This window comes from Zosterops lateralis, assembly GCF_965231275.1.
Source record: "Zosterops lateralis genome assembly, chromosome: 4".
Lineage (NCBI taxonomy): Eukaryota > Metazoa > Chordata > Aves > Passeriformes > Zosteropidae > Zosterops > Zosterops lateralis.
In genome coordinates, this window is record NC_139765.1 from 20,632,791 (window position 1) to 21,091,377 (window position 458,587).

General features: G+C 43.4%; 8 protein-coding genes across 14 annotated transcripts; 4 read left to right on the forward strand and 4 right to left on the reverse strand.

Annotated features, from left to right (window-relative positions):
• Positions 1-16,093: 16,093 nt before the first annotated feature.
• Positions 16,094-35,706, forward strand: PWP1 (PWP1 homolog, endonuclein). Of its 2 annotated transcripts, XM_083859570.1 has the most exons (15): positions 16,094-16,178; positions 16,259-16,317; positions 18,540-18,697; positions 19,150-19,235; positions 20,692-20,788; positions 22,311-22,421; positions 23,158-23,288; positions 23,865-23,938; positions 26,070-26,166; positions 27,012-27,073; positions 28,739-28,850; positions 30,860-30,950; positions 31,341-31,462; positions 31,888-31,993; positions 32,675-35,706. In XM_083859570.1, exons 1-15 carry the CDS (start codon positions 16,113-16,115, stop codon positions 32,788-32,790), a joined length of 1,488 nt encoding a protein of 495 aa, XP_083715696.1. In that variant the 5' UTR covers positions 16,094-16,112; the 3' UTR covers positions 32,791-35,706. The 2 variants fall into 2 exon arrangements, with proteins under 2 accessions (XP_083715696.1, XP_083715697.1); XM_083859571.1 differs by lacking the exons at positions 16,094-16,178; positions 16,259-16,317 and adding an exon at positions 17,149-17,322.
• Positions 35,638-51,032, reverse strand: PRDM4 (PR/SET domain 4; the record flags this gene model as incomplete). Of its 5 annotated transcripts, none has more annotated exons than XM_083859568.1 (12): positions 50,936-51,030; positions 49,803-49,946; positions 49,297-49,430; positions 48,481-48,666; positions 45,690-46,484; positions 42,418-42,567; positions 41,117-41,235; positions 40,314-40,399; positions 39,165-39,292; positions 38,316-38,630; positions 37,003-37,171; positions 35,638-35,941 (listed from the first exon to the last, which is right to left on the reverse strand). In XM_083859568.1, exons 3-12 carry the CDS (start codon positions 49,427-49,429, stop codon positions 35,638-35,640), a joined length of 2,385 nt encoding a protein of 794 aa, XP_083715694.1. In that variant the 5' UTR covers position 49,430; positions 49,803-49,946; positions 50,936-51,030. The 5 variants fall into 5 exon arrangements, with proteins under 5 accessions (XP_083715694.1, XP_083715693.1, XP_083715692.1 ...); XM_083859567.1 differs by lacking the exon at positions 50,936-51,030 and adding an exon at positions 50,523-50,644; XM_083859566.1 differs by lacking the exon at positions 49,803-49,946 and having other exon boundaries at positions 50,936-51,032.
• A 6,294-nt stretch (positions 51,033-57,326) lies between these two features.
• On the forward strand, positions 57,327-57,893 carry ASCL4 (achaete-scute family bHLH transcription factor 4; the record flags this gene model as incomplete). The annotated part of the gene is made up of 1 exon (XM_083860677.1): positions 57,327-57,893. One exon carries the CDS (start codon positions 57,327-57,329, stop codon positions 57,891-57,893), a length of 567 nt encoding a protein of 188 aa, XP_083716803.1.
• A 13,998-nt stretch (positions 57,894-71,891) lies between these two features.
• Positions 71,892-83,235, reverse strand: RTCB (RNA 2',3'-cyclic phosphate and 5'-OH ligase). Its single transcript, XM_083859385.1, has 12 exons — positions 83,092-83,235; positions 82,921-82,999; positions 81,926-81,993; positions 80,681-80,780; positions 79,432-79,588; positions 78,677-78,833; positions 76,635-76,794; positions 76,135-76,310; positions 75,459-75,647; positions 74,867-74,977; positions 74,050-74,169; positions 71,892-73,056 (listed from the first exon to the last, which is right to left on the reverse strand). Exons 1-12 carry the CDS (start codon positions 83,182-83,184, stop codon positions 72,949-72,951), a joined length of 1,518 nt encoding a protein of 505 aa, XP_083715511.1. The 5' UTR covers positions 83,185-83,235; the 3' UTR covers positions 71,892-72,948.
• A 65-nt stretch (positions 83,236-83,300) lies between these two features.
• Positions 83,301-139,864, reverse strand: BPIFC (BPI fold containing family C; the record flags this gene model as incomplete). Its single annotated transcript, XM_083860137.1, is given in 15 exon segments — positions 83,301-83,511; positions 89,251-89,318; positions 92,380-92,444; positions 92,447-92,549; positions 94,394-94,417; positions 94,421-94,485; positions 95,389-95,432; positions 95,571-95,735; positions 96,849-96,911; positions 97,849-97,894; positions 97,897-97,976; positions 98,095-98,206; positions 98,583-98,710; positions 136,959-137,087; positions 139,643-139,864. Coding segments are annotated over 13 exon segments (1,161 nt in total). The 5' UTR covers positions 98,698-98,710; positions 136,959-137,087; positions 139,643-139,864.
• A 264-nt stretch (positions 139,865-140,128) lies between these two features.
• Positions 140,129-154,159, forward strand: FBXO7 (F-box protein 7). Of its 2 annotated transcripts, none has more exons than XM_083859572.1 (9): positions 140,129-140,259; positions 141,572-141,863; positions 142,821-143,048; positions 144,374-144,515; positions 144,980-145,063; positions 146,137-146,229; positions 147,065-147,241; positions 147,876-147,913; positions 148,323-154,159. In XM_083859572.1, the coding sequence occupies exons 1-9, from the start codon at positions 140,138-140,140 to the stop codon at positions 148,725-148,727; spliced, it is 1,581 nt and encodes a 526-aa protein (XP_083715698.1). In that variant the 5' UTR covers positions 140,129-140,137; the 3' UTR covers positions 148,728-154,159. The 2 variants fall into 2 exon arrangements, with proteins under 2 accessions (XP_083715698.1, XP_083715699.1); XM_083859573.1 differs by lacking the exon at positions 140,129-140,259 and adding an exon at positions 140,586-140,617.
• Positions 154,160-154,362: 203 nt separating this feature from the next.
• Positions 154,363-360,117, reverse strand: SYN3 (synapsin III). The gene is made up of 15 exons (XM_083860411.1): positions 360,023-360,117; positions 338,522-338,573; positions 333,560-334,059; positions 322,362-322,419; positions 302,948-303,039; positions 291,306-291,462; positions 284,525-284,614; positions 188,245-188,307; positions 178,746-178,888; positions 173,352-173,426; positions 169,885-169,987; positions 164,055-164,189; positions 159,081-159,165; positions 157,339-157,636; positions 154,363-154,797 (listed from the first exon to the last, which is right to left on the reverse strand). Exons 3-15 carry the CDS (start codon positions 333,874-333,876, stop codon positions 154,665-154,667), a joined length of 1,749 nt encoding a protein of 582 aa, XP_083716537.1. The 5' UTR covers positions 333,877-334,059; positions 338,522-338,573; positions 360,023-360,117; the 3' UTR covers positions 154,363-154,664.
• Positions 244,053-280,494, forward strand: TIMP3 (TIMP metallopeptidase inhibitor 3). Its single transcript, XM_083859574.1, has 5 exons — positions 244,053-244,350; positions 269,886-269,968; positions 275,757-275,868; positions 276,562-276,683; positions 277,312-280,494. Exons 1-5 carry the CDS (start codon positions 244,227-244,229, stop codon positions 277,507-277,509), a joined length of 639 nt encoding a protein of 212 aa, XP_083715700.1. The 5' UTR covers positions 244,053-244,226; the 3' UTR covers positions 277,510-280,494.
• Positions 360,118-458,587: the final 98,470 nt, after the last annotated feature.

Here is a 458,587-nt window from a genome sequence, read left to right on the forward strand (position 1 = left end):
TTTTCTTGGCTGTGCCATCTACCACAGAGAGGAGAGAAAAGAAAAACCCGCAGGAAATACCACATTCTCTCAACCTTCCCTCCCCACCCCCCGTAACAGGTAGGCTGCTAGAGCATCCTTCAGTCCCACTCCTCTGAAGGCTTCTTGCAATGCTATTTGTACATTAGTTATCCTCAGAACAGGCTTTTCATTAGGTTAAAGTCTGGAAAGCATCTTAAGTCACTCAGAGCAGAAGTGAGATTGTAAAGCATTGAATACCCATCATCCCTGCTGAGAATTTTCCATTTCTTTGTGGTTTTTGGTGTTGTGTTGGTTGGCTGGTTTTGGCGGGATTGGGGGAGGGAGAGGTTTGCTTGGTTTGGTTTGATTATTTTTTCATTGGGAAGAAAAGATGAAGCATGTGCAGTGCTTTGGATTTCATGTCTATAGTTATCATTGTGTGTATGTTCAAGAGAGAGAGATGGACAGTAAATAGATCTATGGGATATGTTATGAGGCGTGAAATCATGTTTGTAATGAGATTTCTTGTTAATGGCAGTCAGCCTTGACACTAAGCATTAATGCAATATCCATTAGTGCAGCTAAACCTCCCTCCGCTCCACTTTCCCAAATGGGTTTCACTTTGTACCTAGTTTAGCATTTATAAATAATTGATATAGGATTCAAGAAGTAATTTACATGTTAAAAATATATGAATGTTCTGTGTAAAAATACAAGTTAAGATTCTACTATAACTTCATTCACAAACCAAAACATGAAAGTATGATGAAATTTGCTCCATTAAAATGGCTGGAAGCCTTTTTATTGATTTCTCTGAGTCTGTGGATTAGGTCTGTTTTCCATCTCTCTTTCATACAGTGTCACCTTTGAAGTCTTTGCAGGCCAAATGCATATATGTCATTAGAAGTCACAGTCTCATTTTTAAATGGAGAATGATCCACTTCTGAAGGGCTGGGTTTGTGTCTTTATCACTGAAAGCAATACCTAAATTAGGAAGTCCTGGTGTGAGCATCCTTAAAAGACAGAATAGCTAGCACTGTCTGTGGGACAGCCCTTTACTGCCTTTCTTGCTCTTTGCATGCACTCCCACCTGTCCCTAAGATGTCTTGGAACTGAAACCTAGGAAAGAAAAGTGAAAACAAGAGGAAAAGATGTGACAGAAAAAAGATGTGCAGAACCATTGTGCTGATCTTGATTTTTTTCAGATTTTAGGCAGACTCCTAATTTGTGTAATAGAAACCCAGGAATGATTATGATTGTTTTGCATTTGTTATGGTTCTTATGAATTTGGGTTTGAGGGGTTTTTTTTTCTAGTAAAGTGGTTTTGTTTGCTCCCATCTTTTGTTGGGGTTTTATGTGAAGGTTTCATTTCACTTTTTATTGAGAAGGAAATGAAAGATCACATAACCCAACAGCCATCATCAGTAAACGCAGAGATCCTGTCCTCCACCCCACAGATGTGACATAAATACTGGCTTGTGGCTTCACAGGGATGTTTGAGGTCATCTATAATTACCAACACAGGTGAAACTTTCTTGCCCTTTGCTTACCCATTTATGGTGGATAAAAACAAAATAACAGAGTATATACAATAGGATGGCAGATATTTTTCAATGGAGAAAAATTATATCTAAGAAATGCAAATGTTTCTGGAACCAAATATTTTTTCTTAAAAGGACAGATAGGCATCTGTAGCTCATTCAATGATGTCATTCTCTTGAGTGTGTTATGCTTTTGAAAATTGCATGGTTTGTGCTGTTAATGATTCAGCAGAAGCCCTTCCACTGGAGAGACTAACTGAGGGGATTCAATACTAAGGTTAGAAGAGAATGTATGAAAAATAGAGGAGCTCAGCTATCATTTGAGGTGGCAGCTTTGTTTGCTTTTATCCACTGGGTCCACAACTTGAACATTATTTTAAAGGGTGTGTTTCTTTTTAATTTCTTTTGAATCCTTTTTTTAATTGCTGCAGCACCCTTGCAGGATCTTCTCCAAGTGCACCTTAGGTCATCTTAAACCCCATTTAATGTCTGTCTGATGCTGATCCTTTTAAAATCTCCAATGAGATTACAATTCATTTGTCATTGCAAGATGTCGTTTTCTTAAGGTTGTATAAAAGGCACTGCAGCATGTGGAACCAGCAAGTTGATTTTCATTATTGCATTACTCTGAAAAAGGAAAAAAAACTAATGAGATCTTTGTTTCTAGTTTGAAATGCTCCCCTTAGCTAGAGAGGACACGTGCAAAGCCTCTGCTGTGAATGCCTTGATATAATCAGGTTACAAAATGGAGGAAAATAGTATTACAGAAAGATTTTTGTGAAACATAACTCCAGTGGAGCAGAACATGCACTTGGTAAAGACTGCTCTCTTGCTCTCTCTTCTGAAATCAGTGGGAATTTTTAATGGGAGTTACTGCAAGGCTGTATGGCTTTTTATTGCAGTAGCAGATGTAATTTCCCATCCAGTCATCTGCACAGTTGTAGTTGGTACACCATAAAGGCTGAAGGCCAAATCCTGCTGTCATTGCACACAGCCCCTCTGCTTCAGCTGGGATCATAAGTATTCACTGATGTTACTTGAGTTTTTCTGAAGAGAAATGGGAGAAGGCAGGCCTTCCTTCTGCTCCTTGATCACAGGCTTTGCATTCTCAATGACCTTTATTAGAAGTATCATATATTTACATGCTGCAGAATGAGGCCTGCATGGGGTGGGAAAAATTTTTATTAATTTAGATCTCTCTAAGAAAACAACTGTTCTAATTTTAGACAAGTTGCATTCCATATCCATCTGTTTAGTGCATCAGTCTGATGTTTACTGTTTAGTAAATTGCACTTGGGCTTTTTTTTTTTCCTTCTTTTTTTTTTTTTATTTCTTTTGAGGACTTTGCCTGTCATCAGCCAGTGTAAAATAGCACCATGGACTTCCAGACATATCCATAGGGCCAAACTGTGCCAGCTTCACTCGCCACAGTCCCATCAAAAGCGAGGAAAGCTGGACTGGGCACCCTCCAACATCCAGTTACATGTCCTGCCTCATTTCATAGAGATGAATGACATCCTGGAAAAAAAACAAAACATTTGGCGCCACTTCACCTGAGTTTAAAATGTATTTGAATCAAGGAAATTATATTAGACATGGCTGTAGTCTATCAAATCCAGCCCTGTGCATAGGCAGAACTCCAAGGGAAAGTATCAGGAGTTTCCATTATGGAGTTTGAAGAAGGAAGCATATATAATGAACTTGACAAAATGTCAGCTTTGTGTAAGCTCTCCTGGTGGGTCTCTATAAAGATTTTTTAATAAATCTTCATTGGAACACACCAGAGAATAATAAACTTGCACCTTGATAGAATAGCTTTATTTGTATATACTCTATGTAAATTTTAAATCAGAGGATACGTGTCATTACTTCTACATATCTGACTAGAATGCTGGCAGTGCTGTGCACTGCTCTTTAGGGGATCCAGCTTCTCAGTCCTGGATTTCCAGCTGTAAAGGCTGCAGGAAACTACTTGGGACCAGCTAAAACATTGGACGGATAGATGCTCACTGGTTAGAAATGCAGGAGCAGGATTTGGAACAGATGTTGGCTACGGAGAAGATTGCTTGCCTCTACTCCTGGCTAAAGGACAAGTGCCTCCTTTGCTGTCATCTGCAACAGAAGTGGTTTATGGTGAGAGTGTGGGAACCTTCAGAACATTGTTTGGTCTTTCAAAGGAGTCTGAGATTCAGGTATTACTTAAGAAGGTCCCTGAAGAAGCAGTGTGTACATACATCTACCTACCTGTCTGTCTGTTATCTAATATCCCACTGTTTCTGTATTGAATGGTCTCAGTAACCTGTAAACAAGTGATTGCTCCTGTTGTGCTACTGCTTTGAAATTCTTTGCATGCACTCTGGCATTTATTCTTTAAGAAAAGAAATTATACATATTATATATATTTATATATATATATATATATTGTAGCTTGCAAGATATTCATGTTGAAGAGCCATGTTTTGTGCAAATTGTACATTTATGTTGTGAGCAATACCACAATACAAACTTTTATTAGTTGTCAATAGTAGATTTATCACGTTATTTTTGAGTGTATGTACACATCCCAAGCTTTCAACCTCAGGCATTAGATCAGCTACTGAAGGAGACTTTTTCTGTGCAGTAGAAATAGCACAGGCTTTCAGTAAATAGGCAGGTGTGCAAGTCCTATTGTGTTTAATGCAAGTTGCAAGGCTGATTCTTCATGCAGGTTGTCAGGCAAATACTCTCTTGTCATCTAGAACAGAGCTCAAACCCCAACACTGCAAAACAAAGTGCTTGCCCTCTGTCTCTGCAGGTGCTCCAATACAAACACAAGGAGGACTTAAGGAACTCGCAGTTCCCTGCCAGATAGCCAATGTTATATTTTCAAATGTTCATGCTACATAGTTTTCAATGTAGGGACTAGATAAAAGTGTAATACCAGTAGGGCTTTAGAAAAGCTACAGTGTTTGGAGCTTGACCTTGAAACTTCTACCTGATTCCTGAACATCATTGGTGGCTTTGTTTGCTCGATGTTTACCTCTGAGAAATGTATGCTATTGATTTAAATGTTTAATATATTGACTGCCTTTTTTTGTATATTTGTTATGATAAAGGTTTGGTTTAAATGCTAACAATTGTGGTCTATTTTCAGACTTGAAATACTTACGGTTCTGTATTTGGAAGGCAAAGTTATTAATGAATATAGCCATTTGGTATTTTATTCTTGTTTTATACAGCTGCCCCTATAGGTTATTACCAGATAGCAATGAATATTGCTGAACAGCAGGTGGAACTCTTTTGAGTGTGTTTATGAGCCATCTCTGTTGAATAAAAATTCCATTGTTTTCTAGCCTAGGAAATGGCTGCTGTGAGTGTTTTTGTTGTTTCTTCTCCCCTTAAGGTGTTTCTTGATGTATTTCAGACTGTAGCAGGACTGGGCTTCTCCCAAGAACCATCTCCCAGAAACCACATGTTTAGGATTTTACATCTGGAAGTCCTGGTGCTGTTTTCCCACACACACTGCTATCAGTATGCTTGCTGTGCACATGAAGAAGTGATACGGAGCTGGTTCCCAAAAGCCTTTCTCCGAGTACATAAAATGAGCACTTAAGACCTGGGAATGGAGCTACATGATGCTTAAAATTAAGCATCTGCAAGTGCATCATAGCCAGACAGTTTGAATGCAGGAAGATCTGAAAGGCTGAAAACTTGCTCCATTATACAGCATTACTGCAAGTGCACACAAATACATTGAAAATTAGTATCTCAAAGGGAAGTCAGTTTAAAAATACTTTTGGTTTAGCTTTTTTTTTTTTTTTTTTACTCCTTAAATTGATTTCCAGTGTATTTTGTTTTGTATGTTTTAGTGGATTTGGAGTCAAGTTCTTTCTTTGTAATTAGAATCCTTCTCCAGATTATTAAGGAGCAGGTTGGTTCAGGAGGCAAAAGAAGGGTGACAACCTTTCATGTCTTGTACATAAGTTGTGGGAGTAAGACACCAGTCGCACCAGAATGGGTGACTGCCCAGACCAGTGGTGGCTGTCTCAGGTACCTTTATGATTTGCAAACTTGGCTATCCAGGAGCAGACTTTGAAAAGCAGCTCATAGGGAACCCTGCAGTTGTCCAAATTCTGCAGAAGATGTAGCTCCCTCTTGCTTGCCTCCCCAGTATCTGGAAGAAAACAAACCAAGCCTTCACATGTAGAAAACTGGAATGATTTGCCTTCCTTTCCCAACTGTTGCAATGATCTGTTGGCATTATTTCTAAGTGTGAGGCCTCCAGGCCAGCTGTAGGCCACCACAGTTCCCCTTTTTGTTTTTAAATACAAAAACACTGTCTGTCATCCTCTGCAGGGCCCTTGCAGACAAGATGACAGACATGGCATTGTGTAAAAACCTTGATCCAGGCTTTGAAAAGCTTGAATCAGGCCTTCAACTCAATTTGACAGGCCCAGCCCCTTTTCAGTTGGTGATATATCCCATACACCTTTGAAGTTGTAACATTCACTCTCTGGAGCTGTCAGGTGGGACCGCTAACAATACAAGTTATCAAACTGGCATGGGGCAGGCTTATAGCTTAAAGATTACAAATTTACAACTTAACTCTAAAAACAGGAAACATTGCAACTCTCAGAATCGTGGGAAAAACAACCAACAAGAAAAACAATCTGCATCAAAATCTTCAAGTCAAGTCCTCACATTTAAATATGTATAAAATCTTCATGTCCATAAATAGATAAAATCCTTGAATAGACTTATCATCTCAAGAAATTCCATTTCTCTGTGTGGCAGGTGTACAAGTTGTTTAAGTCAGTGCTCCTCGACATCTGCTGGAGGATCATCATGAGGATATTGTCTCTGGTCCTGGGCATGATGTAGGGCAGGACACACCTGGTAGGTATTCTGCTGTGTCCTGGTGTCTGTAGAAACACGCACATACCCACGCCCCCATGTAATGAGGTCCCATGGACCTTCCCACTCACACATAATAATGTTTTTTACCATTACCTTAAGTCTAGTGACTAAGCATCACCAGATGACTGCAAAGGATAGAAAATGATTCAGGAATGTTGGGTTCTGGGATTTCTCTGGGACTGTTAGGTGGTTCAAGGTGTGGGGTCTTGCCACACATTTCCCTTTTTTGTTTTTCTGAAATACATTTTAGAGTGCCATGGGCACGTTCAACAATGTCTTGCCCTGTTGCTGGATGGAGGATACCTCTGTGGTGTTTTACACCCCATAGTTGAAGGAATTGTCTAGTGTTGTGTGCAGTGTAAGCAGGGCCATTATCTGTTTTTATGGTGTGTGGGATACCCAAAGCAGCAAAAGCTGTTAGCCAATGTACAATGGCATTCCTGCTCCTTTCTCTAGTATGTACAGTAGCCCATACAGCCAAAGAAAATGTGTCAATTGACACATGCACATATTTTAGTTTTCCGAATTCTGGAATGTGAGTCACATCTATTTGACAAATCTGCAAGGCTCTTAGGCCACGGGGATGAACTCCCAGCTGTGGTGGTGCTGTGTGACCTTGGCAATCGGAGCAGGAGTTGACTATGTTGCAAGCCTCTGAGTTTGATAACATAAAGTGTCTCTGCAGGGCTTGCACATCTTGATGGAAAAAGGCATGTAATGCCTTTGCTTGTGCACACATGTCTGGTTGTGGTGCTGTCCAAGCAGGGCTGGCTAGACAATCTGCGTGGGCATTGCTCTCTGCAATCAATGAAGCCTAGTACACTTGTGTGACTTCTAACATGTAAAATACAGTAGGGACAATCTCTGGCCTGGATGGTATGCCACAGACCTTTTAATATACCGAATAATTGTGCATTGTCAATCCCCTTGAGCAGGGCTCGGTCCAGTCTTTGTGTTATATTTGCAACACAAGCGGAGTCAGTGACAATATTTAGAAGAGTGTCTGGAAAACACTGAAAGGCCATAGCTACTGCATGTAGTGCAACAACCTGAGGTGACCTATTTTCAAAACCTTCCAGTTTCTGCCATTCATTTTGTTCTTGCCATGTCACAATGGCTTTTCCCATTTTCCCAGACCTGTTAGTAAATACAGTGATACCCTTTAGGAATATATGACTATTCAGTGGTTTTAAGGATATTTCAGTAGTCATTAATTGCAATAATTTATGACTTGGTAGGTGGTAGCTAATCTGTCCGGAGAAATTTTGTAAAGCACTTTGTAAAGATGTGCTGTTGACATAGCACCATTCAAATTTTTCCTGAGTCACAGGCATAATAATTTTGGAAGGATGTTTTGCAGCCAGTTGTAAACCTCTTTGATGGCATTTAATAATTAGTTGAGTGACTAACTCAAAGATGGTAGGTGCTGTCTTTTTAGGTTGATGGGTAGAAACATCCACTCTTAGACATGCAAAAGGGTCAGACCACTGAGTATCTCATTGCCCTATGATAGCTGTAGGATGGAAATTAATTATGAAAATAAACACAGTAATACGTACTTTGGGGTATATCCAGTGAACATGTCTGTTTGTGGCAATCTGCTCTACTATTTCAAGAGCGGCTTTTGCTTCTAGTGTTAATTTTCTGGGGAAATTCAGATCAGGTCACCTTTTAAGATGTAAAATAAGGGTGCCAATTGTGATGTAGTCAATCCTAGAGATGGTCTGAGCCGATTTATGGTAGCCAAAATTTTTGCACATCATTTAGAGTTTGAATTTTTGTTGAGAGTCAAATTGTTTGTGGCTGTATGGTCTGATCTATGATTTTGAGTCCAAGATATTTCCAGGGTGATTGTCCTTGCACTTTTTCTGGTGCCGCTTGCAGCCCAAATGTTTTTAATGCTTGCATCAGGCTTGGTCGAATTAATGAAAGATCTTTTTTGGTTGGGGTTGCTATTAAAATATCATCCATATAATGGTAGCAGTACACTCCCGGAAATTGTTCTCTGACTGATGATAATGCCTGAGCCATTTTAAGGCTTGGGTGGGATATTTCACGCCCTTTAAAACAGTGGCCCCTGTTAAAAATCCATTACTACCTGGATTCCCCACGCAGAAAGAACATCCCTCCCCCAAATGTTGAATGGTACTGCAGCAATGTATGGTTGGATAGTAGCTGTTTGACCTTCAGGATTTTTGGCCAACATAGATTTGCTGCTCAAGCAGCTCTGTGTGGTCTCCCCAAGGCCAGTAACAGCAGTCCCTACAGCTGTGGTGGGCCATGATGATGGCCAGATGTGGGCAGAGATGATGGTAACATCTGCTCATGTCAGCCATCCTGCTGACCTTTATTTGCAAGGGCCTCGCCTGAGGCATCATAACAGTATATGCCATATTAGGTCTTTGATCACTTGCCACCTGAGTCCAGCGCACCTGGGGTTCTCCAGTGGACTGGATCCCTTAGTCTCCTCACTCTATAGGCTCTGTTTTGGGGACAGGAGACTTAAAAGAGATGAGTTGGGTGATCCATGTTTTTGTTGGGATTGTCACGGGTGGAGTAGGGGTTGAAACCAAAGTGTGTATCTGCCTGGTGAAATCTGCATCAATAATTCCAGGGTGCATAAAAATACCTTGTAGAGTAGCACTGGATTTCCCAATCAACAGTGTGCTCAGTCCTCTCCTAGTGGGCCCATGAGTCTTGAGAGGGACTTGTGCACCTTTAAAGTACTTACGCTTGTTAAGATGGATGTGGAAACATTCATTCCAGCTGCTCTTCTGGTCCTTCCTGTGAGCTGGTCGCAGAGGCTCTGAGAGGAAGGCAGGAAGATGCTTGTATCATCGCACGTCTCCCCTTCATGCTGGGTCTTCTGTTTCCCTGGTCTGTAAAGGAAGTTCTGTTGGAATGAATTCAGGATCTGCATCATCTGGTCACTAGATTGGTTTTTTCCACGCTGGCTATAGGTTGTATTCCTTTGTCCATGAACTGTGCTTGGTAGTGTAGACTTACAGGGACAGTTGGCTTTTAGGTGGCCTGGTTGTCCACATCTGTAGCACAGGAGTGTCACTTTCTCAGTTGTCACTATGGATTCTGCTAACAAGAACATTGTGGGTATTGGATCTAACCTTGGCACATGCATTTATCACATCATCCAAGGATAGGTTCTCATTTGGCAGCAGTTCTAAGACCCTTTGACAGTTCTTATTAGTGTTGTCCTTGGCCAACTGTAAAATTAATTGGTTTCTCACCTCGATATTTATAATTTGTTTCTCCATTGCATCTTGCAGTCTTTCTATGAATTGTAGATATGCCCTTGTTAATTCCTTGTCTGATCTTTGAGTACGTCTGGGTTGGATTTGCCATATTTGTTGCCTTAAACAATGCTTCCATCCCCAAATCCTTTACTTTTGCCAGCACTAGTGGATCTAGCCTGGCTTGAAGCCAAGGGCAAGCTAATGGTTGTAGTCCTAAAAGCTGAGAGACCCCTACCTCATAATGTGGGTCTTCTTGGGGGACTTTCAGGTTTCTTTGCTCCTGTTTTTCTGCACTGCATCGCCATGCTGACTCAAAAACCATATACTGGACTGTTGTAAACATTGGTTTGGCAAGCTGTTTAATATCAAAGGGAGTAACCTCCTCTGTTGTTAAAAAACACAGCATATTGGTGACGGCAGGTGAGCCCAGGCCGTACTTGGCTACAAGCTGACACAGTTTGGAAAGAACTGGCCACTGAAAAGGTGTGTAATTATCCGGTGTTTTTCCACTGCCCCTTATTACCGGGTATGCTTCACTTGTGCAATACTCAGGTTTCCGACTTCCCGATAAGGCTCATCAATCTCTTCTGTGCAGCTCAGACCCACGTGGCATAGGGCATTCCATAGGCAAGGTGTCCTGACACGGCACAGTGGTGTGGTCCTGTATGGCCATTTTGCTCGTCTGTGCTCCTGGAGCAGCAGCCATGCCTCCTGCCGGCTATCCTGATGCCCGGTTCCCCTCATCTGTCTTGGAAGGTGTCCGTGGTGCCCCCTCTGCCACCCTTCCGTTCCGCTCTCTCTGTAGCTGCCTTAGCAGGTCCATCATGAGTCTCCATGGCTTAATAACACTGATGGCAGCCTCGTCTCCAATGGATGCTGCCTGAAGTATAATCCTGCCATCCTGGTCCCACGTTTTAAAATCTAAAGTGGCCCCTTCAGTCACATCTAGTTTGTGGCTTTTGCACCACATTATCAGGGCAATTAGAGCCTGGTTGTCATACTTCAGACCTTGTTTCTTTAACAAAGATGTCTATACCTGGAGGGTAGGCTGCTCTGGTGTAGAGCCCCATGCTCCCATCCCAGTGGCTTCTTCTTAAATCCTCAAAGAAGCAGGGAGTCCAGACCTAGACATGGCTCTCCACACCATCTTTTGCAGCTCTATACGCTGCAGGTAGTGTCTCTACATGCTGCCTTCGCCAGGGTTCCACAGCTCTACATGCCACGGGTAGCAGCTCTGCATGCTGCAGGCAGCTGTTCCCACTTCCTGCCTTCTCTGCTCTACACACAGTGGCTTGTTGAAATCACATTGGGGTCACCAGACGTCACAGTGATGTGTCAGAGGCAGGAAAGCAACACACATGAAGGTCATGCAGCAACAGCTAATTTTATTGAGACCACTTCTCCTTATGTAGATCAGAAGGCACGTGCAGTTAATCTTCATTGGCCAAGCTTTTTGCCACCCGGCCAACCTGCCAATAGCAACCTGAACCCCAGCAGGATTCCTGACACTGCTCTCCAACAGGCCCTACTGGTGGAGTTACACTAGCAAAGTAATTATGTATTCAACAACATTTTAGTTATAAAGTTAGGATTATTTATAACTGTGAGACCTCCAGGCCAGCTGTAGGCTGCCACACCCAACTGCTGATACCAAAACAATATAAAACCATTCTTTCTGGGCATTTGAGTTAACGCTTCACTGAGAAAAATAGTCAAGTTCAGCCAGAAATGTTCACACCATTCTTCTGGGTTCTCTGTAAACTCATCCAAGTTTTTTTCTACATTCCATTCCCATTTGTGTTCTTGAGGTTTTCTGAAAAGACTGAAGGCTGTGGCACATGTTCACTGGGCTAATTAAGGTTTAGGACAGCCTTGCCCACTGCTGCGTTTTCTCTTCCACAGGGCAGAAATGGGCAGTGATGTCTAAACCTGCCCTGCTACAAAGCAGAGCTCACCTAAAGGACCCCAGGTTTCGTCCAGAGGTTAAAGCACTTCCAGAAGTGCTTGCTGTAGATCTGTCAATGCAATCAGCAGCAGAAGCATGTGTATAACGTAAAGGTCATTTCAGTTTGACTAGGTAGAAGTAACATTTAAACCACTCAAAAATTTTTTTCCTAAATCTACATAAGGGTTTATACACCTATATGTCTAGGTGTGTAGTGGTATCAGCTAAATTTTTCTATGTTGACAGAGCCTTATATTTTAATGAACATTTCCTCAGTGGCCTTTATTTTGTCCAAAGAGTCTTTCATGGAAAACGTTTCAGAGTAAGCGTGTGGGCTGTATGTCCTTAAGCTTTGCTATGAAGATGAAAAATTGCAATGTACAGGACATCTGAGAACCTGTGCAGATACCTTTGCAGGCCAGGAGGCCACCATTCCCAGCAAAACTCTGCAGCCTGGCTACTTTCCTCGGAGCTTATTAGCCCCTTGGCTCTACAAGCCAGTGGCTTGTGTAAGGAGTTCTAGTGTCCTCCTGTAATAACAAGTACCTGAAGCATCCAGCACTGAGTAACACACTTAGACCCAGAGGAAATAAAGAAACCTCTGAGACAAATGCTGGCCCTGATGTCCCCCATTGCTCCCATGCTGGTGGAGGGGTGCAAGTCCTCCGGTGTTTTGAGGTGTTCAGCAGATGGCAATCATTGCAGGGATGATGGGATTCTCATTCCCAAAGTATCCAGCACACATTTTGGGGAAGCAGCTGCTCCATAAGCTTGCATCTCTGATAATGCAGTTCCTGTGTCCCAGTGAGGTTTTAATGTCTTTCACACATATCTGGTTCACACTGAGGTCACACTTATTAGATGTAGCTAAAAGATAAGTGATAGACTTCATTTATACCATAAAGTTAAACAAAGACTACCAAAAGCAATAAGTAAGATCTGGGAGAATAAGCCTTAGCACAAGGATGTTTTTATCTTTCAAAGTGAGGAGGTTTGTGCTCTCCCAGGGAACTCCTTAAGGAGATCCTGGATCAAAGAAAACCAAAGCAGCCTTGTTTTATCTACCTGAAAACTTAACTTTCTGCCTAGCTATCAGTCCAAGAGTTCTTCCCCCCAGGCTATGCAGCAGTGTGGAAATAGGGCATGTCATCTCTCTTGGTGAAATGCTGCCCTACTGAGAGCTGATAGTTCTTTGGTTTCCTGCCACTATTCATGCTCTGTGTTTCACAGAAACACACAGGGAATGCAAACAGAAAATCAAAAGGTAACCTTGAGGACTTAAGATGGCTGCCATTGGTGTTTCAAAGTCACTCTTAAGTACGTATTTCTTTATTTCCCAAGTTAGAGGATTTCTTGATTATGTGACTGCTTTTAGCTGTTTAGCATCTCTGGGACTGCAACACTAGTATTTTGCATATCGTTTGATAAAATAGAAAAATAGTAATCTGAGATACCAGTGTACTTTGATCACTTTCCCCTTTTTTTTCATCTGAAGAGGTCAACTTAACCACAGCTGTAAGCCTACAGGAGAACTTCCAAAACACATAAAATCCCCTTTGTTTTCTTGCCGACAGCCTGTACAATTTGTGCAATGAATCTTTTCCTGGCCTTGTAGTATCTTTCAGCTGTATACTAGAGATGTATGTGTCTCTGAGAGTTTCATGACTTAAAGGCATATCAAGGTCTCTGCAGAGTCTTGGACACTGGAGCTCTTTTAAGTTTTCCAGTAGTTATTGGAGAGCCTGCTGGAACCAGCTACTTCAACATCACTTCATCAACCAGCTAGCTCTCCTTTCTTCCATCTGACTTCATGTGAAGAAGAATACTCTGGGCGCTCTCTGGACACCTTGACATGTCCCCTAATAAAGAAGATGAACCTTCCCTTTCAAGGAGTCATTGATTTTTTTTTTTCCCCACTGATTCCATTTCTTTACCTGGTATATCCACTCCAGAACAGAAGTTTGCTTTTATCCAACATCCTCGGGTGCAAAGCAGTAGGGATAGGTCAAATACAGATCCAGAAACAGGGATAATGTTTTAGTGCTTTTCACTTCAGACAGGCAGAAGTTTCCTGACACCAGAATCAGTGACTAAACTGAAAATGAAAATTGCTATTGTCATGTCTTGCCTTCCTTTTTTCATGGAGATAAAAAGAATCTCAGCTCTCCTCATCAGAGGTTAAGAAATGCGTCTAAGAGATTCAGGCACTGCTGTGTCTGACCTCTGACTGGGGCCAGGGGAGTGGAGCTGTATCCTTTCAGGAGATCATTTTTAGGAAAGGCCCAAGGCTAGTCCAGACAGGCTGTGTCATGAAAATGTCTGATGACAATTCTTTTATTTCCACAGGATCTGAGCTTGATCCTCACACCCTTCCTGGGACAGCCATTTGAGTCCTTGTCTGCTGTTGCACAAACCTTTCTTCATGACCTTTTTTTTCCATCTAGCAAGGATTCAGGCACTTCTGTCAGATGTACAGCCTTGTTCCCAATTAGGACAGCGCTTTGGGCTTGTCCCAAAATTCCTCCAAAGGTGGCAGAATTCCATACAAATGGAGAAATTAACATCTGCTTTATGCACTAATCTTCCCATCTCTGTGGCTGAGCCACCTTTGGACACTGAATACCAAGAAGACCATTTTTTATTGATGTGAAATGTCCCATAAGTCATCCTGGGGGATTCCTTGGTGTGGGTGTGCAGCTTCCATCTGCAGGGAGCTTCCTGCCTGGGGCACCACTCTTTCAGACAAATTTCTGTAATTGTCAAGGCACTATAGAACACTAATATATTTAACAGAATGGCCTTTCTTTTGAAAAACAAAATGAAACAAAAACCCAAAAACAGACAAACAAACAACCCCAAACAAACAAAAAAACCCCCAACAACAACAACAAAAAACACACACACACAAAAAAAAAAAAAAAAAAACCAAAAAAAAAAAACAGTTGCACATCCCCAGCAAATGTATGATAGAGAGAGGTATTGGAATCACCCAGCATTTATGGACTGAGTCTCAGAAGAAAAATCATTACTACTAACTGCAGTTCTCTAAGCTATAATATCCCTCATGCACGATTGCTACATATTTTCTTCCTTCCTCCTTTTCCAGCTGTCTTGTCTTTGGTACTTCTGCTGTTGAGCCTCCCCACAGTGCTCTGCTATCTTTTGATTATGTACACAGTGGGACAGAAAGGTAGAGCTTGTGTGCCCCCTCTGAGTATGGCTTCAGTAAAAACAAGTCTGGCTCCAATTTGTTCTGCAAACCCCCACACTGTAAATGTATACATCTGAAAAATATCCCCAAAATACCCCCAAATATCCAGGAACCACAGTCATGGGAAAGTTACCTGGCTTTCTTACTCTTGGCTGCCTAGCACTCCCCTCTGCCTGTCCTTAGAGAATAGCAGCCAAAACTTTCACAAAACTTCCCTGAGTCTAGAGGAAGACTGAGGTGAAACTGCAGGATTACAGGTAGGACTAGGATGTTCATGTCACAGGTTACTACAAGGAAGAGCCAGAAGGATCCAACTTCTGCCTTGGTATGTTTATGTCTACATTAAGACAAAACACAGCATATCAGTGAAATGAAGGGAGAAGTGAAGAGATAGCAATATTTTGTAGATTCTTATTTTTCTCTCACAGAAACACAGAAGAATCAGGATAAAAAATAATGAAAATGCCACAGTGGTGTTGTGGATGGAACAATGAGGCCATTTTATCTACCAAGCATTTCGGTTACTGAGGTGAGAAATCCTCGTTCCCCTTCCTCAGCTTCCCATCCCTGTACTTTGCACTGAATTAAGATTCCAGTGATGGGAACAGCAGTGATTTCTGCATATTAGTAAGAGAGCACCTTCCTGTACATTCCAGCTGGTATTTAATCCATTTTCTCTGATTTAATGAGTTAGCTCGTGTAGGAGAGCAGAAAGGAGCTGCTCCCGTGGAGACGCCAGACCCTCACAACTCCCTACACCTGCCTGTTGACTCTGTGCGCTGGTTTATTGTCCTTGGATAAAATCTAGGGACCAATAACAAAAAAAGGCCCTTCTAAACTTCTAATTTCGGTGAATTGCCGCCGGGATTTTTCAGTGGCAGAGCAGGTCTCTCCCACCGCGTAAGAGAGGCCGTGACCCAGTGTGGGGAGCAGAGCACTGGAAGGTTGGACTCGGTGATCTCAGAGGGTTTATTCCAATTTAACTGATCCCGGGATTCTGCATAAATCTCGGAGACGGGCCATTCCCAGAGACCAAGTCCCCGCGACGCGACAGCTCCCGACCCCGCCCATCCCGCCCCGCCCCTTCAGGGCACGCCCATTTTTCATAGCCGCGCCCCTGCCCCGGCGCGTACGGATGACGTCACAAAACAATTCCCCGCCCTCTCACGATCCTCGCCGCGGCGGGAGGCCTCTCCTCCCGTGACGTCACTGGGGCGCACCCGGCCGCTCGCACGTGTGGCGGCGGCGGTGACAGTGGCGGTGCCGCCATGAGCTGCCCCGTGCCCTGCGCTGCCTGGGTGCGGCTTGGCGTGGCCAAGGAGACGCCCGACAAGGTGGGGCCGGGGCGGGGATCGTGCTGAGGGACCCCGCCCGCCTCAGCCGCCGCCTTCACCCCTCTGTGTCCGCCCCGCAGGTGCAGCTCAGCGAGGAGGAGCTGAAGGGTCTCATCGAGGAGGCGCAGGACAGGCTGGGGTGAGCCGGGGCAGCGGGAGGGACTCGCCGCGACTCCCGGGCTCTTCTCGGGACGCGGCTGCAGCCCGCCGGGCCCGGCCGCTCAGAGAGCCGGGAAGGGGGCGTCCCAGGCACGGGAAAGCGCAGCTCGGGAGCTGCAGGGCCGGCCCGGGGGCAGCACGAGTTCTTCCTGGAGACACCGTGCCGAGGCAGCCTGGCGTTCGGGAGAGCCGGCGGTCCGGAGGGCGAACGAAGAAACATCGGATGGAGGAGATCCTGCTGCCGTCGTGGACGTGTCAGCGCGACTGCGTTCCCATGTGGTTCCTCAGCTGTCACTGCGGGTGGTCAGGCTGGACGGGCATTGCGGGGCCTGGCGCTCTCTGCAGCTCCTGTTCCCGCCTACAGTGAGAATTAAGGCGCTGGGTTTCTAACTGTGGGTGCTTTGGATATGTGGCAAACCGAGATGGGAGTCCTAAGCTGACTGGGAAAAAGTGATGCCGAGGGTAGGACAGGACAGTCTAGGTCTGGAGGGCACAGTGGAGATCAGAGTGATGTGGTATTCATGCTTCGGCAGAAGAGGCAAAACATCATTCAGGGGTGTATTTATGGTTCACAGTGAAACTGGAGACATCATAACTCTCCCCTCAGCGCTGAGAGCCCTTAGTTACGTAGTTGTGTTTTGTTGCACTGCTTTTAAGAAAATTCTATTTATAAAACTAATATAAGAGGCAATGTATTTAGGAAACACAGCAAAAGACAAGAAAGAAAAGTCTGTTTTGTCTAGAAAATATAGGGGATTGAGGTCTCATTCCATTTTCTGTTTGATCTCTTCATAGATTTCGGCTTCTGAGTGTTTCAGCTGTGTAGGGTGTATTGGCTGTGCCATGGTGTGTATGACTGAACAGATGCAAGAGGTAGCAAAAAAAGGTTTTATAGTTGGATGAATATTATCCACCCCTTTTCTGTTGGATGTATCAGTGACACTACTGCTGAACAGTGTAACATCCCAGGATGTATTTTATTCTGGTTTGTTGTTTTGTTTTGTTTTTTGTTTTGTTTTGGCTATGTAATGATTCCAAAATAATCTTAAACATTTGGCAGATTCTCATGTCATGTTAATTTCTTAACTGATTAATGTTCCTGTTTTCTCTAGTTACTTGTTTCCCCTTTCTATGTGTAAACTTTTGGTTTTCTGAGTGATTTCCTTTCTCTTGTAATTTCAAAAGCATAGAAAGATTTGAGGTGCTGGTTTTTATGAATTCTGTAGAACTTCAGGATGGAAACATGAAGACAATCTGACACAGCTTATATATTTATAATTTAATCTACTTTGTAGAATTTGTTGCAACACCTCATTTTTTCCCTGTGTAAAGATCACCAATCAAACTCTGATTTAGTTATTTTATTTAATTGTCTTGTTACTTGCCTCTAGTTATATTGTTAATGTGAAGTGTTTATTTTACTGAACAAATTAGGAAAATGAGGTTTCTGATATTTAATTTAGAAATTGTATCGGAGAACTGTCTTGGCTCATTGTTGCTTGGGAATTCTGCATGCAGAAGGACAGAAGTACGTGTTGAGCAGGGATCAGTTTCTTTGGAGCATGCTCCATTGGGACACCTTGGGTGTCTTTTCAGCCAGCATTGGATGTGCATTTCTTTCTCATGAATTCCTTGCATGCAGAATTGATGCCACAAAATGCTGAATTTTCCTGATGTTGCATAGTTTACTCCATAAAAAAAATCCACAGTGTGACCTTACGTAATGGATTCTGTGTTAATTTTACGTTGCTTAAGTATGGGAAGTACGAGGAAATTAGGTCTTTAAAAGCTTGAAAAAATGTGGGAATTCTCACACATGAACATGCCTCTGAAGGGGGAAAAGAAAGGAAGGAATGACATGGACATATGTGAATGCACAAAACTGAGGTTAAGAGCGTTGTATCCACAAAAAACGTGTAAGAGAAAGGGATTTGGACACACAGTTTACCTATTTCAGGAAAATTTATGCCACGTTTTGTCATGAAAAGTTTCAAAGAAAAACTTTCTCTGAAAGCTTGAGAATTATAGATGCCTTGTACTTGAGGAAGGGCTCTAGAAGAAGTGAATAGATATTGAAATTATTGGCATAAAGACTTGAAATCCATGTGGGCAGCTAGGACTGTGTGCTGAAATCTCTACAGCAGCTCCCTGGAAGTGTTCTCTCTGTCTGCCAGTTTTTCAGGACTGTGTATCTTTCCACAGCGATGGTGCTGGTGGCAGTGATGAAGGCCAGACAGCAAGTGACATGAATGCACCCATGCCTGGCAGCAGCACTAAGTCTTCCCAAAACAATGAAGAGCTGTCTGATCATGAGCTGGATGAATATGACTTGGACAATTATGATGAAGAGGAATACACGGGTAAGAAAAATTTGTGTGTCACATATGCAGTGTAAGTGAAGAACCTTTCCACCTCTTGTTATACTTAAGACTTTAATATCCTAAGGCTATCCTAACTTAACTGTGTTAAGTTTCAGATGCTGGAAATTCACAGTTTTAATGATTTGCTTATCCCATCTTGAGAAGTCATTCAGTGAGGGAAGCAGTTCAGTGTCCCCCTCTCTGACAGTAGGACCAAGAGCATGTTGGAAAGGTTGTCACTCTGGCTGCTGTAGTGCTGGAGCTGAGCAGCAGAACAGAAGTCCCTGAAAGCATTAAGCAGTTTCTTATTGAGGTGCTTATGTTTGGAACTTGGAAGTTCATTTAGCCCACTCCTGATATTTTGCTGTATAGGTAATACAGGTATTGGTACAGGAGTTTCTAACTTTGTCTGTTACAGACGTGTATAAAAGCGTTCTGAAATTCTCATCTAGGTGATTTAAAACTTGAAGACTCCTTGGCTACTCTGGCAGTATATGGGAGCAATGAAAATGATCCTTACATCACTCTAAAAACCACTGTGAGTACTTAAAGAATGTTAAGTATCTTAAACGGCGTAAACTTCAAAATCAGTTAAATTTTTCACTCTGCCTTGGGGCATGTAAGTGCTTGCAGTTCTTTTTCAAATGTGTGCCAGATTTTTGATTGGATGATGCTCTTTTAAGGTTGCTTTGTGCAGTCCCTTCTTTCTGTGCCTTTTGCATTTAAGTAGGATGTTAAGGTGAACTAGCTCCTTCCTTAAACCATGCAGTTCTGTACATTAAGTGATTTTTCACCTGTCTAGTAGGACACAGGAAGCACTTGAAGAAATAACAAGTCTTGGGCCACTAGTGGCCAAAATCAGAAAATTTCTCAGATTGCAAGACTCTTATACCTTCCACCAATTTGTGTAAGAAATCAGGCTGAGGGGACTCAGGCAATGTGTCTGATATATAAATATATCAATGTTATATATATATATATATATATATTACTGTGTCATTGACTGTTTCTGGCTGTATTAGTTTCCACTGTCAGATGGGAAACATCTTTGAAGAAGCTGGGTCTGGAGATACACAGAAAATGATCACCTTTTTCTCAAGCTCTTCTTCCTATGCTTAAGTTCTTTCCCCAGATTCTGAAAGTCCTTCAGTGTGCATTTTCTGTTGTCATTTGGTATTTACTACTGGAGCTGTTGATGACACTTAAGTGTTATGTACCCATAAGTTAATTCAAAGAATTGCAGGACTTGATAGAATTCAAATACTGAAGTATGCTTGAAGTGAATAAAAAGAAGCTTGCAATGAGAAGTCCAAAAAGTCTAGTATATGTTGAAAATGGGAAAGATGGTACTCTGTCTAAGATTACTGACTTCTGTACAGTTCTTAATTTTTCAACAATAAAAATTCCAAAGTTCCTTCCATTCCTCAGTAACAATGACAATCAGATGAGAAGTTACATCTCATCTGGTACAGTTGAATGCCTGGTAGCATTGTAGGCAGTACTTCTTGGGAAATATTTTCCAGGAAGTAGACAGTGGAAGTATTTCCTGGATGTGAGGAGCAGCTGCAGCATCGTTACTGGGAAAAATGCTGTTCTATTATACAAGTGGTCAAGGCACAGGAGCACAAGGGAAATCACCTTTGTTTCTGGATCCCTGGTGGTCATTTTCTTTCCAGCAATCAGCTGCATCAGGATAGCCTTGAAATGTGGTTTCATATTTGATAATTAAATACCTCTACAAACTCACCTAGGTTCACATAAAAGACCTTCAATCTAATTTAATGACGATTCACTCTCTCAGGATTGGCACTGGTTCTTGTTCTTCTCTGTGTTAGCACCATTATGTGGTTTTAAGTGGGTGGGCATTAGGGTGTTGGGTTTTGAGTGTTTTCAGTTGTAGTTCAAAATTACTGATTCCACCTTTTGAAAATTCATGGTTTCATGCTTTTATGTGCTTTGCTCAATGCCCCTTGTCCTCTCATTTTGCTGTGTAGGAGCAATATGACCAGGAGGACTTTTTGATTAAACCCAGTGACAATCTTGTCCTTTGTGGCAGAGTTGATAAAGATTGCTGTAGTTTGGAGGTCCATGGTGAGTAAAATAGGGATTGGTCTTTACAGTGAACATTGGGAGTGTCTTGCCTAGTATGTGCCTTGTGGCTGTGTCAAAGAGGGAGTGGGTTGGTTTTGGGAAGGATTCTTCTCCCCTTCTTCTTGTGTTTTGTCCTTTTCCATGTTGTAGTGCTTTAGCTACTTTTCAGGACTAGAGTATTTCCTGTGGAGTTATTGTTATTTAAGGATAGCTTCCCTCTTTCAGGCTGTATAGCAATTTCTTTCCTTATTTCATTTCTTAAAACTTGTAGAAAATATACTATGGCATTTTTATTTTCTGAACATATGCTCTTCATTCCAGTCTTACTTTGCATATCCTGCAAGCATCCTCTAGTGGTTTGTTGTTTTGTTTTGTTTTTTTTTTTCTTTAGCTTTCTCCTTGCTTCTTTAAGTGGGCTTTCCACTGCTGGGATTAGAAGAACCTTTATCATCATGGTTTAGAAGAGATAATCCTTAACAGGGCCTGAATACTGCTTGTTCTAGAAATAGGTTTAATTATGCTGTGTAAAAGATTTTTCTCTTGCAGCCAGTGAATACTACTGAACATGCTGAAATTATCCTCTTTGCTTAACGTGGTTCTTTTTGGAAATGTTTCTGGCCACTTGTGCTGTGGTCCATGTTTCTGCAGGCAAAGCATTTCATTTTAAGCAACCAATATGACCAAAATGTGTGAAAGCATCCCTTCAGATACCAGCATATGGCATTTTCTGTGTCTGGAGGTGTTTACAGATTTTATTAACTGTAAATTTATACCCAATATAAACTTACTAAACAATAGCAAAGACTTCTGCAGTTTCTAAAATGGGGTAATCTTATTTTAGTTGACTACTAAGATAACTTAGTTAACTGGAGATTTCAGTTAGTATCTGAACAGCTATCACATGCACTTAAAAGTGCCACTTGATTTTGTGTGTGTGATAAGATGTTATTGAAATAACTAATGTGTTTTCTCTGCTGTCAAATTGGTAAGTTATTTTATAAGGAAAAAAATAGCTGGCTACAGGGAATTTGTGTTTAGTATATGCCTGCTTTACCAAAACTTTTCCTGTATCTCAGTTAGCATCTGCTAAAGGTCTTCTGTCCTGTCTTCTTTGTCTTCCTCTGGTTTGTCTTTTTTCCTTCATTTCCTTTTCAACCTCATCGGGAATATTTTTTTTTAATTGTTAATCCTGTAAAATGAATGTATCCTGGTGCAGAAAGTGCTACATATGAGCATGTATTATGAAGAGGTCTTACAAACAAAGTAAAAGTATTGAACCTTGACTGAACTTGTCATTTCTTTATCTGAAGTACACAGGAGAATGTTTCTTCTGTGTAATTCTGTGAGGTACAACATTTGTAGAGGGTTTGACCTCTGCAGTAAAACTCTGAACATTCTGTGAATTTACTTTCAACATCTCCTTGAGAATTTAGTTTTTGCCACAACTGCCTTTTGTGACCTGTTCATAGTTGTTTGCTTTCCCTCTTTGCTGATGTCTTGCATAACTTTAATTATATTTCAGTTTATAATCATGAAGAGGACTCATTTTATGTACATCATGACATTATCTTGCCTGCTTACCCTCTGAGTCTGGAGTGGTTGAATTTTGATCCTAGCCCAGATGAATCAACAGGTAAATTACAAAGGATACTGTCAGTGTCCATTAAGAATTTGTGCTTGAAAAGCATGTAAGTATAATGTTGTCACTACATAATTTCTTCTGGCAGTACAAAGAAATAAAATCAATGTTAATATCAAGATAATATTGACTTGAGATAACTAAGATATGAAAATCAGGTATTTTTGCTTGGTGACACAGTCATCTTAGTGATATCAGCTGCTGTAACAAATGATATTGCTAAAATACTGATTTTATTACAAACAATTAAGTTATTGTCAGCAGACCAGAGCAATCTCTAAAATCTGCTTTATTTTCTTTTTGCAAATGAAAGGTTGCTTTTGTTCAGTCTCCTTATGTCCAATGCAGTTAATTAAATGTAAAACACAGCAAAATTTTTTTTTGTATTTATGTATTTAATAACCTTCTTTCTTGTGTTTCACAAATTTTTTCTTCCATAGAGGATGTGGTTTAATTTTGGTTTGTTTTTTCTTTCAAAAACTTTATACAGCCTGTTTGAACAGTTACTTGTACTAAAAGGGAAGGAGGGCCAGTAATTTTTTTTCTGGCAACATCTGTTGTCAGCTGATATTTTTAATTGCTCCATGCCAGTTATAAACAGAAATATGTTCAAATAGAAGATTGTGGCACATCAGTTTTACTTAACTAAAGAAATAAGGAACAGCTGGATTGCCAAATACACTGCTTCATAACTAAATAAATATGGTTGTATTTGGTTTTTTGTTTGTAGGAAATTATGTTGCAGTGGGTAACATGACCCCAGTCATTGACATTTGGGACCTTGATGTAGTAGAATCCTTGGAACCAGTCTTTTCTCTTGGAAGCAAGAAAGAGAAAAAGAAGAAAAAGAAGGGAAAGAAAGTAAGCATTACAAAATGGTTTACCTGGTTGGGGGGAGGAAATTTAGAGCAGGGATAATGCCTTCTTTTTTCTCCCATACAATATTTGAAATGCTAATTGTTCTCTAGATAACTAAAGCCTGGAGTTAAGAGCAGAACAAGAGTGGGGTGGTGTCCCAGTAAACTTTGAATCTTAACTATTTAAAATTATATGGAATAAAATTATATGGAACTGGCAGCTGTAAGGACCCAAAGCTCAGATAATTGGGAGGAGACAGAGGGAACTGCCAGGAGTGTTTAGAAGGAAGCTGAAGAACTTGCACATTAGCTGGAAATACTGAGGTTTATTTTACTAGCCTGAAGGGAATAACCAGTTCTGTAAACCCAGCAGCTGGAGCAATCTGTGATATGGGGTAGGAGGCAGGGTGCAGGTGGTGCAGAGACAGTTCTCTCAAAAGCTGTGTTGCAGCAAGTGAGAGTAATTGAATATGAAGTTGTTTGTGAAGGCTTTAGGGAATTCATACTGATGTGGAGTAATACTTGATTTGCATTGAAGCTGTAATTTTCAAGAGTCTGTTTATGTCATGTGTGTACACAGAGTTTATCTTCAGAAGGGACTGTGGAAGGACATAATGATGCTGTGCTTGATCTTTCATGGAATAAACAAAGCAGGTAAAGGAATACTTGAATAACAATGGATGTTAGAAAATTGTAGTCTTAATTAGGCAGGCATACAGTTTTCACACAAAATCCAAAAACTTGAAGCATTGCTAAAATGAAGGCATTCTTAAAAATACGCTCCTCGTTTTTTCTTTTAACTAGAGCTCTTGATTTTTTTTTTTTTTTAAATACTTGTATATTGCTGCAGGTCACTTTTGATTTGCAGGTTGTCCAAATGAAGGCAGGGCAAAGGTGGGTGTGAGCCATTTGATAAATTGTCTACATTTCACTTGTTCAGACTGGAGAAGCAGAAGGGCTGCCCTGAGCTATGCTGATCTGCCAGTGGCCTAAACCACCATTTCAACAGAGACAAGTAGATTTGTAGAAGAAAGTCCTTGCTATTATGTTTTTGGTTTGGTTTTCTTTTTTCCTTCTGGTTTTTGCCCCAAAGCTGTGAACAGGAAAGAGAGTGTAAAAGCCCTAATAGCTCAGTTACAGAAATGCCTCTGGCCTCTAGGCAGAGAAAATTCCCTGTTGCCTGAATGAACTAGAAATGAAGTGCTGCAATTGAAGCAACACAAAGCTGGCCCATCTTGGGGCAGAGGTCAAGGACAATGTGCTGACTGAAGTAAAGATGCTGCTGGTTTTTATCACTTGGGTGGTTGTTAACAGTTCATCTGTCAGAGCATCCTTAGCAGGGGTCTTGAAAGTGCTTCAGTCAGACACAGGCCGATTTCTTTTTTAAATTTTACTTTTATGCTGTCATAAATGTCTTTGCCTTTGAAGATGTACATAGACAACTCTGCATATTCTGATGAGCAGGCATGAGCCTTCACTTGTACTGCTTTCTTGTCTAGATACTGATGTAGAAAACACCCACACAGACCTCAATAAATGTATCTAAATTGCACTCTTTAATTTAAAGTCTGTTGTTCTTAAATTACACACATATGTACAGAGTGCATCTATCTTAAAAAAGAGGAGCTTTCATGTACCTAGGAATGGTCTGGTGATAATATAGATGAGGATAAAAAAAAAGGTGGCTTCAGTACTTAAATCTGAAATGCATAATCCTGTAATGCTGAGTTAAAAATTCATTAATACTAGTAGGTCTTTCAGGAAATAAAACCAGCCCTGATGTGGGCAGCTTATGGACAAAACAACTCCTTGGAGCAGCTTATATATAAAATGTTTTATTGTTGTTTCTTTCTTTAAAGCAAGACATGTTGTGACAGCTCTCTACAAATAACTTTCTGCCTGTAGGTCATAGTGGTGTTATTGTAAAATGTTCTTAGAGCTTTCACTATGCATTTTCTTAACTTCTGTTTGTAACCTTACTTGGGAAAACAGAATAGGTATGGGTTTTTTTGATGAAACAAATGAACCACATGTTGCTTTCAGTCAGAAACACTTGGTTAATATAAAAAGGGGAGGGGGAGCAATTTCAATCAGAAACAACATGGTGAGGTGATAAATCTGATTTTAAGAGCAAAGAAGCAGTTATAGGAGTTGTGTGTGTTTTACAGGCGTTTGGGGATGTTTTGATTTGTTTTTTCTGATCAAACTTTTAAGGTGTGTTTATTGCTCTTAACACAGTTGGTCAAATTTAAGTTGAAATGTGGGGTCTGTAAACTAACTGAAATTTTACTGGTTACTTTCAGCAGTCTACAAAGGGTATAGTGTTATGTCTTCAGTAGGTGTATAAACAGATATTAGAGAGCAAAATATTTCACAAGCAGGTTTGTCAGGCTCTTGGCTGCATGCATATGCAAACAGAATGAAGTAGCATACATAATGTTTAAAAATACTATTCAGTGTCAAAGGAAAGAATGTGCTTCAAAACCTTTATTACTTTGTTTTGTTCGAGAAATCTTTGAGTAAATGGTATTGTAAGTAATGTCAAGGGTAATAGAAGCAGTCATTGTTATAAGTATTCTACTAATGTAATATAGTCTATTTATAATCTTTACTTATAACTTGGAATTGCCTTCAGGGAGTTATCTGTCATGCTTGAGAGAAATAATCTATAGACCACAGTGTACTTGTTCTCAGAATTGGGCTCTGTGTGTATTTTGGGGTTTTGACCATTATTTGTTCCTATCTGTAAAAAGAGTTTTAAAACTGATTTTTGATCCATTATCAGGAATGTTTTAGCAAGTGCCTCTGCTGACAACACAGTGATTTTGTGGGACATGGCTGTGGGTAAGCCAGCAGCCAGCCTGACACTACATACAGACAAGGTATGGAATAATTGCTGTATTTCTTCCACTGTAGAATACAGAGGAAAATGTGACTGCAGTTTTTCATTAGCTGCTTGGTAGTGAACCCTCAGAACAACAATTCTCTAATTTTCTAACATCTGTGCAGAGTGGTTTAAATTTATGAATTAGTTGCTTTTGCAAACAGCACTGTATTTGCTTTTTAAAATGTTATTTAACCTAACTTCTAGAAAGTTAATACAGATTTGTAACAGTTTTTAAAATACTTTTTGTGTATTGGCCCTGATGGTGGGGAATACAATAGTGCTGGTATAAGCTACAAAAACAGATGTCTGAACATAGGTCAAACTGTAACTCTCTTAAGGGGACAATGAGTGTCAGTTACAGTTTGTTCTAGGTGAAAAGGCTTAAAATAAATTATACTAAAATACCATAGTGAGGGGAACTTCAGAAATGAATTAATCTCATAGTAATTAAAATGTAAAAGTTAGTTATTAATAGCTGTAACCTTATTTTGCTGCTAACAAAGTCCCTGCCCTTGACAAATTCCTGATTTTCATTTTTTGTTAACATCTGTTTTTTTTTCCTCAGACTGGAAGCAGATATTCTTTTTAATACCTAGGGCAGAAAGGGGGCATGGGGTTCTGTTCAATCAAATTATATTGGAAAAAAACTTGTTTTCACTATTTAGGGGTATTTGAAGTAATGTGCATCTCTTGCACTGTTTTTGAGCAATCTGAGGATCAACAAGCTTGATAGGATGGGGTTTTGGGAGGACTGTGTGCTGGCTTCGGGTTGGGATGGGTGTGCTTTGTTCCAAGAAAATTCTTGTTTATGTGTGTTACATAAAATCTTCCATTATCTAGGTCCAGACATTGCAGTTTCATCCGTTTGAGACTCAGACCCTCGTTTCTGGATCATTTGATAAGTATGTCAGGGTAATGTTTTCACATGTTGCACCTGGGGAGGGGTTTCCTTTTCAATTAATCCCTGTGTTTCCTTTCATTTTTTTATAACTCTGCCAATTTGAGTAATGTTGTTATATTTTTCGAGCTAGAAAGCCAGGTTTGCATATGGCCAGGATGTAGTTTCCTTACCCTTTTTTCAGAGGTAGCAAGTGCCTTAACCATCTGGACTGACATTTTCTGTGCCAGGTGTCTGCCTGCTCCAAACCAAATTTATTTCTTAATTTGGCCTAAAGGCATTTTCTCTTTAGGAACATGTCACTGTTCACTCCTTGGAACATTTTCCCAGGGTTTCCCAGCCAGTAAGGCCAGGGTGGAGGCACAAGGAACTTTAAAATCCCAGTTCTCTCCCTCCAGCCTCTATAAGCTCTACAGCGAAAGTGTAATGGGCTGTCTCCTGTGACTGCAGCCTGGAGGTGCTGGGAAATGGTTTGTGTCTGCACACTTGGACTACTCTGTAGCTGCCAGTTCTTGTAAGTCCTGCCAGCCAAAAAACTCCCTCTCTGTTCTCCCATCTCAATGGGGTAAATTTTGTTCTATTACCATGATTTTCTTACATTGATTTTTTTTACTCAGCTTTTAAGACTTTGTCCTTATGTTGAAATATTTTATAGACTTACCAATCTTTAGCCAAGTTCTTTGAGTTCTCTGGCTTCTGTTAGGCTCTTGCTGTATCTTCTGAAGTATTGGAGGGGGACCTTTTGCTGTTAGGAAGTTGCTGATCCCTTTTTAGCTGCTCCTTTGGTACCATGGACACCTCTAAATCACTGTGCTGTCCATAGACTAGCAGACTGCCCTTGTGGATTTTTCCTGCAAAGCCTTGCAAGACCGCAGGCAATTCAAGTGAGCATTGGGAGATGCCTTCATAGCCTGAAAAAAGAAACTGTTGTGTGTAAAATGCCTGGTAAAAGACCTGGGAAACCTACATCACACTTTTTAAATTACATAATAGAGTAGGAGTGGCTTACACTGAGGATGTTGATAGTGGTGTGGTGATGCTGGAGTGACATGACCACTCCTCCCTTGCATTTGAACCCAGGAGCTTTTTGAGCTGAGACAAATTCTGCAGCCATTCAGCTGAGCACGTGCCTGTAAAGAATCCCAGAAGACCCACTAACTGCCATCCACTCTTTCTCCTTTGTGGAGTAGTGTTTCTCTAATTCTTTGTTAAGATTGTTGGGTTTTTAGAATTATTTTTTTTATTAAGCATATTTGAAAATGTATGCATATGTATGACAAAATGATCTCCTAATTAGTGCATCATCACTTGACTTTACTGAAGTCTTTTCATAATTAAGTTATATATTTGCATAATTATGGTCTGCTATGTGATAAGTATCTTACATATTGAGTAAATTCAAGCTCTGCTTAGTTTCAATAGAGTGGCTCTTGGTAACCAAGATGAAACTTTGAAGCACATGGAAAAATCTCATGCTTATCTGCAATATTTTAATCTGTTGCTGAATTAGAAGACTAAGTAGTGAAGTTGTTTCCATTTAATTTTTTGATTATAGTTTTCACGGAGCTTCTGTAGATGTCCTTGGGAAAGCAAATTATGTCGTGAAGTGTTCTGCCCTGATTTTTTTTTTTTTTTTTTAAATTTTATTTCCTATCCCTTTGTCCCCTAGATCAGCAGTGCTGTACGACTGCAGAAACCCCCAGGACAGCCATCGAGTGTGGCGGTTTAGTGGTCAGGTTGAGAGAGTAATTTGGAATAATTTTTCACCTTGCCATTTCTTGGTGAGTACATGCTTTTCTGTTCTGCGATTTAGTGGTCAGGTTGAGAGAGTAATTTGGAATAATTTTTCACCTTGCCATTTCTTGGTGAGTACATGCTTTTCTGTTCTGGTTGGTTGTTGCCATGTCATTTAACCTGTATTTAGTCTTAATAATGTTTCTGAATCAGAACGGAGCCAATGGACATTTGGATGGTTTATGCTGCTTATTATAAAAATGCAGTTTTGGGGAGGATGTTTTTAGGTAGTTTTTTCAGTAAATATCTCTAGACCAGCTTCTTATTTAGTATTGTTATAAACGCAACGGCAAAAATCGGATTAACAAAGAAACAATTTATTAATAAAACGATCCCAATCACCGATAAAAAGAGAAAACCACAAAAGGATTCACAGCGCAGCGCCGGGTGGAAGAGAAGACCGCACTCAAAAGCACAGTTTTCCCAAATCCACACGGAGCAGGTCGCAGCTCAGGGTTTTATAGGGGTTTTCATGTCCCGAGGCGGAACAGGTGCCCAGGATAGTCCAAATAGTCCAAATAATTTTCGGATGGGCTTCCTGGATTTGTCGGACTCTGCAGACCGTATTCCGGGAAGATCCTTTCACGTGCGGATAGAGCTCTCGCCGGCCCATGTTTATTTCAATGTGTATTCCTCGGGGGAGAATTCTTTTTCGTTCGGAGAGGAATTTCTCTGTCTGGGTGCGATGTCGATTCTTATCTGGGTTGGCTAGTGTCTTTGTTTCTCGTAATGGTCCTTGTCCTGTGCTCTTTGTCTCAGGACTGAGGACGGTGGAAACCTGGCGGGGGAATAGTTTCTACGGACCATACCTTTTTATATTAACACCAATCTAACATATCTTGCTATATTCCTTATCACGAATTTTTACCCAATGTCACATTTATCACAGTATCTTCACTGTGACAGTAGAAAAGCTATTGATTCTGGTGCTTTTTCATTCCAGAGGTGACAGTCTTGGTCATGTTGTTGCAGTGTTTGGTGGCTGGGATATATTTTCCTTCCTTCCACGGTTGCTGTTCTGTTTCATGCAATGAAGCAATTGCAGCTGAGAAGTAGCTAATTAGGACTAAGATCCTGAATATTATATCAGTGTTTCAAGTCAGCGCTAGAGGGCACTGTCGTCCTGGTATGGAGTGATCCACTCCTTCAGATTGGAAGTCCTGTGAGATCGAGTTTAAAGGTTAACCCAGCACTAAGTCCACCACTAGGTGTCCATAAGTGCCTCATCGACATGGCTTTTAAATACCTCCAGGGGTGAGGATTCCTCCATTTCCCTGGACAGCCTGTGCCAGTGCTTGACAACCCTTTCAGTAAAGACGTCTTTGCTGATGTCCAGTCTAAACCACCCCTGGTGCAACTTCAGGCCATTTCCTGTTGTTCTATTGCTTACTACCTGGGAGAAAGTACCTAGACTATAAGGGAAAAATATTTTGGTTGAGTTTTTTATAACAAAACTTTGCAACAGAATTTAAAAACAAATCTTCCCTATTATCTCAATGGCTTTCTAGTTCTCTGTTGTTTTGTGTATACAGCCAAGAGAAGTGGCTGCTCAGCTCTGTTGGGTTTATGATGTGGACATCTCCTGGTGTAATCACACTTAGTTTTGCACAGGACTACTGTGCAGCCACTGATGGCTCTGAAAGCTTTGAACTCACAGTCAAGAGGCTGAAGGCTCTGCATTTCATTGCCTGACCTGAGGGCCAGACTTAGTGGGGCAACTGTCTTCAAAATACACTTTAAGAAATTTGCCTGGGATTAAGATTTCATATCATCTGTGCAACATAATTGAGGTTCATAGAATAGCCCGGGCACCAGCTGGGTGGAGCCTGACTTTGGGAGTGTAGGCCTGGGAAGAGTGTAACATGTCCTAGGGAGAAGCAGTGTCTGCCTCAGATCAGAGGGGTTTACCAGAGAGTGGGTGTTACTTCACTGGAGTTTTTTTTTTCCAGATGAGTGATGGTGGCTGTTTGTTTTTTAAATGCTGTGTTTTCCTTAGGCAAGCACAGATGATGGCTTTGTGTACTGTCTGGATGCTCGCACTGATAAGCCCCTGTTTACCCTGAAAGCTCACAATGCAGAGGTGTCAGGTAAATTGCCTGTATGTTCTTTTATGTCCTGTTTGTCCCAAGTGGACAAGGCACATCTGGAAGATGCCTTTAATCCATAGCACTGAGGTGGTGGTGAGCCCTTGTTTAACAAATAAGTTATGCATGCTAATCATGATAGCTGGTATGTGGAACCAGTCTCTGCTGAGGGGATTGGGAGGCAGAATAGGCCTGCATGGTTCCCTTGGTTCTCATTACAGTGACCGGTGGCAGCATGGAGCTTTCATTAATGCTTTGTTTCTTTGTTCTGAAATGGAGTTTAGTGTGAGGACAATATTGGGGTTCTCATGTCTTCACTTCAAAATATATCTTCATCTCTGTGAAATGGGGATTGCCTGTTGCTATCACACTGCTGCACTCCTCATCTTCCAGGGCTACAACTAAGCAGTCAGATCAAAGGGTGCCTTGTAACATCATCTGCTGACAAATATGTGAAAATTTGGGATATCCTGGGAGACAGACCAAGTTTAGTCCATTCCAGGGATATGAAAATGGTATAGTAATATTTTTTTCTTGATTCTACAAAGTCTACGTATAAACTATGTCTGATTATTCTTTTTCTGTCTAGTTTGAATCTTGTTTTACCTAAGGTCTCATAGGGAAAAAAATAAATAATATATTCTGGGTAAATCATTCTCATCACAGTGCAGAATTCCCCATGGAATTGGCAAACTGCTTCAAAGCCTCAGACCCACATTCCAGATACAATGTTCTGAGTAGAACTATGGGTACTCCAGCTTGCATCTGCTACATTCAAGACAAAGATGTGATTAACTGTTTCTAATTAACAGCTCTTGACTTTACAAAAGAAGTTTCACAAACTTAATTACATTTTTAAAAACTTGCTTGGTGAAAGTATTTTCAGATGACAATTTAAGATTCAAATAAAAATTGTCTTCTTTTTCTCCCACCCTGCCAGGGAGTTCTGTTTTGTGCAGCTTGCTGCCCTGACTTCCCATTTGTCTTTGCCTTTGGAGGAGAGCGGGAAGGGCTACGTGTTTGGGATATAAGCAAGATCTCTGCAGGTAGTGTTCTCAATTCTTTGAATGTTGTGGTTCTCCCCTTGCTTGCAGGGTCTATTGTATTCAGTGACAGAAAACCATCGGTTAGTATTTTAAAATATTTCAAGACTTGCACATGTGGTCACATTTTCAGCTTCAAAAAATATGTCTTTTTTTCTAAATTGGAGAACTGCTTGACATGATTTATTTTCTTGCAGCTGAAGCATAATACCTTATCATACCTATGTTTTTTCCTCATGTTCTTGATGTGATTTGGTATCACATTTTTGAGTACTTATAGGAAGAAAAGTGAGGACTGGTTTTGATCAGTTGTAACAAACAGCATGACTTTTTTGAAGAAGGCTTTTAAGAGCCTTTTGGGAACCAGAGACTAAAACTAGAAATAAATTATTTAATCTTAATGATGTGCTCTTCAAACCTCATCAATTTTACAGTACTTAGGTACAGGAATTATGCAGAGGAAATGTCTAGATGCTCTGGAGGAAAAATAACAGGACTTGTAATTGAAGTATCATGTGCAGGCAATTGTTCTGACCTTTAGCTTCAACTCTGTACTTGGGGTAAGAGCTTTGAAACCACATCAGGTTAGGATTTCCATTCCATGGTGCTCACCAGGCTGTCCCTGCTGTACGCCTCTTTCCTCTGGGAGAGTAACATATAAGCAATTCCCTGTTTGTGTTGCAGTGAATGAAGTTTTTGGAAACAGAGAAAGGCTCATCCTGGCTAGTGCCAACCCTGCGGCTTCCAGCTCCATGGCCAGCAGTAGCAGCAATGATTTGGAGACAGCAATGGAATCATGATGGACCAAAGATCAAAAAGTCAAAATAATTAATGGGACTACAACTAATGTGTATTCTAATAATGCCCCTGTTTGGTGAGAGTTCATGGACATGATGCTGGGTGTCTTGCAATCTGCAGGCTTCTTCATCTTAGACAAAGGTGGTGGTGTGGTTATCTCTAAGCTTCTGCCTCTATTACCAGCTCTGAAAGATTGAATCACTTGCTTTAGCCTGAGATACTGATCCCTGAAACAAGGGCTACCATACATAAAGCTGATACATAAAGTGGAACAGTCACTAGAAGTTTGTTGAATACTGCAAAGATAGTTTTATCTTCTACCTTCAAAGGGTATAAGGAAAAATATTTCACACAACAGTTATGTAATAAATAAACAAAATATTAATTAAATTACAAGTGTAAATAGATAATTTATCCTTAATTTGAGGCTAGGTTTACAAATTTTAGATCTTCGATGTAACTTTTTAAATTTTAGGAGTATTCTCAGGCAATAAGCTGGAGTCTCCAAGCAGAATCCTATTATCACCAATATTGAACTAGAAATAACCCAGCTCTATGCCACAAAAACTGGGGGTTTCTTTTTCCAGGTTCCCTAGCACCTGAAGTTTAGTGATGTTGCACATAATATTGGGGTTTTCTTGACACTCCAGATGTATTTCAACAGAATTTGAACTGAAATAAGGAGCCTGCTACTCAAGGAGGATGAGAGGCTGTTAGGACACAAAGCGAGGGTTTGGATCCCAGCTGGTAGCTGTTACTGGTGAAAAGCTCTCTGTGTTCATAACTCTGCCCAGGCATTTCTGTCTGACACCTGAAGACACGGAGGAGTTTTAGGTATCAGTTTAACAACCAACATAAGCCCCTTGTTTGCAGAATCAGGAACCTAATCAAGGGATGTGACTCAAAAGAATTTCCTTGCATTTATAATGTAACACACAGGTGCTTTACCTCAGGAACTTAATTGATGGTCTCACCCTTCATTGAGTACCTGCCCTTTGCACACACTGAAGGTGTCTGTAGAGTGTTCCTGTTGCAAAAACGACCTGGGTATAAAATCCACTGATACAAAAGCAGCTGTAGGATCATGCTTACAGCTGGCAAGCTCTTCCCAAGCTCTTTCCACCCTAACTCACTATAGTTCATTCTGGTGCAGTAAAGTGTGTACCTACAAACTGCAGCTGGAAAAAAGGCAGGTCTGTAACTCTCCTTCCTATCCCTTGAGGTAATTGGATGCTTCTAAAGCTACTTCAGCTGTTTCTAGTCTGCTGGAGGTGTTCAGCATAGCTTTGCAGGAACCAAGAATACTCTGGATATGTTGGGATTCTTGCCTCCATCCTGTCTGTGCCAAGCAGTAGTGAATGATATGTGGACAACAAATAAATAACTGCTTTTGTAAAGCTTAGGAAGGTGCAAGTACCAGAACCACCTGTGTTCAACTGCTCTCCACTGAACACCTCCAAGTTTTTCAAAGCTTTAATTTTAAATAAATGCTTTGTATTAAGACCTTTGAGGGTAATTTCTCTTACCTCTATGCCTAGTAATATAATTGGCATTGTAGCTCTCAAAATTGCTTTTTGTTTTTGGAAGAAATTGCATTATTGGAAGCAATACATCTTTCCTGGGACTTACCAAGATCCCAGCAACTGTCTTTGGAGCTTTTTGGTCAAGGCAAGCATTTTCAGGTTTTAAGAACCCTGGGAGCTCTAGGAACTACCGTGTACAGGGAGAGGTACAGCTAAGCTTGGGCCATTCAGGGCCAGCAGCAGAGCCTCTTTCCCAAGGGAACCTCCCATTACCTTGTCAGGGAAGAGAGCACAGCTGAATCTTCTTTTGCACCACAGACAGAGGAGTGACACAGCAAATCTAGAGTTCTTTAGCTGCCCCAGTTCATGGAGGTGCTCTTACACATACCATGTCCCAGGAAAACTTGGGAGAGGCAGATGATTAAAAAGTAGTGTTAGTTGTCTCATCAGAAATAGGAACATTATTTTTCAGCATATGTAAATATTAAAAAAGAACATTAGAGAAGAGCCACATTTTTAATTATTTCAAAAGAAAACAACCAACTGTAATAATCTTCATTCCATAAATAATATTAGCAGCAAACCCTCCCATCATTCTAGGTGGTAAAAGGTTTACAGCACAAGGAGTAACATACTGTAAACAAGCCCCTTCCTTACTGAGTCCATACAGTCTTTATCTCTTCATCTGCTTCCATGGGCTGTGAACTTGAGGGAGAAGAAGGGATAACTGTTCTCCAAAAACCAGTGTTTGTTCTTCTGTGGGGTTATTACTTTGTTTGGAAGTGCTGATTTCACTGGATTTTTTTTTTTAACCAAAAGGTTTTTGTTTTAAGAAGGAAACCTGAGCATTGAGAAGTCTTTGCTATGTGCCAAACCACATCCTTCAGTTAAAATGTTTTAAAATATATCAATGGCCACCACCATTTTTTCATTGTTTCTCTTCATGTCACAGCTTGGGCAGTTAAGGACAGTTGGCGTACAGGTCATTGCAATCCCTCAGCTACATTTCTGGTTCGTGGCTCTTTGCTCAAAGGGCTATGTGAGGTGTGTCCCATGGCCTGGCACTGGATGGATTAAACTGAGTGATCTGGAGAAGTATGCACAGCGTGTGTGAAATTTCCTCACATTTCCTTCTTAGCAACTATTGTACGTACATGATCCAGTCTTGTTCAGTGTTCTGGCTACAGATTATATTAAGTGGTGGTAGTGTGGAGACAAAAACAGAAGGAAAACTTCTCACCTGACATACACTGGTGACTGGGGAAACAAGGAAGAGGGTTTTTTCCTTCCCTACTTATAATATCCAAGAAAGTTTCCTTCTCTTCTTCATTTGTGTCCAGAGAGAACATCACCTGTTGAATAGACTCCACTGTTAATCCTACAGTCTTCAGTCCTCACAGAGTCTATTAATTCCTCCTCTGAATCCTCTTCCTCCTCTGGGGCTGACAGACTGGATGTGGGGCCTTTACATATTTTTAAGTGTCGAGTGAGGTGATATTTGGTTAGATAAGCCTTGGAGCATTTTTCACAGACATAGTCCCTCTTTCCTTCATGTGAATTGAGATGCTTCTTCAGGTGATTTGTCCTCAGAAACAGCTTGTCACACTTGGGGCATTTGATCTGCCGTTCTCTGCAAGACACAAAAAAATGAGTTTAATCCTGCCACAAGGCAGTTAGTATTAAAATGCTGATGAAGGTGTATGTTCTAGCAAGAAAAGAGATATTGCCACTGATGAAAAGATTAGTTTCCTTCTCACCCTGAATAAAAGGGGGTGGGGAGGAGGCAGAGAAGAACAGGTAAGGAAACAAGGCTGCTGCATGTTAACAACCCTCAGTCTGTAAATGCTAAGCAGAGGAGCTTACCAGACTGCAACAAATTCTGTAATGACACTGCAAAATATCTCCCAGCAGTATTGCTCCTGGCTCAGGCCATAGGAATGAGTAGGAAAGTGAGTCTCTGTTTCTGTCTGCCTCTTTCTCATGCCTGGCTGCACTATACTAGCTCTTAGGCAGCATGACAGAAGCAGCAATGGATTCCAAGTAAGTACAAAAACCAGATGCTGAAAATGAAATAAGCAAAGGACTAGCTTTGGGCAAGCAGCTTTTAAGGAGAACCTTGGATTGGGAGTAAATGTACAGGATGGAGAGATTCTCAGAGCAAAAGACCTGGCCTGGCAGAGCACTGTGGGTAGGAATCTGCTCAACAGTAGGAGCAAGAGAGCAAGCACTTGAGCAAGACCTGCAGGGAGAAAAGGGCTGGGAATGGCTGCACCACACTGCTACAGCAAACAGGTGGAGTTCACTAACAAGGTACTCATAACAATAGCACAGTGAAGTTTATCTTCTGTGGTCACACTGGGACGTGGAAACAGTTCTTAGCAAAGAATGAAATGTAAATCAAACAACCCCCTTTATCTTCAAAATGACAAACACTCCGGACTGCCATTTCACAACACAAGGAACATGCTTGGAATTTACTGTGTCATTGAGATATTACAAACACTAGAACTCCACAACTGCAGCCAGTAAAACAAGGACTTTGTCTAGAGTGACTTCTCTGTCATTTCAGAATATGAACCTACCTATGCTCCCTAGGCCAAACTATTTGCAAACTGGAGAGTCTGTCACAGGCTGTTCATCTTCATTATTTCTTGCACTGGCCAGTCCAACAGCTCCTGTGAGGTCACTTACTGTGTGTGAATGAGGATGTGCTGCTTGAGGTCCTGCCTCCGCATGAAGAGCCTCTCACAGTAATCACACTTGAGGTTCTTCTCTCCAGTGTGGATGACCATGTGCGACTCCAGGTGAGCCTTCTGTGTGAATGATTTGTCACAGAGTGTACAGCGATAATTCTTCTGACCTAGGAGTACACAGGGACATCCACAGATTGGCACTCAGTGTCCCGAGAAACACAGTAAGCAAACAAGCCTGACCATTGCTGAAAAATTTATTTTTACCATGAAGAAAGACATGCTTTGTGAAACAGGACTTGTTTTCTCCTTCAGTTCCTTCAGACTCAGCCTAAAGGCCTACTTAGTTCCAGTCTGTATTTAGCTATGCAAAAAAACAGGCAGCTGACTTCATAATTCCCAAAGCTTTTCATCCTGTACTCCATGCCCACAAGAAAAAAACCCAATATCACGATACTGTTTCAAACTATTGGTGTGATGCACCTTTCTGCAATTCATCCTTCTAAACACTGCTGCTTCTTGTTTCTCCAGTGCTTGTGGTCAGGCAGCCTTTCTTGTGAGGCAGGGTTTATGCTGCTTGTCCACACCAACTGTGCCTCCCTATTCTGTACATCAAAACACCGCCAGCAGCTCTGTACATTCTACTACCAAGAGATTCAGGCAAACACTTAAAAAGACTAGTCTTATCCAAGATGAATTCTTCAGTAAAAACAATGGTAGCTTCCTTTGAAACAATAACCATGGTAACCATCTAGTTACTGTACATTAGTACATCCCTATCCTGATTTCCCACAGGAATTGTATCTAATGCCTTACTGGAACCCAACCACATCTGATGCAATGTATTGCCTTTGTCTGCAAAATCAAGTTCTCTTATCTAACAAACACACAGGTATAAACCTCACTTGCCCCTTGGTAACTTCTATGTTTTATCCCATTTTTCAACTTATCAGTACTTCTGTTATTCTTTGGCAGAAATACTTCAAAACCCCAGCATGCTACTGAGTTCAGACTAAGTTTGAATACCACTTGAATCCCACCCCACTGGGTATTCTGTGGTTGTGTATACCACATTAGTATTTGATCAGTCCATTAAAACTCCTGACTACTGGGCATACAACTTCTTATGCTTGAGAGCACTGAACTCCCAGTTTTATTCCTTTTCCAGCTTTGTAATGTGATTTCCCCATAAGGAATACTGAAAAAAAAAAAAAAGGCAAAAATACCCACACTGTCCACTTCTGGCCTGTAACTTGACCTTTGCCTTCTCCCCTGTCATCACACAGGCATCTGTATAAAGCCCTCAGCTCTCACCTGTATGGATCTTGAGGTGTGTCCGTAAGTTGCTTGGATCGCTGAAAGCTTTGCTACAGAAATCGCACTTGTGCGGCTTCATGCCCATGTGCCCCATGAAGTGCACGTGCAGCTTGGAAGGGGAGATAAAAGCCTGGGGGCACATGGAGCACTTCCACTTCCGTTCCTTGCCGTGGCCTAACCCGTGGTTGCTGCTGTGCCCCTGACTGGGGAGGTGGCTGTTAATATGGCTGCTCAAATGGGCCTTGAAGTCCGCATAGGAAGCGCATTCCTTCCCGCAGTGGCAGATGTGCACGTCTGGATGCTCAGGGACACCTTTGGGCACAAAAGCATCACTTGTAATGAGGCACAGTAAGGCCTAACAGAGCTTGAACAAGGACCACATTAACATTTAGTCTGTGGTATCAAAGCCAGGTGCAGAGATTTTCACCTTTGTTCTTTTCAGCTCCGGTGTTGCTTTCCAGCTGTTTCAGGTAGGTAATTTGAAATGTTTGGAGAGGCCAAACTTTGGAACAGTTCTGAGCACAGCTCCACCAAATCTGAATTATCATAATCCAAGCTGGGAGAGGACAGCCCCAAAAACTCCCTTAGCCCAGGATGAACAGAATTAAAATGATTTTTCTTCAGAACTGTGATATTTTACTCCTAATCAGTGGAATTAAGTAGGGAAATGTTTCTTTTAAATGATGGTACTCTGTAGTCATGAAATGTAAAAGACTATGACACGCACCAATGAGAACTGAGAAGGAAGATAATGCACTCCCAAGTCACAAAGCCCAGAGATGGCACTGAAAAGGAATTCAAGCTGGGTACTCCCTGCAAAGCCAACAAAAATTACCTCTTACTTACCAAGTTGTCGTGCATAGTCCCGACTGTAATAGAAGAGAAGTTCGTGTTCAGGGGGGATGTCTTGAGAGGTGCAGAAGTAAATTTTTCCATCATGAGGATAAGCTACCAGGTTCTGCTCTTCCCGGTTCCTACAGCAATAACAACAGTTAAAAGCCCTTCAGAAGTAATGACTGGAGGGGGAGGGAGAGGTGAAAAAGACGGGAGGGGAGGGGAGAGTAAGAAAAAAGAAGAAAAGAAATGTAAGAGAAAAATTGAAAAGAAAAAAGGAAAGGAAAGGAAAGGAGAAGGGGAAGGGAAAGATTCCTATTAAAAGATAATAAGAACCTCAGTGCTTGTCAGCACTAAAAACTGTCATGTCTATCACTTCTGCCCTTCTTTATTAAAGGAAAGAAAAACTAGACCCTCACAACCCATCTCCTCCACCAAATGACACATTTCTCACACCACTTCTGAGAAAATTAATAGAGATTCACGTGGGCTGAGAGAAGTGAGTTTACGATCTTCTAAGACATTACAAAAATCTAAGTATTTTTCATACATATAGATTCTTCATATACACAGATTCATTTACATAGATATATCCCTTAAGAAATAGAGAATGCGTGACAGAAAAAATATCATTAATGTCTTAAAGCAAAATTATCTTTAAAAAGTCCTCTTGAGGACCATTTCCTCAAGATGTGGTAATTTATCTTTTGAAGCAGTTATCTCGCCTACGTTTGTTCCCAGTATCTGAAACCAGCAAAAGTTGTCCCACTGCAGTAGGAGATTAAGCATTACACTTCTTGACTCCTGCATATGAGAACAATGAAATTAACTGCAGGAGACACTTACTTTGTGTCACAGACAAATAAGAAAGCTTCAGCCTTCTCAGTGGACCATGGATGGAGTAACACTTAGACCAGCCTGGATAGTTTTCATCACAGACTCCAGAGAGACTGAAAAGAACAGGTCTCACAAGCTGTAGGGGTTTGGAACTTGGCCAAAAGAACTCAGGGACACTTTGTTAATAAAGTATTAAAATCAAAAGGACAATCAATGTCAGTCAACTTCAGTTGAATGAAGGTCAACCTTCATTCTCCAGTACAGCTTCCTATGTGCCCACAGCTCAGACTCAAAGCTACTTAACACAGTACAAGTGGCTCTCACCTGGCTTTGCGTACGAACATCATCCAGTTACATTCATTTTCATCAGCTGTGATGATGCAGAACTCCAGGACACCATTGTGATAGATCTACCACGAAAAACAAATGCAACCTTAGGACAAAGCACAGCAATAAATGCAGTGAAAGCCAGCCTCCTTCAGGAGAGGATGTGTTTACCTAGAACAATCCAGGAAGTCTCCATTGGCACTGCCAACACCACAGCCTGTTTTCACTCCTTACTTTCCTCTTCACACCTTGACCTCTGCTACCCATGAGGCCAGAAAACCTGTTTATCAGCATCTTTATCACCTTTACCTCCCAGCAGAAATGCATTTGGCTGCTTTTCTTACAAACTAAGTCTTGTGAATACCAAAATCTGGGCAAACAGTACATGTTTTATTTATATAGGTCAGATTTACTTTCTGAAGATGAAATGATGGGGAAAAGAAAGTTTTAAATTGGCTTTCCTAAAACAAATAATTCATCACCTGGAGGAACTTTCAATGAACAGAGATACAAAACAAACAACTCCTGCCTAGTAATTCATATACAATCTCTGCTGCAACTCCACACAAATACTGAAACCACATATAGCCCTTTAAAACAGAAGGCATTAAAGAAGCTTTTTAAGGACTGACTACCAGCATACTGCAAGGTATACAGGTCTACTGTGCTAAGAATTAAACAATCAAACTGCATTACTTTTGACTTTTGGGAAGGATGATAACATTAAAGTTGCTATCATGTGGCAGCTTTCATCAGATAAAGGCATGCTGGCAGGCTCTGTGAGCTCCAACACCACTGACCTTCCAGATGTGACTGGCCGCTTTGTCTGTCCAGTCGGCCACCTCCAAAGAATGGCTCTGCTGCCCGATCAAAGGTCCAAAACAAGTCCTCACAGGAATGGTTTCTCGTGTCCACACACCTGTCATGAGAAGACAAAAATCTGAAGAAATCAATTATTTAAACAATTAATCATGCATAATAAAGAAGTGGGAGGCTTATGAGATAATGCTGCAGAGGTACTATCTATGCATAAGATGATCAAAGCTTCTACTTCACATGTGAAACACACCTATGGCAGAGACAAGAACCACCACCACCACCACATGACACTAATGGGAGCCGCTTTGGTGTAATTACAAATATTTATTTGGCCAAAAGCAAGTAATTTACTTTTCAGTAAGCTATAAAACTAACATCCTAGCTACTTGTACTAATTAAAGTTCTCATGGCACTTTCTGCAGAAGCAGAAAATACTAGTTTCAGTAACTACATTTTGCCTACCTAATCCCCAGGAATTTCCAGAATTGTTGCTGGGCATTGTTAAGCAGCTTCTGCATTTCTCCCCAGAGGCAGCTGTATTTCTGTCATGGGCAGAGGGATTCCTGCATGTATATTATTTATTATTAAACATATATATATATATATAGGTCTACATGAATACACTGAATAGCTCTTAGGAATAAACTGGAAACTAGTGCAGCTTGAAAAGAACAGATGTAATCTACTCTGAACAAGCAGCATCACTAAACAAGCCAATAATGACATTCTTCTCTAGCCTTCAGATCCTTAGGGTACTGCACTGCACTCCACGATTTCCAGGTGACAGTGACGTGAAATATAGTAACAAGGTCCACATCCAGTGACAAGGTCACAGTCTACATGCCAAATGTAAATGAAGGGGGGGAAAAAACAGAGGCACTTGTGATCAATACTCCAGTGAGAGCACCCAGAAGGTAGCAAACCAAGGTGATGAACAAGCAGACAGAATTCTCTATTACTTCTAATTATCATCTTCCTCCAGACTGCAATTGCTGAATTATTTTCTTATCAAAGCTGTGCCTGAGCTGTTTAGCACATACCTTGCCTGACCTTAAAAAGTGCCACACTCTGTGTCAGCAGCCCTACAGTATAGCTGAAGTCTAAGCAGCAACCAGACCATAAGGAGCTCTTGGATAATATAAGTCAGGGTGATTACAGAAGAGGGAAGCATCTCTCGCTTGCAGTGTTTCTTTCCCACAATAATCTCCCTACAGTTTTGGATTTCAGGCAGTGAGTGTACTTTCAGGTGCTGCAGGGAAGTGCACAGCAATGTGATCCTTACCCGCTTCAGCCCCCATGATAGACTGCCGGAGCAGCAGCTGCTTCGGGAGGGACAGTCTGGCTCGGCTCTCGATTGGGCTATCAGGGACAAAGGTGACGGGCCCATGGTCTGGGCAGTCTGATGGATACGCCTTGTCACACAGCGTGCACCCTGCAGAGACAGGAGGGGACAGCAGGCATTAAAAACATATAACGACTCCTACAATGCAATCAGCTCCCTACCAATGTGTTTCAGCTCAGCTACTGCCAAAGGCTGCTTCTATCACATTCAACTTGTCCACTTACCAGCTTTTACTCACAAGAATATGGATCATATTGTGACAGTCAGGTGGGCACTGACATGTAAGTTTCTATCCAATTGCAATCAAATGTGCGGATCTCTGCCTACCTTCCTGATGGTAAACTTATGACCAAGACTCCAGACTATCCCTACAGGGGCATCTAGCAATTGGACAGAGCCCACTCTTCATCAAAGCTATTGCAAAATGGATGACAGCCTCCCCAGTGCTGGTGGCAATGCTGATGATGGAAGAGCTTCAGAATTTCACTCTGATCGCAAATGAAATGAACTCTACTGATAGAAAAATCTAAGACCGACAAAACCAAACACCTTCTAACTGGCTACATTTTTGGAATTAACCAGAAACTTTTTGCATGTAGAGCCTCAAGGTTATCCATGCAAATGGAGCAGTCAGGTCACCATTCTATAATTTTTCGAACATGAACCACAAATCCCCTTACCTCCATTTAAATTCAGACAATGTGTAAACCACAGCAGCAAAAGCCTGACCTCACTGCTGCTTTTGAAGGTCTCACTACAGTAAACTCATGCAGTGTGAGTATGCCCCTGAATACAAAAAAAAAAAAAAAAAAAAGCCCAAGAAGAATCAGTAGCATCGCTTTCCCAATCTGTCATTCATCAGAAATACTATTATAAAAGAAACCAGTGAAATTCTTCAGTCAGTCTAATAAATCTGAGGGAAAATACAGAATAAAAAAATGCTCTCTAAAGCATTACAATTTCATCTAGAAAAATGATGTCATTTTAATTCTCTGTGGATGGAGCAACAAACACCTACTCAGCAACCAGTCTCCTGATAAATAATTATTCTTCTGAAGAAGAAAGATGTTCAAGTAATTAATCAGGATCTCCACAAAGACCTTCTCTAGCCTCTTGATGATCCAGCTCCAGTATAAAAGAGCTATCACAGAAGTAGCCTTCAGCAGGCCTGAACAGCAACTCCATCCTTAGATGCTTAAAGACATGTTCCAGATACTTCCTTGATATACCAGGGTACCAGAATCTGACCTCATATAAAGTACAGTTTGAGCAACTACACATTAACAGATAGGAAAGTATTCCAAAAATTATCAGGTAGAGCCTATGAAAGCATTATTTCATGTGCAGAGGTGACATGCAGGAGTAAAGCAACAACAGCCAGATCTGAGTAATGAGAACCACTGATGGAACAGCTGCTTTTAAGCATTGCCTGGTACACACCCACTATGGTTCTGTGGACCAGCTATGAGGAGAGACAGAGGAAGTTCTAGGCATGGGACATTTCCACTTAGAGAAGTTCAAACATCCATACATTTTTAAGACGTTGGAAAAAAAAGTCTCACATTCTGCAGAAAGTGAAATATAATCTCCATTACTGTCCTTACCAAATCATTGAAAGAAGAAAATCAGTGATTACTTCTCTGATTTGAATACCCAGAACTGTCAACAAAGATGACCAAAAAACCCACTTCTTAGAAGCTGTGCAAACATTCAGGACTGTAGTAAAGGGACACTTTTTATTTCCTGCTTAGGAACAGTAAAAACTTTTCTGAAAAACGCCCTGACTTCTGCCATCTCAGTGAGGAAAAACCACCAAGGGGCTCTAAAGCAACTCCTTGTCCTTGCTGTTACCTGTTCGGACACAAATTCCTCTTTATTCAGGTGAAGTTTAAAAACATCAACAAAAAGTTAAAATTTAAACCTCCCCAAGTCACGAATTTGTTTTGCAAATCACATGCCAGCACAAGGCATGCAGCAGCCATTTTAATGTCCCGCAAAAGGAGAGAATCATCTGGAAAACAGCTTAGGACTACGTTAAGTATAACAACAAAAATCTGGCACATTAAATCTCACTTCTAAGAGAGTAAGATAAGTGATTTTACCACAGTCATGTTTGATATTGCAGTATTTGGATCATTATTTGTTCAATGTGCAATAGATACTTGGTAGGAACCTCTGAGTGCATTGATTATAAAAGTCTTCCTTCTGGGAGTTGTGAATTTATCACAGTTCTATGCCCACTCTTTTGAAGTTGTATTTTATCCCACAGAATTAAATCTTAATAAATTAATCCAAACGTCTGACTGATTAAACACTTCACACTAAACTGCACCTCTCCCCTCGCTAACCAAGGCACTGTATCTTTCAATTTCTTAAAATGTTCCAAAAGCAAAGCAAGCCATTAGGTTCTGGCAGTTGTAGGGCCAGACTGGATGAAGAGCAGCACTCAGCAATGCTACCGCAGGTAATAAAAACTAATATAAAAGCTGGGTTATGTTTCAGTGGCAGGAAGCCAGACAACTGCAGGTGAAAGTTCAAATTTCTCTCCCAGCAAATGAGAACTTCTCAGTTCTCAAACACTTCTTGAACGGTAACAGGACTGGCAATACAATACCCAGTGCTCCTCTCTTCCTGTGAGATCCACTAACTTCCAGACTAAAGTATTTTGATGAGAATAATTAGAAATATTATAAAGTTCCTTCCCTCTCTGCTCTTTTTTTCCTGTTCAGAACACTTTCATGATGATTGTTCATGGTTTAATATAAATTTTGCAAAAGCACATAATGTCATCCTTGACAATTACACGCATTTGATGAGAAGTATGGCTTATGGTGGTGGTTGTTGTGTATTTTTAATGGAGTAAGAAGAATCACTTGCGATGTGACTTTATAAAAACAGAAATCTCACTGGAAAGGATATCAAGCATATCCACAAAATCAAGAGCTTCCTCAAGATTCAGCTTCCAACCTCATGTCAATATGGGAAATGGATATGAAGAGAATTATGCTGAAACATCCTACTACATCTTCTACTACTTCCAACTACTTTTATTTCAGAACAGTTAATCCGGCACTGCAGATGTTGCAAATTTTGGACTTGTTAAATACCTGTTTTTTTCACCATAAATCTGTAAGACTAGCAACCAGAGTCCTGTCATACCAGACAATGGCTACATCACAAATCCTACTCCAAAAAAGCAGACGTCCACTCACATATGGTAAACAAGGTTGCCATGTTCTCCTTGTTGGAATTGGAGTCTTCCATTTGCAGAGATGATGGTACAAAGGCAAGATTATCTGCAGACACATCAACATGACTTGGCCCCATGGCTACTTCCTGACTTATGGAAGACACTGCCACAGGCTCCAGGCTGAGACCCACTTCATGCAAGGCTACTGAGTCCAGAGAAGTGAGGTTGTGTGAGGTAGGAAGCGCCACACTCACAGAGTTGTTGCTCATGGCCACAGTATGAATGGGATCATTTAGTGTGCTGTCCGATATCCCTGCCACCCGTCCAGCAATGTGGTTGGGCTCCATGACCACAGGGAGTTCCAAAGTGCTACCGTGAATGGGAATGACACCGCTATGTCCCACAGCGTCTGATGTCAAGTTACTCCCCACTGTGTCTACGGCTAAGGGTTCGTGGCTCCGGGAGCCATTCGGGATCTGCGTGTGATCCCCAGCTACATCATCCATTGTAAGCTCCTCTGTCATCCCATCTGTAGAGATGGGGCTGGTTACCCTCGAAACGCTCTCTATGGTGATTGCAGTATCCAGTGCTACCTCGTGGCTATCACTAGGATGCAGATTTTGAGGACCATGTGTGTTCACTGTGCGGGAGTCCATGGAGACAATGCCTGGTTCAAGCCCCACAGTCGCACTGGGCTGGTAAGGATCCAGGGCTGAGGGATTGTTGGAGACTGACAATGCTGGATTGCTGTCAACATTTATAGTGTTGGGATGGATGTACTGAGGTGGTGGTCTGTCAGCCAAGTAAGATAAGATACCTGATAGGAAGAAAGGGAGAAAAAGAAGGGAGTGAGATTACATCAGTTTTCAAATCTTGAATAAAAATCAGTTGAAGCATAGTACACTGAGACCCAGATCCCTGAAGACATGTTCTCTACATTATTTCCAATTAAAATCCACTAATTCTAAAACATGGCTCACAAACATATGCCAACCTGTGAGAGTACCACTTAACTAATTCAGAGTTTCCACCCAACAGAGCAAGTCTCTAGTTATTTCTCAAACTCTGAACAGCCAAGTCAATAGCAGAATTCCACCTAGGCTGCTCAGTACAAAGACCAAGTGAGAAAGAGGTTCTTTACATTTTGGGCTTAATTTTTCATTGCCAAGAAACAGCCCACAAAGGATGAAAGACTGCTAGTGGAATGTATAATTTGGTAATTCCTGGTTCATCTTTGCTAGAAGCAGAAATTCTCCAGGACACATGATTTTTGATTAGGTGTTCAAGATTTAACAATGACTACTTCCTTCCTCTAAGACCAAGTGACATAACTGTCCATCTCAGAAGTCATCAATTGCAATTCTGAAGGACAAAGACAAGTTCTCTCACAGATTTCATGAATCATTTGCTCTCTTTCCGTACATGAAAGCATGTTGTTTCTCTTAAAAGAATAGTTTGGTTGAATTTAAATCAGAAACCCTACCATCTTTTCTGGTAGTTCTGGGAAGTTTCTCAACACCAAATAACCTTGAAACTTAGGATATGAGGAAGCACTAAACTGTGTTTATATACTAAAAACAAACAAAAAATCCTTGGAAGAAATACAGCAGCACATTCAACTAAACATTACTTCCACCAGAGACAGAGGCAGATTTTGCAGATTGTGAAAGATCTGATTCAGCAGGTTTCTTTTTAGCCTTCAACCCAATAAGCCACTTGTTCTGTAAGAGTTTTCCATTCAAATACATTTGTTACTACAAGGATGCAAGCACAGATACTCTTTCTGCAGCACAACAAGCCAAGAAATGAACAGTTTAATTTAATCAGCTGTATCAAATATTTCTGCATGCAACGCTGCCTTGTGGCTTAAACATGGAGGATCCTTGATGGTAGCAAGATGACTGACAGAAGAACCCTATAAAACATCACAGGAAGATTATTCCAGTTCAGAAGAATGGCAAAGACCTTTTGTCCTAGTGCACATTCTCCTTGTCTGCTCTTTGGCAACTAAACAAGCAGGTATGCAATGCAATAGGAAAGGTTATTCCTAAGCAGATGGAAAGTTCAGCCATCAGTCAACAGGTAGCTGGAGGAGACCTGGGCTGCTACAATTTATTGCTAACCCAGGCTGAACCAACAACACTCAGTGAGTCACCTTGAAGAAGTTTAACTACCCCTTCTACCCTCTCAATCTTAGCTTCCAAATAAAAAACAGGATTGCATTTAAAGTTCCAGCTGCTGTGTTTTCATATACTAACATGTAAAATTCTACATTTATATTCCAAAGCATATGTGAGAAAGGAATCGAGATACAAGTCAGTGTTAGCCCTTTGGAAGTCAACCTTGAAGAAAAATGAAGAAAAAATGTGCCACAGGTTAAATAGGTGGGAAAGAGCCCAACACCACAGCTGATGTCTTCCCCTCTTTGAGCTTTGAACTACTGTGACCTCCCATTATGCACATATTAAATATTGCTTCAGACTACAGGAGAAGAAAAACAGAAGCAACTTCCAAGCTACAAGCCATCGGAGACAGAAACCAGGCATACTTTGTTTTCTGTTAATCCTAAAATCAAAGCAGGAGGAGCAATCAAACATTAGGTTTAAATAGAAAATGCCCTGCAATTCTTTTCATACAAAAATATAGAAACAGATACCTGAAAATAAAGGTGTGTAAATGACACAACCATCTCCAGACAAACTCAGGGAAACAACAACTCTGCCAAACTGTCAGTCATGCCTGCTTCAGGACAGAAACAGGCTCTTAAAACAGTTTCTTTTTCTGTTCCCATCCATCAGCACCAGAGCACTTACCAGGTAGAATGTGTCTGAAATAGCTGCTCTCCAGGTGAGAGTATGGTGGTGGAGGTAGGGTGTAGTTTCTCTCTGGTATACCACACATCACTCCTCGATCCCCAATACCCATTGGGAGCATCAGAGACAGAGCAGAGGGCAAGGAACTCAAGGAGGGGCCCAGGTTTGGAATAGCAACAGGCAAGCCTGCAAGAGAAAATTCCCATTTAAATTCAATGGAACACATGAACTAACAAAGAGATTACTAATTCCCCAGGAGCTCTTGCCCTAAGGAAATACAGCATGGCACTGTCCAAGTAAGGTGCCAGGCATCAAAGAAAGGATCAGTTATCACAGCACTGAGAGGCATGCCTGAATATGGCTGGATCTTTTTTGGTATGTTTTGTAGGGCTTGCTTTTATTTGACAATTGTAATGGACTTCTGTCTGTGCAGCCCCCTGGAAAGAATATCTATGGAAACAGTTTTACTTTACAAGTGATTTTTCACCTGAGAGAAACTAGACAAAATGAAGACAGATTTTCAGCTACACCTCTAATTTCAAAGGATTCTGATACTACTCACCCACAGTGGAAATCACTCCATTAAAACAAAACAAGACTCCCACTAAAGCATAAGCTTGATAAGCACTGGTGCCTTTTTCTTTGACCACATAAACAACAATTTATGGTTTCCCCTTCCCCAGCTCTATATCATTTCATTACGTACGGCATGACTTGCTATCAGGGTGAGCACTCCTGCCCAGTTATGACCATTGCTGTGAGAGCAGAACACACAGCAGAAGCTGCAATACTCTGTATGGGATCCTCACGCATTACCTGGTGCTGGTACGGCGTTGTGAGTGGGTGACGCTGCCAAGCCCAAGTGACTACCTGAGACTGGCAGGGCATTGCTCACAGAGGAAGAAGTCAGCTGGTCCATCCCTACAGGACTCAAATTCATTTCATTCATTCTGGAGACAGGGAACAGAGACAGGAGCAGGAAAAAGAAACATGTGCATAAGCATTCCTGATTACTGACTGTACTGTTGTGAGGTAAGGCTGAGCAAACAAATTCAAAATCTGATATTGGTATATCAAAACACTGCCTTAAAAAGATACGCATAAAACACATCAGCCACTCACACAGTCATCGCACATTGATCATATTAGATAGCAATAATCAGGATTAAAAAACAGTTCAGAAAGACAAATCAGACCATAGCTTCTTCCTACTATCCAGAAAACAAAGTGTTACTCCTAGTAGTAAAAGACATTGTGATTAAACTACTGTGAACACAGATCCATTTACAAGCTGAATGTCAGAAATAATCAGACAACAGCACCTGATTTATATTTCGTGACTTCTGGACACCACATCCACATTCAAAATCCAGACTCTGGAGGAAAGATCACTTAAAACTGGTAAGGGACACACAACTCTAACTCCCCATCAGTGTGAACCAGGCCAATAGTGACAAGGGTTACCACTGCAAAACAGCCAAAGCACAGTTTTAACAGACTGCTTCAGTCTGATTCTACATGCCCCCATCACATTAAAAACTGGCACCATGGATGCCATGTTATTTCAGTGATCAACCGCACCACCCAAGTGGGCACACACCACACGAGTAGCTGCAGGAACCGCCCAACACCCCAAACCCTCAGTCTTGGTAAAAGACCGTGTCAACTTGGAGCACATATATATCCTTTGGGGTCTCAAGCTGCACATGCAGCCCAAACCAGCCCACAGGGATGCAGACACCACGAAGACACAGTCTACTCACACTCGTCACAGCTTTGCAAGCCGTGCCTACACTGTATCCACCCCAGCCCTCCTACCCACACACCAGGTCTAACCAGCAGCTCTCAGGGCCAGCCAGACCAGCTGCCCCCACAGCAGCCACCAAGCAACACACTCCAGGCTGACCAAGGCCTCCCATATGGCCTTTGTCAGCAGCAGGCCCAAGTGCTGCAGTACTGATGGAGAGCTGGAGCATGGGCTCCACTCCGGCAAGGAAAGGTACCACTCATCCAGGAAAAACGGCAGAATCCACTAAACTCACGCAAGTTAAGAGCACAAGATCTCAGCTTGGAAGGGGCCCGTAAGGAACATCGAGTCCACTCGCAACTCCTCGCAGACCCGGAGGGCTGAGCCGCCGACGGAGTCGCGAATCTCCATCTCGGCTCTGCCCACCTCTGGCACCACGCACTCTCCAACGCCTGCCTGCCGCCAGGGACAGCTCTGCAGGGATGCGGCCGAGGGCTCCGGCTGCCCAGCGGGGCAGGGCATTTCCCCCTACCGGCTGCTGAGGATGGCGATGCCCGAGGGAGGGAACCACCACCCGAGCCTCGGGGCCGAGCCTCAGGGCCTGCGGGAGGCGCCGAACGCTTGAGGGACCCCTTCCCCTGCTTGCCCCTTCAGCCGGGTGTCCCCCGTGGTCCCGGCCCGCCTCGCCTGGTGCCCCCCGGCGCTCACCTGGGGTGCATGGGGCCCGCCGGCGGAGCGCCCGTAACCGCATCAGGGCCCTGCGCCCCGGTTCGCCGCCTGCCCCCGACCCTGGCTCCGGCCCCAGTCACGGCCCGGCCACAACCGCCACGGCCGCCACCGCCTCAGGGGCGGGACCCGGGCGGCGCGGGCGCGGCGCGGGCGGGGGAGGCGGAGGGGGGCGGGGATGGCGGAGGGAGGGGGCCGGGGCCGCTTCCGCCGGCGAGTGCCGGAGCCAGGAAGCGGCGCCAGCGCCGCGGGGCTCGGCCGCTCCCCGTCCGCGCCGCGCTAGCGCCTGGCGCGAAACCCTGCCCGAGGCTTCCCGTGCCGCTTCTTCCAGAACGGTGCGATGTTTAATCCAGTTTTCCACACAGTATTCCCACACAGTATTCCCACACAGTATTCCCAGCTATCTCACTGCTTTCTCATTACACCCTCGTATCTGCTGTCATTAGAAAGTTGCGTTTTGTGTCCTCCTGTACCATCAGTCCGTACGTGCCCATCTGCCTTCTGGACATCGTCGTTCAATTATGGTTGATTATATGTGCAATTCTGGCTAAGGTGACATTGCAAAGGAGTCTCTTGATGTGTGCAAGCAGGTTTGTAGCTCGCTTTCGCCTGCGACACGTGGATAGTCATCATATACGCTGCTCAAATCAGTCGCTGCGTTCCTTCAGTGCCGAGGCGAACAGCTGTTTCCTGGAACACTGTGATGGGGTTTGGTGATTTGCTTATGCCTGACGCAAGTGATGCCTCATTAAATGATCCATCCCTCAACAGGATGTCTGCACAGGAGGAAATTCAAAGTATTTTCCTGTCTGCTCTCTTTTGATCTAAAAAACCTAAATGTAGGATCTATAAGGATCATTCCATGAGCTAAAGAGCGTAAATGTAGAGGTCATGTTAATTCAGTACAAACCTATAGATTCTTCTGGAGGCAGAAACGTACTCTCCTCCTTTGGCTTTGTCAGAAAGTTAAACACCTTGTATACACTTCTTTTTGAAGCTCTCTCTGTAGCTGAAGGAGAGAAATAGTTTGCTGCAGAGTGTTTCATCCCATCCTGTAGTAGGTGTCAGAGATGTGTGAGAAGAATTACATTTGGAGCTGCCTTTCTGTGTCTATGGCCTAAAACTGGGACCTGCATAATGGGTTTAGTCTAAATATCTAACATCTAAAGGAGTACATTAAGGCAAAGTAAGTCCAGGTCTCTGTCATTCATGACCAAAATAATGACCTTATTTAGTTTACCACGTATCCCACAGCCTCTTCTCCACTAAGGCAAATAATCCTTACCCTAACCATGACTGACTGACTATCCAATTTGTCCAAATATTATTTCAGCAAGTCAAAAAAGACCTCACCAATCCTCAAGTTTTTATGGACTGCTAATCCTGTGATGGGGGCTTTAGGTCTGCTTCATTTTTGTGTGTCCCACATATTCACATGTTGATGTTAATACTTTGCATCTTTCTTAGAACCTACAGTGAATGGACTACAAGCCCAAAAGTCTCTCTCTTCACTTTGCATTCCATAATAGGAGATGACAGGAAACCTTCCATTTTCAGTCCTCATTCTTAAAACTTCACAGTCACACTCACTACATCTCAGTTCTGTCCTGAAATGCTGGGTTATCCCAAGCCCTCAGCTTGTCTTAATTCCAATTATGATACTGTAATTCTACAGCAGAAGTGTCCTGGCACTGAAATCTTTGCACTATTTCAACTGTCTGAGCTGAAAGTAATACTTTGAGCCTGTGAGCCAGATTGGATGTAGTCATACGTAGATAAGAGTATTTTTCCCCACTGTCAAGCATGAGTCCTCTGAGATTCCAGCTTTTTTTGTAGTCACTTTATTCCCTTGAACTAGTGATATCTTAACTACCAGTTAAAAGAAGAAGTATCAAAGGAAGCCAGTGATAATATGAAGTGTCACTGAATGAGAAATTAATCTCTGTCTACAGAGATGTATGCTGCATGCCCAAGGTAGTGTGATAAAACACATTTGGGAACTGTTTCTTCTGCAAGGAAAGATTTTTTTAAATATACCAAATGCTTTTATTCTATGTGAAATGTTTTGATAAGACAACTGCACTATGTCTCCTGAAAGCCTGGTTTATTGACATTTATAGCAGTACTTGCTGTGTGAGGAACAAATTGCTGAGCTATTTTTCAAGTTGTCTTCAAACTCTGGAGACATACAGAAAGATGAGGGTGACTGAAACCACAGGAGAAAGAGATGGAGTAAACATGCTACAGTCCCTCCCTGCAGTGTGAGCCAAGGTCCTTTCTGGACCGTGCCCATGTCTTGGTACTATCAGTTCTTTTCTGCTATTGCAAATCTACCCTTGGGTTCTTTCTCACACCAAGCAGAATAACACTGGAATGAAGATTATGCAAAAAGCCATTCTGCCATCAAAAATCCAAATTTCTCATCACCTTTTACTGGCTTGTCAGTACTTTGCAGCCCAGTATTTTGTTGATAGTCACAGTATGAAGCCTAAGTAGTCTATGCAGCTTTCACTTCTAGATGTAGGGTTGGAAAGAGATGACCCATTGTTTAGGATGAAACAAGACAAGACAGACACAAACCTACTCAATCCTGTATTCCTGCCCCTCAGTCTCATGCAAGGTTATTTCTATAATTCTGTGAGAGCAGTTAACAAGAGAATCTGTTAATTACATAGGTTTGTATCTGTTATTAAATTGCAGCAGCCTAGACAGCCTATGTTATGTATAATAGATACTAGAATTTGACATAATTACAGCACAGTAAAATATGATAAATGCACAATATTATGAAAGTTTCAATGTAAGAAATGCACAGTGTTGTGAAAGTTTCTTCTTAAATTCCTGGTGTACTTTCTTCTTCTTTCTCAGTAACACGTTCACAGACAAAACAGTGAGGACATCTTCTGTTGGGAAGTTAGTGGACTTGCATGTGTTCAGCTTACTCTTGTGTTTCTACTACAATATTTCCACCAATGATTTTCTTTTCATACACAGAGGGATATGGAGGGGTCAAGGAGGAGCTTTTCTTTTAATAATTCAAAGTAATTCAAATCACTGTGTAATGTCAGTAGTGTTATTCATGGTTATGGTTCCTGTGGGAGTGGGAACATGCTGAGTGTTCTTTTGTACAAAAATTACATACTTATAGATATTGTGTTAGGATATATGCAATTAAAACCACAACTAAGTTATAACTGGAAGGAAGATGCCTAAATGTTTTATTTTTAGATATGTCAAGCGTATTTTCTATTTGTTTGGGCTGGGTAATTAAGTGCTTATAGTGAAGTATAAGAAAAGGAAGAGAACCTGTTTGAATACCACAGATGATGGTGTGGGTAAGGAATCTCCTAGGATTCCTATTTAGACTTTGTATTTACCAACAAAACAAAACAACAATGAAGCCAAAACAAAAAACCTAACCAAAAGCTAAATATACAATATGTGTATAAAGAACACGAGCTCTGCCATTGTAAACCAGTGAACACCTGATTTTTACTGCCTGAAAAGCAAACCAGGCCATTGGCTTTGTATGGCAGCATGGCAGATACTGCATTGTGGAGTCAAAGCTTCATCCAGACAAAGGTGTAAAGAGGACTTAAATGAAGAAACAGTGTAAGAAAGAAGAACAAAGGCTTATCTTAAAAGAGGAACATTATTCATGTCATCTTAAAATTGAAAAGAATTAGCCTTTCCCTTTGGTGGTCCAGTCCCGCTTTCACTGTGTCTACATGTGCAGACATGTTGAGACTTTGTGCAGAAGTCAGTACAGGAACAATAAATTGCTTTAATCCTGCTCACGTTCTCAACAAGGACCTGCAGTGGGATGTAAGATGTGTTGGCCTTGCTCTGGCTCTCTGCCCAGGGACAAATCCCTTTCTGAGCGAGTGACATCAGATTGTCAACGAGATACCACATGCGTCAAAAGCCTGTGGCATATTTTCTCATTTCTTTTGCACACAAACAAATTCAGACTTCACAGTCCATTTAATATGAAATCAGTTTCAATAATTCAGGTCAACAATTAACATTTACCTGTAATTTTTCTTCATGTATTTCTCTAAAGGATTAGCAGTGTGGGTTTTTCTGTCAGAAGATGTCTTTAGCACAGGTGCAATTCTGACAACTCTGGGAAGTGCTGGTGGCCTGCATTTACAGTAAACATAGAAAAGAGGTCTGGTAGCAGGGGACAGTGCATTTGCATGACAGAACTGAAAGGTAAACCTGCCTTTTGAACATGGCCAGCCTCCTGGCAAGGTCATGGAGAGCTGTGAAATTATCTGGCAGCTGAGCCCTGCAAGAGGCATGCTTTCATTTCCTTACAGGAATACTGCCAGAGAGCAGTGTCTTAAATCTAATGATAACACAGATTAAATGGTCTTTGCCTGCTTCAGGTATTTGCTTAGAAGTCAACATCCTCTTGTTTTAAGAAAATTAGAAGTCCTGGCCTAGCCTAGTGCTATAGTGAAGGAGCTATTTTCCTTTAAGCATTCATTCCTGAAAACATTTCTGGACAACAAAGTTTAGAGTGCATGTAATATTGAAAAGCCCATCCTGATCAACTGTTTCCAAAGATTTTTTTTTAAGGGCAGAAAGATTCTCACTTATTTGATCTGAAATGAGTGGTACATACCATGGGGTATTCCCCAGTAATTTTTCCTCAGGCTTTTGAGCCATTTTGGTGCTGATTCTACCCCTGACATAAATCAGAGTCCAAGACTGTTCTCACTCCTGTCTGTCTGGAATCGTCTGCCTGTACGTTCATTGTACTTTGAAGATTACCACTGCTTTTTTGAAGCTGCAGAATAGACCAGCAGAGACATAGATGCTGACTCGAAAATGCATGCTACTCACATCATTGCTGCTAGTTTCTAACTCAGCAGAGGTATAGATGTGTTTCTCAGAGTGGAGAATGTTGTTTCAGTTACTGACACTTCGGAGGCAGTTTAGCATGAAACACTGAACAGGGCAGAAACTTTCACTTTGAACAAAAGAACAATTTTAATAGAACCTATGTACCTGTACCTTTTCATGTCTGTCCCTTCCCACAGCTCTCCCAGACCAAACATTCTGATGGTGGCAAAAAAAAAGGAGATTCAGTTAACTGTGAAAATGTGTTTTCAATGAAAAACTATAACTTTGGAGCTCTTGAACAACAGCATGGGAAAAGTCAAAGACTGTCAAGTTGCTGCAGAGGAAGATCCTAGCACAGCAGGGTATTTCAGAGGAAAGACACAGACAAGGACATTAGGACTTTCTACTGCTAAAAGTCCTTGTCTTTTGTCCACCTCTACTTTGGCAAGCTGCAGGCAAACTGAAAGAGACAAGCACAGACCTGGCATGCTCAAGAGGGACTTTCAGCTGCCTGATTAAAGCAGTGGGTAGGGTCCATCAAGTTAAGCCAATATCCATGTAAACATCTGGTAATAATTACACATGGGGCTATCAGGGCATCATCTTTGTGTTTGTTTATCTGAGGTAAGTTCTCATAGGGATGACCAGAACATTCCTACAATGAACGGAAACAAACAAAATGTTGAAAACTGTTTGAAAATCCCAAAATGCTCATGTTCAATTTGTGAAACTCACACTTCTTGAAAAAATGTCTCTTAGGACGAAGAAGGCAGTTTTCCTCTTATGCTTGCATGTAGTACATTCTTGATCTGACAAGACTTACAACCACAAGAGAGCACTCTTTCCTTTGAAGATGTCTCAGCTTCCCCAGAAAGCTACAGATATGCCATATAAGTTTTGCAATCTGCTTTTGAGCTAGTTCAGTTAGACCAGAGCAGCCGAAACAACAAAGCTTGCAGTTGTCTTTTGGATTTCATTGTGAAAAGCCTTTGGGTAGTTTTTAGATGTCAGAAGATCCTTGGTTCCTGGAAGTGAGGAGTTCTGCCAAAACTTTGAAGATCCCTGTAAACTTTGCAAATTACCCATCTTTTGGAGACAATTATATCAAATGATATCATGGATTACAATTCATAAGAAGTGTTTAGAGCCTGGAAGATTATTTATGTTTGACATTAACTCTTATGGTCATAATTTCAAGTGGAGAGAAAAGGAATACACAGGAACCCTCTTATTATCTTTTGAAATGTGAAGATCACAGGAAAAGAAGGGCTTAAATTGTGGAGTGATGGTCCTCAAAACCTGCCTGTACTTTAACTGGCTTCCTACACCTATAAAAACAACAAGGCTTTCCAGGCATAGTGTGGACCTAATGAGTTGTTAGCCTTGCTTTGAGATTTGAGCTTTTATACACCACAGGAGGAAACTGCAGCCTGTGTGGCAAGGTACCTATACAAATGTTGGAATAATACTTTGGAAGCCAAATTCAGGAACTAACACTGCAATCGTGAGGAAAAAAAGAAGCATGGACAGCACTAAAGACAATGATAAACTGTTGAAGAAGATTGCATTTCCAGGAGCTGTGTCCCTGGCTAACAGCCACATGCACCCTCATGGGGTACCCCTGAGAGAGCCCTTTGGGGTTCCCTTCCACCTGGACCCATCTTATTGGGAGCAAGTCTATAGTGGGCACACAGGGCGCATCTCCTACATCCCATTTCCTGGTTACATGGGCATCTATGACTATTCCTTTGAGCCTGCCTTCATTCGGAAGAGGAATGAGAGGGAGAGGCAGCGGGTGCGCTATGTGAACGAGGGCTACATGCGCCTCAGGGAGCACCTGCCCAAGGAATTCGCTGACAAGCGGCTCAGCAAAGTGGAGACCCTGAGAGCTGCAATAAGCTATATCAAACACCTTCAGAGCTTGCTGGACTGCCATCCCTTAGGCTCTACCAGCGAGGAAGCACTCCCTGCCAAGGAGTGCCCAGGAACTCCCAGTCTGGCTTCCCCACAGGAGTGCAACAGTGATGGAGAGTCCAAAACCTCTTCAGTGTCATCCCCCTACAGTGAATTTGAGGAGATGGGCAGCTAGGTCTCCTCTCTGGACACAGAAAGTTTCAAGTTTTGCTGAAAAACAATTCCAAACCCTGAGGAATTTTCTACAGATGAAAATTAATATCGGGGAAAGGAAAAACAGATAGGGAAGGCAAAAGAAAGGTATTTTCAATCTTCAAAAGATTTTAAATGTTTGCTGTATAAAACTTAAATGTGATTTGTAAAAAAACAGATTATCTCTCAGGTTGTTTCAGCTGTGTTATTAAGCTTCCTTTGGACTGCTAAACTGGAGCAACATTTACATTGTACTTTTCATTCAGCTTTTGTTCTGTTCTATTTTCTTTTGCTTTCACTTGAGACAGTAAAACCAGATAAATCCATTTCAGGAAATTCCCTTCCCCTTTCTCCTGCTTTTTCCAGTGAGTATTACTGTCTGTTTTTCCTGACTGCTAACCTGAGATGCTCTGCACTGCAAACATTTGGACTGGGGAAGGTAAGATTTAGATAAAATATCTTTCCCTAAATATTTCAGAAAACTCACAAAAATACTTCTATTTATGAAACAACAATTTTTCAAATAAAAAAAAGGCTATATTTGGAAATTAATTTCTTTTAAAGCATCTTCTAAAGTGAAAGAAACAGCTCATACTCTGGACACTGGCTATTTGGTGATTATTCTAAGGATAATTTTCTGGAAAAAAGCTGGACACTCATTCCAGTCAATGCTAGGAAGAGGGAAACAGAATTCTGTAAAACTGCACCTTCAAAATCAAAGCTTCACTCAAGATACTGAAAAAATGAAAGCCTTTTCCCTACTTTTCTGAAATCTGATTTCATGGACAAAATAGTCTTGATTGTGTCTTTGGCAGGTCAGAAATTATAGACTTAGAAATATAACCTGTAGTGGTTAGACACTGGTATGTACACAAAGGGAAATGTTGAATATAGTGGTTTACATCTGCATGAAAATGTAGGTATTTCTCCTTTTGTTTAGGATATTGTATTACTTTTTCAAAGGACACAGCTTTTAAAATTAATGCCTCAAAATCTATGGAATGTCTTTAATTTGGATTGCATCTACTGAAAATGAGAATTTCTCTCCAATTTGTTTCAAAATATGACTTTCCCCAAGGCTTAAATACCATTCTGAATATGGGGTAAACTTCTTACCCATCCACTTTCCACACACCTTTCAAGCTTTTGCTTTTTTGGCCTTGTGTTGAAATGATTTTGTATCTTTTTTTCCTTCATGTCATGTTGACTGAACACCTGAAAAAATACTCATGTAAAAATACGAACAAATACTGATCAAATACCTCAAAATGTGTCTATAAATTTCCTTTTTTAAAAAATGTGATTAATCCTGCCTGTGTCTTTTTTCACTTTTAATTGATAACAAACAGGACAGCTCTGATTGCAGGAGTAGTAACTTTTCAGGAAAAAATAGAAAAAGGGTAAAGGAAGAAAATATGAACTGCCACCTAAAAAACTAAATTTTTAATCTAGATTTTAAAATTTAGATAAAGGAGCAGGTTTGTGTTTTGGGCATCTTATAAAAATTACTTGGTATAGAAATACTCTGCTCCTTTCTAGAAGACTATTCTCAACATTTGTACACTTTAAGCTCCTGTGTCCATGCGGTCACAGGTCTTGTTCTTTACCCTTTACATTTGACAATGAAAATGGACAGCTCCATTTTCTAATGACTATTTTGTTTCTCTGAGGGCTGTTTCTTTTGCAGAGGCTGTTTGCCAGACTCAAAAATAGAGGTTTAATTGCCTGGACAGTTCAGATCCAGAGCCAATGCACTCATTTCTGGCTGTGCAGTGTTTGTATTTCTTACCCAAGAAAGAAGAGGACAATAAGGTAGAGGTCCAAATGTCTGATTGGGTTCCGTTGTTTCTTGGCTTTTCTTGTTTCCTTTGTGTTTCTCTGGTAAGAGATTCTACCTGTCTCTCCCTTTGACTCAGTTTTGAGATTTCTGGAAATGTGGTGTTGCTGCTGGTAATTCTGTGAGTAAGCCTGCATTGCATTTCTCCCTCAAAGCAGAGATTAAATCTTTCTTATCTATAAAAAACATACACTCCCTCAGAGTAACCAGAGACAAATTCTGTGAAACATACTTCTTCAGAAAGCACTCTGAAGATGGAAAGCTTCTTCATGATATAATGACAATAAATAGCTGAATCAAACCAAACTATTAAAAATAAAAATTGCCAGAGTGACCATTACTTCCTGGGTAGGACACGTCAGATAAGGCCACAGATGAATTTTTAGGTCAGATTGCTATCACAGAGGTCTGACCCTGACAGATAAATATCCAGGAGCTTCAATCCTTGATTCCCAAACCTCGGAGAGATGGTGCACTGTGCCACCTTCTCTGTGAGCAGCTGGCTGGAGAAGGGAACTAGTCTGTGACTCTGCCCCTTTTCATCTCTCATGTGGAATGTACCTCAGTGTTCCCACCTAATAGAGTGGAAATTATCCCACACTGGGCCTTTGCTTGGCCATTATTGCTTTAGGCTGTCTAGCTACTTTTTTTCAGACTATACATCTTTAACAGCTCTGGAGATGTCCTTAAAATACCTCCCAATCCAACCTCCCAATCCAATGCTGAAGATGCAAAAACCAGAATGGCACATGTATTTAAATTTAATTTTATTAAAAATAAAAAAAAAAAATCTGGATGAAAACGAAATTCTTTCTGCGGAAAAATCTGTCACAGATTGAACCCTCTCTTGAGGAAAGTTGTAAGTTTTTATTTCTCAGAGTTCTTGTTATGCAAACCTCTTGCACAATTTTAGCACAAGCAAGTAGGAAACAAGATTTCCTAAATATGGTTTGGTGCTTTTGTCCAGGCATCAGCAAAGTTTTAAAGTGAATGCCATATTTCAAAAGCTTTATTAAGCTGTTTCTGTCTAGACAAAGCGTTTTTCAAAGCTTCTAAAGTATATCATTATCAGACTTTTAAAGCAGAAAATGATCCAACTTGTCACCATGAAAATTAAAGTTTTAATAAAAATGTTGACCAGAAGAATTCTCTCCACGTGGGACAATTACTATTTACAAGAAAGGTGAATGCTGCTATCTCTAGGCAACCATGCTATAGCTTTATCCAACCCTTGCACACCAAAAGCAGACACTTTAATCTTTCTCTCAAATCTGGAAAAAACAGACATCTGAAGTCTTCCCTCTGCTGCCATTAAATTACAAATCAATTTGCTTATTGATATTATTTGCATTTTAAAAATGTGTTATCCCAGCCATGGTATTACTTTTAATCCTCTAATAGCTATTTGGCTGATTTCTTTGTAAAAGCCCATCTACAATCCTTTCATGTTATATTACCCAGTGTCAATAATGTGGCCAAAGAAAACCAGAAGGCACTATAAAAAAGTCATGTTCAGGCAGTAAAAAATCAGGGCAAATTTATCTCACTGGAATAAATGAGCAGGGAATGTCCACACATACACTATCTTTGAAAACATTTGTCTCCAGCATACTTAGGCAGGAGGCAAAACAAGATCCAAAACATTTTGAAGAGAGACTCTGAAGAGGTACCAACAGGAGAGCCCCACTGAAGTAAGCTGAGGTAAGTCTTAGCAATAGCTGAATAAGGTCTTAGTAAGCCTTTCCAAAACAGTCTAAGCGAAGTTCAGCATGTGCTTCTCACTAGTAAGCCTCAGAATATAGAGAGATGGCTACAGAGAAGAAATAAATTTGTTCTAGGCAAATGAGGAGCAGCAGAATGGCAAGACTGCAGCTGCACCCAGATCTTCCATGAGGCTGTCCTGGTACACACCTGGAAGCTCTGAAAACTCAAGAGAAGCAGCATTCTCCATCAACTTGAAGGTGTGTTTGTAAGTAAAAATCCACTATAAATGCTCACTCATGTATTTCCCACATGATTCTTACACAATTCTTTTCTACCATATTGTGACTATATCCACTAAGAGAGCAGTGGAAAAGTTCTTCAAGCTGCCTTTGTTTGCTGAGAGAACAAGTCAGAGGAGTGAAAGTTTTGGAGACCCCTCAGCTCACTTCTGATACGACTGGAGATAGAAGTGTCAAAGACATGAAATTCCTATACCATCCAGAAGCACTGGTAGCTTCAGAGTAGAAAATGTGCCAATGTAGAGTTGTTACAGAGGGGAAAGCTAACAGAGCCCACATGGTGGTCACTCAGCCCACAGGTGCCAGCCAGTTGTGAGCAGGCACATGCACTTTGTGCTGCCTCTTGCCTGTTCTACTGGGGCTATTTAGAAAAAAATAAGTATTTTGAAGGTGGGTTTGTTTGGCTTTTATTTTTGGGAAGGGAAAGCTACATGAATGGCCTGTGAGAGGCTGAGAAGTTGAAAAAGTGGGGAAGGTAGTGGGCAGTGAAGCCTTGGAGCTTATACAGCACAAGGCCAAGCCAAGCTACATTTACTGTGCTGCTCACAAAGCAGCTTGCTCATCTCCATGATTTTGTTTTGATGTGGTGTGGTTCTGGGCATACACAGCAGATTTTTGTGTTCCAGGGCTATAAGATGTCAGCACTGAATCCTAACCAATCTCTTCCACCTGCACTGAGATCACAAAGAGAACAAGTAGTTACAAATGGAATTTTCACATCTTTTCATGTATGTGTTTTACTGCAGCATTTTGCTGTGTGAGGCTGATCTCTTGATGTAGCTTTTTAACTGTAAAAAGCACTGAAGAAATTCCAGGCTCAGCTGCAGACAGCTTATCCCAAGGGATCACTCATGCCGAGGTGATGTATGCATCTCCACACCCAGAGGCATTAAAGCACACTGGGGCTTCACCAGTGAAACTGATAATAAACTATAATGCATAAATGAAATAAGCCAGAGGTACAAACACAGGAGTGTGTGTTGTGGTGTCTGTGCATGGGAAGCTGGAAGCATGGAAGAGGGGAAGGAGACAAGAAAGTGGTTTTGGGGTGCAGCGCACTGACTGATACCGTATCAGCTGAAACAAGGGAAACAGGAGCACATCAGGTATGACATCTTTGGGGAGGATTAATTCTGAGAAAATAAACCCAACCATCCCCTCAACTTAATATATTTTCCTGAATCTCAGACATGCCATATTTATTTACCTATCATTTCTTGTTCATCATTGCAAAATACCTCCAAGTATATTTTTTATCAAAGTGCTGAGCAGTTGCGAGCAGGCTGTGCTCACAGGAGCAAGGGGAAGATTACAGTGCTCAGCCCACCTGCTGTCATGAGCCAAGTGATAAACCCAGTTTACTTCAGCCCTGAGCTTTGCCTCTGTTTCAACAACAGCATGGCCCACCTCTTGCCTCTGTGCTGGGAACACCAATAAGTCCTGCCCCACTGGAAAACATCACCAGACTGCCCCTGTAATGCTTTACCAGGAGCTGAGTGCATGGGTTTCTTGTCCCCTGTGTTATAAATGAGGCTTGGACTCGGATGAAAAAAAAAAAAGGCACTTGTTTATTTAACTGTAACTGACCACTGGGAGCAGAAACCCAGGATAAGCCTCTCAGCAAGCCAGAAACCCAAAAACAGTGTGACATCACACTGGGTGCTCCTTCAGACCCTCAAAGTTCCAAAGAAGAAACTCCCCCCACAGTCTGACAGTCCCTTTTATCCTCTTTGGGTCCTCCTGATTGGTGCATTTTGGATCCTCTTCCTGATTGGTTAGTTGTCAGGGCTCTGATTGGTCCTGACCAATCGTTTCCCAAGGGTGTAGAATCTGTCATGTCCATCATGTCATGGTTCAGGGTGATGTAACCTGTGTGAACGATATCTCTTTCCCCTTTACCTGTTACACAGCACTTTACACCCTTACAGTGTCACAGCAACTTATAACCTCTGCATCAATCAAACTTCTCTAGAACAAGAACCCCTCTTGAAACATTTTATAACAATACCCCCTTGTATAACTTTGAAACAGATACAACTAACAACAAGCAATTTCAGGAACCCCTCTTGAAACATTCTATAACACCTGTGTGAGTGGAAGCACGCAGACCCCCTGTGCTTGTAGATAAACCTGCCCTTGCAAGTTACCCAGCCCTGGTATTGCAGAGCTACCGGCTATTCTGTTCCGTTACATTCCGTTCTGTCCTATTCCTATTCCCTTATAGTACAGTTACAGTGAGGGTGGTGGAGACAAATAAATCCCTCTACCAGGCTGTCTTGACAACAATGCCACTGCCATCTTCCTTGTCATGAGCATTCCACTGCTGACTAATACAGACCAGTGCTGAAGCCAGGCAAAAAGCCATGGAGAGCCCTGCCCTGTTCCAGTCTTGCCTCCTTCAGCCCCTCAACCCCAGAAGTGTGCTCCAAACACACCTGGGTAATGCTGCAGCCCTGGTTCGCAGGAACAATGCCCCATTGCCAAGTGGTGGTGCAGATCCTGAGGGCCCTGTTAGGACAGATCAAAGCTGTCAGCATGACAAGCAGTACAAATACAAGGAATTGGCCTCTGCTTATGTGCAGTGTGCTCCATAACTTTGCATTTTGCAGCACTATGAAAGCTTTAAAATTTCCATTTAGATTAACAAGCCCGTAAAGCATAAGATTATTCAGAGGTATTTATATAATCCTGTCTGAGAAGCTCAGTCAGTTACCAGACGGTTTGATTTTTACTAAAAGCAAGGTTTATGAGGATGCTGAGTTGGAGCTGCATGTGTTGGGGGAGCTTGCTTTGGAAAGACAAAACAGCAGCAAAGTCACCTCCATGAAATAGCTGAATTGCTCTGTAGTATGAGTGGTCAGTGCCTTCAGAGGTGAGTGGAATTACTTGGCTCTGTGATTGAAAAACATGTGGCATTTAAACATTTTTAAATTTACTTTTGACAAAAATCTTTGAGCATTTGTTAGTTTCAGCAAACTTTACTGGAATTTCACTGCAGTCACTGGCTTAAAGAGCACATTTATAGTCTCAGGATTATTTTTTTCCCAATAACAAAGTCTAGTGGGGTCTCTGGCCAGACTTTCAATGTCTGAAAGAGAGGGTAAGAAGAGCACCTGTGAGAAAGCCACTGGTGAGTTTCCCACATGGTTCTTGATTGATTGCAAGAGATAAAGTAAGAGTGTAGCAATGAAGCCCGGCATGCAGGTGTAGGCACAGACACGTGTGGGGCAAATGCCACAGAGCACCCACAATGGCAGGCACCAGGGTCTGGAGAGCAGGCGCTCGGAGCACGGGGCAGGAGTCATCTGGTATAACCTGTGACTCTGGTGTAACAGTGGCAGCAGCAAACAGTGTCCAGGAGTCATCAGCATGGTGGGTTTTATTTTATATCTGAAGTTAAGTTTTACAGATAAGAAAAATTTTATTCTGTCAATCTGTAAATGAGGCCATTTTCAGTTTGGAAGAATGTAAGTGGAAATAATGTAAAAAATATTTCTGTATTGAGCCATGCCCACAAAACAGAGGCAGTTTTGGGGTTATTTTTGTTTTCTGCAAGCATTCCCATTTTTCAGCTACCCGTAACTTTTAATATTGAGAACAAAGTTCACAAGTGTATTCTCAAATATTGATAGTGACTTCATTGCAACAATTAGGAAAGTGACTTGGCATATTTGAAGGCTTAAGGCTTCCACACTATGAAATGTGTGAATGGAAATTCATTAGACTTACTTAAAATTTACCCAGAGAGGTTTAAGAAAAGGCAGTTTGTAGGGCAGAGTAAAAAAAGTTCAAAAGGTTTGAAGAGTTGTTGAGATTTCTGGAAGATCGTGTGCTAATTTTTAATGAGACTCATTGGGATGGAGCTCTTTGGAGAATAGGTTTTATAGTGAAATTTCCAGTGCCTCTTCATTTCAGCCAGGTTTTAGATAGGAATATTATAAGACTATTATTACACAAATGCTCCAAAGGGAAAGGGTGTAAAAACCAGACTAGCAGCTAGGAGTATATGCCACCTGGTACATTATGGATATAAGACAACACTTACATGCTTAGATTATATCCCTCTTCCCTGATTTTTTTATCCTAGATTCAGTGGAACAGACTCACCTCCTCATAAAAGATCTGGCAGCTCCCTTGGTGTCCTGAACCCTATCCAACTGATAATTATACTTGTTTGAAATCGGAGAGCTGAGAAGTAGCCTCCAGCCACTCAACAAAGGCTCCTCCAGTGCTCTGAGGAGGCAGTGCTGACACTTCCCTTCTCCTTGTCTGCCTCCTGCTGAAACACACTTGCAGAGTCTCCTAAAGCCTCTAAGGCTTTTCCAGAGAGCTGGTGGAACCAGACCTGGTATCTCATGGAGTAGCATCACATGCAAAGACAAAGAAACACCCCCACAGGCATAGTTAATGCAGACAAACCTTAATGGCTTTTTTTTTTCCCTTTCCCCTCCAGTTGCAAATGTATAATTAATCTCAGTTCAAATTTACATGTTTGATCTATTTCCTTTAGGCTTCAGATGTGTTTGAAGGAGGGGGAAGACCCTGTGATTTGATCTGAAGTGCCTCGGATAGGCTCAGTGTTTACATGGACAGAAGCCCATGCCCGGAGATGGTCAGGCATGGAGAGCTCCCAGCTTGCAGCCCTGGGGCAACAGAGGTTGAGGTTCTTCCCAAGCTGGGCTTCAGGAGCCTCTTCACCCCAAAAAAAACATTTCCCCAGGGCTCCCATGAGCAGTGAGGACACCCACAGTAGTGAGGACACCCACAGCCAGGTGATGGGAACCTTCAGCAGACAAGCGCCAGAGCAGGAGCTGACCTCCTGTAAACAGACCCTCTGAGCCCTCACTCCCACAGCATAACAGAAATGAAAGGTGTAGATTGAAGGAGTATCCACTTCAAACAGAGAAATTTCCATTTGAAGTGCTGTCTTGAGTCAAATCCTCCCCAGCAGCACTTTGTTCCCCTCACTAGCATGTATCAATTTCTTCTGACAACAGTTTCATGGCTTCAGGATAAAAAAGCCCAACTCCATTGGTATTATATTTTACAACTACAGACAGACCATGGAGATTAAAATTCTTTGGCTGAGTCACCACAGATGGGGAGGGGGGAAGATGGATCCACCAGGTGCTGTGAAAGGTAGGCTGAACACAAACCAAGGTGAATCCAGCCTTTCATCCCTGGTGGCGCCATGGAGGCTGGGGAGGATGGCAAGTGCAGGTGGCAAAGGCAGAGCTGAGGGGACACTGTCATGAGGGGTCCTGTGTGCTGGGGAGATGGACTCTGGCACTGACTCAGGGTTGAGGGCTCAGGGCTCCTCACTTCTTTTGTCACAACACTAAGGGCTTGTTCCCATGGCAGACGTGGCTGAAGAACAAAATAATTTCCGGTTGATCCATCAGGATTCTGTTTGGTTTTGTTTCCTCACTGGAACCAAAGCCCTCCCTTAAATATTTTCTTCCCTGATGTGCAGTATTTTGGTTCAATCTTCAGATTCTCAAAGTTCTTCAGGACTCTTCAGTGTGAAGTAAAGTGAAATGAAACCCCACGTACTGACATGCACTGCTGAAAGCATCACTAACACTATCTCTTTCCTTGCTCCACCCTGAGAGAGCAACCTGCTGCTCTCTCAGCTTCTGTCCCTTAGCACACAAAGATGCAAAAGCAAGGTGGCATGTTCAACACTTCACACGGGCACAGAGGAATTTAGGCACTCATTAACACTGAAACCAAGGTCAAGGTCTGGCTCAGAGGCTCTGTGTTCTAACCAGAAGGTTATGAAAAAGTTACTCTGAAATTTGCAGTGACTACTTGGAACACTGAACAGCTTACATCCTTTTCCTACTTCCAGTTTAGACTGTGACAGGAATGAACCCATCCCTCCAGTAGCACTGAAGCCTCAGGATAAGACAGCATGCACTGAGCATGACACAGCTTAGGCCTTGCTCCACAGAGGAGTACCACTATGCTCAGCAGCACTCATAGGAGCAGCAAGATTTGGTCCTGTTTAAGTACACATTTGTACTTAAACAGGAAATATCAATAAAATGTGAGATTAAAGAAAGTGATTTTTATTCCTATTTACAAATAGGGCACCAAGGCATAGGAAGATGAAGTGATTTGGTACAGGCTGGAAAAGTCCATGATGGACTCTAATGTCTCAGGCTTAAGCTGAAATTTTCTTTCCAGGACCAGTCTGTTATGGAGGATTCACTTTCTGCCAGAGAATCAGGGGGAAAGGAAAAAGCAATGGTGTTCTTAGCTGCTATTGATAATCATCAAATTGTTGGAATTTCTGCCTAAGAGACAAGGAAGGGAATATTGGCACAAGCAAGGCTTTGTGTTTCTCCATCAAGATAAAACTTCTGCCTCATTCACTGCCTATTAATGGAAGAGCTTGTGGGGTCTGGCAGAGCAGCCAGCAGCCTGGACATCTCCTGAACTGTCCTAAGGGGATTTGTGAAGGCCTTGCCCAGGTCACCCCACAGCCCTGGGACTGAGATGTGGGACAGAAGCAGTGCATAGCTCCTGGCACACCACGCCTGTGAGCAGAGTTCTCCCTCTCTGCTCGCCCCTCTGAGGCCTGACAGCTGCCCCTTGGGCATCGCAGTGAGATCCCTTCCCTGGGGAGGGATTCTGTGCCATGGAGGTGCCCACTGGGGCTGTTGGGGTAGGAGAGCACCCAGCACTGCCTGCACCCACAGGCACCCTCCTGCCAGCACAGCCCCAAGAGCTGTGGGCTGGGCAAAGAGGGGTCCCTGGATGGAGAGTTTTCTCCTCCTCTGCAGGGCTCTGTTCTTCCACTATGAAAGGGCTCCAGCCCTGCAGACATGCACAACTTGTGTCAGGAAAATGGAAAAAGTCCTTTCTGGGCTAGATTCAAATTTCCCAGATACTCAAAATACTCAGAATGGAGGAGAAAGGGCTTGTCATGGCCCTTTATGTATCTGCCTGACAAAAACACTCCTATGAAAGGTGGAGAAAAACCCTTTAGCAACAGCTACAGTTTAAATACCTTTGAGGTATTTACAATGATACCTTTTTAGTCCTCATCCAAGAAGCAGTTAAACATTTGGCAGGGAAGCAGTGGAGGAACTCATCAGCCTACCTATGGTTTTAAAGGTTGGTAACTTGTCTGTGAATGACACAAATTCAAAGCACCACAATAACAAGCATTAGTCAAAAATAAAACAACCAGAATTTTGGTTTGTTTTTGTTTTAAGATTAGAAGCACAAACAGGTTACAATTAGAGCTGGGTAACCAGGTGGTTTCTTGGAATAAGCTCCAATACAAGGCTGACTAAAACACCTCAGCATGTGAGGGCAGCCCAGCCCCTATGTGTCTTTTACTAAGCTAGTAAATGTTAAGCGCTGGCAGATGATTCCATTTCTCTTTCCTGGTCATAATCTCTGCAATTAAGACTAGTGATTATTTTGGTTTCTAAATTTATATACACAACATGACCCAAAGCAGTCTCCTGGGGTTTGGGAACAAGGGTGCAGCAAGATGGGTATGTGCACAGCACTATGAAAGCCAGCGGCAGCAGCTCAGGCTGGGGATGGGTTGTTGCCTCAGGAGACCAAACTGCCGTGGAGACCCAGAGGCATTTCTGTACCCTGTGCTCTTCCACCTCACACATCGCTCAGCATGATCCCCACCTTCCTGCTACATATTGCAAACAAAAACCCCACTAGAAACCACATAATTATTGGTGGTTTTGAGTGCCAGGAAATTATGCTCTTCTTTCTCCCATGGTGCAAGGAACAAAGCACCTATACCCCATGGCTGGGGCCTGCAGAGCTCCTGCTTTTCCACTGTACACCTCCCACTGCCACCTTTCCAGACAGAAAATCAGAAATGCTGGTGATCAAAACCCCTCAAGCTAGGACTGGGCTCAGGAGAGCAAAGCAAATGCCAGGTACAGGCAGAGCCTGCTACTTCACTGAAGCTTTCTTGCAAGCTGGGAGCATGCTTGCACACGCTGCAGGACGGATATTGCTTTGTCTGATCACTTTGAAGGCTGGGGCGGTGGAAGGAGAGAAAAGAGGCCAGTTAAGTGTGTTTATGTTTGAGAGGAACAAAGGAGAGCGGAGGACAGAGTGGGAGTGCCTGCGCCAGAGATGTGTCAGAGATCGCTTGTTCCTCCTGGGCCAGCACACCAGCCTGGGACCACCAGCATAGGAGGAAGCAGTATGTGCAGAGCTGCATTTAAAGCAGGGAGAGGAAAGTCAGAGAAGAGGGAACAGAAGTCCCTCTGGTGACAAACGTGACACCAGGCTCCCAACCCATGAGGTGTGCAGCATGGTGCAAATATACCACAGCAGCTTACCTTGCGGGGGTCTGGTTTCCCTTGGGAGAGGCTGAATTAGGGGAGTTAGGCACCTGGAGAACACAAAGTGTCACCAAATCAAGGGAGGCCATCAGCTGCACCCAGCTTTGCCATTTGTTATGACAAATCAATCACAGATGCCCCATTTGCAACACTGCTGGGAGGAACCATCTTTCCAATGGCCTCACACAGCACAGGGGCTGAGTGCTGCACCTTCCACCTGGTGCTGCACCCCACAAACAGCACTCCCAGCTTGGGGTGCAATACGAGGGCTTGCTGAAAGAGTCCCCAAAACACAAACCCTGACGTGCAGACTTAATGCAGACACCCTCTGCAAGCAACAAACCTTCTGCTGCAGGCCACAGATGAGTGAATCAACTGAACTTAGTCAGGGAACAGGTGAGTGCCTCTGGTTGGAAAGAAGTGTGCAGCAGCTCCACGGGTATATGCAGACCAGATCTCCTAACTGTGGTATCCCAAGGAAAAAAGGCCCTAACACTCATTCACCAAGGCTTTTTCAGTCTTTTGGGGAGGAAAGAGCATCACCTACAGGTATTTCAGAGTTATCAGTAATCTTCCATGGAAGCAGAGATGGTTCAATAATCACACTGGTTCTTTGGCGTTGCCAAAATGCTCCTGTAGATCCAACTGTAGTTCAGCACATGAATTTTAATACTGCATGCCTTCTCTACCAAACACTTCTTTTAATTTAGTTTTTAAAATGCAGAATAAAAAAAGTTGGTGGACAACCCTATTTGCAGAAAAAAAGACAGACTTGAATTGGAAAAAAAATCAAAGAACTGGGAGATATCTTACGTTTTTCCTTACTTTTTTAGGTGGTTAGGAAACCAGCACTTGCCTTCATACAGCACAACATATAACCAAAACTAATACTAGCTTTGTAACAGGAAACCAAAATTGACAGTTCTTCTTGCAGTCTTGAATGCTAATGCATAAACACTGACGATCAGAGGACTTAAGGCATACATCACATTCATACGACAGCACCTCCATGGTACTCAGGATTTCTGCTTGTCAAATACTTAAATTTGTCTCTTAATGGTAAGGGCAAGTAGAAGTTGAAAGGAGAACTGTGTTTGTGAAATGCTTATTTTTAAATGAGAACTTTTTAAGGTTCCCTTAAATTCCACATCAAAGAAGCTGAAATATTTATAGACAGAAACTTCTGCAATGAACACAGACTTCTGCAGAAGATTTGAGACCAATTTTTCTTTCAGTCATTGGAGGCTAATTCACGTTTCTAGGTGAAATGATTTGTGTTTTAAATTCAGCAAGTGTGTCTCAGACCTCTGAAATGGCAATCAGGAGCTGTTCCACTAGAGAAAGGAGAGGGAAACAAGAAGCTGTAGGTTCAGACCCACAAGAACTCACAGCATTGCCTTTAAGTAGGTAGGTGCTGCTTCTGAACCTGCACAAACACAGCATTTGAACCTAAGAAACCTGTAGGAACAAGGTGATTACGACAGTGAAATACCATTATGCCTTCTAAGATCCTGAACTTAAAGGGATGTTTCATCAAAAGGCATTGCAGGCCATCAATCACTATCTGCTCCCCTTACACGAGTCCTTGGCAGGGCTCCACTGTTGCTTTGGGGTGTTGATTCCCTCCAGCCGCCTTCTTGTGCTGGCATCCAGCCTTGCAGGCAGGCGCCATCCCCATCTAGCGAGGTGGGCTCAGCAGGGGCAGCAAGGACAAGTCACAGCCATCACACTCCTGCCATAACTGAGCTGGGAAAATAGCACTGCACTGTCTTTCCTTGTATCCTGCAGGAATTCTGCCATCTGCACATTCTTTGCAAGATCCATTATCTGAAGTCACAAAATGCAATGCGTTTCAAGCTCATATATGGCTAAAACATCTGTTGTCTGCTTTTAAAAATACAGAATAAACATGACACAGATACGCTGCCACATCCATCTTCCCATTTTATTGTAATCCCCCAAAATGATCCAGTGGGGATGGTCAGCTTCGCCTCCAGTCTTGGTTAATGAATGTAAAAGAAACACTTCGCATTGGGCTGACCCTGAAATTGGGCTCCCTTAAAATCACAGCTGCAGGACACAGTGAGCAGCATTACCCAACCCAACTTTCATATGCTTAGAGCTTTTTAAAATGTTGGATTAGCACAGCTCTAAGTTAAGTTACAACTGTTACTAGGCAAACAAAACCTCTCAAGGCAACATACTCAATTCTACTCAGCTTTTCCAAAAGACTGTGGATAGCCTACTTGTCCTGAGCCAAATCCAGCAGGTGCTGTGTTAAATGGGAGAGGCTGGGGTAAGACTGTGTCCCAAGCTTAACTAGCCCCTCTCAACCTGAGCAGAAGACTGCTCCCAACTCCAATTGCCACAAAACATGCAACAGTACAGACTATGCATAAAAGTACCTGCCAACAGGACAGCTTTTCCCTGCCCGTAAGTGCAATACTCTGTCTATCAGAGTACTTCCATATGCAGAAAAAGCTCCAGGCACTCAGGTGTGGCAACAGCAGGTCGGGTTCATACACCACCTTCACTCATGGAGGTGGTCTTGCAGCACAGCATTTAGTGACAACTCAGGCAAGTCTGAAGTCCTGCCTGAGCAGGGAAATGGAGAAAGGACTGCATATAAAGACCAAGACTTATTTCTTTGCCCTGTCCTTCCAAGAAAAGAACACCATATAACAAGGAGGAGAGGCATTAATAATTATGGCTAGGAGTGGTTAAAAATAGGTCTATCCTCAGCTGTTGTGTTTCCAGAACAGGAATGTGATATTTGAGCATCCTACAGAGGCCAAGAGGTGTGGGAAGATGATAATTCTAGTCAGTTTTGTGTAAGACCTGGAGATATCAGTGCATTGTCAGCTCCTAGCCTTTTATAACAGCAATAGGTCTCAGTTTAATGGCTTTCTTGCTGATGCCAGCTTCGTGGCAGGTGTTAACCACATCAGTCACATTCTTGTAAGACTCTGGTGCCTGGAGGGAAAAAAAAGACAAAAGTCAGGTGTAGGCTTTTGAAATCCACTCTTCCAAAAATAACCATATAAATGAATGTAGGGTGTAGAAGTAGGTGAACGTATTGAGCATCTGTCCACCTTATGTATCTAAGAAATCTGTAGGACACTTAGCTTTCCAAATAAGCTTTCATCATATTTCAGATAAAATATTAGCTATTTTAATCCAGTTTTTCAAATAATCTGTGCCCCAGTATGTGAGAGTGTCAAGCCTCAATATCCAGTAGGAAGTGGCTCTGACTTGCCCTTTACAGGTAACCTTTAGGTTTATCTTCACTGCCCCTTAGTGACAGTAGTCAAGGTTTAACTCTAGAGCTTCCCCCTCTGGCCCCTATTCTGACAAGGAAGCTGCTCTTAATAGAGACTTTAATGTGATCAATATGTTCATATACCACCAACACCCAGAAAAGCATAGTGCCAAATGATTTACACTTTTATGAGTGAGGCTGTGAACAGAAATGGCATGCTCATGTTAATGCAGAGGAACTGGAAGTCATAATAATCAAAGTTTTCTGACCATTCAGAGTTCTCTTCTTGAGCAAATATGGGAGTTCATCTTAAAAGAGGATCTTTCAAGCTGCTACTAATCTACATGAAAGCTGGAGTGTAAGGTAAATTTAAAGCAGGGAGAACATCATTCAAGAAGCAAATCCATGAAACTTTTGTAGATGCTCACACAAAGATAGCAATTATCCCTATCACCAGGCAGAAGAGGAAAAAACATAACCCCCCAAACCTGTCAATCCGGCATCTCCCCTTTCAGCGTGCATTTAGGATAGAGAACACTTCATATCATTTTCCAAAAAATTTGACAGCTCTATCAAAAATCACACAAGCTGCATATTTAGAGTACTGGCAATCGCTTAACACTGCAAAAAAGCCAGTCCAGAGAGCGTCATTCAGCCAGGGAGCAAGACCCCCTTTTCCTTCTAAGATAATGAAGTACTAAACTCACTTCTTCCATGACCAGTTTGGGAGAGGCAACACGGATGGCAATGCCCATGTCAGCCAGCTTGTCCAGTACGTCCTGGAAGTCCAAGTTACGTCGAGATTTGGCTCGAGACAGCGCACGACCCTAGGCCAACAGTTTTGTTAATTCTATTTTTTGTAGTAGTTTGGAAAAACAAAACTCTTTCCTATCAAAAAAAAAGCCATTACTGCATTATAAGCAAACACAGAATGACTGAGAGCACAGACCACAGTAAACCTCAATACAGGAAATTAATTTTGCCTTCAGGTCACAGGCTCCTGCAAAATCACCCCTCTGGTATGATAGCTAGGAAAGTTTCATTTGTATAACACACTTGTCTGCAAGTGTCTTTTTACCCAAACCAAACAGCATTCAGGACTTAGAATTTACTGGAAGATATTTCTCTTCCTCAATTACTGTCTCACACTATGAATAGCAGGGGAGGAAATACTTTCTTTTAACTACTGAGGAGTTTTATATAGACAGCCTCAGCAGAGTTATCCCTCCCATTAGCTAAGAGATATCAGAATTTGGTAAAAGGAGCTTATTCTCCAAATCTTCATAATAACATCTGCTTTATAAAAAGCAATATCCCCTAGATTTTCTGCAGAAGCAGTCACAACTACTCAGTAAGGGACAAAGACTTCTACCTTGCAGATCACCCAGGCAGGGACTACTGGCAAGGCTACTCTCTACTTCTATGACCAACAGACGAATCACACACTGGATGACCCTTCAACAAGTTTGTTCTCTGGATGACAGTCTCACCCCAACCCCTCCATGAAATAACTTCTTAACTTACAGCTCCATGGCAAGTAGTTCCAAAGGTCTCAGTCATGCCTTGCTCTGTGCCAGTGAGGACATAGCTACAGGTGCCCATTGTGCCACCGATCAAAACGGGCTGTCCAGTCAGCTGTGGATGCAAAGCATTCTATTCATAAGAAAAAGCTGAAAGAACTCATTCTTAATAAAAGTCCGAGAGGAACTGTATCTCCTGAAAAGGAGGTCATATTAACATTCCTTGAGAACATCCCTGGTTGTCTCAGGTCCCTGGAATCAGGGATTCTAGAAAACGAACTGCACTTAAAAACACAGACCAGTAGATCGAAAGACTTGTGTCCAACAGAAACAAGGCAAACCACTGAATCCTACCCTTGGCATAAAGGACTTCTTTCCTCTCATGTTTTTCCAGCCATTTTGGGTGTGGAGCAGAAGGAGGAGCTCAGTGTCCCAAAGATCTAACACATATACAAGCTGAATATTGCCATCCCACCAGGGTTCCAGTGCTGTTACCTTAAAAAATTAACTCACAGCATTTAAGTATCTGTTAGGGACCCTAAAATTGTTTGATTAATCCAGAACTCTCTGTTTCCTTCTCCCAAAGCTAAACTTACTTGATAATCAACAGCAATAAGAGGATGGTGAGGAGGGAAGGCCCTGGTTGATCCCTTTCTGTGCACCAGCAGAGTCCGCTCCTTTCCATCCACTACATGCTGCTCCACTTTGGCAATGTTGTGAGACACATCATAGATAACGTGCATGTCAAGGTCATCTGGGGTTGTGTTGAAGACTTTGGCAAAGGCCTGAAAAGAGAGCAAATCAGGATGTGAGATACAAGATCATCATAATTCAGCCACAATGGAACTGAACACAGCAATGCTGAGAATGACAGAATTGGACTGCATAGATTGTTTCTCTGCCCTCTGGCTGCTTCCTGTTATAATTCAGTCAGAAATCAATTAGGCAAATTTGTGCAACTCTGAAAACCCAGCTTTAGCAACAAAACTCCCCCAATTTTAGTGACAAACCCCCCAGTTTTCTTGTATCCTTTTTCCAGCTCAAGGCATTTTCAAAAACACTGCTTAAGTGGCTTCTGCCAAGTACAATCTAGTGATGTTGAGAAGGTTTAGATAGATTGTCATGACTGAGGCTTTGTGCAAGTCTTTCCAGAAAAAAACAGTTTAAGAAACATAAAAATGAAATTAAGTTAAATAGTGCAACTACTCTTTGTTCTCTATGTCTGGGATGAAGCAGAAAAAGTACTTGCATCAGAGACAACCCTGCTCCTACCTGTCGTGTTAGGAAAGTCATGGAAGACCGGTTAACCCAGGCATAGTTGCCAGCAGCTGCCATTCCCTTCAAGTAATCCTGTCCCTCTGCAGAGGCAATCCTGGCACATGCCAACTGGCGATCATTCACTATGATTTTGTCCCGTTTCATAGCTTTTTCCATAGCCACCAGTGCATCTGGGAAATAAACACAGTAAATCAAAGTGACTTCTTAATTTGCTGCAATCTTTGAGATTAACATGGGTGTCTGTAATTAATATTCTAAAACTGAACTCATCTGTCTGGTGGTCAAGCCCAAGGCTATTTCTCAAATGTGAAACCAAATCTGTGGCAGAATGTTATCAATTGTTTGCAAATAGATAACACCTAACCAGGCAATTCACGATGCTCTGATCAACTGCACTGTAAGAAATGCTCTTTGGTGCTGGAGTTTGCTGTCAGAGACAAGACCATGCTGAGGAGTTAACCTCACTCCAAGTAGCTACACCAGTTAAATCATACCTGTGGCAACCTGATGGCCCAGCCCTCTGCTTCCACTGTGGATCATCACGCACACCTGCCCTTTATGGTCAATGCCCATTTTCTTGGCAGCATAGTCGTTGTAAATCTCATCCACCACCTGGATCTCGGCATAATGATTTCCGGCTCCCAGGGTCCCCAGCTGCCAATCACAAGACACTGATCAGACAGGGCAGGGAAAGCAGCCTCTGGGAGCACAGGGGAGAGCTACAGCAACAGGTGATAGGGCACATGACTAGAGCAAGGTTCAACAGGTGATAGGGCACATGACTAGAGCAAGGTTCAACAGGTGATAGGGCACATGACTAGAACAAGGTTTTGGTTTTAGAAAAGGGTTTTTTGGGGAATAAATATCCCCATGTAAACTGGATGGAAGTTGAACACAGCAGCGTTACCACTTTCCTTTTTGTTCAAGTTTGTAAAAACCCGTGCTGTTGGAACAAGACTGTGATTAAACAAAAGGAGACCAGGATCTACCTACTACTACAGACTGTGCTGTCACTTTTTCCCAACTTACTTTGGCTTGGATGGGAAGAGTATAGAGTATTGCGACTTTGTCTTCAGTTTATACGGACAAAACAGACAGTCTTAGTTATATAATATACTTGGTTATAACTCCACAAAGAAGTTACAACATCTTGTTCATTCGGTACTTAAAACTTTTTAGTAGATTAAAACAAGATATTCCATTTCAAAGCCCTAATTTTTTCAACTCAGATGATCACTTATTGGCAAGGCAAATGTGAAAACTGGGGACATAACATTATTTTGAGGTTATAATGCTATAATTTTGCCCCACCCCAATTAAAAAATAATAATATCAATTAATATCAAGAATACACAAGAAAGCTTTACAAATGTACTGTTAGTATAGCCATCTCAAATGATTCCACATAGAGCAGTGATCTTGGGTTGGTTTTCTCACTCGAGATTCAAGTTGTTTAAAGTCCTTGGCCCTCTAAAAGCTTTGAGTCGCGTTGGTACAAAGAAGCGGAGTCTTCAAGGCCTTGCTTTTTGGTTTTTCGAGTTGTTTATTATTTGATATCACAAAGTTTTTCTCTGCTCCCAGCCGAGGTTCAGACAGCAGCTGGGACACAAGGTGACTGCCCACCAATGGGACGTCACCTTACATTTATACAAATAATTACGTATAAGTTATTTACTATTTCACACCAATGCCTAGTGCTTACACTAAGAAGGTCACTTTTACTTTGACCCAATCCACTTTAACTATCTTATATCATCACCACCCCAAAAGATGGAAGACTAAGAAGAAGGAAAGAGACACAAAGTACCACCCAAATTCCACCATTTTGTCCCCCATTTACTTCTATTCTAAGAATCTTAAAACTACTGAATTTTGTATGTTCTACTGCGCTAAACTACTATTTTCACTTCCTAGTGTTTTGCAATTCCTCTCCTAACACTAAAAGTTTCTCCCATGAGCTAAAATTAAACTCAGTGTCTTCCTAGGCTTTGTGCCAAAGTTTTTAACCCCATTGAACTAGTTCTACACCCCCCTGTCCAAGGCTCAAATTCTCTTTCTCAAGTCCCAGGTCATCCAAAGGGATGTCCTGGACTCCAACAAGTGAGACACTAGAAATATAGAAATGAAATCCAACTCTTAAACTGTGATTGAGTCATGAGCTAGTTCCCTTTATTATTGTATCTTTTCCTGCCCCGTTATTAACTTGCTGAGCAAACACAGACAAAAGTTGAACATTAACTTGCCTATCTCTGCAAAACAAAATACATCTGGACGTGGAAATGCCACCCAATATAACTTCCAGTACCTGGTGTTAACAGATGAAAACCTGATGGCCCCAGGGACCTTGGATACACCCAGCATTATTCTCCTGTGCTGCAATTCTGTCCAGAATTATTGACCTCACCATCTCACCTTTCCCCCTGCCCTGAAATGCTAGACAGAGTTTCAAAAAAAGACAGTGAATTAGAGAACTATTCTCTAACCTTTACATTTGAACCCTGGGAGCATATATAGCTCTCCTGAAACATAACATTACCTGAGGGAGGCCCCTTTTCTTTGCCCTTGAAGAAACTTTGTTGGGGTCGGCCTGTAGCATTCTTCCATATTCCTCACAGTGCTCCTTGTCCTCTGCCCAGGCATATCCCTCTCGGAGAGACCAGTCCACACCCATCTCCAGTGCCTCTTCCAAATCCCTACAATTATCAAACACCTAAATAAGATGATTATCCTTGGATATACTCAAAACTCCACTGGATATGGCCTTGAACAACTTGATGCAAATTTTTGTAAGACTTACCTTTACATTTAGATACTTCCTGCAAGAAGTTGGACGAAATGACCTTAAAGGACCCCATCCAACCTAAATGTTATGCTCCCCCAACTCTCCTAACAAGTCCAGCTTCTTAATACTACAAGAAAATCAAGCTCTACAAATATATTAACTTTTGGTACGTCACCACTTTTTCCTCTTTGCCGGGTGGGAAATATCCCATTTTCTATCTATAATCCTATTTCTCATCCCTTTCAAAAGAGACCTTTACGTTCATGGAAGTTTTCCGTCAGAAGAAATCAGAACCCAGCAAGAATCTTCAAGGAGTTTAAATGGGGGGAAAAAAGAGCTGACTGTGCATTGATGATTATGTCAGTTCTGGTAATGCACATATGCAGAAAGAATGGAAAGCATTTTAGAATTACTTTTCCTTTCTTAAGTCTCCCACTGACGAATCTTGCCTCAAAACAAACAACAGAAATGTCTCCTCTAGTGATGTGTGCACAAAGTCATTCTCTTACTTGGCATTCATGGGGATGACACCTTTGGAGCCGACACCAACAGGAATGTGGTCAAACATAGCCTGGGCAAGCTGTTCTTTCATAGGCTGCACATCACTTTCATCCAAATTTGTCCGCAGCAAGCGGACACCACAGTTGATGTCAAAGCCAACACCACCTGAAAGTGGAGAAAAAGCCATGTCAGGGAGTATGTACTGAAGGCTGTAATCTCACTCCTTTTCTTGTGACACAATGCTGGGGAAAAAAAAGCAGACCTGCATTAAGAATCATTTTAGCAGATTTACATGAAGCCTCAGACTTCAAGACATAGCTGTATGATTGCCTACAGAGCTCTCTGTTTACGAAGTTACACCAGGAAGTTGACAAAAAGAAGTGGATGCAATTATAAAACACACTGCTCATAGAAAGTAGAAAAAATGTTCCTGTTCTGCTGGCTAAGGTCAAAAGAAAAGTCACAGATTGTAGAATGGCTCCCTGATGTAAAATGTTCTTGAGAGCAATCCCCAAAAATAAGTTTGTTTTTGAATCTTTACTGGAATAAATAATAAATAACTATAAGAAGTGATTAATACTAACAAGGAATATTAAACTTCAGTTCTTGTTGTTTTGCTTAACTCCTACTAGTTATCATTATAAATTCTATAAGGCAATGCCAAATGTGAAAGATAATCATGCCACCTTTAGTATGAAGGTTTTGGTATTACTTATGTTAGAATGGAGATATTAAACTAAGAGACCTTGGGTCTGAGTCAATCAGGAATACCTGAATTGATCAAAGCAAAACTGAAACATGAGTATCATGTTTCATGACAACCACGCAAGCTTCAATCTGACAGTAACCAAAGATCTGGGTGTTTACTAAAAAGACAGACATACTCTAAGCTCATGTTTTAAGTATAGAAATATCATCAAAAGATGTTTTCAAACTACTTGAAGAAACTAGTCAGTTCTTTATCAACCTGGTGAAACCCCAAGGTCAAAGACTTCAAAACTCAGGGATATTGCAAGTCCAAGCTGCAAAGACAAAGGCAATTCTCCCTGTACTGTTTAACTCTTCTCAGTGTAACTACCTGCTCCATAAAGAATAAAGATTCTAAGTACAAGAATTAAGCACCCCTTAACTCCCTATAATTCTCATATTTTTTGCTTTGTTTCTGAATGTAAAGTACTGTAAAGTCCTGCCATTTTGAAAAGTATTTTTATGCCATCCCAGATATTTCTCAGAGCAGGTTAAGTCAGTCATCCTTACCTGGTGAAACCACTGCTTCAGGATCACTCATATCAAAGGCAGCCATATTGCCAATAGCAAATCCATAACCAGAATGGACATCTGGAAGGCCTATTGATCTCTGAAAGGCAATTTTAAAGCTTTATGAAATTCGATGCTGCAGAGTTGCCTTGGTTATACTCTGCCTTGTGGCAGTGGTTATCACACTTGCAAAAAAAATACCAAAAAGAGCATGGATGTTCAGATGTAGGTAGAGTGAACACATCAACTCAGGTGAGGACCTTATCTCCTGCACTTAGAGTACAGTCAAAAAAAGCAGGGAGATCTCTGAAGCAAACACCCTGTGACACCCAGAAAGTTATCAAAAATTGGAACTTTTCAATATCTATTAAAGTGCTATCACACACTGAAATAAACAGTACATTTGAATGGGATTATTTGCTTCCTCTGCCTCTCCTTGCCATCACCAAGAAATCATTGGTTTAGAAATAAAAAGTGAAGATCTGAATATGTACATGATGTAGCACCTCTTCTACAAACTACCAGCCAAAATTCCTATTTTAGCAGGTTGTTACTATTCTACTGTACTCCATTTTGGTGTGACTCCTAAGGCATTTAACAGCACGATGGTCTGCCTTTTACTGCACCCATAAATTCAAAACTTATGCCAAAAGAGACAATTAAAAAAATTTTTGTTATTTGTTAGTTTTTAATATATGCAATATTGAATGTGAAAAGGATCATTTCCGCATCGTACTTTGCACTTCTCTAAAAGAGTCACAGGTAAGCACTTTTCTCCTGCCTGCATCATTATATATGATGCTTTGCTTCCAAAAAGGCACAGGTTGAGGGAAGGCAGTGTTGAGTGCATGTGAAGGCTCACTACTCACATGAGACCAGTAACGATAATACAGACAGACAACAGTACCACCTCCTTCTCTCTCCACACTTCTCCATGTATCCCAGAGCAGAGACAATTCAAAACCAACAAGCAGTTAGTATGAATAATGGGGAAAGAAGATGAAACAGCATGAAAAGCTATATCTCAAAAGACAAGCAATGAAGCAAGTGGCTACTTCCCTTTCTGACAACACAGTTTTGCAGCCTGCCCTCGCAAGCACTCCTTACTCAGACACAGGTTCCTAACACACAAACTACCTTGAGAACTTTGGTCCATATCTCTTCTCATGAGAGTGCTCCCATTTGGAATGCAATAATCTCAGGCAAATGGGAACAGAAAAAGAGATTTTCAAAGGAGATACTCACATGAACAATTCCAGGCAATGCAGCCACATTCCCAATCTGTTTCATAGCAGGCAAGAAGCCACCAGCACCTGAAAAAGATTTTTGAAAAACAGTAATCTGACAATTTACCATGATAATTACAATGAAATACTTCCTAAAGAGGCTGTTTAAAACACTGGCAAAAAAAAAAAAAAGTTGGCCACTGACAAGACTTCTAATCTGGTATCAAGAGCCTGGCATTGGTGCACAATCTGCAGTTTCATTAATTGCAGTGTTTATTTCACTGAAGACCAACTTCTGCTGTGTTTGTACCAACAGCATGGGGTCTGTGCTAACAACAGCAGCGTGCTCCCTTCAGCCCAGGTGGCAGCTCAGATCCAGCCCTGCACCCCAGCTCCACAGAGAACAGGCCCAGGCGGTACCCCCCACAGAAAACTGAGAGCGGCATTCAGGGAACACTGCCGAGCACACAGTGCAGCCGGCACTGCCGGGCTCGCCCCCCAGAGCTGGGCACAGGTCACGCTACAGCTGCCGGTGACCGCCTGTGCTGCTCCCCGGGCTGCCGCGGCACGCACGGCGGGATAACTCGCTCCTGTTTGCCGCCTCTCCAGACCCAGCCGCCGGGACGCGCGCCGGGCCTGCCCCGCTGCCTGCTGCACCCCAGGGCTCGGGGAGGGACATGCGGGGACAGCCCTGCGACAGAGCACACGGCCTCTTCCCCCAGGCAAGCGGTGACAGGACAAATAGAGTGTCCTAAGCTGTGCCAGGAGAAATTCAGGTTGGACATAAGGAGAAATTTCTTCACGGAAAGGGTGATTACACATTGGAATGGGCTGCCTAGGGAGGTGGTGGAGTCATCGTCCCTAGAAGCGTTCAAGGAAAGGATGGACGTGGCACTCATTGCTACGGTCTGGCTGGCATGGCAGTGTTCGGTCCTAGGCTGAACTCAATTCTCTGTGGACCGACTGATTCCGTGTGACTCCCAAGTCAGGGGGTCCGCCTCCCGCCGGACCCACCTCCGCCGCGGCAGGCATTGCGCAGCTCCTCGAACATCAGCTTCTCCAGCGGGTCGTTCACGTAGAAAACACCCTCCACCTGCGGGGAGAGCCGTCAGCCGCCCGGGCCGCCCCGACCCCGACTCCGCGCCCCTTCCCCCGACCCCCGCACCCAGGCCCCCTTCCACGCACACGCATGTTCGGCACGAAGCCCTTCTTGATCCGCCAGCAGTTCTTATCAATTTTGTCCAGGTACTGCAGCTCATCGTTGTAGCTGCGGCTCATGGCGGCGGCGCTCCTGATCGGCGGATCCCGACGGCAGCGCCGGCCGGCGGCAGGAACTGACGCGCGCCCACGGCAGCACCAGCGGACAGGAGCCGCCGAGGCTCAAACCTCCTCCCTCAGCCCTGCCGCCTCCGTCCGTCCGTCCGTCCATCACCCGTACCGAGGGCTGGCCCGCTCCCAGCGACGCCCATTGCCAGACCCGTCTCCCAGGATGCTGGGGCAGCCCGAGGCACGGAGTCAGTGCCTGCGGGCCGGGGGTGAGGGGGAGCGCAGCGGGTTGGGTTGTACCTGACAGCCTCCTCCCTCACACCACTTACAACTTCTGAGCTAGTTTGTGTGGAAAAAGCCCAAGTATTTTTTTCAAGCTCGCTCAGTTCCGGACAGGCAAAAGCTGCCTGCACCCCAGCACTGATTGCTTTTTTCAGCATGAGGGAAAACAGGTGTTTGGGGGGCCAGAGCCGGCTTCCCGACCAGGTATGGCCAAAGCACCTACTCTCTACAGGGCAGGCAGGGCCCTCTGCAGAACTATGTTCACAAGTGCACACTAATAAAGCAATGGGGGAAAAGGGAGGAGAAAGAAAGAGGGTAAGATAACATACCCAAAGAAAGTAAGAAAAGTATTCAATTCAGACAAAGATGCCGGAGAATTAGAGGACTTACCCAGAAACACTGAAGGAGTTAAATATATCTGACCTGGCTAAACAGCGCTAAATAGGGCACATGACAGGCGCAAGGATTTGAACAGGCACAGGGAGAGATGGAGAGTAGTAGTACCACTGACTCACGTTCTGCTTCTGCATCTTAAGATTTATGTTAAGACGCTGCAAAGATTTTAGTTCCAGTTATAACTGAGACAGTTCCCAGTCTGACAGTTCCACAGCTCTGGAGAGGGCTCACTCCCTATTTCATGCATGGTGTGCAGAAGGGAAGCGTTTAAGGTCATTACAGCAGAAACACATTAGCAGCTGTATCTGCTCTATCTGCTGCTGTATCTAGCAGCATTTTGACAATGTACTTCTCCTAATTTTAAGAGATTGCAGCATCCTTCTGGAAGTGCATAGACAAAACTGTATTTCAAAGAGTCATTTATCTTAAAAACATTTTTGCATCAGTAAAACTATAGAATAAATAAATGTCAAGCATGTGTTACATGTTCTCCTCCCTTGGGTCTGCTTGTTATCACTATTATAGCTAACTATTCTATCAGATTTTTTTGATTCCCAGCACCCCCTTTTGCCCCCAACCAGGATGGGGGTTGTCAGAGCTCAAGTTAAGTATCTCAGCAGACCTGGACAGTGTTTAGTCTTCAGAGTGTCATTATTGACTTGATTTGAAGTTCATGCTTAACGAGTGGTCTCTTTTCCTTTAGTGTTTGTAGTGGACATCAGCTGAAATCAACATATATCCCTGTGGGGAGAAGAACAGTCATGGACATGAATGAATTAAAATGAACACGTTACTTCGGGGTTTCTTAATTTCAAATTGATCTTGGTGTTTAAGGTCCAAAAATCTACTGAGAAGAACTGAGCCTTGGAAGTAACAAGTTTTATTCAACTCTGTCCTTTGGACTTTGCGAATCTTTCCCTGGGTGCTATGCCTTTGTATCATGTTAATGACAGAAGGGAATCTAAAAATCATAGAGCCTACTCAGGAAGGTTTATCTGAGCCTTGAGGCAACTAGGCAAGCATCACAAGGTAGTATTATTCTTTACCTAATCTGCATCACTTAAGAATTAGCCATTTAATCTAAAGTTGTCCTTAAAGCTTCCCTCACTGTCAGCACATACAGAGCAATGAGCCTGCAGAGAGCAGCTCATCACAGCCACAGAATCACAGAATGGGTGGGGTTGGAAGTGACCTTAAAGACCAACCAGCTCCAACCCCCTTGCCATGGGCAGGGACAGTTTCCACTAGATCAGGTAGCTCAAAGCACCATCCAGTCTGTCTATGAAAAGTAAGAATTGTTTTTTTTCCTATTGCCATCAGACTGGGAATGGAAGTGGAAACTCTAGAACTAGAGCCTAAACTCTAGCTTTTGAATGGGAATCTCATTTACTTTGGTAGGGCACAGCAATTCTGTGTTGTCTCTCATTCCTTGTTACTGATGAGGAGACTGGTTAGAGAATGCGAGGTGGGAAAAAGCACCATAGAATCACTAAAATTCTTCATTCACAATTAGTCTGTAACACTGTTGGCAATAAGTGCCACTGAAAGCAGTCTCGGAGCAATTATATTTTGTAGGGAACCAGGTATGTGGGAAGTAAAGAACAATTTAAAACAACCTTTGCGTTTTCTTTCCTGAGTTGTGTTTTGTGCTTAAATGCAAACAAAGATTTAGGAGTCTTTGCAAAGAAAAACTTCACAAAAACTGAAAATAACTTTGAGAAGTTGTTAACAACAAGTTAAACAAGTGAAACTTGTTGTTAAAAAAGTGAAGAAATGCAGCAGGCTTACTCATTTCCTGGGCATTTGTCAGCAATGCCCTTGTACAACATTCTGTATGCTCAAACTAAGGGCTGGATTTGGAGAAGGATAACCAGAAGGCACAAAAATATTTTCTGAGAGCTCACGAACTACTTTTGGCTACTAGCCTCAGTCATTATCACCAATTATTAACAAAATCTGGGCATCCTAGCTGCACAAAATTGAATTTGCCTCCCTCTCATATTCCAAATATTCAACAAGACTGTGAGTTAGCAATAACTCTAGTTTGATGTGATTGGCTGAACTTGAACAACATGTTAAATCCGTTTTTACACTGAATTGCAACTTGCAAGGCTGAACAAGTTGTACATTTGATCACTCCATAATTTTATATATTCAGTTCTAACTTTTCCTCTCAAAGCAAGACATTTGTTTCTAATAGAATTTTACCATTATTACAGATCTCATTTTAAACCCATTTTTACTGCTTAAGTAGCTAAAATACAGCGAATTTCTGGCACTATAGAAGGTGAATAAATGTCTAGAAGAAAAAAGAAAAAAAAAAGAGGGATAACCTTTCATAAAGGAAAATCTTTCATAAGTATCAAAATCTCACCTGTACAATTGTAATGTGAGGTCTTGTCAAGGTAACATTGGCCAGATTGGGAAGAGGGAATCCTTTTGACAGTTTAGCTTAAAAAAAAGAGACAAACTATGATTTAGGTATGCATTAGAAAGATAACAAACACCTGCCCTTCAACAACACTGTTTATCCAGAGACTGGTAGGTAATTTATAACAATTAGCCTCTGAGTCTTCCCAAGCAAGCCTGGGAGGTTGCTAAGATGCTCATTTACCAATGGAAAAAAATAATTACCAGTGCTTCTCTCTTGGTAGAGCATTGCAGGCAAACTAAGGCATTTCACATTCAACACATTACATACTGAATGATTTATCCTAATGATCCCTGAGGGATTGTTAATACAGATCTACCATCAATAGAATCTGTTCCCATTTGTATCTATTAACTAAAGAAGGTGATGTTCATCCCAGTATAGAGGGCTGACACAAAGCTGTATCGCCCTCCAGGGCCTTAAATAAGATTTATGAGAGGCAAAAGCTGTGTTCTGGTCTAATAAAAAGGAGTACATTTCATGTATGATGGTCTCAGGCAGCTGTGCAGATGAGAGAGACTTTTGCTTTTGTCCCTGATGCATCAAGACCACCTGGACTGAGATGAAGGCAGGTGGATTTTTACTTTCTTAGTAATTTTTTCCCCTTTTGCAGAACAGTGAGAGGGAGCACTTACACCCCTACAGATCAGTCTCTGCTTTCCACTGCTTACTGGCTGATGGTAATTTTCCACTCCAAGTTAATGGGAGCTGAAAACTTAATCAGAAAATCGTAAGTTCCTAGAATAACCCACTCTCCTGGAAACTTTGTAGCTGATGCTTTGAAATACAGCCTTACCATTAGCTGATGGAATTACTTCAGTCTCTAAAATATAAGACAGGATGTTCTCCAGAGGCAAGACCTGCCAGAGACAAAAAAACACTGATGGTGGTAGAACTGTTGTGCCCTAGTCCTGGATGGACTAACAGTAGACTGTTAGTCAACTTCCAGTTCTCTTTTGGCCTCAAAGAGTCATAAAGTTAAGTGAACTTTGGATCTTAAGGTTTTGGAATGATGCAAAGGAAGTGAGATGCAAAATACAAATGGATTTCATTATGTTTGGCCAACATTTTAATTTGCTTTATTTGTGAGATAATTTATCACCAATAGCAAAGCAGGACCAGAACAGTTTTAATCCTTTCTCCTCAGCTACCTGGAACTGACTTCTTATACTGAGAATGAAATTACTCTCTGCAGGGTTTTCCCCTGCAAGGCTACAACTGCACTATTTCAGGCATCTGAGGGAAGTATCTTGACGACTCCTCCTTGCCGTTTTTTCGTGCACCTTGCTGAGCATCCAGTGAGTGCCTGTGCCTCAGCCATCCCTGTGACCATTGGATGGCGCTCAGCTCTGCTGCTACAGGTCAGGTCTGCTCTGTTTCACCGTGATGATTCAAGAGATCTCTGCTTACTGCAGCCGGGGCAACTACAGACTGTCATCTCATTTACGAAGCACTAGATTGCCCCAAAGAGTTTTCTTTTAAGTCTGGAACAGAGAGGTGGCTGCCAGAAGACACGAAGAGAGCCACTTGGGAATGAAGCCAAATGATTTCAAAATACAGATAAAATTTAGCTGCTTACTCTTTAGCCTTGATATTACTAATATTCTTAGTTTGCATTTCCTATATGCTTCAACTACCCACTTACCTCAAAAGAGCCGACATTGGAGTGGGCTAGGGAAAACTGGATCCTGAGGGAAAGAAGTGAAACAAGATGAGTCACTAAGAAAGGATAAACACAATTATTCTAATAATGTGCAGTCATTGCTTTAGCGCTCCAGGCCTTAAGGAGCATCTGTAAAAAGAATTTTGAAGCACTTTTCACACACTGCATACTACTGCATCGAGAAAGATGTGGTTTTCTTGGAGCATTGCTGAGCATCCATGCAAGAGTGTGCTAGAAGGGCCGTAGCCAGCAATGTGAGCGTGCTTCTCCCTCTGTGCTGTTCTGGAAATCCTACTGACAATTGATTTACCAAGGACTTGGTAGGGTGTAAGGTATTATGCAGATGTACTAAAGATTTTGGTACATCTGCATAATGCTTTCATATGTGTCTTACCAAGAAGAAAGGAACTGTTCATTGTGGGGTACTGCTGCTGGATTTGTTACTACTGCCTCTGTTTCCACATTGACATACTATTCCCTATGTTACTCTCATATCCAAAAAAGATTGTTGAATTTCCTCAGCACTAGTACCTGAATTCTCAAGGCCAGCTTCCAGCAGAGTCTAGATTTTCCTCTTTGAAAATTACTGCAGAAAATGCTAACAGCACTATCCTCCTTAAATTCCTAACACCCCTCTGCCCTGACAAACTCTGCATGTCCTTAACCCTGTGTATTTCTTAGGTACTTTTATGAAATTGGAGTCCCAATTCCCAGTTGTGAAGTCTTGATATGCAGAGCTTCTTCTCCATAAAGTGTGACATACTAGATATGTAAATGACCTAACCTCTGGTCTCCAGCTTTCTGAACCTTGAAGTTGCAGGACTTTAGTTGGAGAATATCTGCTATAAGAATATCTTCATAGGGGACCTGCAGGGGCCCAGGTTCTTTATTGTGCCCTGGACTGCTCTGACATTATTAATGGCACAGGTTGTCTAGAAAGCCATGACATCTTGCCAGCTGGTGGCAAGTGATGAGGGAAACTCTCAGATGATTTAAGGTCATCAAAACTGCCCTGCATGCTTAGTTTATCTAGCTCAGAGGGGAGAGTAGATGTAAAAATCAGGGAAGTCCGGTGAGACCACTTCCCTGCAGCAAAGGAAGTCCCTTAGGGTCAAGGTACTTGTCAGAGAGAAGCTTCCTGCCTCCTCTAAACTGTACAAATGCTGCCAGATTCAGAGAATCTAACGCAGATGAATTTACCAGCAAAACATATTCATAGTTATCTGATCATATGTCTAAACTATTAATGTTGGGATTGCTAACATTGTTTTCCAAAGGAAATCTTTTTCACCCCAGGTTGGATTACCTGTTCAAACACAGTGAACCCATCAATTTCTTATTAAATACATTCAGAGAAATGCTGGTGTTGGCTGCCTGCAAAATAAAGAAACCATGGGTTACCAGCCATAAAAAAACCCAGGACCCTTGCTGTGAATTAGTCATAAATACATAAATACCATCTTTCCAGTTATGCATGGAAGCTGTTTTAGGTAAATGCAGCTTTCTCATTGGAAGGCTGCACACAGTAAATATCTGTTTATTTGAATGGCACTGACAAGAGCTGAAATAGGTGTAATGAGAAGTCATTAATCAAAGCCATGAACAAGATGCCAAGAGGCATGACTCACACTTGCAGAACTGCAATTCCAGAGAACAAAACCTTGCTTAATCAGAGTCACTATATGTTGGGATTTTTGTCCATCTGTAGGAATATGTTCTTTGTCATAGAAATGTCCTGTAGGTTAGGTGAGGTCATGCCTACACCTGTGACTAAGAGGAATCTGCATGTTTAACTACTAGAAATTTGGCATTTTCTTTGTTTCTTTTACAGAGTTTTAACAGAAGAAAGGAACTAACATATTTAACCCTGAGTTAAATGTCACCTTGTTTGTTGTACTTACTATGCTCAGTGTCAACAGAGACTGGGTGGTTGAGTCTTGCAGAACGGCCAACACCTCCATGGAGCCCCGAATCTCTTGCATGAAGGAATTCTGCTGTAAGCTGATGACAGGGATTTCAGCAGACATTAGCTTCAACATCACTGGTTAGGGTGTAACTGAATACTTAGCTACCTGTAAGATCCAAAGACAAAAAAGGAAAAAACATTTTTTTCGTAGAATGGATCAGAATACTGCATTTTCTCACTTTTGAAGCAATAATTTTGAAGTAGTTCCTTACAATGAGGTTAAGAATAGCAGCTAACATAAGATTCTTTCAGGTAAGCAGGAAATAAAGGTTTTCTGTGGTGCTAAATTAACAGTATTGGCCACTCAGGAATGCAGTGGAAAGTTCCTTCCACTTGAGGAATACAAATTTTTCCATATTATTTCAAGAGAAATTAAATACGTGCTTGTGAACAGAGGAGATAAATGGACCACAAATGTGATATTTAGTCACACAATAAAAAGAGCTCAAGAGTCATTCACTGTGCCCCCCCCCCACTCAGAGGGGCCACAAATTGCAACGTGGGTGTGGACCCTCACAGAGGACAAGTAGGCAGCAGACATGGAAAGCTTCTTTATTTTTCTGACTCCATCACTTATATACGCCTTTTACAGAGGGCCAGGATGGGCCCAAGGAGGTTACAACCTCATGACCTCATTGGTCACTCTGACCATCAGTCAAGTTCTCCTCTCAGAGAAGAACTATGCAAACACATAGATAATTTCTAAAAATACATATAGTTTACATTAAAGCAGTGTGAGAATCAGGCTGCAAAGATTCAAACACTTGAAAGCAAGAAAATGCAGGGCGACAATTCACTTTGAAATTCACCCATCTCAGGAGATGGGTTCCTCCTCTGGACTGTCCTCAGAGGAGCCTTACTCTGTTCATTGCCTGAAGAGTGAATAGGCTCACAAAGCTCAATATTTGAAACAGAGGGGGTGGAATATTTGTATCAATTCTCATGGCATTTTATGGAGAACATCATACATGATGGCCCTTGGAGAATTCTTATATTTCTGAGGAAGGAACCTAAATAACATATGGGAAGCAAACAAGAATGCGACGTACTTTGAATTATTAGCCTGATTTCACCCATCTTTGGCATTTATAGCCTAGGAGTTCCTATCCTCATTTTTGGTTTCTCATTCTGTCTCAGAAGGCTAGTGGAAGCCATGCATGCTCGTATTCACTGTCCTGTTATATTCATCTCCTTCACCTAAAGTAAATGGAAATTCTGTGCATCTGCCTTGTCTGTTCCATAGGATGTAATGTTCCCTGCCCATCTGTTAGCTCATTTTCCCACACACAGTCCCTTGCCAGGTTTTCTGCTCATCAGTCATAGGCCAGCAGAAAAGTAAAGAGAATTATGCAGGTTTGGGAAGGAGAAAGATGATTTTTCTGACCTGAGGCCCTCTTGGATGTCTCTCAAAGTAGGACTCATGACTGGAGGCTTTTCCTGCATGGGTTTAGGTGGTAACAGCTGGGGCTTGGGCATAGTGCCCAGAGAAAAGACTGATGTGCAAGGTTATGGGCCGAGATTATGTTTGGTAACAGTGCAAGTCATTCAACTCATCATGGGGTGGGAAGTGACAAAGCCCATCTGCTCTGCTGTTACAAGGCACACATGTGCCCACTTCTCCAGTACAGGAGTCCTGCTGGCCCTATAAGCCTTTGGGATATGCCAGTAATGAGGTGTCTTGAACCCAAACTAAGTGGCTTCCCTGAGACTTTGTGAAAGTAATGATACTCATCTCAGATATGATACTGCCAAATATCTCTGTGTTTATATTAAAATAGCTGCAAGTTGGAAGGAAAAAATAAAAGAGAGAAAACAAATGAGTTACCAGATTTGACTTCCATGGTCAGCTTTTCTCTAAATGCATTATTATGGTCATTTCAATGAATCTTTGATTTTGTGCCTCTCAGAAATACTCCTAAGAGACTTGGTATACCTAAAGCAGCTTCCCAATAATACATGCCAAAATAATGCCTCAGAAAGCAAATGCTTAAGGTCATTATAGTTTGGGCTGTGGTCTATGGCTTTTGGGACTTACTGAACCTCCTGCAGTCTGGTTAGCCAAGTCAGTCAAGCCTCCAAGCCACAGATGCTGTGCTTTGACATATACTTGGCTTACAAGGCCTCCGTAGTATTTTCATTCTATGAAGATCCCTCAGAAAACAGCCACTGAGGCAGCAAAATTCTCCAGAGTTGATCCCTTGTCCCTGTTAGAGAAGTCTGTGCCTCAGGTCTACAAACCCCTTATCTTTTGTAACAAAACTGGCAGTATTTGGTACTTGGCATGCCTGGCTGTGGCCTGAGGCATCTTTATAGAGCATAAGTAAAAGAGAATAACAATACCCTAGCATTTATAATCTGTCTCAGGACTCTACAGATGAACTGAGAGCTTTATATGTCCACATACTGACACCTGGCAGGTCAAAGCCCTGTCTGAACCACTCTGACCCCATTCCTCTGTGTCCTCCTCACCTCCTCTGCAATGGTCATGTTGAAAGCCCCAGTGGTGTAGTAAGCAAATAAGGAGGTCTGAAAGACTCAGAGAAGGCAAGGTACAGCATGGAGTCACTTTGGTCCAGGATTGTGAAGGAAGCTGCCTCGTAGGGAGAGTCAATATAGTTTCCAGCTGGGAAGACTACGCCCTAGAAGTTATTGTCAGAGATAAAAAATCAGAGTCAAAATATAACTTTACCATGACTGCAGAGGATGAATGCTACTTTCCTTGACTTTGCTCAGGCTATTCATTTGGTATATAAATGAATATGCAGGCTTTGTAGTACACTCTGAAGGCTTGGTGCTTTCAAGCAGATAGTGAAGACAAGTTCCAGCCTTTGGACATCTTCACAGATGAGGGCCAAGGTCTGTCCTTTGGGATGCTGGTCACCTACCAAGGAGAGTCTGCCACCTCAGATCACCCTCTAAATTAAATGTCTAAATATTGCATGAAGAACATGACTAGTGGTCCTCCTTTTTGAAAAGCCTTACTGTTGGGAAAGACCGGACAGGAAGGACTTATGAATATGACTGCATGATAAAAAATACTGCAGATACAAACCCTGAGTGAAATAGGAATGAAATCCAGTTTCAAGATGTGTGCATGGCAGGCAGGAAGACGGTGATTAAGCTGACAAAAGGACAAGAATGTTGCCTTTCCACCTTGGCAAAAGACATCCAGGAACAAATGCATAAGAAAGAAGTCTATAGAGAGTAAAATGACATGGTAATGCAGTCGTTCTTATAGGCTGCATGCAAAGTTTGTAGGTTTTGTATCTCACGCTGGTTGGTCAACGTGAATTAGAATATTCAACAGAAAAAAGGATATATTGTATTGTCACAAGAGGATCGCTCTCTTGTCTTGTCCTTTCCTCCCCGCTCTTGCCCTCTTGTCCCCTCTTATCCACTCTTGCCTTGTCCTCTCCTCCCCGCTCTTGTCCACTCATCTCCTCTCCTCTCTCTCACCTCCCTTGCTCCTGCTTTCTCCCCACGTTTTTCCCTGCACCAGCCCAGGCTGGTGGCTGGAAGCAGAGCCCGCTTTACCCACGACCCTTGTAATAATAAAGCCACGTGTTTCTAGAACATCTCAGCTGTGCAGAGTTCCTTGTCCCTGCCATCCACGGAAATAATCCCTACACCTTACTTTCTCCTTTCCTCATCTCCAGGAATTTAAATCTGAGAACTGCTGCTTAAGAGCTTTTCAATGCTCTCAATTACAAAATCGATCTCTAAAACCATAGGTCTTTCTTGGTCAAAATCAGCACAGTATTCTGCCCAGAATCAAGTCGGTAACTTATGCAGACAAAAGGCTTATGAGAAAGGAAAGTTGTGTCAGACAAACCTAAAATGCCTACAATGTCTTCTGCATTACCCATCATAGTGGCCAAGCCTTGCAGATCTAATACTTCCAAATGCGTCCAGATGAAACAAAAAAAGTAAAACTGATTGAAAGTGATGAAGACATTTAAAGGGTAAAGTTTTTATGTCCATTTTATTAGTTCTCTTGTTTCTGTTTCATTCCAAATGTATTTTGTCTGTCTTTATTTTCTCGTCTAGCTCTAAAGTTCCTGTTGCCTTTTAAGGACTATTAAAATGCTTACAAAGTGCTGAATCACAGTTGGTGACCTGTCCATTCAATCCTCACTTGCTGGATTTACCAGTCTTTGAATACTTCCCCACTTACATGGGAGAGTAGCTTTTGGAACAGCCATGATTTTAAATGGCTTTAGTCTGACTCAAGTCCCTGCTTAAAATCTAGTTGCTGCAATACTCAGAAGAGTTTGACTGCAGCTGCAGAGCTGGTGTGCTGAGACCAGTGACTACCACACAAGCATATACTTACTTCTTGTTCCTTTTTGTTTCCATCTCTCTTATTTCCCTGCTGTCCTTTTTTAAAGACTTAATTTATAGGATCTTTGTGACAAGACTGCCTTTTCATTCGGCCTTTGTAGAGCACCAAGCACAAGGCAGCTTAAACTTATTTAACTACTACCTTTAAGTCCAGGTCAATGAATGGTCAGAATACTGCTGGTAAGCTACTTGAGAAGTAGTCTACTTCAGCCAAATCATCAATCTGCATTACAGCTGTAAAGGTGGCAGATAAGACACAGAATATTACAAAAACCACAGAAATAATTTTATGTGTACTTAAAACTATGTCAGTTTCTGAAAGAGAATGACACAAATTGTTCCAGAGAGTAGGGAAAAACACAACCAGGGACCTCCTAACATGCATTCTGACCTAAGATTTGATGCTTCTACTGAGACCTTCTGTAAAGCACCTTCTCTAGTTTCTCTGTTGTTTTCTCATTGTGGAAAGTAAGTTTGGTCTAACCCAAAAAAGGAGATGGTCATATCAATGCTTCAGGGCATAAGGAGGTGTTGGAATTTCTGTCAAGCACTTCTAGGAGCATCCCGAGTGTCTGTAACTTGCAAATACTTTCCCAGAAGGAGGGTGCCTGATCTGCTTAGATACCTGTGTTTTGCACATGGTATGACCAACACTTGGGGTGTCTACATGCCTACAAATCTAACCCAAAGTGGTTCAAGTGAGAAAGTTTTCGCAAAGGAGCTTTTTCATTTTGTCCCTGGGAAGTTTGATGAATAGGCAAGTAAAACCTAATTTCCAGGCAGGCTAGAAGAGCAGGCTTCAGCTTATAAAGTGCTGTGTGTGCAGAAGGAATTGGAGCATGGTAAGGGAAAACTGCCTGAGCGTCAGTACTGTGTGGCCTCTAAGTGGCATTTCTCACAACAGAAGTGCACACTGCCACACCTGCAAGTTGAAAATTGCTACCAAGTCCTTGGCTCTTAGAAACATGTACTTCTTGCTCAAATAGCCTTTATTTAACTGTAGCTCTGTATGCAAGGGAGCAGGGGGACTGATACCACTCCCAGAGGCATTGCTAATCAGCTACCGTTAAGGAAGCAGCAGAATTTCACTGATCAGAAGAAAGAAAACAGAAGGAAAAGGTATCACTAATGACTCACCATTCAGTGATGGGAGGTCTTCATCTATAAACTGGACCCCAGCTCTGATATTGTGTCGTGGTTTGAAAGAAAAACGAGTGAGAGGCTCCAAGTCAGAAATACAATTTAATAAGAAGAAAGGTAAAAATAAAATAAAATAAATGCAATAACACAAAGGATCACTGACAGAGTCAGAATACAACCTGAGCAGGGTGGTGGAAGCAGTCTCGGTGAGGTGGTCTTCCTGAAGCAGTGATCCTGTAGAAAGGTCTGGTAGCTCTGGTCCTCCGGGAATCCAGTAGGTAAGGGCTGCTTGCACTGTCCCACATACCAGCTTATATCCAGGTGAGAATGCTTGGCTCCTCCCCCTGGGCAGAGCATCTCACAATGGGATGAGTTGTGAAGTGGGTCTTTGATGGCCCATTAAACAGAGATAACTCCTGGAGGGAGTTACCTGTGAGTCATGGGCAAGGCGTTGATGGGCCATTAGCAGAAGACAGCCCAAAGGCAGGGGGCTTGAGAACACTAGAACACTGCCCCACTTGGTTTAACAGTTCATGAGGATGGTGATAGTATAAATACTTAGTGTACATCCTACATTGCAACCCAGGACATATTGGGACATGACTACAATAAAAGCATACTCAAGATATTGCCTGATTAGCATGGATGTATAAGCATCTCTTACATGCGTGCTAGCAGATCTTTCTGCTGTGTGACACACGTTGCAGCATTTGTTTATCAAAACACTTAATCTGGCTTCTCTTTAGCTAACTGAATCCCCAAGGTTTCTGCTTGGTGCAATGTAAGCCTGTTGTATGTTAGAGCTGCAAAAAAAGAGGGAAGTTTCCAGAGGCAGCTTGGTGGGGGTGACAAAACCACAGCCTTAAACAGAGCAAGGAAAAGAGCAAGATCTCATATTGGTGACTCAGGCGAGATCTCAGAATCATGGAATCATTTAGGTTGGAAAAGACCCTTAAGATCAGCAAGACCAATTGTAAATCCCTGGACAGAATGACAGCCATCTCAAACTCTGCTCCCTCTCAGTGGCCCTGGGCAGGTTGTCATCAGAACTACTCACCCTCCCTTTGATACAATGAAGTTGAAATCTTATACTTTCAGTTGATATCCTATATTTTCTCTATGTGTTGCCCAGTGCATGTTTTGTCTGCCAAGCATAAAAATGACCAAAGCCTCAGGACCTATAGGTACACAGGCAGGGACTTATTCTGGATTGGAAAAATAACTACATTTTCCATCCCTACTGCTGCCTTGGTTGAACGTAGCTATGTCAGTATGTCTATGAACCTGTCCATTTATCTGGAATAATTTCTGCTGGCAAGATGACAACTGTGCTGATCAGACCAGAATAGGGCTATTATAGGATTATTTTTCTAATTCTTCCTTTGCCAAGTTCACAGCACTGACTTGTGAATGCCACTCCCCTTACACCCCTCCCCTACACAATGTGAAAGGCTTACATTAGTGACCAAGCTCCTGTGAATGGGTTCTTCAGATACTTGATAAAGAAGTTATGCAGGAAGCTAGAGAGGAGGAAGAAGGCAATTAATGGGTCAAGTACTACAGTCATTAAGAGGAGATCAGATATCTCTGCAGACCATTAATTTAATGGCCCCTTAGTATGATATTCTAGTACACATGGGAGCTTTTTTAAACGTAAAAATTATCAGAGCCATAATTTAAACGATGGTAATTTCAGCACTATGCATTTCAGCCTGGGTTAATTAATATTTATGAAAAAGGGATTTCTTCAAAGTACCACCATCATATATGTACAAAATAGTCTCTGCACTAGGAACTTCCAAAACAAGTGAAAATAAACAAAAACAATCCCCCAAACAGGTGACAAGAGTGGTATTCAGACAGTGAGAGAAATTCAAGAAAATAATGAGATACTGTTTCATGGGGCTGTACCCAGAGGCTTAATAGACAGTCTGATTCTGTTCAATTCTGATAGCACTGTGAGTAGGAGGAGTGAAGCACAGGATAAGCTTTTGACTTCTACATAGAGCTGAAGATTAGGGAAGTATAAAAGAAGTGGGTGCTAAAGAAGCACAAGGGATTGTTTTGAACTGTATTGCTTGGTGGCATAGCAGAGGGTTTCTAATAGTGTGACTGCACTATGAAGGTTTATTATAATGGACTGTGAGCCACCATACTAGTTTTTCTAAATGTTATTAGCTGGCAGACTGGACAATGACAGCTTTCAGCTTGAGCAGCAGTCCTGTTTGCAGCAGTGCTTCTCAGCCACAGGCTCTTTATCAGTGCTGATGTCTGAGGGGGCAGGGGCTGTTTCCCACCAGCAGATCTGTTGAAAAGCACCAGTCTGTGCTCCTGGGTTACTGCTGCCAGCTGATAAAGAGAACCTTTATAATGAAGGGCTCACAAGAATAAACTTGTGACCCCTTTTTGTATTATCCATCAAGAAAAAAAACCCAGGATATGCAAAGCTGTACGTACAACATCCAGGTCCTTATGTTCCAGTTCATACTGATGGTTAGAGAATATTTCCAATCACCAGTTTTATCCCAGACCCTGGAAGGAGGGAGATGGAAGCACTGGGTAATTCCACAGCAGTAACACGTATCCTAGAGCATGAGAGAGAAAAGGGAGAGAAAAGATTTAAAAAAAATTATTCAGTAAGTCAGAATGAACACAAAACAAGATTAAAATTTCAGTCAAATTTCCACCAGAGAGAATACTTACCTTGAGATGTTGTATTTGACATTACCAGGGCCAAATTTCTCATGGCCAGTCAAATCAGGGAGACCCTCCTTCTCCATATTCTGCTTCAGGATTTCCAGTCCAACCTCCTTGGCTACAGGAAAACAGTGATCAGTTCAGTTGCCTTTGATAGTGCCTGGAGTTTAGAGTTATGTGTTTCCGGCTTAGGAAATATGATGGACACAGAATCAGCAAGAAGGTGGTATCTCACTTGAGACCCAGCAGTGCTATTTCAGGTCTCACTCCTAGTCATGGCAAGAGGTGAACTAACTGATTCAATATCTGAAGTCAGATGAACCTTGATATGGATGTACAATGCTGTCAAGCAGCATACTGACTTTGCTCTATTGTGCTCTTAAACTTTCCTTTATAGCCTGTCGTGGGGCCATTTACTCCCACTGCCCTCTTTCGTTTGTCATATCAGTATTCAAGGCAATGCCATTAACAGCTCCTGAGATCATCACACCTACCATACTCCAGCCCCTTCTGGGTGATCCTCACTTTGAGTCCAGGGTTGGCACTCAGTTGCCCACTGAGAAAGCTTAAGAGGAGGAGAGAACAGCAAATGCTCAGCATCTTCCTCATTTTTTTACAGGACCTGTTAATAAATATTTTTAATGATAGCAGAAATTCATACTGTGTCACTTGGTGGTTTTATTCTCTTCCCCTCTACCCTGGACACGAGCCTTCCCTCCAGATGAAATAAGTAGAAAGCCCAGCAACCCTGAGAGAGAAGACCCATTCTCCACAGACTTAGAAAAAGCGAGCTCCATGGGGTAGAGGAGAAAAGTTAGCCTTTTCACTGCCATAGACTGGGGAAAGTACTTGGGTATATCCATCCAAACACTGAATTTTTAGGTTGTAATTTGGTGGGTCTACAGGATTCACCACAAGGATGGTGAATAAGTGAAGCAAATGCCCATCCCAGGAGCTTCTGTGACAGGATTTAAAGCAAGATGGAGCTATCTGTATAAATCACAGACTGCATGTAGTGTGAAATTCCGAAGGTCTTGCTTTCAGCAAGGTTTCCCAGGAAGAGTGAGAGAAGCCACCTCAATGGAGAATTTTTAAACAAAACTGGACAAAATCAGAGAATGGTTTTGTTTTTTTCCCCAGAGCTGGGAACAGCCTTCTATGAAGTTGTCATCTGGGACTGACCCGGCAAACAGGTAATGTTATTATGGTTTTCCTCATTTGCAGCTACTACACTGGATTATGAAGAGCTGAAAGTACAGGAGAGTGTCTTTTCTAGCATTACTTTTACAGATAAAATTTCTTTAGTTACAGGGCTATTGAAGAGCTGGAATGAAACCATACGTAAGCAAATAATTGCCTTTCCTAATACCTGAAAAATTGTTTTGATATTGCTGCATCTTTCACTAGCTGCTTCATTAGCAGACGTAAGAATATATCCACAAACCACTAGAATTTTTTCAGTCATGATCACAATATAAACAATCTGCAAAATTATGAGAGAACAGTGACTTAATTTTTTAATAGTTTCAAGCTATCCTGCAAGACACCTTTGCCTTTTAATATAACTAGTATTTTCTTTTTAACTGACAGATATTGAGAGATGAAAGAACAACAACAACAAAAAAAAAGGACTGGAAGGAAATGTGGTTTTGACATACACATAGTTCTCAAACTTTAAAATCTCAAAATTTAACCAGATTTGACTACATCTATCACTTCTCAACAAAGCCACTCCTTGACAAAGAGTAATCAAAAACATGTGTTTGTTTCCATACCTCTCCTCCAAAGGCTGAAGAGAAGACCTTTGCTGTAGCAGACCACCAGGCTAAGGATGTTGCAGGGAAAACCTTCTGCAGCCATGAGCCTGCCTTTTAAAGGAAAGAGCTGGGGCTTGAAGAGAACCAATTGCTATCATCTTCAGCTGTATCACCCAGGGAGTGGCCTCTGATAACCCCATTCCAAGCTGTTTTGGGTCTCCCAGGTTAAATTTATCAAATTTAATTTAGGGATAAGCAGAGGACAATGTAAACTGTTGGCTGGGGTTGCTCATGTGCCAGAATGCAGAGTTTGGGGTGGCATGCTGCCTTTGTAGAAGATGGTTTCTGCAGTGTTTTTTTCAGATGAGGAGGAAACCCCAGTGAGAATTCCAGTATTTCCACGGGACAGATATTTATAGCCATGTTTGTATTGTAAAATAAGTAAATTAATCTGCCATTGATATGAAAAACTGATGGAAAACAAGTCCCATCTGTCTGAAATTGCTCAGGATACAGGAAACCATAAATAATATAGTATTTATATTATAACATATATATAAATACACACAGACACTTCAGTGTATGTATCTGATACAAATATATAGTATCAATTTCTTGCAGTCAATACTATTTCTTCTGTTTTCTTATCCAGTTAACCAGTACTTCAGCTACCCAGTACTACTTGGCTTGTCAAGGAGGTGATTTAATCAATTAGCTTGCAAGTACCAAGCAAATTCCCTCAGGCATGGAACACTTTGCTGGACAATCTGAGTCATTTCATTGTGCAATCCATGAATAGAAAAGGTAGAGACACTTGTCATTCAACTGCTCATGTTCATACAGATTTAACATTCATCGCAGGGGGTCACATGCATAATAATTTAATTATTCGTATCTCTGGCAACTAATGATGAATATAACTCACATCCTCAGTTACATAAACCTCTATACATTTTCTGGTATCAGTGAGGGATACCAATCTAATTGAAAATCTCAATTTCTTTGGAGTTCTTCTTCCATTCTTTTTCTACTCACTCTTCACCTACCAAAGAATACAAAGAATTGGAAGCCCTGCTATTATTTACTGCTATTTGGTTTCATGATGCCTTTTTTTTTTAGTATTCTATCAGACAGCTGGATAAATAAACTGATTCAGCTCAAACTACAGAAGTCGTGTCTCTATCCTGAACTGAACTTTCTGTAGCATGACACTGTGGAGTAGTTTTCCTTCCCATACACTTTTAATGTCTCCTGGTTGAATGTCTGTTGACACTGATAAAAGAAAGAATAGAGCTTCCATTTTACAAATACTAGAAGTATGGAATTATTTGGAGATTGATACCCTCAAAGAGCTGCAGCTACTCACAATCAAAGAACAACTTCTGTATTATACAGAGGTCAAGGACAGCTTTGGCTGCAGTGAGAAGGAGACTGTCAGGTTTCAGGTCCTGGGAGAAGCAACAAGACAAAGAACAGAATTACAACCATAGACTTCAGAGAGACCTGCTTGGCAGGAACTGTAGGAAGTTGCCCTGGAAAGCAGAGGCCCAGAAGAGCTGGCTAATCTTTAAGAGCAACCACCTCAGAGCATAAGAATTGCCATTAGAATGTTCAGACAGTTGAGCAATCTCTCCAGAAAGCCAGAATGGAGAACATGGAGCTCCTGAGTGAACGTAAACACAAAAAGGAAGCATACAGAAGATGGAAACTGAGACCAGCTACTTGGAAGGAACACAAATATCTTGTTTGCATGCATAGGAATGAAATCAGGAAATGTGAAGGGCAAGGAAAGGTTTCTGTAAGTGCATTGACAGCAAAAGACAAATGTGGCCTTATTGCTCAGTAGGATGGGGGACCAGTGACAAAAGACATAGAAAAGGCCACTTTTACTAGCAAGGCTTGTCCTCTGGCCTGCACCAGCAGGTGCCACAAATGAGACTGGAGAACATGAACTACAAGAAGAGTCAGAGATTAGGCTGTTCACCTTGGAGAAGAGAGGGCTTGAAAGGCTATTTTGTTGCAGGCCATTCTGTTGCCTGCAAATTTTGCAAAGAGACTACACAGAAAATGGAGCCAGACTCTTCTTGGAAGTGTGTGGTGAAAATACAAAAGGCCATAGAACATGCCGGAAAATGGGAAATATTGATTAGATACTAGGAAAAAAAATTACTCTAAAGGTAGTTAAATAGTGAAAGAGATCATCCTGAGAGATTGTGGAACCTTCATCCTTGGATGGGTTCAAGACTCGACTGGACACCATGCTCAATAACCTCATCTAATTAGTCCTGTTTTCAGCCAGTGTATGGACTAGATTATATCATTCTATAATTACATGGCAATTCACTGAGCTTTATAGATCTGTTCCCACCTATTGGTGTCCAGTTACAAAGGGACAAATTGTGAAATTCTTACAAAGGTCAAGGTGTATAAGGTACAAGGTGTATAAGGTCTCACTCCATACACAAAATTTTGCTAACACCAATGGAGAAATTTTATGCAAGAATTGGCTTTTAATATTAAGAAAATGTATTGTCTACAACTCCAGTGAAAAGAACCAGTCACTCCTTCTCATCAGGCTGCAGCAAGTTTTCCAAAGCATCAATAACAATTAGCTACACTCACTGTACTTAAAACCAACAGATTGCTTTGTGAAAAGTATTTAACAAGTTTTTAGTAAAACATTAAAAATAGTGATGAAAAGCCATGCTTCTAATGATATAGCATCTACTCCCTATAAGAACAGAAGGAAGACTACATTTTTCTGTTATTGTTCTTTAAAAGTAAAGGACATCAGCAGTGGCTGTGAAGGTCCTCCTCATCCTCCAGTTGATAGCGAACATCAGTGCAAATAACCAGATGACTGAGGGAAGAAGCCCTTCTGTTTATGATGGTCAGACTTTGCCCGGCAGCAACATTTAGAGGGTTTTGAGTAAACTACTGAACTTGATTCTCCAACACCAGCACAGACTGAAACAGATGTCTTTAAGATAACCAATAAATTGAATGTTGTCATCATATTTAAGCTACAGAAAGGGGAACATCATGAGGCACAAGAGACATGGCTGTTCCCCATTATTATTATATTTCATCTCTAAGATTTAGACCAATCAGTTGAAAATATCTTGGAGCTCCTATGAGAAAAAGGTAACTAATATTCTTTTTCTCATGGTGAGACAAGCACTGTCAGGTTGACACGAGTTCTGTTGTATCTGAATGTAGGGATAATTAATGCTTCTTTCTGAATTTTTCTTGGTTACCTCTTCAGAAGTAATGAAATAATCAACTTCTGTTTGCTTATAGTAAAATTGGCTCTGGTACTGACTGTCTGCAGAGAAAAAAATCAAAACAGTCTTCAGTGACTGTATGCACAGATAGATGCTGTCTTAGATACAGACACAAGTGCAATTGTTTTTGTGATTGGAAACACATTGTCTAAACTTTTCATGTGGTCAATACATATAGATTGTGAAATTATTTGTGAATTTGTCACTTTCTGCCAGTAACTGGGATTGAGTGAACAAAGTGCTAACACAGTCCTGATTGCCTCTTTATCATTAAGATAATTTAAGTCCTTGCATGGCTGACATAATTGGTTCATTTACAATCTAATGAAAAGATGTCTGGGGACACACTGAACTATTTTATAATGCAGAGATTAGGAACACTGGGTATCAGACAGTAATTTTTATATATTACAATTTATTCTTGAATATTTACTCAACCTCCCACATGAAAAAAAGGGCTCTCTGCACCTGCCTATTAAATCTATTAACATCTACAATGTGTGGTGCATGTTTCCTTTCTGTGAAATGCACCAAAACAGTGTGCATATTTGTGGCAGACCAGTACATACTCTTTTATGCTAATCTCTAAGATTTTCAAAAGACCAGGAAGATTACTGTGTGATTTGTTCAGCCCCAGCACTGAATGTTATCTTCGAGCTCCCTTTACTTACTAGATTCCCTGCAAAGATCTACTTGGTGGTTGAATTTGGCAGAACAGCAAACACTTCTACACAGCCAGTAATCTGCATGACACACTCAGCAGCACTGGGCTTGCTCTGAGCAATCTGTGCAGGTTCAAAGAGGAAAAAACTGCTGAGGGCAGAGTTTAGCTTTTCTCAAGCTACAGTTCCTATAGCTGCATCATAATCAGGTGTTATACAACAATCCTCTTGTAATGGACCAGTATTAAAAATACTTAATTTTCATTACACCAACTGAAGTAACAACATTAGCATTGCATATACTCTGAGTCCCAGAGACCATAAAGCAAATGATGAAGTTTTAAACTCACTGATATTGAGCATATATAGAGAAAGAATTTAAAGGCTATTCCTGAAAAACATAAGAGAAAAAGATTAGTATGTTAAAGAAATGAGGGAAATGAGTGATTCCAGTTAAAAAAAAAAATCGCCTTAACAATATAAAGCATTTGGAAAAGTTGACAGCCTTTCAAAAGAGTCAATCTTTTGAAAAGTAGGGAAAGTCCTACAGGACAAAGCTTTAGTTTGCAATGCAGATTCTGAACGTCATCATCTTATAGCATATATTGCCATATTTTTAAAGCATTTAATTATATTCTTAATTTCTTGCATCACATTGTAGACTCATGACTATTATTTCCCATTGTCTATAATCTCCAGGAGTCAGAAATCAGGAATCTTTGCAAAGAGAAGTCAGGCTACCAATAGCAGAGATATCTTTATCTTGAAGAGGAATGATAGGAGACGGATCTGACAGATGGCTACCACTTATTCTTTATAACTGTTTCAAAGACTGAGAGCAAATCTAGCAGTCAGAGGAGTAGAGAACGACTAAAGTGTAGTATGATATAGTTAGGAAGAGTTATCATGAGGTAAACATGTAAGTTTGCATCTTGCACTAAAAATAAACCAGTTTTTTGTCTCCTCCAAGCTTTTACAAATGAGCTAGCACACAGATAATATCCATGGAAAACATTACATACTGCTTTTTCTTAAAAGGTCTATACAAATAAAAGTACTCACCTCAGAAATAATACATCTGAGTAGTGAAGTGTTTAGATTAAAAGTACTATCAAACTGTAAACAAAATAAATTAGGTAATTTTATCAGCTTGAAAATTAAGTTTTCCTTGGGGAAAAAATCCCAACAAATCCTGTTTATTTTAGTTTTAGATAATCCATGTCTTAATTTAGTATTTTCTTGCCCCAGAATGATTTCTAAGGAACCGACAGTGCTCTTTGCAACAAAAGAGAGAAATTTCTCATGGACTTGATTCAGGAGCATGTACCAGTAAACAAGCATTATTCTTTGAAAGAGCAGATGTGACTTCTGCCTTTGAGACTTTCTCAGATTAAATGTACTGGATACGTCAGAAGCAAGGACTCAAAAATCTCCTTTGCTTTTTTGCTGCTAACCACTGTGATGATGTTTACTAGTACCATTTGTGTCACCAGTTTTCATAAAGACCTTCTTAGCATTGTTACAGTTAGCAAAACTTATTGGAAACTCTGACTACAAATGCCATTGTGGAAACTGGCATTTCTGAGAGGTCTTATATGTTCTTTAACCACAGCAGAAAGCTTAGTTTGCTTCTAACTGCTGCTTGCCTCATTCTGCTGCTCTGTTGAGTCTGAGGATTTATTCTAGTTCTCAACATAGCCAATACATTTATCATGGGCCACTGTGCAGTAGACTGGGGCTTCAGTACATTTTTTCTTGTCTTGCCCTTTTCTATGTGGAATCCATGCTGAGAAAAGCTTTTTTAGATTCCTTCTGACATTCCTGGCACACGAACTCTGTGATGTTCATTCTGTCATTCTTTGTCTAAAGCTGCCAAGAAGTTCAGAAGTCTGAGAGGGTCTTTGACTACTTTAAATTACAACAAACTGAATGTCATGAATCCCTCTTACAAGTGGTATAAGTATGACCAAATCTGTGTAAAATGGCAAACATAAGGTGTTAGTCTTTTTGCTGACTATCCACCTTGCTAATATTTGTAATTCTATTACAAGCAAGTCATACCTCTTCAGAGATAGTGATGTTAAAGGCCTTTGCTCTGTACTGAGAGAGTGAAGCAGACTTAAGAAAATAACTGGAGACTCCCAGATATATCATGATATATCCTGGTTTGGGAGAGCAAATGGAGCTGGCAAAAAGGGAGGGTCTGTGCGATTTCCTACTGGATAGAGTGTGCCTCGCCAAAAGTCATTATCAAATATTTCTAGTTGAAACATTTTTAGCTGTCAGAACACATTAGCATTGGTTGAACAGAAAGAATTTTTCCCAGTCTGAAGAAAAGCTTGACATTAAAGAAACCTTGAACTAAGCAAATAAGTTTGTGTTATGCCCTAAAACCCAGCAAATTACAGCTCTTTTGAAAAAATACAGGAATAAAAAAAAATCTAGGTGCCATGCTTTCAAAGTCTGAATTTGATCATTCAAGTGTGTATTCTGAACAGCAGCTACAAGACACACACAAAAACTACTTCTCTGGACCAGTTTTCTTTCTCTTGTAGCAAAGAGGGTGACGTTTCAAGAAAATCTTCAGGCACTCTTGAAAAGCACTAGAAGTTGCTTAGGACAAGGACACAAAACAGCCTTTTATATCACCTAACACTTAGCCCTGGCCCAGATGCCAATCCTCCAAGACCTATTTTTGGTGCTGCACAGGTAGGGGACCTTGGTTCAGGAATGCTAAGAAAAGAATAAAATGTGAGACAGTATGAGGCCATGAAATTAAAGAAGAGTAGTACAGACACTAAATAGTGTAGTTACTGACACTGTGAAGGTTAGTAGCTGGAAGATTCAACAGGAAAAACACCAGCATGGAAAGGTATAAAACCGTAAGAAAAAAAGCTGGAAGTTGGAAAAAGGTAACTTAGAACCTCAAGAAACAACAAGTTCCAAGGAGCACTGAATAATTTCCTTGACTGACTTAGAAAAGTCATCCTGTGTCCCTCTGAGATGTGCATGTATTAAAGCTTAACCTGTGAATTCAAGATAGTGACAGTAGCTGACAAGTAATTTTTAGTTCTTTTAAGCTGTGTATATCCTGCTTATTTTTTTGTGTGTGATAAGAGTTGCTTGAACAAAATCAGCTCTGGCACATCTTTCTTAACTGAAGTCTGTTCTGAGAGCCATGGCAATGCTCTGAATTACAAGGACTGTTGAAACTGCTGGAAGAACTGGGTGTTGCTGAGGTAACTCCTGCAACAAAAGTGAAAAGTAGATAAGAAGCTGCTCAAGGATTGTCTTAAGAGGAACCTTCTTTTTGGGTGTGACCTGTACTTATACAAGATGCTGAATTATCTCAAAACACACAGTTTTGGACTGCAATCACACTGGGAACCATCACAGATTATGTATCATTGCTAACAGGTGAAGACCAAGTAGCAGTGCAAGAGCTGTCTACCTAAAAAACCCTTTTAAGGTGTTTGTAAAACACCTCTGAAGGGTTTCAACTCTGAAATAATTTAATTATAAATTATAGCTTTGGTTAATTAAAAAAGGCTGATTTCTAAAATAACTCTTGACCAAAATTCCCAAAATGTCTTAGTGCTTTTCTAAGTAAATGTTGGAGAGGCTTAGTAAGACTGTAGTGAAAGAAAATTCATCAACTCAAAAGATAATCAGAAAAGTCTTAGAAAGCACACTGATATTAAAGACAAATTCCCTTCAAATCCAAGTTAATGTGTGATTTGAAGACTGCTGGAGAACTAACTAGGGAATAGTCTACTTGTGCAAAGGCATCGATCTGGCTTAAAACTAGAAGAATGATGGACAAACCCAAAACAGATATTAATTACAAAACCACACCACAAACACTTATTGCTTAGTTAAAGCAAAGGCATTTTAGAAATGATGAATCTGAAGAAGAAGAATGCTGGGAGATGGAAGAAGAAAGAGACAGCAATTACTATAAGGGAAAGAGCAAGAGTATTCCCTTTGGAAAAGCCACTGATTCCTCCTGGTTTAGGCCTTGTTCTTCTGCTGTTCACAACTGAATACCCTTTATAGAAGTCTCTCCCATGAACTGGAAAATCTAGGGCAGAGTCACCATTTTTGCTATGTTTGCACAAGAGAACTAAACTCTCTTATATGATTAGTGAAATACTGCCAAATAGGACTAAATCCGTTGGAAAATGACATTAACACATTTTTCTGCCTATCAGTGTTGAAGAAAAGGGAGACTTTTTCACATAGAGAGTGCCTCATTATCAGTATGATCGAAGACTTTTTTTGAAAGGTGCTGGATGTAGCCTCAGTCTGACTGTTATTTTTTATCAGACTGTCCAGTCTGTTTATACTGTATAAAAATCCGATGGGTTCAAAGGGAAATAGTGAATTCACACAGAGATTATGAACTTCTCAATATGAATATGAGTGTGACAGCAAACCTTGGAGTGCCCTTGAACCTGAAGTGTTTAATTATGTGCTACATAAGAAAATTATCTCGCTGACCATGATTTTCAGTAATATTTGCCACTGCTTGTCACATGGCAGCTATAGGTCATTTTAAGAAAAATAAACTCTGCTTATGAATAATGGAGCAGATAACAGAAATATCCGCAATGAAAACTGAAGAATGGGAACAAGCTCTATGACTTGAATTATGTAACTTACAGGAATTTAATTAATTTGAGTTGAGAAAAAAACCAAATATTCTCAATCTTGAGGGAAAAAACACAAACAAGAACAATAAGCTGTGGCATTGATTATAGTAGTGAAAATCTTATATCCTTTATGAACATAGATAACTATTGTATTCATGTCTCTGCAAGAATGACACAGGGATTGTTACTGGTAGAAAAGAAACAAGCTCAAGTGCCTGCCTGCAGCATCTTGTCACCTCACTGAACAAGTCCTATGTCCACACACTAACAGCATAAAGGATCAGCAGGAAAATACTCATCTCCAATTTCTAAAGAAATAGGTCAATTACAACCAACTGAAAGATTGCAGGTGACTTGCTATGGGTAGAGAAGAAATCTGAATATTGTATATAAGATGCAAGCAAGAGACTTCTAGGGTGCAGTTTGGAATATATTAAGGTACAGAAAATTTACTGTATTTTTCTTCCCTTTTTTTTGTACTATGAACATAGGAATAGTTTGGCATCTAATAAAAATGGATACAGTTTGAGCATTACCAAAATTACTTAACAAAAAACTGCTATCGCAAATTCACTCTTATGCTTTCTAAGCAGCACATCCATCAATTGGATTTTGTATTCGATATTTAGGCATAGCTGTATGAAAAGAGAGACAAGCCGTAAGTGTAAGGCTTGTGTTTTAACTCCTCCCTTCGCTAACTGAAACCATCTTTGCAAACTTACATTTTTGTCCAATTTGGTATGAATGGGGTTCTCAAGATAACCAGACAGAAAGCTTAGATCCAGCTGAAGGAAAGGAAATGGACACAGTGGACTTCTTACCATGGACTGAAATATTTGAAACATAAAACCTGGCAGACTGGGACATCAATGTAATTTATATTAACAAGAAGCAATTATAGCAATATGGTAGACTGAACAATTGACTGTTTTTATTAATTTGAGAGTCTCAGACAAATCTAGGGGGTCTAAGTCTCAGAAAAGCTATATAGAAGGCAATCTGCAAAATTGTGAAAGTTAGTTTGTAAATGATGCTCAATTAGCCACATTTTGTCTAAGAGTAAGAAAAAAATCTAGAAAATCATAGTAAGAACTGTAAGCACTGTTTCATATTCTCTTTTGAAATATTTATTGATAAATTGTAGGCCAGCTTCTCAAAAAGTTTATTCATTCTAGATCCCCTTTATACCTGCAACCTTCCATTTGCAACCTTGTACACTCTAATATGGTCAAATGTTAATGCTTTCATGTGCAGTAGGTCTAGTCAGCTCATTTGCTGGCACATGCAGGAAGAAATGTAAATTAACTGCACTTCAAACACTCAGCAAAGGAGTCTGGTTTTGAAAAGAGATCATTAAAAAATTCTTTTCAGAGCCTTCAGTAATTAATCCTACCCTGTATCTCGATCCTTAGAAATCAAAATTAGAAAAGTGTCTCTTTATGGTACAAACTGTGCTACTTTGTTACCCCAGCCTTTAGAGGGGCAACACGTTGTGACGTGGGAGTGGACCTTGACAGAGGACAGCAGGCAGCAGCTTGGTGAAACATGGAAAGCTCTTTATTATCTGACTCCAATAGGCTTATATACATTTTGTACAGAGGGCCAAGATTGGCCCAAAGAGGTTACAACCTCCTGACTCCATTGGTCAATATGACCATCAGTCAAGTTCTCTCTCAGAGAACAAGAATGCAAAACAGATAATTTCTAAGAATACTTATTGTTTACATGAAGCAGCGTGAGAAGCTGCTGCAAAGACTCAAACACTTTAAAACCAAGAAATTCAGGGACAACATCTCACCCTTTTTACCCTTAAAAAAAGAAAAAAGGAAAAAAGAAAATGAACTACAGTTCAATTTCTGTTCCCATGGGAGGACCAGTGGTTCCTCCTCTGTTGACCTTCATTCGGTCACAGTTTCTTGCTTTTCACATTGCAGGCTTAGTGAAATTCTGTGGCACCTGTAAGGTGCTGCATGGCATGCAAAGCCTTTGCCAATTGAATTTGCGGAGTTTCACCCTGCGTTCCCCGTTTTTGTTTTTGAAGAACCAGGCCTCTGTGGCACAACAAAAGGTTCTTCAGCAAATGGAACAAACAACATTGCTGACTCCCTTTAAATTGAACAACCCATCTGTGTGCCATGTCGACCACAGAAGTTAATCCGTGACTAAATGAAAAGGTTTCTGGGAAAACTGTGGAAATGCCATGACAGCAGCCCCAATACAACCAAATGGGCTGCCCATCCTCAGGGGCTTCCAAAATTTGCCCTCAAAATCATCCTTCCAAGGAACACTGGCCTACTTCATCCTCCCAAATCGTCTGTAAAGACAGTGGGCCCTTGCACTAAATTTCTGAATATTTTTGGGCCACAAAAAAGAAATCCAAAGGATTCTTGCCACTCACAACAGCTCATGGCTCCAGAGCATTTGGCAGAAAAACACTGCTTGCAAAGCTCCATTCAAATTCCTCCCAAAATACTGAGAGTATGAATTTTACAAAAATCTGCAGCCATCAAATTCACAAGCATTGTTGCCTGCATTATCAATCGAGCAATGAGCTCATACAAAAATGATTGATTGCCATTTTTGCGGCTGAATCGAGCAATAATTAGCTCAAACAAAAAAAATAATATTTTCATTGTTTGTTTTTTCAAACAATATTTTGCCGCCTTGTGGCAGATGGGGCAAAAATGACCCATTCCAGAACGTGCAAGGAATTGGACATTCATCAGCCAGTGATACCTGCAGGATACAAATGAATCACAGAAAACAATCATTCAGATTCAGAATTGAGGATTGGCTTTTTTGGAGGTGTTATAAAAAACCTCCAGTCCTCAGAGTTCTGTTTCGATGCAGAACACAGGAACATCCCAGGACTGGTTGAAATTTCCAGATGATCCTGGTCCATCAGCTCCCAAACAAGTCACGAAGGGCGATGAATGGATCTTGAAAGACAGTCCATTCCAGCTGCCAAACAGCAAAGGAAAAAATTGCAATGTCCGTTCCAAATTGTTCCAGGACAGTCTTTGATCAGAGCAACAGTCCAGTGAAATCCAGGCAGCTCAATACTTCAGAGCAACTGCCTTCTCACCACTGACTCTTTGTCCTATGAACAGAAACTCAAACATAAATTAGACAATTTTGGTCCCTTCAGGGACACTGACAGGGAGAGGTGGGTGTGGGATTAGACTTTCCCAACAAACCTCCATCGGCTGTGGGGACTGGGAAGACTCTTCTGTCCGAGCACGCTTCCTCTTTGCACCCCACTGCCCTTTTGACAGAGGTTGGCCTTTCACATGGCTTGCCTGGCAAACATCTGACATGTGATTTGGCCGTCCACACCTTCCACAAAGAAACAAGGGAGTGATTCCTCTTTTTTGCACTCTCTTTCTTTGTTTCTTGTTGGCCCTAGCATTAGTCTTGCTGGCCTGAGCATTAGATGAGGCATCATGCACCTCTGAATCCTGTCCTGTGTGTTTCACAGAGACAGGGGTGAGAATTTGTCTCACTGCACCTGCAGAACTGGGGAATCCATCCCTGCCCTGCAGGGGGCGCCGTGCTGACCCACAGCAAGTGCCCACAGCATCAGCCTCGGCTGGGACATCACCCAAGACTGGGGGGGATCTGGGACCCCGAGACCCCTTGTAGCGGGGAAACACCCGCTTGTGATTGCGCTGTCCCTTTAAAACGAACAGATTGGCTGCAGCTGCCTCCGCCGTGCTGCTCCTGCTCGGCGCGGGGGGAGACTGCAGCACTGGGAGAGGCGTGTCCCATTTGCCAAGCGCTGCCCCCATGGGCGCGGGGGGAGTGCCCCGATCGGCAGGGAGGGGCGTGTCCCTCCTTGCCTTCACAGGTGGAGCCGCGGCTGTGGCTCCAATGCCGGACGGCATCGCTGCCGCTCGGTGCGGGGCTGGCCCGCCCTTTCTCAGGGCCGGCACCAGCCGCTGCCGGGGGGTTTCTTCTCGCTCCGGGGCCCCTCCCCTCCGCGGAGGTTGGGTGGGCTCTGTTGCCCACTCTGGGCCGGCCCCGCTGCTTCTCTGGGGCCGCCCCGTCCCCCGTGGGCTCGGCGGGCCCCCCTCCACAGACCGGGCGGGCTTTACAGCCTGCCGCGGGCTGGGCCCTTCACTCCTTGGGGCCACTCCGCCCCGCACGGGCTGGGCAGGGCCCCACCCCCGCTCCGGCGGGGCACTTGGCCTGTCGCCAGATTGCATGGACCTGTGTGCCCCGTGCAAGTCCCCGCCACGGGGGGAAACGGCCACCCTGCCCGGCGCCCTGGGACGGCGCAATCCCGCGCCGCCCTGCCACACGGAACATTCCACCGATGCCCCACAGTGCGGACAGTCCACAAAAACCACCCTGCCCCCCCGATCCAAGAGTGCTCCCAGCGCTTCCAAGGCCAGGAAGACATGGGGGGGGAGGGAAGTGGGGGAGGCGATTTTTCGCCTCTGTCGCCGCTTTTTCAGCGGCGGCTCGGGACTGGGAGGGGGGGCCGATCCCGAGGGGCTCTCAGAAGCCCCGAGTTTTTCCACACTCCATCGCCGATGAGGCGTGGGTTGGGGAGGGGTCTGCTCTACAGAAGACCCCGTGCCCGCCTCAGCAGCTGTGCTGAGAGCAGGCAGGCTTCCCGCCAAGCTGCTACGAGGAAGGGGGGTCGGCTGTCCCGCCTGCCTCCGCGGAGCTGGGACAGGAGCGATGAGTCCACCGTCTTCCCTGGAACCCAGCCCGATGTGGCTGGAGCTGTCCTCAGAGCTGGAAGGCTGTACTTTAGGCAGCACTTTCTCCAGCCTGCTCCAGGTGGCTATCAGTTTCAAAAGCTTCAGACTGCGATTTGCAAAAAAAACCTGGAGCAGATAGTCGCCCAAAGACTTCCACTCTGCTGTAGAAAAAACTTCTTCAAGGTTGCAAAAAAACCCATGAGTTCTAGCATAATAGAACAATTTCTGGAGAGCATCTCCAGGAAAGGAGACTTCTTGTCTCCGCAGGACCTCAAGGCAAAGGTCCACCATGAGGGTTTCCTCATCTGAGGAGGGTTTAGAGATCATTATCTCTTACCACGATTCCTCAGGCAGAGCAGCTCAGTCTCTCACTGGGCAGACAGGTCCACCGACGTGCAGTTCTCTCACAGTTGGAGGTCACCGGTGTGACCTGTTCTCCCACGTCAGGAGTCCGTTCAGACACGGACAGTGTCCAGATGTGTCGTTCAGACACAAAGGGTCAGCAGATGCGACCCAGCTGCAATCCAGACACGGAGGGGTCACCACTTGTTACCCCAGCCTTTAGAGGGGCAACACGTTGTGACGTGGGAGTGGACCTTGACAGAGGACAGCAGGCAGCAGCTTGGTGAATCATGGAAAGCTCTTTATTATCTGACTCCAATAGGCTTATATACATTTTGTACAGAGGGCCAAGATTGGCCCAAAGAGGTTACAACCTCCTGACTCCATTGGTCAATATGACCATCAGTCAAGTTCTCTCTCAGAGAACAAGAATGCAAAACATAGAGATAATTTCTAAGAATACTTATTGTTTACATGAAGCAGCGTGAGAAGCTGCTGCAAAGACTCAAACACTTTGAAACCAAGAAATTCAGGGACGACAACTTTCCACAGATTAATTAGAAAGTTTGCTGTGTATACCTATATCCTCCACTTAAATCCTCCTTAACTTGACTCTTACACTATAAATGCTCAGCTGGCATCTGTGAAACATGGACGAGTGGCCTGTGCTATCCCGTGACACTTTGAAGATAACTGCAATAAACAGTCCTGAGATGGACACAGTAATATCTCCTCCACCTTTGCTGCTTGGGGAAAAAAAAAAAAAAAAGCCTAACTCAGTTAAGAAAGATCTGTTGTAAGGGAACAATTTAGGAAATGGCTTGTATATCAAGTTTGAAAGGACTTGCTCCTGTTATCTAGAATGAAGAATGGGTTTTCTAGGGATTGAAGTATTTTAGGGACATGCCTGGTTTCAAAAAACAGATTATATGCAAAGGTTTCCACGACATGATTTTTCAGTGTGGTGCAGGATTTGACAAGTTTACAAAAATGTCACAATTTCACAGAAACACAGGACATTCCAGTTTATCATGGCAGATAAATGTGACGGTCTCTGGGACTGCAACAGCAGAAGCCAGTTAGCTCATAAATATATAATCCAAGTTTTATCAGTGCTGTAATTGTTCCACTTTGCTCTTTTCTTTAAGAAAGTTTTCAATAGCTCCTTTAGATCTTTACAATACTCTTTTTTTTTTTGTCCAGCCCCAAAATCATTCCTTTCTGTAAAAATTCCTACTAAGATATCAAGAGAAATCTCTTTAAACTTAAATTCCAGCAAATTTAGGTATTAGGACTATTACTAGGAGTTGCAAAAGCTGTAGACCAACCAAGTAGGATAGAGAGTTGAATGGTTGTTAGAATAGCCTTATAAAAGCCTCATTTACCCTAAGAGAACTGACTTTGAAAGCATCACTTTTTACCCTTTCATCTTGATTACTTGGGTCTTTTTCCCTCAGGCATTACAACTGTGGTAGCACCATTCCATAGAGAAAGAGCCTCATCCAAGAGGAAGTTCAAATCATGAGTCTCTCCACTTACCTCTTATTTTTTTTCTTGGCAAAGCAAAATACCTGGAAACAGAAGCTGTAATCCTAAAAGACTGGTTTTAACCATAGACTGCCCCTGACCAAACCAGTGTCTAGTACTGCCAGTCACAAAGTCCCTTCTATCATCAATACCATTTTAAACCTCCCCTTTTACGCTCATATACCTTTTTCTTCACGACAGTGATATAACAGGAGATAAAAAGAGAGGCCGAAGGCATAATGACAGCAGTTTCCAGCCACCAGTCTCACTGAGACAGAACGTAGTCTGTCCATGTTCCTTTGGAATGAGGACATGCTGTGCTGTGAAATTTTGCAGCCTGGTCATCCATCTTGCTGTGCTATCCGGCTCACAATAGAGCAATGCCTACTGCTGTTACCAGCTGCTCCATTAACCCAAATTGTAGAGATTAACACATTGCAAACTCTTCTAATATCCCCAAAGTTTTAGCCCTCCCCTCTTCCAAGAAAAGCTATACTATTTAATACCATTGTACTAAAATTCTATTGCAAAAATGCTGAGATAACTGGAAAAAATCTGTGCGTAATCATGTCATTACAGACAATCTTACACTGCACAGGCTTATGAAGCTAAGACAGTTTTCCATAGCAAACCAATTTCTGGAGTTTCTGAAGTTCTAAATGTTTGGCTTTGTGGCAGTGCCCTTCCTTTAGTAGGAGCTCTTCGGAAGGCAATATACACTGTACCAGCACATAGATAATTAGCTATAGAGTTGACGTTCCAGCTATACTATCAAAGAAAGTAACAAATTTGGCCACTGTAAACTCTGTGGTCCTGAATATTCATGCAATGTATGGACAAACTGAGCATGCTAACAGATGTCTGAACTGATAATCCCAAAGAGACCTGTGGGGTAAAATAATTTTAAAAACCCCACAGAACAACATTAGTTGGGAGGGGATGTTTCCTTCTTAAGAAGTTTATTCAGACAGATTATTGTTGGATTGTTGTTAAATGATAAAGCATATCTGACCTGAAAAATAATTTCCCTTTGTATTTCTTAATTTCATTTGCCATCCTTCACTCAGAGCCCTCCTACCTGCATTCTGTACAATGCTTACAGTAGCCATGTGTGTATTCTCCAGTCTGCACTGATTGTAGCAGAAGTCTGAGTCACTGTGAGATAAATACCAGTGCCAGGAATAAAGGAAGCAGAAGTTTCTGGGAAATATACAGCATTAATTCTGAGCCTACAGAATACAGAGAAGGGGATTATTAAACTTCGCAGGTCCAAAGACTAAGAAGGTCCTCTGATCACTGAAAATCTTTCTGCTATAAAAGGCAAAATCTATGCTTCAGTGAAAGAATTTCTTAGAAACGACTGACTCATTTTAGGAAAGAAAGACACTTGTACCATTACTGTAGCATCGTTGGAAAAAGAATCCTTGATATTTGGCTGTTGCATGTACGGGGTCGCCCCGGGGGAGCAGGGACTGCAGGGGCTCCAGCAGCCTCATGGCATGGCTGCGCTTGGGGAGCAGGCGTCTCGGAGGTCCCGATGGTGGTGGGGGGGGGAAAAGGCGCCTGTGGCGGCACCTCGGCGGCCATCCGCTGTGGTTTGGGGGAGCGGGTTCTTTTTGGAGCTAGGCGGGGTAGAGATATGCTTCTGGCAGCTTTGCAGTGGGAGTGGGGCGGGCGTCCCGTCGGCAGAGACATGCTGCCGCGGCAGCGGCGGCAGTCTGGCGGCCGCCCGGGAGCGGTGGAGGTTTTTGCTCTGTTCTTCCCAACAAGTAGCATACTGTACTTGTTCTGCTTTTATGTCACCTTGGGCTCTCAGATGCTGATTTAACTGAGCACACATCCAAGGGTCTGTTGTTCTATGCCATGGCCATTCTCCAGGTAAATCCAGAGTAGGCCATACCTCTACACAGTAATGAATCATCTTGATTTTATCCAAATCTCTAGTACTCTCCTCCCTGTCCCACTGTTCTAACATCCTTCCTAGTGGGCTCCCTGGAGAGATATGTGGTATTCTCTCTTTCTGCTTTTCAGCCTCTCTAGGCTTACTTATCCAAGCACCCATTTTACTTGGTAACTTTATTAAAATTACTTTAAAGCACTTTCACTCAAACTCACTCAATTCACACTCAGTCGCGAGCTCTGGAAGCAGTTCGTATGAGCTGCTCTTAGGGCCACGACCACTGCCACAGCCAGCCCCCGGTACCCGTCAATGGCCTGAGCACTCCTGGTGCTTCAGCCGCCACCCCAGCCGGTACCCTCTTTCACTCCTGCGCGTCCAGCGTATCCCTGTAAGCAGCCGGCCAACCTGGGCCCAGGGTTCCAGTCACTTCTTCTGCCAGGATACACACACACAGCATGCGACTCACTCACTCGCCCTATTGTCAAGTTCCTCGCACGTTGGAACTTCCCTAACTTTCACTCACTGCATCTGGTAGCACCGGCTTTAGATACCCCCGCCCAGTTTTACCTCTCCGTGCCCGGTAGCATGGCGCTCCTGGCCACCCCCGCCCAGCACGACACACTCAAACCCGGTATCGTATCTAAATCGACCCCCGCCTAGTGTGACCATCCTGTACCCCATCAGTTACCTCAGCCTGGCCACCCCTCCTCTGGGAGCAGCCCCTGGTAACCTCGGCCAGTACCCCTTGCTCTCCCCACACCCCTGCAGGTCCCTGGGAGCAGCCTCCTAGCCACCCCTTCTCCTGCGTCGGTGTGGTGCATGCCTCACACACTTGTCCCTGGCCTCCCCGCACACTTGAGGTGACCCGGGTGGTTTGCCCCTACAGGTCTAGGGGAAACCTACAGTACCACTTACTCTATGACGTGCCACTCACACTCTATTCAGCCTCCGCACGTCCGGAGGGGGGTCCTCTACACCCCTGGAGACGCCTCTCTCACTCTATTTCCTTTCGCTTCCTCCTGTTCCTGACCACTCTTCTCGCGAAGATGAGGAACTGCAGTACTGAGGAGTCCTCACTCGTGGCGGGGGTCCGAGGTGCCGGCCCCCGTCTCACTCACACACACTCGTACGTCTCCTGCTCCCGCCACCGAGTTTATACTTACTCGGTGCTCCTCAATGGCGCCCCTTGTGGCTGGCGTGTGTCCCTCGAGGCTGGCGTGCGTTGTCCTCTTTGGTCCAGGAGGCCAGCTGTCCAGGAGGTCCAAGGTGGGCGGCGCCTTCCCGTCTCGGTCCTCTTCTGGGCGTGGACACTCCTGGACGAGTCCCCAAGTTGTTAAAAATGGACGGAGATAATATTTTTCTCCTTAAAATGCCTTTATTAATCAGCTCTTACAATGGTGACTCGAGGGGTTTTGGCAGCCCGGTTTGCCCTTGAGGAGGAGGGTCTTGGTCAGCTCTGCAGCAGGAAGTTTAGCAGAGCTGGAGAACTCTTCCCTTGCTGGGAGTCTCCCTGGAGTTCTGAATTCTGTTTGTTTGCCTCGGGGTCTCACTCCTGGTTTGGTACTTTTAAGTTACAGTGAGTTACAAAAACTGGACCAATCAGTTCCACTGATGCTCTAGGGTATACACAGCCCAGTATTGGTTCTTGTGGGTTTAAATCTTACTTATGTTTATTTTTATAGGGGGTTTTTGGTGTTAAAAAAGGTTCCAGAATGCACCTGGGATTTCCAATCTGCATGTACGGGGTTGCCCCAGGGGCACAGGGACTGCAGGGGCTCCAGCAGCCTCATGGCATGGCTGCGCTTGGGGAGCAGGCGTCTCGGAGGTCCCGATGGCGGCGGGGGGGGGGAAGAGGTGCCTGTGGCGGCACCTCGGCGGCCATCCGCTGTGGTTTGGGGGAGCGGTTTCTTTTTGGAGCGAGGCGGGGTAGAGATATGCTTCTGGCGGCTTTGCAGTGGGAGTGGGGCAGGCGTCCCGTCGGCAGAGACATGCTGCCGCGGCAGCGGCGGCAGTCTGGCGGCCGCCCGGGAGCGGTGGAGGTTTTCCGCGCCGGGCTTGGGCTGGGGTGGGACAGGGCTGGCTGGCCCGTCGGTCTGCGGCAGCGGCTGCGGCTGCCCGGCGGTGGGAGCGCTGCAGCCCGGGGCTGCCGGGGGACGTGGCTCTCTCTATGGGAGCCCGGGGACGCGCCGCCCTATCGGCATGGCCACGGCTGCGGCTGCCCGGCGGCGGCCCGGGGAGCCGCGGGCTGGGCTGGGATAGCCCGTTTTCGGGGCCGGTGCAGGTTTTTCTTACAGTGGTCCAGGGTCTGGGGGGGGTGCAGGCTCTCTCTCAAGGCAGCAGGCAGTCCACTCTGGGGTCGGAGGGAGGGGGCCTGCGGGCGGCTTCCAAGCGACCAAGCAGCCCCCCCTTCACTGCACCCCCCCTCAGGGGGGGTACACCACGGAAGTGGCTCTTTACTGTTACATTACAATTTTACCATTTAAGATTATTACATTTAAATATTAATACACTTATTTTATGACAATCAAGGGTTTCAACTTTTCAAATTTTTAACATTTCTAGTTTTCATTTTTATCATTGGCCAGGGTTTTTTTTTTGTTGTTGTTGTTGTTTTGGTTTTTTGTTTTGTTGTTGTGGTGGTGGTGGTGTTGTTTTGGCTGTGGTGGGTTTTTTTATTGGGGGGGTGGTTGGTTGGTTGGTTTTTTCGGGGGTTTTTTTGGGTTTGTGGTTTTTTGTTTGTTTGTTTGTTTTGTTTTGTTTTGTTTTGTTTTTGTTTTTTTTTGTTGTTTTTTTGTTGTTTTTTTGGTGGGGGAGGGGGGTGGTTTGTAACAAAAAACTTTCCTTGGGAGAAGAATGAACTCTTTAAAGAGAAATTTTCTTGCCAGGGAAAGAATAAATCCATGTTTAATCTCAGATGCTACATCTATAAATAAATCCAGGTTAGCTGAATGCATTTGCTGAAGACCATCGAAGTTTTTGTTTTCCCATTCTGCTTCCTTACCTAAGCAAAGGGCTCTGGAGAGAATCCATTTTTCTAAATTAAATCTTACTTGACTATTTCCCTGCCAAAAAAGAAAATATTTCTGATATTCAAGGATATTGTCTTGCAAATGGGTGTGTTGAACTGAGCTGAACATTGTAAAGATAAAACATGCAATCTTATCTTGCAGTATACATTTCTCATTGTTCCCTGCTAACTCGCAGAGATCTCGAAACAATTGCCTTTAATCTGCTTTCCCTGGGGCAGAAGGCACCAGTTATTTTCCATTAAAATGACCACAACTTTTGAACAACAGGCAGTAAGACTGCCTTTAGGTATTTTGTTTGCTATGAGCTAAAATCAGATTAGACACCAGGAAGATTGCCAATTTCAAGAACTATGGTTGGGGGAATGAATTGGAGATTTGAAAATCATGCAATAATTTAGATTGAAATAGGACCTCAGGAGATTTTTCTGGTTCAACCTCATATTCAAAGATGAAATAACTCAGAGACTCTGCCCACCTGAGTTTTGAACTCATCCAAGAATGCAAACTCCCTAGCATTTTCACCCCTTGTTCAGCTGCTCCCTAGAATTTTTTCTTAACTGTGGTACTTTTCTTGACATGACTTATGCCTTTTGCTCATCACTGTTTCAGTGTGTACTCATGGAAGAATCTGGCTCCATGTCCTCTTGGTTTTTTTTTGTTTATAGCCTGTTAGAAGGTGGGATTGAAGGTTGTAAAAGGACTTGCTTTTACACTAGTCTCAGTATTTGGAGAACTTGTAGGAAACTCTGTAACTGTTTTTCTTACCAGGAACCACTGTACAAAGTTTTTCCTCTTCAGCAAAAACTTGCTGAGTCTTATCCAGCTTAAATGGTAATTTATCATGTAAATTAATCCAAAAATATTCTATAAAAAGCATCTTCCTGCCACATCAGCCAAGATACACATTTTCATCTTATTGCTTTCTTGGCCTTTTTTTTTTAATCAAACACAAACAGATTATTTTCACTGCTTCATAGTTAATAATTAGATTAATAATAAGATTGCTAGTAATACCAATTCTGCCCTCTTTCCTGCTCATTTCCCCTGCTGTATCATAGGCATGCTTACACCTGTCTTGCCCCAAACTCTGATAAAAACCAACTGAAAAAAAAACCAGCCAAGATGCTCCTTCAGAAGCTTTATAAAGCTCATCTCTGAGTGTAGCAGAACAAGTGCTTTTAAAAGCAATAAGACGCAGAATTAAATGAACCACTAAAATTTTACACTGAACAGTGGCTGTGTAATTATTCCAATATGGTAATAAAAAGCTCTTTCATCCTAAAATGTTGAAATTTATTTCCTTTACTTACCTTGAAATGACATCATTGATCTGAACAACTGAGAAATTCTCCTGCCCACTCCAGGTTGGGAAAGTCTCTTTCAATACTGCTTGTGTCAGGAGCTCTATCCCAATCTCCTGCCTACAAGGGAACATAGGAAAGCACACGCCTTGCAGATTGGATTCAGGCACCTGAAAGCCCAGATATACTGCTGAATAATTTAGTCTTAATTTTTAATACAGTTCTTGTAACACTGATTCTGTGATTGTGGTAGCGCGTGAATGAGTTTATCTTGTCGGTTCAAGTAATGCAGTTTGTTTTGAGAAAGTTCTTTGTCAAATGGTTTGTTCCTTGTACCCCCTTCCTATTTCTCTCTCTTGGTCCTTCTGTAAGTAGTTTACCCTGCAGCTGTTATCTGTCAATCATTTGTTATATAACCCTCTGGTCTTGTCCATCACTCTGGGGCCACTCCCTGCATCCAGAAGGTTCCAGGAGAGGCATCGAGTGATTGGGCAGGTCCAGAGGATCCCCTCCCAGTCTGTTATGATTTGTTAAAGTGTTTGCCTGTTATGTTAAGATCCACTCCCTGCTTATTCCTTATTAGATGCTCATTGTACCCATCCCTGAGATCTACCCCCCCTTTATAAATTGCCTCCCTCAGGTGCTCGGATCTCTTCTGAGGCAGAGCTCTGAGGTGAGGATCCGCTGGGTCCAATAAACTCAGTTTGTTCATTCTAAGGAGAGTCCTGTCTTTTGCTTCCTCCCGTCTTCACTGCGCTGCTGCTCCTGGCTAGCCAAGAACCCCAGTGTTGCTGTGGTGCCAGGGCTGGGCAAGCTGAGCGACACAGGCACCGCGACGTATGTTCCTTACCTGGATCTCTTTCCAACTAATTCCAAAAATTCTCATCTATAACTTCTCTTAGCCTCACATACAAGCCATTTAATCTACGATCAAGATAATCTGTTAGGATCCTTTTGTCCCTGAGTTGTGTTTCATATTCTAGAGTCTGTGTCAGTTTTCTGAAACTCTTATACTCCCTTCACTCATAATGTGAGTGACCTTGAAAAACACTTGATTGTCACCTTTACCTCAGACTGCCTCAGATCTGCTGGATGAAAAAGTGAGTTATGAAGTAGCAAGGGAACTTCTCCATGTATTGGTTACTTATGGAAAAAGTGCAACATATGCATCTGAAGTGCTGGTATGTCAAATGCAGAACTATGAATTGTTGCTTGTGTATAGGAAGTTGTTTGAGTTTTAAAGACAATCCTCTAAAATGGTTTCTTCCCATTTCTTTCACAGTATATATGTTTTGCCACTGCACCTTAAACATTGCAGCCTGCTGCAGATGTCTGATTTATTTCCTTACCTTCTTTACTTGCTTTAAGGAATCTCTACTTTCTTGAATGTTTCAATGCTATTTGTGCATTGATAATATACACAGACCCTATTACCAACAGAGTATCCTTTAATTCCGAATTCCTCATGCCTTCCTTATTTTTGCTCACCTTTGATTAAGACGTAACTAAAACTTTAATACTGAATGATGTCCTGCTTTCAGATGTTTGTACCACAAGTGTCTAGCTTTTGACCTCACAATAGCTGAATAAAAAACACCTGGGTTTTTTTCCTCGCCAGGCTCCATAGTATTAGAAAAGCAAAAAATTGAGATTTGTGATAACTCAACACCGCCATATCTTTTTATAAAAATCATCTTTTATGAAGGAGAAGTTATGATTCTCTGGGAATTCTTGTCTCCAAAGCAAAATATGGCCTCTCACTGAAATAATTTAAAGCTCTCTTATGACTCTCAGTGAAGGCAGCCAGTGATCTCAGGTGGAATTTCGCTGAAGGTTCTTGTAGCAGGCAAGAATCACAAAGGCAAGATCTATTGCCTCAGCCTTCAAGTCTCACATTAAGGGAAAGGATGTCAGGCACCAAGATCTTCAAATATGACAAATACCTTTGGGAGGAGCACTGTTAATCTGTTCTTACTTACTAATGCAGGGGTGTGCCAACTTAGTCTGTTCATTCAGCACTTGGAAGGCCATGCTGACTGTCACAAGAACTCCTGTGCTCACACTAAGAACTACCAGGCTGAATTCTCATTTCTAAAGGCATCAGACATCCCTAGGAAGCAAGAGAGATCAATACTGTTTTGGGTGATTGATGTTTGCCCTGCACTTTTCAACTCCTCAAAAGCCTTTAAAACAATGCTCACTCAGAAAAGTAAGTGGACCTGATCCTTGCTTTCATCTCAGTGGCATAAGCCCTTTTATTTTTCACTTCGTAAGTCTATTGTTTACCTGTCAGCATGTTCAGTATATAAATCACAATAAACCCTTAGTATGACCTAGTCTTCATTGAATTTGTACCTTTATTACTAATATTAATTCTGTAAACAACTTCTACTACACGCCCTTCATACCCATGGAGTAAACCTTAGGTAAGAGACAGTGAAAGTTAGTATGAATAGAAAAAGTATGGGAAACATATTGTGGAAATTTCCTGTTAAGGGGCAGAATTATGGCAGTTACTATTTTTTTTTTTTTTTAAAGAATAGCACATGCAGGTGTTGTCCCATGTTAACTGCAGGAGTGAGAGTAAAGGTGTGCAGCTACGTGGCTGTTCCAAAATGGTAAGCGTTTTTTCCCAATTGTGTCTGATTATTTTTAGCTAGATATTGCACTTTAAGTCAGGTTTTTGACACGTTAAAAAAAGGAGCAATTGTTTGACCCTCTAATCCTGGTTCTACAAAAGTACATAGGTATGAAGAATGTAGTAGAAACTACTGGACTCCAGGAGAATGTAATCATCAATAAAGAATAAATTCACACCTGGGATGCACACAAAAGAAAGGAAATGAGGGAAGTGTGTGGAGGAGATGGCTGAGGAATGGTTAGAGGATAAGGGACACAATAGCTCTCAGATTAATCTTGTAATTAGAAGCTAGGACAAGGCCAGCATGTTCTTGGCAGAACTGTTGGAAAATAATAGGATGAGGGAGAAAAACTGAGATCATGAGAAATGAGGAACTGAACACTACAAGGTGATATGACTTTTGCAATATGCTGATATAGCATGAAGTAAGCTATTGTTTAGTCACCACCAATCAGGAGCTTGGCTTTTGTAGTATGTATGAGCTGATTACTTTGAATATAAATGTAAGCGAGAAAACAAAGTTGAGCCTGATTGATCAACATCGGTTGAGTCAGTCTCCCTCTTTCCAACAAATGGTGACCCCAACGTGATACCGCACCACGGTTGGAAAAGTAGGAGTTCCGGTCCTGCAAGCAGAGGGACGGCGAAAGAAGAAATTTCGCGCCCCGCTGCTCACATCAGTGAGGCCGGCTGATACGTGCTGCCGAGGCCTTGGGGAGCTGCACAGCGCTGACTGACATAGAGAGGCAAGCAGCATATGACTTATTTGCCTGTATGCTAGAAAAATGGCAAGTTCAGAGTATAGATATTAAAAAAGAGTTGCCAGGCTTGCTAGCATATGGTTATGCTAAGGGGTGCTTTATGAACCCCCACACAGTACATGAGCTCTCAGAATGGCGAAAGTTTGGGGATAAGATATGGGAGGCGATTTTAGATGATGATAAGACAGCCAAGAAGTTAGTGAAACAGTGGCGGGCAGTACATAATGCTCTGCTGCAACACCAAGCAGAAAAACGAGCAGCTCAGCATGCAGTAGCAGCCCAAAGAAAGAATCTGACATATTCACCAGAGCCAGACTTTCCCTTGCCTCCTGCATGTACAACAGTGCATCTACCCCCAGAGCAAATGGGTGCCACCAGAGGGGACATGGTGGCTGTAGACTCTGTACCATCGGCTCCCCCAATGCCTCCAGTTGCTGTGGGTCAGCTGGTAGACTCATGTCCATTACCATGGACTGGGGCAAGTGATGAAATCATTCCAAAAGTTGAATCAGATTTGGCAGAGGTAATGGCCAGAAATCGGAGGGAGGCATGGAATGCACTAGCTACAGAAGGAGTAGAACGGGGGGATGCACAGATGATAGAAGCAGGAAGCTCGATGGCATGCCCGGTAATATACAATCCTGCACCGGGAGGAGGTGTCAATGCCCAATTGACTTCCCTTGATTGGAAGTTACTTTCCCAATTGTGCTCCACTGTTAGCCAATATGGGGTAAACAGTGAGCCTGCTCTGCAAATGCTGGATTATATCTGGAGTACGTATTTGCTGTTGCCAGCAGATTGTCGAGGTATTTCTAAGCTTGTGTTTACACCCCACCAATTTTTGCTATTTCAAGCCCACTGGCAAACCCTAGTGCAGGAGTCAGTTGCCACACAGCGACAACCTGGGGATCCTGTACATGGGGTTACCTTAGATGAATTGCTGGGAATAAGCAATTGGATAAAGACAGAGGCACAGGCCCTGTTAGGACCGGAAAAATGTCAAGAGGTCATGAGGCTTGCTAGAGCTGCTATGAATAAGGTAAAAGATCCACATGGAACCCCTATATATATGGGAATAAAGCAGGGTAGAGAAGAACCATTAGGCAAATTTGTAGATCAACTAGTAGAGGGAATAAAAAAAGCTAGGGTGCCACTCTATATGCAAGGAGCTATGTTAAAACAGTGTATACTCCAAAATGGTAATCAGGCTACAAAAAACCTAGTTAACACCCTGGGAGCTAACTGGTCTGTAGAAGAGGCTCTAGAGAAAGCAGCATCTGTACCCTCTGGGCCTCAGGCATTTATTATCGAGGCTATCAAAAGGCTAGGTGAAACACTTCAGAAACAGACAGAGAGTAGTCAGGCTCAAGTTTTTGCTGCTCTTGCTCTACTCCAAGCTGCTGTTACAGCAAGTCAGCCAAAGCGAGGTGGAGGAGACCGAGAAAGGTGCTACTGTTGTGGAGCAATGGGTCACTTTCGCCGAGAGTGTCCTGCAGGTGGAGTATGGTGTCAGAAGTGTCACTCTGATACCCATAACACAGGAGCCTGTCGGAGGAAATCGGGAAATGGGAAGACCAGCGCGCCATCCAGCTGCCGCGCCGGGACACAAATAGCAACTGTACAGCAGCCAGTGACCTACACCCCGCCACCTCCGGAAGCCTCGGCTTGGACCTGGCAGCCACAATAGATGTTACCATTCTCACCACTGCTCCATTGGCAATACCCACAGGTGTACATGGACCATTGATAATACAGGGACAAAAACTTGGAGGACTGATAATAGGACAGTCATCAGCGTCCCTTATGGGATTATTTGTGTTGCCTGGTATTCTGGATGCGGACTATAACGGGGAAATAAAAATTATACTGCAGGTATCACAACCCCCAATGAAAATAGAGGCAGGGCAGTGTTTGGCTCAGCTAGTTCCCCTGCTCCAGCTGGCTAAGCCCTTAGCCCCTGAACACTCTGAACCAAGAACGGGGGGCTTTGGGTCTACTGGTGGTGTGGCGATGCTCACGCTCGACCTGTCCACTAGACCACGAAGGGACATTATTCTGACATGTTTCGGACACTCAATTACAATAAAGGGTCTCTTGGACACAAGAGCTGACACCAGTATTATTGACCCAGGGGTATGGCCAAGTGAGTGGCCGTTGGAGACTGGAGGTTCCACTATTACAGGAGTAGGAGGGGTGACGCTGGCTAGATGTACCCCCCAAATAACAGTCTCCACGGACAATCGGACAGTAAATGGTGTACTAGCTGTGGTTCCGTTACCAACAAGAGTACGTTGCCTTATAGGTCGAGACTTACTATCCCAGTTGGGAATGGTCCTCACAAACGACCACCCTTTGGGGTAAGAGCCACTGCTTGGACTTTCCCAATTCCCATAACCTGGAAAACAACATCACCAGTGTGGGTGAAGCAGTGGCCACTAAAACGGGAAAGTCTTCAATAGGCACATGATTTAGTGCAGCAACAACTTTGCCAGGGCCATTTGAAACTGTCTATTAGCCCCTGGAATACGCCCATATTTGTTATTAAAAAGAAATCTGGTAAATATCATTTACTCCATGATTTGAGAGCTGTAAATGAACAAATGGTGGCTATGGGGGCTTTACAACCTGGAATGCCCAGTCCAGCAATGCTTCCTGAAAAATGGCCCCTAATGATTATACATTTGAAGGACTGTTTCTTTGCCATTCCCTTGCACCCAGAAGATACACAGAAATTTGCATTCACTTTGCCGGCCATCAACAGAGCTGAACCTGATCAACGTTATGAATGGACAGTGCTTCCCCAAGGCATGCGCAACAGCCCCACCTTGTGTCAATTGTTTGTAACAGCCGCCTTACAACCAATACGACAGGCGTGGCCCAATGTAATTATTTATAATTATATAGATGATATATTGTTGGCACAGGCTGAACCTTTCACAGCTGCACAAATGAAATATGTAAAAGATATCCTGGCAAAACAGGGATTACAAATTGCACCAGAGAAGGTGCAGTTGCAGGCCCCGTGGAAATATTTGGGGTGGAAAATTACAGACAGCACCATTACTCCACAAAAACTTACATTACAAACAGAACTACACACCCTGAATGATGCTCAGAAATTTCTTGGGGACTTACAATGGCTCAAGCCGGTGGTTGGCATACCAAATGAACTGCTTATGGAATTACGACCAATGTTGCGAGGGACTGATCCTACTGCAAAGATTGTGTCAACCTTACGTCAGCGTACAGTGCTCCAGAAAATTGCTGAAATTATTCAGCAAGGCAGTACTTCCTGCCGTGACCCTCTACTGCCTATTGATTTGGCCATATGGCTCAGGAAACACCATCTTCTTGGAGCTCTTGTTCACCAATTAAAGAAAAGGGGGGAGAATAGGAGACAGGAGAAAGACATTCAGGTATTAGAATGGTTGCAGCCATCTATACAACAATGCAAAACTGTTTTTCAAAAATCAGAAATGTTGGCAGTCTTTATCCATAAAGGTAGACAGCGTGCACGACAGATTACGGGGAATGAACCAGGCACTATTCTGTTGCCAACAGCTCAAGATATACTGCAATGGTACATGGAAAATCATGAGGAGGTGGGCCTTGCTTTGCTGGGAGGAAGGGCCACAGTTGTGACAACGGTAAAGTGGCCTCCACCCTTGTGATGGGTGGGAGAACAGCAGTGGCTGAGCAAACCTCTGCGGAGTGAACAGCCCATCCCAGAAGCAATCACAGTTTTCACAGATGCTGGGAAGAAGTCACAAAAAGCTGCTATTACATGGCAGCAGGGAAATGAATGGCGAGAAGTAATATTGTCTGCAGAAGAGGGAGACTCTTTACAAACCTTGGAGTTGTCAGCTGTTGAATGGGTCATGACAAATTTGTCAGAACCGGTGAACATTGTTACAGATTCATTATATGTTGCTGGGATAGTGCAGAGAATGGAGGGTTCAGAAATAAGACAAGTAGATAACAAGAGACTAGGGAACCTCCTTATTCAATTAAGACTGGCAATTCAGACAAGAACAGAACACATCCCTATGCAGTTATTCACATTCGCAGTCATAAGTGGGACATTGGGTTAGGCGAAGGAAATGATAGAGCTGATAAGCTGGTTGCAGTAGCAGGAACACCACTCCTGCCCCCCCAGAAACAAGCTAGGGAGTCACACGCTATATTCCATCCAGAATGCCAAGGGGTTGGTGAGAGCATTTAAGATAACCTCAACAGAGGCTACTGATATTGTAAGGGCTTGTCCCATTTGTAGTCACCACAATGGGGGGGTCGGTATAAGAGTGGGAGTCAACCCCTGGGGACAGGGACCAAATGAAATATGGCAAATGGATGTTACTCATATTTCATCATTTGGTATAGTAAAATATGTGCATGTTACAGTGGACACATATAGCAAGTATGTATGGGCTACAGCTCAGGCAGGAGAATGGGCCAGTCATGTACTTCGACATCTTACTGCCTGCTTTGCAGTCATGGGAGTGCTGAAGACAATAAAAACTGGTAACGGCCCTTCATATACTAGCTCCTGTGTCACAACCTTCCTGCAAACTTGGGGGGTGGAACATAAAACAGGGCATTCCTCACTCACCCACTGGGCAGGCTGTGGTAGAGCGCACACATGGAATGCTTAAAGCATATTTAAAGACACAGGAAATAGTGACAGATTTACAGCAGAGATTGACTACTGTGTTATTTGTAATAAATCATTTGTGTGTGTTTGGAGATTTAAAGGAGCCAGCAGCCATGAGGCATGCTAAAGGCCCTGATAAGGAACATCAAAATGATGTATGGGTCAAATACAAAGATCCTAAAACAGGTATTTGGCTAGAACCAGCAAAAGTGCTGTTTTGGGGGCATGGTTATCTGTATGTTTCTACCCCTACAGGCTCACAGTAGATCCCAGCAAGAAATGCCAGACCATATCATGGCAGAATTTCTGAGTGAACAGTTGGAGGACCATGAGAGAATTAAGACAAAGATATTAATCATGCTGAGACCGATATTGGAGAGCCTCAAGGGGCAAATAAATGAGCAGGTAGACCAAGCTATAAATCAAATTACATCCCCTGGAGGGATTGGAGAACTGCAGTGGGTCCTCTCATCTACCTTTGATAGAAATACTACCACAGAACGTTGCCTAATTTGTAAAGATTGGAGGTGTATCTCTTGGTTGTTGTTGGACTGTGCTGGATGTGGTCGTAGAGTGTGGGCTAATCAAGAGTTATTGTATGATCGAATTTGTCCCTTGTGCTTTGACCGATACTGCAGGGAGACACCCATTACTGCACTAGAAAAAGATACAGGACTTTCCGCCCACTTGGCAAGCCAGTTGTTTGAGTCTCCGGAACAAAGAATAATAGCCAGAGTCCGCTAGGAGATAAAGCATCACGCTGCACGCTTGCTTGCTGCTGCATGCTCAAAGATTTGTGCTACTTGCTGTGGTAAAACAGTAGGTGTCCCCAGAGGGTGGGTAATTCCAGAAAATGACTGAGATGATCTTTGTGCTCATTTTGCTAGGCTGGGGCATAAACCTAAAAAGGGAAAGCGGGGTAAGCGCAATACCTCCAGTATGGGAAAATGTTAATGTGTGGGTTACCTGGGCAAATGCAACTAGAACTAATGCCTTTTGTCTGTCATTAGCCAGCATCTCACAGCCTTTCAAAACCTGCCTGATAGGGTTACTCCTTAATCTTACGAATCCATAGGACCGAGGACTGTTTAGCAATTACAGTAAACTTGCCCGTTGTACTCAAGGTCACAGCAGTCAAATTGCTGCCTGCATTATTAGCAATTTAAATACCAGTTTACCTTGGGACCCACAGGAAATAGACTTGTTAGGATCGGTAGCAATTGGAAATGATACTGAAGGTTGGACCCAAATGTGCTATGTATTTGGTAATATTCAACAAAAGCAGAACGCTTTCAAAAATCTCAATGGGGCAACCTGGACTAATGTGTCCTCCCATGTTCAGGGATACAACTACCAAGGAAATGGGTACTGTGGCAACAAAAGTGATCACCAAGGGCTTGGGGCCTATGGTGTAATAGCCAAGAGTAACAGAAACAGGATTTGGAACAATAATACAGCGAAAGCATTGCCAGCAGGAATTTTCCTGATCTGTGGGGATAGAGCATAGCAAAGAATACCTAAAGCAGTAATAGGAAGTCCCTGTTATTTAGGTCAGCTTACATTATTTGCCCCTGACCGCCACACACTGCCCTCTTTGATCAATAGCACTCAGGTACGACGACGACGATCTTTATGGGCCCTTAATAAAAATTGTAATGACAAAGTAGAATTATGAGGTTCTGCAGCTCATATTTTTGCATCTATAACCCCTGGAGCTGGCACAGCTCATGCATTGGTGTCACTTAATAAACTTACATGTTGAGCCATAAAGCAAGCTAATGTTACTACAGAGGTCATATCAGCACTCACTCAAGATGTAAACAGCCTGAGACACGTGGTCCTTCAGAACAGAGTCACTATAGATTTCCTTCTTCTTGTGCAAGAGCACAGGTGTTCAGAGTTCAAAAGGATGTGTTGCTTTAATTTATCCAATCATAGCCAATCAATACATGTGCAACTGGACTGGTTAAAAAAGCACACGACAGATATTAAACTTTCAAAAAATCCCCTAGACGACTGGCTAACTCAGACTTTTAGTCTAACAGCATGGTTAACTCAGCTTTTGAAAGAAGAACTACCATTTTTGCCTATGATTTTAATTGTTATTCTATGCATAAGGCTGCTGCTTGCTTGCTTTTTCGTCGTCAGTCCCAAGTACTTGCAACCATTAAAGAAAAAGGGGGAACTGTGGAGGAGATGGCTGAGGAATGGTTAGAGGATAAGGGACACAATAGCTCTCAGATTAATCTTGTAATTAGAAGCTAGGACAAGGCCAGCATGTTCTTGGCAGAACTGTTAGAAAATAACAGGATGAGGGAGAAAAACTGAGATCATGAGAAATGAGGAACTGAACACTACAAGGTGATATGACTTTTGCAATATGCTGATATAGCATGAAGTAAGCTATTGTTTAGTCACCACCAATCAGGAGCTTGGCTTTTGTAGTATGTATGAGCTGATTACTTTGAATATAAATGTAAGCGAGAAAACAAAGTTGAGCCTGATTGATCAACATCGGTTGAGTCAGTCTCCCTCTTTCCAACAGAAGTGAGTTCCTGGTGTGAGGTGACAAAAGGAATATATTCTATTTCAGTATTTAAGAAGCTTGTTCCTTCATTGCACCTCTATTAAGAAACAATATTCTGTATATAGAGTATTTATGATAAATTAACTTCTTGGCAATGTTAGACATTCTGAGTAATCCTCACTTTAAGACCAGGATTAACCTCAAGCCTCAAGAACAGCAAGCACAGCAGGAAAAAATAACATGTCTTCAGCATCTTCTCACCTTTGTCAGAGATCTGCTAACAGCATGTATGATACAAATGCTTTCATAAATTATGCATACCATGAGTGGCAAAACATCTGTATCCATGACTTCCCTCAATAAAATTTGGACACAGATGATTAATGATTTCATTTTACAAAGTCGTCATTGTGGGAGCCAGCAGAGTTTTCTGATTCCTTGCATATCACTTTGGCAGGCACTAGCTGTTGGTGAGACTGAATGGTTCTGCTCCACTACTCTATCGTTTCCCCACACCCGTGCCTTAGCTATTTTATTTTACCATCTGTCCTACCACATGCAGAGTGAGCACGACAAAGCAATCCCTGTCAAGCAGGAACAGGTCTGTCTTCCTCTATAAACCACCTTCTTTTTATACACGGAGCTTCCCTAGGATAATACCGGATTTGAGAGTTCCAAAGTTTTTCAACTGAATCTGCTGGTCTAATAAAATAAGGTAGGTCAGACACTGCTACATAAGACTGACCAAATGAGATTACATGAGAAGGTAATGCAAGGGTAAATTCAAAGCATGTCAGAGAAACACATGGTGATCACACGGGCTTCCTGGCATGAAATTGCAGTGGTGCGGTTGAGTGCAGGACAACCACGCAACACAGATTCACAAAAACTGAGACAAATTGTTTCTTTCTGTGACACATCCCTACTACAAAAGTAAGGTTTCTTTGTTCAAACTGATTGTATTCATCCTGATTTTCACTACCAATGACAGCTACTGCTCCATTTCCTAGAAATAACAACACTGTTTGTCAAGACAACTTCTAGTCTTCCCAGTGCTGCATTAGAAGGTTGTTTATTAGAGGCCTATAATAACTTTACACTGGGCTTACCACAGAGGGCAGTGGCACATCGTTTTCTAACACATCAGATTGTGATCATGATACCTGCCTATGCATAAAACCATACTAATTAATCAGTAACAACAGGGTTTGCTAGTTTCCTGGTAATTTGGAGCCTATAATGTCAGTCCTGAATTTCTTTCTATCATATTTTCTTGGACAATTTATTCTATAATCTGCTAGAAAACACATAAATGTACTTAAAACAAGCACAAATCCTCCTCTACACCAAAAACCCCACACCCCACCACCCTTTGTTAGTCTTATTTCTGTATTGAACTTAGTATTATCAGGTCAGACTCTAAATAGTTGCAAATCTGTGTCCTACCCAGCACCTCATAAAAGACTGGTCTTTGGTAGATTTCCCACTATAAGACAGACAAAAATCAATATTGCCCTGATATTGGTTCTTCGAAGAATCCTTAAAAAGTTATCCCAAGACACTATGCAAGAAGTAGTCTCAGGGAAAAAGACATTTTGAAAACATAATCCACATTGTGACAAATTTCGAAAATGTACCCTTTAATTGGTCCATCTCTAGTTCTTATGCCTTTTCTGGTTTTCTCTATTTTAAGCAACTCAAATACTTTAAGGTAGCAATGCTGTATTATGCAGCCACCGAAGTCATGTACCTAAATGTTTTCCAAAAAAGTGTCCTAACTTTTTCTGCAAACATACCACTTTCAATCCTGATTAATAAGGGTCAATTAAAAATCACTGTGAAACCAGAAAGACAGATTTTTCTATTATTAAAGGACACGGATATTTACTAGATATTTATCTAGCAGGAATGCTAGAAACATTGATGCAGCTGAGATACCTCATTCCCATAGCATTTCATTCACACTGAGGAACAGAAAATAGCAATCTTGGTCATTACTGCTTTGGAGTTGATTAGTTCTTATTTGGATTTTAAATGTATGTTGGGTAAGAAGCTGAAAGAACAAATTGAACTGCGACGGGATAAAAGATGGTATAATTTCATACTGCTTCCTCACACCAACAAGCTTTACTTCTCCACTCCCAAGCTAATACTCTTGGTTTCATTTCCGAGCCCCTCTCAGACCTTAGCATCGATTGTATAAGTCAGATGATTGAGGCAGACAGAGCTAAGCAGAAGGAACTTGTTAGCTGCCTGATTGTCTAAATGAGAGCTGCCAATTGCACTGCTGAGGACCATAGATGTCAGACAAATAGCTCTGATTTTTATCTTCAGTAACTGAGCAGGCAGAGACCTATTTCTGTAGGTAAATAATTCTCTTAATTATTTTGTCTTCACAAAGATTAAAGTAGTTCAAGTACTTGAAGTAGAGAAAAAGATTAAAAACTCCTTTGTTTCAGTTTGTGTACCTGTCTCACCCTAATGAAGTACTCTACTTACCAGACTGTAGATACCATGGCTGGTTTCTCCTTTGTGAACAGCTGCAAAAACTTTTAATAAAAATCACAATAAAGATTACAGCTGAAATTTGCCTAAGAAGTCAGCAAACTTATAATGTAGAAAAAGTCACCATACTTGTCTTGTACAGCTTTAACACAGCCAGAAAAACACACTATCTTAAATTGACCATCCTCAGAAGAGAGAATAACTGAAAAAGAATTTTGTCATTGTCTTGCCTTGGTCCTGTACAAGATTCTCCAGTCTACAACCCACACAGTAATTTCTTTCACTTTCAAACATTTAGAAACCTCACTAGTTAAAAACACAAGACAAACAGTTCTCAAACATGATAGCAAACATAGAGTCTACCCAAACTGAAGTCCTGAAAAAGCACTTTAGTTTCCCAAATATCTCTGCTGTTATCACAGAACTGCGACTGGATTTTTCAGTTTCTTCTTTGTTCCATTGTTTCTAGTTACTCTGCAGTACACTCAAGAACCGGTAGGGTTTCTGCAGCTCACTCAACAAAGTCAAATCAAAAAGGACTCAATAGCCTCAGCGTTTTAACCTTTCCTACGCACTGATATTCCGTATGGAAAATCACTTCTTGAGGGGAAAGAAATATAAAGTTTATATGATTGATAGAAGAGGCAGGATACTGGCAGGAATGCTTAAATAAAACAGCAAATGACACAGATAGGAGTTTGCGAAATGACATAAAAGCGGATTGTTATGAATAAAAGTGGGCGGAGAAAATATTAATCTCCATAAACGCCTTTATTAATCAGCTCTTATTAATATTTGCCTGAGGGGTTTTTGGCTGCCCGTGGTCGCCGTGGAGGAGGAGGGCTTTATCAGCTCTGCTGCATGCAATTCAACAGAGCTGGAGGACTGGCCCTCGCTGGGAAGCAATCCCAGAGTCCTGACAGTTCTTTGTTTTCTCCTGTGGTCTCATCTCCGGTTTGGTCTTTTTAACTTACGGCTAGTAAGCAAAACCGGTGAAATTAGCTCTTCTGATTCCCTAGGGTCCACACGGCTGAGCATTAGTTCTTATCCGTTTTAATTTTACTTGGTTTTTATTTGATAAGGGTTTTTTTGATGTTAAACTTTATCCCGAGACCCTCTTGGAGTCCTTAATTTGCATGCGGGATCAGCCGGGACGGGCGCTTGGAGCTCTTTGCGGCCGCGTGATGGTCTTGCCGCAGTAATGGCGTTTCGGTCTCACGCTGCTTCACAGTGGCGGCAACGTTGTGGGGGTTTGGGCCAGGGCTTGTGCGGTGGGAGGTGGAACGTGGCACGTGGCAGGCGTGGGTTTCTTTCTTTTGAAATGGTGCAGCTGCGGCGGCCCGGGGCGGGCAGTATGGCAGCTGTGGGCGGACGGGGCGGCCGGGGCTCTTTTCGGCTCTGGCACGGGGAACAGCTGGGGCTGGGGAGAGGCTGCTCCGCGGCTGCGGGCGGGGGCGGCCGGGGTTTCTCTGCGCTGAACCGGCGGCGGCTGACTGCAGTCAGGCTGCTTCTCGGCTGCGGGCGGACGGGGCTTTTTTCCGCTCCGGCACAGGGAACGGCTGGGGCTGGGGAGAGGCTGCTCCGCGGCTGCGGGCGGACGGGGCTTTTCTCCGCTCCGAACCGGGAGGGGGGCGGCCGGCTCTTTCTTTTCTCTCTGTCGGTGGCAGAGCCGGCGGCTCCGCTGCGGCTCCCTCGCCCCGTCTCCGACCTGGGGGGGCGCGGTGCTTGAGAGTTTTTTTGACGGGAACGGGTTCTTTGTTTTTAAGGTGGTCTGGGAGGAAAGGTGCCACGGATGTGGCTTTTAAACATTTTAAATTTCATTTTTATCACGGATGATCTCTCTTCACAACTACTGGAAATACCCACAGAGTGAGGAAGACTCCACTAAGTTCCTATTCATGGTTTCCTGCATTCTATGTAGAAAGAAATGCTATCCACTTCCCAGGTCATGAGGCAGCCATCAATCTTGCTTGGTGAAATCTTTAAACAGAATCCACAGGAGAGAACGGCTGCCCCAACCCCACAGGTTGTATCTCAGAGACGCTGCCCAATTTTTCAGCAGCTTTGCAAAAGCTTTGTGTGACCAACAGCTTTTCCTAAGTGTGACTTTACTACTGATGCGCTTCATAAAGGCTTTCAAAGCCTTGGAGCAGGGTTGCCAGAGAACTACTAATCTATGCCAGGCAGCAAAACAAATAGCATAGCTGCAGTGCCTACACAGAATCTATTAACAATGGATAACAATGTTGGGAGGCAGTTAATTGATGAGCTGATGGAAAAAAACATTGTCACTGTTTGGACCCATTGAGTCAATGTTGCTGAGTTCTGTAACTACCCTATCCTAGCACCTGAGCCAGGACCATCAGGCTCATGTTTACCGAAGTCCATTTAGCAAAACAAAACTCAGTGTCCTGGTCCTGGCTCTGCCCTGCATGCTGCCCTCACAGCTAAAAACTGAGGGGTGGTTCTCAAGGGACAGGGAAAGAGTAAGAAACTGAGACACTGAACAGGAATGCAGCAGGCATTATTTATCTGCCCAGATTCAGACTCGAGTCCATCATCTGCACAGGTCTGTTCTAAGTTTTCATCTCTGCTTTTCTCCCCATTGTTTGGCTCACTCACCAGTCTCTTGTACAACCATTCACTTCCTTTCAGGGACCATGTGGCACTCTCAGCCCAGGCAGCCACTTCCCTGGGTTCACACAGATTTCAGTCCTGTCAGATTCCCAAGAGGCGGATGCAGTGATCTCCCTAAGAAAAAAAAAAATGAGCCACTTTTTCCTACTCAGAGAAATGTCATTTTAGTCTGCTAATGAAAAGATACCAAACTCTGACTTTACTGTGTAATTTAAAATACTTTTGCTCAGCACAAAACTCTCAGTAATTTGATATTGTTAAAAATATGCAAATCCAAGAAAAAACACCTGAAGTGTCTGAAAAAATCTGGCAAACTTCAAGAAAACTGCTGGAAGGTATTTTGCTTCATATAATCAAGATTTTAATCAGAAACAGAGAAGTTAAGAGCCACAATAGCAAACTCAGACGCTGTTAAAGGGTCATCTGTACACAGCCAATGTGAGTTGGTGTAATGCAGAATTCCACTCACTGTATAGAGCATTAGCATAAAGGGCTCTAAAATACCTTCTACCATTAAAGCTGGCCTTCATCTGCATCTCTTCCTCACTGGCACACTTGGCACTTCAGACTTTAGCACTTCATCTCCTGATAATACTCCAGCCTTTATACCCAACTCTTTCTCATTCCACACCTTACCACATCTTTCAGTGTGACTCTTGTCATTCAAAATATGAGCATCATAGGTTAATATATACACACATATATTTATTTATACATATTATAAAATACATTATTTGTAGTGGCAAATACATGAAGAGAAATAACAGAAAAGGTTCACTGGCTCGCAGCTTTATTACCACACTCACATTTCAGGAAAAAAAAAATTCCATGAGGTATGTAACTGAACCAGAGACCTTTACATTTTAAAGTTGTCCTCTGCCATGGGACTTGGTCAACAGGACTACAGCTTTAAATTTCAAATTACTCAAGAGCACCCACTAGGGCTATCAGTAGGGTTTTACAGCCTTGGTGAAACAGGCTCAATTGCTTGTGTTTCACACTGACCATGGGGTAAAGAAACATCCTCATTTAAAGTACTTTGAGTAGAGAAACCACATTGTCTTCAATAATCATTCCAACTACTGACAAAGACCTTTCTTTTGTCACCATACTGTGTATTATCTTAATGAATGAGACTTAAAAAGTCGTTTTCTGACAAGAGTGAACAACGCTGAAAGTCAAAACTCCTCTGTACACAACCATTTTTTCAAGCACACAGGTCTCCTGTACTATTTTGACAAGTGCCGTTCCCAGCCAGAGGTCAGTTTAATAAATGGCCATTGAAAGTCTCCTGCCTGCAGACTGAGACAAAATTAAAATGGTGGAGAAAACGTGTAACTCATCAAATAACAGCCTTTTTTTGTAGAATGATGTGTGAAGGTAAAAAATAACAGTGGTGTTGAGTCATTCGAAATTTGCCAAACTTGAAAGCTGAGGAAAATGTTTTAGCCTTTCATCCTAATTGTTACCTAGCTTTTCCTGCTGTGTGGGAAACGTGTCTAAACCTTACACTGAGTGGAAAACATGCCTAAGCCTTACATTATAGCATGACTCATAAAGTTAAAAGGAAAAATTCATAGAATGGCAGCAAAAATGCTCACTTGTAACTGGTGTAGCTGGTTACCTAATAATGACTATATTCAGTTCTTGAGAAACTGAACCACTTCATGTTACACAATTGCTTCAGCTTGTGCAAGCTACAAAAAAGGTGGTTCTTCTGTTAGCACCACATCTACAACTGTGGACATTCCTCATACTAGAGAAGCCTCCTCCACTCTCCCAAAAGAGCACAGACTAAGATGCCATAGAGCCAGTGGGATAACAGGAGGTGGCTGCAACAGGGATAATAGTCTGAGACATCTCTGACAGCCAGCTCTAAAAAGAATTAGATGGTTTGGATGGCCATGTTCAGATGCATTAAGGAAATTTCACCTGCAGCCCAGAATAAAAAAATTTTTGAAGTTTCAAGTCCCCTTTTTACTGTTGGGCCCCTAGGTGCTGAAAGAAGACAGGAGGGATGTTCCTACAGGGTAAAACAATGTGAACAGAGCCCTAATAAGCAGTTGTACTTGACAGTAGCTGTGTAAGCTATGTCTTGTGATTTCACTTAATATTTTAGTATTATATTCCTAGACAGTACTCAGTTTTCCTGTGTTATTCTTTGTATGGAAAAATGTGATGCACATCAAGTTTTATTGTTAGAAGGAAACCAAGATGATCTGAGAATATCCATTGTTCTGTTACCTCTGAATTTACTGCTTTGGAAAATTCTATGAAATTCATTAAACAAAGTGAAAACTTGAAAAAAATTTGCCTTTTACATTATCCCCCAGTCAACATTATACTCCTGCCAACTGCGCATTTCCAGATAAAAGAGGCGGGGAAGCACTTTTTCTCCGAGTATGACAGGTGAAGGGAAGTAAAGCAAGGAAACTTCAGTTTGTACTACTTCATACTTTTGTCGAGATTATTTGCTCACAGCTGTTGTAGCACTACCTCTGAGGTGACAACTCAGCAGTCTGGCCTAGAAAAATCTGGTTCCTTCGTAAAACTAACCACTCTCGGGGACAACATCCTCCTTCAGCCTTCCCCTCTGTGCATTTCCACCCTCGCCAACAGTTCAACACCCAGCTAGGCTTTCGCTGGCAGTTTTGCCTACAGAACATCACCTGGCCCGGTGTTACACTGAGGAGGAGGAGGGCAGCGGTCCTACCGCCCTCGCCACGTGGTGTCAGGCAGCCTGGGCGCAGGAATCACTCCCGCCAGTGGCTTATCCATCTAAGCGTAAGAAGATGAGTAGGAATGGAGCGATTGAGAAACGCCGGAACAGCAGCAGCGTCACACACGCAGCAATGGCGGCTCCCGCCCCGCCTATGGGGAGCGCGCGGGGGCGACTCCTCCCCGCGCACAGCCGAACGCCCAATCATCGATGGTGGCCGGGCCACAGCGCGGCACGCAGAGACAGCGATCGGGGGCGTGCCGCGAGCCCCGGAGGCGGGGCCGGGCTGAGGCGGTGCCGTGACAACCAAAACAACGGCCCGGCCCGGCCCGGCAGCCTTTGCGCCCGCGCCCCGCCGCCACCTTCCCCTCCGCCGCTGCTCGGCGGGGTCTGCTCGGGGCGCGAGGTGGGTACGGAGACCTTCCTCGGTCCCGCTGCTGCCGTCATGAAGCTCCGCGTACGGCTGCAGAAACGGACGGCGGCCCTGGAGGTGCAGGGGGCGGAGCCAACGCTGGGGGAGCTGCGCGCGCAGCTGCGCCTAGCCCTGCTGCCCGCCTGGGGGTACAGGTAGCGAGCGGAGCGAATCATCGCGAGGGGTGCGGAAGGGGAGGCTATGCCGACCGTGCGCGGCCCGGGCCGGCGGGGCCGTACCACGCGATGCAGAGGGAAGGATCTACCCCAGGCCTCGGGGCCGCCGTGCTGCCCCCTGCGGGGCGGGCGCGGCACTGCTGCGGCGTCACCGCCCGGGCCCGGAGCGCGTCCCGGGCATTGACATCACCCGGCCCGGCCACTTTACCTGGCCCATGGGACCGGCTGTCCGGGCTCCTGGAGGGCATGGGGCGCGGGCTGCTTCCCGGCTGGGTACTGCGGAGCAGCAAAGCAAAACTTCAGGAGCGCTCAGCTGCGAAATGCGGATTGCAGCATGGTCAGAGTTGACTGAGATTTCTGCGCGGCCCTTAAAGTTACAAAATGCTGTAGAGTCTCAGTTTTACACTTCTCTCAGGCTTCCTGGTGAATCTCGGTTTAAGTTTCACAAACCTTTAATCTGTGAAGAACTCAGGGCATCCTCCGTAGGAAAATGAATCACTTTTAAAAGGGGAGCGTTTTCTGATGTTGGCTGAAGGGTTTGTGTCACAAACCTTTAATTAGGTCCGACGTGCTGGTGTTTCGCTGGTGATTCACACAGCAGTGTGGGCAGGAGAAATCTGAAGTTACTGCTTGTCTTGCCGCAGTGGGTGTATTTTATAGCTGCTACTGGGTAGCTGCTTCCCTGCTAACCAGTTTCATTTCTGGTTTTTTTTTTGGCCTGAAGCTTCTTTTCTTCTTACCCTCATTTGCAGCTAGCATTCTATAGGACACCTGCTGCTCATTGAAATTAATGTTTAGCTTGATGAAAAAGCAAGTTGATTGAGTCTTCAACACTATTTATTTTTAAATAAGCCAAGGCAGTAGTTTGTTTAGACCTTCTTTTTCTAGCTGTGATATCTTCTGTTTTAAAGGGCACTTGTGTGCTTTCCTTCATAACTATTTCATGAGCAATTTCTGTAAATGAAGTTTTATTTACGAAGTAGCTGTAACAACTTAAAATGTACTTGATGAGAAACATGGAGGAAATAATTTCCTGTAATATCTTTTCCTGTTATTTCTTTAACATGTGGGTAATTAATAATGGATTAAGCTCCATGGCACAATAATATTGTAATATGCATTGTGCATTTCTAATTGTAGGATCATTAAGGTTGGACAAGATCATCAAGTCCAATCTTTGACCAATCACCACCAGGTCAATTAAACCTAGCACCAGTTGCTATGTTGAGTGTGGCTATCCAAGTGGAGCCAACCATGTTTCCTTAATGTTCTGTTTTAAATTATTTTGCAGTTCTGATACCACGTTTTCAATAACATTGAACGGAAAAGATGCTCTCACAGAGGATCAGAAGACCTTAGCTTCGTATGGGATTGTTTATGGTGATTTGATATGCTTGTTACTGGAAGAGGCAGATGGACAACCCATCCTACTTCCTCCTCCTTCTTTTCCCTCACTTCAGAATGGTCATGAACTGTCCACTTTGACCCCTAACAAAAGTCATGCCAGCAGTCCAAAAGAAGGGCAAAATGAGCCATCTAACAATGAGAAGGCTCAGATGGAAGTTCAAGAGAGTGATGAAAGGGTAAGTACATGAGACTTCCTGTACAGCACAAGACAAAAAAGAAAGTATTCTGTTGTGTCAGTTGCTGTACTATATAGGAGTGAATTTCTTGAGAATATTTGGCTCCTTATACTTATCTAAAAAATGCTCTGTTATTTGAATGGAATTTTGTCTCTAGTCATTGTATATTAGTGTGGCACAGAAGCTAGTTCAGAGAGTCCAAAGTGTTTCAGGTTTACAGGAGTAAATGGTTTTGCTGGAACATGTACTTAAGGAAGTAAGGATTATGTTTCTTTCCTGCCTCAGTGCTGTCTTCTTGAGGATCTGATTCTAGATAGGAGCAGAGACAACAGGCAGTGTCAGAGACAGGCTCTTTTTTCCCCCCCTTTCCTGACCCTTACGTTAGGTAAATATGCTTACAGTTTTCATTCTACGTTTTTAAAAAAATGTGTCTGTGTGTAGTTTTGTCAGTTGATTAATAACATGCCATGATTTAGAAGAAAGGAAGCTACAGTGATGTGACAGTCTTCCTCGGGTGGCAGAAGGTGCACTCCATTGGTTTTATTTTTCTCACTTCTGTTTAAGCTTGTTGTGTTTGTTGGCAGCCCAAGTTACTATTTTGGTTACTTGCCATGCAAATTGGCTAAGTTCCAATATATGGTGATACTCTAGTGTTTAACTTAATCCTGTGTATGTTTCAAAAGTTCTGATGGAGGTTTAATATATTACAATAATTTTGTCTTCATTTAGTATATGTAATAAAATGACAGACCTTTTCATGAAGGGTTTGCATTATAAAGATTAAAAAATCCAAAGGCTATGTATATAATCCCTGTCTCCATCTGGAATGCGAGAAAATGGTGTAATGAATTTATACAACTTGTATGTGAAATCAGGCTGGAATAAGCAGATGTATAATGTTGATGTATATAGAGGTGTAATTTTCTGAACAAAAGTATATTTTGATTTCCTCTGAAGGCAGGATCCAGCCTCGAATTTCCTTCTGGATTAGTTTCAGAGAATGCTGACCTTGAAGAAGGTACAGGTTCCTATCCCTCCGAACCCATGCTGTGCAGTGAAGCTGCTGATGGTGAAATACCCCATTCCTTAGAGATGCTCTACCTTTCTGCTGGGTGTACCACTGCCACTGATGCCTTGATCGTTCTGCTTCATCTTCTCATGATGGAGACAGGCTATGTACCTCAGGTAGGTAGGTGCAGCACCAAACAGAAATTTCTGGGTCGTTGTAGGGAAGCTGTGGAATATACAAGATGCATCTGAGGATCTGCTTCTGCCTTTGTATATGTCAATTGGCTGCAGGGGCTGCTGAAGGATCAGTTTCTCTAATTTCCCTAAACAGAAATGCTTCAGGCTAAAGGCTGGAGCAGCTTATAGGTGTGGAAGAAGAGGCTTGTCCCTGTGTTTCTTTTGGTTCTCAGCCTCACTGGGACTCAGCTGAACCTCCGACTTCTGTCGTATACTATAGAGCATGTGCAGATGTGCTTAGGTTGTAGCACTTTCCCAAAATACTGCTTTAAGTGTCAGTTTCATCTCAATGATATTCTGTCAAGTGGTGCTTAATGAGGCATAGATCTGCCAAAAAACTCTCTCTCATTCCATATTCGCATAAGTGTCAATTTGGTTTTACTAATCTATAGAGGTATCATACTTCAGCACCTATGGCAGTACATTTGTACAATGTATGGGTTCACATTTTCCTTTTACATTTTATGTTTATTAATACATGGTTGATCATGGAGAAAAAGACTTGGTCTCCAGCAGGTGTTTAAATCCTCATCTTTTTTCTTGCAGTGAGGCTGACTAGGCACGTGTGGGTGTCTGGTTGACCAACACCGATTTAATAAATCTTTTAAGTTCATTATATCCACAAAATTTGAAATACTATGTAAAGAATACATTTACCGCTGGGAATAGATTTGTTTATAGCAGTGAACAGGTTTGGAGGTAGGGAAGATGGTTGCCCTGCAGATTTAAGAGGAAAGAAAGAATCTCCTTTTACTTGTTGTTACATTGTATCTGTATCAATATCGCTGATATTCCATCTGAGCCTTTTCATTATGAAATTGACAGCAAACCTGTTAGTTGACTCAGGTTTTCTAACTAACTTCAAACTATGATTCTTAAAGCCCTGTCAGATACTGTAAGTTCACAGAAAAGGTGCAAAACCTTTTTTTTTTTTTTAATGCAGAAAATTAATTATATGCAGGAGTTTTCAGAATGCTGGAATGGATGACAAATGAGGGATGTGTCACAAAGAAATAGGTGTCAGTGCTCACTGTATGTTTGTTCCTATCAGGACAAAAATTACTGAACTTTACTTAGATTTGCTGTTACTTTTGGGGAAAATATAATCATACATATTCGTAATCACTGTGTCATTAGGACTGACCCGAGAGTTGAATTGCAAGCATCATTCTGCCATTTCTGAACTTCTAATCCTTTTCTCCCCCCTCAGCATTGGTACATTGCAAAAGTATGACAGTGTGTTTGTTATCTCTTTACATTTGTAGGGGATAGAAGCCAAGGTAGTCTCTATGCCAGATAAATGGAGAGGGAATGGTGTTTATAAGCTGCAGTACATACATCCCCTTTGTGGAGAAGGTTCTGCTGGTTTGACTTGTGTGCCTCTAGGAGATCTTATTGCTATTAATGGTAAGTCAGTCAAGTCTTCATCCTGGATGCACATTCCTAAGTATCACCATTGTTTAGGAAGAGAAAACTTAAGTGTGCTTTTGTGTGTTTTGAACTGCACCTTTATTACTTAGGTTGCTGAGGTGCAAGAGGTGCCACTCCTGATGCTGAATACTCTTGGCATGTCCAGTCTCTGTTAACTGTTTCTTTCCCTCTTCTTGTAATGGATTAATCCTTAGGAGATTCAGCTGGCCTTTTCATTGCAATATTGTAGAAATATGTTCGTTGTCTCATTTCATATGAACTTTGGTACACATTGCCAGACATGAAGGAAGTAGATTTGCTTTAGCTACAATGTTTTGGCTCCTTTTATGTTTTTTTGCAAGACTTACAACTTCCAGACTATGTATTACTTCAGTAATGAAGTGGGTTTTTTTGTCTCTGTGTTTTAAATTTTGAAATGTCTTTCTGTCTTATATTTGTAGCAACATTGAAAATCAATGAAGAGATTAAAAGTGTTAAGAGAATCCAGCTATTGCCATCATCCTTTGTTTGCTTTCGGGACCCAGGTATGCCTGAAGTATGATCTCATAGTAGTAAACTGAAAAGTAAAGAAGGGGCACAGTGGGTAAGAAAATGCTTTAGTAGAGCACCAAATTATTACAGAATAGCAAAGAAGAATAAAAACGTGGTTACCGTTTAGGTTAGTGGTAAAAGGAATTCAGGGTGTAGCCATTTACTCACATTTTATTGTTAGCACAAATTGTATTTCTTGGATTAACAATATAAGGAAAGAACCTTACAAATCTCAGTTTATGCTTTGGCTCATATGGCTGTTATTTATGAGGTTCTAGGCATGTGTGTGAATCTCTGGGGCAGTGCTGGGTGATAGCCCCTTTCTGCCTGGCAGCTCAGGACTTCAGAGGCTGGTACACTCTTGTGGTGGCACTGTAGTTGTTAAATTATTTTTGTCAGAAAACATGCACTGACCACATAGGTTTCTCCAGAGTGCCAGAATTAGAGGGAAAACTAAGGCAAGGGAGGAGAGAAGGGCAGATCCATGTGGATCCTTGTGAGCACAGACCTGACCATCCTTATATTCTCTGAAGGATATAAGTTGCTTTATTGGCAGTCCAGGCTGACTCAGTTTCCTATGTTCTATGTAGTCCCAGATGTACAAGTCTAATTGAAAGGCTGTAGAAGAATTCAGTGGTGAAATGTGTCCACTATAACAGTAAAGTCTTCTTGTTCCTCCTTCTTCAGAGAACAGAATGTAAGAATACTTCTGTCAGAGAAATGAAGGTTGCAGGCTTTTAGAACATAGATGTATGTTAGACAGGAGCTTTGAAATTTAACAAAGGAGGCTCTGACAGCTTGAGAGTCAGTTTGTTTCCAGAGAACTCGAGTCTTTCCCTTAACTGTGCCTTTTAAGGCCAAAGGGAAAGCTTAGCCCAATCATGGGACTGGTTTCTTGTTTACCAATGGCTGACTTGTTGTAGGATAATTATACTCTAGCTGCAGAGCTGCTCACATCAAGATCACAAGCGGATTAAAGTTGTGCTAATAAGTAATCTGTAATTTTTATATAATTTTTGCATTATAACTTCTTGAAGTTAAGCTTTTCTCCTTTCTTCTTTGATAGAGAAGGTTGCAGGTGTTTACAAAGACCTTCAGAAATTATCTCGTCTCTTTAAAGACCAGCTTGTTTACTCTCTCCTGGCTGCTGCCCGACAAGGTGAGAGAAAATATTTACAATTAGAGATGGTACTTAATTTTTGAGGATGGAAGGAAGAGAGTCAATCTAAAGCCTTGAAGGAAGAGTGTTAGAAACAGCTGTTCAGTGATTGGCATATAAACAGTAAGCATAAAGTAAAATATAGATGCTAAAGAAATCATACTAATCTTTGCAACTCAGAAAATGATAATATAATTCTGGTTTTAATTTTTTATTGTTCTAGTCTCACTTCAGAGATGGAAATGGAGTGTCTATTTTCCATACATAATGATGAGAAAATCCTACCATGATAATTTTGTAGCAGTAGTTCTGTAGGTTTGATCTATTTCTTTGTCAAAACAGAAAAATTTATTTAGCATCATGTTTGGAAGTCTAACCTCAGGAATGATCTTGTTAGGAGCTGGTCGTTGGGGGCTTGGAAAGGATGGTAGGAAGTAACCCAGGCTGGTGTTTGTGAAGCAGTAGGAAGCCAGGCTTTCTCTGCATAGTTACTGCCATAAAAGGTCTCAGGTTTGTGTTCTGAAGACAATGGAATTCCCTCTAGACTCAATGTGTGAAGATTTTAGGTGAAGCATGTGCTCTGTATTTGTATTTTTTGCAGGCTCATGAAATTGGGCAGGTGGCTGTTTTGCAAGGAGTCACAGCAGTTGCTCAGAAAAGTGATGTAACTCAGGCATCAAATGGAGAGGATGTAAGAGAAAGATTATAATGTTCTGTCATTAGTGCATCACAACAATGTTCTTTCTTTCTTTTAGGGTCTTTAGAGATAGAAACACTACCTAAGTGATGTCGAGATTACTCTATTTTTTCTGAACTTTCTTTCTCCTTTCTGTAGCTTTGAACTTGCCAGATGTGTTTGGGTTAGTGGTCCTTCCTCTTGAGCTCAAGCTTCGGATTTTCAGACTTCTGGATGTCCGTTCCCTCATCTCTCTTTCCGCTGTTTGCCGTGATCTCTACACAGCTTCCAATGACCAGCTTCTCTGGAGGTTTATGTATCTGCGGGATTTCCGAGGTAATGTCAAGGCACATCCTTTTTGAATTACATTCTCATGTTTACAGTGGGATTAGTTCTGACAGGTTTTGATGAGAGTTTCCTCAGGCAATCAATAATGATATTGAAACACTGTGACTAAATGCAGTTGTTTATGATACTAATCAGTACAGTTGGTCAGGTGTGATTTAGGTGGATGCAGAGTTTTCTGCCGAGGAATATGGTTGGTAATCTTCTGAGCCACTACTGGTGCTCTGCATGGATCTTCCCATCATGTGGTGCAGGCTTTCCTTCTTTTCATCTGGTTTTTTTTGCTACCTTAATGTATTGGCTACTGCAGATATTAGGAACTGGAGGGAAGATATATTCCTGCTTCAATTTCTCACAAGAGAGTTGAAGAAGAAATAAAGGTAATCAAGGGAAGTGCTGTCAGAAAACAAAGGAAGAGACAATGTTTTTGGGATTTCTCTATTTAGTGACCTTTGCAGATGAAATGGGTGTGCAAGTACCTCACCTATCAAATGGACCCTTTAGAAAAAGATGTATTGACCACAAGCGTTTTTTGTATCCTGATTATTCTTTGAATTCTGATAAACTGCAGCTATCTGTGGCACAAGATCTGTTGCTTTTCTGAATTCTTTGCTTCTCTTTGTAGATCCTATTGCAAGGCCTCGTGACACAGACTGGAAAGAAGTAGGTGGCTTTTTTATATAATCTCTCTGAGGTCAGTCTTAGTTTGAGAAATAAATGTAGACTTTGGGAGGCAGTAACTTTGAGTTAAAGTTTAGCTTAAAAGTGTGGTGTTCTGTATATGCATGTTGGTCAGACTAGTGAAAAGGAGCATCAGCAAGTTACATGGTGCATGCTCAGCCTCAGGGTTAGAGATCTTCCAACGGTGCTGTGTGTGGTCTTTGGCAGGCAGGGGAATTGCTCCTCTGGGTTTTCAGACTGGTGAGAAGCATTCTTTGAGAAGTGCTGTAAAACTGAATACCGTTGCTGAAGCTGGAGTACTTAGAGAGCTTTAAAATGCCTTTTTTTTTTCTTTTTTTTTTCTTTTTTTTTTCTTTTATTTTCTTTTTTTTTTCTTTTTTTCTGTCTGCAGCTATACAAGAAAAAGTTGAAACAGAAGAAGGAGGCCCTGAGATGGAGGCACATGATGCTTCTGCCCCCTATACCTCATCCAATCCCCTTTCATCCCAACACATTCTATCCTAATCCCTTTCCACCCAACCCATTCCCATCAAATCCAATCTATCCCCCAATGATCATTGGGGGAGAATATGATGAGAGACCAACACTTCCTTACGTTGGAGACCCAATTAACTCACTCATTCCTGGCCAAGGAGAAGCACCAGGTCAATTTCCTCCATTCAGACCACATTTTGACCCAATTGGCTCCCTGCCTGGAGCAAACCCTACACTTCCAGGACGAGTTGGTCCCAGTGACAGGTTTCCACCTCGACCCAGCCGGGGCCGCCCCATGGACATTCGCCGTGCATTCATTTGATTGCTGCTTTTTCTTGCAGAGAGTTTTGTAGTTGCTGAGCTTGCTTTCTAACTGCAGGAGATTGCAAATACCAGGCACTAACATCTGCCTTCAGATTGTGTCAAGAACATGCCTGCATGGTGATGTCCCATCCGCAGAGGCTGGGTTTGTTTTGTGCTCTGGTAGTGCTGTACCACCTGGCACTTAAGGTCTGTTCCTCAAAGAGCTACGACTTAGAGCAATTTGTTCTGCTGCCCTCCTTCCCCTTGCCCTTAATCGTCTGTGAAGTGCTACTTAGAGACCAGAATACCAGCCAAATTCTTACTGCATCAGATAAAGAGCACTTTAAATACGAACCCTCTAGTTGTCTGTCTTATTTGGAGAGTTTTACTGAATTGCCAGGATGAAAGGTTTTGTTTAAAATTTACCTGGCTAATTAATAATCTTTATTAATAAAAAAGTTGCCACACAGGACAGGATACTGCTGCTGTTATGGGAGATGTGTATTCATGGAATTTTTTAAAGGTGTTGTTTCCTTTTTCCTTTAATATTTTATTAGGTAAAACGCATTTTATATTGTTATTTAATGCACAAAGAATACAGCAAAGGGATTTTCTTTACAATGAAAATAATAGAACACAAAGTAATTCATTTTACAAACAATTGAGTAAAGTCATGCTACAGTGCAACTCAGAAGTCTAAGCAGAAGCAGGGCAATTTTAGAAAGAATCAGCAGCAAAACTTTTGACTTTTTCCTTGACGTTGCAAATAAGGATCTGTAGTACGTGACTGCATTTACTGTGTTTGAACTAAAAGTGTTGTGAAATGCATCTTTTCTCTCTATCTGATGTACTTAAAGAATTAAATAGGCTGACCTGATTGCAGTGGAAATGAGATCACAACAACATGAGAAGCAGAATCAATTCTGACTTCAGTAGATTCCATTTAATTCTATTACTTAAGTATCAGATGATACCTTGCCAAAAGGAAATGTGTCATAGCACATTATGAGCGCCTTTCAAGTGTTGTCTTATTAACTAATGAGCAGCTAACAAGACCACTGTTAAAAGTTTCCTGATAAGACCTGCAAGGTGATGCTGGAGCTCAAATAAAGGAAGACTGGAATGACTAAACTTTGCTAGAACTTTTAATTTCTTATGTATTTTTTAAGATGATTTATCTCAGTGTTTCTATAAATGTGAATGGTACTAACAACTGTTGTGACAACTGATATTATTTTCTAAAACTTTTTGGAAATTCCAGCTGTGGAAATGGAATGACATTTCCTGTTAAATACAAGCAATTTAATCAATAATACTTATGTGCTTTTTCAGGTGAAATTTCAGTGGTTCATCTTGTTTTGTATAAAATCAGCTGACTTCAGAAAGGTCAGGGAGTTTTGCCAGTGGAAGTAAAATACAGTATTTTGCTGTCAAAAGTTGTATTGCTTCTTTCTTCCTTTTCTAATTCACAGAGATAGTTTTCCTTCATTACCAAGACTTTTAACATAACTTTTTTTTAAACTTAACTTTTAACATTTGCCATTTGCCATCAGTGGTTGAATTGTCTTGTTCCAAAAGCATTTTCACCAGTGAAATGTATAGTCAGATCTCTTAGAGTTTGCAGAAATTTGTTATATTCCTGACTATTCTTTATATTCAACTGACTATAAAGGAAAAGGGCAGTCTGCCCTGTATTGGTCTTGCGCCATTTTGTCCTTGTGATGAGTGCTTCAGCAATGGATAAATAATACTCAGATAAAGTTAGAGAGCTTCGACTGATAAAATAATTTGTAACTTACACTTTTCCTTTTTTTCCAAGCTATTTCTGGGAACAATGATCACATAATCCATGCGAGAAGTTAACTTTGTGGTGCCAGTGGTACTTGCATTGCCAATGCCTTGATGACAGTCACATGGTTTGCCCTGCTGGCAAGCCGTGTGCTGCTCTGGAATTGGGCCCTCTTTGCCATGAAGACAGCCGTGAAGTCATACTTGTGCCAGGCTGATGCCAGAGGTTCAGATTATCCTGGATTTTGTCATTGAAATGTTTTTGAACTAATGAACTCAGCCCTTTTACACATACCCCTCTAAGTGACCTGAAGATATTCCTTCCCTTTTTCTGTTGTCCCTCACATTCTAGTAGAGGTGTTGTGAACCAAAGATTAGGAGACCTGACTTAGCTGGAACTGTAAAGTTCCTTAAAGAGGAGTTCCTGTTATTTATAAAACAGGGTATAAAGGGAATATCTCAGTACCAACAGTATAAAATTAAAAGACAAAATAGAGGAAGTACTTGAAAGCTAGCTGCTTGTGTTGTTTATTTGCCAGCTCCTAAGTCAAGTGTGTGTGTCATTGCTGTTGCAAAGAAATCACAAAAGATGAAATGTCTTAAGTTGAGCATTCCTTACCTGTACCACTCATCAGTATCTAGCACTGTAAAGGTTGCTACTGAGTCACTTGGAAATTAGGAACTATTACCCTTCACTTTTCTGTGTATTGTGTTATCTTAGTAATGAAACTTTAAGCCAACCAGATGAAGCAACTGAGCCATGCACAAGGTGCAAAGTCTTATGTACCTGCTTGTGATGAGTGGAAGACTGTAAAATACCATTGCGATTACAAGTAGGACTGCTGTTCTGGACCTTAGCTTGCCTGGGAATGTGTGTTCCATTCCTCTTGAAATACCACACCTGGCTATGACAAGAAAGTCGAGGCGTTCTTCAGTTTGTAGCTAAACAGCAAAATGTAAACTAATTTTCTAGGTGTGAATGTCGTTGGGTGTCATAGCTGTGTCCCAGATACTTCTTGGGCTGGACCCAAACACAAACCTACTCATGTTTCCTGGCTTCCATGTGAAGAAAATGGAAGCAAATAGACAAAAGAAGCTTTGACCAGGTACTCAGTTTTCACATCTGTGGGAGAAAGATCTCAAGGTGTGCTGTGGGGCTTCTGTGCCCTGTGATTTAAATGTAGCTTCTCTTCACGAGTTTTTTCTATTGTTTTCTTACTGCCCTTGCTGTTATATTTAGGTACCTAAATGCCTCTTGGGTATACCTTAGTTTCCCATTCAAATAAAAGGAAAATACCCCTCTTTTTCTAGAGTGTAGGGATTTTGGAGTAGAAAGCCAGCATCAAAGGCAATAACTTGAAGATGGGGATGATGCATTTGTGAATCTCCTGCTAGCCACATCTAGTATGTGAACATCATGGCTGTAGACTGGAAGTGCACTGTTGGGACAGTTACAGGACACAACAGATTTTCATCATTCCAACTTTGGAAATCAATTCAGTGGTTTAAAGCATTTCTGTGAATAGAACCGAAGGTGCTTTTTCAGGAACTATGGACTAACTGAATTAAGCTGAAAGTGCCTGTTGTTTGTTGCAACTTAAAGCCAAGTGGTGAGATGTGATTCTGTTTCCTTGTCCCTTGAAAGGTGACAGCTGGAAGCTGTAGACAAATTAAGAGATTGAGTCACTGCTGGGTATCAAAGCTAGTGCTATCCTGTTCCTGTGGTCTGTCAGAGGATAGCCCTGCTGTGTTCAAATGCAGCCTCAGCAAATGACCGAGCTGTTGCACTTTCAGTGATGAACTCCTGTCGATTTATGGGGCCATGCTGTACTAGTCACCATTCCTTTTTTGTTTATGTTCTGTTGGTGAGGGAATCATGGGGTTTCAGGGGATAAAGCAATTGAGGATTCTTGCAGTAAACTTGCATTTCTGTCTCTGCATCTCTGGTGACCATTTAGTAGGGAAAGGCATAAACCATGCTGAGGGATGTGTTACACAAGGAAATACTCTCCTACTAGGGTTCTTTTACCTTTTCTCCACATAGTGATGCCTGTTAATCTGCTTCTCTTGCCAGTGGGACACTGCTTGCTCAAGGCCATTTCTCACTCTTTTATTGCTCCTGAAGACTGCAAAACAGCAGAGACTGGTTTGTTTTTTACTTTTTTCAGATGATGACATATATTTATGGTGCTACATTGTAAACTGCTTATCAAACCCTGAAGGACAGCACAGAACCGAGGAAAACAAAACAAAATAGAAGACAAACCATCAGAGAAAAACGTGGTTCTGTAATACTGAACTTGAGGTATAAATCATTGATCCAGATGAGTCTCTTGAGGGACTTCCAATCTGGAAAAACTATGCTGTTACTTGCCATTATATGTGCAAAGGCCTGCTCAGGGGTGGGTCATACAAGGTCCAGATGACTTCATTGGATTTAGATGTTCATTACAGGTGCTATGCAGGATGGATTTCCTTGTTTGGCTTTATTCCCACCAGTGAATCGTAAGACCCAAGATGGCAAATGCAGCTGTTGCTTTTGCTGCTTTGGCAATCTCCTTGTATAAGGGAGAGCAAAGATCTGGGCCATTGCCTCAAATATTTTTTAACTTACTGACCTTCCTGGGCATTCCTAAGTATCATCATGGTGAAGTTGCCAAGGGAAGCACAAAGCCAAGTCTAGCCTCAAAACTGCGTGTTGAGGAGGGCTGAGGGCTGGCACCTGCATTAGGTGTGTTCCAAACAGACCTCCCAGGGTGCAAGGGGTAGGCTCTCTGGTATAAGCATAGATTTACTCAGGGTGAGCTTTTTCAATCATGAACACAGTTTTCGTGGGGCTTGTCCTGTCCCAGCTCCCGTGTATGTGCACAGACACAGCTTCATTCAGTGTTGCAGGCTTAGAGAGAAAGCACACCAGCAAAGATCCATCTCTGTCTTCTCTGGAAGAATAATTCTTGGGAGTGGTCAAGCAGAAATAATACTGATTGTTACCTGCTTGGGACAATCTCATATATGCCCTCCTGTGGCTTGGTGTCTCAGGAAGGACCCAGGTCATCTTATCTGTGAAGTATAATTTTCCAGTTCTGTTGCAAGTTTGTCACCTTGTGTTCATTTTGCACTCACCCCAGCAAAGTCAGTGGGAATTCAAGGCGGGAGACAGGATTTCACTCCATCTCTCTGTCCATTCAGTATTATGGAACTCTCAGCACACAACTATGTGCACTTCATCAGCTCTGCTAATAATTAAGCATGTTCCTGAGGGACATACACAGCCAGATATGACCAAGTCACCAAAGTACTGGGAGTTAGCTGGATTTTGTCTGGAATTTGTGTAAACTGTGAATGTGAACTCAGATGTTTTCAGGGGCAGGGGAAGAAGTTGTTTTGTGTGTGGAAGACCCATTTCTCTAGGTTATTTTTGAACTAAGGCTACAGGGTTAGAACATGACATTTTTCTCTCAGAACTTGGGAATCATACACAGGGGACATAAATGCCAGGCATGAAACAGAGATGTTTTATCTGCTATGAGCAGAGTGATCTGGAACAAAGCAGCAGTCCATCTGGCTGACCTGCTTGTGTGATCTTTGGTGCTTACTGATGTCTGGTACTGTATTTATCTTGAACATAGTTTTGTTCTGAAAAGTGACCTTTCATGAAGTTGGTATAATTAAATTTCACAGTTCACTGGATGCTCAAGCATGCTCACTTTGTCAGTCAATGGATAGTTATTCTTGACTCTGCACATGTGTTTCTGAAAGAAGCCTATTTTTTTTTAACTTGACCTTAACAAGAATTCAGTAATTGGAAGTTAACAATTGTATTAACTATATACAAATAAAAAAAACCCCCCAGTTTGCACTGTCATAACTGTGTTGACTCCACAGGGGTTAGCAAGAGTAAAATTTGCTTTACAACTCAATCATTTGAACAGATGTCATTCTGATTATGCACAAAACCCAATGAAATAGTGACACTTCTATACAGTCACTTTTCAAACCGTTATTAAAATATTTTCTTTGTATTAAAACAACTATAGTTTTCTAAATTCCTTATACTCAGGTGTTACTTGTAAATCTCTGGGTTCATTGAGTGTATTCCAGGATGACATCAGGTATGACATAATGTAGAGTGAGGGCTGACAAAAACACAAATCCAGCTGCAGGACTGTTAATCAGAAAACAGGCTAGCAAATGATTTCCTCAGGTTGCGGATGGTCTCAGCTTTTGCTTCATCTTCAGTGGCATTTCCTCGCTGAGATGACTCAGATACACTGAAGCTGTTTGTCAGGGATTGTGATTTGCTGAAAAGGAAAACAGAGTTCAGTCTCAGCAGGAGAAGGTGAGAATTCAAAGCTGGTTACTCATGCTTTGTGTTTCATCGCACAGACAAATGCAAGGATAAAAGGAGAGGTTGGCATGGAAAATATCCATGTGCTAAGACATCCAGGAATGGGGAAGGTGGGACAGAATGGGGCATGGGCAAGTGGCTCAGTCCAAACTGGTAAGTGTTGATGGAAACATCTGACTAGAAGTATGCAATTGCCATTTGGTGAAGCTGTTGTGAGAAATCCTTGTAGTTTCACTCCTAATACAGAAGAATGGATTATTATTAGGGGTAACATGTCTCTCATCAGCCTTACCAGGAATGATGGTCTTGGCCTTTCAGCTGTGAGAGCACCAGAGGCTGAGTAAGTTGGTATCCAGATCCCCTGCAATGTGTGCTGTTTCCTGCCCTCCCCAGCCTGTCTGATGTCACCCCTGCATTTTTTGCTTTCAAGTGTTTGAGTCTTTGCAGCAGCTTTCTCACGCTGCTTCACATAAATAATATTGTATTCTCAAAATTTATCAGTATGTTTTGGATGGTTGTTCTCTGAGAGGAGAACTTGACTGATGGTCACATTGACCAATGGAGTCAGGAGGTTGTAACCTCCTTGGGCCAATCTTGGCCCTCTGTACAAAATGTATATAAGCTACTGGAGTCAGATAATAAAGAGCCTTCCATGTTTGACCCTGCTGCTGCTGCTTGCTGTCCTCTGTGAGGGTCCACACCACGTCGCAACGTGTTGCCCCTCTAAGAGCAGGAGTAACAGTCTGCACTGACTGTCATCTCTCTAATGCAGGTCTTGGGGTTGACTGCACTGCTCCTTCTGGCTGTGTATCTGCTAGTGGTCAAGTTCAGATCAGGACTTTGCTTTTGAAGTAAATGTCCCAATTTTTTCTGCTACCGTGCTTAGTTTCTTCTGATCAGTAATAGGTATCCATCACAAAACCAGACTGGAAAAAGTATCTGAAATATGTATAGTGATTGCATCCTTAGCACCAACATTTTGATCCTTAAGTACACATTTTTTAGTTTGCCTTGATAATGTAAACATGATCACTGAAAGCCTGTTCTAGAACATCAATCCCCTGTTTCAGGTTTATGTTTTCTTTTTGACCGGAGATTCCAGGCTGGTGGTTTGAGTGGATCTTTTTCTGCCCTCTGCTCTCTCTGACCTCTGAAGGCTTTAGGTCTGAGTCTGGGCTTAGCACGAGAATGAAGTGGAGTCTCAAGGTCTTGGTTTTCTTGGTTTCTCGTGTTGTTTATTAATTCTTATCTTACAAGTTCTTTGTGTCTGGCCAAGATGTTCACAGCAGCTCGGACACGAGGTGACTCCCCCCGTGATGGGAGGTCACTCTACTTTTATTCGGACAACTACGTACTTATTATTTACAATTTCATACCAATGCCTAGTAACTATACTAGAAGGGTCATCTCTGCTTTGACCCCGTCATACCAAACTACCTTGTGCCCACATCACTGCAGAAGATGGATGTCAAGGGAGAAGGAGAAGAACTCAGGGTTTCACCCTAATTCCTCCATCTTGTCCCCTTGCACCTACGTTCTAAAAACCCAAAACTACAAAACTTTCTACCTGGTGATAAACTACACAACTATCTTTCACACATTTGTGACTTGTAATTCTTCTCCGTGTTGGATGATTTTCACATGGACTGAAATCAAAGACTGTGTCTTCCTGAGCTCTGTGCCAGGCAAACTCCTGCACAGACTCCAGACCCTCGTTCTCGAATCCCAGGCCTCTCTACTAAGGTTTGTGACTTTCCCAGGGCCCCCAGAGGGATGCCCTGGACTCCGACACTCTGCTTCTCAGAAATTGTCTTCTTATTCCTAGCCTATGTTTTGTGCTGGCCTGTTCATACCAATCTGCTTGTGTTAACTTCTTGTCCGCATCAGACAAGGTGGTCAGGTTTTTTTGGTCGTTTTTCCTGCCATGGTGCCAGCTAGATATTCTCCACAAAGGGTGACAGCAAAAGCTGCTTCCAAAGATCCACAATAGTTCAGCAGTGTGCTCTGCTCCAGAAAAGTGCTTTCCCATACAGTCACTGTCTGGAATTTTACGTACAGGGATAGCGCCACTTTCACTTCCCTGTCCCCCCTGCCTTTTTGCTACCAAATGCAAAAAGAACATCTGTGGCTCCTGCATTTAGGAAATAGTGAAGGAGTACGTCCTGTTGAGCTTTCTGGCCAATATTGTGCTGTTTGCAGCCTGTAAGGAGTATACACCCTGCTGGGAAGGCAGTGGCTGTGTTGATATGGCCACAGTAGAGCGCACGATTAACAGTGAGCACATGAACAAGAAGAAGAGTGTAAAATCTTAGTGATATCAAATACAACAGGATACACATTAACCTCTGAAGTTACTCACAGTTGGGCAGGCCTTTCTCCCTGGGTTCTGCTACCTGACAACACGTGATTCGTTCTCCATGTCAGCTCAGGGTATTTTTTGGACAGCCTTATTCTAATATCTACAGACACTAGCAGTTTTTCAGAGCTTACTTACTTCAGGTGTGGGTGTGGGGTTGTTTGCTGCTTGGACACTTCTGTGGGGCTCAGCTGGCTGGGAGCCCAGCCTTGGGCTGGAGGCCTAGGCTGCTGTGGAGGGAATGCTCCTGCTTTGGAGGCCTGGACTGGAGAGGCCCCAGTTGCTGATCGGACTTGCTGTGGAGATCCAGGTGACCTTTGCTGCTGAGGGGAAGTGGACTGGGGACTCTGGGGCTGCTGTCCTTGAGGAGACAGCCGCTGCTGTGGGGGGGCACTTGTTCGTGGAGGCTGAGATCCTTGTGGCTGGCGTGGTCCACCTGAAAGGAAATGCATGTGGTGGGTAATGAGCACAGAACATCTCTATGGAAGGATGGGTTTACTAACAGGAGAGACTCTTCAGAGTAGCTTCATGGAGAAGAATATGGCAAATCCTCTTTTATAGACCTGAAATTGGTGTCATGCCCTCCTCTCAACAATTGTCCATTTCTCTATCTTCTTCAGCACTAAAAAGTCCCTCCACTCTCTCCAAAGGGAGTCACTTCAACCTGTCTTGCCCCTCATGTATCTGGTTTTTCTTATCCATGGTGAGCCCTTCCTGCTTGGGGAAGGAAGAGTCACGGGAGAACCAGCTCTGTGGGAAATGTAAGCTGACCCTGATGGTTTGGGTCAAGCAGTCTCTTCACGGGCCCAGCAGTTTGATGTGAGACATTCCATCTTATCACTATCCATACCTCTGCTCCAGAACCATCACCAGGTGCCTCCAGTTGCTTTAGTAGCAGACCCTCAGAAATTAAGAGGATGTGGAAAACAATTGGACATGATGTGAGAAATTGCTGGACATGACAGATAATACTGTGAGAACCTGACAAAACTTGCAGGTAGCGTTGTGAGGTCTGGTTGGATTTTACAGGTGGTCAGATGGGTTATGTGAGAAAAAGTTTTACAGAGAATTGGAGTACTGGAGACAGATGGGGAGTAGTATCCTGCAAGGTCAACAGCTCATATCAGTAATAGTATGTAATGCCAAGATGACATAGATGTGTTTGGTATCAGAAATGCTAAATTTTGGATGCAGCAAAACTGTGACCAATGAGGAAAAGATAATTAAAGGAGGGTGTTAATTTGCTAGAAGGTTGAAATGGAAGGAAGAAGGGAAGGTGCCAAAAATGAGGGTCTAACCAGTTATGTGAATTGAGTGGTTGGTGTGATCTGGCTACCCATAGGGCAGCCCTGTGCTTCACTCCCTCAGTGTACATCAGGACAATAAGCCAAATCTGTTGTTGTGACCAAGCCACATAAGTCAAATCTGCTTCTGCTGTCAGGAGGAGCTGGGGATGTGCTTTTGCTGAGATGGGAACTGAACAGATGGATCAAGGATCATGGCATTGCAACATTGATGTCTGTTCCAAGCCTGACAACACTAGCATCTTCTCATCACTTCTCAACATTTGTAGGTGCACAGCTTTGTGCAAACACAATATACTCTGTGCCCAGAATCCTGCTCCAGTGCCAGTTCAAGTGGCCTTGTTTTGCTAAGCCAAGTCCTACCAGTGATGTCAACTGGATCTATATCACATTTTCATCCCACTTTCTGAACTGCTGTGGAATATGACAGTATCTGCTTTAATAGTACACTGAATTTGCTGCCTGCTTGGCAATGAACTGGAAAATTAGTGAAACCTTTATCCTGATACCTTTTATTTAGAAGGCGAACTGATAGGACTCAGAGTCATCACTGTCATGAGAATCAGAGAACTGTACCTTGTGGAGGAGGCCGTGGTTGTGACAGCTGTCCAAGTGGAGGTCCAGTCTGAGATTTCATTGACACAGGCTGAACTTGTGGAGGCTAGAGGGAAAAAAGCCAATCCAGTTAACGCAGAGTCCCCAAAGAGAAGCCCTGAGGTAATACAGGAACTGTAGAGTCATGAATTTTTCCTTAAATACACATTCACACACATGCAGCATCTGGCTGGTAAAATCTCATGGGACTAAGACGGAGAGGTGAGTAAGAAAGAACATAGAAGTTGTTTGCTCACAGGGAATAACAATGAAGTTACAATTTAGAATGTTTTTTAGGCAATCAGGAATTACCAAATGTATCTGGCCCGAGGGATTCTCTTAGTCCCATCTCCCATTTTGGACAGTTGCCAGCACCAGATGTTCTGAAGGAAGGAGGGATGAACCATGGAAATGTCTGTGGAGTAATCATTTCTGTAACCTTAGGAGTCTCCTCTTGATTGCTAATAAGCATGGGCCAGCTTCAGCCCTGAAACATGAAGCTTTTTATCTGCTCCACAAAATCTTTGCAACAGGTCCAGATATTTTGTTTTGATATTTACATCCAGACCCTTTGAGTCTTGCTCAATTTTCAGCCTCACTGCCTTTCCCATTTTTTATCTCCGTTGCTTTGTTCTGAGTTTTGAGACTAGTTCTCACAACCTGCCCATGCTAGGCCCCTCATTATTTTGTAAACTTCACTGTCCTCTCTCTCATTCACCTCCCTTCTAAAGCCAAGAGACTTCAGAATCCCTCCACTTCCTTCATGGGAATATTTCCAAGCCCTTAATCCTTTTCATCAGCAACTTCTCTTTCCCAGCTTTGTAATTTCTCCTGCAGATGCCAGAGATGGGTCTGCTTACATTTTTCCAGATGAAGCAATATCTGAGTTCTCTGTATACATTGCCAGTTCATTTTTCCTGCATGCTAATTTCCAGCTTTTCCCTTGTCAACACAACCATAGGCTGAGCAATGGTTTTCATTAGCCTTTATGTGACAAAGTATTTCTCAAGGGAATGGATGGTGTCACTTGAAAGTTCTGCACATTGTTTACACACTCCTTCTCTCTACTCCCAGCTTATCTTACCCATCAGTCTTCCATATGGAATTTCATTTGCTGTTGTGGTGACTGAACATGCATAGTTCTGTCAGACATTCTTCACTGCCATCCCTGGTCCTGACTAATGCAAATAATTTGGTGCCATCTGCTCTTTCTTCTCTCTTGCTGTTTAGTCTTTTTGACAGATATTTTAATAAACAGATTAATCAGCACAGAGCTGCTGCACAAAGAGCTGGTCCAAAGTTAAAAACAGTCTGAGTAAACCTATTGCAAAAAATTGTTTATGAAAACCAGGGAAGCTGGAGACAGATAGGCTGGTACATGCTGGATTATTTACATGCAGAACATCACAATAAAAGGATCTTCAAGGCTCCTGAAAGGTTAGGAAAATGAGCTAAGTGATTCTGGGAATGGGAAGAAATGTTTCATAGTTGGAAACATTGAAATTAGTTTCAGCTGACTAACATAAATGTGATGAAGTTGTTGCCAGTCCATCTTTTGCACTGTTTATCTGGGACTTGCAAATGGATGGGGAAAGAAAATCTGGGAATTTTCCATTCATGCCTTCTAGCCCTACATAGCTCGGGAACTAAACCTTGCCTTGGTGTTGATGGAAATTAACAGTTCCACTGCTGTGAGATGTCTTGATTAGACCAGGCAAAGAAAAGGGATTTGATCTCATATTCACCTCTACAGCCTCTCCCTACAGTCAACCAAGGCATCTCAGAGATAAAGGCAAAACAAGTTTTTGAAGCTGAGAGGTGAAGGGATGAGGGCTAGCCCAAGATCTTCTGCCTTTGGAAGAGGAACACTGAAGAGGAAGTCTGGGGGTGGGTCAGAGAGGCAGAACCACAGTGTAGCCATGAGACCAGGTTTCATGTTGAAGGGATGACATCAAATTAGCCATTAAAATCTTAAATCCTGTCCTGGGCTCAACCAACCCATTTATCAACATTGCCAGGCTCAGTATCCTTGAAATATCCCCTCTGCTAACTGTTTTCAAGAATTAAAATATCTAACATCTATATCTGAGGTCAGCTTCTGCTACACAATAAAACTTTTCCTTTTAGCCCCTCCATGTTTTTTTATAGCTTGTCTGTTACCTTGCCTAAGGCTTTTTGACTAGCTACATCATTCTGACTGATTGCCTGTTATCTATCACTTCATTAAAGAATTCCCAAAGAAATGAAAGGAATCAAAAGGAAATTAATGAGACAATTTTTCTTCTTCGCAAGAAAATCATGTGGTAAATGCCTTTAGTTGTGGTTTCTGCTGATTTATTTATTCTTCTGTATTCTTCTTTAAATTATCATTTGAGATAATTCATAGTCTATGAATTATTCGTTAAAATTTTCTACATTACTCTTAGAACTTTCAAACCACATAGTTTGTATTTGTTCTACACCAGCCTTCTGGAGTAGTAACTATTTCTAATGATATTGCACAGGTTTTTTGGCAGCTTAGTCACTTCCCAAATTCAATTCCTTGGACGTGGCCATCTGGAGTGTGGGGCTTAATATTTTTTTTAAAATATCAGTTATCACTGATTTAATAACTATTTTTGTTCTTTTCTGTGATATTCTGATCACAAAAATCAGGAAAAACTATAACGAGGTAAAGAAGTTCCCCACTTTCAGCAATTACATTTACTAGAGTCACAATGCTGTCCTCTTGTCTTCTCTTCCTCTCTTGACTTTGGATGATCCATAGAGCCCACCAATTGTTTGGTAGGGTTCTATTTTCTGATGAACTCAAAGAACTTGTTTCTTTTCTCTATTTGCTCCTCAAATTTAATTTCTGTCCTTTCTAAGCTTCCTTTTATTATTTATATGATGCCGCATAAAGGTCTTCTTAAATGTCAGATTTCCAAATTTGAAAGATTTTTTTCCCATTTTTCTTGAATATGCTTTTTGTCATTTAACTCTACAAGTTTATTTCTCACATTCTTGGTTCAGGAGCAGATCAGAAATGTATATATGCATTCTAGAAAACAGTGGTCTCTCAAATAGCATCTATACAGTTTTACTGTTAATGAGTTAATTAATTTTCTTTTCTCATGCTTGTGTCATACCCTTACTTTTTGATATAATATTTGTCCCTTGGACATTAACTCTAATGATACACACTCAATGTCTGAATTTGTGCCTAGATGTTTCTTATGGCAAAGTCAAGGTGTTTTTACCTCCCTCTGAATTGCTGTCCCATTGTGATATTTGACTTGCTTCTTAATAGCTGAAGTCTCACATTGTTGCGACTTGTTACTGTTCCATCTCTGTCAATTCAGTTTCATAATTTCTCCATTTTTCTCAACCCAGAGACTAGAATAGAGAGGTCCAATAATATGTATAGGTATTCTATTTATACCCATAGGATATCCAAGGATTCATATTTCTATGTATTCAGTTCTACTGTCTTTATATTCAGAACTGCTCTTTGTATTCCTTCTGTGGAAGTCATTTGTAGCTCTAGTTCTGCATCTCACCAGCCTAATATTTAATTGTTTCTCTCGGTACACTTCTAACTGTTATAACATTATGTTAGTACTGTAGCATGTACAATTTTTATGATGTTTGTGGCACCAAGCTCTTTCTCTACAGTAAAGCATTTTAGTTAACATATTTGTGGGTCGTTTTCTTGATTAAATATACAGGTATTTCTAGATTTTATTCCTGATGAAAACCCATTTCTTATTTGACTGTTCTATTTGACATCCTATTCCTTCAAGATTTGTTTTGTTCTTGTTTTGGCCTTAATTTAGGTTTGCTCTAATATAATTCAATTCTGCACCAGTATATTACAGACATGGAAAACAGATACACCTGTCCATATTCTCAGTTTCTGTTGGCTTGCCCTTTGCTTTTAGTTCATACACTCTATATCTTGGCTATTTCAAGTAGTTCTTGATTCCACTTTGTAAATGCTATAACTTCTGTACCACCTTCTTTGCCTCAAAGACAAAAAATAGACACATTTTCAGTGTCTATTAAATGTTTACTTCTTCACTCTAGCTAAAACTTGGAGTTACCCTGAATACTTTTCATGCTGGGACCTGATTTAGCTGGACTGGATTGTCAAATGACAAACGCAGAGCACCATAAAGGGCTTTCTCCCATTTTTTTGTCTCAAGTGGAAATGAAAATTGTACCAGTGTGTTGCAATCAGTTTTGTCCCTCAACCTTTTTACTCTCTTGTTTCTTCTGTTGTACATATTTGTTGTCTTCAAACCTTCACACTTGGCTCTCTGTTTGATACTGAAAGAGGTGTAGCAAGTACACCTGGATACTCAGGTTATATTCTGGAGTGTTCCATTTATATAGAACTGCCCCTGGGAAACATGGCATTAAAAGTTGATGCATTTGATAGTAACAAGAAGAGCTAAGAGGTCCGTTTAAATGCAAAAGTAACAGGTTATTAAATGAGTTCAGCTTTAGTAAAGCCTCCCCCTGTTGAAGGTGGCAAAGGACATCTCTGAAGAAGAAACTGCAGTAAGGGATGGAACTAGTCTTGCTGGAGATTGCCACTTTCCGTTCTTGAAAGAACAGAAACCTATTCTGAGGCTGCTGGACATAAAAGGAATACCTCTAAAAATGCCTGTCTTCAATGTGAATCAATGAATTTAGCAAGTCAGAATGTCTAGATGCTTGGACATGCTACTGATGTGATGTCATATTTATCTGGAAGGAGAGTAGGGGGAAGAGATGTTCCTTATGGGTGCCACTTCAAAGAGCTTGTGAGAATCTCTTTTGAAAGAGCAGGAGTCAGTCTGCCAAATACACTCCCATGTGGGACCGTTCAGCTCTCTGAGATGTCTGACTGCCTGACACACTCAGCGAGGGGAGAGGGAAAGAAAGAAAGAAATTCAGGGAAATAACTTGGTCACAAGGTCTCTATTCTCATACCCAAGGCCTCAGCGGTGATGGTGTAGATCCAGCAGTGATGACCAGCTGAGTCATTTTGGAAACAACAAGATCAGCTATAAGTTGTCTGTCCTCTTCTATGTGCTCCCCAATCAGAGGCATTGAGCTGTCCATCACCTGCCACAGGAGGCAAAAACAACAGTTAGTAGGCTGGTTTCCTGCTGGCAGATGCCTGTTTCAACTCATGTCTTACATTGACCTGTTTTGTGTCTCCACATCCTTGCTAATACCTATAGTCACCACTCTCCTCATGCTGAAACATGCTTGACTTTTCCTGGTGTGGGAAACGTACTTCCCTCAACTCTCCATCTTCCTTCCCTTCACAACTTGGGAGCCAAGCCAAGACTTAGGGTGGCTGGAAGCTTTCTAAATCAACTTAATACAAATTTTCTCCTTCACATGCCTCTGATGGATAAGGTATCTCTGGCATTGTCCAACAGCATTTAGGGGTGACATTGCAACTTAAAGGGCCACAGGAAAAGAGAAACAACATGTACTAAAGTCTGAGGAGATGAGAGCAACAAGGACTGGAGGAAAACAGGAAACATTTGGGATTAATGAACACAAAGCACTACACCCTGAGAAGGAAAATAAACACCACAGATGTGTATTGAATAGGATGTCACCAAACCAGCACTAAGTGCAGGAAAATAAACTCGGTCTCTGCTTGTCTTCTGGATAATGCTGTGATTCAACTGCTTCCCAAGTAAGTTCTACAAATTTACTGGGGAAAACTGGGAAGCAAGACTGTGGGGATGGGGAAGGAAAACTGCCAAAGGGTCTTTGAGGTAAGAAATGGCCTCACAACAATAATACCTAAAGCACAGCAGACCCTCAGCTGTATAGCAGTCCTGAACACGATTTTCAACAATTCATCATAAATCAAGTGTTTTGCAAACATTAACTAAATCCCACAGGAAGAACTGTACTCTGATGGAATTAAGATTCAGCTGGAGTAAATATAATACCAAAATATCAGGGCTGGAAGAGTTTATTTTATTTTGCTTTTATTTTTAAAGCAAACATTTAAATCCCTGGAAATGCAAAGTTGAAGGTTGAATTGCTCAAGAAAGGCACTGACTCACACTCAGATAAGAATCAGAAGTGCACTCCACCCTGGCAAGGTTGCAAGAGTACAATCTTGGAGAGAAATGGAAAATTTTGCACCCTCTTTTTTTAAAGTAGAGAAAATAAGTGAGGTGAGTTCATTGAGTTTCTATTCTGCCATTTTCTTGTAGAATAATGGTTTTGTTTAGTCTCTATAGGTGTCTTCTATGAACACAAGAAAAGCTATCTAGAAACTTTTAACTACAGTACAAATGGAAAGGGAGTTGATGTTTATATATCCATGGCCTTCTTGGCCCAGGGGATAAAAGGAGAAGGTTAGGAAATTATATGTCAGTGTTTGGCAAAATACAAAAGGTGGCTTTTCCTTCCACCATCCACTTAGCTGTTCTTCCGTTGAGAAACGAAGTGAGGGATGTGATGCTTCTTAACCATGTCAGGCAATGGCCAATTTCCACCTGGGTCTCACTAGCCAGGGGCCCTTGGGGGCCCTCCAACAGGTCCCTGCGTAGGTTTCCCTTCTCTCCACTCCTATCTTAAAAGGAAATGAGGCAATTGCAATTCCCGAGAGAGAAGCGGTCTCCTGTGTTCCCACCCGGAGCGGTGCCAGGGGCCTGTGTGACCACTAGATGATGCCCTTACCCTGCCGAGAGCCGCGCTCCCGGCTCCCGCCCCCCTGGGCGTCACCGAGGCATGGCCCTGCTCAGAACACCCCAACTCCGCTTTTCACAGACTCGTAAAATGGTTTGCGCTGGAAGGAAGCTTTGAAGGCCATCCAGTCCAATACCCCTGCTATGAGCAAAGACATCTTCAACTAGATCAAGTTCCTCTTGAGCCCCGTCCAACCTGACCTTGAACGTCTCCACAGATGGGGCACCCAACCACTACCTGCACTGTAAAAGAAATTCTTCCTTATATATAATCTGAATGTACTCTTTATTAAAATCATTATCATTTTTCCTGTTGCAACAGGCCCTGTTAAAAGGTGTGTCACTTTCTTATGGGCCCCCTTTATATAATGGAAGGTGCTGTATGATTTGCTCAGATCCTTCTCTTTTTCAGGCTGAACAGCCACAGCTCTTTTGGAAGCTGTCTTCATAGGAGAGCTGCTCCAGCGCTTTAATCATCTTCATGACCCTCCCCTGAATCTACCCCAACAAGTCCATTTTTTTTCTTCTGCTGAGAACCCCAGAGCTTATTTCCCCATCTTTCTCCTATTTTTGTGGCTGCAGTGGCTGAAGAGGAAGATGGTGCTTTATAAACCAAAGGCACCAGGGGAGTGAACCCTGAAGCAGTGACTCCTGGAGCAAGTTTCACCTGAACCAGTGAAGGTGCACCAGGGATGAGGCTATCTGCTGTCCTGATGTGTAGTATCTAGCAGGGGAATGTGAGATGTGGGAGACAGAAAATACAGGACTGAACAATCACATGCACAAGGGAAGGCTTATGAAAATGGCAGTGATTTCTGCGGGTAAAATGACACAGCTGGTTGCCACTGAACTGAAAAAAATCATGAGATGTCACCTCCCCTGTCCTCCAGGAAGGGTCACTTGGTCTGGAACTGGGTAGATAAAAATGCTAATACTGAATAAGTCAACTGGCTGAGAGGAATATGTGAATTACAGACAGATTGCACTCATCCCTTCCCCAGTGATCACAGAACAGCTGGGCAAGACAAGAAGATGTCAGCATATATGCAAGAAGATGTCAGCCTTTGTAGCTGCTCAAGGTCAGGGGTTGCTCCTGGTGCAGCTGCTGTTGCCCGATAAGGTGTATGAGGGGTGAAGGAAAAGTGCCCAAGGAAAGAGACTCAGGAAAAGACCATCCTGGTTCTCCCTCCATGCCTATCTAATGCTGAAGCCTGGGCTTGTTTTTTCATAATCTGATGTGTGAGAGTGGAGTGTTAGGTGATTTCTAGAGAGGGAGGGAGGGAGGGAGGGAGGGAAGGAAGGAAGGAAGGAAGGAAGGAAGGAAGGAAGGAAGGAAGGAAGGAAGGAAGGAAGGAAGGAAGGAAGGAAGGAAACCGATGATTAGACATATCAAAACAAATGATAGGCACTGCTGAAGGGATGAGCAGGGCTCCTTGCAGGGCAGCAAGGAGCATGTCTAGTAAGATAGCTTAGCTGTATGGCAGTCAGGGCTTATCTTATTCTTCCAGGAGGAAGAATAAATCACATGGACCATTTTGCTTGCCCTTTGCTTGCTTCATATTTTTCATCTTAGCAGAGATGTGGAAATGGGCTAGATTACAGAAAAAAAACCCAAACATACAAGCAAAGGCAGGAGAGGGGAGATTATTAAACCATATACGTTGCTGAGCTCTTTTGAGAATCTGGCTGCTGACACCAGTAAAGAATTTGCCTTATTTTGAGGAGTTCTAATTGAGTGCTAACTACTTATGTTGAATATTCCCTCAAAGTGATAAAGTTACTTAAAGCAGAGAAAAAAAGAATTACCAGCATTTACTGTTAAATTCACAATCTGTTTCAATTTAAGCCATAAAAATGGTACATAAGTGTTCTAATTCTTTGAAGGCAGAAACTTAACAGATTCTACTATTTGTCATGGGAAAAGAAAAAAAGGTGAAGTTCAAGTAAGAGCAAATACCATGTGTGCAAGATTACTCTTGTGTTGTTGATAACTCATCTGTCTTAATCTGATTTTGTTTGCAACAAAGCACTGTGATGAATCTCTGTTCATAGAACTGCCCATCACTACCTCTGTGAGTCTTTCCTGAAGAACTACTTTGCACTGTGAAAATTAATTACTGCCTGCAATTGCATTGTGCAAATTCCATGTTTGTTCAGCCCATTTAGGCGTGCTTTCTTGTAAAAGGTCACAGCATACTGTTCCTTCTTACCAAGAAAAGACAACTATCACTCTGTCAATTAACTTTTTTCTCTGACTCTCAAAAGAAAAAAGCAAAACAATGGATCAGTTTCAGACCAAGAAAAGTACTCCAGGATGTTGGCTGGCGGCAATTAATTACTTGTCAACATCTCCCTCAGATCTGCATAAAAAGGTGCCTGTTTGGCTTTGTTTGCTCTACTTCTTTCCCCAAAAGGTCCATCAGCCTGGCAGCCTGGCATCTGAATGCCTGCTACCTGTTGGTATATCAGGCCTGCTCGATCAGATTCTCCACTGGGATAGTTCAGCATGACCCATCTGCAACTATATTGTGTTTCTTCTGATTTGTGTCATATTAGATGCATTGCTGCTTATCTTGGTCACAGAGAGAGGAGCATGAGCGTGCATTTCTCTGTATGCAAGCTGATGATGGCTGTGAGGGTACAGATGTGTTTTTCACCAGTCAGTCACACACAGTGGCAGATGTGAAAACCCAGAGGCATATCCAGACAGTGGCATATAATCTTTAAGCCCAGAACTAGCCACGTATGCACATACATAGGCTTATGTACAAGAATATATACAGGGATATGAAAACCACATATCACGTCTAACCATGTGTGGACACAATCTAAATGTCCTTACACTTGTCTCTAGCAAGGCTGCTTTCTTGCTCTTTCTTTTCCACCTGCAGGGGCATAGAGATTTAAAAGTGCACAGCAGGGAAACAGTCTGCTCTGGGGGATGCTTCTCTAGGTGCTGATGAATTGCATACGGGTGCAGACCCATTAGCCCTGGCCTCATCAATTCAGGAAAAGACAGAGGCTTGCCAGCGTTTGGTTGCTGGCAGCACGCTTCTATCACATGGCAGGTCACTGCTCCCCTCCCTGGGGAGAGCAGATATATAATGCAGGAATGCGCAGTCACTGGAGGGCTCATGTGGTTCTCATCAGCATCCCAAACCTCAGTGGGTGGGACTGCTCTCCCACACATAGCTTTCCAGTGTGTCAGCATCCCTGCATGAACCCAATAGGCTGGCTCTGCTGTCTTCCTCAGCTAGCCTGTGTTGGTGGAGTTTACAGCAGGTCAGACGTTGTGTCTCCTCAAGTCACACACTAACAGAGATACTTGCTTACTAGCTGGATTGTCTCTCCTCCAGGGCATCTATTCAGTTTCCACTTTGATTTTCTGGCCAGCTTTTCTTTCTCTGCCCTGTTAGGATGATCTGAGTGTGCTATTTTCCCCACTTCCATATCTGCCTCCTGGGCTGGGAAGGAGCACATTGAACTCTCAGTGCCATAGTCTGTCCAGCCCCAAATATAAAATGTTGTAGCACACATTACCCATAGTAACTTTGTGGTGCTTTGTCTTGATGGTCTCTTCCTGTAGTGAACACTGTCTGGGCAAAAGATTTTAGAAAATACATCTTATTTTTGTTCAATCAAGTTGCTTCTGTTGCTTGTGAACCTTTTGCTACACTCACAATTTATTTTTCTCTTTTAAATTAGGTGCAGCTAGGATTTTTGTCTGGAAGCCCCTGTAGAGTGATTGAAGAAAGAAACTGAGATTCAGAGAGAAACAGATTTTTAATGAGTTGAATCATCTGCTGGAAAGCTGAGGTGGCCAAGCACTCTGTGGCTCTCCCATTTCCTTTCACAGTCCACACTGAGAAAAGAAGGCACTTCAACCCTGACACTTTGCTATGTATCTGCTAGTTTGGCTGGGGCTCTGAATCAGTTCCTAACATATCAGTGAGCCATGGCCTGAGGATGCGGGTGGGCACGGAGGAGCAGAGGAGCATGCAGGGGTAAGCAAGCATGTTGGTGTATGAACTCTGAGGCAGAGTGCTTGCAGATACACTTCCAAAGGAGACTCACATACAGGTTGCCCATGCTCTCACCTCAATGATATAGTCTTTTCCATCTTTGCTGTGGACAGCTTTGACAGCGCAGATATCAAGACCTCCAAACATTTCTGCGCAGGCATCTGCCCAGAGTCTGTATCTGCAGAAACCACAAGAGCATGGCCTAAGATTAGCTGTCCTTGGGTAATCCACCAAAACCAGCCACCCACCCTGCTGCCCATAGAAACACAAAGCCATTTGCGAGCCTTTATTACAAGGTGTCCTTCGTGTGCTTTGCTGGGTCATTGTCTCCCTCTCCTGCACAGGAGATGGAGTAAAAAAACCAATCTTGCCTAAAGTTTCCCTTCATTTCAAATTGATTCAATCCTGCTCTCAAAACCACCTTATAAATGTTTCTTTCCCTCCTTGGTATTTACATCTGATCTCCAGTTGGTTGTCATTCAGCCAAGCTATAAATATTTAGCTCATTTAATCTCCCAGTGGTGTTGGCCCCTCAGCGTTTGTGTTGGCTTTGCCTGAAAGTCCTCCATTATGCAGGCAGCTTTCTCCTGATAAGATGTCCTGGACATTACAACTGGAATAGGATCAGAAAGTGAATGTTGAATTTAGCAAGGAGTAGCCATCCCCTCTCTGATCTGTAATGCAGTGGCTCTTGCATTTTGCAATTTACTTTCAATTTTATCCTTTTACAGTCTCCTGCCTTCTATCCCTTGTGTGTTGTTCCTAGTAAGGCAATCTCATCACATGGAGCAGGCACTATTGGTTGGAGGGAGACCTTCAGGCTGCAGCACTTCTCCCTATCCATCCTAGGATGGGAATGTGAGCTGGTGGCCCCTTAGCTATCCTGGAGTCAGAGGAGGAAAGAGAATGACAAGAGGCATATTATGGGGGACCACATCCCCCCGCTGTGCAAATGAGGCAGGAATGAGGCAGCATGGTTTTATTTCCTGTGCAGTTGTGCCATGGTCCTGGCCATTTAAATAAAAATAATAATCTCAGAATGGCAGATCTGTAAGCAGGACTTATTACAAGATGCAGAGAGGGGAGGGAAGACCACAGTCTCATGAAAACACTGACATTTTGCAGACACTACAGTGGCTGGGGAAAGAGCTGTTCTGGCTAAAGAGCAAATTTATGTCCTTGAAGCCAGCCAGAGTCCCCATAGCTTGACGATATAATGACAAACTTGTGTGAACACAATGTCCTTGGGAAGAAGAAAAATTAAGACTTATATGACTTCCAGTGCTCTTTTATCCCTAATGAGGAGACTGACTGTGTTCACCCTGGACCCCCTGAGGAAGACAGTGTATGAGGAGGAGTCAGCAGCATGAGGAGAATTATGGACTGCATGAGTCAGGCAGGAGCACAGAGAGCACCCCTCATGCACTGCTGTGGCCCAGCATCCAGGGGTAGCATTGTGGGAACCACCTCTGTTCCTGAGGAATATCTCTAGGTGTCTGGGCTCAACAGCCAGGCTCAGGGAATTGTTGTTCATGCCAAGATTGTGATGGCTACACATCTGCAATGTTTGCTGGCCATAGGTGAGCACTGGGAGCATCAGGGCCATTGGGGTGTAATAGGAGTATTATAGGGAAGAAGAGCATGTTTATGCACATACACCAGGTGTTGCATTTTCACAGGATTTACTGTAATTTCTGCATTACCTGAACATTTCAATCCTTTGTACTTACTATTCAGTACAGTAGGCACTTCAGATTGCTCCTAAACATTGGAGCATTTGAGCAGATTCCTGCCTTCTTAAATGCACTGACAACTCACAGATTTCAACAGGGTTTTTTATATTTATGGCTGAATAAGGCTGAAGTGGTTAATTGTGGTACAATTAACAAAACAAACCTTCAGAATGCAGTGTTGCAGGCTGGCGGGAATCTGGGTTTTAGTCCTACAACACTGCAATAAGGTAATGTCTACCCTTCATGTGTCTAGCTTCAGCTGTGTTATAAACAGGCAGGATGCATCATCATGGCTACTTCCCACTGTACTATTAGGGTCTTGCAGAGTCACCTTCACATCTGATTTGAGGCTTGGCTTCCCTGTTTTGCAGAACTAAAGGTGCAGAAGAGGCATCAAGAGATGATTACCTGCACAACTCTTGTGTTCCCAAGAGGAGAGTTTTCTTTAATCTGGTCTGAAAAAGGACAGAGATTTACTATCCCTTTCAGAGAATCAATTTTTGTGCTATGCTATCCTTACTTTAAGAAAATATAGGAAATGTTTAAAGGAGCCTTTTACGCTATAACTTATTTCTTACAGTATTATACTTGTAATGTAAGTAGTAGGAAATGCCTATTAACAGGCTTTCATATATTTAAAGATCTTATACTATTTTGGTTTTTTTTATCTTTAGGATGAAATAGTGTTCAGCTTTTGGGCAACTTCTTCCAGGTCTGTAACAGTTAATGAAGGAGAGTGAACCTCTGCACTGCTGACAGAGATTCGTTGTGCTTTAGTCTACATCTCTACTGGAAAAATATCAGTGGTCTGCTAAGTGAAAAAGGTGGTAAACTACATAGAACTACACAGAATTCTCACATGTTTTTCTCAACAGCTCATTGGGTTTTCTCTGAATGTTCCTTTTATTGTCTTTTGGGCTTTCTCCTTGCTATTTCTCTTCAATAGCTCCTTGCTATTTTTCTTCAACTGTGGTGTCCAAAACTGGACGAAGTCAGAACTAATTATGAACCTGACAAACTGCAGGTATAACCTGAAAAAATCTTTAATTCACTAAGGATGAATGCCTACATATAGTCTATGGATTCTATAAATCTATGAATAACCTACTCAGATGGGATGGAGAAAAGTGACAAGAACAAGTGTTAGTTCTGCAGGATAGCAGTTACAGCAAAGCATGCTACCATGAGTCCACAATGTCACACAGTTGCAGTATTAGCAAATATCACAGTGATTTGAATACATGGAAGTAGCATCTGCAAATTTTAGTCTGTAAGATGCATGAGGGAATTCTTGGTCTGTTCAACAGGAAGAAGACCTTAGCTTATGTTGACAACTTTTGTGAGCCTAAAGGAAAAAAGTGCTTTCAGCACTTCAGCTGACAGCTTTTTCCCTCTGTTAAGCAGAAGAAAAACTCTTTTCTGTGTCTGCCTCTCATTAGTAATGTTCTTAGAATAACCTCATGTTACTTTGTGTTTTGTGCTTTGACCTCTCTGATTTTATCCCTACATGTTTGTACTGATGTGCTTGACCTACCATGCTGGTCTTGTTTCCTGTGGTTACATTCTCTAAAGGTCTAATGCTTTAGCAATGTTGGTTCTAGCTGTACTTTCAGTCTGTTCTTCAAAATAGGACAGTTTGCCTTTGTGTCCTTAGTATTTTTTTAAGAAAACACTCAGTCTTTTAAAGTCTTTATCCAGCCTCCCAGGAGACTTCACTTACCAGTTCTCTCAATTAACCAAAGTCAGAAATACAATTCCTCCTTTCTAACCCAAGAATAGCTAATACTGTCTTGAAACACTCTTCCTTACCTCTCTGTCATTGCAATCTGTTCTAGCATCGCAGAACCTGTGTTTGCCTTCCAGTTTCCAGAGATGGAAGTCCTCCTAGGAAAACAAACCAAAAACATAACGTGAACATGAAAATAGACTCCTGACCCATCCTCCCTCATACTGTAGTCCTCATTATCGACTCTTTGCTTGTACAGGAGGGGATGAGGTGAGGTTCTTCCTCCCAGAAGCCTTTCAAAATCCTTCCTGAACAACAATCCATACAGGATATGTTGTTCAGACTCATGAAAAACTGACTGAGGATTTTAGGCAGAGAAACCTCCAAGGAATCTTGAGCACACATCAGGGTCTGTGAGTACTTTCTTTCTTTATACATCAGACCTAGGGGAGCTGAAATGTGTGTAAAAAAGATCTCTAGGATAATCACCCATGTGTTCTGCAATGGGTAGAATCCTCCATCCATGGAACAGAAGCTCTCCAGGCAAATATTTGCTGAGCAGCTTCACAAAATACCAGATTCAACATTCCAGGTTTACCTAAATTTGATTTCAATTGTACTTCTGTGTCCACTTTAATTTGATTTCAGTGGTATTGATGTCATAGAATATATTATCATACTGTCTTTTCACTAGAATATATTATCATACTGTCTTTTCACTGACTTTTCATTGACCTCTTGGTGGCTCACTGTGTTTGGACTTGGAGAATTTCTTAATTCAAAGTCTTTGGAGTTTCAAAGTAATTAGCTGCAACTGATAGTAATTTCCAAAAAATGGTACTGTTGCTAGAAAATTCTGTATTTCAGACATGTATATCTATATTGGGGAGAAAATTTTCCTTTTCTTGACCTTAGGCCAAAGGCAGACATCAGACAGCCTGCTCTGACAACACTTCAGATAACCCTCATAGACAAGCCAGGACAAGTCAACGAGTTGACAGAATACATCCAGGAAGCCCCTCCACACTGAAGAAGATTTAGGTAGAAATTTATGAGGGGAGTATGAGGTGTGATCCAACACTTCAATAAGAGTTCATGGGAGCCCTTGCAGCCAGTTCTCTCAAATTTTCAGCGACATGTGCAAAAGATGCTGAATTTGCCAAACTACATTCAGCAGTGGTAATACTGATGTCCTGCTAGACTATAAACTTGAATCATTACAGCTGACTACCTAAGGCTCCCCTTTACTCTTGTGAGAGACACCCTGGAGTGCTTTTTCCAATCTCCTCTAAATTGGTATGCTTAGTTACTGTGAAATTTAAATAGTCTTTGTAACTATATTTGAAAGAGTGGGGGGTGGGATGGTGGGAAGGGAAAGAAGTATGATTACTGTGTCAAATAACTGCTTTCATATAGTTGACTTTGGGCCTGTTGCCTTCACCCAGCATCCATTTTTCTGCCCTACTTCCTAAGCAAAAGAATGGATTCCTCCTCAAGTTTGGACTGTCATGAGCCCTTTGATGGCCTGTAAGGTCAGTGTTCAGTCCTCAGCCTTTCCTTCTCTTTTGATATGGGATTCTTAGGATTATATTTTTCAATTCTGCAATGGAAAGAACCACTCTTAGTTAACATTTATTTTTAAGAGAAAATTGGCCTGCAGTGGCAGAGGATGTCCAAAATCCCATTAGTACTGGTGGGCACTCCTGGAGTCTCATTAGTGACAAGATGATTTACATTGGTGTTTAGAAAATGTACCTGGCATACCAAATGTAAGCAGCTGTGTTGTCCCTAAGAAAATGAAACCATAGCTTGACAGTTTTACAAGGAAATTTGACATGGAAAAGCTCCCAAAATAAGAACTCTGCTCAAGCCATTGGGCTGATTTGTTGGACTTTTTTATGCTTATCTGTCTTGAGACAATTTTGGGCATAAGATTTAAAATATATCTTTCTTCTGTATTCCTAACTTTCCTGCTACGGAACCTTGCTGTTTGGAAACTGAGGAGTTTTATTTGAAGTTGACTGGATCAGACACCAAACTCTACACCACAGCCTCTGTCAAGATCACTCGCTTCCAAGCATGTCTGAGTAGTTCAGGTGTAAGTTGTGCCCCCAAACTTACAAAATCACAGAATCATTGCATGTTTTCATGCAATGGAAGGGACTCAAAAGGATCATCAAGCCCAACTTCTGGCCCTCCACAGCACTATACCCAAGAGTCACACCATGTGCCTTAGAGCATTGTCCAAATGTTTACAGAACTCTGTCAGGCTCAATGCTGTCACTACTTCCCTGGGGAGCTGTTCAAGGGACCAACCACCCTGTGGTGAAGAACCTTTTCCTGATATCCAACGTAAACCTCCCCTGACACAACTTTAGGCCAGTCCCTTGGGTCCTGTCACTGGTCATGAGAGAGAAGAGATGAGTGCCTGCCCCTCCTCTTCCCCTTCTGAGGAAGCTGTAGACTGTGACAAGGTCTCCCCTCAGTCTCTTGTTCTCCAAGCTAAATAGACCAAGTGACTCCAACGCCTCCTCATACAGCTTCTTTTTGATTTTGGTTTTGGTATTGTATGAAGCAAAAAAAGAGGCTGAAGACAAAATATTTGCCTAAGGATGTCCTGCCTCAAACCCCATTTCTTCTGGGACTGAACGTTAAAGTGCTTCCAACCATGCTAAACATTAGGGGGCCACACGGTGTACAGTCAGTGTCTTACAGAGAAGGACCCCAGACTTCCAGAGATCAGTTGCTCAAACAGATTTGTGACCACAACACCTTCAGCATTGTTTAGAAGTGGGTAAGTGAGCAGATCAAGAGCTGTTGGTGTCCTATCTCAGTCTATAAGTAGCTCTAGTTTAGACACAGTTGACGTGATATCCCCTACAGAGCACACTGAACTGCATTAGAGGTGACAAGGTCAGAAATCCACTTAGGAAACTACAAAGGAAGGGCATTATCCTCTTACTAAGAGCTGATGTAAGAATATCCTATACCCGAAAGTCAGTAGCTGCTGGCTTAATTCAAAATGAACATTTCATGAGTCTTAACTGGAAATGATCCCCCTGTTTTCCTCCAGTTGGGGTGAGTGTGGAAGCAAAAAATTCTGCCCCAATTTCCCCTGTAACATGAGCTGTTTTCATGTTTTCTCTTCACCAGTATTACAATGGCAGTCAAATACACTTGGTGGAATTTTAGGTATGTATCATATGCTGCTTATCTGCTGTTTTCAGACTGGCTCAAGGCATGGGCTAAGTAAGAGTTTGTTAGCAGTGTAAATCTGAAGTCACTGCACTGAAGCCAATGGGAAACTGAACTGAAGCCTTGGGTCATAGGCTGGAAGGAAGTGCATTGAACATCTGGAACAGGGAGGAATGCATGACTCACCCTGCAGCATCCTCCCTCTGGCAGATGCTTAGTACCAAGGAAACATATTCTGGAGAATTTCAGTGCAGTCTTTTCTCAAAAGAAAAAAGGCTTTTAAAGTCTATATGTGTGGGCGAAGGTATAAAATTACTGCATACATTCCATGGTTCACAGATCAAAGCAAGTCACTTTGTATGACGTTACTGCAGATGGTGGAATTGCTTTTAAGGCTGAGATTTGCTAGCATGACTAATGGTTTTGAGTTTCCTATTTGGGACACCAGTGAGAGCTCTGATATTTTGGGTGCTTTTGCCTCTGTCCTTGGACATAGAAGGGACTTATACCATAGAAATAACCCATTTTGTCTAATGCTGCGGTGGAAGGGACAGTCTCTGGTGGGACTGACTATACCACTCTCCCAAGCTCACATCCATAAATGGCTCTCTCAATCTAAGTCAACCTCCTGGGTTAGCAAGCCGCTGAGTGAATCTTGCTGTTTACTTCCTTTGCTAATGAGCTTCATTTATCATTAAGGTGTTCTCTGTTTATGACTGTTTTCATATGAAAATATTTTTTCTTTAGCAAACAATTGTTTGTGCAGCTATACTCCATAGTGAGATTACGTTTTAGTGTAACTGCTTCCTTTTCTCAATCATCTAGTATTATTTCTGATCCCTGTTCTGGATGAGTGATGGTGAGTGCAAATAAAAAGTGAGGAGAGAGTATGGTCAGACTAACTTGGCCTTTGTTTCAGTTAGAGGTAGTTGGGGAGCAGGCTCTGGAGCCAACACTGGGTATGTTGGCAGGAATAGGGAATTTTAATTGATATTTTAAACCTTCTTTCCTTTGGCCAATTTGAATCAGACTCTCTGAGATATTAATGTAATATTAAGTAACTGTGCTCTTGTTGACATGATTCAATTAAAAATAAATTTTCTTTCCTTGAGATCACATGAAGTAGGCAAGTGTCCTACACATCCTTCCTTCCCATGAAGAAGTGACTCAGTCATTGTCTAGTTTTATTAAACATCTCTGTGCTAGGAATCCAACTGGGAATTTCAGGCAGTTATAGCTGAAAAATATGTGATTGTGTACATTTGATTATCTTGTTTAACTATGTTTCAGCAGAACTATGGCCCAGAGGTTTGTAAACATGGACCCAAAAGTCAAAATGTTGGGGTGTTAGGTAACATGTGATTTATCTGGTGACCTGAAGAATGTACTGCTGGAGCTTACTACTTGTCCAGAATTCTGTGGTTGGATAAAGAGCTTCTGGAGAAGCTGTGCTGTGTGGCTTTTTTCATTTACTGGTATGTAGTAAGAAGAAACAGGTGTCTTGCTGACTCATGTGGTTACATCTCTAATTGAGCGTGGTGACTACTGAAGTTCAGCTGCATGCTTTTTAATAGTTTTAAACATACCAGTGCTGAAGATTGCTGTCACAGCACCTCCCTCACTACCCCACAGGGCAGGGAGGAGCTTTGGGGCACCCACAGAGATGTCTCACTTCCTCTCCCTCCTTTTTATGGATCAAGGAGCATACATGCAAAATGCCCACAGAAACTCCGTGTGCTGCCCTGGCTGGGGCTGTTCATACCTGGTTCTCTGTGCCCCTTGTGTGATATGGTGCTGTGATCTGCAGCTGGGGAGAGGATAGGGTGCTGCTGTGGGCTGCAGGATGGGGTGCTGCTATGGCCTGGACACTGTAGGATTCCAGGAATTGCAGCTAGTTCGATCTCTTTTATTTTTTCTCCAAGTGGAAAGTGGGCAGGCTCAGTTCCCACAGAGTGTACTTGGAGCTGGAGGATTTTGCTGGGAAAGATGAGCCCTTTAACAAAAGGATGGAGAGAGACTGAGCACAGTCATTATAGTGGGAACTAACTGAATCTCAGAAACAGACAGAGATTTACATTCCAGAAACAATGACCTGATAGTGACTAATGGAGAAGATGATTGGTGGATGAGGGATCTGGGTTCAGAGGTGGGAGGAGAACAGCAGGGTTATTCTTCAAGGAAATTAAGTCAGCTACCTACTCCTGTCCAGAGCAGACACCAACTCAATTGTATCCATTGCACCGTCTCCTCCCCGTCACGCTCTGGCATAGCCATGCACTCACATGTAAGCCTTGTAGTTGCTGCCAATTTTCTGGATTCGGATGTCATATTTGGAGTCAATGAATGGCTCGGTGGTGGCATAGGTTTTTGCCATGGCTACTATGCTGGCCATGTCCCGGAAGTCGTGCTGGTTCTCAACTTTGACCTTCATTATCAAAATCCAGTGAAAAAGAGACAAGAGCAAAAAGGATATGAATACTTTGTGAGCAGAAGTCATCTCTGCACCTGAATAGCACAATGTCAGTTAAACTCCACACAGACACAGTTGAGGACAGAGCAGGGCTTCTGTGATTCAAAGAGAGAAGTTTCCTAGAGTAAACCAACCCAGAGCAAATCCATCCCATTCTCCTTCCTCATGCACCAGTCCTGGTAAACCTGGCAGAGAGGCAGCTAAACCTTTGCCCAAGTGTCTTTTGCTAATTCTCTTTGCTTTTAGAATGCTTCAGAAAAATATTCAATCTCTTAAGAGGTATTACTTCATTCAAACTTTGCAACTGCTACTTCCCATGTTGCAATGGATGAAAACAGAGTATTTTGAGTGGTCAGGAAATACAAACCAGTTCCAGGAAATCAGCACTAGAGCTGGTTGTCTGCCACCTCTAAGCTTCAGTTCTCTGGCCCTTCACATTAACCCCCTCCAGACTTTGTTTGAGGAGTTGTGCAGGTCTCTTGACTGGACACAAACTCTGAAGGAAAAGGATGTCTCTGGGGGAGTTTGTTACTCTTTGGGAGACCTGTGTGAGTGTGAGGCCATAAACATGTGGGTAGGACAGCTTTTTGGGTGTTCAACTTGAGTCGAACTTGGAAACAAAAGAGCAGTTGAGACCTCTGAGCTACAGTTTTTCTGAGAAGATGGCTTTTAAATGATCTGTATTAATTTATGGAAAATTTGTCTCATAATTAAAAAAAATGTGAAATGAGGAATGACCAAAACAGCAGAAGTTCTGATGATATAATCAAAGCTCTACAAAACCTCACTGATTTGGGAAATCAAAACTTAACAAGAATATAGTGGACAACTTCACCTCACTCATACCTTTAACCATGGCTTTTAGTATATTGGCAAACACTTGTTTGGTGCATCAGAGAAACCTGTACAAGTCTTGTTCCTTAGGGCTGGACATATGCAGGAAGGGTGGATTAATTTGTGGAAAAAAGACCACGACTGTAAGAAAAGGATGAGTAAATGAGTGACTTTATGCTATTAGTCTCACTTTATGTCTTGGTAGTGCTTTGAGACCACAGTTGAGGATTCCAACCCTGCTTTGCTAAGTGTGCACTGATGGTGACAATCCATTGGTCGCTTCTCCAGAAGAGTTTCTCAGCTGCATCACTGTGTGTTAAAGGAGGGTGATGCCAAACTCTGTGGAGATAGCTGGAGAAGCACATGCAATGGTATTTGGTGTTTCTTTGCAAAGAACAAACTAGTGGTTTTATGTATCTGCTCTCAGCCATGGGAGGGTGGGAGCCATCTTCACTAGGAAACAGAGGACAAGCTTGTTCCTAACCCGTTTTGCTCTGTTTAGATTGTTTTGTTTAAGTGCCAGCTTACACACAGGCCAAAGATTCAGCCACATCCTGTTGCAGAAAAGCTCTAAAAACTGAACAGTTGTGGAGAAGGTGAAAAGTGCAACCAGTTTGACCCGTGACCATTTCTAGATGCCTGAATATGAAAAAGAACTTGTCTTTGCTTCTCCTGTTACTGACCACCAAATACTTCTAGTCCTCTCTTTTGCTGTGGTGAGGGCTGTGCTCTCACCATCCAGGAACTGCTGAAGAAAGGAGCAGAGGGTGATGATAGTCATCTTGTGGAAGGGAGGGTACAGGAAAAAAAAAGGAAATAACAAATATAAAGGAGATATGTAAAGACAACCATTACACAGCATCCAGGAGGAGCAGCCTTGCTCTAGACTGTGTTCTTTCCCTCTCTGTCTGTGTGGGGATGTTCTGGGCAGGGTGAGGTGGTAGGAATGCCCCGAAGGCAGTGGGGAGAATGAGAGAGGGAACCCAGAGCCCAGACTTGCAAAATACCAGAGGGAACAATGCAGGCTGTGTTGGAGCTGGGTATTTTTGTTGCACTGATAAGAGCTGCCCTGAGCTGAATGACATCAAGCAAGAGAGTCCCACCCAGATGAGATGATCACAGGAGGGACCGCAAGGGCAGGCGACACTGACATGGTGTTACAACATTTTCTCCCGGACCCTTTTGGGAGTGAGAAAATACAAAAGCCATTATATAATGACCTACTTGGAACAAGGACGTTTGTGGGATTTGAAACAAAGTGCTGTGCTTGTGCAACAGATGTTTTGGGCCCAAACTGATGTTTGCATCCACAGCCCAGGAACATTTGACCCAAAGCAGAGAAAAGGATGCAGCTTCCCCCTCCAGACTGGAATTAGATCATATTGATATTGCTAGAAAGGAGCTCATCTTGTTAAATATGATGCTTCCTCAAAAATACAGTGTGCTGTGGAAAGAGGGAGGACATTTCTTCCTCCTCTCCACCACCCCTTCCCAATGGGGAGAGACGGAAAGCAATTGAAAGTGTTCTCTCTAGTGGGTCTGAGATCTTTTGGCTGGGCTAATAAAGAGGGCAGACTCACCAAGGACACAAATTAAGAAATTAAAAATAAAGATGACTCCCACAGTGCTACACCACTGCACAGTCCTCAGGAAACAGCTCTGGCATCTTCCCTGGCCTGTGCCAGAGTACTTCCCATGGACTTTTCAGAGAAAGCAACTCACAGAAGTCCCCTTGTAGGAGATCACAGCCTTATTTCCCACCAAGCATCAAAATAATAACCACACCAAAGCTGAAATCTAAGCCACCATTTGTTAATTGTTAGAGCCAGCCAAATTTGACAAAATAGCAGCCATGTTCTGGGTTAATGCTGGTTTATCCCAGGGTATGGTTGTTACTTCATAAACACGAAGCACTCATGTTACAGTCAAATTAGATTTATTTTCCTGCCTTATCTGTTGAGTTCCCCATTTTATTAGCTTTTTACTTTAAAATTTTGTAGAATTCATTTCCTCCTTCCTTGTAACCCTTTGAGATGCCAATAAGATATCCATTTTCCTAACAGAAGAAAAATTCCCAGACATAACCAAAGCCAGGGTGGATGTAGTGTGACCAGAGGGCATTATTTAAGAAGGTACTATCAAAAATCAATCCAGAGCAAAGTTACCAATTTACCTAACAAGAGACAAATCTGTGTTCTAAAATGGCAGGTTGGCCAATACATGAAACTGATAAAAGAAGTTGAAAAGAAACCATTTTCCCCCTCTCTCTTTTATTTTGCAACTCTCTTAGGATAAATGCTATATCCCATTAACTGCATAGAGAAGTGCAAACAGAGAGTACAAACACAGCCCCTGCCCTCCCAGCCTGTTTGCTTAGCTGTGCTGCCTGTTTGAGCAGCAATAGACTCATCCTGAAACCATAAGTCGCTGTTTGCTGTAGCATTTTAGTGACCTGTTAAGAAGGGTTAGGACCAGTGTGTTGACAAATGCCTTTTCTGAGTAAGAAACTTCCTCCTTCCCTTCCGTCTCTCTTCTCTAACCCAGGCACCAGTGATGCCCTAGCATGTTCCCTGTTGGAAAAGGGAGTCTGGCTGGATTGCTGGGGACATGCGCACAGAGATGTGACCATCCTTTGCCCTATGGTGGCATCTCAGAGCCTGATACTTACTACATGACCTGCATCTGTTACCTGTTGCCATCCTCAGCCTGCCTGAGAAGCACTGGTCTCTTTGCTTTTAGCTGGATGGCAGTCCAAGGGGCAGGTCATGAAGAAACATTATGCTCCATCTCTGTTGTAGACCTCATTTTGAGGCCTTTTTTGCAAGGCAGGATTTTGGATTGGTTCTGGCAGAGTTAAAACCCTACTGTGGCAATTTCCTGGGAAGTCCGAACCACACCTGAGATATTTTTGAGCACAGGTTCCTTCAGTGAGGGATCTATCTGGGTAGAAACTTCTGCTTCCTCTGTCTCACAGTTCCCTAATCTGCTGTCTTTTGTACATCCCAGATGTTCCTGGACACCAGGGTCCCAGGGCTATGGCTCTCCTCCCTCATCTTTAGCCTAGGCACTGCAAGGTATTGCTTTGTAGTCCCCTTTTGCTTTCATTATGTGGCCACATGAAAATTTAATTGGTTAGCCAAAGTGTCATAATTATCTCAGTCAGCTAGGACTGCCCTAGCCTTGCCTTTCTTGAGTGTCATCCAGTGTGAACTCTGCCTTTAAGGTTAACTCTGCCCTACAGGCTAAACACACATCACATTGGAGATAACTTGCAGAAGCACTTTCTGTGTCCAGAATGAGTGTCCAAGGCTGAGCCAGGGCTGGACCACATTGCTTGTGAAAATGCATGGTCTGAGTGTTTTCCTCCAGAGGAACTGGTGCAGCCATACAAAGCTTGTGATTTTTTGTCCATCTCAACCTGCTCTCAGCCTTTCTGTAGGGACCCTACCATTTTAGGATAATGGGTCTTCAGGAACAGTTCAGTGCAGATGGTTTCCTTGAACCTCTCCTTTCCTCTAATCCAAATTATGCTCTTCTTCTCAGCAAATACTCAATCCAACTGATGCACAATCAGTTGAGGCCTAACTTTGACCCACCCCAAAATAATGAAGTCACAATGGCATCTGCATTTCCTTATTATCCTCACACTGAAGTTCCCCATCTGCTGCCTTTAATGCATTGATCCTTCCTAATACAGAGCCCAGGTCTTGGCTGCTGTGGTCCTTGGTGCCTTGGGTCAGTCACTGTTTCCTGTGTCCAGCAAAAGCTTTCAGACTGATGTGCAAGAAAAGGGGATGTTTTTGCTATTTTCAAGACATTTCAAACATCCTCACTCATGAGTCAGTGGGAATGCAATGATTGGGCTGCTCTGTTGTGAATGAATGTTACATGTCAAGTCATTATTTGTCCTCTCTAAAAGAAAATATTTGTTCCTTGACAAACTGAGGCAGCCCTTTCCCTTCCTTTCCTCCTTAGCACACTGGATTTTCAAAGCTCTCACTTTTGGAACATTCTATTTCCAGTCCTGAGAGAGACAAGGTGACAAGCTGTCCTTCCTGATAAAAACCTTGCAGTATTTTTACATTACAGAGTGGCTCTGTTTAGTTTGGGCTATATTTATACCGGGGAAAAAAAAAAAGAAGCAGAGAAGTCTTTCCCATCCAGTAAGAGAGAAAATAACTCTGACCATATTATTATGAACAAGTTTTTCTTCTACAATGTAAAAATTCATCTGAGCCATGATTTGTACTGGGAAGGTGTTTTCATAATTATGGGGCAGGAGGGGACAGGAGGTGACTCTTAAACTGACCTAATTAGAGAGGTCTAAAATTAAAGTAGGAGTAGCAAAACACACACACACATATCTATATATATAAAATTGATATAATATGTGTAAAGTCACATGAACAGATACTGGTTTTCTTCTCTTTATAGATCTGGCAGTTGTTTCCTTCTCATAATCTGATCAGGAAGAGGTGAAGAGGCTCTTTGAGTGAATTTGCAGTGCTGGGCTCTGTTCCTAGGGCACTTTAGGGTCATGTTAACACACAAATGGCAATTACTAACACACTCAGAGCTTTATTCTTTTCCATGGGCTCTGGCATTATGAGATCCGGTGTCAGGAAGAAGTGTTATTCCTTTCTCACTGCAGTGCTCTCCCTATTCAACAGAGACCCCCAATCATTTCTGGGGTAGCTAGGCTCAAACTCCACAATGCTTAAAAATGCCTTGACCTCTAAGGAGCTTCTGGGTTAACACTAGTTCTGTTTTGCACGTGGAAAGACATCTCCTCTCAGTGTCCATCCACGGTTTCCTTGGAAGATTCCTTGGGTACTGTTGATCCTGTGAGTCTGGGCAAGTTAAGTACATGAGAAAGGACAACATGAGAAAGGTGCTTCTGTGCTGACTCCATTGTAAACAGTTGTCTAAGCAGTATTTCTACAAATATTTTATTTGTATTGAGACTGCACAGGGCCAGCAGCATAGAGAGCACTTGTTATGATCTTCCAGTGCCACTGAAATATGATGTGATTCCAAATTTTGGAAGGAGGATAACAATGATCATGGGAGGGGCTGAGGGGCATGTGTTCTGTTTTTAGATTAGAAGATTGTCTGTTCCTGGGTGAAGGCTATTACTGGTATCTCTGTTCAAGTCAATAGAGGCTGTTGTTTCTGCATTTCTCAATGGAAATTTTTTAAAAAATGCCTTTTATTGCAAATTTGTTTACTCCATCTCCATGTGCACCTCACACGCACACATCACTTGGCAAGAGCATTTTTTTCATGAATGGTATACTGCCACCCCTTTTGATTCTGATCCTTAATATTAGCTGTTCTTTTCCCAAGCTAAAGACAATTGTGTTGACCCACCCTTAAGAGGAAGGCAGTCAACAGAGCCTATTTTGTAGAAGTCCTAACATGGTTATTTTTCATTTGAGCTTTGAGGATTCTTTGTTCAGCCCTCTGATTAAAAATGTGGTGAGTAAGTTTTGTGAAAATTATGTCAAAACAAACAATATGTGAAAATGAAAGTCTGTTATAATCATGGTCCTTCTAGCAATTATTGCAAAATAATAAACACTCAGCACTTACACTGCCAAGAATGTTATGAACATGAATTAGCAATAAGTATCAGGTAATCATTATAATTCCTCTAGTTTGTAGCACAGAGAAATTGAAGAAAACTGTGAAGGACACAAACCTCCCTGAAAGCAGATGGTGGAGCTCTTTGGGGAAGAGGCATTTTCTGCATCCAGAATTCTTCTGGCTCCTGGCCACTGCCTCAGACAAATAAAGAATAACAGTGCCTGGACTTCCCATTTTTGCTCATTCTTCTACATGCTAGAGCCTCCCATTACATGGGATTTTATCATTAATAACAACAACAACAAAAAATGTAAGTACTTCCTTGACAATTTCTGTTGGTAATAACATTGTAACCTAAATGCTCATGTCCTTTGAAGCATCAATTACAGGTACAAATACATGGCTCACTATCTTGGTATAATTTGTTGCAGTAAGTACTGTTTTAATACTCACATGTGTACCTTGGCTGATACATTGGTTATTCTATCCTATGTTTCTCCAGTCACTGGTTTAATACTAAACATGACCTGATGCAGGTGCTTTATTAACAATTAGCATCTTTATTAACAAAAAGCATCTCTCTCTTTTCATATTATGTATATTTTATAGCTAAAGACCTGCTATTTCCTGTATCATCTCTACTTCTGAAGACCAGTGCAAGGAAATAATTTAGCTCTCTCTAATCTCACTGGGTATTGCTTTTGCATTATGATGGTTAAAAACACCATGTCTTCTGGGAACTTCCCTCTTCTGCATTACTTTATTGTAGGTTTGATTTTTTTATTGTAAGTGTTACTTTTGTAGTATATACATAATTCCACTTCTCTGTATTTCTCCTGATATTTTCTATGGTTTCTTTTGTCAGTCCTGCTTGGGCTTGAACCCTAATGTTTCAAAAAAAGCATGAAACAAATTCTTGTTACTTGTGCTTTAAACAAACTGATTTATTCTTTATTTTATCTCTTTCTTCTCTTTTTGCTCTGTGCAATGAAATGCAGTGAGACTGAAGAGAGAAAATTTAATCAGTCTCAACCTTCCTTCAGGCTGTTTGTATCTGGAAAGAGGCCCAAACTAAAACTATAAGGTCAACAACCCTTGCTTCCTGTACCTTCCCCAGCTACTGAATAGAGCAGTGTTGAAACTGTGCCCAAATGCACATCCAGACTTTGCTAGTAGTCGCTAATTTCATAACGGACTAAAGTAAACTTGGCTCAGATCAATTCTTTCTTCTAAGATGCTGGCTGTTAGCCTATCTTTATTTATCTGGAATGACTTCCTACATACCCTCCTTGTGCCTCTGAGTACAATTGTGCCAGGAGTCTGAATAGTAACTCTCTTCCTCCGTATCTTGTGATAGAAAAACCAGTTTTAAAGAATAAAATGGGAAGGAAAGTATGAGGTGGAAGAAGATCTGGTGTGTGGTGCAGGAGACAATGGCTAAGTGTTTTGCTGAGAATTTTGTCTGGAAATGCTGTTAAGATTGGAGTAATTTTCTCTGATTCTGCCCTCATTTGTGTAGCCACTAAGGATCCTTGGTGTGTGAGACACATGAAGCCCCTCCTGCATTACAGGTGAAATGGCAGAGCAGTCAGAGACACGCCAGCTTGCAGGGTCTCAAGGCAGAAGTTTTCCTCCTCGTTTGTCCTGCTTGGTTTTTGCTAATGAAATCCTTCCTAGGAACAAGTTAGTGGCTCTCTACAAGGACCTTCTAGGCTGTCTGCACACACTCTAATTCAATGACACCTCTGCCTGCTTAACTTAGGCAGCACCAATATATTAATCAACATTTTCTGCTTATTTACATGTTTCTTCCTTGATGCTGAAAGCCAGCTCCACCACTGAAACAGGGATCTGTGCCCACTTCCTCCCTAGAAGCTACCAGCCAGACAGAGGAACACTGCAACCAAAGCAAGAAAGATTATTAGATCTTCCATGTGTAATCCAGCAAGCCAGAAAGGGCTTCCGTTTCCAGAGCACAAGCAAACAAACTGTACCAAGTTTAAATTTGGCATAACTATATATATTTTTCAGGTAAAGTGTAAGGCCAGGAGAAGGTCTGTCTGCTCTAGGGAGGCACTGCAATGGGCGTATCAGGCATATCATGTACAACACATTCGGATTCAGAGCTGATATCTCAATTTTGTACTTCTGAACAATTCAGGTTTTAGACAGATAGGCAATGCCTTTTGAAGAGATACATGCAAGAAAGAGAAGACTCAAGTGCAGCAGAAATGTGCTGGTGATGCCTCACTGAAAAGGGAGCCAAGTCACCCCAAGAAGCAGGGGTTGCTAATTCACTGGGGGAATAAAGATCCCAGAGAGCCTGGGAAAAACAAACAGGTCCTTCTGGGTAGCAAACTGTTTGTCAGGATTCCTTGGCAGGCAACCAGCCACTCTGCTTTGTAAGGTCTTTTTCTTCCTTGCAAGGAGGAAAAAAATAAATTAAGGGCTCCTGTTTTTATGAATAAGGTCATCATAATACACTCAAGAAGCCCAGTGCTACAGCTCCTCATTGTAAGTGCTATGGAGTATAGCTGCACTTTACAGGTGCTTGAATAAACAACACTACCACTTTCAGGAGGAGAGAAAATGTATAAAAGACAAGCCTAATGACTTAAGCCCAGCCAGCTTTTCCCCCATGCTTCACCACCCCCCTTCCCACATCCCAGACAGCCTCCAACCCAATCCCACTGCCTGTCTCCAAGTGCGTGACAGCAGAAAAAGGCCTTTTCTCCCACAGGAACAGCCAGTGCGACCCAGATAGATTGTGGGAAGGTTTAACCCCTTGGCTGGCTGGTCACATGCCATGTGTAATCACAGGAATGCTGTGCCACATATGTATCTGCTTCCATATATATATATATATATTTTTTTTTTTTTTTTTCCCTTACCTTTCCCATTCCAGCGTGGGCATGTCCCAGCTTGACCACTACAGGAAAATTTGGAGTTGCGAGCTGAAAGAAAAAAGAAGGACCCTTTCATTAGGGTTGTGGTGTTGTTTTTGTTTTGTTTTGTTTTGCGCTTTTTTGTTTTTTGTTTTGTTTTGTTTTGTTTTTTTCCAGCCACTTTATTTGGAATAATTTTCTTTTATTTAGTAGCTTTTACCCCCTTCCTGGATGCTGTAAACTGGACAATAAATAGTCCAAATGAAGTTTGTCTAGATGGTAGGGCAGTGAGCAAATAGCGCTTTACTAGATTCCATATGATTGAAAATGGAGGCCTGGAAGAATTCCTCTGATCCGACTCACTTCTGCTGTGTGATAGCAGTTTTCCAACCCTGTACATAAGGATTTGTGTGCACCTATATGCATGTAAAACACTGTTGCACTTCCAAGCTTGAGTAAGCAAACATTTTCAGATGCTGAAAACATTGGAGTGGTGAGAAAGACAAGGGTGGTTTGTTCTTTTCCACACGGACTGCTTTGCCCCTAATAGGAAGTGCACTCCTCCCATCCACAGGGAGGGTGGGGGAACAAGGAGAGTAGGAAGTGGGGCCAACCCTTAGGTGGAACTCACAGAGTCTATCTATTCATAAAACTAGTTCTTCTCTACTTTTAGGGGTGGGTATAGTGAATAAAAGAAAACAAAGAAGGATTGGAATCAGCAATTTAAAAAAAAGAAGTCATATTTTCTCCCTGTCTTGTGTGGTGTTTCCATTGGGAAGGGTCCTGCCACCCAAGGCATACAAGGTCATCTTAGAGCCCACGTGGGATTTTACTTGAAGAACTGCAAGCATCCTCTCTGCCTTTTCTTCTCCAGTTTCATGCTCATGCAAAGATTTACTTGGAGTGATCAGCTCAGAGCTGGGTGGCTCTACTGGTAGGAAGTGCACATGTCAGGAGTAAGTAGGATATATGCACCACATTTTCTCTATGTAATGGTTTGGCCATTTCTGCTTGGCATCCCTGTGACCTTCATCTTGTCTTGTGCTCATGAGTCTTGTGATCCAAATGCTATTTGTTCAGTATATAGCTGGTTATTTTTTATTACGTATTTCATTTCCTTTAAAGACACTTTTATCTTTACTTAAGTGCCCAAAGCCATGAGCTCTATTCATTAAACAGTTAACCCAGAGATCTGGCAAAGTGAAGCTGTTGAATTTTGATGGATAAAAGAGTCTCTTATTTATTTAAGTTTGAGAATAGATAAACAACTTGTTCTTGTGCTAATTACCAATTGTCTGTAGGGACAGGCATGCACTATGCCCTAACGATAGAATGGTGCTTCAGTCTCCATCTGTGGCAGCTCGCTATAAATAACAAAATTAGTAATGAACACTTAAATGTTTTTCTATTCAGCTGCTTATATAAAGAAATGTCACAGGAGAGGGGAAAAGTGAGTGCATCATGTCCTCAAGCAGCCTGTGTCACTTTCTTCAGGCAGAAAGCCTTCAGACCACAGAATGGCATAATAAATCACAGTCCCGGCACAGGCAGGGGCCAGTACTACTGATTCAGAAGAAGAGACAAGAGACTGATAGGTGGCCATCCTGAAGTCAAATGTTTAAGTGTATGTCCAGGCACATGAGTTTGTACTCTATTTCACCTTTGCCTCTTTAATTCATTGTAAGAGCCTGAAATTTAATTTATGCTAACATAAATGAATCAATTGGAGGACTGCACCTGAGACTTACTGAAGATAGGGCTCCTGATGGACCATGCCAGGCCTTTAATGCTGGAAGATGAAATGTCACCTAGTAGATGGGGCACCCACCTGCTCAGGCTCTGGGAGATGGGGCTTGCTTCCCAGCTCTCTCATCTCTGCCCCACGTGCCTTGTTTGAGCCAAAGTGCTTGCAAGCCCTGGCCTCTGTTCCCTGTTTGGGAGCAGAGGCAGCAGCTGTTCCTACGGAGCAGGAAAAACAAACTGCATGCTGTGAGCCTGCCTGATACCCTGGCAAGAAGGCCAGAAAAGTGTTCGAGGTAGATAATGCTCTATTGCCTGCTCAAAGCAGACAGAGGCAGGAAGCAATGTCTCTGCTGCCCTGTTTTTTGTCCCCTGCCTATGATGTTGCTGAGGGAGCTTGCTTGGGCATGAGACCTGGGGATGGGAAGCATCTGTTTTCCTGTATACATGCAAAAAAAGTTTGAGATCCAGTAAACAGCCCAAGTTTACTGTTAGTTTGGAAAATACCACCGGCAATGACAATGGGCTGTGCAAACTTCTCCCTTTCTCTTTGCTTCTTGGAAACATGAACTCAGCTTTCTTACTAAGGCTTGGTCTTATCCCACATAGGGGTGACCAGTGTCAGGGCGTGTTGGGGGTCAGATGCGGCTTGGCCTTGGTGTAGCACCTGGGGCTTGAGGTGAGGACAAATCCAGACTGTGAACATGTGGTAGCCTTGCTGGGAAAGCTGTGGTTCCGGAGAAATGCTGGTGCATGGTTAGCCAAGAATCTGCCTCTGCCACTGAAAACCCACCAGATTTCCACGTACGTGAAACTGCCTTAGGGAGGCACCAACAAGAGAGCATGGCACATGCACAGAGCTGCATTACACAATGAGTTTATCTAGTGACAGTGGAGTACCCTTTGTGCTTAAGTGTAGCCAAAAGTTCTCCACAGTCCACACAACTAAAGCAACCAGAGTCCACAGCTACCCACTGGAAAGCCCTTGCTGAAGTGGTGGAAGTAGTTGAATACCACTACAGTCAACAGGGAGATCTCCAGCTTCCACCAGAGTCATGCTGGGACTCAAGTCCCATTTTTGTTCCTAATAAGTTGGCCAGCTAGCACACCTGGCAAGCACCCAGATGGATAGGGAAGCCAAAATAAGGGAAAATCTATTATACATACAACTCTGATGTAATTCACACACAAACGCAGTGAGAAGTTCTGTGAGTGGCCAAAGCCACCACAAGGGCAGACCCCTGAGATGAGTATTTATATATGCTGAGTCATGAATTTCCCAGGAAAGAAGATTATTATAATAACAGAATAGCACCACATTTTAATAAGAAAAGCATGTTTTTACTGAAATCATGTGAAGACATATGTCTGTGTCTTTGTATGTGTTGCAAAGGCTCTTCTCGGAAAAATAGTGAAAAACACACTGATCATTTTAAAATGTGCATGAACTGTTGACAGGACCGTTATAGATGAGGTTGCCAGGTTTTTGGATTGGATCACTAGCTCAGTGATCCTATGCAGGGTGTTAGTTCATATGCATAACTCACCCTTTGAATTAAAATCTTATAAATGTATTCCCAGAGATTGTGACAAAGCCTTGAAGTGCCAAGGATGACATAAATGTCTAGAGCTTGGTGTATGTCTAGAGCTTGGTATCTGTTAAGAGTCAAAGACCAGTTTGAATCCTGAACTAGGAACTCATCCATGTCTTTGGTAGTAGCAAAGTGAGAGTTACGGAAGTAATTTCCAACTTAGAACACCAATGGCCCATAGTGTATAATTTCAGCCTGATTTTCAGGGCTCTGCTCTGTATGTAGTGTCACTGCAACGAGGACTTTGCAGTTTATCAGTTTTGGCAGTGGTGTGTAAAATGGGTGCTGGTATGCACACATTAGCCTTTATTTGAAAACACGTGGCTGTCAACTGTGACACTCTCCCCTTTACCTTCTGCCCCTCCTTTCCAACAAGTAATGAGGGTTTCAGTACTTCTTTTGAATTTATGAATATTTTCTCTATTCTTTACTGGTGGTGCAGTAGAACAGAGTTGGATTTAAACTGATCTGAAGGAAGGAAACTTAGGCAGTGTTCAAAGCCAGGTTGGACAAGGCCTTGAGCACTTGGTCTAGTGGGAGATGTCTCTGTACATCGCAGTAGGGATGATAGATGATCTTTAAGGACCCTTCCAACCCCTTAACATTTCATGATTCTATGAAACCTGTTCTACCCATAAATACAATGCTTTTGACTCTTCTATTTCACTGAGACCTTCAAGAGAGATGCTGATTTTAGGTTTGTGATATTTTGTACTGTCCTGTAGTCCATTAACAAAGTAGAATGTCTCTTTTGATTTCCTTCCGTTATGTGCAGTTTTTGCATTAGTTCACATTATCTAGTTAATGTTGTACAATGAACTTTCAGTTTCTAGTACTATTCTTTCTTCTGCAAAACCCTTCCAAACAATGCTAAAATGAATAGTGCAGGCTGCAATTACATCATGGTTAATATTAGGGATTTGGGGTGGTGGGAGATGGAGTCATTAAAACTTTTGTCTCTTGGCATTGGCATCATATTACCGTAGCATCCACTGTTTTCAGCCAGGCCAGAAGGCCCCATAGCACAAGGTATTGTAATTTTGCCTTCACCCTTCCCCCAGAAGTAATATTCTGAATTTTTCTTTTATACTCTAAACTTGATTTTTATGTTTATTTAGCTGTTTTCACTTGTATGATGACAAAGTCTGTTTTGGGTGGGTACCTAATCGATGATGGGAATGTTGTTCATGCACTTGAAACCTAAATGTTGGAAGTAATGTGTGTGGCACTTCCCTGGTGTCAGTGAAGTTAAAGGAGCTGTGAACATATAATTTCCTGTAAAAGCAAGCAAGCTGATTCAAACCTACAGGAAAATAATGATGTCATAACATGATGCCATTGTGTTTATGGAACTATCTTACTAAAAACTTGAGCTGAAGATCAGCACCGGTTGCCTGCCAGCCTTGCCAGGCATGGCAAGATCAGGGCTGCATGTGATATGGTTTCCTGTAAGACACACACCTGTGTGTTGATTACTGTATTTTAATTAGAGCACAATGAAGAAAAAAATCATTATCTGGGGAAAGAGGGCCTCAAGACTGCTTTCAAGATGGCTGAAGTAAATCCTGAGGAGGAGTAGATATCTGCAAAGGTGCCAGGAGGAAGGAGGAGATAGGGGGTATGATTAGAAGAGCAATGAGATGCATGTGGTAGGAGGAGTTCAATGACAGCTGGATCATGACGGCTTTATACAGGTGGGATCTGAAGCAGTGAGGCAGTTGATGGACGAGATGGCAGCAGGGTGGTAAAAAAAAAAAAATCCTTTGATTCGCCCATTATTTTTAAAAAGCACAACAAAAGAGAAAAACCAAACCCAACAGCAGCATAACTTAATCCCCACATCCTCGAGTAAACAAACCACAAACCAATGTTTCAGGGCTCCTAACACTTGCTGCGGTTAGAATGGCTCATGGAAGTGAATAAAAACGGGGAAGCACAAACTGGAACATTTCGTCATTGATTCTACTTCTTATGTTACTTTACACACAGTGAAGCCATGTGCCCTGACTGCAAAGCTGGGAGGCCCCCACACAACTCCAAGGGCTTAGTTGTGATTTCACAATCTTCTGTAGCACATCTGAGAATGGTGCATTTATGTCAGTGTAAAATGAGAAGCAGGTCCTGGGCTTATTAGTACATTCACTGAGAAATATCTACCTGCCACAGAAATGGCTCCAAAATTTTCTTGTAAACCTCATGCCCTTGTAAGTGCCAATGATTGTGTGCAGACTTGCCTGGCATTGCCATGTCAGATGCTGGCATGAACAATGAATGAGCCATGGGTGCTATCTGGTACAGGCAGTGGGATACTGGAACATTTGAAATACTCTCTGGGCTCCTGAAAGCTCTTGGGCAATGAATCACTGCCTCCTTCCTTCTTGTCATTCTTCAGCACTGAAAGCTATAAAAATAGCAGCACAGAGGACCAGGCAGTCACAGTCGGACTTCTTTGAAAGATCTATTTTTTATACTTTTTTAAAAGCACAGCTAATAATCTTGATTAATGCCTCAGGAGGGACTTTGGACATAAAGAAGAATGAGGATTACGGGAAGTATCAACCTGCAGCTGGCATCTCATGCCATATCTATACAAGTAAATAGAACAATGACATAGCAAGGACACTGGCCCTGATTTGCCTATACTGTTAAATTGTTAGACCAATCCCTGGCATATTCTGGATCAAGATGAATAAGCTTCTCCCAAGCAATTCCCAAGCATAACATAGAACCACCATAAGTTTGCAGACATGCCCCACAGAACACTGGAGGCTAGAAGAGCTTGATAGCACAGACATGGTTGGGCCATGAGAGAGCTGCCAGAGAATGAGCCTGGCACTGTATGGTTTGCTGATGTTAATATAGCCTCTGTCTGGTTTACTGGGTTGAGCAGGAGAGTAGTTCTTATCTTGCATGATGTATTATCTTTGCTCCCACATTAGTGTTTCATTTTGGTTGTACACACAAATGGTCTATCTCATGTAGCCAGATGTCATATCATTCCCATATGACAGTTTCCACTGACTACCTTTTTCAGACTGAATTCATGTTGGGTCCTTTTTTTGGCTTACAGCCAGAGATTTTTACACCACATTTCTTTTGCCCGCTGGCCTGGAAAGTCAGGTATTAGGTATTGCCTCACACAAGAAATGTTTGAGCTATGGGTTCAGTTTGTTCTATTTTACAGCTAGATCATATTTTCAACTTTTTCAGCCCTTAGGAACATGCAGGAATTCAAATACTTTGCTAATGTGGTCTGGAGGGAAATACATCCCCTACTTTTTGTGCTCTGGGACATAAATGCGGGCACCAAGTCCTGTTCCATGGATTTACATGCTCCTTGGACTGCACATAGAGTTAAGCACTGGCAACAGGTCTTCTTAACCCTGAATTTGTTGTGCTGTCTTTTTTAGGCACGTAGAGCAGGTGGAGGCCAGGTATGAGCTCTGTTCTTCCTCATTCTTGTGCTTCACAGTTTCAAGCTTCTTTCTCCAGATAAAAATCTTCTTGTTTATCCAGACTAATTCTTGGCTCATGTTGGAGACATTGAGGACATGAAAGGCAGCCATTATATCCCATGTTTGAATTAGCTCTGGGTCTTTTGAAATTTCTTGGGAACTTTCAAATTACATGTTTTCAGTAGGAGCCAAAAACTGTAGGAAGGGCTATATTTCACAATCTCTCCAGATTCAGCAATTGCTTGGGAAAGAGAATGAGGTCCCAGGGGGAAAATTTTATATTTTGGAAGGTGGAAGTATCATGTTTCAATGATTCAGTGAATGAGCACTAATTAACTTCTTCCCTAATCCAAATGGGACATGGAATGCTTTCAAACTGCAAAAGGGAAGATTTTCTAACATGCATTTAATTTCTCCATGTTTTATTCTTGAGGATTTTGGAGATATCCAAAACTTTCAAACTTCTCAAGAGCTGAGAAATACATTTTCCTACCTAGGCTTCAGGGGCATGGGTCCACACTGGCGCCACTTGGGTATTTGTCTTCCTCTTGCGTCTCATTCCATATGAAAAGATACAATCCTGCTCCACCTGTTTGCTAAACCCACTAGAGCTCCCAGTGAAGTGGAAGAAACTGTGGGTGACCTGTGCTCCTGATTGTCTACAACCTCAGTGCTGAGAGACAATCTAGTTTGATATTTGGAGTAAAAAGCAGAAGGAAGATCAAGCACACTCCACACAGGACACAGGCAGAGTTATTTTCAGCTGGGACTGGCTTCTGTTTACATCTTTCCCAGCTGTAGGAAGGAAGGGGTTCCTGAAGTGAAAGCATTCAGATGAAGACAGAAGAAACCACTGTGTCGATCAGTCTTTTTCATCTTGCAACCACCACCTTGGCCAGCGGCAATTTTCCCCTGCTGAGCACACATTGATGTACCACAGGCTGCAATAGCCAGGAATGGTGAGAAGCAGGAAGCAGAAAAATTCTTTTTGGAGTGACACATAGACCCTCTTCTTTACCTTGGGCAAGCCTGGAGTGCAAAGGATGCTGTGGTCTCTGTGAGCTCACTCTTTCTGTTTGTCTAGAGACAAAGGGTTCAGCCTTTACTGGAAATAGAGGTGGAGACCTGAGATGATTTCATCTCTGAGGCAGTATCTCCACTTCTCAGGGATAAATAAGACAGATGTGAGTTGGTCCATGCCCAGTACAGGAAGGTGTTTGTTTTTCCCCCAGGCACAGTATTGAGGCTGTCACAGTATCCAGGTAGGATTTTGGAATGTGGGCAGAAACCCACATGGAGGTAACTGGGGATGTGCCCGAAAGAAGGGCACTGGGTTCAGCAGAGAGCTCATGCCAGACACTCTGGTTAGAGGAAGAAGCAGGCACTGCCAAAGTCTGAAACTAGTCTGGAAAGATGGGTTTCTTTAAAAACTCGTTTCTTTAATACAATTCTACCTCTTTTCTTCCCATCAAACTTCATGCCATTAAATTATTTTTCAGAACTACTTGCTGAAGTTTTCTATTGTGGTCATGGCTTTCATTCTCATGGAGGTAGGACCAGCACCGCAGTAATGCAGCGGCTGAACATCTCTGCAGAATTTCTGTGCTGCACAAACTGCTGCTATCAAAATACTCAAACCAAATTTCAGGGGAGCAGGAGTACCTTTTAAACAACAACAACAACAAACTGTTGCACAAAGAAAATAGTTTGCTTTCTCAAAGGAGATAAATCACACCTTAACTGTTTAGGCTTACATAAAAGCTGTAAAGTTAATGTATAAAAAATAAGGTTCAAATGGGAGAAGCCAAATGGAATTTTCATTTTTTTCTTGATTTTGTTTCTTTAATTGTGAAATCAAAGAGAGTTTTGTATACACTTATCCTTGCAGATTTCTCAACTGATTGGTTTTCATCCATCAGTTGTGGGTGGGGCAATAAAGAAAATATTCAAAACTTCCCATGAAGAAGTGGCTTGGCTAATTCCATCCTCAGAGAGTAGCAGGTGTCCATGCTATGTATCTGTGCACTTTTGGACCTCAGTAGCAAGAATCTCTAATACTGGGCCTTGAGTACAGAGTGCTATTTCATGTGATTTTGTAGACAGCCCTAATTAGTTAAATTAGTTTGTCTGCATCATAAATGTAAAGCAACACACATTGAATTTGTCTCTAATTGTGGCTCTGGTGATGGGTTGCAGACTTCTTTTTTTTTGAAACTTTCTCATTAGTACTTAGCTTCAGGCATTTGTGAGAAACCACAGGTTCCTAAAGCTCCTACTCCTATCCTCTTAATTTTGACTCATGAGGTTTTAGTGGATGAACAGAAGGCAAAGAAAGGCTTTGGTTCTCATACTATCCAATAAACCTCTGGCTGGCACTGGCATTGTTTGGGAACCCTTGTGGAGATGAAAGTAAACTCTGTACAGATGTGGCCTCTTTTGAGACTCCCCTTTGAGGCCTGTTGATTCTCAGAACAAAAAGCACATGAGGAGGGTGACTGGCAGGGGATTTCCATGGAGTGCTCTAAGTAAAATAATTTTAAACTGATCCTGCACCACACAGGGCTAATGATAGTCCTTGGTGGAAGGGGTTCCCAAAAGCACAAATGCTGCTCTGGTCCTTTGTACAGAGCACATTTTTCCATAACCTCAATGGGACACTGTAGATTCTCTGGGCTGATAGGCTCATGAAGCACATCATGATACAGGCCCACCAGTTTGGAGCTTGAAAATGTAGGGCTGGATGAATGTGGCAAAAAAGCCACATGTAGACAGCCTGTGCAGGGAGAGTTTGAGTGCTTCTGTTCCCAGACCTTTCTGGGGAAGGAGCATGGGGTTGGCCTACAGAGGTCTGGCTGCTGCTGTATATTTTTGGACTTCTGTCTCCACCTGTGAGAAGTTAGCGGAGTGAAGCCATCTGGTTGGGTATCTCTGTGCCTTCTGCGAAGACACGCTCACAGGGCACTAATGACAAATCCTGTCCTTTCTTTCTAAACTCTCACATAGGGAGTTTATGAGGCATGATATGCGAACACTGCCCCACAGGAGGATTAACCAGCTCTCTGAAACTGGGAGTGGTAAATGGGATCCCTCCTGAAACAAATCCCACTATGAGTACAGCCACTGATTAAATTGAGGATTTGGATGGTAAAATTGTAACCGGGACAGGAAATTTGATTACATCCATCAATCCAGCTGTCTGACTTCATGAGACTAATGCTGTCCTGAGCTCATTACTGTGGCAGCACAGCATTGCACATGTAAGAGTTGGAGCTCTGGCCACACTGAGCGCAAAGGGAGTCAGCTCATCCAATTTGATGAGGCCATGCTTTCTTTTGCAATATCTGGTAAAGAATGTTTATCTCAAATTCCTCTCCTACCTTGAGGTATTTTCACTGTTTTATTGCTCAATTATGTAACTTTTAAGCAACCCATATTAAGATGGCCTTTCATCCCCAAAGCTGAGGCCGACTGAGAGTGGAGGGATGGCTGAGAGGCTGCAGCTTCACAGCAGCCTCTCACAGCTTACAATGCAAGCTCTCAGGGGAACAGGGACCAAAGCTGCCTCAAATTGTCCCCACAGCAGGGAGAAACAAGCTTTTTCAGGAATTTGGAGCAGTGCTGGGAAAGCTCAGAGAGAGAGAGAGAGGGAAGCCACTGATCCCTTTCTCTCTCGTCTCTTCCCACACATCTGTGAGGTCTCAGCTGAGGTTGTTAAGGAGAGGCTGGGACTCTTCCTTCTAGAGTGGCACATCTCCATGCCACACTAGCACTGGCCTGGGACCACAGACCTCATTTGCCCCAAAGTTTCCAGGTTGCCAAGTAATGCCAGGAGACACAAATGACTTCTATATGTGATTTTATTCTTTTATGCCATAAGCTAATTATATATTCCAATATATTCCAGCTGTTGGTCTTTATCTGTTTCTGGGTGTCTTCTGTCAGGCTGGAGCATGGGCAATTTAGAAATGATTCCCACATTTCCTCTGTTACTTCAAAAGAAACAAGAAAACAAAACACTGTCAGGCAAAATCTGCCTACTCCTAACTGTACTTCTCTATGTGAGAGGATCCAAGATCAAATTCTCTAAAATATTACCTATCAAAAGGATTACTCTGCCTTTGTTGATGAAGAGCAGAGCTTCTTTGGTGATGCTGCACACACATAAGCACAGACAGAACTCAGACAAACTAAGCTGTGCAGTATCTGACACAGACTGTTAATGTTTAACATGGTGAGGCTACTTGTCCAAGTTTACAAAGTCTGGCTTGAGACTGAGCGAGAATAAGGACACTTCATTTGTAAAATTTGGTGTAAACCTTCTGTGTCCCCACAAAAAGATGACATTAATTATATTGAATTCACTTCTTTAGATCCACTGGGATGGTTGAGAGGTGGTTAGATGGTACACAGAGAGCATAGAGAGCCAGAGATCAGATTCTCAGAGCTACAAGTAATCCATGTGAGCAGGGGATTAAACAGGTTCCTTCTTCTCCAAGCACAGCCTTAAAACATTTCCCAGCACCTAAGATTATTTTTAATGTGCTTTCAACATATAAAATAGTATATCAGTTTTAATATTTTTCAACTGCAAATATGTTATGAAGGGAAGAGAAGATGTATAAGGAGTTTCCCAGAGAGGTGGGTGAACTTGGCAGCAAAATTCAAAGCTGACCTTTTCAAAGTATTAATCACTGGCTAAGCTAACATCTAGCTTGTAACTTCAACACAAGACAGGATGCTGAGTTTACAGAAAGAGTGAGCAGGAACTTTTCAGTGAATCAGTAGGAAGACAGAAATGGCTGTATGGAATAGGTGTGAATTGTTAGGGAGTTGCATAAATGGGATGAAGCAGAGGCTGTTTGCTTTAATTCAGTGTGAGTGTTGCAGGAGGCAGATGCCTATGGCCACCCTAATCCTTGTTCCCTACCACTCTCCTTTGCTTGCAGCTTATTGATGGGAACCAGCAACATGAAGAATTAAATACCCAGGTGCAAACTGAACCAGCTCTGAACCTCAGTGACCACTATTTCAGCCTCATTAGTTTGATATGTCCTGGGAGTGTCAGCTGGTGGCCAGAACTTTTCTCCCAAGCAATAGCCAGCAAGAGAGGTCTGTGTTATTCATGAGCATTAAAATGAGTGAGTTACATTATGCAGCTTAAAATGCATTTGGGCAAATACATACAGCAATAAGGAGGGTAGATTTAAATTGTGCAGGAAATTTTTGTAAGGAATGGAGTATATAGTGACTTCAGATGATATTAAGAATGATCAGTGCTACTGCTATTCCTCACTACTTCCTCTCTGTGAACACAACCACAAAAGCCAGCAGAGAATGGATACTTTGGCCCTTTGGGTTATGCTTGGGACAGGGGTTTGCTTGCCAGGTAGGCTATGGGAAGTGTGTCATTTAGTGGAAATCCATTTGGGGTGTGGGGCCAAAACCCAGCATGTATTCTGACAGTAGTGCAAGGCTGGGGCTCCTCTTTTTCTGTGAGCTAGCAGCCCAAACCCAGCTAGCCAGGCAGCCAAAGCACTAGCACTCTGAGCTCACATTGTGAACCTCATGTTAGATGTGCCTCACATTTGCAAAGGATGGTACAATATATATGTCAAGTGAAGAAAGGAGTTTTGGTCTGTAGAAGTGTGCCAGCACTGGGACTTTTTGGAGGTGGAAAGATCATAGGGCTGACCCTTTACACGGCTCAGGGAGACACAGGCAGCAAGAAGGGAGGAAGCCCCATAGATACCATGGCCTTTTTCAGAGGTTTGTAGTGACTGCAGATGACAGTGAAATGCAGTCTGTCAGAGTGCTGTCAGGTAATAAAATAAAAGCATAATTTCATCATGCATTGGCTCCTGCTCACCCTCTTTACTGCAAATATAGTTTAAGTTCCCAGATTTGGAGAAATAAGGGCTTAGATCTAGGGTTCAATGGACTCAATCAGCTTGCGAAAATGATTCAGCTAAAGCCAGCACTGACTGAAGACAGAGGGCAGCTCCTCTGGTAACTGATGCTTCAGTGCTGCCAGCTTAGGGCTGAGGTCTTCAATGCACTAGGCATTGTACAAAATCAGAATGCAAACATCCAGGCAAAACACAACTGGTGAATAAACAAGAAAGCAGATGAGTGCAGGTGTAGCGGGAAGATGGTCAGCACAAATGAGTATACACCATGTGACAGAAAATCATCACTGCTCCTAAACTTACCTGGCTAGTCAGAGGTAGATCCTGGGGAAGTCCAGGAGTAGATGCTCCCAGTGTAAGCAGCATTCTGAGACTGATTATTTGACAGGTGGAGATGTGGGGAAGCATAAGAGTGAAGCAGGTCCTTCAGCCAGTCACACTACACGGAGTTTTCCCAGGCATGCTGGCCAAGTGTGCTCAAGCCAGAATTTCTTTCTACCTAACCCACAGCCCTGGACCTGATCTGTAGTAACAGTTCTGATGAGATTTCATCCTTAGCCTAGATGAAATCTAAGGAGGCAGTGAAAGAACTAACATCTTCTTGAAGCTGAGTTTTTAACTTCCAGAATAAAAGCCTAGGATCTGGAAACCTGAGATCAGCCTATTTGCACTGAGGAAAACTCAGTCTTGTGCATGATCTGACAGAGCTCTGACATTGCCTGTCTGGGTGTGGTGGAAAGTAGAGTTGTTTTCAAGTCCATGCATTGGGAAGAACTTGCAGATGTGTTTTATCTTGGAGACAAAATGACCTATTATCAATACATATGATTATAAATAAGAGTATATTATGCTGAATACTGTGCAAACCACATCCCAATTCAAGCATTTGTAGTCAAAACAGAGATGATGAAGGGGAATTATCTTCATTTGGGGAATGAAGAACTGAAACACTGGGAGATTAAGTGACTTGCCATGAATCAAATAGGCAATCTGTGGCAGAGCCAAGAATCAAATCCAGATCCCACTGAAGTAACCTAACTAGGAACATCCTTCCCATTGAATAGTTTAATTAACATAAATTAAGCCGCAAGTTGACTCAATGTGCTTTTAGTTTTACTTGTGTTCTTCAGAGAACACAATAATTGCATTTTATAATCTAAAAATAAACAAACACATATGTTTCTTAGAAAAACAACAGGCACATAGGAAAAATAATTCTTTCTTCTATTATATTTAAATGGAGTCCTTCATTTGGACTAGAATTATTATGTGAAGTGAAGGAAGAAGGCAAAGAACTCTCTCCTTCTGTGCTAGTTCATTAGAATTAAAAATAAGCTTTCTTTTAGGTCTGTGCTGAGTGCCAGGGCTCTGTGTAAACAGAGAGTCAAACAATGGGTTATTTAAGCACGGATTCCATCAAATCCACCACATCCACAGTCAGCTCAGCAACCTGCAGAGGGCAAGAGGCAGAACTGAGAAATTGCTGGTACCTTTGCAAGTGCATTTGAAAAAGTCCCAAGATGTAAAGAGTCTGGAAAGCATCTGAGCCTTCCCATATGGTGAAAGGGAAGATAAGAGCAAAAAGGGATACAATAGCAAATCCCAGTCAAGGGGAAGATGTCTTTTAAATTCAGCAAGAAATGTGTCTAGTCTTTGGAGCTGGCTATGCCAGGCTTCATTCCCAGACAGCAGGGTGAGCATTCCTCTCTAAAATTAAGCCCCTGGCAATTGCTCCCTCCAGGAATAGGCAGGTATTGAGTGCAGGAAACCCACATGTGAGTGACAATGGGATTTAAAGAGCAAGAGAGACAGAAGAACTGATTTAGACTTCATGGGAACATTCACGGAGCCTTTACTACATACAAAACACTTGCATTGAATTAAGCTAAATCAATATAAGCCAGCTGGAAAGTGATCAATGGGGACGGCATTCCCAGGCAAACAAGAGATCATTTTGAAGGAGCTGCCTACCAGCCTAGTGCCATGTAGCCCATGTATTCACTGTGAGGGTCAAAAGGCAGCAGCTCTTGTGGTAATCACTCTTGCAATGCATGATGCAAGCACAGCCCATGTCTGCAGCTACACCCCTGCCAGAGCACAGCCACTTCACCACTCCTGACAGGGAGCACTGGGCCTGAGGCAATCACCCCTGCAGATGGCAGTGGATCAGCTGGAGCCTGGTGCTGTGCTAGAAGGATGATGTCTCTCCTTGCCAGCCCAGAGCACATGATGAACAACTGCAAGTCTGCCTAATGCATGTTTTGTATGTAGATGAGCCTTCACTAACTTGGGCTCTCTTCTGCAACTCCTTTCCCACAGTTAAACTGAAACTAGAAAATCTGGCAGACCTCTGGCTTTTGTCTACAGAGCTGAAAAGGCGCAACCCTTTCTTCCATTGCTGCCAATAAGACACAAACCCTGCTTTGATTTTCACTGGGGTGATTTTACACAATTTTTTTTGTCTGTAAGGAATGTTAGGAAAATGTGAGTAATATTTGATGCACTCAGCATTATGTCTAAGAATGCACTGTGAAGCAGATACTTGGCAAACTGGAACCTGGTAGCTGCATCCTTCCAGCCACTGCATCCCTTCAAGGAGAAAATGCCCCTGTTGCATTCTATTTTTCTTCCATAATCAAAGCTTGAAGATATTTAAAGGTTACAGATAGATCCCTTTTTTTGTATCCAAGTTTGTGTTACTTAAGCTGAAGAGTTGGGAGAGAGAAACTGAATAAAGCAGGTTTCAGTCCCACTCCTCTAATCTGTTACTTATCACCCAACATTAGACACCCATGAATCTCATTTTTATATCTGCAGCAGCCAGTCTGGACAAAGTTTAATATCAGTAGAGATCAGTTGGAGGTTTCAGAGCCTGGTTTGTCCAAACTATCTGAGATATATACTTCAGGCTGAGAATAGCTGTTCCACAGTAATACCTGTATTCCTCCCCACTGAGGACAAAGACAGTGCCGGTGACCAGGTCAAATATATACATTTACAGGATATGTGTAGATTTGGTTGAATGAAATTGATTTTGGCTAATGCTCTGGTGCCCACAGGTAGAAAACAAAAGCTATGACAATTCACTGAATGGAAGAGCAATCCTCACCTTACTGGAGCTAATGCTCTCTGGGCATATGGAGGTTAACTTGAAGAATTTAAAAAGGGCCTGTTATCTGCCAGCAGACGTTGGGGGCCACGGAAAAGGATGAGCCTGGTTTGCTCTAAGATGCTGAGGAATGGTAATTGGAGTGATGGTGTGTGGAAGTGTGGACACTGTGACTTTGTGGCCTCCACTGCTCAGTGATTACAGGAAATTATGCTTAGGGGACTCTTCAGGTGAATACTTCTACATCACTCAGAGGTGGCTTTATTTTTGCCAATAGCTGGTTCTGGATTACTGGATGCTTCTAATAGTTTAGAATTTAGCCTGATATCTGTGGCTCACCAGGATGCTGCAACATAGGAATTTGAGTACTGACTTCCATGTAAAAATGAAGCATATGAACCATATTAAGCAGTAAGATAACCATGGGTAAGGGTGGCAGAGTTTTGGATTGTCAGGGGTTTGATAAGCCAAACTCCTTGATCTTAAGAAGATGACTCTTTAGGAAGACAGCAAACATGGCTGTAAAAATGTGGCTGAGAAAAAGCAGTCAAAATCTACTGGATGGGCCAGAGTTATTTCTGGGAAATGCCATTAAAATTTGCCAGCCAAAGGACACTATCTAATTCAAACTCAAAGCTACACAAGACACATACAGAGGATGCCATTACAAGACAGGAGAGTGGCAGCAGAATGGAATATTGAGCATGGAGCTGCATCACAAAGCTGCACATAAATATACAAACACCAAAAGTCAGGACAAGAACTTGTGTTTGGAAAAACCTTCAAGGACCACTGTAATTTCTATTGCTGTCCAAGACACTGCCCAGCATGGACAAAGAGGACAAGAGCACCATGTTTGCGGGCAACACTTCATGGGAGCAGTGCTGCAAAGGATTAAAGCATTACCCTCTTAAAAGCAAAGGAAATGCCTGTGTCTTGAACATAATGCTGGTGCAAGCTGAAATGTTGCCAGGAATGGACATGTTATCATAGAAAGTAAAACCACAGGCAATTGACCATAAACAAATGAAGCTCAGGACTTAGTGTGGTGAACTAATTCCTATTAGAGTTGTGACTAAACTCGTGGAAAATGAGCAAATTTGAAGAAGTACAATTTATAATCACACCAAGAGAAAAAATTATCCATGAATAAAAACACATCACTCCCTTAATTTCATTAAAGAGGTAACTCACCAAACAGGCAGAAGAACAAAACAACTGAAGAAGAATTTGAGGATATCTTCCTAGGGAAAGGGAACCTGTTAAGACTTGTCATAATTACTGAAATCACAGGCCAGTCAAGTGAAAACTCGCATGGCATGGGAACAGTTGGTCAGCTGATGCAGTCTGGCATTAATTCCTTTATGTTGGAGAAATGAGGTATTTATTTCAGAGGCAGCCTTACTAAATAACCATAAAAGTGATCATATCCATTTTTGCTAAGTCTACTCACATGGCAAAGATAGTTGCCAACACAGCACAGCAGATTAGCAGTTTTAGCAGATCTGAGTCTGTGATAAGACATTATAAGACATTTTATTACTGGTCCAAATTTATGCTCAGTACAACGGGTTGGTAGGAAGTATTACCAAAACCAAAAAACACCCAGTGGAAAAGGGTGAGGATGTAAGGAAGGTAACTGTGACCTGCATTTAGCATTGCTAAATTACAGGATTTTGCAGAAGATGAGTGGTTTGTCAGATACACAGATGTCCTTCAGCAAAAATCTGAAGAGGTAAGAATGACTAAACTGTTAGAAAGTGATCAAACTAAATCCTGGCATATTTACAAAGAAACAGATGAGGTAGAATAAACTTATAAGAACTGAGGTCCTGGAACCATCCAGGACTTTTCATGAAAGCAAAACCAACTATCTATAAAAAAAAACAAACCAACAAAACAAAACATATCTGGCATTCTATGTTTTTGTTGGTGAAGGTGCATAGGGAGAACTGTATTTGGAAAGCAGCAGCTGCCTTGGCGACAGGCCCATGTTATGCACTGATGGACTGAAAATCAGGCCCCAATCAAATGCACCTCCTTCAGATATGATAGCCCTAAATAATTTCTGAACAACAGGCACAGCTCATTCAGTACTACTGCTTACTGCCATTTAGTGTGGAAGTACTGCATTAGCTGTACTCAGGATAAGCATCTCTCAAAGTCAAAATAATTTTGCAATTACTTAGAAACTGATTGTACTTTCATCACAATACTGATTTGCCAAAAGATCACATATCAGTCCAGTATAACTTGGGAAAAGCAAACTAAAATGCACTTGAAATGCAAGGTTTCAGCAATTCACAATGGCTTATCTCTTTGTGAAAAAATGTCATCAAGATAGTATTTTCTAGTGGAAATGTCAAATGAAAGCAAGAGCATTTTAAACACTAGGAGAAGAATATATTTCTCTTAAATGCAGATTTTTTTCTTTTTGAAAATGCATTAAAACAGTCAATCAACAATACTTTTTATGCAGAGTGGGCCTTTTGGGACATTGAAAATCACACTAAACTTGTAATCCTGTGATGATCTATCTGCTATCTTCTCCCAGGCTTACAGCCTTTTGTGTTATCAGAAAAATGATAAATCAACAGCAGAGATCTAAAAAAAGCACCTATGAATGTTCTGGGAATCTAAATGAAGCTATTTACAGCTATTAACAATTGGAAAGTTAATTAGACATCTGAGGTACTTAGACATCTATTTCTGTGGTCGGGGCCTGAATACTTTTGGAACAGAGGGACAAAGCACTGTAACTGTATTGGAAACAGCTGAAACAACCTTTGTTTTATCACAGCCCCATTTCCTAACTTCTAAATCCGTTCCCCCAAAAAAACTCCCAGAAACATAAAATGCCAACAACAAAAATAAAGCAAAACAGAAGGGATGTCCTTAAAACAAAATATAGAATTAAATATCCTTCTGGACTCCTCATAAGGTTCTCCCATCCCAATAAGGGAATAGTGACATTGGCTCAAGGTGTCATCCCCTGTCTGAGTCATTCAGCTGCACAGAAGGGAAGGGAAAGGGAAAGCATTTTTGAATGGTTCCCCAGGGCTTTAGCCCACTGAATACCTCCCCAGCACACAATCTCTGGAAGAAGTGGAGGAACCCCTCGAGCAGGAAGTGATTCAGAAACACATGATGGTCTGTTTGCAGTGACTCACAACACATCAATAACAAAATTGTCAAAAGGCCTATAGAATGTCAGGACTCTTTTTATACCATTGTGCAAGCACAAGTACCAAGAAACATATGTTTCCTATCACTCAGCCAGCTTCATGCTAAACTAATACATAATAATCCCTATTGCTTGAAAACAGTCTTGCGCTTGCATAGATGTGGTCAGCATATTATTATTATTATTATTAGCATCATCATCACATATGTTTCTGTTGAAGATTGCATAGATGCAAATATAATTTGTTCTTTGTTTCCATTAGACTGCACTGTGTGAATATATACGCTGTGGATGATATGTATGTTTAACACTGTCCTCTACAAGCAGGTTCCATAGAGACATGCCATCACCTGATGTCTCTGTGGCTGATCATAACTTACTATAAAATACTGGTTTACCTTTTAATTTTTTTTTCTTTTTGGTGACCATTCAGGATGCAATATTCCACCCTGAGTGCTTCCCTTAAAAGAATACATGGAATATTTAAAGAAAACCAGAAGGCTTAATAGACATAAACTCAGACACACCAGCAAAAGAAGAGCTGGTTTGCCCATAGTGAAGAATATTTGTGACTGCTTCCTTGTGAATCTGAAAACTTGAGCTATGAAAAGACCCAAAGAAGAGTAGCAGTCCCTGAATTTTTTAATAATGATAAAAACTTGGCCAACTTTGGTCAAGTTTCAAACTTCTGGTGCCTGCAGTTAGCACCTGCTAAACACAATCTTGCCAAAGATCTACCCCAAGTTTATCAAAACTGTGCTAAGCAGGTTTCTGAAGTACAGAGGCTCACTGAGATCTTCCCCTGCAATTGCAAGTCTCAGGTGCTACAGGTACTGAACTGATGCAAGGCAGTCTGTGGGTGTGGAAATATGAACAAACAAATGTAGGGAAGCATATTACTTTGTGTGAACTGATATGTAGCAATTATCCCTGTTCATTCTTACTCTGCATAAAATAGAGTAATTCACAGCAATTTACCTTTCAATAAAAGGCAAGCAAACTGCCCTACATTTACAGCATGGTGAGAGTTCTCAAGCAGACAGACTCCAGTTTGTGATCATGAGAAGCTGATGCGATAGGCCACTGCATGGTGACATTTCTGCATCTCTGTCCCTTTCTTTGTGCATGCCACACTACCTGTGCTGGGCTTACATCAAGGCCACCAGGAAAGCCATTGTTTAAACACAGGAAAAAGAAGAATCAGCTCTGGGAAGGAGTGGATTTGTCCAAGGAGCAGTGGAAAGCTGATGACACTAGGATTGAAGACTGCTATGAAGGAGGAAACTAGAAGTAAAGTTTGGCCGAGTGGGAATAAGGATGGGAGACAAGAGCAGAGTATATGGGGACCAGTGGGACAGAGAGTCTATGAGGAAAGACAGCAGAGATATGATCTGATGTGCAGTGATGAGGAAGGCAAGGAGCAGCTGGGCAAGGAACCATGGACCAAAGAAGAACAAGATGTTCACAAGGATCTTATGGAAGGCAGGTTATCTCACAGGGATCAAGGGGCAAACAGAAAACTGGGATGGGCTGCAGGGAGAGTCTGAAACAAAGGGGTGCACTATGAATGGACAGATCTGGGAAGGGAGGCTGAGTGAAGAAACAAGCAGGGAGGTAAAGTCACAGAGGGGAGAGAGCATGGACAAAGCATTGGAGAGCCAAGGATAAAGGCCATGGATGGGTCAGCCAAGGCCAGTGGCACCAGTGACAAATATCAGGACTTAGTGGGCACCATGTTTAGACAGGGAAGAATAGGACAGATATTAAAACCAACTACATGAGGAGAATGGGGCTTGCCTAAGGACCCAGGATCAGACAGACTCAGAATGTAGATAGAGATGAACTCGAGGGAAAGGGGAAGCAAAGCCTGTCTCCAATGTGACCTTTTCCCTTCAGAGTCCAGAGTGGATTTTAAATGTCCTGATTGTTACCAGTTCTCTCCTAGCAGAAAATATTTGCAAAGATGTCCTTATGGCCACAGGTGATGAATGCAAACACACGCCTGCTCTTCATGAAGTGCAGGTCAAAGTGCCAACCTTAGTGAGTCATGCATGTACGAATATATGACTGCCAGAATGAATTTTTTTTCCAGTATGATTTGTGGTAAGCTAGGGATTGCCATGCCCATATATCATGTGAAAACAACCTTATTAAGGTCAAAAAGTTAAGTACTCAAACTTTAGAAAACACAAACTTCGTTTTCCTTCGTTTTCCTTCATAAGCTTTATGAATCAGCATTTAATTACATGACTGTGAGCTATTTTTTCCACAGGTCCCCTTCAGAAGGGTCCACCAGGTAGACCTGTTCTAAGGCTAAATATGGACTTAAGGAAGAGGTTGTTTGCAGGACCCCTGCTTCATTTCTTCCAGAAGTCAGAAAATGCATAAATTATGTGTCAGGGAGTAGCAGAAAAAGAAGGGGCACTCTCATGATTTAGGTAGCTGAAAGACATCTTAGGGAATTGAATTCTGTCCCTAAGTGTGCCAAAAAGTCCAAATGAATTTCTGAGAAAATCCTTTACATCACAGTTCTCTGTAGGAATTAATGCTCTGTCTCTCCATTTTTAGCTTTCTTAGTTTTGGACACGGTAAACTAACTTGAAAATTTTTCAATCCTGCTCTAATGAACTTCAGAGAGTGACATCTTGGACTCATGTTTACATATTAAAAAAAGAAGTAAGTCTTAAAAATTATTGTGGAATAATTTTAAGACATTATTTAAGAGCGGAAGAACACGTCTATTAGTGAGCTGCCTACCCAACTTCTTAAAATGTGACTGAAAAACAGTTACAAATATGTTCCTGAGGAATAAATACCAGATGTAAAAAGAATCTATATCCAGTGGAAAAAAAGTAAAGTAAGCACCTGTATCTGTGAGATGAAGCTAGGCAGATTAATATGAGGAATTTGACAAAGCTTAAATAGTGAAAGTAATTAATCATCTCTCCAAAATCAACCTAAGCAAATCATCAGCTCTTTATCTCTTCAGGTCTTTAAATCGAGACTAACTGCCTTCCTAGCTACTTGCTTTTTTCCTTGAATAATCCTGAAGTATTTGACTAATTACAGACATAACTTAATTAAATTATATTTAGATCTGTAAAATAGAGGAAGTCAGACTTGGTGACCTAACAACCCTTATCTCTACTAAGCCAAGTGCCAAGTAGTCACTGTTGCATCTGAAGTCAGTTGAAACTTCTCTATGCTTACATAAAATTCTAAATAGTGCTATACAGAGAGAAACTCCGCGCTCCCTCCCCCCCCCCAAAAAAAAAAAAATCTCAGGTATTTCACTGAAGATACTGAAATACAGTACTTTTGAACGTAATCCCTTACTAGCTCAAATTTGCATCTATACGATGGGTCTAATAATCTCCCTTTAGCTGGAAGGGATGTTTTCAATGTGCACTGTTTATTATTTATGAAACTTCAGCAATGTGAACCACTGAAATGCCCACGGGTAAAAGAATAATTCTCTCCTCGAGACAGCTTTTGAATAGTGTCAGAACAGTAGACCAAAACTTATGAGGAGGTAACAGGTCATTCAGTCAGAACCGAGTGTTAGATGATGCAGAATATTTGGGGAAAAAAAGCCAGTTTGTGATCCAGTAATCAAGGACTGGAGCACAGATGCATGCAAGCATAAGGGAAGCAAAGAAAGTTGTTGCAATAAACTCCAGTTGTGGAATTTCCTAAGATACCTACAGTTTTCAGCCTGATTATGTTCTTCAGTTTATTATCTGACACAAAAACTAAAAGTTTCTGTTTTCATCAGAGCCCTGAGCTCACTAATGACTCTAATGACTGACCCTGAGACCCCTCATCTGGAGCTCACACCCATGGGCCCAGGAGCTCTAAGATTAGCCCTTGGCATTCATTGCTTGCTTGGTCTATACTGGAGGAGTCCTGGTCTCCTGTCCAACCATGGCTCCGCTCCTGTCTGGTTATGAAGCCTGTTGAACTGGATCTAAAACTATGGATTAGCTTCATGGCCTTATTTTTGTCACTGTGGATCTGCCTGGTGGGCACTGGACCTGATCCTTTTCCCTGACTTTGTGGCTTGGCCTCAGAACCTGTTCCATCACCATTATACAGCATTTTGACCTGAATTGTTGGTTGGACCTGACCATCACTTCTGGATTTGTCTGTCTCACCTCTCTTTGATGTGAGACTGAGACCTGGCTAGTAAGGCTCTCCCTCTTGGCTTCTGGCTCAGATTCCTTTAAGGAGCAGGCCTGCTTTTGCTGCTCCCTGACAGATATATCCTGATGTTTGGGTTCTGGGTGCTCTGAAGAAGCAGCTGCCTTGCCATTTGGAGCAAGAAAGCAACACAACAATTCTGAGAGGGAGGGAGAACTCTCCAGCCGATCATAACTAATTTAATTTTTTAGCCATAACAAAAGTTTGGTGACTGATAGTTGTGTGTGTATGTGTGACTAAGTGCGTGTACCCAGAGCTCCAGACTGACTGTAAGATGACATCAGCTTAGGCAGGATCCCAGCAGCCTCTCAGTCATCTCTTTCCTATTGCTTGCCAAGAGCTGTTGATGCTTCCCAAAACATGTGGTAAGAGAAGCATCATGCATGTTTACATTCAAGGCAGGATGAAGGCCTGGCCCTGAGCAGACTGCCACAGTGCACTCCAGAGTCTGAGTCAAAACAATGCTGCTTTGACAGAGGCTGATTTCTGATGGCTCCTCAAGAGCTGGGTGAAGCTGTTTCCCATCGTGGTCCTCTGCAGTATCTGTTTATCTTCTATGACATTCCAATACGCGAGAAAACAAGTGTGGGACAAAAAATATCATCCTGAATGACAGGAGTAAGGGTCTCATGCTCGAAGCCAGCCTTGGTGAGGTGTTTCCAAAAGCTGGCCCAAACAGAGAAGCTGTGTATGAGCTCTGTGAAAAGCTTATCTATGCATGTCATCTGCCTGTTTCCCAGCAAGTAAATATCATGTAATGTAACCACCCTTGTTACTGTCCATGACAGAGATTAACAGGAAGGAGTTTACTTTGGTTTATAGATGTAATACCAACACTGTACAGCTTCTAATAACTGAAGTAGGCTTTCCCTTGTGAGCCAAATAGCTCAAGTTTGAGGGATGGATATCCCTCTGCTGAGAAAAATGTGTGGTCCATGGGGAGGACCATGTCCCCTCTCTCCATCTTGAGAAGAGACAGAAAGGGATTCATGAGTAGGCTTGAGTCTGTTCAGTTGGCACTTTAGGTTTTATCATGACAGTAGTGAAACTTAAAAAAAAGGTTTCAAATATAATGGGGATGGATATTGTGCCTTATAATTATGTGCCATAGGCTGGGCAAACTAGTGGTACCTAAACATGCACAGGAAGAGCTTGAACATCCTCATTTTAGACAATAGTTGTGCTTTAGGGAAGTGACAATCCAGTCTAAAAGATGGATTAGAAGATGTTGTTTTAAAAAATCCTTTCTTTGGACAGAATGGAGTGAGTCTGTGCATGTTCTAAATTGTGCATGTTCTTGTTAAAACAAAGGTGCTACTGATGACCAGAAGTGGCTGTCAGAGTCAGTGAAGATGGCCAGCTGAAGTAACCTGTAGGGATGGTTAATGGGCTAAGAGGGATGGGTTTTAGTGGCCTGGACAAACTTTGTGGCCTGATGAAGCAGGGGTCAGTCCTTGCCATCCAGCTGTAACAGTCTTGGGCCCAGGCCAGCAGGAACTGCAAATCCTATCTCTGAAACAGCACTGGCAGCTGCTTCACCAAGAAGTGATAGGGCCTGAAATGATGGCTGTGTTATAGGAAAGGTCTAACTGATTAATCTAGTCCTTCCACCTAGTCGTAAATGATTTCTTTTATTTTTACTGTCTTCCCTTTACTCAACAATGTGCTGTTTTGGTAAGTTATTAGAGGCACCATATGGCAGCAGGGAGGCTGAGCCCTCAGATGAGCCCATCAGTTCTTGTTTTCCCATGTTTTGAGGTGACAGATTCAGCTGGTGTTTGTTAGATCCTCAAAATTGAGCTGTACCATTCTGCTGCTAGCCTAGGATCATGCAGGGGGATTATACAATCTTAGCTTCTCTCCAAACATTTTGTTGTGAGAATCTGCTTTATTTCTAAACATACCTAAAAAAAAGAAGAGAATGGTACTTTCAAGGAATCAGCTCATAACACGTAGAAGAGTTGCTAAATGATAGGACCTCAGATTCTGGTAAATTCTGGAAAATTGTAGAGGCCCTGTAACGCTTTTTTCAGAGTTCAGCATGCTTGTCCAAAATCTCTGTAAGCCTTTCTCACCATAGTAAGCAAGTCTTAGGAAACTCATTGAGTCCATCACCTCCTACTTCTAATTTTGCAAAACTTCCTCAGGGTCCTTTTTCCCTCAGGCTTTGTGGTTTATAACTACAGAGGTAGAGCCATGTGAATTTGGTAGTAGTATTGCATTCAGAGCTGTATATAATGACGACCTGAAATTTGCTACGCACAATGACCTCTGTTGGGACCTTTCTCTGTGTTGCAGACTGAGCTAATGCATATGCAGCCATTTTACACACATTATCTTCTGTAGAGGTCAAAGCCCCACTGCATTCTCTGGTTTTGCTGTCCTTTAGTACCACTCGAGAACTTTCCAGCTCATGCTGTTTCCCGGAACAGACACTGTCCCACCTACTCCAACCTATGGCTTCCCCCAGTTCAAAATGAAAGATGCCTGTCATGCACAAAGACCATTTTCAATGAGGGTCCACCTGACTGCATTGCTGGACTTTGTGGATGCTGTCTTTTCTTGCTTAGTACTAAAAACTCATATGCCCTGTACACGAATTTGACCCTGATTACTGTATTTCTGATAGGAAACCAGAAGCTTTTCTTTGTCAATATTTTTCTCTTGGCATCTCTGTATTTAGTTCTGTAAATATTTACCTCCTCCCTCTGATTCCACACACATACAGTAGTCTACTGTTGTTTTTCAATTAAATCCCCATTCTGTATTTATATTTGTGCTTTATTATTTTGGGGGGACAGCTTTTGACATGTCTATAAGGGTATAGAGGTCTGCTGGTGGAATAAAATATAAGTTTTAGTTCTAACACCCTGAGATCTATGTGTTTACATTTTGAGCTCCAAAGAGCCAAGTGAATAAAATATTACTTGCTTACTCTTGATTTTATTTTTTTAAATCTAGACCTCCTGGTGCCGAGTTCTTCTGAAAAGAGACAGTAAGGTATAAATAATTATGTCCACATTTGTTTTTGTATTTTCTTGATATTTCAATCAAATTCTGAAAACTTCAGGCTGCAAAGCAACCTAATCAGCAGTAGGTTCAATTTTAAAACTATTTTCTATGTTGAAAGATAGAGGTATCATCCCTGGGAGACATCACTGATAAGCACTTGAATGTTGCAATTTGTAAAGAATATTTTAAAATGTCAAGCATAGAATTCTTGCTTCACATTTGATGACCAGAAAATATTCCAATACTTGTTTCTTTAATAAAATACAGGTGATAGAAATACCAATGGGAACCTGTACCATCACTTAAAATGGGTTGGCATGAAATGGTAGTAAATATGTCTGTGCTGATACTGGTTTCAAAAGTAATAGTAGTAGCAGGTATTTAACTGAATTAATTATAAACAACTACTTTTGGATGTAGTTTCTGCTTGCTAGCCATCTCCTTGTCCAGGCTGATTTCTTCAAGTGTATGTCTGTTAGCCTTTGAAGCAAACACCACCAGCCTTTAGGCTGTTTTAGAGATATTTGCAGCTCAAAGCATAATTTGTTACAGGATACATGTTACTCTGTACTTTCCTGGATGTCAGAAACTACAGAAATACCTCACAACTAAAATGAATCAGACAGCCAAAAAGCCAAGGGAAGGAAAACATTTGTAGGCAAGGAATTGAGGAGAGATTAAGCAGCCTGCCAAAGTTCACAAAGGAAAATCTATGCTAAACTAGGAATTGGACCCAGACATCCTGAATGTCAGTCCAGCCATAACCACAAGACTGTCCCTCTTCTGATTCACAAATACTATTACAAATTAACTAGCAGCTCTGATTCCTTGTGATACATTAGTCATTAAGGGTGGAGTAAAAGTTTTGCATTCTTTGTAAAAATGCAACACTGAGTTTGAGCTTGCCTTGGTACTAGTCAGCCTTTTTAACTAAAATGTTAAAAAGCCCACTGAAATGTGGGCTGCAGTTACCAGATTTTGACTTTGTTTGTCGTTGTTGTGTGTCTGTAGCTAGGACTCAGCTCAGGATACTATTCTGTGACAAAAAGACTACATTGGTAAAAAGAAGAGCTAGCATTCACATTTTAGCTGTCACAGCAAGGAATGATGGCTGTCACCTGAATAAGTGCCTTTTCTGGCACAGATATGGTGCATATACATATCTGGGACATAGGCATGGCCCTTCAGAGTATTTTTACATGACAATGAGTTATTTGAAGCCAATCAATTCTCTTCAGGATTTTTGTGGCAACATCTCTATTGTGGCTGAATACCTCTGAAAATGTCTTTATAGCTTCTCAGAACCTAAGAGAAAATCCAAAAGGTATCTCTGACCATCAAGGATGGTGTGAGCTTGCTCTCAAAACCTCACTTAAGGGTAAGGTTTTAAAATCCCTTGTTACTGCCTGGTGAGGTCCTCTCTGACCAAGGATTGATCAGAAAAGAGGCTGATTGTGCAGCCGGTGGGAATATTAATCCCAAAGAGCATGCATGTCAAACTCAAGTTTGATATAAATATGACCTAAGGCTGACTTAGAGTCAGAATAATAAATGGGAATCATGTTGCTTGGCATGAGGAAATCTAACTATAATGCTGCTCAACATATTTTAGAGGAAAAATAGCTGTCAGGCATGCAATGATCTAAGTCTGCTAGGAAATAACTCCATCTGTACAGTGAACTTTGAGAAATCCCCTCGTCAAATTCACTGACTAGTGACTGTAAAGAATCACAGAACAATAGATACTGTGATTGGAACAGCTGTAGAAGTCATCTACCTCACCCACAGAATTATTCACAGAAGTACTATTGCCAGCGCATCATCTGGTCAGCCCTAACTCTGAATAGCTGCATCCTAAAAACTGCCTAAATTGGATATTCTGTGATCTCTGTGGCATGTCTGTTCCAATGCAGCACTACCTTTATAGGAATTTCCTTCTTAATGTCCAGCTCCTGTGGCTCCTGTTTACTGTTGTATCATCTGATGCTGCTGAGAAAAACGTGGACCTGTTGTGCTTGTAATTACCCTTCAGGCAACTGCAGGCTGTTTGATTAGCCTTACTTTCACCTGCCTCAACATGCCTCAACACATCCTTGCCAATCATGTGCTCCACACTTCTGACCACTTCTGGTCAGAGTGGTAGACTTCTGCTGGACTTCCTCCAATTTCCTGCCATCCCTCTGCAATGTCCAGGTTCCAGACAACATGTCCTATGCAGCCTCATCAGTGTCAGGCACCAGGGAAAAGAACTTTTCTAGATCTGTCAGCCATGCTGCTCCTCATGTAGTGCACAACACAGCTGCCTTGTGGTGTCAGTGCATGATCAGCTCATTCAGCCTGACTGTAACCCCTGACTTTCAGTATCTCAACCATTCCCTCCCAGAATTTAGGGATGCAGGGAGTCATTCCAGCTCAGGTGAAGAACTTTGTATTTCTTTCTAGTGGACTTCTTCATGAGGTTTCTATTGCTACAATCCTTAAGTCTTTGAGGTGCCTTGTGGTTGAAGATGTCATTTGTTGTGTCAGTTATCATAACTGCATCTTCCATAATTGCATCTTCCAACGATATGCTGAGGCTGCACATCTGTTATCCAGTTGTTGTTGAAGTATATGGACCACAGGATCCACCTCTTGTGCACGCCATTTATTACTAGATGTAAGCAGATGCTAAACCTTTGATCATCACTACCTTCTCAGTCTCGTGGTCTAGCTGATTTTTAACCTACCTAGAAGTCCTTTGTTCCAACTTTGGCATTGAAGAGCTTAGAAGATAGCAGAGCTTTACTATTTCTAAGCATTGCTAAAGCAGCACTGGGAGTATTGTTTCCTAAATTCTTCCATAGACCTTCTCCAAAAAGACTGTATGTAACAATATGGGCTTGATAAAGGAAAGACCATATTCAAACTGGAGTTAGGCATTTATAGAAGATAGTATAGCCCTGTTGTGCTGGAAGTTTTAAAACTGTTGCATTCTCATTTTGCCACTGCTTCTTTCCTTACCTACAAAAATGGAAATTTAGATAGATTGTGCAGTTTGAGGAGAAGGGATGAGGCCTGTTGTAGATGCAGTGAGCTGATACTGCCAGCTAATATCTATAGACCCAACAAAGTGCAGTGATAAAAGGCTACTTTCACCTTACATTATCCAAACATGTTAATTCAAAACATCTGCTAGGAAAAATTACTTGGCATTCTGTCATAACATTTAATTACAACAGATTCATTTCCCCACCCCAGATAGACTGAAAAAGTTTCAAAAGGTGAGCAAATTAAATCAATTGATTTTTAATTTTGTTTTGACTGCAAGTCCTTCATCCTGGTGTGAAAAGATGGGACCAAAAAAACTATTCACTCTCCAAATGTGCCTGGCTCTGGATTTGGATATTTCATAGTCAAACTCTCTGCCTGTAGTCCATATTTTTTTAGCAGGAGGTTGGGGATTATGACAACCTCATGCATCCAGGTCAGAGCTGTTATAAAGGGGCCTTCTATTAATTTAGTTGTTCCTTACCAGTCCTCTTTAGCATTCAATTTCTCTTTGGTTCCTTGGTTCCTGTTAGGTTAAGGGGAATTGCACATCCATATGGTTAGAAGAGAATGGATTCCTTCTTCCTCAGCAGACAGTAAGGAAAACTAGAGGAAGCATCAATTTGTAATACAAGATGACCAAAGAAATCCTTAGCAATTATTTAATCACAACCGTCTAATTATGAGGATACCGTTTCCTCTCTACACCTGAGGAACTGCAGGGCTGAGCTACATCCCAGATGAGTGCAGTAGGACTGAACAGTGCCAGAATTAAGTCCTAATGGAGAAGTTCCTACTGTTGCTAAGCTGGTTGGGTGACCTACTTGTACTGTTACTGGATACTGAGTTTCCTTGTTTGAGCACAAAATTGGTATTATTTTTGATGCTCAGCCTTACTAGCTATTTCTCCCTGCTACCCGTGATAGGATTTAATCTCAAGTAATCTGAGGTGGCAATGAAACATGATGCAAAGAAACTTGGAGGGCTTTTCACTTCAGACAGGCTTATTCAGTCTGCCCTGTATAGCAGAGTTTATTGAATACCAAGCAAGAAACCTCAGGGAAAAGACTCTCTCCATGTATATGATGACTTGATGCAGTGAAGGAAGCTGCCCTGACCTTGCTTTTGTTCCTCTCCAAAACCCAATTCAAAGGCACAAAACCAAACCCCCAACAAAGAAGTGAAGAAGCTGAAGCCCAGAGGCAGTTTCCAGCTGTCTGATATCATCTCTCTCCACTAACATGAGCCTCCTCAGGGAGACAGGTCTGCAAACTGAGTTCCCACTGCCCATTTCACATGGCAGGGACTACCTCTGTCCTTGGGGATGGACAGAGGGAAATCTCCCTTCATCTCAGTCAACTGCTGCAATGAGGTGACTTTGAGTCCTCCATCTTTTGGTTACTTATTTTCTTTGCATTTTAGTGAAAGCCGGAGAATCTGTTTTCCATTTGCTGTACTTTTGCCGGAGACTGTAATTGCTCCTTGAACCTTCAGGAGCAGGAAACCCATTAAAGGCCCAAGAGGACAGGGATTCAGTGCCAGCCAGCACATTCCTTAGCTCTTTTCATCCTGCAAGGGGAGAGTGCTTCTGGCTTCTCAAGAAGGGATATTACTACATTTTGTTCAAATTTAAGACTGATTTTAAGAGTAATTTTACTACGCAGCTTATAGTTATCATTATTGCTGCTATTTGCAGTATTCTCTTTATGCCTACTAACACAGAAATAAATATCTATGGGGAGATCATTACAGAAAACCCAAATATCAAGCTTGCCTTTCAATATCTTGCAGACTGTAATGACAGATATAATAACAAGAAAATCTGGGCTGTGGGCATGGCACATCAAACTGGAAAACTGCTGGTCAGAGCTTTTAAGGAGCCTCTGGAAAGAAAATGAGAAGGCTGCAATTGTATAGGAAATAAGAGCTGCCTGTTTCAGGTACAAAAAGGATGACAAATATTTCATGCATGATAATACACCTTTAATATCACCCTATTTTTTTTCTGAAGAAGTAACATGGCTCAGAATAAGTGGGATTGGCATGTTGCTAATTTCTTTTAGTTGTACATCCCCTCTGTAAACTGCTGATAATCTTCCAGAAAGTGGGAAGTGGGTTGCTGTCACTTTGCCTCAGTACAGTGTGCTCCATAATGACTTTCTGTTGCATGAGACCCCTAGGGTAGTTAGTTGGCTGTGTCTGAGTCTGTCCCATAGACTCTGGAGTGGGAGAGAACTAAGCAGTGCACCACAAGAAAAAAGGGTAAACTTCAGAAGGTACTCCTAAGAAAATAATGGTAGGACTGGGAGCAAGAAGGCACAGATATTCTGAGCATAAAAACTGAGGAGCTTGGACCAGGTGCAATCAAAGAAAAAAAGATTATTTTAAGGATGACCCAGCTGAAGTTTGAATTTATTATCTTAGTGAACTTCACAAGAGCTAGTCCTGTGTCAGGTTTTAGCCCCTTCAGTAGTTGGCTCTGTGCCATTTTAGTTACACAGATCTTCATCAAAGCTGATATCACAATCTGATGAAATTATCTTAGTACCCAAGAATATAAGTGAAGTGGCTGACACTGTTGTTGCATCCTCTGCTGAAATGGTAAAAGGAAAGGAAGCAGGAGACACAAGGATGTCCCATCTGTCATGAAGATATCAGAAAAGCCTTGAGATTTCTCCAGCTTATGTCTAGGAGTGTGTCCTACTGGAGAGGAGCTAGACAGACCATCCTAGTGATGGCAATACTTGCAGAGGAATTGTCACTTCTTTGTATTTCTCCTTATGAGAGATTAAAAAAAGGATTTTGCTAGACAGTGACATAAAGCAAAACCTGTCATACATGCTCTGTGTGTCCAACAGTGACACAGACATATTTGCAGTGGTCATGGGTTAGGAAGCAGCCTGTGCAGAACATCACAGTAACCATTTGCTTCCAATAGAAAATAGCACTTTGCACATGGCAGCTTTTCTGCAAGGAATCAATGGGTAGTTCAGCTCTGCAGTTTACAGCAACAACCAGTTGTGAGAGTGAGAAATATTTGCTAGTAATCCCTCCAAACTCCTTTATCTCCAAATAAAATAGCATAAAGGGCAAGCACAAGGCATTGATTCTGGTCCTCAGCATTGTCTGGACACACATCTCCTCCCTTACTCATTCTTCTAATACTTCAGGTTACTTTAAATAAGGACATACAGAGAATCATGGAATTGTTTAGGTGGGGGAACACCTCTAAGATCAACAATGCCAAGTCCATCACTAAACCAAGTTCCTAAGAACAACATCTACATGTGCTGCATATTGCACACAAAATGTCTGCATGAAATATTTGTAACGGCCGTGGAGTCAAGTGCTTAGAAACCTGGAAAATCCAGGATGAAAGTTACCTGGGCAACATTGGAGCATCCCCTGATGGCTATTAATGGCTGTGAAAGCCTCACAAGGGCTCTCTGCTGTACTCCCTGCCTCATGCATCATGGGACATAAATGGCAGTGGTCAGCAGAGAAAAAGGGACTGTAAAAGGAGCAAGAGTCATGGGACTAAAGGCATGGACTGCTGCCCTGCAGAGCTGGCCAGTGCTCCTGTCATCCAGTGTGATGTTAGTTAGCCAGATTCTCCATGGGCGATTGTGACAAGGCTGTCCATTGCTTTCTGCATACCTGACACAGCCTCCAGTCCCAGACTGTGCTCTGAGGCCAAGAGGGGTTATTTTTTATCATTAATTGATTCCCTGATCCTATTTGCAGAACAGGCCCAAAACTGAAAGTGTGTGTGTATTGTGAGACTCAGTGTAGGGCCAGGGTGGGAAGGCAAGGGCTCTGCTGACCAGCATGGAAGCAACTGAAGCTGGCATTGCAGCCACAGCCCCTGAACGGCTGAGCCACAGCTGACTTGCAAAAGGGAAGGAATACTTGCAACTGCACCTGGACTCTGTGCTTTGAATATAAAGTGCTGCAGCATGGTAGAAACTGAAAATCCAAGTCCTTGTCATTCCGTATCAAGTACACAAATCTTCTGACTTTGCACTTTCAGCAGGCAGTCTCTCATTTACAAAATACATAATATTTACTGTCCTGCTGTGAAAACAAAGTTGTTGATGTTTCTGAAACAGTTAGATATGATATCTTACTGAATGCCATAAACTCAAAAGAGGTTTTAGTCATTCTGGTCTTAGAAGTTTGTTTAAACCCTATGAACTAAAGAAGATCTTAGTTCATCTGCTGAGCAGAAGGACAAAGCAAATGTTTATTTTTTTAAATTGCAGAAATCCTGTGACAGGAATCCTGTGAAAGAAATTATCTACATTACATGGCTCTGAGGAGGGAAATTAAAAATTCAGTGTCAACCCTTGTACGGGCACTTCCCATGGGCAATTCCTGGCTTTGCAACTACAATAGCATTTGAATGTAGTTTTTGTATTTAGACAATACATTTACAGTCATCTTCACTTGTAGCCTACCAGTCCCTGCTGATCTGAAACCTTCTCAACTGAAAATGTTTTTTTTTTTAAACTAGTAGTCATCTACAATAAGCTGGAGCAAATCTTATATACAGACAGCTTTTATTGGAATAAGTGGTTTATTTGATTTGGCTTCCTTTGACTTTTTTTTTGTTGTTGTTGTTGTTTTGTTTTGTTTTGGTTTTGTTTTTGTTTTTTTTTTTTGTACAGGAAAAATTATGAAACATGTGAATGTCTCTCATCATCTTATAACCTATAAATCCTTCTGGATGGGCTTACTAGGATATCACTGGAGAGACAGCAGGTATGTGTGGGAGCTGGAGTATGTCTGAGATGGTGGCTGATGACTGACCTGTTGTCATTTTTTTCAGCAGCAAAGTTCAGCAACCCTTCTGATGTGGCAGACTTTTAGTATAGGAATTGTTAACATAAGTTTTGATTAGAAAATAAAAAGAATGTAAGAAAAATAGTATTTAAAAACTTTTTTGTTTTTTTCTGCCTTCTCTTAGCTTTCTGTTCCTTGTTTACAACTTGGAAGCAAAGGAACCAGATTCTTTCACCCTGTGAAAGGTTTTAAACAGGTTAAAGCACCAGCTTAAGATTTTTCTTAAGTAATAACCAACAAGCAAAGCTAAATCCTTTTGCAAAATAACAAATATAATCGGACAGGCAGCTTTGCACCAGCTTCTGCCAATCTGCTGCCCAGTACAGAGGCACAGGAAGTGAGGGGGCCACAGCTGCTCTCCAGGGAGGCTGGCAGGGCTCCAGCACCAACCAGCCTGCCCAGCAGATAAAGGTTCCAGCCTGTTGGAAACATGCAGCAAAGTGTGTGACTGTCTCACTGGTACTCAGTGTTGGGAAACTATTAGAGGAATGCATAGTTCAACAAGCCTCTACACACACGCCTCTGTTTTTTCCCTTAAGATAAGATTTCGTGTTATGAATTCTCAGGGTTTCCCCTGTTTTTCTGGGCAGAGGAATCCTGTCTTAACCCAGCAAATGATGAAAGGGGCCCATAACATGGGACAGAGGCAGGCCTTGTCACCTCAGGAACCAGGCAATACATTAGGAAAGAGTTCTATAAAGCAGGGAGCTGTCGCTCTTGGCACAGCTGTCCCTGCAGAAAGCAGACAGTAGCTCCTGCAGCCCCATCCATGTGCAGTTCAGATGACCTGGGCTGTTTTTTGACAGCACTGTGGGCTGCTCAGAGCCCAGTACAGGCTCCAGCCCCACGGAGTTCCCAGGGTAAGGATGTTTGCTAACAGCTCGCCTGTGAACTCCACAGCTTCGGTTATCAGCACACACTCCAGGCAGGTTACAGCGAGTTTGAGCTTGCCTGTGTGACCCAGGGGCTGGCCTCTGATTACAACGTCACTGTATGTTCAGCTCTACACCCCCTCCTGCACTGGCTCCTTTGACAGACCACTTAATACACTTAATACAGCACATTTCTGAAAGGAAGAAACAATTCCCAACTCCACTCAGAGGCTAATGGAGAAAAGTCTTGTTCAAATACAAGTGCATGAATTGCTTCAAAGTAGTTTTCTTGAAAATGGCTGGGAGTAATTTCCTTCTTTGCCTCAGAACTTTTTCTTACTCTTTATTTATTTATATAAATACTTGCAACAATGACTAATTGTCAGAAAAATGTAAGCTATTTTTTAGCAGGATTCTTGTCTGCGCATTTTTACATTCCAAACTTCTGTCTTTATAGCGGAGGTCTTGACTAAATTATATAGCTCAGTACTGAGCTAGGTACTATCTCCCCAGAAAGAGTCTGTTGGGACTGACAAGCATTCTTGTTAAAAGCCTGAAATAAAATAATCTGTTCATCTGTTCCAAATGACCTATTCTTGGCTCTGGCACTATTTTTATGTATATATGCACCAAGTTACGTTAATGTGGAAGTAACAGATCGCAGAGAACTTGTAGTGTTGTATATGATACTTACACATTAAGCCTATGGCCATGACATCACTGCCCTTGTTCTGGGCTCCAGTGATGGTATAGCCAAAAAAAGCGTAACTGAGAACGCAACTCATTGTTCCTCTCAGCTGCTAAGGCCATATTGATTTTGTGAGTCATGCTCAGCATGCAGAGGTGACACATTCCCCCATTAGTGTTACTAATCCCCTGGTTTGAGAAGGGAATAGTGCCTGCTCTAAGAAAACAGGGAAGGGGTGGAGAAGCACTGGGACTTAGAAACTTGCTAGCATGTCTTAGTCTTCCTAAGTTCATTTGCCTGTGGCACAGATATGACATTAGGATCTTAAATTGTTACAAAAAAGGATTGTCCTGAGGCTTATATAGGACAATTACTATTTTTTGGTGAATACTAATGAGGGGCTCAGGCTGACTGCAAGATACAAGGAACTAACATAGACCCTGTATTTTCCTTTCTGTTTTATTGACCGACCAGCAAGGAGGTCCACAGAGATGGAGAGCTATAGGGACAGAATTGTTCTACTAGTCTCAGCTGGAGAGAAAAGAGCTGAAAAAGCCTAGAGGTGGGCCCAAGACTGACCAAGACATGCTAGCACATATGGGAGGATTTGTGTAAGAAAACAACATCATCATCATAAAAATGAGGATGACGAAGTATGAAAAGCTGGGACTAGCTGTGCCATAGTAGATTACCACCCTTAGCTTCATGTAATAGTTTGCAGTCTTGGCTGATAAAAATACAGCAAACTAGAGGACCAGAAAAGTCTGTTGAAGAAATTGTCTTTGAGCAACAAAAAGTCAGAACTCAAGAGGATCAGGAGTGCTTAACAGGAGCTGCAGGTGGTGGGAGATGCTTAGCTGGAGCCACTTAAGAGGAGCTGCTAAAGGAGTTAGAATAGCTACAAGAAGCAGCAAGCAGAGGGACAAGTCAGAGGTTCCTACCCTATCTCAGCTCCAGCTTGAGGAAGCTTTTGCTACCCAGCGGGTGTGTGGAAGTCTCCCTGAACTGTCAGCTGTGAGTGGAGTGTTTCCAGACCAGGGGAGCAATGGTCTGCTCTAGTACCTGTGCCAGCAAGCAATGAGAAAGGGCTTTAGCAAGTATCATTTTGGGAGCTGGTGGATACCTATTATTTTGTTTATGTTCCTTTGTCCTTTTCTTCTTTATTTCCAAAACAGTGCTGTTCTGCTAAGCCACATATGATTTATGAGAAAAGAAGTAGAACTCTATGAACACTCAGTTAATGTATTTTTCTCAGGTTGGAAGCTAGAACACAAAATTCTGTTTATTAATGAGTTTGAACTGCCCTTGCTGTTGTGAGTCAGACTGGAAGGAAGGGTACAATTATTCCTTCCTCAATTTTTTATCTTTTCCTTCTCGGATACTTGAGGCAAGGGTGAGGAAAGCTGTTTATTGCCTGTGCTTGAGCTATTTGCATACTTGATGAGTATCTAGTGAAAGTCTGCATGAGGAGCCATGTGGTTGGTACCACAAAACTGTTTATATATAGGAAAAAAAATAAAGGGCCTGACCCCTTGGTAGCCTGGGAGCTTTTACACCTCTCCCAAGCAGAGCCTGAATTCCTGACTGCATCTGAGATGTGCTCACCATGTGTGGTTGCAGTATGCAAAGGTGTGTAGAAACTGGATGTAAAATAACTCAAATGAGTGGTAGCATGGGTCTAAACCCAATGGCCTGAACTTTTAAGGTCAAACATGCCCAGGCAAAATATTGGGGGAATGAAGCACACGCCAGCATGGATGCACTTCACTGCAGTTACCTGTGCTAGTCAGAGGAATGAGGCAGACACTGCCATGTCTCTCTAGAACACTGCCAAGGTATTCTAAGTTTCACCTGGGAGGCCTAGGAGAGGAAATAAGTGCCTCTGGTTATGTCCCCACTCCAAAGGGGGCCAGAGGCATGCTCTGATATGCCACAAGCATTGCACAGACCCTTTGGGAAGGCTTTTTACAGCTGGCCCACAGCCATGTGTGAAACAGCTTAGTTTCTGATGGCTTTTCTGGTGACTGCACTTTCAGAGCAGTATGAACAGTATCAGCAATATGAAAATCTTTGTTACATTTGAAGCCTTTGGAATCCAAGACTGCTTCTTACTCTTGTGTTGCTCAGAACAGCCTGTAATGATATCTAACATACCAGACTGCTCTCAAGACTGAGAGACTCTTTCAGCAGTAATCAGGACTGGCAGAAGCCAATTGAATCAGGCAGAGAGAATGCAACAGACTGGCCTGAGGCTGTTCATAAAGCCCTGAAGGAGTCAGCTGCAGGAAAAGGATTATTTAGGGAAGTAGATCCAGATCTTGTGATATTTGCTCAGTTGCACAGTGTGAGAAGAGGCTGTGAGCAGTCCCCTTGCAGGTAACTCCGTGATCACAAAGACACCTTTGTCTGTTCTTCCAACAACCCTCTGGTATTTGTGCAGAAACCCCAGTGCCACCTGCCCCCCATGAAAGCTGACCTTCACGTGCTGCTCTTTTCACAGGGACTCGATCTATTCCTGTGTTTCTATATCCTTGCTGGAGGAAAGTGTTTCCTAAAGTCTAGCCCAAACAACTCTCACCACTATGAGCCCTTTCACCTTGATGTTCTTCTAAGATGACAAACATCTTTTACTTTCTAAATTCACTCTTCAGAATGGTGTATTCGGCTCATTTCCCAAAAAGGGGAAGGCTCCATGCATAAGATGCTGCCGAGAGCCTTTGCCCCCACCCAAAGTCTTGTTTTTCAGAGTGACGCACACTCCGCTCTACTATTACTTAATAAGAAGTGAAGTCACTGCTTTCCTCCCTTTCAAACTGCTCCACCCTCAGTCAGCAGGTCTGCTTCTCCACCCTTTGGCAAAACAGCTGTTTGGGGGTGGAGGTGAGTTTAGGGGTGGTGTTGACCAGACTCTCATCTGGGGAGAAAAAAACCACCAGTCCAGTCCTGTCAAGGGGCTGCTTCAGAGCTGGGAACAGCCCTGACAGCTTTCCCCACTTCTGTGTTTGTGTGTATTTCATGTGAGCACAAGTTAATAAGATCATTCATGTCAGTCTGTGGGGCTGCTTTAGGAGGCAAAGAAGAGTGTGAGCACAGCAAACCAACTGGATATTCTTTACTTTTTTCCCCACTCCAGGAGAAAGTTTTCACTGGAAGTTCCACCCTTCTACTTTGGCAGGTAGGAAGAGGCAGAGAAGTTGGTGTGTGTAGCAGTGTGCTGTGGGTCTAAGTTGTCTCTGCTCTGCTCAGACCTTTCTCACAAGCAGGAGGAATGAAGACAGTCCCTAGGAGTTGGGTGCAGCTGCACGATTTTGCCTTACCTCTCTCAGTGTGAACTCAAGTAGTCCAGAAGCTGCCATAAATATACTCCAGCATCCTGCAGTCCCTTAGGGACCATCTGCCAACTAAACATGCCTGGAACACAAAGTAGTGCAGCCACTCTTCCTTCCCATCCTTGACATGCCCTTCCTGGCATGCTGGTGGCTATTTCGACTGTCTGCTCACTGGAGACTTTACTGCAACAGAGAAACCACAGGCAGGGGAGAGAGGCCTGGTTTACATTCCCTATCCTTGGAAGAAAGAGTGTTGACATTTGGGGCCTCAACATCATGGGGAAAGCTTTTCGGCAATGCATCTGGTCCAAGAGGTATTATGTTGCTCTAGAACCTCTGTGTTTAGAAGAGGAAGACTGCAAATCTTCATTCCAAAAAAGAATTGTATCATGCAAGGAAGCACAAAAAATGTGAAGGAAACTTGTCCCCGGTAGGGGAGGCAAATATTTCAACTGATTCATGCAGAGGGTGACAACTGGAAGGACCTCCTCCCATAAAAAGGACAAACAGATGGTGAGGGACAGAAGGCAAAAGCAGAAGGTCTGGCAAGTGAAGAGGCAGCTGGTAGGTCTAGTGGTCAGGATGGCCAGCTGTCCTGGGTTTGGAGGACTGGACCTTCACCTGCTGTAAAACAAATGTAGTTTTGTTCCAGCTTTGTTGGGACCAGCGGAAAAGCTCTCTGTAGGTAACTACTTTTCTGATATCTCCTGCTTCAGCCAGTCTGTACCAGCTCATGCCTTCTGTTCCACTGTGCTACAGCAATTTATACTCCAGTCTCTGTTTTCCCTGCTCCTCAGGCATTTCCTGGCTGAAGCAGCCATTAGCTCTGCTGTGCTCATTCAGATGCTTTATGCTTTACTCCTAAATAATCAACTCAAAAGCAGCAAAGAAGAAACTAGAGGTCCCATGAATTTTTTTATTTGTTTATATAGAGATAGCACCTCACTCAAATACCAACATCTCCATTGTGCCAGGTGCTACACAAAAATGGAACCAAGTCTGTGTCCCAGAGGGAAAATTATTTTCATATTAGCTGAGACAGATGGAGTGCAAAGATGCAATGAGCTAATACTGGTTAATTACAGCAGTCTAGGACTTCAGCTTTGCATTGTTACAGACCTCACATTCCTGGGTCAGAGAAACCATATTTTTGGGAAAGTTCAGTGGAAATGGTTTTGGGACTGTACCAAAGCCCTCCCAGGATTCCAATTTTCTTAGTCTTAGCCTCAAAGCAATTTACAGCTGGCTCGGGAAGAACTGGAAGTCCCCACAGGAAGGATTTTACTGATATTCAGTCTTTGAGGAGGACAGTGAGCTTCTCTGTGAAAGGCAACACATATATCTGTCCATGGCCACAGCACCACACCCACTACTCCTCCAAAACCGATAGAATTTCAAGGGCTCACATGACCATGTCCATCTGTTCAGGGATTATTAGGACAACCTACAGACGGGAGGCGAGCGAGGGGGAGATTCCCCCCGTTCATTCCTTCAGTTTAGGCAGGACATATCTCTGTCTGAAAGTGAAACAAGCTGCCAACACTCCTTAAAAATTAAGGGACCTTCAGAAACCAGCAGAGCTTCCAGGAAAACAGCTCACAAGTTCTGTTTTAAGTGCAGACTAACTGCTTTCTGCCAGCCAGAACAGGGTGCCACAGCCTGTCTTGCCCAAGATACCCTAGTCAGTCTTTTATTCAGTCTTTTATTTCTGGTCCAACAAAAAAATGGAGGTGTTTGTGCCTAATTAATAACGTAAATCTGGCCTCTAACATCTCAAGGAATACTGCTTTTCTGTATGTCTCTCTCAAGTGAGAGACATAATAACTACCTTTTCCTCCTTCTAATCGGTTTATCAGGATTCCTCATTTGACTCATAAAACTATTTAAATCAATCAACTGAAAATAAGGTTGGTGACCTGACTCCCAGGCCTTTAACTAAATTTTCTTAGAGAGCAGAGTCAGCATCTAAGGGCCCATATGCCCTTTTGCTGTCCACAGTCCCACACATCCATCACTTGGAGCACACACTTTGCACCTGCAGAGCATCCTCTACAGATTTATATGTGGAGAAGAGGGGTGATCAGGACAGGGAATCCATGAGAAATTTAGGGGAAGAAAAAGAGCCACCTGTTGCTTATGTTTCTGGGAAAAATTGGTTGAGACAGGAGGCATCATCCCTACCCTTTTACCTTCTTTTGTACTCTGTGGTGCCTCTGGACATCAGACTCCTCACTAACTGTAGAGCAAACTTCATGGCAGATAAAGCATTGACATCAATTCACCACAGGAGTGTAAAGCAGGTAAGACTCAGAGTTCCATGAACGTGGTATCTGCAGTACGAATGCCACATGCTGCAAGCTCCTTCACTCACAGCAAGGCATATTTATTGCCACTATGTTCGTTTTAAACCCTCTCTAACATGTACTCAATGCCCTTTGGCAGGGACTCGTCTTGCCTGTTATGTATCACTACTGTGTTTGGGACAATGTGGTTTTGGTTTTTCTAACAGAGAGCAGTGCCAAAAAATAATGAAAGCATATCAGTCACAGCCTGCATAGGAAAGGCAGTGACCATGGGATGATAACATCTTTGGTGGTTGCCATAACATTTTTAAGAATAAGTCATTCCCCTCATATACTTTAAAAAAAACCTCATAAACTTGGTATGCTAAGAACTTCTAATATGAATATATATCCCTTATTTGGAAAAAAGGCAAATTATGCTTCCAGTTTCACGATCCCACTTCATTTTTTGATATATGACCTGCAGATTAGAGGTTTTCACGTCATCTGTCAGCCCACAGAGAGTATCCCAAGGTTCAGTGTGTGAGAGAGATAGGAAAGGAACATTAGGAACCAGCCAACCACAAATAGCTAAAATTAGCTATGAGAACTGGAGTGCTGAGGTCTCTGAGGATCACTAGTCAAAGGAAGAAAATGGTTATTTGCTAAACTCCCACTTATTCTACTGCCTCTGAGGACTCCTGGTTCACATCCCTGCCTAGACATCCTACATGGCTATTGAAGAGGATTTCCCCCACCCCTTCCTCCTCCACTGGCCATAATTTTCGTCTTTTGTAACTGCAGTAGAGTGATATGGGATTCCTGCTCTGGCAGCAAGAGTCTGACTGGAAACAGGAAAAAGGGGGGCTCGGCAGAGCTCGGCCTCTGTGATAACATGGACGTCACAGCCACGTGCAGACAGGGATGCTTCTCACATGTGGCAATGATCAGCAGCTCCCCTTTTTTCCTCCCCTTCCCTCTTCCCCAGAAGGAAGCCTACAGGGGCCATATATTGAGTCAGAAGCAGTCTTAGGAAGCATGGCTGTGTGAGGCCTCAGTTACAACAGAACATGATTTCTTGCATAATTCTTTCAAATTCTCTGAGGCCAGCAAATTTGAGATTGTAAATCTTCACCAGAGCAGAGCACATGGCCTTAGAATAACACATGGAGCAAATTACAATGAGACAGCCCATCTCCTTCAGAATCTGATTAAGGGAATCCTTTGAGAACTGTCCCTTACATGCAGCCACAGGCATGTCTTTAAAAGCAGCCCTCTCTCCTTCTTCTCAGAAATGTCTGATGGAGTAAATTGGGTTTTTTGGCAGCACCAGGTTCTCCTATTTTCTCCTTCCTATTTTTAAAAGCCTTTTATCAAAATGAAATCATATGGCTACAACTGCCTAATCCTTCAGATTATAATTTCAGGGGAAAAAGAATAAAAAGATTGTTAAAAGTGATTGCAGTAATACTTGTGGAAACTCCTTAGGGGACTTGGAGACATTGTCTAAGTTAAGGAGGTAGGTTCTGAAGGAGCAGTAGGAGAAGAAAATGCTCTTGCATACACTAGGAGTGAGGATGGGTTTCCTCCAGCCAGCTCCCTGTAGGGCTACTGCTGACATCCATAAACAGATTATGTTGTATTAGCCTCTCTAGGTTAAATTGCCATTATATATGGTGTCTAATGTGAAGTTTTATTCTGGATGGGGAAATCCATTTCAAATGAAGTAAAAGATTCTCTTCTTAGCTTGCTCCTTCTCTTTTCATCAGGCAGACTGTGCTCTTCTTGATGGTCCTGCTCCTTTGGCACAGAAGAGACTTTATGTAAGTATCAATGTGAGAAGGTTTTCTCCAGCAATAGCTCATTCAATCCTAACACTGGGAAGAACTGAAATGCCTTCAGTATGTACACCCACAGCTATCCTGTGAGGAAAGGGCGACCAGATGAGTGCCTTCTATCCTAGCTGCACTAAGGATTTGTTGGCACTGAGCAGACCTCCATCCCTGCCTTCCCATCCCATGCAATGGTCTTGCAAGTTCTGCTGAACCTGAACTGAGGGAAAAGGAAGTAAGATTTTGGTTTAAAAGTGCTGGTTGTAATTTAGGGAACATAAAGATACAGCTAAAATAAAAACACATAAAATGCTTGTCTATCTACTGTATTTTATTCTGTCAGATGCTGGGAAAGTCTGCTGGAGAATCATATCTCTGTTGGTAGAAACTGCTGTTGCTCAGCCCTTTGTTTATTATTTTCCATTAATTATCCCATGATTAAAACTGTAGATTCTTCCCTTGCATTGCATAACTTTTACTCTGAGAGCACTTTCCTCACTCACCTCAGCTAGGTGTCTAGGGAGAACCCTTCTGCCTCCCTGGCCTGTGTGGTGAGAGTTCAATCTCTTCTTGCAGTTGGAGAGGAGAGGCAGGCAGAGGCAGAGGGAGAGAAAGAGGAGAGGGAGAAGAGAGAATGTACTGTGCTAAGCTACTATAGGACACCTGCTACTGCTAGAAGTGTTCAGTACCTCTCCAAACTCTTAGCACTTGAAATGAACCACTGCTTTGGAGCAGTCCAGGATCCCACTGCAAGGCACTTGGGATAATGCCAAACCCCTAGCCAACACTCTGTGTGAGGTTTGGTGGCACAGCTACTAAGAGCAAAGCTAAAGCGAGGTGTTTGCTTGCTCAGAGTACATGGTCAATCTTTGGTACCTTCAGAGTTCAACTCCTGGTATGTAATCTGTACATACACACTACCCCTTCCTGATTCCTGCTGGCTCTGGGTAGCTCTTACTGAAACGCCCCTCAGAAGCACCCTTCAGAAAGGCACAGTGAAGGGATAGAGACTGTCAGATTAAAGGAATGGGGAAGAGGGGCTGTGGATTGTTACTTCTGTCTTCAGTGGAGAAAGAACACTATTTTTGCACATCTGTGCTGAATCAAACACTGATTTTTTCACTACTGACATTAATACATAAGGAACTCATACTTCTGACCTGAAAAGTTCCTTTCAGGAAGGCATTACTCTTCACTTGGGAAGAGCAAGACAATAAACAAATGAGTCCTCACTTTAGACTGCAGACCTAACATCTCCTAATCTTTTGTCTCACACCGAATGCCAAGATTTAGGAAGAAAAAATCCAAAAGAGTGAGGAAACCAAAGTGCAGCCTTTTGCTCTAGAGAAGAAAGAGATCTGTCCTTGAAATCTCACATTGGAAATTCCCCAGCTTCTCCTGGCTAGGACTGTGAGTCTGAGGGAAGGGCCTGATGTCAGTGAGCAGTCAACTACTGTTTAGAATACAACATTGATTTAGGAACACAGGAAGAAAAGCATTTTAAAAGTTTGGATTTATAAGAAAAATTCTATGCCGGAGCAAGAATCTCTGTTGGGATTTCCACAGAGAGGAACTGCTTTTCACTTTTAACATCATATGGTGGCATGCATGACAGGAATCACTGAGTTCATTCCCTGCTGGGACACTATCCTTGTCATTAGAGACTGTCCTAATTTGCAGTTTCAGGTGAGAGACTAGTTACACTTGCAATATGGGAATGAAGAGAGTGGCTTATTCTTACAGGAAGTTTCTGAAGGTTGCACGGGGAGAAGCAACTCAAGACGGCAACTTCTCCTGCACTCGCACTTGTTCTGCAGGTAAAGAAAAGACTCTTCCTTCACACCCTGACAGCCCAATACTATCTCTAGGCTCATTAAAGAAACAAAAGGTGGGGAGCAAGCCCTGTGGTGCTGTTCTTTCTGCTTTTTCTTTCTGCTTTCAGTATGGTGATTTTAAGGGATTCCCACATGCTTTAAAAACAGTGACACTTCCTAGGGACTGGCATATGAAGAGACTGTGGCTCTGACAGCCTCAGGGTGGTCTAAGAGATACGGAATTACTGCCTTCTGCCTGGGATCTTTCTCTACCTCCGTACACTCACATGGGGTTGTGGAAGCAGCTGTATCCTGACAGTGTCCTCTGATGAGAAGGAGAGAAAGATTATGCTGAGAGATAAGGAAGCAGGCTTAGTCCATGCCTTCAGAAGGCTGGTGAGAGGCAGAGAGATGAGGGAAGAAGGATCTAGTTGCTCAACATGCCAAAAAGACCATGTCTTCAAGTCAGTCAGCTCTCCTCCCAAGAGAGGATATGTTCAGCTCTCCTGTTCCTCTGTGGCCAATCATCACTGTGAAAAGCCAGGCCAGGTGTTGAGAGAAAACCAGGGATGCAGTGGTCAGCCACCTTCAGGAAAAACAAAAAATTGGAAAAGATGAAAATGAAAAACTGGACCATGCCAGGGGGACCAAAAAGCACCAAGATAATCCCTCACCACTGCCAAGAGCAAACCTCATCATAGGGAGGGCAACCAGTTGTGAGAGACATGCCAGTCTGCCAGGCTCTCTGCTAAACATCAGGGAGCTGCTTGGAACCCCACAAATATACACAGCAACCACAGTGGCCAGCACTCAAATGCAAACCCCCTCTCACAGACATTTCCTGCACAGTATCTAGGAGGTGCTACAAGATTCTGATATTAAAGTGAGAGATAGTCTGTAAGTGCTCTCCCACACTTGTATTTGAGCAGAACATTGAAGCTACAGTGAGAGAGGGCAATGAAATCTCTGACAACCACCCCAATCTTTAGGCTCTTGTCTCATCAGAAGGAAGACTTGCCTCATGGAGCTGATGCAGGGAGCAGATGTTACTGCTTTTCTGTGTCTATCCCTCCTTCCTCAAACTCCCCTCAAAGGCATCGACAGAGATACTGTCTTCTTCAAGTTATGTGGATAGAATTGTCAAACCTCGATTGCAGTCATGAATCAGCTCATGAACTCTTCTGGCTGCAATGCCACAGAGCTGCCTTAAAGCTCTCTTAAAAATGTAAGGCATTCCAGTCATTTTAATTACTGTGCATTGCATAAGCCAGAAACGAATTCATACAAAGGAACAACAGAAAAGTGATTTTCAATTGCTCTCACTCTCTTCTGTATTTAGTGTAGCCTTCAAAGCTCTGGGAATACCAGCTCTTATTACTATTTGAAGCACTTCATCTGTTCGAAATCTCTTTGTTCAGTCACTTAAAGCTATTGATGCAGTTTAGAAGGGTTTAAAAAAGGAAATCAAAACTTCCATTTGGAAATGGCTACAGCAGCAGGAAATCAAAACAAGAGAAATGGAAAGACTTACTACAAACAAAAATGAGAGAAAATTAGTTACTTGGAATGAGGCATAGGCAGGTAGACCCAAGCAAATCACGTCATGTCCTTCCCTCCCAGAATCTGTCAGATCATCTAATCACAGCCTCCTGGCTTGAACCCTGCATGGTACTCGGCCCTTTGGCCCTGGTCCAGAAATGCACTTAAGCTTATATTTAACTTTGTGTATGTAAATGGTTCTGTTGACTTCAGTAGAGCATCTTGTGTGCTTAAAGTTGAACATGTGCCTTAGTGTTTTGCTGGATTTGGGCCAAAGAGCACAGTCATGTGCAGGAAACATTTTCAGCTTGATAAGGCTGTTAAAAGATATTTCCTAGTTACTCTTCTGCAGCTGATGCCACATCACAGCCTGACTGGAGGATCCCCACACTACTGAGAGGGTGGTTTCATATTCCACAACTCTTTATAATGTAATATTCCTGGAAATACATGGTGCCTAGAGTCTGCTCCTAGGCTAGGTGCTCTCAGTGGGCACAATCACTAAAAGATCCTTGAAGACTGAACACAGTACAGAACTGTTAGAGCTGATGAAAATTTACTGGTGTACCTTCAATGAAAATCTTGGGAGTGGGATGGAGTATTACCTATGTCTGGCTTGCAGACAGGAAGGTGACATAATTCCTTTGCAACCTCAGAGAAAGAGATCAAATTATTTTTTTGGTATGTATTTATAGAATCAAAGACATTTTTGAAGACAGAGTCTTCTCATTTTAAATAGCTTATAAAGTTCACTGATACAATGGTGGAATTAATAGGAGTTTTTTCAACTTGTTTCACGCATATAAATCATAGCAAATACAAACACTTTATCCAAAAAGTCTCCTCAGAGGACATTGTTAGAAAAGAAACAACTTACTGAAAAAGAAGCAGACAATCAAGAAATATGACAACCTCCTTCTAATGCGATGCATGACCATTCTCTACTGTCCTACGAGATGGCAGGGGTGTGCTGTGAAAAGGACATCAGATAGCTCTGAAAACCGTTATCCTTCCCCTCATGCTGCATAAAAGCAGAAAAACCATGAGACCTCCTAGAGGGCATGATGCTGAGCTGGTGTAAAAGATATGAAGATTGTCAACTTCAAGGAAAGTTTTTGGGACAAGAGGATGCTTTTGAGCAACTTGTCAGCAGGACTATTTAGAATGCTAATGGCAAGACTCCATGCTCAAGAATCAAGTCAATTTGCTGTCAAAAAAATCAAAATAGAAAAGGGCCCTTATTTCAAAAGCTTTTAAAGTATGAATGTTGTTAAGGAGGTGGCAGGGCTGTTGAACTGCAGGTTGAATTCTCCTGATTTCATTCATTCTAAGCTCAGTTTAAGCCAGCTAAGACCTGGTGAGGAACTGGAGTGCTAGCTACAGTGACAACCACTACATGTGACATCAGGGCATTTTTCTCTAGTGATAGTGAGATCTCTCTCTCTCTTTCTTTCAACCCTCCTGGTATGGTGTGGTGGCTTGTTTTGTTTTGTTTGGTTGCTTTTTTTTTTTTTTTTTTTTTTGCCAGCACTTGCTGTAGTTTGATGAAGCCCTTCTGTACTGAAGCAGCCAGCATCTCTCACAATGAAATGTGATCAGAAAGCAAGTGAACATGTCTTTAGTACATATCTCAGTCTCTGTCTCTGGTTCTGGGATGGTCTTGTGGAAGGAAAATGATTATGTTAACATGCATCTGATATAAACTGAGTGTCTATGAAAGCAGAAGGTAATTCTTCCTGAAATTTAAATAAGACACCCAGTTTAATATGTTTCCTTTTCCAAAGAATCGGTTCTTTATGTATTGTGGAGGTCGGAACCATCTCTTGCAGTGCACTGCCCCCTAGCACTGCCGCACACATTCCTGCAGGATGGAGGAGAAAAGGACACTGTGCTCAGTCAACAACACCTGCGGGACATGGCTTTCCCTGGGAATTTTCACACCAACTATTGACCCAGCCCAGTCATGCCTGGCTTGCAGGTTCCGACAGGATCACAGCATGAAGTTGTGTGGCTGCTCGGTAAGGCAGAGATCCTTAATTGTGTTCAGCAATGTGTCCTTGATGGAAGACTGCAATAACATAGATTTCTTTATTTGGTGACATTAACGAAATGTGAACTTGAATTTTCTCATATGAAGATCAAGGAGTCTATTTTCTCCTTCTTTCAATACTACCTTCTTTATGGCCATGTAAGGCTTAAAGTTTTATCTGGGCAAAGAAGCAGAATGATAGTTTTTGTTAGATGTTTTTCCCTTTGCAAGTTTTTCCCATGTAGACTAGGCATAGAAGAGGAATTCAGAGAGAATTCTCCTTTCAGTTCCTTCATTGCCTTTCTCTGTTACTCTGACACCATTATCAGTATTTTCTCATATAAATAACATGCAGAATCCTTGCCTGGCTTTTTCAGAGTTCACTTTGCTGGCAGGTCTTAAAAGGGAGAGGCTAATATTGGATATCTAATGGGCATTATCAGAGGATAACATAGAATATCTCTATTTTCAGATGATAAAACGAGTGTACAGGCAGATTAAACTATTTAACAAAGGTCTTGAGCAGGCCACTGGCCAGACTGAACTTTTCCGAGTGTGATTTACCTGTACTTTACAAAAACAACACACTCTGGTTTCTCTGTGTGAAGTGTAGTCTTCAAGAGGCAAATAAATATTGTTCTTATTGTACAGTATCCAGTCCTGGTTGAAAAACCTGCATCCCTCCTACTGTAGAGAAATTAGTCTCTTTGAAAAAGAAATCTAAGTGTAAAAAAATCAGGTGAATCATCTAAGCCCTGACCAAACAAAGGTACTACTACTCCAGGCAATAATACAAGCACTAAAAAAAATTCTGCATCATCTCCCAAACACTGGTATGGAAGACAGTGGTAAGCCTTGCCATACTGACAGCCTGCACCCCATCCCTTCCAAAGAGATGTGCCCAGCCCTTGGATCAAGCCATGTCACTCCTTTTCATCTGATTGCTTCTCTGAATTATATCCAAAAAGTGAGCTAGTTCCTGCAATCAGCATGAACTTTGTGTCATTTTAACTAGCTTGGTCAGCCTCACTGTAAACAAGCTACTTCCATACCTCGGAGGGCCCTGTGGAACTTCAGTAATTTCTAGTCCCCTTCCTTTCCCATTTCAGAAATCAAGAAGGTGACTAAAGGGTTTGTTTTTCATTCTCCTCTGAATGTGTCCTGCATCTGTGTATCATAGACACCCAGCATTTACACAGCATCCAACAGCTTAAAAGCTTATTACAAAGCATTTAGATTGTTAATCCTCGGAACACATAGGAAAGGTGTTATTATAGCAATGAAGAAACATACTCAAGGGAGTTACTTGGCCAGAGAGTGAAGGGAGGTGATGCAGGAGCTGTGATTATAATCTAGTTGTGTGGGGGCCAAGCTCTCCCTTATTTACACCAGTGTCAGGTTCTGGCAGAATTCCACTTCTCTCAGATATTGATCTGAAATATTGATAGGCCAGGTGTATCATGATGATAGTGGATATCAAACTTTTTACAACAACAAAGGAAAAATGAGAGTGTCAGACACACCTCATTTTTCTTCCATGTTACTCTGCTGAGGCTGGTGGAATTGTTACTTGTTAATACCCAGTTGTCGTCCCTGAATTTCTTGCCTTCAAGTGTTTGAGTCTTTGCAGCAGCTTTCTCACACTGCTTCATGTAAACAATAAGTATTCTTAGAAATTATCTGTATGTTTTGCATTCTTGTTCTCTGAGAGAGAACTTGACTGATGGTCATATTGACCAATGGAGTCAGGAGGTTGTAAACTCCTTGGGCCAATCTTGGCCCTCTGTACAAAATGTATATAAGCCTTTGGAGTCACATAATAAAGAGCTTTCCATGATTCACCAAGCTGCTGCCTGCTGTCCTCTGTGAGGCTCCACTCCCACGTCACAACATGTTGCCCCTCAAAAGGCGCTGGGTCGCATCTGGTGACCCCGGACGTGTGAGAAGAGGGTCTCCAGTGCATCTGGTGACCCCGAACGTGTGGGAAGAGGGTCTCCTGTCACATCTGGTGACCCCTCCATGTCTGGACTGCAGCTGGGTCGCATCTGCTGACCCTTTGTGTCTGAACGGCACATCTGGACACTGTCCGTGTCTGAACGGACTCCTGACGTGGGAGAACAGGTCGCACCGGTGACCTCCGACTGTGAGAGAACTGCACGTCAGTGGACCTGTCTGCCCAGTGAGAGACTGTACCTGCTCTGCCTGAGGTAATCGTGGTAAGAGATAATGATCTCTAAACCCTCCTCAGATGAGGAAACCCTCATGGTGGACCTCTGCCTTGAGGTCCTGCGGAGAGAAGAAGTCTCCTTTTCTGGAGATGCTCTCCAGAAATTGTTCTATTATGCTAGAACTCATGGGTTTTTTTGCAGCCTTGAAGAAGTTTTTTCTACAGCAGAGTGGAAGTCTTTGGGTGACTATCTGCTCCAGGTTTTCTTTGCAGATCGCAGTGTGAAGCTTTTGAAACTGATAGCCACCTGGAGCAGGCTGGAGAAAGTGCTGCCTAAAGTACAGCCTTCCAGCTCTGAGGACACCTCCAGCCCCATTGGGCTGGGTTCCAGGGAAGACGGTGGAATCATTTCTCCTGTTCCTGCCCCTCGGAGACGGGCGGGACAGCTGACCCCCCTTCCTCGGAAAGGTAGCAGCATGGCGGGAAGCCTGCCTGCACTCAGCGCACCAGCTGAGGCAGGCACAGGGTCCTCCGCAGAGCAGAACCCTTTCGCACCCACGCCTCATCGGCGATGGAGTGTGGAAAACCTTGGGGCTTGTGAAAGCCCCTCGGGATCGGCCCCCCCTCCCAGTCCAGAGCCGCAGCTGAAAAAGCGGCGGCGGAGGGCCTCCCCCACTTCCCTCCCCCCCCGTGCCTTCCTGGCCTTGGAAGTGCCGAGAGCGCTCTTGGATCGGGGGACAGGGGTGGTTTTTGGGAACTGTCCGCACTGTGGAATGTCAATAAGGTATTCCGTGCGGGGCGGAGCGGCCCCAAGGAGTGAAGGGGCCAGCCCGCAGCAGGCTGTAAAGCCCGCCTGGTCTGTGCGGGGGGGCCCACCGAGCCCACGGGGGACGGGGCGGCCCCAGAGAGGCGGCGGGGCCGGCCCAGAGTGGGCAACAGTGCCCGCCCAACCCCCCCGGGGGAAAGCGGCCCCGGAGCGAGAAGAAACCCCCCGGCAGCGGCCAGTCCCGCCCGTGAGAAGGGGCGGGCCGGCCCCGTGCCGAGCAGCAGCGAAAGCCGCCGGGCAGCGCAGGAGCCACAGCCGTGGCTGTGAATGCAGGGCTGGGACACCCTCCCAGCCCCCCCGCTCCTCCCTGTGCCGATCGGGGCACTCCCCCTGCGCCTGTGGGGGCAGCGCTTGGCAGGCGGGACACGCCCCTCCCAGCGCTGCGATCTCCCCCCGTGCCGGGTCGGGGCCGCGCGGGGCGGGCAGCAAACGCCGGTCCCAAAGTGGCGCCGAGGGACGAGCCCCTCCCAGCGCTGCGTTCCCCCCCCCACGCCGAGCAGGAGCAGCCCGAGGGAGGCAGCTGCAGCCGATCTGTCAATTTTAAAGGGACAGCGCAATCACAAGCGGGTGTTTTCCTGCTGCAGAGGATCCCGGGGTGCGGGATCCCCCCCAGTCTCGGGTGATGTCCCAGCCGAGGCTGATGCTGTGGGCGGCCGTGGGTCAGCACGGCGCCCCCTGCAGGGCAGGGATGGATTCCCCAGCCTTGCAGGTGCGGTGAGAAAAACTCTCACCCCTGTCCCTGTGGAGCACACGGGACAGGAATCAGAGGCCCATGATGCTTCATCTAATGCTCAGGCCAGCAAGACTAAAGCTAAGGCCAACAAGAAACAAAGAAAGAGAGTGCAAAAAAGAGGAATCACTCCCTTGTTTCTTTGTGGAAGGTGTGGACAGCCAAATCACATGGCAGATGTTTGCAAGGCAAGCCATGTGAAAGGCCAACCTCTGTCAAAAGGGCAGTGGGGTGCAAAGAGGAAGCGTGCTCGGACAGAAGAGTCTTCCCAGTCCCCACAGCCGATGGAGGTTTGATGGGAAAGTTCAGTCCCACACACACCTCTCCCTGTCAGTGTCCCTGAAGGGACCAAAATTGTTTAATTTGTGTTTGAGTTTCTGTTCACAGGACAAAGAGTCGGTGGTGAGAAGGCAGTTGCTCTGAAGTATTGAGCTGCCTGGATTTCACTGGACTGTTGCTCTGATCAAAGACTGTCCTGGAACAATTTGGAACAGACATTGCGATTTTTTCCTTTGCTGTTTGGCAGCTGGAATGGACTGTCTTTCAAGATCCATTCATCGCCCTTCGTGACTTGTTTGGGAGCTGTTGGACCAGGATCCTCTGGAAATTTCAACCAGTCCTGGGACGTTCCTGTGTTCTGCATCGAAACAGAACTTTGGGGACTGGAGGTTTTTTATAAGTCCTCCAAAAAAGCCAATCCTCAATTCTGAATCTGAATGATTGTTTTCTGTGATTCATTTGTATCCTGCAGGTATCACTGGCTGATGAATGTCCAATTCCTTGCACGTTCTGGAGTGGGTCATTTTTGCCCCATCTGCCACAAGGCAGCAAAATATTGTTTGAAAAAACAAACAATGAAAATATTATTTTTTTTTTGTTTGAGCTAATTATTGCTCGATTTCAGCCGCAAAAATGGCAATCAATCATTTTTGTATGAGCTCATTGCTTGATTGATAATGCAGGCAACAATGCTTGTGAATTTGATGGGTGCAGATTTTTGTAAAATTCATACTCTCAGTATTATGGGAGGAATTTGATTGGAGCTTTGCAAGCAGTGTTTTTCTGCCAAATGCTCTGGAGCCATGAGCTGTTGTGAGTGGCAAGAATCCTTTGGATTTCTTTTTGCGGCCCAAAAATATTCAGAAATTTAGTGCAAGGGCCCACTGTCTTTACAGACGATTTGGGAGGATGAAGTAGGCCAGTGTTCCTTGGAAGGATGATTTTGAGGGCAAGTTTTGGAAGCCCCTGAGGATGGGCAGCCCATTTGGTTGTTTGGGGCTGCTGTCATGGCATTTCCACAGTTTTCCCAGAAACTTTTTCATTTAGTCACGGATTTAACTTCTGTGGTTGACATGGCACACAGATGGGTTGTTCAATTTAAAGGGAGTCAGCAATGTTGTTTGTTCCATTTGCTGAAGAACCTTTTGTTGTGCCACAGAGGCCTGGTTCTTCAAAAACAAAAACGGGGAACGCAGGGTGAAACCCCGCAAATTCAATTGGCAAAGGCTTTGCATGCCATGGAGCACCTTACAGGTGCCACAGAATTTCACTAACCCTGCAATGTGAAAAGCAAGAAACCGTGACCGAATGAAGGTCAACAGAGGAGGAAGCACTGGTCCTCCCATGGGAACAGAAATTGAACTGTAGTTCATTTTCTTTTTTCCTTTTTTCTTTTTTTTTAAGGTAAAAAGGGTGAGATGTCGTCCCTGAATTTCTTGCCTTCAAGTGTTTGAGTCTTTGCAGCAGCTTTCTCACACTGCTTCATGTAAACAATAAGTATTCTTAGAAATTATCTGTATGTTTTGCATTCTTGTTCTCTGAGAGAGAACTTGACTGATGGTCATATTGACTAATGGAGTCAGGAGGTTGTAACCTCTTTGGGCCAATCTTGGCCCTCTGTACAAAATGTATATAAGCCTTTGGAGTCACATAATAAAGAGCTTTCCATGATTCACCAAGCTGCTGCCTGCTGTCCTCTGTGAGGCTCCACTCCCATGTCACAACGTGTTGCCCCTCAAAAGGGCAGGGGTAACACCCAGTGAGACTGAAATGACAGTCCACCCAATCTGATGGATCCAGCTTCACTTGTAGTACCTTAAACAGACAGTCCAAGTACCTAAAGTATTTTTTGCATAGGGTTTCTTGTATTGTAATTTGGGCCAAATGATTCCAACTCTGACGTGCTTAAATGGAATGACCTATTTAATACCCCATCTCATACATACTTACACAACCTGTTAGTACCTCAGCACCATCTGATTTTTTCAGTGTGTTCACTAATGCACATTCCTGGGCAGCTCCCATCACTGTTATCCCATGACACAGGGATTTGAAGCACAGTGAGGCAAAGCTGCCACACAGGTTGTCTCTGTCACAGTGAGGATAGGAATTTGTGTTTTCCATTGCTGGCATTGCAACCTTGATCCTACTGACAACACCCATCTTGAAGCTTTTGCCTACTGATGCTCCAAATAAAAGCCTGTGCTTCCATAAGACAGATTTTAATTTTATATGGATAGTATGATTAAAGAAAAGATGTAGGCAGGCTGTGCTTCACCCAGATGGAGCAGAATTGTAAATCTAAAGACGTAGCTGACTATATAGAAATTTAGGACGGCTGGTCCCTGGCCTTTAATACCAGCATAATTTATAACTAGACACTCTTAAGTCTTGTAAACCCCGTAGAAAGTACTCTGACATTATATACACTGGTTTGATACTGTGATTAATCACCTCTCAGTCCCCTTTGGAGGATAATATAACATTTACATTTCTACAACTGCTAGAAATTTATGGCTCTGAAAGCGATAAAGGAAAACAAAACAAACAGGACATTTCTCTAAATTCCACTAAAGCCGCTCTACTAAAATATACTTTGAGATTAATTGTTGAGGGTGCCCGGGTAGATACAAAACTGCTTTTTCCAGCTCGGTTTTAGCAGTTTATGACCCCTTTGACTGAAAGGCCAACGAAGGGGAATTGCTGAGTGGTGGAGAAGGAACATCCGAGCAGGATTAAAAACATTCAGAGCAAAATCCTGGCTTACAGTTCAGATAGGTCTTGTCCTTCTTTTCCCCCATCCTTTCTAGCCTGTTGGAAAAGAAGCAGCACACTGCACTAGTGCGTTATCTGATGGCTGTCTGAAAGCTCTTTAGAACAGCCCGAATAGTGTGCCATGCCTCCAGTTAAAAGTCAGTTTGCAGACAGCCCAGACAGATTGAAGGAAAACAGCGCGAGTTTCCAAGCGAACCGCAAGACCTGCGTACGTTTTTCCAGGTGAGGAGCGGCGCGGGGAGAGGGAGCCTGGGGGAGGCTGTGACGGGCTCGGGCAGACACTCGCCGGTACGAGGAGGTACAGGTGGTAAGGAGCGAGGCTTCCCCCGGCCCGCGGTACCGGGATCGGGATCGGGATCGGGATCGGGCCGCGGGCAGTACCCGAGGCACGCCCCCACCCGCCGCGCGCTCTATTCCCTATAAGGCGCGGCTGCTGCGGCCCCGCCCCGCGCTCGCGCCGATGAGGTAATGCAGCGCTGCCATTGGCCGCGCGCGGCGGCGCCTTCGGAGCGCGAGCGGAGCGAGCCGGGTATAACTCCGCGCACCGGTGCCGCTCTGTCCGCAGGGCGCCGCCCTCAGCTCCCCTCCCTCAGCTCCGCAGCGCACCCGCACCGTCGCGCCAAGCGCGCCAGCGAGAGAGACAGCGGCAGGGCCGGCAGCCACGGCGCACGGGCTCTTAGGGAACTAGAATAAAGTCAGGCGAACACAGTAGCGGTTGCCTCCCGCTCCGCAGAAGTGAGGAGGCACCTCGGGGGCAAAATGACAGCGTGGCTGAGCTTCCTCGTCGTGTTCCTGTGCAGCTGGAGTCTGCGGGACTTGGTGGTGGAGGCTTGCACTTGCGTCCCCATCCATCCGCAGGACGCTTTCTGCAACTCCGACATCGGTAAGTGCCGCTGCCCCACAGCCGCCCCGGGCCGGGAGCGTTCGAGGGGACCAGGAAGCTCCCGGAGCCCGAGGGGTGCGGGCAGCAGCGCGGCTGTCACCTCAAGGCAGCCGCCGTCCCGCCAGTCCCGCAGTCAGGGCAGAGGTGCGCGGGCAGGTCACACCGGAGAGCGGTGACCTGACGTTCCAGGAGCGGGTTTGGCTCTGTCGCTGCCGCGGACGCCTGGGTTGGTAAGAGGAGAAGCGTGGGGTGGCGGAGCCCCGGCCAGCCCTCCCAAGCCCTGTCCCGCGGCAGCAGTAGCCTCTCCCAGAAGCAGTTTAAAGAAATCAGTAATTGTTAGAGCGGCATGTTTCCTATAGCAGGACAGAAACACAATTGGAGGTGTAGGCTGCCAAAATTTCTCTTCAACTTGGTGACAAGATGTAGGAGGCAGGATTAGGATGGGTTCTCCGAAGCCAAGAAACCGCCCTTAGTGGCTGGTAGTTGGAGGTGCGGCTCACACAGGTTTGTTGTGGTGCTGTGCTTGTAAACGTGGGCAAGGGCTGGAGAAGCAGGGACCAAGTGTCTCCAGGCTTTTTGCATGCTGAGCTGTGGTCTTTGCAGCCGTGGAAGGTATGTAAACCTGCACGCTTTGGGGAAAGTTGAAACACTTTCACTGGATCCTAACTGATGTTTTCTGCTATGGGCTCCAGCATCCCTAGAGTTCTTTGTTACATTAACTTTAGATAGAGGACAAGGACAGCGCCAAAAATCTCTGAGAAGGAGGTAATAGAGACTCTGTTCCCAAGTTTTGGCTTGGTTATAGCCAAGGGTGGGTAACAAAATGTGGTTGTTCCTTGGTAGCTTTTTGGTGGCAAAGTATATGAAATCAATTAGTGGTGTCCTTTGAGCTACTACTGAACAAATGTCTGTGTAATGGTAAATACAGGCTGTCACTTCAGCAGTGGTGATAGGACAGCACAAGTCCGAGAAGCCTCTTGCCTTCTCTGTAGGCTGTCTCAATAGCATAGCATGAAAGGGGCTTAGACTGCTGGTACCTACATGGTACTGACTTGGAATAGAGTCTGCAAAGAAATCCTCCTAGCAACTGCTGTGGAAGTCAAATAGAAAGTAAATTCTCACTGCAGCAGAATACTCATTGCTATGAATGCTGCCAGTCACCTTTTCAAGTTAGCCAAGGTTAAAAAGGCAAAAGATCTATCTCTTGCCTCCAGTTCTTCTACAGAAACTGCAGTTGTGCTTAGTTATTCATATTTAGTTTATATAGTGTATCGGCTCCTGAATGCCAAAAAACCTATTCCAGTAATGGGAAGGTTACAGTTTGCTTCAGTGATGATAGCCTGGAAAACATTTATAGAATACTTTTATACTGGGAAATTCTTCCAGGAAACTAAATTATTCAAACTTCTGTTGCCATTTTCATAGTTGGATCAACAAGTGTACCACCTAAGTGGCAACTGCCAGGAAGATTGTCCTTTCTGTGGAAGTGGGACTAGGAAACAGTTTTACCACAACCAAAGCTGATGGCAGTGTGTGGCCTTCATTAGCTGTATTTAAGGAGAAGGACTGCTTTCTTGCTCTGGTTAGGTCATGCTATAAGAGATGAGGGGTAGTTTTGGTTCAAAAAATGGTATTAAATACCTTTTTTACTAGATGCATAAGTGACTAGGAGTAAACTATGAAGTTTCATATAATAGTGCTCCTAAACTTCAGGGCAAAAAGTTTTTCTATTTTCTGCTCTGATTTCTGGTTAAGTTCAAAGTCTTTCTTTCATATTTCCTTTCTCTTTTCTGAGCTCTTCATTATATCTCAAGCCTTGGCTTTGCTCTGAGATAAAGTAGTTCAAAAAGTTGATGTCTCTGGGGCTGTCATGCCTTCAGACATCACAGCAATGCAAAGGAAGAACAGCTTGAGGGGAAAGAGCATCCCATTGCAGTAAATGACTTGAATGCAAGTTTGGTTAAAACTGCATGCCTCTGATGGGTTCAAGCAAAAGCAAAGCACATTTTCTAGAACTGTCTGGAAAATGTGCTATTTCTCTAGGCTGGTCTTAGTAAATGCTTCACGTTCTTCATATGTGGAAAGGACAAAAAATGCAATAAAGCCTTCTGGCTTTGGAGGAGTTAATAATCTCCATGGAAACTGATGGCAGAGTACTAGTGCAGTGTTTAGACAGACTAAACTACACGCTGGGTTATAAAACACATCGTGGGGAAGAAAGGGACTTGGCAGCAAGTTTTAATCGCTCTTGAAACTTCTAACAAAATACCAGCTCTAAAGGGAGGAGTCAGTGCAGTAAGGGCTGAAGCAAAAGAGACTTTTAAAGTAGCTCCTAAAACAATGTAAGAAATTAACTAGCTAGGTGGCAGCCTAGGCGAGGCTTTTCATCCTCAGCAGCACTGCATTTTGAAAAAGAAGAAAACTTTCAGTTGAGAACTGTAATGAAAACTTCTGCTGTTGATATTTCCTGCTTAAGCAGTGAAGTCTTACTCTCAAGTTTACTCTCTTCTGCTTTAATCTGATCTCAGTGGACATTTAATTTTCCCTTTTCCAGTGGCTCAGTTCTCAGTCTCCCAACCCTGCAGTCACTAGAAGGTTTTAATCTTTACAGAAACAGACGGTCAAATAAACCCATTGGAAAGGGCAGGATTTCAATATGTACATGCTTTGAAAGTGAAGGTTGTGGTCTTTGAAGGAATCTTGAACTTCATAAGCAATATATATACATTTTTAATATAAAAAAGGAGAGAGGGGAGGAAAAAAGAAGTGCTACTGCTAGACTGGTCATAAGGGATCTTTTCACTCTGCCTGACTGTTCCATCATGATGAATGGAGCAAAAGTGAAGAGGTGTGTCTAATCTGGCCCTATGGGGTCAATCAATAATAAAATTGCTGTTTTAACTCTTGGCTTTCTTTCTTTAATGGGATCAGTAAGTGCCAGAAGAGGCAGTACCATAATTGGACAAACAGCCACTGCTATGATTTGCCATCTGAACTTTGCTTCCACCACTCCCACCCTCTGCCTATGACCCCTTCCAGATGTGAATATTTTTCCTTTGTTTGAATTAAGAGACCTTTTGAAAGAACAGACACCAGACATGCTTTGTTCTTTTGTGACAAAGCTGTGACATTTCCAGCTGGAAATACCTGACATGAAAGGAACTTGTTTGTCCTTTTTTTAGCATGAACAGCAGGAATTTTTGAGCTTGGCTGCTGAATGTTGAATTTACAGGTTTGGAAAACACCTCCTGTTTGGCCCCCTCTGCCCCACATCTCCTTTCCGGAAAAAAAAAAAAATAGGAAAAAAGGGAGAAAATATGTGAAATTTCAGACTCTATTTGACAAACCAGTCTGCAAGTGATAAAGTATTTCATTCACTCCACAGCTGTCTTACTTCTATCTTATGCATATACTTTAGAGAAGAGCTACGGCACTATTAGATGTCTCTTACCTAAATTCAAAGGAGCTCAATTCCTTTGTATGGTTTGTGTTGAGGGAAGGAATACCTCAATCAGCAAGGATGCCAGTGGTAGTGCTCCTCTCTGTTCTAAGTAACCTCGCTCTTGGAGCGATGGCGGTGACGAGCTCTGGGGAGGGGAAGTTAAGTTCTTAAGGGTCCCCTGGTGCTGTGGAAGCCATTCTTTATTCCATCCTCCTATACCCATAGCACTGAGCTCACAACACCTGCAGTGGTTCCCATCCTTTGAACTGAGAATGTGAGAGAAGAGCAAGAAGGAAGCAGTAGAGAAAGAGGAAACTGGTGAATTTGTTTTGCCTGGAGGCTAAGCACATAACTGAAAACCTGGCCTTTCACTGGTTTCCCTGGGTTGTTCATTTCACCCTGTCACTAATAAGCTAAAAGAGATATGCACACCCTTGTTCATATATGAGATTTTGAACATGCTTGCTTTATTTTTTGTAGTGATATCAGATATCCTGTCTTAGCCTCTAAGGCAGACAGGTAAGGTCTGCCAGACTGGTTTAATTAATTAGAGTTGGATTATTGTAACTTTTAAATCAATCTTTAGACTTGAGATGAATTTAAAACTAATTTTTTGGTTACATAATGGTTGCAAAAGTGTATCCACTTCGGAATCAGACTTTCATTGAGAAAGTAATAATGTGATTTTATTTTTAGACTGGATTTCCCTTGGAGGCATATTAGAAGCAGGAAATCAGAGAAGCATCATGCAAAGCTTGAAAAAAGAATTTTAAAAAAGTACTGCAAATTCATTTTACATGTGAAGAAATGGAGGAGATTTGTTTAACTTCTATGGAATTCCAATGTTCATGTTAAAACTTTGTTGAAAGAGGGTGTTCCTTGTGACTGGTCATGTCTTCTAACAGAAATATGGCCACTCACAGCTGAATTGGCATATTTAGTAGAAGTGGAAATAGAAGTTACTCCTTTGTTGTTGGAGGTGGGTTGTTTGTTTTTGTGTGTGTGGTTATTTGCAATTTTAGTCCTTATAAGAGTAGTGGGATCTGGAGTTAGTCACTTCTTCAAATGTATATGTTAAAAATAAAAGTGGTGGAAATTACTGTTTGGAAGATGTAGTGCAGAATGTTATTTCTTTTTATTATTGCATATGCTTACTCCAGATTTCCTGCAGGAAGTATCTCCAGCAAGGCCTCTGAGCCAGGAGAGAGCCAGATGTTCCAACCTTAAGCCTTGGAGCTACTGCTTTATGCAGACATTTCTTTTCTTCTTATTTTCACTGATTTCCCACATGTTCTTTAGAACTCTCCACCTGCCAATTACTCTTCTGTCGTCCCTGAATTTCTTGCCTTCAAGTGTTTGAGTCTTTGCAGCAGCTTCTCACGCTGCTTCATGTAAACAATATTGTATTCTTAAAATTTATCTGTATGTTTTGCATTCTTGTTCTCTGAGAGAGAACTTGACTGATGGTCATATTGACCAATGGAGTCAGGAGGTTGTAACCTCCTTGGGCCTATCTTGGCCCTCTGTACAAAATGTATATAAGCCTTTAGAGTCTAATAATAAAAAATCATTCCATGTTTCACCAAGCTGCTGCCTGCTGTCCTCTGTGAAGGTCTGCTCCCACATGATAACATGTTGCCCCTCTAAAGGCGTGGAGTAACACTCTTCTGATGTTTCTGGAAAGAAGTGTGCTGGTGGGAACATAGTTACATACAACCATATACACAGCACTAGTGTTTTTCATCTGTGTTTGGGAAGGACCTGCCTTATTCATGTCTGCTTTTCACGATCAACAGCTTTGATTGTTTGACTATAGGAGAAGTGACATAAGATGGCAAATTAATTCTCAGCTCCATCAGTGGATTTCACTTTTTCCAAGACACTAATACAGTTAGTCCCGCACTTTCAGACTTTCTTGGATATGGCAACTGAGTTGCATATGATGAAATGGGTCTCTGTACTCAAGTGCAATGCCAGCCAGGGTGGGTGGGGCCAAGCATTTTTAGTAGGAGCACTCTTGAGTCACCTTGCCCTATGTTGGATGTTAGAACTACTAAGTTGGAAACTTAGTTGTATGATGTAACAAAGTTGTCTAAGGTCAACTTCTTTTTTCTCACAGCTCCAATACCATGTGTTGCTCTAGATAGTCCGACCAAGCATGCATCACTGAAGGAAGAAGCCTGTTTGGTCTGAGCAGGAGGTCTTGGAATTAAATTAAACTTCCACCAGATGTTCTCTGGAAGTTTGTAACAGCCAGTAAACCTGAGAGGACAGCTTGGTTTAAGTCAACAGGCAAGACTAGGCATGCTGTCTTTTGTTTGCCAGCTCTGAACCACACTAAGCTAAGGAAGTTATTTTCAGTCCTCATAATGTCAGCAGTGCCTGTGTTTGAGTTTCCCTATAACTACGATTTTATTTTTTTCATTTCAAGATGAAGAGGCTTTTGCTCTAATGTGCTGCTTATTGCCATAGACTTCCAGGGTATGATTCTGTCTTTCATATGATAATAAAAACTGCAAGGAAATTATACTGGTAAAATAATAGTGTAGAAGATGAGAGGAAAATTGTGCCTTCAAAGCACCAATTAGTTAAGTAAATGCAGAGTTCATTAAAGGCCTACTGTAGCTCATCTAAATCTCTGAAGAATGTCCACATGTGACACTTGAAGTTTTACTGGCAGAGCTTTATTGGACTCTTACTACTCTTTAAGCTAACTATCCCTTACATAGACTTCTCTGAGACAAGGCTGATTAGAGCAGCTGACTACATTTGAAACTATCCAAGGCTGTTTCAACTTTTCCATAGCTTTATGGCACTGAATGCTCTTTGCAAATTGCTGATCTGAAGGTTAACCTACTTGGTAACCCTCTGTGTAGAACTACTCAGGGCTCATGGGAGGGATGAGCACACTGAGGCTTTATCACTTCTCTGCCCACCAGTGACATGACTGTCAGTGCTGTTTGCCCACAGTGGGATAGGCCTTATTTAAAACTAGGGCTAAACTGGGTCTGCTTTGGAATAGCTTAGGAAAGGAATGTTAACCAGTGTGAATTTTGAATTTCTCCTATTTGAAAGTGTAGGCAGGTGCTGGACCTGAGGTAAATGAGACCAAGGTGGGTTAAATGGATTTGCACCCTCCAATACAAGATCTAAAATCTGTCCTAGTAATGAATATGGAGAGGAAATACTGAACCTGTCTTGTATGCCTCATGCTCTGTGTAAGGCAGGTGTATTGCCACTTGTCTTACCAGTATCACCACCTTGTATCAGGATTGGATTTGACCTGATCATTTCAGGTTTCTAAGAGGAATGTTACAAACACTAGAAAGCTTAAAAACTATTGTCAAAAACAAAGTTAACATTCTACTGTAACGTGAAGTCGTTCTCTTGAGTGACCAGAGTGAAGACATAGTGCGTTAACTGACAGTATCTAATAACATAAAAATGCAAGTAATTTCACATAATCCTGATTACTTTATTTACTCACAATTTCTGCCAGCTAGAAAAGATAGTGGGAGTCTTCTGGAAACAAAACAGAAGTCTCTTGAGTGGCATGGTGCTAAAATTAATGTTGACTATGAATAGTCCAAATTCCTGCTAGTGTTTATGTAAGACCTTCCTAAAGGGCAGTTTGAGCCCTTAGAAACAGTATACAGACAATAAAACCCTAGTTAAATAGCAGAGAGTTGCATATACAAAAAATCACATCCACTCTCATAAAAATCAGCTATGGTTTGCCTGCAATGTAGAATCTCATTTTACTTTAGGAAGAAAGGAGGTGGTTTGGGGTGTCCCTCCTTGGACAGAAATGTGCCAAGAACCAGCAGAGAGCAGTGCTTGGAGAGTAGGGAGGCCATTGTCAACTTAGAGATATGATCTTGGGCTGTGCTAGTGGGGAGCTAGAGGTCTGTGTCAGTGGGCTCAGCTTTGAAAACTTCTGTCTTTATTATAGGATGGGGAAGAGAATGGCTACAGAAATATGGTCAGTGGGAAAGCTGTAACAGAAGATAGTTAGGAGCTGCAGGAATGGCAAAGGCCCTCCAGACATTATCTCAGAGTATAAGGAGGAGAGAAGGACTCCTGGAGAAGGTGTAGAGGTGCAGTGTCAAAGCCCTGATGAAGAGCTAGTACAGGCTGGTCAAGCCAGGAGGAATCACTAGCTGTGACACATGGCAGGCCACCCTGCCTGGAGCCATGTGGGGTGTGCCTGTGGTGGATCTTATCCATCCAGGAGAGTGAGCATGCACTTGGGCTTCAGGGAACTCTTAAGTACAAGAACCCAAATAAAAAAATCTGATGTCCTATTGATTGATCCATAACAGCATGTAGCATGGTAATTTCTGACTTGCAATCAAGGCTTAGACTTTGAAAAAACTGGCTGTGTGGACTTGCCATAGACAGAGCACATGCCCTTTACTCTGTCTGGCCTCCAGCCAAACTGTTGCCTTCCTCCATTCAGAAGAATGCAAAGTTCTTTCAAATAGCCTTTCAAGAAATGCAGGTTATATGGGTGCGTTTGCGAGGCTTGGTCTTTTACTTTTGCCAGGTGAGTTATAAGGAAAATACTCCTTAGCTGGAAAATGATCCACATTGAGCATCAGGAGAAGTAAATGAAACGAAGCCATATATAACATGCTGTCCAAAGGTACTTTGGAGATACATGATGTAATCTGCCCCACTACAGCCAGGAGATAAAAGGAGAATGTGCAAATGGCAGAGCTATCATTGTTCAACACATTGTTACTGATCCTGAGCAAAAGTACACACTAATAAAAAAAATCTACAATCTCCTTAACTACCCATCTGTTTCTAAAGTCTCAGAGCTCTGCAATCCTGCTGGTTCATAAGAGTTTAGAACCAGTTTATTTGGGATGTAAAAAAAAGCATGTTAAAGGCCCCCAAAGAGGGAAAAGGACCTTATAGATTTTTCCTTTCTTAATTCATCAGTTGTGACATGAAAAAACCCAGCTTTCTGCTGGCCTGCATAATTACTGGTACTTCAGCAAAGCAGCTATAAATTGCACCAAATTTGCACAAAGCTTGAGCAGGTAGCAATGGCTACACCAGATGCAACAGCATGAAGGTAACACATTATTACTTCTTGCTCCCTTACTGATTCATTAAAAAAAAAAAAAAAAAAAGTCACAAAAGTCACACAGCAGCCCATAGGAAACAGGAGTACTTCTGTTTCACAGGGTTATATTCAAAATGACCCAAGCTCCTGCTGACCTAGAATGAAGGAATTGAATTGAATTTTAGCTCCCTCTTGCTGCATTGTAATTACAATATGGAGACTTCAACATCTGTTTCCTTTTCTCCATGTTTCCCTCAGTATTGGGTGTTACTGCAGTGAAGTCAGCAGGGAGGCCTGCTGGCATTATGTTAGTCTGTTAATTTTCTATAGAGGAGCACTGGAGCATTTGTTCAGACAAGTTCAATCTCTCGTGCTCAGTGAATACATGAACAAGCAAAGATCTTCCTCCTGATTAAAAAGCCTGTTTAATCAGCCTTCTCAAATTTCATGGATCAACTGTAAAAAGGAAGTTCTCCCTCTAGTAAGCAGGTTTTGTTGTTGGTCTCCAAACAGTTAAAATATAAGAGGAAAAAAATGTTCTTGCTTGTACCAAGACAGGAAAACCACAGAATGGAAAACTTCCACTTAACTTTGAAAGACAGGAAATGGCTGGTGTTGGAAAGGGAGCAGGTACAGGAAGAGTGACCCAGGGGAAATCTGTGGAAAACCAGCTATTCCCCTATTCCCCAGGCACTTCTCCTTCAGCTCTGTGTTCTTTTGGGGGATGTGCTCCAAGCCCTTTGTACACTTTCCAAGCACCCACCCCAGTTCCCTGCTTCCTGCCTCCTCTGACACTGCTATAAATATCCTGCCTGCTTTTCATAGGTCCAAAGAAATGCTCATTGCAGATAAAATGGATCTGAGGTGACAGTATGAAGGAGCTTTTAGGCCAGCTCTTGTGAAGTGAGTGACTGTTGGGTTCTCTGCTTTTATCTTGTGAAGTGTGAGGTTGCTGAGTCCCCTGGTTTAAATTTTTTGAAGAGTGAAACATCCTCCTTGTTTATCATGTTCACCTCTGGATTAGGATGCATGAGTCTGTTTCTAAGGAAATTGTTTCCTCCAATAAATAATGTGCTACACGAGGCACAGAACTGAAACCTAAAAGAATTCTGGTATTTGAGACAGAATTCTGGTAGGGTGGGGAAAAGATGGAACTACTTGAGAGACCACACTGCATGCAAAAGTATAGCATTTGCAATACTGAATATCTTAAATGCTTTGGTGAGGTGGATCAGCCCAAGAGGAAATAAAAGAGCAAAGTGATCCCTGGGGCACGTAAATAACCATCATTTACAGTACTTCAATAGCTACAAAATACCCAGTCCTCCCTTAGCATCCTGCAGGGCAAAAATCACAAACCCAGAGAAGCGCGGAAAGAAAAGAGCTGCAGTTCTTGTGCAAGAACTTCAGTATTGCAAAGGATTGTGCTGGGGTGGGGGCAAGATGAATTCCTAAGCCTTTTATTTTACTTTTTTAAATACGAAGAGCAGCACCTGTTCCTTTTTTAATTTTTTCCTTTTTTTTTTTTTCTTTCCCCAAGGGGTTGGGGGTTAGGGATTTAGTTGGTTATTTCCTTAGAGGATCAAGATAAAAAAAAGAGACTTCAGTAAGTCTCTTTCCATCTCCTCTACAGACAGTATATTTTCAATAGAATTAAGCAGCTGTCCAGTTTTTCCCAAATGTGTAAAAGTTTGCAGCTTTACAGAAAAGCAGAGGAATAGAAGATTTTATAATACCAGCTAGAACTTCTAGGTGTACTTTAGGAGACTCCAAGTTATCACAGGGAGGTTTTAAAGCATTCAGAGAGAAGCTCAACTAAATCAGGTGGCAAATAGCCAGTGACCCTTACCAGTATTTTGCCCTTAACACCTTTACTTTGGAACAAACACACGCAGCAGAACCTGTGATAGTCATTTACATCATCCAGCAAGGCTGTAGTCCTGATTCTGATAAAATATACTTCTCAGAAACTCTGACTTTCCCAAAGCTTCCTTCTCAGGCTGTCATCTTAATTCCTTGTTATTAGAGATTGATTCAATCCATGAAGTCTTAAGTTCCTTCCAAAACTCTTTAGAGGCATACTTCAACTCTGGAATTTTTTTTTTTTTTTGGTAGCTATCTTTTGAGTTTGCCAGTGTATTCTGTTTTCCTCTTTTTCTATTTGACTGGGAGACCAACAGGGTGGGAAGCAGGTCCTTACCGGCCTTAATTCCAATGGCATGTTTAAATTGACTGAAGAAATGGTGTAGATTGAGAGGATCAGACCATGCCTGTCTGGTGTATTTGGCTGTATGGGAAACAAAGCTTTCACTAGTACCGGAAAGTTTTCAAGCCAATAGATTCCTTCCTGTCAGTGCAAGATCTCCTGTTTGTTTCTGCATGCCCTTCTCTTATGCTGGTTTCCTCTGGTACTAATGGCTGTTGGAAGAGCTGGGTATAGGAAAGCACTGGGTCTTTCTTTCTCTCCTGTCTCAGAAACTGGTTTCCTGTTTGTCCTTTATGCAGCATGGCAGCTTGGGCTGTTGACGTAAACTTCATCCTTTGTGCGGTCCAAAGCTCTCCTCTTCTGAATTTGACATTGCCTACTCACATCCTGACTGCTGTTTTGACAGAAAGAGAGAGGACAGAACAGGATTCTAGGGTAGCAGTTGTCTTGGCACACCCAGGGATTCACATTTTTGTTTGTTCATCAAACTGTCATAAGGTCAGCACATGGCAGGATTCCTCCAGTACATACTCCTGAATATATGTGTGGACCAACAAGGAAAGACTGACCAAAGTTGTTATTGAAATACTGTGGTAGTGCTTTGAGGAAGCATCACTAGGTTGCACTGTTGAAAAATGTGGGAAAGGCAGTTTTGGTTAAAGAAAATACCCAGGTTCTGAATGGGAGGGAAGGAATTCAGAGGAGTTTTCTAAGAGGAGTAGCTTAGCCCACTTGATTCCCTTCTCTGATGAAATCCACCAGAGCTTGTAGTACCCATCTTAACTTGGTCAATTAGAACCAAAATGCTGATGTATGTAATTTCCCCACTGAATTTTGGAATGTATCTCTTTATTTTACTCTTTTTCCTCACGTGAACATCTCTGCTAGAGTTGCTGCAACATGCCATATTGTCATAAACATACTGAAATGCAGTAATGTGGATAATCATTGTACACCAGGATCAACAGGAGTTAAATAAAATTAATCTTGTTTCTGTGTTCCCAAGATATTTTCCTTTGCCAAAGACTAGGCACTGAATGGAACTATACACTCATGAGTTAGCTACATGTTTGCTTGCCAATTTAATAGGAAGAGTAAGTAGGATCTGTAATGCTTTTACCCAGAAAAAACAAAGCAATGTTTCAGTGAGTTTTCACTATAATGATGGTGGTTTCAGATCCATTTTGGTTTTAGAATATATTGGCAGCAAAGCTAAAGCTGACAGAACCAGGCAATGACATTCTGCTTTCTGCAAAAGCAGTGATGTTTCAGCTATTTAAGATTATATTTCTTCTCTGCCCTGTTTGGAAGGTGGCAGGGGAATCCTTAATTGTCTTGTTTTCCTTAAAATCCCTTAACAGAAAATGTTACTGCAATCTGAGGCAATGAGAATGTAATCTGTGGCTGTTTTGCATAGTTGGATAATTTGTTGTTTTTGTTTTTAAGCTAACTTGTGACTCTCTGAGGCTAACACTGTTCCAAATCTTATTAATAGCAGCCCTTGACATTTTAGAGATTTTATCTTTTCATTATTATTCATACATACTCATTTCTGAATTTGCTAAGGTGCACTTGCACTTCCTCACTTCCTTGCTTGTGGAAGGAAAACTGTGCACCAACAGCATGGTTTTGTTAACTGGGGTTCTGCTTATCCCATAGAGTGTCAGAAGTGAACATGAAACTATACATTGATAAGTCACACCTCTGATTTTTCTCAGGGGAAAAAAGCTCTGTAACTATTCTTAGCTGGTGTATTACATGTGAAATGGAGCAGTTCCAAGGGGATGAGCAACTGCTATTCAGAGGGAGTACCTTAATGCTTCTATCTTCTCCTGAGAGCTTCAACAGTTCAGCGTTCTTGACTCAAAGTGTATCCTTGGGGTAGGAGAAAATCAGAGCCCGAGCAAAGCTGCCAAAGCCCAGGCTTAGACGTGTGCCTCGTGTGCGTGTGTGTACATCTTGCAGTTCGGTGATGACCCCGGTGACTTGTTGAACTTTTAATGACAATGCAGCTGTCTGTTCATGGTGCTAATTAACCCAAAATCTGATTCCTCCCCCACCCTCGCTATCCATTGCGTGAATAAGATGTGAAAACAAGAAGACGACTTTTCCCGTGCCCTTAGGGCTGTCTGAGCCTGGCAGCAGTGACCCTGCCTGAGGCGAACTGAAAGAGCTGCTGCGCAATGGCCCATACGCCTTTTTAATGGGTTATTGCGATTCCACCTTCTCCCCCTCCCTCAGTCCTGGAACAATTTGGAGTGATATGGCACTTAGGGGAAAACAGCTGCAGGAATAACTTTTCTTTTGGAAAGCCAGAGACAGCTGTTCAGTTTGTAAGTCTAGGGATTCCTCCTCTACTTATTTAGGGCCTGATCTCACTCCTGTTAAAATCAGTAGAAAGTTTTCAACTGGGTTCAGCAGGCAGTTGAAAGAAGCAGCTTCAGGAAGCAGCCTGCAATCAAACAATACTGCTTCAAAATGTTGGAAACAGCCAGAAAGGAAAAAGAGAGTAGGAAGGCATTTTTCACAGAGTTGACTTTCTGACTTGCCTGCAGGCTCAAAGTACAAGCACTCAGCAGGCCGATGTTTTCCCTGAGGAACAGGTTAAATTAGTGTTTGTGGTTTGTGTGTTTTATCCTAAGCTGCTTTTTAAAAATGGCTCTTGTAGGTCTACATTCGTTTACAGTCTGCAGTGTTGACAGACTTTTATTTGTACAGTGAATTAAAAGACTGATCTTTGATGTTGAATGCCGATTTTTGTCTAGATACTCCGAGATCATACGGAATAATGGCTTACTTTTTGAAATTATGCAAGTTCTCAGCACCTGCAGCTCTCATTGTTATGAATTTACTTGCCATATCTGAAAAATAAGGAAAAAAATGGAACTACTCTTACTTCTGTTATTAGAGATTGTTGTCACCTGATTTATACAGTGAAAGAGAAGGCTAGAAACTTGCTGAGGAGGGTCAGATTTTCTGCTTCATAGGGAATTTTGAAATGGTGGAAATTTATTCCATCTGAAATGTGAGGGAAAATTATAATATTGGAGTTTTCAGCATGGCATTTTCTGGGAAGAGTGATAGAGGTATATCTGAATCTAATGCTTTAAAGGATTAATTCAAAATGTCCAGTTTGAATGAAACTGTCATTTCACCTCAACATTAAGAATTCAAGTGCAGTTGAAGAGAGTTGCTGATGCAGGTTAAAAATAGGTCAATTTTTTTCAGAGAAAAAAAAATGAAAAAACCAATTTTGCTGAAGTTGATACTTTCCTTAGAATTTTGTGCCTTAAGTAAAGCCATGATCCCTGTCAGGAAAAAGCTTTTCCAAAAACATCCCTGATGGCTTAACAATAACAGCCTCCCCTTCTGGAAGTGATGATTTTGATCAGACTATGCACTATCTCTCAAGGTGGTAGAGATTCCAGTCCATCAGTCCTTCTAGGCTTATAGTTGGCTTTTCCTGAATTCCCTTTACAACACAAACCTAGATTCCCTTTGCTTGTTCCAGTCCTTGCCAATGGGCTGTTTTCCTTGGGTTGGCTGCATTAATAAACAAGTTTGCTTTGTGATTGTGTTGTTGCCAGTGGACTGAGACAAGGTATTTCCCCTTGTATTTCTTTTAGTTCCCTCTCTGTCAGTGTTTACACAATCTTACACCTGTGTTCCAGGTGTGAGCTTAACTCCAGCCATGAAAAGCTGGCTCTTGGGAGTGTGGTTCATTACTTTGCCAAAATAGTTCTGTTACAGCAATGTCTGAGGAGACCAAGACCAGCAGGAAACAGTTCAAGCTTGGTGGATACCCTGGAAATGATTACCCTTCTCTGTAAACATTCAGAACTAGAGTATTCAGAGAACTGCTGCCTCCCAAACAGTTAATGGGCCTTAGAGTATTCAAAAATAGCCATCGCTGTGCCAGAGCAGCTGTGAAATGATTATCCAACCATATCTTGCGACCTTTAAGGTTTTTTCTAAAATGTTACAAGGAAACCTAAGAAGTGATACGGGAATGCAAGCTTGCCTCCCTCAAATTGGAAACTGATGGAAGTTTTCAGTTAGAATTCTTTCAGAAGCTGTCAGACTTCAGTAGCACAGATTAGCTAAGTGACTGGTACATTCATTACAGAGTGAATCTCCATCAGATTCGTATGGTCAGACCTTGAGCATTTCCATTTAAAACCCACTTAATATCAGCACTGTCTAGGAATAAAACAACATGGGTTAGTCTTTAATTTGTATAAATACTTGTGCAAAACAACAATTACTTGTATAATCAACAATTGGTAGCAGACAGGCACTGTTAACCACTCAGTGTGTTTTCTGTGCTTACACAAGTCTGGCTAAGAGTCGTAACTCATTAATATGTCATTGGTAGCACCAAGGGTGCACCAAACATCCAAGAAATGATACACTACTTTTGGAAATCCATGTTGATTATGGTCTACTGGGTTGTTCATGGACATGAAATTCTGATGAAAAGTATGTATGAAGAAAGTTTGGGTAGTAGAAGAATGAGATGCAGTTTCCATGGAACACCTTAGGCTAGTCTGTCAGTAGGACAGTCAGGGAGTTTGAGCAAACTGTTTGAAGAAGGAAGGTGACTGGCCATTGTCTATCTATTTTTTCTGCTGTCAGTGCTCTATGTCATTGCACAGGGAGAATCCTGTCTTCAGAGCCAGAGGATGCACCGTGTGCAGTATTCATGTTGCTCATGTAAAGAATTGGTGGTTTTGGTGTTTGTGGACTGTTTGTTTGTTTGTTTGTTTGTTTGTGTGGTTTTGGTTTTGTTGTTGTTGTTGTTGTTTGTTTGGTTGGTTGGGTTTTTTTGTGTTGGTTGGGGTTTTTTTACCTGATTTCCACAACAAATCAACACTGAGTTCTTTAGGCCTTCTAAGGTCAAAAATGAAGGATGATGCTTTGGAATGCAGTTATGACAGGGCATTATATGGACTTCTGGAAAGTTCTGGATAAGCAGGAAGATATTCAAATTGGCCTGGTATTGTCCTAACCTTGATCTGTAGGCTGCTGGGAACTGTTGTATGTGTGGCTCACCCAGGACTCAGGGAGGTTTTCTACTTACTTTAATAAAGAATCAGGATCTGAGTGCCACACCTAAGGTTTTAAGTGGTGCTCAGACTTCAGGGTAAAATTCTTCATGTACTAAGATCAGCTACATGGTAGTAATTACTTTGATTACATAAGACATTAAAAAAATGAGCAATTAGTAAATTCCTTAAGCATTGTGATATAACCAGAACTGTGTCATGGACGTGTCCTGTGTATGTGAACAGTCTGCCGATGCTGGCAGCTTCAGAACAATTGGTGATGTTTCAAGAATGGTGGGCAGAGATACTCTTTTCACTGGGGAAGTTGTTTGAATGCAAGTTTTAATTCCAGGGTCTGGCAGACCAAATACTAGGTCCTGTCAGGCCCAGTGTGAATAGGAGCAGCACAGCAGTGCATGTAGGCCTGACCTGGTTAAATATTTATACCTCTCTGGTCTGGACAGCTGCTTAGCCTGTCAGTTTAGTGCAAGTTTTGTAATGCAGGAAGGAATTAGCAAGCCCACCCACTACCCTTGAAATCTATACATGTTCCCAAACAGTTCTTCCTCTCTAGCTTCTACGTGCAAAATTGAGCATAAACCATGTGATCAGTGGAGTGCAGCCTCCTAGCAGAACGCTGGCACCGGTCCTATATGGGCAAGGTGCTGAAGCAAGGAGAGTCCTGAAGTAAATTGATGAAGCAGGGAGTGTCCAGGCCTGTCGCTTTTGATAATCTCCCTTTTGAAAGGTTTACATGGGCTGTCAGAGATGCCCTATTTCTAATGCATAGATGAAAACTACTTTCAGATGTTCTCTTTAGCAGGATTGTCTTTCCTCCTCTTCTGGTGCCTAGTGGGTTTGTGGATTGCACAGTGGGTTAAGAAAGGGTAATAAATTAGCAGATTTGGCTCAAAATTTTTTCTATTGCATCCTTAAAAAATACAGTGATGAATTTATGATGCTTGTTCACTCTGGTTATACCCCAAGGGAAATCTAGCACTAAGGAGCAAAGACATGCCAGTTTCATGTGTCTGGTTTTGCAGAAGTCTCATTATTACTTGAAATACCAAGTAACATCTACCAGGTTTGAGACCTGGGCATTCACTGGTCAAGTGCTGGATCAGAGCATCTTTCCTCACCTCCTCTTTGATGTATGTGAGCCATCTCTTGGCTCCTTAGTGGAGCAGTGGGTTTGTTCAGAAACTTGATATCAAACTGCAACACAGCAGGCTACAGAAAAAATGACCATAGCCCAGTAAAGCAACTTATCTACGGCTTTGCAGGCACTGGACTTCCCTTTCTCAGCTGAACTAAAACTTCCTAGGTAATTTATAGTAAATTTAAAACAAACTTCAAAAAATTCAAAAGGGCGTGTCTACACTGCCTCTTTAACCTGAAATCTCATTGTGTACCCATTTTGATGTACACCAGAAGGCAATGTCATTTGAGACTGGATTACCTTTGTTTAGTTTCAACAGTACTTTGTTCTTTAAGGAGTGCCTATGACCACAAGAGAGAAAAAGTGTGCCTCCAGTGAATGGGATTTCTGTGATTGTAGTAGGTTCTTGAAAATATCACTTGATCCATTTTAATCACTTTTGCACTCGTTCTTACAGTTTATCCTCATGATCTGTGGAAATGGAAGATCAGCCTTGCTTACAACTATATCACTAAATCATAGGCAAAGGACATGTTTTCTCCCTTGTAGAGGCTGCTCCCCTAACTGTATTCTTTAGGCAATTCATCTCTCATCATATGCTCCAATTTGCTTTCTGTGTTACTGCTCACTTGATGGGTTGGGCAACGATCAATGCCAGATGCACATTCTTTTCAGGCAGTAAATGCTCCTGCAGCAGTAACTTATGTGCACCAGCTTCTTGTTTCATTACAATCACATATGGTTTCCATTTGCCCCCAATTGGTCTCACATCAGCTCTGCCATATTCTCTGAGTGGAAAGCTTAGACCTGTGGCTCCTTTGAACAATTCCAAAGAACTGTGGGAAACCAAAGCTCTGTCTCAGCCTGGCTTCTCCTGGTCCTCTATGTACTGTGTTGAGAAGTACTTGATCTGGAAGAGAGGGCTGAACTAAATCTCATTCTATTGCACTAATTTTATGTAGACAAAAGGAAACGGAAAAGATGTTTTGAGCTGAGTATTGGTCTGAGTCGTGTGCTTGTTATTTTTATCCACTGTTGGAAGCTGGCTTTGGAAGTGCTTTTGTGTGTTGGTTTTGACAACCATCTTTCCAACACTGCTAACCTTGGCTGAAAGCATTTCTGCCTTTGGCAGTTGTCAGAGACACAGAATGAGGCAAAATGCACTCTGCTGAAAACACTCCTTGAAGAGAGATGTGACATGTCTCTGCTGTGCTCTGTACATGAGACACTCCCTTCCCGTCCCTCCACTTCTATAATTTTTCCTTCTTTTTCTCTGATTCTTACCTACTGCCTTTTGCCTTTAGCCTGAATTCAGCTTCCAGTGACGAGTTAAAAAATATAGGTGGAAAGTAAAAATAAGCCTGCCAAAAGGACGACGGAGAAATGTCTAGTTGGCAGGAATGGCATTGTTTTCTCTTCTTATTTTACCAGAGGGTTCTCAATGCTGTAGGCACATTCATTACGTATTCTGCAGTGTCTCTGCTTAGATCTATAGCGAACCTAGAATGTTTTGTTTATGCAAGCTGTGAGACTAACCCAGCAATGCATGTAACTCCAGTAACTCAACTCTGTGCCTGATCCACTTAATGTCTTATGTCTACCTGGCTTCACTGAGTTTAGTAGGTGTAATGACTGGTAACAAGAGACAGTAGGTTTTTTTTTTTTCTTTTTTTTCCTTTAGCTTCTCTGTCTATTTCATGAGGTATTTCCTGAAGCTAGTTTTTACACGTACTGACATCTACATGTGGATTTAAGAGATTCTCCTTGGGTCTTCTAAATGGATATGAATGCATTTCAGATACATCCATTCTTCCTTCTCAATTCAGTCTTCCCTCTATCTTCCCAACAGTGTGTATGATGGTGAAGCAGGGGAACTAACATCAGGAGTTAAATTCAGGGGCAGTGCTGGGAAGTTGAAGAGTCTTTGACCATGTTGCATATAGGAACCTGAAAGAAATGCCCAGAAGAGAATTTGCACATTCTCGTTTAACAGAGTTCTCTTGTTTTTCTCTGATTCTAATGTATTTCAAAGGGTGCTTGGACTTCCACAGGATCAGATGCACCATAAAGGGAAGGACAGAAATGCTTGATACTGCTGCCATCACAAAGATTGAATCCAGTTAATAAGCTACAGGTGAAATGCCAACCACTAACCAAAATTTGTTTTATGCAACCTTGTTTCTTTAATTTATGGTCTTGTTGGGAGGACTAACTTTCTCCCAAGTAAAGCCCTTCTAGAGTAGTTTATACTTTTTGAGGTGATGGAAAGTCTGACACAATCAAAGTTGAAAAAGTTGTATCACTCCTTATTTTGCAGTGTTAGAAATCAAGCAGTACAGAATGTTGTGCAAACAGACTCTCAGTGGCAAAGAAATCTGCAGGGATGGGAAATGTGGTTAATATTTAGCAAATGCAATTGTGATCAGTTGTTTTATGTGGAGCTTAGACCTAGGCAAACCCATTTAATTGCCCTCCACTTTTTTGGGGTGGCCTTCAAATAGACTTGCCATGTCACTGGATCTGTAAACAAAGGCTGAAAGTAAATGTCATAATTCTTGTTAGAACAGGGGAAGGAAAGTTACGTGTGTCTTGCTTTCCTGTTTTTATTTAGACCTTCATTATTATTTGCCAACACACTTGCTGATGTAAACGCATGTCCTTTACAATGTGATATTCATGCGGCAACTGACTGGGAGAAGTGAATGGTGTTGAAAAGATGCTCTTTCTCCGTTAGTGTTCCTAAGAGCACTTTGAAAAGACAAGAAGGCAAGATTTGGAGTGCCAATAATAGGAACTAGTTTGTTTGTCAGGGTATAGGAGGAAGGCAACCAGCAGTGAACCTCTTAACTTCACTACCTTTTTTTTTGCTTCCTTGATGTTCTTTGGTGATGCTATGTACCAGCACAGCTGGATTTGACTTCTTCAAAGACAAAGCAAAATGGGGCTTGTTTTGCCTTTTTTGGCTTTGAATGAAGGTCATGATGGAATGAGGCAAAAGAAAGCTCCTCTGTGGTATTTTTTTCAGCCTTCTTGTGCTTTGCAAGAAGCCTTCAAATTCAGCACTCTGATTTGTAAAAGAATTCTGGTTTGGTTATGGAGGGGGAGGAGGCTTCTTTCAGTACTAACAGATCATCAAATTGGCTGGAAGCTTCTGGTTTGTTCCTCTCTTCATAAATCCCCTGCAATAATCAGTATTTGCCTCTTCATTCTGCTTTCCTGTGCAAGTGGTGGAATGGGTGAAGGGCTGCTATCTCTTTCCCCTCCTAAAGCAGGCACCAGCTACTTGCTGTTCATAGAAGCCTGCAGCCGCCAGGCAATTTAATATAGCCTCTCAAGAGGCTGCATACAGTTGGGCCATACTTCCAGTTCAAAGGGGACAATCCACCATTACTTATGGTCCTCTGGTTTTAGGGCAGTGAAGAGTGTTGGTAGTAATTGCTTACAGATCAGCTGGGGGAGTGGGAAAAGGAATGCATCTTGTAAGAGTGAGCAAAAGAGAAAACAATTCCATCGTAGCAGCACTATCAGCACCAGTACTAGAAAATCTGTGTGTCAAAGCATCCTCCCTTGACCACATTAGGGTACACCCCTATAAATGACACTAATATTTCAGTAGTATGCTAGGTATATTCAGGCATCTAAAACATACCAGCTGCCTTAGCCCTGTATGATGTGAACCCTCCAACATATACCAGCACAGAAAGGAGTTCTTGTGAGGCAGATCAAATAGGAGAGCTGCTGGTAAAGCTGGTAAAAAAGGTCTCAGTAAATTGCTCTTGGAAGTGAATCCTTGTATAGTCTTTGGATTAACAAAATGGCAACCATCCTCCTTGGCATGTCATGTGTCTGGTGTTAAAGCAGTGCTTTTAAGTGTTGGTGTAGTCTGTGGCCTCAGGACAAAAGGAGCTTTTCTTCAGCCTCCCAGTCATGTTGCTGCTCCCTATATATTTATTTAGCCAGTATTTGGATGTCAGAGAATGGCCTGGGAGAATAACTTGCCTCGTGTTTCTCCATTAGTAAACAACGAGTCTTCCACATCCTTCACTCACTTAAGTGCAGTGAGCATGCATTTCAGCTAAAGCTCTCACTTAAAATTACTCATAATGCACACCAATAAAATAAATCCTTTAAACAATAATAAAAAATGTTGCAGTCATTACCTTCCTGAGCCATTCATGGTAATTGGTCAAGGGAAATGGGTTTGGAGCAAATCTTGGTCTCTGAAGGCTGTGCCTCCATTTAAAATGCTGTTTATGGATGACAACCAGCCCACCTGCATGGAAGCATGTGGTTCTCATGGGGCAGTTGAGCAAGCAGCTGGGATTGGTGATGTTAGCCTGGGTCTGTACTGCTGCCCTCTCATCAGGGGAAGGTAAGATTTGGGACAGGGTCGCCATCTAGTGGCTGGTCCGAATAAAGGACACAGGCTGGATTGAACCAGGACATTTGATGTTGCTTGTCAGTTGGGAAAAAGAGCTACCACACATGTAGTAGTTACTGTGTGCCTGGATGGAATTGGAATCTACAAATCTTTTCACCGTGTTGTTTCCTCAGCTTGGCAAGTGCATGTCTTAATCTCTCATTGCCTGTTTTTCTGCTCCTTGACTCATGAAAAGAATGCATTCTGCCACCTCACATGTAAAGTCAACGTCCTCTTCTGCTTCATACCTTGCCTTTAGGCCTGTTCTTCCTGGAATCTTTGAGAAAATAGCCACAGAGTAAGCGATAAGTTAAAGAGTACTTGAGTTAGATATGTATGCATATGGGCAAATAAAAGGTGACTTTTTCTTATATGCCCATTCTGACTTGTTTGGACCTCATCCATTTGGAAAAGATATAGGTGATTTTTGCTTATATTTATATGTATTCTTGCACCTGCAGACAGTTTGTACCACACTAGAGATGGCAGGGAAACACAAACTAGTAGCTGCTGGCACTATACTAGTCCTGGCAAATCTGAGCCATCTCCGTTTTCCTAACTACCAAGCTAGTTTACATTAAAAAAACCCCAATAACCCACAAACAAAAACACAAAAAAAGGCAGGGAAAAGAGATAAATACACTTATAATTTGTGATACATTCTTAAAAGCATTTCTTGAATACTCAAACACAGCAGGTTATTATTTTAACTATTTTTTTTAGAATATTAACTAAAAGCCTGGTTTCCTTTCATTCATGAGAGGATGTTTCCTCCTTAATTTTTTAATCATGTCAAATGTTGAGAAGCAGTACATATGTTTTCTCCTCTTTGTATCATGGCATGGCTGCCATGCTTATCTTACCAAGATTTATATCCTTGTCTAATTTAGCTTTTCATAAATAATTATGAATCACTCATGAGACCTTGCCAACTGCTCCAGTCCCACAAAGTGACCTGACCTGAAACCCCAAAGTACTGAGAAACATTCATCTTGGAGTATTTTCATAGGCAGTGCTTCAAAGGAATTGTGGTTTAAAAATATGCAGCTATTTTGGTGACCACTTGTGTGGGATAAAGTTTCCCATCAGTAATAGCAGGACTGTAATAGAGCTTCAAGGAGAAGGGAGGAGCTCAGGAGAGCAGTCACAGAACCTTTTGCTTCATTCTGCTCAAGAAGTAGGAGTCTGCAGCAGTAAACATTTGACTTGATTAACTTAACATGATCTGAATTTGAAACAGAAATGCTGTAAATTTCAGAAAATTCACAGAGGGTGAAAAGTTCCTCTGGCAAGTATGCATGGCCCCTGCTCAGTCAGGAACAATGTGCTTTATTTTCTGGCCAGGTGTGAAGAGTGGCCCAGCCATATAACTGAGGAGTAGTGGTTTGAAGGAGTGAAGGTAGAGACTGGGAAACACGTGGCTGCAGATGTGCAGCATGGAGCTCTGCTCTGAGCAAGGTGTACAAGTGGCTCTCATGCGTGGAGCCTTAGGGGGTTGAAGCTACACATGCAAGAGCAACCTCTGAGCAGTTCTGTCCATTCAGAATTTCTCTCCAATGGCTCAGAGGCATCTCATCCTCAGGGATGGGAATTTAACTTCACAAATTACAGGTGATAGATTTAACTTGGAATATCCTCTGCTATTGGCTAACAGCTTGATTTTTGCTTTAATATGGGAAAAGTTATGCTGGATGGGTTATTTTTTAATTTCTAGCTCTTCAGTAAAGAACTTAGAAACATTACCATTGGAGCAAATTTTCTGAAAAACAGAGGGCTTGACACTCTTACAAAAGGCTTGAAGTGACAGCCTACACTAAGGTTTGTCATGGCTTTTCTAGGTGAATTTGCTAGGATGGTTGTTCTTCTCCAACTTTATTGGGGAACAATAATAGGAAAATACAGACCCTTCTACTTGTTTGCAAGGGTATTATTAGTTGAAATCAGAATGCTCTTACATCCTAGTGGAGACGTGCATTTTGAATATTTGGTGAAGCTGTTGATTAGCCCATAAATCAATGCTTCTGTCTGAAATGGCTGTGATACCCTAACTAGAAGTCAAAGGACTGCCAAGCTAGGAGTGAAATACATTAAGAAAATATTTTTTTACGTATTTTGTCAGAAACTGAGAATGTGCTTGTGATCTTATATGTTAACTGTGTTCTGCTTTGGAAACCATAGCATTTTGTAATACTGCCTTTTAGTATATTTCTTATCATTGTCAATAAGATATAAGGTTTTTTTTGTTGGTTTTAGATGTGTTGGGCAAACACCAGTTTTTTCAATTTCAGTGTATCAGCAGATGAAGATAAGACTTTTGACACTCTCTGCCATAGACTCCAGTGTTAGTGAGCTGTCCTGGAATTCACAAAGCTTTAAGGAATTGTGTTCTTTTTCACTGACCCTTGGACAGTCTGGTTTCTGTAGCTTTGCTGGTGGTTGTGCTGGTTGGGAGGAGCAACTGGAGGAAGCTAGTTCTTTAAAGATATTTGCAGTCCTCAAGCACATGGTGCAATATAGCTACTGAAGTTTGAAAATTACAGTGAATTGAAGTTGGAACAACTTGTTAAATAAAAGAAACAATAAAATTGCTTTTACTGTCATTGGGAAATAGAAGTTTTTAAAAAAAATGGAAGTTTTTCACTCAGTGAGTGAAGATTTTGTTGGTTCTTTGAATCAAAGCCAGGACTGTCTTACCTAGTTTAAAATTTCTTTGACAAGTCTGGCTGAAGCACAGGATATAAGTCAGAGCAGAGTGGATTTGTCTTCATTTCACACCACCCTCATGGAACAAGGTCCAAGAACTGATGTGTAAAACCAGACATATCTGTTCCTTTAAATCTGTTCTGGTTGTTCTGAAAGCTGGGACAACAGCTTTTGCCTCCTTAGTTGGACCTAGGTAGTAAAAAACCCTTAGTCTTCTGTTTTCCCTATTCCTTTAAGTGGGCTTTTACAGATTTGAAACCTAAATAATCTAAGATGCAACAAGATGTTTGTTTAATGTCCTTCATATTCAGCAAAACATATCACTGAACTTTGTTGCTGCTGTTAGATAATGCTGTAATGCAAATAACTCACTGTGTTTTCCTGCTTCCACCTCTTTGTCTCCTTTCTATGCCTCCCTGCATTTTTTTTTTTTTGTTTTGTTTTCTGTGCTAGATTAAAATGGATAAAGCCTGCCCTGTCCCTGAGCTTTGCTTCTCTGCTGAGATGAGCACGTGATTGCAGAACTTTGTCAAAGAGGATCGATAAAACAATTTTTTAAATTTTCTTTTGTGTATGTGTGGAATGCCCCAAAAATGGCCGAGTAAGAGAACCCTTCATTAAGCATTGATTGTAAACTTCCTACTAGATTAAAAAAAAAAATTCCTTATTTGTAGGACCTCAAAATCCTTATCTGTGGTAGCTTGGGCTCAGTTGACATTGCTGTGATGTATCTGTGGTACAGTGGTGGTACCTGTGCCACAGAGCACACACTGCCCCTTGGTATCCATGAGGAAATGCAGTGCAGTGTATATAAGATCTGATGGCCCAGCTTTAGCTTGTCTTCCAGGTGACTTCTGGCTGGCCTGGCAGCTTTCACTTGGCACTTGATGATTGCTGAATAATCTGGTTTTGCACAGTAGCTGTTTGTTCAAGGGAGCATTGGTTAGTGATACCTCAAAGGTGGCCGTTGTAATGAAATCCCAGATATGGGATATTCCAGTGCCCTGTACTGAGTTATGTTTATTGGGAAACAGAAGCTGCATTGGGCACACAAACAATTTAAAAGTAGTATCCTATTGAACAGTAGATCCTGTATGTTGAGAGTTAAGACATCACAAACTTGGTTTGTTGCAAAGATTTTAATCTGTCTTGGTCCCAGCTACAGTCTTCTCTGCAGATTTCAGTGAGACTTAACCACAAATAATACTTGTTCTTATTTTTCATACAGAACCAGAATTCCTCTAAATAAACACTTGCTTTGCCATCCTGTTTTACATGCCTTCACTGTGTGTGAGATTTAGAATAAATTGAGAGGAAGGTTGATCTGGAGTTTTGTTTATTTTACAGGATAATTTATCTAAACAGTTTTGTGGTGGTTTTTTGTTGTTGTTGTTGTTGTTGTTGTTGTTTTTAAGTGGAGGGTATAGCATAAATGTTGCGTAAAGTTGTCTATAATTTGTTGGGGTTTTTTTCTACCTTATGACAGTGATCCGAGCTAAAGTGGTGGGAAAGAAGCTCATGAAAGATGGACCTTTTGGAACGATGCGATACACAGTCAAGCAGATGAAGGTATGTTTGCAGACATTTCCCACAGGCTAGTAGATATGGTAAGGAATCTTATTGAAACATAATAACAAACACTTTGCATACTTAACTGCACCTCTACTTTTTGTACTAGCCATGCAGAATGGAAGGAAACCAGCAATTGGTAGAAATTTACGTGAAGAGGGGAAAGGAGCAGGAGGAGATCATTCCTGGCATACAGTGCTGAATACCTGAATTCTTCCATTATTTTAAGATTTTTCTTAGTAAAAGCTGCCAGATGGTCTTCTCTAAGTACTGAAGATGTGTTTTATGTTCAACATGCAGTGTTAGACTGGAAATGCCAGCTTTTCTGTGTCACACTTTCATTAAATCAAAGAAAGAAATTATGGTAAGAGGTCTGCCAACCTTGGGAGAGTGCTCATTTCTCTTCTTTCCGTGCTTTCTTTGTGACCACCAGTTGGGATTACAGCATTTTTTCCATGTACAAAACAAATGAAAATCACATAGTGATTCTTTATATAAAGCTAAATGGAGCATTGTGGCTTTTTAATATTGTCAGAAGAGCTCTGAAGTATTGATTCAGAGATGAAAAAGGCAGAACTACACCAGTTGCTTGATTTCTTTAGTTTCTTTCTTCAGAGCTCTAATTCTTTGCTGCAGAAACTGCAGTCAACCTGCTGCTTTGGACTTGGGTTTTTTTCTTAAACTGCCCCCTTGTTATGTAATGCTGAAAGTCAGCCCTAGATTGTTTTTCTTGGCCATGCCATTCCAGTCATAAGACTGGTTTATGTCTTTAGGAAAAAGAAAAATAAAAAAGAAAGGGAATGGAAAAGCTTGGCAGAGGCTGCAGAAATCTGAAACATATTAGACAAAGTAAGGGTTCAGAAAAAAGCAGTCACTTGCCTGCCTTGTAACAGTAACTCTCTTTATAAGGCAGTTTATAGCTAAGCACAAAAGCAGGGAGGAGGAGACGCAAAGCCTGTTTCATAAGTTGTCTTGTTGACTTCCTTAACTTTAAAAATTTCTCTGCAAGATTCCAAAAGAAATATATATTTGTCAAAAAAAAGCAGCTGGTTGTATTGGCAATACAAAAACACTTGCCAATTTTTTTTTTTTAATGGCTGTTGTTGGCTTAATCTGGCTTGTAGCACTCTGTGCTGTTCTTCTCCAGTTTTGTCAATCTCTAGCTCAGCAAGTGTACCCTGCTTCACAAAACTACTCAGTGTACACATGCTGCAGTGGCTTCATCAGCTTCTCTTTCCAATTTCATTCTGGTCTGTCCAGTACCTCTACTTTTCCTCCTTCTCAGTGCCAAGAGTTTGGTGCTTCCTGTCTAACATAGAACCACAAACAGTGATCTAGAACAATGGTGGTCCCCAAAATGAAGTACTACCCTTTATCCTCTTCTAACTAAGACACCTGAGCCTGTCCTGGCTGTTTTCATTGGGTTATTCTGCAGCAGAAGGCCTTTCTGCAGGAGCATTTCCACAGTTTTTTTAGGAAGTTATGTGTCCAACTAAAGCAAGAGGGATTTTAAAGAGGAAATCGTGTGTTGGCCAAATTGCCCTTATGTCTGCTGCCTAGATGGTGGGCTGGTGGGATGTTGCACTGGACATTTAACTGTGACCTTTGGCAGGAAGGAACCTGAAGCAAAGTGCTCTGTCGGACTGGAATGTCCGGAGAACATAGTTCTTCATAAACAAACAAACAAAGCAAGTGTCTTTTTGGAAACCCTGCTGTCTTTCTGATGAGCTTAGAGACTTCAGTATAAAGAGGGATTTAGATCCATACAATGGAGGAGTTCAGAGTGATGCAGCAAATTTCTCCCTTGTTTGCTCCAATGAAAGCTGACTCTCCTGCTGAAAAGAGAACTAAGGAGGCCTATGGCTCTGCACAGCTGCATGGGAACAACTCTGAAGATAAAACTAACATGTCAGTCTGCATAAATCCTTCTGCACCTGCAGGTGAAAAATAAACAAGCCATTTGGTCTATCAGTGTGTACTGAATTGCCTGTGGAAAGCACTGAAAGCCTTAAAGGGCAACAAACCATCTCCATAGTTCTCTCACAGGCTCCTTGGAGTTTGCCTGGTTTGATTCTTGATCTCACTAACATTCCTGAACTCACTGCTGCATTTCACAACTAAGCTAGCTTGGGGCCTGGACTGGAGCACAAGGTCAGCCCACAGGGACAGAACAGTGTCAGGCTTTCTAGAGTTCAGATTTGTTGTCTGAAGAGGCCTTGTGCTTTTCCAAGCCGCCTCTGTCTCTCCCCAGTGCTTTCTCAAATAATATAAGAATGCTTTGAGATCACGTGTCATAAATCTGCACAGGACTGATCTACATGTTCTGTGATCTTGCAATGCATTCTGAGAATGGTCCAAGCCTATTTCAGGAAACTGCAAAGGAAACAAGGAGATAAGATATTTCTCCTCCATGAGCACAAACAATCCTGGTTGACCATGGCAGCACCCTGCACAGGCTGCCAGAAGCAAGGAGACTTTCTTTGGTTTGTTGCTTATCTGTAAAATGAGTCTATGAGGGGAAATGTGATAGTCCCAAGAGGAAAGAAGCAGGGTAGGATTAAATTTAGTTTAATTTTAGACAGACTAAAATGAGGTGTTGAGTCTTTCCTGCTCTCTTGATTGTCAGTGGGTAGAGAGAGGAACCACCAAAGTGTAATTCAGCCCACAAGTTCTAGGCAGCTATTTTAGGATGGGCTGAGTTGTTCTGGCAGTGTCTGTTCTTGGCATTTGACTAGAGAAGATGCCTAATTCCTGTGAATTGCCTATATTTTAGGTACTTGAAGTTTAGGCAAGGTGACTCCCAGCTCTTGATATCTGGTGCAACCTCACATAGGAGGGATAGAGAGAGGAACATCATGAACAGTTTTACAGGGTGAAGTTGTTTAAGCAGCAGGAAACACCACAGGATTTGCCTGTGCATTTCTGAGGCAATATGGGGACTGCTAAGGGGAATGCTGACACAGATGGAAATAGAGCAGCACTAGCAGACATTACCATGTCATGCTTTCTAATACTTTATTCCCTGTTATTATGCCTCCAAAAATACACATTTATGGGGACAGGAGAACTCTGAGGGTAGCAGTTAGGAGAGAGGCTAGCTTTTTGCGTGGGTTTCTTCCGACTGATCTAACAGCACTTCTAAGACACTTTGCATAGCCAAAAATAATGCTCAAGGTAGTGTTTTATTTGTTTTAACAGTGGGCATCTCTAGAAGATTCCCCCTTGCCAAACTTCCTTTTTCCTTCCCTGAGAACTGAGGTCCTCCTGATGAATTTTGTTCAGTCATCAGAGGGTGTGGGAGGCCCTGTCTGCCCCAGCATGGGTTCAGTCAGCGTGGCAGTGGCTGCCATCAATTTGGGTCACTGAGGGCTGAGTGGAAGTACTTTTTGGGAGGCTAAGCATGCATTCTGTAGCAGCCTTGACAGTGGTGGCCCTGATGTTAATGTGAACAGGAAATTAGATCCAGGAGCTGAAAAACAAGCTCCAGTTCAGCATCACTGGCTACTTCCTAGATAGCCATGTTGGGCTTGATGGCTCAGAAGATGTGAAAAGTGATGACTGTAAGAGTCCTGTAGGAAGGACCTGAGCAGCTTCCCAGGGGAATGATTAGTGTAGTTCATAGCCCTGTGGGCAAGAGGAAGAAAGGGCTCCAAGTGTGCCTGCCCATGAGCAGACCCTATAACAGAGATACTTAATTAGCCCAACATGGCTGGGAGCTCAGCACTGTGAGTTACAGATCCCTTGCACTGTCATGCACAGTGTGCAGCTCTCTGCAGTATTGATAATGGACTGCATGGAAGGACTGGGCAGTCCCAGCTGTTATCTTAGCTAGTTTTATCTGCTCAGATACTGTTATCTGAGCTTCTTGGTGTGACACCTACTAGAAAGGGGTCTGGACATGTGATGTTTATTCTATATGCCTTTCCTCACAGTACCTTTGAGAAGCAAGAAACAAAAGTGTGCTGAGGGGCTAAATAACTCATCCAAGGACAGACAGGATGCTTGTGCCAGAATCTAGATCTCCAGCTATGTTGACTGGATTGGAAAATCTGAGTAGGTCATCTGATACCAAGGAAATTGCAGGGATAAAGCAGAGATTAGGTAAAGTTCACTTCTTCCATCTCCATTGGCCACTTATGGATACAATGTCATATTTCAAGCACGATCTGTGAGTTTTTGTTGATACAGTAGGATTAATTGAAAAAAATGCTTTCCTTGCAAATTAGCTGGGTATAGAAGAAAGGTGGGAAAATGCAAGCTCTTTAGTGTGTCTTTCACTGTACACAGCAGTGCTGTTACTGAGTTGTGACACTGTTACAAGATCAAACTGATTAGGGGAATCCACCTAAGGAGAAAAAAACCTCACCTGGCTGACATTCTGTAGATGCTCAAAAGATAATTTGGCCCCTCAGCATAGCAGAATTAATAATAATTTTTTATGATTTTTATATTAAGTATTTGGGCCTAGCATAAAGTCTGTAAAATTAACAGATGTTCTGAATAAGTTCTGTTGTTTTTAAAGGAGGTGAACTCTGGGGTAATAAGGGACTTCAAGGAATAGAATGCAGCCTGGAGAAGAATACTACAGCTTAGATGACACAGCAGGAAGGATCTATAGCTTTAGGATTGTTTGGGATTTTTTGGTCCTCTTTTGCCTAAGTAATATTTACTAATGAACTGAATGTGAATTTGCTGTCCATCAGTAAAGATGAGAGAGAAGAAGATAGCCTCGGAAATACCAGGAAACTGATTCTCTCTGACTTGTATTGTTTCTTCTTTAACTTCTAAATATTGGCCATTTGTGGAGTTGGCAGGGAAAAAAGAGTGACTGAATGCTTTGAAAAGACAAACAATTTTTAAAGATTAAATTCTCAGGAAAATAATCCTCTGTGTTTCAAAAATAGGATGTCTTTAATGGGTCCAATGTACACATGTAGGAGTTGTTTCATTGCTATGCAAAGACTTCATTATGCTGCTAAACAGGTGGGCATGAGTTTCTCTAAATTGCAGCAGTAAGGCCACGTAAGATGGGGACATGTGCTAATTTCTGACTGAATCCAACTGCCAGTGTATGTGTGGGCTCATGTTTCGATTAAACTGAGCTGGAAGAAAGATTATGAAGGAGGAGTACAGAGGAATTATGTATACATATTTTCTTTATGGCGCCCATCAGTACTGGACTAATTTTAGAAGATGGTGTAGAATTCAATGTCTGCATTAATTGAGTTAGAAAAACATTAAGTCCTTTCTGAGATCAGCAGGAGTTGCCTTTGAGAGGGAGTTGTCTGCCTTGATGACTTAGATCAAGTGCCAAAGGTTTGAAACTCTTACAGCAGCAACACTGGAAAATAGGGTAATCGTTTAAAAGAAAAACCTCTTAGTTTGGAAGAAATTTTAAAAATCACATAGAGGAGAAAGATTCCAAGCTCGAACTAATTATATTTCTCCCTAATTACGACCTTTATAAGGGGAAAAAAAATTCAGGATGTTGGCAGAGCCTGCAGCATTGGCACTTTTTTCAGTCAGTGCCACTGGAACTAATATGAATGGGAAAAACTGGTCCCTGTGCTGAATTGCAATGGCTTATTAGCAGGTGGTTTTTCTGCTTTACCAGCAGATCTGGTAGAGAGACTTCCATGAGTCCAGACAGTGTCATTATTCCTTCACTCTTGTTGTAAATACCAGAAAATTTATTGCTTACTACCCCAACTAAGAATTTACGTTGTAAAGAACTTTAAATGAAATTTGTCCTCTTAAAATTACTGAAAGTTTTTTTTTCTTTATCTAGATGTACAGGGGCTTCCAGATAATGCCACATGTTCAGTACATCTACACAGAAGCCTCTGAGAGTCTTTGTGGAGTCAAGCTGGAGGTCAACAAGTACCAATATCTGATTACAGGTAAAGGACCTTGTACTTCTCCATAAACAAAAACTCTTCTGTTTTATACATACACCTGCTAAGGACATGGGCAGTGGTGTAGACAGGTCTGTACACAATTTCCTAAGTGTTAAGATGGCCAACAGTATTCTGGTGTTCAGTACTCTAGTCTGAGTGACTCTGAGTCACTTCACTCTAGATGTCCCTCTCTTTCCTAAAGTGTATCTTATACCCAGGCATGCTGTGACAAGTATGTCACATGACACTTCACGGCTCTCAATTTATACCTGAGCTGGGATGTCCGTCACAGGGAACTGGGTGCTACTGGTCTCTGTCAGAAATGGAAGGTCATTTTTGGAATGAGCTGGAGAAATGCAGCCCGCTGTGATGGGGGGAATGCAGGGGGATGGAAGTTTGGCAGTTGCCGAGTCTTGTTTCTAGGGAAGGTGTCAGTTCATTTGCTCTGTTGTTAAAAGGAGCTGGACAGCATTGCTAACCATGTTGCTGGTGGTGCTCTTTGCTGGCACAACACTCCTGACTTTCAGAAGTGCTGTTATCTTGCTGGCCAGAGATTCCTGAACCAGTTAATAAAAAGAAAGCATTTGCTGAGCAGTGGCTGAAGCCAAACATATTGAGAGCATTAGCAATGTCAGGAAACGAGGGAAGTGCTTGAGCTGAGAAGTGCTAACTTGTGACCATATGTCTGTTTTCAAGGCCGGGTGTATGAGGGAAAGGTTTACACTGGCCTGTGCAACTGGTATGAGAAATGGGACCGGCTGACTCTGTCCCAGCGCAAAGGACTGAACCACCGCTATCACCTGGGTTGTGGCTGCAAGGTATGTGTGTCTCTAAGGTGGCATTCAGACATTCAATCCCAAGAGCTCTGTTTCTCCTGGCTGGTAATACTCAGTGGTGCCGGAGAACAGCCAGGAAGAGAAATGAAGGACAACAATTTTTACAGAAAAGATGTAAAGTTCATTTTTAGTGTTGAGACCAGAGAAGAGACAATCAAATGCAGAATCTATGCATTTAATAACCTGTCAGAGTTAACTGGGATTGGGGAAGACTCTCAGAATCTATGCAGAATCATTTGCAGGTGAATGCAATCAGGTACCAAAGGCTTGGCAAGATATGTCCAGCTTTTTTCCTGTGTAAACATTTTGAGTACTTAAAACCCCACAGCCTGGCACTGGAACTAAGACTTTTGCACAGGGCATCAGGCCTGCAAAAACACAGACATAAGCTCAACTTTTCTGCACCTGAAAAGCCCTTTTGACTATGGAATTAGCTGTGTCCGTGAAACTAAGCACATGCTTACGTGCTTACAGAACTGAGGCTGAGTTTTGGATTAGTAAGCAAGGCTTGAGGCAGAAGAATTTTGAATCACTTGTCTCTGTTAAAAATACATTTTATATAATGTTGTTTTAACATGTAGCCTTACCTGATTTCTTTTTCCAATTGCAGATTAGGCCCTGCTACTATTTGCCCTGCTTTGCCACCTCCAAGAATGAGTGCATTTGGACAGACATGCTCTCCAACTTTGGCCACTTGGGATATCAAGCAAAGCACTATGCCTGCATCCAGAGGGTGGAAGGCTACTGCAGCTGGTATAGAGGATGGGCACCTCCAGACAAAATGATAATCAATGCTACAGATCCCTGAGCAGCTCTACCTTTCCTTATCTCCCCTCTCCCTTACTTGTGGCTGATCCTCCTTTGGACACTAACTATTACCAGATCTTGATGATGACAATGAAATTAGTGCCTATTTTCATGCAAATTCTAGCACTTCGAACACTTAAAAAAGAAAAGGAAAAAAAAAAAGGAAAGGAAAGAAAAAAGTCTGTGCTACCTTGCTGAATTTGTAATCACCTTTTCCATTTTTTGATACCACTCATTTTGATCAGACAATATTTGGGAGCTTACTTTTGCACACCAGAGGGAAAAACGGGAGGGGGAGAAAAAAAGAAAGATGGAGCTCTTGCTCTCTTACATGTATCATTATCTGTAGCAATATAATCTCTATTTTTTTAGGAAAACAAAAATCTAAAAACTGTGCCAATGAGGGCGCTCTATTCTTCTATGCGCTGGCTTTCCATCACCCCTCCTCATGCACTAAGTGCTGAAAATACATAGAAAAATCTTTTTTAAGGGAAATGGATTTCATTCATCAGATTAATCAGGCCAATGAAGCAAAATGAAAAGAAACCCAGCCTAAACTCTGGACAAAATGACATCCAAAAGAAATCCTCCTCTATAGGAGAGATTAGAAATGTGATTGACTCCAGCAGTGGGAGACTTTACCTGGTGTGTCTGACCATATCATCTGGTAAAAGCATTGTTGACTGTCCTTACTAATTCAGTCACTGTGTGAATGCAACAGCACATCTGAAGTTCTGGCTTTCCCCAGAACAAAAGAGTATTTTGTATTCTTCTTGTTGTTTTTTCAAAAACAAAAGCCCCTTCCCCTATTTTCAGGGAGGTAAATACAACTACAGCAGAGCAAATGAAGGGTTGTCCCATCCTGTTTTGAGCAGCATTGGCCCCTGAAATTTTTGCAGCTTAGCTACAACAGCAAAACCAGCTTGTGAACACCTTTAACCAGATGCAAAGACAACAACTGTAAATCAATCACATACAAGAGGGAAAGGGGGGACTTGCTAGAGCTCCTGCTATTATTTGAAAAAAAGAAAATATTGCCAAAACAGTGTTTTGCTGAACTAAGATGTATATACACATAATGACATAAGCTATTTTTGACAGGACATGGAATTTTTTTTTGTGTTGTAAACAAAAGAATGGTTTGATTGTGGAATTTTTTTTGGTGTTATAAACAAAAGAATGGTTTGATTGTGTTTTAAAGAAAGAAATATTGACATTCCGAGTCGGTGAGTTGCTTTTAAGATATTGAAGCTCCAGTGTATCTGCAGTAGTGGCTACAGTTATTGTTTCCTCTGTAACTCCTTGCACCACAGTTCTTTCTCTGCAGCTACAATAGCTGCATTTGTTTATATAATGAAAGGAAATGTGTGTGTGGGCTAGGCAAGAAAAAGTGGTCTCCTAATAAGTGTTGTCTGGGATCATAAAATTTTCATCTGCCCAGAGGATTCCTTCTGTGTCAAGTGCTGTGTTTCCCTCCAGGCACTGTTAAGCATAGCCCTGTGCATGTGCTCATACCATGTCCTGCAGTCATGTGGGAGGAAAAGCCTTACTGTCTTGTGCTTTGCTGTTGACGGGAGAGTTTTTTTTCATTCTATTTTTATTATTATTATTATTAAGAAAACTATAATATAATTTTTCTTATCAAATAAAAGTATTTTAAGTTTTAATGATGGTGAAGAAGGGGTGATGACAAAATGGGTGACTAAATTTTGGATGGGGAAGGCTTGGGCAGGGAGAAGATTGTGCTTAACTTCATTTTTGTATTATTATGATTATTTATCTTAAGTTTCCATATATCTTCTGTTCATTCCACTTAGAAAGCAGAGCTGCCACCAGCAGAAAAAAAATGCTGCAGTGATTCCAGCTTGGGGCAATACAGCATTTTACCTTCAATAACCTCAATTACTGGAGAGTTGTTCAGCACCTCTTTGACAAATGGAAAAGAAAGAGTATCTGAGATGGGCCCTGATGTGTTTTTATGTTCCTTGCATGCTACCAGAGCTCTGCCAGATGTACACCCTCTGAAATGCCCCGTTTTCTGGGATTACTCATTGCAGCAAAAAGCTTCATTTTTTGCAACTCTAAAGGGCAATTTCACAGAGTTGCTGTAAGAGGTGCCTAGGTCTGCTGCATGTATTTTTTTTTCCCAGCAGCTCTGAGTGGCAATGCAGCACAAAACACATTGAAAGTCTATTGGATTTTCCTGTGATTTAGACTTGGAACACTTTTCTGAAATCCTCTTCCCCGTGACTACTCCTAAATTATGGGTTGGAGATGAGAGGGAGAGTAGTGTGCTTCATGACACCCATCACAGGATCAGGTGGTGGTTCAGAAAGTTGTTCCTTTTGGCAAAATATGGGTTTGGGCTTTGGGCCCAGTGGAACAATCTCTGTTCAAGTTGTGCATGGGTGACAAAATCTGTGGGGTCACTGAGGGCAGGATGGAGCCACCCTATGTGTTTGCATTGTTTGGAGTCGGCATTGCAGGATGTGGCCCTCCTTAAGTTGCAAGGTGGCTTGTCAAAGTTGCAGCCACTTCTCACAGGTTTGGAAGCTAAACAAAAGTGCCCCTTGATGCAGTAAAGTGTTGATTTGAATTTTCATTAAACTGCAGCTCTGTGTATTTTACCTATCACTGATTCATTTAGCTAGCTGAGACATCACAGTATTGCACTCAAATTATTGTGGAAATATTTGCATTCTAATACTATGAGGACGTGTGTCCCTGCGCAGGATATAATGTAGCTATGTGCTTTGTAAACAACAAAACAGCAGATGCATTACCAGAAAGTGAAGCATATTCCTACTTTGTTTTGCAGATGGTAAAATATTTCTGAGATGCAGACAGCTAGACTGGCAGGGGAGGAGGTTTGGTGGCAAATCTTTGCCCTTGTTGTGTAAAGAAACGGTTGTTAAGGCTCTTCAAAATGTGGAGCTGAAAGGAGGGGGAAGAATCCAGTGAAAATACATTTCTTTTGGGAAACTTCTTTATTTTGTTTCTGTGCATGCTATCAGGGACATGCATTTCTTGGGCTTGTGCTTGCATTAAGGACCTGCCTGAAGGCACTCCTGAAGTGGAAGCCATTACATGGATTGAACAGGCTCTAAATCAGACTCAAAGACTTCTTCCTTTCTGTCAGCTCTCCTTTCTTCTGCTGTGCTAAGTCACTTCTGCCTGCCAATGGACGTGTCCAGGATTACACACCCACTCCCTGCCATCATGCTTTAGATACACCAACATTATTAAAAATACTTTTTAAAGTGCACAGCTAATTTCTAGACTGAAGCCGTTCAGTTTCTTATTTATGCATATTTTTTCCTTACTTGCTGGAGAGTGTTTTCCCCTTTAAAATGACAAAAATATATATTGAAGGTTTGGGAAAGGTTAGATTCTATTTGCCTTTTCTAAAATGGAGGGAGTAGAGTAGGAGGAGATCTGTGCATAAAGTTCCTTAAATAAAGTCCTCTTGTGGGAGGCTTCTACCTCCCCTGTATGGGAAAAAAAATGCCATTTTTAAGTCTAAATTTCCCATGTTTTGAAGAGTTATGTGGCCCTTTAGGTAAAAACCCAAATCTATCATTGTATCCCATTCATACTTGTCAGAGTGAAATGCTACCTCACAGTTATGGGAAACATACTGTTGTATTTTTTACAGTAAAGACTGTTGTAAATAAAGGCTTCCATGAGAACAAACTTCCATCCTTGCAGATGTCTCTGAAAATACAGCTCACTTACAATGTGCTTTATAGCTTAGAAGGACAGAACAGAATTTAGGGAACTGCAAAAATTTTTTGTCTTTTTTATAAGTGACTTTTGGGGCTACCAGTCTTGAGAAAAAAAACATAAAACCCCACTAAACATTTGCTGCTGTTTTGCTTGTACTGGCTTCTCCTTCTCTCTGACACTGTCCTTCCTTCATAGAGCCACTCTGCTGTTCCTGATAGTCATGGAAACTTGGGGAGAGACCCAAACCCATGTGAAAAATCTTGTCCAGAAGGAATGTATTTGTTGCTAAATTTTCTAGCACTGTTTACAGTTTTCCTCCATGTTATTTATAAATTTTATATTCAGTGAATGTATATTGTCTTTTAAGGTAATGTTGCATAATGTTCACTTTTTATAGTGTCCTTTTATTCTAAACAGTAAAGTGGTTTTATTTCTATCACAAACATTCTGTCTTTGCTTCACTTATATTAGTTTCTGTTGACTTCAAATGTACACAAATGGATTTGCAACTGGATTTATTAATTTCCTTCCCCTTCCTGATACACTTTTATTGGTCCCAAAGCAGGTATTCCACCTCTGGCAATTCTTCTGCTTTTGCAAAGATCCCTTCAGGAATCCCACCCTCTTTTTAAGAGGTTTTTCTCTCTAAGAATTGTTACTGTGGTCATAAGCCCAGGAGAGGCGAAAAATCCATTTTGAAGTTAATGGCTCCCAGTTGTTAATTGGCCAAAGGAGGTCAGTACAGAGCAAGGCAGTCATTAGGGCTGGCTGTAGCACCGGTAGGTCCTTGGAAGAACACTTGCCAGATTGCTCTTATTTCCAGAAAACTGATCATTAAGGGGGTGAGGTCTGAAACGTGCATGCCCATGGCAAAGGAAGAGAGATTCATCTTTTCTGCTGTTAAATGTCAGAATCTTGTGTCCTCTCTTTAGGCTTTCTGTTCAAGGCTGATTAAAAGTGCCCTGTTCTCATGAGAAAGAAGATTCAAAAAAAGCATTTTCAGATAAGTTAAAATGCTCACAAAAATGGACCTACTGTTAGAAACATCCTATATCTCACTTTTTACTCTTGGAAAAGTTAGTCTACAGAGAAGAAAGAAAGAAAGAGATCTTTGAATCTGTTCTCTGTTTAATCCAAAGGTTTAGAAAGTAGACTCTGGAAGATTTTGGATATAGAAGGATGAGGGACTCCTATGTGAGAACTTAAATGCATAAAGTGTGCCACATTGCAGAGAGGTAAAACCATAGTGCTTGTTATAAACACTTCCAGGGGGGCACCTATCAAAGGACCACAGTAAGTTTTATGAGTGCTCACTGGTACAGCTTGGAAATGCCTCCAGGAGAGGGAAGAGAAAGAGTGGTAAAAGGGGATCACTATATACCAATCTAACAAATGGAGAAGCTGATGCACAGTGGGCAGGCAACTTCCACAGGTGTTTGGTGATGACTGCAATGCAGCTTGCTTGGTGTGAGCACTTGACCTCTCAGACTCTAACAGCCCAAGATGCTGTGAAGATGCTCCCAGAAAAGATATTTATAAGTTGTGTAGATTCATTCTCTGAGGCAGACCACCCCTGCTCACCTGGGAAGGGCTGACCTGAACTTGCCCAAGTGGATTGTCGCTTCCATAAATTATTGGAAAGTAACTGATTTAAACCAGATTAGTTAGGCTTGCAAGTCAGAAGTAGCGTTTGTGTTCATATGAGTTTATCTACAGTTTAAAAGGCTTCCTGCACCTTTTTGGAAGTAAGTAATAGAATCTCCAAGTAGGTGATTAATTATAAAGATGGAAAATAAGTGTAATTAAGATCAGTGCTAAACTAAACTACTTTGCTGGTACCAAATACGTTTATGTTTGAGGAACCAAGAATCAGATAGCCAGACCAAAAAATCATGCTAAAAGTGCTTACTTATTTAACCTTTATCAAATCTTCCAAAACTACTATTCCTGAAATGGTGGTCCAAGTCACAACTGTCCTGCATTACTTATGTCACAAAACATAAATTTATGTTTTAATGAAACAGGTATGCAACTAATTAATCTTAGATGTGCAAAAAACTGTCACATTGTTTAAGGACTATCCATTTCTTTATGTCTTAAATTATAAAACAAATTCATAACTGTACTTACCTCCATGATGTGCCTGTGAAGCATGGAAGTGCTGTAGTCTACACAGCACAGGTAGCGAGCAGAGTATTGGAACAGAGAGGTGAAGGACTGGCATTTTAAAATATTTGAGTGCCTAGCAGGCAGCAGTGGGATTTTTCACAAGAAACTAGATGTACCTACATCCTGTTTTGTGTTTTGGCTGGCCCACAGCGTAGCAACAAGTGTGTGAGAAAAGATGAGTCTGAATATTTTTGACCCTTAGTTTCATCTCAACAACCCTCATGTTCAGGCTGGTGATGCTGCTTGGGTTCACAGTCAAGCCTGGGAAATTAGCTCAGCCAGCCAGTGGACACACAGGAGGTCATGGTTCATACAGGGTTTCATCAAAGCCTCAGCCATATAGGAAGAGCCATTAATTCATGGATGTAAGTTGGGAGCAAAAACTCACAAAGGACTAGTCTTTCTTTTAACACAGAGAAAACAAGAGCCATGACTGGCTTTAAACAAAGCCCCTCTCTTTGCCATGTTTTCCAGGACTAAAGGCACCTATGCAGATTTCTTTGGAAGGTGCCCTAAGATTTTGGTACAGTGCCCAGCAGCCACACATGGCACTGAGTGTTTAGCTGTTGACAGAAAGACCAGACCCCAGAGCACTGTGCAAAGAAAACATGAGAAGCTGAAACAAACTCTTTTAAGAACTCCAAGTTACCCTGAGTACCTTCAGGCTGATAAATGTTTCTTGGATGGTGAGCAAGTGACAAACCAAGCAAACTAATGCTGTGAAACAAACATCTCTTAGGACCCATGTCCCAAATTGTCAGCATATTTTAAACAATTCCAGGAGTAGGGAAAATTCTTTTTATCTGAATAGAATGATTCTTTGATCTAAGGCATGAGCTTTTTGTTGAATATGTTTTACAATGGAGTTCTGCTTTACTTTTGAGCCTTTCAGCCTCTTTGTACATTTTTTCAGGGTCTTTACACGACCTGGGGGAGATCTGGGCAAGAAAGGAAAGAGGTTCTCAAGCAGTGGCTTTTGCATAGCACTTTTTAGCTAGTATTTTTCTGTAAGTAAAATTTAGACTCTTCCCAGCATTCCCACCACCATTTCCTGTGCCCAACTTGCATCTCTTGTTTCCATCCCATCCACAGAGGCATCAGAAGAAAGGAAAGTTACTCACCATCTGCTTATGGCTTGGGAAGAACGTTTGCTCCACCAGGGGGAACTTCTCAGGGCCCAGTGAGTTGAAGATTTTAATGAGCTGAGAGAACTTGGGGTGAGGGAGGGGGAACAAAAAACAGACACCATGGATGTCAGTGACTAATTGTGCAACACGCAACTGCTTGCAAAATGTTCTGATGGTGGTGAAGGAGGTAAAAGAAATGTTAGGAGGTAAAAGAAATGTTATCATATCTTTCCCACCTTGCTTTCTTGACCTGAGAGCAGCCAGAAAATATGAAGCTGCTGTATTTATCCATGACCAAGACAGCCCATGTACACAAACCTTGGACTAAAGGAGCATAAAAGGGATTCAAGAGCCAGAAGGGAATCAGTTTGCATTTACTTCCAAATCTATATTGAACAAGGTTTGCATTCCAAATGCAGCTGGGGAGAGGAGCTATCGCCACCCGCCTCTGCCTCCGGCTAGCTCTTCTGAGGGCAGTGACCTTCCCTAGCGAGTTGCCTTGAGTAAGGCAGCCTCAGCCCAGGTGGCGCAGGGCACCTCGGCAGATTTCAGCTCTTTTGTGAAGTCCAAGACTGTCAGTCCAGACAAGGCTCTAGCTGTTGGAGGCTGCTCTTCCTGAGGGGGTGATCCCAAGTGGCGCAGAAGGAAACACAGGAGCCAGGGATGGTCTTCAGGAGGGTCCTTTACTTCATCTCCACTGACGAACTGAAGACCCCAAAGGGCTCGGCTGTCAGGGTTTTATGCACCTAGCAAAGGGGGTGGGGTTTTACCAACAGCCAATGGGGGTTAGAAACTGAGGAAATGGACCTATCAGGGAGAACATTAATAAACAAATTAGGGGATCGAAACTTGGACCAGTCAAGGGAAGGATACAGAACTGGCCAACCAGGGAACAGAACTGGGGTAGCCAGTCCATAGCTGGGGGGTGCTCATGCACTGTCTGCTCTCCAAGGGAGTGCAGGGTGCATGACTCTTTCAATGTCCTCTTCGGAGGCAGGGGCCACCACAAGGAGCCTTTCTTAGTAGAGGATAGAGCCAGGAAATTCAGTGCCACCAGTCCCATCAGAGACCAAATAAACCAAACCTGTCTCTTGAATCTCTTCCCCACAGCCAAATCCAAGCAAGGCACTTTGGGGAGGACATGAGAATTGCTAAGGGACTGTGATTACTAGAAGGGTTTGAGTTTCAGACCAGACATTAGGAGCCCACTGTTAATCATAACTGACATTTATTGTGAACTGAGGGCTCCCCAACAGCCCTTCATGAATGACAGGAAAGAGAGGAGTTCATCTGCCTGTCCCTGTCCCATCTACCCTGAGGTCTGAGGGAAGAGTCAGTCTACTGCCCAGTGAGGGCAGTATCTAGAGAGCAGTACTAACATCAATGAGGACAGCAACCACTCCAGTATTTCACACACAAGGAGGAACGTGAGTCACTGTCCCCACCCATCAGCATGAACTTAACCATTATTACCACTAACTTCACCATTATAAACCCTTTTATCATGCAGGGCTGTGCCCAACAACAGTAGGACTGAGTTTTGATTTCTGTTCAGGTTCCAGAATCCCAACAGAAGCACAGCAAATCACAGCAAATTCCTGCTCTGCTTCAGCCATCTGTGAAGCAAGCAGACTATTCTGTATGTTGTCTGCAGCCTCCCTGTTTGATCTACCATTCATCACCCGGAGAAAAAATCAAAACTAAGAGAAACCTAATAATCATGACAGAAAATGTTCTTGAAGCAGGGCTGATATACCAAAGAGAGTAAGAAGTGATGCATATCCCAGAATCTCAGGAGAAGCTTAGACACAGCCCTGTTACCACAGACAGTGCTGAACTAGCACTGCTATTGGTGAAATGGTTGGTCCGGCAGCCACGTAAGAGAATAAAATGTTTGAGAACTGGTCCCTGCTGAGCTGGTAGATAGGACTGAGTTCCCCATGGAGTCATATTCACAAAGTATTTTATTTATTGAATTCAGTTTCCAAGCCCCCTGAATTTGGTAAATCAAGTCAATTATTAAAGGTCTCCACCCTGGGCCAAGTAAGGACAGATTTTAAGTCCTTTGCATGAATTTCTCAAGTTGCCCATCAAAGGTAGGGATGTATCAATCTTGAAAGATACCACTGTGTCACCTGAGGGAAGTAATGCACAGATTAAGGGAAGGAAACAGACATCTAGGGAAGAAGGGAAAGAAAAAAGCAAACTCTCTTTCTTCCCAATAGTGTGAGCTGCTTAATCTTGCATGTTCTGACCACTTCTGGGCAACAGCTGGAGCCAGTAAATGCACAAATCACAACACCACAACATCACAACAAATTTCATTGCAGATGGAGAGAGCTACTGAGGATGTTTTCTGCTGATTATCCCTGCTAAGGCTCCTCTTCTGGTTACTGGGCTAGTCTAAGCAAAAGAATTGCTGCATGAGAAGTTGAAACTTCATTTGCTGGTGGTGAAGAAATACCCTTTTGAGAGTTAAATCTTGGCATGCAGTCACCATGAAAAAAAAAAATTAGGCTGCAAGGTGTGTGCCGGACCCAGGCCAAATGTTGAAGGGGCAGTTGCCAGCAGATTTGCAGACAAATGCAAAGAATCCTTTTCCTAATCTTGTTGTTCAAAACACAGCATTTAAAGAAAACCCAAGAAACATCAAGAGGCAGCAAATCCCATCACTAACACCACCACCACCCTCACATGCATCAGCAGATAAGAGGAAAAACTCTCAATGTTGAATAGATACTGTTGGCAAGGAGGGTATTGATGTTGTGGAAGGAGGACAGCTTGCTTCTCTTAACTACTTGTACTAGCCCTGCACATTCTAGAAAAGAAAAATAATGTCCTGTTTGACTAGCAAAGTAAGCAAACAGAGCTTAAAAGTTAAACACAATGAGCCAGAGACAAGGAGAGAAGGAAAAACACTGGCTAAGAACTGCCCATGCCTCTTGCTATGTGTGCACACAGCCCTGGTGAACCATGGACACTGCGATGAGGCAGTGTTGAGGCAATGCAGGTTTATCCTGGGAAAACAGCTCAAACAAAATAACTGGAACAACCGTGCAGCTGATAGACAATGTTCTGACTTTTTCCTTTTGAAGCATACAGCTCTTGGCTGTTGCTGAAATAGTGAGTGTTTCAGATGAGAGATTCAGACATCTGGGAGCCTCGTCACTGGGCCAAGACTGCAAAGAGGTCTGACTTTGGTATTGCCCCTCATGGGACAGTTCCCTCTCATTTTCTCTTTTTTTACCATTTGTTGGGGACAGGATGTTGACAAAGAGACTCCCACATTATGTGGTGCAGCAGCCTCTGAGATACCAGATAACAGAGCTCAAGTAACATCTCCCCATGCAGATGGGTTGGAACATTGTTGTCAGCAGCCCTGCTAGATAAAACCACACCTTCCACATGCTGGCAGCACTTCTCGCTTTCTGTTGTTCCACTGGTTTTAGTGAGATTGCATCCAGACCACAGATAACATATGGGGCAAGGCAGTGCAGCACAGCCTGGGTTTAGGTACCTGGAACACTTAGGAAAGGGAAATGCCTTGGCCTGACTGTTTGGAGATCACAGTTATGATGCAGAGAGTCTTTACAGAGAAATAAAAGGGTGCATTCAGAGGACCTTAAGGCCTTTCACATATTTTGAAAGTGCCTAGGTCATCAGGGAGCCTATATCCCTTGACAGTCAATAACACTTTGGCTAGGAGTCTCTGGACTCAGGAGGTGACTCAGGAAAATTTCATGTTTTCTGCTGCCTTACAGATGCAGAAGTTGCTTTGCAGTTACAGCCATTACCTGCATGCAATGTGAGTACTACTCTGAGCATTTTTCCACAGTATTTTGGACTGCAACTTAGAATTCTAACACAGAAATTATAATTGCTAGTTGAAGCATTGTGTGCTTGTAGTATTATTTCTCAGTAGCTCTGAGATCATCTTAAAACTTAGATTTCTTAGATGTTTCTCTCAGGGTGTGAGACACCCTAAATAGTTTTGTTTGTTTTCTCTCAGAAAGATGTAGTTCAAACTGTGCCTGTTTTAGTCTTTGAAGAAGTTTTTGTATTGCAGAACAGGAAACCTGGCAAATGTCATTAAAAATGGGCCTGCATGTTTAAGTAAACCCAAATCCAACTCAGCTGATTGTGATTAGAGTTGCTGAGAATAAAACGTGGTTGCAAACTGCCAAAGAAAAACAGTCTCAATTTCACCCCCCTCCACAAAATCATAAACATTTCTATGAAAAGAAACCATTTTTGGAGAAAATTAAAAATGAGAGTGAAAACCACATTTCCCAGGGGTATTTAATTTCATTTCTTCATGCCTCTCAACTGTTTCCTAGATCCAAAAAGTTTCCAGTAATCTTTGTTATGCAGATCCCTTATTTCAAGATGTCTGTTTTGCAATCAAAGTGGAACGTGCACCCAAGTGTCCCTATCTCTTACTTCCCAGAAAAACAGATATTTTCTGATTCTGCTGCCACTGAAGCTTTTTGCCTTCAAATGCCTCAGTGCAATCTCTACATGAGCTTAAATACCCTCTGAGAATTGCTCATTCAATGCAATCTTAGATTGCTGAGCATGTTACAACCACTGGTTTGGGGGTAATGTGTGTGCAGGGGCAGTAAGGAAAGGAGGGATTCTGCAAACCTGTTTAAATTGTTTGCAAGCAATTTCCTTGACTCCTCTGGGAAGGTTGTCTGTGCTAGCTGTATTCCCTGTGAGGAAAGCATGACACAACCAGACCCAGAGTAGCTAGAGCCATGCTGCTAGCAAAGCCAAGTTCTCCCACACTTCCTTTCCAGCACTGCTTCTTCTTCTTCTTCTTTTTTTTTTTTTTTTTTTTAAGTGTACTAAGTTTGTTTGTTTTCTTTTATTTTAGATGCCTAAAAATAGGCCTTTCACATTTTGAGGCCCCTTCACACCATCAGAAATGTAATTACAAGGCATGAGTTGCAAAGTGTCAACTAAGCCCTGACTAACTCGACCCCAAAATCAGATGGAATAGACCACATGACTGTCAGCAAAAGGCAGTGTAAATGTGAAAGCTTTTTGTCTGGTCACCTGGGCAAATGCACTTGTGTGTAGGACCAACTGTCAGAAACAATGTGAAGGTGTGGTACTGAGCCTGGAACTGAAAAATCAAATGCAAACTGAGGTCAATTGTACATTAACCACCTATACAGTGATGGCAAAGTGAGATTGCCTCACTACCCTGACTACTGCTTGACAACATTTTTGGAAAAGACGAGATCTTTCTTTTGGTCTCAACAAACCCCACAAAGGTTGTAAAAGGGGTGAAAACTGAAAAGACTCTGTTTATTACACTGGTACCATTTTAGTAAGAAATTACTTAAATACAATACTGCCCAATCATGGAAATAAAAGTCTGAGTCACTACAGACCTCATCTGGACTTGAGCTACCAACCAACACACTGAGGACCACTAGGAAAAAAACAACAATAAAACCCCACTTAATTAGGCGATGAGGAGGATAGTTATCATTTACTATAAACATTGCGTCTCACCCAAAGCTCAATTTGTGCAATGAGTAAGGGAATTCCTGAAAATGCATATAAAAGATGTTCATGGCATCATATTGGAAAGTCCCATCTCCTTCTCACACCCATATAGCTGTAGTTTCCTGCTTTGAACCTAGATAAATGCAGGGAAATTTCCATTCTGGAAGCATCAGTGATCAGAGAATACAATTCGGACGAAACTGCTTGGAAAATCCATATGCCAATTCCAGAATGGTATCAGGATCTTACTTCTTCCTGCAGGTATTGCCATGGCCAGCCTTACTCTTGTGGTTCATGGCCAACTTATCTCTCCAGCTCTCCTGCTTCTGCAGCTTCTGCTGCCTTGGATTTGGTCATAGAAATGGTCTGGGGAATTATTACATACTTTGATTTAGGGCTGAGAAAAGCCAATGATAATATTTTTCAAGGTTTTCTGAGATTCTCATGTGAACTTGACAAAATTTAAAGAATGAGTGGAGGGATCTTTCAGAGCAAAATATTAAAACACTCCACTGTCCTCATCTGGAGCTGACTCAGCCTCAGTCTTTGCAAGGTGCAACATTTCAGGTTCAATGAACCAACACTTCATGATAATATTACATTTCATTTTGGAACTGTTGAAAAACTCTACATGTGTGATGGTATGACCCTGACTGGACTAATCTTTCTCCACTTCCTCTCAACCATGGTGCAAGAGAATTGGGAATGGTGGTTTTGTTCTGTTCATCACATGTTGTCTCTACTAATCCCTCCTTCCTTCTCAGGGGGAGAACTCCTCACAGTCTTCCCCTGCTCCCATGTGGGATCTCTCTCAGTGGAGACAGTCCTCCATGAACTCTCCAGTGTAGGTCTTTCCCATGCTTTACAAGAAATCTAGGTGTTACTGCACTGTCAGCTATTGGCCATCCTTTAGATTCTGGGACAAGGGAAACATCCCGCTCAGGGTGAAGAAATAACACCTTGATATTACTAGAGGCTGATAAAGAAGTAGTCCTGGTAGCTTCCTCCCCACCCCCCCACCCCCCCCCCCTCAATATTTCCCACCTGGATTCCTAAAGTTGTTTATATTTTAACCTGGAGAGACCAACTCCTTTGAAACCTCTGAAAGGTGAGCCTGCCATGCTATGGGTATCACAGAATCACAGAATCACAGGATGTGTAGGTTGGAAGAGACCTTCAAGATCATTGAGTCCAACCCAATGGTACCAGAGATCTCCTTTGCAGTATTGACATACAGCAGAACTGAATCATCACTTACCACCCAGGGCTTGCTGCAGAAGTTGTAGATGGAGTAGAGGGAGTTGACAGTGGGAATGCCACCATACTGGAGGCCAATGATGAGGCTGCGGAAGTCTTCCCCCAGTGCCATGCTGTAGGCATGCTGGCGGATCAGGACAAAATCTGGCTTGAAGGACCTGGAAAAGACGAGGAGAGCGGTGTTTTACTTTCAAATGCTCCCAAACACTTCTAACCACCCTTGTTTCTTTTCCATTCTTCCCTTTTTTTTTCACTAATACGTGTTGCTCTTCTCTGGGCCTCTCACGGTATATTGCTTGTGTTACAACGTAACAAACCCAACAAAACCCCCTAGTCATTAATAAAAAAAGAAAAATCCAATGTAACTGCAAGTGTGAGAGCATAGAAACAGTCCAAACAGATTTTCTGCAGTTTCCATGTCACTCAGGCACGCAAAGGAACAAGCCACAAGCAGAGCCAAGGGTCATAAATTCACTGGTGAGGGGATTCTCTTTTCTTTCTAAGAGCTTGGCCATACTTGGCAAGCTTGCTGCAATGTGCAACGCAGATGAGGGAGCAAGTTTGTTTCCTGACAATTGAGCTCCATATTGAAGCAATGCCCAGTGGGTGGGAAGATCATAAGAGATTTCAAAAAGCTCTCGTACACATCCATACATTGACACACATTCCCCCTTTAATCAGTTTACTACATACGCAGCACATCCCAGGCTCTTATGCCTGTGAGTCAACAAGTGAAGGACAGGCATGGTAATGTAATTAATCAAATAGCAGAGCCCCTTATATGCTGCTGTGACTGGTATGGACTTCCAGAATGTTATTTAGCAAGACTGGAGCTTGGACTCCTATGGTTCAATAGCAGCAGCCCATAGCTAATGTACAGAAAATTGAGGCCCTTTCTAGGTAAGCCAACAGGCAATGGATTATCTTTCAAATAGCCAGATTTCATTCCTTGCTGACTTTGTCTTTGGAGCCATTCAAAAATATCTGGAAACATCAGCTGGAAAGAAATGGTTCCCAAAATGAAGCTCAGCAGTTCATTCTCAGAGGCAGAGGCTTTTCCACTGAAAGAAGGGATTATTTTATAAGTTAACAGAGGTTGCATCAAGGACATAGAAAAATTTCCATGCTGTATTAAAGATTTTCAGAGAAATGAGCTCTGTAACCAGGTCCCATTACCTCACTACCCTCAAACATTTTCCTTGCTAAGAGACTATAATTTCTATCCTTTGGAAGTATGATCTGGAAATACTTTGGGTTTATAGCCCCTATTTATATTTCCATCATTCTGGCAGGGAAATGTGAGATGGTGACTCTGGGCCAGATTGTGGCAACAAACACTGTACACAAACCCCAGCACAGCTTTGTTATTTTAAAGCTGTTCATTTTCTTTGTTCTCCTTGGACCTTTGTTATCGCCCGCCTGAGACATGGTGAGGAACATGCTCAGCTTTGGTGATGCAAGAGGCCAACCTTTAGAAATGTTGTGATTCCCTTCCCTGAAGTTTTTTAAACCTAGGCATGTTCCCTAATGTACTTGGCACCAAAGGTTCTGCTTTTCTCCAGCAGTGAGATGCATAATGAGCATCATGAGGGCTGTGCTCTCACTGTGCAGCTGATTTATGGACCTCCCTGGTGTCAATGGGGATGAGGCAAGTGGTGACCCCTGCTGAGAAATGGCAAGTGAATACAAATCTTGGAAAGTCTGAGCTGCTTCACTCTGCTGGACTTGCTGTGTAGAAAGTATCCTGGAGCCGGGCACAGGTCCTCAAGAAGGATTAACCAGCTACTTAGGACCAGGGCTTGGTGTCTGTGCTGAGTTACTGAACAGTTGTGGTGCCTGGAGAGGCAGGAGTTCTGGGCGTGTATCTCCTCAACCAGATTTCTGAGAGGGGGAGGACACAGTGTGGCTGGGAAACTGCCTTCTTTGGCTTTACTTTTGCCAGCCAAAAGCTCAAGAAAAAAGCTCTTGTCTTTTCAGATCCTGGCAAAGAAAGAGTTTCTCCACTTAGACGACGGACACAAGAATACAGAATTAATGTAGAAAAGCCTATTCTCAATCTCTGTAGTGTCCCGTAGGAAGGCAGGGTACTCTCTCATGCAGCAGATGAGGAGTTAATCTCTAAAGCGAAGGTGGACACTGAATCCCTGTTTTGAGCTGTGGAACAATGTGAATGTTCCCATGGATACTGAGAACAAGGCAATGGAGTGCCAGGCCTGGGACTAGCTGAGAATAAACATCAGCTGAAGAGCACCAGAGCCTGAATGGAGAAATGGAGACCAGTGGCAAAATGAATAACAATCAATAACATTTCTGTGCAGAAATCAGGTCCCCAGCTGCTTTGGGGTAGAGAAGATGATGACAGAAAATCCTGCTGGGAGGTTTCATGCCTTAAAGAGATCTCCTATTTTTAATTTCTGCATATAGCCATAACTCTGGCTTGCTTCCTGGTCCTTCAGCTTTTCTTACTGAAGTGCAACGAGATTCAAGGGTATGAAGAAAGAACACAGCAAAATACACTATTTGCATCTGAAATAGTGTGATCATCACATTAGATTGTCCCCCTGTGGCGAACACTGGTGAGGCCACACCTCAAATCCTGTGTTCAGTGTTGGGTCCCTCGCTGAAAGAAAGACATTGAGGTGCTAGAACGTGTTGTAGTGAGGTGGAGATTGGCCTCTTCTCCCAGGTAACAAGGTATAGGATAAGAGGGAATGGACTCAGGTTGTGCCAGGGGAGCATAGCAGATATCAGGAAAAACTTATTCATGGAAACGGTTATCAAGCATTGAAACAATCTGCCCAGGGAAGTGGTTGAGTCACCATCCCTTGAACTGTTCAAAAGGTGTGTGGATATGGCACTTAGGGGTGTGATTTAGTGGTTAAAATGTCAGTGCTCATTAATGGCTGGACCAATGCTCTTAGAGGTCTTTCCCAGCTGATTCTGTCATTGTCAAAATACTTCCTAATGACCCTTTCCATTGTGCATAATCACTTGCAGCCAAAAGGGTGCTTTATACTTCAGCCCCATTAGGAGTGAGAGAGCATTTTCCTGGTGTTGTTAGAGAAGGATGGGCTCTCTTGCTCTCCTTTTAGAAGACTGACAGTCTTACAAGGCACTTGGCCCTTCGTGTCAATAGAAAAAGTCTTCCTAGGACACTGAAGATGACATCCTCACTTCAGGTTCTGGCTACCCTCCATTATCCAAGGAGACTTTATTCAGCTTTCTGACACTTCCCAGTGATCAAAGCATTCTGACTAAAATTCCTTCCAAAGCCTTTCCTATCTGGCATGACACAGAGAAGAAGAGAACTGGATAATTTAGCAATATGGTACAACAAGTTTTCCATTACTGACAATTAATGAAGCCTTCAGAGAAGCATCTGAGGCACAAGTCCAAGCCATAAGAGGCTGCAACTTTTGCCCAAGAAGTGCAAAAATCCCTTCAACTATGCAGTGTCTCGGGTGTCTGACACCTAATAGAAAATTGCATTTCCAATAGGAACAAGTTCTTTTTGTGCTTTGCTTGGGTGTTAATAGCATTGGTATTACCTTACTGAAAATTAATACAAAATCAATGACATTTTCCCCTATTCCAGTGTTAGATTTGACATTCTGTTTGATGCTTCAGTAAAGTGGAAAATTTGCTAAGACAAAAATGTCATTTCAGTCAAAACCTTGCGTCATATTTTCCACAGAAAGAAATAAACCCTGCTGAAGTTATTCAAAGAAAAAACAAATGTGATAGCCTATATAAATAACACAGAGTTGGTTTTGGAGAAAAAAGAAAGCAACATAAAATAAAGAATACTCTCTCTTTACTAGGCTGGAGGAGAGAAGCAGTTGGTTGGGGTTTTTTTTAACATTGTAATAGAGAATGGCTGGGTAAAAAACATGGGAGATGTGGGAGATCTGTGCAGCTAAAGCAGCAGGAGCCAGGAATCACAGTTGCAGTAGGACCAATATCACTGTAGGCAGATGAGGACACCCTGGAAGATGCTCTGATTTGCTTCTCAGCCATAGATCAATGCTCAGCTAACCATTAAATCATGTCACACACTCTCCGAACTGTACCCTGGCAGTCTCAAAAGTTTGCCACACGTTTTACTTCTAAACTGATTGACATTGACAAGGAAAAGCATGTGGACTCAGACAAAACCTGAAAGTAGTAACAAGCACACCTGCCAACACCAACTTGCCTTCAAAAATGCTTGTGATCCTAAGCTTTTACAGAAGGTGATCCAAATGTGTTCCAACATCACAGAATAAAGTCATAGAGTAATTTAGGTTGGAGAGGATCTTTGGAAACCATCTGGCCCAACCCCATGCTCACTGCAGGGCTAACTGAAGTGACATTAGGATGATTGCCATTCCCTGGAAGAAGCCTTAATAAAAACCCATGTGGAAAGGAGACAAATTATGGCAGGATGAGTTAAAAAAACCCAAAACCAATTAAAACTGAAACAATAACCAATTAAGACTATACAAAAGTTTTGAATCTTTCTTGTATTTAATCCTGGATTAAATAATTACTGAGTTCTCTAGAACCTGGCAGCTCATTGCTTATTGGAAAGAATTACTGTAAATGCAAAAAGGGTCAGGGAGTAGTTTAGTATCTGAAATGCTCCTCACTCTGCTAGGAGTGACTTTTGCTTTCTGGCAGCTGCCTGCATGCGAAATGTTTTCCCAATAACTGTCAGCATCCTGCCTGCATGTTGGCTGGGTGCCAGCTGCTAGGGAGGTGAAGAGGGGCATCATTCATCTGGGACATCAGCAAACCCTGAAGGGAGAAGCAGGCCTCCAAGCAGCTGTTTAGCAGCAGGAGCTGAGGTGGAAGTAACTGAGAATAAATACATAAGTAATCACACCCTCCTGTCTCTTCTCCTTTGTACTTCCTGCTCAGAAAAAAAAAAAAAAAAAAAAAAAAAAAAAAAAAAAAAAAAAGAAAAAAAGACAGGAACAGGCAAGTGAAGAGGGGAGAGATGGGGAGAGATATTAGTTATTAGTGAAAAACAATAATAGGTCATCCTTCATATGGGAATAATTTTTCAGTTTATAAATGTTTACTAGAGGTGTTATATTGCTTCATATGTAACTTGGCTTGCTAGGGTGTAGCCTGTTAGACACCTTGCCCCAGCTCATTGTCTCTGCAGGGTATTTAAGTGAGGAAAGTGGTCATTTGGCACATTGGTCCCTTGCCTAAACCGAATTTTCAAAAGCCTATAGGCTGTTGCACACACTTCTCCTTACATTTATGGATTGCCATACCATCAATAGAAAAAATATTGCCCAAATGTTTCTCAGTGTTAAATTCATAGCACATATTGTACTCCACCATGTGGCACTTTCTGTGAAACTTCGGAGAACCATGAGGTCAGCATATTTTTCTATCTGGCTAGAATTCTAAACTTTCCCTATCAGTTTCTTCCATTTTTTCTCCTATTTGCAACTTCACAGAAAATTGCAGAAATTTGGTTTGGAAGCAGAAAAACAACCAACCAACCAACCAGAACACCACCACCCCACCCCCCAAAACAACAAAAAATAACTGGAAAAAGACATTTCAAAAAAGACCCTAATTATTTCAAGAGTTAAATTAAAAAAGATAGGGAATAGACAACAGCTGGAGTTTGTCTTTGGCACAAGCTTCCTGGAACACGAGAAGCTGGAAAATGACCTACTGCCTACCAATATTTCCTACATCAGTGTCCAGGAACAGTAGCTACTCCCATGACCTTCCTGGACATTGTCCCTGTAGAAGAGCTACAAGAAACCATCAACTCTTGTAAACAAATAGTCCTGGAGAGACAAGAAATTATCCTTCTAGTAACATGCAACTACTGTGTGGTAAGTAAGCATGGACTCTTTAGGATAGAAAACCTCCATGCCCCTTTCAGGCTGCTTCTCAATGGACCTTTGGGGTGAGTGAACCTACTGGGATGGGAAAAATGCTGTGGGCAGAGGACAGTGTCCTCACTGGGCTTTCAAGAGTCTTGCATCCTGCAGCAGACAGAACTTTTTCAGTCAGACTACACATCTGGAACCTGCAAGCTCTGAATAGCAGGGAAACACCTGTAGGCTGGCCAGTTTCTTCTCTACCTCTCCCACATAAAAGGATTTGCTTCCTCATGCAGTGACTGTACTGCAGCTCACAGTGTAAAAATATGTTTAAGGAAAAAAGCACCTTCAGGAATTTTGGGGATGGTGATTCAACAGGCTGCTGTCCTGTTGTCACAGCACAGAGCATTGTAGAAGCACTGAATCAGCTGGAAGCAACAGGAATGTCAGTGTTAACTACGAGAATGAATGGGCTTATGTGGACAAACTGGAGAATTCACTGACCCCACCATGGCTGTGAGTAGCAAGGGCAAGCAGGGGAAGACACACACCTTACACAGACAGGTCACATCCAGGCAAGGCCTGTAGAGCTAAACATCATTCCATGTCAGAGGTCCTTCCCCACAGCAAGGCTTTGTCCTTGGTTCCTGTTTCCTTTGCTGTCATTTTGGACACCCCACTACACCCACCAGGGCCATTTCTCCTGGCAGGGTCCTCCCCACTTCAGGCCCTGGGCATCTCCTGGTCCACCAGCTGCTCTCTGTGCTATGAGGTTGCACGGAGCCTGTGCACCACACTGTAAGTGGTATGGCCACTACTCTGATAGCTCCCATGCAAACATGAAAATGGGCTTTCTCCCCTGGATGATTGGCCCCAATGGCAAAAGAGGAAGCTCTACAGGGAGACAAGAGATGAGAGCAGTCTGGTGCATGATTAATTTATATCCTTAAAGGTCTGAAATGCTCCCAAAGACATTAGTATTCCCAGGTAAAAGAACAGTCCAGATTTTCAACATATCCCTGCATTATATCTACTGGATTTAATAGCTGAAGTCTTGTGAAGCCCAACAGTCAAGCATTTAATCAAATACAGAACCTGAGATCATAGTTTGGGAGTCTAAATATTTCTGTCAGAAACAGGCACAGCCCAAATTTTCATTTCTACTTAGAAACTTTTATATTATTCTGAAAGCATAAGTGCACCTCAGAGTGGCTGCAGTGCCAACACTGACAGCCTCTTTCCACTGCCAAAATATTGATATGAAGGGCCCTTCAGAGGAATGTGAAAATAAAAATCCCATTCCTAACATCTAACCCCAGTAAAAGTGACACAGTCCAAGAGCTTTCTAGAGTAAATTAAATTCCAGATGGTTCACTCTGTCTCTTTCTGTTTGTATGTGTAGACCTGTCCAAAAGGAGGTTGTATATTCATCGGGAGAAGGATGAAGAATCCATCCCAGTGTTTTAAAAGTAGGCGTAAACTCACATTTGTTTTTACACACTGTTTAGTATGCCAGCTATTGCACCCCAAAATGATTCCATTTTTCTGTTGTAAGGATTGCTATGTCTAAGTTGGTGAGGGATCCTTTGGGACGAATAAACTCTACCTCCTGCTTCCCCTATTTAACTTTTCAATAGGGAAGGTCTACTGCCAATTTATTCCAAATAAGGGCTGGGGTAACAAGGACCAATGTATGGGAGATTCTGCACCACACCAGTCCTGGATGATCCCAATACTGCTCCTGGTGCCCAGCTCATCCCACCAGTGTCCTCAGTCAGGGCAAGGGGCACTGACACAGAAAAGTTTTTGGTTAGAGACTGCACAAGATACTCCATGGCCAGGTCTCTGTCTCGAGGTAATATGCTGAACAGGCTGATGGGGCCTTTGCAAACCATGGTGGAACTGGCACAGAAAACAGAGATGCAGTTTTTTAGATTTGTTAGATGATAGCCTCTGACTCCAGCAGCACATTTCACTGAACACTATCAAATCCTCCACCCCCTCCTACAGATGTGCAGAATGTAGTAGCTAAAAAAGAGAAGCCGGAGAACATTCTTACTGTAAAATTAAATTCTTGGAGCCATGCTTGTTTTAAAACTGAGGCAAGCAAAGTAATACCTGGCTTCAGTTAGATTGTTTGATAACTTACTCATAGCTACTTATTTCAAAATACAAAGGCTAGGAGTTATGTATATGTCCATGCCTTTGCTTTCTGTAATTGCCAATAATATTTCTAAAGCATTTTGTTGGGGTTTTTTTTGTTGTTGTTTGTTTTTGTTTGTTTGTTTTTAACTTTTCTGAGGCAAGTGGTAAATGGAAGGCTTTAAGGACTGTTATACCTTCTTATTAGGGGATTTATATTCCAAGTAATAGAACCAGAATTTTTTCCTGGTGCTTTTCAAATCAGTTGAAATGGGGTGTGAAAGAATACCTTAACTCCAAGGTGTCAGAAAATACCAAGTAATCAGCAGAAAAAAACTTTGCTTTACATGTGTCATCTGGTATTTCTTGTTTAAAGAAAGAACTAGGAGACCTGCTCCAAAATGACAGAATTTAATAGGCTAATAAATTGTTAGATAGTTTGTCAGTAAACATAATGTCAAATTGGAGAGGACAGCCCAGTGGTTGCTGAATATGAATATGATGAACATGAATTGTTGCTCTTAAGAAATTTATTATTTCAGTGATTTAAATCTACTGCTCTGTAGTATATTCACTGTCTTTCCACTAAACTGCTACATTCTATTGCTCTCCCTTTGAAGAGGAATGTGAAGCAGGCAGGGCTCCTACAGGGGGGAATCCCAAATGTGCTTGTTAGCAAGACAGTTCTGTACCTTCTTATAAATTGTCAGTGGGATTTCCATGGCTCTGGGTATTCAAAAAATGTGATGAGTACTGTATTTCACCATCTAGAAGCATTTTGACTGAATGTTTTGCTCAATAATTAACAGAAGCCTAATAAGTGATGGAAAAAAAGCTGACAGAAGCAGCAGGATTGGTGCACACATGTGAGTTGAAGGTGTCTGTGGCTGGGAACTCTGAAGGGTGTCTGTGGCCAGGCAGAATATGGCTGTGGATGGGATGGTGGGACTTGAAGGGAGTGAGAAGCAGCTGCACCCCTGTGGATGGGTCGAGGTGCCTCTACACAGCTCAGTTCCACAATTCACCTTCTAAAGTAAAAAAGAGTTTTAATTTCTATACTTGCTAGAGCATTGCTGCGGAAGTTGGCTGACCTGAGCTCTTAAACTTGCTGAGCTGGGCACAACAGGGGCACATCAGCACAGGCTGTAAACAAATATTTGCTGGTTGCAAGGATTATGGCATGTAGCATATGCTATATAAATTGCATATCCAGACAAGTATGTATTTACCAAATCCACTTCCCAAAATGCAAATGTGTCCTTAAACATGCAGGAATGAAAACAAAAAGAAATCTGAGCTAATGCCATTCAAAACCCCACACATTTCACATATAAATATCCATGCAAAAATGGTAGCTGGAATACTTGTGTGTTCACTGTGAGCAGAAACATGAACACCATGCCCCAGACAGTTTTGCGAAATAAATTTTGTCTTCAGTTTCAGTTTAATAGCTCAAGATCTTTCTGGCAGATGTATGAATGGCTTTGAGAGGAAAGTCACAGGAAGAAAAATGAAGATGTGATCAAGCTAGGAAATGGTTCTTGGGAAACCTTCCAGCATCATGAGCAAGCAAACACGGGAGTGCATTAGCACTGCACACTGTCTGATGAGTGCTCCAGCACTATGTTCATGGGACATAATACTTTGTTTCACTCAGAAACAGACATTTGTGGCACAGGAGAAAGCAAATGCATGTAACAGACACAACTTTAAAGGTTTTTAGCAGAGACTTGTGAAATTTTACCAAAGAACAAATGGAGACTTGTGGATGTACTTAGAGAGACGTCAAGGCCTGATGTGAATTGATGGACCACAATCATACCTAATTGACAGTGACATGTTTTGCTTTGCACTATTTGGACTGGAAATGAGATTTTGAGAAATTAAACTGAGGCCAGCATGCTCAAAATCACCGTTTTTCAGCTGTTCTAATAATCCCTTTCAAAAATATCACTGCATGCTTTATTATGTATCTCTGCCTTTAATTTTGCAAACAGGAAAAGCATTGATTAAATTTGTCAACAGTATTAAACTCAAAGATGCTGAATACACCAAAAAGTGCAAAGGAACTGTACGAAAAGAAGCAGGGTGGCTAGAAACATTAATTCGGGACAGCAATGAGATTTCAACACAGAGAAAAGCTGTTGTGTCAGAGATGAAATGTAGAGTTGCAATGACAGGAACCCATAAAGATGAAGGCTTGGGAATAATAGAGTGGAAGGTAATATTGGTGAAGGTAAACAGAGGCATCATACACAGATGTGACAACATACACTATTCCTTACATAAAACTTGTAGAGATTCATCTAACATTAGCTCCAAATTGCTGTCACTCTGGTGCTTGAAAGAAAGGGAGCAATCTTTTGGGAAATGAATTGGATGTGTGATTGGAGAAGCCTTGTTTGGGAAAAGAGTCCACTTGCAATGACTGCAATTATGAAGTAATGCTAGTAGGACAGAAACTCAAACCAATCAGAGATAGGTATTACCTCTGAGATATACCACAGGGCAAAACCAGAACACTGTGAATCTCTCATAAAGTAAAAAAGTGGCATTTCAGGAGCAAATCAGGCTACGAGCATCAGGATCATAGAATCACAGAATAGCTTGCATTGGAAGGGACCCTTAAGTTCATCCAGTTCCAACCCCCTTGCCATGAGCAGGGCAAGCACCATCCAACACTGAACACTGCTAGGCATGAGCACCCACACCTTCTCTGGGCAGCCTGTGCCTGTGCCTCACCACCCCCACAGTAAAGGATATTTTCCTGATACATAACCTAAATCTACCCCCATCCAATTTAAAGCCATTCCCCCTTGTCGTATCACTACATGCCCTTGAAAAACTCTATTGTAGTTCACTTTAGGTACTTGAAGGTCCTATAAGGTCCCACTGGAGCCTTCTCACCCCTAGGTTGAACCCCAACTCTCAGCCTGTCTTCACAGGAGAGGTGTTTCAACCCCCTGACAGTTGTCATGGCCCTCCTTTGGACTCTAACAGGTCCACGTCCTTCTTACATTGGGTGCCCCAGAGCTGGATGCACTACTCCAGGTGAGGTGTCACCAGAACAGAGCAGAGGGGCAGAATCCCCTCCCTTGCCCTGCTGGCCATGCTTCTTTGGAGGCAGCCCAGGATGCAGTTTGCTTTCAGGGCTGTGGGAGCATACTGCTGGCTTATGTCAAGCTTCTCGTCCTCCAACACCCCCAAGTCCTTCTTCTCAGGGCTGCTCTCGATCTGGTCATCTGGCCTTGGTGGCCATTGCAAGGGTAGTCCACTGGGATCAGGGCCTAAGACAGGCAGGCTAATGAATTAGAGCCACTGTTTAAAATGAGGGTTAGTTGACAGAGAAGGAGAGAAAAATCAACGGAGAAGTAGATCTGTTGTCCCTTTTCTTGGGAGAGTGGAGGGTAAAAAGAACCTGGGAAGGACACATGTACTGTTGCATGAAGGGTCGAGACTGGAAACAATGACTGTATGGCATAATGGGTGCCTGAGACTTCATATAAATCACCAGAGTCAGGCCAATCTTTTCACCACTTTCAATAATCCTCAAAGCTATCAGACTGTGCTGCCCTGATTCAGATATTTGTCACCCCCTGAGGCTGGCCTGCTTGTCCCAACATTGATCCACAAAGCCTGATTTCCAAGACCAGCTGGTGCTCCTCACCTGACCACCTTGGTGCCGTTCCTCATGACCTGCATGTCCACCATGCAGCCACCCATGACGTAAGCAGCCAGGTTCAACTCAGAGAACTTGGCCTGGAGTGGAGAAAAAGGACAACGTGTTACTCAAAGGAGACAGAGAAACAAACACACAGACACAGATGCAGAATTTTCTCCATCTGGAATGTGCCTTCTTTTTTGTTTTCTTTTTTTTTCTGTGAGGCAACTGGAGATCCAGTTATAGCTGGTTTGCCCTGAAAGATTGCAGAAGTATTTATGGCTCCCACACTTGGGGTGTAAAAGTACACAGGATTAGGTTTATTGCAGTAATAAGTACTGAAGGAATTAAGAATGAGCAGGCTGAAAATGCACACAGGAAAGAATAATAATAATAATGGTAATAATAAAAAGAGGTAAGGTAATTTGAATTCAAATTCCAAGTTTCCACTAGGAGACATCCATTTAGAATTATGTCTGAGTTGGCTGCCATGCCACTGGCTAGCTATAAACCTAATACAAAAGATTTAAACTTTTTAAACCTCATGCTGCAGGAAGGTGTTAAGCAGAGGTCACTTGATGCAATTTGCTTATTAAGATTTTTACTATTAAAGAGTTAGCAAAGCTGGGTAAGTTATTTAGAGAGCTGCTCAATCATTAAAAGACTTTGTAGTTTAAAAGAAGCACGATTTGCAAGGCTGGAAAGATTGCCAAGGGATATTTCAGCTGTGGGGAGCAAAAGACACAGGGGTGATTATGACAAATATAAATAAACAGGTTTCATTTTTTTGAGGCAGAAAATTTAGTCTTCTCCCTTCCAGCAGGTTTCCCCCCCACTTCCTTTTAAAGCGTTTTTTCAGACTTAGTATGATGAAGACTGGGCAGCAGTAAAATCATCTTCTAACCAGTAGCTATCTAATCCAGAGCACTCAGATGGTGCTGCTAATACTTACGACTTTATTGAGATCCTTGTACTGTTTAACGTTCTTCTGCTACTTCTATTAGTTGCAATCAAAAGATAGTGTCAGGAATGTGATAAATTTGGGGTAAAAATTCGTGTATGAAACAATAATAATCCGATGTATAATAAGAACAATGTTAATAAAATGTAAAATCCAGTAGGAAGCAAATCGTTCCTCCCCAGCCTGCATGGCTTCAGTTGCGAAACAGGACAAGGATCATCAGACTGGACAAAGATGCTAGCCAGCCCCGATAAGAATCACTTCCTCGCCAATGCAAGGAGAATTCCTTCTTGACGACAATGCAGATTTCATCAACGCCCTGGCACGACATGCAAACTGAAATCAACATAAGACTGACCTGTATAATTGGCATAAGAAAGAACCTTCCCGGAATGGATTAACGGGATTTGACAAGATCTGGGAAGGCCATCAAAAAGAAATTTGGACTATTCAGCCCACCCTGGACACCTGGACTGCCTAAGGGCAGAAAAATCCTATAAAACGGTGGACTGAGAACTGCACGGCGTGGATTTGAGCGTCTTGTACCCTGGTGTGCAGACCCCTATCCACCCGGCGCGGCGCTGCTATTTTCCTATTTTGTGGTTTTCTCATTTTGCTGGTGTTCGATATAGTGTTATTAATAAATTGTCTTTTTATTAATCCGATATTTGCCATTGCATTTATAACAGATTTGGTGCCGTGACTCGGATTCGGAGGAGGCTGCAGGGACCCGTGACCCAGAAGGGTACCCCCGCCGATTTTGGCGGCCTGGTGAGTGAGGAGACCCCGCGGCTCCACCCGAACCTCCGAACCAAATTTAGGACGAGAAAACCACAAAAAGGACAGGGGAGAGGACGGATCCGGGGGCAAAGAGAGCTCGGGAAGGCAAAGGGCCTTCGAAAAGCTGTGGCTGACAATTGCTCGTAAAACGTCTAAGTGCACGAAGACATCCACGCAGGAAAAGGAGCCGTAAGTACTGCTGGTTGAGCGGGTGATCGGGCGAGTGTGTGAGACGTGATCTGATCACGAAGCGAGTGTGGACTTCAAGGTCGCATTTCCGTCTTCCCGCGAGGGGAACGGTCGACCGCGAAGGAAGCAATTTCGTGTGAAAACTCTCTCATATCACTCGTCAAAACTGGGACTAGGAAAGTCACAGGGACCGATCACGGAGTGTGCAAAAAGGGGAAGGGTACGTCCTGTAGAGCTCGGGAATTGGTAAACCCTTTTTGCCAGCGGACCAAGGTAAGTGTCCAAAGAGAATCCAAAAAGGATTGAGTACCAATCAGGGGCCCCTCAGCACAGCTCGCTGGAGGGGTGAGTGATCGGAAAAGCCCCCATCCCCTGAGAAAGAACCAGAGACACAACACACAGGCAGAAAGTCGACTTGCAGGGAATTTGAAGACTTGGTAAGGAAATTTGTGAAACATGGGACAGAGAAAGAGTAAACTCCAGAAAAAGACCTCAGAAAAACTCCCCTCCGGTAAGGGAAAGGGAACGATGAAAATCCCCCGAAATAGTCCCCTGGGTTGGATGTTAGAACACTGGGGAGATTGCCCTCAGAGAAAAAGGAAGTCCAAAGAAAAGATGGTGTATTATTGCATGGATGTGTGGGGTGGTGAAGAACTGAGGAGCCACCTTACGTGGCCAGTGTTAGGATCATTTGAAAATTGGACATGTAGTGAGCTGAATCACTATGTGGAAAACAAGAGCCCCTCAGACCCTGAGGAGAGGGAATATGCTCGGCTCTGGCTGAACACCCGAGCAGGTTTGTTCCCGATGAAACAGAAAAGGTGGCCCGGAACTGGGACCGAGCCCTGGGACCCCCTGGATCACCTCCCACCTCCTTACAATGGGCCGAATTCACCACCCTCTCCAGATCAAGTGGTGCCCACGGCTCCTTTGGACCCTCAAAACCAGCTTTTGTGGGCACAGGCATCCCAAGTAGGGAGCCAGGTCTCCCATCCATTGTCCCCGCTGGCAGTCCCTTTGCTGCCACCCCCTCTCTTACCTCTTCCGTCCAGCCTGGGTCCGTCCGCGGCGCCCCCGTCGATAGACGCCATGACTGCGGGAGCCCCCTCTGAGATCCTGTCTGCACAAGCATGGGAGCACTCCCGTTCACTCTTTCCGCCATAACCAGGGTTGGTCCGAGCGGAGGAGAGAATCCCCTCTGCTGCACAGGCGACAGTTCTACCCCCGCAGTCCGGGAAAGGGAGACAACCCACAGCTACCAGTTCTCCCCCTGCTAGCAGAACCCGCATGAAAGCAAGGATGATGGGTGATGAATGGGGAGAGAGTGAGAATGAGGGACACAGTTTACTCCCATTAAGGGAGGTACCGACGGCCCCCGGGGTTATCGGGTTTGTGAATGTTCCCCTCAACACAGGAGATGTAAGAGATTTTAAAAGGGAAATGGGGCAATTGTTGGATGATCCTTTTGGTGTGGCAGATAGGTTGGATGAGTTCTTAGGAAGCAGCATCTATACCTATGAGGATCTGATGGCAATCCTGAGATCTCTGTTCAACAACGAGGAAAGAGAAATGATAAAACAGGCGGGTATCAGAGACTGGGACAGGAGAAACCCACAAGGGACACCCGGTGATCAAAAATGGCCCAACTCTAGTCCAAGTTGGAACGCTCAGACAGAGGACGGGAGAAGGAGCATGATAGACCTGAGAAATATCATAATTCAAGGCATTCGGGAAGCTGTCCCAAGGGGTCAGAATATCAGTAAAACCTTCAATGAATGTCAAGGGAAAGAGGAGTCCCCCACCGAATGGATTGAGCGATTGAGGCGAAGTCTGCAGATATATTCTGGGACGGACCCTAATTCCCCTGTGGGGGAAGTGTTGCTCAAAACACAGTTTGTAGCGAAATCTTGGGAGGACATCCAGAGAAAGTTGGAAAAGACAGATGGCTGGCAAGATAAGAGCTTGCAAGAATTGCTGAGGGAAGCACAGAAAGTGTACATGAGGAGGGAGGACGAAAAACAGAAAGTTCAGGCTAAGGTCTTGGTAGCAGCTGTGAAGGAGGTCCAAAGACAGGAGCAGGCTTCGGGTAAGTATAAAACCTTACCCTGAAAGCCTCAAGGCCCCCGCAAGACAACCCCAGTCACGAGAAGGGAACTGCCTGAATGTTACTATTGCAAGAAGGCAGGACACCTTCGGAAGGATTGTAAGAAAAGGATGAAAGATGAAAAGATTTTTCAGGAGGATTAGGGGTGTCAATGGCTCTTCACCTTGGGGACCAGGACATCTAAGGAACCCCTGGTAAAATTGAAAGTAGGTCCCCAGCATCAAGAGACCATTTTTCTGGTGGATACCGGGGCAGAAAGGAGCACTTTACAGCATTTACCAAAGGGGTGTACGGCCACTGAGGAGAGAGTTATGGTGGTGTGTGCAAAAGGGGATCCTTTTAGAGTGCCAGTGATAGAGAATGTGGAAATTGAATCAGAAAACAAAGTCTGCTTGGGAAACTTGTTGTTGGTGGAGGAAGCTGATTACAACTTGCTAGGGAGAGATATGATTATCGCCCTTGGAATTAGCATAGTTGTAAAAAGTTCCGATCTAGTGGTGAAAATGTTTAAGCTCACCAAGAAGGACGAGGCAGACATCAATCCGGAGGTATGGCACTCTAAAGGAGAGGTGGGGAAGCTAGAAATAGACCCCATTCACATCATAATCGAGAACCCCGAGGACCCTATATGGGTCAAACAGTATCCCATTCCCCTGGAAGGGAGAAAGGGATTGAAACGGGTAATCGATGACCTTTTGAAGGGAGGAACAATAGAGCCATGCATGTCCCCCCATAACACCCCTATACTGGCTGTGAAAAAGGCAGATGGAAGTTATTGGCTAGTTCAGGATTTGAGGGCGGTGAACGCTCGAACCAGGACTAGATTTCCAGTAGTGGCCAATCCATATACTTTATTGAATCAGCTCACACCCGAGGATGTGTGGTATAGTGTGATTGACCTAAAAGACGCATTTTGGACTTGCCCCTTGGGTGAGAAAAGCAGAGATGACTTTGCTTTTCAGTGGGAGGATCCCGATACCAACAGAAAACAACAGTTAAGATGGACAGTGCTTCCCCAAGGATTTGTGGAATCCCCTAATCTGTTCAGACAGGCTCTGGAGCACCTCTTGACTCAATTCACCGCGAAGGAAGGGACAAAACTGTTGCAGTATGTGGATGATCTGCTAATAGCTGGATCCTCTGAGGAAAGTGTGAGGGAATGTACTGTGGCATTGCTGAATTTCATTGGAGATAAGGGTCTGAAAGTTTCAAAATCCAAACTGCAGTTCACGGAGCCCGAAGTGAAATATTTGGGTCATTGGCTATCCCAAGGGAAAAAGAAATTAGACTCTGAGAGGGTCGCGGGAATTATAGCATTGCCCGCTCCAAAAACTAAAAGGCAGATACGCCAAGTATTAGGGCTCCTGGGGTACTGCAGGCAATGGATTGAAGGTTTCAGTGAAAAGGTGAAATTTCTTTATGAAAGGTTAAACACCGACAGAGTGAAGTGGACTGATCAGGATGAATTGGATTTTCAAAAATTGAAAGAGGTCCTCATGACTGCGCCAGTACTGACCCTCCCAGACGTGAATAAGGAGTTCCAATTGTTTGTAGATGTCAGTGAGCAAACTGCACAGGGAGTCCTGACTCAGGAATGGGCCAGAAAAAGAAAACCCATAGGATTTTTATCAAAAATCCTAGATCCTGTGAGTCGGGGATGGCCTACGTGCTTGCAGGCCATAGTCGCGGTGGCGCTCCTGGTAGAGGAGGCGAGGAAAATCACCTTCAGGGCCTCTTTGATAGTTTACACCCCTCACGATGTGAGAAACATTCTACAACAAAAGGCAGAAAAGTGGTTGACCGACTCTAGGCTTCTGAAATATGAAGCCATTCTGATCAGCTCCCTGGAATTGGAGTTAAAAATCACCTCGGCACGGAACCCTGCACAGTTCATGTTTGGAGACCCCTCCGAGAACTGTTGCATGACTGTGCTGAGATTGTGGAACTCCAGACAAAAGTAAGACCCGATTTGGAGGACCAGGAATTGGAGGGGGGAGAAAAATGGTTCGTGTATGGGTCGGCAAGAGTAGTGGAAGGAAAGAGAAGATCGGGGTATGCAGTGGTGGATGGCAGAACGGGAAAAGTGGTGGAATCGGGCCCCCTGAGACCCGAATGGTCGGCCCAGGCTTGTGAGCTTTATGCTCTCCTAAGGGCTCTCAAAAGGTTGAAGGGAAAAAGGGGGACTGTATTCACTGATTCTCGGTATGCGTTTGGGGTGGTTCACACTTTTGGAAAAATTTGGGAAGAGAGAAGTTTGATAAATACGAAGGGAAAGGTCTGGTCCATGGGGAAATGATTCTGCAAATCTTGGAGGCAATCAGGGAACCCAAAGAGATTGCGGTAGTCCATGTGAAAGGGCATCAGACCAGACTGCAATTTCAAACCCACGGTAATAACCTGGCTGATCAGGAGGCGAAAAGGGCAGCATTGCTCACGGTGAGCGTCCCCGAGGTGATCGGGGAGGAGGACTCCGAAATCCAAATATGTCCCTCAGAAAAGGACATTGAAGGATTCAAAGAGATAGGAGGGGCATTGGAGACGGGAAAGTGGAAATTGCCAGATGGGAGGGAATTGGTCCCGAAAAGTGCAGCCAGAGGGATCCTGAGACGCTTGCATGAACAGACTCACTGGGGAACACGGGCATTGGCTGACCAGTTCTTGAAGTTTTTCGGGTGCAAGGGAATTTTTGAATTGGCAAAACAAGAGGTACAAGAGTGTGTGATTTGCCAGAAGGTGAACCGGTCCAGATCCAGACAAATGGCCTGGAGAGGTCGTCCTCTTTCATACAGGCCGTTTGAAAGGATCCAGGTGGATTTCACTGATTTACCAAAGGTCAGAAGATATAGGTACTTATTAGTAATAGTAGACAAATTGACACATTGGGTAGAGGCATACCCAAGGGCAAAAGCTACGGCCCAAATGGTTTCCAAAGTATTATTGGAAGAAATAGTCCCCAGGTATGGAATCGTGGATTGCATAGATTCAGACCAGGGGACTCACTTCACCTCAAAAATCATAAAACAATTAACCGAGGCTTTGGGAATCAGATGGCAATATCACACCCCCTGGCACCCTCAAAGTTCGGGACAAGTGGAGAGAATGAATCAAACCCTAAAATCACAACTGGCAAAACTCATGCTGGAAACAAAAATGTGTTGGGTGAAATGCCTTCCCCTTGCTCTGCTTAATGTGAGAACCATGCCACACTCCGATATGAGGCTGTCTCCCTTTGAAATGTTGTATGGGATGCCATACAAACACGGAATGCCGGTGTTTGCATGCCGGTGGGACATCCCCGAGTCGAGGATGTGCAATTGCAACCTTATCTCATCACTATAAACAAAAATTTACAGGAGCTTCGAAGGCGTGGACTCATTCCCCAAAGTGCCCCTCTCGGATTTGCAATCCATCAGATTCAGCTGGGAGACAAAGAAATCCCTCTTGCCTCGCAGTGGGAAGGACTGTTCCTGGTGCTGCTAACCACTGACACCGCAGTTCGAACCACAGAGAAGGGTTGGACTCACTCGTCAAGGGTGAAAAAGATCGAGGACCCAAAAACCTCGGACTGGAAGGTCACCACTCCTCCAGGAGAACTCAAAATCAAGCTCAGGCGTCAACCTAAATGACCAGTCAGATAAGTTGCAATACCCCAGACTGTGAATGCTTTCCTTTTATTCATTTTGAATGTGTATACTGTAAACAAGTTTGGGTCACCCATTGTTGGGGAGGGAATCGACCTAGGGGTTTGTGTACTAACTGTCTAATTGAGGAGCAGGAGAACACAAGCCGTCTCTTAATACTTGCCACTCGGGCCGGACTTTTGGAGTTAGATTCTCCTGAGTGGTACCAAATTTACAGAAAGGGAATAAGGGGAAAATTGGACGCTAAAGCAGAGGCTTTGGCAATTGAGTGCCGGAGGACCACCAAAGTACCTTGCCGAAGGGACACAATCAAATTATCCCGGTGGGCAACCTACAAAAGAAGGTTTGCCATCAGGACTACATGGGCCCCTGAAGCACACCCTTGCTGCCGAGAAGATGGTTTACCCCACCGTATGTTTACATACGGTCGAAGGGCAAGGCAGAGGGGTATTTTGGTGGGGAATCCTGACAGTCCTGAGTCTAGCCGTGTGCTGGACCAAGGGGGCCCTTCCAGGGGCGCTCCTGGGGGAGAATCCTCCCGCGAAGTGTGAATGGTGCTTAACAGCTCCAGAAACCGGACAGATAACGGACTGTCCTCTGGAAAGGCAGTTGGGTGATTGTTGGGCCAATGGCACTCGATTTCACCTTTGTGAATTGGAAGGAATGGTCCGGTGCCAACACTCAGGGGCAAGTCCTAAGGGCGGATCGTTCAGGGACCCTGCTCACTCACTCATTAGACAGAGGCGCGAACTCGAAATTCCTTACCCGGTGCAAACATGTAACCAATGTAACAAAACTGTATGGGTGGGAGGAAAAAGGCAATCTACTTTCCTTGCCTATTTCAAAGTGAATCCCCTGTGCTACGACAAAACGAAACTGAAAATATGTAACATGGGCGGAAAATTGTATTGGGAAGGGAAGAATCTCAAACACGAGGAAATAGGTTCCTTTAATACTGAACCCATCGTTTTCGACTTATTGCCCCCGGGTGATAATCGTGTGTGTTTGCAGTTTGATCAGACCTTTTGTTTTTCAAGGGACGAGGAGGGGATGGACCCTGAGAGTAAAATGAAGCAGGTAACTTTGGAACTAAGGAGACAGGAAGCTGAGGCCAGAAAGAGGAGGATTGAGCAAGAAAGATTGAAATTGCTCAGTGAACAGTATGAGCAATTGGAGAAACAATATGGTGATGGGGGATTTCCGGCTCCTAACCAAAACCTCTTCGTAGAACTAATGCAGGAAATAGCCACTGAATTAGGACTGACAAATTGTTGGATCTGTGGGGGATTAAAGTCAGCCGAAAGGTGGCCCTGGAAAGGAGAAGGATTAGCCCCAGAACAACTCCTGAAATGGGAGAGTTCAAAAATATCAAAAATCATAAAAAGACCGGAGGGATGGATTTTGGAGAAAAGGATAGTCGGCACTATCTGCATTAGCCGGAAAGGGAAGGAGTTTATCGATCTGGTAGGTTATACTCCTTGCATAAACACCTTAACGGTAAATGATAGGACAAAGGTCTGGCAACCCGAACCACCCGCCGGATCTTGGAGTAAAATTCGAAAAAAGGATTGTGAATGGTTTGAGACCATGGGACTTTGTTGGCATAAAAGTCCCGGGGCTAATCCGTTTCAGGCATTAGTGGGTCTGAAAGAGTACTGGGACGAACCAGGCAGAACCAATGTAGACTGGAAAGCACCAGATGGAATATATTGGATTTGCGGAAAGAAAGCTTACAGTGAACTTCCCAGGAAATGGAATGGGTCCTGTACCCTAGGCATGATAAGACCCTTTTTCTTTACCTTGCCCAGAGCCAAAAGCAATTTGTTAGGAGCACCTCTCTTTGAAACGTTGAACTGACAAAGAAGGGAGATAAGGCGAGAGCTACCCGTAACTGGAGGCAACCAGAAATGGGGGGAGGAGGAGTGGCCCGCGGAAAGAATCATTAAGTATTATGGGCCAGCCACCCGGGCGAACAATGGTAGTTGGGGATATCGGACGCCCATTTACCTCTTGAATAGGTTGATTCGGCTGCAAGCAGTGGTAGAGGTGGTTTCAAACCACACCTCAGATGCCTTGGAACTCCTGGCAAAACAACATTCACAGATGAGGGCTTTTCCTCATATAGATAATCTAGTCTTGCCCTAGATTATCTATTGGCAGAGGAAGGAGGGGTCTGTGGCAGATTCAACGAATCAGAATGCTGCATTGAGATCGATGACTATGGGGAAATGATCAGAGGACTAGCCCAAGAAATTAAAAAGGTGGCTCATGTGCCGGTCCAGAAATGGAATTCGATCCTTCAAGCTTCATGGTGGGATCAGCTATTCGGACAAGGGGAATGGTGGAAGAAAGTAGTGTTTTTCATAACGTGCTCCATTGCAGGCATCATTTCCCTCCCGTGTTTGATCCCTTGTTTCATCCAACTGATTCATTCAGTCATCCAAGGGATGCAGATAGCCTCCCTTCCCATGGACCCAGAGGCAGCACAAGGGAAAACGGTGTCCAAGATAATGAAGTTTGAGGAAGAAAAGGGTAAAGGGAGGGCTGCAGCAGCCCTGAGGAGATTCAAAGAGGGACAGAAACTTCAACCAGGTGATGAATCCTCACAGGAGGACTGGGAAGAGTGTGATCTCAATTGGAGTTGAGGTCAAAATAAATAAAGGAGACAAATTTTTAATTTGATGAATTATTAGGCGGGGGACTGTGATAAATTTGGGGTAAAAATTTGTGTACGAAACAATAATAATCCGATGTATAATAAGAACAATGTTAATAAAATGTAAAATCCAGTAGGAAGCAAATCGTTCCTCCCCAGCCTGCATGGCTTCAGTTGCGAAACAGGACAAGGATCATCAGACTGGACAAAGATGCTAGCCAGCCCCGATAAGAATCACTTCCTCGCCAATGCAAGGAGAATTCCTTCTTGACGACAATGCAGATTTCATCAACGCCCTGGCACGACATGCAAACTGAAATCAACATAAGACTGACCTGTATAATTGGCATAAGAAAGAACCTTCCTGGAATGGATCAACGGGACTTGACAAGATCCGGGAAGGCCATCAAAAAGAAATTTGGACTATTTGGCCCACCCTGGACACCTGGACTGCCTAGGGGCAGAAAAATCCTATAAAACGGTGGACTGAGAACTGCACGGCGTGGATTTGAGCGTCTTGTACCCTGGTGTGCAGACCCCTATCCACCCAGCGTGGCGCTGCTATTTTCCTATTTTGTGGTTTTCTCATTTTGCTGGTGTTCGATATAGTGTTATTAATAAATTGTCTTTTTATTAATCCGATATTTGCCCTTGCATTTATAACAAGGAACAACTTTTATACCTAAAAAAAGGGACCCCCCCTGCCATGTTTTCTCCTCATGGACTCATGGAGAAAACTTGTCAATGGAGAACTAGTGCACCCGTAAAGGCTCAAAGGCCAGACGACAAATGAAAAAGTGATTTCCAACTTTCCTTTTAAAATCTGCATCATTTTAAAGCAATGGCTGTGGACTAGTGACTCGATGATGTAATGAGATTTCATGTCTGTGGCCCTGCGTAAAGTTTTTAAAGCAACACCCTATCAATGGTCTTACATCATTGTAACTCCCAATTACAATGAAAAGAGGGGGAGAATTCCTATTGCCAAGAAATAAATTCTGCTTCAAACAGAAACACATACACACAGACATGCTCACAGGGAGAGATTAACAGTGGTTCAGGTTAGTGCCTGGGTTTTACTCATGAGAGATTGCACAGCGTTGCCTTGGCCACAGCCACACTTGTTCAGTGATCCTATCAGATCAGCGATAAGAAAACATATCCCCCTAAAAGGCACCTGCCTTTTATACATTTGAAAAATCTCAGGAGCTCTAGAGAGATAGAGAGAAGTCCACCTTGGACAAATTCAGTAAGATCAGATGCTTTGCGCACCATCAGTGATCTCTCCAAAGGGTCAAGAAAACTTGCTAGTTTACACATTAGCTCCAGGGGCTCTGTGGACTGGGGAGATGAAAGGATATTTTCCCCAGCTATGTGTCTCCATACACCTCAGAGATGTCCCATTCTGAAAGCAGAGTGTTGTCAAGCTGGACCTCTGGCTTCTGTTTCTAAGGAATGAGGAGGAAAGGAAAGTTTTAGGTCTGTGCTTTCATGGTTTTTTTATGCTTTTCTTCCAAAATTTTTTCCATGATGATTTGTAGTAAAGAGCTTAACACTCCTCTTTGCTGGGGGTGAAAATGAGCAATCTTCATTTGCTGAAGGGCACTTGCAGTCTGACTAAGTTAGTCTGACAGGCATTTCCCTGAGGCAGTCAGGCCAAACAAAGCTGTGCTCAAACACCTGACCTGCAAATAAGCCTGAGAACCCAGTCGAGCTGGTGAGTACTTCTCAAACTGCCAGTACTTCTCAAAGGACTGGCCAAACTGCCAGGACCAATTTCAGGCCCTGCTAATGTCAAGAGCCAGAAGAAAAAGAGAAATCCCCTTTGGCAACCATTGTCCAGGGAGCACTGGCAAGGAGAGAGAAGTGTAGAGAGGGTCTGGGGGATTCAGCTATCTCACTCTCAAAACGTCCAGATCTACAATCAGAGCTGAGGGACCATCCTGACCTTTGTGTGGCCTTCACTTCTGCTTTAACAGACAAAATTAAGGAAGGTGATTTCATATAGCTGCTTTGTTCCATCCAACAGGCTGCTGCTAGCTGATGTTTGGAAGAAGGCTAAAGCCTTCAATCAGCAGAAATTGTTTCCTGTTGATTTTCCAGTGCTCCCTGTATTTTTAACTTTGCAGGTTTTGTAGCCCGATGACTTCCCTTGGCTGGGATTTCAGCTCTGAGATCATCTCCAGTGTGAGTTTACCTTGCAGACAAAGAGGTCTTTGAAAGCAGCCCATGCAGATAGAGTGACAGTTAACTATGCATAAAACAGGAGAGCCCAGCTCCCTGTGCCCTTGCAGAGTCATTTGCATTAGGCATCATGAAAGAGAAGAAGGCATTGCATTAGCCTGATGGTGTTTTACACTTGCTTTGCAGCAGTGCCAGTGGCTGCAAAAAACATTCAGGGCAAGAGAAAACCACGTGTGACAAACATGACACAATCTGTGTTGAAGAATAATGTAATAAGACTGTGGGAGTAGAAATATTTCATACCTCTGTGAAGCTCAGATATGATATGATGCCCACATCTACTTTGATCATAGTTTTGTCAAAAATGTCTCCTTCAGGTATTAAGAATCAGAAGACTCTCCAAATCATTTGGACTAAACCTTAAGGTACTCCCAGTTTCCATCAGTGTCCTCTGTGTGCTGGAGATCTTTTTGGTGAGCTATTTAGCTATACTTAGCTATTTGGTGAGCTATTACAGAGCTATCTGTTTCTGTTTCCTGATACTAAAGCAAGGAAGATTTTGTCATTTTCAATCATACAATAGTAGAAATGGTAGAAATGCCTGGCTTGGTAGCCCCTCCTGATAGATTTAAGGGGAGCATATGCTCAAGGTGTACTTTAAGAATTTTTCATAGAATAACAGAAAGTTGTGTCAGAAGGACTTCAAGATATCACATAGTCTTTCCTAAGGCATGAACAGCTCTGCCTCAGCCATTGTGTGCAGGTACTACATAACCTTCTTCTGTCTTCCATAGATGAGGAACCTCCTCAGGCATTCTCTAGATTAACAACAATGGAAAAATTTCCCAAAGCCCAATCTAAATCTCTCCTCTCACCTTTTAAGACAGCAATTTTTCTGTGTGAAAAAACACCACGTCTTTCTGCAGAACCTGAAGACTTATTCCTCAAAGATTTGCCTTTCCTTCTTCCTTATTACTATCTTTTTTTTCTTTTTTTTTCTACACAAAACTAGTCCCATTCTTGTATGATTTTCTTGTAGATGATGTTTCTCAGTGAACTGATCACAGTTGTTGCTGTCACCAGCATTCTCTTTGGCAGGTCCACAGCTTCCTCCATTTGTAATACTGCCAGCTGTATGCTTGAGTATGGATTTTTCATACATGCAGCAGTGTGACTATTTTTAACTCATATTCTGGTTGAAATCCACTGTAATCCTTGCATTGCTTTGTCTAGGCTACGGACTACTCTGGTCTGTGCCATGGCTTAGGCACTTGGGATGAGGAATTGCTACTATATAATCAAATCGCATACATTCCTCTGTGGATTTTATGCCTTATTTTTTGGTGGATCTTCCAATATCTACAAAGAAAGGCCCATGTCAGGCTGCATGCCTAAAGCAGCACATTTCACTACAACCATTACAAGCATTTCAAGGGGAAAGTAAGCAAGCCCTAAATTCTGAACAGGCAGAAAGGTGGGCAGATAGTTTGGATGCCTATTTGACAAGGGTTGAGGCTATGCATGCATGCAGAATTAGAGATTACACATCTGATTCCCACAGTCTCTTCCTGAGACATTTTTTCTCAGGCAGACACCCTGCTCCTCACCTTTCCCCAGTACCAGGACTGTTCTTGGTGAGAAAAGAATGGACAGAGTCTGTCTGTGATGTAAATACTGTGAATACTGCTTTGTGGCTCCAAGAGCAGTTTCCACAAGTGCTCTTCACAAGTTCTGAAGCTAGGATGCATTCTCCTAGGCTACAGACAATGCTGGTGCTGAAGGTCCACATGCCTTCACCTGAGTGAACACCTTTTGGTGCATCAGCCCTGATGGCGTTCAGAATTGTCTCTTGAGTTTTTATTTCAGAAGTTATGTGACTGCCTGAAAATCTAAGGTTTAGAAAAAGCACATTTCTAAATATTTTGATCCCAGGAAATGGCTCAAAACCATGAACTCTAAACTTCCAAAAGCCAATGAAAATTAAAAAAAAAAAAAAAAAGAAAAGAAAAGAAAAAGAAAAGATAGTATTAATTTAAGAAAATAATGATTTTAGAGTAATCCTTGCTAATTCTCCAGGTCCCTTTATTCATGTTTTCTGAATGCTTGCCGCAGCAAGCTATGAGAGCTCTGTTGCTGTTCTTGAACTGCTTTCTGGCATTCAGTTGGAAAAAACCCCAAACCCTAAACATATAATGAATAAAAATTACACCATTGTTTGACAAGAGGCTAGTTTTCCTTTCATCACACACAGACCTGTCAGATTCTACCTTTTGAAAGGATCATTTTTTTGCCACACACGAAAATACCACTTTAGGGCAGGAAGTACAATGGAGCTGTATTTCATGATTTGTATTACAATTATCTTCTGTGACTGCCAAGTACAACTTTTTTCCTGAGAAGACTGCCAATGGAGTCATAATCTATACCACAAGACTTTTCCAGAAGCATGTACATAGGAGTTCACTCAATAATCATTCCCTGAAAATAAGCTGAACAGTGGGAACAAGTGAATGAGCTGTGCAAGAAAAATGCATGTCAGATGGACAGACAGATCCACCTCGTCACAGCAGGAAATGGTGGGAAGGAAACAGGTGAAAAAACAGGAATAAAATATAGATAGACCTTTTGGCTTCATGACTCTCCTTTCACACTTTTCACCCCGCTCCACCATCAATTAGCCAATGCTAGGAAAGATGTCTCTGAACATATTAAAATTCCTTTGGGAAATATCTGCAGGAAAGGTATCCTGAAGGTCGTGGATTCTTTTTAAGAGGTGCTGCCTGCCTTTGCCTGCTGTGTCCCTCATTGGTCCATGCAGGGCACAGGACTGGTCCAACCGCTTGGCACTTTGTCATGAAACCCTTACTTGCACCAAAGTATTTAGTAAAAGCACTCATGTCTCCTTTATCCTCTGTTATGGCAGGAGAAACAAACTCAACTCTTCCAGTCTCCTCTCATAAGGCAGATCTCCATGGCCATCCCAGTGACCTTGCTCTGCACATCTCCTGCTCTGTAGACATCACTCTTCCAGGCAGGTGCCCCCCACCCTGTCTTAGGTTGCAATGCAAGAGGTAACCAGAACACGTGTCTTTTCAAACCAAGACACACCCTCAGGGTCATGGTCTGTCTGATGGGTCTGTGGCTGTCCAGGCCTCAGCCCCATTTCTCTCACCCTGCTCTGCTTGTCTGTGGGTGTGTTTGGGATATATGGCTACAAGGCATTCCCTTTGGGCATGGGGCATGTGAATGCCCAAGAAGACCCCACACAAGGTATGTTATTATCCAAATGGAAAACCCCAGAAATCCTTACAGCACACAAGGTTTAGTTTCCGCTGGGACAGCACAAAGAGAGTGGAGAAGGAGGGGCTGAATTAGTTTCTCTCTAATGAAAGAAAACATCTGACAGAGCATAAGGTATAATTCTTCCTCTTCCTCAGTATACTGTGGTTCCTAATGCCTCCTGTCGTCTGGCCAATGAAGAACTGAGGAGATAAAAGCAAAACTTTTTTGAGAGACTAAAAGCAATGTGATCCACTCCTGTGGCACTTTAATATTCTTTAAGCTCAACTTAGCCTTAGAGCCATTTATTCAAACTTCTGCTTTTCATTTCCAAAAGAACTTATTTTAGTATTTGTATTTCTAGAGAAAAGAACTGGAGATGCATACGCTGCAGTTCTGAAAGCTAGAAATCACTAGGCAAGTAAAAGCAACAACGTGGATCAAAATCTAAACAGCTTATTTTTAACATAAAATAGAAATAATATTTTTAGACTCAGCTGTTCTCTTAAAGCTTAGAGCTTTATCCACACTGGGTAAAACTTAGACCATCAGGGTTTTAATCAGAATAGGTCAAATAGATTTTCACTTTTGGATCAGTGTTTCAATCAGTTTCATGAATGACTGTGATAAATTTGGTGTAAAAATTCGTGTATAAAATAATAATCCAATGTATAATAAGAATGATGTTAATAAAATGTAAAGTCCAGTAGGTAGCAAACCGTCTCCCCGGCCTGCACGGCTTCAGTTGCGAAACAGGAGAAGGACCATCAGACTGAACAAAGACGCTAGCCAGCCCCGATAAGAATCGCACCCTTTCCAATGCAAGGAGAATTCCTTCTTGACGACGATGCAGATTTCATCAACGCCCTGGCACGATGTGCACACTGAAATCAACATAAGACTGACTGGTACAATTGGCATAAGAAAAGACCTTCCCGGAATGGATTAACGGGACTTGACAAGATCCGGGAAGGCCATCGAAAAGAAATTTGGACTATTTGGCCCACCCTGGACACTTGGACTGCCTCAGGGCAGAAAAATCCTATAAAAACGGTGGACTGAGGACCGTTCGGCGTGGATTTGGGCGTCCTGTACCCTGGCGTGCAGACCCCTATCCACCCGGTGTGGCGCTGCTAATTTCCTATTTTGTGGTTTTCTCTTTTTGTTGGTGATCGATATCGTGTTATTAATAAATTGTTTCTTTGTTAATCCGATATTTGCCATTGCATTTATAACAATGACTATCATTGCTACAGAAGTGGAAAAATACCCAAATAAGCAAAATGTAATCCAAACTGCCTCCAAAGAAGAAGGGGCCATGACTCAGAAGAGCACTTGGACTGGCTTTATACCACCAAAACCTTTCACCTCTCTCCCTCCAGCCAGCAGGAAGAAGGCAATGGTGCTGCCAGCCTGGTTTCACTAAATGGTGGACAATAATAAATCCTTCAGCCTTTAAAGCACATTATAAATACGGTTTCAGTGTTACGCTGAAAATCAGAAGAGAAGAAACAAAGGTGGAAAACAAAGTCAAGCTCCACGCTCATTTTAATAAATGACAGGAGACTGGTGTACACACCACAGTGTCCCTACCAGCTCTCTCCTCATACACTGGCACCAGGTGATGCCCACAGTAACCCCTGTGTCTTCCTGGGGATAATGGATGTGAAGAAGTAGGTCCTGGGATTTCTATCAAGGTCATGCAATTCACTCAGTACTAAAGAACCAGAAAACCTTATTTGAGAGTCCATAAAACCTATTTTCATACAAGCTAAGACTTGCAGAAGCAGCTCCCTGAGCAGCAGTATGGTATTCAACAGTCTTTTCCCTGTGTATTACCCAGTATCTAATATGAACTGGATTCACCTCTTGCAGAAACTTAGGATCTTGAAACATCTGCCTGTTTCTCAAATTCAGGTGAAGTGAACCAATCGGTTCCACGGAGCTGGGTGTGGGGGGACAGACTGAGCAGAACAGCATTCCTCAGAGGAGGGGGGAGGCAGCCTGGAGAGCTGGTGGGGGTGTACAACCAGATTAGATAACTGACTTCCCACTGTTGAGAGAGGGAGAGACACTGCTCTTTCAGCACTCCTGCTCCATTACAAATATGTGAAGTTGCAACTTTCAAAAAATATCACCTACTATCCTGTTCTGCTTCCCCCACAGACTGCTAAAATGACTTGCTTAGAAAAAATTAAGAGGAAACAGAGATGGATATGAAAGAAGAGGAGAAAATGTTCAACTACTGAACATCCTGGAAGACTGTCAAAAGAGCTAGCATGGTCAGTAAAAGTAAGCCAGTGGGTTTTTCCCCAATGTGGTTTTTCAAGAGCATTTACCATTGGGATATTTCCCTTCATTGCTTCTACCATTCAAACTTCTCTGATATTTAGCTTTGTTATTTAGCTTTGTTATTTAAAAACCACCAGAAGTGGTTTTTCTCCTATAAAATCTAAAAAAATTCCTAAGGCAAACTGTATTTCTGTCTGAGTTAATAATGTGTGGTTATCTGAAATAGGATCAAATGGAAAAATGAAAAACTAAATGAACCTACTGAGTTCAAATGGTTCAAAAAGTGCCAAAGAGTCAAACTCTCTGATGGAGAGTTTATTCAGAACTGAGCAGCCTTAAGGCTTATGCACCATGGCACCGTCTGCGTGCCATTCAGGGGAGAGTTATAGTAGTGAAGACTGGGAAGCTGAGAATTCAAAGAGAAAGATGTGGACCGTGTTGATGAACACGGTTATTCCCCCTTTTTTTCTCTTTCATGAGAAAACTGTGGGAGAACATTCATTTTTCAGGTAGAGAGGGTCGGCATTCAGCTTTAAGGGACCTGTTTACACAACAATTTAGGCTCCTGGACTGCTTGAGGAAGAGGTGAAGAAGTTAGGAAGGCTCTAGATAAATAGGGTAGGAGCAATGAATGAAAATATAATACCAAGAAATACTGAGCAAAGATGGATGGACAAAATGAGAAGGGACCAAAAAGCCAGAGTCTGAAGGATGCAGTACCTCTCTCTTGGCCTTAACAATAGGCAACAGGGGACTGGGGTCAGATTCAAGGACTGCCACTGACAATGCAGCTTCTGTGTTTCACTGGAGAAATTGCAATCCAGATGGGAAATGTAATTGCCCCTTCTCCTTCTGAGGTCTGGAGGAATCAAGACCAGCTCCCTGCCCACTAATGGAGGCTGGGCTGCCTAATCTGAGTGGCAGGGAGGGGAAAAGTAGAAATAGCTAGGATCCTTGTTTTCCATTCCTCACCTCTCCTAGCCACTGAGGGCTTCATTCCCTTGGGTAATGCTGCAGTCACTATGTGGGCATTTAATGACAGCTGCAGGGGCCTGGCCATGGTCCTCACCAGCAAAATTGCATTATGGTCTCAGTCAATATGGGACTTTTTTTTTGACAGACGCAGCACCAACACATAGGGCAGGGGACAGACCCCGACATGAAGAGGCTTCAGCTGAAATGAACGTCTGGTGCCAAAGCTAACAGAATGTGTCCAGTGCCAGTGGAGCACTTAAAAACCAGGCTATGAACCTCATTACTGTTTCTGGGACAGATTACCTCTCCCTAGCCATGTCCATATACATTCCTTAGAAAGAAATTCCCTTGTCACTGACCTGTTCCACTCGGATATCAAATTCTCCATTCACTTTCTTCCCCTGGAAATATTTGGCCCTGCAGAAGGAACAAGAGAGACAAACATGGTTAAAAAAGATTTTTGTGTTTCATTATATACTGTTTTACTTCTGCATTTCCCTTTTTGCTGAAGAATTTCTATCCAAGTCACAGCATGTTTTTCTAATTCCTATCTTTTTTTATCTTTCTGTTCTCCAGGAGAAACCTGCCAAGCCAGATGAAAACCACATTGGAAAGTTCCTTCAAGGAACTTTGTTACTTTTTCATTTATTTTTCAAACTGAAAAACAAATTTTCTCCTAATCTTTTCCAGGGAAGAACTCTAATCAGTGATTCCTTGCTAGATCTCATTTAATACTCAATCTTTATTCTGTAAAAGGAGAGCAACATATGGCACAGCATCAGAAACTTCTTCTGATGTTGAGCAAGGAGCTTTATCATCACAGCTGAAGCACTTGTGAAGCCTGTTCTCATGCGCTCTCATTCTAGAGTTGCTTTCCACTTCTGTTTGGTTTTGCTGTTGATTTAGGGAAACTGTATCTGCATCTCTACACTGTCACTGATGAAGAATCTCTTCTGAACTGAGAAACTGTGTTTGCTTTCGGGTTGAACACTGCTGTGAGAAGAACATACACCTTCCACCAGCTCTCTTCCTATGTCCTCACACTATGCAGACAACAAAGCACTTTAAGAAGTTGTTAATGCAAGAGGAAGACTGACAGTAGTGCTGAAGAAGAAAACAGAGGAAAAGGACAGGCAGTTTTAGCTTTTTTGTGTTTATATTTGTGTATAATGCCCTTTATATTGATTGGTCAGTGGGGAAATTGCCACTATAAATTTCCCTGTGAGTATTTCTCCACAGTTCTTTCTCTCACCAAACAAGATTGACAGAAGAAAATATGAAGTTATTTTGTCAGTCCTCCTCCCCTATAAACTTTCAGAAGGCCATGTAGGCTCCAAAGGGCTCTTCTATTTGGAAAGCATTGAAAACAGTTTAGTCCTGCAAGAGCTGTTTTCAGAGACAAAGTAACTCTGGGTTCTATTTCAAATTGGCAAAGATAGGATAGAATAAAGAAGTAAAGGAAAATTAGGGGAAGCAAACTTTGCTCCCTATTTTATAGTATAAGAAAAAAAAAAAAGAGAAAAAAAAAGAAAAAAAAGCTGACTCACAGTTTTACCATGCCTCTGGGGTTTTTTTACGATAAAAAAAGGAAAAGAGAAAGACAGTAGGAAGGCAATTTTCCCCATGGCTGAAACGCACCAGTTTATAGCTGAATGCTCCCCTCCCCTAGAAATGTGATGTGTAAATAAAAAAGTTGTTTTGTCATTCCGTCTTAAAATGAAATCAAAAATTTTCATTGTAATAGAAAAGTACATTAAAAATGTCAAAAGCTTTCCGCTTAATTCTAACAAGGCCATCTGAATGCTGTATCACACTTCCCTTCCCAGACAGCCCATCCATCAGCATGGTACAAATAAGACTTCTGCATAGGTGAGGAACAATGTAGCAGCCAGGTGTAACCAAGACCAGGTGACTTGAACAACCCCTGTTTGATATAACAAGCAGGTCTCTGGACATTTTTCCTTCTTTTTTTGAATTTATGAGCATTGCATGTAAAAAACAATTCAGCAGACAAGTTAAGATATCATGCCTCTAACAATAAACAGGAACTCTAAATGCACTTAATAATTCCATTAAATTTCTGAAGGCATGGCTCAAGAGGATCTGGCAACATTCCTCACTCCTAAACATTGGGGATATTGCTGGAACCAGTGACTCCTTAAAACTTCAATAAGCTTTCAGAGGGCTCACAGGAACTAGTCTGAAATTTGAGGTGCACTATTCCCTGGTATGAGTTTGTTTTTATTCCCAGCATGCTCATAATATATATTCCTTAACCACATTTATGAAACACACTTCCTCTCTCTATGGCCTCTCCTCTTTGTTGACCAGCTGGTTGCAAACTCTTTGGTGATACTTTGCTTCAGCTTGTCATGAAGTGTGATTGACCAGAGTCCTCAGCCTGGTTCAGATGCAGCAAAGAGGCTTCCACTGCCTGGTCCAGGAAATCAGCCTCCATACAGTTACAAAATCATCTTTCTCCTCTCCGCAGTACTGGCTGGGCTTATGGATGGTCACACAGATGGTGCATCCAGCGTTAGGAGTTGTTGGAGTAGTACAAGGGACCTCAGCTTAGAACACTGTGTGACCTCTGCATCCTAACCCTCTTTCCATGGAGGTTGTCTAATCCAATGTCCCTAGAACTTTCCTTTAACAGTACAATACGTCACTTTCATTTCAAGACAGCTCCCCAGGAAGCTTAACCTGCTCTGAGTGTCTGTGAAAACTACAGGTGCCAAGCAATTTGCAGCCAAGGATTTTGGTCTGCCCATCATTTTGACGCAGCCCAGGGTAAGAATAAAACATTTCTTACTGAAATATCTCTGAAATTGATGGAGCGATGTTTTCAATTCTCACCTGGGGTTTTGGAGCCCCTGGGCAGTAGATGCCATCACACTGAAATGAAAAATGGCCTTAGCATCCTCCTGGAGCCCCTTACATTTTAAACAAGCTGGAATCATTGTTGATGCTCTGGAAGCATCATACCTCTTGCAAGAGAGAGACTCTTTGGGTCAGTTCTGCACAATGTCTGAAGTGGGCATGAGACAAAGGAAAGGAAGACCATGCTGCTGTGGTGGGAGACACATGAGTAAGAGAGTTGGATGTTTCTGGCATTCTTATGGCTATACAAGACATTTGTGGATGCTCTCTGCCCCAAAACAACTTGAGCAAGTCTCTTCCAGACCTCTGTCTAGGACTTGACTGCTGCAGAGTTATCTAGGCAGCTTGTAGTGCAGCAGAGGAGCTGTGCCTAGAAAACCAGTCCAAAAACTTTCTGGGAACCTTGGAAGTTCCCCCACTCACCTTCAGCATAGCCAGCTCCCAGTGATGAGAGGAGCAGCTCATGGCCCCCGAAGGGCTCAACGTCCCCAGCTTGGGACACCAGGCAAGCTACTCACCACACAGACCCATTGCCTCTCGCAGGCAGTCTGCAGTACTGACCACTGCTTGGCTGGCCACCCCTTTATTTTAAAGCATTTCTTTTGTTCAGCTCAGCAGAACACAGAGCTGTAATTTGGCTAGGCAGGGTGCAGATGGGCTGGTGCTGTTGCTGTGATCTCAGTGAATTAACATGTAAACATGTTTTGACTAAAGAAAACTGCAGGGCCATGCTCAAGAGCAGTTCCTGGGTGGGATTTATAGAGCTGGCAATCCATTTAAATGTGCACCCATGGACTGGGAGGGAGGAAGCAGCATGATAAACAGCCAAATGTCTGCCCTGGCCTGCAGGGAAGAAGCTTGCCTTGATCAAGAAGCTGCATGCTCTGGAAAAGGCTGTATTTTCTGGGTGCAAAGGCATCAAACAAACGTAACTTTTGCTTTCTGCCTCAGCTCTGACATGATTACAGGGACACAAGAAACCCAATGCCTCTTCTTATGAAGTAATCTGGAAAGGATGGAAGTTTATTTTGCAGAGATATTCTGTAAACCAGCCCCAGTCTGCCTCGATTAACATGGCTGGAGGAAGCATATGCAACAATTTTCTGTCAGATATAGAGTGTACCCTTAACCGCAGTAGGAAATAATAAATGATCAATTCACCTCCCATTACCTACCTCAGGCTAATTCACAGATTTTCAGATCTTCCTAGGAGAGACCTCAGTGGAGCAGATTCAACAGATATTGGAATGGTGTCCTGGAAACTGGGAAGCCATTCTTCAGATGAACTAATAAACCTGAGCCCAAATCCCCTGTGATGTGAGTGAACCCTGACCCACTCCTGTATCACTGTTCAACAGAGGCCTTGAGCTACAAACTCAAGAGCTGGCTTGTACCTTCAACCCAAAAATGGGCTCTCCTCACTGAGAGCATGCAAAAGAAGGACGCTAGGATATTGTAATGGCAAATTCCTCCAAGTCCTCTCACTGAGCTTGTGCGTCTAGATCAAGACACAGCAAGCAGAGAAAGCCAAGCCAAACTTTGCATGGAAACCACTTCTTATCTGGAGCAGGAAGCAGCCTCTCCTATACTGTGGAGGAGCCAGAGCAAAACATGGTGAAGAGAGAAATGCATGGGACTCTTGGGGAGAGGTGGGCAAGGGATTGGGTGGAAGAAAGGTGAGAAATGGTAAGAAGAGACTCAGGTAAACAAACTAAAAGGCATCCATTGGTAAATTCTGGAATTTTCTGAATTATTTCCCTATTATCACAATACACATATTTCTCTTGAGCCCTTGGGAAAATAAGGCATGTAATTTCTTTCTGGACAATCCAGGAAAGGGCAAGATTGAAGCCCCCTGGTTTGGGTGTGGGGGCACCTTGGGGAGGATGGGGAGGTGGTGAGCCACTGTATAAAATCCTCATGTCAAAGGGCCTGGGGGTCCAAGTGATGCACAAGGCACTCACTGTATGTCTGCATTGTCTCCTTCATAAAAGGGGCTGGGACTGGGAAAAATGAGGCAGTTTCCAGGATACTGGCCAGCAGCTGCTGGAATGCCTGACCCTCCCAGCCCCTACATGCTATAAGGGCAACAGGGAGGGAAGGGGAAGGAGAGATGCATTTGTGCCCTTTTTTTATTATTTTCAAGAGTGCAAATAAGGAAGATTTTCCTTTCAGGAGCCAGTTCTCACCCGGCTCCACCACTCTTCCCCCACTTTAGAAATTCTCAGCCATACTTAGTAAGGAATTTTGAGATGGTCAACTCCTGACTGCCCAGGGCATAGAGATGGGAAAAATCACTCCAGAAATGCTGAGGTCTGCAAACTGCCAGTGCTTTTGACCACATCTACTTTGGCCCAGAGACCTTTATGCAGTGTTCAGCTGTGAAATGGACTGGCTGGTAATTAATACTGATTCTGCAAGAGTACCTTGGGGCAAGGGGTGGGGGTGTCAGAATGGTGAATAAGAGCGATGGATGTGTGCTTTGACACACCAGAAAACAAGTTTAATTTAAACTAAAAGTTAAGTGGACCAGAGGCAAGTGCAGAAAGAAGGAAAAGGTATTCACATTGTACATACCGACAGGGAAGGACCAATGAGTAAATCTCAGGTTTGTGGTGGGTGAAAAGGTAATCCTAAATATACTGATACTTTGCCTGGAGCTCCATAGTAGTTTCAGCTCCATCCCTGGGGCACAGCCCTGTTCCTGTCCAGGGCAAGATCACTTTGCTGTTGGTGCTGTCACCACCTGACTTGCTGTGGCCACCGAAGGGAGAGCCAGGTCTGCAGCGCCACAGGTGTGTCCTCAGTGTCCTCGGTTGGGCTGTGGAAACAGACTACTTTTGTTGCCTTTTGGGAAGAACCACAAAACCCAGTCCACTCTGATTACTGTAAAACCGCTCCTGAAACCTTATTAGTTATGGGATCACATCAAGGGAAGGAACGCCTCACCAAAAGGGGTTGTGCTGACCTCTGATGGTGGCATGGGTTAGGGTTTTTTTGGATAAAGGATGTCCTCCTGGTGAGGTCCTTGATGAGATCTGAGGTCCCACCCTACAGGGCTGGATTTTCTTGGCTTGAATGCAGATGGAAAGGGAAGATTTGGAGCAGCAAGGGAGAGGGTTTTTAAAATCTTTTGTGAGTCCTCCCTTTCTGAAGGCCTGTTTTCTGGGGAGACCTGGCTTGGCAAGCCACCAACACTTTAACAGTTGCAGACACAGCCATTCAGACCACTCATTCTATTCAAGGAATTGTGGAGTCCCACACAACAGTGGCCTCCCAGCATCTTCCTGTGCCACCCCCTGCTCATCAAACAGGGGTAATCAAAGCCATCCCCCCACCAAGAGAAGTACTAGTTAGTGCAGTGTTATTGCTTTTGGGCATAGATTTTTGTGCTTCTCCAAACTGTCAGAATAGGAAGGACACTTTGCTGTAGGTCTGGTCCCCCACCCAGGCTGCACTGTGGTCACATTCCTCCTGCCCACAAAGAGCTGGGGGTAGGAGAGTAGGGGGTGGAGGTGGGGTACTGCATTAAGTACAACATGAGGCAGCAATTTGATTTTGTGTATTGTCAAAATAGTGCATTGCTGGAACATTTCCACGTTGCTAAATCAAAATAATATGGCCTGGAGATGTTTGCAAGGGGTATCATTTTTGCTGATGATTTTGCAATATTTTTTTCCCGCCTACTTCAAATTCTTCTTGAATCTGAGGAGCAGTATAATTGGCCTAACTTGGACCAACCCTGGGGCAGGGCTGTGGACTTTCAGGCAGAAGCAATCTGGCTCACAAATCTTGAAAAATATATCCAAGGGTTGGGTTTGTTGGAGGATTTTTTTTTATATGTACAGGACGAGGCAGGACATTCTGAGGTTAAACTCTATGCATTTATAGGAACTCTGGTAAAGTAATTAACGACCCAGATTTGACTTGCATTAACATAGTTATAACCTAGTGGGGAATGTTTTCAATAGTCTTTGTGTCTATTTTTGTAATGATACTAATCCTTTACATTTCTGTATCATTTTTCATTTAAGGGGACTAGATCTCAAGATACTTTACATATGCAGGACAAAAATACAGACAGACATGATGGTGCTATACATAAAACAGATTGGAAAGTGATGTGATAAATGCAATTTCTTGAAAACCTCTGACAGCCTTGCCTCCTTTTCACCCCTATGTCTGTATGCTAAGGAATACAGAAACTCTCCATACTGCTCCCAGGTGTGCAGTAATCCTGTCAAATCAGTCCATAATTAAACCTGAATCATGACGTTATTGTTACACAAAGAACCATTTCAAATGTTTTAAGAAGATTTCATTCAGTGCTTATCACGGTTTCCCTCTTCCTTGATCTTGAAATTTTTGTAGACAGTATGTTCAGGCAGATTTGGCTGCAAACAAAAGGGGAGAAAAAAAAATGCAATTTTGTGTCTCCTAAAATATCCTCTACAACTTATTGTTTGGTGAACCATTTCACAATCATCACGTGTGCAACTGCTGCACACAGGGCACGTGTATTTTGGGCAAGGCACCACACATAGCACTTTGAGCTCTGGAAACAGCCTGAAATGTGGACAAAACATACTAATGGCCTTGAAAAGCCCCATGAACTGTTTCACAAATGAAACTTAGATATCAAGCAAATGCAACAAGAACAACTTTGTTATGCTGTCTGGTCCAGAAAGCAATGCTTTTAGCATATGTGGCTAATAGGAGCCTTAGCTGTGCTTGATCACTTCCCCCATAAGCTGTTTAACCATGAGGCATTAGGCTGGAAAGCTGAGCACTTTCACAGAGGATGGGGGTTAATAATTCACAGTGCAAAATCCTATTTGATCTGCTGAGAAATTCAACCCAGCTGGAGCATAATTTTGCTTAATAGCATGGTGGGTGAGGAAGTTGCCACAGGTGGGATGCTTCTCTCCTGGCTGAGGTCAGGCTGCTGGAGCTGGCCCACGTGCCACCAACTGGAGTTCTGCTGTCCCCCTTCCTCATGGTCCTGCTCCCATTTGCTATGTGTTCAACACATGCATGTGTATTTATGTCTGAGCTCCATTTTCTCTGGCAGCTGCTGTAGGTGAGTTGTGGATGCATATTTTGAAGTCTCCCAAGGCACAGATACTCCCAGCCCACCAGAAGGAGCCTCATTCTCCAGGTGGAGGCTCCCCAGCTGAGAAATGTGCCAATTATGACAGAAGAGAAGCCAAGCTTTTCCCTGGTGTGTTGATGCACGGGTACATTCACTGCTGTGTGTGCCTCTGAGGGCTGCCTGTCAAAGCCAAGAGCACAAGGGAGCTGTATAGGTAGGGTTTTCCTTTCGTGCACATCCTACACATGGCAATTCACTGTGTGCTTCCTTGTAATGTCTAGAGTTGCATCTTTGAGGAGAATGGAAAATTTGTGAAAATGTTGCCACTTTAACAGAAAGCTGGGTGAGTTCCCTTGTTCTTAGTAGAATACCTTTCTTTTACTGCTGCTAATGCAGAAAGCAGCTGATCATATTCTGTGGGACTGGTTTTATAGTACTTTGCCTCTGGAATAAACCAGAGCATATTGCATGTCAAGAACGGCAAGGATTTTATGGTGGAAGACAGGCCATAGATTCCCATGGATGCTCTTTCTTTCCTTCAGACCTCTGAGAGAAATTTAGGGCTATACTGTGCCATCAGAGACATAGTAGCTCCTCAAAAATAGAAAGGATTGTTATTTGTCACTTTAAAGTGCACTTAACATGCACTTTTTCTATTAGGGCTGTTTCGTCGAGCGCTTGGCAACACCTCATCCTAACCCACAACAGCAGCCCTTTGCTGTGATACAAACAAGGATGATAAATATATGTCTGGCTTGGCAATATTGCTACAATCTTCAATACTGAAAAAGTGTTTTCACTTAGAGAAAAGAAATCAAATGGCAGATTCCATTGTCTCTCACCCTTTCTGGCCATGAACAAGCTGTTCCTTGTTATAAACCCTGTTTAACATGCTCTGGAGGAGGAGGGACTGTGGAAGCCCCTCATCCTTGAAATAAGGGCAGCACATCAGTAGTTATTTCTTGGGGATTTTTTTAGTTAGCTATTTCAAAAGGAGAAGGAAAGGCTTTCTTAAAAACAAAATACAAAGGTTTCACAAGTAGAAAGACTAAAGCAGGCAGAGGCGAAATGCATTACAAACATGATACTCCTTCCAAACTAGAATCACCAGCACAGAAGTAACAATGTGCTGTTGTTCACCTTCCAAAGTGTGGGACTGTTTCTGTACATGATGCAGAGTGGATAGTCAGAATCCCTGGATAATCAGCTTCATTAGCAGGGCTGTCACAAGGCAAACACTGCTTCCTGAGGCTGCTCAGCCTGAACTCACATAACACCCTGGCTCAGACCAAGAAGGTGACTCTCATTGCTCAGAAGTACCTTACCAAAAATAAACATCCATGGAGCCATGGAGCCACTGCTCTTCAGTGCTGCTCTCAAGGGCTCACTGAGTTTCCCGGAGACAAAAAAATCAACCAGGAGAAAGCACTCATGGCCCACTGGAATGGTTGCATTGGTGTGCTCCTTCAGAAAGGACCAGCCTTTAAGCTGGGGAAACTTCCGGGCATGTATTTCTGTCGATACTACAAAAAGTCATTGCAGGAAGGGTTAGTAATATTCTTTCCTTGTTTTCCATGTCATACATACATCAGAGTATGATCGTGAATTCATACACTAATTTTGTTCAGTGTCCTCACAGCCTTAGGGAAAGTAAAGGCAGAGAGCCTTTGCAAGCAGCATTCGATACCTGCAAACTTGTGGGTTGAGTCAGAGAGCTGGGATAAATGAAAGGGGTATCCCATCGTTGCTAGAAACTCCTAAGTTATAGACAGCAGAGGGATAACCAAAACAGCAGGATGCAAGGACTGCTTACAGGAGTGGAGGAGTGAGGACAGCATGGGTAGCCTTGCTTAAAGGAAGGTATACTTCCGTTTTATATCCCAGCTGCTGCTCCCTCAGCAAGCTCAGCTCACAGACCACAAAGCCTGCATGACAAAACAGCAGCTGGGAGATACAAAGGCAGGGATTCAAATGAAGTCTGTGTATTTTAAAACACGAAAACACTGCAGCAGGGTCCAACCCCTCCTTGTCTTTTGTCCTGCCCTGACTACCTCTAGCACCATTAATCTTGAGGAAAAACTAGATTGGCCTTAGAGCTAGGGCTTTTCTCTCTGATTACAGTGTTTGAACTGCACAGTGCTGGTTAAGCCACAGATGCTGGAGCTGTGCATCCAAAGCACTCCCATTCCCAGACGGAGGATGCTGTGTTAAGGGACTGCCACCTGGCAGCATCTCCAAGGAACTGCACGAACACTTTGCAGAGACAGAGGTTAGTGAGCATCAGCTGCGGGAGACTCCTGGTGCACCCAGGAGAGATCATGTCTGGTTGAGCCAGACTGATGATGCTGACTGATGGAGCTGGCGCTGAGAGGCTGCTACTGTGATGAAAGACACTGGGCTAGGGAAACATTTATGGTGACAACCTTGCCAGGGACTTTCCCACTCAAGAAATTGTTCTTCCTTTGAGAAAAATCCCACTATTTTCCCTCTTACTTCAAGTTGGCTGAAGATGCCTGACCTGGTTGTACTCAGTCATGGTGTCTTTTTAGGTAAGAGCTGAGCTTTTGATTTGTGAAGATACACGTAAAAAGGGAGGTCTTACCTTGTCCCCACTCTTCTAGTTAAACAGAGAAGACTAAAGGTGACAACTGTACTGAAGAGTGGTGTGGGATAAACAGAAAAATAAAATAATCTCCCTTGACCAGGACCCAATAACCCAACTACTTTCATTTTGAAGTCTTCAATACTGCCCCCTTACCAGGGCTACTCTTTCCTTCTTTCGCCTTGCGACAAGCTGGCAGATGAAACAAGAGCATCTTCTCAACACATTCTCTAGATTTTTCTCCAAGATAAGACTCTCAGACAGGTTGCCTACAGCTTTCTAAACCAGCTGACTTTGAAAAGGAGCATACAAAAGGCAGTAAGTAATTTCTCTAACATTTCAGAAGACTTCAATTGGGAACATTTTGGAAAGTGTACTGTGGTACCCAATATCATAGGAAACAAACCTCCAAACTTTTGTTTGCAAAGAGATCTGCATGAACAAGACAAATTTGAGGCTTAGCTGAACCTGAGATCCTTTTGCCAATAGTTGTTGCTATGTTTAGCAGGTGAAGGGCCCTTGACAGGTAGTACGAAGTTTGGTTATCTTTTCATAATTTATGTATAAATTTGCATACAGAGAAAAGCTCAAAGGAGATGGAGAGCTGGAGAGATTGAGTTGCTTTTAATTTTTAGAGTCAGAACAGTGGATTAAGGTCCTGAACCACATCATTAACACACCTTCAGCTGTGACTTCTTAGGATCATTGCTAGGTATGACAGCTTGGCTAAGCCTGCTGAGCCAAGAATGCCCTATGTCTGTTCATATGTTAAGGCTATGAAGAAGTTGGTCAATGAATACCAAATGAACATTTTTTACCAAGAAAGTTATGAAAAATTCCAATCTGCCATTCACACAAGTTGTTTGACAGACTCCAACCTGGAGCTGGAACTGGTGACCCAGGTGTGAAAGCATCTGTGCAACCCCCTGGAGATTATCTATGAATGTGGAGCTGAATTCAGTGGGGGATCACAGATGACTTACCAGTCCATGTGCACATCATCGACCACCAGGAGGATTTTGGGTTTCTGTGCCACGGAGGGTGTGGGGCCAGCCGAGTGATCCATCAGTCCTGCAGCCGCTTGTGTGTTTTGCTTCATGGCGCTGGAGATGGAGCTGAAGATGCTGCTGCTGGCAGAGGAAGAGTGCAAGGGTTGGAGTGGCTGCAGGTGCTTTCTCTCCATGGCAGGAGAAACCGGGGAGCTGGGGGAGCTGTCGGGGCGCTGCAAGTCCATCATGTAGCCATTTGGCAGATTTGCTACAAAACTACTATCTGAGAGACGCCGCCGGAGGAAATTCATCGTTGCAGCCTTGTGGGGAAACTTCCTCAGCAAGAGCAAGGCTGAACAGTGCTGTTACCAGTCCTGGAGGGTGTCTTTGTGTCCACGTGGGTACCTCCTTAAAGTCCAGGCAGGCAGGGTTTACCCTTTAAAATTGTACTGGAGATATATGCCTAATTTTGTCAGCTATATTTTCTTTCTCTCCTGTGGGAAGAGAATCAAAGACATATATATGAGATACATACTGTGAGACTGAGATAAGTAACCCCCTTTTGGTCTCTTAGACAGGTATCTTAATCAACAAGAGAAGAAAGGACTGCTGGTTGCTATGCAGTATTCCACATTGCTACAGTCAAACAGTTAGGACAAAATATATGTCACCATTCTCATCCCCAAACATTTCATGGTCAGTACAGACCAGCCTGCACTAGCTTAGAGACTAACAATTCTGTCACTGTGGAGAAAGAAAAATTACTCTGAAAAATGTTAATTTTGAAAAGAGAGGCATCTTATTTCTGGTATCCTGTGTGTTAAAATTTACGGAATAACCAGCAAATAATCCAAATGGATATAAAGTTGTATCATCCTTGATGGGCTTGTGAGCAAGGTTCTGAATGTAGGAACAAATGTCTGAAATTCAAATATGATGTAAACAAAAAAGAGCAGAAAAATTCCCATACACATTTTGATCAAGTTCAGTGACAGAAATTACTCTTTTCTACTCCTCCTCCTCTCTGCACTGAGATCCAGGTGCTCACTGGTGGTTGGTTGGCAAATACTAACAGGTTATCTGATTTTAGAAATTCACTTGGAGGAATTTTGCAGGTACTCAAAACTAGAAACTTGGATGTCTAATCTTCACAAAGTTTTTTCCTCTCATGTTTTTGGTTTGTTTGGTTTTTTGTTTGTTTGTTTTGTTTTACTGAGAATTTATTGTGCTCATCTTTTCAAGTGAGAAAATGAACACAGTGAAATATAAGTATTTGACTCTTCTCCCTTGACTGTGGTATGATGACTTTGTTTCTACTCAAAATACAAGTATTTTGCCAATTAAATAATCACAGAGTTCTAAAACAATTTCATGTCTAGGCACATCCCAGAAGACAGACTTCCACAGTAATTCCCCAGGAAATTTTTATCTGCTAAGACAGCCTTTGAGTCTTGGTTGGTGAGATTTAGGAGAAAAACAAAAGAAAATTATTACTAGCAAAACACATACGTTTTTCAAGACATACATATTTGCAGGAATGAAAAAGAGAGTTATCCCATACATCAAGTGAAATGAGTCTCATGCATCTGTGGTATCACTGTTTAATTTATGCCTAACCTCCTACAAGCCTGTTTAAATGACTCTCTGCAAATATTGGAGCTGCTTTGGCTTCACATGGCTTGGTCTCCCTTACTACTCACCCTCTTGTCCCAAACGCTGGTTGCCTCCTGATGGCAGAAAATTGTTTTTTTCCCAATTGTCCAAGAGAACTAATTGTGAATCTCCCTCCTTGAGCTGTGGGTGAGAGCTCTTGGAGCAACCAAACAGCTTTCCTAAAATAAGGTCTCATTTATTTTCACCTACAGGGATTTACAAAGCTCTACAGACAAAAGAGTCAGACCTGTCCATGTCCATTTATCTCTCGTAGCCCCCAAACTCTTAGAGAGGCTCAGATGAGCCTGTCTGGAAGTAAGCAAGCTACAAATAGCCCCTTGACATGTCCCCAAATCTGGTTGTCCATCACCACCCCGACTCCGTGGGCATAGGATCCACCCAGAGCAGAGGGCTCCCTGCTAGAGCTGCTGACAATGGCTTATTAGAGTAATTTTCTTTTGATTTCTAAGCCCTGGCAGTGCAAGTTCTCTGACTTTACTGGAGCCTGGAGGTGGTATTTTCCCAGGGAATGGCTCAGGAAATCTTTAATGACTTCCTGCCACATTCACAGTTGATAATGTATCTCAGGATATTGTGCTGACTTCCCGCCTGGTCCTGATGCACCTTGTGACTGCACAACATCAGTGGACACACACCAGGGAGCACGTTAGCAGCACTGGCTAGTTCTGCAGCAATTGTTCCAAAAAGCAGGTAATGGAGAGTACCCATGAACTGTGACCTAGTTACTCACCTCATATATACATGCACACAACACTTGTCCTGCTGCAGGAATGGTGAGTGCCAGCACAGAGCCATCCACTGTTACCTGTCTAGGATGACCTGGGTGGTACACCCTACAAAGGCTTTGGGGGATTTATATAACACAGACTGGGTAAAAATGTGCTGTGCTGTCCTCTGCTCAGGATCCTGTGTTTTCTCCTTGCATAACACAAATAAGAAAAATCCCCTCCCTTGAGTGACAATCCATTCAAGGAGTAGGTGCAGTCCTGGTCAAAGAGGAGCATCCCAGTGATCTGTCTGCTGTCAGAAGGGGTCCAAACGACTATTCCATTACTGTGCACAGCTATTAGTCATGCTCTTTTCTAGGGTCTTGGTGTTAACTGGCAAGATGTGGGGCACAAATTTGATACTGGTGTTGAGAGAAGTACCTGCAGCACAAGATACCTGCTCTTTGCCTGACTTGCACAACATCACAGAGCTGCTGGTTCCTGCTGTGGCAGCTCTCAGCCACGGGAGGGAACCTGCCCTCAGCCACACAGGCTGGACAAGGCTCTTGTCACAAGCCAGTATCCTTGGGACAGGGTCCATATGGACTTGCATTTTTGTGAAAATTCTTCTTCCCCACTGCCAGGTGTTTGCATAGCTGCTTCCTCCCCTGAGAAATTTGCACTTTCCAAATGAACATGGGTAACTTGCAAAGCATCAGCAAGTAAATAAATGAACAAATGTCTCTGCTGGGCCCTGCAGTGAGAGAAGAATAGCATGGAGGCTCATGATTTAGGGTGTCCAAGGCTGGGTAGGGCCAGAGTATTCCATGACATGCCATGGAGGGCACAGTTTTCCTCTGCAATGGGGCTTCCCAAATTGTGCTTAGTGCTCACATCAAGCAATTTATCATATTTAGTGCAAGGCCATGACTGCTCTCCTCCTGGACCCTTTTAAACAAGAATATTCACAGTGACCTGTCATTTTTTTCCACCAGGCGTTTCATACTGGGAGATGTTGCCCAGGAGATGCTGGGAGCTGGCAAAATTCTCTTCTAGAGAGTTTAAGATGTTGCACTTAGTCTAGCTTTTCCCTCTGCCGGCTGGCACAGCCTCCATTATCTGCTAAGAGTGGGCTGCATGCTGTTGCCTTGGGGAGGAAGGAGAAGAAACCTAAGCACTGATGTCACAGGGAAATCTCCCTCAGGCAAGGCATAAGGAGGTTAAAATCAATCAGGATGACACTGCTGCAGTGGAGAGCAACACCTGGCCCCACTCTGGGGTTCCTGTCAGGAACCTCAATTTTGGGCATCTCAGAGTGATGGCACAGACTGTCCTCTTCTCATTACATACATATTTCTAATGATCTGTCTAATGTAATTAAAATAGATTTTATTTTATTTTTTTTAAATGAAGCTATTGGTGGCTTCATGGTATCAACTTGTCAATTGCCATTAGTGCCGCCACAGAGGAGATCTTCTCTGCAATGGGAACAGTGCAAACTTCCAGGAGGTTTTCTGCCAGTAGTTTACACTGCTTTGATTACTGGGGAACCTCATAGTCTGCTTTTGCATCACTCACACTATTATTTAACTTTCAGAAGTAGGCGCTTTCGTACAGGCACAGGCTGAGCAGGCTAGGACCTCATTTTCCTACTGCTTGAAATTCTCTGTGGACTTCCTGAGGGCTCAGCCTGTCAGGCCAAATCTGGCTCTGTAGCTCTCATGCAGCACAGCATCCACCCAGTGCACTTGCCAGATTTCACCCTGGAAAGTGAGCAGGGCTGCAATTTTGACAAATGCAGGAGCCTACACCTCCATCAGAAGCAAGACAGATCTACTGAGTGGGTTTTTGTCACTCCAGAGCCACAGGCAGGAGAGCTGCTGGCTCTACGCCATCAAGTTGTACATTCCCTGTGTACACCAGTATTCCTATGACTGACACAGAGACACATTACCTACTTAATGCCGTGCCAGGCACAAAGTTGCATAGCTGGAAATACAGCCCTTGGGCTGCCTCCAGACAAAGCAACAGCTCCTGTGGAGTTCCTCAAGTTGCAAGACAAGCAGCTGCTTCTCACCAAGCAGGAGTCATCTGCTGCTGAGTGAAACAGCTGCTCCTAAAAACTAGCTGGGAAATCAGCATCTGGGCCATGGAGCTATAGGCTGGGGATCTGGTCTATGCTTCAGGGTGGGGAAATAATAACTGAGGCACAGGATAATGAATGAGCAGTGAGGAAAGAGAGCAGGCAAGAGAGACGAGGAGAGGAGCAGGAGGAGGAGAAGGCACATGCAGAAACAGAAGAAGCAAGCAGGAATAGGTTTAACCAGCAGACAATGCAGAAACACACAGAAATCTCAACAATGTGAGCACCACCAGGGAATCAAAAGGGAACAATGTGAGCAACTAAATGAGGCAAGAAGGTCAATTACAGCTGACCTTGAAAACAACAGCCAAGAGGGTGGCACTGTCAGCCCCTTACTAACAGCAGTTAAACTTCCTGGCTGGTATTTTTGGAAAAGCAAGGGAGGATACACAAACTACTCACTCAGCACACTGACAGCAGCCAAGAACCTACCTGCTTTATCTCAAAGGTATACTCCATGGAGACACAAGTTATCTCAGAAAACCTGTTTGACACATGTTAGAAAACAAGAACAAAATGTTTACTCAAACCTGTTGTTGGGTTATTTTCTGATGTGCACTAGTGTTCAGAGGGAACCCAGCTCAGCTGGCTGATACCTGTTACCCATGCTTAGATTTCCCCTGAGCTTGTTATCTCATACTCTCAGGTAATGGACTGACACAACCGCATCAACTTGCATCTGATTACTGCTCTTGACAGAGCAATGTTGGGGGCAGCAGAATGGAAAAACAATGCAGAGGGATTATCCCCCCACCTCACTGTAAGGGACTGTACACTTCCTTCTGCCCCATGGCAGGTGGGAAGGTGAGGGGATGCTCCTCACCTGGCAACAACCATTGACTTACATCCCTCACATCCATTTTGCAGATCATCTTCAGCATACATTCAAAGATTAAAAACATTCCCATGGATCCTTTTCTGCCTTCAGGCATACTGACATAATGTGGGAGTCAACTTCTGTGGAGGCACAGCCATGTTAGGAAACTCAAAATACAGCTGGATGCCTTTCCACATATAGTATATTCTTTACAACTGTATTTTCCACATTTCTAGTATATTTCAAAAAGAGGAAAGCAAGAGATTATTTATTATTGTTGACCTTTCAGTGTTTCGCCCTAAATAGTTTCAGTGTTTCACCCTGAATGGGTGGCATAACTTGGCATTTCTTGGGAAAAACTGAAAGCACAATAAAACAAATAGTTCTGAAATTAACTGGAGTTTTTGTTGGATTTTTATTTCATTTGTTGCTGTCCTGGGTTCAAGAGGTTCACATTTAAACATTTCTTGGTATTTTTCAGCAACAGCTGAAATTCTGTAAATCAGGAAGTTACAACAATATGGGTTAGAAAAAGTAAAGGAAAAGGATACCCCACCAAATACTCCACGTTTTTTAAACCTGAAGCACAAACAAAAAGCGTAAGAGTTGGAAAGACTGTATGCCAGCCTAAAAGACAGAGGGAAGCAGAGTTTCCGTGCTGGTTTTCAGTTTGCTGAGAGCTTTCCCAAACACCAGCAACAGAAAACAACTCTAATGTCAACACTGGTTTAAATTTTCCAGAGCATGTAAAACCCCAGCACAAATTCCACTGACACCAGCAGAGCCATATGGTGTCTTTTGAGGCAGTTGCAAGAAGTCAGGAGCCTGCAGCTGGAGGGGATGCCAGGGCAGGGGAACAGAAATGGTTATCAGAACAATAATCCTACCCAGAGCCCGAGTCTCCTGCTGTGTGTTCGTCAGCAGCTCACCAGAATCAGAGAATGGCCTGGGCTGGAAGGCATCTTAAGAATCATCTAGTTCCACTCATACTTCTGTGGATTTTCACAAGAAGTCAGTCTCTTGTGCATTTGATTTCTCTGCTCAAACAGAGAGATTTTTAGAGATGAGAGGATGTCTCTTTGTCAGAAGTGAATCATACCACAATGTTCAACATGCTTCAATAAGCCACTGAAACATATAAATGTGCAATGATTCCATTGTCTTATTGCTGCATTCCTGTAGAGCTTAAAAAAATCCTCTCTGCTTGCTGGGTGGCTATTTAACTGGAAGTCTGAGTTTCACAAATTTTATCTATATTTTACTTTTGCAAAGCTGCCAGAGCTTTCTACAAAGCAATTTCGTGGAAGGGGGCTGCCTTGTCTTCTGAAGTATGGGGGGTGTGCATATCAAACCAAGTGCAAACCACTTCTCAAGAGCTACACGCTCATTTGCACAGCAAATGAGTTAGTCTGCTTCCTCTTTTGCCTATTATTTCATAATGGCAAGGAAAAGAAGATGGAGAAAAACAACTCCAATCTGAAAAAAAGCCTCTGTAAGGTCATCAGACTTTCAAGTAGATTGCAAAGGAAGATGACTAAAGCCATGAACAATAGTGAAAAAATTTCTAGCAAAAAATAAATCTGAATATTATGATAATACTCTCTGTCTTTAATATCCCCCAAGAACAAATTACGATGTGCTACTGCTTGAAAACAATATATTATTTCCTCATTTTAGTCTCACTGTGGAAATCCTGTTGGCACCTAATGGCTGCGGTGTTGTCCCAGGGGTAATATCCTCCTGTCAATGAGCTTATGGAGGCCTTTTGTGGCCTATGTCTGTTCAACTTGCTTATCATAATAATTGCTAAAAAAAAAAGCCAGACCCATCTCAACTGGAGCAGACAGTATGTCTAATCCTTAAATGCCACAGAGCCATCTCCATCTGAAAGTCAGTTGAGTTTGCACTCTGGCTCCGTTTCTTATTACCCAGGAGTACTGTGGTCATTCCTACCCCAAGCAATAGGTACACTAATGCTTCCATTAGGGCTGATAGTTACACACATGCCAAAGTGGGTCCTCATGGTGATAGTAAAGGAAAGCAGAAGGCAGCAGTACAAACCAGAGAATTTGTAGAGATAAATGCTCTGCATATTAAGTGGATGAAATCGTAAGAAGGAAGTAAGCAGGGCTTGGAAGGCCATGTCTTTTTCCTTCCCAATCTTGGATCTGATGCAGTTCATGTTGTGTGTTGTGAGACATGCTCCAAGTTTCCTTCAGCAACTGTGCAAGTCCTTATTTCATGGTGATAAGAATGAAAGTGGCTCCAGACACACCATTAATAGAGCTGGGATTTCTTTCAGCTGAGAGGTGTGCTGCTTTGAAGAGTGCTGATCTGAATAAAATCAAGAAGCTGGGTGTATTTAATATGTAGGCCTGCCAATATGCATTAGGGCTCATCCAGATAAGGGATGCCTCAGGGACTGACAACTCACAGAGTCTCAGAGGAAACTGCAACAGCTTGCCCAGTGCTAATGGGGCTCATGTCTTGATAGTGATCACAAACACTTCCTCATTCCTGTGCCATTTTCTTTCTACTCTATTTCACTTATGCTACAACAGACTGGTTATTCAAAATGCTTGTAAACAAAATATTTCATTACCATAAAACTGTAGGGAAAAAAGTGCTACAGGCTATGAAACAGGAAGAAACAATTAACTAAGAGATTATAATATACATCAAATAGATAATTATTACTCAACTGATAATGGTAAGAAGGATTTTAGGTTTTGGCACAAATTGCACTACTTTTGATATGTTTATAAGACAAAAATCTATTGCATATTTACAAATTAAAAAATCTTCACACATGACTTTGTAATTCTTGCATCTATGCTTCTAATTCATTTTAAGGTGCCACAAAAACTCAATTTATTTCTCAAATGTTCTATGTTTCAAGGGGTTAAAAATTTCTCCTTCAAACCTTTGTTTGAAGTCCTTCAAACCATCTGTAGTACTAACATATTCCATCTAAGCTTTGATGCCATTTGCATCTGCCTCATTTCTTCCCCTTGAACCATTCCAAGCACCACCATATTCCAGTTTCCCAGATTTTCCCCATATGGCAAGGAACCTCTTATCGTTTGTTTGAGATTTACTTTACCTGATGGTGTGAACAGCTGATACCTGGAGAAATAAAACATGTAACTTCCCTTTGTGTAGCTCATTTGCTTCTAACCATATGTTCTCATCTCATGTCGCAACATAAAAACTAAGCCAAGATTTGGAGCATGCTTACTGATTTATTTTGATGATGGAAGAGAAAGACAATGTTTTACTGCATTCTGGGTAAGATCTGTGACACAACTGTAAGACAGCTTGATGCAAATTCTTTCATGTGATGTAGAAGTGGTGGGAGATTGACTGGCTGCATTATTCCTGCCAAAGAGACAGAGAAAATGAGGACTGGTAGACCTTCAACTGGAGCACTGCAGGGGTTGTCTCAAGCTCTGTGATAGCCAACACAAACCATGCTGAGCTTTTGTGGGAGATGTTTTTCTTCACTATTTTGCATCTTTAGTATTGATCACATGGAGACACAGGAAAAGATGTAGTCAGTTTCTGGCACACATCCCTTTTTCTCCCACCATGTACTGACACACTTTCCACTCCAGCAAGGACACATTCCCCTATCCCAGAGCTGGACTGAGCACCCCAGTCTTTGTGACATTGTGTAGTTAGCAAAATCGCTTGGAAGACCACGCGATGTACGAGGAGTATAGGGTCCCCTTCCTCTCCATGCTGTTACCTAGCAACCTTACTGTCTATCATATTTCAGAGGGTCACGTGGGCGCACCGCGGTTATATAAGCGGGTGCCCGTGGGAAATAAATTGCATTCCACCATTCATCATATTGGTGTCACGTGTGGTCTGTCCGGCCAGTTTGTAAGTTCGCCGTGGCCTCCGATTTAACCAGGTCGCACTGCCTCGAACCCGACGTTTGAGGTAACATAGTGGTGCCGAAACCCGAGAGACAGTGCCCCCGACACACGGGTGTGTGCGTGCGCTCCGGGCAACGGGAGACACACTGGTTGCGGGAGGCGACCAGGGTGCTACGACGACCCTGGTGGAGGAGACGTCCTCAGTACCGCCGGCATGGAGATGGACATGCTGAGCAAGGTAATTTCAGAGATTTATGTTCAGTGGGGAATTAAATGCAAAGTCAAAGACTTGAAGGCTGCGGTTAAGCGGCTTTTAACTTTGGGAGTAATTGATCATCCCGTCGACATTCTGCATACAGAATGCTGGGAACGGTGTACTAATGTGCTAGCGAGAGACGTTCTAGTCTCGGCCACCAGCAAAAATCTAAAGAGCTGGGGCAAGGTGATGAAAGCGCTGCAGAGGGCGCTGGAGGAGCAGGAGACATGGGCTGCTGCTCAACAATGTCTGAGGCTGACTCCGAGGCTAGGAATCGGAGCCTCCACACAAACTGCGTTTGAAAAGGGTCGTGCGGAGGAAGAAAGGGTGTTTGAAACCGACAAGCTTTCGCGGTCTGCGCTCGGGAGTGATTGTGCGGAGAAAGAGCGAGTGCTTGAAACTGACGGCTTTTCGCGGTCTGCGTTCGGGAGTGCTAGCGCGGAGACGGAGCGGGCGCTTGAAACTAACTCGCGATCGCGATCCTCATCCCTGGTCCTAAAGCCCCTTTCCGCGGTCGGGTCTAACCCATCGGAGAACCCCCCGAGCCCAAGGGAGAGTGTTGTGGGTGCGGATTTAAGGCAGATAGACCTAAAACCGCCTCCATATGCGCCACAACATGGCGCCGAGGCTGAAGAAGAAGGGCGCAGCACAGTGAAATTTCGCGCCACAGACATGCGCGGTCAGGGCCACAACGGGAGAGGTGCGGTCCGCGGAGGGGAGGCGGAGATGCCTCTGGAAAGGAGGCGGAGCAGGAGGAGTGGCACACCCGCCCACCAGAAATCCAGAGGGCGGAGTCGGAGTAAAAACCACAGGAGACAGGAAGTCTCTGACCACTCCACATCCTCTCACTCGGAGGAGGAGGAGGTTGAGCAGGTCTCAAAGCCGGTCCGAGAAGGGTGGTACAAGGGACGTGAATACAAGGGACAGGGATTTGAATATAAGGGACACAGCCACACCAGTGAAGAGTCTAGTGATGATACAGATTCTAGTACAGACACAGAGGACACACCAGCAATTTTCTTTAAACACACAGGCTTGCCCATGAGGCATGCACATAGAAAAAAGACTAAGTCCATGCCCCTGACAAACTGGGGAAAGGTGCAAGCAGCACTTGCAGACCTGCCAGAGGCTGCAGCACGAATATTCCCAGTGAGAAAATTAGACAACAATCTACCAACATATTCACCAGTTAACCCCAAAGAAGTACATGCAATAGCCAAAGCAATAGCAGAGAAAGGAATCAATTCTGCAATGGTCTCCACTTTGATCGATGAGCTTTTTGGCAATGATGACATGCTTCCTTTTGATATCAAACAGACATGTCGAATGATATTTGATGGAGCTGGCATGATAGTGTTTAAGCAGGAATGGGAGGACAATTTAGAGAAGATGCTGGCCAAGGCATCCAGTGACCAACACCCACTACGCAATTCAAGCCTGCAGAGGCTGATGGGTCGAGACCCTCAAATGGTCAGTCCACAAGCGCAGGCGCAGGGACTGCGGGCATCAGAGGTTGCAGCCACGACTCGTGCAGCGAGAGAGGCCATTCGAACAGCTTGCAGGGCGGTTGCAAAACCCTCACCATGGACCACCATTAGGCAGACAGACAGTGAGCGTTTTACTGCTTTTGTAGATCGCCTTCAGGCAGCAATAGACGCCTCAGACCTCCCGTTGGAGGCAAAAGGGCCAGTGCTAGAGGGATGCTTGCGGCAGCAGTGTAACCAGGCAACAAAGGAATTACTGTGGACAGTGCCACCAGGCGCAAGCCTTGCGACCATGATAAAACATGTGGTCAAGGAGGAAAATTTAGCACGGGTCCAAGCTGCAATCGGCGCTGCAATGGCACCAATTCCAGCCGCAGTTGGGGCAGCAGTGGCAGAGGTAATGGCCCTTCAAAATCGAAATATCCACAGTCAGCCCACACCAAATCTCTCTCTGGCAAGGCCAAGGGGACCTTGTTGGATCTGTGGGAGAAAGGGCCACATCGCCCGATCCTGCAGTCAGAACAAGAAGCAGGGAAACGGGCGTGGGAGGGAACAGTCGGGCCGCATGCGTCTCCCTCCCCGCTGGGACAGTCAGCGGCCCAACTACTTCACACCTGCAGGAGTGGAACACCTTCCGAATCCACTGCCCCCCAGGGAACTGACAAATTTCATAGCTCAGACTATGCCAAATGGTGCAACCCAGACGCCACTGCCACAGACATCAGCCACATGCACAGCAGCACAAAACAGCACACAGGCTCAGAACACACAGCAGGCAGCTTCAGACCAGGTGGTATCCCCCAGGTGGCCCTGGCAATAAACTGCGACGCTCAAGGGCCCCCCACCGCTTGGGGAGTTTGCCAACGAGCACGCCACGCTGATGACTGCTACGTCGCACTTCTCTTCACCGTGGACACAGGGTCGGACATCACGGTCTTTCCGGACACGCGTTGGCCTCCAAGCTGGCCACTGGAAGACGCTGCGACTGTGGTAGGTGTCGGAGGAGTTCAACGTGCCCAAAGGAGCAGAGACTTAATTTCTATAACCCTGTTTACAAAAGACGGACCAGAGAAAACTGTTAGCGTTCATGCGTATGTCCTTTCTAACACGCCACCACTGCTGGGCAGAGATGCACAAGCACTGCTAAGTATGAGGGTGACAAATTTACCCTCAGGGCCACTGCGGCGTACCCGACACTCCCAATTAAGTTAACCTGGAAATCTTCTGAAGAGGCCACTCACTCATTTGACTGCATGGAGAATCACAATCAGAAGAGACAAATTCTTGATCCTGTCCTGGAGAACCCAAAGGATGCCAGAGCACAGCAGATGATATCATTCTCCTCAGGCCACTTGCACCTGGTATCAGTGAAGAAATCCCACAGGCAGACACTCAGTTTTCTGTACACCCAGACGGTGGATGGCTCCTTCCGGTATTTCTTCTGGTACAGTTTCACTATCAGGCCTTCTACAGCAAAAAGCTCCCAATGGCTCTCAATGCCTATTATGCTGGCCACTCGACCAAAGGACCATAACTGTCATTCATGTAAACAGCCACAGTCCAATCAAAGGATATTTCCAGCTGGGAAATGACAAAGCTGATGCAGCAGCAAAAGGAATTTGGACACTGCAGGAAGCAAGACAGCTACATGAGTCGTTCCACATAGGAGCAAAAGCCCTGGCCAAGCAGTGTAACATTCCCATGTCAGATGCCAAGCATATCGTTGCCACCTGTCCTCATTGCCAAAAATCACCATTGTGGTCAAGTGGAGTCAATCCAAGAGGTCTGAAAGCCGCAGAGATCTGGCAAACAGACTTTACTGTGTGTCAGTTGCTAAAGCCAAGATCATGGCTTGCAGTCACGGTTGATAACTTCAGTGGCATGACTGTAGGAACTCAGCATGCCAAAGCTAACTCTAAGGCCACTATTCAGCATTGGCTGACAGCCATGGTCTGGCTCGGTATCCCAAAGCAAATTAAAACAGATAACAGAACCAACTTTGTGTCCAGAACAACACTGGAGTTTGCCACCAAATGGGGAATTGTGCTAAAGCAGGGAATTCCCTATAATAGCACAGGACAGGCCATAGTGGAGAGAGCCAACCAGACACTGAAGTCCAAGATAGAAACCTTGGCGAAAGCAGAAGGTTTCACCAGTGCCATTCCACCATCAGAACAGCCACGTTTACTAGCCACAGCAATGTTGGCTTTGAACCAATTCCCCAGGGGAGACCAAGACCAGACCCCCTCACAGAAACACTGGGCAGCAGAAGCAGTTAAAGAAGGCCCCCCGGTCAAAATAAGAAATGAGTTAGGTGAGTGGGAAGAGGGTTGGAAATTAGTGGTAACTGGTAGAGAGTATGCAGCTGTAAAGAAGGATGACATCATTGGGTGGTGTCCTTTGAAATCTATGGAACCAGTCCTGACCAGCAAAGACTAATGTAGACTCCAAGTGTCTTTCCACAGGTTGTCCACTACAGGTTGCCAGTCAAACTTCCGGCTTTGTTCTTGTGTATCAGCTTTGCACTACCATCAGTTCACCTAGGTGCAGGTAATCATCCCTACCAGCCAAGCATTTGGACCTTCAGGAACTTCATCACCGGAGATGTGATAGGTCAGTCCGAGACCAACTCACCTGCGTGGACGGTGCGTCTGACAGACATCTTTACGAGAGACCGATCTGGTAAGGCAAGAGTTATTGAGGAAGGGACATACTGGTGTCCGAGCAACAACCCCGGAAAGAATTGTTGCACTCAACCAGGTTGTTGGTTTTGTAGGTATTGGGGTTGTGAAACCATAGTGGCAGGTAACCGGTGGAGGCCTCCAAAGGAGGATGAGTTCCTAAAGGTAACAGTTTGGCCTCACGGCTGTATATCAAGGAGTACATACCAAGGTCGGTCCCCAGGAAATTGTACTCACCTCACAGTCGCAGTACTGCAACCCCAAGACCCAACATGGGCGATAGGCAGATTGTGGTCAGTGTATAGGCGTGGAGACGACCCAATACGCATGAACTATGACCATGGTACAGTCATACAGATCATCAGAACTCCTTCACCCAAACAATACATTGCAGTAGGGCCCAACGAGCTGATAGCTGCTCAAAAAGAGAAAACGTTTGTCGCAACAGCAGAGCCCAATTCAGTACCAGCCAGTCCCAGACCCGAAGTCACCTCGCAGGGTCTGTTCAATAGAATGCTGTACGCTGCATTTGTGTCACTGAACACCTCACACCCAAACCTGACCAAGTCGTGTTGGTTGTGCTATGATGCCAAACCACCCTTTTATGAGGGAATAGGTGTCAGCACAATGTTTAAATACTCCAAAAGAGCCAATCCCAGACAATGTAAGTGGGACACTTCTCGCAAGGGAATCACTCTGGGAATGATCTCGGGGTACAGACTGTGCATTGGCAGCAGATCCTTGGCCATTCAAAACAAGCAGCATTGTAACGCCTCGATCACCCTAGACCGACAACAGTCATGGGCAATTCCAGCACCAGGAAGCGTGTGGGCTTGTTACGCCACAGGTATCACTCCATGTGTCTCTATCAGACAGTTCGATCCAACTAATGATTTTTGTGTCCAAGTTGTTGTCGTTCCTAGGATCATGTACCACACAGATGACGAGGTGATGCTCCACTTCGAAGAACAACGCCATCACAGAAAGAGAGAACTGGTAACAGCAGTCAGTTTGGCAGTACTTCTAACCTTAGGAGGAACAGGAGCAGCTACAGGTATCTCCTCGCTGGTCACACAGAAGCAGAACCTGTTGCAGCTCCAGCGAGCGATTGATGAGGACCTCCTAGAGATTCACAAAAACATTTTAAAACTAGAGGAATCTCTGTTCTCCTTGTCGGAGATGGTACTGCAGAACCGAAGAGGTTTGGACCTGTTGCTGATGCAACAGGGAGGACTTTGCGCTGCACTGAACGAGGAATGCTGCACATACGTTAACCATTCAGGTCCTATCAGACAATCCATGGCAGAACTTAAAGAAAGGCTTATACGCCGTGGACAAGAGTACCAGCAGAGAAACTGGTTTGATTTGCTGTTCAGCCAACACACTTGGATCACACCAATTGTGTCTACCCTAATAGGACCAGTGATCACCATACTGCTAGCCCTTGTTTTCGGGCCATGTTTACTTAACAAACTAACACAGTTTGTGAAAGCCCGGTTAAGTAGGATTGACATTATGCTCCTAGAGCAGAGACAGTTGGTTTGAAAAAGTTAACAAGTTCAAAAAGTTTACAAGTTTTACTAACAAGTTGTTCTGGTTCTTTGTCGTTGATATGTTTACGCAGTTTGCACAAGTTGAAAGTTTAATGGTCATGGAGAGGGGGGAAATGTAGTTAGCAAAATCGCTCGGAAGACCACGCAATGTACGAGGAGTATAGGGTCCCCTTCCTCTCCATGCTGTTACCTAGCAACCTTACTGTCTATCATATTTCAGAGGGTCACATGGGCGCACCGCGGTTATATAAGCGGGTGCCCGTGGGAAATAAATTGCATTCCACCGTTCATCATATTGGTGTCACGTGTGGTCTGTCCGGCCAGTTTGTAAGTTCGCCGTGGCCCCTGATTTAACCAGGTCGCACTGCCTCAAACCCGACGTTTGAGGCAACACATTGCCAATGCCTGCTTTGTTGCAACCTCAAAAATGTCCATAAGATCCTGCTCTAGCATGGCTGCAGGCTGAAGAGACGCAAGCCAAATATATTTGTGGTACCAGCAGGAGCTTCTGCAGGACAGTCAGGTGGTATGTGTTTAACTCCGTTACAATGAAGAATCTGGACATGTTTTGAAGGCCATTTATGAATTTATGTTGTCTCTGTAGGGACACTGTGTTGACAAAGAGTTGTATCACCAGCGGTACACTGCTGAGATTAGAAAATAGCTTTTAAAAAGCTAGTGATAAATTATATCATTACTTTATCTCACTAACTCTCTTTTATCTGGCTGTGCTCTCTCCCAGTTCTTGCCTGCTTGTCTATCCAATCTTTGTACTCATTCTGGGTGGTGTAGGAGCCCTCCATAATTGGCTCCAAACACCGGATACTATGTTTAGACAAAAAGCATCAGAACATACAATACACGAGTGTGGGAACTGGATTAGATTCTGGACCCAGACAAAGTTCTGAGACATCAGGCTAGTGGGCTCTGCCCAGAGACAGAAATAAAACACAATGTGATTTTAATAGAGTCCTCTGCTATCAGCTTGGGGAAAGGTCATGCAGTGTCAATGCCTTGGTTTCCCATTTAAGAAGACAAGCTTTATTTTGCAGAGTGCAGAGATCTTGCAAGGCCCAGCTCATACACACACCATGTCGCACCTCTGAGCCAAGCACAGGCAGCTCCAAGAGCTCTGGTTCCCCTTCCCCTGCTGATCAATAGCTGAATTACAAACCTTTTAAGAGTTACAATAGTGGCCAGCCTTTTTTAAGAAACCAACCACCAAACCTCTCAAGACCTGGTGAGTATATAGTCACCATGAGTGGGAAAAAAAAAAAAAAAAAAAGCTTTCTTGGAGGTAAAAAGCAGCACTTAGAACCAATTTTTAACAGGGAACACAAAGGATGAATCTTCACAGCTATTTTAGGTTCTCCTTCTGTGCTTTGAGAAGTTCTCTCTCAAGGAGAGGAGAGAAGGAAGGGCAAGAGGGGAAGAGGAGCACGTAGCAGCTCTACAGCTGGACAGCTCCTGCAGGGTGCTGTGAGAACAGCTCAAGCTACATGCAATGATGTGAGCTCTGGCTGGGTACATACACAAGTATGGTGTGAATTGCTGGTCACTGAGAACATGAGCATTGCAGGAGGCAGGACAGAACTGGGGCCACCCTGCAAACCTCACAGAGAAGTTAGGAGCAACACAGGAGTCTCCCTTTCCACATCTGTGCCCTGAATAGCAGGACAGGTAGGCAGTCACTACTTGTGTACAATTGTACAATGATATATGTAATGATAGAAGCAGCATTGCGAAGTATTCCTGTTCCTCTTTGGGGCCATCTGCATTTTCCAGAGCTAAGTAGTAAGTCCCACATGAATGAAGTTTACAGACATATCCACTTTTACTCTGGATATGCTTTTACAAAACAAAAAGAGTAGACTGCAGTATCAGCTGAAGAATCCAAATCAAACTCCACAGAACTTTGAGTAACAGCTCTGAGAGAACTGCCTTGCTCTGCTAGGTTTATTTCCAGCTCTTGCACAGACAGAGTGCCTGTGCTCTCAGGATCATTAAGGTCAGAAAGTTTGAAACTTTCTGGCCATCTGTTAACAAATGCCTCTCTTTGTCATCACTATTTAGGCACAGAAATGGTTAAAAAACCAAACCAAACCAAAATACAAACCCCAGAGCATAACTTCCTAGCTTCAAGATTTCAGTGGCTGGCATGGATGGCCAGATGTTAAATAAAGGCTGAGGAAGGGTGTTTATTCCCTGCAGGTTTGCAGAGGTACTCAGCCTGTCCTCCTCTTGTTCAGATGACAAGCCAAAATCTGCCTCTGCTTACACTTGAATATCCAATGTTTTCCATAGAGCTGAAGAGCAGAGCTAATATTTCTGCATGTTGCAGTACAGCAGTCAGTTCACTAAAACACACAAAACATTACTCGTTATTCCAAGACTGCACACAAAAGAAAACTAGTCTTTGGGTTTTTGTGGATCAAAAGACCTGTTCCTTTCTCCATTTTTTTCTAAAGGACTTTAGCAAGACACTAACTATATAAATAAAGCATGGAAAGGTTAAATTGGGTCACATTTTAGAGAGACTGATCTGTGTGGTGATATAAATATAGATTGCAGAGGTGTTCAATAATATACAATGTAAGTACAGCATTTAACATTATTTAATATTAAATCTACCTGAAAAACATATTACTTTTTAATATGGAAGGATATACAGGTTTCTCAGCTCAAATGGGTACTGCTAATGTCACTGGAATCCAGTTTCAGAGCTGGTTACTGCAAAACCTTTTGTTCATGTCCAGAAGATTATATAGTGTAAGAAATTAGTGTATGAATGATCTTTCATAAGCCAGGTTAGACACAAGGAGTTCTGTCCCCTTTTCTACCTACTTCAGTGCAAAACCAGTAACTAAACATGCCCTAGTGATGGGGTTATAAAATCAGGTATCATCATTGAATTTCATCAAAGTATTGAATCACCTTTACATGTTGATAGCAGGCCCTGCACATCCACATGTATTTTCCTAAGAGTTGCATGAGTGATCCTGGTTAAATCACTTCATATTGGAATACAGATGTATAACCAGGACAAGAAAGGGCCATATTGTGAGCAAAAACAATGTACACAGTATGAAAACAAATATATAGAAGTCCTTCACTATTATCAGCTTAATCACTTGCTCTTGTCTTGCTTCAGCTCTCCATCATTAGTATCTCATTTCTGAAAGAGGATAATTGCTTTGGATCTCTTAAATTACCACTAACGCACTGCAGAGCACTTGTAAAAATCAAATGAATTTGAAGACTAGGATCATTGAGTTTGTCCTCCCACTAGTGCAGCTTATGTAGTTTCTCCTATCTCCTCCCATCATGAGTTTATAATTTATGATTGAAAAAACAACTCCAAGGCAAGTTTGTAAATACTCACCAGCTGGTCCAAACCAGTCCAGTAGCTAAGCCATAGTCCCTGCAGCAAGAGCAAAGCGACAGCTCTCTGAAAGCCTGAGTGAAGAAAACAGTGTTTTCTCCCAACTTCAGCAAGGACTGAAGCATGACCATATGATACCCCAATGCAAAGACACTTGCTTAAGCATCCCAGGAGAGCTCATATGTTCATGATGTAAACCAGAAGCTCTCTCCTGGGCAGCTAGATCTTGAGCAGCAGCTAATGACAGTGCAGGGCAATGCAGTGCCTGGCAGCAGTCTTATCTGAGCTGATTTTTCAGTTTGTGTTGCCCTGAAACTTGAATAAAAAATATTGCCAAGTGATGCAGGAGATGGCAGCTATTTGTTATTTATTGCAGATGATTATTGAATAGGGCCCTGAGCAACCTGACCTAGTGTAAAGTGTCCCGTCTGTGGTGGTGTGGGGGTTGGAACTACGAGATCTTTAAGGTCTCTTTCAACTAAGACATTCTATGATTCTATTCTTATTTCACCTCCCTCATCAGCTGCTATCCTTGATTATACCAAAAAATAGGCATGTGCTGTGCTCTCTCTAAAAAATCAGAGTTTTCCTTACCTGCCCATTGCCTTTGTTGCCATATCACTAAGCATGAAAACATGCACTTAGGAATTCAGACAACTGAAGAGTCTATTCATTCTTCACCACCTACTCTGTTCTTGGAAAATATACTGGTCTGACAGCATTGTGTGAGGCAATGAGCTATTGCTTCTATTAGCAGAACAGGGCATACAGAAAAACTGTAGCAATGCAACTTATTTAACTGGAAACAATCTCAGAGAGTAGAAAGTCAATTCCTTCCCTTCTTGCTCAAGCAAAATTCACATCAACTTCTAAAGGGTTCTCTCTCAGATGAAAAAACTTTGGAAGTTAGAAGTGAGAAGACCCTTAAAATAAATGGGAAGCTGGATGGGAGCAAACACAGATCAAATCACGATGATTAGTGCTATGTTCTCCCTTTATTTAATCTAAAATTGCAGGTTATATACTCTTCTAGACAGTTTACAAATGCAGACACATTTCCATTGGCACACAGCACAGAAAGAATGTAAATAGATATTGTTTCACTTACTCCTTAAGGTGGCTAAAGGGTTCACATTAATAACTATACCTATTAACACCTGGAAAACCCACTATCTCCCATTAACACTTTAACATCTAATTTTTAGCTGCACCACAGACTTCACAGTTGGCCTTGGTGTGGGGCCCAGGATGGGTAGTTCAAACCTAATTCCAAAATATCTACAAGAAGTGATCCTCTCTTCCTGATGATGGTGGAAGGCAAATGGATTTGCACAGCTGGCATGATTTTTGCAGGAGATGTCAGCTGTTACTTTGCAAGGTCTGAGTTTGCCCTGGGTGACTAAAGGCACTATCCTGCCCTGAGGGTCATGCCTAAGGAGGCAACAGTCTGACCATGGGGCTCAGCAAAAGAAAGAGGTGGCACTTTCCTTCAAGAAAGAAGCATGACATGTAAAGCCAGAGGCCTGTGAACTGTGACCAAGAGTCAGAGACATCAAAGAATCTTCCCTGGAAAAGCCTCCCTGCACATTAATAGGAATTGTCAGCTCTAGCTCTTGACAGACACCATCCTCTCCTATGCCTTGTGTTTCTCAGTAGCTGGTGCCTTGAATGGCCTCATGAAACTCTCCTATGTGAAACTGCCCCTGTGGGGAACAGCATGGGAAGCCCTGACTGAAAGGCTCTGCTGAATTATTAAGGTTGCCCAGAGTAAACCAAGGTAACCTTCATGTGGATTCCTGTTAGCCTCTTTCAGTTTTATTATAAAGCAGCAATCCCCTACCTCACCTACTCCTCTCTCTCATGCTAAAAGAAACTTCACAAGGCTGCCGAAGTAAGAAAGCCTGCCCAAAAGATAAAAAAAAATACACACAGGCCTATTTTAGATGGAAGTATCAAGCTAAATACAGCAGCCTTGAGCTGCTGGAGGGAGCGCAGCTTTTCATCCAGCCAGTCTAGCCAAAGTGCAATCAATGCTTTAGCGAACATACAGGGAAATACAAGCTCTGAGTCCCATTTTTAAGCAGTAAATCAAAATAATTTGGGGCTAAAAAGAGAATAAATGCTTCCTAGCTTGTCACATCATTTAGTTTTGTTAAGCCCACTTCAGAAAACAGCTGTGTGCCAAGTGTGTTTGCCCACATGCTGTGTCCACAGCACCCAGCAGCTGCCAGTGATGGGCACAGTGCATCAGAAGTGTGTGTGGTGACTCAGGGATAGAAACACATGGTACCATCACATCTGGCACCATGGGATCATTCTTTATCCCACATTTCCATTTTATTGTTCCCTGTCTACAGCAGTGGCTATAAACAACTGCACTGTGCTGGTAAGTTCAATGAGAAAACTCCTGATTTTCCTAATCCAAGAAGGATCTGTATTTTCTAGTATCATCCTCTAGAGTTTGTCAGCTTGCCTTGCAGAGTCAGGAAAAAAGTGTTTCTGCAGCCAAGACTGCCTTTGATACGTTCCCGGGCTGCAATGCACTACAGGGCTCTTCAGCCCTACTCTAAACTCAGCAAAGTGCAGTTAAAAATGAGGGAGAAAGATGATGGCATAACAGATATGTTCATTGTATTTTACAAAAGAAGATAACCACATAGGGCCAGAATACCTTATATTAAAAATAATATACTTCATCTAAAAAAAGAGTGTTAGTATATTTTAAAAGCCAGATTTTAAGGGTCTGAATCATCTTGGATCTGACTATTCTGCTGCTACTGGTTTTACTTTTCTAATAGCCCTATGTAAATATACTTGTGTTTGCTTATAAACTTAATTTAGCGCTGGTGAAATCCTACCAGTCCTTCTAAATTAAGAATATTTTGCATTGGCTACATAAAAGATACTATATAAGTATTTCTGGCTGGTTTTTTTTTCCAGCAGGCTTGGAAGTCTTGAGTTGCAGAGGAGTGGGACTTTCTCCATTCACTTGGATGGGAATCAGTAAACTCCTTATTTGACTCCAAGTAATGTGAGTGGCTTTAGCTGTGGCTTTTACTAACAACTGGTCGATCAGTATCTTTTCTTAAATGGCGTTGTGGTTTTAAAGGGCTAGAATCAGCAAGGTAAAATACTATTTCCTTCTTGTGCCATCAGCAACTAAATGTAACATTAAATTGTAAATTAAAACACAGGGATCAAGGTAGCACATTTTTTAAACTCAAAGGAGCTCAGCAAACAGCCATTTCAAACCATGAAGACCTGGCTGAAGACATTGTTATCTTTTAAAAGGAGTTGGTATGTGTATGTTTGCTCGTGTGTATGAGAAGAAACAAGGAAACCCATGGGGTGTTTTCCCCCCAGCTGAAGTGTACAGGGAAGGAATGCTGACTCTGGCTTATACTGACAGAGTGAAAAAATCAGCCAAAACCTATAAAGCTTGGCAGAAACCAAAATTTCCTTCTTCCAAAAAAAGGCATACCCCTCTCTGTTACTTTGCCCAGCTTTTCACATGGCTCTTCAGTCCTACCTTTGTCCTACCTTTCTCCTCCTTTTAACATGGACTCTCATTTATTCTTCAGACACACAGGAATATAATGCTTTTTGCCTTCTTCAGGCTGGAGTATGATACAACACAGCATCTCTCTGTCTTGTTCATATCCCAGTCTGATAGTTTAGAGCAAAATTTAATGTGCTTTGAAAAATTACTATAGTTACTCTCTCAAAGTGGCATGAAGGGGATACTCCTAGTTTCAGGAAACGTAGAAAAAGGGTCTTTCCTATTAATTTTTTCCTCCCTCCCCTCATCCCAGTCCACCACAGACCATCCTGGGAAGCAGACAATTTTTTCTTCCCCTTCCTGCCACTCTGATGGCAATACAGAATTCAGTCCTTTGCAGTGGAGGGCTCCCACCACGACAAATGATCATTCCCATCCAAAGGCCACACTACAGACTTACTTTTCCAAGGCTCTGTTGTTAGTTTTTCTCACCTTTATGAGCAGTGTCTAAATTACAAGCACATGCCCTAGGCCACCTTTCTTGTGGCCAATGTAATCTGCTAAGGGCAGCAGAGCCAAACTGCACCCTTCCTTTAGCATTTCATCTGCCCAGACATAGAATTATTCCTCATTAAACAGACAAGAGATGTACGTCTGGAATCTGATAGCCATTAATACAGACATCATTAGTTCTACATAATCACTTAATTTTCCTTGATAACTGTATTATAAATATATATGAGTCTACAGCACTGGACTGGTAAGTGATCTGCTACAGCTGCTAATCAAATCTCTGTTATTTGTCAGCATTTAAAGAAGCTTCTTGACATTTTCAAATCTCTAGAGAAGATAGAATACCACAGCAAATCACAAAGGATGGGAAAAGTGAAGAATTATCCAGAATGGAGAGAGACTGTGGCCTCCCCACTGCTTAAACAGAATGGAAACCATTTTATCCCATAAATAAAAGGCCAATCTAGAAATTGGGAGATTTCCATTTGGTCTTACCAAGTCTGTTTGAAAACTTATGATCCAGGGCTTTGTACACCTCTGGGAATGCAAATCAGCCAAACCCACAGAGGTCTGAAGTGAGAAGAAGAACACTGGAGTGAGTGAGAGGGAGGGACCCATGTGGCAGAGCAGTGATGTCGTCTGACACAAAGTGCTCTTACAACAGCTCTGAAAATGCCCTGGATGGTTTGTTTAACATTTCAAGTTAGCAGTTTCACCTACCAATAGATTATAGATCAAGTTGCTGCAACTTTATCAGCTATTAATTGTATCTGGGCCAGGACAGTTCTATGTAATGCCCACCTGGGAATTCTAGACCTATTTGTTTAGTTATTAAACAGACAGGAAAAGGGATTTTTAGCCTAAAAACATCCCAAAAGAATTAAATATCCTAGAGTATTAAAAATATCCTAGAGAATTTACTGTAAAACTTGACATTCTGGGGAATTTCCAGAACTAAAAATTGATCCTAAACCCCCATAGACTGAGCAGGACTCTTTGAGGGGAGAACACCACAATGCCACACAACAGCAGCTGTGCAATAAGTAACAAACTTGTTGTTGTTGTTGTTGTTGTTGTTAAATGAGGATAATACTGTTTTTTCTTGTTGGAAAGTGAAATGTAAACGACATAAATAAAGAAGTTAATATGAAAATAATTAAAACAAAAGTCCTTGTTGCAGAGTAGCTGTGAAAGTAAAGGGTCATTATGGTTCAGTTCTCCGGTGTAGAATTTGCAATATTGCAAATCCCGTAAGAACACTTGCTCACACATCCCATGGCACCACCTCCTCACCCCCCCTAAAAAACCCAAGGAAAAAATGGTACCCTTTCTGGGGGAGGAAGGATGATGTGGAGTATGCCGTGGCTAGTTTGTTCTAATTAGTGTCAACATCAATGAGGAGCACAAGTTTCACATCCCATCACTCCTATGTTACTAGAGTACATAACCTCCTAACCTCCACCCAAGAAAATTATATCATTGTATGAATTAATCATCTGAGCAATTAATGGCAAAAAGCAACCTCAGGTTTCTAGCACAGTGTCTGGCACCAGTGAATTGGCAATTACGTCAGCTTCCCTGGGAATATGCTGGCATTTTGCCTGTTCCTCAGCCTCCCTGTTGACTCTGAGGGCAGAAGCAAACATTGTAGGCACCCAACCGGCAGTAACTGCTGCAAGCCAACACCAGGCTGCTGCTGCAGCAGCATCAGAGGGATGCTTCTCCTGCCAAATCCTAGCGGGCATCTCCCAGGGAAGGCACACCTCCCAAAACCGGCAAGAGCAGAGGACATCCTCTGATGTGCAGAGAGGGGGACTCTCCAAGAGCAATGAGTATGTGCCCATTCTTTAGTGGGGAGAACCTCCTGCTCTGCACCTGGGAGCTGTGCAGCCTTTTGCAGTGTGTGAATAAGCAAGTTATTCGACTATTCCTCTCTTTTTGGGCAAAGGGAAAGAATTTCATTATACTGGGGAATTTATTCTCACATGGCCAGGCTTTTTTTTTTTTTTTTTAATTTCTTCACTTGCTGTGTTGCTGTGAGTGCTTTGAAAGCTGGAGTCAAACTCAAGTATGACCATATGCCCTGTGTTAAATCCATTTTTAAGACAGCTATTCCAGGTGAGATGAGGAGAGCCTGCCTCTATTGTATGGGAATCTGCAATGTTTCCTTTTTCATCACCAAATACAAATATCCTCTGCAAGGTGGAACCTTTTCATACTTTCGCCAAATGAGTATCTCTTTGGTCTTGTTTGGGGTGCATGCACAAGCTGTGAGACAGAAAGAGTCAGACTCAGCCCATCACTCAGAGGAGCACAACCCAGAAAGACTCCAGGAGATGTCATGGGCAGAATGTAGACAGGAGCAGGGATGTGCTCTCTGATGGGAATATCAGTCATTTTCTTCATCTTCAGGCCACATGAGAAAACCACAGAAAAGAAAGAAGCTTTGGTAGAGGAAAGCTGACCCCTGATGTAAGAAATTTGGTGTCAGGGAGGAATGAGAATCTATTTGGGCAAAAAGGGTTTGGCTAATCCAAGAGAAACCATTTTGTTGCTTCTCCCTAGGGAGTTTTCTGCCTTACTTCTCTTCTTGGAGGGAGCCTCTGGCTGTTATTTTCTGAGCAAGCAGAAAAAGTTTATCTCCCCGCACACTCATCATGAATTTCCAACAGAGATGAGATATCCACAGGTGAGCAACATCTTCATCTCAGCAACACTTTACTATGGATTCCACCTTGAAAAGAATGAGCTGGTGAACTCCTATGAGAAGCAGCTAAAAATTTAAGTGCCTTACAGTGAGCTGTGACCTCTGCTCCAGTTAGTGACCAGAATAAGCTTACCCCGGGACAGCCTTGTCTTAAAGGCTTGCAAAGATGTAAGCTGAAGAAGTATGATTATAACATCATCACTGCAAATGACCTTCGCTCTCTGCATGGCTTAATGCCTCCTGCCACATTTGTAATCCATCTTCCCCCACCTGTTCTGTCTTTTCAGCCATCACTTGTTATCAGAGCAAATGCAGTGAAACAAAGAGCACAAGCTAATTTGCTTGATGTGGTCCTTTCCTTCCAGATAATGTTAATGTGTGGGCTCCAACCTGATCCACAGAGATGCTTTCTTACCTTTGCATCATTAAAAGGGAAATAACAAATCTGTGGAAGAAACTCAATAAGCTACCACTTTAGCAGCAGGCACAGCAGGCAGGATGGTTTGATCATCAGTTTCCCTAACCAGTCAGATCATCTGTCCCAATTCCTGGCCCATCCTCCCCTTGCTTTCCAGGTGTAGGCAGATCAGCAGATAGAATTAATCGACTTCCATAGTCACTTGCATTCTCCATGTTGTCTGCAATTTATCTCCACCTGCAACACCTAATGCTCCAGTCTGATCTCCTCCTTCCCATTTTAACATCTGACTGCAGATCCAGTACATAAATGGACAGATGCACACACACTTGCTCTGTTTTGTTTGCAACAGCTCACTAAGAACCTCGGTGTTTTCATTTTCAGTCAAATCAGAAAGCACTACTGTTTTCCCCACTCTGCCCATGAGGTAATCCCTCCCCATGGACTCCCTTCACTACATTTATACTGTACAGGCTCCATGCACTGCTGCTGGATCCACACAAACCACAGGAATCTCTGTACAGACATGCTCAGTGAACATGCAGCATTAAAGAGCCCTGCAGCACGTATAAAGACAAAGGCACGGGCTGCACTGAGCAAGTGCCTCCACATGCATTCCTCTTCCCTCCAAACCCTGCAGGAAAACATTGCCTTCAGAGTGCTTTCCTATGAACAAAACCAGCCTTTCAGCACAGGGTCAGTATATGATTCAGGCAAATCCCATTCCCATCCGCTGCCTTACCTTTCCTTTCCTTATTCTGCTGATCCAGGGGCCCTGGACCAATTTGCTTTCTCTCCTGCACACAAACTGCCAGCCTGTCCTGCTTCACATTCACAGCACACCAGCAAGATTCACCGTCATCCCATTCTGCTGAATCCTTATCGCCCTATTGGCCAATGCCAGGCAGTAAATTCAATTAGGCTCCTCCTTATAACTATATTATCACAGGAACAGGAATGAATAATTTAGTAAAACAACAAGGGTGTGCAGGCTCTGGTGTCACAGACTTCACCCCCATTGTCAGGATTTTATCAGAGAGGCGGGTAAAGATACCAGAATCTTTACCCCTGAAAAGGAGACCTTAGATTAACCACTTGTATTTCCCATTCCACCCCTCTTGTCCTCCTCCCCCTAAGCCATGGCATTCCAATTTTATTGTTGCACCTCCATCCTCAGCTCACAATACAGTATTTGTATTTGTGAATAGTCATTACCATCTCAGTGGATGCAGAGATTTCTGTCCAGGCAAAGCGATACTGCAGAACATCAAACACTTTGCCTCTTCCCTGAATGCAATATGTGAGAAAAGAATGAAACTGTTTTGGAGAAGGGAGTGCCAAGACAAGCAGATCACGGGGAAAAGGGAGAGTCTGCCTTGTATCACAATATCCTCTGTAAAGCAACTGTGCGGTCATCCTATCAGTTCAGACACCCAAATGATGCAAGTGCATGGTTCCTGAAAGAGAAAGCTTCATAGATGCACTGCCCAGGGATTGTGATTTCACATGCCTGCTGTGGGAGTTTTAATCCCCACATAAAAAACCCCACATCAAAGTGGCAGTTTTCCCCCAAACCAAATGACTGAAGTGTTCTGTTTTGGCTTTTTTTTTTTTTCCTGACCAGAAATTTGTAGAGACAACTATCTGTACTTGTACTTTCTAAGAAGTAGTTGGTCCCACAATAAATACTGCTGGTTTTTCTCAGGCAATGCTTTGTTTGAAGAGTTACAGACCATTACAGATTCCCTCAATAGGATCACCACTATCTAAATCAAGCCTCAGGCCACCTTGATTGTTTAAAGAGTTTTATTGTTATGGGAAGAATAGTGAAAATGGAGGAGCTCAGCAGGACAACCGTTTGGTATACTCAGAACAGGCCAAGCAACAAGCCAACAGGGATTTTTAATGACCATTCACAGCAATATTGAAAGCTACTGCTAATACATGCTCATATGTACAGCATTAACAAACAGATGTGTCATTCTGCCATAACTGAAAAATAAATAGGCAAGATGAAGCTGCTGTTCTTCTTCCCTTATAGTCCAAAAACACTCTTTGCACTCTGCTTCCCATGTGCTAATATTTACGCAGTAGAGTCTACTTACCACAACGATGAGACGTTCAAATTTGCACTAGACCCCAAACTGCTTTGAGCAACTCCTACACCAGCTCTTGGTTTGGCTCCTCTCCCAGGCCTGGCAGGCTAGGTTAGCCTCAGCTCTGCCTCCAGAGGCAATAGAGACACCGAGGTGAAGTCAAGCCCAAGTACCAGCAAAGCTACAAAGGCAGTTCACTGGTGGCAGACCAGAATTTTTCCTAAAGGCAGTGCCTTTCTTTAGGCACTGCCTTCACATTGAAAGGCTAGCAGGAGGCTGGCACAATGCATGGGGATTGCCACCTCCAACATTGCTGGACTGTCTACCTCCATCTCAGTCCTAAAGTAGGATTGAGCCATGCTGCCTGCCTTGGCAAAGTAGAGTACAGGAACAGTGGATGCTTTTGCCCTTCTCACCTAGTTCAAAGTGATCTAAAGGCTGAAAAAGTAATAGTCTCAACTCAGCTTTCGTTCTTCCTCTGTTATGGACTTAGCCACAAAAAGGGACAAAATTGCCCTCTTGCTTCAGAAGTTGCTTCACTTCTGAAGAATGACTGCTCTTTTCCTCTCTCCCTTGCAGCCATCCAAACTTTTAAGAACTTCTGTGTTAAAGGAAACCCTGAATTATGCACTTGGTTGTAGCTTCAGAGCAATAAACTAAGCCATGTGGCAAGTTGCCCAATATCACTACTAAAGCTCAGGATGTTTTAGCATCATTTATTGAGGAGCTTTTACATGATGCTTACTTAAACCACAAAAAGAGGACAAATTAGGCTGTTGCCATGACAACTAGCGAATCTGCTCAAAATTCAGGAGATGCTGGGGAGGGGGGGAGAGCCCTTTAGTGGAGATCTTTCCACCATGAATATGGCCCCTGGTTATCAAATTCCTTTCAAGTTAATTCCTAGCATCAAAGCCTCCCTGACAAAGGCTTTAATAATTGGGAGCAAAGCTTGGCTAAAGAGGGAACAAACCAGACCTCCCAAAACTAATGTGAATTTCATTCTGCTGAGAGGTGCTCAGTGGTGAGGTCCACAGAGCAATCACAGAGGTGGCAACACTGCTACAAGAACACACATGAGGAAGGGTGGAGGAAGGGACAGGGACTTCACTGCAGACAGGCACTGAAGAGAGAGACAGACCCTGATTCTGTGGTGCAGTAAAGACAAGTGACAATTTCCACGGGGTAGAGGGAGAGAAGGAAGAAAGTCCTCGCCACCTCTGGTTGAAACCCTCTGGAAGTTGAAATAAGCTGAGCAAGTATTTTGCCAACCCCAAGAAATGAATTAAAGCAAATATAAGAAGAAACAGCAGGATCAATGGTATCAAAATAAGCTGACAAACTAAACAAATGGAAGACAGGCTACTACTGTACAGTTTTTTTGAAGGAATTAAATCCTTGATAGGACTGTTTAATATTTTCCATCAAAGCTGGCCCTCTGTCTAATTTTCCTTTTCTTTTAGCTGAAAATTTTTTCTGTTACAAGCCTTCTAAGAAAATCACTATTTTAATAAAAATTTTTCAGTGAAGTCTTCTGGTTCTCAACTGCAATAGCTGAGGTGTTCTTGGCTATAAACAAAGTACATTATTTTGGAAAAAATCCAGGAAGTTTTGTAGTTTTCATAGAAGCTCTCTCCTTCCTCATAATTACTTTTGATCAGATAATTTAATGTCAGTGGAACTTTTGGTGTTCTCCTTTGAAATGATGCCTTACTGGGCATAAACTCCTTTTGGAGGGTAGCAGCAGTAAGCGGGAGCACATCTAAAATTAGGGAAAATTAGGCACGTGGACAAAGGGAGTAAAGTGTAAAAGTTTATCTTCCTCCCTTTTCATCCCCACATGAAGAACTGTGATTAGCATGAAAATCAGAAGAAATTGAGAAATTCAAGGATAGATAAATTATTTCATTGCAGTGAGTGTTATAGTCCAAGCAGGATACTTGCCAAGCAAAAGCATACATACTACAGAGATTCAAAAGTTCAAGAAAGGATGCAAAACAACCCCCTTAATAAAAACTATGCATTTTCAAGATACATGTGTTCCCATACCTGATGTCCAGTGCATCTTTTGAGCCTGAAAATTGATTATCAGTCTGCCTTACTTGGGATGTTGTGGCAATATTTCAACACCTTGAGTCAGTATTGATCTTCTGATGGGTTCTTCTTCCCAGTGCCTGGGTATCACATACACAAGTTGCTAAGAGTGTCAAACACCTGATTGATTATAAATTATAACTGACCAGGAAACAACGCTTTAATTCATTATCTACTTCCAAATAAGTCTGGCTATTCCTTTTCCTGCTCCCTCCCTGCCATTTTGCCAAAGTCTCACACAATACATTTGTTAGGTAACCCCAATGTAGCAGCAGGAGTCGGCTGGGCTGCACACAATCATGCAAGCTTTGCCATAACACATGGCAAAAACAAGAGGTTGAAGTGAGGGGATTTTTTTATTTTGTAACAGCATCTTTAACAGATGTCAGCTTGGCAAATGTGCTCATGGGATGGCAGGAGCAGAGGTATCCAAGGGGCAGGTTCTGCAGAAATAAATCTGAGGAACTTTAGGAACAGAGAACAGGGCGATAGAAAGAATAGAGCAATGCATAACAGAAGAGGAATGGGTTCCTTAGAAGTGTCTGGGTTGCTGTTTTCTGAAGTGGGATGCCTTTGGCACACTTGGAATTTATTTTATCTAATCAGATTGAGGCATTACTCTGGGACTTCAATGCAACTGCAGATGCATGGTTGTTACCCCTTCACTTAGAGGAGTAACACATTGCAAGGTGGGTGTGGATGCTCACAGAGGACAGCAGGCAGCAGCAGGGTCAAACATGGAAGACTCTTTCAGAGGTCTCTGACTCCAATTAACTCATATACATTTTTTACAGAGGGCCAGGATTGGCCCAAGGAGGTTACAACCTCCTGACCCCATTGGTCACTGTGACCATCAGCCAAGTTGTCCTCTCAGAGAAGAACTATGCAAAACATATAGATAATTTCTAAAAATACATATTGTTTACATGAAGCAGTGTGAGAATCAGGCTGCAAAGATTCAAACACTTGAAAGCAAGAAAATCAGGGGTGACACATGGTGGTTTCTATAAAAACATATTACCATCACACTCAAATAATTTTTCATTCTTCAGCAATAGTGACTTATTTAAATGAACTTTTCAAGAATTTTTAGGTATCATTTCTTAATCTAGAGAAAGAAAAGCAAACAATCTTTCTACTGGCATTCTTTACTTACTTCAGTAAGTAAAGGTGAGGAGCAGCTGAGGGAGCTGAGGTGGCTTTGACTGGAGAAAAGGAGGCTCAAGGGAGACCTTATCACTCTTCACCACAACTATCTGAAAGGAGGTTGCAGCCAGGTGGGGGCTGGTCACTTCTCACAAGTAAAAAGCAACAGAACAAAAGGAAACTAGCTCAAGTTGCATGCACTAGAGGAGATTTAGATTGGATATTAGGAAAAAAAAATCCACACTGATGAAAGAGTTATCAAGCACTGGAACACACTGCCCATGGAAGTGATTGAGTCACCATCCCTGAAAGTATTTAAAATACATGTATATGTGGTTCTTAGGGCCAAACTCCAGTGGTGGAGTTGGCAGTGTTAGGCTAATGGTTGGAATTGATCCTAGAGGCCTTTTCCATCCCAAATGATCCTATGATTCCATGATTCAGGAAAATTTTTCTATAATTAGCTTATTCATTGCAGTGATTTCTTGCTATCTCAAAGACCATAGCAATGAGGCCTTAAAAAGCCATGTTTTAGCCCACTCTGCTATTCTTACAGAAGAAAGCATAAATATAATTTTTTCCATGAGGCTCTTTGAATATGAATCTATTTAATACCTTAAATCAACTTTTTAAAAATGCATCACATTTTCACGAAGTCCCATGCAAAGCACCATTTCTAGGCTATTTTCCAGGGCAAAAATAGTGTTCCTGTTTACTGATGGTACAGATTTTCCCCTCCCAAAGATCAGAAAAAACAGAGACCTTCCCTAAGTTCATGTCAGCACAGGTGATATCCCAAAGGTTATAGCATCCATTGAGGGTGCAGGATACAGAGGGCCCAAACCTGAACAAAGCCAACAGGAGACTCACCTCTGGGTTCTCTCCAGGGTAGAAAGTAACTGCATCAAGATTTTGTCAGCTATTCAGAGGAGAGACTAGTGTTACATCTACAGAAATTATTCTACTGTCTAGTGACTCTTCAACACTGGGCCAAAGACTGAATGAATGACCAATGGCCAAGACACCCATCAGGAAGTGACACTCATTTCATCAGAGCACAGGTTTGGCTTCTTTCTCCCCCATTCATATTGCATCTAAGCTTATTTTCATCCAAACAACAAATCCTACACTGGATGTATTTAATTGGACATGGAAACTTCTACTTTTCTGTTTCTTTACTTTCTTGAATTAGAAAAACATACTTCACCTTTTAGAGTTTCTAGCCCTTTTGACAATAAAGGAATGTGGAGGCCCCTGACAGCGATGAAGGAAGAGCAGTGCTCCCGGCGCTTCCGTGGAGGGTGTCCAGCCCTTGAATTTCCTTAACACAGTTAGCCAATCCTCCATTGTTCAAAGTCAGCAGTTAAAGTTACTTCCTGATATGTTAATGACCCTACCCCTGATTGGTTGTCGTGTTCTTCCTCAGTTCTCTACCCTGATTGGTTCTTTTTTGGATCCACTTTCCCATTGGTGGTTTTGCTAAACCCCACCTCCTGAGTTGAGACCTATGAGGTCATCTTTGGTGAATTGCCAGTTCCAGATAATAAAGAAGGCTCCTGAGGACAATCCCCGACTCTTGTGGTTTCTCCCACGCTGCCTGGGAAGACCCTGCCTTAAGGAAGCTGCTTAGGCAGCTATAGCCTGAAAGAGCTGACAGGCTTGGTTGCTTAGCAACCATGCACGACTGAGCTGATCACTGGCTGGAGTGCCTGTGCCACCGAGATTGAGGCTGTCCCCCTTAGGGCAACTCACTCGGGAAGGTGGCGGTGATAAAAATGAAAATTAGGAATGTTAAAGATTTGAAAAGTTGAAACCCTTGATTGTCATAGAATAAGTGTATTAATATTTTAAATGTAATATTCTTAAATTGTAAGGTAACAGTAAAAAGCCACCTCCATAGTCCCCCAGGAGGGGGGGGGCAGTTGGGGGGGGGGGGGGCTGCCTGGTCTCTGGAAGCCGCCCGCAGGCCCCCCGCCTCCGACGCCGGAGCGGGCTCGCCCGTCGCTTCAGAGAGGCCCTGGACCCCTGGAGATGCCGGCTGCCCGCACCTACCCCCCCCCCCTCCGCTGCTGCTGCGGCATACCAACAGGGCGGCCTGCTCGCCCCCGGCCCGAGCCCAGCGCAGAGAACCCGTGGCTCCTAGCATGCCGCCGCCGCAGCTGGCATGTCTCTACTGACGGGGAGCCGCCCCACCCCGGCGCAGCTCCCATCCCCAGCTCCTAGCACACCACTGCCGCAGACCGACGGGGCAGCCCGCCCCGGCCCGCCCCCACTCCAAAAACCCGCTCCTGGGCCGCTGCCGCCGCCGCGGCATAACTCTGCCAATGGGACGCCCGCCCTGACCCGACCCCGCTCCAAAAGAACCGCTCCCCGAGCCACGGCAGTTCGCCGCTAAAGCACTGCCACCGCCACCATCAAGCCTGTGGGACCTCCGAGATGCCTGCTCCCTGAGCGCAGCCATCTCACTGATACCTGTTGCGAAATTACCATGAGGCTGCTACAGTCCCTGCAGTCCCTGCACCCCCGGGGCGACCCCGTAGAACATGCCGATTGGAAATCCCAAATGCATTCTGGGACCCTTTTTAACACCAAAAACCCCCTATAAAAATAAATCTAAGTAAGATTTAAACCCACAAAAACCTATACTAAGCTGTATATACCCTAGAGCATCAATAGAGTAATTAATCCAATTTTTGTAACTCGCTGTAACCTAAAAATACCAAACAAAAGGTGAGACCCCGAGGCAAACAAACGGAAATCAGAACTCCGGGGAGACTCCCGACGAGTGAAGAGTTCTCTAGCTCTGCTGAGCTTCCTGCTGCAGAGCCGACCAGGACCCTCCTCCTCAAGGGTGAACCGGGCTGCAAAAACCCCTCGAGCCACCATTGTAAAAGCTGATTAATAAAGGCATTTTAAGGAGAAAAATATTATCTCCACCCATTTTTAACAGCGGCACCCAGAAGACCCCCGCCAGGGACCTGGGCAGTCGGTGACAATGGAAAACATCATGTAAAAAATCTGAGGTTAAATATCACGTTCAGAAGGGACAACTGAGTTGAACTCATCTTTGGCTCCCCTTTAGCCAAGGGGAACTGTGCTCAGTCACAGGTTACCCAACAAGACACAGGGAAGCTCTGGGCAATGGTCAAAGCTCTTACCTCACTCCTTCCTACTGAAGAAGAGGAGTTCTGGTACTGCCAGAGGATTAATACTAGGATGAAACTCATGTAAAATTAGAGCAGAATCATGGTCCTCACCTTTGGCAGACAGCCATCTGAAGAGGGCCAGTAGGAATGACCTGTTGCAATGGAGTAGCTTGAGAGAGCCAAGAGCTGATTTCTACAGATAATAATATTTTACTAAAAATGTTTGCTGACTGGTTTGCTACAGATAATCTGTTTCTTCAAATGCCTCCATGCTCTCACATCCTTCTCCTCCTCCCTTTCCCTGGTTACCAGACAACTACAAAAAGGACCAGAGCGCATGCTGGAGGAAACCACCTTGTGGGACACTATATGGGTTTGGGTTTTCTTTCCTAGAAAATGCTCCAGGGCAAAGTGGCCTCAGCTTTGGAGGCAACATCTCACTGTGAAACCTTGCTTTGCGTGAACACTGGTCATGGGACAAAGTAATGTATATCCATAATTTCCAAAATAAATGCCTTCACAGACTTGAAGCTTACTTCTGAGGTTTCTCTGTGGCTCAGCCACTCTCCATCAATTTCACTGATCAGTAGTTTAAGGAGCTCAAGCACAGAAATTGCCAGCCTGTGCAGCAGGAGATTTCCCAATAACAGATACCCCATAGAGCTGAGATCATTGCTGTAGCTGGCCAGAGCCTGTGTTTACAGCGCTTACTTAACAGTGTGCCCCGTAGGGTTAATGCAAGAGAAACACAACATGGACCAGAAATATGCTTGCTCATAACAACTCAGAGACTTTTAGATAAGGATTAAGTGAGATCAGCCACTAGAAAGTGAAATGGAAAGCCCTGTACTTGGCCAACTTGGTGTGAGAGAGGCTGTCCATTCTCCCAGGGCTATCTAGCTTCCTTATAATTGAGGGATAAATCTCAAGTATATAAATAACTGCCCCTTGAGATCTGATGGTTGGAACCATTAGTAATTCAAAATGTAATTTACTTTTAAAAATGGTGGCATGAACTAATCAGAGGTATAAAGTCAGATTAAAAGAAATACCTGGAAGATTAGACTCATACACCTATGACTTTACTTTCAAAACTAGCTTAATTTGTGAAGTCTTATCCTGTATGACTGAATCCAGCAAGAAAGAGATGAGAAGAAACTCTCTATTTCATCAACTTCAATATCATTTTTAATTTTTATTTACTGAATTCTTGATGCTTTTCAGTATTTCAGGCATATTTTTGAGGCTTATTAAGACATCCCAAAATCTGGTTTATACCCCACCTCCATATATCATGCCAGAAAAGTCATCTTTTCTAAGTAAAGTTTTCCATTTGTATTTTCTATTGTGCTGCCTAAACTGATAAACACTGTACCCTGAGACCATTCAACTTAACAGCATTCACTACAGACTCCACAGTCACAGTTCACATATCCTCTTAACCACATATCCCAAATATCTTGAGAATTTTCGTAGTTTCCCCCAGAACTCTTCTTCCCTCCCTGCCCTTTTGAGTAGCCACCTGCTATTTCTGTATAGCACACAAACATTAATTACTACTAATCTAATCGCCTATTCCTGCACAGACTCATATATTGCTCTCAGTGGAAAGAAATGCTTTTGTTTCCCCACCTACACCTCAACCAAGGTTGAGTTTTTACTAGCAATGAATTAATTTCACAACTAAAACGCCTATTCTGGGTCCTATTGTTCTCCTTTGTGATTTTTTTAAACAGTTGCATCCAGCCTTCAAGTTTACCCCTTGCATCAGCCATGAGAAGCAGGTTTCTCCTTGAGCTCTCTAGCAGTTAATTTTTTTCCTGATTGTTTTTTTCTTGTCACATCCAGGGTCAAATTTTGACTTGCTGTCTTTCCTGCTGAGGTTTGAAATACAAAGCAGTATTCTATTACAAAATTTCAATAGTAAATTTGCAGGTTTTGGAGTGGAAAATTGGAGTTTAGAATGATTGAGGAAAGTAGGATTTATGAACAAATTTTTTGCTGATTTGTCTTTTTCCTCCTTTTAAAAATCTTTCAAATTTAGTAGAAAACAAAACAGTGGTTCTAATTAGATGTTCATTTCAGCTTTTTAATCTCAAGTTGTCTCTGGTATTATTCTGAGAAGGGTATAGATGGGATTATGACTATTGGCAGTCAAACCTTGCTTTTTCTTAAAATGGTCTATCCCTCTACTGACTGTAGAGGGAAATGTCTTGAGTAAGAAAACAAGGCTTGAAAGGATTTCCTGAAAAGAAAGGGATAGGCAGGATTGCATGGATAGATTTTTCTGCATGATACAAAAACCTCAACTACGTACCCTTGTGCAGCAGCCTCAGCCACAGTGGCCGAGCTGAGCTCTGGACTGGGAGATATCTCACGTTGTCCCAAATCCCAGGGTGTTGTAATGCGCAGGCTGAGGCAAGAGGAAAGAGAAGGGGGATTAAAAGGGGGCAGGAGAGGGAATTGTGAAGGGAGGTGATGGTGAACACGTAGAGTGGCAGGCAGGTGATGTGGAAGGAATCTAGTGTAGCCATGTAGATTCCTCTTGTTTAAAGTGGTTAAAGCCTTGTTCAGTGTGGAAGAAAGGTAAGGCAATAAATTCTTCCATGAGCGCAGACATCTTTAAGGAGCATTTCAAATAGCAGTCTGCAGTGCACAAGAAATAACTGCATTTAAATACAGCTCGCTTAGCAGGGGTATGGGAATCAAATACTGTATAGGCTTCAAAATTAAACAGAGAAATCATTAACAGAAAAGTCATGATACAAATTAGAATTACTTGTTGACTGATAATGAGAGTCAAAATATGAAGGCATTTCTTAATGCTGGTGGTTAAATGCCTTCCTCTGAGCATGCTAAAGGAGAAGGAGACACTGGGAGCAGGAAGGAATTTGAGAGCTGGGTGTATGCTACAGCAGCAGACGGAATGGCTAGGACCAAACAATACAGAAGAGCAGCGCAGATATTGACCACTATTCCCTCTCAGTACATTTAGCGTCTCCTGCAGGGTATTATAAAAAGGTGTGACTTCACAGTTATTTGGGAAATAACCTGTTCTTCATTAAGGATAATTTTTCTGGGATTGGGTAAGTCAATCATCCCTAACATTTCTTAGCCTACGTCTTTGAAGCAAGACTTTGCTTTTCACCCAGCACCATATGAGAGTGGCTTCAGGTTTGTATCTCATTCCAGCTGAGTTATTGTGTGACGAGCAGGGCCAGTCCCCTTGGATAGAAGAGTACACTGGTGCAATTCAGGTGTTCCTGGTTCTGGTGCTGCTGCAGCCTCAGCTCTGTGTTTGCAGTACAGTGCTTACTCTGTGCCATGCAAGTACACTTCCATGTTCTCATAAGGCAGCAGCTCTGGCTTTAGGGACTGTGGTGCAAATTAATACTGTCTACAGTTTCAGCAGAAAAAATTACCTATATGTGGTATCTCTAATGCTTGTGAGTGAGGGGTAATGATAACTCATAAATTTTCACTGGTTTTCACCAGTACTGTCCCTCAAATATATTTATGCAGAATCACACAGTAATCCTGTCTCCTGAACAAGAGAAGACTTTTGTACCTACTGCTCAGTCAGACTTGGCACAGGTCTCTATCATGGGGTCATCCCTATTTCTTGATTGTTCTGGTGCTGCTTAAATGACCTCCTGCCTATATGACGCAATGACAAAAAAATGGATGTCTTCTCATTATCATAGGTTTTAAATTTATATCTTAGGTATACTTCTCTCTGCAGTTCATTATGCATTTGGATTGAAAGTATCTGGACAGACTCAAGATTTCTATCTTGATTTTCTGCCTTCCAGACCCAGGACTCTTTCCCAGATACCTTTAGACATCTCAGTCACATGCTGTTTTCCACACAAGCTTCTTTCCTCTTCTCCAGTCAGTAGGTTCTAAGGAACCCCACAGAGAAGGAAAGACAACACTGAGAACCCAAAATGTTGTAGCTGCAGCACCTGTGCTTTCTTTGTGTGTATTGCTGGGGAGTCGCTGCCCATTCTGTAAGTCGACTTCGGACTTGGAGCAGAAGTTCAGAAACACCTTGCAATATCCTCTCAGTGCAACTACATACTGAAAACTACCAGTAAACCAGGGAGATTCCTATTTTCAGAAAAGAGCTGCAACAATTTATTTATGCTGAGACTTCTTCTCCATGGGGCCTGTTTACTTAAATAAGCAATGTGTGAAATTCAACATACACAGAACCTCAGAGAAGTCTTCTGTCTGCTCTTATTAAAGAGAGAAGGAAAATGCCCAAGAATCCTTTACTGTAGCAAAAGTTAAAAAGATAAACAGGAATCACTGTGGGTGGATGAAGCCTCTACATTTTAAGGACTTCTGACATAACTTTAACTCCTCCAGGCTTTCAAACGATTGCAATAAAAGGAAGATCACGATGGTCACTAAACAGATACTGTCACAGATCATGTACTGCCAGTTGTTAATAAGGAGAAAACCAAAACAAAACACCTTCTACTTCAAGGAAGAAGAAAGAAATAACCGCATTTCCTTCCTTTTATTTTAGAATTTATAGAAGTGAGGGCAGAGCAAACCTTACCCTGAATTAAACATCTCTGATTCTAATACGTACATCACAAGCAAAAAATAAAGAAAAAGTCAAATCTTGAGAATGTCAGTTAGGAAAAATACAATCTAACCTCTGCAAAAGGGAGAGATTCATATGAAAGTAGAACCATCACACTTTTCCATACTCCTTCCATGTTGTGTGAGTTGAGGGTTGATTTGTTTGCAGTATATAAGCTCCTTTTTAATGAGTTATGTGAAATCTGGCAGACACATAACCTCTTTGAACTACAAAGCATTTCCTGCATTAATGAAGGAAGAAAGAAAGCCAAGAATTAATTTATTACAGCACATTAATTACTGCATGAAATAGAAGTTCAAATAATCAGCAGAAACCACAAGGGTGAGGTAAAGTTGAGAGAGAAAATAAAATATGTACATTTTGCTTTGGTGATGGCCAAAATGGGCCCATTACCACCAAACAAAAATATAAGAGGTGCAGCTGGAGTTGGTTATTGCAGAAGAAAAGAATGATATTCAGGCAACTTCTAGAAGTCTTCTCTTTTGGTAAAAAAAATGGTCCAGCCTTAGACAAAGGGAATCAAATGAAAATAAAGACACATCAACCATGGCTAGCAAGAATGGATAGATTTAGAGAACTGCACAGCTAGTTCCCAGACAGGTATGTCACACATGAAAAAGGCAGCTGCAGATTTGGAGGAAATTTTGCAATCAAGGGCGTCATTAAAGAATTAAAAAAAAAAAAAAAAAAAAAAAAAAAAAAAAAAAAAAAAAAAACCAAACCAAAAACACCCTATGAAACTTTTTCTTCTGAAGCAAGACTCTCAAATGGTATGTTGCAAAACTGTGCACATGCATGGGCAGGAGGTGTATGTGCTTAAATACAGAAGTTACATGACAGAGGGAAGTGGTGGAAATGTCATTTCTACAGGATAAAAAGTGAACACAAGCACTTGCTTGTCTGTGCGTGCAGGGGTGAAGTTGAGGTCCTTCACTTGCAGTGGAATAATTCCTAGGGCCAAAGCAGCAGGGAATGGCATCCTGCATGTCCAAGCATCCCAGCATTCAGCAAATCCAAAGATCTCCACTCAGACAAGAGATAACAATCTTGCCCACAGCCCAACATCTTCAGTCTTGCATTCACTGCCTGTTGCCACATCTGTGAGACCAGAGGACATTGCATGGTGTGTACCTTGTATATGATGTACTACATACAGTGGCACTGACAAGCCTTGGTATTGTGCCCTGTCCTGGCTGATGACCAGGAAGAACTCAGTGCTACTTTTCACATTTTCATTTAAAGGTTTACTGGGAAAAAGCCATAATACTGAGTTTGGGCCATGAAATTGCTGACTATATACTTGCAGAATTAGCTAGCAATGAAGAATTTTTCAGAATCCAGTGCTACAATAGCAATTGCCTTCTTTAGTTTCCTGTAAGATGGTCTGCCAGTCTTTTCACTGGAAGCACAAGAAGAATATCTGTGTTCTTTCTTGCATTTCTGTAGTTCTAGGTTTCCTCAAAAGAAGTAAAGTTTTACATTCAGAGATACAGGTGATAAAGATTCATCATTAAGATGTGAATTTGCAGAACATAAAGCAGAGCTACGGAAACTCACATGTCCTGCAATGCTCCTAACATTGCCCTCTGTGTGAACAGTCAACATTAGATAGTCACGTTGTGGAGAATGTCTTTGGTACTTGTTTCTGGATATCCCACAAGACCACGTGGAATACAAATCTTTTGCTCTGAGAAATAAAGGATGACATGAGACTGTTAACGGCAAAAGGAAGTGAATCAACTAAATGCAAGACTGAGATACTCAGAGGGTAAAAACAGGGCATACTGAGAGCAGGTTTGCTCTAAAGGGGACCACATCTTCTGTCCTCCTGCTTGGCCAGTGCAGGAAACCTCAAGGATCACCCAGAGAAATCCTGAGCTGCAGTGACAGCCTAAAGAACCTCAGCATCCTTAGCAGTGCTCGCCCAAGCGTGTGTGAGGACAGCATTTCCTGAAATTGCAGTGCTGCTCCCTTCCTCACAGCTCTCCTCCAAGCACTGCAGGTTGTTTTGTGAACAGCCTCATTCACTGCAGGCTGCACTTGCCTAAGGCTGGATATTCATCTCCCCCCTTCTCCCTCCTCCCAGCCTGCGGCTAGTTTTGATGGGATATTTTTCTCCCCATATTAGCCTGCTCTCTGCTTCCCTCTCTTCCCGAGCTGGGCCTGTTTCCTCCTTCTAATTATTCATGCAGGAGAGCAGATGGCAGGGGGAGTGGATCTCTCACTCATAGAGACATGAGGCTTTGTCACACAAAGAAGGAACAAACCAACTGCAACAACAAGATATTCCAGAACCTGGTTCCTCACATCCCCCTATTCTCTGTTTTTCTTTCAAGCATGATATATTTTGGGAAACACTATTCAGTCTTCAGTGTGTATTTATGTCAGTTACATCATATCATGCCTTTTCCTTCTCTCGTTTTAAAATTTTAATTTAGCTGATGAAACACTTCACAGTGCAACATTTCTCAAAATGAATGCAGATTTTTTTCATCTCAAGAAATAGCTGCAGTACAGTAGTCACAAACATTTGGGATCCCCATTTTCAAGTCTGCAGTGGAAGCATTGGTAGCATTGGTTCCATAATCAGAGCAAATCAGTTGTGATGGAGTAAGTGGGGTACAGGCAGGATTTTTCTGACCTGAGGGGAGGACATTTGTACATCCAGCTTGCCTGCAAACTGTGCTATGATACTCACCAGCCATCTGTACGCCTGGTTCAGTGATGAGGGCATTGCTGGGAGTGTTCCCAACAGGCAGATTGTACAAACCATGCTGGTTTGTAGTCCAGCAGTATTTACTGTCATGGAATTAGGCCACTCCATGCCAGCTGGCCTCAGTACCCCAGGAAACTCCTGGACATGCACAATTTATTAAACTGGATGTAATTGTGCTACAAGTACATACACAGCTGTCTCAGGTGTGCTGACCCAAGTGATCTTTTTATCAGTGTGTCAAATTGTTGCCACTGGAATGCAGATACAACTATCATTGATAAAGCTTCTGTTGCAGTTACCACCACAACTAAAATAAAATGCATATACTTTCCCAGCTCTTGCAGTCTGGCCACCTCCAGCTGACAAAGCCCTACAGGGCCCTAACAGCAAAGCAACTGTTGTCGTCTCACGGATGAAGAACAGCAATGCTTTATATGAAGTTTTTCAACCAAAATTTTGCTGGTGGGGTCTGTAGCAATAACAAAATGCAGTCACCTTTTGATTTAAAGTGACATTCCATGGGTACCCCAAGAACAGGACAGAGAAGTCATTGGTAAAGGCCACTGGGGTCTGTGCTTTTTTAACTGAAACAACAATGCTGTCTTTGACTGCTATACAAGTACTGCCAGACTTTCAGAGTTCTTGCTGTTTTTCAGAAATCCTGAACTGAAATGACCTTGCAAAAAACTATATGCAATTGAAAACAGCTATTCAGAAAAAATGAAGAAGTCAACCAAGTCCAGATTTTAATCAGTAGTTTCAAAAGCTTCTCTCATGCTCTAAATTAAGGTAACTACTGACTTTTAAATCAATGGAGATGCAGTGAGAGAAAGCTTGTGAGAGAGGACCTGCCTGATGTTTATCACACTTAAGAAAAAACTCAATTTTGTATCAAGAGAGAGAGCAGCAGGAGCCAAGGAGCTTCCATTCAGTAAATTTATGAGTTTATCAAGAGAAGTATCACAGAAAAAAGTCACCAAAGAGGAAGGAGGGGGGAAAACCTTCATGTGACAAAGCACTATAACATACTATCTTCAGACATCAGAAAAATGTAATTAAATCTCTTACTAATGCAAATGCCATCTTGCTTCCATTTGTCATCAATGATGCTAGACTGTCGAGGTAACACAGACAAAGGAAATTTAAGGCATGTGTTTTCATTATGTGTCTCACAGACAAAAGCTTCAGTTTGATGACAAATAGGAAGAATTAGAACATTCTCTGGTTTCAAAATATGTAATACAACCGTGCATTTACCTCCCTTCTAGGATGGCTTCTTCATCACTACAAAACTTAGACTATTGTGACGATAATTGTAGCCACAATATCTCAAGTTGGATGGGATCCATAAATACATAATAAATACAACTAATCCACTTCTCTTTAACTGGTCCCTGCCATGTGTAATTGAGATATGGCTTTTGCCATGAAGTCAGTCAATAAACTTCCTTGTCACACAAGAAAGCAGATCAAGGGCACTCAAAGAGAGTAACTGTAAGCAAGGCAAACTGAATAATCCCTCAAAGTTCTACAGGGAAACATAGACTCATCTCAGCCATGTTTTTATATATCATACAATGGTCAATCAATCAATGAGGAGTTCAATCCCCTGAGCCCAAAGTCACATGATGGCTTTCTTAACTGCTTAAAACTCATGCCCTTCCAGCCCAGTTTAAGTTGAGACTTGGCCAAACACCTCAGAGTGTAAATGTTTTGTTGAATTCGGAATTTAGCCATGGGATAATGAAAAGAAGTTTTTTGCGTAGGACTGTTGTAGTGTTGACTGTTGCTGTTGTTGTGTAAGTTAAACATAAAACCTGGCCTCATGTAAAGCCATTTACTTCAATAAAGACATGGAAAACTATCAACAGCTTTCAGGGTCAACCAGGAGGCTCCTCTGAGCAGTTCCCAGTTATGTTTACAGAGCAGGGTATTGGAAAACCATTATGAAAGACTTGTCAAATGGTTATTCAAGCATTCATATTAGTACCCAAAGCAAACCTTTCCAGTCATATCAGTATTTGCTATTTGTAAAACTAGCAGGCAACCCCATGCCACCCCCTCCTTATACTTTTATAACTTGGATTTCCTCCTTCACTCCCAAGTTCTTTTTCTTCCAATTTGTTGTAATTGCTTTATGTTGATGCTCTATTGATCTATCGAGGATGTGCAAATGGGGGAATTTCTTGACAACTCTGAGGCTCCAGGTGTCTGCCTGCCGGCAAGCAGGCATGGACAAATCAGATGGACAGAGGCAAGGGGCCAAATCTCTTTTTACTGAACACTATCTTTCCTGTGCTAGCAATACCACCACCACCCCCCTTTACCCAGCAGGACAAAAGTATTTTAAATGACCACATGAAATTGCCCTAGTTCCTGCCTCTCTCAGGCACTAAAATGGATAGAAAAACAAAAAAAGCAAAGCAGAGCCTAACAGAAGAAAGGGCAGGCTAAACACAGGTTACCCACAGCAATATAGGTGTTTGATCCTGTGAATGACTGAACTCAGATCTTGCAGCCCAAGCTGCTGGTTAGTCTCCTGTTCCAAGCAGTTTTTGAAGTACTGCAGTTTTCTTCCTGAGGAACTGTGCTGCCATTCCATCCACCTCTCATGATGAACATTTTCTCCTCTTTAGGTGTTGTGTACTCTCCTCAGGTAGCACAGCCTGACCACAGTCACAGTGGCTCTCACTCACTGTGTCCTTAATATTGATAGCTTGAAGTCTACCAAATGTTTATCCTGGCTCATGACAATGACCAGGGATCTTTACAAGTCTCATTACTGGTTGATTAAATAGATATTCTGTTTGTCATGAACCATCTCACATTGTTTACCCTACCAGCCTCCTGCCTAATGTCAAATGCCAAGGCTTCCCCAGCCAAGCGTCCAGGCATGAAGGTGACAGCTCATCAAATCTTACTACTCCTCTTTGGTCTTACTATTGGTCTTTGGGTTGACTTTGTTGTGTGGATGTGGTCCAAGCTGGGCTAGCAGAACACATCAAGCACTTGCTTCTCTTTGTACAGCACAAAGTTCTTGCATTACAGTTCCTGCCATGCAATGTCATTTTACCATTCAGGGTAAAAATTGTTTGTGAAAATGGATTAGTCCATTGATTTGCAGTGCTCCCAGCACACAAGAAGAGGGATGTTCCGGTGTGCGTTTGGGTTTTCTAAAGTTCTGTATTTTTTTGTTATATCTGTTTATAATGGTTTGTTCTAACACCCCCATCCCCAAACCCCCCGATGGTCTCTTCCTTGTGAGACTCTCTCAATCACCTTGTAAGATCTGGAAGATTCTGGGGGAAAAGCCCTGGGATTTGGCTCCTTTGTTTTGTTAAGTTTCCCTGTTCTCGGTCACACCCTCTCTCCCCTTCTATTGGCTCTGGCTTCTCCCCTCCCCAAGGACACCCTCCGGGTTCTCAAGGGGAATGCAGAAGCCCAGACCCTGCTCTTGCATATGGGCAGCACGGGGAGAGGAATAAAGCCTGATCAAATCCATGCAAAAGTCCACTCTTTCTTCCATGTCGCCGATCATGCTCCAGCCTGGGGTCCAGACCTACCAAAACCTTCATCATATGGTAGTCAGAGAGCAAGCTAGCCAGTAAAGCAGCTCAGAAGCCACAATAGAGGGATTTGATAAAATTGAAGTTCTGTGGTGGTTCAGAAAGCAATTTGATGTGCACCTAGGCTTTAGCTAAACATTTATTCTCTAGCCATGTAAGTTGCATTGCAGCCAGTATAAGAAAAAAAAGAAAAGATGTAATAAGGTGTAATAAGGCAATTGCAATGGGGTATGCAAACATAGAAAACACTTTTATGTTGTAGCTTGAAAGATTTTTATAAGCAGAAATAATGAGGCCTGACTGAGTTAATATAAAAGAAACACTAAGCCAGTTTGATTAGATTACAGAGATGGTCCTGTTGGAGAGCAATGTTGATGCTTGGCAGTGTACTTACATCACATCTGATATTTTCCCTCTCCTCAAGACAACAAGATTTGTTAAACACCCAACAAATTTATTTTTTTCCTACTGTGACTTAAGGGCTGGAGTCTTTGTATTTTTCTGACAGCACAGGATCTCAAGAATTGTTTGGACTTGCCCCAGTGTAAGCTTATTTTAGGATGTTCTAGCAACAAGGAAACCAACTGTCACTTAACTTTGGCTTATTTTCACTTTAGAGTAGTAACAAAGAGTTTGTTTTGTATGTGTTGTGTTGTTTGCACCCTTCCCCACCTCTGTGCTATCAGTAACCTGCTCCTCTAATCCTGCACATACAAGGCTTCCTTGTGCTTCCAGAGGCATTCACCACCCTGTCCTGCAGCGTGCAAGTAAGTAGACACAAAGTAGGGAAAGCAAAGAGCCTTGTTGGTGTATAAACACTCTCACAAATGTAAAGTGCAGAGCCCCTGAGGGTTTCTCTTCGCTCCAAATAGGAACACAGGTCTGCTGCCCTTGGCCCTCCTGCCAGCAGGCATGGCAGCTGCACTTTGCTTCCTGCAACACGCAGTAGTCAGTAAGTTTATTACTGCCGACATATTGGGTGAGCAGCTCAATCCTCTGGCTGCCTAATTCACGTCCTTTAATCCAAACACTTCAATGCTCACTTTATTTAATTCAGACCCCTCTGAATACCTCCTGGCCTGCAAACCATTTTCAGGTAACAACACAGCTGAAATACAGTGCTGGTAGAACTTGGGCTGTTGTCTTGCTTTGACATCAAAAGGCTTTTGCAACTTGAATCTGACTGTTTTGGCATCAAGACTACAAGGCAAGACATATGACTCTACTTGGACAAGCAAGAATAAGCCAAATAACTGTGCGTGTGGTTCCTGTTACCAACATCCTCAGGTTTCTGCTAAACACAGAGCACAGTTTCCTTGTGAAGAGCCACTGGGAGTGCAGGATGTTCCTCAGCTTTTCCTGCACCCAATCCCCAGAGAACAGCACCAAATGAACATTGCACGGCCACCATGGAAGTGTGAGTTCCCCCTGTTCAGGTGAAAAAAGTTTTAGAAATAACTATTAAAAGAGACCGTGAAAGTAGAATGATTATAATATAAACCAAATAGGAGCCCAAGACTAAGGAAGAAATAGCTATCAGTACCATGCACCTCTAGCTAAAAGAGAAGAGTAAATAGCCATTATAAACAGCACATCCCTCCTGGAGGAAGCCAGAGGACTCTGGCAATTCATTACACCCTTCTCCCCTCACACACAATTTTCTGTATAAAATTTAGAACTGTATTAATGAGGCTTTTCTATACTAGTCTGGATTATGAAGGTACGGTATTGTAGCAAAGCCAACAGGTAAGATCAGACAACACTAGAACAATAGCCATTGCCATTCTTGTCTGCAACTTTTCTGATGTGGAGACTGGAGACAGTGGCAAGGTTTGTTCCCATTACAGAGGGCTGCAGCACACTGACCAGCTCAAGGTCTCCAGAATACAAGAGTCAGATTTTCACTTTCATATCCTTTTCCTTTCTTGACATCTTCCACAATTTCCTTGGGCATACACCACATGATTTGGCAGTTTTCTATCTTATTCCAGGAAGAGATCTCTGTCCTTATTGTAAACAATGCAGACATTTTCATGAATGTCAGATAATCTTCAGCTCATTATTGAGCCCCTAGCTCTGGGGCTTCTAAGAACTCTTAAAATCACACTTCAGCCCTGAAAACAGAAGAATCGTAACCCCTGAAATTATCTAACAACTTTTCCTAGTCTGATATTATTAGCACCAAAGGAGGGGCAATTCTGGAGCAATGTGGTTAGAGATGAAACTGTGAAAACAGTTAACCTGGAATTTAATCCACACCGAATCTCTAATTGTCTCACTATAATCATCATTACAGCACATTAAAAAAAAATCCTGTTGCTCCCCCAATCCACTTCACAGAGCATAAACCTAAAAAAACCCACCTATAACAGAAAAACTATGGAATCATAGAATAATTTGAGCTGGAAGGGAGCTTTAAAGTCTTTCTCCTTCTTCCTGGCAGCAATCTTAATCTTGATCCTAAATGGTTTATGAATTTTCACGTGCAATATGTCAAAGCATTAGAAACTTGGGGAATTTTAACAACTGAAATTTAGGTTGAAGCCTCAATAGAAACAACAGTTTTGCATTAACAGTACATAAAATATTCAGAAGAGTTAGAAAACACAATTTTTCAATCTTGTATATAGGAAGACTTGAAGTGACAACCCTTTAATTTTCCTTTGTCAGAATGAAAGATGCAATTTCTGATCAAAAGAATTCAGCATCTCTAATTTGAAGACTTTCAGAAAGTGTTCTCTCTCAGTTCATTTCTGCCTCTGTGGGCAAAGGGAGAGGCTAATTTTAAATGCTTAAGCTTTCCAGGGATGGAAGCTATTTCTGGACCAGCTCTACTGAATATGTTATGTGCAATTTGATCTTTGTGCCAAAAAAACAAGCTTTCAAATCACCTTTCAAGTACACAGAAAAAAGCCGACCTAATTCTTCTCTTTGGTCATGGAGTTTAACATCACACAGAGCTGCCACCAAACTGAGAGGGTTTACATCAGAAATGACAGATGGTAAGATGGTTGCCACCTCTATCAACCCTGTCCTGTCACCAGTTCTTGAGTCTGAATGTGCCTGACACAAGGACAGCCCCAGTTTATCGCTGTTAAAGCTGAAAGGATGCATTTTTCATGTCAACAGAGTAGAATGGTTGGTATTTTTTTCCAGAGGAGAGACTGCAGCAGGCTGCCAGCAGTCATCAATTCTGACATGCTTTTCAGAGTCCCTGTTGCTGCACACCAAATGTCTAATCCATAGCTCAGGAAAGAGCTGGAAGGTGAACAAGCAGCTGACATGCATAGAACAAGCTGGCATTCCCACAGCATGGCCATTTCTTTAACAGTCCTTTAAAGATTATAAAATATGCCTAGCCATTAGCTGAAAATGCTGAGGTTCAGCCAAAATTTAGTCTCACATATGTCGCCCTGATTCTTTAGCCTTCTGATGATTGTTTACATTCTTAAACTGGAGTCTCTCAAAACAATGTAGATTGTTTTTCATATTTCTCGGTGATGGACTTCTGAATTGACCATTGGGGTCAGAGAGGTGTTCATTTCATCTACCAATCCTCGACCAAATTCCTAATCCTATTTAAACCCTAAATCATAATAAACCGCCTCTTCTTTTCCTCACTTCAACCTGACTGGTAAATGTGTAGTTCTTCGTGTCCCTAACAGCGACACACATATACACTGATGTGAGATAAGCATTCATGTACAAACAATGAACAACAAATGCAACGGGTACTTCAATTAGTCTGAAACATTGCACACATTTAAGTGTAGAGGTTGAAGGACAATCTCATGAAAAAGGAGCACAGTAATTTTCTGCCCTTTTCCCCCTTGCAGGTGAAGGAGGTTTCTCATAAAAGGGCAAAGTGGGCAGGGGGACTTAAAAAAGTCTATAGGTTTGGATAGTGAGTACTAAATGTTAAATCAAAGCTTCATCACCCTGTCTGAAATGAAGGTTTATTTCAGCCCTGTTGATGAAGTGCTCTGGTACACTCCAACACTGGGTGAGCAGGATGCAACTAAAGGAGAAGGCAGCCTGCCTAAACAGCAAGCACCCCTTCCCTGAGCATCTTTTTCCCTCATGGAGGCAGCACTGCCCTTAATAGGTCACTGGATCCCTCTCCCATGGAGAAAAAACACCCCTCAGGAAGTGATGTCTTGGCTGTTTGTTGTTTGGGCATGTGTACAGATAACTCTCCTGCTTCTACCCTCAGAAAGTCTCCACAAGGCTGATTCCTACTGTTCTGAGCCATCTGGATATATCAAATTCCAAAGTACTGCAACAGAAAAGCAGTCCATGATGTACTAGAAGAAAATACTCAGTGTTAGCTGTGCACCAGTGATGGGGTGGATTAGGTATTCCTCAAAAGCTGTCCTGTACCATTTGCACTGTGCGTGTAAAGATGTGTGGGTATTTAACAGACATGGCTCTCACTTGAAACAAGACCTCGTTGACCAGAGTGTTTTACAATTAATTAAAAATTGAAATCCATGTAAACCCATGTAGTTCCCTGCTGTGAGAAAAATACTAGCTTGAATAGGTAACTTGCTATACCTTAAAGGTGTAAAGCACCTTGTCTTCTAGCAAAACTAGACTGCAGGGTTCCCACAGCCTTGGTTCAAGCCCTGCCACTGGCAAGGCAGTCTTTATAACACTACGTGTTGGGGAAGATGAATCAGGGAAATCTTATAACTATGATTGCTTAGCAAAAGATTCTGAAAATATGAAACCTATAATTGAAATAGAAATGGAAGCTTACTTTGAGTTGTAAGATACCAAGTCTTATTTACTATATAACTTGAAAACAATAGCCTAGCCAGCTGAAGGAGAATCCCTTTTGATTGAATAATACCTTTCTGCTGGCTAAGGGATCCAAAGGTCAATGTAGCAAAATAGAAAAGTCTAAAGAGTAGTTTTTAGAGTTTAAAATATAACACAGTATGGTAATGTAGTAGTTCTTATAGGCTATATGTAGATTCTATAGGATTTTGTGTCTTGTATTGGTTGGTCACTGTAAATTAGAATATTCATCACAAAAGGATATATAATATATTGTAACAAAGACCTCGCTCTCTTAGCTCTCTCTTCCCCCTACTCTTATTCTCTCTGGGTCTCTTATCCCTGCTCTCTTACCTCTGCTCTCTTCCCCCTCCGCTCTGAACCCTGCCACCTTGCTCTCTTGCTCCCTTCTCTCTTAGCTCTTACCCTCCTGTTCTTTCTCCCTCTCTCTTTGGGGCTTCCCTTCAGCCAAGGCTGGTGGCTGAAGGTAGGCCCTTTTTACCCATGACCCTTGCAATAAAACCATGTATTCTAGAATATCTCAGGTCTGCAGAGTTCCTTCTCCCTGCCATCCTCAGATGCTCCTACAACTAGGAAGGACAAAATTGCAGCAGCTATTTTTTTTTCATTCTTCACTTAATAAATGACCTAGCAACTAAAACTAGGCTAAGATAGCTTCCCTTGAAGGACAGTGCATTAAACAAACTACATAAATTGCATGCCTGTGTTTGAGGAATTCACATCTTGTAACCAAGAAAGAAGGGTGAGGCAGCTCCTGCAGGAAGTTAGCTCTTACTCTGTTATGTGCCTGAGGCAATTCCTCACCTCTCTTACAGAGAGAAGCATAAACATACTCCAGGCCAACACTCTTTGTGATAGAATTCCATCCAACAAAAGAGAATTATGAGATTATGCTAACGCAAATGCATCAGCAGGAAAAGGGGTCATCTGCTGACTTGCCTACCATTTTCCTTACAGCATTTCTGTCACCCTGATTTGCTGCTCTGCTGTCTACAGAACCAAAAGGTAATCCAGTTGTGCAATTACATCCTTCTCCCATAATTAATTTGTTGCTTGAAGGCACAAAGCTAAATTACTTTTAATTTTATTTTGAAATAAACTGCCCTTTGCAACTTCTTTTGCAGAAATGAAAAGACAGCTGATTTTCTTCTGGATTGTATTGTTCATCCTTAGCATTGTCTGCTTGGTAAATTATATTAGCACAGCATGAAGCTGACACAAGATTGGTGATGCAGTCTCAACTGTAAAATCAAAACTGCTTGGCTAGAAGAATAAAGGATATTTCCTCCGCCCCCTCTATCCACAATATTCAGGGAAGAGGAAAAGCATAGCTTGGCTACGCTTCTAAAATTGTTATTAAAATATATAGATATGTTCTACAGCAAATTCCTTTTGACTGATGCTGAATGCCTGACTAATTCTGTAGGCTGAGATAAGAAGTGACGAATCTACAGAATTTTCATTAAGTCAGTTTTAACATGACCTGTATTATACTGCCTTTTCCTGGACCAGAAGCAGCTCACAGACATCACTTTAAAGGGTTTTCCTCAACCACTGCACCACTGCAAAGAGTTCTGCCAACTGCTTATTGGATGGACAATAAAGAAATCCAAGATCACTGATTCAGGATCTAGGCTCTAAATATTCCCTGTCAAAAGGAACAATTTCGACACTTTTAAAGGGGAAGGACCTCTTTAATGTGCCTCACTGAATAAATTTGGCCAAGACACTCAATCCACGCAAGAGGCACATTGCCATGAACCACCTCTTTTGCTGCTCCCATAAGGCATGTCTGGATTTCAGATAAGTTCAGAAGCCTCAAAGAAAAAGATTTCCTTTTAAATAGCCAAAATTTTATTTTGGACCAATTTCATGTTGAATAAGTGTTTTTCCTGTTCAAGTTTTCAATGGATGAGAGGATTGGATATGATGAAATGTCGAGCAAAAAGCATTAAATGAGCTTTATATAATTTTTAGTGAAGTTGTTTTTGAAATCCTCTGCTCCATGTTTAACTCCAACTTTGAAACTTACATGGTGATTATTTCACATGGCAGGCTTCACTCATGCTGAAGATCATAAAAATGCAGTCATCCTAAAGGCACTCTCTACCTTACCTTTCTTACCTCAGCAATAAGCAAACTCTAGAAAACTATTAGCTGAAGTTACCTATGGAACTGGATCTGAAATTCAACTGTTTTAGCCCTGGAATAAGCTCATGCTAAAGAAAACTGCAGTTTTTGGATTTGGATGAAGACCTTTGATACCCTTCTTTATATATCTTGAACACTCATGGAAAATGCTAAAACTGAGTAGGGCAGAAGACTCACAAATTTGATGGAGAGATGAGAGGATTTGGTTTCAATTCAGGTAGAACCCCATAAAGAAGCTTCCCCACTTTGGGCAGGGGAATGAAGGTGAGTCAATCAAAGGTCTTCGACAAGCGGCTTCCCTCCCACTGATGAGCATACACGTGAACCCAGTGGTGCTTCTTCCTAAAAGACAGCAACCTGTGAGATTTTTTTGGCCAGGAAGGCTCAGTTTTGACACCAGCAGTAAGGATATTAGGGAGTAAGTATGGAGAGAAAAGTGGAACACAGCTGCCAGGGTTAGTAAGACACTGTCCTGGGTTGCAGTGTAGGGTGTACACAAAGTATTTATTCTATCACCATCTTCATGAACTGTTAAACCAAGTGGGGCAGTGTTCTTCCCAGGCCACCTGCCTCTGGGCTGTTTTCTGTTAATGGCCCATTAATGTCTTGCCCATGACTCACAGGTAACTCCCTCCAAGAGTTATCTCTGTTTAATGGGCCATCAAGGACCCACTTCACAACTCATCATCCCATTGTGGGATGATCTGCCCAGGGGGAGGAGCCAAGCATTCTCACCTGGATATAAGCTGGTATTTGGGACAGTGCAAGCAGCCCTTACCTACTGGACTCCCAGAGGACCAGAGCTACCAGACCTTTCTACAGGATCACTGCTTCAGGAAGACCACCTCATCTGGACTGCTTCCAGCATCCTGCTCAGGTTGTATTCTGATTCTGTCAGTGGTCCTTTGTGTTATTGCATTTATTTTATTTTATTTCTACCTTTTTACCTTTCTTCTTATTAAATTGCATTTCTGACTTGGAGCCTCTCACTCGTTTTGCTTTCAAACCACAACAGACACTTCAATAGCTACATTGAAGAATACTTCTTAACCACCACAGCTGTAAAAACTTGCAAGAGTTTTAAGTCCACTCAAAGATAAGCAAAATAAAAAGGAAAAATAATTAAGGTATGTGTAGTCATAGAGTTACTACTTCTGCTACACAATAGCACATGGTGATAAAGTGAGCATTAAAAAATAAAAAAGGAAAGCAGCTAATATGAAACACTCAGTGGATGAGTGATAGCTAAGTCATAAAAGGCCTTCAGAACCACTGAATTCCCAGGAAAACTGTTAAAGAGTACACTGAAGTGCTCTAGCATTTCCTAGGTGTCTCATTCTCTTTCTTTTTTTTGCTAGCATTCTTCAGGGGAAAAAAAAGCCTCACTTCTTTTGACAGTCTGACCCTTATTTTTAAACTTCAGCTTATTAACTAGAGAGGAACAATTAACCTTCCAGCATAAGTACCAATTCATATACTTAAGAAATTGCATCGGATGAGTGATGTGCAGTCTGAAATTAGACCACACAAACAATTTAAGCTCTTGAACAGACTAATGAATGTAATTATTAGCACAGAAAGACATTCTCTGAGGGAGCCTGCTGAACTGAAGGCACCAGTCTAGTCTCCTCATTATGTACCACAGCGTGGCACAATAAGCTGGACCCAAAACACTTCTAAAAGATGTAGCTTTTCTGAAGAGCTGCTTTCAGACTACATACCTTTCTATTAACCTGCAAAGCAATAAAGTAAAATAGCATAATTGAGCAAATGGGATGAGAGATCTGACAAAATCTTCAACCCCATGGCAGTTTAGCAGTGTACTATAACTTGGCAAGAAATACAGGGAACTTAGCCACTATCTGGAGTGCAGGTTTGAATCCCATCAGCAGACCCAGTCAGGGCATTTCCAGAAAAAAACTTTGTGGTACTTGACAAGAGCTACATGTACTGAAGGGACCACGAGCAGTGAAGGCATTTTTGTCCTTCAGGAAATCACCTCATGCTGCTGATGTGCATGTCTTTTAAGAAGGCTCAGGCTGATTTCTTCTTTCATTCTGGTGGGTTAGTGTGTTGTTAGTTTGTGGTTTTTTGGTTGGTTTTTTCTTCCTTTTTTTTTGGTCTAGTCTTAGAGCAGCACTTGCCCAATGGTGTTATGCCACAGTTGGGGAGTTTGAAAAAGAAATTCCATGTCTGTTTATTTGCAGGACTTTTACAGAAGATTAGAAGCAGTTGCATGCAAAACCCAGAGGAATTTTGCGTCAGAAGGAAATCTAATAAAATACACATTGAATTTTGAATTCAGGCAAGTGCATTTTTTACCTTCCCCAAGAGGGGAAACAAAGCTGCTGTTGCAGCAGTGGTAGTGTTCCATTTCAGAGCTATATGCAGAGAGAATAATGTTATCTTTGCAGAAGCATCATCAGGAAGCTGCCCAGAAGACAGAAAAATAGAGCTTATATGGGGCTTGACACACACACATAAACATTTAAATTGCAAAATGCCTGAAGAAAATTGGCTGCATTTCAATTTTAAGTAGAAAAACAAATTCCACAGACTAGACAATTATTCTCACTGGATGAAGGTTGGAAAATTTTCTGTATTTTCATGCAATATTTTCTAAGCTTCCTTTATTGTTCTGAAAGATGACAGATGGCAGAAATGCTACAGCATATGTTTGATATTGTTAATAATGATGAAGAAACTGAAGAAAATACTACTGCATTCCGATGGACTCCGTGGGCATGGTTAGGGTACCAATTTGATTAAAAGACTGAATCCTGGCCTAATTCAATTACTAGAAGGAATTTAATGAATCTCTCTTGCTAAAGAGGATATGAAAAATTGTGCAACAGACTAAGATCTCCATACTCAACTCCCATAGCTAGGTGAGAAAACATTGCCTAAAGTAATGCTCTACCTGAAACTATATATTAATCAAAACTTAAAAATCTAGAGCAAGGACTAAAAGATGTTGAACCAAAGAGATCTTTACAAGAGTTATTGAAACTCTAGATCAGTCACATCAGCTAGATAAATCTACCTGTCCCTGACTTTTCCAGTGAAAGGCAAAAAGGAAATTGATAACTCCTCTCTCTCCCCACCCAGACAAAACATTGGCACCACTGATGGGAAAAGGGGAGCAGGGTGGAAGACAGATTCTAGTCTTTCTCTCATTGGGTTTGCAACTATTGATAAATGTGTTGCCAAACAGGCAATATATATTTAGTCATTTTGATTCATTTGTCTTCGTGGAACCGATCAGAGAAAAATAATCTCCTAGCTGGATGTATGCCACTGCCAGAGCCAAACTCCTCCAGCTTGCCATTAGGGGATTCCTTGCCTTTCACTATGATTGAAGGCCTGTACTGCACAACTGAGCTGCACCTCATTAAATTAGCACTGAGCAGACTTCACAGAGGTGCTTCCTTTCTAACACCATGAGAGCCAGAACTTGCTGCTGCCACGAGGAATGAGCTGCTGAATGTCATGAAAACATCAACATTTAGCTGTAATGAGGAGACATACAGGTAAATAATTTCTGTGCTTCCCTCCGCTATTGAATCAGAAAGAGATAATGTTCAAATTTTGGTTTCAGCAGCCTGGCTTGCTTATGCTGGTTCTAGAAGACTTCTATCAACTTTGAGAAAAAGTAGGCACAAGGAAAATTTTTTGACTTAGACTTAAGTCAGCATGAAAAGCTTCATTAGCAAAGACCACCTCTTGCCAGTGTTCATGCACTTTGCATTAAGGCCTATATTTAAATACATCTGCAGACTTTATTCCACTGATTTTCCAGAGCATGGTGGAAGGAAAGGAACTAAATGTTGGAGGCATAGCCTTTAACAAGATATTCATTTTTGCTTTTCCTTTACAAATAAAAGGAAAACAGCCTCATGAACAGCTACTGAGAGCAAGGATAAGGCAAAGCAGTTCCCTGGTAATCCTGTTTCCAAAACCAAGTGTAAAACCCATTGTTTATGAGGCTGAGCAGCTGAAAGTAGCAGATAAAAACTGTTTTCATCAGTTGCTATTCAATATGCTGTTTGAGCTTAGAGAAGTGAAGCTGGGGAGCCTGTAAGGAAAGGGATTTCAGACTAAGTGATGCAAGGATTATTGCTGGCCTTGGGAGGTTAAGATGGGCTCTTATCACACTCTTCCTGGACATGCCCACACTTCAAATGGTGGTGCAAGCAGTATGAGGGTGAGTGCTGAATATCATCATCATTCACTCCTGAGATCGAGTCTGCCATGGGAGAGTCAGATCAGTCTGTCAGAGGTCTGCAGCCGGTACCAAACAGTTTGGTGCAGCTCTCAGTGCAGCAGATCTGGAGGCCCTGCTGTTCACTTTGTGTCCCCTTCCAAGCAGACCAGAGTACACTGCAGAGAGCTTTAAAAGGCAGTTCTAGATTCAGAAAGCCTGTTCATGTCATATGCTATGTCAATGTCCAATTTGCTTTCTGCTTTGACACTTGGACCCCCGCTGCGCATCTGAGAGGCCTGTGAAGTGAGATACTATGGCACTGCATTAATGAGGCTCAGAAGGACTTTATTCTGAAGGAATCAACTCAGCTGCAAACTGATGTTTTCACTTGGCCTACAGACATAGCATTAGTATGTCTCACTGCATATTGCTGCCTCCCTGCTAGAGCACAACTCAACCTAGAAGGTCTGTCATAAGAAATGCTAAAGTTTTCTTGCTGTTAAACATTGTCCTCATCCAATCAGAAAGATTAGAAAGGTCTTGAACACCTTCAGAATATCCAGAAATTTATCCTTTCAAGTTGTGACATCTCCTTGCAATTGAGCTACTGTGTCTTAGTGCTGGTCACACCAGATCTTGCTGTACAGCCAAGGACAGACAACCAAACACTGAGTCACATGCAGTCTCTGAAAAATGAATGTGCCATTTTTACTTCTAGTTTGTCTGAAAGACCAAATCCACAAGTCAAAAACTTCTCTCACTGGACAGCCCAGCTGTTTCCTCTGATCCATTTATCAGACCAGGCCTTCTGATACTTTTCCCACCTAATGGAAAATAAATGGACTGCGAAGGGCACCCTGCCTTATCCAACCTGCAGCAACAGCAATGCCTTCAGGTGTCTTCCCCCAGCTGAATTGAACTTAGCCTGTTAAACACATATGGAAGCTGAGGAGAAGAAACAGACATTATCCATCAAGAAAGCAGAACCTCACATTTAAAGAGAGAGCAAAGAAACAGCCATGGGAAGAACTGTACTCGTATCCTGGCTTGAGGCAATTACTGCCTTTCTAGTGCTTCTAGAGCCCATCTTTTTATATGAGATGATTTCTGCTATTTCATTCACTTCTCACCAATTTACTGACTAGCAAGGTAGCAACTTGAGCACTTTCTGAAGATCAGCAAAAACACATTTTTGCATTGCTGACTAATGCTTAATTTTTTTTTTTTTTTTTTTTTTTTTTTTTTTTTTTTTTTTTTTTTTTTTTTTTTTTTTCAAAAAGAAAAGACATAGGAGGGACCTTTCAGCAAGAGTTAGAGACAGCTCAGCCAATGTGGGCTGCAAATCACTTTTGGACCTGCAACAAACCCAGAATCTCTCCACTTCACTGGCACACTGCTGAAGAGGGAAATTGCCCTGGTCTCACTGCGGCTGTTTACTACTCAGAAGTTAGGACTAAAGAACTCTTATTTAAGTTTTATCCTTCTCACTAAATTCCTAAGTCTTTTTGCTCAGCTAGTTCACTGCTTTCAGTAAATTGGCTACTTGAAACTAGCTGAAACTTAATTCAGGATAAGGCTAAGGCATCTGCACAGAAAAGGCTTTGGGCAGACATCTTCTTTTAAAAGCTTTAAACCAATGTGTTCAATTAATGGTTCAATCAGTTTTCAAAGTTTTTGTGGTGCTTCCTCACGGGGAGAAAAGAAAAATCATTCAGTGGGAAAGCAAGCCTTTTCTAGACTCTTCAAAAATGCTGTTGATAGGAGCCACAGCTCTTTGGAATCTCCTGGAAAGGAAGTTGTGAGCTTGGCTCTTCTCACCAGAGCCCTGTTCATTTTGAAGTGAACATCATACACAGGATCTTTCCTGCATTGTTGTATTCAGCCTTGGTAACTCAGGATATGTCAGCAGTACCCCCATACACCATGGCCAGACCACCAACAAGGCATAGGTCAAATGCAGAAGGCTGAATCCCCAGCTATTCTGGTGCAGTAACAGGTCCCAGATGATCCTAGGTCCCCTGCTCTCATCTCCTAGTTCTTATCCTGAAATATATTAGTTCAGCAATTCACCTTTTTTTTTTTTTTTTTTTTTTTTTTTTTTTTTTTTTTTTTTTTTTTCTTTAAAGTAGAAATTTCATGCTGTACTTATTTCACAGGGTCAAAACCATGACATCACTAAAACACATCCAATCTGGAAGCTGGAAGGTGAGAGCCAACTTCACAGCTGCAGAGAAAGGAAAATTTGCCAAAAGGTTCTGCAGTTTTGAAGAGCACTATAGGACACAAGGAACAGGCAGGTTGAGAGACATTACAGCTTTCCTCCAACAAGCACACAGTTGCACAGAGCTCTTTATGCTTCCTGTAACACCACACAGCAGTCTGCCTCCTGCCATGATATATGCCAGCAGTTCCACAGAATCCATACAATCGATGGTACCTAAAATATAAAACATCTCATTTCCAGAAGTACATTTCTTTAAGGCTGAAGACCCTTCCACATCCACCTTCCCTGTTTCCCTTCAGGAAACGTATTTCAGAGACACCTTAAATACCTGTAATTAACTACTTTCTTATCAAACTCCATTGCTTTAAGTATGTGAAAAATAGGGTATAATTTAGTCAGCACACGTAACATGCAGAACAACTCCCTCACTAACACTAGGTAAAACTTACTATGCAAATCATAGTTTTATGAATTTAATTACCCATTCATACTGTAGTACATTTCCTGCTGGACAAAGCCTCTATGATGGAGTGAAATATGCTGGGAGCAGAAAAAAACCTGTGCTGACTTAAAAAAAATTAACAAGGAAATTTGCATTGAAATAAATGCTTCATAAACATGTGTTAAGAGAGATTTACTAAACAGGAAGAAAAAGATTTCTGAGGAAAAATTAAGAAATGTGGACATGTCTTAATTATGCTTATTATAATGCACACTACACTCCCAAGGTTATAGACACTTGTAATATATAGTATTTGCAAGTATCTAGAAGAAATTATTATATCAAAAGGAATATAATTAGGCAATTATGAATCATTTTGAAAGACTGAAATTTTATGACACAGTTACTCCAAATGCTCTTGCACTGTTCAAAAGTCTCTTTTGACTTCCTAATGCTCCTCTATCAGGCTTCAGAAAAAAATCCCTCCTCCCTTCGGATTTCCCCATCTAATTAGAATATCATGCTCTCCCTGCATAGCCAATATTGTTTAAGAACGGATAACTACAAACACTGAATTTCTCAATGAACAGACAAGTTGAATTTGATAGACCAGCTCCCATGATTTCAAATGGACAAGTTCCATTTAAAAAAAAAATACACAGAAAGCGATATCAGTGGCTTCCTGTCTTCACCTAATGGGACCATAGTGCTTACACTCCATGGGAAAGTCTCTAATAGCTTTGAAGGCTTAACTTACAGGCTATTAATTCCATATTTTCCACATCAGCTACTTAAATATTTAATCTGTTGACACTTCTTAATGACTTTGTTGATTGCTGCAGGTTTAGCTTTCTGAAGGCACTTACTGCTCCCCAGCACCCTGCTTCAGAAGTCCAAGTAAAGTCCTGTGGGAAGCCAGCAACCAAAGGGTTAAAGGTGGAGACGAGGGGTGTACACACAATAATTGTAACTAGCCCTCATTTAGGCCTGTTTAACGAGCATAGCAGATCATTTGTGACACAACCTCAAGCAAGTAAAAAAACTCAAATGAATTTGATGCATTCCTATATGGCATGGCTAAGCAGAGAGGCTGTAGCAAGTTTAAGGAGAAATGTGAGAAGGCAAATGGGGTTAAACAGCTTAGATGGCAGCTGTTCTTGTCCCTGAAAAGAAAATGTGTTCAATTATTCATGTTCAGCTTAAAATAACAATGAAGCCAGCTTCAACAGAGCAATTCTTCTGCATTATTCATACCATGGAGAGGGCAGAGTCTCTTCAATGAGATGTTTTTGCAGATGGATGAAGCCTACAAATGGTTCAGAAGGTGGGCTTGCTCATAAACTCAGTGGAGAGAGAGAGAGTGTGTGTGTGGTATTTTAAAATAACAAACAAACAAACAATCCATAGAATACCCCTGGGAGCAAATAGATGAGGCTTACATCATCCAGAAGCTAGAGAGGCTTAGAAACATTATTGAGGCAAATTTCAAACCATCACAGAATGGTGTGGGTTGGAAGGGACTTAAAGCTGATCTAGTTCCAATCCCCCTCCATGAGCACACCTCACACTAGACCAGATTGCTCAAAACCGCATCCAACACTTCCAGGGATGTGGCATCAACTTCTCTGGACAACATGTTCCAGTGCCTCTGCACTTTCACAGTAAAGAATTTTTTCCTAATATCTAATAAAAAACAATCCTCTTTCAGTTTAAAGCTAATTCCCCTTGTCCTATCACTACATGCTCTTCTAAGAAATTTTTCTTCAGCTCTCTTGCAGTTCCTTATAGGTACTGGAAGGTGCTGTAACTTCTCCCTGGAGCCTTCTCTTCTCCAGGCTAATAACTGCAATTCTCTCAGCCTTTCCTCATAGGAGAGGTGTTCCAACCCCCTGACCATCGTCCTGGCCTTTGGGCTCATTTGAGGCGGTCCATGTCCTTTGAAAGTTGGATGCAGGACTCTGAGGTATCACCAGAGCAAAGCAGAGGGGCAGAATCCCCTCCCTCAGCCTGCCAGCTGCACTTCTTCTGATGCAGACCAGGGTACTGTTGGCAAGTATCATTCAGGAGGAAGCAATGAAGTTCACGTCTCAGGTTTCTTGTCATTGTACCTGTTATTCAACAGGACACACCAGAGAAAAATCCATTTAATGGAGTGGTTATTGCTTCCTAACAGGTCTTTTGTGGCCACTTAGGCTTAACTGCCGGGCCAGGGGTTCTCAGTTTCTCCAAAGACACCAGAAAGCCTTCAGATCAGCTTCAGCAGACAGCTGCATGTCTTTGCTATGTCTCAAGGAATTCCAACAGCTGAGGTCTTCTAGCTGTCAACAGCTGGAGAAACTGCTCAGGTCTCTGAAAATTACATGAGAGGGCAGTCAAGGTAGTACACCTGCAATGGAAATTCTTCAGAGGTCATTTTATGAGTAGGAATTTTAAAGAAGCCTGGAAGTATCACATTGCTTTCTCATGACCAATGACCACAGAGCAGAGCTGTCCTGCAACAATTACAGGGGTCCTATCTGATCGGAGCACCACAGAATCCTGAGGGCTTCATCACTCCATCACCAAAATAGGACCTGCACCTGTCACAGTCATCCCTTCTATTCCTCTCCAAAGTTGTTCTTCAGAGTAGCATCCTACATGGATACATTCATTAGACCTCAAAGTTCCCTACAAAGTTGTCTGGTTTAGCCACAGAATGTAAGAGAGAATGAGCTGGAGAAACACTCTGAGCAAGCCAGACTGAGCTCTGCTCTGCAGGCAAATGCTGAGAAGTCCTGTCAGCAGACCTGAGAAGACAGTTTTTCAGGGAACCTCAGATGATATCCCTCCACGTGGTGTAGACTGAAATGCTATGGGTATGGCGTAGACTGAGATGGCCTCCTTTCATTCCAGCTGATTTTTCCAAACACCATAATGAAGCATAAAATAAGGACTTTACAATTAGAAAATTGTAAAGCAGGCATGTTTTATTTCTAGCTGGGACACACGGAAGGCTATCTCCTCCAAACCATGTGTACCTGGTCAAAACAAGGTCCAGGTTTAAATACACACTGATCCCACAAACCCACACCTCCCCATTCCCCGCCTTGTCTCACTTTGTGTTCTAATTGCTGCCCCACCTCCTGGTGGTCAGGAGTTGGGTTGGGAGGAAGGCCGACGTCTTTCTCAGGTTTATCTGTTCTGGGCAGGCGTGGTGGAGGTTTGGCTATTTTTCAGGTCATTTTGCTCTTGCCAAAGATGAGAAACTTGATTTTGCTGGATTCAAGCCACAAAGTTCTGCTTTATCGATTTTTGACAAATACCTAGGTCCCGCTTTGCTGAGTTTCAATATTATACATCTTACCTGTATGACTTCTACTTAGTAACTACCTAACAACCAAGCTTAATAGCTAATCTTCTATGTATTCTTAATACAAGCTGTTTCTTCACTTTTACAAAATCACCAAAACTGCTTCTAAAATCCTGTATTTTTATATTTATAAACATCCTCCATCTCAATAACTCTGCATGAGAAACCGTCCCTCCATTTCTAGTCTGAGGAAAGCAGCAATATAATAAAACCTGGTCAGTAAATTCCACCACTTGTTGCAAGCCAATATAGCCTCTCTGGGACATGCCATTCCATTTATTTATAACCACAGGTGTGTAAATGCAGCTACAGATACTTAACTGAGGCAAACAAGGAGCTCTGAACTCCAGAAAGTAAGGAAATGTGGATGAAAACAGATCACTGACTACAGTCATGTGGGACTGAGCATCAACACAGCCCTCGAGGTGCATGGAGAAACGTGTCCTACCATAAATAGGTATCCAAACAAACTCTCAAAAATCTTATTTGCCACTGCAATGGAGAGAGAATAGTGACAACCTGTAATGACACATCAGACCACAGATGAGAGAAGCTCCCATTGGTACTTCATGTTCTGTGAAAGACCAGAGCCAGAGATAGTGCAGGTCTGTAATTCAGAGTGGAGATTTTAAGCTGATTTCCTGCAGCCAGTGGATGTGAGTGCACAGCCAACAAAGCACAGCAGAAACCTTTCACTGCCTCCTCTGCAATATTCAGCTCCAGGGAACACCCCTATGCTCATGTTTTTGTGACTGGTGTCACCGTGCAAAGCTCATTTATCCCATCTCAGCCTCACCTATATCACATATTCCTACTCAGTTCCTACACAACCACACTTCTTACCAACTCTGGAGTTGTTCTTCTAGAATTGCTTTATTTCAGAGGCTGAAGTTCGCCCTCTGCAGAGCAGACCTAAACTATCTGCAAAAATTTCTGCATCCAGCCCAAGTCCAGTCTTAGGGATGCAAAGCACTTCGAGAGTGAGAGTCAGGATTTTAATCAAGATTTACACAGACCTCATGCCCTCCTTGCAATTAGTCACCCCATTAACCAATTATCCTCACTGCTGGGAGCTGGAACTCGATTTTTAGCCAGACTTTGTCTCACTTCAGATGCCAACCACTGTGCACCATAATTTTCTCTTGGGTTAGAGAGCCATCTAGCATTGGACTCATCACTTTGCAGATTCCAATAACACATTAATCCTTTTTCAAATAAGCATACTAAGCATGGATTTTGCTTCATACATTTTCCTGAATTAACCTCAAACATTTTCTGAACCTTTCCCGACCTCCTCCACCACCAATTATCCTTTTGGAAATGCAGGCAACATAGACTGATGAAATCAAATCAGGGACTTAATAAGGGGTAACAGCATTACATTTTTATCATTTTACTGACTTGTTAATTCCACGATTGCCACTCAGTACCCAAACCAATTGATTTTCAGAGCTTTATGCATTTTCATATCATATAATCCCAGATGCTACACAGTATATTGATCTTTCACTATGTTTTTTGTTGGAATCACATTCCACCCGAAGTTTGTGTAAGATATTTTACGGAAAACGTTTTATTGCCAAGAGGAACCCAAGCTAAACATAGCAACATCCTGTCTTTGCATGTGTACTGCAGGAAAGAGCACACCCTTCCTTCAAGGGCTTCTAGATCTGGCTTCTCCTCCCCACCAACCCTGCCATAAACCACAGCACCGAGACACAGTGGCAGAGCATGACATGTCTGGAACAGAGGCTTTCATCCCCCAGGAGAACACACACCTGTTTTAGCAGCATAATTACAATGGCAGGAGAGTAAGCACCAGAGAAAGAGGAAAAGGAGAAGGAAAATAAGTCAAGATCAAGAACAGAGCTGAGCTCTGGTGCAGTGAGAACATGGTCAAATACATATCTGTTTTACAGATGTATTTGTCAGACAAGTGACAGGCCCCAGTCTGACTTTATTCCTAATCTTTGAACATACTCATTGATGTAGGCAACCGCAGACTTACAGAGCCAGAATCTGTCCTTGACTATTTAAGAGGTATTTCTGACAATACACCAGTCCTCAGGCGGGCACAGACCTGATAGGAAAAGCAAAGGAGAGGGAAATGTAGCCCTTCCCCTCCTGGGCCATCATCCATTTCCACACTCTTCCACAGTCCTGCTTCCTCCATTACTGAAGACAACACGAGCTGGGAACACTGCCACAGAGGAGAAGGGGACAGTGATTGTAGAAAAGTAAACTCATTATGGCCCCACAGTCAGAAGGTCAGACTTGTGATAGGAATCCAAGACTCAAGTCTGAGCTAGTCTGACCTCAATTTTATTATTTATTTTGACCAAGAAAGACTCTAGGCCTTGAATTTTTTAAGAACCAAACTGATATTATGATGGAAGATTATGGGTGCAGGAAATAAAAATATTATTTTAAAACTAAAAAATGTGTAGGGTGATGTTTAAGCTGCTCAGAAGTATTTTTTTTTTCCTGATGGAGGTGATACTCCTAATTTTTTTGCTTTCTTATTTTTAGCTAATATTGTTACTACAAACATATTTGTATCCCAGCTCTTTTGGATATGCTTCTCCCTACACTTGGCTTATTAATGAAACAATTTAAATCCTTCAGATCACTAACAGGCCACAGGATCCAGGGATCACCTCTGCACCTGTGATTCACCTAGTTGCATGGTCTTCTTGCAAGTATGAGTTACTGAATTTCCTTCTATGCTGAAAGGAAAAAACTTACAGTTCACACAGAATCAAAAGTTCTCTCTTCTTCCTAAAGAATCTTTTCTTCTTTGGGGAAGCTCACATAACAGAGGTTTAATGCTCCAGCATCTTTTAAAGAGGAAAACAAAGCCATTTTCACTGGCATTTCCAAGGGACAGTGCTGCCTGTCCAGGTCCACACTCACTGCCTGCCCATGCAGCCTAGGCAGGGCCAAGCCCTTTGGTCCTGCCATCAGCTGTGCAATTCACCCCACTCACTTCCACAGAATCATAGAAGAGTTTGTGTTGGAAGGGACCTTCAGAAGTAATCTAGTCTGGCCCTGCCCTGCAATGAACAGGGACATCTTCAACAAGCTTGAGTGTTCAGAGCCCCATCCAAACTGGTCTTGAACATGTTCAAGGATGGGGCATCCATCCACCTATCTAAGCAACCTATTGCAGTATTTCACCACCTTCATGGTAAAAAAAGTATTCCTTAAAAAAAAATTATCCTCCTTTAGCTTAAAACTATTATCTCTTGCTCTGTTGCAACAGGTCCTCCTAAAACATTTGTCTCCATCTTTTTTACGTGTGCCCTGTCAGTACTGAAATGCTGCTATAATATCTCCCTGGATCCTCCTCTTCTACAGTTTGAACAATCTCAGCTCTCAGCCTTTCCTCACAGGAGAAGTGCTCCAGCCCTCTGATTATTCTCATTGCTCTCCTCTGGATCAGCTCCCACAAGTCCATGTCCTCCTTATGTTGGGGAACCCAGAGCTGGGTGCAGCACAACAGGTGGGGTCTCACCAGAGTGGAATAGAGGGGCAGAATCCCCTCTCTCAATGCTGGCCACGCAGCTGTTTGTTTTCCTGTATTAGCATCACTGTTTTCCCAGGATTAGTGATCCGGAGGCACCATCTAGTGGTATCTAGGAAACGCAGTCTCTCATTTAGTTGCAGGCTCTGAGACCTACAGAAACAATTCATGTCATCTGCTAAGTGTGCACCCTCCACCTCCTTCCAAACAGGGAAGGAAACCTAATAGATAGACAGGAAGCCCTGCATAAAGAGGTTTGACAAGCAATTACTCACCACAGTCAAAGGCAGGCTCTAGACTAAACTAAGTCTCATAAAAAGCTGAATAAAATCTGAACACTCAACTGGGTGTTCAGTTGAGGGAGCACAGCACAGGGGTGTTACTCCTGGACCCTGACCTGGCTCCAGAGCCACAAATGGTGCTCTTAGTCCCAAAATCTCTGTGGTCAAGATGAGGGCTTGCAAATAAAGTGGGATTTTCATACCAGATCCTGACATCAAAACCCAGGTGGTTTTGTCAAAAGGAGCAACTCCCTTTGATAACGTGGCCATTTAACGCAGAACTCAGTATGAAGACCATATGACTCCTAAAGCTGTCCCCTAAAAGCAGATGCTGATAGAAAGTACGAAACTGCACCTTACCTAATTCTTAATATTTGCAATTTATATTCAGCTATAGGCACTCAAACAAGTTACATTTTTCTTGCATCCAAAGCACTCTACACAACAGGCTTTTAGTCCCCATTGCATTTGCCTTTTACGGCCATATTTCACATACATGCCTTTTTAAGCTGAAAAAAACATACTGCTCTATAATTACATGATCTTGCACAGTATTGGAAACAAAGTTTTCACATGTATTTGTTTACATATGGTATTCTCATATCATCCAGGGACAATAATGCCCAGCTTCTTTCAGTAACACTTGAGCCAAGATAAGGGTGAAGAGTTTTCTTCCAGGCATTTGCCTCACTTTGTAACTCAGTGTCGAGTTGAGCTCTACACTGGTTTTGTGCATCTACGTCTCTGAGTTCTCCATCACTTTTCCCCTCTCAGTGGTTTAACTTTCTCTAGCACTGGCATTTTGTACAGTCAGCTACCACCAGCACTGTACTCTGGCCCTTATTCTCCATACAAAGAAGAAAGCAGCTCCTTTACTCTTTATACTGTCTCTTCAAAGACATTTTCATCCTGTAGACATATTTATTTAAAGAATATAAAATAAACAGCATTTCCTTACCTGTAAAAATGAATATAAATTTTTCATTTCTTTTCAGTGTCCTCTGCAGGTTCTGCACTAGAAGCACTCTCCCAGGTTCATCATGTTTTTGTCAAGAAACCTTCCCAAATTATTGAACTATCAGGGTACCAACAGAGCCACACTTTGACCTGTCTTGAGTCAGACTGGCCTCCCTACCAGAGCCTGCAAAGAGCCCTTCAGTGTCAGCCACTGTGATCAGCAAGAGCAGGATCACAGCACAGTCAGAATGGGAGGAGCACAAAGATTCTGGATGGTGCCAGTGTGAGAGCTGAGCCCAGTGACTGGCTCCAAACTCAAGACAGGAGGAGGACAGACTATGGAATGGGAGCTTATGACTCCATCTTTGGCTTGTTGACAGGCATTAACCTGGGTTTCATCTCCACACCAGCAAGGATCATGTGTCTGGACCATCGTTATACTGGGAGCCTTCTTTTGGTATTAAACTATGGGCAAAAGCAGGACAACTTCTATAACTGTGAGTGTCAAAAATAATAAACAGCTTTACAGGGCTATATCTTTAAATTCAGATGGAAAATAACCCAAACCCCAAAACTGAAAAAAACCCCAAATCCTGCAGATGTTTTATTTAAGATGGCAAAGTACAGGTCCAGGATTTCCACTCCTACTCTTCTGCAAAGGAGTTGAAATAGTTAGGCTGATTCTGTCTGGTGTATATTCAACCAGAGGCAAGTACTCACCGTGGAAAACAGCAGCTTAAACAACCTATCGATGCTGAGAGCAACAGAAGACATGCAGACAAGAATGTCAAGAAAACTTAACAATAGCTGTTATTTCCTACACAGCCTATAATTAGATACTAGGGCAGTACCTTATACACACTTGAGATGGAAGCCAGAATACATTTTGTTTATTTTTCCATCTCTGCATTTCCTTCTGCCTCCTTGTGTTGATGCTTCCAGCTTTCTGACAAAGCAATATATCTGTGGCTGATAGTAAATAGGAACCATTGTGAAATATGTTTGCGGCAAAACTAAAATGATATTAATTTATTTGTCTAAGTAAGTGCTGAGAATGGTAAGGTTTAATTTCCTGCCTCCCCCCTTTGCTGACTTCTCTTGTTAACCTCAATTTATTTTTTCACCCCAGCCTGTAAGAGAGCTTTACAAACCATGGTGTTATATCAACACCTATTTTTCATTCTGGTGCCTGGCTTGGGAAGACATCAAACTGAGTATTCTACATTTTTTTTTTTTTTTTTTTTAAAGATCACTTTTTGATGCTAAGCACACCCTGAGAAGCTTGACTTTAGACAGCCATTTTTGGATACCATCTCCTAGAAAAGTGATGCTCAGACTCTTACGTCCAAGGGATGACTATGGCCCTTCTTGGATGTCAAGAAACATAGTCCCTGTTTCAGGACACATATTCAGTCCTGCTCTATAACCCTTCAGTGGGGAAGCCCCAGGTGTGTTGGTCCTGTGCACTGTGGGTCCACCCACACTGCCCTCGGCACTGCATTTGCAGATGAGGGCAAAGGGAGAATCTGGCTGGAACATGCTTGTACCTATCCCCAGCTGGGAGGCTGACCTGAAAGTGCCTTGGGGAGACCATACAACATCATCCTGCCAAGTTAGTGACTGCGAAATGGCATCAACACTCACAGGCCACTGCTTGGGAAAGCAAGTGGTGGCCAGGTTGGGAAGAAACCCCCCCTACCCCCCCCACCAAAACAGCAGACATCAGGCTGTCTCTCATTTTTTTCTTCTATCTTTTAACAACTCACTTTGGGCAGTGTAAGCTTGAAAGGGGGAATTTAACCAGCTGATCAAGTGGTACTACTTGGTGGCTGAAGACTATCAGATGAGACAAGATGATACAGTCCTATGGTAATGCAAGCACTTATTTTTCAAGTGTCTGAGTCATGAAACCATTTTACCTGTCTTGGGTCGCTCAGAGACTTGCTACAGTAAAAGAATTGCTAAAAGGCATCTGAAAAAGTCACTGCACCTAGAAAAAACTGTGGTGCTGTTTTGGAGTAGTAGCAGAGAGCACAGCAGGAACTAACTTGATAACTTGATATTCAGCTCACAAACTGCTAAAAAGTCAGTGAGCTCATAGAAGATCTGACTGAGCATTTTCCCTATTTATATGACCTAGTGTCAGGTACAAAGTTCAGAGAAGCAAACCACAGCAGTGAAGATGGATATTTCCACACCAGCCATAACAATACAGAAAAACCCCTCAGTGCCTCTAAAAATCAGTGGTTCTGTGCCTACACTGGCCCATAAGCTTTCATCTAACATTGAAAACCCAGAACTACCTAAACCAAGTGAAGTCTGTTGTAGTGCTGTGGAATTGAGTCTTTTAATTCTTTGTATAATTTTTGTTATTAAGGTTTTGTAAGGTTTCATTCCAACCCCCACATCCCCCGCTCCTCTTGATTACAGTCGTTAAGTCACATAATAGGCCCAGGCTAGCCCATTGTATGTCTCTAATAGCCCGGCCTAGGCCATTGTAGACCTATTGTATCTTATCTTGGGTACACCCAAGCATCTTGATGGCTCTGGCCAGGCCAGATGGCTCTGCTGAGGCCTCAGGTAACATCCTACCCCCTTCAAACCCTTAATGGTAATGTCACATCCCCTCCTTTGGGTCACTACCCTTTATTTGTATTCAGTTCCACCCTTGTTCATAAGAATAAGACAGACCAAAAATCAGGCTCTCTGGTCCCTCACTTTCCGACACACACTCAAGCCTCGACTGCCTGGACTTCTGCCCTGAACCTTTTTACCACCAATCGTAAGTTGCTCCTTCTCTGAAATAAGCATGCTTCTGCCTGGCGTCTGGACCTGCCTAAAACTTCACGATATCATGACAGAGCCCAGCAAGCCAGAAGGCTCTCTGGGAACAGTGATAGTCTGTGTTGAGGGACAACACTGTTCTCTCCCATTTCTAAGAAAATCATAGCAGTTTTAAGATTGCTTCACACTTGATGGAAGAAATCTACAGCCAGACCCCAGCCCAACAACTGTGTGACCCATAGAGGCACAGAATGGCAGAGATGCTGAGTTTGGAAGGTACCTCTGCAAATAGTTTTGTCCAACCTTGCTTGATGGGGTTTTGAACATCTCAAAGGGTAGAGGTTCTACAGCCTGTCTGGGCAATCTGTTGCAGTGGCCAACCACTCTCATAACAAAAGAGTAGAGTAGAGTTTGGAAGGGACCTACAACACTCTGCTCCAATGGCAGGGTGAGGGCCATATGTCTCACCTGACAGATGCTGATCTCTGCTGTAATGAAGCAGTTGTAGGGCTATCTGTAGGAAAGGGTGGCTACAGCCAGAGTAAGTTTTGATGACACCTGCTGGCAGGCTTTATCTGTGACACAACTTCTGTTGAAGCACCATCACCAGGCTCTGGATGTGATTATTTTGATGAACAACATTCATACATCACCTCCCTACTGGAATTTATTAGACATAAGGAGCAGAACATGGAAGAAATCTGTGCTGCGCAGTGACCCAAAGATATATGGAGGCCTACTTGTAAGCTCAGGTGAAAAATGGGAGAATAATAACACCTATTGTGATAAATTTGGGGTAAAAATTCGTGTATGAAATAATAATCCGATGTATAATAAGAACAATGTTAATAAAATGCAAAATCCAGTAGGAAGCAAACCGTTCCCCCCCTCAGCCTGCCGGCTTCAGTTGCGAAACAGGACAAGAATCATCAGACTAGACAAAGACTCTAGCCAGCCTCGATAAGAACCACTTCCTGGCCAATACAAGGAGAAATTCCTTCTTGATGACGATGCAGATTTCATCAACGCCCTGGCACGACATGCAAACTGAAATCAACATAAGACTGACCTGTGAAATTGACATAAGAAAGAACCTTCCCAGAATGGAACAACGGGACTTGACAAGATCCAGGAAGGCCATCGAAAGAAATTTGGACTATTCAGCCCACCCTGGACACCTGGACTGCCTAAGGGCAGAAAAATCCTATAAAACGGTGGAGTGAAAGCTGCACAGGCGTGGATTTGGGCGTCTTGTACCCTGGTGTGCAGACCCCTATCCACCCGGCGCAGCGCTGATATTTTCCTATTTTGTGGCTTTCTCATTTTGCTGGTGTTCGATATTGTGTTATTAATAAATTATCTTTTATTAATCCAATATTTGCCATTGCATTTATAACACCTATTTTACAAGGTATTTGATTTATAGGCCTATAACTCTTAAATCTTGGCAAACATGCTCCGGAATGAGTTGGAAATATGAGAAATTTACTGCACACTAAGCATTCTCCCCCTAATGAAAGCAGCGGGACTTCCCACACCTCCTATTGCCTCCTCCTGCCATTCATCACTGAGCAGAGAAAAGACAGAAGCTCTAAAGCAGGCAGGTAGAAATATGATCTTCACACCAGGTTTTACACCTCAATGTACACCTTATTTCATCAAAGGCTGCTTTACACCATCAGCCTATCCATCAGTGCAGTTCACATGATAGAGGAGCAAAGAGGATAGGTTGCCAAGAAAGGTTTGTGTCTGAGGAGGTGTAAGGGAGGAGTTATTTGGGCAAAGCAGCTTGTAACTGTGGTTCAAGGCTGCTGTTGGTTGGGGGCTGAAGTAACACATACCCCAATTATTCATGCTAGCCAAAAGCACAGGACATGAAACTCAGTTCCTTTTGTTGCTCCTGCTACCACCACTGACTCCTCAAAGGGGCTTCAAATACTGCCCTGTGTTCCAGGGATGGTGCCCAACCAAGTTGGCTGGATCTAGAGAGGAGAAAAAATCTGTGCTGGGAGACAGCCAAGGAAAGTGGTCTGAAAAAGCTCTGTAGGGGCATTTAGAGATGGAAAAACTATAGATACCTCTTTGGAAATTGGATCCAGTAAAAGTGAGATGTGAGGCCATAGTAAGAGGAACAGAGCAAAAAGGTGAGTAAATATAGACAGAATTATTTGTTTGCTCTGAATTAATGAAATTTTTTGTCTTCACAGAGCCAAAGGACTGTAAAGTTTCAGTCTGCACTTGTTTTTAACACTTATTATTTCTTGCCTTTATAGCAAGAGGCCTTTTCACTTGACAGCAGAAATAAAGCAGTCTACCACAAAACAAGCAAGGTGTGAACTGTGATAAAAACAAGGGGAACTCTGTTTACCAGGCAGGATGAAAACATAACTAATTAGCTTACCAACAGGCAGAGCCTGCTCAATCAAGAGGCAACATGATGCATAGAAGATCTTTACTGATGGACATATAAGAAACTATTTCAGGGAGATCAAATCTAAACTCAGCTAACAAGAATTTATTGATTCTGTCATTAGTAATTCAGATAGCTCTTACAAAAGACATCACTGCCATTATCCAAATATTTCCAAACCATTTTATTATTCATAAACTATTCATCTAGCCCTTTGCAGTGAACCCCAGGCTGACTGGAGATGCTACTGGTTAATGAACATCCTATTCAGACTTACTGTGGATGAGAGATGGCCTTAGGCTTAGTCACAAAAGCAATGCTGTGATCTTAAAAAGGATTTTTTTCAGCTGAAAAAGAAGTGTGGATGAAGGTCAAAACATAGGTCAGGATGTAGAAATTAAGAGACTCTCTGTTCTGATCTACCAACATTCTGTTTGATGCTCAGTAAAGTATGATCTCCACATGTGTACATTTCAAAAGCTGAAGTAATGGTAATAGTTACTTAATTCAAAAGGTCAATGTCATAACTAATCACAAAAAATATTTATAGGACACTATCAAATTCTTGGGCATAACACATCAGAAAATGCAAAGTATTGTTTACAATCACAGAGAAAAGGCTGTGTTAAAAATATCAAGGTTGCAAATTCAAGCATTTGAAAGCTGGAGATTTTCAAAACTAAGAGTATAGCTAAAATCTTAGTTTGACTTTTCTATTTGCATATACAATTGTAGAATTGCTAAGGCCAGAAAAAACCTCCAAAATCATGAAGTTAAACTTTTGACTGCACACCATGCAAACTAAACCATATTGTGAAGTGCCACATCTACTCATTTTTTTCAGCACTTCCAGGGATGGTGACTCTACCACTTCTCTGGAGAGCATGTTCCAATTCTTTCAGTGAAGAATTTTTCCTAATTTTCCTGAACTTGAACCTCCCCAGTGCAACTTGAGGCCACTTCTCCTTTTCCTGTCACTACTTGCCTGGGAGAAGAGGCCAGCCCCCACCTGGATACAGCCTCCTTTTGGAGTTGTGGAGAGTGATCAGGTCTCCCCTGAGTCTCCTTTTTTCAGACTCAACACCCTCAGCTCCTGCAGCTGCTCCTCCCAGGACTTGTGCCTCAGACCCTTCACCATCTCCACTGCCCTTCTCTGGACATGCTCCAGCACTTCAGTGTCCTTGCCATATTGGGCCCAGAGCTGAACACAGGGTCGAGGTGTGGCCTCACCAGTGCTGTGTACGGTGGGACGATCACTGCCCTGGTCCTGCTGGCCACATTACTGCTGACAGGCCAGGATGCCATTGGCCTTCTTGGCCACCTGGGCATACCTGACCTGCTGTCAGCCAGCACCCCAGGTCCTTTCCTGCTGGGCAGCTTTCCAGCCGGGCAGCTTTCCAGCCACTTCCCCTAGCTTGTAGCAGTGCATGGGGTTGTTGTGACCCAAGTGCAAGATCTGGCACTTCACCTTGATGAACTTTGTACAAGTGACCTTGTCCTATCAATCCAATCTTCCAGATCCCTCTGCAACACCTTCCTGCCCTCCAGAAGGTCAACACTCCCACCCAACTTAATGTCTGCTTCAAACTAACTGAGGGTACACTTGATCCCCTGTCTGGATCATCAGTGAAGGTATTAAACTGGACCAAAGCAGCCCTGAGGAACACTCATCATCACTGGCTGCTGTCTGGATTTAAGCCCTTTCACCACAGCTCTCTGGGCTCAAGCAGTGCATTACAAGGTACTTTGCAAACATGACAAGTCATTTCAGGACAGTATATATATATGGCAGCAGCAGAGCAAATGCTCTCCCTCTATCAACACACACATACGAGCCCTCACATACATACAAAGGGGACAGACTCACTCACAGGGATGTGAGTAGAGCTGTCTAAAACCCTAAACAGCCATGACCCCCAAAGTTTCCTAAGAACAAAGAATTTAAGGATGTATGATAAAAAATACTGCTAGAAGTGTCCACCCTGGAGAGTGTATGTTACACCTATGGAAAGAAACACAACATTCAGTAGTGTTATGTACAGTGACTGGTAGCACTTTGGCATCCAACTTTGTTAGAATTTGTTTTTTACTACCTCATCCTGATATTGCTTTTCCTTCTATTGGATCACCTCTTTTGCCATGTTTGTGGCATCCCATACTGCTGATTTTTGATTTCTATATTTCTACATCTATCTTTCACTTTTCATTCCTTCTGGTTGTTCTTCCCCCTTTTTCTCTTTGATTTTTCCCCGCACACACTTCCAGGTCTACCTCCAAAAAAAAAAAAAAATTCTTCTCTCTTTTCTTCATATGCATTTAATCTTTAATGTGTTATCTTACTGTCATCCCTGCAAGAGCCCCGTGAATGCCCTTCCACTTCCACAACCCAATACCTTCAGTTAAAAACCAATTTACTGGCAAGAACTGAGACAACAGATTAGCATAACTTTGATTACAAACTGTACTATGAAACTGAGAGAAAATTCAAATTAAGACAGTAACAAACAACAAATAGAGGCCAAACAAACAACAATTAGAGGAACAAACAAAGCAAAGGCCAAGAGGATTTGCGATTACCACAGAGCTCAGTGAAGCGTCTGCCTGCAGCTCTGGCAGTTGTGCAGCCTGAATACCTCAGTGGCAGCCTGTGAAAACTACAAGGAGGCTGCTCAGAGCTCTGCCTCTTCTTCCTCCTAAATAAGATTTCTGTATGAAATTACCCAGAGGAAAATTAGGCTCCTAGAAAAGAAATGCAACTCAAAATAGGGTGTGTAGTGAGGAAACATGATAAGAAATATTGCAGGGGAAATGAAACTTCAAAGAGGGAAATGGGTTAGTGATAAGCATCTCACACCCAAGAAAATTTTTCATGTCAATTAAAATTGGGAGAGGTCTATCAGATTTCATCTGAGTTAGAACACTGTATATGAGTTCAGAATTGTCCTATTGTGTTTTAAATGCAATCTCTTCTTCTCTGCCCTACACTCCCTACACCATGAAAACGTCTGTCTAAAGGACAAGAGTGACATTTGCATGACCCAAATAAAAGAATTCAAAATGTGCTAATGATCCAAGCAGTTCTATTTAACATTTTAAACGGGCAATGCTAGGATCTGAAATTATGGGCATAAACACAGACTTAAATAAAACAGATTCTGGCGGGTAGAGACATAGGAAAACAGCAAGTGTGGCAGAATGTGTTCCAAAGCAGCTGGAGCTACCACGGGCTCCTGACAAGCTTCTTTTCACTTGGACAACACAGAAAACACACCAAGGTGCTGCTGCAAGCAAAGCTAGAGAAGCAAGAGAACCCCCCCTGAGAGGCACCAAGCTCTGTATTCAGAGTTGCTTTTCTGGAAAAAAGAAAGCTTGCAGTTATGTCTGCCATGGAAAAGAAGCCGGGACACAGCAGAAACTGGCTTCAGGCTGCTAGAGACATGGAAAAATAGCAAGTGTGGCAGAATGTGTTGCAAAGCAGCTGGAGCTACCACCAGCTCCTAAAAGGATTATTTTTACTTGGAGAACACAGAAAACACACCAAGGTGCTGCTGCAAGCAAAGCTACAGAACCCCCCCTGAGAGGCCCCAAGCTCTGTGTGCAGAGTTGCTTCTCTCGAAAAAAGAGAGCTTGAAGCTGCTGTTACGTCAGCCATGGAAAAGAAGCAGGGAGGCAGCAGAAACTGCTTTCTGGCTGCTAGAGACATGGAGAAACAGCAAGTGTGGCAGAAAGAGTTCAAAAGCAGCTGGAGCTACCACCGGCACCTGACAGGCTTCTTTTCACTTGGAGAACACAGAAAACACACCAAGGTGCTGCTGCAAGCAAAGTTACAGAAGTCCCCCTGAGAGTTGCTTTTCTCGGGCAAAAGAGCGCTTTACAGCGCTTTCTGGCTGCTAGAGACATGCAGAAAGAGCAAGTGTGGCAGAATGTGTTCCAAAGCAGCTGGAGCTACCACGGGCTCCGGACAGGCTTATTTTCACTTGGAGAACACAGAAAACACACCAAGGTGCTGCTGCAAGCAAAGTTACAGAACCCTTCCTGAGTGTTGCTTTTCTGGGGAAAAGAGCGCTTTCCAGCGCTTTCTGGCTGCTAGAGACATGCAGAAAGAGCAAGTGTGGCAGAATGTGTTCCAAAGCAGCTGGAGCTACCACGGGCTCCGGACAGGCTTATTTTCACTTGGAGAACACAGAAAACACACCAAGGTGCTGCTGCAAGCAAAGTTACAGAAGTCCCCCTGAGTGTTGCTTTTCTGGGGAAAAGAGCGCTTTACAGCGCTTTCTGGCTGCTAGAGACATGCAGAAACAGCAAGTGTGGCAGAATGTGTTCCAAAGCAGCTGGAGCTACCACGGGCTCCAGACAGGCTTATTTTCACTTGGAGAACACAGAAAACACACCAAGGTGCTGCTGCAAGCAAAGTTACAGAAGTCCCCCTGAGTGTTGCTTTTCTGGGGAAAAGAGCGCTTTACAGTGCTTTCTGGCTGCTAGAGACATGCAGAAAGAGCAAGTGTGGCAGAATGTGTTCCAAAGCAGCTGGAGCTACCACGGGCTCCGGACAGGCTTATTTTCACTTGGAGAACACAGAAAACACACCAAGGTGCTGCTGCAAGCAAAGTTACAGAAGTCCCCCTGAGTGTTGCTTTTCTGGGGAAAAGAGCGCTTTACAGCGCTTTCTGGCTGCTAGAGACATGCAGAAAGAGCAAGTGTGGCAGAATGTGTTCCAAAGCAGCTGGAGCTACCACGGGCTCCGGACAGGCTTATTTTCACTTGGAGAACACAGAAAACACACCAAGGTGCTGCTGCAAGCAAAGTTACAGAGGTTTCCCTGAGTGTTGCTTTTCTGGGGAAAAGAGCGCTTTACAGTGCTTTCTGGCTGCTAGAGACATGCAGAAAGAGCAAGTGTGGCAGAATGTGTTCCAAAGCAGCTGGAGCTACCACGGGCTCCGGACAGGCTTATTTTCACTTGGAGAACACAGAAAACACACCAAGGTGCTGCTGCAAGCAAAGTTACAGAACCCTTCCTGAGTGTTGCTTTTCTGGGGAAAAGAGCGCTTTACAGCGCTTTCTGGCTGCTAGAGACATGCAGAAAGAGCAAGTGTGGCAGAATGTGTTCCAAAGCAGCTGGAGCTACCACGGGCTCCGGACAGGCTTATTTTCACTTGGAGAACACAGAAAACACACCAAGGTGCTGCTGCAAGCAAAGTTACAGAAGTCCCCCTGAGATTTGCTTTTCTGGGGAAAAGAGCGCTTTACAGCGCTTTCTGGCTGCTAGAGACATGCAGAAAGAGCAAGTGTGGCAGAATGTGTTCCAAAGCAGCTGGAGCTACCACGGGCTCCGGACAGGCTTATTTTCACTTGGAGAACACAGAAAACACACCAAGGTGCTGCTGCAAGCAAAGTTACAGAAGTCCCCCTGAGTGTTGCTTTTCTGGGGAAAAGAGCGCTTTACAGCGCTTTCTGGCTGCTAGAGACATGCAGAAAGAGCAAGTGTGGCAGAATGTGTTCCAAAGCAGCTGGAGCTACCACGGGCTCCAGACAGGCTTATTTTCACTTGGAGAACACAGAAAACACACCAAGGTGCTGCTGCAAGCAAAGTTACAGAACCCTTCCTGAGTGTTGCTTTTCTGGGGAAAAGAGCGCTTTACAGCGCTTTCTGGCTGCTAGAGACATGCAGAAAGAGCAAGTGTGGCAGAATGTGTTCCAAAGCAGCTGGAGCTACCACGGGCTCCGGACAGGCTTATTTTCACTTGGAGAACACAGAAAACACACCAAGGTGCTGCTGCAAGCAAAGTTACAGAAGTCCCCCTGAGTGTTGCTTTTCTGGGGAAAAGAGCGCTTTACAGTGCTTTCTGGCTGCTAGAGACATGCAGAAAGAGCAAGTGTGGCAGAATGTGTTCCAAAGCAGCTGGAGCTACCACGGGCTCCGGACAGGCTTATTTTCACTTGGAGAACACAGAAAACACACCAAGGTGCTGCTGCAAGCAAAGTTACAGAACCCTTCCTGAGTGTTGCTTTTCTGGGGAAAAGAGCGCTTTACAGCGCTTTCTGGCTGCTAGAGACATGCAGAAAGAGCAAGTGTGGCAGAATGTGTTCCAAAGCAGCTGGAGCTACCACGGGCTCCGGACAGGCTTATTTTCACTTGGAGAACACAGAAAACACACCAAGGTGCTGCTGCAAGCAAAGTTACAGAAGTCCCCCTGAGTGTTGCTTTTCTGGGGAAAAGAGCGCTTTACAGCGCTTTCTGGCTGCTAGAGACATGCAGAAAGAGCAAGTGTGGCAGAATGTGTTCCAAAGCAGCTGGAGCTACCACGGGCTCCGGACAGGCTTATTTTCACTTGGAGAACACAGAAAACACACCAAGGTGCTGCTGCAAGCAAAGTTACAGAAGTCCCCCTGAGTGTTGCTTTTCCGGGGAAAAGAGCGCTTTACAGCGCTTTCTGGCTGCTAGAGACATGCAGAAAGAGCAAGTGTGGCAGAATGTGTTCCAAAGCAGCTGGAGCTACCACGGGCTCCGGACAGGCTTATTTTCACTTGGAGAACACAGAAAACACACCAAGGTGCTGCTGCAAGCAAAGTTACAGAAGTCCCCCTGAGATTTGCTTTTCTGGGGAAAAGAGCGCTTTACAGTGCTTTCTGGCTGCTAGAGACATGCAGAAAGAGCAAGTGTGGCAGAATGTGTTCCAAAGCAGCTGGAGCTACCACGGGCTCCGGACAGGCTTATTTTCACTTGGAGAACACAGAAAACACACCAAGGTGCTGCTGCAAGCAAAGTTACAGAAGTCCCCCTGAGTGTTGCTTTTCTGGGGAAAAGAGCGCTTTACAGTGCTTTCTGGCTGCTAGAGACATGCAGAAAGAGCAAGTGTGGCAGAATGTGTTCCAAAGCAGCTGGAGCTACCACGGGCTCCGGACAGGCTTATTTTCACTTGGAGAACACAGAAAACACACCAAGGTGCTGCTGCAAGCAAAGTTACAGAAGTCCCCCTGAGTGTTGCTTTTCTGGGGAAAAGAGCGCTTTACAGCGCTTTCTGGCTGCTAGAGACATGCAGAAAGAGCAAGTGTGGCAGAATGTGTTCCAAAGCAGCTGGAGCTACCACGGGCTCCGGACAGGCTTATTTTCACTTGGAGAACACAGAAAACACACCAAGGTGCTGGTGCAAGCAAAGTTACAGAGGTTTCCCTGAGTGTTGCTTTTCTGGGGAAAAGAGCGCTTTACAGTGCTTTCTGGCTGCTAGAGACATGCAGAAAGAGCAAGTGTGGCAGAATGTGTTCCAAAGCAGCTGGAGCTACCACGGGCTCCGGACAGGCTTATTTTCACTTGGAGAACACAGAAAACACACCAAGGTGCTGCTGCAAGCAAAGTTACAGAACCCTTCCTGAGTGTTGCTTTTCTGGGGAAAAGAGCGCTTTACAGCGCTTTCTGGCTGCTAGAGACATGCAGAAAGAGCAAGTGTGGCAGAATGTGTTCCAAAGCAGCTGGAGCTACCACGGGCTCCGGACAGGCTTATTTTCACTTGGAGAACACAGAAAACACACCAAGGTGCTGCTGCAAGCAAAGTTACAGAAGTCCCCCTGAGATTTGCTTTTCTGGGGAAAAGAGCGCTTTACAGCGCTTTCTGGCTGCTAGAGACATGCAGAAAGAGCAAGTGTGGCAGAATGTGTTCCAAAGCAGCTGGAGCTACCACGGGCTCCGGACAGGCTTATTTTCACTTGGAGAACACAGAAAACACACCAAGGTGCTGCTGCAAGCAAAGTTACAGAAGTCCCCCTGAGTGTTGCTTTTCTGGGGAAAAGAGCGCTTTACAGCGCTTTCTGGCTGCTAGAGACATGCAGAAAGAGCAAGTGTGGCAGAATGTGTTCCAAAGCAGCTGGAGCTACCACGGGCTCCAGACAGGCTTATTTTCACTTGGAGAACACAGAAAACACACCAAGGTGCTGCTGCAAGCAAAGTTACAGAACCCTTCCTGAGTGTTGCTTTTCTGGGGAAAAGAGCGCTTTACAGCGCTTTCTGGCTGCTAGAGACATGCAGAAAGAGCAAGTGTGGCAGAATGTGTTCCAAAGCAGCTGGAGCTACCACGGGCTCCGGACAGGCTTATTTTCACTTGGAGAACACAGAAAACACACCAAGGTGCTGCTGCAAGCAAAGTTACAGAAGTCCCCCTGAGTGTTGCTTTTCTGGGGAAAAGAGCGCTTTACAGTGCTTTCTGGCTGCTAGAGACATGCAGAAAGAGCAAGTGTGGCAGAATGTGTTCCAAAGCAGCTGGAGCTACCACGGGCTCCGGACAGGCTTATTTTCACTTGGAGAACACAGAAAACACACCAAGGTGCTGCTGCAAGCAAAGTTACAGAACCCTTCCTGAGTGTTGCTTTTCTGGGGAAAAGAGCGCTTTACAGCGCTTTCTGGCTGCTAGAGACATGCAGAAAGAGCAAGTGTGGCAGAATGTGTTCCAAAGCAGCTGGAGCTACCACGGGCTCCGGACAGGCTTATTTTCACTTGGAGAACACAGAAAACACACCAAGGTGCTGCTGCAAGCAAAGTTACAGAAGTCCCCCTGAGTGTTGCTTTTCTGGGGAAAAGAGCGCTTTACAGCGCTTTCTGGCTGCTAGAGACATGCAGAAAGAGCAAGTGTGGCAGAATGTGTTCCAAAGCAGCTGGAGCTACCACGGGCTCCGGACAGGCTTATTTTCACTTGGAGAACACAGAAAACACACCAAGGTGCTGCTGCAAGCAAAGTTACAGAAGTCCCCCTGAGATTTGCTTTTCTGGGGAAAAGAGCGCTTTACAGTGCTTTCTGGCTGCTAGAGACATGCAGAAAGAGCAAGTGTGGCAGAATGTGTTCCAAAGCAGCTGGAGCTACCACGGGCTCCGGACAGGCTTATTTTCACTTGGAGAACACAGAAAACACACCAAGGTGCTGCTGCAAGCAAAGTTACAGAAGTCCCCCTGAGTGTTGCTTTTCTGGGGAAAAGAGCGCTTTACAGCGCTTTCTGGCTGCTAGAGACATGCAGAAAGAGCAAGTGTGGCAGAATGTGTTCCAAAGCAGCTGGAGCTACCACGGGCTCCGGACAGGCTTATTTTCACTTGGAGAACACAGAAAACACACCAAGGTGCTGCTGCAAGCAAAGTTACAGAAGTCCCCCTGAGTGTTGCTTTTCTGGAGAAAAGAGCGCTTTACAGCGCTTTCTGGCTGCTAGAGACATGCAGAAAGAGCAAGTGTGGCAGAATGTGTTCCAAAGCAGCTGGAGCTACCACGGGCTCCGGACAGGCTTCTTTTCACTTGGAGAACACAGAAAACACACCAAGGTGCTGCTGCAAGCAAAGTTACAGAAGTCCCCCTGAGTGTTGCTTTTCTGGGGAAAAGAGCGCTTTACAGCGCTTTCTGGCTGCTAGAGACATGCAGAAAGAGCAAGTGTGGCAGAATGTGTTCCAAAGCAGCTGGAGCTACCACGGGCTCCGGACAGGCTTATTTTCACTTGGAGAACACAGAAAACACACCAAGGTGCTGCTGCAAGCAAAGTTACAGAAGTCCCCCTGAGTGTTGCTTTTCTGGGGAAAAGAGCGCTTTACAGCGCTTTCTGGCTGCTAGAGACATGCAGAAAGAGCAAGTGTGGCAGAATGTGTTCCAAAGCAGCTGGAGCTACCACGGGCTCCGGACAGGCTTATTTTCACTTGGAGAACACAGAAAACACACCAAGGTGCTGCTGCAAGCAAAGTTACAGAACCCTTCCTAAGTGTTGCTTTTCCGGGGAAAAGAGCGCTTTACAGCGCTTTCTGGCTGCTAGAGACATGCAGAAAGAGCAAGTGTGGCAGAATGTGTTCCAAAGCAGCTGGAGCTACCACGGGCTCCGGACAGGCTTATTTTCACTTGGAGAACACAGAAAACACACCAAGGTGCTGCTGCAAGCAAAGTTACAGAACCCTTCCTGAGTGTTGCTTTTCTGGGGAAAAGAGCGCTTTACAGTGCTTTCTGGCTGCTAGAGACATGCAGAAAGAGCAAGTGTGGCAGAATGTGTTCCAAAGCAGCTGGAGCTACCACGGGCTCCGGACAGGCTTATTTTCACTTGGAGAACACAGAAAACACACCAAGGTGCTGCTGCAAGCAAAGTTACAGAAGTCCCCCTGAGTGTTGCTTTTCTGGGGAAAAGAGCGCTTTACAGCGCTTTCTGGCTGCTAGAGACATGCAGAAAGAGCAAGTGTGGCAGAATGTGTTCCAAAGCAGCTGGAGCTACCACGGGCTCCGGACAGGCTTATTTTCACTTGGAGAACACAGAAAACACACCAAGGTGCTGCTGCAAGCAAAGTTACAGAACCCTTCCTGAGTGTTGCTTTTCTGGGGAAAAGAGCGCTTTACAGCGCTTTCTGGCTGCTAGAGACATGCAGAAAGAGCAAGTGTGGCAGAATGTGTTCCAAAGCAGCTGGAGCTACCACGGGCTCCGGACAGGCTTCTTTTCACTTGGAGAACACAGAAAACACACCAAGGTGCTGCTGCAAGCAAAGTTACAGAAGTCCCCCTGAGTGTTGCTTTTCTGGGGAAAAGAGCGCTTTACAGTGCTTTCTGGCTGCTAGAGACATGCAGAAAGAGCAAGTGTGGCAGAATGTGTTCCAAAGCAGCTGGAGCTACCACGGGCTCCGGACAGGCTTATTTTCACTTGGAGAACACAGAAAACACACCAAGGTGCTGCTGCAAGCAAAGTTACATAAGTCCCCCTGAGTGTTGCTTTTCCGGGGAAAAGAGCGCTTTACAGCGCTTTCTGGCTGCTAGAGACATGCAGAAAGAGCAAGTGTGGCAGAATGTGTTCCAAAGCAGCTGGAGCTACCACGGGCTCCGGACAGGCTTATTTTCACTTGGAGAACACAGAAAACACACCAAGGTGCTGCTGCAAGCAAAGTTACAGAGGTCCCCCTGAGTGTTGCTTTTCTGGGGAAAAGAGCGCTTTACAGCGCTTTCTGGCTGCTAGAGACATGCAGAAAGAGCAAGTGTGGCAGAATGTGTTCCAAAGCAGCTGGAGCTACCACGGGCTCCGGACAGGCTTATTTTCACTTGGAGAACACAGAAAACACACCAAGGTGCTGCTGCAAGCAAAGTTACAGAAGTCCCCCTGAGTGTTGCTTTTCCGGGGAAAAGAGCGCTTTACAGCGCTTTCTGGCTGCTAGAGACATGCAGAAAGAGCAAGTGTGGCAGAATGTGTTCCAAAGCAGCTGGAGCTACCACGGGCTCCGCACAGGCTTATTTTCACTTGGAGAACACAGAAAACACACCAAGGTGCTGCTGCAAGCAAAGTTACAGAAGTCCCCCTGAGTGTTGCTTTTCTGGGGAAAAGAGCGCTTTACAGCGCTTTCTGGCTGCTAGAGACATGCAGAAAGAGCAAGTGTGGCAGAATGTGTTCCAAAGCAGCTGGAGCTACCACGGGCTCCGGACAGGCTTATTTTCACTTGGAGAACACAGAAAACACACCAAGGTGCTGCTGCAAGCAAAGTTACAGAAGTTCTCCTGAGTGTTGCTTTTCTGGGGAAAAGAGCGCTTTACAGCGCTTTCTGGCTGCTAGAGACATGCAGAAAGAGCAAGTGTGGCAGAATGTGTTCCAAAGCAGCTGGAGCTACCACGGGCTCCGGACAGGCTTATTTTCACTTGGAGAACACAGAAAACACACCAAGGTGCTGCTGCAAGCAAAGTTACAGAAGTCCCCCTGAGTGTTGCTTTTCTGGGGAAAAGAGCGCTTTACAGCGCTTTCTGGCTGCTAGAGACATGCAGAAAGAGCAAGTGTGGCAGAATGTGTTCCAAAGCAGCTGGAGCTACCACGGGCTCCAGACAGGCTTATTTTCACTTGGAGAACACAGAAAACACACCAAGGTGCTGCTGCAAGCAAAGTTACAGAACCCTTCCTGAGTGTTGCTTTTCTGGGGAAAAGAGCGCTTTACAGCGCTTTCTGGCTGCTAGAGACATGCAGAAAGAGCAAGTGTGGCAGAATGTGTTCCAAAGCAGCTGGAGCTACCACGGGCTCCGGACAGGCTTATTTTCACTTGGAGAACACAGAAAACACACCAAGGTGCTGCTGCAAGCAAAGTTACAGAAGTCCCCCTGAGTGTTGCTTTTCTGGGGAAAAGAGCGCTTTACAGTGCTTTCTGGCTGCTAGAGACATGCAGAAAGAGCAAGTGTGGCAGAATGTGTTCCAAAGCAGCTGGAGCTACCACGGGCTCCGGACAGGCTTATTTTCACTTGGAGAACACAGAAAACACACCAAGGTGCTGCTGCAAGCAAAGTTACAGAACCCTTCCTGAGTGTTGCTTTTCTGGGGAAAAGAGCGCTTTACAGCGCTTTCTGGCTGCTAGAGACATGCAGAAAGAGCAAGTGTGGCAGAATGTGTTCCAAAGCAGCTGGAGCTACCACGGGCTCCGGACAGGCTTATTTTCACTTGGAGAACACAGAAAACACACCAAGGTGCTGCTGCAAGCAAAGTTACAGAAGTCCCCCTGAGTGTTGCTTTTCCGGGGAAAAGAGCGCTTTACAGCGCTTTCTGGCTGCTAGAGACATGCAGAAAGAGCAAGTGTGGCAGAATGTGTTCCAAAGCAGCTGGAGCTACCACGGGCTCCGCACAGGCTTATTTTCACTTGGAGAACACAGAAAACACACCAAGGTGCTGCTGCAAGCAAAGTTACAGAAGTCCCCCTGAGTGTTGCTTTTCTGGGGAAAAGAGCGCTTTACAGCGCTTTCTGGCTGCTAGAGACATGCAGAAAGAGCAAGTGTGGCAGAATGTGTTCCAAAGCAGCTGGAGCTACCACGGGCTCCGGACAGGCTTATTTTCACTTGGAGAACACAGAAAACACACCAAGGTGCTGCTGCAAGCAAAGTTACAGAAGTTCTCCTGAGTGTTGCTTTTCTGGGGAAAAGAGCGCTTTACAGCGCTTTCTGGCTGCTAGAGACATGCAGAAAGAGCAAGTGTGGCAGAATGTGTTCCAAAGCAGCTGGAGCTACCACGGGCTCCGGACAGGCTTATTTTCACTTGGAGAACACAGAAAACACACCAAGGTGCTGCTGCAAGCAAAGTTACAGAAGTCCCCCTGAGTGTTGCTTTTCTGGGGAAAAGAGCGCTTTACAGCGCTTTCTGGCTGCTAGAGACATGCAGAAAGAGCAAGTGTGGCAGAATGTGTTCCAAAGCAGCTGGAGCTACCACGGGCTCCGGACAGGCTTATTTTCACTTGGAGAACACAGAAAACACACCAAGGTGCTGCTGCAAGCAAAGTTACAGAACCCTTCCTGAGTGTTGCTTTTCTGGGGAAAAGAGCGCTTTACAGCGCTTTCTGGCTGCTAGAGACATGCAGAAAGAGCAAGTGTGGCAGAATGTGTTCCAAAGCAGCTGGAGCTACCACGGGCTCCGGACAGGCTTATTTTCACTTGGAGAACACAGAAAACACACCAAGGTGCTGCTGCAAGCAAAGTTACAGAAGTCCCCCTGAGTGTTGCTTTTCTGGGGAAAAGAGCGCTTTACAGTGCTTTCTGGCTGCTAGAGACATGCAGAAAGAGCAAGTGTGGCAGAATGTGTTCCAAAGCAGCTGGAGCTACCACGGGCTCCGGACAGGCTTATTTTCACTTGGAGAACACAGAAAACACACCAAGGTGCTGCTGCAAGCAAAGTTACAGAAGTCCCCCTGAGTGTTGCTTTTCCGGGGAAAAGAGCGCTTTACAGCGCTTTCTGGCTGCTAGAGACATGCAGAAAGAGCAAGTGTGGCAGAATGTGTTCCAAAGCAGCTGGAGCTACCACGGGCTCCGGACAGGCTTATTTTCACTTGGAGAACACAGAAAACACACCAAGGTGCTGCTGCAAGCAAAGTTACAGAGGTCCCCCTGAGTGTTGCTTTTCTGGGGAAAAGAGCGCTTTACAGCGCTTTCTGGCTGCTAGAGACATGCAGAAAGAGCAAGTGTGGCAGAATGTGTTCCAAAGCAGCTGGAGCTACCACGGGCTCCGGACAGGCTTATTTTCACTTGGAGAACACAGAAAACACACCAAGGTGCTGCTGCAAGCAAAGTTACAGAAGTCCCCCTGAGTGTTGCTTTTCCGGGGAAAAGAGCGCTTTACAGCGCTTTCTGGCTGCTAGAGACATGCAGAAAGAGCAAGTGTGGCAGAATGTGTTCCAAAGCAGCTGGAGCTACCACGGGCTCCGCACAGGCTTCTTTTCACTTGGAGAACACAGAAAACACACCAAGGTGCTGCTGCAAGCAAAGTTACAGAAGTTCTCCTGAGTGTTGCTTTTCTGGGGAAAAGAGCGCTTTACAGCGCTTTCTGGCTGCTAGAGACATGCAGAAAGAGCAAGTGTGGCAGAATGTGTTCCAAAGCAGCTGGAGCTACCACGGGCTCCGGACAGGCTTATTTTCACTTGGAGAACACAGAAAACACACCAAGGTGCTGCTGCAAGCAAAGTTACAGAAGTCCCCCTGAGTGTTGCTTTTCTGGGGAAAAGAGCGCTTTACAGCGCTTTCTGGCTGCTAGAGACATGCAGAAAGAGCAAGTGTGGCAGAATGTGTTCCAAAGCAGCTGGAGCTACCACGGGCTCCAGACAGGCTTATTTTCACTTGGAGAACACAGAAAACACACCAAGGTGCTGCTGCAAGCAAAGTTACAGAACCCTTCCTGAGTGTTGCTTTTCTGGGGAAAAGAGCGCTTTACAGCGCTTTCTGGCTGCTAGAGACATGCAGAAAGAGCAAGTGTGGCAGAATGTGTTCCAAAGCAGCTGGAGCTACCACGGGCTCCGGACAGGCTTATTTTCACTTGGAGAACACAGAAAACACACCAAGGTGCTGCTGCAAGCAAAGTTACAGAAGTCCCCCTGAGTGTTGCTTTTCTGGGGAAAAGAGCGCTTTACAGTGCTTTCTGGCTGCTAGAGACATGCAGAAAGAGCAAGTGTGGCAGAATGTGTTCCAAAGCAGCTGGAGCTACCACGGGCTCCGGACAGGCTTATTTTCACTTGGAGAACACAGAAAACACACCAAGGTGCTGCTGCAAGCAAAGTTACAGAAGTCCCCCTGAGTGTTGCTTTTCTGGGGAAAAGAGCGCTTTACAGCGCTTTCTGGCTGCTAGAGACATGCAGAAAGAGCAAGTGTGGCAGAATGTGTTCCAAAGCAGCTGGAGCTACCACGGGCTCCGGACAGGCTTATTTTCACTTGGAGAACACAGAAAACACACCAAGGTGCTGCTGCAAGCAAAGTTACAGAACCCTTCCTGAGTGTTGCTTTTCTGGGGAAAAGAGCGCTTTCCAGCGCTTTCTGGCTGCTAGAGACATGCAGAAAGAGCAAGTGTGGCAGAATGTGTTCCAAAGCAGCTGGAGCTACCACGGGCTCCGGACAGGCTTATTTTCACTTGGAGAACACAGAAAACACACCAAGGTGCTGCTGCAAGCAAAGTTACAGAAGTCCCCCTGAGTGTTGCTTTTCTGGGGAAAAGAGCGCTTTACAGTGCTTTCTGGCTGCTAGAGACATGCAGAAAGAGCAAGTGTGGCAGAATGTGTTCCAAAGCAGCTGGAGCTACCACGGGCTCCGGACAGGCTTATTTTCACTTGGAGAACACAGAAAACACACCAAGGTGCTGCTGCAAGCAAAGTTACAGAAGTCCCCCTGAGTGTTGCTTTTCCGGGGAAAAGAGCGCTTTACAGCGCTTTCTGGCTGCTAGAGACATGCAGAAAGAGCAAGTGTGGCAGAATGTGTTCCAAAGCAGCTGGAGCTACCACGGGCTCCGCACAGGCTTATTTTCACTTGGAGAACACAGAAAACACACCAAGGTGCTGCTGCAAGCAAAGTTACAGAAGTCCCCCTGAGTGTTGCTTTTCCGGGGAAAAGAGCGCTTTACAGCGCTTTCTGGCTGCTAGAGACATGCAGAAAGAGCAAGTGTGGCAGAATGTGTTCCAAAGCAGCTGGAGCTACCACGGGCTCCGCACAGGCTTATTTTCACTTGGAGAACACAGAAAACACACCAAGGTGCTGCTGCAAGCAAAGTTACGGAACCCTTCCTGAGTGTTGCTTTTCTGGGGAAAAGAGCGCTTTACAGCGCTTTCTGGCTGCTAGAGACATGCAGAAAGAGCAAGTGTGGCAGAATGTGTTCCAAAGCAGCTGGAGCTACCACGGGCTCCGGACAGGCTTATTTTCACTTGGAGAACACAGAAAACACACCAAGGTGCTGCTGCAAGCAAAGTTACAGAAGTTCTCCTGAGTGTTGCTTTTCTGGGGAAAAGAGCGCTTTACAGCGCTTTCTGGCTGCTAGAGACATGCAGAAAGAGCAAGTGTGGCAGAATGTGTTCCAAAGCAGCTGGAGCTACCACGGGCTCCGGACAGGCTTATTTTCACTTGGAGAACACAGAAAACACACCAAGGTGCTGCTGCAAGCAAAGTTACAGAAGTCCCCCTGAGTGTTGCTTTTCTGGGGAAAAGAGCGCTTTACAGCGCTTTCTGGCTGCTAGAGACATGCAGAAAGAGCAAGTGTGGCAGAATGTGTTCCAAAGCAGCTGGAGCTACCACGGGCTCCAGACAGGCTTATTTTCACTTGGAGAACACAGAAAACACACCAAGGTGCTGCTGCAAGCAAAGTTACAGAACCCTTCCTGAGTGTTGCTTTTCTGGGGAAAAGAGCGCTTTACAGCGCTTTCTGGCTGCTAGAGACATGCAGAAAGAGCAAGTGTGGCAGAATGTGTTCCAAAGCAGCTGGAGCTACCACGGGCTCCGGACAGGCTTATTTTCACTTGGAGAACACAGAAAACACACCAAGGTGCTGCTGCAAGCAAAGTTACAGAAGTCCCCCTGAGTGTTGCTTTTCTGGGGAAAAGAGCGCTTTACAGTGCTTTCTGGCTGCTAGAGACATGCAGAAAGAGCAAGTGTGGCAGAATGTGTTCCAAAGCAGCTGGAGCTACCACGGGCTCCGGACAGGCTTATTTTCACTTGGAGAACACAGAAAACACACCAAGGTGCTGCTGCAAGCAAAGTTACAGAACCCTTCCTGAGTGTTGCTTTTCTGGGGAAAAGAGCGCTTTACAGCGCTTTCTGGCTGCTAGAGACATGCAGAAAGAGCAAGTGTGGCAGAATGTGTTCCAAAGCAGCTGGAGCTACCACGGGCTCCGGACAGGCTTATTTTCACTTGGAGAACACAGAAAACACACCAAGGTGCTGCTGCAAGCAAAGTTACAGAAGTCCCCCTGAGTGTTGCTTTTCTGGGGAAAAGAGCGCTTTACAGCGCTTTCTGGCTGCTAGAGACATGCAGAAAGAGCAAGTGTGGCAGAATGTGTTCCAAAGCAGCTGGAGCTACCACGGGCTCCGGACAGGCTTATTTTCACTTGGAGAACACAGAAAACACACCAAGGTGCTGCTGCAAGCAAAGTTACAGAAGTCCCCCTGAGTGTTGCTTTTCTGGGGAAAAGAGCGCTTTACAGCGCTTTCTGGCTGCTAGAGACATGCAGAAAGAGCAAGTGTGGCAGAATGTGTTCCAAAGCAGCTGGAGCTACCACGGGCTCCGGACAGGCTTATTTTCACTTGGAGAACACAGAAAACACACCAAGGTGCTGCTGCAAGCAAAGTTACAGAACCCTTCCTGAGTGTTGCTTTTCTGGGGAAAAGAGCGCTTTCCAGCGCTTTCTGGCTGCTAGAGACATGCAGAAAGAGCAAGTGTGGCAGAATGTGTTCCAAAGCAGCTGGAGCTACCACGGGCTCCGGACAGGCTTATTTTCACTTGGAGAACACAGAAAACACACCAAGGTGCTGCTGCAAGCAAAGTTACAGAAGTCCCCCTGAGTGTTGCTTTTCTGGGGAAAAGAGCGCTTTACAGTGCTTTCTGGCTGCTAGAGACATGCAGAAAGAGCAAGTGTGGCAGAATGTGTTCCAAAGCAGCTGGAGCTACTACGGGCTCCGGACAGGCTTCTTTTCACTTGGAGAACACAGAAAACACACCAAGGTGCTGCTGCAAGCAAAGTTACAGAACCCTTCCTGAGTGTTGCTTTTCTGGGGAAAAGAGCGCTTTACAGCGCTTTCTGGCTGCTAGAGACATGCAGAAAGAGCAAGTGTGGCAGAATGTGTTCCAAAGCAGCTGGAGCTACCACGGGCTCCGGACAGGCTTATTTTCACTTGGAGAACACAGAAAACACACCAAGGTGCTGCTGCAAGCAAAGTTACAGAACCCTTCCTGAGTGTTGCTTTTCTGGGGAAAAGAGCGCTTTACAGCGCTTTCTGGCTGCTAGAGACATGCAGAAAGAGCAAGTGTGGCAGAATGTGTTCCAAAGCAGCTGGAGCTACCACGGGCTCCGGACAGGCTTATTTTCACTTGGAGAACACAGAAAACACACCAAGGTGCTGCTGCAAGCAAAGTTACGGAACCCTTCCTGAGTGTTGCTTTTCTGGGGAAAAGAGCGCTTTACAGCGCTTTCTGGCTGCTAGAGACATGCAGAAAGAGCAAGTGTGGCAGAATGTGTTCCAAAGCAGCTGGAGCTACCACGGGCTCCGGACAGGCTTATTTTCACTTGGAGAACACAGAAAACACACCAAGGTGCTGCTGCAAGCAAAGTTACAGAACCCCCCCTTAGTGTTGCTTTTCTGGGGAAAAGAGCGCTTTACAGTGCTTTCTGGCTGCTAGAGACATGCAGAAAGAGCAAGTGTGGCAGAATGTGTTCCAAAGCAGCTGGAGCTACCACGGGCTCCGGACAGGCTTATTTTCACTTGGAGAACACAGAAAACACACCAAGGTGCTGCTGCAAGCAAAGTTACAGAAGTCCCCCTGAGTGTTGCTTTTCTGGGGAAAAGAGCGCTTTACAGTGCTTTCTGGCTGCTAGAGACATGCAGAAAGAGCAAGTGTGGCAGAATGTGTTCCAAAGCAGCTGGAGCTACCACGGGCTCCGGACAGGCTTATTTTCACTTGGAGAACACAGAAAACACACCAAGGTGCTGCTGCAAGCAAAGTTACAGAACCCTTCCTGAGTGTTGCTTTTCTGGGGAAAAGAGCGCTTTACAGTGCTTTCTGGCTGCTAGAGACATGCAGAAAGAGCAAGTGTGGCAGAATGTGTTCCAAAGCAGCTGGAGCTACCACGGGCTCCGGACAGGCTTCTTTTCACTTGGAGAACACAGAAAACACACCAAGGTGCTGCTGCAAGCAAAGTTACAGAAGTCCCCCTGAGTGTTGCTTTTCTGGGGAAAAGAGCGCTTTACAGTGCTTTCTGGCTGCTAGAGACATGCAGAAAGAGCAAGTGTGGCAGAATGTGTTCCAAAGCAGCTGGAGCTACCACGGGCTCCGGACAGGCTTCTTTTCACTTGGAGAACACAGAAAACACACCAAGGTGCTGCTGCAAGCAAAGTTACAGAAGTCCCCCTGAGTGTTGCTTTTCCGGGGAAAAGAGCGCTTTACAGCGCTTTCTGGCTGCTAGAGACATGCAGAAAGAGCAAGTGTGGCAGAATGTGTTCCAAAGCAGCTGGAGCTACCACGGGCTCCGGACAGGCTTATTTTCACTTGGAGAACACAGAAAACACACCAAGGTGCTGCTGCAAGCAAAGTTACAGAAGTCCCCCTGAGTGTTGCTTTTCCGGGGAAAAGAGCGCTTTACAGCGCTTTCTGGCTGCTAGAGACATGCAGAAAGAGCAAGTGTGGCAGAATGTGTTCCAAAGCAGCTGGAGCTACCACGGGCTCCGGACAGGCTTATTTTCACTTGGAGAACACAGAAAACACACCAAGGTGCTGCTGCAAGCAAAGTTACGGAACCCTTCCTGAGTGTTGCTTTTCTGGGGAAAAGAGCGCTTTACAGCGCTTTCTGGCTGCTAGAGACATGCAGAAAGAGCAAGTGTGGCAGAATGTGTTCCAAAGCAGCTGGAGCTACCACGGGCTCCGGACAGGCTTATTTTCACTTGGAGAACACAGAAAACACACCAAGGTGCTGCTGCAAGCAAAGTTACAGAAGTCCCCCTGAGATTTGCTTTTCTGGGGAAAAGAGCGCTTTACAGTGCTTTCTGGCTGCTAGAGACATGCAGAAAGAGCAAGTGTGGCAGAATGTGTTCCAAAGCAGCTGGAGCTACCACGGGCTCCGGACAGGCTTATTTTCACTTGGAGAACACAGAAAACACACCAAGGTGCTGCTGCAAGCAAAGTTACAGAAGTCCCCCTGAGTGTTGCTTTTCCGGGGAAAAGAGCGCTTTACAGCGCTTTCTGGCTGCTAGAGACATGCAGAAAGAGCAAGTGTGGCAGAATGTGTTCCAAAGCAGCTGGAGCTACCACGGGCTCCGGACAGGCTTCTTTTCACTTGGAGAACACAGAAAACACACCAAGGTGCTGCTGCAAGCAAAGTTACAGAGGTTTCCCAGAGTGTTGCTTTTCTGGGGAAAAGAGCGCTTTACAGTGCTTTCTGGCTGCTAGAGACATGCAGAAAGAGCAAGTGTGGCAGAATGTGTTCCAAAGCAGCTGGAGCTACCACGGGCTCCGGACAGGCTTATTTTCACTTGGAGAACACAGAAAACACACCAAGGTGCTGCTGCAAGCAAAGTTTCAGAACCCTTCCTGAGTGTTGCTTTTCTGGGGAAAAGAGCGCTTTACAGCGCTTTCTGGCTGCTAGAGACATGCAGAAAGAGCAAGTGTGGCAGAATGTGTTCCAAAGCAGCTGGAGCTACCACGGGCTCCGGACAGGCTTATTTTCACTTGGAGAACACAGAAAACACACCAAGGTGCTGCTGCAAGCAAAGTTACAGAAGTCCCCCTGAGTGTTGCTTTTCTGGGGAAAAGAGCGCTTTACAGCGCTTTCTGGCTGCTAGAGACATGCAGAAAGAGCAAGTGTGGCAGAATGTGTTCCAAAGCAGCTGGAGCTACCACGGGCTCCGGACAGGCTTATTTTCACTTGGAGAACACAGAAAACACACCAAGGTGCTGCTGCAAGCAAAGTTACAGAACCCTTCCTGAGTGTTGCTTTTCTGGGGAAAAGAGCGCTTTACAGCGCTTTCTGGCTGCTAGAGACATGCAGAAAGAGCAAGTGTGGCAGAATGTGTTCCAAAGCAGCTGGAGCTACTACGGGCTCCGGACAGGCTTCTTTTCACTTGGAGAACACAGAAAACACACCAAGGTGCTGCTGCAAGCAAAGTTACAGAACCCTTCCTGAGTGTTGCTTTTCTGGGGAAAAGAGCGCTTTACAGCGCTTTCTGGCTGCTAGAGACATGCAGAAAGAGCAAGTGTGGCAGAATGTGTTCCAAAGCAGCTGGAGCTACCACGGGCTCTGGACAGGCTTATTTTCACTTGGAGAACACAGAAAACACACCAAGGTGCTGCTGCAAGCAAAGTTACAGAACCCTTCCTGAGTGTTGCTTTTCTGGGGAAAAGAGCGCTTTACAGCGCTTTCTGGCTGCTAGAGACATGCAGAAAGAGCAAGTGTGGCAGAATGTGTTCCAAAGCAGCTGGAGCTACCACGGGCTCCGGACAGGCTTCTTTTCACTTGGAGAACACAGAAAACACACCAAGGTGCTGCTGCAAGCAAAGTTACGGAACCCTTCCTGAGTGTTGCTTTTCTGGGGAAAAGAGCGCTTTACAGCGCTTTCTGGCTGCTAGAGACATGCAGAAAGAGCAAGTGTGGCAGAATGTGTTCCAAAGCAGCTGGAGCTACCACGGGCTCCGGACAGGCTTATTTTCACTTGGAGAACACAGAAAACACACCAAGGTGCTGCTGCAAGCAAAGTTACAGAACCCCCCCTTAGTGTTGCTTTTCTGGGGAAAAGAGCGCTTTACAGTGCTTTCTGGCTGCTAGAGACATGCAGAAAGAGCAAGTGTGGCAGAATGTGTTCCAAAGCAGCTGGAGCTACCACGGGCTCCGGACAGGCTTATTTTCACTTGGAGAACACAGAAAACACACCAAGGTGCTGCTGCAAGCAAAGTTACAGAGGTTTCCCAGAGTGTTGATTTTCTCGAGAAAAGAGCGCTTTACAGCGCTTTCTGGCTGCTAGAGACATGCAGAAAGAGCAAGTGTGGCAGAATGTGTTCCAAAGCAGCTGGAGCTACCACGGGCTCCGGACAGGCTTATTTTCACTTGGAGAACACAGAAAACACACCAAGGTGCTGCTGCAAGCAAAGTTACAGAAGTCCCCCTGAGTGTTGCTTTTCTGGGGAAAAGAGCGCTTTACAGCGCTTTCTGGCTGCTAGAGACATGCAGAAAGAGCAAGTGTGGCAGAATGTGTTCCAAAGCAGCTGGAGCTACCACGGGCTCCGGACAGGCTTATTTTCACTTGGAGAACACAGAAAACACACCAAGGTGCTGCTGCAAGCAAAGTTACAGAACCCTTCCTGAATGTTGCTTTTCTGGGGAAAAGAGCGCTTTACAGCGCTTTCTGGCTGCTAGAGACATGCAGAAAGAGCAAGTGTGGCAGAATGTGTTCCAAAGCAGCTGGAGCTACCACGGGCTCCGGACAGGCTTCTTTTCACTTGGAGAACACAGAAAACACACCAAGGTGCTGCTGCAAGCAAAGTTACAGAAGTCCCCCTGAGATTTGCTTTTCTGGGGAAAAGAGCGCTTTACAGTGCTTTCTGGCTGCTAGAGACATGCAGAAAGAGCAAGTGTGGCAGAATGTGTTCCAAAGCAGCTGGAGCTACCACGGGCTCCGGACAGGCTTCTTTTCACTTGGAGAACACAGAAAACACACCAAGGTGCTGCTGCAAGCAAAGTTACAGAAGTCCCCCTGAGTGTTGCTTTTCTGGGGAAAAGAGCGCTTTACAGCGCTTTCTGGCTGCTAGAGACATGCAGAAAGAGCAAGTGTGGCAGAATGTGTTCCAAAGCAGCTGGAGCTACCACGGGCTCCGGACAGGCTTATTTTCACTTGGAGAACACAGAAAACACACCAAGGTGCTGCTGCAAGCAAAGTTACAGAACCCTTCCTGAGTGTTGCTTTTCTGGGGAAAAGAGCGCTTTACAGCGCTTTCTGGCTGCTAGAGACATGCAGAAAGAGCAAGTGTGGCAGAATGTGTTCCAAAGCAGCTGGAGCTACCACGGGCTCCGGACAGGCTTCTTTTCACTTGGAGAACACAGAAAACACACCAAGGTGCTGCTGCAAGCAAAGTTACACAAGTCCCCCTGAGTGTTGCTTTTCTGGGGAAAAGAGCGCTTTACAGTGCTTTCTGGCTGCTAGAGACATGCAGAAAGAGCAAGTGTGGCAGAATGTGTTCCAAAGCAGCTGGAGCTACCACGGGCTCCGGACAGGCTTCTTTTCACTTGGAGAACACAGAAAACACACCAAGGTGCTGCTGCAAGCAAAGTTACAGAAGTCCCCCTGAGTGTTGCTTTTCTCGAGAAAAGAGCGCTTTACAGCGCTTTCTGGCTGCTAGAGACATGCAGAAAGAGCAAGTGTGGCAGAATGTGTTCCAAAGCAGCTGGAGCTACCACGGGCTCCGGACAGGCTTATTTTCACTTGGAGAACACAGAAAACACACCAAGGTGCTGCTGCAAGCAAAGTTACAGAAGTCCCCCTGAGTGTTGCTTTTCTCGAGAAAAGAGCGCTTTACAGCGCTTTCTGGCTGCTAGAGACATGCAGAAAGAGCAAGTGTGGCAGAATGTGTTCCAAAGCAGCTGGAGCTACCACGGGCTCCGGACAGGCTTATTTTCACTTGGAGAACACAGAAAACACACCAAGGTGCTGCTGCAAGCAAAGTTACAGAAGTCCCCCTGAGTGTTGCTTTTCCGGGGAAAAGAGCGCTTTACAGCGCTTTCTGGCTGCTAGAGACATGCAGAAAGAGCAAGTGTGGCAGAATGTGTTCCAAAGCAGCTGGAGCTACCACGGGCTCCGGACAGGCTTATTTTCACTTGGAGAACACAGAAAACACACCAAGGTGCTGCTGCAAGCAAAGTTACAGAAGTCCCCCTGAGTGTTGCTTTTCTGGGGAAAAGAGCGCTTTACAGCGCTTTCTGGCTGCTAGAGACATGCAGAAAGAGCAAGTGTGGCAGAATGTGTTCCAAAGCAGCTGGAGCTACCACGGGCTCCGCACAGGCTTATTTTCACTTGGAGAACACAGAAAACACACCAAGGTGCTGCTGCAAGCAAAGTTACAGAAGTCCCCCTGAGTGTTGCTTTTCCGGGGAAAAGAGCGCTTTACAGCGCTTTCTGGCTGCTAGAGACATGCAGAAAGAGCAAGTGTGGCAGAATGTGTTCCAAAGCAGCTGGAGCTACCACGGGCTCCAGACAGGCTTATTTTCACTTGGAGAACACAGAAAACACACCAAGGTGCTGCTGCAAGCAAAGTTACAGAAGTCCCCCTGAGTGTTGCTTTTCTGGGGAAAAGAGCGCTTTACAGTGCTTTCTGGCTGCTAGAGACATGCAGAAAGAGCAAGTGTGGCAGAATGTGTTCCAAAGCAGCTGGAGCTACCACGGGCTCCGGACAGGCTTATTTTCACTTGGAGAACACAGAAAACACACCAAGGTGCTGCTGCAAGCAAAGTTACAGAAGTCCCCCTGAGTGTTGCTTTTCTCGAGAAAAGAGCGCTTTACAGCGCTTTCTGGCTGCTAGAGACATGCAGAAAGAGCAAGTGTGGCAGAATGTGTTCCAAAGCAGCTGGAGCTACCACGGGCTCCGGACAGGCTTATTTTCACTTGGAGAACACAGAAAACACACCAAGGTGCTGCTGCAAGCAAAGTTACATAAGTCCCCCTGAGTGTTGCTTTTCCGGGGAAAAGAGCGCTTTACAGCGCTTTCTGGCTGCTAGAGACATGCAGAAAGAGCAAGTGTGGCAGAATGTGTTCCAAAGCAGCTGGAGCTACCACGGGCTCCGCACAGGCTTATTTTCACTTGGAGAACACAGAAAACACACCAAGGTGCTGCTGCAAGCAAAGTTACGGAACCCTTCCTGAGTGTTGCTTTTCTGGGGAAAAGAGCGCTTTACAGCGCTTTCTGGCTGCTAGAGACATGCAGAAAGAGCAAGTGTGGCAGAATGTGTTCCAAAGCAGCTGGAGCTACCACGGGCTCCGGACAGGCTTATTTTCACTTGGAGAACACAGAAAACACACCAAGGTGCTGCTGCAAGCAAAGTTACAGAAGTCCCCCTGAGATTTTCTTTTCTGGGGAAAAGAGCGCTTTACAGTGCTTTCTGGCTGCTAGAGACATGCAGAAAGAGCAAGTGTGGCAGAATGTGTTCCAAAGCAGCTGGAGCTACCACGGGCTCCGGACAGGCTTCTTTTCACTTGGAGAACACAGAAAACACACCAAGGTGCTGCTGCAAGCAAAGTTACAGAAGTCCCCCTGAGTGTTGCTTTTCCGGGGAAAAGAGCGCTTTACAGCGCTTTCTGGCTGCTAGAGACATGCAGAAAGAGCAAGTGTGGCAGAATGTGTTCCAAAGCAGCTGGAGCTACCACGGGCTCCGCACAGGCTTCTTTTCACTTGGAGAACACAGAAAACACACCAAGGTGCTGCTGCAAGCAAAGTTACAGAGGTTTCCCAGAGTGTTGCTTTTCTGGGGAAAAGAGCGCTTTACAGTGCTTTCTGGCTGCTAGAGACATGCAGAAAGAGCAAGTGTGGCAGAATGTGTTCCAAAGCAGCTGGAGCTACCACGGGCTCCGGACAGGCTTATTTTCACTTGGAGAACACAGAAAACACACCAAGGTGCTGCTGCAAGCAAAGTTTCAGAACCCTTCCTGAGTGTTGCTTTTCTGGGGAAAAGAGCGCTTTACAGCGCTTTCTGGCTGCTAGAGACATGCAGAAAGAGCAAGTGTGGCAGAATGTGTTCCAAAGCAGCTGGAGCTACCACGGGCTCCGGACAGGCTTATTTTCACTTGGAGAACACAGAAAACACACCAAGGTGCTGCTGCAAGCAAAGTTACAGAAGTCCCCCTGAGTGTTGCTTTTCTGGGGAAAAGAGCGCTTTACAGCGCTTTCTGGCTGCTAGAGACATGCAGAAAGAGCAAGTGTGGCAGAATGTGTTCCAAAGCAGCTGGAGCTACCACGGGCTCCAGACAGGCTTATTTTCACTTGGAGAACACAGAAAACACACCAAGGTGCTGCTGCAAGCAAAGTTACAGAAGTCCCCCTGAGTGTTGCTTTTCTCGAGAAAAGAGCGCTTTACAGTGCTTTCTGGCTGCTAGAGACATGCAGAAAGAGCAAGTGTGGCAGAATGTGTTCCAAAGCAGCTGGAGCTACCACGGGCTCCGGACAGGCTTCTTTTCACTTGGAGAACACAGAAAACACACCAAGGTGCTGCTGCAAGCAAAGTTACAGAAGTCCCCCTGAGTGTTGCTTTTCTGGGGAAAAGAGCGCTTTACAGCGCTTTCTGGCTGCTAGAGACATGCAGAAAGAGCAAGTGTGGCAGAATGTGTTCCAAAGCAGCTGGAGCTACCACGGGCTCCGGACAGGCTTCTTTTCACTTGGAGAACACAGAAAACACACCAAGGTGCTGCTGCAAGCCAAGTTACAGAACCCCACCCTGAGAGGCCCCAAGCTCTGTGTGCAGAGTTGCTTTTCTTGGCAAAAGAGCGCTTTACAGCGCTTTCTGGCTGCTAGAGACATGCAGAAAGAGCAAGTGTGGCAGAATGTGTTCCAAAGCAGCTGGAGCTACCACGGGCTCCGGACAGGCTTATTTTCACTTGGAGAACACAGAAAACACACCAAGGTGCTGCTGCAAGCAAAGTTACAGAAGTCCCCCTGAGTGTTGCTTTTCTGGGGAAAAGAGCGCTTTACAGCGCTTTCTGGCTGCTAGAGACATGCAGAAAGAGCAAGTGTGGCAGAATGTGTTCCAAAGCAGCTGGAGCTACCACGGGCTCCGGACAGGCTTCTTTTCACTTGGAGAACACAGAAAACACACCTAGGTGCTGCTGCAAGCAAAGTTACAGAAGTCCCCCTGAGTGTTGCTTTTCCGGGGAAAAGAGCGCTTTACAGCGCTTTCTGGCTGCTAGAGACATGCAGAAAGAGCAAGTGTGGCAGAATGTGTTCCAAAGCAGCTGGAGCTACCACGGGCTCCAGACAGGCTTATTTTCACTTGGAGAACACAGAAAACACACCAAGGTGCTGCTGCAAGCAAAGTTACAGAAGTCCCCCTGAGATTTGCTTTTCTGGGGAAAAGAGCGCTTTACAGTGCTTTCTGGCTGCTAGAGACATGCAGAAAGAGCAAGTGTGGCAGAATGTGTTCCAAAGCAGCTGGAGCTACCACGGGCTCCGGACAGGCTTATTTTCACTTGGAGAACACAGAAAACACACCAAGGTGCTGCTGCAAGCAAAGTTACAGAAGTCCCCCTGAGTGTTGCTTTTCTGGGGAAAAGAGCGCTTTACAGCGCTTTCTGGCTGCTAGAGACATGCAGAAAGAGCAAGTGTGGCAGAATGTGTTCCAAAGCAGCTGGAGCTACCACGGGCTCCGGACAGGCTTATTTTCACTTGGAGAACACAGAAAACACACCAAGGTGCTGCTGCAAGCAAAGTTACAGAACCCTTCCTGAGTGTTGCTTTTCTGGGGAAAAGAGCGCTTTACAGCGCTTTCTGGCTGCTAGAGACATGCAGAAAGAGCAAGTGTGGCAGAATGTGTTCCAAAGCAGCTGGAGCTACCACGGGCTCCGGACAGGCTTCTTTTCACTTGGAGAACACAGAAAACACACCAAGGTGCTGCTGCAAGCAAAGTTACAGAAGTCCCCCTGAGTGTTGCTTTTCCGGGGAAAAGAGCGCTTTACAGCGCTTTCTGGCTGCTAGAGACATGCAGAAAGAGCAAGTGTGGCAGAATGTGTTCCAAAGCAGCTGGAGCTACCACGGGCTCCGGACAGGCTTATTTTCACTTGGAGAACACAGAAAACACACCAAGGTGCTGCTGCAAGCAAAGTTACAGAAGTCCCCCTGAGATTTGCTTTTCTGGGGAAAAGAGCGCTTTACAGTGCTTTCTGGCTGCTAGAGACATGCAGAAAGAGCAAGTGTGGCAGAATGTGTTCCAAAGCAGCTGGAGCTACCACGGGCTCCGGACAGGCTTATTTTCACTTGGAGAACACAGAAAACACACCAAGGTGCTGCTGCAAGCAAAGTTACAGAAGTCCCCCTGAGTGTTGCTTTTCTGGGGAAAAGAGCGCTTTACAGCGCTTTCTGGCTGCTAGAGACATGCAGAAAGAGCAAGTGTGGCAGAATGTGTTCCAAAGCAGCTGGAGCTACCACGGGCTCCGGACAGGCTTATTTTCACTTGGAGAACACAGAAAACACACCAAGGTGCTGCTGCAAGCAAAGTTACAGAACCCTTCCTGAGTGTTGCTTTTCTGGGGAAAAGAGCGCTTTACAGCGCTTTCTGGCTGCTAGAGACATGCAGAAAGAGCAAGTGTGGCAGAATGTGTTCCAAAGCAGCTGGAGCTACCACGGGCTCCGGACAGGCTTCTTTTCACTTGGAGAACACAGAAAACACACCAAGGTGCTGCTGCAAGCAAAGTTACAGAAGTCCCCCTGAGTGTTGCTTTTCCGGGGAAAAGAGCGCTTTACAGCGCTTTCTGGCTGCTAGAGACATGCAGAAAGAGCAAGTGTGGCAGAATGTGTTCCAAAGCAGCTGGAGCTACCACGGGCTCCGGACAGGCTTATTTTCACTTGGAGAACACAGAAAACACACCAAGGTGCTGCTGCAAGCAAAGTTACAGAAGTCCCCCTGAGATTTGCTTTTCTGGGGAAAAGAGCGCTTTACAGTGCTTTCTGGCTGCTAGAGACATGCAGAAAGAGCAAGTGTGGCAGAATGTGTTCCAAAGCAGCTGGAGCTACCACGGGCTCCGGACAGGCTTATTTTCACTTGGAGAACACAGAAAACACACCAAGGTGCTGCTGCAAGCAAAGTTACAGAAGTCCCCCTGAGTGTTGCTTTTCTGGGGAAAAGAGCGCTTTACAGCGCTTTCTGGCTGCTAGAGACATGCAGAAAGAGCAAGTGTGGCAGAATGTGTTCCAAAGCAGCTGGAGCTACCACGGGCTCCGGACAGGCTTATTTTCACTTGGAGAACACAGAAAACACACCAAGGTGCTGCTGCAAGCAAAGTTACAGAACCCTTCCTGAGTGTTGCTTTTCTGGGGAAAAGAGCGCTTTACAGCGCTTTCTGGCTGCTAGAGACATGCAGAAAGAGCAAGTGTGGCAGAATGTGTTCCAAAGCAGCTGGAGCTACCACGGGCTCCGGACAGGCTTATTTTCACTTGGAGAACACAGAAAACACACCAAGGTGCTGCTGCAAGCAAAGTTACAGAAGTCCCCCTGAGTGTTGCTTTTCTGGGGAAAAGAGCGCTTTACAGTGCTTTCTGGCTGCTAGAGACATGCAGAAAGAGCAAGTGTGGCAGAATGTGTTCCAAAGCAGCTGGAGCTACCACGGGCTCCGGACAGGCTTATTTTCACTTGGAGAACACAGAAAACACACCAAGGTGCTGCTGCAAGCAAAGTTACAGAAGTCCCCCTGAGTGTTGCTTTTCTCGAGAAAAGAGCGCTTTACAGCGCTTTCTGGCTGCTAGAGACATGCAGAAAGAGCAAGTGTGGCAGAATGTGTTCCAAAGCAGCTGGAGCTACCACGGGCTCCGCACAGGCTTATTTTCACTTGGAGAACACAGAAAACACACCAAGGTGCTGCTGCAAGCAAAGTTACAGAAGTCCCCCTGAGTGTTGCTTTTCCGGGGAAAAGAGCGCTTTACAGCGCTTTCTGGCTGCTAGAGACATGCAGAAAGAGCAAGTGTGGCAGAATGTGTTCCAAAGCAGCTGGAGCTACCACGGGCTCCGCACAGGCTTATTTTCACTTGGAGAACACAGAAAACACACCAAGGTGCTGCTGCAAGCAAAGTTACGGAACCCTTCCTGAGTGTTGCTTTTCTGGGGAAAAGAGCGCTTTACAGCGCTTTCTGGCTGCTAGAGACATGCAGAAAGAGCAAGTGTGGCAGAATGTGTTCCAAAGCAGCTGGAGCTACCACGGGCTCCGGACAGGCTTATTTTCACTTGGAGAACACAGAAAACACACCAAGGTGCTGCTGCAAGCAAAGTTACAGAAGTCCCCCTGAGATTTTCTTTTCTGGGGAAAAGAGCGCTTTACAGTGCTTTCTGGCTGCTAGAGACATGCAGAAAGAGCAAGTGTGGCAGAATGTGTTCCAAAGCAGCTGGAGCTACCACGGGCTCCGGACAGGCTTATTTTCACTTGGAGAACACAGAAAACACACCAAGGTGCTGCTGCAAGCAAAGTTACAGAAGTCCCCCTGAGTGTTGCTTTTCCGGGGAAAAGAGCGCTTTACAGCGCTTTCTGGCTGCTAGAGACATGCAGAAAGAGCAAGTGTGGCAGAATGTGTTCCAAAGCAGCTGGAGCTACCACGGGCTCCGCACAGGCTTATTTTCACTTGGAGAACACAGAAAACACACCAAGGTGCTGCTGCAAGCAAAGTTACAGAGGTTTCCCAGAGTGTTGCTTTTCTGGGGAAAAGAGCGCTTTACAGTGCTTTCTGGCTGCTAGAGACATGCAGAAAGAGCAAGTGTGGCAGAATGTGTTCCAAAGCAGCTGGAGCTACCACGGGCTCCGGACAGGCTTATTTTCACTTGGAGAACACAGAAAACACACCAAGGTGCTGCTGCAAGCAAAGTTTCAGAACCCTTCCTGAGTGTTGCTTTTCTGGGGAAAAGAGCGCTTTACAGCGCTTTCTGGCTGCTAGAGACATGCAGAAAGAGCAAGTGTGGCAGAATGTGTTCCAAAGCAGCTGGAGCTACCACGGGCTCCGGACAGGCTTATTTTCACTTGGAGAACACAGAAAACACACCAAGGTGCTGCTGCAAGCAAAGTTACAGAAGTCCCCCTGAGTGTTGCTTTTCTGGGGAAAAGAGCGCTTTACAGCGCTTTCTGGCTGCTAGAGACATGCAGAAAGAGCAAGTGTGGCAGAATGTGTTCCAAAGCAGCTGGAGCTACCACGGGCTCCAGACAGGCTTATTTTCACTTGGAGAACACAGAAAACACACCAAGGTGCTGCTGCAAGCAAAGTTACAGAAGTCCCCCTGAGTGTTGCTTTTCTCGAGAAAAGAGCGCTTTACAGTGCTTTCTGGCTGCTAGAGACATGCAGAAAGAGCAAGTGTGGCAGAATGTGTTCCAAAGCAGCTGGAGCTACCACGGGCTCCGGACAGGCTTCTTTTCACTTGGAGAACACAGAAAACACACCAAGGTGCTGCTGCAAGCCAAGTTACAGAACCCCACCCTGAGAGGCCCCAAGCTCTGTGTGCAGAGTTGCTTTTCTTGGCAAAAGAGCGCTTTACAGCGCTTTCTGGCTGCTAGAGACATGCAGAAAGAGCAAGTGTGGCAGAATGTGTTCCAAAGCAGCTGGAGCTACCACGGGCTCCGCACAGGCTTATTTTCACTTGGAGAACACAGAAAACACACCAAGGTGCTGCTGCAAGCAAAGTTACAGAAGTCCCCCTGAGTGTTGCTTTTCTGGGGAAAAGAGCGCTTTACAGCGCTTTCTGGCTGCTAGAGACATGCAGAAAGAGCAAGTGTGGCAGAATGTGTTCCAAAGCAGCTGGAGCTACCACGGGCTCCGGACAGGCTTCTTTTCACTTGGAGAACACAGAAAACACACCAAGGTGCTGCTGCAAGCAAAGTTACAGAAGTCCCCCTGAGTGTTGCTTTTCCGGGGAAAAGAGCGCTTTACAGCGCTTTCTGGCTGCTAGAGACATGCAGAAAGAGCAAGTGTGGCAGAATGTGTTCCAAAGCAGCTGGAGCTACCACGGGCTCCAGACAGGCTTATTTTCACTTGGAGAACACAGAAAACACACCAAGGTGCTGCTGCAAGCAAAGTTACAGAAGTCCCCCTGAGATTTGCTTTTCTGAGGAAAAGAGCGCTTTACAGTGCTTTCTGGCTGCTAGAGACATGCAGAAAGAGCAAGTGTGGCAGAATGTGTTCCAAAGCAGCTGGAGCTACCACGGGCTCCGGACAGGCTTATTTTCACTTGGAGAACACAGAAAACACACCAAGGTGCTGCTGCAAGCAAAGTTACAGAAGTCCCCCTGAGTGTTGCTTTTCTGGGGAAAAGAGCGCTTTACAGCGCTTTCTGGCTGCTAGAGACATGCAGAAAGAGCAAGTGTGGCAGAATGTGTTCCAAAGCAGCTGGAGCTACCACGGGCTCCGGACAGGCTTATTTTCACTTGGAGAACACAGAAAACACACCAAGGTGCTGCTGCAAGCAAAGTTACAGAACCCTTCCTGAGTGTTGCTTTTCTGGGGAAAAGAGCGCTTTACAGCGCTTTCTGGCTGCTAGAGACATGCAGAAAGAGCAAGTGTGGCAGAATGTGTTCCAAAGCAGCTGGAGCTACCACGGGCTCCGGACAGGCTTCTTTTCACTTGGAGAACACAGAAAACACACCAAGGTGCTGCTGCAAGCAAAGTTACAGAAGTCCCCCTGAGTGTTGCTTTTCCGGGGAAAAGAGCGCTTTACAGCGCTTTCTGGCTGCTAGAGACATGCAGAAAGAGCAAGTGTGGCAGAATGTGTTCCAAAGCAGCTGGAGCTACCACGGGCTCCGGACAGGCTTATTTTCACTTGGAGAACACAGAAAACACACCAAGGTGCTGCTGCAAGCAAAGTTACAGAAGTCCCCCTGAGATTTGCTTTTCTGGGGAAAAGAGCGCTTTACAGTGCTTTCTGGCTGCTAGAGACATGCAGAAAGAGCAAGTGTGGCAGAATGTGTTCCAAAGCAGCTGGAGCTACCACGGGCTCCGGACAGGCTTATTTTCACTTGGAGAACACAGAAAACACACCAAGGTGCTGCTGCAAGCAAAGTTACAGAAGTCCCCCTGAGTGTTGCTTTTCTGGGGAAAAGAGCGCTTTACAGCGCTTTCTGGCTGCTAGAGACATGCAGAAAGAGCAAGTGTGGCAGAATGTGTTCCAAAGCAGCTGGAGCTACCACGGGCTCCGGACAGGCTTATTTTCACTAGGAGAACACAGAAAACACACCAAGGTGCTGCTGCAAGCAAAGTTACAGAACCCTTCCTGAGTGTTGCTTTTCTGGGGAAAAGAGCGCTTTACAGCGCTTTCTGGCTGCTAGAGACATGCAGAAAGAGCAAGTGTGGCAGAATGTGTTCCAAAGCAGCTGGAGCTACCACGGGCTCCGGACAGGCTTATTTTCACTTGGAGAACACAGAAAACACACCAAGGTGCTGCTGCAAGCAAAGTTACAGAAGTCCCCCTGAGTGTTGCTTTTCTGGGGAAAAGAGCGCTTTACAGTGCTTTCTGGCTGCTAGAGACATGCAGAAAGAGCAAGTGTGGCAGAATGTGTTCCAAAGCAGCTGGAGCTACCACGGGCTCCGGACAGGCTTATTTTCACTTGGAGAACACAGAAAACACACCAAGGTGCTGCTGCAAGCAAAGTTACAGAAGTCCCCCTGAGTGTTGCTTTTCTCGAGAAAAGAGCGCTTTACAGCGCTTTCTGGCTGCTAGAGACATGCAGAAAGAGCAAGTGTGGCAGAATGTGTTCCAAAGCAGCTGGAGCTACCACGGGCTCCGGACAGGCTTATTTTCACTTGGAGAACACAGAAAACACACCAAGGTGCTGCTGCAAGCAAAGTTACAGAAGTCCCCCTGAGTGTTGCTTTTCTGGGGAAAAGAGCGCTTTACAGCGCTTTCTGGCTGCTAGAGACATGCAGAAAGAGCAAGTGTGGCAGAATGTGTTCCAAAGCAGCTGGAGCTACCACGGGCTCCGGACAGGCTTCTTTTCACTTGGAGAACACAGAAAACACACCAAGGTGCTGCTGCAAGCAAAGTTACAGAAGTCCCCCTGAGTGTTGCTTTCCCGGGGAAAAGAGCGCTTTACAGCGCTTTCTGGCTGCTAGAGACATGCAGAAAGAGCAAGTGTGGCAGAATGTGTTCCAAAGCAGCTGGAGCTACCACGGGCTCCAGACAGGCTTATTTTCACTTGGAGAACACAGAAAACACACCAAGGTGCTGCTGCAAGCAAAGTTACAGAAGTCCCCCTGAGATTTGCTTTTCTGGGGAAAAGAGCGCTTTACAGTGCTTTCTGGCTGCTAGAGACATGCAGAAAGAGCAAGTGTGGCAGAATGTGTTCCAAAGCAGCTGGAGCTACCACGGGCTCCGGACAGGCTTATTTTCACTTGGAGAACACAGAAAACACACCAAGGTGCTGCTGCAAGCAAAGTTACAGAAGTCCCCCTGAGTGTTGCTTTTCTGGGGAAAAGAGCGCTTTACAGCGCTTTCTGGCTGCTAGAGACATGCAGAAAGAGCAAGTGTGGCAGAATGTGTTCCAAAGCAGCTGGAGCTACCACGGGCTCCGGACAGGCTTATTTTCACTTGGAGAACACAGAAAACACACCAAGGTGCTGCTGCAAGCAAAGTTACAGAACCCTTCCTGAGTGTTGCTTTTCTGGGGAAAAGAGCGCTTTACAGCGCTTTCTGGCTGCTAGAGACATGCAGAAAGAGCAAGTGTGGCAGAATGTGTTCCAAAGCAGCTGGAGCTACCACGGGCTCCGGACAGGCTTCTTTTCACTTGGAGAACACAGAAAACACACCAAGGTGCTGCTGCAAGCAAAGTTACAGAAGTCCCCCTGAGTGTTGCTTTTCCGGGGAAAAGAGCGCTTTACAGCGCTTTCTGGCTGCTAGAGACATGCAGAAAGAGCAAGTGTGGCAGAATGTGTTCCAAAGCAGCTGGAGCTACCACGGGCTCCGGACAGGCTTATTTTCACTTGGAGAACACAGAAAACACACCAAGGTGCTGCTGCAAGCAAAGTTACAGAAGTCCCCCTGAGATTTGCTTTTCTGGGGAAAAGAGCGCTTTACAGTGCTTTCTGGCTGCTAGAGACATGCAGAAAGAGCAAGTGTGGCAGAATGTGTTCCAAAGCAGCTGGAGCTACCACGGGCTCCGGACAGGCTTATTTTCACTTGGAGAACACAGAAAACACACCAAGGTGCTGCTGCAAGCAAAGTTACAGAAGTCCCCCTGAGTGTTGCTTTTCTGGGGAAAAGAGCGCTTTACAGCGCTTTCTGGCTGCTAGAGACATGCAGAAAGAGCAAGTGTGGCAGAATGTGTTCCAAAGCAGCTGGAGCTACCACGGGCTCCGGACAGGCTTATTTTCACTTGGAGAACACAGAAAACACACCAAGGTGCTGCTGCAAGCAAAGTTACAGAACCCTTCCTGAGTGTTGCTTTTCTGGGGAAAAGAGCGCTTTACAGCGCTTTCTGGCTGCTAGAGACATGCAGAAAGAGCAAGTGTGGCAGAATGTGTTCCAAAGCAGCTGGAGCTACCACGGGCTCCGGACAGGCTTCTTTTCACTTGGAGAACACAGAAAACACACCAAGGTGCTGCTGCAAGCAAAGTTACAGAAGTCCCCCTGAGTGTTGCTTTTCTGGGGAAAAGAGCGCTTTACAGTGCTTTCTGGCTGCTAGAGACATGCAGAAAGAGCAAGTGTGGCAGAATGTGTTCCAAAGCAGCTGGAGCTACCACGGGCTCCGGACAGGCTTATTTTCACTTGGAGAACACAGAAAACACACCAAGGTGCTGCTGCAAGCAAAGTTACAGAAGTCCCCCTGAGTGTTGCTTTTCTCGAGAAAAGAGCGCTTTACAGCGCTTTCTGGCTGCTAGAGACATGCAGAAAGAGCAAGTGTGGCAGAATGTGTTCCAAAGCAGCTGGAGCTACCACGGGCTCCGGACAGGCTTATTTTCACTTGGAGAACACAGAAAACACACCAAGGTGCTGCTGCAAGCAAAGTTACAGAAGTCCCCCTGAGTGTTGCTTTTCCGGGGAAAAGAGCGCTTTACAGCGCTTTCTGGCTGCTAGAGACATGCAGAAAGAGCAAGTGTGGCAGAATGTGTTCCAAAGCAGCTGGAGCTACCACGGGCTCCGCACAGGCTTATTTTCACTTGGAGAACACAGAAAACACACCAAGGTGCTGCTGCAAGCAAAGTTACGGAACCCTTCCTGAGTGTTGCTTTTCTGGGGAAAAGAGCGCTTTACAGCGCTTTCTGGCTGCTAGAGACATGCAGAAAGAGCAAGTGTGGCAGAATGTGTTCCAAAGCAGCTGGAGCTACCACGGGCTCCGGACAGGCTTATTTTCACTTGGAGAACACAGAAAACACACCAAGGTGCTGCTGCAAGCAAAGTTACAGAAGTCCCCCTGAGATTTGCTTTTCTGGGGAAAAGAGCGCTTTACAGTGCTTTCTGGCTGCTAGAGACATGCAGAAAGAGCAAGTGTGGCAGAATGTGTTCCAAAGCAGCTGGAGCTACCACGGGCTCCGGACAGGCTTCTTTTCACTTGGAGAACACAGAAAACACACCAAGGTGCTGCTGCAAGCAAAGTTACAGAAGTCCCCCTGAGTGTTGCTTTTCCGGGGAAAAGAGCGCTTTACAGCGCTTTCTGGCTGCTAGAGACATGCAGAAAGAGCAAGTGTGGCAGAATGTGTTCCAAAGCAGCTGGAGCTACCACGGGCTCCGCACAGGCTTCTTTTCACTTGGAGAACACAGAAAACACACCAAGGTGCTGCTGCAAGCAAAGTTACAGAGGTTTCCCAGAGTGTTGCTTTTCTGGGGAAAAGAGCGCTTTACAGTGCTTTCTGGCTGCTAGAGACATGCAGAAAGAGCAAGTGTGGCAGAATGTGTTCCAAAGCAGCTGGAGCTACCACGGGCTCCGCACAGGCTTATTTTCACTTGGAGAACACAGAAAACACACCAAGGTGCTGCTGCAAGCAAAGTTTCAGAACCCTTCCTGAGTGTTGCTTTTCTGGGGAAAAGAGCGCTTTACAGCGCTTTCTGGCTGCTAGAGACATGCAGAAAGAGCAAGTGTGGCAGAATGTGTTCCAAAGCAGCTGGAGCTACCACGGGCTCCGGACAGGCTTATTTTCACTTGGAGAACACAGAAAACACACCAAGGTGCTGCTGCAAGCAAAGTTACAGAAGTCCCCCTGAGTGTTGCTTTTCTGGGGAAAAGAGCGCTTTACAGCGCTTTCTGGCTGCTAGAGACATGCAGAAAGAGCAAGTGTGGCAGAATGTGTTCCAAAGCAGCTGGAGCTACCACGGGCTCCGGACAGGCTTCTTTTCACTTGGAGAACACAGAAAACACACCAAGGTGCTGCTGCAAGCCAAGTTACAGAACCCCACCCTGAGAGGCCCCAAGCTCTGTGTGCAGAGTTGCTTTTCTTGGCAAAAGAGCGCTTTACAGCGCTTTCTGGCTGCTAGAGACATGCAGAAAGAGCAAGTGTGGCAGAATGTGTTCCAAAGCAGCTGGAGCTACCACGGGCTCCGGACAGGCTTATTTTCACTTGGAGAACACAGAAAACACACCAAGGTGCTGCTGCAAGCAAAGTTACAGAAGTCCCCCTGAGTGTTGCTTTTCTGGGGAAAAGAGCGCTTTACAGCGCTTTCTGGCTGCTAGAGACATGCAGAAAGAGCAAGTGTGGCAGAATGTGTTCCAAAGCAGCTGGAGCTACCACGGGCTCCGGACAGGCTTATTTTCACTTGGAGAACACAGAAAACACACCAAGGTGCTGCTGCAAGCAAAGTTACAGAACCCTTCCTGAGTGTTGCTTTTCTGGGGAAAAGAGCGCTTTACAGCGCTTTCTGGCTGCTAGAGACATGCAGAAAGAGCAAGTGTGGCAGAATGTGTTCCAAAGCAGCTGGAGCTACCACGGGCTCCGGACAGGCTTATTTTCACTTGGAGAACACAGAAAACACACCAAGGTGCTGCTGCAAGCAAAGTTACAGAAGTCCCCCTGAGTGTTGCTTTTCTGGGGAAAAGAGCGCTTTACAGTGCTTTCTGGCTGCTAGAGACATGCAGAAAGAGCAAGTGTGGCAGAATGTGTTCCAAAGCAGCTGGAGCTACTACGGGCTCCGGACAGGCTTCTTTTCACTTGGAGAACACAGAAAACACACCAAGGTGCTGCTGCAAGCAAAGTTTCAGAACCCTTCCTGAGTGTTGCTTTTCTGGGGAAAAGAGCGCTTTACAGCGCTTTCTGGCTGCTAGAGACATGCAGAAAGAGCAAGTGTGGCAGAATGTGTTCCAAAGCAGCTGGAGCTACCACGGGCTCCGGACAGGCTTCTTTTCACTTGGAGAACACAGAAAACACACCAAGGTGCTGCTGCAAGCAAAGTTACAGAAGTCCCCCTGAGTGTTGCTTTTCTGGGGAAAAGAGCGCTTTACAGCGCTTTCTGGCTGCTAGAGACATGCAGAAAGAGCAAGTGTGGCAGAATGTGTTCCAAAGCAGCTGGAGCTACCACGGGCTCCAGACAGGCTTATTTTCACTTGGAGAACACAGAAAACACACCAAGGTGCTGCTGCAAGCAAAGTTACAGAAGTCCCCCTGAGTGTTGCTTTTCTCGAGAAAAGAGCGCTTTACAGTGCTTTCTGGCTGCTAGAGACATGCAGAAAGAGCAAGTGTGGCAGAATGTGTTCCAAAGCAGCTGGAGCTACCACGGGCTCCGGACAGGCTTCTTTTCACTTGGAGAACACAGAAAACACACCAAGGTGCTGCTGCAAGCAAAGTTACAGAAGTCCCCCTGAGTGTTGCTTTTCTGGGGAAAAGAGCGCTTTACAGCGCTTTCTGGCTGCTAGAGACATGCAGAAAGAGCAAGTGTGGCAGAATGTGTTCCAAAGCAGCTGGAGCTACCACGGGCTCCGGACAGGCTTCTTTTCACTTGGAGAACACAGAAAACACACCAAGGTGCTGCTGCAAGCCAAGTTACAGAACCCCACCCTGAGAGGCCCCAAGCTCTGTGTGCAGAGTTGTCTTTCTTGGCAAAAGAGCGCTTTACAGCGCTTTCTGGCTGCTAGAGACATGCAGAAAGAGCAAGTGTGGCAGAATGTGTTCCAAAGCAGCTGGAGCTACCACGGGCTCCGGACAGGCTTATTTTCACTTGGAGAACACAGAAAACACACCAAGGTGCTGCTGCAAGCAAAGTTACAGAAGTCCCCCTGAGTGTTGCTTTTCTCGAGAAAAGAGCGCTTTACAGCGCTTTCTGGCTGCTAGAGACATGCAGAAAGAGCAAGTGTGGCAGAATGTGTTCCAAAGCAGCTGGAGCTACCACGGGCTCCGGACAGGCTTATTTTCACTTGGAGAACACAGAAAACACACCAAGGTGCTGCTGCAAGCAAAGTTACAGAACCCTTCCTGAGTGTTGCTTTTCTGGGGAAAAGAGCGCTTTACAGCGCTTTCTGGCTGCTAGAGACATGCAGAAAGAGCAAGTGTGGCAGAATGTGTTCCAAAGCAGCTGGAGCTACCACGGGCTCCGGACAGGCTTATTTTCACTTGGAGAACACAGAAAACACACCAAGGTGCTGCTGCAAGCAAAGTTACAGAACCCTTCCTGAGTGTTGCTTTTCTGGGGAAAAGAGCGCTTTACAGCGCTTTCTGGCTGCTAGAGACATGCAGAAAGAGCAAGTGTGGCAGAATGTGTTCCAAAGCAGCTGGAGCTACCACGGGCTCCGCACAGGCTTATTTTCACTTGGAGAACACAGAAAACACACCAAGGTGCTGCTGCAAGCAAAGTTACGGAACCCTTCCTGAGTGTTGCTTTTCTGGGGAAAAGAGCGCTTTACAGCGCTTTCTGGCTGCTAGAGACATGCAGAAAGAGCAAGTGTGGCAGAATGTGTTCCAAAGCAGCTGGAGCTACCACGGGCTCCGGACAGGCTTATTTTCACTTGGAGAACACAGAAAACACACCAAGGTGCTGCTGCAAGCAAAGTTACAGAACCCCCCCTTAGTGTTGCTTTTCTGGGGAAAAGAGCGCTTTACAGTGCTTTCTGGCTGCTAGAGACATGCAGAAAGAGCAAGTGTGGCAGAATGTGTTCCAAAGCAGCTGGAGCTACCACGGGCTCCGGACAGGCTTATTTTCACTTGGAGAACACAGAAAACACACCAAGGTGCTGCTGCAAGCAAAGTTACAGAAGTCCCCCTGAGTGTTGCTTTTCTGGAGAAAAGAGCGCTTTACAGCGCTTTCTGGCTGCTAGAGACATGCAGAAAGAGCAAGTGTGGCAGAATGTGTTCCAAAGCAGCTGGAGCTACCACGGGCTCCGGACAGGCTTCTTTTCACTTGGAGAACACAGAAAACACACCAAGGTGCTGCTGCAAGCAAAGTTACAGAACCCTTCCTGAATGTTGCTTTTCTGGGGAAAAGAGCGCTTTACAGCGCTTTCTGGCTGCTAGAGACATGCAGAAAGAGCAAGTGTGGCAGAATGTGTTCCAAAGCAGCTGGAGCTACCACGGGCTCCGGACAGGCTTCTTTTCACTTGGAGAACACAGAAAACACACCAAGGTGCTGCTGCAAGCAAAGTTACAGAAGTCCCCCTGAGTGTTGCTTTTCTGGGGAAAAGAGCGCTTTACAGCGCTTTCTGGCTGCTAGAGACATGCAGAAAGAGCAAGTGTGGCAGAATGTGTTCCAAAGCAGCTGGAGCTACCACGGGCTCCGGACAGGCTTATTTTCACTTGGAGAACACAGAAAACACACCAAGGTGCTGCTGCAAGCAAAGTTACAGAAGTTCCCCTGAGTGTTGCTTTTCTGGGGAAAAGAGCGCTTTACAGCGCTTTCTGGCTGCTAGAGACATGCAGAAAGAGCAAGTGTGGCAGAATGTGTTCCAAAGCAGCTGGAGCTACCACGGGCTCCGGACAGGCTTCTTTTCACTTGGAGAACACAGAAAACACACCAAGGTGCTGCTGCAAGCAAAGTTACAGAAGTCCCCCTGAGTGTTGCTTTTCTGGGGAAAAGAGCGCTTTACAGCGCTTTCTGGCTGCTAGAGACATGCAGAAAGAGCAAGTGTGGCAGAATGTGTTCCAAAGCAGCTGGAGCTACCACGGGCTCCAGACAGGCTTATTTTCACTTGGAGAACACAGAAAACACACCAAGGTGCTGCTGCAAGCCAAGTTACAGAAGTCCCCCTGAGTGTTGCTTTTCTGGGGAAAAGAGCGCTTTACAGCGCTTTCTGGCTGCTAGAGACATGCAGAAAGAGCAAGTGTGGCAGAATGTGTTCCAAAGCAGCTGGAGCTACCACGGGCTCCGCACAGGCTTATTTTCACTTGGAGAACACAGAAAACACACCAAGGTGCTGCTGCAAGCAAAGTTACAGAACCCTTCCTGAGTGTTGCTTTTCTGGGGAAAAGAGCGCTTTACAGCGCTTTCTGGCTGCTAGAGACATGCAGAAAGAGCAAGTGTGGCAGAATGTGTTCCAAAGCAGCTGGAGCTACCACGGGCTCCGGACAGGCTTATTTTCACTTGGAGAACACAGAAAACACACCAAGGTGCTGCTGCAAGCAAAGTTACGGAACCCTTCCTGAGTGTTGCTTTTCTGGGGAAAAGAGCGCTTTACAGCGCTTTCTGGCTGCTAGAGACATGCAGAAAGAGCAAGTGTGGCAGAATGTGTTCCAAAGCAGCTGGAGCTACCACGGGCTCCGGACAGGCTTATTTTCACTTGGAGAACACAGAAAACACACCAAGGTGCTGCTGCAAGCAAAGTTACAGAACCCCCCCTTAGTGTTGCTTTTCTGGGGAAAAGAGCGCTTTACAGTGCTTTCTGGCTGCTAGAGACATGCAGAAAGAGCAAGTGTGGCAGAATGTGTTCCAAAGCAGCTGGAGCTACCACGGGCTCCGGACAGGCTTATTTTCACTTGGAGAACACAGAAAACACACCAAGGTGCTGCTGCAAGCAAAGTTACAGAAGTCCCCCTGAGTGTTGCTTTTCTGGGGAAAAGAGCGCTTTACAGCGCTTTCTGGCTGCTAGAGACATGCAGAAAGAGCAAGTGTGGCAGAATGTGTTCCAAAGCAGCTGGAGCTACCACGGGCTCCGGACAGGCTTATTTTCACTTGGAGAACACAGAAAACACACCAAGGTGCTGCTGCAAGCAAAGTTACAGAACCCTTCCTGAATGTTGCTTTTCTGGGGAAAAGAGCGCTTTACAGCGCTTTCTGGCTGCTAGAGACATGCAGAAAGAGCAAGTGTGGCAGAATGTGTTCCAAAGCAGCTGGAGCTACCACGGGCTCCGGACAGGCTTCTTTTCACTTGGAGAACACAGAAAACACACCAAGGTGCTGCTGCAAGCAAAGTTACAGAAGTCCCCCTGAGTGTTGCTTTTCTGGGGAAAAGAGCGCTTTACAGCGCTTTCTGGCTGCTAGAGACATGCAGAAAGAGCAAGTGTGGCAGAATGTGTTCCAAAGCAGCTGGAGCTACCACGGGCTCCGGACAGGCTTATTTTCACTTGGAGAACACAGAAAACACACCAAGGTGCTGCTGCAAGCAAAGTTACAGAAGTTCCCCTGAGTGTTGCTTTTCTGGGGAAAAGAGCGCTTTACAGCGCTTTCTGGCTGCTAGAGACATGCAGAAAGAGCAAGTGTGGCAGAATGTGTTCCAAAGCAGCTGGAGCTACCACGGGCTCCGGACAGGCTTCTTTTCACTTGGAGAACACAGAAAACACACCAAGGTGCTGCTGCAAGCAAAGTTACAGAAGTCCCCCTGAGTGTTGCTTTTCTGGGGAAAAGAGCGCTTTACAGCGCTTTCTGGCTGCTAGAGACATGCAGAAAGAGCAAGTGTGGCAGAATGTGTTCCAAAGCAGCTGGAGCTACCACGGGCTCCAGACAGGCTTATTTTCACTTGGAGAACACAGAAAACACACCAAGGTGCTGCTGCAAGCCAAGTTACAGAAGTCCCCCTGAGTGTTGCTTTTCTCGAGAAAAGAGCGCTTTACAGTGCTTTCTGGCTGCTAGAGACATGCAGAAAGAGCAAGTGTGGCAGAATGTGTTCCAAAGCAGCTGGAGCTACCACGGGCTCCGCACAGGCTTCTTTTCACTTGGAGAACACAGAAAACACACCAAGGTGCTGCTGCAAGCCAAGTTACAGAACCCCACCCTGAGAGGCCCCAAGCTCTGTGTGCAGAGTTGCTTTTCTTGGCAAAAGAGCGCTTTACAGCGCTTTCTGGCTGCTAGAGACATGCAGAAAGAGCAAGTGTGGCAGAATGTGTTCCAAAGCAGCTGGATCTACCACGGGCTCCGGACAGGCTTATTTTCACTTGGAGAACACAGAAAACACACCAAGGTGCTGCTGCAAGCAAAGTTACAGAAGTCCCCCTGAGTGTTGCTTTTCTGGGGAAAAGAGCGCTTTACAGCGCTTTCTGGCTGCTAGAGACATGCAGAAAGAGCAAGTGTGGCAGAATGTGTTCCAAAGCAGCTGGAGCTACCACGGGCTCCGGACAGGCTTATTTTCACTTGGAGAACACAGAAAACACACCAAGGTGCTGCTGCAAGCAAAGTTACAGAACCCTTCCTGAGTGTTGCTTTTCTGGGGAAAAGAGCGCTTTACAGCGCTTTCTGGCTGCTAGAGACATGCAGAAAGAGCAAGTGTGGCAGAATGTGTTCCAAAGCAGCTGGAGCTACCACGGGCTCCGGACAGGCTTATTTTCACTTGGAGAACACAGAAAACACACCAAGGTGCTGCTGCAAGCAAAGTTACAGAAGTCCCCCTGAGTGTTGCTTTTCTGGGGAAAAGAGCGCTTTACAGTGCTTTCTGGCTGCTAGAGACATGCAGAAAGAGCAAGTGTGGCAGAATGTGTTCCAAAGCAGCTGGAGCTACTACGGGCTCCGGACAGGCTTCTTTTCACTTGGAGAACACAGAAAACACACCAAGGTGCTGCTGCAAGCAAAGTTTCAGAACCCTTCCTGAGTGTTGCTTTTCTGGGGAAAAGAGCGCTTTACAGCGCTTTCTGGCTGCTAGAGACATGCAGAAAGAGCAAGTGTGGCAGAATGTGTTCCAAAGCAGCTGGAGCTACCACGGGCTCCGGACAGGCTTCTTTTCACTTGGAGAACACAGAAAACACACCAAGGTGCTGCTGCAAGCAAAGTTACAGAAGTCCTCCTGAGTGTTGCTTTTCTGGGGAAAAGAGCGCTTTACAGCGCTTTCTGGCTGCTAGAGACATGCAGAAAGAGCAAGTGTGGCAGAATGTGTTCCAAAGCAGCTGGAGCTACCACGGGCTCCAGACAGGCTTATTTTCACTTGGAGAACACAGAAAACACACCAAGGTGCTGCTGCAAGCAAAGTTACAGAAGTCCCCCTGAGTGTTGCTTTTCTCGAGAAAAGAGCGCTTTACAGTGCTTTCTGGCTGCTAGAGACATGCAGAAAGAGCAAGTGTGGCAGAATGTGTTCCAAAGCAGCTGGAGCTACCACGGGCTCCGGACAGGCTTCTTTTCACTTGGAGAACACAGAAAACACACCAAGGTGCTGCTGCAAGCCAAGTTACAGAACCCCACCCTGAGAGGCCCCAAGCTCTGTGTGCAGAGTTGTCTTTCTTGGCAAAAGAGCGCTTTACAGCGCTTTCTGGCTGCTAGAGACATGCAGAAAGAGCAAGTGTGGCAGAATGTGTTCCAAAGCAGCTGGAGCTACCACGGGCTCCGGACAGGCTTCTTTTCACTTGGAGAACACAGAAAACACACCAAGGTGCTGCTGCAAGCAAAGTTACAGAGGTTTCCCAGAGTGTTGCTTTTCTCGAGAAAAGAGCGCTTTACAGCGCTTTCTGGCTGCTAGAGACATGCAGAAAGAGCAAGTGTGGCAGAATGTGTTCCAAAGCAGCTGGAGCTACCACGGGCTCCGGACAGGCTTCTTTTCACTTGGAGAACACAGAAAACACACCAAGGTGCTGCTGCAAGCAAAGTTACAGAGGTTTCCCAGAGTGTTGCTTTTCTCGAGAAAAGAGCGCTTTACAGCGCTTTCTGGCTGCTAGAGACATGCAGAAAGAGCAAGTGTGGCAGAATGTGTTCCAAAGCAGCTGGAGCTACCACGGGCTCCGGACAGGCTTCTTTTCACTTGGAGAACACAGAAAACACACCAAGGTGCTGCTGCAAGCAAAGTTACAGAACCCTTCCTGAGTGTTGCTTTTCTGGGGAAAAGAGCGCTTTACAGCGCTTTCTGGCTGCTAGAGACATGCAGAAAGAGCAAGTGTGGCAGAATGTGTTCCAAAGCAGCTGGAGCTACCACGGGCTCCGGACAGGCTTATTTTCACTTGGAGAACACAGAAAACACACCAAGGTGCTGCTGCAAGCAAAGTTACAGAAGTCCCCCTGAGTGTTGCTTTTCTGGGGAAAAGAGCGCTTTACAGTGCTTTCTGGCTGCTAGAGACATGCAGAAAGAGCAAGTGTGGCAGAATGTGTTCCAAAGCAGCTGGAGCTACTACGGGCTCCGGACAGGCTTCTTTTCACTTGGAGAACACAGAAAACACACCAAGGTGCTGCTGCAAGCAAAGTTACAGAACCCTTCCTGAGTGTTGCTTTTCTGGGGAAAAGAGCGCTTTACAGCGCTTTCTGGCTGCTAGAGACATGCAGAAAGAGCAAGTGTGGCAGAATGTGTTCCAAAGCAGCTGGAGCTACCACGGGCTCCGGACAGGCTTATTTTCACTTGGAGAACACAGAAAACACACCAAGGTGCTGCTGCAAGCAAAGTTACAGAACCCCCCCTTAGTGTTGCTTTTCTCGAGAAAAGAGCGCTTTACAGTGCTTTCTGGCTGCTAGAGACATGCAGAAAGAGCAAGTGTGGCAGAATGTGTTCCAAAGCAGCTGGAGCTACCACGGGCTCCGGACAGGCTTATTTTCACTTGGAGAACACAGAAAACACACCAAGGTGCTGCTGCAAGCAAAGTTACAGAAGTCCCCCTGAGTGTTGCTTTTCTGGGGAAAAGAGCGCTTTACAGCGCTTTCTGGCTGCTAGAGACATGCAGAAAGAGCAAGTGTGGCAGAATGTGTTCCAAAGCAGCTGGAGCTACCACGGGCTCCGGACAGGCTTATTTTCACTTGGAGAACACAGAAAACACACCAAGGTGCTGCTGCAAGCAAAGTTACAGAAGTCCCCCTGAGTGTTGCTTTTCTGGGGAAAAGAGCGCTTTACAGCGCTTTCTGGCTGCTAGAGACATGCAGAAAGAGCAAGTGTGGCAGAATGTGTTCCAAAGCAGCTGGAGCTACCACGGGCTCCGGACAGGCTTATTTTCACTTGGAGAACACAGAAAACACACCAAGGTGCTGCTGCAAGCAAAGTTACAGAACCCTTCCTGAATGTTGCTTTTCTGGGGAAAAGAGCGCTTTACAGCGCTTTCTGGCTGCTAGAGACATGCAGAAAGAGCAAGTGTGGCAGAATGTGTTCCAAAGCAGCTGGAGCTACCACGGGCTCCGGACAGGCTTCTTTTCACTTGGAGAACACAGAAAACACACCAAGGTGCTGCTGCAAGCAAAGTTACAGAAGTCCCCCTGAGTGTTGCTTTTCTGGGGAAAAGAGCGCTTTACAGCGCTTTCTGGCTGCTAGAGACATGCAGAAAGAGCAAGTGTGGCAGAATGTGTTCCAAAGCAGCTGGAGCTACCACGGGCTCCGGACAGGCTTATTTTCACTTGGAGAACACAGAAAACACACCAAGGTGCTGCTGCAAGCAAAGTTACAGAAGTTCCCCTGAGTGTTGCTTTTCTGGGGAAAAGAGCGCTTTACAGCGCTTTCTGGCTGCTAGAGACATGCAGAAAGAGCAAGTGTGGCAGAATGTGTTCCAAAGCAGCTGGAGCTACCACGGGCTCCGGACAGGCTTCTTTTCACTTGGAGAACACAGAAAACACACCAAGGTGCTGCTGCAAGCAAAGTTACAGAAGTCCCCCTGAGTGTTGCTTTTCTGGGGAAAAGAGCGCTTTACAGTGCTTTCTGGCTGCTAGAGACATGCAGAAAGAGCAAGTGTGGCAGAATGTGTTCCAAAGCAGCTGCAGCTACCACGGGCTCCGGACAGGCTTATTTTCACTTGGAGAACACAGAAAACACACCAAGGTGCTGCTGCAAGCAAAGTTACAGAACCCTTCCTGAGTGTTGCTTTTCTGGGGAAAAGAGAGCTTTACAGCGCTTTCTGGCTGCTAGAGACATGCAGAAAGAGCAAGTGTGGCAGAATGTGTTCCAAAGCAGCTGGAGCTACCACGGGCTCCGGACAGGCTTATTTTCACTTGGAGAACACAGAAAACACACCAAGGTGCTGCTGCAAGCAAAGTTACAGAAGTCCCCCTGAGTGTTGCTTTTCTGGGGAAAAGAGCGCTTTACAGCGCTTTCTGGCTGCTAGAGACATGCAGAAAGAGCAAGTGTGGCAGAATGTGTTCCAAAGCAGCTGGAGCTACCACGGGCTCCAGACAGGCTTATTTTCACTTGGAGAACACAGAAAACACACCAAGGTGCTGCTGCAAGCAAAGTTACAGAAGTCCCCCTGAGTGTTGCTTTTCTCGAGAAAAGAGCGCTTTACAGCGCTTTCTGGCTGCTAGAGACATGCAGAAAGAGCAAGTGTGGCAGAATGTGTTCCAAAGCAGCTGGAGCTACCACGGGCTCCGGACAGGCTTATTTTCACTTGGAGAACACAGAAAACACACCAAGGTGCTGCTGCAAGCCAAGTTACAGAACCCCACCCTGAGAGGCCCCAAGCTCTGTGTGCAGAGTTGCTTTTCTTGGCAAAAAAGAGCTTTACAGCGCTTTCTGGCTGCTAGAGACATGCAGAAAGAGCAAGTGTGGCAGAATGTGTTCCAAAGCAGCTGGAGCTACCACGGGCTCCGGACAGGCTTATTTTCACTTGGAGAACACAGAAAACACACCAAGGTGCTGCTGCAAGCAAAGTTACAGAACCCTTCCTGAGTGTTGCTTTTCCGGGGAAAAGAGCGCTTTACAGCGCTTTCTGGCTGCTAGAGACATGCAGAAAGAGCAAGTGTGGCAGAATGTGTTCCAAAGCAGCTGGAGCTACCACGGGCTCCCCACAGGCTTATTTTCACTTGGAGAACACAGAAAACACACCAAGGTGCTGCTGCAAGCAAAGTTACAGAAGTCCCCCTGAGATTTGCTTTTCTGGGGAAAAGAGCGCTTTACAGTGCTTTCTGGCTGCTAGAGACATGCAGAAAGAGCAAGTGTGGCAGAATGTGTTCCAAAGCAGCTGGAGCTACCACGGGCTCCGGACAGGCTTATTTTCACTTGGAGAACACAGAAAACACACCAAGGTGCTGCTGCAAGCAAAGTTACAGAACCCTTCCTGAGTGTTGCTTTTCTGGGGAAAAGAGCGCTTTCCAGCGCTTTCTGGCTGCTAGAGACATGCAGAAAGAGCAAGTGTGGCAGAATGTGTTCCAAAGCAGCTGGAGCTACCACGGGCTCCGGACAGGCTTATTTTCACTTGGAGAACACAGAAAACACACCAAGGTGCTGCTGCAAGCAAAGTTACAGAAGTCCCCCTGAGTGTTGCTTTTCTCGAGAAAAGAGCGCTTTCCAGCGCTTTCTGGCTGCTAGAGACATGCAGAAAGAGCAAGTGTGGCAGAATGTGTTCCAAAGCAGCTGGAGCTACCACGGGCTCCGGACAGGCTTATTTTCACTTGGAGAACACAGAAAACACACCAAGGTGCTGCTGCAAGCAAAGTTACAGAAGTCCCCCTGAGTGTTGCTTTTCCGGGGAAAAGAGCGCTTTACAGCGCTTTCTGGCTGCTAGAGACATGCAGAAAGAGCAAGTGTGGCAGAATGTGTTCCAAAGCAGCTGGAGCTACCACGGGCTCCGGACAGGCTTATTTTCACTTGGAGAACACAGAAAACACACCAAGGTGCTGCTGCAAGCAAAGTTACAGAAGTCCCCCTGAGTGTTGCTTTTCTGGGGAAAAGAGCGCTTTACAGCGCTTTCTGGCTGCTAGAGACATGCAGAAAGAGCAAGTGTGGCAGAATGTGTTCCAAAGCAGCTGGAGCTACCACGGGCTCCGCACAGGCTTATTTTCACTTGGAGAACACAGAAAACACACCAAGGTGCTGCTGCAAGCAAAGTTACAGAAGTCCCCCTGAGTGTTGCTTTTCTCGAGAAAAGAGCGCTTTACAGTGCTTTCTGGCTGCTAGAGACATGCAGAAAGAGCAAGTGTGGCAGAATGTGTTCCAAAGCAGCTGGAGCTACCACGGGCTCCGGACAGGCTTATTTTCACTTGGAGAACACAGAAAACACACCAAGGTGCTGCTGCAAGCAAAGTTACAGAAGTCCCCCTGAGTGTTGCTTTTCTGGGGAAAAGAGCGCTTTACAGCGCTTTCTGGCTGCTAGAGACATGCAGAAAGAGCAAGTGTGGCAGAATGTGTTCCAAAGCAGCTGGAGCTACCACGGGCTCCGGACAGGCTTCTTTTCACTTGGAGAACACAGAAAACACACCAAGGTGCTGCTGCAAGCCAAGTTACAGAACCCCACCCTGAGAGGCCCCAAGCTCTGTGTTCAGAGTTGCTTTTCTTAGCAAAAGAGCGCTTTACAGCGCTTTCTGGCTGCTAGAGACATGCAGAAAGAGCAAGTGTGGCAGAATGTGTTCCAAAGCAGCTGGAGCTACCACGGGCTCCGGACAGGCTTCTTTTCACTTGGAGAACACAGAAAACACACCAAGGTGCTGCTGCAAGCAAAGTTACAGAAGTCCCCCTGAGTGTTGCTTTTCTGGGGAAAAGAGCGCTTTACAGCGCTTTCTGGCTGCTAGAGACATGCAGAAAGAGCAAGTGTGGCAGAATGTGTTCCAAAGCAGCTGGAGCTACCATGGGCTCCGGACAGGCTTATTTTCACTTGGAGAACACAGAAAACACACCAAGGTGCTGCTGCAAGCAAAGTTACAGAACCCTTCCTGAGTGTTGCTTTTCCGGGGAAAAGAGCGCTTTACAGCGCTTTCTGGCTGCTAGAGACATGCAGAAAGAGCAAGTGTGGCAGAATGTGTTCCAAAGCAGCTGGAGCTACCACGGGCTCCGGACAGGCTTATTTTCACTTGGAGAACACAGAAAACACACCAAGGTGCTGCTGCAAGCAAAGTTACAGAAGTCCCCCTGAGTGTTGCTTTTCTGGGGAAAAGAGCGCTTTACAGCGCTTTCTGGCTGCTAGAGACATGCAGAAAGAGCAAGTGTGGCAGAATGTGTTCCAAAGCAGCTGGAGCTACCACGGGCTCCGGGACAGGCTTATTTTCACTTGGAGAACACAGAAAACACACCAAGGTGCTGCTGCAAGCAAAGTTACGGAACCCTTCCTGAGTGTTGCTTTTCTGGGAAAAGAGCGCTTTACAGCGCTTTCTGGCTGCTAGAGACATGCAGAAAGAGCAAGTGTGGCAGAATGTGTTCCAAAGCAGCTGGAGCTACCACGGGCTCCGGACAGGCTTATTTTCACTTGGAGAACACAGAAAACACACCAAGGTGCTGCTGCAAGCAAAGTTACAGAAGTCCCCCTGAGTGTTGCTTTTCTGGGGAAAAGAGCGCTTTACAGTGCTTTCTGGCTGCTAGAGACATGCAGAAAGAGCAAGTGTGGCAGAATGTGTTCCAAAGCAGCTGGAGCTACCACGGGCTCCGGACAGGCTTATTTTCACTTGGAGAACACAGAAAACACACCAAGGTGCTGCTGCAAGCAAAGTTACAGAAGTCCCCCTGAGTGTTGCTTTTCTCGAGAAAAGAGCGCTTTACAGCGCTTTCTGGCTGCTAGAGACATGCAGAAAGAGCAAGTGTGGCAGAATGTGTTCCAAAGCAGCTGGAGCTACCACGGGCTCCGGACAGGCTTATTTTCACTTGGAGAACACAGAAAACACACCAAGGTGCTGCTGCAAGCAAAGTTTCAGAACCCTTCCTGAGTGTTGCTTTTCCGGGGAAAAGAGCGCTTTACAGCGCTTTCTGGCTGCTAGAGACATGCAGAAAGAGCAAGTGTGGCAGAATGTGTTCCAAAGCAGCTGGAGCTACCACGGGCTCCGGACAGGCTTATTTTCACTTGGAGAACACAGAAAACACACCAAGGTGCTGCTGCAAGCAAAGTTACGGAACCCTTCCTGAGTGTTGCTTTTCTCGAGAAAAGAGCGCTTTACAGCGCTTTCTGGCTGCTAGAGACATGCAGAAAGAGCAAGTGTGGCAGAATGTGTTCCAAAGCAGCTGGAGCTACCACGGGCTCCGGACAGGCTTATTTTCACTTGGAGAACACAGAAAACACACCAAGGTGCTGCTGCAAGCAAAGTTACAGAAGTCCCCCTGAGTGTTGCTTTTCTGGGGAAAAGAGCGCTTTACAGCGCTTTCTGGCTGCTAGAGACATGCAGAAAGAGCAAGTGTGGCAGAATGTGTTCCAAAGCAGCTGGAGCTACCACGGGCTCCGGACAGGCTTCTTTTCAACTTGGAGAACACAGAAAACACACCAAGGTGCTGCTGCAAGCCAAGTTACAGAACCCCCACCCTGAGAGGCCCCAAGCTCTGTGTTCAGAGTTGCTTTTCTTGGCAAAAGAGCGCTTTACAGCGCTTTCTGGCTGCTAGAGACATGCAGAAAGAGCAAGTGTGGCAGAATGTGTTCCAAAGCAGCTGGAGCTACCACGGGCTCCGGACAGGCTTATTTTCACTTGGAGAACACAGAAAACACACCAAGGTGCTGCTGCAAGCAAAGTTACAGAAGTCCCCCTGAGTGTTGCTTTTCTGGGGAAAAGAGCGCTTTACAGCGCTTTCTGGCTGCTAGAGACATGCAGAAAGAGCAAGTGTGGCAGAATGTGTTCCAAAGCAGCTGGAGCTACCATGGGCTCCGGACAGGCTTATTTTCACTTGGAGAACACAGAAAACACACCAAGGTGCTGCTGCAAGCAAAGTTACAGAACCCTTCCTGAGTGTTGCTTTTCCGGGGAAAAGAGCGCTTTACAGCGCTTTCTGGCTGCTAGAGACATGCAGAAAGAGCAAGTGTGGCAGAATGTGTTCCAAAGCAGCTGGAGCTACCACGGGCTCCGGACAGGCTTCTTTTCACTTGGAGAACACAGAAAACACACCAAGGTGCTGCTGCAAGCAAAGTTACAGAAGTCCCCCTGAGTGTTGCTTTTCTCGGGAAAAGAGCGCTTTCCAGCGCTTTCTGGCTGCTAGAGACATGCAGAAAGAGCAAGTGTGGCAGAATGTGTTCCAAAGCAGCTGGAGCTACCACGGGCTCCGGACAGGCTTATTTTCACTTGGAGAACACAGAAAACACACCAAGGTGCTGCTGCAAGCAAAGTTACGGAACCCTTCCTGAGTGTTGCTTTTCTGGGGAAAAGAGCGCTTTACAGCGCTTTCTGGCTGCTAGAGACATGCAGAAAGAGCAAGTGTGGCAGAATGTGTTCCAAAGCAGCTGGAGCTACCACGGGCTCCGGACAGGCTTATTTTCACTTGGAGAACACAGAAAACACACCAAGGTGCTGCTGCAAGCAAAGTTACAGAAGTCCCCCTGAGTGTTGCTTTTCTGGGGAAAAGAGCGCTTTACAGTGCTTTCTGGCTGCTAGAGACATGCAGAAAGAGCAAGTGTGGCAGAATGTGTTCCAAAGCAGCTGGAGCTACCACGGGCTCCGGACAGGCTTATTTTCACTTGGAGAACACAGAAAACACACCAAGGTGCTGCTGCAAGCAAAGTTACAGAAGTCCCCCTGAGTGTTGCTTTTCTCGAGAAAAGAGCGCTTTACAGCGCTTTCTGGCTGCTAGAGACATGCAGAAAGAGCAAGTGTGGCAGAATGTGTTCCAAAGCAGCTGGAGCTACCACGGGCTCCGGACAGGCTTATTTTCACTTGGAGAACACAGAAAACACACCAAGGTGCTGCTGCAAGCAAAGTTACAGAAGTCCCCCTGAGTGTTGCTTTTCCGGGGAAAAGAGCGCTTTACAGCGCTTTCTGGCTGCTAGAGACATGCAGAAAGAGCAAGTGTGGCAGAATGTGTTCCAAAGCAGCTGGAGCTACCACGGGCTCCGGACAGGCTTATTTTCACTTGGAGAACACAGAAAACACACCAAGGTGCTGCTGCAAGCAAAGTTACAGAAGTCCCCCTGAGTGTTGCTTTTCTGGGGAAAAGAGCGCTTTACAGCGCTTTCTGGCTGCTAGAGACATGCAGAAAGAGCAAGTGTGGCAGAATGTGTTCCAAAGCAGCTGGAGCTACCACGGGCTCCGCACAGGCTTATTTTCACTTGGAGAAC

Bases quoted from the DNA above. Each gene is read 5' to 3' on its own strand.
- PWP1 (XM_083859570.1), top strand. From the start codon at position 16,113: ATGAGCTGCCCCGTGCCCTGCGCTGCCTGGGTGCGGCTTGGCGTGGCC. The intron at 23,289-23,864 runs GTAAGCATTACA...GTGTGTACACAG, and splicing joins AGAAAAAGAAGGGAAAGAAA to AGTTTATCTTCAGAAGGGAC. The intron at 26,167-27,011 runs GTATGGAATAAT...TCCATTATCTAG, and splicing joins TGACACTACATACAGACAAG to GTCCAGACATTGCAGTTTCA.
- RTCB (XM_083859385.1), bottom strand. From the start codon at position 83,184: ATGAGCCGCAGCTACAACGATGAGCTGCAGTACCTGGACAAAATTGAT. The intron at 83,000-83,091 runs GTGCGTGGAAGG...CTCTCCCCGCAG, and splicing joins GCTTCGTGCCGAACATGCGT to GTGGAGGGTGTTTTCTACGT. The intron at 76,311-76,634 runs GTATGATTTAAC...TTTATTTCCCAG, and splicing joins GGGCCATCAGGTTGCCACAG to ATGCACTGGTGGCTATGGAA.
- FBXO7 (XM_083859572.1), top strand. From the start codon at position 140,138: ATGAAGCTCCGCGTACGGCTGCAGAAACGGACGGCGGCCCTGGAGGTG. The intron at 143,049-144,373 runs GTAGGTAGGTGC...TTACATTTGTAG, and splicing joins AGACAGGCTATGTACCTCAG to GGGATAGAAGCCAAGGTAGT. The intron at 146,230-147,064 runs GTGAGAGAAAAT...TCCTTTCTGTAG, and splicing joins CCTGGCTGCTGCCCGACAAG to CTTTGAACTTGCCAGATGTG.
- TIMP3 (XM_083859574.1), top strand. From the start codon at position 244,227: ATGACAGCGTGGCTGAGCTTCCTCGTCGTGTTCCTGTGCAGCTGGAGT. The intron at 275,869-276,561 runs GTAAAGGACCTT...TCTGTTTTCAAG, and splicing joins GTACCAATATCTGATTACAG to GCCGGGTGTATGAGGGAAAG. The intron at 276,684-277,311 runs GTATGTGTGTCT...TTCCAATTGCAG, and splicing joins ACCTGGGTTGTGGCTGCAAG to ATTAGGCCCTGCTACTATTT.
- SYN3 (XM_083860411.1), bottom strand. From the start codon at position 333,876: ATGAATTTCCTCCGGCGGCGTCTCTCAGATAGTAGTTTTGTAGCAAAT. The intron at 303,040-322,361 runs GTCAGTGACAAG...TCTCCACTCCAG, and splicing joins TTGATATCCGAGTGGAACAG to GCCAAGTTCTCTGAGTTGAA. The intron at 154,798-157,338 runs GTAAGTAAGCTC...TTTCCTTTTCAG, and splicing joins ACCCCACACCCACACCTGAA to CAAATCACAATCCCTGACAA.